Source organism: Rhipicephalus sanguineus, chromosome 5 (genome assembly GCF_013339695.2).
Source record: "Rhipicephalus sanguineus isolate Rsan-2018 chromosome 5, BIME_Rsan_1.4, whole genome shotgun sequence".
NCBI lineage: Eukaryota > Metazoa > Arthropoda > Arachnida > Ixodida > Ixodidae > Rhipicephalus > Rhipicephalus sanguineus.
In genome coordinates, this window is record NC_051180.1 from 166,761,283 (window position 1) to 167,242,507 (window position 481,225).

General features: G+C 46.1%; 5 protein-coding genes and 1 non-coding gene across 8 annotated transcripts; 2 read left to right on the plus strand and 4 right to left on the minus strand.

Moving 5' to 3' along the window:
• Nucleotides 1-9,094: 9,094 nt before the first annotated feature.
• LOC119394419 (UDP-N-acetylglucosamine transferase subunit ALG13 homolog) lies at nucleotides 9,095-11,508 on the minus strand. Its single transcript, XM_049415779.1, has 5 exons — nucleotides 11,278-11,508; nucleotides 10,928-11,064; nucleotides 10,663-10,822; nucleotides 10,086-10,224; nucleotides 9,095-9,388 (listed from the first exon to the last, which is right to left on the minus strand). Exons 2-5 carry the CDS (start codon nucleotides 11,006-11,008, stop codon nucleotides 9,277-9,279), a joined length of 492 nt encoding a protein of 163 aa, XP_049271736.1. The 5' UTR covers nucleotides 11,009-11,064; nucleotides 11,278-11,508; the 3' UTR covers nucleotides 9,095-9,276.
• Nucleotides 11,509-85,740, plus strand: LOC119394418 (E3 ubiquitin-protein ligase Arkadia). Of its 3 annotated transcripts, none has more exons than XM_037661718.2 (18): nucleotides 11,509-11,678; nucleotides 16,138-16,221; nucleotides 18,923-19,031; nucleotides 19,735-20,406; nucleotides 20,752-20,988; nucleotides 22,601-22,754; nucleotides 30,348-30,704; nucleotides 32,598-32,880; nucleotides 34,174-34,276; nucleotides 35,215-35,435; nucleotides 42,742-42,806; nucleotides 43,962-44,363; nucleotides 48,729-48,858; nucleotides 60,507-60,605; nucleotides 61,275-61,373; nucleotides 66,912-66,997; nucleotides 76,978-82,148; nucleotides 83,033-85,740. In XM_037661718.2, exons 2-17 carry the CDS (start codon nucleotides 16,141-16,143, stop codon nucleotides 77,105-77,107), a joined length of 3,228 nt encoding a protein of 1,075 aa, XP_037517646.1. In that variant the 5' UTR covers nucleotides 11,509-11,678; nucleotides 16,138-16,140; the 3' UTR covers nucleotides 77,108-82,148; nucleotides 83,033-85,740. The 3 variants fall into 3 exon arrangements, with proteins under 3 accessions (XP_037517646.1, XP_037517644.1, XP_049271734.1); XM_037661716.2 differs by having other exon boundaries at nucleotides 11,510-11,678; nucleotides 60,504-60,605; XM_049415777.1 differs by lacking the exon at nucleotides 11,509-11,678 and adding an exon at nucleotides 12,115-12,134 and having other exon boundaries at nucleotides 60,504-60,605.
• A 47,021-nt stretch (nucleotides 85,741-132,761) lies between these two features.
• Nucleotides 132,762-132,834, minus strand: Trnap-cgg (transfer RNA proline (anticodon CGG)). The gene has a single exon. It is a non-coding gene; the product is annotated as a tRNA-Pro (tRNA).
• A 3,343-nt stretch (nucleotides 132,835-136,177) lies between these two features.
• Nucleotides 136,178-158,421, minus strand: LOC119394420 (thiol S-methyltransferase METTL7B). Its single transcript, XM_037661721.2, has 3 exons — nucleotides 157,942-158,421; nucleotides 146,697-146,846; nucleotides 136,178-136,461 (listed from the first exon to the last, which is right to left on the minus strand). Exons 1-3 carry the CDS (start codon nucleotides 158,266-158,268, stop codon nucleotides 136,228-136,230), a joined length of 711 nt encoding a protein of 236 aa, XP_037517649.2. The 5' UTR covers nucleotides 158,269-158,421; the 3' UTR covers nucleotides 136,178-136,227.
• A 9,522-nt stretch (nucleotides 158,422-167,943) lies between these two features.
• Nucleotides 167,944-170,164, plus strand: LOC119395069 (solute carrier family 2, facilitated glucose transporter member 8-like). The gene is made up of 2 exons (XM_037662361.1): nucleotides 167,944-167,948; nucleotides 169,816-170,164. Exons 1-2 carry the CDS (start codon nucleotides 167,944-167,946, stop codon nucleotides 170,162-170,164), a joined length of 354 nt encoding a protein of 117 aa, XP_037518289.1.
• A 58,923-nt stretch (nucleotides 170,165-229,087) lies between these two features.
• LOC119394421 (cubilin) lies at nucleotides 229,088-459,248 on the minus strand. The gene is made up of 67 exons (XM_037661722.2): nucleotides 459,043-459,248; nucleotides 450,856-450,988; nucleotides 442,585-442,632; nucleotides 442,369-442,461; nucleotides 438,564-438,608; nucleotides 438,442-438,480; nucleotides 437,380-437,481; nucleotides 435,243-435,346; nucleotides 433,964-434,087; nucleotides 433,431-433,599; nucleotides 431,466-431,597; nucleotides 430,691-430,777; nucleotides 428,052-428,236; nucleotides 425,595-425,784; nucleotides 418,230-418,342; nucleotides 416,541-416,778; nucleotides 399,163-399,347; nucleotides 397,389-397,560; nucleotides 392,632-392,822; nucleotides 390,208-390,364; nucleotides 386,743-386,924; nucleotides 382,983-383,151; nucleotides 382,075-382,342; nucleotides 381,059-381,189; nucleotides 379,266-379,452; nucleotides 377,286-377,446; nucleotides 375,601-375,782; nucleotides 368,513-368,672; nucleotides 360,266-360,450; nucleotides 353,827-354,174; nucleotides 351,470-351,820; nucleotides 350,125-350,290; nucleotides 342,452-342,562; nucleotides 341,269-341,487; nucleotides 335,339-335,471; nucleotides 333,613-333,812; nucleotides 326,800-326,978; nucleotides 323,135-323,318; nucleotides 322,239-322,457; nucleotides 321,598-321,777; nucleotides 320,158-320,333; nucleotides 319,886-320,026; nucleotides 316,908-317,113; nucleotides 313,812-314,014; nucleotides 310,666-310,884; nucleotides 307,073-307,219; nucleotides 302,373-302,539; nucleotides 301,247-301,403; nucleotides 300,275-300,469; nucleotides 296,741-296,824; nucleotides 290,609-290,731; nucleotides 288,617-288,747; nucleotides 268,742-268,955; nucleotides 265,469-265,656; nucleotides 262,841-263,006; nucleotides 260,555-260,710; nucleotides 259,442-259,633; nucleotides 258,006-258,380; nucleotides 254,862-255,076; nucleotides 253,385-253,550; nucleotides 247,348-247,598; nucleotides 242,547-242,700; nucleotides 239,192-239,388; nucleotides 237,453-237,633; nucleotides 235,867-236,117; nucleotides 231,320-231,431; nucleotides 229,088-230,195 (listed from the first exon to the last, which is right to left on the minus strand). Exons 1-67 carry the CDS (start codon nucleotides 459,135-459,137, stop codon nucleotides 230,158-230,160), a joined length of 11,322 nt encoding a protein of 3,773 aa, XP_037517650.1. The 5' UTR covers nucleotides 459,138-459,248; the 3' UTR covers nucleotides 229,088-230,157.
• Nucleotides 459,249-481,225: the final 21,977 nt, after the last annotated feature.

Consider the following 481,225-nt stretch of genomic DNA (forward strand, 5'->3'; position numbering starts at 1 on the left):
CTTGGACAGCACCACGCTTTCTGCACAGCTGGTCTCGCAGTATACATGGCGTCCCCAATGCCGGCTGGACCATGTGCGGCTGCAAACTCACCGTTTTGTTTTCTGAGAAAGATATACTTGAAATGCGACAAAGTGGCTGTCAAAACAGACCCAGCAAGTTATCTGCAACCTCTGTGCTGGGGTAAAGTGCCGTCAGCCTGAATTGTCTACGAATTCTGCGAGCAAGCGAAACCGAAACTGAAATCGGCTGCAAGCTGCTGGACTACTTGCGTAGTAACACAAATGTGCGGATGCCTCGCCTCCATAGCCTTCGCTCTGCTGCCAAGATAAGTTGTCGCCAAGTGTAGACACTTGCAGTGTAGTAAACTTCCCTCTTCCTTCTCCGATTTATTCCTTAATTTCTAAATGAACGACCAATTAGTGCTTAAAAATATGCTGCTTAGTTACACTTGCACAAGTAACGACAATGCAGCAGCGTTGCTTATGCTGAAATAAAAATAAAATAGCGCAGCTTGCACTAAGTTGCGCAAGGCTGGGTCACCAGAGGTGGTAGACACCTAGCTGGTCCTGGCTTGGCTTGGCTTTAACCCTCTCAACTGTCTCTTTCCTGCTCCTTGCTATTCTATACTGTACATGGCTATGCTTTGTCTTTTTTTTTTATCTTTTCTAGTGTCTGCTTCTTTCTGTCTATTTGTTTCTCTGTCTTTCCTTTCTATTTTTCTTTTTATGTCTTTCTCTCTGTAGTCATTCTCTCGCTATCTTTCTTTCTCTCTCTGTACTCGTTCTCCCCTCCTCCTCACCCTCACTTCCCTTCCCCATAACCTTGCCATACTATAATATACAAGGCTATGCTACGCTCTGCTAGTGTGCCTGGATAGCCGAGTGGTTACGACGCTAGCCTTCGGATTGTGTGTAGGCGGGTTTGAAGCTCGCCTCGTCAAGAATTTCTCTTTTAACAGGGAAGCTGTTCTAGCTCGGCGTGAAGTGTGTGACTGTGCCCAAAAACTATCATCATCATGAATGGGTCTGTGCCACAGAACTTGGGCACATCCCACTACTCACCGCTACGACATGGTCTGTAATAACCCTGAGAACGAGCACAAAGAGATAGAGACATAGAATGAGCGAAACAAACAGAGAGACGAAAAAAAAGATAAAGAAAGAGAAAAATTCTTGCAAAAAGAAATTGTTCACGAGGTGGGATTCACGTGCCCTCGATTCGAAGACTAGCGTCCTAACCACTCGGCTATCCAGGCATGAAAGCAGAGCATAGCATAACCTTGTATAGTATAGTGTAGCAAGGAGGTGGGAAAGAGAAGGGGAGAGAGTAAAGTGCGACACAGAAAGAAAGAGAGAAGTAGGAAGAAATGCAGAAAAGAAAAAGAGACAGGGAGAACATCAACGAAGAGAGAGAAAGAAAAGTGAAGCGAGCATCGCATTGTCTTGCGACCAGATACCACAACACCTGGCCAAGCCGCGCGTGCGCAGTAGCTAAGCCCCACCCACCTACGGAGACATTGTGCGCAAACTCCGCTCTTCAGTGCATAGCTAGGGCTCCGTGTTTTCGGTTTTATCCGAAAAAATCCGATAAACATTCGCCGGTAAATATTTTGACAATTCGGATTTATCCAATAAACTCCGATTTCAAGGGCCAATATGACCTGATTTCGTTCTTTATCGAAAGTGCAAGTTCTAAGCGCTCATTGATACATCTTCTGGTTTGACCAATCTAAAGTTTACCGCACATAGCTGTATTAGGCGATGTAGCTGTGTTGTGCTCAGACTCAGCTTCCTACATGCAGAAGCTTCACAAGTACTTGCAACTCTCCAACCCCTGAATTCAAGGCGCTTCACTTCAAAGATCCGTGCCACCTACTCAACAATACTCTGGAGGATGGAATCAGAACGAGCTCGTTTAAAGGGACACTAAAGAGAAACAATGAATCGGTTTAGATAGATAATTCGTGCACTGAGAACTCTAACGTCATTAATTTCATCATCATAGGTCTATTAATAAAGGAGAAAACCAAGTTCAAAGTTTCATTTTAAATATCGCGCCGAAATCTCCCCGCGTGACGTCACGAATTTCAAAATGTATATATTGTATTTTGGCGCCACTGGCTCAACAAAATTACCCCAAGCTTGGTATGTTAAGTCTATGGCCCCCTCAGAGGACAACGTACTTCATTTTTACCGATTAGGAACTACGTAGTCCCTAGTAGGTGCCGTCAAAAGATGTGACGTCACGGCGAATGGTGCGGAAACTTCAAGGTGGTGTCGCCACCGACATTTTGTTTTTGCGCGTTTTCTCGCTTACTAAGCGTCTTCTCGCAGCAAGCGTGGTGTTTCTGGTACCGTGAAAGAGCACTTTACTAATATGAGAAAAATCGTTTTGCTCTTTAGTGTCCCTTTAACGTAGTTCACGATTTCGTTGTGCACTTTCCTGCCCTGTTGAAGTCGTCGCGGGAGCTGCGCCATAAGGTTGGTCGTGTGTGCTTGGTCATGGGTGTGTCCATCAAGTCGCTGAAAACCGTATGTCCGTCGAGGTGGTTCTCTTTTTATGAAGCTCTAGAAGATATTTTGGACTGCTAGTGAGCCATTTTGTCTTTCTTAAGAAGCGACAGAGCCAAGGGAACGAAGTGTGAGAATCTCAAGAGTCTTATTTCGTCGCCTGAAGCTGTGCACGACTTGTTCGTTAAGATGAGGTTTCTGAAGACCAATTCGTGTGCCGTGCTCTCAATCATTAAGGAACTTGAGGCAGAGAATACCCTGGTACACCAAGTTTATCCCATACTGGGGGGTTCGTTTGCCCGCTTTCATCAGTCAATGGCGTGATCCAACCGAGGTCTTCGCATGAGATGTCACAAGTCTGTTGGACCTTTTTGACGAGACTGACCGCTTAGTGACTGTCGCAGACTTTCATGGATACTACGCTGCTGTAGCCGAAAAGTGGAGACAGACATCTGAGAGGAACCTGTGCGATCAACTACAGTACACTAAAGAATTGTTTGGTACTGTGTTCAAATTGTGAATACAAATGTGAAGCATGAGCTGCCCTGCACATTTGAAACCTATGCGCCTAGTTTTCAATTAGTGCTTCTTGAAACTGACGACATGAACCAGCTCCTAAGTGATTTTGCGAACTATCAGTGCTATGAAATATGTAACATTGTTGAACCCCTGTCATTTTGGAGAATTCACAATGTCCAGTGGCCAGTGCTTTCTCGCTGCGCGCTGCGTCTTCTGGCACTTCCTGTTTCTAGCGCTAACGTTGGAAGGGCATTTTCAAAGCTGAGAGTCGTCAATCAAAAGGAGCGCACTTCGATCACTGACAGCAACCTCGCAAAGTATGCTCGCGTGTTTTACAATAGGCTTTAAGCATGAGGTTGTTATACGCAGAAATACAGGTGTTTTATGTTAAAGGATTTCACTTGTGCGTATATGTTTTTGTGCATTCAAACCTTCTAGAAAAAATAAAATGTACTTCGTGTGTTTGATGTTTTAGTGTCCAGATATGAATTGATCTAAGATCTAAGATGGTTTTGAGACTAATGCAAAACTCTGGATTTCGGAGAATTCGGGATTTACTAGAAATAAACTCTGATAAACGCTGAATTTCTGCCAAAAATATAAACTCCGATAAACACCCACCAATTTTCAAGAAGTATAAGCAGTGAAACCACGGAGACCTATGCATAGCCTGGCTGCATACTCCCGAGGAGGAAGCCGCACATCTCGAAGCTAGACGTGTCGGTCAACTGGGAGTACGAGCGGCGATGGGCCCATTCTTTGCTGTGCCAAGCTTTGTTCAACAGTGCAACCTGCCTGCAATTTTTCTCTTTCTATCTCTTTCGTTTTCTCTCTCTCTCTGTACTCGTTCTCTTGCCCATCAGGGTTATTGCATCCCATGCTGGACAAACCTGCACGCGTGTTCTGGGAGCGAAGCAGAAGAGGAAGAAGAGTATAAAGGTGAAGAAGAGGACAAAACGAGCGTGTGCCTGTTCAAGATGATGATGATAATTTTCTATCTACGACACACGGCAAACCTCGAGCGTAACAGCTCTGCTGTAAAAATGTAAATCAAGAATATTCAGCATAAAGTACAGTACCGTTAGAAATATTGGATATGCTTGTTAGATAGTTGTGAATTATAGAGTTCCGAGAGTGAACAGTGCCCGTAAAGCTCTCGTGGCTTCCAAAAAATGAGATGGGAGGTTGTTCCTTGGCCATGAAGTATATTTTGGTGAACACACCTTTTGAATAGCTTCCACAACAATGAACCTGCCCAAGAATGTTTATGGGCATCTGGAGCTGATATGTACAGACAGCATCCCAGGACCTTAGTTTCAGTCTAAGTCCAGTCGAGACTGCTCTAGGCACACTGGAGAGGCTAGCAAGGTTTGCAGTTTGGGAACATTGGCAGAGCAGATCATAGGTAGTATGAGTAAGCCATTGCAATGTTGTAAGAATACGAATTAGCAAAGGCTACTCCAACCTACATGTGATACAATGGTTGCAGCATTTATTTATTTATTTATTTACGTACACTCATTGCCATTTGCGGCATTTCAGAGAGGAGCACACCACTCCTCTCTGCACAAATTCAAAATGGCAGTCTTGAATGATACATGATTAGGGTTGCTGGTGATGGAGGCAGGGAGGTCATTCCATTCAGATGAAGTCTTCGGCACTTGAACTTTGAAGTTATGGTCAATGCGAGATGAAATGTAAAAGGTAACGAGAACAATGCATTTCAGTACAGGATTCATAAAGAAGATTTTATGAAGGAGGCATAGGCGGGCCTGCTTCCTTTTATTAGAAAGGTTAGGGAGGTCTAGAGAAGTCTTTGTTTAAGTGATACTGGCAGCACGGGAGTAATTAGCAACAATGAAATTAGCTGAACGATCTTGAATGGCTTCTAGCGCGTTTATAAGTGTACAAGAATGAGGATCCCAGATTGAAGAGGCATGCTCGAGTTGAGACCTGACTAGTGTTTTATAAAGAAATTTTAAGGAAACGGGAGCCAATGCAAAGTTACGACGCAAGGAGCTGAGAATGCAGTTCGCATTGTTAATCGTATAGTTAATACGAGTATTCCATGATAAATTGTCTGTGTGAACACCTACGTATTCATAAGTATTGACAGATGACAATTGAAAATTAGTAATTGATTAAGCAGGGATAGTACAGTCAGTGCTACCTCGGCAGATCATCGTTACTTTTCATTCGTTTACATATAATTTTATGGGCCAGAGTGAATACCAAGAAATAATGTTGTTAAGATCAGATTGAAGTTGAGATGAATCATGAGGGTTAGTTATTGCGCAGCAGATGACACAATCGTTGGCAAATAGCCCGATTGTTAATGTAATGTAGGCTGGAAGGTCATTAATGTAAATTAGAAAGAGTAAGGGTCCAAGGACGGAGCCTTGCGGTACACCTGATGTTACAGAACAATTGCACGAGCTATGACCGTTAGCTGTTAAATGATGGGTTCCGTTACATAAGAAGCATTTAATCCGCTGCAATAGGTTCGAGTCAATGTTTAGCATGCGTAGTTTTAGTATAAGCAAACAGTAAGAAACGGTATCGAGGGCTTTCTGGAAATCAAGGAAAATACAGTTGATAAAGGAGCCAGTGTCAGATGCTGAAAATAAGTCGTTAATAAAGAGAAGTAGTTGAGTTTCGCATGAGTAGTGTTTCCTAAAACCATGCTATTAAGATAGAATAGATAACATGTTCAATAAGCTTACGCGAGATACTAGTCAAAGTGATGGGTCTGTAATTGGAAGGATTAGATGATGCACCTAGTTTAGGCACAGGGATCACCTTTCCCGCCTTACAATCGCTGAGCATTGAGGCATGTTGCAATGACTGTGAAAAAAAACTGCGAAAAAATGACCGAACAATAAATGGCATAATGCATGGCTGCGCTAAAAACACGGACAATGAAGAGACATACACAGGACGTGTACATCTCTTCATTGTCCGTGTTTTTTAGCGCAGCCATGCATTGTGTTCCAAGTATACACCAACTAGCCCAAACGAAAGCATTACTGAATAAATGGCAGTCTGTTTGAGGAATTGGGGAGCGATTCCATCTATGCGAGGTGCTGACGTCTTCATTTTAAGTATGAGGTTTTCTAAAAAGCCCTAATAGATCAGTGATGATTGGTTCCATACGAAGATGTCCAGCATCAGTTTGAATTGGTAAATCGTAAGAGTTTTCAGTAGAAAATGCCCTTTTAAATATGTACATCTTCCAAAGCACCTGTCGCTTCCAATCGCTGAAGCAAGTTCGTTACAAAGATTGATGTTCTTATTTTTCGACCGTTAACAATGCACCAGAACCAGAATGAACTAGGATTAGACTGTAAAAGAGAAGGAAGTGTATCTCCAAAGAAACTATGTTTTGCAATTGCTTAAGCTTGTTTGTACTCTTACGCTGCACTTTGATAAGCCACCCATCTCTCCTTGGTGTCAGATGATAAAGCACTGTGGTAAAGTTGCTTTTTTTATTATGTAAGCAAAGAAGTGATGATGTGAACCACAGAGAGCGGAACGCCGCTCGAACAGTTCGCAAGGGAACATAGTGTGTATTAGTGAATTAATCTTATTTTTTAACGATACCCAATTCTCTTCCACGGAGTGATCTGCAGCACATGTCATGTATTTTTCAGTGAAAACTTCTAGCTTAGTACATATGGATGCATAATCAGCTTTCACACAATGTTTTATAACTTTAGTTTCATGCACAGGATGCTGCGGTTGAAATGTGCAAGTGAAGTGTACAATGCGATGGTCAGGAAGGCCACGAGGAAGGAATTACGCAGTAACTGCAATTGTAATGATGGATTGAGGCATTGATGGAAGCGTCTACATTTAGCAGTGGCGCAAGAGTGTCATTGCTTGGCCAGCCAGTCTAATTGACCAGCCAGTGTTTAATAATGCCACGATAAGGTGACAGCCACTAAAAAATTGTCTTCTATCAGCAGTACAACGATAAATTTCAGGCATTAACTGCTTGTAATTTACACAGTGTAAACTTGTTATGTTAAGAAGGGCTCCATGAGAATCGCAGAAGATTGCCTTTGCAGCAGGCAGTTCTTGTCAGATATGTGCTGCAGCAGCAAAGGTAGGAGCAAGATCCCATCAATGTTGCAATGTGTGAGGTCTTGAAAGTTGATGACAGCTACTCTAGCTAGGGTACATTTATGATTTAGCTGGCGAGCCGACAAAGCGTGAGTGTCGATGCAACTTCCTTGGAAACCGCTGAGGACAGCACCGCTTTGACTGCAATTTCTGGAACTGTAAGGTTGACAAGAGCTTTTTTTGGGCACCAGTGACAAAATTAAGAGATCTGCAGACATAAAGTGGAATTGACTTGCATAGAACAGGGCGGGTTGGACATCTTCGAGAGAGGCCTTCGTCCTGCAGTAGACGTAAGATAATCTGGCAAAGATGATAGGATATCACATTCTTGTTAGAAAAAAGTTCGGTGCACAGATGTGGAGGAAAATAGACAGTATAAACCCAACATTTTTATGTGAAGCCTATCTTGAACTTCCAGCACAGTGATTTTGGTGATGTAACACACTTCGATAAGAATGCATTGCAAAGCACGGAAATCCTATAGGAACACATGGTGATGTGTGAGCAGTAGTATGTAAGGAATAACAAATCCTTCTCAACAAGTAAGCTGTAGGGTAGAGTCATGTAGGCACTCTAGCTCTGTACCTTCTACAGATGTGGAGTATCACACTCGATTTTGCACACTCGATGCATGTAGGCACTCAAATCCTTCACCTTGCGTGTAGGGAGTCGAACCATTGACCTTCTGAACAACAGAGTTGAACCCTAGACTTTTCGTGTGTAGGGTGTGTAAACCACCTGTATAATCTCATTTATAAGCGTGGGGGCATCGTCGCAATGCTCCACATAGCATTGAAAATCCTAGCGGGGTCCCTGCTGTACTTGTTAAAAATTAATTCCAACGAACTAACTCAACTTTCTATTGTTCTGGGCGGCAAACTTAACATGGAGGCCTCTTTAGCCTGCAAAATTGAGCCTCCTTTCCTTGCTCTGGCAATCAAGCTTGCCAGCTGTCAGGAACCTGGAATGTATGGTGAGCGTGCACCAACTATAAAGCCAAATCAACACAGACTCTGAGAGGTGTTGTAGTAGATCTACCTGGATTAATTTTGCCCAACCGGCATTCATTAGTGTTCACTCAAAGGATGGCCTTGCATTCTGCTTCTAGTATTGTATCCCTGTAGCTCCAGTGGATGCAGTGGAGGCTGTGTTTACAGATGCTAGCATACAGGCAAATGAGCCCGATTACTATGCATAGAGTCAATCATGGACAATAAGTTCTACATGACATCTCTGTAGTTGCTGTACAAAGAAGGCTTGTGTATACACTATGCCCTGTAGCAATCTATGCAAAAGAAAAAAAAAATTGCCGCGGTGGTATAGCGGTTAGGGTGCTCGGCTGCTGACCCGAAGGTGGCGGGTTCGATCCCGGCCGCGGCGGTCGCATTTCGATGGAGGCGAAATGGTAGAGGCCCGTGTGCTTAGATTTAGGTGCACGTTAAAGAACACCAGACGGTCGAAATTTCCGGAGCCCTCCACTACGGCGTCTCTCATAATCATATCGTGGTTTTGGGACGTTAAACCCCAGATATTATTAAAAGAAAAAAATTAATGAGGGACTCCTCCGACGGCAAATATTTTTAGAGGCGAGCAGTTTGTTGGAAGCACACTTTGCTGTGATCGCAGTATGTGCATGACCCGCAGAGCATATTGGCCTGATTGAATAATATAATTGTTAGGGCTTTGCGCCCCAAGACCATGATATGATTATGAGAGATGCCGTAGTGGAGGGCTCCGGAAATTTCGACTACCTGGGGTTCTTCATTGTGCACCTAAATCTAAGCCCGCAGGCCTTTAGTATTTTGCATCCATCAAAATGCGGCTGGTGCGGCTGGGATTCGATCGCACAACCTGCGGGTCAGCAGTCAAGCACCATAACCACTAGACCACCATGGCTGGTGGTGGCCCAACTGAAAGTGTATAATTACAAACGGCTCACATCACTGAAATTGAATGCATTTATTCTGCAAATTCCTTGTTATTGAAATAAATCTTGTATATGTACAAGTACGCCATTTATTGCTGCCCAGCAGCATGGTTAAATGCCCGGGAAAAATATCTAATCCCCGTGTTGAAGATGGCGAGCAGTTGTCTACATTGAAAGCGGAGGCGAGTCCCGCTCAACTACGACCATCCCATGATGCCATCCAGCAGCTGAGGAAAGCGGTTCAGGTTTGGCTCCGGAAAAGTCCTCAAGCGACTCGGCTCCATCTCCTCCAATGTCGACTGGAGGTCTCTGCAAGTGCACGTGCACGGATCACTGAAGGTGCGCGAATTGCAAGGAGTAAATATAAAGTGGAACAGTCATGGGCAGGACGAGTGTGACGTTGAAAACATTAATTATAAAAAAAATTCATCACTAGAGAGGCACATTCATCAGACATCACACATTTTATTCTTCCGGCAATGCAGCTAAGACAAGCAAACTAAGTTAGTATATCTGCCATGTCGTACTAACGGTAATCAAATGCATAAAGAAAGAGATTTTGTGGTCATTTCAATGTAAATTTTAATACATGGCTGAACAAGACCCAACCTGGTTTGGATATAAAGTAAATGGTACTGAAGTTTCTGAAAGTCCTTACAACTTATTTGGATGTGTAATTGTTTGCCTCGTGACCCTAAAATCATAATGATGGTATTCTTCTTTTATACTCCTTAACTTTTTATATTATGCCAGTGTCGCACGGTGCACTGCTGATCGTGATTAAGCGCAATCGGGATCAAATTTCAAAACAGTGATTGGCGCCCATCGGCATCTTGCATAAAGGAGCTAAACACGATCAAGAAATTTGATCCGCATCTGACCCGATTGCGATCAAAATTGAACATGTTACACCGGTGTTACACTCGCAAAGCTTTAATGAGGACGATTCCAATTAAGACCGGTACGTATACAATATGATCTGTGGGTGTCAATCTCAGCCACTCACTTGCAAGTGCAGTAGAGAAGATAGCCCTCCTTATGCAACTGGCCTGCCAGTTCGCTCTGGTGGTTGTGAAGCAGCTTGTCGTTCACTACTGCAACCAGCTTCTTCCCGGCTCTCAGAGCTTGGAGTATACTGCCTGCACCTGGGACAGCAGTTCACATGAACATTGTCAAGGTGCTGTACCTACATTTAAACACTGGTGGAAAACATATTTCGTTCTTTATCACCTCACGTTGAGGAACTGAAAAGTCTGCCACTTCTTAATTAGGTATCATGTTCTAGAAGAATGTGGCACATATGAACAAACATAAATGGGAAATACCACCCTTCACCCAAGAGTAAAGTGAAGCTATAAATGTGTGTTTCTCAGGAAAAAGTAATTTTTTTGCCTTAGGAATTCAAATCCCGGACCAACATCTTTCAGGCACTGTGGTTCACTCGCGGCTACCTCGTGTATTTCCACAGAAATGAAATTATTTGACCTCCTGAACCTTCAGCCTTTCTATCCAACGGCCCCTCCTAAACTGCTCCTCGAACTAAAGTACAGAACGGCATACGCGTACAGTCGGGGAGAACTCACCTCCATGACTTATCACCAGCGAAGCTTCGTTGATGTCTCTTGTCAACGAATCCTTGAAGTTATAGCTTTCCACAGACGGCTCAACACTGCCATCAACCTTCGGTGTATTCCCTTTGCCAACTTGAAGGAGAACCTTCGTGTAACCTTGGTTCTTCAAGACCTGCATAAACAACGTGTTGTGCGTTTGAAGAACGTCAATTCTTTGCTCGTATTACTACTACAGTGATGCTCTCTATGTGCTAATCGGTGCAAAATGCGGACTCACAGCTAGCACCTCCGCCGATACAACAGTCTCGATGAGCTCGTCGAAGGAGGTCGTTCCCACGGTAACAAACACGGTCTTCATTTCACAGCTAGTGGTATAAGCCAGTATAAGCGCTGTTCCATGGGCCTCAGACGTGCCTGCGTGGACACCTCTCGATGGTGTAAACACAACCAATACGATGACAAGAAAAATAATTAAATTAAATACATTAGCAGGATAAATCTTAGATTGCATAAGCGGTCCATAAGCAATGGAAAAACGGGTTGCGGTACGCTGGGATTAACCGCGACGTCATCTGACATTTTTTTCGTCCACGTATGTCCGCGTAGGATCAAGTTGCGTTTGCGTACCTCAGTCTCCACCGTCAACCAGCGGGCTTCAGGTTACTCGCGGACGCTTTCAGTATCGAAATACAATCGCCAGGCAATTTCCTCAAGGCAGAGATCCTTCGCGTGATGCAACAGGGCTTCGTTCGTAGAAGCGTACCAACCAAAACCAAAACTCCGCGTACGTGCCCGATGCGTGCGCCTACGCCTACCCTCGTTCCAAGGAAGCAGCCGTCGCTAGGAAGGAAAACATACAAAAAACAATAAACGGGGGGTATTGTGGTATTGTGTTGTTCCCGTGCCTGCCATGGCGGAAGGGTGGATAATCGCTCCGTGGTGACAAATTTGTTTCCGTCGTACCCTCGGGCTTGCCTGCCGATCATTGGATTTAGGATTGGACCTGCTATGCATCTTCTATAATTAGGGTAAGCGAAACTGCGCTTTCATCTTTGTTGTCGTCCTATTTCAAGTGTTTGCCGGGAGCGTCGATCATGAAACGCCGACCTCGGTGCGTGTGAAGTGTGAATGTCGAGAGAAGTGTGACCGTGCTGGCCTGCTCTTTTATGTTGTCCTAAGCGAGGTGTCGACGCAGCGATACAGTTGTGTTCGTTTCGAAGACGCCGCAGTGGTTAGCGAGATCTGTTCGCATCCTAGCCCTGAACCTGCTGCTGGGCTCTTATCATTGTGCAAGGATTGGTGTTTTGTAAGCACGCGACGCGCGAAGGCCCAGATTCCGTGGTTCCCGTGGGCGCGTGACATTTCTCGTGCATTTCACCCCAGATTTCTTGCGACTGGCCCCGCCGCTGGACACGTCAATTCTTCCGATGGAGCTTCTTGCCAAGTGATAGTCGACGCATCTTTTCGCTGCGCCAACCTCGGCTGTAAGACCTGCTGCTTTCTTATCAGAGTATCCTCGTTTACTGCGCGTCTCCGTGCAGCGCCGCTTGCCTTTCGTCGATTGCCCGTTCTAGTTCGTACTACTACGCCTGCGATCGTGAATCACGTCGATTGCCTAGGCTTTGCGAAGCGCTGCTTGCCCACGGTGACGCTTTTAGCTACCCTCTTCGTCGCGCTGTTGTTTCTGTGGTTGCTTCGCTGATATTTGGTTCCCTCGTTGTCGGAACGGGGGTTAGGAAAACGCAGCCGACCGCAAAATTGCTTGCTTGACCGAGCACATTTGTGCTTCGTCGCTGCGCTTGTTTGCAATGATCAGCGCGCAGCGTTGCGTTCGTGCTGTGAAGCCAGGCTGTGCGGTTTTTATTTAACGTGAACTTCTCTCTGAGAAAACAAAATTTTACCGAGTGGTTGTTACTGAGCTAGATTGCTATATACATTACAAAGGCTTCCAAAAGTATGACGGCCATCAGGCCACAGCCCTGGCGTTCGCATGCTTATCTTTTTTTTTTCTTCTTCTTTCTCGTTCCTTTACCGGTTGTGCAGTTTCTGTGGTTGCATAATTGCTCGCAGCGAATTGAGAAGTGTCGTTTTACCTTGCCAAAGCACGCTGGTGCATTTAAATTGCGAAGCAGCATTCAAAATAGCACCTCTTTCCTTCCTCCAATACTGCGCTCATGCTATTGCTGAATTTGATGAGCGTGTTTACTTTTGTGCTGGTATTTTGGTGAACATATGTAGTAATGAAATGGAATATGATATGATTGCCAGTGTGGTGTGCATGATTTAGCAAAATTTTCTCATATTGTGTTTGTGTGAAGAGGATATGGCTGAAATTGCAGGATTACATAGATGACGCATTAAAGAGTTGGGTGCTCCTATGTGCTTTCTGTCATATGTATCACATCACCATCCTCACGTATGTGTGTCAAAATGTAAGCGACAAATCGAGCTCGTTAGTTTCAATAGAATAATAATAATATCTGGGGTTTAACGTCCCAAAACCACGATATGATTATGAGAGACGCCATAGTGGAGGGCTCCAGAAATTTCGACCACCTGGGGTTCTTTAACGTGCACCTAAATTTAGTTTCAATAGAGATAAAGTATTTTTTCTAACAACAAAGAGCCTTTAGCTATCTATTTTGTGCATTTCTTTCCAATTTTATTGTCATTAACTTGCTTTAGTCTGGTTCGTTCATGCAGAGATGTGCGTTTCACAGCCCATATTCGCAAACCAAGCTTATCTGTATTTCTTGTCTTCCTTATAATTTTTTATGCCCTTAACTCACCTGATTAAACTTGGCAAAAAACAGCGCAAAATTGAAACAGGACACAAGACGAAGAAGGCATGACAACAGCGCTGTTGTCGTGCCTTCTTCGTCTTGTGTCCTGTCTCAATTTCGCGCTGTTTTTTGCCAAGTTTAACCATGAACCAACTAGCCCAAGCCTCGACCATATTAACTCGCCTGATAAGGAAGTTGTGCCGCTGTTTGCAAATCAACCTTGTAGTTATATTTTGCCCTGATTACCGTTTCTGTATTCATAGCGACCCTTAAGGGCAAAAAACAGATAAGCAGGGCAAAAGATAACTATGAGGTTTGTTTGAAAACCCTGTCTTAATTTGTTTATGAAGCATGTTAAGTTAAGGGCAAGAGCACAGAAATGATAAAGAGATAAGAGGTTGGTTTGCGAATACGGGCCTTAAGACCGTAACAAAAATATTGCAATAACAGTTGCTCTGCCCTTGATAAAATCGGTGCAGCACTTGGCCATGTTACTCACTTGGTTATTAAAAAGGGAAAAAATCTGCATTTTATCTGCGTCTCTTGGATGCGCTCTTGAACAGTTAAAGGGGTGGTGCGACCAAATTTGTGGCTTGCGTGTTCTTTGCTGTAAGCGTTTCCTATAGCTCCAGGAAGCATGATGCACGCACCAAGATTCATGTATTCTCGCTAAATAATTTAATATCGCCTTTTGATGTGAACAACTTTCGGTTTCGGTTTCTGGGCGCCGAGGTTGGGCAGTGACGTAGAAGTGTAGGAGGCGGGGTCACATGACCACACAAGGCTGTGACGCACTAGCCAAGAAGCGATCGAAACACGGCGAGTAATGTAGCAACCGATGCTTTGCCGGTACTATAGTGAACTAGAATATATTCTAGCTCACTACAGCCGGTACGTACGTTGCGGAAGTGGCAGAGCTCCGGAGGTCACTCACATTACTACAGTAGATTTGGTGTGACGTCACTACAACTTTCGTTGCCCATCCTACAGATCTACGTCAGTGTTGGCGCGCTAGCGATGGGTTTCGATCGGGAGAATGGGCATTTAGGTACACTTTGGAAGTGAATTAAAATATATTCTAAACGTTTGCTGTGTCCGACCCTTCATGTGGAGTGTCCTTGCATACAGAGGAGACCCACAACAGGCTTGCTATAGCCTCGAAATTTGATCCACCACCCCTTTAACAGAAACCAATCTCGAAGGCCATGCTTTGCTGCATGCCAATGGAACAGACTGTGGTCATGTTTTTAAACGTTACTGTCTGTGAGGAGTGCCAGCTTAGATGAGTTGGATAGTTTCTTTCATGACAAACCAACTGAGTCAATGCAAAGCGTTACATTGAACCACCTGGACGTTGTTATTTTTATTCGTATATACTGAGACCTTAAAATGATATTTGCAGTGTGGTACATGTGTAAGTACTCAGTCAATGAATAGAAGGAAGAGGGGAAGACTGTGCTCAAAAGTTTCTTCACTCGTGCACTTGAAAAACAAAACAAAAAAGCAAGCATAGTTATTCCAGTGATTTTCAAATTGTACATTCAAACAGTGACAACACACTCAATCACAGCCAAAGCAAAATGATTTTAACTGAAGGTACGCTTCGAAATGTGATAATGAATTCTGTGTCTCAATTTTATCGGGCAGCTTATTCCATTTCAGTTTGAGCAAAAACAAAACAGTGGCACGGGTGAAATCTTCGTTCACAATTTAAGAGAAATGTTGTGCATTCCAGCATTTGCTTTGGCGCAAAATAATGAGGAGTAGGAAGTAAGAACAGGGCGTGCTTTTCTGTACTGTTCTTGGCTGATATTGTTCTGCATTCCCTTTAGAAAAAAAAAATGGGGGGGGTCTCACATTATCGAAGGTCTCAAGAGTCTTACTAGTGATGCATTAGAGACTGAAACTTCCTTTTGGAATCTTGCCATAGGAACCACATCGTCGCACCGTTTGGCTCTTCATGTCTCATTTCGTGCTTGTTGAGCCTCCTCTGGAGTTGGATAACTCTTAAAACACTTGAACGCCTCAAAGATGAAGTGGCCATGTTCGAGCCATGCTTGAGAGGAACACCGCATGTTAAACATCTTTTTGGTCACGGGAACGCTGCAAAGACAAAGTAACGAAGTGATTGCGCAGCTCGCGTGCACTGGGAGCAATACAAGACTGTTTTTGCTTCAGTGGGCTCACTGCGGGTTTCGTTCAAAGACGCCGCACGATTATTTACTTAAGGCTTTTGCCTTAATATTGTCACGGAGTGGTGACGTCCACGAAGGCAGCAGTCAGTGTCTCAAAGATGGAACTCTTTTATTTGGCTGAACTTGTGGTCGGGAAAAGGAAAGTCAAACTACAATACACACTGTACACAGCGGCGAACAGAGCGTCGGCCTTCGATAAAAACTGACCGTGGCTGGGGTGCGCCGTCTTTTATACATCATGCATCGAACTTTCCAGCCTTATCACTGGTAGTTGCGCAAGCTCTGGAACAATCTTGACTATGCGCGTCATGTGTGCAATCTTGACAAAATGATCTACTGCAATCTGGAACATTCCCAGACATTTTGGCGCAGTCCAGACAAGATAGCGATCACACGTGCAACGGACCAGTTACAAAAACGTAGCAAAAGATGCGTGCGTGGCAATATTTAGTGCATTGAGATAGTTCGTGAAACCCTTTGTGGAACGAGCAACGCTTCCATCCACGCAGGTCATGGAGGACCAGCTTCTCTCCCCCGGTAGCCAGACCGCCCAATGGAACCACTCCTCGGGCCTTGTCAAGGGCCAGCCGAAGGCAAGTGTGCTGCTGCCTGTGCAGAAAGAGCGGCCAGTGTTTCTGGGCACTGTCTTGTAGTTTCAGCTACATTGTCACACTGCTGAGCATGGGACTGCGGGATCGATTTCTGGCTACGGTGCCTGCATTTTCATGGAGGTGAAGCGGAGGAGCCATCCACGCATTTAGATTTAAATGAGTACTGACATGAATTTTAGAGATTTTCATATTGTTGCTCTTAATAGAAGTGCAGGTGTCAAGAACACTAAAAAGTATATTGTGGTTGCTCAGAGCGCGCCTAAGATATTTTTATTATACCGCTTTCTTCAAAAACCACTTTCAGTTTCGATATCGAGGGGGTGGTATTGCAGTGACGTGTAAACACAATGGGACAGGTCTGAGTGACGTAGGGACAGTATTACAGTAATATTCCTTGAGAACTCTTAAGAGAATTTATTGCTGAGTAGTTGGTTTATAATGCTAAACTGCAGAGCGCAAATTTGGTACGGGACATGGAGGAACAGTGCTTTACCTGCGCTGTGTGTGTTGTTGTATGTCCCATACCGAATTTATGCTCTGCAGTTTAGCTTGAGAACTCTGTTGCCATTAATTTCACAGTCAAAGGTTTATTGACCCCTCAACCATTTTGTATGAGCACAGCTTGTCCTTACCGAACTATCGCCAAGCTGTTTTGTACAAGCGTAGCTCGTCCGCATGACATAATCTCCCCCATGAGCATTTGAACAAGACACACTTGTTTGCGGCCTACTGCACCTGGTAATTACTTTTTCTTGAATCTGCTATTTGACATTTTTTTGTTTGGCAGCCTGTGTTTTCAAACTGGCATCCAGTGTAGGCGACGCATTTGTTGTTGGTCTGTCATCGGCAGAATGATTAAAATTGTCAGAATGATGAAACTTTCCAAACAGTGCTTTTGTTCTGTTTTGTATTGTTGATCACCAGCAGGTAGCTGGCCCTTTCCTACGAACAATAAACTTTATTATACAAATTTAAGTTAGTATGTGCTCCCTTTTTTTCCGACATAAAAATGTGCTTTTCAGAAGAAAAAAAATTCTATATGAAATTAAAAAAGTGTTTTGGGAGAACAATTGGCAATATATCAAAGTGGCTAAAGGGTTCTTTAACCCCTTGGCTATCTTGATATGTTCTTTTGACCTTCATTATCTTTTTAGATAATGAAGGTCAAAAGTTTCATTGTTGTCGAAAAGTTTCTTGACACTGAAAATGTGAAGAAGTGATGGCTGCAATGACTCACTAACATTTCCTGGTGCTTGCTTGTGTTAAAGGCCAATGAAAGGCAAAAACGGCCTGTGACGACGAGGACAAGGTAGGAACGACACACGATGCACTGTCCTCGTTGTATAGTGCTGTTTTTCCCTTTCCTTATGCAACACCAGCTAGCCCAAGGCCAACTAAGGCATACTCTGGCAATTTTTCGAGGTCAGTGGATTTCAATGAAATTCGCTGGGTACATTCCTTTGCATATTTCAGTCATTTATGTGTAACTGCAGGCTCGAGAAATGTGCAGATTGCTTACAAAATAATTATTTGATTATTTCTGATTGCCCACTTGGATTCCCACAATTACTGGCCACACTGTATGTGACATCAGCCTGGGCACAGCGACGTATATGATGGAAGCACTGGTGCAGGTGTTCTGGGATCCAGCATAATAACTGCTGTAATGTCAAGGCAACAATCGTGTACGTTTGGCCAGTGCCTCGCACGTGTCGTTAACATAAAAAAGCTTTAGAGCCAGCGCATGTAGAACTAAGTTGCTGCTAAAAATTTACGATGGCAGTGAAGCGGAATAGATTTGTTTATGTTATGTGCTTGCCTGGTTTATCTCTCTGCCATCAGGTGGCACCACCTATCCAGACATCTCAAGATTGCGGCTACGCTAATCGTTTAAAATGCTAACACTAAAATGTTTGTGGACAAACTGAGCCTCTCTTATACTATTTTTATGGGAAGAATGCATAAGTTTGTGGACAGCAGCGTTTGATATTGCGAAGGTGGGATCGATGAAATGTAATGCAAGTGAATTACGAACTGCCTTTCGTACAATGCGCAGCTTACCGTATGTGGATTGACACAGTACATGTTATGGAGTTTCTGCTCGGTAAAACATCACTGTTGAAAGATCGCTTTCAACCAGAGACATAGTACAAATGGTGGGGTGTGGTCACGTTTCCGCGGAGCATTTGCTCATCGCAGCTTTCGCCATCTGCCTCTGTGACGTCCGGAGAGACATGCCTTGCACAACTGTTGGTTTGTGCCCCTTAATATGCCATATGAGGACAGTACTGCTCATTAGTTTTTTGGTTTTTTGTTTTCTGCCTTTCTGCTTATTTAATATATTATTGCTAATTTGCTAAGCATGTAAGCTATCAAGCACGTGACAGGAGTGTCTCGGGAAATGTAGAATCACCATTTTGCTGGTAAAGAATTATGTAGGCCCTAACACACGCTGTCAAAATCTATGACATCAAGGTGGGTTGGTGTGTGAGCTTGAAGGCGGTGTTGCTACCTGTTATTTCCGTTTTGTGTGTTTACAATGCTTACCGAGTGTCTTCTCTCGGTAAGAGAGAAGGCAGTTCTGCCATGTGTAGTTTCCAGTAGAAAGATGCCAACAGTGAAGTTATTTTAGAATTGTATAAAGGTGTTTCAGGGTCTCCATTAAGGTGACTCGCTGTTACAGGTTTCCCAAGAAGTGGTTCCTGAAGAAAGCCCGCCCCCTTCACTGTCATCCATCTTTGAGACTGCGTTCGTCTCCACCGTGACACAGTCGTCGGCAGAATTGCCTAATGGTATGGCACTTGATATTTCACGCTTTGCGCTTAAATACTGGCATAGTGTCACCTGTTTGGTCACAGACACTCGAATTTGCTAATCCTGAAAAATCAATATTTGCTGCACATTCGTAGAGACTCTATCCCAAACTGGAACCAATATTAATTAATTTATTCTTAAAAAAACAGGCGGTGGTTTATTTATTGAAATACTTTGCAAAAGTGGAGAAGAGCTGGAGCGGTATTCTTGGTCAGTCATTTTTATCGTTGCAATAATTTATCTATTACTTATTTAGTGAGATTTCTTGTGGCTTGGCATTAGACACAGCATTCACGAGTGATTGTGTTCCTGGTTTTGTGGCAACATTATCTCCGAAAGTGATCTTGGTCACTTTCGGAGATACAATCAAACTCACCCTATGAGTGCACGACTGCCCTTGTGTTGAAGGGGGAAGTAGTCTATTTCAAGGGTGAGTTTAAGACGGGCACCCTTTATTGGCATTGGAATTACTCAAAACTACGGTTGGCACTCTTCTGATTTTAAAGTTATGTGCAATTCATTTCCATGCATGCAAAGCGATAGTGGCAGCATGTGTTGTGTTCAGCTCTGGGGTTACCCTGGGAGCCTTTGTCTTGTTGGGCACTCTTCTTTCCTTGCTGCTGCGGCTATGCCTTCTTGCTTCTCAACCGGCGCCGTTTTGTTTCTGTCTCCCCGTTGCAGTTCCCGAGATGCCCATTGAATGTGGCTCTCCCCTCTTTGCCTCTGCCGACGAAGATGCCGACAGTGCATCCGGTCGGCTAGACCACGGAAGTCTCCGTGGCAGCCGCTGTAACTATCGCCGCGCCACCCCTCCGCCACCGGCAGTTCCCCCGTACTCTCCTTACTCTCCTCCTCCTCCTCCGCAGTTCTCCCCCTTCTCTGCGCCCAACCCTCACTCGCTCCTTTCCCTGAGCGACCTTCGCATGGACGTGCGGCTAGCCCCGAGAAGCGGTAGTGCGACGGCTTTTTTGTCTGCCACCAACGTTGCCCCTCCGAGCCGGGACTGGCATCCGGGCAGCATCGTCACGCCGGGTATCGTCTCGACCAGCGTCTACTCTTCGAGCGTGGTTTCGCCGGACGTCGCCCCGTCGTGTCTGGTGTCGGCGGGGGGCCTCGAGAGCGCCGAAGCACGCCACCGCAAACGCCTGCTCAGCGAGGGCGAGAGCAGCCACTGCAAGAAGGAGAAGCCACGCAAGATGTACCCGCACGGTCCCTTCCCCGCTTCCACTTCGTCGCGCCAGCATGCGGAGGCTCGCTGGCGCAGCTCCGAGAGCGAAGAAGGTGCATCCAGTGGCAGGCACGGGGAGAGGCATGGCGTCGAACAGAGAAGCAGCCGCACGACGCCATCGCCCAGTGAGTGCTTGCTGGATTAATGTGAAGCACGTTGCACTTCTGATGTCGTGTTGAGAGCACAGCCTTTAAGTACAGGGGCAAACGAGATGTCGAAAGTCCTTGTGTCCTTTCTCTGCTTTTTGCCTTCTGCTCTTGTCCTTGTTCTTATTATGCATGCTTGCTTTGCAGTTGGTTTATTGGAACGACTGGGAAAGGAAACTGTGATACCAAGTAGTAGTTAATTCAGACTAGCGTTAAGCTTTTAGAGTTGTGAATTCGTATTTCCCTGATTGCCATCCCCACAACATTTGCGTCCCTTTGCTGTTGGCATTACGTCACGTTCGTGCGCCATTTTTGTTGTTTCAGGCACTGAAGCGACAGCCGGGGCAGGTCAGCAGGGGGGAGCTTATGGAAGGGTCACGAAGGCGTCGTCCGAAAGTGACAGCGACGCCGACGTCATTGTCACCCCACCGAGGCCCCGTTCTGCCCATCATTCCAGGCCACTGTCGCAGGATGCTTGCAGCCAAGACCACAGCTATTCAGAAAATCGGCTCGCTAGGGAGCATCGCAGCCACCGTAGGGGATCATCGAGAACTCAGCCGAGTAAGCTGTGTGTTTCAGGGTTTTGTGTCTTGCATCCAGGGCACAGCATTTGTTGTTGTGAGCAGCAGAGCGCAAGATGGGCTAGTTGGTTGACATTCATCTCTAACAACGAATTAACTGCAACGAGAGAACATCTCAGAATAAATGGCGTTCCAGTAACAAATGACGAATGTTGGAGGACAGATAGCGAACCACATGCATACCTGCCAACTCTCCCGATTGTACGAATGTCATCTCGAATCTCCCGAAAAGTGGCCACCACAGCAGAGGCGGGGGTTTTTTTCTCTTTTTTTTAAATCATGCACGTACGTCAGCCTTTCCATCTGTGGCGGTGCTGCGGAAGAGCACTTGCCACCACACTTCTATTTCATTGTAACCATATCACAGATTACCGCTGAGTACATTCTAGGAAAAGGTGCAGTCTCAACGGAAAAAGATTGCCAATAGCGAACGGCGGCCAGAGCCGCGGCGCTGTATGTTCACGAGCGTTCCGATAACGAGACTGCAAGACTGTCGAGCACATTCCATTTTCCAAAGGAGGGGTGGCCAGCAGACTGGCGGTAAGTAAGCGACACCCATTGTGCTTTGCACTCTCGATATCGACGTGCCTGGGAGAAACAGTGCCGCGTGTCGCAATCTTGCCGCTCTGGCCACCGTTCAGTTCATTTGCGGCAATCGTTTCCGTTGAGCCTAGCCAGAACTTTTGCGTCTCCTTCTTGGCCCCCGCATTTTGTACGCTACGCCGTCTGCCGTGGGGGTTGCGTGCTTCCAGAGTTCAGTTAGAAGGTCGATGACGGCGTCAAAATCAAAGAAGTGCTTGGAAGTGTTTCTGGGCTCACTGAGTTTCCGTGCCTTGCGACTTCGCGGAAAGGTGACAAGTACGGATTCTGTACCACGTGCGCCTGTGAACTGCCAGATGCCTTCACAAGTAAAGAAATTTGGTTCAAGCAGCTCAAAACAAACATCCTTACCCTTTTCTGATGTCGATCTCCAGTCTCAGTAATTTGGAATTTCCGCTATGCAAAAAAGAAAAAAAGGCAGTCCCATGCAGTACACACCCATCATTAGCGCTAGGAACTACTTCTAGTAGTGCACTGACTGATCAGGTTGCTTCAGTTTTCTGACACTGAATGATTGGGAGTAGTGTGCAGCTGAACCAGTTTATACCTGACTGTACTGTAGCGGTCAGAATATTTTTCTTAAATGAAGCATTTTTTGTGAATGTTTGCAAGTGTAAGCTGGTAAGATGGAATGGAATGGAGCTGCAGGTGCTGAGAGTAATTGAAATTGATGGAAGAAATCATCATGCAAACTGAAGAGGATATTGGTGCATGCATTCTAACGAAACCAGAAGTTGGATTTGCTGGTGGATATATATATGGTTGCGAGATAGCGTTGGGCAATCTTCTTGTTGAACTCGTCTCCCTCTGCACTGTGTTTCATGAGGCATTCTCTGTTGCACCAACCTGACATGAACCGTAACACTAGTATGTCTTTTAAACAAACTAACCGTGGTTGCCAGATGACTGAAGGAAGTCTTTCGGAGATATGCTTAGGTGATCCGATGATGGTTGCTAGGTGGGCTTTATTGTGAGGGTTATTTGTTTGCCAGGTACATCCCGTGGTGCCGAGGGAGGCTCACCTGAGGCGGGGCAGCCGAACGACTGCATCTGGCCTTCGGCTCCGGATCTCCAGCTGGATTGCCTAATCAGCGATGATGATGATGACAGCAGCAGTGTGGAGCTTGTCAGTGTGGAGCTTCCCAGGTGAGAATTGCTGATAGCTGTGGACTGTCTCACCTGAAGTGGAATTTCATTCACAATGCTGAACAAATGTGTGTACAAATTAGAAGTAATGACAAAGTCTTGTTGCACCAATGGTAGCACGGTTCATCACCATTGTAGTCTAGTTACTCGACCTTGCTGGTGCATTGTGCCATGAATTGACACGGGCATATATATGTTTATTTTGCTTTGACTTGCTGTACAGTCAAACCTCATTAATACGTACTTGCTTTAAGCCTACGACGGTTAAAGGGGCACTGACATAAAAATTTTGGCCTCACGGTTTTTTGCTGCAATGTGTTGCTTGGGGCCTGTTAGTCATAACACGGCACATCGTTTGCTGCCGCGCGCGACAGATAATTAATTACAGGCTCCTCATTGCCGACCAGTGTCAGTTTTGGTTTGAGAGAGCTCCTAAAACGACAAGCCGCCAGGTGCAACTATCACCACCTAGCGTGTGCAACGCTCGACCACATCAGCACACGCAACTGCGACGCACTTCCGCACGGTACGCATCAAGATGTCGGGACAGCAGTGTCGCCTAATACAAAACTTTCAACGTGTGCGCCGCGGCCACGGACTGGCGAGCAGCCGCCGCGTAGTAGTCTGTTGGAGCAAGTGCAGCAAGAAGAAAAATGGCGGCTATGACGTCGTCATAACTTGTGGTATTGACTGCAGCATAGGAACGTGAGGGAAGTAGGGGGGTCACCGTGGGTCACTTTTCAGGGGGCGGTGCTTGATCGTGCACTTAAATTTCTAAATTCATGTAAAATACCTTCCAAGCTATGTTTGCTGTTGATATTTTGCATATGATATACGCTTGTTCACGGGAATCGATCCCGCAGGCTAGCTCGGTCGTGAAATTTTGTGTCAGTACCCCTTTAAAGCATAGTTGCAACGAATCCCCATCCAAGTCTCATTGAGCCTAATGTATTCGCTTACCGCTTATGCCATAGTGGCTCGTCCTATGCCTATTGGTTAGTGCATACTGCTATAACTTTTTGTTGCATAAAAGTTAATTACACCCCTCATCTCACCAATGTCACAGTGTGTCACAAAATGGCTTCCACCTTTTCGGTAGCTGCGAAGACCGGTCGATCGACGATTCCAACTTCCATGTGATGGTTGCAATGCTTTTGATTATTTTTTCGGCAAAGTAACTGGTAGTCTGGTAAATTGGGGAAAGTGCTTGGGTTTTTGGCACGGAGTGTGGTCATCTAGACCAGAATTTTTCGCCAATGTTAAGTGGGGGACGACACCTGCCAAATATCTAGGTTTACCGCTCGAATACTACAAAGACAATGATAACTATTGGCAAGAACAGGCAAGAGTAATTCAGTTGAAAGCGAATAGGTCGAAGGGTAATCACCTATCAATGTTCTTAAGAGCTACGGTTTGCAATTTATTCTTCGCGTCGAAACTGTGGTACGTGATGCAGGTATTGCATTGTTCACGGGCAAATATACAGAAATTTCATCGTGTCTTCGCAATTTTCGTGTGGGCCTCTAGTTGGGAACGATGCAGTCGAACCAATCTGTTTAGACGAGTAAAGAAAGGAGGTCTGGGACTGCCACATCTTTTCATTCGGCAAATCATAAACAGGTTCTTCTTTTTCCGTAATGTGAGTGACCCTTTCCTGCGCACGGTGTGCCAATTGAGGCTCATCAGGGCTCTACCTGGATATGTAGTTGGTACAGATCACATGAATGGCGCAGTCTGCGGGTATCTCAAGGAGGTGATTCTAAGTATTCGCTTTTTGTCTGTTAGATTTTCTAATGAGTATCTGTTCTCAGTGTCACGTAAAAAGCTGTACAAAGATGTGTGTGATGCAATTTTGCCCGTCCCTCTGTACAGAGCCATGCACAGTAGAGGCCAAGGGCAGGACGTGCTAAAAAGGGTTAAAAGAATGCAAGTGGCGCCTTCCACGAAGTCCTTCTTCTTTAAGCTTCACACAGGCACATTGCATGTCAAGGTATTTCTTGAGGAGCGTGGTTTTTTCTTACCTTGGGGCTCAGACTGCCTTATCTGTAATAAGCCAGAAACTATTGACCATGTTTTCTTACATTGCTGGGAGGGCGTGTACTTTTGGGATGTACTACAGAGGACAATCAAGAAGGAATTCCCGTTAGATCAATACGGTATCAGGTTTCTCCCAATAGATAATGAGAATGGATTGCCGTTAGACTTAATAATGTTAACTGGCCTCCACTGTCTATGGCGGGCTCGTATGGCAGGATTTCACCGCGATCCAGATGTAAGGCCCGCAAGAACGTACTTTCGAGAGTGTATGTCGAAATTTGTTGAATTGCAGAAAACGCAGGAGGTTGTACCTGAGTGGTTATCGAGAGTGGAACCCTTGACAGTGCTCAAGGAATTTTAAAATTGATGTCTGTCCAGTAGGACGGACAACATTTGATGTTATTTATTCTATGTGTTTGTGATGTGGTTTATGTCTGGAAGCAGGCAATAAAGCAAAAAAAGGGAAGTAGGGGGGTCACCGTGGGTCACTTTTCAGGGGGCGGTGCTTGATCGTGCACTTAAATTTCTAAATTCATGTAAAATACCTTCCAAGCTATGTTTGCTGTTGATATTTTGCATATGATATACGCTTGTTCACGGGAATCGATCCCGCAGGCTAGCTCGGTCGTGAAATTTTGTGTCAGTACCCCTTTAAAGCATAGTTGCAACGAATCCCCATCCAAGTCTCATTGAGCCTAATGTATTCGCTTACCGCTTATGCCATAGTGGCTCGTCCTATGCCTATTGGTTAGTGCATACTGCTATAACTTTTTGTTGCATAAAAGTTAATTACACCCCTCATCTCACCAATGTCACAGTGTGTCACAAAATGGCTTCCACCTTTTCGGTAGCTGCGAAGACCGGTCGATCGACGATTCCAACTTCCATGTGATGGTTGCAATGCTTTTGATTATAAGCATCAGGAAAGAACAAAGGTGAAATGGTGGCTACTGACAAACACGGCAGTATGACTCGCGGACTGCCCAATCCCAATAAGCATTTTCAGCTATCTGCTTGGCCGTGCGTCTGGTGCAGCACTACGCTCACACCTTGATATAACGAACACGGATATAACGAATTATCGGTTATAACGAAGTAAATGAAGAATAGTCTTGTCATTGATACAGTGTTAGGAATACAGTCGAACCTCGATATATCGAATGGCACGGCGATCGCGAAATAGTTCGATATATCCAGAATTCGATATAAAAAATAACGTAAAAAATGCGTCAGGAACTTGTGGAAAACAACCAACGAACCAATCGTGGTGCAGTAAATACTCACTTGAAGATTCAAACAAAGTATTTATCGTGTTGGCTTAAAATACTGAAAAAGAGTAGCCTGCTTTTTGTTGGCAATGGCGTGTTTGACGACTGCGTCCTCAACATAGTCCAGGCGATCCACAAGTGAAAGGCCGGTGCCTTCAATCGCGCTGCAGTGGCGGCGCGCAAGGGCCAAAGCGGCTACGACCTCAGCTGATGTCGGGAGCGGGGCACCATCAGCGCTTGCGGGATCCACCTCGGCAGCGTCTTCATTCGGCTGCTCAGCGGTAGCTTCGGCGACGATCTCTACATCCGTTAGCTCCGCCGTTGTACCAGTGCTGTCGTCACCTCCAACGAAGTCTTCGACGCACATGCTTTGCGGCTCCGCACCAACAAAGCTCTCCAGCTTGCTCCACGTTTCGGCGAGCTCGCTTTCTTCATCTGCGCATGCCAGCTCAGCTTCCTCGGATTCTTCCACTGATGCTTCGTCAATGCGTCCACCGAAGCCCGCATGCCGAAAGCAGTTGGCTATCGTTGACTGCTTGACGTTTTCCCACGACGCCTTGAGCATTTGGATGGCGCCCAAAAGATCGATCTTCAGATCTTGGCCCATCCAGAGTCTTACAAGCAAAATGTCGATCAGCCGACGCTTGTAGATAGACTTAAATGTGCGGATAATGCCCTGGTCCAACGGTTGGAGCTTCGGAGTGGTGTTGGGCGGCAGAAATACCACTTCGATGTTGCTCAGCTGGGCATCGGTGTGGTGTGCCGTGCAGTTACCGACGATAAGGCATACCTTCCGTCCCTGACGCACCAGGTCCGAATCCCACGCCTTCAGCCTGGATTGCTTCCAGTTTTGCTGCAAAAGTCAGGGTCGTCCGTTTCTTCGCGTCTGCAGCCATCGCTACACACACCACAACGCGCGGCAGGCCTAACACACGAGCACAACAACGACCGATGCGACGGATGCCTGGCGATTACTATCAAGGAGGAGCTGGTGCAACAAGCGCAGTGCGTCATTGCTGCAAGGCTGCGGCGTGCGTATGCCGCTACGTTCAAGTGGCGCACTCGGCGCCATCGATGTGTGCAGCAGTCGTAAACGCCCACCGCGCTACCGCTATTTTCGAGAGTTGCGGGAAAGCTCGCCGCCTGGTCAACGGAGCGCGGCGGGAAAGCTCGCCGCCTGTCAACGGAGCGCGGGCGGTTTGGGGTGGCCGAGTTCGATATATCCATTATACGTCAAACTTCGTTCGAAATAAAAAATTAAAAATGCATGCGATTTCCCACGTGATATAGGAACCGTTCGATATAGGCAATAATTCGATATGTCCGTGTTCGATATATCGAGGTTTGACTGTATACGTTTATAACGAACTTTCGGATATAACGAAGTTATTTTCGTGGCAGATGTGACTTTGTTATAATGTGGTTTGAGTGTACTCTAAGTGTACTGCACGCTTTCAATAGGCAACAACCTAAGCGTGTTTTGCTGCCGTTTCGTGCTCGTTCATGCGGGACCACTTTCATGAGCACGGTGCGGGCACCAAGAAACCTTGCTGCAGTGACACTATCTTGCCAAACGTGCACGTACGGCATGTTGTAAATTTCCACTTGGTGGTTGTTAGTGCGTATTACCGTTATAGTGCGTAGTTATGGCGCATTCCCGGCAGGTACATATCAGTGAGGTCTTGCTGTACTTGTAAAATGACACAGCAAGGGATTAATTATTTCACAGTCATGATCATTCACTTAGATGCTCAAGGCTGTTTACTTGCCTGGATATTAAGTACAGAAAAAAAAATGAAAAGGTGCCTTTCATCGTAGAGCATGTAGCGCGAAAATTACAGGGACACAAGGAAGCAACATAAACACGAGACGAGCGCTTGTCTCGTGTTCATGTTGCTTCCTTGTGTCCCTGTAATTTTCGCGCTACATGCTCTACGATGAATTCTTACAAACTCGCCCAGATTTCCGCTCTCGTAAGGTGCCTTTGTTTGTATTGTTTGCCATAAAAGGCATCCAGAAATGGCAAACGCCACGTGATGTCACGAACTAATTCCAGCAGGTGAAATTTGCCAAGGGCTTTCAAGATCACTTTAAATTACCTCTGGGGTTGTTGTTATTATGGGCATAGAAGCCGTCCTGTGACAATTGTTTTGCAGCTTGTGGAGCAATGACAAAGCTATGGTAGCAGCGGCAGCACGTCTGTTTGGTTCAGTCATTCTCATTTTGAAATGGGCAGCACTAAAACAAGGACACAGGAAGAAGTAATACACACCACACAGCGACGTCTCACAACTAACTCTATTAGCATCCTTTCTAATAAAGTTAGTTGTGAGAGGGCGCTGTGTGGTGCGTATTACTTCTTGTGTCCTCGTTTTTGCACTGTCCATTTCAAAATGCATAACTAGGGATGGGCGAATATTCGGACGCTTCGAATATTCAAACGATTATTACGGTATTTGAATTCGCTTCGACACGAACTTAAATTATTTGAAATTTCAAAGTATTCGAAATGAACGAATATACAGTATGGTATATTTGAGCTCTTATAGTACCCCTGTAAAGGTTGTTTCGCTGCAGCGTAGGGGCGCTATGCCGTGAAACCACCCATTCAGGAGAAATCTGCACTGCTGCGAACCCACACTTCAATGTACATATTACCTTAAACTCAATTAATTACCTTTTAAGTTTAAAAGCGTGTTATACAGGTTTATATGCATTAAGCATAGTAACCTTTAAAACATATTGTATTGTACCAATTATAACTTGCACCCTACTGCTGTATAAATCTTGCTACTATTAAAAGTTGCTTCCACTTCACTTGAACCAAAAAGGTGACATTAACACATGTTAGTTCCAATTCTTAAAAATATTGTGCAAGTTAGTTGGGTCGTGACAAAAATTCTAACTTTTCTTAATAATATGTGATATATACTATTTGAATTATTTGATTACTAACTTTTCTCAATAATATGTGATACATACTATTCGAACTATTCGATTCAAAATTATTCGACCAAATCACTAGTACAGTCGAGCCCGACTATATCGAACCCATTTATATCAAATTATCCCGTATATCGAACAATTTCTAAACACGGTAAATTTACATTGAGAATATATAGCAAAAGTTACTGTTACATCGAACGAAAATAGCAACGACAACCGATATATCAAACTCCATGTGCCTCAAAAGTGCCCCAGCAAGTTGGCTTTCCCTCGCGGTGGCGGGGATAACTGCCGGCGCCACCCTAGAAAAAGTGGTTTAGACCCGGTTGTGCACGAGCGAACACCCCCCTGCAAGAAATGATCCTGGCCCGCTCGCAGCGCTTAGAGCCAATCAGAGGCCGTCGTGCTTTCTCTGAGGCGCGGAGGCGGTAGAAGTGGTAGAAGTGAGCGCCATTTTTTCTTTCTTTATGCTTGTGTGCCAGCTGCTGCCTGTTTTCCTCGAGTCCTCATTCAGCGTGGTCCGTGCTGGTGGTGTTGCCTGTTGGTGCTCTGTGAACTTTATTGGCGCGCTGTCGTCATGGCTTGTGCAAAGAGGCAGAATTTGCCGTTCGCCGCGAAACTCGAAATCATAAATCGGGCCAAGCGCGGTGAAAAGAAGTCCGACGTCGCCGCCGCGCACAAAATTCCAAGGAGCACCTTGAGTTCCCGGGAACTATCGACGGATCGACATTCGACGAGTTCATCAGTGCGGACGATGATGTCGCCATCATGGGTGAGCTACAAGGTGAGGGCTACGTTGCAGACGTCGTGCCGACCACGAGCCAAAGCGACAGCAATAAGGAAATTGACGATGGTCCATTGCCTACATCCTCCGAAGTGATTAGTGCACTTGCGTTGGTCCGGCGCTATTGCGTGAATGTGGAAGGCTGCTCCGACTCGTTGGACAACGTGGAGGCGTGCGTGCTGTCACAGGCAGCGAAGTCGTTGACACAGAAGAAAATCCAGGACTATTTTGTTCCAAAGTACTGCACGCAAGTAAGCCACCATATTAATAATGTACTTTTCTTAGTGTTATGTGCCTTTGTGTCAAAATACTATAGCGGGCCTATATCGAATTATGCCATATATCGAACTAATAAACGTTTTTTGGCGAGTTCGATATACCCGGGTTCGACTGTATTCGCTTCGAATTCGCTTTGAACCTCTAACTTACTATTCAGCCATCCCTATGCGTAATAACCAATTCCAATTTGGCCAAATGTCAATTCTTTTGCGGTCATTCTCACAAGCTTTGTGTGGGTTCCTCCTCATTCTGTTGGCCTCCCTCCACTCCCATCTGTAGGAACTACCGCCGGCCAGTGTCGCGTCAACTTGGCAGTGGACACTCATCCACTTCTGGTGCAAGCCACGGCAGCCCTTGTGATCTGTCTCGTCACGCGCTGCGGCGGTCCCCGCTGTCGAGAGGACCGCAGGAGGATACTTCGGCACAGCACACTTCTGCCGGCAACGGCCGTGGGCTGTCGCGTCATGCCGCGGCAGCTGCGTTTGTGGACCTGACGCAGTCGGACGAAGAGAGTGGTGTAGCCGCAAACGGCAGTGCCAATGACGGGGCTGGCCTGCCCAGGGGTGGACGAGGGTCGCCTGCTTCTCCAAGTCCCGCAATGCACTTCGGGCACGTGAACCACCTGCACCATTGCGGGTGAGTAAACGTCTGGGGATTGCGGCAAAATTGGGACTGGGTATTGCTGGAAAACATAGAACTTGGAGCCACAAACTGGCAGGAATAGCAAACGACCACCTCTGATTACTTTCAGTAATTCAAAGTTCCTTGCATCCTGCATTTTGCATGTTTTGTTAATTCAAAAACCCGCTTAATTCGAAGATTTTTCACAGTCCCAGTGACATTGCATTAACGAGGTTTTACTGTATGGCATCCAATCAGCTCTGCATATCTACATCAAACAAAAAGGCCTTTGCAAAATGGTAGTCTCAGTTCTTATCTTTCTTTTTCTTCATCTTATCTTGTCCATGAGAGACTGGTGCTGGGTGGCAGGTGCTTTTGATTCAATACAAGGCAGCTGTAGCAGCCATTGACAAGCTGAGTGACAGGCGCTTTGATTTCTACCTGCGTTCTAGCATGCGACTGACTATCGCAGTGTGAGATTGCACTTGAGAGTACGTATCACCGATTGCTTGAAGAGCGTGTAAAGCACATAGCCACCTCTCTCACGCCAGTTCATGCAACATGCCTGCAATCATTTATGACTTGCCAGTGATGATTAAACCGGGAATTTTATTCATGGGGTGTACGCAGCGATTATTGCAGTTTACTGACATTAGTGTCAGTACATGCTTTCCAGCTAGCTTGCACATTTGCGCATGCCTCAAGCTGTTGCATTTAAACAAATGTTTGACACGCGCATTTGTTCCGCGATGTGAATGGCGATGCAGCTTGCGCAGCGATTATTGCGGCTTAATGACATTAGTGTCAGTACATTAAGCTTTCCAGCTAGCTTGCACATTTGCGCATGCCTCAAGCTGTTGCATTTAAACAAATGTTTGACATGCGCATTTGGTCCGCGATGTGAATGGCGATGCAGCTTGCGGCAAAGCACACTGAGCCTTCGTTGTACAGCTATTTGTGTGATTGCGACAGGCAGTAATCTTGCAATAACACGCTGCATCCGTCAACCGGCGCCAACTGTGACTTTGTGGGGTCATCACATTCTGGCGGCACATTTCGAACACTTGCAATATTCTCTTTCTCCAAAACAAGCCCAGAACGATGTCTTGGTGCAGGCTTGCAGCAAATTGTGTGGCTTCTCAGGTTCCAGCAATCATGCATCTGCGTTGATCCTTTCACTTGCTCGACCATTCCTGCTGAGAGAGATGCTTGAAAGTTGCCAAATGTGGGCCTTAAATGCGTAAACACGAGTGGCTCCAAGCATGCTACTGTGGACTATCGGATGTCGATGCTATCGAACAGTTCGAAAAATCAACATGACAGCTGTGACATGTCATTGACCGCAAAACACAGCCTTTGAGATTCGAGGGTGCTGTTGCTGAGGTGTTGGTTTCTTACAGCTTAATAAAACTTATGCTCATTATTCACGTACTGACCTGAAATCGCGATTTAGGTGCACGTTAAAGAACCCCAGGTGGTCGAAATTTCCGGAGCCCTCCACTACGGCGTCTCTCATAATCATATCGTGGTTTTGGGACGTTAAACCCCAGATATTATTATTCTTATTATTATGACCTGAAATCGTGATTGAAAAAAAAAAACAAACCACAAAATATCAGCTTTTAGAACAAAGCGCGACTAGCAAGTGATATTTTAAGTCTGAACGTTCCTAGAATGATTGGAAAGGAGTGACTAGCCCACCCCATCTGTTTCCCCACTGACAGTAATTTCATGTACGACTTGGCCTGCTTTTATCATATGAATACGGGATGATGTAAATATTCTGTGTGCGCCCGAAGAATTATTGTCAAGATTCTACTGTGGTTAACAAGTGCTGCCATTTCTTTCCGTGTCCATGCTTCCTTTCCTCTACTGCAGTGTGTGTGACGAGTAATATCTTGTGCGCAGCGATCGTCCCCTCCCTCCTGGCAGGGAGCCGTGCTTTGTCCGCGTGCACAGGGGCCCGCCTTCGTGCTCGCTGCCGCAATCGGGGAGTAGCCGGCTACTCCCGAGCCACATGCACGGCTACCCCGCGCAGTCGTACGGGGTCACCCCTCAGCCTCCCACTTCTTCCAGCCTGGTCTCCGGCTTTGCCAGCTGCCGGTTTCATGGGAACGCTGCTCCTCCAGAGCCATTGCACCAACACGTCCACTGCAATGTTGAAAGTGGCGACTCCTGCGCACGCACCATGGTGAGATGAAAGTTCAGGTGGATGGAGGGTCAACGCAAGGCGCTTGTCTCACAGCCCCTGGCCTCGTCCGCATGCTGTCCATACATATGAACTCTCGTCTGTAGTGACAAATTGTACCGTGTTTGTGATGCAGTGTCATAGCATGTCTTTTTTTGTGTTACTCTCCTCTAAGTGATAACACCTGTTTCTGCTCTTCTGCCCATTCTCGTGCTGGGAAGTTGGACTTTCAGATTTGATGCGGAAGCTACGTGAGCTCATGAAACTCAGTTGTAGGGTATCTTATAGCAATGCTAATGAATCTTGGTACTTAAAAAAAAATTTTTTTTTTTTGTTCTGTGCGTGGATTTTTCGGCCTTCCCCAACCTTCCTTGGGGCCGCATACCTTAGCAGCGTAATTAGTGGCTGCATTTTGCTCTAAACTTGTGGTATAATGCTGGAAGGAGCCTTGCACAAGCAAACTTCTAAATTTTTTATCACGAGAATGACACTTTTGCGTACCTCATCTCTATTCACATTTAGTCCGGCCCTCCTAACCTGTCGATGCCAAGGCTCCGTTCCCCTCTCCCCCACCCACCTTTCTTTGGCCAAATGGGAAACCTCTGCCAGGAAGGATGACCCAAAATGCTCCACAACAGTTGCTAGTGACAGCACACAAGGTGTGTGTGTCTGCAGAAGACGGTGAGACTGACGGGTCAGCTCAGTCTAATTTACTGCGTTTATGCAATGTTAAGAAAAGTTTGGGGCAAAAAGTGATGTACAAGTGATCTATTACATTTCAGTAATTACTTCCATCAAACAGCAATTTGTAACTGTAATTCTTTACTTTCTTTTTGTCTGTTACTTGTGCAAGACTGGTGGCAAACATATTGACGGCTGAGAGAACCTGCTGCCTTTGACGCCACTGAAAAAAGAAAGTGTGGATGTCTCACGAACACTGATGTTCACTACCTCAGCTCAAACCCTGTTGAGGTATAGAATAGTGTTCAGCAAGTGCTGCAATTGCTCGCAAAGTAGGTATCGTATTTACTCGATTGTAACGCAGCCACAATTGAAACCCTAGGGGTGACTTTTCATTGTGTCCAGTAAGACAAAATAAAACCACGAAAGTAACGTCTGGGGAGACTTTTTGTTGCGCCGATTTCGGTAATGATTGTGACGTAACGATTCGATTGTAACGTAAGGGTTGACTTCAGGTAGCAAAAATCTGGAAAAAAACTCGTTACATTCGAGTAAACACGGTACTGTGCAGGTTTGTCAGAGTTAAAACAGAGAGGCGTACCATTGTTCTTTCAGGGTACTGCGGCACCCAGTGCTGACCCTTGCAGAACCTATGCAAGCTGTATTAGCCATGGGGGGCCATCCAACGTGGTGCTGGGTCACACTCATGTTTACCCAGGTGAGTATATTTTAGAGCTCGAAAGTAGAACAAAACCTCTCTAATAGGCTTTTCATGGGACCGAAATGGAAAAGAAGCACAGTAGCCAGGAAAAGCATAACGTGAACATGCAGTCAGTGAAAGAAGGGTGCTAAATAATGAAACAGACGCACTGCCCACAGCTTTACCTCGGAAGAATTTATTCGTCAGTTTGAGGCTTAAAGCGGACCTGCAACGCTTTTCCAAGTTATCGTCAAATGACCTCACTATGGGAGTTTATGCTCTTAGAAAGGGGGTCGCAGAAATTTTTTGAGACCGTAAAGTATGAGCAGAGTTACAGCGATTTGTTGCACACTTTAAGCACTTGCTCTATCCTTATTGCCCCAACGGGCATGCTGCAAGCTACACAGGTGGTTGACAAGGGGCAAAGAAGCGATATCAGCACGTGACGTGACCCTTGAGCACTTTCTTTTAGCCTTTTTAACACGTCTGCTCGCTTTCGGCGTGAACACGGGCGTGCTAGTGTAATTCTGTAGGGTGTAATCCTAGCACTGTAGAGCTAAACAGATGCTTGGGCGAGTTAGTACGTAGCTATGATAAACAGCGCATGAAGGACACAGCACCAGGAAGAAAATGCCCAGATACAGAGCTGACTCGCAACTGATTTTATTCGCCAATCGCAGTACACGTAATAGTGTGCATCGGATGGAAGAAGGAAACTGATGGAAACTGATGAACGATGCATCTACAGAAGAGACGTGTCACATGTCTTACATTGTCACACAAGTGTGCTATTACTTGTCTAGCAAAATTCTTTTACAAATTTAAGAAGGTGGGAAGCTTCCTGTGGGCCGTAACTGACCTTTCTGTGAATACATCTTGCATGCATTCAGGCAGAAGCGAATCTTGTTGGCAAGTCGAGAAGTGTGTTTAACAGTCTCTGTGTTCTCTCCCGACAGCATCGGCAAGCTCCCACGTCACCTACCTGGCTCCGCCCAATCCTCCTCCTCCTCCCCCGCCCCTGAATGCGGGCCCTGGCCTGAACCTGGGGTTAGGACAGCCGAGCTCACCGTACCAGGCATTCTCCACCATGCCGTCTGCTGCCCACTACGAGATTGCGCCTCCCTCCTCGGCCGCCGTGTTTGCCCGCATGAACCCATCGCACTCCAGGCTCTGGCATGTAAGGACACGGTGGTGTATCATCTAGTGCAGTGGTTCTCTGCCAAGGATGTTTTGGGGATCCCTAGTGGACCAGTGGAACTCACGAGGGACTGAAGGGGGATTGGGGGGGGGGGGGTCATAAATTAACACTATGTGCAGCGTGAAATCGGTGCCTTTTATTTCTCCGTGGCAAAAAATGGTCGAACTAAAGTGCCACGCCAATTCGATCTCAACAGCTTGTCAATAAGTTGTGCACTCTGCAGCCACATTCAACTGTTCAACAGTCAGCATTTCTGGCTATGTTTGCTCTTCAAGTATGCAAGCCTAGAAAAAAGTATGCTGGCATGCATATTTCGTAGAAAACTGCAACAAAAACTTTACAGCAGTCTCGAAGAGTAGTGTGCACATAAGTCAGCTCTGCCACAATGCAAAGATGCTATGCGGTGAAGCGTATTAAAAATCAGAAGGGGTGGCTGTCACAGGATGTAGTGTGCCTCCAAAAAAAAAAACACTAGATTTTTTTTTTTTCGAGGATGGGTCTCGTGGATCCCCTAAAATGGCTTCGTGGACCCAAGGGGGTCCGCAGACCCCCATTTGAGAACCATTGATCTAGTGTTTTACATAGACCGGTGAATGCCTGGGATCCTTTTATCATGTTCATTCGGAGCACGCTCATCTCTCAGCCCCTTGGAGCAATGTGACAGGGAACACAAAAATTGCTTTTAAGAGGTTGTAGTGGCTCAACATATGCACTGCAAAAATATTCGATGAGGCTGAACGTTGAGGCAGGCCATTGCATTTACCATATTTACTCTGTTGTAACACGAGGTGCACCTTTTCAGTTTGTTCATGAGAAAAAATAATAATTAAACTGTAAACGTAACATGAGGCTCTGTGGCAGAACAGCTGAAAGAAAGTGAACTTTTTGAGCAGAATGGTTGCATCACTCGTCCTCGTCAGTGGTCGAGCTCGTTAGATATGGAACACTTCTTAAACCAGTTCACTCACATGAGGTGGCTACGATGCTCAATAGTTAACACTGCCACCTTCTGTTCTTGTTCATCGTAAGGCAAGCACTGCGGAAGCCTATGCAAGTCACGCTCACACTTCAAGTCTCTCACCTGCTGGTTCCATCACCCACTGATTGTGGAATTCGTTGATATCAAACTATCTTTCAGACTCACGATTTTGGGACTGTCCTGACTTCAAATTGCTTTCAGCTTGAAGTAGCCATTGTAATGGGCACGACACGTATTAAAAAAAGTCTTGATTTGGGCTGGATTCGTATTTGGATGCACGTGTGCATGTTGCCAACATGTGTTGCGAAACTGCTGAAACTGGAAAAGTTTCCTGTCAAATTTGGTCCATCTAGGTATTTATTTTGGCTAGTTTTTGATTGTAACATGAAGGTTGACTCCTGGTGATGGAGAACAGGCTCGCTTTGCAACCAAGTAAATTCAGTAACATTTCCGGTTTGAAGCCACATAATGGGATAGCGTTAAAGAAATGTTTAATCATGACAGCAGTGTAGAGGGGACCGAGACAATTAGAAACAAAGCTTAGGGAACAAGCACTGTCCTCTTTGCCGTGCTGTCAATATGAAGGGGAGACACTGCTCTTTAAAACTTTAAAGGGACATTTACTGAGGGATATCGCAACTGTGTTTTGAAACAGTATAAACGAACCTGCAAACAATGCCACATATGAAAATTCCGTCCAGTCATGGTTCTGAGCCTGTCTCATATGTGTTATGTTAATGTGTTGTTGTGTGTTGTATATGTATATGTGTTATGTTATGAAACAGGGGCACTGTTTCTTGGTACTTTCCTTTTTTTTTACACCGCAGTTGCTGGAAAACTACAGTATGGACCGCTTATAACATAGTCGCCGGAGTCGCGAATATCCGCACTATAAGCGGTACCGCACTATAACCAAAACAACCTTCTTCAAAGGCTGCACTTGCGCAAAACGTGTTGAGCATGTAGCCTCGCGTGTCCAATAATCGACATATGCAATTTGGGACGCTTACAACCACTTAAATCTCCGAATGTTAAAAAATTAACCGCCAAAGACCCGCATTGCCAACGAAATGAACACGGGGGAAAAAAGCAAACAAAACAAAGTGCCATCGCGGAAATTCGCCGACTACGTTTCAGGCCACCTCGAGGTATGTACGAATCGCGACCGAAATTTCACGTGCTGAGCGGTACTGATCGTTCGATTTCACGGGCGCACACGCGATGTCCAAGACATTGCAATCGAATCCGGAACCACCATTTGAGAGCTGCATGTGCCAACCATGCCCCCGTTTTCATTAACGTTACGATTCCCTTCCCTTCAAGTTCAGCCATCACTAAAAGTTTCCGCACCAAACCGCAACTTTTATCGCCCGCGACCGCTACCGAAAAGCAACCAACGCTGATTAGGCCTAGCCTGCGGTTCAGCATGTTGTCGCGGGAAGGTTGTCCAAGACAACATGAAGATCGGACGTCGAAAAGATCGCACTCAAGCACTAACCCAAGAACAGCACGCGTGATACGAAGTTTGTGTTCCCGGCTGGGAGATCAACAGCGACAAAAGCCCGCCAAGCTCGTTTAAGTCCGCGCACTGGCAGAAAAGGCGAAAGCTCGCGTCATGAAGCCGTAAAACTTTTCAATTTGTGGAAGAGGTAGCAAACGTGATATCTGTAGCAAGAGTGATAACGACGATGCTTTTCTCGACAGGAAACTTACTTTAAAGCGCACTTGATGAGGACGCGATCGTACGTTCCACGCGGAACGCGCTGCCGGCTAGCGGCCGCGAAGCCTTGCCGCCGCCAGTGCAAAGGCTACTGCGTCACCTAGGCAACCACCATCCTTCCCCACTCGGCGAGCCCGCACAGCGCTGCCGCGGTCTTTTTCCTCCCTCCACCCCTAGTTCGTTCACTGTGCGTTCCCTCGACCGCACTCGCTACCGCGTTTGTCAGAAATATTTTCCCGCAACCGCATTATAAACTGTATTTCATCCTGGGGGACTGTACAATAAGCGGTATGCGTATACATGCGGTTTTATGGGAGGATAAACGGGAGTCGAGAAAGACCGCATTATAACCAGTCCTGCACTATATGCAGTTACGTTATAAGTAGTCTGCACTGTATTACGTCCAAATTGTTGCTGCTTTAATCAACCACGACCACCACTCCTTGTATGGAGATTTTACGAGAGGGATTTTCATCCAGTCTATTATCTCAACATCCAGGTCTGCTGGTGTTCCAGTACGTTTGAGCATTGTCTTGAAGGCTTTTGAGGCAAGAAGAGCGTTCAAAAACAGAGCAGCTGAACACACAACTCAGTAACTGATAAAATAGAGTTGCTCATGTTCAGACTCTCTCTTGCCAACTTTTATGTGCTGTCACATATTAGCAATGTTGCATATAATTGCATGACGATTCTGTGCAAATAGGCAAGAATAATTGCGATTCATCAGTTATAAGTTAAAATCAAAATTCATATCTGCTGTCATTACTCACCCGGTTACTATTGGCTCTGCTGTGTTTGTGAGTGTGCGCGTTAACATTGTTGTAACTCTGAGAATAAAGAGCCAAATAGAATTGAGTTCAATAGAATTTCGAGTTATGTAAAAGTATGCTGAGTCAATAACGATTTCTTTTCTTGTTGTCATCGTCAGTTAGATAATTTAAGATTTGGTCAATAATTTCTTCTCATCTCTCAAAATTCATATTGAAGAAGCTTCACTGTGTGTTTACTTTGTCGTAATAGACCTTTTTCAAGCAATGCCAGAGCACCCTGCGGGCGCGCGGAAGGCTATGGGGAAAGTGTGTACGCCGAGCAAGCCACTCTCCTGTTGCTTGTTGGTGCTGTGGGAGCAGTGGGAGCATGAAACGAAAGGAACATGTCACCGGTTCTTGACTGTTCTTACATTGCAAATACTGCACTTATGAACGCATCTGCATGTATCTCTGTGCATGAAGTATGAAAGGATTAACGCAGTGCAGTGTAGGTATTATCGGCTGTATATATATCAGATGTAGCATTTAAAAGCAGCATGCACATTATCGCATGCCAGTACTGTCGAGACTTACTACAATATGAGCTGGAACAGTAAATTCATGCTTATTCGGTGATTACTTGTAATGATGCGAATGTGACGTATCGAATTGCCATGACACTTAATGCTTGAGCATTTAGTGCCATGAACACTTCTGCGCTTGCCAACTGTGTTTAGCTGCTATGACCTTTAAGGCCAACTCCGACGATTTTTCGAGGTCGATGGATCTCAACGAAATTCGCTGGGTACGTTCCTTTGCACGTTTCCGTCATTTATGCCAAATTACAGGCTTGAGACATGTGCAGATCGTTCGCAAATGAATTTTAAAGATTGTCTGCAAACGCCCTCCTGGCTTCCCACAATTATTGGCAACATTGCGTCTGTGACGTTAGTGTTGGGAAGGCGGCGGAAGTGACGCAGCCGAGGGCACCGCTAACTTCGGCCGCTACTGCGAGCGTCTGCTGTGGTGGCCGAAACACTGTCAGTATCAGACGCGGCGCTGTCAGTTGCAGACATTGCAGCTGGTGCGCGGCGTGCTCACCTCTCCACTGTGCGCCTGCTCGTCCCGTTGTAATAGTTTTCATACTCCGCGCCGCGTGACCGGCATGCCTTGCACGACTTCCGGTTCGTTCGTAACAACGTCCATGTCATACGTAGACAGTACACTTGGTTGGGTTTCGGTTTCGGTGTTGCGCTTTTTTGCTTATTTAAAATTATTCTCCAATTTACCGAGTATTTCTGCTATCGGGCCTGTAACAGGAGCGTCTCAGGAACATAAAAGCACCATTACTTTGACATGGCCGAAAAATCGCCGGAGTTGGCCTTTAATAGATAATCTCGTATTGCTCAACAGTAAGATTATACATATCTACAGTGTGGGCACATGTGAGCCAACATGCAAAAACACAGCCGGCGTTTGTTAAAATATAAGATTATAATATCTGCAGTTAGTTTCAATTAATGGTAAGAAAACACTTATCTTTTGTAACCTGTCAAACAGGGGCACGCGGGAACACTAGACAGATGTAAATCGTAGAGAGGCTGTCGTAGCTAAACACAGAAGTTCCTGACTGAATTACACAGCAATATGTTCCACCTAAAGCCCCTCCATCGCGTCTACTGCCGCTTTTTTAAGTAGCGCCAAGCATTGTTCCGCCGCCGCCGCCTAGTTCCGGTTCCGGAGTTTCCGGAAGGAAGTTATTGAGCCACCTCCTTCCGCTTTTTCCTTCCATCTTGTTTCCACACACGCGAGACAGCAATTATTTTCCTCTGCTACAGTGAACTAGAATATCTTTACCTCTGCCGCCGAGGGAATTTTCGCTCGGTGTTTCTGCGTCGCGAGGGATGCAGCGAGGCAGCGATCCTCCGAGAGCATTCTCTCGGAGGATCGTTTAGGTTATCCAGATCATTAATAACTATTCTAATCCATAAAAAAAAAAGAAAACTACAGCAAGTGGCCCGGACTGTTTGCGTATTCATCGCGCCGATATGCACACTGAGCACCACGTAGCGCTTCATACACATGTGCACATGTGCAAAACCTACCTTCCCGCGCAGTGTAAATATTCCGCCCGTGTGGTCCACTGTTAACTTCTAGTGAACCAGTGGGGTGAGTAGCGAATTGTTCATTCTGTCTACGACACACGCAAACCTCGCGTTCGATGACTGCATGGCGTAGATGCGGCAACAGACGCAAAGGAAGGTCTTTCATCGACGCTTGACCGACGTCTGAAGAAGCAGCCGTGGAACAGAGATGTTCGAACTTTACATTGCAAAACGATTATATTAACCGGTCACAATGCCCAGTCTATGAGCATTCACACCAGTATGACGTTGCAGGAAGGCGTTTAAGTCACTTCAGGCAGACCAAGCGAGCTTAACTTCACACCAAGCTCGCACACTGAAGCTCGCATTCTTTCATTCGGCTCGCCTTTTCGCCGTACGACGAAGGCACATTTTCGGTGCATCGCACGAAACTTCACACAACACACATATCAAGGAGGTCCTTCCATCGGGTGAGATGCACTTGTGCAGTTGCAATGCCCGCCTTTTCGCCGCATCGACGTCGTAGCCGCACGGCGAAGCCACATTTTCGGTGCATCGCACGAAACTTCACACAACACACATATCAAGGAGGTCCTTCCATCGGGCGAGACGCACTCGTGCAGTTGCAATGCCCGCGCACGCATCACATACGCACAGCTGCAGTTCCCATTGATCTCCTAGACGCTTAGCTACATCACCTAGTGTGTGCATTTAGCGAGATCGATGTACGTCAAAGCTCCATTAAAGCAAAATCACGACCGATCCTCCGCCGGCAGGAAGGTTGCGGAGACAGCCGAGCGGCGGGACAATCAGGTGGAGGCGGGGGGTGGGGGAGGGTGCAACCGGGAAACATCATGGCGGCACGTCGGCTTCCGTTGCGGGAGATCCGGTTCAAAGGTAGAGGGAGAGGGCGAGTTGGCGCTACTTAACCTGGTCGGCGGAAAACTCATGGAGGGGCTTTAGTTCCACCTTGCCAAATTGATCTGAGAAGTTCTGGCATGGCGCAGGCGGAAAGCTAGCCGCTTGAGGCCCGTGCTATCCTCGCGGCAACTGCTGTGGTGTACACACTGTTTCCACCCAGCGCTTGCACGTCCGTTGGCGGCGCTCATGGGCTTGAAAAAGGTCTTTAGGTAAAAGAAAACTGCATTCAAAGGATTACTATTTATGCAAACATTTTGTGTCTTGTTTTTTCAGTTGCAATAAGTAGCTACTTGCCCACTTATCATGGCTAGAAGAAGCCTTGTTTGCTCGAGTGCATGATGGCTGATTATTTTGGAGACGTGTTTACATTGCGCAGTCGCAGCTTCTGTATCAGAGTGCCGAGAGAGGCGGGGCCAAGGTGTTGGTTTTGTAAACATAGCTGACCATGTGAGCACACAAAACAGTGATGTATGCGGCATCGTGTGCGCCTGAGCACCCAGCTGCGGCATAGAGCACATGCAGGATACATGGCAGCCAACACAAACTCGTGGTGTATCTGGTTGTTTACATTAAAACCGAGTTCATGTCGGTGTCGTGAGGTGCTTCGTTTCATGCTCATTTGTGCGGCATACGCTTCCAAATTGGTTTTAAATATGTCCTAGACTCTATTAGCCATTGATATTTTGTGGATTAGGTGTGGGTGTCCACAGATATAAATCTCACAAGTTATCTCGCCTTCAAAGTGTCAGTACTCCTTTCAAGTCTAAGTTGTCTCCGTTTTTGCATGCTAATCTTGTGTTCTCCTCTTCAGAGCCAGCAGAGAATGCAAGAGATGCAGAGGCGGTGCATGTACCAGCACTCCCTGTACATGCAGAGGTAAGGGCCACATTCTTGCATATTTGCTTGCCCATGGGAATGATTCAAATCGGGATATGCAAGGGCGTTTACTACCAGGTGCTATGCTCTTGACTTAGTGGTGTACAGTGTTACTGCTTTGTGCAGTGAAGTATTAGACACTCTTGCTATTCCAGCTTGACAGTTTTCGTGCTCCATGATCTTCACATGTTCTACGAGTCTTCAGGATGAGCATAAGAAAAAATTCTTAGTTTCTGCTTGTTAATGTTGAACCTTGTTATTTCGAATTTCTAAGGGACCAGGTAGCTACGTGTGCACTGTGTTCCAGCACACTTAAGTGTAGGCGGTTGTGTTAGCTCAAAGTTTTACAAACACATTTATGCAAGAGGTACCATAATGTGACTGTTTTTTTTTTTCTTTGAAACGAAACAATTTCTTGCACCTACAGGTTGTGGACATGGGAAATTTTGTTAGAAATGATCATTCGGCGGTTTTTAGAATGAGTTCACAGAAGTTCTTGTCTATTCAAATACACTAGCACTTCTACGAAACACTGAGGGACTGAACAAATTAGTTCCATTTTAGAGGAGCTTTGTTTACTAAGACGGGTGTATAGGGGTGCAGGGCCTAATTGGTACAAAACCAACTATAAATGAGAGGCTACTTCCACGAAAGTGATTTTGTTATACAGTCAAATCCCACTACTGTAAAATCTTGTTAATTGGACCCTCGTGAATTTGGAAAATCTGATAATTCGGACATGTTTCCTGGTCCTGGCTAGCATATGCATTGCATTGTTTAATGGCATCAAACTCTCGTTGATCTGGTCTTACTTGGCTGCAACCTAGTTAATTCGAACTATCCTTGAAGCGCACCGAGCGTGAAGCGCCGCAAATGTGCGATGCAAAAGAGTGAAAACGGCGTTTGCAGACAACCAAAACGAGGCGGCACTGTCCGCATCGCTATCTTCATCAGTTAGTGACCACGGCTTTGTCCACACGCGAATCCATGGGCGTATTTTTGTTTTAGTTTAGGGGCTAGATCCAAGTTATACCCATAGACCTCCTGATACAAAGGGGAAGGCCCCAGTTACCATTGTCACGATGTACACATTTGCTCACACATGATGGTAAGAAAAAATGGATATGTGCATGATATCGTCCCCTGTCCTTGTAGGCAGCAAGAGGCGTTGGCCCTGCAGCGCATGATGGAAGCCCAGCGGGCAGCCGCGGGGCTGGCGGCAGGTGCCGCTGCCGCCGTCGCTGCAGCTGCAGCAGCCGCTGCCGTACCTCCTCCTCCTTCCGTGGGGCTGACCTCACCACCGGCACTGGACGGGATCTTCGTGTGTGCGGAACGAGGGGCTTCCGGTCCCCTCGTGGCACAGGGCACGAGAGATGCAGCAGCAGCACCCCCGGCTGGCCCCGAGGGCATTGGTCGGGGAGTGGGCTCCTCTTCTTTGGAGAGTGGTGGTGGATGCCAGGCAACCACAGCGACCCCACCTCCAGTCCAGGTGGCTAGAGAGGCGGTTGTGCTGGACCCCAACGTTCAGGCCGAAGTGGTCATCGCATCACCTACTGGGTGCGTTGCAATCCGTTACCGGCTTCTAAGGGGACACAGTAGAGCTATGCATTGTGGAGCATTTGACGGTGCGTGTTAAAAGGCTAGGTGCGTGTTAAAAGGTGCGTGTTAAAAGGCTATCTATGAAGGCTATGTATAGGGGTTGGTTGTATTCCGCGCATTTCTCTATCACCTGATTGATAGTATGAATATGGTCTATTGTTGAGAAGCCTGTACGAAATCCTGTCTGGTCCCTTGGTTGATTAAACTCTAATGTCCTATTAATTCTGTTAGCAATTACTTTTGTGAATAGCTTGTAGACAACGGACAGTAAGCTGATGGGCCTGTAATTTTTCAGGTCTTTGACGTCCCCTTTCTTATGGATCAAGATGATGTTGGCATTCTTCCAAGATTCTGGTATCCTCCCTGTCGAGAGACACTTCGTATACAGGGTGGCCAGTTTCTCTAACATAATCTCTCCACCGTCTTTCAACAGGTCTGATGTTACCTGATCCTCACCAGCGGCTTTGCCTCTTTGCATTCCCTTTAGGGCTTTCTTTACTTCTCCTGTTAATACTGGTGGGATGTCAGATTCCTCTGGGATATTACTGCTTCTTACGTTATCATCCTGACTGTCTCGGCTGCTGTACAGATCTCTGTAGAACTCTTCCGCTATCTCAACTATTCTATCCATATTGGTTGTGACCTTGCCATCCTTGTCCCTTAACGCATACATCTGATTTTTGCCTATGCACAGTTTTGTCTTCGTAGCTTTGAGGCTTCTTCCGTTCTTTAGAGCATGCTCAATTCTCTCCATATTATACTTTCTTATGTCGGCTACTTTACGCCTATTGATCAACTTCGAAAGCTCCGCCAGCTCTATTTTGTCTGTTGCATTTGAGGCTTTCATAGCTTGACGTTTCTTAATGAGGTTTTTCGTCTCTTGGGATAGCTTACCAGTGTCCTGTCTAACGACTGTACCCCCGACTTCCACTGCACACTCCTTAATGATACTAGTCAGATTATCATTCATTGCGTCAACGCTAAGGTCGGTTTCCTCGGTTAAAGCCGCGTACCTATTCTGAAGTGAAACTCTGAATTCCTGTACTTTCCCTCGCAGAGCTAGTTCAGGAGGTTTTCAGGGCCCTAGATTGGGAAGAATTAGGGATAAGAGTTAATGGAGAGTATCTCAGTAACCTGCGCTTCGCTGATGACATTGCATTGATGAGTAACGCGGGAGACGAATTACAGCTCATGATTACTGAACTGGATACGGAAAGTAGAAGAGTAGGTCTGAAAATTAATATGCATAAAACTAAAGTAATGTGGAACAATCTTGGCAGAGAACAGCGCTTCGCGATAGGTGGCGAGACGCTGGAAGTTGTAAAGGAGTACGTCTACTTAGGACAGGTAGTAACCGCGGAGCCGAACCATGAGAGTGAAATAACTAGAAGAATAAGGATGGGATGGGGCTCATTCGGCAAGCATTATCAAATCATGAATGGTAGTCTACCACTATCTCTCAAGAGGAAGGTATATAACAGCTGCATCTTACCGGTACTTACCTACGGAGCAGAAACCTGGAGACTTACAAAGAGGGTTCAACTTAAATTGAGGACGACGCAGCGAGCGATGGAAAGGAAAATGATAGGTGTAACCTTAAGAGACAGGAAGAGAGCAGAGTGGGTCAGGGAACAAACGGGGGTTAAGGATATCATAGTTGAAATTAAGAAGAAGAAATGGATATGGGCCGGCCACGTAGCACGTCGGCAGGATAACCGGTGGTCATTAAGGGTAACTGACTGGATTCCAAGAGAGGGCAAACGCGTGAGGGGAAGACAGAAAATTAGGTGGGTAGATGAGATTAAGAAGTTTGCAGGTATAACGTGGCAACAGAAAGCACAGGACCGGGTTGATTGGCGGAACATGGGAGAGGCCTTTGCCCTGCAGTGGGCGTAGACAGGCTGATGATGATGATGATGATGATGTTAAAAGGACTGGGCATGCAAACATGGACACGAGAGAGAAGTCGAGACACCACAAATGCACAAAGTGTGCTCGTGGTGTCTTGCCTTCTCTCTTGTGTCCGTGTTTGTTCGCCCACTCCTTTTAACACGAATGCCTACCAGCTAGCTCGGCTCTCTGTTGTTTGACTGGTTGCATTTTATGTGCTCCAGAGCACTCTCGCAATGTGTTTTTGAATGTGGTTTGAAACTGAACTGGAAACAAATGTAAATGGCTTGCAGGACCCAGGTGTGAATTTGAATGCACTTTGTAGAACTTCAGGCGAGCTACTCGCCGAGAGTACTACATTGATGAATTAAGGTCGCCCAGACCCTGTTTAATGAAATGGGATGTAACAAAACAATAGGTGCACAAAACTTCATTTCAAGGGAACGAGTAAAGAGGGGTAGGGTTATTCAGGAGCTTGTTGGTCTATGTCGTAAGTACAGGGTTCTACTGGCTTCTGCAGCCCGCCTTACACGACTCACAAGGGCTAATTCAGAATGGAGAACGGCAGCTTGTCTTTCTGTTGAACCACCGCGCAAATGACAGAGAAAGACGAAAAGTGCAGCACAGTTGCAGCGAAAGCTGCAGGAGTGGCCTTTCTAGAGCCCTTTGTAAACTCTCGTTGGGAAACTAGTACAAGTTCAGTTGCAAGGTAGTCATCACACCATAAATCATCATAATTTTCCTGAGTAGGGATGTACCTGCTACACATCTGTAAGGCATTATGTGTAGGCTTGTGCCAATAGTAAATTTTAGGTTCGAAGCGAATAGTGATTTTGTCGAATAATTTCGAATCGACTTCGAATAGTATATATTACACATTATAACAAAAAATGAGCATATTTATTATGACTCAACTAACTTGCACAATATTCTTTAAAATTGAAACAAGGCATGTGCAGATGTCATTCTTTTTGGTTCAAAGGGAGTGGAAGCAACTTTGAATAAGTAGCGGGATTTGACTTTCAATAGAATGCATGTGATAACCTGTAAAATAAATTACATTTTAAAATTTACTATACTTAGAGCATATAAGCCAGTGCAACAAGCTTTTAAACTTTAAAATTGATGGGAGGGTAATTTGTTCATTCAACCTTGAAGAGGGGCTTCGCAGCAGTGCGGATTTTCCTGGGTAGGTGTATCCATGGTATAGCACCCCTCCACTGCAGCGAAACCACCTTTACAGGGAGTTGCATGTGGTTTATATATGTCTACTCGTTCATTTCGAATACTGCGGAATTTAGAATAAATTCGTTTCGAAGCGAATTCAAATACTGCAATATTCATTCGAATGTTCGAACTGCTCGAATATTCGCACAAGCCTAATTATGTGCACTATGTTGATGCTGTAGATGGTGACGAAGAATTATGGCTGAGCCCTTTGTAATGGGTGGGAAGGTTTAAACCACCCACTTGTTGCACAGTTCATGTGGTGTGATGCCTGCTTGTTATTTTACACTTCTACCATGCTATATTACATCTGTTAGCATGATTCCTTGCCCGACCTGATGCCCGTATAGGGTCTTTTTACAAGGGAGTTTCAACCACTGGTGTGGCTCTGTGGCAGAATACCACGTCGAAGGCCCGGGTTCACATTCCATGCGATCCTGGATATTTTTTTTCTCATTGTGCGCGATAGCAGTCACGTATGCCGGTGACGGCGGACAACTGTGCCACCAAAATCGGGTGGTGTTGTGATCTCATAACAGCTTTCACTGTAAAAAAAAAAATAACAAGGCACTGACTGCGTCTGCAGGCTGTGTCCGCCATCCCTCCTCCACTGATACAACCCTTCTCTTCTCGAAGCTCGCTCTAAGAAAGGGAGAATGAAACAAAACGAATTACATTGCGTTGTAATTTAAGCAAGAGCCCATCCCTTGCAAGTCGCAAGACCTTTACCTGTGCCATAACAGCAGGCATCTGTGTAGCCAGCCATGCTGATTTCTGGCACTAAGGTTTCCGCTTAGAATTCTAAAAAAAAAAATAGAGAATAATCCAGGACTTGCAGTACTCTACCTATACCTTGCCAAATGGATGAAAGTTGAGATTTAATAGAACTACTACTTTATTTGTCTAATTTGGTAAATTACCATTGCGCTCTAGTGTCATTTTATGCTGAATATTAAATGGAGCTTACAGTAGACTGTATAGGGAACTTGAAGAGACAAGGAAAATATGTTCTGCTTAATTAAAGGAGTTCTGCTTACTGAGAGATGAAAAGTGGTGCAGAATTCAAGTACGATACATACCAATCATATTAGATGCAGCTGTTCCATTTGAGCAGCTATTTCAGTGTATAGATCTGTGTTCTTTGTTGAACTGCATGGTTGGAGTGGATTCCTTGTTGTCACGGGTGTTCATCTGCTTCCATTTCAGTGCTGGGGAGGCAAGTGGGGGCCACGCCCACCTGCATCACCACATCCACCAGCACCACTACCACCACCCACCAACACCTCCGCAGTTGCACTCCTTCACGCCCCTGACACTGGCTCTGCCCCATAATGTGGTGAGTGCTCCCACTTGTTTGGTGTTCACATGTGCCCATGCTATTCTTACTTAATACGAGATGTGTTGCATTGGTTTGTAAAGCTTTTTTGTCTTAAAGGAGTACTGACACGATTTTGAAGTGCAGCAAAACGGACGTTTTTGGTTTCCTTGGCATGTAGTGTTAACGCTCTCCCCACACCGCATCCGGGAAACACGTATAAATATTTAAGCTTGATTTTAAAGTTTTCATCTCCCAGCATCTGCAAGGCAGCTTCACCGCATGGAGAGACCTATGACGTTTCAAGTCAGCTCACTTGGTTTGCAAAGTCTGGCTTCTGCATGCAGCCTAAATCGCAGAAATCGCTGTCGGAGGCACTGGACGACAGTTCACTCATCATGAACCACGTTCGACTGACAGCAAAGGACAGCAGGTGCATATTTCGTGGGTTGCAGTCTGCCCGTGACGTCACGGGCAGACTTGACACGTCACTATGAAGCCGCCCTCTCGAAACTGAAACCGAAATTGCTGATTGAAAGAAGCGGTATTAAAAATATATGCAATGCATCCCCAGGCACCACGACACTCTTTTTAGGGTTCTCGACACCCGTGCTTTCATTTAGAGCAACAACCCGAAAAATTTTAAAATTCATGTCAGTACTCCTTTAAGGGGAGACTTGGGTCTTGAAAAACGTTTTTTTAGTAGTTGGGTCAACGGAATGAAATTTAATACACTTATTCAGTTTTCTTCTGCAGATTCCAAATCTCCAAGTAGATACTACAGTGTTTTTTAGCATAATTCTCTCGGGGATATTTGGCAACTTCTTTTTGTCAAACACAAAAACAAAGTACAGCTCAGACCACTTATAACGTAACCGCTTACAGTGCAGTACCGGCTATAATGCGGTTTTTTCTGACTCCCATTTACTCTCCCATAGAACTCCATGTATACGCATACCGCTTATTGTGCAGACCCCCCAGATGAAAGACCGGTTATAATGCAGCTGCCGGAACATTCTCAGAGATGCGAGGGTGCGAGCGTGCTTCTCAGCGGAGATGCGCCAGCGGGGGAGAGAGCGGCGACGGCATTACAAAGGAGGAGGGGTCGCGGAACGAACGAACAAGGAGCGGGGGGAGAAAAAAAAAGGATGGCTGTGGGGGACAGCAGCCCGGCGCAGGTGCGTGGTGTGAGGAGGGGGAGCGGTTGCGCGGCCGACAGAGAAGCCTTTGCCCCCTTCGGCCGCTTGACATGCGCGCTTCGTCGTAGAGCGCAGATATCGCGCGTGCAACCTCGATTCCCCCGCAAGTAACAATGCTTTGAGACGCGATTGAGCTTTCGCCTTTGCCACCAACAGGCGGACTTACAAGCTTGAAAGACTTTTTCAGGATAGTTGCCGCGGCTGTTCTCCCGATCGCGAGCCGAAACTTCGTTTCACGCGTGATGCCCTCGGTTTAGCTCGCGAGTGCGATCTCTTCTACTCCCGATCTCCGTGTTGCCTAGGGCAAGCTTCTCACGGTGGCATGCCAAGTTGCAACGCGCACGCTAGGCCTAACGAGCGCTAGCTGCCATGTCGGCGGCCGCGGACTACAGAAGTTGCGGTTTGGTGCCGAGTCAATGAAACATTTTGCAATTGTTGCATTTAGAAGGGGTGACTTACATCTTTTACGAAAACGCGGGCGTGCGTGTGAAACACTCGAGTGGTGGTTTGTGGTCGCCACCGTTTTCGACATCGCGGACGCGCAGTGTGTTACCGCGGCGACTTCCCGTGACGGCGCATTTTTTCCGCGTTCGTTATGTTGGCACCGCAGGTCCGCGGACGCTAACAGTTCAACATTCTCAAATGTAAGCAGATGCAAACTTACGCCCCAGTCGCATGCCGCGATAGTCGGAATCGCGCGCCTGCCTGTTGGTCATGTTTTGTACACGTGCAACCTTTCAAAAATGTTGTTTTGGTTATAGTACGGTACCGCTTACAGTGCGGATATTCGCGACTCCGGCGACTTACGTTATAAGCGGTCTATGCTGTATGTGGCACTATTGCCAGAAAGATGGTCTAGCCGATGATGCCATTTTCTTATAATGTTGTTTACCATACTATAAATCTCGATAATCGTAAAGTATATGAAGGAAAAATTTTTCACTCATTTCTGCTTCTGTTTATTTTGCATTCGAAGTTCGATAAAACAATCAAATTAGCATAGTTCAATAAAATAATCAAATTAGCATCATTGGCTAGACAAGCTCTCTGGCAGTCTTACCGCATACTTGTTTTTGTGTTTGACAAAGAGAAGTTGTCAAGAAACACCGTAAGTAATATGCTTTCAGAAATTGCATATCTTTTGTTCTAATGCAGATAATTAAAATATACCTGAAGTGCATGTGCATTTCCATGGGAATCAAATAAAAGCACACCCCTGCACTTAGATTCAGGCACACATTAAAGAAACCTGGGGTATCAAAATTTACTTTGTGGTTCTCTACTATGGCATGCCTCAGAATCATATTGTGGTTTTGGCATTTAAAAGCCCAGAATGAAAGAAAGAAAACACGTACAGCATAGAAAGCATAAGTTTGCGTGGTGTGGAAAAAAATTGGGGAGGGGCAAAGCATGTAGGGAAGGGTGTTTCAGCTCCACTAACGTGAAACCTGTGAAGGGGCAAAGCATGCAGTGTGCGCCGTGTTTCCCACAGCAAAATCACTGCTAGTGGGCAATGAGAGACAGAAGATTAGACACAGAGACCCGCAGTCTGCTTTTAGTTAACTTGCACGCTGCGAATCTTTGTTTAACTACGCACAAGAGAAATCTCCCACCAGCACTGCATTGCAGGTCAAAATCCAGTGCCTATATATACGGGGTGGCCAGTGAACAGTTGTGCAGCGCGAGCGGTCGTTTTTTTTTCAGTCAAGAAACTCGCTAGCAGATGCTGCCTGCGTCAGCGTTATCTCTCGCAGGCGAGGGTGCGTTCTCGTTCCTTGCGAGCTGGTAGTTCAACGTTCATCGCAAAAAGAGTCTTTCCAGAGTCAACGCGCGCCGTTTGCTCTCTCTCGCCACACGGTGAGCGATGAGGCGATGCGCCCTCTATTGCGCTCAATCAAATGGACCATACTGACAGCAGACGACGATGTATGCCGACACACCGAGACCCTAAGGTGCTTTGCCCCTGAAATACAACTGTTTCAGGTCGCATGCCTTCAAGGAAAAGCCTGCGATCTGAGAAACAGGAGGCTCCATATAATGCACATTAAGCACTGCAGTCAAACCCACTTATAACGATACCACTTTTAACAATATATCGGTTATAACAATTAGACGCTGCTGCACCACCAACCTTTTGTATGCTTTCAATGGCGAAATAACCTGCTTACAGCAATGCCCGCATGGCGCATTATCGGTTATAACAATGCATTCTGCCTGTTGGGTGTCTGTGTATAAAGACTATGGAACGTGCAATCCTTGAAAAGGAAGAAGAAAATGTAAAATTCCAGCTACTGAACTCCCGCCCACAACCTCAACGTCCCCCAGTGCCAACGCCTCCTAGAACTTGACAAGCCTGCGTGTCGCGCGTCGTGACGTCAGCTACGTCATCAGTGGCCGTCCGACCGGTCGGACGCCGCCGCGCTGCTTCGAACGCGTTTCTTGCTTAACCAGTCTGTTTGCTGTATCTACAGCTCGCGCGCAGTTCACAGCAATCTCGCCAAGAATAGTTATCTCTATTAGCTCACCTGAAGCCACTTGATTTGCTGCACGCAAGTGCTACTCAGTCACGAAGTACGCTTTGATTACGATACAAATTGCCCCATACACTTGGTGGCATGAGTTTATTATGTACATACATTTAAAACAGTACAAGTCCACACAAAAAAGCACTATAATATACAAAAACTCAACGTGCACTTTACTTCGAAGTTAATGTTTTTAGCTTTCGCGCTTTGGCGTCGGCTTTTGCAGTAGCAGCCATATCATTTCATTGCTTGCAGTAATTACTCAACATGATGTTTGCTGCGCACTTTGCTATCATGCTGATCAACAAACTTGGATCGTGCCCATTTACGCATGTCACCAGGTCTTCGAATTCAGGCAGTGACTCAATTATCAGTTGCCTGAAGACATTTCTCTGGCTTTCTTGCTGAAAAAACATTGTGACATTCTCTGGCTGAAGCAGCTTTTTCAGAACTATTTCAGCGTGCATCACGATAGTAATGATACACGGTCTGGGGAATTTTAGACCACCTCTATTCAGACTAGCTGCTAAAGAGTGCACATCTGCATCCTCGATTTCTGGTGTTTGGCACTCCACAAGCTGCTCTCGGCAGAAATCACACTTCAGTGTTTTCAGAACAGAATGAGCACAGAAGCCACCGACATAACCAAAAACAGGCACGCGTGCACTCAAACTGTCCTGGTCTTCTGGACACACAGCAATGTTGAATGAATGTGCAGCAGCCGGCAAACAAAGCTCCTCATCGTCGTTGAGGTCCCCAGGGCTTATCACAGGAAGAGTGTTTTGAAGGCGAATTCTGCCTTCACACTCATAAAGCTGCCTGATACTGATGTGATAGTTACCGCCAGCCATTTGTCGGTATTGCCCAAATCTGTTCTCCAGACCGTCCATTTGCACTTTTCCTAGCAGCACATACTTGTAGCCGAGCTCAACGATGCAATACTTTGAAAATTCAAGTAGAGCATATGCTGAATGCCTCAAAGCGTTAAGAGTTTCTTTAGTGAGCGTGCCATTGTCGTGCTTGTAAAACTCCCATACGTCAAGCCAGGTCACGAAGGCGTCCAGAAATGTCAGCTTGGGGTCATCACTCACTGAAGTAATTGTTTCTTCGTATACGTCGCGGTGGTGATGGCCCTTGTGTGGTGTTTTTACATTGACAACCTTCCACCAACGAAGAATTATTCTGATGAAGTTGGCAGTTTCTTTCCCTCGGGAAAATGCGGGCAAACCACAGTGTGCGTCCAAGGCTTCAGCCACAAAGGTGTTAAAAACCTGTAAGGCAAGCTTCACATTTTGCCTTTCTAAATTATTTGGGTTTAGAGCCTTCGAAGATAGCCGGTAGCTGTACTTCAACAGCTCAGAAGCTTCAAGTTTGTGAAGTTCCCTCAGCTCTTTAAATGACGCCCATTGTATGATGTCAGGGTGGACAGAATTGTTGGTGAGGTCAAACATGGGAAAATAAAAGTGGGTTCCATGGTTTCTTTGGTTAAGCCAATTGCTTCTAACACATTTTAACAGGTGCACAGCATCTACGATGTAAAACAAAGGCCGCGTTGCGTCAGCTGGATGTGGGTAACTAATTCTTACTTTTGGCGGGTTAGAAAACATGCTTAAGGGGGGACGCGCCCTTTGAAAATCGAAAAATCGCAAAAAACTCGGTTCTTGAAAAACCGTATATTTGGGCTGTACGTATTACAAACGACCTTTCCTGTAATTATGAACGCCTAAAACATCGTAAAAGTACGTCAAATCGGGTAATAACGAGCAGCGGCAGCTGCTGCGCCGGCCAAAGAAGCGCCGAAACAAGCCCAACTTCGAGCGAGCACCGTTCCCGCGCCGTTCAACCGATCGGCACCATCTTGGTTTTGTTTTGTTCGTGAATTCCCGCGCATTTCTTTACCGCCCGCGGCGGTAGGGGTGGTGGCGCGGCCGAAGCATGATTCGCTTATGATTGGGGGGGCTCGCAGGGGTTTGAGTTTCCCGCGTCTCGACGCGCAGCTACCATTGGACTAAGCGCGCGCTCCTCGAGAGAGTGGGGGAACGCGCGGCTGCTATTGGCTGCCGCGCGCGATGACGCGATGGCCTTCTGGCTTGCTCCGTGCGTCGTCGGTTGCGACTAGTCAGGGTTGCCGTTGGTGGCTACTTTGCGCCAAATTGGCTACTTTACGACCCAGTCTGGCGACAGAAATTTCAGGTTGGCGCCATGGCTACTTTCTGGCTGCTTTGAACCTTTATTTTAGCGCATTCAATAGCCATTTTTTCTCATTATCTGCAGATAAAATACCGAGCAAGCCTGACGACTACCCTTTGTTTCCAGGCCCCGCCACGGTGGTCTAGTGGTTATGGCGCTCGACTGCTGACCCGAAGGTCGCGGGATCAAATCCCGGCCGCGGCGGCTGCATTTTCGATGGAGGCGAAAATGTTTGAGGCCCGTGTACTTAGATTTAGGTGCACGTTAAAGATCCCCAGGTGGTCAAAATTTCCGGAGCCCTCCACTACGGCGTCTCTCATAATCATATCTTGGTTTTGGGACGTTAAACCCCAGATATTATTATTATTACCCTTTGTTTCCAAGCTTTTCTGAGGCGTCAGCCAGTGTATGCGCGTGTTCTAGCCCCGCCATGAGTCTGGTGCTCATCGAGGCACCTGAACGCAACGCGCGGTGCGCCTGCCGAGACGGAATGATGAAGTTCTTGTTCCCCTAGTCAGTGTCTCACACCCATTATGGGGGATCGGCCAATAATTCGGTGGTTTTATGAATTTAAATAAAAATTAGGAAATTGGAGATATACTTACAAATTAAAGATGAAATTTAAGTACGCCTTTTGGCAGATCAAAACTGACGAAATTGCGCGCATGTTGGCATGCGCGTGGCTAGCACGCTGTTCACTCTGCCCGCCATCGGTGCCGGCGCTATACTAGCCAGTTTTGCAGTGCTGACGCACAGCGTGTGTTCTCGTGTGACTTTGACAAAAACAGAGATCCGATACAAAATGAAGCTGGACCGGTCATCTTCGAGCAGATATCACTTCTTGAAGCTGGTCGTGCTTGAAGTCGCAGACTTCAAGCACGACCTGCTTTTACGATTAATATTCCTACTGAATGGTTGGCTGGAATGTTCCAATCTTACTCTGTCTCTGGCAATTACTCTATTCTATATAGACTGTATGCAGGTAATTGTTCATTTATTTGCAACTTGCTTATGGCTTGAAGACAAAGCATGAGGAGAAAAAAACTGTGTTCGTATGCTATTTTATTGCTGGCACAAAATGGTATTTATTGTTCAATAATAAAAACTCTTTTCATAATACCGCTTTTCTGCCATTTGGCTACAAGTTTGGCGATAAGGTTAAAAGATGTGGCTACTTTGGCTACTTTTAGCTTGAATTCTGGCTCCTTTTCGAATCTACCCAACGGCAACCCTGCGACTAGTGCTAGCGCTTGCTTCGTTCTTTGCTGCCGTCGTCACCGTCGTGCAGCCAGCTTTTGTTATCGCAGCTTCGCATTTCGTTATCGCTCGCTGCACTTTCTGAACTCTACACCGTGTTTACGATATCGCATCCTGCCCGCCGACTAAGAAGTGTCATGTGCCTGCGATCGTTGTGTTATCGGACACGCCGCTGGTCACGGTACACGCGTTCGGTGGATTGGTGCGCTGAATCGTTATATAAACTGTGTTACCGTGGTCAAGCGCACCTCCAACAACGATTATGACGGCCCTTTTCAAAGCGAAGCAACCTCTGTATCGGTAAAGACGATTGCATCGACGGTGTCAGCCCTCGTATCTCCAGTGTGCGCCAGCGGCACGTGAATGCATAGTTGAAATGAGCTTGGCGTCTCGAATCAACCTCGGCGATCGCAACCCCGACTCGTATGAAAAATAGAAAAAAGCCAGTAAAGGTGGCAAAGAACAGAAATCAATAAAAACGCATTTTCTTTAATCTACAGGGTCATTTCAGACCAAGATATGTGATCGAAACTTTCGAAGCCCAATATCTCGAAATGACTTTTTTGGCTGGTGATACTGCTTAGTCGAGACATATCTCTGGAACCATTCATCCGATTTCCGACAGGTTTTTTTTATTATGCACCTGAATAAATTGCCCAAACAAAGACAAAGCCGCTTTTTAAATTTATTGTGTCTGTAATTTGTGATAATTAATTAAAATTTCATTGATAAAAGCCAAATGGCAAACACTAAATCCAGTGCCCTGCTAAAAATTTTCAGCAAGGAAATTTAAAAAATGAGCTTTGTCTTAGTGTAGAGCACCCATCCAGGAATCATCATAGTGAATTTCTCTAGCACATTTACCAAATTCACCAGAGCCTGACTAAGAAACCCATGTGGACTATCCTGATAAATGGCTGTAACTTGGGAACCAGTGAGCATAAATGCATGAAATTTTGGGGTTATTCAAATGGCTTTGCTATTAGCCTACCCTGAAAATTTCAATAGGATATCTCAACAAACAAAAAAGTTGCCCTTCCAAGGTAGCCTCCCCCCTTAAAGCCTTCCTGTTGATGGAGTTGTTATCTGTTACTACAGCTAAAACTCTAAAGCCGATATTTTCCAGCTCAAGAATGACTTTTTTCAATACAGCATGAGGCGACTCAGCATTTAATGTTCGCACGGGAAGAATGTGAACAACCTCACGAAAACAGCTTAACATACTTTGAACCATGAACACATGTGCAGTCGTTGCAGCCTCAACTGTGTTCACTGCTGCCCCCGCAATCTTCCCTCCTTTGTAGTCCATGAATGGTTGAATGTGAATTTCGTCTACCATTAAAGTGACGGCAGTCTCATGCGACCTCAGTTTCTTATATCTCTGGCCAATGTATTTTAGAAAATTCTGATTACCCGATTCATTCTCAGGTGATAGCTTGAAGGACGAGCACACATTTCTGATAGTACCCGGATGTGGCAGAATCAAAGAACCTGAGCTCCTCAAAAACTTATAAGCATGGGGAGATATAGTGTGCAATATGCAGGCAAGTACCATTGTTTGCGAAGAGTATTGTAATCTCTCTTTCTCAACCAACAACACTTGCTCCCTCAAAAATTTGACAGTGTCCTTTCTATTCTCGGGGACATTTTGCTCAATCTTTTCTAAGAGATTTGCTTCAGCTCCATCAGCTGAAGCTTTGTCGCCAGAAATCTGCTGCAACTTAATCAGTATGTCAAATAAATCGTTAATATCACTGATGTTATCTGGCACAACACAGTCACCTATGCGTTTCACAAAGTTACCGTGTACACACGCAGTGATACGAAGATCTTCGAACACAGTAACAGAGGACTGAAGAACAGGCATGCACTCATTTACAATGTTCAGGAACATGGCACAGTTTGGGTGATAAATAACGGTCCATTCATCTGGAATGCATTTCCCTTTTAGGCGCTCCATCATTTCAGGAAGGGACACAAATTTGCGCTGCTTTTGTTTTTCGCGATGCAAGGCTGCGGACTCTTCAATAGCACGAGCAAGACTGTCTGCCTCGAGGCGCGCTTTCTTGGCATCTGGAGATTCCCTTGTTGGGAGGGCATCTTGCTTCGACAGATACGAAGGGCAGCCAGGAAATATAGATGGCACTGATCCAAGGCGCAGACGGGGCACCTTTAGGGGAGCTTCAAGCACCTTTCCTGTCCGGGGATCTGTGTACGATGATGTACGCTCGATGCACGACGCGTGGAAGTGTAAGGCGCATACCTGCATTACAGTAGCGAACGTGCGGAGCACATGATTACCCTTGCGATACAATCAAATAACATAACGCTTGTCATGGCTCCCTCATGAACCGCCAATTTGTGGTAACAGTAGTGAGAATTTACTTCGTACCTTGTTGTTGGCAGTAGGCACAAAATCCCGTCGAGGAATCGCACTGACCCTTTCTTGAAGATCGTTTCATCTTTTGGGAACGAAAACACTTGCACTTTGTTTCCTGTCTTGTAATTGCTCGTACACATAGGCACACAACACTTATTTGGCATGTCGAGACCTGCATGCCGCAGAAGTAGCACTAGAAAAACAGGACAGGAGCGACTGGTTTGACGAACTGGCCACAAGCAGCAAGAGAGGAAAAGTGCCGTCGGGGACTCGGGAGAAGACGGGACGGAAGGGCCGGTTTGAGGAACCGGCTCGTAGGACGGCGGTCGCTGACGTCACCTGAGAGGGCGCAGGCTTTGAAAATATCTAGGAGGCGTTGCCAGTGCCCCTTTGGATCCACAGTATGCTCCACCGCTCAGCATTATGGCATTGCGGCAAAGCTGGCTTTTAAAATTCGCTAAGGCGCGGGAGTGACTGCGGTTGGCTTCTGTTAATGCACTTTCGGACATGCAATTTGAGTAAAAAGTTGAGACTTCAAAGAGTTTCAGCATCGAAACGTCAGTCATTGTCATACGCTGGCTCAGTGGGGCTTGTGGTGGTCCCTTGAAAACGTCTTAATTTTCAAGCATGTCTGAAAAATCGGCAGCTCTGTCATCCTTATCACTGATGTCTGTTGGCATATCTCGACCAGTATCATAGTTCTCTCACAACAGCCTGCCATCCTCCTATATTGATTTTTTTCAATTAATCTCTTTATAGCAATTATCGGTTATGAAATGAAATTTTCATGGCACTTGAGTATTGTTATAAGTGGGTTCGACTGTATAACCAGCACGCGCTGCGTGCATGGGGAGTTGTCGACAGTATCCTTCTGAACTGTTGTGGTTTCTACATGGAATAGACAGGCAGATGTGCAAGTGTTCATCTACGTGAGCATGTAAACAATGTTCGTAACGAAGACGGCGTCTTAGCCTTTCGTTTCTGTAAGTGTGGTAGCGTCCTGTTTGAGTTCTTAGCCTTTCATTGCTATGCGCCTTGTGTTCTCTGTTTTGAGCAGACAAATGTTGTCCGCCAACTTAGGAGATAAACAGGCTGGCACCATTTTGGAGGCAGCCAACACTGTGTGGGAAGGAGGCACACACATAAGCATACTTTGTCTTTCGGTGAAGGAGTTGAAATTTCATGATGTTGGCGGCCCATGCAGCCTGTAGCCATGATAAATTCAATTCTCTCCCCTTTTCTTGGTTTCTGTGATCCGTCTTTTTGTTGTTGTTGTTGTATGGTGTCAAAAAAGTCTGCTTCTGTTCCATTATTGACACACTCATTCGACATACTAATGAGTTAAACTTAGTAACCACCTGTCTTTGCCATTTTTGTGTTCTGTGTTTCGTTCTTTGCTCGACACCACCCCACAAGTATGGAACACCAACTTGCCCAAACCACAACTATACTGAGTCACTATCAGCACTATTTTATAAGTAGTCAACCTATTCTGAGAAACTACAACATGCTCGCTACTATGGGCTGTGTAAGAAATTCCTAGCACTAGCTTACACTGGACTAAGCATTTGCAACTCAATACGATGTTCAACATTTTTATTTCCCTTTTTTGCCACAGTGATAACCGGTGTCTTAGCACTTCTGTATTGTACTGGGTTTCTGCAGGCATAAATGTGAGCTGCCAGATTGGTGGTGCCATCCATTGGAATAGGCATCAGCCAGATTAACGCAGAACTATTACTGCAGTAATTAAGTCCATTCCACCTTGCTGCTGGTGTAAATTTTTGACAGTGCCATAATTGTGAATGTGTTGCCTGATTTTTTAAAGCTATTTTAACTGCAAGAATGCTCATTGAAGACGAAAAGCACGGCTACAAATGTGGCCAGACAAAGCTTGCCATGTCATTGCTAACTTCCGATAACCTGGTATTACGCAAAAGCGATACTGGGTCGTCTGAAATGTGCATCCTGGAATGCTGAACACGCTAAGTCTCTCTGTGATGTGCATAAGTTAGGCTGGAGAGGTTCGATGCTGTGAAAACTGTTAATAATCTCGGTTTCACATTTGCAATTCAGCAGGGTGAATATGTTTTTTCTTGTTCCTTCCATGCGCAGCAGCAGAGGTTCCCAGACCTGTATGCCATTTCAGCACTCTCCGATATTCCTCAGTACGTCTCACTGCCCCACTACATGCCCCTGCTGTCAAGGCACGTTCAAGTGAGTGTGTGCGGAATTGTCAACTTTGGTCACATTAGATAACGTTTATGGCACGTCTTGGCACAAATTGTGTGCCACGGGAAGAGCCAGCATTAGTCTTTTAGGCTTCAGTTCATTGTTATGTTGTGTTTGTGTTCCTTTGCCATCACACTCTCGAAGGTAAGGAAATGATCTTTTTGTTTTTTCTATCTGTGATGGGTGTGGAAGTGCTTTGGAAGGGATTGTCAATGTCTGCATGAGGGTAGTGCAAAAAATGTGAAATAAGATTAGTGCAATGGAAGATTGCTGATGTAGAAGATAGAGGCCTTTTATTTATTTATTTAATTTTTTTCACATTTTGCAACGCTAGTAGTTTATCGAAGTCGAAAGGAGCTGTTCTGGACACTCTGAAGAATAGGATAAGTACCCAATAAAAACAATCAGAACAGTGCTTTTGCTGCAAGTGAGCACTCTTTCAATTTGTGCACTGTTATGAACGCTGTTATGTGGATGGTCTGTGGTAAAACTGACCTCAAGATCTAATTCTGTTGGACCAGTGCATAGCTGTGACTGAAATTCGTGATGCTGTACCAGGTCTTGCTCACTTCTTCAGACATGATGCTTCCGACTGGGATTAAGTTATCAATGTTCGTGTTGGTACCCATGCCCCTGTGCTTCATGCTCTTGCAGGAAACCATGAGGTTGTTTGAGCACCGTCGCATGGTCGTGAACCGTGGAGCTTCGCAGAACACCATTGAGCGGAACACGTTTCCTCACAAATACAAAAAGGTCGGTGTTTTCCTTGTTTGTCTACCATTCGTTTATTTCCATCACTTATGCAAGAAAGTTATTGTTTTTGGGTAGAGGGTATCTGCATTTTTTACCAGGTCTTGTGATTTGTTCACGTTAGAGTGCCTTTTTGTATCTACTGGCTCAGAAAGAAAAGTCATGGGAAAAAAATTCAGGGAGTTGCACCGTTCTTTAAATGCAGTTGAACCCCTTTGTAGGAGGCACCAGTGTGCCTACCACGAAATAGGGGTTGAGGTTGATCAGCAATGAGAATGTAGTACCCTGCTTGTATGAGACTTCTCATATAAGGAACAAGAACTGCTGGTATGTGTCTGATGAAGGGGTTCAAAAGCACTAGGAAGAAGAAAAAATTTTTGACTCTGATCATGTCAACTTGAGTGCACTTAAGTGCCATCTGCATGCACCACGGTAGTGTGAGCATGTGTGTGGATAGGCAATATTTAGACTTCAGGCATGTTCAACATCAGCAACATCATCAGGCGTAAGTGTGCACGAAGTGGTCGTAGTGGACCCCTAAGATGACTTCATGTTTGCTGATGCAGCTGAGATCGTAGATGCAGCATTGAGTTGTTACTATGATCACCTCTGAAGATGCCGGCAACGGCACAGATTCGGGGGTGCCTGCAGCTGCTTCGCAACGCTGTTGATTGTGGCGGCCATGCTGCAGGCTTGCAAAAAGCTTGAATGATATGGATGTGGCACAGTGCACTTTTGATCATAATCAACACCGAAGCAGCTTGAGTTTCTCTGTCACGACTAGCTTCATTTTGCAGTTCGCGCCACTGAGCCAATCGCGATCAAGAAATTTAATCTTTTTTGGCCATGATTTCGATCAAAAGTGCATATTGTGACGTTTGTATGACTTGGAAGTGGTGCTGTTAGTGCCTGGCAGCAACCTGTTGCAAATTAATCTAGATTTTTTATGTGAAGTGTCTTTGGCCATCCTTTTCTTTACATCTGCGAACAACTGGAATGCTATTAAGGCATGTGCGCATTTATCAAATTGACCTTTTTCAAGCAATCCCAGAACACCTCGTGGGTGCGTGGAGCACTCTGCGAAAACTGTGTACAGTAAAACCTCGGTAATTTGTACTCGGTTAATTGGGAATCCCGGATAATTTGTATTATTTGTGCGGTCCCAAATTATTACATGTAAATTTAACCGGATAATTGGTGCGGCCAGTCTGCGACTTCCCGGTTAATTGGCACACTTGGCCGCGACTTCCAAGATATGCAAAGGGTGTTGCGAATCTCGGAGGCTGTAACTAAAACATGCATTTTTTTTTTTTGATGTACGGATCTCGAAGGCCATGTTTTTTTTTACCGGAAATACGTCGTAGACGCCATGTTTTAGCAATTGCCAGGCGGCGATGCGTGCGGTTGCGATCATGATCATCATCATCTCAACAGCGATGTTAGCCACTCTAGCGAAGTGAATGTTTTGTGGAGTCTTTGTGCCATTTGGATGTCGGCTGGCGAGCGTTGTGCGATTCGGTGCGACTGCTCCATTTGTCTCCTGTCTCCGCTTGAGTGTCTTCCCTGTGAATTAGTTGATTGAGGTGTGCTTGGAAGGAAGATGCCGAAGTACAAGAGCTTGTCCCTGCACGAAAAGGTGTGCTTAATTGAAGAGGCCAGCAAGTCGACGGCGTCGAAAACGGCTCTCGCTGAAAAGCACCACGTGCCTCTGTCAACGCTGTGCAACATCATCAAGAATAAGGAGAAAATTCTCGATGCTTACAGCAAGACGCACTCGTCAAAGCGTACACGAGTACGCCCGCCTACGTACGCCGACGTTGAAGCAGCTCTGATGGACTGGCTGCAGAAAGCCAACGCAGCACACCTTCCTGTGAATGGGACCATATTGCGTGAGAAGGCCAACCAGCTGGCGCTGCAACTTGGACATTCTGAGTTTAAAATGCAGCAATGGATGGTTTTGCCGATTTAAGGAGCGCAACAACCTGACATTCGTGACTGTGGCGAGAGTGGCAGCGCGGATCAGTCTGTTGTCGACGGCTGGAAGCAGCACACCTTGGCTCCACTACTCGCCAAGTACGAAGCAGCAGATGTTTACAACCTTGATGAAGCTGCTCTGTTCTACAAAATGTTGCCTACGAAGACGTTCGCTTTGAAGGAGGCAGACATTAAGGGGCGGAAACAGAACAAAGATAGAATCACTGTTTTGTTTGGTGCAAGCATGTGCGGTGAGCACAAGCTGCCACTGCTTGTTATTGGGAAGACAGAAAAGCCTCGTTGTTTCAAAAATGCACGACTGCCATCCAAGGATGACCTGATCTATAAAAACAACAAGAAAGCTTGGATGACGGCTGCACTCTTTGAAGAATACGTGCGGCACCTTGACCGCAAGTTTGCGGCCGCAGGGCGCAGCGTTTTGTTCGTCGTCGATAATTGCCCAGCTCACGGCGATATTCAGAACCTGCAGGCAATCAGGCTGGTCTTTCTACCCCCGAACACGACGTCGCTATCGCAGCCGATGGACCAGGGCGTCATACACCATACCAGGAAAATATATCGCTACAATCTGTTGAAGCGAATGCTCCTTTGCTATGACAACGGAAAGGAGTATAACATTGACCTCCTCGGTGGTATTTGCCTCATTGTTCACGCATGGAGGCAGGTGGAGGCCACCGTTATTCGACGGTGTTTTGAGCACGCCGGTTTTGTGAAAGAAGAGGCAACCTCCGCTGAGTTTGCTGTCACCGCTGTCACTTGCCCATTTGATGAAGAAGGGGAGACTCTCTGCGCTCGATATGAGGCTTTGCACGCGGACGAGGAGTGCACTCCAATCGGATTCTCCGAGTACGCAAATGTCGAGTGCACAGTGCAGACGTGTTACGCCGACATCGACAGCGAGATAGCTGCGAGATCGACCGATTCGGCCTCTAATGTTGACAGCGATGACGAGCCCTCCCGAGCACCCCCTTTGGCGGATGTCATCGATGCCTTGAGTGTTGTGCGCAGCTTCGTCGAGTGCAACGGCGGCGAGGCTGAGATGCTGCGCCTCATTGACAGGCTGGAAAATATGACTTTCAGTGCTGGGAACTACCGAACGCGTCAGTCACGCATGGAGGAATTGTTCTCCAAGTAGGCTGACTTGCCACAATAAAGGTGTGACTTCCGTACATCACGTTTTCTGGCTGATTTCTTTAATTTCGAGTTGTTTCGGATAAGTGGGAATCCCGCTTAATTGGGATATTTTTCTCGGTCCCGAGGCCTTCGAATTAACGAGGTTTTACTGTATGTCGAGTGAGGATGGCTGTTCGTAGGAGCCGTTGGCTGCTCCTACACGTTGACTACTCATTGGAGCACAAAACAAGAAGGACACGTCGCCGCTTGTTGATTATTTTAAACCGCAAATAGTACTACACATATCCAAACGCACCTGTATGTATCTCTACGCATTAAATGTGAAAGGAATAATGCAATCAGTGCAGGTACTATTACCGAGCGAATGTACATTGGATGTAGCAGTTAAGCAGCATGTGCATGATGGCATGCCAATATTGTCAAAATGTATAATTGTAAGCTAGATGAACTGGAACACCGAATCATATTTATTCAACGATTACATACTTGTAATCTACTGATATGTGATGCATGGAATCACAAGAGATGCCTTTCCGCTTAATCGAGCATTTAGTGCCATGAACACTTTTGCGCTTTTCACTAATATTAAAAAGGTAATTTCACTAATATTGCTCATGACTGTACATATCTACGGCCTCGAAGCCAACACACAAAAACACAACCGGCATGGGTAAAACCGGTTAGTGTCAACGAAGGGTGGTAGACGCTTGTCACTTACTGTGTGAGCAGCACGCACGCTGTCTAGTTAAACTATCTTATTTTACTAAATGCCAACTCTCTCGTGTAGAAGCAGAAGATTTTTTGCAGCAAAGCTTCACGAAAAAGTTTCTGTGGACAAAAGCAGGGCCGGTTTCCTGAAATCGAAGAGTGTTGACAGCGACAAGGAGTTGTCCGACAGTGACGAGGACTGATCCATTACGCGACTCGTATCGCCGCCGTAGTGGTGACAGTTTTAGCGGCAAGGCCCGCTTTTTGACTTTGTGTTTTACTCTTTTGAAGCTTTAGTTCTTTAAAACCCAAATACTTGTTCTTCTGAATGTGCGAAGTTTGACTCCTACGGACTTTTTTTGTTCTTTTCTCTCACGAAAAATGGGTGCGCGTTACAATCGATGTATTACTTTTTTTTTTTTTTTTGGTCGCGGAAAACGGGTGCACGTTACAATCAAGGGCGCGGTAGAATCGAGTAAATACGGTAATATATAGTTTTATTCTGGCTATGTGCACATAGGCTGCATATGCACTGCGTTCCTCTGTTTTCCATAACTGATGCCTGTGTTCATTAGTCACGACCAGATTGAGTTACATCCAAGGAGGACACAGCAAAGTGTCACCTTCCATTGAAGATGGCATTAGGGGAATAATAAAACAAACTTCAGCTTCAATGCTCATTCATAACATTTTAGGTTGGATAAAAAGGAAAAATGTTGTAAAAGTTGCTACCAACTTCGAATTTGATTTATTCTTGACATTACATGCCTTGATGCATCAAAGCAAGTTCATTGAATACACTCACTGGTGAGCTCTTTCTGCAGCTGATGTTGTTTAACCTTTCTATCTGACAGCCTGGCACTAACACTGAAGTGCATTCGGTCAATGTTATGGTAAGTTTGCCCATGTGGCAGGGTTATAAGAATAATTTCTTATAAAGCACGGTAAGTATGTTTGTTTAGTCTTCTACAACTTGCATGATGGTACTAATGTACTAAAGGGATGTGAAATTGGGGAAAAAGAAGAGGCTGTTAAAGATACAGTCACACTCTGGTGGCAGTGAATTGAGCACTGCAAAATGTGTGGCTAAGAGCTTTCTGAGTCTTCATTTTGTGAATTTGTGCCCAGAACAACAAGCAACCAACATTAGTGGCGCTCGTCGGAGTACTTGAAGTACACATTGGAGTACTTGAAATGTCAGAAACAAATAAGTTATTTTTATGTTATAATGAGCACGATCATCAAATCTTAGCTTGGTCAGACTTTTGACTCTAGTTAGTTCCCTATTTATACATGAGTAAGTGTAAATTTCAGTCACCACTTTGAAATCCGGTGCTACTGTTGCTATTCTTTATTTGAGATGGCTGATCATTTGCTTCGCACTATGGTCAGGCAAAGCTTTTTTGTAGAATAGGTGTACACCTTCATGATATCTTAGATACAGTGAAGGTGTATTGCACTGAGTGATATCTTTATGAAAACTGACAATCTGACAAAAGGTGGTCATTAGAAAGAAAAACATTGTAAGAATCGCCAAATGAATGTTGGCAAGCAGCACTGAATGCCAAGTTTGTTTTGCTGTCTCGGTGCAATATTCAGCATCGATCAGCTACTGTGCATGCAGGCACATTTTCCCTCTGTAACGCTTGTATTTCGGCTTAGCTGCCTGCTCTTTGACAATGAATGTAACTTATTTCTCTTCAGATTCCACGAAGTGGTGGTGACAGTGAGGACAACGTGGAGAAGTGCACCATTTGTCTGAGTGAGTTTGAGGACAACGAAGAAGTCAGGTAATGCCCCCTCCTCTCACAGAGTTGGTGCTCTTAGCTTCAACTTTTAGGTGACCTGTTGTGTGATTTCATGATTTACAAATACACCAATGGAAGATTATTGGTAACCTTGTACCGTAAAAGCTCGCTAATTCGACTCTCGTTAATTCGGAAAATCGGTTAATTCGGACACGCCATCTGGTCCCTGTAAATATACGCATCACTCTATGAGACTGGGCGCTCGTTATTTCGGACAGGTTTGACCGTAAATCGGATAATTCGGTGACTTTCGGGCCACTGGCGAGGCTCGAAAACGAAAAAAAAAGCAATTCTGAACAAAAGCGAAGCTCAAGCGCAGCATCGCCATGGACATCAACTATCGACTTGGCTTGACTTGAGACTGGTTGAACGCCTTTTCATCGCATGTGGGTTTGGCGGTGCCATTTTGTTGCTTTGCTCTCGTGTGACCGCACCGACCGCGCTCTCCGACGATGTCAACGCTGGCGATGCGGCCCAAGTACGATGCCAAGGGCCTCACCACCAAAGTTGGAATTTTGCGTGCCCTGAAAAATGGGCTCTCCCGGCAAGAAGTGATGAAGAGGTTCAATGTTAAAAGAAGTACTCTTGGTACATATGTTAAAAATGAAGAGCAAATTCTACAGGCGTTTGAAGGTGAGAAGTTCAGCACATCGAGAAAGCGGCTACGAACAGCAGCTAGTCCAGAGTTGGAAGAAGCCCTTCTTCGGTGGGTGGTCAGCTCGCGTAATGGACACCTGCCGTTGAATGGATCCCTGATTATGGCGCAAGCTGAAAAGTTTGCAGCGATGATGGACATCGTTTCCTTCAGAGCGTTGGAAGGATGGTGTGCACGGTTCAGGGAAAGACACGGCCTTGTTTTCAAGACCGTTTGCGGCGAAAGAGGTGCCGTGAGCGAAGACGCGGTCAACAACTGGAAGAGCGCTGAGCTGCTGGAGCACTTTGCTGCCTATGATTCGAATGACATATTTAACGCTGATGAGACTGTTTTTCAAAGCGTTACCGGACAAAACTGTGACTATGAAAGGGGATCCTTGTATCGGCGGCAAAAGAAGCAAGGAACGAGTGACCGTACCTTTAGCCGCCAACATGACGAGGACAGAGCGCTTGCCACTTCTCGTTATCGGAAAGGCTCAAAAGCCACGCTGCTTTAAGAACATCAACAATCTTCCCGTGGATTACCGTGCCAACAGAAAAGCGTGGATGACGGGTGAAATTTTTGCAACTTGGATCCAAAAGTTGGATCGACAGTTCTGTGTGAAGAACCACAAGGTGTTATTTGTGCTGGACAACTGCAGTGCATATAACAGTGTTACCGGACTGAACAACATTGAAGTTGCTTTTTTGCCGCTGAATACGACATCAGCGCTTCAACCCATGGACGAGGGCATAATCCAGTTCATGAAAACCAAGTACCGTAGGTGCGTGTTGGAACGGATGCTCCTGTGCCTTGAAGTCGGCAAACAATACGACGTGAGTCTCCTGAGCGCGGTTAAATTCTTGCGTATGTTGAGGGGGTCCGCTATATGCACGGCTGGTGCAGAAGCCTAGCTCCGGTCCCAGCCGCAAATAGTCGTACCGTGTCAACGTCCCCTTCCCGTAGTGCGCGTCATTGCAGCTACGACGGGTTCGGGCGAATAAGGCAACAGGCTAGCACAACAAACAACACTTTATTGCTACGTTAGCAATAACGCTTAAATGTCGCGTAGAGGGATAGTCCGCTCTCGTAGAAAGCAAAGGGTAACGCTTACACCTTCGGTCGATGATTGGCTGGCGGGTCTCGGGGCGGTGAGATGTTCCTTCGCAGGTCAGCAGGGCACGAGAGACCGTCTCTCTGCCTGGTCGGCAGTTTTGTTCACCTCCCGTGTCCCTCCCCACCGCGAGGGTTGATTCCCTCGCAGGGCGAGTTCCCTTTCCCGCGAGCCGGGAAGCGAGGATTGGCGCGCGGAGTGGGGGGAAAGAAGGGGTTGTCCGGAAAGGGCGACGGTGCTCCTCTCCTAGTGGTCCCCCGGCTCCCGCCGTCAGTGCGCGATCGCGCCAGCCTTAAAGGGGCCCTGCAACACCTTTCTTAATTATATTGGAATAGTCTCATTATTGACGTATGACTCTTCACGAGTCATATGCCGCAAAAATTTTTCGAATCCGTCAAGTCTAAGTGGTGTTACCAAATTATAGAGATCACGTTCTACAGCTTTCTCTCTCAACTCAACGCAGCGAGCGCGCGGAAAGCTGCGCGCGGCGTGAGGGGAGGGAGGGAGGGCGGAGGTGCGAGGAGGCGACGTCAGCGCCGGCGGCATTTTTTTCATTTTTTTCTCTCTGGCGTCTCGGCGCAACCACGTGGTCTGTGCCGCCACTTCTGGTCGGCTTGCGTCGTTCTCGTCGAGCGGAGTCGATCGCGCTGTGTATCGTGCGTGCTTGAAAACTGCGCGTCGGTTTGGTAATGTTGGGTGTGCACCTCGAACGCCGTAGTGTTTTGATCACTCTGCCAACCATAGAAGCAAACGTGCGCGCTCGTTGGAACGAATGACAGCTGAGATCGGTTTCGGCCCATACTCCGATACACCGCCTCGTAAGACGGCACTGGCAGACGACCCCGAAGCGCCGCCATTACCGGACGCCAGCATTGTTATCGGAGACACGCTGCGCCCGTGCCTCGGTCGGTCGTGAGAACGTGCCGACGATGCAGTTCTCAGCTGACGAGGCAACACTCGAACGGCTGCCACTCTCAACGGCAACCGGCGATGGTCAAAAGCACAGAAATATTCACGTTTTCGGCACTGCGCATGGCGAAGAAAACGGAACCACGCAACTACGAGCAGACGAGCTGTCGGTGAGACCGGAAGTGCTAATATTAATGTTTGTTCGGTGTTTTTAACGCGATAACATCATATAAACGTACATATTATCTACTTATTGAACTCAAAATTAACAACGAAAGTAATAATGAGGGTGTTATCGTGATTATAACATCAGCCAATGGTGGAACTGCCGACAATCGCGTCATATTTTGCGACTAATACATCATTTGTCGAGAGAAGAGGGAGCGATTTTCAGCTGACTTTGAGAATTTATTGTAAATTCCAGGCCGTGCGCATCGCTATAATATTTGGCTCGCGTGTTCTCGAGAGCCTCGACTACCGATCGGCAGCGCTTTTTGAGCATGCTCGAAAAGTGTTGCAGGGCCCCTTTAAGGAAAGGAAATGGGCGCGCGTGCTCCCCCACAATGTGTGGCAGAACACGCCTGCGCACGTCATTGCCAACTGTTTCAGGCACATTGGCTTTGTCGTACCCGACTCCAGCGATGCCACAGTGGCCGAAGTGTCGCCGGACGATGGTGCCGATGACGGGCAGGATTTCGGAAGTGTCATGCCTGATGCAGTGATACTCGACGATTATATCGGCATTGATGATGGCGTTGCTAGTGCCAGATCTCTGACTGATGAACAAATCGTCAAGGAAGTGACGCATGGCGATGAGTCCGAGAAAGAAGAGCCTGAAGAAAAGCAGCCACACCATGAGCCACACAGGCCCTCTTGTACTGTGAAGGAAGCTGGGGAGGCCCTCGTCATTCTCGAAGAATTTTGTTTTGACACTGCAGACAGCGTGCGAGCTGCTGAGCACCTTCGAGGACTCAGAAAAATTGTGTCCGCGTGAATTTCTGCTCGAAAGCAGGCAAGCATCCGCGATTACATTGTAAAGTAAAGGTATGTTGAAACAACTCTTGCATTTATTGTGTTTATTTTGACGATTCGATAATTCGGACATTTGGTGAATTCGGACATTTTTTCCGGTCTCTAGAAAAATGAATTAACGAGCTTTTACTGTACAGTAAAACCTTGTTAAAACGTACCTGCCAGGAACATGGCATAACTATCCACTAAATGGTAGTATGCATTAACCACCAAGTGCAAGCTTGCATCTCCTGGCGCGCCGACGTCACCAAAAAGAAACAAATGCTATGCCACAGCAAATATTGACTAAAGTACCGCCTACAAAGCCTTTTATTATTTTTGCCAAAGCGCCGATTTCTGCTGTCTCGCATGACTGTTTGGTAGCGTGCTGTTGTGACCCCAATGAACGTTTCGAAACTATTAGTACGAGGTCCTGAACACAGTGACCGGCATGGAGCAGAGCGACACACGTACTGTACTGGCTCTCTGCAATACATGTACGTTTATCTGTACGGTGATCTGCTGTTGATTGAAAACTGACACCATTTCATTATGGAAATGCGCTGTTACCGTGTGGAGCCGATCGTTCCTTGCTGGTTGCGTGCAGCACATTGCCTATACAGCTCATGCTGTGATTGCCGCGGGCTGCTCGCTGTACCGTATGCACATGCTTGCCAGGGGAGTGTTTGTACCACTCTGCTCCAGACCTTGCATGGATGTGGTGAGCAGCTTGTTGTCTCAACACGGTGACAAGCCTCATGCAAGCGACATGCACTCCGTGTCTCCACAATGCTCTAGCCACTGTCTTACACGAGAAGGCGGCAGCAGACAGAGGCACAGCAATTTGTGTGATCACCTAACCTAATAAAAGCATGCACTATGCTTACAAGAGTGCTAACGGCCCATAATGGCCATTAACATCATCCTTCCTTGGCTCACAGCGTTTCTTTCAGAAGGTCGTACTTCATAATGTTCTTGACATCCTTCATCAGGCCTAAGCGCTATGGCATTGGGCTGCCAAGCTCGAGGTTACAGGTTCAATTGCCGGCTATTGTGGCCGGAATTGTGCGGGCTCGATAGGCTGAAACGCTTGTACCAATAGATTGAAATGTGCACTAAAGAAAGTCAGGTGGTCAAAATTAATCTGGTGTCGTCCACTGTGGCATGCTCCGTAATCAGATTTTGGTTTTAGCGTGTGAAAGCCCGGAATTTAGAATTGGCTGTTTCAAAACTACAGAATAATGCTTACTCAAATTTCATTATAGGGTGACGCACGTGCAGTGTTACATGCACATGCATCGTTACACAGAAAAACCTTTGCATGTGCAGCATTATATGGGATTGATTCTCGGTTGTTAATGGTTTCATTGTGGCACTGGCAAAAGACAAAAATGCTCGTGTGCCTTGCAATGAGTGTACATTGAACAGTCATGGATAATCACAGTTAATATCTCCACACTGCGTTGTAACTCATAAGCCATTTTGTGGTTAATAACTACCTAAACCATGCAGTTTAGTCCTAAATAAAATAATCTGTACATGGTGTAGCATTCTTACTAGAGCCGTGCGAATAGCAAAATTTTCAGTGCGAAGCGAATTCGAATATTAAAATGTGAGTGTGAATCGAATCGAATAGTTGTCGGATATTTGTCGAACATTTTTTTAATACTTCGAGGCGAAATTACAGAAAAAAAGTTGCAGAGGATCCCTAAGCATATTCTTATGAGATAGCAACATGAAAATGTTTCTTTTGGCTAGGTTAGTGAAGTGCTGGAGGGGTGGTGTTCCCCACTTATCAAGAATGAGGCAATACAGAGGCCGAATTGTATTTATGTTTATTTACATGATCTGGTGCAACCAGAGTGGTGTCGACAACACTTCACATGCGAAAGGAAAAGATGCTACAGTATTTCCTCAACCTCTCCTCCTCCTTCAACTTCTGTGGAGGCCCAACTGATGTGGCGGACAAGGGCGCGCCTCCTTTGAGTCCGGAGTTCCTAATCTTCCCCATAGACGTCAATGTATAAGAGAATCTGAAATTTTGGACGCCGAAACTCTTCGGTGTCCGATTTTTCGGACTTTCTCCTCGAATTGCAGGTCCAAAACAGCATTAATTGAAGCTCCTACCTGTGTCGCGTCAATCTTCTCGTAGGTTCGAACCAGTGCTCTTGTGAGTAAATCTGTTTGCGACCGTAGCAGAGTCTGAAAGGCCGCTTTACCGCAAGGCCAGAGTGTGATGATGTGAAGCTTATTGAAAAATCTAAAGGGGCCGCTGTCACGGTGCATTGCGGCGATGTCTTTACGGATAAGCACCGGAAATGAACGGAGGCATGATGACGGCAGGCGGTAAGCACACCCAACACTTTTGATGAGCATCTTCAGCTAACTACTCGGTAGTGCATGTGGCCTAACGCAGTGGTATGCGTATAACCCAAACGTGCTGTGCCGCCATTCATGCTGCCTCTTTGTGCAAGACCGCTAAGGGTGCCGCACAGACGTGTTGCCTTCATGAACAAAAGAAGCTCACCATTGTCGCGCCCGTGTGCGGTCAGGAACGGAGTGGGCATCACGAACAGTTTCGTGACAAACACGTGCATATGGTAAAGCAAGCGCCCCAGCAGTGACGGGCGGCTTAATTGGCGATGTGCTGCACACAACTAGGAACGTTCGGCTTCACGCAGCAGCAAATGTCGTGTATTGGCGGAGATTTGGCATTGCATGTGCACGTCGCACATGTATCTGGGAACTTTGTGTTTGATGTCATCGTTTCCTAATGCTCTCTGCGGCGCTCGTCACGAGACGCAAATTTGCAATTGGTGGTCGGCATTTAGTTAAGGGGGGTTCGCAGCAGGTATCGAATGTATTCACGACTCGAGCCTGGGCGCGCACCAAAATGCCTGATAAATGTACTGGGAGGCATTAAGGCTGTTTCAGACGTGGCTGTGACGATTTGACTGCTTGAGAGGAATAAAAAAAGCGTGAATTTACTTTTCCAGACTGCCTGATTTTTTGGGCACTTTTTCAGTCCCAATGGAGTCTGAAAAATCGGACGTTGACTGTATTTGTCTTCCAGAAGTTTGAATACTTCGAATAGTCAAATTCTGGTGCGAATCGAATAGCAAACACTAAAAAATATTACAAAGTTCGAATATTCGCACCCCTAATTCTTGCCCTTGTCTAATATCCACAATTCTCATAGTCTTTAATGTCTATTGGAACATGACTTGGTGGGCACAATACCTTTTTCAGGCATCCTCATAGCCCTGAAGCCATCGTAGAGACGAGTGCTCGTCAGTACGATGGGACGAGCAGTGGCTCATACATGCACACAGACAGGAACTACAGTCTAGTTGAGTAATGTGCTCTTCTACCTTGTGGATGTGGCCAGCCTATTGTACAGCAACCATTAGGCTGATTTTCAGACCAGGCCCGAATTCAAGGTGTCTTTTGTAGATGTATTTGGCTACCCTCCAGTGTGTAAGCTCTGTAAGCAGTGTTTGTGGGTGTGAGCAGAGCGTCCGGGTGAATCATTCATCACAAGTTACATTGAAGACAGCCTGGACTTGAGCAAGGGAGCCAGTGGGACTGTTTTTACGTTGGACATAATGGGGAATGTCATGAAGGGAATGGAGTAATTATTTCTGTACAGTGAAGGCTCGTTAATTCGCACCTCATTAATTTGAACTTTCGGGTTAATTCGAACTGATGGCCATGGTCCGGCCACGATATATAGGCGTCTATGGGTTAACGAACTCGTTAGTTCACGCGTGCATTGGCTCCTCTATCGATAATTCGAACTGCACGCCACTGCGTGGTGGTATTTTATACTGCCGCCGCGAGCTTTTATGGCTCAACGATAGATGGCGCGAGTGCTGAGCGCAGCGCACATGGCAGCGCACGCCGCCCGGATACGTGGCGCCACTGATTGTGCTCGCTCGCTCGCTCTTCGCATCGCGAGGTCGTTCGTGCCGGACGTGTCTGTGTCGTCTTCGTGCCCTTTGTGTGCCGCACATTCAGTCGCTAGGCCTCGTGGACGTCAGAGCTACGGAGTCATTCGGTGCCGTGTCGTGGGTTTTGTGATGGTGTTGCCTTCGGCTGCTGGACCTAGCATATCTGCACTTACTACAACAGTATGACTTCTCGCAGAAGAGGATAGAGCACCAAAACGCTCAAGGAGAAGGTAGAAATCCTTCGTGAAGTGGACGGTGGCAAAACAAGCAAGCTTGAAATCGCAAGGAAGCATGGCATCCCCAAAAGCACTCATTCAACAGATATAAAAAATAAGAGAGCGATTGAGGAGGCCTACGCAACTGATGCGTTCACTGGCATTCGCAAGAGGCTCCGCTCAGCGAAGCATCCGGAATTGGAGCGCGCAGTGCTCGCGTGGATCAAGGAAATGAGGAGCCAAAACATCCCACTGAGCGGCCCTATCGTTATGGCGAAGGCAGCAGACTACGCGCTTCGCCTGAACATTCATGATTTTAAAGCTTCAGAGGGCTGGCTCCGTCGTTTCCGAGATAGGCACGAGATTGTGTTCCGCACCGTGTCTGGCGAAGGCAAAGAAGTAAACAGCGAGACATGCGCAAAGTGGCAAAGCGGTGCTTTGCAAGAACACCTTCACGCGTATTCGCCGCGCGATATATTTAATGCCGACGAAACCGCATTATTTTATAAGCTGCTGCCGAGCAAAACGTTGACCTACAAAGGCGACAACTGTGCTGGCAGGAAGAGAAGCAAAGAGCGCGTTACTGTCTTGGTCGCAGCAAACATGACCGGGACCGAAAAACTACCGCTGCTGATCATAGGGAAGGCCCAGAAGCCTCGTTGCTTCAAGAACATCCGCACACTACCGGCAGAGTATACAGCCAACTGCAAGGCATGGATGACGCGGGAAATCTTCAAACAGTGGCTGATAAAGCTCGACCGCAAGTTTGAATTAACTAACAGAAGGGTGCTCTTGGTAGTCGACAACTGCTCGGCGCACATGGTTGATGTGGACTTGAAGGCGATTAAGTTCTCGTTTCTGCCGCCGAACACAACAGTAGCCCTGCAACCAATGGACCAGGGGGTCATTAAGAACTTAAAGTGCTTTTACAGGCGCCACATGTTGGAGCGTTTGGCGTTGTGCGCCGCCGGTATGAAAGGCTACGATGTGACGCTGCTCGCGGCCTTGCATATGTTGGTGCGGGCCTGGGATCAGGTCACAGCAACAACTGTTGCCAATTGCTTCCGCCACAGTGGCTTTTGTGTGGCCAGTGAGGGCACAGCCTGCGCTGGCACAGCTTGCGAGCCCGACGAGCGCGAGGCCGCGGTCATTCCTGCTGGACAGCGGGATGCGCTGGAGGACATGAGCTTCGACGACTACGTCGATGCAGATCACTGTGCAGCGGTCTGCGGCACAATCACCGACGATATCATCGCGCAGGTTACTGGCGGAGAAGCGCCTGTCGTCGATGTAGGTGCGGATGACGAAGAGGATGAGGCGCTGATGCGGTCCTCAGCTTCGGAGCTAATGGAGGCTATGCATGTCGCACGCCTATTCTTCAGCTTCGAGGAAGGCGAAGAGGATGCTTTCCGCGACGTTCGCGCGTTGGAAAACAAGGCTATGGCGATCGCATTCAAAGAAGAGAAGCAGACAGTGATCCCGGATTATTTTCGCAAATAAATGTTTTGAGTGATTTTCCAACAACCCGGTCTCATTTCTTGCTGTTTTTTCAATGAATTTCGTTAGTTCGAATTCAGTTTAATTCGAACTCATTGGGTGTCCCCGTGAAATTCGAATTAACGAGCTTTTACTGTACTGCAAAAGATGGACATCGACACAAAAGGGGACACAAAGACAGGATGGGCGCTAGACATAACTGACCATTAGTTTTTGCACTACAGGCTAGTTGGTCTCGCAACCGACTAGCCTGGAGTACCGCCTTGGAATGGAGGACTATGACTTTAGCATGCTGCTTGCCAAGATGCCTTGCTCGGTGCTAGGAATTGCTACACTGTGCGAAAGGTACAAAGAGACGTGTTCAAACTTTCTTACGGTGCTTTCCGTGTAAGAATGAATCCTTTGGAGTTGACACTTTGTAGGAAACGTGGTATTTCATTTTAACGAACTTTTGATAAGTAAATTGCCTATTTTATTGACTTCGCTTTTGCCCTTAACTCACAGTACGAACATTTGTTCATACTTTGGGTGGCGAAGCATTTGTTCTACTTTCCCCCATAGACTGTGGCTGTAGGGGGCCTGTAGGTATTTTATCGAAACAGATAATTAAACCATTTTTGTACGTGTTGCAGGCGTCTGCCATGCATGCACCTGTTCCACATTGTGTGCGTGGACCAGTGGCTGACGACCAACAAGCGCTGTCCGATCTGCCGCGTGGACATCGAGGAACACCTCAAGGACTTTGGCACCTCCTCGTCATGATGCCGCGTCCAGTACAGAGCTGCAGCTGCAGCCACCGCACTCATCTCAGTGGCCTTTCCTTCTGTGTGTCCAGCTGCGCTTTTTATATCTCAAAGAATGATGTTTTGTTTTGTTTGTTGACGCCTTTTTTTTTTCTGTCTCCCGGTACAGTGTCGAACTACTGTGCAGTAGTGACTCTGCTGACAATGCTAGTCTGTTCTTCCAATAAAACACGTTGCTAGGCTACATGGCGCATCAATAATTACTAAAATTGCAGCGCAACAAAAGATCAAAGGGCAGTGCACATGTGCTTGTTGCCCTTGTCTTTTAGTCTTTTGCTATGCCGCAATTCTAGTAATGATGCTCTTCCATAAGGGATCTTTATTGTCTCTTTAGTCTTAAGGAAGAAAGCCTCTGGGTGGGTTTGTTTGGCCATGGAGCAAGAGCATGGACAGGGCACACTTGTTTTTGTTTTGTACGTGCCATTTTGCCTGATGTACTGAATGCTGCTTAAATAAGGACTCCCGGTACGCACAGCACTCTTTCGGCAAAACCGTGGTCTCATCTGCTGTCATCTTTTCACTCGGCCATGGGATTTCAGAACTGGAAGCTGCTTGCTTGTTCCTAGTACTTCTACGTTGCTTTTAATAAACATTTAACGACAAATGCGAACAGTATCTGTGCTAGAATGCTAAACACCAATACGTATGAAGTGTGAAAACAGCTGCTCATTACTTGAAAACTATTTCATATTCAATTCAATTTTGCCACTGCTCGATTTCGTCTCAAAGAATGACCTGCCGCAACCCAGCAAGTGTCCTGCTAAACTGTGTGCAGTTCAATATACCACTGTTGTGCGGAGTTTGAGAACATAGTAAGGCAGAAATTCAGCTAGAAGAGTGGTTTCTAGAACTGTTCTTATTTACGCAGCACTACTATGTACATTTAGGAACTTGATTGCCAAGTTTGTGTGGCTGTGGGTACGGCATGGTTTCTCCATTCTTATAATTCTCGTAGTGTGCAACTTTTCACGTGCATGTTCGTTACGCACTTCATTGCATGGTTTCCGAGTAACTAGAAAGTCGATCGCAAGGGGATAGCCATCGGATTGGCAAGACTTTTAAAGAAAGATTGCTGACCATAGTATCTGTAATTGTTGTGTGCAGGCACAGGAATTGCGCTGGTACAGTCTTTTTCTGTGTGTGAGCATTGCAGTTCCCTTCTCAAAGTTGGACAGCACTTCTGTTTCGTTTGTGCTCTTCGTGTGAGCCGAAGTTGTGCCTGCAGACTAGGCTTAACTGCAAATGCATTCAATCACAAATTAATCGCAGCAGCCAATGTCGGTTCAGATTCCAGGTGGAATGTAGTGGCGCCCTGCTATATTCTTCCCTTTGTAGTGTTTATTTTAAGCACAAAAGGTTTTGCTTCTTGCAGCAAAAATGTACTTTCCACAGACCTAGGCAGGACTGGTTGGGATGCCAGGATCTAGCTGTTAACTATGGATAATTATTTATGACGCATGAACTGCTGAATGCTACAGGATTCATACAGTCATCCAAAGACGTTTTCTTTTTCATGACGCTGTTTAGGAGTGACGTATATTCCAAACCTTCGCTTTCATCGCTTTTCTGTTGCTACTACATGTTTGAGTGTTTGTGTGTGGGGTTTAACGAAGCTGTTTCACATGATTTCCAAAAGCCATTCTTGTTTGTGACCAGTGATTGACAATGTTCCGCAGTTTTTCTTGCTATTTGACTTGTGTCTTGATAAAAGCGCACCCATTTATCAATTTCGCCTTTCGTTTTGTACTTCTGAATTTAATGAAGCCTTACGTAAGCTATGTGTACAGGAGTGTTTGTGTTACTCTGCTGTTTTGTCTTAGTTGTCAGGTTAGGTCTCATGCATATAGTCAAAAGAAAAGTTGAAAACGCTTGCCGCATGTCTTTGTTGATTGCTCAAAAAATTTTTTATGTGTGAGAGGCATTCCGCTTGTCTTGTTGGGTGTAGCTCCATGGGCTCTGTAGTTGCCAAATTTGTTTTCGAAACCCAGAAAGTGTTGTTTGTTGTGTGCGATGGTGCTGTTTAAGTTAGCAGAATCGCCTGATCTTTTAAAAACCCGGAATAACCTCTATACTGCAAATTTTGACATTTTCAATGATGGGGAGTATATAGTATAACACTTACATGGCATCTTGCACATTTCATTACTTGGGATACATACATAGGCACAGTAAGTCGTGTTTTGATGTTGAAAGCTTGGAATCCATTTGTGTGGGTGGGTGGTAGGGAATTCTATTTTCGCATTGACAGTGCTAAAAGAATGGTCAATCTATTCAACAACATGAATAATATGTATTTTGTTCTTAACCGGACCGATAAACTATTACAGTTTTTGTAATTGTTTCTTTTAAACAAAACAAGACTGTTTTAAATGTCTCCACGTCATACACATGTGGTCTGGCACTAGTTGTCGGCCCTTCTGATAGTTGCATTAGTAATTGACTGGTGCTTGTGCAAATGCAAATCATAGCACTGCTGGTGTTGTGAAACTGTAAATTAACCTGCAAAATCTTAATAATTTTACGGCATTATGATGCACCACTAAGATTTTCTGTTACAAAATGTGCATTCAGGTGTGCGATTGGGATCAATAAAAGCAGTTTGAAATGACAATTGAAGGTATATTTTGCGTAAATGGCTTGTAGCTTTATTTATGTTCGTTTATTGTGGGTTTTTGGGCACGTATCTTGTGGTACATGGTGATAAGCGTTTAGTTTGAGCTTCGTCTGTATTGAAGATGAAAACGTAGAAGATGTGAGATCTGGGCAGTGAACTTTACAGTTGAACATCGCTAGAACAAAGTATGAAAAATACTTTTTTTTTATATCCTATATTTTTATAACCATGCACCCACAGACAGATGAAAATATGCTGCATTGATCTATGCAAAAGAAACGCAAGCGTGCTTTCCAACAGGCCAGCAAGACGTCCTTGCTAATGACGTTGCTTCAACTTCAAGCAGGGATACCCGCTCGTTTGTAGCTGCACATTACAATTAAATTGATGAAAACCTGCATTAGGGCTAATTGAAGCTGCGTTGAGGCTAGATGGTTTAATGAGAAAATTCATTAAAATTAATAAATTGCCCTTGTGCAATTGGAAAACTCTACCCTTGTGACGAGAAGACTCTTTGCAAGCTAGTAAACGCAAAAAGAAAATACAGACTGTGCCACCACCTTGAAGTTGCTGCAGCAACTCTCCACCGAGACATTGTTTTGACGATGTCTGCCGAGGCCTACATATTTATTTATCGGTGAAAATAGTATGCGTTGTGATTTAAAAAATTTTGAGGAAATTTCATGGAGTGAAAGAATGACCAATGACAGTGACATACAGGTGTATGGGTTTTGGTGCAAAATTCATAAATGAAACATTGATTTTCAGTTTCTCTTCTAATTTATTATTAGAAGGAAAAATGAAAATCAAGGTTTCATTTTTTAATGTTGGATCTGAAATTTAATGACAATGGAATTCTCGAAGAACATCTTACCATACTAGTCTAAACTGACTTCATTGGCCATGTAGTGGATCATGTGTGCCTCTGAAATATTTCTACGCGATGCCTTAAGCTAACCTAACCGGAAATTGATTGCTACTCCAGTGCTCTCATTACAGCGTAAAATTTGGGGGTAAAATAAATTGTTTGTGCATTGAAGAAGTGTTGAGTGATTTGATAGAATGGTTTTTAACACTTTTCTTCCTTTTTTTTTTGCTCTATGAGGTGCAGTGATCTTGCTAGTAGTATTCCTATTTAGGCTCATTCAGATTTTTTTATGGCTTTTCACTGACGTCATGTGTGATGCCAGTGCATTTCCTAAATGGCATGAGTAGCCACACACTTTCGTTAGAATGCTACCAGCCTGGTATTCTTATCACTATTTGCATTTTCGTGGCAGGCTGGATGTTTACTGGCAATTTTTTATTAGTTTGTTTTCATATGACCTGTTGAAGTAAGCTTGAAAAAGGCGTTGCTTGTACTGAGGTAGACAAATAAGATATGTTTAATTGCTTTGCACGTTTCTTTTTATGCTTCTTGGAAAATGGCAATTGTATATATATAACACCTTTAGTCAGGAATATTATGCCCTTCCATTTGACAATTAATAATAATAATATCTAGGGTTTAACGTCCCAAAACCACAATATGATTGAGAGACGCCGTAGTGGAGGGCTCCGGAAATTTAGACCACCTGGGGTTCTTTAACGTGCACTTAAATCTAAGTACATGGGCCTCAAACATTTTCACCCCCATTGAAAATGCAGCCGCCGCGGCAGGGATTCGATCCCGCGACCTTCGGGTCAGCAGTCGAGCACCATAACCACTGGACCACCATGGCAGGGCTTCCATTCAACTATTCGATTGAATATTATGGGCTTCAGTTCTTTTTACATTGTAGTCCGTTTCAAATATTTTGAGGCCTGTACACACTGTGTAGTTTTGCAAATCATTTAGCAAGTGTGCAAAGTAAAAGAAACACGCTCATGTGATGTTTATTGCATTTCAATCGGGGGTATTACTGTAGCCATGAAAGAAGTTAATTCAATCCACAATGTTAGTTTGTAGGTTCATATTTAGGTGAAGAGAGTCATTTTGGTGAAATGAGCATGACATGAAACAACCAAGAGTTGGACAGGATTCCATAAATGCTTGTGATGTCTTGTCAGTGTTTTGTGCTACCTTTATTTGATCATCGAAACCGTACCAACTTACGCCCGAGTGTGAACCTTACTGAAAGTCTTTGTTTGACGCGCAGATCTCAGATGCAGTGCCATTTGAAGGGATTGTATTTGTTTTTGGGGCATCTTTTAGCCAATATGGTCTTTATTTGAGATTTTGACACCTGGCAGCATTAAGTAAAGGTGGCAGCAGAAAATAATATTGCTGCTAGAGTGCATAGTCACTAAACTTAACCATTGTGCTTTGCCAGTATTGAAGAGCTTTTACTGTTTTCACTCGCTTTACTGTTGCTGTGTTGATTACCTTTCTGCTTTAAGGGGGGACGTGGCAATGAAAACTATCTTTGTTATTTATCGAGATAAAGTGATGAAATTTTGCAAGCAGATGTGATATGTTGTGCTGATATCATAACTGAAATCGGTTTTGAGTTATCTTTTGTAGTTTTTGAGTTACAACACTTGATAGACTCTCAATGTCATCCCAAAATTAATTAATTAATTAGGCATAAGTTCATCAAGATTTTTGCATAAGGATATTCACAAGGGCCCATTCTGTGCCATAATGCTATTGGTTTATTTTTTAATGTTCAAATAAGCACACACAAAAATTTTTGAAATTTCTTGTACATATTGTCTTACTAACAACTTTTACAAAAAGCCAATTATAAAAATCTGTATGATGTGCAGACAAATATGGACAGCTTTACGGCACTCACCAATGTCTCAGGATCTAAGCACAGAAAAAGGAATGGTTATATCTTTATTTGTTGTGAAATGGGACAGGGATGACTGACAGTAACTGTTAAAAAAATGAAAGCTGAGAAAATGGAGCTCAAAGAAAATGGAGCTAAAAGCTAAGAAAATGGAACTCGGAAGGAAGCTGGTTTTATTTTTCATTGGAGAAATGCAGCTTTGCGGCTATCTTGAGCTCCATCTGTCCTCTTTATGATGACACCAATATGGTGGCACTGTGCCAAGGGAAAACTTCAATTTGCATTTTCTAGAGCCCAATTTTCTCATAGTTTTCGATGACAGCACACTAGTAAAATGCTTTTTTCTTCAACTTCTACTGCTTATCTTGGTCTAATATTTCACTGTGACTTAAAACATGGTCTCAGGATTGCATAAAAAAATAAATTGAAAAATTGAACAATTTGACCAAATTTACCATTCCCATTGCCACGTCCCCCCTTAAGAGTAAAAGCATAGTTTGTTGTTTGTACTGCTATGCCACATAGCCAAGCCTTCCCATTTCTTGTGTATATGAATAAATTATTAAAAAATGGAGCTAATTCAACCTGGTAAGCACTAGTTCATGGTGATTTGTTATTTTAATCAAATTTTTAGAAGTAGTAAACAAAGATTCCTAAAAACTCGAGGGACACCTGAGCTTCACCTTCAAGAGTAGAACGTGATAGTGTAATCAGGCCCCGCGTGCATCACCTTTTCAATCACTAGCCTGGTTTAGCTTTTCGATGGACACCTTAACCGTGCCGCTAGGAAGGAAACATCTATTCGCGTAATATTGGCAGTTTCAAACTATCCTAGAGCGCCTACTGCAAGTACTGCTGCAATGTGCCCACTAAGCCATAATTCTTCATTTGCAAATTTGTGAAGTACCCACTATGCGTCCGTACAGCTACATTGGACATTTTGCTCTTGGATATTTTTTGCTGAACCCACGCAGTGCTGCCATCTGTGGTGAACACATCAAACCAGTTAACCAAACGCAACACCTCTAGAATGTTGTCATTTTTATCAGCTGTACTCACCCAAACCGGTTAACTTCTGTTTTTAACATTTCTTTTAAAACTGCTTGGTTTATGGCCAATCCTCCAGAGGATGTGTACCACAAGTTCCAGTATCTACATCTACATATAATGGTAGAACCATGCAGGTGATATGCACAATGCAAAAAGTTTAAGCTTTGATAACGTTGGGATGTCCTGGTGCAGTTAAAAACACTTGTGACATATTTCTGCTGGTATATCTGCACACTGTTACTTTCATAGTGTTCTGTTACGCAAAGGCTTTTTTTTTTCTGTTGCATCGAACATTAGGCAGGCTCTGAAGTCTTGTGGACTTGGATCATGAGCTTGGCTGAAAATGTAGGGCTACTAGCATTTTGTGCAATTTGGGATTATGTGGGCTGTGCCACGCTTTGTGGACTAGTACAAATGTCGTAGACGACGATGTAAGTACTGCGGCTAAATGTTTTTTCTGAAGTCCCTTTAATACTGTACATCCTTGTGCATTTTGTATTTACAATTTCTTGAATTATCGTCCCTATTCTCCTACTAGTCTATAACCAGTACTGGTTAACAAGCAGTACTGGTACTGCTTGTTGAAGACAGAATTTAGTGCTTCTCGGTTATTGCGGTTATTTAAAGAGGCTTTGTACCAAGGCTTCTTAATTGCTGTTACGTCCGAGGTCACCACTCAGTCCCTGGAAGACCACTCAACCTCATATTTAGGCAGAGTATCAATTGAATGCCAACTGAATATCAAAATATAAATGTGGACCAGATGTTAAATGAGCATAAGCAATGACCTGGTTGCTGTTGAGAATGCTAAGTGTGGCTGAATAGGTAGTGTAATGTTTAGAGCAAAGAAGCAAGTCGGTACAAACGTGAGTTAAACACAGGGGATGGCAACAAACAGTTATTGATAAAATTAGAAAAGAATTTGAAAAGCATAGAATGGGTCAGCCTGATGCGCGAGAAGTGTAATTTGGCATCTCTGAAAGAAGCCTATTACAAAAAACACAAGAGCAGACATTTCGGCCAGTGATGTTGTCTAATTTTGCTTTGGCTAGCAATGCCCCTTAAAGCTGAGACAAGGATTAGTATTTTCCAGCAGCTTTAATCGTCCAGAACTGTATTGGATTACTGCTGTTTCTTATGATGGGTGTTGTCACCAATGTGGTGGCTCTGAACGTTACATTTCTAGCAGTACAAGTTAGAGGTAAAACTGATATTGGGTTTTGCTTATTGCCACTGTGCTCCAGCAGTAATGATTGTTTCGGCTTGGTGCAGTGATGTAGCGCCATGGCTGATGACTTAGGCCATGCCTACTGGGCACGTCTCGCTCAATCGTCTATGCAGTTCCTGTTTTATTATTATTTTTTCTCTCTGTTGACGTGCAAACTTAGCTGCGAGCTTGTGGGTTAGTGACATTGCCCACGCTGTTTAGCGAACTTGTTCCTTCGACGTTTCGTTCAAGGCCGGAATTCAGCATGAGCGGGAAAAAGCGAACCGAAATGTGGATTTGGTGTTTTGACGTCTTGCAGTGTGCGTGACAGCGGCTATTTTGTGAAAGAGGAGTTTGTACTCTGTGGGCTGTATACAGGCCAGATTTGCAGCAATGCCATATGCTGCATTTTTGAGAAGTCATATGCAAGGGACGCTTTGATTTACTTATTTTTTGCCATTCAGTCGTCGGTTCTGGTGCGATAGTACCTCTGGTTTATAAAGCTTTGCCACTTTAGTTAGTCCTGTATGAAGTCGGTACATCATTAGAATGATGCATTGTGGGCTTGTTTTGCACCCATGTACATATATACATGCCTTTTGAAGTGAGCATCTCAAGCTTTGTTACCTTTGGGCATGTTGCTACTCTCCAGATGCAAGTTTAGGCTGTTCATCTGGTGTGCTTTGGTGTATAGACTCTTACCTTCAGAGTCTGTGCTGCCATAAATGACGTAAGCTGTAGTGAAACTTGTTGATCAAGTTTGGCTTTTTTTTCTCTCGTTTGTTTTGAGCTGTTTGCACCTGCTTTGAACCATGTGAATGCAGTGCAATGCAAATCTTTGATTCTGTATTTAAAAGACTACATCACCAGATACCCACTCTGTACTTTTGAATTGTGCATTACCTGGAAGCGATGCCTATAGTTTTAAATAAAAAGTTGTATCTCAACCATGCTCTCCACTTCGTCATAATTTTCTTTCGTGTTTTTTTTTTGAGAGAGAGAGAGTAGAGTATTACTAAATTTGTTATAAATCTTGCAAACCTAGCACCAACCATTTATAAAAGGTGCCGGACGTGTTTGTTAGGATATAATTTAAGGGTCTGCCAGGTAGAGTTTCACATTAAAAACAATGCTATGCCAGCCAGCAACCTGCATTCCCCAGCGTTTGCTGGGGCGGTTTATGTTCACATGTACTGAAACCGTGAGCTTGTGGCGCATCGTCATGGACACAGCGGTTGCACCAGCCCTCCTGCACCAAGATGCGCCTCATACTTTCTGATCAGCCGTTTGCTGATCCTATCCTATGGAAACCAGAGTTGCTATATAGGCATTTAGGTAGTTTTCATCAGGCCCCATTGCAAGTATTGGTTGCACGGTGGAAGTTATAGGGCACTGCCTAGAGACAGTTTCACCAAAAGAATTTTTCAGTTTGATTTCTTATTGGACAAATGAGAAGCATGCCTCCAGGCACTATTCGCACTTGGCTTTAGTTACTCGGGCTATTCTTTATTTTCCCCTTAACTAACTCATGATTAATTGCACAACTTTTTAATTATTGGCTGAGGACCCATATAATGATCGCGGAGTAGTAGAGCACCTTGAAACCACCATTTGCTTCCTGTACAAGACTCTCGTAGTCCTTTTGTACGTGTTGCAAAGAATGCCCGCGAAATATTAAAAAAAATTAAATCAGCTTCGCACTGGTGGTGCCAAGCCTGAAGGAAGTGTGTAGCTGGATGACCTTCGTTTCTCTTTATCTTTTATCTTCTTTCTTTCCTCTCGTTTTTCTATTCTTTCGATGTCTTATTTGTTCTTCCTATGAACGGCATGATTTACTTGCCACGCTCTTGGTGCTCTCGCGGCCGTTTCATTAATCTAAAGTATATCAAAATTGGTATGGCGCGAAAAGAGTGTATGACGGACAAAACTGACTGGTCGTAATGTGCAAATCCTGACATGCATGTCACGTACAGCATGATTTATATGACACGGTATTGGGGTGCTCGCGGCCGTGTCATAAAGTTGATGTATACCAAAATTGGTATGGCGTGACATGACTGTATGACGAACATAATTGGTAGGTGTTAATATAAAAATCATGACATGCATGTCATGTACAGCATGACTTATACATGGTGCGCTCGCGGCCGTTTCGCTAGTTTGATATATACCAAAATTAGTATTGCGCGACATGACTGTATGAAGAACATAAATGACAAGTAATAACAAAAATCATGACACGCATGTCGTGTACAGCATGATTTACATGCCACGCTCATGTTGCGCTTGCGGCCGTTCGTCATTCATTGAATACATACCAAAATTGGTATGGCATGACATGACTGTACGACGAAAACAAATGACAGGTCCTAACATGCAAATTATGCCATGCATGTCATGTACGGCATGACGTAGGTCGGTAAACTCACTCATGAGTAAATTCACTCAGACTCAGAACGAGACCTGAGCCTGAGTGCGTCCGAGTGAGTAATGTTGTTGTGAGTCGTCCGAATCAGTCCGGTTGAGAAAAAATATAGTGAGCGAGTCCGAGTCAGTCCGGTTGAGGAAAATTTTGGTGAGTCAGAGTCCGAGTGAGCCCTAAGGGCAAAATATTTTGCATGAGTGAGTCTGAGTGAGCTCCACATTTTTTGCCGACGTATGGCCCTATCATCTGAACTCCAGCATTACCATCAGCCTTATAGCGGCTCACGTTTATACTCACGTCTACTCACACATACTTCCACGTGCTACCGTTCATAGTCAGCTCAATATTTATAGATTACAGGCGTGAGTTGCGCAGGGAGAGGGGGAGGAGGTGCCTCCCCCTCCCCCCGCAGACTCGTTCACGGGAAGTCATTGATAAATATTGTCACGTGGTCGTGACGTCGACGAAGACAGCAGTCAACGTTTGCAGGATGAAACTGTTTATTTGGCCGAACTTGTGGCCGGAAAATGAGAACTCGAACTACAGCAATACACGCTGTACAAAGATAGCGTCGAACAGGGCGTCGTCCGTCGATCAACTGACAAGCGGTGAAGCGCGTCGGCATTTAAACATGTGCCGTCGAATATTCCAGCGTTATCGCTGGCTGTCCTGCAAATTCTAGAATAAGCTCGAGTGTGCGCGTCTTGCGCGCAATCTTAACAAAACGATCTACAATGATCGCGAAGGTTCTCGAACAATAAGGCGCGGTTCGCGCTGAGCGTTGCCGGCAGTCTTTGTGGCCGAAAACCGAATACAGCAAAAGTGATAAAGAAAACGCACGTGGCAATGCCCCCCTCTGAAAAAGCATCGTCCCGATGCTTTAAGCAGAACAGGCCAATGCATGCAACAATAAATAACAAGAATAAAGCAACAAAGTAATATAAACAATAAGCACAAGAAAGAAAGCACAAAGCAAAATGACAGTCCTCAGATTCGCACGACATGGACGCCTTCAGGTCGTGCACGGCGCCGCTGAGAGTTCGTAATGCCGTCAGGGACAACCTCGTAGTCGAGTGCGCCGAGGCGTCGAAGTACCCTGTACGGTCCGAAGTATCGTCGAAGAAGCTTCTCACTGAGTCCCCGTCGGCGTATTGGCGTCCATACCCATACACGGTCACCGGGTTGGTATTCCATGTGGCGTCGCCGAAGGTTGTAGCGGCGGCTGTCACTCGTCCAACTCGTCTGCTGGTTCTTGATCCGTAGGCGGGCGAGCTGTCGTGCTTCTTCGGCGTGCTGTAAGTAAGCGGCGGCGTCGAGATTGTCTTCGTCGGTGACGTTGGATAGCATGGCGTCGAGCGTCGTCGCCGGGCTTCTTCCGTAGACCAACTTGTACGGCGTCATCTGCGTCGTTTCTTGGACGGCCGTGTTGTAAGCGAAGGTCACGTACGGAAGGACGGCGTCCCACGTCTTGTGCTCAACGTCGACGTACATGGCCAGCATGTCGGCGATGGTCTTATTTAGACGCTCTGTGAGGCCATTGGTCTGTGGGTGGTAGGCGGTGGTGCGGCGGTGGCTCGTCTCGCTGTACTTGAAGATCGCCTGAGTTAGGTCCGCAGTAAAGGCGGTACCTCTGTCTGTTATGAGGACCTCTGGGGCGCCATGACGCAAGACGATGTGCTCCACGAAGAACTTGGCTACCTCGGCGGCACTGCCTTTGGGCAAGGCCTTTGTCTCGGCGTAACGGGTGAGGCAGGGGCGTAGGCAGAAATTTTTTTCGGGGGGGGGGGGGGGGCACCTCCTTGATCTGTAGTGGGGACGAGCAGGCAGATGTGGTCGAGTGTCATTTTCTGCTCTGTATGCTATGGCAAAAAAAAAATTTCGGGGGGGGGGGGGCACGGGCCCGGTGTGCCCTAACGTGGCTACGCCCCTGGGGTGAGGTAGTCAGTTGCTACGACGATCCACTTGTTGCCGGAAGTCGACGTCGGGAACGGCCCCAGTAGGTCCATCCCGATTTGCTGGAACGGCCGGTGAGGTGGTTCGATTGGCTGCAGAATTCCCGCTGGCCTAGTCGGCGGTGTCTTCCGTCGCTGGCAATCTCGGCAAGTCTTAACGTAGTGGGCGACGTCGGCAGGAAGGCGTGGCCAGTAGTATTTTTCCTGTATCCTCGCGAGCGTGCGGGAAAAGCCGAGATGGCCAGCCGTCGGGTCGTCGTGCAGGGCCTGCAGAACCTCTGGTCGCAGTGCCGAAGGAACAACGATGAGGTAGTCGGCCCGGGCCGGAGAGAAGTTCTTCTTTAGGAGGACGTCGTTTTTCAAGAGAAATGACGCCAATCCCCGCCTGAATACTTTTGGAACAACGGCGGTCCTGCCCTTGAGGTATTCCACAAGGCCCCTGAGTTCCGGGTCGGCTTGCTGTCGTTCAGCGAAGTCGTCGGCACTTATGGTTCCCAAGAAGCAGTCATCATCGTGGTCGTCCTGCGGCGGTGCGTCCAAGGGGGCACGAGACAAGCAGTCGGCGTCGGAGTGTTTTCTTCCGGACTTGTAAACGACGGTAATGTCGAATTCTTGAAGTCTTAGGCTCCACCGCGCGAGGCGACCTGAAGGGTCCTTCAAGTTGGCTAGCCAACACAAGGCGTGGTGGTCGCTCACAACTTTGAAGGGTCGGCCGTAGATGTAAGGGCGAAACTTCGATGTAGCCCAGATGATGGCCAGGCACTCCTTTTCTGTTGTGGAATAGTTGATTTCTGCCTTTGATAGCGACCGGCTAGCATAACTGATGACCCTTTCCAATCCGTCGGTCTTAAGGACGGCGCCGAGTCCTACGCTGCTTGCGTCGGTGTGGATTTCCGTATCGGCGTGCTCGTCGAAATGCGCAAGTATCGGAGGCGTCTGCAGGCGTCGTTTCAATTCTTGAAATGCCTGAACTTGCGACGTTTCCCACCTGAATTCGACGTCGGCCTTCGTGAGTTGCGTCAGTGGCTCGGCGATCCGTGAAAATTCCTTGACGAAACGTCTGTAATAGGCGCACAAGCCGAGAAAACGGCGTACGGCCTTCTTGTCGGTGGGCGTCGGGAAGTCAGCGATGGCAGCTGTTTTCCGCGGGTCCGGGCGAACACCATCCTTGCTGATCACATGACCCAAGAACAAGAGCTCCTCGTACGCGAAGCGGCACTTTTCAGGCTTCAAAGTGAGTCCGGAGGTCTTGATTGCTTGAAGTACAGCTTCAAGGCGCCGAAGGTGTTCGTCGAAGTTTGAGGAAAACACAACGACGTCGTCCAAGTACACGAGACATGTCTGCCACTTCAAGCCGGCCAGTACTGTATCCATAACCCGTTGAAAAGTCGCAGGTGCCGAGCAAAGACCAAAAGGCATGACCTTGAACTCAAACAGGCCGTCTGGCGTTATAAAGGCAGTCTTTTCTCGGTCTCTCTCGTCGACTTCTATTTGCCAGTAACCGGTCTTGAGGTCCATCGACGAAAAGTACTTTGCGTTGTGTAATCGATCCAGGGTGTCGTCTATCCGGGGAAGGGGATACACGTCCTTCTTCGTGATTTTGTTCAGGCGACGATAATCGACGCAGAAACGTAGGGTTCCATCCTTCTTCCTCACTAACACTACGGGAGACGCCCACGGACTCTTGGACGGCTGGACGATGTCATCGCGTAGCATTTCGTCGACTTGCTTCTTAACGGCGTCCCTTTCTCGCGTCGAAACCCGGTAGGGACTCTGAGGGAGTGGTCGAGCATTTTCTTCCGTTATGATACGGTGTTTAGCAAGGGGCGTTTGCCGGACCCGTGATGACGACGAGAAACAGTCCTTATATTTCTTCAGAAGGCATCGGAGCTGTTGGTGTTGGCGGGCGGGAAGGCTTGGGTTTACGTCGAAGGATGGCTCAGGCATTGCGGTTGTCGTTGTAGCTTCGTCATAATCTGAAAAGGCAAACGCATCGCTGACAGCCAAGATTTCTTCGATGAACGCAATCGTCGTGCCCCTGCTCAGGTGTCTGTATTCTTGGCTGAAATTCGTTAGCATCACGCTTCCTTTCCCTTCATACAGCCGAGCAATGCCTCTTGCGACGCAAATGTCACGGTCTAGCAGCAAACCCTGATCGCTCTCGATGACACCTTCGATGCATTCAGCCGTTTCGGTGCCGACGGGAATTATGATGCTGGATCTAGGAGGAATGGTGACTTGATCCTCGAGCACGTTCAGGGCATGTTGACATAGGTTCGTATCCGGCGGTGTCGCTTTCTCCGACGATAGGGTTATCGACCTGGTTCTTAAGTCGATGACGGCGCCGTGGTCACTTAGGAAGTCCATTCCAAGTATCACATCCCTGGAGCAGTTTTGTAAGATTACGAAACTCGCAGGATACGTGCGATTATTGATTGTAACTCTTGCTGTGCAGACTCCAGACGGCGTTATTAGATGGCCTCCAGCGGTACGGATTTCGGGGCCTTCTCAAGCAGTCTTAACTTTCTTCAACTTTGTGGCGAAAGGCCCACTGATGACGCAATAGTCGGCTCCAGTGTCGACGAGAGCGGTGACGTTGTGGCCGTCAATGAGAACGTCGAGGTCGCTAGTTCGTCGTCTTGCGTTGCAATTGGGTCGCGGCGTCGGGTCACGGCTGCGTCGGTTTGTTCCGCTGCTTCAACGTGGCGTCGTCAGTTCTTCCTCAGGCCGTGAAGTTTCGACGTCAGGGCTTCGTTCGTCTTGCGGTGTGTTCTTTAGATTTCGTTGCGGCGTCGTCGTCGGCGGCGGAGGATCTTCGGTAGTTCGTCGTACAGCAACCGCACCTCCATCGGTTGCTGCCCTTAGTTTTCCGGATACGGGCTAGGTGACCGGCCCCGGTTTGGGCCAGTGTACTGCCGGCGGTGCGGAGACATGTAGCGGCCGGGCGACGGCGAGCGGGAAGGTCGTCGTTCTTGCCAGTGTGTTCCGGTGAGGTAGTCGTCGATGTCCCGAGGCCGTTCGCCTGGCTGCGGGCGCGGCGCGTTGATGGCGAATCCTCGAAGCCCCATCTGTCGGTACTGGCAGCGGCGGTATGTGCGGCCGGCTTCCCCGCAATGATAGCAGAGCGGTCGGTTGTCAGGGGCACGCCAAACGTCGGTCTTTCGAGGGGCGCATGGTTGTCCTGTCGGCGGGCGGTATGGCTTCGGTGGTGGTGGCGGCGGTGCCTGACGTCGGAACTGCTGCGGCGGCGCGGCGTCTTGACGCGGGCGAGGAGGGGCGGCGTTGCGTCGGGCTGCAGCAGCATAGCTCATGGCTTGCGGCTGAGGCAGTGGCGGTTCAAGGTTGCCCAGGGACTGCTGGATTTCTGATCGAATGACATCTGCGATCAAGTCCACTTGAGGCTGCGCCAAAGGTAAGAGCTTGCGAAGCTCCTCCCGCACGATCGCTCTGATCGTTTCATGCAGGTCGTCGGAGCCGAGGGCATGAACAGCTGGGCTGTCTTGAATCAATCGGCGATTATATTGGCGGTTACGCATTTCCAGCGTCTTCTCAATCGTGGTTGCCTCTGAGACGAATTCTTGGACCGTCGAGGGTGGGTTCCGTATCAGCCCAGCGAAGAGCTCTTGCCTTACCCCTCGCATGAGGAAGCGGACTTTCTTGTCCTCGGGCATGGCAGCGTCAGCGTGGCGAAACAGTCGGGTCATTTCCTCTGCGAAGATGGCCACGCTTTCGTTTGGTAGTTGCACCCGTGTCTCCAGCAAGGCTGCGGCCCTTTCTTTTCTGACGACGCTTGCAAACGTCTGCAGGAAAGCGCTCCGAAAGGCGTCCCAAGTTCGAAGAGTGGACTCCCGGTTCTCGAACCAGGTCCTTGCTGCGTCTTCAAGGTAAAAATAGACGTGCCGCAGCTTGTCCTCGGAGTCCCAGTTGTTAAATTTTGAGACCCTTTCGAAAGTCTCGAGCCAGGTGTCCGGGTCTTCGAATGACGACCCGCGGAAGGTTGGCGGCTCCTTGGGCTGCCGGAGTAGGATCGGTGCAGGCTGCACGGGGTCGGTCATCGTCGCTGCGGTGGGTGTTGGGACCTTGGGCTGCCTGGTTTGTTCGGGAAGGAGCCCGTGCTCTGGCTGCAGTCCCTTCTGCCTGCGGCTTGTTCGACGATCCGGGTTTTCTTTGCTGTCGTCCTCCTCGCGGCTTGGGCTTGGGTCAGCGCTTCGCGGGGGCGTCCGGATCATGGAAGAAGCAGCACCTCCACCAGATGTCACGTGGTCGTGACGTCGATGAAGACAGCAGTCAACGTTTGCAGGATGAAACTGTTTATTTGGCCGAACTTGTGGCCGGAAAATGAGAACTCGAACTACAGCAATACACGCTGTACAAAGATAGCGTCGAACAGGGCGTCGTCCGTCGATCAACTGACAAGCGGTGAAGCGCGTCGGCATTTAAACATGTGCCGTCGAATATTCCAGCGTTATCGCTGGCTGTCCTGCAAATTCTAGAATAAGCTCGAGTGTGCGCGTCTTGCGCGCAATCTTAACAAAACGATCTACAATGATCGCGAAGGTTCTCGAACAATGAGGCTCGGTTCGCGCTGAGCGTTGCCGGCAGTCTTTGTGGCCGAAAACCGAATACAGCAAAAGTGATAAAGAAAACGCACGTGGCAATATATATCGTGCGAGTCATCTCTTTCAATAAAAATGTCCTCACTGATCGAATTGCAAACTCTGATAACTCATATTTGAAGGTACGAGATCAAAATGTGCTAGTATAGAGCACCGATTATGCTAGATATTGGTGCTAAAGGCCAACTCCGGCGATTTTTTGGCCATGTCAAAGTAATGATGCTTTTATGTTCCTGAGACGCTCCTGTCACGGGCCCGATAGCAGAAGTACTCGGCAAATCGGAGAATAATTTTAAACAGGAAAAAAGCGCAACACCGGAACCTAACCGAGCATACTGTCTTCACGTGACGTATAAGTAGGGAAAAACCGGAAATCGTGCAAGGCATGCTGGTCCCGCCAGCGCGTAGTATGAAAGCTGCGAAAGCGGCGAAGAGCAGACGCTCAGGGGAAAGGTGACTCCCTCGGAAATATATCTTGTGCGTGACTGACCGGGCTACGTGCACAAGCTCCTCGGAGATGTCGGAAAATGACAGCTGCGATTCGGACGCATTTGTAGGCGAACTAAAATCGCCACTCCATTCCTCTTCGATGAAGTGGACACACCTGTTTAGTTCTTATTTGCACTTCGTTCGAGCCTAACAAAGAAACGGATAAGCACTACATTACCAAACGCAAATAATAAGCGGTCCAATTGGGTATTTGAGGCGGCTTACCAGGTTTCGAATAATTCGACATGACGAATATTTTTTACTAAAGTCGACGCCTCGAACGTCGCAAAAAAATATGCCTATCAAGAAAATGACCGCCTCTGGAATCTGCCGCTCCAACAAGATAACTGTCTGCGTTGCACTGACCCAGAAGTGAGAGCGAAAATTTCCCCAACACTTCCTCGCCAACTTGAGACCATCGTCTTCGACTGAACGTGGCATACACGAACAGTTATTTGTACCGCATAGGGCGCACCACTAGTCCCTGATGTGATAACTGTGGCAGCATAGAGACAGTAGAGCACATACTACTGGACTGCTCCGCGTACCGCGATGAGAGAGCATTGTTTGAGAGACAAATGGACATGATTTGTCACGATCACTTAACGTTACACAACATATATTAGGCCCAGTGCCCGGCCCTTCTAAACAGCGACGGGTTTTACAGTCCCTGTTTAATTACCTTTCCAAAATTGGCCTAGTCGGAAAGCTTTAATGATCAGTGGCGTAAATCCAGCAAAACAACAGGGGGGGTCCCGGACATTGCATGGCAGCCATCTTGATTATTAGAAATGTGCATTTTATTTTACACAAAAATGAAAACTTTACAATAAAACAAAAAGAAAACACACAAATATTGATATATCGCGTTATTGCAATGCTCTTGACGATCTGCACTGCGCGACGAATGAGTCATACAACGTTCTGAACTAGTTTCTACAACACAGTTCCAAACAGCCGATGAGTATTCGATGAATCTACACACTGGATATGAAACAAACGTTAAAGCAACACTGACACCAAAATTGAAACCTCGAGATGTTTGTATTGTTTGATTGTCTGTATGCGTGCAAGGGTACTTCTGGCCGTTTATAACTGGCGGACGTTAGCTTTCAGTTATCTTAATTTGATTTTGAAGCAAGCCTGAATGCTCATCTGAGTTGACAGCACCTCGCGACATCTTCACTAGTATGGCGAAACATTGGTATTAATGAGAACTAACACACAGCAATGCCAAGGAAAGTATAGGGGGTGTTATTTGTAGTAATTAGAATATAAATGTGAAGAAAGTAAAGTGGACGAAAAGATAACTTGCCGCCGGCAGGGACCGAACCTGCGACCTTCGAATAACGCGTCCGATGCTCTACCACTTCGCTACGGCGGCGGTCATCTCCCCGTCCACTTTATAGGGTATATATGTGGATTGAAACTTCAGGAAACTTAGGAGTGTTAAGATTATTGGTCAGCTGCCTGCTGGTATATAGATCACGTGCTACGTGACGCCAAGAAGGCAGAAAAAAGAGTGTTCCACACTCGACCCCACACTATTCCCCCTCGCCTCGTTCTCTCCGAAAGAGCATATGACAAAGAAAGTTAGAGGTGACCGAAGTCACTTTCATGTCCCTTTCATCAGGTGCATACACAAAATATTTTTACAGATATCAAGAACTCGTTGCGCAGCTTATGTTTGCATAACAAAATTAGAGCCCGGTATACACATAAAGCCTTCTCCTTGCTTTCTCACCGCGGGAGCGGTTGATTGAAGGAGCCATGGGGCGACGCCCTTGGACGGTTCGCTCTGTGTTACATCACTTCCTGCTTGATGTCCGAATAAAGACGAAGAGGGCATCATGCCATCATGGGATGTTTTGTGTCATTAATATACGGGAGATTGAAGTATGCGCTTTTTAATATTTTTTTTTATTCGCAAATACGCAACTCTGAGCCTTCACATTGCGAGGGTGCATGGTTTCTTAAGCCCTTACCCCCCGTACGCGTTACAACGCGTCAGCTCGTGGCGTGTGGACTCGGCGCCGCGCCCTTTCCCTATGGAGTGAGAGGACGCGCGGCTACACGTAGCTGCGCGACCTAGAGACGAGCTGATCAACGAAGGAAAGAGAGAAACGAGCGAGGGCCTTTTTTGTATCATCAAACACGTGTAACTCAGCTATTACAGCAGCGTTTCGAAAAATTCTCACGGCTACGTGTTCGTTGATTGTAAACACTTTTGTTCATGAATAAACAGACTGTCCGAAAGTTAGCCGCCAGCCTGGAGATCGTGCGTGGGGAAACTTTCGCCTGCTGGCATATTGCAGGAAAGCTGGGAGGTTGAACATTACAAAGTTTCGAGGTTCCTTCGCGTGATTCAAGAACCGCGCTAGGAAAGCCATGTAGATGGTGCGTAGAAGAGTTTTCGGGTAGCTCGTCACTGGACTCAATGCCTTGATAACATGTCACTGCTGTGCGTGCGCTTCTATCAACTCCAAGGCGATGACGATTCATGCTAAAATGACTGGGCGTGCAAGCACGGAAACAAGAGAGAAGTCAAGACACCACAGACTCCGCTTGCGGCTCACTAGTTTGCCTCTCTGTTATTATTCTAAGGTAATGAAGAGCTGGCCGAAGCGTCTAAATCACTCTTCTAAATGGCATTAATTCCTTCGGTAGGTGATCCTGGAACCGGTGGATGAAACCACCAAACATTGCTTGCTTTTTAGCGAATTGTATGAATTAGGGTAGTCCTAATAATAGCTCCATTGAAGCTAGTTGCAACGTAGTTCACGAAACCATTGATTTAAAAGTTATCTAGCAGATTTCTGTTAGTTGTTTAACGTAACGTGGTAGTTATCCACCTGTCTAATGACTGCAAGCCATTTTGGGCTTTCAAGGCGGCATTCAAGTAACTGTCACTTCCCCCTTTTTTAATCAGAATAAAAATCCTTGTATGTTGCACTAAGGGTACCCGACAAAACAAAATTATAATCAATGATCAATTACATAAAAGGCTTACCTCATCAGTGTTTCTGGTGACATTGTCTTCCGAAGAAGGTCGCTTGGAATTCGGCAAAAAGAACGAGCTCAGCGAACTCTGCCGCTTGTGCGGCATCTTCCCAGTCCAGTTGAAAGTCACAAGCACATTACGCCAAGAAGGTTGCGCGGCCGGTTGCAGTGCTGGCAGCACTTCTGTGGACGCGTGCAGGCTGAAACTGCCGAACGACTGACAAGTGATGTCGTATTTGTCGAATATTGGGAAGCAGCCCCCACTTCGAAGCAGCTTTAATTGGAAAACCCCGCGGCGAAAAGGAGGAAGAGGGGCAACCCGGGGGACGCATTTTCGGGGTTGCAACCAAGGAGGTTGAAGGCGACGATGAGTACGGGAAGAGCGGAGAACGTCCTTGACATTCGTCTTTTTGCGACCCACGCGCCCACCCCGTGAAAGAACACTGAAAGCCACAGGGAGCGTCACCCAACACAGGGAAAGCGTTTTCTCCCTCTGTTCTTCAAGTTTGTTGCACGTGCGGGGTGCAAAGAAAATCTTTTGACTGTGCTTGTGTTTCTGCATTTCTATTTTCCTTTTCATTTTCCCTCTCTACGAGAGCACTGTAAATAGTGAACAAACAAAGCAGTCTTCGTGATGCGTTCAAACCAAGCGGACGTGTTGATTCTCTGTCGTCGTCCAACCTACTAAAGAAAGTTTTGCCTCCCTGCTTTTCCGCCACAAAGTGAAACCGGAGGACAGGCGTCTTCGTTTGAACTACAGTGTACTAGAATTGGGCAGTGGGCTCACTGCCGTATCTCTGCGCCGCGCCTCCACGGCCTTCTCCGCGTCGATTGCTTGGGCGCCCGCCAGGGGTCTTGCCGCCAGTTTCTCCTTAAAACGTCTCTTGCGGGGTGTGAAGCGCGTCCTCTTGGTCGGGGTTACGCTGGTTACGCTGTAATTCCGGGGGGAGGGGGGGGGTATCAACAAACGCGGGGTTGGAGGCGGGGAGAGGGCCACCACAATGACACAACAAGAGATCACAAAAAAAAAAGCAACGGAGGGAGAAGGGGGTTGAGCATTTTATTCTTTTTCAAAGCTGTTCCAAGTAGTAGAAGCTACTGTTTCCGTTCGTGCATGCCCTGCAGCGCATGTTCCCGCCATTCATTCGCTTGAAGGACCTTTGTCGGCACCACGCGAGCAGCTTTGCTGCACTTATGTATGCTTGTTTTTCTGAAGGAGCGGCATCTGTGTCTATCCGTACACTGCAACTGTCTCAAAGACGGCCCGCCGCTTCATCTGGACGGGAGGGAGGCGCTTTTTACAGTCTCCGGCGGTCGTGCACATAGAGCATGCAGCGTACGTGCAGAGAAATTTCTGGTGCAGCGTTTGACAACAAAAAACAGCTGGACCCAACGAAGCTAAGAGTGACAGCGCAAAGTCAAGTGCGATAACAATAAAAGCAAGAAAATACGAGGGCGGTGACAGCAAAACCTTACTCGTGCTTTGGTAAAGCGGTCAGGGTACTTCTAAAAAATGATAAAGAATTCTGGCTGCTTGTTTCGTTCTAAGTCCTAAGCACAGAACTACTGCCAGATGAAACGGGCTGGATAGAGATCGATGTACAAAAAAAAAAAGGATTTAGGGGGGATGATTGAAGTAGCGGGGGAGGCCCACGGGGATTGGGCTCCTTTGAGATGTTCCAGTTAGATCGACGGTTGTCATCGGCAGTTTGTTTTATCACGAGTGACCATGCATGCATTGTTAATCCATATTGTGATATGGCCAGCATTTGCGCGTACATAGGCAGGGTTTCGTGTAAATAAAATTAGTTTGTCAGCACGTGACGCTGTCGAGTGTTATTTTGGTGGTGCCATTCTGCGGTGTAATAAAAATGTACGCACGTAATGTATGTTACTTGTTATGTACTCATAATACCTATGTATAGGTTTTTTTTTTTTTTTTCATTGGACCCGCACGTACCAATATATATCGCCTACGAGTCCAACCAGTTTTGGTAACCTTGTATGATCTATGTCTGCAAATAAAAAATTTTAAGATTACCGTGCGGATACATTTAATACAAAGCCAAGTGATTCCACCGATTATTGATTCGCGATAAAAAAACAGCATTAAGTAGGTTAGTCGCAGAGACCAGCTCATGCGAAAGCAAATAAATAAAAAATGAGGCATTGTTTATATCCGGCATAGTGGGGCTCGAAAGGCGGGAGTGAAGTCGCTAGGATCGCTACAGTGGCGAAAGGGCATTGAAAATCGTATCGACCAGCAGTACAAAAAGAAAAATAAACTTGAACGCCCCACACGCAGGAGCATTCATATTCATCATAGCCTATTAAAATATCGCCCACCCTCTGTAAATCGGTCACAACGACAGCACTTTATTTCACAACTCACAGAAATTTGCATGAAAAGAAGTTTCGTGTGTTGCGCACCGTAATTCAGACTTTTCTTGCGCGCAAAACAGCAACGCGAGCTAGCCGCGCCCTGCAACCCGCCGGAAAGTTTCAGGTGACGTAGAGTTACTGCATATGCTACCTCTGACTCTAAGTGACTCTAAGGTGACGCTGCGAACACTTCTAGAACACTGTAGTTTGAACGATCGGGTGGATCGGGCCCAGAAGTTCGTCAAAAACGCGCGCGCAGCCAGGGGCTCCGGAAGTATACATATGGGGGCGACGGAATGAACAGGGGTACTGAAAAATGCGTGCAGTTTCAGTTGGGTGTGAAAAGATGACTCATTTGTGGCGATATTTGCAAGCAAAGGCCGAATATCTCTTACTCAATTTCTCTCGCCCCAGACTCGGTGCTGAAGAAATGTCTTCACGAATCTCGTTGCTCTCAGCGAGTTAGAAGGCGCAATGATACGTCACCACGTGGATAAATGGCCGCTGCATGGCAGCGGCTTTCGTGATTGGCGCTATGGATGTGGTTGCAGACTTTGAACATCGCAGGGAAGATGTCGTAAAAATATTATCGTAAGTTGTTGAATTGTGCTTATTTCTTTCGTTGTATCTGAGAGCTGGAACTCTGAGGTGATTTTGAATGGCACGTGTGAAAATAAACTTCAAGCAAGTCAAGATGGAAGATGTTCGAATGTAAAATCTCAGGGGGGGACAATTGCATAGGGGGTCCCCCCCAGTCTAAACACAGGGGGGGTCAGGACCCCCCTGACCCCCCCGGGATTTACGCCACTGATTAATGATTGTATTGATTATTTCATACAGCAAAGGCTTCACTTACCTGACACACTCGTTGCAAATATTTCTATCAGGTTCACTTGCGCATTTCATTTTTTTTATATTCTTCCTTTCTATTATTTCCTCCCCTCTCTTCTTTAATCTGTCAGTCCCGTTCCCATCCCTACACTGCCAGCGGTATACAGACGCCGGCAAAAATCTCTGTTTTTCTAATAAAGAGTCTCTCTCTCTCTCTCTCTGTCGACGAATATCTAAAACGCGACAGAGGCCAACGGCGCAACTTGGCTAAAACTAACGCTAACACTTTACAGTACACCGTTCGTTAAACTCTAATCGATATCCTGGTTCAAAGCGACCACATGTTTATTTTTGAAGGAGATTACGCCATTTCTGTAAACAAAAAGAACACACGAGAGTACTATCAAGCCATTCACAACTTCGCTTCCGAAACGAAGGCACGGACTCCTTGCGTAGTTCGGTCGCGTATGCCGCAAGCGCCGTGAAATGTCCCGAATTTGGTCCGCGAAACCCTCAGCGATTGGCTTGACATGTGAAAATTTGTTCACGCTATGCAGTCGCCACTGCCGCACCGCGCAGCACTCGCTCACAAACTCCCGTCGTTCCGTCGCGCAGTTAAAACGCTGCTGTGAACGGGCTGCCGAAGATTTTTCGGCCCGGAGCACTCATGATGGTGAAGCACAGCATTACCTTTCTTCTTTCTTTCAATTTTCCATAAAATCATTTGTATTCAATATATTCGTCATTTCTGGCCACTGTTCGGCACTCTTCGATTCGAATTGGATTCGAGATGAAATTTCACTATTCGCACACCCCTAACAAAAAATATGTAGGTGTCACGATTGCTTGAGATCTCCGATTGGATGCGCACATCTCCAATATTACTTCAGTTGCTCTGCTCAAGCTCTTTTATATTCGCAGGTGCCTCCGGCTGGCCCCTCAATCCACCAAGCCTGTACTACCTCCTACATTAGACCGGTATTGGAATACGCTATTTATTTATTTACCCTCAGGGTCAACAGACATTCCAGAGGGGAGTGGTAAAAACAAAAACGAACAAGTTTGTAAGTATAAAGAGGCAATACAATGTTTCTGATTACACACAACAGTTTATGATAGGCAAAAAATAGAAAAATAGCAAATATCGATATGGCACATAGGAAAATAGCAAATAGAAGGATACATTCTGGTAAAAAATAAGAGCAATGTTTCTTAATAAACAATAATCGCTGTTACAATTCAATACAACAGGTAACAGTGACATGTTCTTATTTATACAAATATGGCTTATAAGATATGAAAACTACTACAAGGTATTAAAAGAATTTGTTAATACAGTCACAAATGTGTCATGATCTGAAGTTGTAGCGATGCGCGGGAAGGCAATTCCAACCATTTGATGTGCGTGGTATGTATGATTGTCGAAATGATTCAGTTTTAGACAATGGGATGCCAACCTTATGAGCATGATCTAAACGTCAAGAAACATAATGCGGCGAAAGTATTAGCAAATCACGTATGAATGGTGGTAAAGTTTGTGAAAAAGGGTTAAGCGGAGCATTGTACGACGAGAAGCAAGTGAAGGTAATTTAAGGTTAGATTTCATTAGTGGGATGCACGCGTTTCGATTGTAATTAGAAGTTATAAAGCGAACAGAGTTATTTTGTACCATTTCTAATGAATGCACCAAGTTATTGTAATATGCATGGATCCCAAACCGATGCGGCATATTCGAGTTTAGTGCGAACGAGTGTTTTATACAGCATTAGTTTGACAGGAGAAGGTGATTTTGTGAAGTTACGATGAAGATATCCGAGCATGCGATTAGCGTTACAAACAAATATGAGTATTCCATGTTAGGTTGTTACTGATATGAACTCCGAGGTACTTGTATGAGGTGACACTGTCTAATTGTGTGTTATTGGTTGCAAACAGGTAAACTAGTGATTTTCCTTGATACACGCATGACTTTACATTTTTTACTGTTTAATTCCATGAGCCATGTGTTGCACCAGTTAAGGACTGCAGTAAGGTCAGATTGAAGAAGGGCGACGTCGTTAGGTCCAGTTATTTCACGAAAAATTACACAATCATCGGCAAACAGATGAACATATGAGGAGACGTAAGATGGCAAATCGTTAATATAGATTAGAAAAAGAAGCGGGCCAAGGACGGAGCCCTGTGGTACACCAGAATGTACCGCACATTCTTCGGAATTAGTTCCATTAGCGGAGACAAATTGTGAGCGGTTAGTAAGGAAACTTTCAATCCAGGTTACAAGACAGGGATCAAGTTTAAGTAGTCGTAATTTATAAATGAGCAGTTTGTGGCACACCTTGTCAAAAGCTTTAGAAAAATCAAGGAAAATGCAGTCGGCCAAGGAGCTGTTGTCAAGAATGGTGTTTTAGTATATGTACGAAAAGTGTTAATTGAGTTTTGCAAGAGTATGATTTGCGAAATCCATGCTGCGATTGAGTGAAAAATGGGTGTGACTCTAAAAAGTTTGCGAGGTGAGAAGCCAAAATGTGTTCTAATATTTTACAGGGTATACTAGTGGGAGAAATTGGTCTGTAGTTTAAAGGAGAGTGCTTATTACCTTATTTATGGATTGGAACTACCTTCCAGACTTTCCACTCAGATGGGTGAACACCATCGTTGAGAGACTGTTGAGAGAGAGAGAGAGAGAGAGAGAGAGAGATGAAAAAAGGTAGGCCGGGAGGTTAACCAGATATTAGCATCTGGTTTGCTACCCAGCACTGGGGAGGGGAAATTGGGGCAAGTTTTTTTTTCTCCTCTTTTTCCCCCTCTCCCTCTCTTTCTCGAGAGACTGTTGAAAAATTTTGGTTAGTATTATGGATGAATAACAGACAGTACTTTGGAGAAACTTGACATTTATTTGATCGCTACCCGATGCCGAGGATGGTTTTATAGCGACTTAATAATGCTTGCGACACCATCGTAACTGAAAATGACAGGAAACATATATCACCGTAGTCATATGCTTGCACATGAGGAGCAATGGAGGTGGTGGGTAAAGAAAATTTTTTTTTTAGAAAACATCATTAAGTATGTTGGAGCATTGGTCGTTCGGTACAGCGTCACCGCTAAGATCGTTAAGAACTATTACATCGTTGTCTTGAGGATTGATCACACGCCACAATTTTTAAGGGTTAGTACAACATTGTAGGTAAGGTGTTGCCTAGAAAACGATTTTTGGCAACTTTTAAGGCCTGCGCGGATTCATCAGCGCTCTGTTTGTAAGCTGAACAACGAGCCCTTCTATTACTAAGTTTAGCCGATTTGAATAGACGCTTCTTTTTGTTAGACAAGCGTTTTAGCTGATGATTATACCACGGTTTTTTTTTTTAGTTTGAAGGAGATCGCGTAAGCAGGGATGTACTCATCTGTTAATTCCACAACCTTAGCAAGAAAGATACTCCAGTTCGACTGAAAGTTGCGATAGTCGAAATCACTTAAGTAATCATCAAGAAATACAGCAAGTTCATTGTTGATGGTAAGAAAGTCGGCCTTGCTGTAATTTCTTAATGTCTTGATCGTTTTAACCGTTTTAGGTTGTTCAAGGCATACTTTAAACGAGAGTAGGCTGTGATCACTTATTCCTGGCAGGCACGTTACTTCAGAAACAAGATCGGGTCGCGTAGTCAATATAAGTCAAGTGTATTTGAAACAAATGGTTTTATCCTTGTTGGTTCTTTAATCAACTGTGTGAGAGAAAATGTACTGCACAGCTCTAAGAAGTCTTGTGCCATAGATGAGTTTGGGTACACTGTGACGGGTTCATTTTTCCACAAAAGGTTAGGCATATTGAAATCACAAGTAGGAAAACTGGCAGTGTGGTGAAACGGGATAAAACACTATTAATTGCATCATGCAAATCACACACAAACGTTGTAGTAAAACTCTGGGGGCGATAACAAACCCCCAGAATTATTTTTTTGATAGGATAGGGTTACGACTGCCCATACAATCTCCAAACTGGATGCAGTTTGAATGCAATCGGAAGGCAACCTTTTATTTATCGCCAAAAGCACGCCACCACCAGAACGATTAACGCGGTCACAGCGGTAAATAGAAAAATCGCGTGAGTTGACAAATATTTCATGGCCTCCGATTGCCGGTTGAAGCCATGTTTCTGTCAATGCGATTATATCCGGTTCGCATGTATCAACTTCTGAATCCAATAAAGCGCGTTTGTTGATAATGCTTCTGATGTTAGTAAAAAGAAAGGATGTATTGAGTAGTTCACGTTTGCCGGCCCTGTCGCGTTCCTATTTCACAGAACGATTGGACTGCCGGGTATCAGATGCGTACTGCGAAGAATGTTTTGTATTGCCTGCCGTAGCTGCGGGCGCTCGCAATGACTCGACTTCTTTTACGCATTGGCTTATCGAGTCGTAGATGTACTGCTTCTTATTCATGATTACCTTTTTGCAACGCACTTGATATGTGTTTACGCCAGGTTGATTTCTAGCAAACTCGTGTCACATCAAGTGTAGCTTCACAGAAATCTTCGTTCACACTTATATCTTTCTCTTTAAGTGCTGCTCTCGCAGAAAGCACTTTTTAGATTTGATGTCCGAAAATTTAACAATTATAGGCCGACATTTGGTTGGTGCGTACGAATCTAACCGATGAGCGCGCTAGATAGCGTTGTCTTCTAGTGCATCAATCAAGCGTACTTGTTAGAATGGACTTTATCTTGAATTCAGTTGCCACGGTTCCTGAGAGTCTGGAATACCTCGAAAGATTACGTTATTGCGCCGGGAACGGTCCTCCTGTTCGTTTAGGCGAGATTCCAAGTTTTCAAGATGGTTATCAAACGACCTCACCGATGCCTCCACGCTATCAACAGCGTGCTCTAAGTGCTCGATAGAATTAGGTTTTGCTTCTAATTCATCAAGTCTCTTCTTTATCGTCGCAACTTGAGCTTCGATTTTCTTCTGGCTCGTCCTTATTTCTTTCACGTCGGTTGCTAACGTGTTCTGCACTTTGGCTGACTGAGTTGACTGGGCATGAAGGTCCTAAATGAGGTTAAATATGACTGTCATCTTTTCGGAGGGATCATCAGGCACTGAATCCATATCGAGCGAGGGCTTAGTACGCCTGTCAGGGCCCGGATTAGCTTCGATATCACCAGAAAGAAGTAACAGGGAAAGCATCGAAAAATAATTACACCGTCTCCCACTCAAGGGAACCATGAGGGTATGCGAAGCAGCATTGGGGGCGCACACCAAGTTTCCGTTACGTTCACTCGACGTTTCCGTTAGTGGGTGAGGTTTGTATTTAGTGTTTATATCATTACGTTGTGTTTGCGCGTTGCTTTCCGTTAGCGCCGAGTGAACGAGTGGCGCCGACGCTGAACTTACAGCTCATCTGAACGAGAACCAAGCGAGAATGACGGAAGCCGACCGAGCGTATGCGCTTATATACACATGAAATGGGGGAGGGAGAGGAGAGAGTGGGTTACAGGATGTATTCTGCTGCGGCGCGGCTGCATCACGTGGGAGGAGAGGCTGCGCGGGTGCAGCGCGGGGGAGGAGTGGAGAGATGGCGACCGAACACCTGCGTAAAGGAGCAGAGGGGGAGAGAGAGTAGATGCATGCGCAGTGTAGCGCGGACGCCACCACCGACGACGGACACAGCCCCGAGCAAAAGCTGCTTCGCATCTAAAACAATCGCATGCAATGTCGGCAAGCACGTCCGGGCATGGAAGCAGAATCAAACACCGGCTATCACTTTTCTTAGCATACAGGGAGCATGGCTTACACACCTGCAAAAGGCAGAAGCGTGGAATTTGTAGCATGCCGTCTCGGTGCGTGCCTTCGTGCCCACTGAAGAAGCTGTTGCAGCGCCATCCACTTAAGTCCTGTGCTGGTAGTTACGTCATCGTAGAAAAGGGCCATGCGCAAATGGCTGGGGCGATGATGCTTGCACCAGAGCTTGATTTCTTTCCGTGCTGGAAGTCAGGCAGCTGCTAACCACGACTGCGGGACGGAAGTCGCCATACACGCGTGGAACACGGCGAAACTTGCAGCGATGGATGCAGCACCAGGAGGGAAGCCAGGTAAGCCTGTAAAAGGCAGAAGCGTGGAATTTAAAGCATGCCGTCTCGGTGCGTACCTCCGTGCCCACTCTGTTCCAACACAGTACGGTTTCGTTATACAGTCACTAATATAAAAGAAATAGAAAATGTACAGAGGAAGGCTGCAATATTCATCTGCGACAAATATAAACGCACTGATTCTCCCACAAATATGCTAACAAGCCGTGGCTTCCATACACTAGCGATTAGAGCAAAGCAGGAGCGCCTGAAATTTCTTTTCCAGCTACTTCAAAACGATTATAATATTGACACATCATTATAAATGCATACATCAGAGTCTCGCGTAACCCGGCGCAAACATTCACACACACTAAAAGAGTACTGTTACCACAATGACACTTTCAAGCATTCTTTTTTTCCGCGTTCTGTCGGGGAGTGGAACTGTCTAGATCCCTCGGTTACTAACGCGAATTCATTATCTGACTTTGTGTCACAAATAGAAAGTATCATCTGATTAATACAGTAGCGCTACCAGTCCCAGATTCATTCATTTCGTCACCATTGAAAGCATATCAGTGGCCAAGCGCACAGTACAGAGTGTTTTCTGGTTTGCTGTAACTTGCCTGTGTAGCACTTCATTTCATGTATACTTTCTGTAATATTTCTATATTACGTGCTTATTTGTATGTTGTATATTTGTGTATTGATTTATTATATTTCTGTATATGATTTACATATGTATATTTGCATATTGATGGACTTATCATTAAGAGACTTACATTGTATACCTTTTTGATCACTGCACTGGATTCCCGTTTTTGTTTTATTGCCCCTGCATGTCCAACCTGCAACAAATATAAATTCCTCCAGCCTTCTATATTCCCGGGCAACTTTTTTCGTACAATTAGGCCTGGCCCCGCCCCCCCCCCCCCCCCCCCGCCCGCCGAAAACAAAAACTCTGGCTACATGCCTGATGTACACAATTGTGCGCAAGGCGTCTCAAAGGGTTAAAGGCAACATTCGTTAGTCATAATCGGTCAGAAGTGCCCCCGCATGAAGGACTATCAAACAACACAAGCATCTCGAGTTTCCGAGTTTCCATCGCTGGCTCCTAGTACTGCTTATCACGTTTAAGACACTTCGCAGTCTTCGTTTTCGAATGTTTTGTGAACAACGTCCACACCGCGCTCCTCTTGCGATTGCTCGCCATTATGACATGACAAATGCAACAGTATACACACCAAAATATATATAATAACGCAATATAGCACGCAAGCCCCACGTGTACTTCGCCGACGGTTAACCAGCACACGATAGAAGAAAGGAGGGCGAGAGGAGGTGAATACAGTAGGCTGTGAGCCGGAGAGAAGCGGTCAAGTACATTTCTGTATCGTCGGGGTGGGACCGCCTCCCGCAGGACTACCAGGCATGGGCATCGTACGCCCTCCATACACAGCAATCATACACCCGAAACACTTACACCTCCACATCAGCCCCTGCAGTGGATCCTCACCTCCACCACCTCTGGGAGGCACGCCACAGCCTTACCCGCCGTTGACGACGATCCAAGCTGAATCGTTAGTTTCGCTCCCGCATAGAAGCGCTTACCACAGAAGCAGCTGCCTACTCAGCCCAGTTCGCGGACACGAATTGGGTCGATACCTGCATGAAGGCTGCAGGCCAGATGAGCTCTAAGAATACGTGGCGACTCCTTCGGAGCCTTCTGGATCCACCCATGGGAAAACCCAACGTGCGCTTCGCCGCGCCTACTATGCCTACCAGGGCCCGACGAGCCAACTCGCGAACGACCTCTGCGACCACTATCTCTGTCGTACCGTCGACCCCATGAGCCCCGAGTACATCTGCTCCGGGCTCCACAACACCGAACTCGACGCCCCCTTCACGCTTCCCGATCTCCGGGCGGCGTTGGCTAAAATGAATGAATGAATTATTTAATTAATTAATATCCGGGGTTTAACGCCCCAAAACCACGATATGATTATGAGAGACGCCGTAGTGGAGGGCTCCGGAAATTTCGACCACCTGGGGTTCTTTAACGTGCACCTAAATCTAATACACGAGCCTCAAACATTTTCGCCTCCATCGAAAATGCAGCCGCCGCGGCCGAGATTTGATCCCGCGACCTTCGGGTCAGCAGTCGAGCGCCATAACCACTAGACCACCGTGGCGTGGCTTGGCTAAAATGAAGCGAGGTACTGCACCAGGCAGGGATTGCATTATACAGTCACTCGCTTGGCCAACCTTCGATCCTGACTCAGCACACCTCTCACTCTTACATTTGATCAACGCAGCATATGGAAGGGCGCAACCCTACCCACGGAATGGACCACTTCGGTGGTCGCATTCATTCCCAAACCCGGTAAACCCGTCAGCAGTGAGGCGTTGCGCCCCCATCTCGCTCACCTCTTGCACGGGCAAACTCATGGAGACCATTGTCCGCGACCGCCTCTCCGCATGATCTGTCCGCACAGGATGTCCTTGTACCTAATACTATGCGCCACAATGACAAAGCCATCCTGGCCCTTGATCTCCGAGGCGCCTTCGACAACGTGAAACACAGTAGCATCCTTACCAATATTAGCACCACAAAGTTTGGTTCTAGGACTTTCGGGTACATCTACTCATTCCTCTCACACCGCACCGTTTTCATCCACATCGACTCTGCCGTACACGGTCCGTATACGCCTTGTGCACCGCCTATAGGCTTCCCAAGCAACGCTTAGCGGCGCTGCTGCTCTTGACAGGCAGCGCCATCTCTGGCAGAAAAAGAGAAACTGGGGTGTTAGCAGCGCGCGTTTTCCCTTCTCTCCACCGCGTTGCCGCTCGCTTTGCACGTGCAGAGCTCTCGCGGTGCATTTGCGCCGCCTCACAATGTACCGCTTGCAGTGCGGCTTCAAAAGGATTTTCAAGCTTGACTGGCACTTCCGAAAAGCGAACTTGATAAAATGAGAAAGGTTCGTCAACCACGTTAACGGTGAAGAGCAGACGATCGATAACAACGAGGCCCAACTCAAAGCGAAATGCATTTCCCAAGTCGCGATTACACCGTGTAGGACGTATACCTCGAGGTAAGTCTCACTCTGTCATGTTAAAGTTGAATAATAGTCCACATGCACTCCGAAATGAAACCGTACACGCTATCGATGTTCTGCGGCGTGGACTACGAACCACGTGTTTGTTGTTTTGATATGGCATGCTTACAGTAGCAGCCGTGTACTTTCGTGAACAAACGTTTGCGGCGTGCGAAAAAAAGATTATACGGCCATAGCACTGCTTCCTGAGAAGGTTAGAGTCAAGTCCTCCGTGCCGCTGGAGAATCACCCGCCGATTAAGACGCGAGGCAGCTAGCTGAGCTTTAACCATTGTGAAGCAAGATGAAGTGCTCGCCTCGTTTTTTCGGCTCTCGCGTCATGCTTGCAGTCTCTTTTTATGATATCGACTTGACAGGCGTATAAAACCTGCTGCGTGAACGCGGCTAGAAAATCGCACAAAGTCAGAAGGTGGTTACTTCGAGGTTGCAATTGCAAAGCATGTATTAAATGCCAGTTATATTTAGCGGCTTAAATATATATCACCCTAATAAAGTGGCAAAAACAAAGCAAACCTGCAGAACGATGTCAAAGCTTGATGCAAATGCACAGACGTCCGTTCCGGCGTGATAAAGCAGCCTTCCTGACGCGTGAAATGCAGGCGCCAAACTTCTGACGATGTGCCGAGTTCAGTTGAATTCAACCAACCGCGCAATGCTAATGGTATAACGCGAATGTGAACGTTCAACAACGACTGGTAGGTCTCACAAACACGGGGAATCAAAACACAAAGTTGCTTCACCTACAACCGTAACTGGACTTTAACAATACGAGAAGACAGCGAGTAATCATTAATGTAGTCGCTGCGTGCATGCGCCACGTTACTTACCGATTCAGGTAGTCGGAACGAATGAAAGCGATGAACTCAGACAGCCAAAATAGAAGGCGAGACAGCGCTGTCAGCTATCCACGCTTGCCGCCTTTATTTCTCGTACGACACGCCCGGGAAACGAAACAGTTTAACACGTGAATCGCGTGCCTTGGTGTTGTCTGCACTGTTGTGGCTGGCCGCTAAACCGCAATACTTCGGACCACGCTTGCGCTTCCGCGGGGTCGCTTCTGCCATCGCTGAAATGCGCAGCTTCACACAGCAAGCCTCTCGGTTCAACGTACCCAGCTGACGGCCCCCCACTTACCCGCACCGAGAGAAGAACGCGTGCGAACGTGCGCTAACGCTACCGTGAAAGGGGCTGAGTCGGCCGCGCATGAGCTCCAGAGCTTTCCGACAGAACCGCAGCGCGGCTGGCGTGGCGCTGTCGTCGCGCCGCAAACTTGAGCTTGGGTTCCCTATAGAGGCTAGGGTGCCTTGATGCCCGCGCGCTCCGCTGAGGGTGAGGACAGGCGCGTCGTCTGCTACGACGGCCGCCATTGTGAATCCCGCCGCCGCTCGGCAGTATGCGAAACGCGCTACACATAGCGCTTGTGGTGGGCGGATACGTCCGGAAATAAGTGCACGCTAGTGAGCTTTCTCTTTTTCTTTTCTGTTTTGAAGCTTGGGCAGCTTTTATTGCTGTTGTTGCCTAAATGTTTATTAAGGAAGCATGTAATTCATGTAAGCTGACGGCCTGTGCATGTGTTATGCACTACGTAGACTCCGTTATGTTGAAAACCAATCCTCTTCCTTACGCCGGAAACGACAAAGTCTAAAGCCTCACTTAATTTTCTCGTAAGCTCTGCATTCCAAGTACACAAACAATCGTTTAAAGTATTTGTATACATGTCAGCAGCAGCAGTATATGCATATGAACACACACAATTTAGTGTTGCGAAGCTACCTAAGCGCGACTAAGGTGGCTCATTTTGCTAAGTTTGCAAACAATTTACTCGTTTGTTATAAATGGCATCATACATATTGTACACAGAATAAAGGGCCGAGGGGCTATGGTGCGCATATCCTGCCAAAATGAAACGAAAGCTTCTTTATCATTACTATTGCTAACATTTCTTGCTCACAATATGTAGCCGCTACTGTATCGGCACTCGAGTTGCAGCTTGAGTCCTTATCAAAACGATGAATACGTTGAGTATGCCGTAAAAGTTTGCATGCGCGCAGTATCAGTGCGTTTTCCCTTCTTTTTGTATCTGCAGCTTCTTTTTCTGTATCTGCAGGTTTTCTCGCATGCCCAAATTATTGAGTGTTTCCAATACTGTTTTACACTTTGTGCGGCAGATGCACGGCGTCGTTTTTGTCTCTTTTATTAATAATAATATCTGGGGTTTTACTTGCCAGAACCATGATATGATTATGAGGCACGCCGTAGTGGAGGGCTCTATGAATTTTGACCATCTGGTGTTCTTTAACCTGCACTGACATCGCACAGTACACGCGCCTCTAGCATTTCGCCTCGACCTAAATGCGACCGCCGCGGCCGGGATCGAACCCGTGACTTTCGGGTCAGCAGCCGAGCTCCGTCACCACTATACCACCGTGGCGGACGTATTTTTTAAGGCGAAAGCCTTAAATGCCTCATCAAACGCGAAATTTCACCGTCGGCGTCCCGCGTCTACGGCGTCAGCGTACCCGACGTTGAGGACGAGGGATGCAAAAAATCATCGATGACGTCACCATATGACGTAATCATGACTTCACAAGTTTTGGCGTGACGTCATATGCTGCCGTTATCACATGACATCGTAGCTTGGTCAAAAGTGGGCAGATCACGGAGGCAGTGCAAAACCAGGTAAGGTGCCTCCGATCTTGGAGGCAATGCAAAACCGCGCTTTGTGCGCAAAAAACTGAGAAGAAGATGGCTTTCGCTTTCGAGCCGTCTTAAGTGAACGCATAAGGGAGCCTGTGAGTTTTTATTTCATTAACTGGTTTTCCATGACGTACTCATTGTACAACTTGACTTTGTTTCTTGTATTTTTTACTGATATAGCGTGTCTACTGTACACAATGCTTCCCCGTCTTGTTGTTTTCATGCGTCTTCTTTGTATAGACGCTTCGCGAGAACTGTTTGTATGCGCATTCCTGTATGAGCCTTCAGGGCTTACATTATTAATAAATAAATTATGCTTGCTCAAAGAAATAAGATACTGAATGTGTGTGTGTGTGTGTGTGTGTGTGTGTGTGTGTGTGTGTGTGTGTGTGTGTGTGTGTGTGTGTGTGTGTGTGTGTGTGTGTGTGTGTGTGTGTGTGTGTGTGTGTGTGTGTGTGTGTGTGTGTGTGTGTGTGTGTTTGTGTGCGCGCGCGCGCGCGCGCGCGATAATATCCAGTGTACAGGCCATTTATTTGTGCTCATTAATGCTGCGCTGACAGAAGCAATTACACAAATAAAACGCAAATTACACACGAAAACACAACTGCCACTAGTTGATTCACAGTGATCGTAAATGATTAAAAAAACAGGAACTGCGTAATTATTTAAGACAGGACGGAAATGTAACCTTGAAACACAGAAACAGGGAGGGATAAAAACATTTAACTGCACACATACATACATAGGCATCAGACCAGCACAGGAAGGCGTACTTGAAACACGGAAAGGAATATGAAAAACAAGAACCCGCCGTGGTTTTAATTATGGTGCTTGACTGGTGACCCGAAGGTTGCGGGACCGAATCCCGGCCGTAGCGGCCCCATTTCGATGGAGGTGAAATGACAGAGGCCCGCGTACTTAGATTTAGGTGCACGTTAAAGAACAACAGATGGTCAAAATTTCGGAAGCTGTTCACTATATACGGCGCCTCTCATAATCATATCGGGGTTCTTGGGACGTAAATTCTCACAAATAATCATTATTAGGAAAAAAGAAGGATCTGATCTGCAGACAAACACGCATAATATATTTCATGATACATTTCAAATCACAAAAATAGCGACAGCAATTATCAAAGGCAGATACAGGACCAACCAAGTGCAGTAAAGAATGTTTGCGAAGAAAAATGCAGGATTCATGCTCACGTGAACCAAAGCATTTTAAGCATGTAGCTGATATCAGTGTGTCCATTTATTACGCAAGGTTAACACCGGCAGAAGTTATCCTGGCATGTGCATTCGAAATACCGGCCGGAAACTTACGCTGCAAGTGCATAATCTGTTCTTCGGATGCCGCTTGTCACGTTTGATTTTTACTGTGCAAAGAAACCTCGTATCTCCTAAAACGATACAGCTTCCAGCGCTTCTGGAATGACTGGTGCACTGCGGCACGTAACACCCGGCCATGGTGACGGTAGCGAGCGCATAAAACTGGAGGGAAACGAGCACCGACCTAAAAACAGCACACGCACCACGCACAAGTGACCGGACGGGGGATTCAAAATGGCGGCCACGCTGCCGCCAAGGCCGAGGAGGCGGCACCTGCCCTTTCAAAAGCTGACACCACTCTAGCGGGGGCGCGCGCATCGAGGCACTCTAATAGAGGCGCCACTGATAGCCACCTAGCGGGCGCCGCCGACAGTACGTGCGGGAAGCCGAGCAGACGACAGCGCTTTGCACAGCTTTGCTGCGAGGAGATGGATGAAGTTCACAGCTGCTATTTCCCCTTCGTGCGGGTGCCAGACAACTAATTCTGCGCTGGCAGCTGCAGGAAAGGCGCGGGCCTCTACGAAAGTGAACTTGTGCACGATGTTTGTCACAAACGAGCGCTTAACTAAGCGCACGTGGCAGTTTCGAACGATGGCATGAAAGCCTGGCGCCGACGGTTCGTGCGCGACAGAGCGCGCGCATCGAAAAAACAAGTATAAAAAGGCGCCGAAAGCGCGCCCCTTACCCTCTCCGCAGAAGACGCCACCGACACAGCCAACGCACGCGAAAGATCGGAATATTCGAGAAAGCAAAGCAGCGCCAGCGGCGCCGTCTGATTCCGCAGACGAATCGGTGAAATGATCTAGCCCTTTCCCTAGCTTTCGCTGTGCTACGCACAGACGAATCATACGCACCTTCCCGAAACCAGGCGCGAGTTGATACAGGCAATGCAAGCAGATGCAAGTGCGCGGCGACGGAGAGTCAGTCAGTGAGGAGTCAGTCAGCGGAGAAGTTGTGTCGTTCTAGTGATAGCATCGTTCGCTCGACCGCAGAAGACGCGGTTTTTGATGATCTAATGCTGTGAGTAAAGTATCAAGAGATGACGCCGCTGGAGCAGTGACAAGTTTTGAAGAGAGTCGCCGAGGAGACATGTGATGACCGACTGCGGAGGAGAACGAACGTCCGCTTGGACTGAATCGTCATGACGGTGAATATGAAAGGTGCGTCGCGCAGACCAGCGTAACAAGACCTAGCTATGAGGTGCAGCTCGTGGTGAACATCCGCTTTATTTTGTTTACAAAGGTGACGTCTCAATCACTTCTTGTTCTTTCATTGCTGCATTTCTGTTTCTGTAAAGAATAAAAATAAAATTTAGCTTGTAATAGCGCGGTACATGTACCACGCTAGTACAAGCTAAGTTCATGGATGACCAACTCGCCCGAACTACAACACTTCTGAAATATAGAACGTTTGAGCGAAGTGCCCTTGGGGGGCACGGCGGTCGAAACGAACCAACACATGCTCAGGCTGATAACTTTGGTCGTCTACCAGTGTCAACATGATCGAGTGCATCCAGCGAGCACCGATATGGCAGTACGAAAGCATTAGAACAAGAAGCGACGTGTTAACTCGCACAATGACGAAGCGGCTCGCTTTTGCCAACGAACAGCGGCGATCCATTGCTTCCGTTGCTCTTGCTCAGAAGGCCTTGCGGTAAGTTAGTAAAACCGTGTTCCGGGCGCGTTTTTGTAGGTGTTTGAGCACTCCACTCCACAGCAATTGTTATTCGACATCCCTTAAAGTTTCGGCCACCATACATATGACGAACGTTGCTTATTTCACTACGGAAACGTGAACAAAGCGGAAACACACGTACAACGACGTAGGAAACCACGGCGGCCGTCTGCTTGCTTTCCCGAGAGTAATGACCGAGTTCGCCGCCTATGCCGCTTCCGTTGGCGCGCACTAGGCGTATACATTAGGCACCCGCGGTCCCCAGGAAGCGGTGCTCTCACCGCTCCTCTTCAATCTAGCCATGCTCCTATATTGTCTAAATTGGTTTAGAATCCGTTTTATCCCATTCATCTCTAAAAAAAAGTTTTCTAGGCCATGTGTGCTACCTGGGTAGGAAGTACCCAGGTAGCACACATGGTCTAGAAAACGTTTTTTTAGGGATAAATTGGATAAAACGGATTCTAAACCAATTTAGACGGTTTAAAAACGTCACAGAAAATTCGTATTATATCCGTCTTTGATAACGTCTAGAAAACGCATTTTTAAGACCATTGTGGTCTACAACGTATATTTCATGACGTTTGTTCGATTCTAAACCAATTTCGACGTTTTAAAAACATCACAGAAAATCCGTATTATATCCGTTTTTGATAACGTCTTGAAAACGCATTTTTAAAGACCATTTTGGTCTGCAATGTATATTTCAAAACGTTTGTTCGATTCTAAACCAATTTCGACATTTTAAAAACGTCACAGAAAATCCGTATTATATCCGTTTTTGATAACGTCTAGAAAACGCATTTTTTAGGACCATTTTGGTCTGGAACGCATATTTCAAGACGTTTGTTCGATCCTAAGCGAATTTCGACGTTTTAAAAACGTCTTGTTCGTGACGTCTAGAAGACGCACTTTATAAGACGTTTTGTCGCCCAGTAGCGGACCGCGCGCCACTTGGCCCATTCATGCATGGGCATGCATGAACCACCGCGAATTGAAATTTGAACTCGAGCCTGCGCACGCCATCCCTCATTGCGATAAAGAAAGTAACGCGCAAAAGGATAAAGGCGTATGGTGTCTACATTGCATCAGCAATAATGAAGACTTCAAGGTTCGTTAACCAGTAAACTTTACGTAATTTACTCGCAGCGATAACGGTCTAACTTCCGCAGGGCCGTACCCAGGAATTTTTTTCGGGGGGGGGGGGGGGGGGTTGCGTGTAGAATGGCTGCCATTTTTAAAGATTTATACTGGCTTATTTTCGTGAATAAAACAAGTACATCGCTTACTTGTAATAATTCGATTGTACTTTTCAATTATTTGTACCCAAATAAAAAGAAATTGGTATGTCAACCTCAAATTCTGGTTAAAGCAAGAAATAAGTTTGGACAATAGCACCACCAAAGCCGGGGACACCGCGACCAACGGCTCCTGATGAAGTAACACAGTGTAACCGCGGTACAAAAACGGTATGTATGTGTTACAAGCTGCCACTCTAGCGTCGCCAGCGCGAAGTCGGCGACGGGAATGGCAGCAGGTTAGGTCGTTCCGTACGTAAGCAGAGACAGTGAAGAGATCAGAAACGTGTATGGGGAAAAACAAAACTCTAGTGATATTGCAGCACTGCAGAGGAATCTAGTACAACACTTAATACCAACTAACAAAATACATATAAAATCAATAAATCAGCTTACAAGAGAGAAGTATTACAAACTACACAAAACTAACCAACAATAAAACTACAGATGAGAAAGTCCGAAGGTATAAACAGGTGAAGGGATACCTGTGATGACCGGCAGCGTTGAGTCCACGACGATCGGATGCGAGAAGTCAGAGAGAGTTCTGGCACAACTGCGATGTCGGCGGTGTTGCAGCGCTGGTGTTTCCGGGAGGCTAGTGCTTGAAGCCGATCTCGGGCAGGTTGAGCTTACTCGAGATTCAAGTACCGATGCCTACGTTACAGACGTTAATTTCGCGTCACAACTAGACGAATGGCTAAGTTTAGGTGGCCAGCCGATACGGAGCCACAACCACTTAAGGGATACTTCTTGATCTCCTTCTACACCATGCTGGTCAGCAACTAGACTGCTTAGCAAGGCGAAATCCTGCGCTTAAATCGACCTCCGTGTCCCCTGATTCTCGTCCTGGGGGAAAAGAGACCTCTACATGGGTCCAATCATGCACGTTTCATTGTTAGAAACTCCACCCTAAAAATATATTGACCGCGTCCCTTTTTAATTAGGAGAGGGTCCTCAACTGAGCGAGAGTGACAACCTGTTGGGGTTCTCTCATATGGCTTGTCCACAAGCAGTGTTGCCCGTGGGAATGGTCAGTTTCCTTGGTTTCAGCCGCTGCGTCTTGCAGTCTACAGCTGGTTCGGGGTGCATCGCGGCCTTTGACGACCCTGCCGATGCCGCCGTAGGTACAAAGGATCAAACATCGGCGACTAACGTTTGAAGAAGAACACCCCATTCAGTACTTCCCTGCACTAAAGGCCAGTCTTTTCATGAGCGAACGGTTCCACCGGTCAGCGGGGGAGTGCGGCGCCCGTTAATTTGCCGTTACGCCGGGTCGCAAAAATGGCAGTCCGTGACAGCATGTATGCAAGCAAACAAACAAGTCGCCAGACATTCCGATCTTCTTGTTACCGTTCGCACATTCTGCTTGCTGGATAGTTTCCTCGTAATTGCGAAAGAATAGAAGGGTTGAAGCTTGGGCTAGCTGGGTTTAGCTTTTAATCGACTCTTGAAACATAGAGGGAAGTTTAAACGAGGAAGTTTTTCCTTCTCGGCAACTTGCAAAATTCTGTGAGGACTTGTTCTGGGGTCACTTGAAGTTCTCGATGGATGCTGAGCAGTGCTAGTCCGGTCAATCTGTCGTTGTTCATATGATTTCGAAGGTAGCTCTTCAGCCTTCTCAGTCTGGAAAAAGTCCGTTCCGGGGTCGACGTCGACACGGGTAAAGTCCCCAGGATAGAAAGTAGGCTGTGGATGTTCGGAAAAAAGTCGTGGTTGCACATCTCTAAGGCCTGTAGAGCACAAGCTGGGCGATTCTTTTCTTCGATCTGGCAGCATTTGTTCACCCACAGTGTGAACTCTGCTTCGATGACATTAGCCGAAGGAATGTCGCCAAGGTAAAACTGCACTGCATCATCAATATCAGAAAGGCTAGCCGATGCGCAGAATTTCGGCGGCAGCATGTTAAGGCCAACCACGACCTTCTTATGGGCATCGAACCGGTCTCTTAATTGATTTTCGAAGTCAGCCAGCAAAGGCAAATACACATTCCTCCGGTAGTACTATTCGGGAATAGCAGAAGGTACGTTGCTTCTTTGCATCTGCCTTCCAGTGATGCGTGGTAGGGCCATCTCAACATTTGTGATCTTCAGCAAAGAGAGCGACTTCAGAAAAATCTTATTAAATTCCGTTTCCGCACTAGCCCTTTTTGTGGAAAGAACGTCTATAACATTCTTTACGTGATCGCACGCTTGAGCCAAGTCACAGTCAATTTTTTGAAGAAACTTGCAAAGTGGCAGTGTCAAAGAGAAGAGGTCGCTACAGATCTGAAGCGAAACGACAAACTCGGGCTTCGTAATGGCATTGAGCAGTTGAGAAGCTTTTGATGAAGTATCAGATGACGCGGCCTCTTCTTCCAAATATTCGAGGAATTGTACAATAGGCACGTACAGTTCAAGGAAACGCTGAAGTGCATCGTGACTCTCTACCCACCTTGTTTGGCAAAAGGAGAGAACTGATTTTCTTTTTTCTTGTGTTAAATCTTCTACTTTGTCTCGCAGTTGGTTGGTCCTCTGTGGCGAAGCTCTCACAAACGTACAGGTTGAGGATACAGTTCCCAAACAGTTGCGGATGCTGGGGAGTTTGCATGCGTGAAGCAGAGCAAGGTTCAACGAGTGGGCGCTACAATGCACGTACAACGCTTTGGGCGCTGTTTGACGAATGAAGGCTTGAACACCGTTAAGGTGGCCGCTCATTGATGCCGCGCCGTCGTATCCTTGCCCGCAAAGTAGGTTCAGGTCAAAGCCATGACCTCTAAGGCTGTTCAGGATTGTGCTCGCCAGCGCCTTGCCAGTGAGATCGTACACGGGAACGAAATCTACAAAATCTTCTTTAAGTATGGGCACTCCCGACGTGTCGTGTCCAACGTACCTTACACATAGGGAAATGTGGGCGGTGCGAGATATATCAGTGGCCTCGTCAGCTAGAACTGAAAAACACGAACCTGAGTTGACGTTTTCAACTATCTTTCTTTGTATGATTTTACCACAGAGGGTGATCAACTCATTTTGAATTTTTGGGCTCGTGTACAGCGCATTCGCCGGAGATGTTTCCATGTGAGCTCTCAAAGCGGCATCTCCACATTTTGCTCTCATCCTAAGCAGTGCGCGGAAATTTCCATCATTTTTGAATGGCAGCACTTCAGACATATTTATCGGACCAGAGTCGTCTGTGCCGCGAAGCGGTACTTCTTGCCTGCCACAGAAAAGGATTGTTTCTATTATTGGCAGCAAGTTCTTGCGGTTTTCTTCCGCCTGCTTTTTAAGGCCGTGGTCAAGTTGTGTTAAGATGTCATGCTGTGAGCGGGACCGGACTGCTAAAAAGTTCTCCTATAGCGTTGTTGACATGGCGTGATAACTGCTGGATGCGTGGCTCTTAAAGGCGTCCATGGCTTTCTTGTAATTGGTGAACCCCTTAGTTACAAAACAGCCCAAGCGCTGGTGCTCCCCTTTTCCTGCACACTCGCTTGCGAAGACTACGCAATATTTGCATAATGCTCCTTGAAGCTTCTCTGAATAAACAAGCCATGGGTAACGATCTACTCAGTGAGATTGGAACTTCAGATTCCTTTTCCCTGTGGCTGGATAATCATAGTTAGCCGGAGGGGTCCACGGATTGAGCAGCAGCTTCTCCGTCATCTCTGGATCATTTGCATTATTGCTTTTCGAGACAAACAGTCCCAAGTCGAAAATATTCGCACTCGTCGCACAGAGGGGAGGCGAACCAGAATGTGTAGGTGCCATGCCACTCACCTTCCTTGGGCATTGCCCAGTGGTAAAGGCGTCACTTTGCCCAGCGTTGACTGTAGAACAAAGGTCACTTGGAGTTGCACTGCGGCCACCATCATTTCCCGGCGGCGCATGGGTGTCCTGCTGGTGTTCGTTCTCAGGTGATTCATATAAACCGGTGCATTCTCCTTAGTCGCTACAGAAGTTCGGACGTGCTTGGCTTTCCACCAGTGCTGAGGAGGGCGAAGTTTTATCCTTCGAAGGAGGCGGTTCTTCTCCGTCCGCTTCATCGGTTGGAACTTTCTTGAAGTAAGACGCAAGACTCCTTTGCTTCGTTGTTGCAGAGTGTCTTTTCATTTTGCTGCCGCAATCCTGTGCACGCACACAGAAGTGGCCAGTGGCTCCAAAAAGACGTTTGCGACTGCTTCGACTGCCTGGCGTGAACGGCGGGCGATGTTTTCTTCCTCTCTTATCCACTTTACAGTGGCTAGAATGTAGAAGTGTGATGAACGCGCCGGCTCCCGCGTGGCGCATGTGTTTTCTGAACGCCGCTACAGCTGGTGTGCATGCAGGCCCATTATTGTACTCCAGCTGCAGCAAACTGGATTAACGCTACTTAAAGACCTTTTCACAGAAGACTCCATGGGCACTGCATACTCCCCTTAATATACGTGAACCCCCAAGAATGCTGCCGAGACATTTGCACTCCCGTGGTACAGTCCAGAAAGGAGGTGTTGCTCCGTTCCTGTGAAAAAGTCACCTTTTCACAGACGGCTCCCTGGGCGCCTGCATAATTCTCTCTGGGCTGCGCTAATTAAATAGCCGTGACCCCCCAAAAATGCACTTTGTAGGCTGTGACGTCACCCTTTGTACTCCCGCTCGCAGCCCAGCTTGGCGGCGTTTTTTCTCTCCTGTGAAAGTTGACCGCTGGTGCCGGATTGTGTGCCGGCTGTATCCTCGCTTTGTGCGCTTTGTAGGGAGGCGCATATACCTTCTGTGCACAGAAGAGGTAGATTTCCTTGCGTGTGGTTAAGGTTGTTCGAAGTTGCTCGGATATGCCAGTCTTTCAGTAGATGTCATCTTCGATGATTCGTTTCGGTGGCGAGGACTACAGTTTGAGAAAAGTTTACCCTGCAGCCTGCGTCCTCGGAATGCGCCGCTGAGTTTTTCCGCTTAAGTGCTAGACACATGGTGCGATTCGGCATCCGATCCGACGCGCGACGCCGCACGCGGTATACGGCGATTCAGAACACATGGGGCGAACGAGCAATCAGCGCGCAGGCTCCGCCCACACACGGCACCCCGGCTTGCACGCTCGGAAGACATCGCATCCTCTTCGTTGACTACAAAACAAACAACCTTACGCAGCCACGCTTCGTTCTGTAAGAACATTGCCAATAAAGCTACGCCTTCGCAAGCGACAAACATCTGAACAGCCCGCATTCACTCGCGTCTCCGAGCGTAGGCCTAGCAAGGCGGACGCTGTCGCTAGCGCCGTTCGCGATCAAACGCGAGCTGATCGTCGAACACTTATTTTTATCAAGACGATTAAAACTTTTACGCTGATGACACGCGTTTACATGCGTAATTGGTTTTCTCGTAGGCCTCGATTTGACGAGCAACGGTGGAAGCGAAGCGGGCCGGTTCGCCGAGACGGCCAGTGCGGCTGTTACCTGCGAAGTGGCCTTCCATCACGGCTCGATATCTCGCTAGTGGTTCGGAAACTGGCGCCGCCTTGCACAAATGACACACTTCAAACGTCATGGGTTATTTGATGTCAGAAAGAAAGTTTATCCAACGTTTTTCATGATCGGAGCCGTCCGAACGTAGTGCAACAAACGCGCAAACAAACAAACAAGCAACAAACGCGCCACCAGAGGGCCAGAGGCGTGACGTCAGGCGTCTCCCGCGCTACCATTGGCTGCGGCCGTCAGACCGACGCGGCAGCCGCGCGGCTACATTCAGCAAGTTGGATGCCCGTGCGGCGTGCGAATCGTCTCCGCACGCTGATGGAACCTGTTGGGCGTCTGTCGGATGCGGCTGTTGGCACGAACAGCCGTACGACGAATCGCATCCGAATTCGTACCATGTGTCCAGCGCTTTAGGGGTTTCGTTCCCTGGCAAATTTGCGCACGTCGTGTTGGTGTTGCCGTTGCTGTCGAACTGTTTACCTTCACAGAAGGAGACGCGCTTTTCGTAGGAACCCAAAGCCGACACGTGCGGTCCGCACAGACGGATAACTTCTCCAGCGGCAATGCACAAGGAAAGCATCTGGAATCAATAAAGGAGCTGCTACGGGGTGAAAGACGAAGGAACGCGAGGGCGAAGTGCAAAGCTGTACAAATAGGGCAGGTGCGGGGGAGGAAGCGCTGAGGTGTTCTGGTAAAAGGGTAGGTTTGAAGAAAGGAAGAAGAGGGAAGCAATGCCAGGAAAGTTGCAGTGTAACTTTGGCAGCTGGTGGTCGCTGTGAAGGCGTGTAAATATTTTAGTATCACCCGAAAAGTTAAAGCATCAAAAAAATTTCGGGGGGGGGGGGTCAAAACCCCCTCAACCCCCCCCCCTAGTTACGGGCCTGAACTTCCGCACGAAAGCCTTAGCGCTGACTGTCTCCATCCGCGCGGCATAGGCGGTCCAGTTCACCGGTCATGCACTCTTTTGCTATCGTGCTTGTGTCGTGGTTCGTGGAGGCGAAGAAACTATACTTCGCTGCGTGTTAAACTTGTGGACCCGAATGCAAGTATGTCTCTGTGGAGCGACTGTTACGCTGACTGACGGTTAGAATCCCGTAAGATTCTCTGCGGAAAAATTCACTCATCAGCTTGCGCGCGGTGCGCTCTCGCAACTTCCTTTCTTCTATGTTCGAGGGACGGGCGTGGTTACTTTGATGTGCGATTAGTTTTCTGTGGATTTGCGGATACTGTAAACCACGGGCTTCTGTCATTTTTGAAGGTAAGTTCATTTTTACTGCATTTGCGCTCAGTATTTGAGAACTATGGCAATGAAAAAGCGTGTTCCATTGCATCACGGGCTGCATGTGCGACATGTTTCAGCAGTACGTTACTGCGGAATTTATTCAGCATACATGATAAAGCTGTCTAAACGTAAATGCACGTCATGGTTTCCGTTCATGCTCGAACAAACATGAGCGAAAACCATATTTATATTTGTTAACCTAATTTCAGTAAAATAACTGCCTTTTCTTGGCCGCTTGATGAGGTAGTTTCAAGATACACATTAGCTTAAGCTACGTGTGCTGCGTAAGAAGCAGTTTTAGAATAGGGTTTTCCAAACTCAGCATGTGTTATCGGTAAAGGCTCTATGCAATCACAAAATATCAATTTCAGTTAACAACATTTTGTCTACCAACTTTCCAATTTCTCGAGATGTCTTTTCTTTTCCGACACGTAGTACGAGACACGCTCTAACCCTTTGAGACGCTGTGTACACAATTGTGTAGACCACTTGTATTTGCTATTTGTATTGACTAGGGGCTAAAAAAGTGCAAGATACATCAAACTTTGGATGAAATGAACTTCCTGCATAATAAATTTGCCTTCATTGAACTTAATTTTGCAGCGTAATGTTGCATATGATCACTTTGCTGAAGGCACTATCATATTCGACGAGTAGTTCGACGGGCCGCTTCCCGCGACCCACTTAAAAAGTATAATTTTTCTTTGTTCGACATGGACATAATCGAAAACAAATTTGCACTATATTTCTAGCCTGAGATTTCATTCCATTTATGCAAAAAGAGAGCAGAAAGGGCTTCAGAATAAATAGATATTTAATTACATAGTAATTAGGTATGATTACTAATAACACACATAAATGAACGTGTTACGGCATTATTTTTGTTGCAATATAATATCGAGTGCTTTGAAATAATATTGTATCGATTAGACGCGTTTACAGGCAGTTCTTCATAGGTGGCGTCTGAAAGGGCTAAAAGGCAATCTGAATTTACCTAAGTGTTATAATATATACGGCGAAAGAGTAATTAAATATAATGGAACAAAAATTTGGAACACCCTACCCCTAGAGGTTAAAACCGCACGCAACTTTAAGCTCTCTAGTGAATACTTTTTCATTGAAAACCAGGATATCTAATGAACCTACATTAACAAATGTAGGTGTACTGTATGAAAAATTTTGTTTATGAGGATTATGTGTTTGATTTAATTATTGAATACTATTGAATGTCGTTCTGTTAAACTGTGTAATTGACCTGTCTGTTTAATTTTTAAACACTGGACCGGAAAGTAGCCTTATTTGGCTATCGGTCCAGGTAATTGTATAAGTGTGTTTGTGTAAAGAATAATAAATCACTTCACTTCAAAAAAAAAAAAAAAGATAGCGTTTGTTGGGCGCATGTGCTATTTCCGCCACTTAACGTGAGTACGCAAGAGGATGGCGTACGACGCATGCGGAGTAGCCAGTTTTACAATGGGATACACAGATAGCGTTTGTTCCGTACGTAGCGTATAATGCATGCGCAATGGCGATGAACGAACGCAAAGCTTCGCGCACCCAATTTTAAAACTGCATTGTTGGAAGTTACGGCATCTGTGATCTGTTTTATTGTGTCACTGAAGTTTGTGAATGAGAGAATCTTTGCAGCGACAGCGTACTGGTTCATGGTTTCTTCCACAGTACTATAGCTGCATGTAACGAGAGGCTGGGCACGCTTTTCTGTTAGCTGCGAATTTCTGAGGGCATGAGAGTCAAAGACGCGTTTCACGGGGAGGAGTTCGGCATTTTTTCTCAGTGCTGCCTTGACTATCTCGATACGCTTTCGGACTTGTGATTTGTGTTTCCCCTACTCTGTTAACCTCCTCCTTTCTCGGTAAAGCCTGCAGCTCTTTGCAGAACCAAGAGGTTCTCTTGCGCGTCTCTTTTGCCTGGTTAAATATAGCAGGCTCGCTCTCTGTCGCCGTACGGTGTTATCGAGTTCTCATCTTTTCACACCGTCCTATAGGTATAATAACAAATACTGAAATGATCTTTTCTCCTATTTATTGCAGATGGTACTTGCCCTAGATGTTTAGAAACAAAGGCTACACCAACTAAATTATTACTTTCTTCTTTTTGATGGGCTGACTGACAGGTTTTAGTACGAAAAAAGATGGATGTGAAGAGATTGACATTTTTCTCTTTTCCTTGGAAACTTTCAAAAACAAAAGGTCACAGTTTGTAAAGCAGTTAAATTTTTTTAGCGTCTTTGTTTGCCGGCATCTTCAAGAAACCGCACTAGGGCTATATATTTGACGTGGAACGCTGCCCCATGCTGCTAATGGCACAACAACTTTCGTGTGTATGCTATTGCCTAGTGATTTCCATCAAGTACCTGTCATGAAGCCATGTGTTCAGACTGACTTGTCACACATTGTGATATTTTGACACTGAGCAATGTGATGTACTAAGTGCAATACACTGATCTGCCTCTGAGAATCCTGCGTTTACAGCTGTGTGCTTATTGAGTAAAAAATGGGGAAGAGTCCCAATTTCTTTAGCTGATGTGTCTTATCATTATATTAATTTGTTCTTTTAGCCTGACATTTTCTAATACTGGGCGTCATAAAAGAAAGATGTTTTTTTTTTTTATCAGGCTGGTATTTTCATATTCCTAATTTTTATTCATTCATTTTAGTAAGTGGCTCATTCATTGTAATTTTTGTGGTCGTTTCGATTAGTTTTCTCTTCATACATTTTGTTTTCGCGTTACAGTTGGTTTAGTTGTATTTTTTTGTTATATGTCGCTGTATTTTACAGTGTTCATATTTTCAGCTAGCCATGGCACATTTAAGCTTAACTGTGTGCTCTCTAGGGATGTCAGACCATAATTTCTGTGATAAGTTTTGTACGCTGCATTTAGAAGTCTGAAACCGTTACTTCTTTAGTGGGCGCCGTTTGAAACAGGGATGCTGCACCCACAAATATTTTTAGCTAACGTCTAAAATGGCGCCTTTTGTTTCCAACGTCTATCTTACTTCTGCAATGATGCCAGAGCTTTTTCCAACATTTTTTTCAACGAGAAATGTTCCAACATAGGCATGTTGTAAGAACGTTCCTAAAAGTTTCATTTTGTGAGCAATACACTTCAGCAACAGTCATTTTGCAAGCAATTTACGTTCTTTTTTCATTAGGCATTCTTGGCTGCGTGGACCAAATATTATTTTGCAGTTTTGTTTTGTTATTAGTGATTTCAACACATTGGAGTTGATTTCCACTAACTGTGGTCTTAAGTAGCGCTACTGACGATTGTTTTGAAACGAAGGGAGACAAACACCAGGTGCTTGATGCATGCCTCCTTTCCTGCTTAGAATGCTGTGTTGGAGCAAGATGGCGAGTTGGGACTGTTGGTTTTACGTCAGGGGCGTAGCCAGAAATTTTTTTCGGGGGGGGGGGGGTTCAACCATACTTTTTGTATGTTCGTGCGTGCGTTTGTATGTGCGCGCGTATATATACGCAAGCAAAACTGAAAAATTTCGGGGTGGGGGTTTGAACCCCCCCAACCCCCCCCCTGGCTACGCCCCTGGTTTACGTTAATGTTTGGAAAATTAGGTTGAAGCACACTGAAAATAAAACGTGGACAGTAGAAGTGGGCAGGAGTAAGCGCTGTCCTGTCCACTTCTACTGTCCACGTCTTTTTGTTGTGTTGCTGTGTTGGCTGTGGATCGGTGTAGCGTCTTCTCACTCATTCACCTATCGGATTGGTAGGGCAGATTCATCAATGTGCGATAACTGCAACCGTGTAGAGACTTTAGATCATCATTTGTGCCGCTGTATGCTATTTCAAACACATCGCCGGACTCTCCAGTGTGCCAGTGTGCCTTCAGGAGACTTGACGGTCGGCCTTTTCCCGCAGGAAAGATCTTTGGAGCCTGTCTTCATAGCACATCAGCCCAGAAAACCACACGAGCCCTTCTGCAGTACTTCAAGGCAACAAAATTGAGTGACCACCTGTGATACACTCCTCTGCGTGTGTGCTGTCAAATGTGTCTCTTTCTCTCTATTTTTACTCCGTCATTCTCCTCCCATGAGTAGGGTAGCAAACTGGACGCTAGTTAGCCTCCCTGCCTATTCTCTGTTCCTTCTCTCTCTCTCCTTCCTACAAGAAAAAAGTTCAGCGGAAGATGAAGCGTTGAGGAAACGTTTCATCATGAATGCTTGTCTTCGTCAGGGCCCTGACGGCAGGGGCGTAGCCAAGGGGGGGGGGGGTGCAGACCCCCCCCCCCCCGAAAATTTTCAATTTTGCTCGCGTTTGTATACACGCACACATACAAACGCACGCACGAACATACATAAAGTATGGTTGAACCCCCCCCCCCCCCTCCCGAAAAAAATTTCTGGCTACGCCCCTTCCTTTCAGGCCTCCTCTTCTATTAGACACCCTAGTAATGAGACAATTTACTCCGGATTTTCCATGCCTTTCTCATGAGCCACATCATCTACGTAGCGGCCATGCACACCTGGCACAACTTCGAGAAAAAGAAGCTTAACACCCTCATTCGGAAAAGCATCAAAAGGGTGCTAGGCCTTCCTATGACGGCTAGCACAGAACGCCTTTCTCAATTAGGTGTGCACAATACGCTGGATGAAATCATCGAAGCACAAGAATCAGCCCAGCTTGCTCGACTATCCTGCTCTTTGGCAGGGAGAAGAATCTTAGCCATTCTGGGCCTCAATCCAGTGCTGGCAGAGGAGAGAAGCCATCCAATCATCGAGGAGCAAAGAGAAAATATTCTTGTCGCACCGATCCCTCGCAATATGCATCCGCAGCACAATGAGGGAAGGCGTAGAGCAAGAGCGATTGCGATCCTGAAAAAGATCAAGGATGATCCTCAATCGGTCTGCTTCGTAGATGCGGCACAATATGGTCGCTCATCTCACTATGCCGTGGTCGCAATAGATAACAGAGGTGAAATAATCTCGTCGGCCTCCCTGACTGGGACCACTTCTTCTAAAGCAGAGCAGGTTGCTATTGCTTTGGCACCCTTGGATGATAACAGGACGCAAATCTACTCGGATTCTAGATCGGCAGTCAGGGCGTTTGCCTCGGGCTCCATAGCGAAAGAGGCACATGACGTTCTTAAGAACCGGACCATAACTATGCGCACAATCATTTGGTTCCCGGCACACCTAGGTCAAACTTTGGACTCGCTCACCAACCTCAACGACATCGCCCACTCTCAAGCGCGCGTACTAACTCTCCGCGCGGGAGGAGAAGCCTTGTCACAGAGCAGGGTTCAAGAGTTCCGAGACACTTTATTCACATTTAATGAATTCACGAAGCATTTTTATCTGGAAAGAAGAATATTTCCTTCACCACACAAAAAGCTCACGAGACCACAGGCGATGATCCTTAGGATGCTTCAAACTAATTCTTATCCGAATCTTGCTTTCATGCACTGTCTATTCCCAAGTGACTTCAGCTCGCAATGCCCTGGCTGCGGGGGAACGTGCGATTTAGAGCACATGCTTTGGCGGTGCCCCTCGTTACGTGGGGATAAGGACCTCACAGAGCAGAAATGGAGCTCGGCCCTCAAGAGCTCGGAATATCAGCAACAACTTTGGGCTGTCCAGAGAGCCTGCGATGCGGCGGTTAGGCTAGGTCTAACTGTCCCCACGTGGGAGCGGCCCGCGGTGTCACCCTAAGGGGTGGCACTTCTCCGGATCTTTACAAGTTCTTCGTACCGTACCGTACGCCCCTTCCTGACGGAAACTAGTCCTCTTAAGTCGTTGGCTTCAGCGACATTCCCTTTTCGACAATTTCTCTTCACTTCATCCTTGCGTTTGATTAAGTAAAGCTAATGAGACGAACGCTTACATATTGCAGAATGGCTGTGCCAGGTCCCAAAATTTTGTCATATTGCACTGTTAGTTCTTTGACAACAATTTTGCGAATGATGAATCGTGCAACAAAAAGTGTTCAAGGTTGGATACTAGCTGCATTTTAATTACCGCGATATTTTGCGTTCTTTTGCCACTTCTGAATAATGTTATATAGTCGCATGCTATATCTCATTTGGTGATTTTTACGTTTCTATGCTGTACAGGAATCGTTGCTGTTTTACATAATAAATTATGACATGACCACTTTTGTCTGTGAATCTACTGAGCTCTCACTCTGTAATAGTAATTACAGAATAAAGTAACTGTAGTTACTATAACAGAGAGGGCTTCCTAAAAACGTGCACTATTATAATTGCATGCGCAAAAAGAAAACAGCTAAAAGAAAAGAGCTCCTGCATGACGTCTTAAAAACGTTTAGAAAACGTCTTTTCAAAGACGATGCAATGGGATATTTTTGTTTTAGAAATGGGATTTTTTGCGACGCTTTTAAAACGTTTTCTAGATCGTCTTAAAAACCTTTAGAAAACGCTTTTTCAAAGACGATGCAATGGGTTATTTTATCTGTTTTAAACATGGGATTTTTTGCGACGTTTTTAAAACGTTTTTAAAACGTTTTCTAGATCGTCTTAAAAACGTTTTTTAGATCGTCTTAAGAACGTTTTCTAGATGGTCTTAAAAACGGACTCTAGCCGGACATTAGACGAGATATAAAACCTTTTCTAGACCTTTAGCTTCTATTCCGTAACGTTTTCTAAACGTTTTTATCGTCTCGGAAACGTTTATAAAACGCAAATTATCCGTTTTGTGCTACTTGGGTACGCTCCTCGCCCAGGTCAAGGGCCTACACTACGCTCTATACGCGGATGACATCACCATCTGGACCTATTCAGGCTCTCCCGCAGAAATTGAAGACCGCATACAGCGTGCGGCGCTTATTGTGGACACCTACGCCTCATTGGCCTGGAGTGTTCCCCTATCAAATCATCCGTTCTGTCGGTCTCATCTCTACCGCCACCTCAGATATTTCTGCCGTTTGGCCCGATACCGGTTGTCCGAGAACTCCGCACATTGGGTCTCCACATCTCTCCTCTCAACCATGGCTCTACCATTGCGCGTCTTCGGAGCACTAGCGAGCAGGTTAGCCGTATGATTCGGCGGGTCTCCACCAAACGTGGTGGCTTTCGCGGTCGGCACTCCCTCCGCTTGGCTCACGCGTTTGTGACCAGGTGAGTCCTCTAGGCAACCCTCTACCTTCGCTTGAGTCGCCACCACGAGAACCAGCTGAACGCACTGCTCCCCTCGGTTTATAAGCGAGCACTAGCATTCATAGTGCTACCTCCAATCGCCGCTTTTAGGCCTTGGCCGATACCTTTTAGGCCGATACCTATCGCATGATTGCGGTATGCCCCGACATACCTCTTCCATCTCCCTTCCCCCTACCCACAAGAGAGGCTTGGGGGGAGTTCCTGCTCGGCTGCTCTACTTGAATTTGGGCGTGAACCTAATTTTTGGGTCGATATGGAGGTGGGCAACATATGGACCAGCTTACAGGAGAAAGGCGTCATTCGCCGGCCAGCGTGAACGGGCGTGCGTTTCAGCATAGGTGTGCGCACAAGGGGGGGGGGGTGGCGGCCGCATGCCACAAGTTGGGAGTCCTCCAAGTGTCTTGAGCTTCGCACCACTGCGGCACCGCCCCGAAGCCCGCTTGTACCCATTGGAAACCGGTGGGTGGCGAGCCGGCACTACGGATCGAACCCGGTACCTCCCGTATTGGAAGCGGACGCCCAAGCGTTTCGCCACCGCTGCAGTGAACGCGCAAGATATCGGTTCCATGAACTTAAAAAGAACCGAATGAATGAAATAAAGGTCAGGGTCACTATATTTATTTATTTATTTATTTATTTACAGATACTGTCAGCCCTTACAAAGGGCTATAACAGGAGTGGAAAACAGTACATAATAACATAACAATAATTGTAGAATCAGAACATAATTAACATGTACAATCAGAACTTACAGATAAAGGGACAAAATGAAGTACACCAAGAAACGCAACCAGATAATAAGATTAAATGCACTAGATCAAGTACAGACAAATAAAGCTTTGTTAACTACAAACGAGAATGTGATCTATGTGTTTTAAGAATAAATCTACAGATGAGCATGAAACAGCTTCTTCGCTCAAAGAATTCCAATCCTTAATGGCTCGTGGGAAGAAGCTATACTTAAAAGAATCAGTGTAAACCGCAGGAGCACGAATGAACATTGAATGGCGATGTCTAGAAGTTTCACGACGAAGAATATCAAAATAGTCGGCATACCTTATATGAACATGATGATTAATAATCAGGTAAAGATATTTAAGTCTTTCGTATTTAGTTCGAGCCTGAATCGTGGGTAGCTCGGCTAGTGCACACAGTTGAGATGGTGAATCCGTCCAACGATATTTATTGAATATAAACCGGACTGCTAGACGCTGAATTTTTTCAATTTTCGAGATGTTGGTAACAGAGAAAGGATCCCAGACAATTTTAGCATATTCTATGATGGGTCTAATAAGCGTCTTGTAGGCTAAACATTTTGTTTCTTGCGTTGCAAACGGCAAATGGCGCCTAAGACACCAGAGAGACTTGTTGGCCCTTGCACATACATAATCTATGTGATGATTCCAGCGAAGATCACTCGTAAAAATCAAACCAAGGTACTTATGTTGTTCAACTCTTTTAAGTTCATGATTATTAATATAATACGTATAGTTAAAGTAATTTTTCTTTCGAGAGACTGTCATAACTACAGTTTTTAGAGGGTTTAGCACCATTTGCCATTCTTCACACCATTTCCTTATTTTCTCTAAGTTTTCTTGCAATTTTACCTGATCATTCACTGTGTCTATTTTTTTATATATGATGCAATCATCTGCGAAGAGCCTGATAGAAACGTCTATTTCATTCGGGAGATCATTTATAAATAAAAGAAAAAGAAGTGGTCCCAGAACACTACCTTGGGGTACTCCCGACTTTACAGCTGAAACTGGAGACTTAGTGCCACCAATTTCAACATATTGTTCACGAGAATGAAAATAACATGAAAACCAGTTTGTAATAGTAGGGTTTTGGAACGTAACATCAATTTTTCTTAGTAATTTACTGTGAGATACTTTAGATACTCTCAAATCAATTTTAGGAAAATTGAACAAAACATTCGAAAGTAGACAAACTAAATAAGCCCAAACCCCATTTCATCAAAATCTGACGAACTTTTGAAAAATCGAAAAGTACAAAATTGGCAAAGGCTGTCAGCTTAATATTTAAGCCAGAAATGGACTGAAAATCGTTTTCATCCAAGAAAAACTTGACAATGGGCTAAAGGAAAGAAGTGGAAATTTTAAGTGCTCGTTTTTCTTTGTTATACACAATATTAATGAGCACAAACAGACAATAATGCCAAGGAAAGTATAGGGGATGTTATTAGTAGTAAATGTAATGTAAATGTGAAGAAAGAAAAGTGGACGAAAAGATAACTTGCCGCGGGTAGGGACCGAACCTGCGACCTTCGAATACCGCGTCCGATGCTCTACCAACTGAGCTACCGCGGCGGCCATCCCCCCGTTCACTTTATGGGGTATATATGTGAATTTAAACGTGGGGGTGCCTGTCAGCGCCGCAGCCATGACGGCGAGTGTGGAACACTCTTTTTCTGCCTGTTGGCGTCACGTAGCACGTGAACCTATTACGAGCTGGCAGCTGACCAATAATCTCTCGCATACTATACCTGAAAGCTCCAAGTCTGCCAGAACGAGACCCTCGCTATGCATGAAGGAAAGAAGTGGAAATTTTAAGGGCTCGTTTTTCTTGTTACGCACAATATTAATGAGCACTAACAGACAATAATGCCAAGGAAAGTATAGGGGATGCTATTAGTAGTAAATGTAATGTAAATGTGAAGAAAGAAAAGTGGACGAAAATATAACCTGCGGCGGGCAGGGACCGAACCTGCGACCCTAAAATTTCCACTTTCCACTCACAACGCGAAAAGGATGCTGGAATCTGTCTATATTTCACGGACTTTTCATTTCTAAGAGGATCTAATCACACGTTCTGGCCAGTTGTCGGTTCTTATAACTGAAAAAAAAAGGCGAAAAAAAAAAGACAGAAAAAAATCAGATATGTTTGAAAAATAAATTTTGGATGGAACACTTACAAGGGGTGTCTCCCCCAGCCTTACCACAAGGGGGCTCAGGACTCCCTTGACCCCCCGTACTCTAGAAAACGCTGGTCTAAGGTGGTGGTGGTGAAAAACATTTATTATAAAAGAAAAAGAAAGAGAGTTTGGGGGCCAAAGCATGACCCCTGTACATGGTCGGCGTCCCTAGTACGGGACACCGCATGACGAGGCCCCGTCTCGCGCCCGTCGCACCAGAGCCCGTTGCGACTCCAGTGAGGAGCAGTTGAGGAGGGCAGTCTCCCATGTCTCTCGTGAAGGGGTAGGGGAAGGGGGCAGGTCGGGATTTTTAGTACATGCCCACACCATGTGGAAGATATCACAGGTCTCCCCACAGTGTGGGCATCGCCCATCCGTGTTTGGATCGTAGTGCTTTAATATTGCAGGGCAGAGTAGAGTACCTGTCTGCAGGCGCCTTAGAGTTCGCTCATCCGCCTTACTCAGCCCCTTTGCAGGAGCCGGGAAAAGGCGGTGAGTGTCGCGATAATATGAGAGAATTTCTTTGAACCGCAGAAGCGGTGTATTGGCCTCCGAGTCATAAGAGCCAGGGTGAGGAGCCCGGTGGGTAAGCGCTCGGGCGGCCGCGTCAGCGGCCTCATTACCTCGTAAGCCCTGATGGCCAGGAGCCCATATAATGCGTTTCGGGGTCGGATCAATGGCAGCCCGTTTTAGAATTTGGCCGGCTAAGGGGGATATCTCCCCTGCCAAGTAGTGAGCACATGCTTTACGGGAGTCCGTGATGATGACTTTCGAATTGGGATCCGCGGCAGCAAGCGCTATCGCTACTTCCTCAGCTCGCTCTGAATTTTGTGCTCGGAAGGAGAGCCCATTGACGTGTTTTTCCTGGTGAATTACAGAGGCCGTGTAAAAACCCTTGGGCGAAGGCCCTGCTATGTCCACCTGGTCTAAGGAAACACGACCGCTACAGTGAACAAAGCGATGCTTTTTGTCGCTTCAACGCGAAGTAAGCGCTGAAAGCACATCACGTATACAATCGGCATCAAATGAAACGCGAACTGCAGCAAGCGTTAGCAATGGCGTGCGCCGTCTAGTCGTCACCGCGGACGTGCGCAGTGCTGCCAAACCAGAGTGCTGTTCGCCTGTCAATGGTGATGACCGGACGGCGCGCACTACAGTTGAAACCCGCGATAACGAAATCGGCGGGGAAAGCACAAAATTTCGCTCTTGCGGGAACTTCGTTGGCGGGAGAATGCGACAGAAAAGACATAGAATTTACAAAAAACACATTTTATTTCCAAAAGTCAGTAAGTTTGCTTTGGCGGGCCTTACCATGCAGCAATTTCATGCCTCTCGACCGGGAACCTCCTTTGCCACGGCACAAAGTTCGCCCCATGCACTGGTCAGTGACGTCGGCACTGCGCTGTCACCAGTACCGTCATCAAGTGCGCCTACAGGCGAACCTTCATCCGGCTCCGCTGGATCAGCGCGGATCAGCGCAGAATCGTGGACAGTGAGCTGCACGCAACGCCGAATTTTTCAGCGATGTCCATTTTCTCCCTGCCCTTTTCCACCTCACTGATGATTGCAGCCTTATCTTTCAGCGTGAAGAACTTCCGCGTCTTCGTTGGAGGCGGCATCTTCGCAGGCAGCAAAATCGGACGAAGCAATCGCAACACACAGTTCACGTTGCACCAAGTGACCAAGCAAACGCTCCACAAATGGCCCACACACGCCACACACGCGACCATGTGCGCGCAAAGCCGCCAAAGCCAAGCACAGAGCCAAGCCAACGAACGAAACCCCACGAGGAATGTGAATCTGGCTACGTAGTCCGCAATAATGAGCAAGTGTTTCGGCAAGCCATCATCATCATGATTGTCGCCAGCTTTATGTTTTTTTTTTGTAAACAATGATGGCGTCTGCTTCTCAAGTGCGCTGTAGTGATAATTTTGCACAATTTAAGTGTAGCACGAATGCATTTCAGCAGTTTTCGAATCTAGTTAATGTTGCGAGAGTAGATTATTTGCGCACTCGTGTTTCAAAAATTTCGTTAATGAGGGACGGCGGTATGAATATCTCTCGTAGTCGCGAGTTACGAAATGCATTGACTGCTATGGTCGTTCGCCGGTGCTCCGAAAATATTTCGTTGCGGTAAGAATTTCGTTCCCTCGGGATTTTGTTATCGCGGGTTTCGACTGTATACCATTTCTAATGTCTGCCGCTGTTCGCGTTCACGCCGATAGCACGAGGGCATACACTCGTACGTGCCGTCTAACAATAGGCAGTTTTAGAATAGCATACGCAAAGCTTTGCGTTGGCTCTTCGCGCAACTGCGCATGCGTCGTAAGCTAACCGCTTGCGAGCTCCCGTTAAGTGACGGAAATAGCGGGCCGCAAACGCTAACGCTAACTTAGCATACGCTATTCTAAAACTGCCTAATGTCTAGATAGCGCGCGCGGCCGCGCCCTTTTGATCAAAGTTCGCAGTTGCTGCCCGGGCGAGCAACGCAGCCTCTCCCACCCTGCCTACACCGCTTCATCATCCTTCGCCCGACGGAGCCGGCCGGCGCGTTTAATCTCTGCTTCGGCCTACGCCTGCATGCAGCATTTGCAAGCTTTCGCTCGCACATAGAACATACGAAGCGCGGAGCGATTTTATCGATCGATTTGGTCTTTATACGGAACATCGCGGCGAAGGCAGAAATGCTCCTCGAGTGTCTTGCCTATAATTGTCATCGCAATAAAAGTGTTGCGGGGTCCCATTAATGCGTCATCTTGAGAGTACGACTTTCAGCATTTCAGGAAATTTACGCAGTTGCCACGCCGTAGACGTGGTAACTGTACTGAAAAGGAATGTCCAGGTCTACTTCTTCCATTTGGACTTCCGCAAAGCCGGCCTCCTGGAAGACGCGGCCGCTGTCTCTGTTCATGTAGCAGCCGCCGGTCATGTACTGGACGAGTGGAGCCACCAGGTCCTGCATAAACCTTGCGAATGTGCCCCTTTTGTGTCCTACGTGCTCGGCGAAGAGAAGGCGGCCACCCTGCAGGTAAACAGAATGACCACGTTTAAGAGGAGCGACCTTCTGAGACAAAAATAACAGATTTAAGCGTGACGGACGCTCCATGATAGTGTGAATGGAGTTGCAACAATACGCTAATCCACTTTCGCACCCCTATAGCACAAGGTACAGTTACGCTGGCCTCGTTCAAGAATTGCTCCTTCAAATAATATTAGAAGCTTTTGCTATTCGTCCGTGCTGACGACGGTTCACTGTTGTTTTTTTCTTTTCGGTTGTGCACTTTTTAAAACCACTATTTCGCACACACTCAAGCTGTGCATCCTATTTGCACGTATGGGGGACAGTACGAACACCAGATGACTGGGATTTTTGTGTTCCTTTATGCACCTCTCTCAATGATAACCGAGTCCCGAACTAGATGCGCGTTAAAGAACACGGTCGAAATTTCCGGAGCCCTCACTGCGGCGTCCCTCATTATCATATCGTGGTTTTGTGGCGTAAAACCCCAACAACAACAAGCATCTAATGATGGTGTACAGTTTGTTGTGGTCGAATCTTGATATACTAAATTACTATACGCGACATCGGTTACAGTGTGCGGCGTCTTAGGAACAGAGACTACCTGCGACGGTGGTCTAGTGGTTATGGTGCTCGACTGCTCACCCGCAGGTCGCGGGATCGAATTCCGGCCGCGGCGGCCGCATTTTCGATAGAGGCGATAATGCTTGAGGCCCGTGTACTTGGAGATTTAGGTGCAGGTCAAAGAACCCCAGAGGGTCGAAATTTGCGGAGCCCTCCACTACGTCGTCTCTCATAACCATATCTTGGTTTTGGGACGTGAATCCCCAACAACTAACTAGGAACAGACACTGATAAATGTTGCAAGCAGGCTAATATTAGCTGGCAGAGTCATATGAAACAAGGGTGGCTTAGCTCTAGTGTTTAGAAGCAGTTGTAAGTCAAGATTAAAATGGTGATATTGAGGAGCACGTCCAAAGGAGTCCTTGGAAAGACAGTGCACCGAAGGGGTAGCTAGCTTTGAGCTACGACCAGAACGACAATTCGCCTCCCTGGCGCAGTATTTATTCAACCGCCTCCCAAGTGACACATCCGCCGACGCACTGGCCACCATTTTCCGGCCCCTGTGAATTATCTGACCACGGCGGTGGTTACACTTGTAAGGCAGCGGACGGTAGAAAAATAACTGGCTTCGAACGGCCCCCCACTGGAACCTGTACATGACAACGCTGAGCACTAGAACTCTCTCGAGTGAAGCTAGACCAGCGGTAGAACTCGAAGACTTGGCAGGCGTCAACTAAGATGCCATTTGCTTTAGTGAGGCTAGTAGAACTTGGAAAACATAGTGAGTACTGTCTAGTGGGCATGTCCTCTGCCGCAGAGGACTCCCTGAAAAGAAAGAGTATGACGTGGTGTTTCTGATTGACGAAGACACTGCAGCAAACGTTCAGTTGTTCAGCGTCATTGAAAGAGTACCAAGGCGTCCTGACACAGCTAAGTAGAAGATATTGTCGCAGGACAGTTAACGAAGCACGGGCGCGAGGACGGAACAAAATGCAGACAGTGAAAGCGCGCCTATAGGCTCGTATGTGGATTCGCCATGTTACGGGCAGTTGCACTATCGTGAGCAATACGAGTGGGAAGACGCGAGCGCGTGGCAAATAGCGTCAAACCCAAGTGAGGTCACTACATGTGTGGCGTTGTCAAAAGTAAAGTTTTTCCGCGAAGTGTTGTTACTCTGAGCACGCGTCTACTGTTATTTTAGAGTTTCGTAATTGTATACTAGAGCGAAATCTGGCGCTAGTGTCCACGGGAACTGCAACGCATGACACTTCAGCCGCAGTATGGGAATGACGGGCAGTAGAGGGATTTGCCTATGTATCGTTCTCTTGGCTCCGTTTGGCTCCGTGTGGCCTGCAGCCGCTTGTCGTTAAGACGAAGATAAGCAAAAGTTAAGCAGTCGTACTTCACCACCTTGATCCTTTTAGGCTAACTAGGGGATGGATGGATGGATGGATGGATGGATGCTATGAGCGTCCCCTTTATAACGGGGCGGTGACATGTGTGCCACCAGGCTAGACAAAAATACCCCCCCCCCCTTTTGGCGTAATGCCTCGTCTTCTACGATTAAATCAATCTTACTATAGAGAAAAGAAAAACAAATTCATAGCTCAGTTCTCTGCCCCATACGGCAGAATGTCCTTACTTTCACCAGTATTTATTTTTGTGCTTTCTTTCTAATTTTCTGCCACCAATACTCTAACCGCATCTTACTTATTTAAATCGCGGGTGTTCAGATTTCCATTGTTGTCCCTAAAACCCAAGGGTTCATGAAAGCTCGTGCCCAAACGTACACCTGGGTGGATATCTCCACATTCAATCAGAACACGCTCCGCCGTTTCCTTATTTTCCCGGCAGCATGCGCATTGTTCTTCTTCGTTACTGAATCTCGCTTTATAACTACGCGTTCTAAGGCAACCCGACCTCGCTTCAAACAGTAAATCGCTTCCCCTCGAATTATCATAAAATGTCTCCCTCTTTATTTCCTTATTTCCTTTTTGCCATTTCGGTAATTACTCAAAGCCGGCTTTTTCTCCATAGCTGCCGTCCAGTAAATCCTGTCCGCCTCTCTGACTTTCCGCTTAACGCTCTTTGTTGACATATTGCTTACACTATCAGCCGTATATTTACTAGTGCGCCTCCTAGTTCTTTTTCTCCACTGTGTGTCCACGCTCTTTCTATACAAATAACGGAACACCTTCTCTGCCCATCTACTCTCCTTCATATTCCTTAGCCTTTCTTCGAACCTTATTTTGCTCTGAGCTTCCCTCGCCTCAAAACCTGCCCATACCATATCGCCCTTTACAGCCTCATTTGTCGTCTTCCCGTGAGCACCCAACGCGAGGCGTCCCGCAGTCCTTTGATTTACATCCATTCGCGATTGCACCTCTGCCCTCATGCACACCACTGAGTTCCCAAAAGTAAGCCCCGGAACCATTACACCTTTCCACAGACCTCGAAGCACCTCGTACCTATTGTATCCCCACAACGCTCTGTGCTGCCGAGGCTTTTTCCTGTACCTCCATGTATCTATCACTCTCATTTACCCATACTCCGAGGTACTTGTATTCGCTTACCCTCGGTATTTCTTGGCCTTGTATTGACACCGTCTGATAACAGGGATCATTGAATACCATTAACGTACACTTCGTTACACTATATCCTAGTCCAAGAGCTTCACCTTCCCTTCCGCATATATCCGCTTGCCGTTGTATATCATCTCGACTGTCCGCAATTAAGACGATATCATACGCACAAAATAAACCTGGAAGCTTCTGCTCAATCATCACGCCGCCCTGTTTGTGTGACAGATGAAAACCAGTGTTGCTACCTTCTAACGCTTTTTCCATACTGACCATGTACAGCATGAATAACAGCGGGGACAAAGGACATCCCTGTCTCAGCCCCTTGCTAATCTCAACGTTCAATCCTTCCCATTCTATGCAAACTGTATTTTTTCGGTATATCTCCCTCAAAAGCTGTATACAGTCCTCCCCTATGCCCATTCCTTTCAATATATCTAACAAAATTTCCTGATTAACGTTGTCGTATGCCCCAGTGATGTCTAGAAAAGCCACGTACAAGGGCCTATTTTCTATTTTGGATATTTCTATACACTGCGTGAAAACAAACAGGTTATCGTCTAGCCGCCTGTCGACTCCAAATCCGTTCTGAAGTTCTCCCAAAATATCGTTATGTTCTGCCTATGTTTCTATTTTCATTTTTACTGCTTGCATAGCCAACATGTATAGTACCGACGTAATGGTTAGTGGTCTGTACGAGCGAATCTTATCCTTTTCTTCCTTGCCTTTCTACTTTTTCGCCAACTGTCCGGTATTCGTCTGTCCTTTAAGCCTTTTTCTACGGCTGTCAACATTGCTTCTTTAGCGTTATGTCCTAGTTTGTTAATGGGGCTAAGGGGAACCCCATCTAAACCCACGGCAGTGCGCTTTGGAATTTTTCCTTCGGCCTTTTTCCAGTTGAAATTCTCAAGTACTGGATCTTCCTCGGTTGCTCTCTCCGCCACACTTTTACTCACCAGGGAAATCCCCTGGACGCTCTTTTTAAACGAATCGTCTGTTACCTCTCGGATGTAACCTAGCGCTTCCGTACCCTTCCAATTGATTTCCTCCTTCATCTACAATATATTGTTGCATCGTGACAGACTTCCTACCTAGCGCGTTTATGTGGCTCCAAAATATCCTAGGCGCGGCCTCCTTTTTTTCGTGAATCTCTGTCACCCAGCGTTCACTTTCACCTTTAATTTTTGCCTCGACCAATTTCTGTACAACGGATTTTTTCTCTAAATATATTTTCCATATTTTCTTGACTTCGTCCTGCGGCCGCTTCTCCTTTCTTGCCTTTCTATGCTCCCGTGATGCTTCGCGTCGCTTCTCGATCGCTTCCCGGATTTCCTTGTTCCACCAACTTTTACAGCGAAAGCTGTTATGAGATCATTTCAGCGGCTGTTTTTGGCGCCGTAGTTGTCCGCCGCAGCCGCCGCCGCCGGTGTCCGTAACCACTATCGCTCGAAATAAGAAAAAAAGAAGAAATGAGAAAAAAATTCCAGAATGGAACGAGGTTCGAACCTGGGCCCCCTGCGTGGGAGCCAAGTATTCAACCTCTGAGCCATGCCGGTTCTTGAAACTGCTTTGCAAAAAGGTCCTATACAGGCTTCATGTCGGGAAGGAACCACATTAACATATGAAATATAGCGTGGTAGAAGAGTAAAATAAGCACCAAGCGTCGCACAACGCGAATTCTGTAACCAGGCGTCACACAATGCGAATTGCGCAACGAGTAGGTTGTTGAATGCTTCCAACCCATTACAAAGGGCTCCGCCATAATTCTTCATCGTCATCAGGCACAGCATCAACAAAGTGCGCATAATGCCTTACATGCGTTTAGCAGGTACCACGGCTCTCCGTAGGATGACGAAAAATGGCACAGTGCCTGCTTCCCTAATTCTCAAAAATTACAATGATTTATAGCGTAGTGGGTTCCTCGCAAGTGCACTTGTATTGGTTGCCAAAGCCCACAAGCGCATGATCCATTTCCTCGGGCTCTCAATAAAGTCCTTCGCCCCCCCCCCTCTCTCTCTCTTCCACGTCAACGTATGTTATACAGCATGACTGGACAGGGAAATAGCGACCGGGCGTCACCCAATGCAAATTACTTAACTGGTGGGCGGTTTAAAGCTTCCAACCCATTACAAGGGCTGAGCAATAATTCTTCATCGTCATTAGTCGTTGCGTCCACAAAGTGCACATAATGCCTTACATACGTGTAGCTGGTGCCTCGCTTCTCCGCAGAATGACGAATAATGGCTTAGTAGATGCTTCCCAACCTCACAAAAATTGTGATTTATGGCGTAGTGGGTACCATGCCAGTGTACTTGTATTAGTAGCCCCAAGAGAGCATACAAAGGGCTCTAGAAACGCCGCTCTTCCAGCTTTCGCTGTGACTGTGCTGCGGTTTCAGCGCAGGCCTGGTTTTCTTTTTTGGCTTCCCCTTTCCTTTCCAGCAAACAGTTTTCTTCTCTTTCCCTATCTCCTTCGTCATTAGATGTAACAGCTCACAATACTCCCAGTCCTTGTCTGGTATTTTGCCAACTTCTTCCTCGACTCTTGCGTCTTTATTTATTATTTGTTTGTCCTTTAAATACGAGCTGCCAGACATCGATTCCATGCTCTTATTTTCAGTTTTGTGCCGCGTCCCGCAGGACCTCATTAAAGTTATTTCAATCAATCAATCCCATTTGTAATGTTATTCGTTTGTGATCACTACCCAAGCTGTTAATGGCTTCCTCGTCTATTCTCATCTCTCTCAGTTCGTCGTAAATTCCTTCTGTCATGAGACAATAATCAATACTTGATTGCTTGTTTCCGACTTCCCACGGGATCTGGCCGTCACATTTAGGTCCCGTGTTAACTATCTCCATGTTTAACACAGCGCAACGACGACGAGGATACAAGAGAAGAGGAGACAAACCACAGCGCTGGTTTGTCTCCTCTTCTCTTGTGTCCTCGTCGTCGTTGCGCTGTGTTAAACATGTTCAAGTATTATCACCAACTGGCCCAGCTATCAGTTAACTATCTCCAGACTATGTTGCTCCCAGAGATCTAGTAATAACTTCCCATTGGCGTCTGAATATCCGTCAAGATCATGTATGTGGGCATTCATGTCCCCTAGAAGGATGATTTCGGCCCCATTACCAAATTCCTTAATATCCGCACTGATGCAATCCACTGTCTCCTGATTCTTTTCTCTGCAGTTATTCCCCGTCCACAAGTAGGCAACCCCTAGCCACGTTTCCTTTCCACATACTGTGCCCAAAACCCAGAGGTGCTCTGAACACGTCTGTTTCAGTCTAACCCATTTGGCGCCGCGGTGAATTAGCATGCCTACACCCCCACCTTTCCTTTCTGATATGGTCCTGTTACACCCTTCCCAAACATAATTTTCAATATATGGTGGCTCTTCCTAGTCTCTAAGGTGTGTTTCTGTAACCGAATAAACGCCTATCTGTTCTTTGTTTAACTGCTCCTCAATCTCTAACCATTTTGCCTTTTTTCTGCCACCCTGCATGTTTATGTAACTAATTGCAACACGCGCCTTCTCCCTTTTTCTTTTGTCTTTTTTTCTGGTTTTTCGCAGTACTACTAGTCAAAGCGTCCTCCTGGTTGTTTTCCCTGTTACTAGCTACCCCGGACCCCAAAGGCCCGTGTGCCCCCCCCCCCCCCCCCCCCGAAAAAAAAGGTACTGCGCGTCCTGCCAGTCGCCAGCCTACCTCATGACCAAGCCTCTTATCGAAGTGAATTCTGTCTCTTTGGAACCCCCCCCCCCCCCCGCCCCCCTGTGCACCTCCCTGTTTATATCCACTACCTCGAAAACCTTCTCTAATTCGCCATATCTCTTTGTTTGCGTCGACACTCGCTCTTTGCAGGTTGCCGTTGCGCACTGGTACTTCCGGTACTGTGCATACTACAATTTTCGCCTGGGGGACACGGCGCGCATGTCCTCGACTCCTTTCACCAAGGTCATCGCTAGTCTTGACGATTCTTTGTTCAAGACGTCATTGAGCCCTCCCGCAATTACCACGAGGTTACGTCTGTGAGCTTTAGCTGCGAGTTTTTCACTCGCTTGCCTTATGACTGACCCCAGCGTATGTCCTGGGAACGTCCCTATCGAAACTCTCTTATCGCCTTTCACCCTCTCCTTGATTGCCGCTGCGCATCGGACTAAATTTCAAAATGTACAGCGCCATCTGTCGACCATTCCATAAGCTCCATCCGCCATGTTTTGTTGGGAGCGAAAACGAAACCAGTCGCATATCGCAGCCTTTCAGGTGCTAGCTGCTGGTCTTTTATCTTCGTTCTGCGATGATTTCCCAATGCTTCGTGCGCTGTTCAGGCAACGAGGGAGCCCTGACAATGCTGGGAATAATGTACGTAGCACTAATTTTAATCGAATTTATCAGTTTCGTGTTTTTTCCACGGCGGTGGGTGTTTCGGAACACCACTGCCAACACCAGCTTCACAGGTCAGTCAATACAAGCTTCGCTCAAATAATGAATAAAACTAAACAAATTTTCTTCCCAGGGCTGGGGTTTGAACCCTAACCCCTCTGGCCCGAAAGCGAGTGCTTTCGTAAGTAAATATGTTTCGTAAGTAACTATTCGCAATGCCCACGAACTATAGGTGGCGCGCCGTGCTTTTCAAGATGGCGCCAGGAGGAGGGTCAACCCGTTTGTTAGCATAGGAACAGATAGTACGCGCGGACGTACGGCCCGTGCCACTTTCACCGGATGAAGTCATGAGCCGCGCTGAATTGGATATGAGACTAAAATACTTTCCCAAACCATGGAAAGTGCTAAGTACTCGCCACCTAATTATTTGCTGCGATGTGAAAGGTTATATTTCAGCTCCGTTACGGTGCATAACGATGCTTCGCGAAATCCTGTGCGTGCTACATAAAACTGAATGAACTAAAATTGATGTATGAGCTGAACGGCACTCCGAGGTAGTACGTACTGAGTTTGCCTGACGGATTTGCCACAGTAGTAGGCCGCCGGCGAGCAGCGTCATCGCTGCTGCACGGGACCGCACGTTTAACGTGGTGATGGTTTGCAAACATAATACGCCGTCGTCATTACTTGCGCAGTCGGGAACGTGGTATTACGTCTTCAACGAAACACGAGCATTTAACATCCCATTCAGTAGCGCTTGTGTCACAGCCATGCTGAGACTCTAGCCGTGTGCAATTCACTTCACTCGCATGTTGCAGATTCGATCAGCACGATCCAAACATGAATATCGAAAAGAATGCACACGTATGCTTTTCGCAACATCGAAGAAGTTAGCCGAGAGGCGTGGATTGTGGCCGTGACTGCACGTTCCATCGCTCTAACCATTTCGCTTCGCTGGTCGAGCTCGAGCGTGTTTGCGATGCGGCGCTCCATAATATCCACAATAATTGTGATACATGCAATGCATATTGTCGCGACGTCAAGAGAGAGGTCGTAACGCCAAGATCGAGAGAATAACAGCGGGTCGGTCTTTTTAATACCGCGCGCCAGCGAGTTCTTCTTGTTTGTTCTTTCTGGCTCCTGTATAACGCATATGAGCCTTTGCGCTGTCGTCTTCGTCTTTCTCATAGCACGCACGTGGCAATATAAGAGGAACTATGCTTTTATTGTGATCTCGCTCAAGGATATTATACGTTAAATACAATCAAAGTGACTTACGAGCGTGAAAGAACATTAACGCACGAGGGGACGTGAAGTGCAACTCACTCCTCGTGAGTTCAGCTGATCGTTCATCGTCGCTGTCACAGCTGTCACTCTCGGTGCTTTCACAGTCTTCAATGTCCAGTGAAAAATCCTCGTCGTCAAGATGGTTTCTTTCAACATCACTGCTGAAAGCAATCCGAAGAAATTCCTTCGCCGAACGACTTCGACCACTCCGCATCACCACGTTTACAATTAGAGAGACGTCTGGGCGCGAAGAACATTATCCTCTGATCGGTCAACGAGCAAATCGCTTGCAGTGTGCTGCCACCTATCAACAAACGTACAAAAACAAGCGGCGCAGCGCTGGCTATGAAACCAACACCAACACATTCGCGAAGGACGGTGTGGAAAGTGTTCGCTCCACGAAAGGCGTGGCAGGCGTGGAGCAGACGCATCCTCGAATGATTGAAACGTCGCTCGCACGATTAGTAACAGCGCTTTGCTCACAAAGGATAGAGGCCCTATTTTAATGTATCGACAACTTGAGATCGCCGAGTTTTACAAGAGCACATCGCGAGCCCGCGCGACCTCCTGCGTACAGTGTTATGGGATTCATGCTCTACAAGAAACACTGACCAATGCTATGTGCAAGTAAAACAGGGTGAGGTTCAACTGAATATGTCAGACAATAACATTTAACTAACCTACGTGGCTACAGAAAGCCTCGCGAAGCTGATAGTATGCGTACGCTGTGGGCTAGCATTGAAAGCGCTAGTTGCCACGTATTTTCACGAAAACTTCGCGTCTCGCATGAACGAATCAGATTTCTCATGTCACGGAGGGCCCGGTTTGTTCACTAATGCAGGGAACATGCAAAGTCGTAGTGTTCCTTCCTTGCCAATGCGTTAACACTGAGGTTAGCACAGCCGAACAAGGGACCGACTGCGTAGTGCTGCCATTTTGTCGTCTACTAACCCTCCTCGAGAGGATGCTCCTGAATTCCGCTTGGCGGCGCGACAGTCTATGGGCATTGCGAATGCTGTAAGTATGCCTTTTTTTAATATATTGAAGGCTTCGTTGTTGTCATTGGCATGGAAGAGTTGGTATACTATTTTGGACAATGATGAAATGGAGATGCTGGTGATAACAGAAAATCTTAGTTAAAACGTGTTTGTTAAGTGTTTCCCGCAACGTGTTTTGTTAAGTGGTGATAAAGTTCGCCGTGAACGTGCCGCGAGTGATCGCCTGTTAACTTCCTGTGTCTCCTGTGCGTGCTGCGCTTCTTGTTTACTCCGGGCCCGGCTAAAATGGACGCAAGCATCTTTAGGATAGTGACACGCAGTGTTCGAGGTTAGAATGGTGCCAGAGTATAGAAATCGTCGGCTTGCCCTCCATTCAGCGTAGTAGATTGTGTTCGACATCTCATAGCACGACACTGCGTTCTCACCTGTCGGAGCACACGCTTGCATTCGCTGATGAGTTTCTTCCCGTCGATGGCTGTGCACAGCACATAAGTGATTACTACAGCGTCGAAGTGGCCGTCTGGCAGCATGTACATGTCTTCACCGTGTCCGCGAAGAGTACGCACCAATTCAACCTACGAACAAATGTCACAGAAATATAGTATAAAAATATTGCTGTACATCATCCTGAAGTGCCGCAAGAAAGGCAAGACAAGACTGAAGAAGCAATAGAATAAGAAACACGAGCGGGATGTAACTTGCGATGGAACTCGTGTCTTTGACACAGTGTTCGGTAGCTATCTTGTAGCTAAATGTGACTGGTCCTTCCGACGCCATGTTTGTTATGCGTTATATCATTATGTGTTTTGTGATCAATAAACTCAGTTTGTAGGCAGCTCTCGTGTTTGCCATTCATTCTATTGTTTCCCCAGTCTTCCCTTACCTTTCTTTCCGTGCTTCAATGGTGTGCGGCGCTGCACATTTTCCACCAGGTACATCACACATTTGGTGCATTTCATGCGTTTACATGCGCATCAAGCCATTCATTTGCAACATTTGTGTAAACATGTGGCTACATACCACGCGTGTGTCTGGATCGGTCAAATCATTCGTGTGAGTTCAACACTTACAGAATTGATAGGCGTGCTAGAAACCATCCGTCGCATGATCTCGGTCGCGCCTTTACCGAAAAATATGACGAGAGAGGAAAACACAAGAAGGAGGGAAGAACGAGTCAAGTGGCTTAAGAAACAATTAACAGCAAAGACAAACGTCATATACGTTGACGCGGCCAGATACAACTGGGCGAAATGCGTAGCAACAGCAGTTGACTGGGATTTTAAGATGGTCACGAGTGCCTCTCTGTGCACTTCCTCAATTGCCAAGGCGGAGTCCTTTGCCGTAGCCTTGGCCATTAGAGAGCAAGAACATAGAGAGGAAGAACAATCAATCATCATCTCAGACTCCCAAGAGGCGTGCCGGCTTTATATGAACGGACGCTTACCCGCAAACATAATTAAACTGATTGGACCTAACTTAACCAAGAGACACCGGCTAATCTGGTGCCCCGCACACGCTGGCCTAGAAGGGAATGAGAGAGCGGACGCTTTAGCTCGAGATTTGACGAACGGAGCGGAGCATCAGCCCCCCGCATTGGAACCCCATTTAATGGCCCCAAAAGACATTCTCGCTTACCAGTGGAGCGCATGGCAAAAATATAGTGCCCCCCATAAATCGCTTGAAGGGGAAGACGCTACGGATCTCCGCAAGGTGCAGACGGGAGTCTTTTCAAATTGATCGCGGCTCAGTAAAATACATCCTACGTTGTACCGTAACACTTGTCCGTGGTGCGGCGGTTTGCCAACTTTATACCATATCTCTTCGGAGTGTGACCGAAAGGCAGCGAATTTAAATTCATTTCAGGGGCGAAGCTCCTTAAGGCGGCACCCGTTCATTTCTCGTAGTCGTAGTAGTGCGTAACCAGTCGTAACGCTAGTACCAGACCTTGACCTCCAAGGTGGTGCCGGTGGGAGATTTTTCCTGTGCGTTGTTGAACAATGAAAAATTCGCAGCGTGCGCGTTAACTAAAAGCCGAATTCTTCTGTCTCTCATTCCCCATTAGCAGCCATTGGCATGTTCCAGTAGGAAACGTTAGTAGAAGTAGAAGTGTAAGTGTTAGCTAAAAGCCGACTTCTTCTGTCTCTCATTCCCATTAGCAGCCATTGTTTACCTCCAAGGTAGTGCCCGGTGAGATTTCTCCTGTGCGTGATTCAACAATAAAAATTTTGTTCAAAACGCCGTTGATTGATGAAATAAACCAACGAAAGACGCCAGATGTTTTGTAAAAGCAAAACGAAAGAACGCCAGATGTTTCTAAAGCAAAACGAAAAGACGCCAGCTGCTTAACGAAAGACGCCAGATGTTTTCTAAAGCAATGATTTTCTAAACAATGAAAATTTACAGCGTACATGTAAAATTAAAGTGAGCTGCAAGTCGTCATAACTCATCGAACCTTTAGTATAAACGCGCCCGATCTCACATCGGTGATGATGTACTGGGCAGAATTCACGGAAGATTCACGGTTTACCGATGAACCTCCGCAGCTTCGCCCACTCATCATCATTCACTCCGTGGATATGCTGTGATTTTTTAGGCAACAACATTGTAGGAAGTTCGGAGCAGTGGGAGGCACAACTTGCCAGCTCGGACCCAGAGGTGCAATTAGCGCTTCTGAGTCAAGTTAGGCGAGCGGCGCAAGCCAGTGGGGCCCTTGACTTGGGGCCCCAACCAACAGGCTCCTGAGTACCCCCTTTTCTACCCATTCCCTCAAAATAAAGTTTTGTTCTTCTTCTTGCAGAATTGGCCCATTTACCACGCGCCTTGTTACACAGTAAGTGGTGCCGTTCATTTCTACTCTATCTAATACAATTGCACTGAAATAAATGCGATGCTCCTTTCCGTGGCTACTTGATAACAAGATGTCAAAGGGACACCGAGCCAGCTTCAGAAAATATTTGTCACTGCATACGAAACATGGTTGTAAAAAGGCCAGAGCTATTCTTACGAGTGTGTAAACTTTAAAGAGTGTATTAACAAGCTTCGATATGATGGGGTTTATGCAGACGACACGGAACGATGAAACTAACGAATTCAAGACGTTGAACCGTGATAGCGGGCAAGCGCAATCTTCATTAACTCTTTCCGTACCGCCCATAGCGCATCGATGGCCCGCAATCGATGGTTTGAATTGCCGCTTTCGAGACATTCCGCGCCGTTCATACACACACTGCGCCATCAGTCGTGGAGGAGAACAACTATAGTTTTCTTTATAAATTTTTTTTCGCTTGGGCTTGATTTTTGAACGCGTCCCAAAGTTGCGCAATCGTCTAAGTGGAAAGCGAAAATGGCCGCCACCGGATGCGGCGCGCGCTTCAACATAGTGTTCCTCGACGCTCCACCGGTTTGAACTCCGCCATCAGATGCTTCGCATCTTATGGCAATTCACTATCGCAGTTCACTACATAGAAGTAAGTTGCAAGGGTAGTGATTATAAAGTCATACAGATTTACAGAATATACCATGAACAAAAGACACTAGGAAGCGACATGTCCTAAGATATCATGGAACACGGAAAACCCTAAGGCGTGTTGGGGCACTCATCATTGTATAGATAACCTAATATACTGACAGTTAGCGAAGCAGTAAATAATTATAATTAAGATGTGTTATAGCAGCAATAATCGCAATGCTCATTTCGATCAACACATCTTGACTAAGGAAGGAAGGAAGAAACAAGCGGAAAGACAGGGAGGTTAGCCAGTTCTTAGACCGGCTGGCTACCCTGTGCTGGGGGAAGGGGTAAGGGGGATAAAAGACGATAGAAGAGAGATGTTAGAAAACAGGAGAGCCATTACTTTACTAAAGCAGACAAGAAAAAGCCGGCAGATCCCACGCATTGGGGGAATCGATGTAATGCGAAGCAGCCAGCAAAGAGCTGCATACATCGTTTTGTATGTCATTGAGGAAAATGCGTGTCATGGTTTTCATGTTAACTCCTATTATTTATGTTCGTCACACAGTAACGTCGCGCAATACCAACTTCGGGGTCGATCAAGCTAGAGAAACGGCCGCCAGCGCCCCATGAGCGTGGCACGCAAGTCATGCTGTACATGACATACGTGTCGCGACTTTCATGTTAACTCGTGTTATTTATGTTCCTCACATGGTCACGTCGCAAGATACCAATTTTGGTGTATATCAAGCTAGCGAAACGGCCGCCAGCACCCCATGAGCGGCATGCGTGTCATTATTTTCATGTTAACTCGTGTTATTATGTTCGTCACATAGTCACGTCGCGCAATACCAATTTCGGGGTAGATCAAGCTAGCGAAACGGCCGCCAGCGCCCCATGAGCGTGGCACGCAAGTCATGCTGTACATGACATACGTGTCGCGACTTTCATGTTAACTCGTGTTATTTATGTTCCTCACATGGTCACGTCGCAAGATACCAATTTTGGTGTATATCAAGCTAGCGAAACGGCCGCCAGCACCCCATGAGCGGCATGCGTGTCATTATTTTCATGTTAACTCGTGTTATTATGTTCGTCACATAGTCACGTCGCGCAATACCAGTTTCGGGGTAGAGCAAGCTAGCGAAATGGCCGCCAGCGCTCCATGAGCGTGGCTCGTAAGTCACGCTGTACATTACATGCGTGTCATGATTTTCATGTTAACTCGTGTTATTTATGTTCGTTACGCAGTCACGTCACAAGATACCAATTTTGGTGTATATAAATCTAGCGAAACCGCCGCCAGCGCCCCATGAGCGTGGCACGGAAGTCATGCTGTGCATGACATGCGTGTCATGATTTTCATGTTAACTCGTGTTATTTATGTTCGTTACACAGTCACGTCGCGCAATACCAATTTCGGGGTAGATCAACTAGCGAAGCCGCCGCCAGCGCCCCATGAGCGTGGCACGTAAGTCATGCTGTGCATGACATGCGACTCATGATTGTCATGTTAACTCGTGCTTTTATGTTCGTCACACAGTCACGTCACAAGATACCAATTTTGGTGTATATAAATCTCGCGAAACCGCCGCCAGCGCCCCATGAGCGTGGCACGTAAGTCATGCTGTACATGACATGCCTGTCATGATTTTCATGTTAACTCGTGTTATTTGTGTTCGTTACACAGTCACGTCACGCAATACCGATTTCGGGGTAGGTCAAGCTAGCGAAACCGCCGCCAGCGCCCCATGAGCGTGGCACGTAAGTCATGCTGTACATGACATGCGTGTCATGATTTTCATGTTAACTCGTGTTATTTATGATCGTTACACAGTCACGTCACAAGATACCAATTTTGGTGTATATCAAGCTAGCGAAACTGCCGCCAGCGCTCCATGAGCGTGGCACGTAAGTCATGCTGTACATGACATGCGTGTCATTATTGTCATGTTAGCTCGAGTTTTTATGTTCGTCATACAGTCACGTCGCGCAATACCAATTTCGGTGTAGATCAAGCTAGCGAAACTGCCGCCAGCGCCCCATGAGCGTAGCATGTAAATCATGCTGTACATGACATGCGTGTCATGATTTTCATGCTATGACTTGTCATTTATGTTCGTCATACAGTCATGTTACGCCATACCAATTTTGGTGCACATTCGATGAACCAAGCGACCAGGAGAGCACAAAGTCGTAGGCGGCTAGATAGATAGATAGATAGATAGATAGATAGATAGATAGATAGATAGATAGATAGATAGATAGATAGATAGATACGCTCAAAGTCGCAGAAGTTCGCTAAGAAATGCTTCGCATTTAACAATATGCGGCTGCCGTTTAACTAGAATCCTGCACTTGGTCGAAGAGCATCAGGCCACACCTTGCACAGGACCAAGTCGGAGGAGCCCAAATGCGCCATATATTTCAAGACCATCGACAGTACTTGTTGTAAATCTGCATCACGTGATGTTAAACCCAGCAGTCTGTTGTCGGGGATAAGAAGTGTTATTATCTGATTATGATGTAGAAACAGAGGACACAAAAAAGAGAAAGGTTAAATATTTAGAATTTCCGGACTATCTAAAGAACGCCACTGTGCGGTTTCTCACCTGTTTGCCTAGTCCTTAATAATAAAGCTATGCAAGTTATACATTTGTTCGTTACTTAAGTACTTCGTTGAAGTCAAAGAGGAGCTTCGATTAACAATTAATTCCGCTAAGTACGTCTTCTTCCGTGTGCAGATGCAGGACCTACTAAAACTAACCCATGAAAGTTATGGTCATCAGTTTTTCCAAGTGATATGACAGGTACTTCCATGGCGATTAACAATGATTATACTGATGATCCTGTTCATGTATCAAATGAATTTAATGGGTATTTCCAGTCAGGTTTTGCTCGAGAGAACGTCTCCGGGCAGACACCACTGCTCGTGGTGGCATATGCATCAGTGACATTAACGTTAACGAATACGATGTTTTAAACTTAATATTGAAAATCGACATTCAGAAGTCTGCCGGGCCTGATGCATTCCGAACTTGTTTTTGATGCGATACTTGTTATGGACCTCTCGTTACATTGCTGTCATATGATGATATATCACAAGTCTGGCATCCTCTACGGTACCCTCGTCCTGGAAAATGGCCCATGCTGGTTCATCCTTCTTAAGAGAATGGTGGCAGGCACTAGCTATCTAATTGTAGACCCGTTCCTTTTACCTCTTATGCACGTAAAATGCTACAGCACAATATTTTCAAGCGCTTAAACTACTAACTAATGTTCAGCACGGCCTCCAACGCGGATTCAGTACTTTAACAGAACTTAGCGAATTCACTGGTGACATTTGCATTACCCTTCTCGTGGGCGACCAAGTAGACGCAATCTTCATCGACTTCTCAAAAGCGTTAGATACAGCGATTCACTCAAAACTAATGGACAAGCTTGATGCCATCCTTAAAGGGCCCCTCACCAGCCTCATAAAATACAGAAAAACACACACACACAAAAAAGCCGGCAGATCCCACGCATTGGGGGAATCGATGTAATGCGAAGCAGCCAGCAAAGAGCTGCATACATCGTTTTGTATGTCATTGAGGAAAATGCGTGTCATGGTTTTCATGTTAACTCCTATTATTTATGTTCGTCACACAGTAACGTCGCGCAATACCAACTTCGGGGTCGATCAAGCTAGAGAAACGGCCGCCAGAGCCCCATGAGCGTGGCACGCAAGTCATGCTGTACATGACATACGTGTCGCGACTTTCATGTTAACTCGTGTTATTTATGTTCCTCACATGGTCACGTCGCAAGATACCAATTTTGGTGTATATCAAGCTAGCGAAACGGCCGCCAGCACCCCATGAGCGGCATGCGTGTCATTATTTTCATGTTAACTCGTGTTATTATGTTCGTCACATAGTCACGTCGCGCAATACCAATTTCGGGGTAGATCAAGCTAGCGAAACGGCCGCCAGCGCCCCATGAGCGTGGCACGTAAGTCATGCTGTACGTGACATGCGTGTCACGATTTTCATGTTAACTCGTGTTTTTATGTTCGCCACACAGTCACGTCGCGCAATACCAGTTTCGGGGTAGAGCAAGCTAGCGAAATGGCCGCCAGCGCTCCATGAGCGTGGCTCGTAAGTCATGCTGTACATTACATGCGTGTCATGATTTTCATGTTAACTCGTGTTATTTATGTTCGTTACGCAGTCACGTCACAAGATACCAATTTTGGTGTATATAAATCTAGCGAAACCGCCGCCAGCGCCCCATGAGCGTGGCACGTAAGTCATGCTGTGCATGACATGCGTGTCATGATTTTCATGTTAACTCGTGTTATTTATGTTCGTTACACAGTCACGTCGCGCAATACCAATTTCGGGGTAGATCAAGCTAGCGAAGCCGCCGCCAGCGCCCCATGAGCGTGGCACGTAAGTCATGCTGTGCATGACATGCGACTCATGATTGTCATGTTAACTCGTGCTTTTATGTTCGTCACACAGTCACGTCACAAGATACCAATTTTGGTGTATATAAATCTCGCGAAACCGCCGCCAGCGCCCCATGAGCGTGGCACGTAAGTCATGCTGTACATGACATGCGTGTCATGATTTTCATGTTAACTCGTGTTATTTGTGTTCGTTACACAGTCACGTCACGCAATACCGATTTCGGGGTAGGTCAAGCTAGCGAAACCGCCGCCAGCGCCCCATGAGCGTGGCACGTAAGTCATGCTGTACATGACATGCGTGTCATGATTTTCATGTTAACTCGTGTTATTTATGATCGTTACACAGTCACGTCACAAGATACCAATTTTGGTGTATATCAAGCTAGCGAAACTGCCGCCAGCGCTCCATGAGCGTGGCACGCAAGTCATGCTGTACATGACATGCGTGTCATTATTGTCATGTTAACTCGTGTTATTTATGTTCGTTACACAGTCACGTCGCGCAATACCAATTTCGGGGTAGATCAAGCTAGCGAAGCCGCCGCCAGCGCCCCATGAGCGTGGCACGTAAGTCATGCTGTGCATGACATGCGACTCATGATTGTCATGTTAACTCGTGCTTTTATGTTCGTCACACAGTCACGTCACAAGATACCAATTTTGGTGTATATAAATCTCGCGAAACCGCCGCCAGCGCCCCATGAGCGTGGCACGTAAGTCATGCTGTACATGACATGCCTGTCATGATTTTCATGTTAACTCGTGTTATTTGTGTTCGTTACACAGTCACGTCACGCAATACCGATTTCGGGGTAGGTCAAGCTAGCGAAACCGCCGCCAGCGCCCCATGAGCGTGGCACGTAAGTCATGCTGTACATGACATGCGTGTCATGATTTTCATGTTAACTCGTGTTATTTATGATCGTTACACAGTCACGTCACAAGATACCAATTTTGGTGTATATCAAGCTAGCGAAACTGCCGCCAGCGCTCCATGAGCGTGGCACGTAAGTCATGCTGTACATGACATGCGTGTCATTATTGTCATGTTAGCTCGAGTTTTTATGTTCGTCATACAGTCACGTCGCGCAATACCAATTTCGGTGTAGATCAAGCTAGCGAAACTGCCGCCAGCGCCCCATGAGCGTAGCATGTAAATCATGCTGTACATGACATGCGTGTCATGATTTTCATGTTATGACTTGTCATTTATGTTCGTCATACAGTCATGTTACGCCATACCAATTTTGGTGCACATTCGATGAACCAAGCGACCAGGAGAGCACAAAGTCGTAGGCGGCTAGATAGATAGATAGATAGATAGATAGATAGATAGATAGATAGATAGATAGATAGATAGATAGATAGATAGATAGATAGATAGATAGATACGCTCAAAGTCGCAGAAGTTCGCTAAGAAATGCTTCGCATTTAAAAAAACGAGCGCAATATTCTCTCCTGGCGCTTCTCGTCTTTCCGGCGCACTTCGTGACGCAGAAGAGTGATTCCCGTGACGTCTATATAGTGCATACTCTCGATTGATCGATATACGTAAAATATAAAATGTGCATTGTCTCCTGCCCTGCTTTGCCATGCCGCCGCCCATCCGTTCTTTCTTGCCTCGCATGACTGTCGTGGGCGATCAACTGATTGCACTTCATTTACTGTGTTTGCGACTGCGCAAGCGGAGATAGCAGCGTGTATCCGACAAGCGCGAAATATTGATAGGGTCAACGTTTAGTGCTTACATGGTACATGCGCTTTTAAGAAATAAGTGGCGAGGGGCTGTAGGAAGGATAGCGAAGGCGAGCAGGAACCCACTCCCTCGTTCTTGAACGCGGGGTTAATTTCAGAGTGGCAGAGCTACCCCCTGGACTTCCACAGGGTTCTTTGCTGGGTCCGCTGCTTTGCGTGGTCTTTTTAAATGTTTTGCCTCGTAGTCGTAACATAACATCTAATGTACTCTTTTTATGCGGATGACTGCGTATATACACAAAATTTCTTGCCCTTACTACCATTTACACTAAAAAAAATAACATTTTCTGAATTGAGCTCCTAGTGTGCTAAATGGAAAATGAGAATTAATGTCCGTAAAACTGTCGTTATGGCTTTTACTAATAAAACTACACCTCACGTTTTTCCTTACAAAATTGAGGATACCCTATTCAGAGCGTCAGTGAACATAAATACCTTGATCTTGTTTTCATACCCATGATATCTTGGTCTAAACACATAGATTTAATAGCCTCAACGGCAACGAAAGAGACAATCTACGCCACAACATTAACTACAGTGCTAAGGGATACTGAATTACTAGTGTACAAATAACTAATCCGGTCGCTATTACAATATGCATCTCCTCTCTGGAGTCCTCACATTATTCAACTTGATGCCACTGAAAAAGAAAAAAAAGCCATTCGCTGCATATGCCGCAGATTCGATAAAGATTTTCACCTTACACAGCACTCTCAACCTTGCTCTAGGACCGCCGTTGCACCGAATCGCTGAAGATCTCATGCATAATGAATTCCTCTAGTCGGCTCTCTTCAGATTATTACCTCACTCCTTCTGCACCATCTAACACTAGAAGCCATCACATAAACATCACACCTTATTTTGCCCGCACAGACACTTTTGAATTTAGCTTTTTCCCCTGTGTAATCGCAAACTGAAATTTCTTGCATGGGTGTACTCGCTCTCTTCCTTTAAACTTATTCTGACAAACTATTGAATAGTAGGGGCTTTTATTTTATTTTATTTGTTTATATTCATGTTGCCTCTGTCCACACCCACTTCTGCAATAATCTATCAGGGATGCAGTATGTACTAATAAACAAATGAAAATAACTGTGGGAACTATGCTTGGGTTTGAATCAAATAGTCGACGACTATCGTCAATGTGATGGTATAGCGAAACGCTTCAATGAAGCTGTTGCTTTGCAAAAGAATGACGACTTGAGGCCGTCAAGCTTCTACACAGGGAACAAGGGTTGGTTACCACTCGATGCTTGGTTGTGTGATTGGCCTGAGAGAACAGCCACATCTTGTATGGCAAGCGGATTTGTGGCATGTGGATTGCCTCTAGTGGGTCAAGTGCGCATGGCGTGGTTTGTTTTCCATCATCAGTTTCCGAAGCCCTCCTGTGTCTGTGTCTTCACGTTTTATTTCCTGTAATAATGGGTCCCTAAAAGCTCGCTCAGCTCTCTTTCGTTGTCCCACGCAGTCTCCTTTGACGCAGATATTGCAATAGCCACTAAGCGCGCTCTCATTTCGCCACCAGTCATTGCCTTTGGGTTGGTTGGTTCGCAAGTTGAAACATCAAAGCCCATTATCGTGGTCTCTCTTTGTTGCAGGGAATATGCGGAACAGATGAGCGAGACACAGAGAGCCCCACTAGTTCCGGTAGTATAAAAAAATACAAAATTTAGGCGAGTATTCATGAATTCATACACTCACATTTTTGAAGCAATACAAACAAACATACAAACCAACCAACCAACCAACCAACAAACAAACGGAACACAAGGGCTTGTACCGAGCGTGTTTCTTTCTAGTGCTCCTCATTTATCGCATTACTAGTTCTACACGTGTCTAACTTATGTGTTCCGACCCCAAAGAGCTTTTCGCGTGCACCGCAAAGTGGTCTATCTTTGGCTGCTCTGTATGTTCTGTATCGCAAAATATCAACAATACATGAAAAGACCAGCACCAGAAACACTGACGCGATGGCATTCACCTTAATTGGTGGTAGCAGTTAAAGACGTACCTTCTTATTAGCGTCCAGGTTATTTTGGAAGCCTTTGTCGAAGCTCACGTTTGGCTCCAACCTCCAGTACTCCACGTTGCGACGCACGTAAGGCAAGTTCGGTCCGTAAGCAGCACCTACTTCGAGAACTCGAACAGCGTCGCGTTCTCTCAGAGCGCTGTCTTGGGACACGAGATCGTCAAGTCCGGTCATCACCACGCGCCGCACGATGCCGTAGTCGCTGCACCACAGGCGCTGAATCAGCATGTAAACGCAGGCGAAAAACAACTCTCGGGCCCGCTGGCTTACGGCGAGCACGGGCAGGATAATCAGGCCAACCAGTCCCATCACATATAGGTAGACGTGACCGATGAAGATCCGGAACCATGCCAGCAAGGTAACCGCACTAGAAAGACGCGAAGTCGGGGGATCCTTTATGCGCAAGTCCAGATTCGTCTTGCTCGCCGTTGACGCAGGGTTCGTGGCTATGGTTCGAACTCTAGACATCCTTCCGTCGTGGTGGCACTTGCGCGGTGTGAATCTGCTTCAGTTGTTTTGCGGCCACGGTGTGTTGCCGTCAGCGATGCGTCAAGCTCGCAGTTCCTTGGGCGTATGCCTTCAACACTTCAGTGCCTTTACTTATATGGGCACTCAATGTTGTAGCTGCAGTTCTGTCATTGGTCTTTCTTCTCGTTGACTGGCCGTGCCCTGTTGGTCACAGAGCCCTAAAGGGCAATCTCGTTTCGTATGCTAACGGTGTGAAGATAAGAATGCTCCGGTCTACGATGTCACCCTCATTCTCTGCAAACACAATAAAAAGAGCAGTGCAGTAATCAAATAAAACAGCACTTCATCAACCACCATCACTGAATATTAATTTGCAAATCATTTGGCGAAGCGACTTTTTTTTTTTAAATGTGTCCGTAATGGAGACATATTGAACTTCACATATTTCACACCGTTGTTTAGCAGATGTGGACGAACACACTAAACAAAGGGAGCAAACACATGCTTTGAAATGTTGACAATGTAGCATGAAGAGTGTTCCACTTCATTTTGTCCTTATAGCTTAACATTTAGTCAACGCATTCATTTTCGCTGTTTTAAAGTAGTACGAATGAGCTTGCGCCTGCTGCTACTCTGCTATTTACATACGCCTCAGCAAATAAACTAAACCTCAGAAGTTTGCGCTGTGTCCGTGTCGCTGCTTACAGTTTTGTGTCCTTTTGTGCGTTAAAGAAGTTCCTATAAATTGCCTCGCAATACTGTACGCTAATGTGAAGTTATTTACAACGGTACTTTCGACATTTTAATTAAAAATCTTTTCACATTTCACTATGCTAAATTGACTCACTTATACGATACACGAGACCCGACACCAACGAGACCATGCTCAACCTATTATTCTATGTCCTAGCATGACAGTAGGGCAATTGTTCGAGGGGCTTGTTCGTTTGTTTAGACCTTACACTAAAACCATCACACTTGAGATAAAAACAAGTAATGTCCATAATGTTTTCCTTTGCTTAATTTTCTGTTAGTTTTGTTGGGTCTATGCCGTACTGCATGAGGACAATCAAAATAGACACCGACCACTAATGTTCACATAAAAACAAGGCTCCCGTGCGGAAGTCGAAACGTCTTGAGTGAACGTTCGTGGCCGGTGTCTCTATTAATTGTCCTTACGTCTTTTGCCAACCAGACGGGTTTCTGTCCGATTTTCGACTTCATGCTCTACTGCAGTACGAAGGCCTCACCCAATTAACTTCTTTCTACACTGTCCTGAGCGGCTTTTTTCTATTTTTGCTGCAACGTTTCTAAATTTTATTGCCCTACACTACAATATACTGTCCTCGATTACGTTTTCCAGCCTTCGTATCCATTTCACCGTTCCAACGCACCATCGCTTATGATGTTAAAAAAAAAAGAAGTCGACCGGTCACGAAAAGCAGAAGCCAAACTCTACACAGCTGAAAAATATTGTTGTTTTTTTTTTCAGCTCAGAGAGGAGTCAAATGTAGGCACATTTGTTCATCCTTTTTTTAATACGAAAGTGTCTTATCCCGGGGTCCATCAAGACTTCACTGACATCATTTCCGTCAGGGACGTGACGTCGGTAAAATGCACACCAATATATGACAAAGAAAAACCAGGACAAAAAAGCCGCCAGATCCCACGCATTGTGGGAATCGATGTAATGCGAAGCCGCCAGCAAAGAGCTGCATACATCGTCTTGTCTGTCATTGAGGAAAATGCGTGCCACCCATGTTATTTATGCATGTTCGTCACACAATCACGTCACGCAATACCAATTTCGGGGTAGATCAAGCTAGCGAAACGGCCGCCAGCGCACCATGAGCGTGGCACGTAAGTCATGCTGTACAAGACATGTGTGTCATGATTTTCACGTTAACTCGTGTTTATGTTCGTTACACAGTCACGTCGCAAGATACCAATTTTTGATGTATATCAAGCTAGCGAAACGGCCGCCAGTGCACCATGAGCGCGGAACGTAAGTCACGCTGTACATGGCATGCTTGTCATGTTTTTTTCATGTTAAGTCGTGTTATTTATGTTCGTCACACAGTCACGTCGCGCAGTACCAATTTCGGGGTAGATCAAGCTAGCGAAACTGTCGCCAGCGCACCATGAGCGTGGCACGTAAGTCATGCTGTACATGACATGCGTGTCATGATTTGCACGTTAGGACCTGTCAGTTATGTTCGTCATACACTCTAGTCACGCCGTACCAATTTTGGTATATATTAAGTTAACGAAACGGCCATAAGAGCACCAAGACTGTGGCATGTATATCATGTCGTTCATGACATGCATATCATGATTTTCATATTATGACTTGGTATTTATGTTCGTCATACAGTCATGTTACGCCATACCAATTTTGGTGTACATTCGATTAACGAAACGAGCAGGAGAGTACAAAGTCGTAGTCGGCTAGATAGATAGATAGATAGATAGATAGATAGATAGATAGATAGATAGATAGATAGATAGATAGATAGATAGATAGATAGATACGCTCAGAGCAATATACGGCTCTGGATACGCTCAAAGTCGCAGAAGTTCGCCAAGAAATGCTTCGCATTCAAAAAGTTTTGTTCATTTGGATGACCTGGAAGTCAAACCTACGACATCTCAGTCCGCGATGATAGGGGCCCGGCACTTTACCCACTGCACTAGCGACGCTCTTCCATCAGCTATTACAAACGCGCCTTATATGTATCACACCTTCTCTCTTTCACAATGACCTTCGTTGGCGTGGGGTGGTCTCGCCGTCTCGGAGAGGCGAAGCGAAGTACTGCATCACGACACTAACGTGCGCCGACAGGACGAGCTTCGGTAGTCTAAGCGCAGCGCAGGCTGGCTCCCTGATTTCTGCTGCATTTCGTTTCAATACTACTTGAATGATTGCTTTGTAGCAGCGAGAGACGCGCCAGAGGCAGCGGAACGCCTTCGCGCGTTCACGCTTCAAGCTACGAGCTCTGCCTCTCGCGTTCCTGAAGCGCTGTGTAGTAGTGTATGCATGAGCAGAAGTGTAGGGTAACCAAGGAGGTTAAAACAAGCTCCTTGAGGGTAACCAATTGCTGGAGAGCGTACGCTTTGGCGCTTCTCTCCTCGAATGACGACGCTTTTCATGAGCGCGTATCGAGTAGTGGTGATTGTGTGCTCGTCGATGTCAACTTTGCGCGGGATTGACCATATGCTGTGTCCGCGTTTATTTTAACTACTTCAGCTACCACAAGGTTCAGTCATGATCAATGACGTTAGTCAGCGGAATGGAGATGCTGCCACTAGGATCAACATGGATGCGTCCACATCAAACGGTGCTGTAGCCGCCAAAATACCAACATACATTGTGCAAGCTCTCATTTATCAACGTATAAACATACGTTTCACTTTCGTGTTATACCGATTCCTATGACGGAGAGATCGACCATGTTTTTTGTTGTGACGAAGATTCACCGATGCGCAGTATGTTTACTGCTGTGACGGAAGGGAAACCTTACCGCCGGCGACGAGCTAGCATGAAACGGGTCCGGTCCGCGCGGCGAGAGAATGTTGTGAATGGAAGGATGCTATGAGCGTGCCTTTTAAAAAGGGGTTGTAGCTTGTGTGCCACCAAGCTCAATCTGCTTAAGTTCAGCCCAACTCCTTGTGCGTCTGAATTGACTTTTCGTTCCTAGAAAGTCATATACTTAGGGCGCATCTCCCTCTATTTTACGGTATGAGTGTCCAACTGGGCTTATTGGCCAAACGTAATGGAGGACAACCGCGCTGATACCGGCGGAAACGAAGAGAGGCACACAAAGTAGACAACCGCAGCGCTGTCATTTGGGCTTAATGGCTAAACGTCTGAACTGTCGAGCGCGCTGATAGTAGCGGAAACGAAGAGAGGCACACAACGTAGACAAGCGCAGCACTGCCATTTGGTCCTATTTGTTAAACGTTGTAAAATGCGAACGCTTTGATACCGGCGGAAACGAAGAAAGGCACACAACATAGAGAAACTCAGCCCTGATAATTGTTCTTATCGGATAGGAGAAGGCAACGGCAACGGCGCAAAGTCCGGTGGAATCGAAGAAAGGCACAGAAAGTACACAAAACCAGCGCTGCCAATTAGGCTTATTGGATAAACGGCCTTGCAATCTGCAGAGCCAGAATGCTTTATTTTAGGGGCGAAGCTCCTTAAGGCGGCACCCGTTCGTCCCTCGTAGCTGTCGTAGTCGTAGTGCGTAACCAGTCGTAACGCTAGTACCAGATCTTGACCTCCAAGGTGGTGCCGGTGGGAGATTTTTCCTGTGCGTTGTTGAACAATAAAAAATTCGCAGCGTGCGCGTTAACTAAAAGCCGAATTCTTCTGTCTCTCATTCCCCATTAGCAGCCATTGGCATGTTCCAGTAGGAAACGTTAGTAGAAGTAGAAGTGTAAGTGTTAGCTAAAAGCCGACTTCTTCTGTCTCTCATTCCCATTAGCAGGCATTGTTTACCTCCAAGGTAGTGCCTGGTGAGATTTCTCCTGTGCGTGATTAAACAATAAAAATTTTGTTCAAAACGCCGTTGATTGATGAAATAAACCAACGAAAGACGCCAGATGTTTTGTAAAAGCAAAACGAAAGAACGCCAGATGTTTCTGAAGCAAAACGAAAAGACGCCAGCTGCTTAACGAAAGACGCCAGATGTTTTCTAGAGCAATGGTTTTCTAAACAATGAAAATTCACAGCGTACATGTAAAATTCAAGTGAGCTGCAAGTCGTCATAACTCATCGAACCTTTAGTATAAACGCGCCCGATCTCACGTCGGTGATGTACTGGGCAGAATTCACGGAAGATTCACGGTTTACCGATGAACCTCCGCAGCTTCGCCCACTCATCATCATTCACTCCGTGGATATGCTGTGATTTTTTCCGCTTGTCGGATTATCCAATAGGTCGCGAAACCTCGGGTGAAAAGCGGTTCAGAACGTGTTGCCAGCGACATGAGCAAGGGGGGTTATGGGTGCTGCGTTTGAAGCGCGACTACGTTTGGAGGGAACCAACACTAATAGTGAAAAACCAAGTTTTATTCAAGGGCGAAGGAATTTTTATGTTCTACAAATGACATTTAAGGCACGTTAAAATATGGAACACCTACCTGACGAAATGTTTCGCGAATAGCATTGTTATTGTCACAGCAACACATGAACGAGCCGATGGTGAGCACTTGAACAAATGGAGAAATGACGGGAACTAATCGTATACTCCTCAAGGATTTTTTATAAACGCGTTTTATGAAAGACATTCCCACTGCTTGCTTCAGTTGCTGCCACTAACTACAACTTGTCGGAATTTTTTTTAACACGAAAGTGTTTTATGCCAGGGTCCACCAAGATTTTCATGACGTATTTCCGTGACGGAAATACGTCAGCAAAATGAACGCCATAAATGGCAAAGAAAAAAAACTATAAGAAAAAGTTCCGTCGACAGGAGACGAACTAATGACCTCTCAGTCCACGACGATGGCTGGCGGCCGTTTAGCCCACTGAGCTACCGCCGAACACATAGCGGAGACTACATGAACGCGCCTTTTATCTTTCACACTTTCCTCTCATAGGGCTCTTGCATGGATGGATGGATGGATGATATGAGCACCCCCTTTATAACGGGGTGGTGAAATGTGCGCCACCAGGCTTGAAAAAACAAAAGAAGAAAACGCGCCGTTGCTGCGACCGTCCCATTCGGCGCGTTTCCAATAGAAGTGTAATTTCGTTTAACACACCGCGAGGTGGTGGATTTAGCCGAAGCCTCGCTCATAGCATCCATTCATGTCGAAAAATAGCTCTCCGACGCTGGCCTGGCTGTCGCACCGTGTTCCCCGCTCGACATGTCAGAATTAACTGCCAGGCCAGAGGGAAGACACAACGCGCGTAGCGTTTCCCTTCGCGTTTCACGACGGTTTGTGGGAGTGCATATCGAGTATCAGTGTTTTTTGTGTGCTTGTTGATGTTATATTTGCGCGGGATTCACCATATGCGGTGTCCAGGCATATGTTAAGAACTTTAGCTACCGCTAGGGTTAAATAATGATGATGGGCGTTAGTCGTCGGTAATAATAATAATATCTGGGGTTTAATGTCCCAAAACCACCATATGATTATGAGAGACGCCGTAGTGGAGGGCTCCGGAAATTTCGACCACCTGGGGTTCTTTAACGTGCACCTAAATCTAAGTACACGGGCCTCAAACATTTTCGCCTCCCTCGAAAATGCAGCCGCCGCGGCCGGGATTCGATCCCGCGACCTTTGGGTCAGCAGTCGAGCGCCATAACCACTAGACCACCGTGGCGGGGCGAGTCGTCGGTACGGAGATGTGCCACTAGGCGTCAACGTGAGTGCGTCCACATAGGTGGGGGTACATCTGGCAAACAACAATACACAGTAGACATTACAGGGCTGGGCAAAGATACTTTGAAATTGTATCGCGATACGATACAAGATACCCAGGCAAGAAGTATTGGAGATACAGATACAAGATACTACCGCAACAATTGTATCCGATACGATACTTGCCAAATGTATCTTAAGATACGTCGATAATTCGCAAATTTGTTATTATAGACCACCATAATGTGTAGCGAACGCCTATGCACAAAAAGGTTTGCTTGAAAATTTCTTTAATGTGACCAATTTTGTTTCACTTTAATGAAATGTCTGTTAGTATCTCAAAAGTTTTGTCCTTCTTGCTCAAAGTGCATTAGTTTACTGCCGACAGAACTTATTGCGATTTGTTTCGGCTGCTTAACAGGACAGCTGTTCACTGACAGCGGCTCTTGCTTGTCATTTTTGTAATTGATGAGAGTCGCTGCTCAGCTTGCCGACCAGGTAACCGGTCGCCATCTAATCACAAGAACTTCAATAAGAAGCCTTCGCATGATGGCGCAAATACCGGTGTGGAGTTTTACCTTGGCTGTAGAAGACCGTTTGCGCAATACCATATCACCGGTGTACAGCAGCGACAACGCTGCTAGCGACATTTTTCGTGACGCATTGTGTATACGTGTAGAGCTCATAAAACTGCATTGACTTTTCATGTTCTACTTATCTGCTGGCGTAAAACGTTCGTTATCAATATACTCACTAATGTGCAATGTTTTAACAATTTTCCTTCAACGAGAGAACATGTACTATCGCGCTCAGTATGAGCTACCTCACGCGAGCGCGTGGCCGAGTGCTCTGCGAGGTTGTACAGTGGCGCCGATTATGGCATATTTTCGAGTTATCCGGAAAGAGTTCAGCTGCTCGTGCGAGCGCGCATCGCCCCCACTTGCTTGCTTTCATCCTCGAAGTTACCATTTTCGAAGCTGATATCACCGCAGGGCTAAACGAGGGCGAGGGTAAAAGCAAGTGGAGGCGATGCGCAGTCGCAGGAACAGCCAAACCCTCTCCCGATAACACGAAAATATGCCATGATCGGCGCAACTGTACAACCTTGCAGAGCACTCGGCCACGCACTCGCGTGATGTAGCTCATACTGAGCGCGATAGTGCACCCCAGAGATACCTAATACCTATTGTATTATCGCGTGGTGGTGACGATGAAGAAGGCGGCAGTCACGTTGGTAGAAACGATACTCAATGTACAAGCAAAAGAACGCTGTGCACAGATAGCGGCAATAAATGTTGTTGGCCTTCTGTATTCTGATCATCGGCGGAACGCGTGGTCACATGAGCGATCGAACCTTCCTGCGTTACGGCTGGTGCTCGCGTAAGCTCCCGAATGAACTACAGTGCTCGCGTCCTGCACATAATTTTAATAATAATTGTTGCGGTTTGGCATCACAAAACCACGATGTGATTATGATCGACGCCGTAGTGGAGGGCCACCCGGGGTTCCAAACGACCACCTCGGGGTTTTAGACCACCTGGGGTTTTCGACCACTTGGAGTTCTTTAAGGTGCACTTAAATGTAAGTACACGGTCCTCGAGTATTTCGCTTCCATCGAAATGTGGCCGTCGCGGCTGGGAGTTGGACGTAATCTTAACGGAACAATCTGAAACAACCGCGAAGATTCCGAAACATCGTGGTGCGGCTTGAGCCGAGCAGTGCTAATAATTTTTTTTTTAACACGAAAGTGTTTTATGCCGGGGTCCACCAAGTACATCCGTCACGGATATGACGTTGATAAAATGGACGCCAACGTGTGAGAAAGAAAAAAAACCAAGAAAAAGATATGGCGCTGGGCATCGAACCCACGACGTTGCGGCCGCGACGGCAAGCGCCCGACGCGCTACCGACGAAGCTAACTGGGGAGATGCTAGACACGGCGCGAACGCGCCTTATATCTTTCACACATTCTCTTTCGCGGCGGGCGGACCGGGGCGGTGCCGCCGTCTGTGAGAGGTGAAAAGAAGTAATGCTTCACGATTGACACTTACTAGCGCGTACTCCGAGACTGCATGTGATATCGGAGGTCATGGTTAAAGCGTCTCGATACCAGACGGGTAGACTGGCCGCGCTGGCGTCGCCGAGGCACCCTTGACGCACTTACGGTTACGAACTTTGCCTTTGGCTTCGTGTCAGCGTGCGTCGGCTCATCGGAGTAGGGCAGCTTCCACGTGCACCAACGGGATTTCTCCGCCGCCGACTGCTTCAATTGCGAGAGCACCGACTATCAAAACTGCTGCAATATGCGTTGCAGAGGACGCGATTTCGACGGGCGAATGTCGTGCCTTGGTGGAGAGAGAGCAGCGCCCGCGAGATAGAGGCCAACGGGACGCACGCGTTTGCGGCTGAGGCTACGAACCTCTACCTCTCGTGTTGCTGAAGTGCAGTGTGTGTTATGTATGCATGAGCACAGGCGTCGGCTACCCATTACTAGAAAGCGCACACCGTGCCGTTTCTCTCCTTAATTGACGACGCTTTGAAGAAGTGCATACCGGGTACCAGTGTTGATTATGAGCTCGTTGATATCAACCTTACGCGGGATTCACGATTCGCTGTGTCCAAATATGTGTTCACACCGTCAGCTACCACAACGGTTTGATCATGATCATGGGCGTTAGTCGTCGCGATAGAGACATTCTGTCAACATGGGTGCATCCACGTCAAACGGTGCTATAGCTGCCAAACACGAATAGACATTGTACAAGCTCTCATATATCACTACACAATAACCACTACTTCTGTGAAGACACGTTTCACTTTCGTGTTATACCGATTCCTATGACGGAGGGATCAGCCATGTTTTTTTGCGGTTTAAACCCAATCACACCAAAATAAACAAGTAAGAGCACGTGTCAGTATAGTTGCACGAATCGTCGCAGCACGCCGCTGCTATCCACGCTATTTCCACCTATAGCTCCGATAGCGATTAGTAGTAGTAAAAAGAAAAAAAATTAGGGAGGCCTAAAAAAAGGAAAACAAATATATATAAATAAAATAGAGAATTCGTTATGTATCAAACATTCATCGTGAATAAGTATTGAAAGACGATGCAGTTGGCACCCCTAATAGCTATGTCAAGTAAGCATGAGGTATCGTCAACTTACTTGTTAATGGAGGACAATAAAAAATATTTAGTGCCTATGAAAAATTGACTGAAACGGCTTGTTGGGACGCCCATGAGAAAAACAGATCATTTGGTATAGCAATGTTTCTCGAATCTCTTTCCTAACAACTTTAGGGTGGCTCCTAATTATTTCCATAATTACAATGCAAGCTCAATATCGCTGTTTTACTAAGCAATAAGCAGGATGTTTCGTACTGTATACTCACTTCGCGCCCACATAATTACACATTTGCTTTCAAAGTTGCCTTGGCAGAACAGTAAGGAAAAGTGAAATATAAATGCGTAAACAGTAGCAGAAATAAAGCAGACTGTTCAAAGTAAGAATAAAGCAGAGAGCTTATTTTGGCAGGACGTCACAAGAGACATATTGCTGTTACCAGACCGGAAAAAAACAGTTCAGAGCCCTAGGTAATGTACGGGACGCACAAGCTGTACCAAGAAAGCACTTGTGCTAACAATCAAATTATGATTTCAAAAACTCTTTGAATGAAGATAGCAGGAACATAATAATAATAATCGTTAGGGTTTACGTCCCGAAACCACGGTACGATTATGAGGGACGCCGCAGTGGAGGGCTCCGGAAATTTCGACCACCTGGAGTTCTTTAACGTGCACCTAAATCGAAGTACACGGGCCTCAAGTATTTCCGCCTGCATCGAAAATGCAACCGCCGCGGCCGGGATTAGATCGACAGCAGGAAGATAGGGTACATGAACATATCTCCTGCTAGGTAAACGCTTCATCTATTAGATCTAGCATCGGTAAAAGTGGACTTATCTGCACATAAGTCAATAGCATGTAAGTCGAACTTACATCCACAAGATCCTTCATGTCGGTGATGTATGAAAGCCACGAGACGCAAAGCAATCCTATGCTTCAGATTTCGTAACGAAGCACTTCGCAGGGTAGCGGCCTCAGAATTTGCGCGATAATTGCCGCACGCTTTGTGGTACGCGGCGCTGGACAGTGGATAAGGGTAAGTATCATGGCACTGGCATACTAAAAAAGAAAAAAATTGAGAAAAGAAAGGCACGTGAGCTAAGCATAGACGTTCGCGCGGTTGTTCTGTCGTGACTACGCGAGCGCTGTCATGTTGCTCTGCTCCACCAAAAGGGACGCGCACACCTCATCGCCTGCCCTCACTGATGGACTCTGGCGGAAAAATAGAATTATGTCACTGCGCTTAGTTTTATTCAGGCCGTTTGTAGGCACCAGTACCAGCTTGAGAAGCAGAGTTGAGACAGCGATTATTGTTTCGAATGGTGGTGTTTCTATAGGAGTATCTTGTTTCTTAAGATACACGATACATTATTGAATGTATCGGAAATACAGATACAGATACTCGTCTTGCGAGACGTATCGCGATACAGATACAAGATACCCAAAGAGTATCTAAGATAGTATCTAAGATACATGTATCTTCGATACTGCCCAGCACTGGTAGACAAGCTCTGATATACCAATCAGTGTTGTAGACGTTCCTCTAAAACAGGAACGAAACTTCCTGTTTTTTAGTATCTGGCATTCGTGGCTACTAATCGACACCCTCAAATTTGAGCAACCTTTGGTGGAGTCTAATTATGGGCCCAAAATTCAAATATATGTGGTAGTTGGTGCTCTTGACACAAGTCTCGGCACACCAGCTCGTAGTTTTTCAGCATGATGGGTGGGCCACCCTAATCTTGGAGGCCATTACCAATGCACTAAAGCAATCAGCTACTTCTGTGACGACATGTTTCACTTTCGTGTTATACCGATTCCTATGACAGAGGAATCAACCATCTTTTTTCCTCAGTGCCGGTTTCTTAAAGAACACGCGCTTACCTCTACAGTCACTGGTCGCCCGGTCATGCCAGCGCGACCGAGTGGGACGCCCTGTGCTCAGTCTGCCTGCTGGTGCTAGTATACTCGGTGGGTCTGTGCCACGTGCCTCCGATGCTGATCAGCGAGCTGCTCCCTCTGAAGAGGCGGCGCTACCTCAGTACCTCGATCCTCTGGGTCTGGCGCTGGCTGATCGCCTTCGTGATTGTCCACTTCGACGCGCACATGCGGAGTGCCGGCGACTTCGAGAGCTTGTCGCTCGCGATCGGGCTAGCGGTGCTGCTAGTCGCCGCAGCCGCAGTTCCCTTTGTGCCGGAGACCGAGGGCCGCACGTTGGCCGCCATTCATCGCGAGGAGTGACGTCGCAAGCACCCCCTGGTCCTGTGACCATTCACCGTCGACTGCGGCGTCCCGGTGGAAGTTTCCTTGCTTTTTACGGCTGCTGGCCAAAGTTTATTCGTTGGATTGCGTCCTCTTGTTTTTCGCTATTATTGATTGTGCTGTGCATTGGAACCTTTTCTCTTCGACGTAGGGCAGACAAAATCACACCATCTGTACGTTGAAACACAAGATGTGCTTGCCCTCCAGCCTTTGCAGATCACATCTGAGGACCATTCAAAGAGCTGGCAGACGTTAGTAGTAATGTAGGGCGTGTGCTCATGTTCGACTGCAATGAGACAGTAATAGCCCACTTGAGGCACTCAGACTTTACATATCCCTGCCCGGATCAAAGCCCATCAAGCTGTCTCGTCGAAGCGAATTAACGGCGTCACGTGCAATGCGAGAACTCCTGGCTAGAGTTTGTGAAAGGTGGTATCACGCGCATGGCAGGCTTCAGTGTTGGCTGTAAAAATGCCTGAAAGTGAGGCTGCATAGTTGGACTTGACTGTACAGCAGGTTCTCCACCGGACTGCCAGACATTGTACAGCTGACTGCGAACATTGCTGCGGGGGTAGTTCACAAAGAGATGCTTTGGGTAATTGAAATGGTTGCAATTACAGGTGGCGTGGAGCGTAGGTAGCATGGGTCGTGCTGTTGATAGTTGCGCGGTTGATCAAGAACTTTAGCTAATCGTTGTTCTTGTATAGATGGTCTTGCCAATTTTTTGGAAGTGGAATGCCGCGGCGCTTTCAATAAAAACAACGTATTGGTATTTTCACGCTTTTCCTCAATTGACAATTTTCGTCAATTTTGTTCTACTGAATGTGTGTGCCATAAAAAAATTGAGTGAAAAGAAAGCGCTTGTGTTCTCTTTTATAGCCCTAGTCCCTCTGTTACATCGCGTAACGATAATCTGCCCTACTAGCAAGTCTGCTTACCAGAGTAGCTGATGAATCGTTTGCATTGTAAAAGGTCATTTGGAGATAAGTGGAAAACTGCAGGGCACAATTCATGACTAATAATCTACAGTGGGCTGCATCCACGTCACTGCCGCACAAGCCAACAAACCCATAGAGTTTCCTACATACAAACTCTATGAACAAACCAACGAGAAGTGTGCGTTCGGAAGCTGAAGAAGGCGCAAAACTTTTCCGCGTTGATAGTCCCTTAAAATGCATCCAACTATTTCGAGAGCCAGAGGCAGTCTTCATTTGACAAATGGCAGCACTGAAAAGGCGAAGATATTTAAAAAAAATAAACCTTTGTCTGTAAAGTTGAGAGATTGAGTCCATTAAAAAAGTGCGTTTAACATGGAAATCGTTTGTGCAGCACCCCTTCGAAATAGTCTCCATTGCAGTCTATACACAGCTTCCAACGCTTCTTGAGGTTTTGGAAACTGTTGGAAAACTCTTCTTTTGGCAGGGCTGTCAGCTCCTTTGTCGTGGCGTCTTGAATGGCCTCCACGCTCCCTATCAAGTGACCCTTTAGCGCTCTCTTCACACGAGGAAAGAGGGAAAAAATCGCATGGGAAGAGTTCAGGCGAGTATGGCGGATGGGGAAGTACAGTAATGCATGCTGTGCTTGGCGAGATATCTTGTCACGCTGAGAGCAGTGTGCGGCCTTGCGTTATCGTTGAGAACGCTGCATTGTCCAGACGCCCATAAACCAAGAGGACGGCGTCGCAGTGCATCACGCACGTGTTGGAGCACGCGGATATAAAACTCCTACTCCTGCTTCACCATCGGCCCTTCTGGGACGAATTCGTGGAGTATGACACCTCTGGCATCGAAAAAAACTATCAGCATCGTCTTTGTTTTGGTATTCTGTCGCCGCACCTTTCTCGACGCCGGAGAGCTTGTGGACGGCCGTTCGGCACTCTGGCTCTTTGTTTGAGGATCGTATTGAAAACACCATGTTTCCTCTTCAGCAGTGATGCTGTCGACATAAAAGATGGGAGACATTTCACTCTGTGAAGGTGGATGACGAATGGAGCTGGCGGGCGCATTCCCGTCTCGGCTGTCGCCAGCGCTCTTCATGAGCCTTCTGCTCCTCGGACTTTCTCACAATGAGAGTTCCACCCATACTTGCAGCGCACAACCGCGCCAACACAGCGCCTAGACAAGGGGTCACAAACGCGGCCCGCGCCGCACCTTTCTGTAGCGGCCCGCGGCCCGCACATATGGCTACCTTCGTCCCATATTTTTCGTGAGGCACCCTATGCAAATCACCATGTGTTGACACATAACCGTGGAACACCGAATCACAGGGTCCCTTATGCATTCACCTAAGGCGACTCGAAGGCTAAAGCCATCTCTTTTTTTCTCGGTAGATGTATCGATCCTGCACACGCCACCCTTGGTGGTTTTGCACTGACTCCAGGATCGGAGCCGTTGCAAGCTTTGTGCCCCTCACCTGATTTTTTACTGCCTCCGTGATCGGCCCCCCTTTCACCCAGCGACTATGTCATGTGATGAAGTCACAAATTTTGGCGACCTGTGACGTCATGCATGATGATTTTTTTGCATGAAACGTGTTGGCGCCAGCGCAACGGGACGCCGGTCAATTTTCGCGTTTAATGATGCGTATAAGGCTTTCGCCTTAAAACTCTATATCGGCGTTGAGATTTCAGTCATGCTGGAGATCGGTATCGATGTTTATCGAGTCCTTAAGCCTAATCCCTATCAGAAATGACCCATAAATGAAATTGGGAAGGGCCGTCTTCTTTCAAACGGCGACGTTAGTTGGGGAGAAGTTGTTCGTGGACTAGTTGGTGTGTGTTTGAAGACATATTAACGCGACAGCGTTAAAGAGCTCGTTTTGCAGAAATTCCAGTGTTGGTGTCGGCGTCGTTGGTTGGGAGAGAAAAATCAGCGTTGTCCGTGAGCGAAAAATCGAGAAAGATGCAAATAAATAAATAATAAAAATATTCGGTTTCAGTGAGAGTCGAACCCATGCCTTCTGCGTGACAAGCACATTCGGCAGATCCCACGCGTTGTGGGAATCGATTTCATGCGAAGCAGTCAGCGAGTGCCTATATGCTGTATTCTATGGCTTTGAGCCAAGCGTTGCGAGGTGGATCGACGTGTCTTTGTAAGTGCAGTAGCTGTGTGCATGATCCTTGGCTTACCAGGGACATTGATAACACTGGCGTTTGAAGAGACCGACAACTGGTCACAACGTGTGATTAGGTCCTGGTAAAAATGAAAAGACAGTAACATATGGCGACAGTTTCCAGCATCCTTTTCGCGTTGTCAGTAGGACTTATATTTTTAAATCGTGTTTAAAAGTAACAAAAGTTAAAACGTTAAAACTAACGCGACAGGATTTTCATGATATTCATGTCATGACCCGACAGTCATATTCGTCAAATTCTCTTACCCTCCCATGCCGAGTTTGGTATACACTAAGTTAAGGAGGCGATCATGAGAGCACCCAGACGTCAGACGTATGCGGCTAGATAGATAGATAGATAGATAGATAGATAGATAGATAGATAGATAGATAGATAGATAGATAGATAGATAGATAGATAGATAGATAGATAGATAGATAGATAGATAGATAGATAGATAGAAGCGCTCAAAGCGCCAAAGGTTGACTAAAAACATTATATGAATGTCACGTAATGACATTCAGATAGATAGATAGATAGATAGATAGATAGATAGATAGATAGATAGATAGATAGATAGATAGATAGATAGATAGATAGATAGATAGATAGATAGATAGATAGATAGAAGCGCTCAAAGCGCCAAAGGTTCGCTAAAAACACTATATGAATGTCATGTAATGGTAGGAGTCTCCTTAACGCATGTAATATTGCTTGGCAGTAGCGTAGAATCGCGCCGAGTCAAAACATGTGAATTGCGCAACGACTGAGTGTTCTAAAAGCCCGCCCATTACAAAGCGCTCAGACATATTTAATCATCATCAGCAGCAAAAGCCTTGTCATTTCAGTTCTGCGCTTTAGAATATGAATATGTCGCGCCAACAAGGCTAAATATCTACCCTTGTATCCACCAATTGAGCTGCTGGCCAGGTCCGCGTGTTGCTTTATGGACGCGGAGTGGGCCCTTCGCTGATTGGCCAGAGGAATAATTATGGCGTAGTGGGCACTTAGCAACTGCAGTGTACTTGCAGTAGGCATTATATGATAGTTTGAAACGTGAGATGTTTCAAACTCCCCGTACAAACGCGCAGACGTTCGTTTCCTTGAGGCACAGTTGATGCATCCACCGAGAGCCGAAGCAGCCTAGCAGTTGAGAAGGCGATGCGCTCGAAGCTCGATTACGCCATCGTGTTCTACTCGATTACGCCATCGTGTGCAACATTATAGAAGTTTCAGTGGGTTAATGGCACTGTATCCTGCAAAGCGCTTTATTCCTCTGCTATTACCGGTGTGGCTACCGTCCGCCTAATGAAGACCAGTCATTTGTCACCGAATATCACGACGTTTTAAATTCACTTTGTGGCTCTCGTCCCAATGTCCCATGCTCCTCGGAGATTTTTCCGGAATATCTGGGTCTGATTTGTCGGTAGCAATGTGCAAATGTAACACAAAGTGATTCGGTAATTCCTGCCTAATATTTGTACTTTCACAGCTTGTTTGCACTCCGAGGGAAACCGATCGCTCGTGCAGTATCCTCGACCTTTTGCTAACGTCATATCCAAAGAATGTTTTCTGTTTCGTATTTGGCTGGGTTAAGTGATCACGCTGTAATAAATGCTACGTTACAATTTCACTCGCCAAAATTAGAGAAGCATAGAAAGAAAAAAAAGAAACTAACAGCTTGCTATAAAGGCTACTATGTAGCTATTAACGAGGAACTTCTATAACTTCTATAACCAGCCTTCTATAACTAGTTCTGTGAAGACGTTTCACATCCATACTTGTGCATCCCCACTGTTAGAGTAACAGTGCCACCACAGACTCCGTGGTTTAGTGTGGCAATAATGTGTCATTACCACTCTGCTAAACGAATAAATACAGTGCGCGCCGGGGAAAAGTAGCGTAAAACTTTTCGATTCATTTGCCACAAAAGCCAAACGCGACTTCTATGCTTCAACATTACCAGACATGCTAAACACTAACCACAAGCAATTCTTGAAATTTATCCGTGCGTTCCAGGCTGTACACTGACACGGAGAACGGAACAAATCCAAAATGAAACAAACAAATTGATAGTTAAGGGATGGCACCAACAGTTTGGTTCAGCGAAGTAAAATTGGACCGTTCACCAGACGGTACAGTTGTGTGTCGTCGCCATGTGAGACGAACGCGGGCATGAGAAGGCTTCCCCGAACTGGGACGCCTCGGCGACGGGCGTGTCGCAACGGTGCGGGTTTGCAGACGTGCACATGTACAGGCAGCCGTCGGCGAACACCTGGTGCTCCTCGGCGTCGTCCGGGCGCTTTTCTCGGCGGCCCTCGACAAAAGCTTGAACCGCGGCGCCCATTGCGAACACGTCTGCCAGCTGCGACGCGTACGCCTGCGTCGATGAGTGGCTCAGCCGAAGGCAGTTGCCCAGCTGTTTCAAGTGCTCCGCCGTCTTACCGTCTGTGTGTTCCGGCAGCTGGAGCAGACCGGTGAGGCCGAGGCTATGCGTGAGTGCCCGTATAAGAGCGAGACCCAAGAAACCGTAGTTGGTCTGCCTGACCTCGCCGTAACTGAAGAGCGGCGGCACCAGTGCCACGGCCGGGATGTACGCGGTGTTGTTTCTGCTAAGAACGTTGGGGAACGCGGAGAGCAGCGGAAACTGTGGCTGGGTCGTGCGCCGCAGCGACGCGCTCCAGGCGGCGTGCGCGGCCGCGTCGAAGTCTCGCTCGAAGCTGCCCGTTTCCTGCGGTAGGTAGGCGTAGTAGTCGTTGATCTGCGCCACGCCATCCTTGCGTGCCGGTGCGCCACGCACGAACTGGAACGTAAAGAGGCGCTCGATCATGAGCTCCTGCTGCCTCGGCGGCAGCCACTTCGCCTCGCCCACGGCGGTCACCACGAAGTTTTTGAGCTGCGTCAGGAAGACGCTGGCCTTAGCCTGAGACTCGACCTCGGCGCTGACGCGGAGAAACGGGCCGTGTGCTGCTAAACCGGCGACCCGCTCGACGCAGTCGAAGCAGCTGTCGGCCAGAGTCTTCTCCTGTATACGGGGCGAAGCGGCGCAGGCCCACCGGTGCCGGACGAACTCCCAGGCAAGGTACGTCTTGATGTTCTCCAGCTGGAACACCTTGCTCAGGAACTGACGCAGCGAGCCGTTGGTCACTTCGACGCTGTCGTTCGAGCGGAACGGTACGCCGATGTCCAGGTTTAGTTCCCTGATGAGCACCGCCGGGCTCAGTCCGTACTGATCGAGCTCTCTCACGGTCACCAGTTCGGGGTTGTAGGCCAGCAGGTTCCCGGCTTTCTTCCAGAGATCGTGAACGTGATCCATGCCGCTCAAAATGCTCTCGGCGACGTCACCTATCAGTTGCGCGTTCGCCGGAAGATCATCGATGGTTTGCAGCAGCGATCGACGTTTCCTTCGGCGGCGACTCGAAGAGTCCCGATACTCGGCGTGGCGTACGAACTGACGGTTTGCCCGGATGACGAGGTGCCGCTTGGGTTCACCCCTCTGCGGAGCCGCCGCTTCGAGCCAGAAGAGCGCGCCGTCCTGATAGTGGGCCGCCAGTCGAGTCGCCATTTCGGCCCCAGTCTCGTTCGTGGAAAGGAAAGCGCGCAGCTCACCGGCGTTGACGCTTTCGCGAACGCTCGCTGCCGAGTCCACGTCGACGTCGCGCGTGGCTGTGACGGAGCGGCACCTCTCGTAAAGGGCGGCGGCGCGGTCGACGGCGGGCCACGGCTGCGCGCGCTGCCGGCGCCACGACGCCAGCGCGTCGGCGGCCAGTGCTCGTAGGAAGCCCCTCACGAGTACTTCGAGAGGCCAGCCGAAGCAGACCCCCTCGCCGCACACGAAGCGGGAGAGGCCGTCGCAGGGCGAGCCTCCGCCGTGGCCCACGCAGGACGAGATGAGCTCCGAGTAGCGGCGACACAGGGTCGAGTTGCAGTCCACGGTACTCAGCAGCTGCAGGGCCGGGACCAACGGCGGAGGCTTGGGGTGGTCCCGGTCGTCGCCCGAGCGCCGCCACATGCCGTCGATAAGGAAGGCGAGGCCCGTGATGAGGACGAGGATGACGACGGCTATCACCGTGGCCAGCATCCAGCGTCCGAACTCGATGTCGCCTCCCACGTCGTAAGTGTTGGCCGTCGAGTGAGGACGTACAGGCGTCACTGGACCCTGCGTGTACAGAGGATCCGTCAAGGTGCGTTGGATAGACGCAGATATAGGCAGAGTGATAAAGTGAGCCTGGAACACTTTCCTTACAGAACTCATTTGACACCGCTCTGTGGAATCGTTAATCTGTAGGGGGAAAAATGTTACAAAAATTACTGTAGTACTTGCATCGTTATTCTATGAAGGCGCGTATGAAGCAGGCAAGATGCCGAATCAAGGTTTTAGTGCACGCCTGTGGCGTAGCCGGGGAATTAAGCACGTTCGATTAATCACGTTGTAGTTTCTGTATTTTCACGCTAGCACTTATGATTAAGCACGTTGTAGTTTTTAGATAACATTGAAGAAGGGTTTTGTCGTGAGAATGGGGTGTAGGTGTTTGTCATGAGAGCATAAGAAGCGAAGAAGAAGGCAGTGAGAACGGGGCCCTATAATGCTATCACGCTGGACACATTGAAGGCTTATCCTTAAGTATCCACCACGTTTTTTTCTCTCGCTTACGATTTGCGATGTCTCGATTTAATCAAACATAAAGATGCCATGTAAGCCCACAGTGATTACACTGACCGTTGAGCTGACTGTGTAAGCGAGTACATGAGGTATGCTGTTACGACTGTACAGTCGTCAGCCGTATAATCGACTGTACAGTGGTCAGCCGCTGTGGTTGTGCCACATTTTATTAGCCGTTGCATGAAAAGGCATTGTGCGAATTCAAATTTTCAAGATCCAGCTCACAAAAATTTGTACCCGGGTGCATGCCTTGCAGTGAGTTTTGCGGAACGTAATGTTTCTGCCAGTAGCCCACTTGCAGTCACGTCTTTTAATGACAGGAACATGTATTTACCGAATCATCTGTATCGCATCTAACTTGTGCATGTGCGCTGCGATCGTAGTTCATCCTTTTCACAGCAGCTATGTGCGGGCGTAGCCCGTGTCTTTCACTGAGGATGTAAATCGGTGCGAGCGCAAAATACACGACGGAAAGCAGTGCAGCAACTTCAGGAAAATAATAGCGGATAGATAGAGACCTACAAGCAATGCTCCTTTAAGTAAGTCGAACAAACGTCCCGATACCACTGCACGTGAGACAGCCAAGGCACACTTGTTAAATGCAATTTGGCATCGAGCGCATAAGCAGTCTTTACATCACTATTTTTAGGTCAAAGTGGATTGGCACCCTTTGATGTAATAAGGTGATGATAAAATCACGTTCAGTGCTCTAAGGTGTTCTCATCCTTAGGTCTTTTTTAGCAGTGATAGTTTACTGTACAGTGAGTACTGCAATGCTTTGCCGTCATGGTCGGCACGTAGCTCTTTTATTCTCCACGACCTATATTAGCCACCCTTATGATCTCTTCACGTTAGCGTACGTAATGGGCAACTCGCGCAGCTGGACGTTAAAAAAAAGAAAAGAAAAAAAAGGGGAGGGGGGGCGCTACGTCGTACCGACCACGATGGTACGGTATTGCCGTACTTACCATGTGGTAAACCGGCACTGCTGAAACACCCTATTACCGGTGCTCAAACACCCTATTATTACTGTCTATATACCGTTCTACGCTGCGGTAGACAATTGCACACGTGGTACGCGCTTCACTTGCCCTGTGTGTCTAGTGTCTTCTGCCGACTCAGGACCTACCACAGAGCCACATAAAGATGAAGCTACATTAACTAAGCTCATTTTAAACTCGGCGTATTTTCGTCCCAGGGTGTGGATAATGTAGCTTGTGTACCGTGTCCCAAGGTGACGCGTTGTGCTTGAGCGCGCGTATACGTATAAGTATTGCACCTGCTTATCCAATTGTGAATATTTAGCTGGTGCCCTGTCGTCTCTACCTTAAATTCCAAATTTTCTGCGCTTCTTTCCGTCATGCCAGCATATTAACTAGCCCAGCGAAGCATCTTGCTTTTCGAAAACGCAGCATCCGTGTTATTCCCGTCATCTCTCATGCTCGTCGTGACACCACGAGGCAACGCGCACGCTCACCTTGCACTGGTCGTTTTGTAACCGCAGTGCCTATTCTGTGGTCCAGACAACATGATAAACTCCAGCCTTATTCTGTGGACCAGACCACAAAATAAAGTGCAGCTTTATTTCGTGGACCACACCAATGCTGTGGACCGTGCGCACCAGATCGCCGTAGCCCAAACAGCCCACCTCTCTTGACGGTTTTCTCTCACAAATTTGCGAGGGTTTATTCTGTTGTCTGGTCCACAGTATAGGCACTGCTCCCTCCTCCCTTGACGACAGCTTCTCTCGCGAATCGCAATATTCAATAGCTGTATTGTGAATAAGTCCGGACCAAGGAGGTTATTTCCGGGCATAGTACGCGAGATAGAAGACGCTTATGCGTGAAAGGTTCGAAATGCGAAGGCGAAGCCAACCTTTGGCATGCTTGCTGGTCTGACACGCCAAAGCAGATAAACTTGTGAATTGAAGCAGCGAAAGGAAGGCGTATAATAATAAATGACAGCGGTTCTAAAAATTTCTGGACCTGATCTATCGCGTGCGGGACCCTTAAGTGACTTTCACCACAGTACATTTGCCTCATGCAAAAAAAGTGCACAAAGATCTGCTCGGGAGACTCAAATTTTGAGCGATCCTCCCGATTGTACGAACACGGCCACAGATATCCCGAAAAACAGCGTCAAGGAATCATAGCGACAAAGGACGACGCTACTAAAATTTTCTGGCCCTGGTCTACTGTGTCCGGACACACTTCCGCCACTTTTACCGCAGTGCATCAGTGTCATGCAAAAAAAAAAAAGTGCACTGAGATTGGCAAGAGGCCACGTTAGCTGTTTCAGTAAAGTTTTCAGACGCTGACGGTCATACAAGTACTCGTAGTTATACGGCGCGTGCAAGCGCATGTACTTAAGTGACAAAGTGTGCTGTGTCCAGTGACAACTAGTAGGTTCTCGCCAATCTTATTGCGCCTTTTTTGTTTGACACAGGTGTACTGCGGCGAAAGTTGCTTAAGCGTCGCGTACTCGATGGATCAAGGCCATAAAATTTTATACACGTTGTCATTTATTATTATTGTTTTCCTTTCGCGGCGGCGTTAGCGTTCTTTTTCGGGTGATTTATGGCCGCGCCCATTCAGAAGGATTGCTCAAAATTCGAGTACCCCGTGCAAATGTTAATGCACTTTTTCGCATGACACAAGCGTACTGTGGTGAAAGTGACTTCAGTGTTCCGCACGCAATAGATGAGGTCCACGAAATTTTAGAACCGCTGTCATTTGTTAATATTATGACTTCCTTTTGCTGCTTCCGTTCACAATAACAAGTTTATCTGCGGCTGATATCAATAATCGCATATGTCATAACAGCAAAGTATGCCAAAGCTGGGATTCGCCTTCGCATTTGGAATCTTTAACGCATACGCGTCTTCAATATCGCGTCAGTGTATACCTTAAGTAAAGTTGCAAGACGGGCTTGTTGGTACGGCATTCTTGAATAACTATGATAGCACAAAAAAAATAAGGTAGCGGGACAAAAGAAGTGTGTCGCGTTCTTGCGTCCCGGGACACAAGTATGCGTCTCCGTGTTCTTGTGTCCTGTGCTACCATAGTTATTCAAAAGTGTATACCTCACTACGATTCACAAAAGGGCGAGCAAATATTGCGATTCGCGAGAGAATCTGTCGTCAAGGGAGGAGGGAGCAGTCTATTCTGTGGACCAGACCACACAATAAACCCTCGCAATTTGCGACAGAATTCCATCAAGAGAGGTGGGCTGTTTGGGCTACAGCGAAGTCTGCGCACGGTCCACAGCACAAGCAGAGAACACCTAGCACAAGTCTATTTGGTGTGGTCCACAAAATAAAGCCGCACTTTATTTTGTGGTCTGGTCCACAGAACAAAGATGCAGTTTACCCTGTGGTCTGGTCCACAGAATAGATTGGGACTATATTCTGTGGTCTGGTGAGCAGAAACCGTCAAGAGAGATGGGCTGCTTGGGCTGCAGTACATTCTGCGCGGCCCACAGCGCACAAGTTTATTATGTGGTCCACAAAATAACGCTACATTTTATTTTGTGGCCTGGTCCACAGAATAAAGCTGGAGTTTATCATGTGGCCTGAACCACAGAATAAGCACTGCGCTTTGCAATCGAAGGACGATGAAATACCGTTCAGATGATATCGGGTACTTGAAGCTGCGTGAAAGGTTAAATATCCCACTTTTGAGTCCCACAGCTGGCGCTTAACATGCTCACTGGCTGGCAATATACGCATTTTGGCAGCCGAAAAAATTGTGACACTACAGCTATACTGGAGAAGCGAGTTGGGCTAGTTGGTGCGTATTGACTACAGACTAATTAGCGCAAAAAGACAACGGACAAGCTGGAAACAACAGACAGGACGCGGCGCTATACTTCAAATGAGCATTGACTCACAGAAAAAAAAAAAACAAATCACACGATGCGTAGGAAGCTGGACAACACAGAGAACATCACTTTGAAGGAAATCTGCGCATGGAACTGTTTGGTTAGATGCGGCACGAGTAGGTTGCGTACGGGTGATTATAGGGGGGGGGGGGGTTGAAATGTAGCGCCGCGTCTTGTCTGTTGTTTTCACCTTGTCCGTCGTCTTTTTTGCGCTAATTAGTTGTGCCTGAAGCCGAAAGCCATAATGGCCGGCATGTGAGTTGAGTATATGCATTCCGTTAGCCTGGTGGCTAGACTGGAGTGTTCTGGTGGAGGCATATGAAGGAATCTTTAGAAGAACTGAGCGTTGGGCGAGTTGGTATCGCATTTTGCGCAAAAAACATGAACACGAAGGGAAGAATCACGAGACGAGCGCAGTCTTGTGGTTCTTCCCTTCGTGTTCGTGTTTATTGCGCAAAATGCAATACGGAAGGAATTTTTAGCTTCAATTCTCAACTTGGCTGGCCACCAATAACGCAGTTTGTTGCACCCACACTAACCAGTGATTCCATCTGTTACGTCGAACTGCGCGTTGGCGATCCAGGAACCTTGGGCAATCACAGGTCCTGGAGGGCACGTGGGAGCCGATAAGAAGGTCCAACCTTTGGCAGTCGCCAGCGGAACAGGTAAGCCTTGCCGGGAGCTGGTCAGAACGACGTCTCGCACGGGCTGCGTCAGTCTTCTTCTGAGGTGACCACGAGCCGCTCGCGCTTGAGCCAGGGCAGCATACCTGTGACCATGACGATAGTGTTGTTGTTCTTTGGCGCATAACCAAATGCGAAAAAAGCTTAGCTGTGCATCAGCCGGTTATAAATTAGAACCGCACATTATTAGAAGACGGGCAAACCTACACACATGTAAAACTTTTTATTGAACGCCATTAGTTACCACCGTAGCGTACGACATAAATCTGACGGTTAGCAGACATGATCCAAATCCCGAAGATGGCCTCTGAGATCTCCAGCATGTATACGTGTATGCCGCATGACATCAGCGGTCGTGCCAAGGCGGAGGCTTGATGTACGACTGGAAACTATGCAAATGCGAATGACTTCACATTAAGTGAGGAAATAGTAATGTAGGTTGCACGCAATGTGAAATCTGCATTATTGTGGCATCAATTCGATGTGGAGCATATTGCAGGCTAGCTGTACAGCCTCGTTTGGGGTTCTGCGAAGCGCTATACCGTAGAGTGACGATCTTCTTCGTTATAAGAAAGTATGGGGAGATTGTGCGTAGTGTCTCCAGATTTTATTATCAGGCTCCTTTCTCCTCGCCCCCACAGCTGGCCGCCACTCTCTGCCTTATGGAACCATTATAAAAGCTCTATACATGCTCCAAGGTTCATATCTCCAAAACGCTTGAGATATGACAAAAATTTGACATATTGAACGGCAGGTGACAGGTTTTCGACATGAGGATTTTCTTTTTAACAGTGGACGTCAAGCATGACCGAGGGAGCGTAGTTGATGAACTTTTACTTGTCCTTGATGCTCACCATAGGTCGGCACTGTAAGAGAATGCTCACTCACACTCACTCACCCCAATTTTTTCAGCCTTCGCACTCACTCACGTTCATATTCACGCCTACTCACACTCATAGGTACTCACTCACGTTCATACTCACGTTTACTCACACTCATAGGTGCTCACTCACGTTCATACTCACGCCCACTCACACTCAGAGGCACTCACTCAGGTTCATACTCACGCCCATTCACACTCATAAGCATTCACTCACGTTCATACTCACGCCTACTCACACCCATAGGCTCTCACTCACGTTCATACTCACGCCTACTCACACTCATAGGCTCTCACTCACGTTCATACTCACGCCCACTCACACTCATAGGCACTCACTCACGTTCATACTCCCGCCTACTCACACTCATAGGCACTCACTCATCTTCATACTCACGCCTAGTCACACTCATTGGCATTCACTCACGTTCATACTCACACCTACTCACACTCATAAGCATTCACTCACGTTCATACTCACACCTACTCACACTCAGGCACTCACTCACCTTCATACTCACGCCTACTGACACTCATAGGCATTCACTCACGTTCACACTCACACCTACTCACACTCATAAGCATTCACTCACGTTCCTACTCACACCTACTCACACTCATAGGCATTCACTCACGTTCATACTCACACCTACTCACACTCATAGACACTCACTCACGTTCATACTCACGCCTACTCACACTCATAGACACTCATTCACGTTCATACTCAAGCCTACTCACACTCATAGGCGCTCACTCACGTTCATACTCACGCCTACTCACACTCATAGGCACTCACTCACATTCATACTCACACTTACAGGCACTCACTCACATTCATACTCACGCCTACTCACACTCATAGGCACTCACTCACGTTCATACTTACGCTTACTTACACTCATAGACACTCACTCAAGTTCCTATTCACACTCACAGGCACTTACTCACGTTCATACTCACGCCTACTCACAGTCATACGTACTCAATCATGTTCATACTCACACCTACTCCTACTCATAGGCGCTCACTCACGTTCATACTCACGCCCACCAACACCAACTGATGGGCATACTCGCGCCCATACTCGCGCCCACTCACACCCACTGAAGTTCATACTCACGCTTCCTCACACTCATAGGCACTCACTCACGTTCATGCTCACACGTCACGACCATTGGTAGTCACTCGTGTTCATACTCACGCCCGCTCACACTCATAAGTGTTCACTCACTTTCAGTAACGCCTCTCACACTCATTGGTACTCACGCACGTTCATACTCACGTGCACTGACTATCATACCTACTCACTCACGTTCACACTCACACGTACACACACTCACTGAAAAACCAAAAAGACGCGTACCATCAAGGAAAAAAGTAAGGCATAGCACTTACTCACGCTCTTACTCACATCTACTCGTACTCACTCACGTTCACACTCACGCCATCTCACACTCATAAGCACTCACTCAGGTTCATACTCACGCCCACTTCCGCTCATAAGTACTCACGTTCACACTCAAGGGTACTCACACTTATGGGCACTCGCTCACGTTTATACTCATACCTGCTCATACCCATCGGTACTCACCGACCCATTCACACTGGTAAGTACTGACTCACACCTACTCACACCGGTGCTCACGTTCATACTCACACCTACTCACAGCCATTTGTACTCACGTTCACTCATGTCTACTCACTCCCATGGGTACTCACTCACATTCATACTCACACCTATTACACTCGTGTGTTGCCTTCATACTCATGCCTTCTCATATCCCTCGTCACTCACTCATACTCACACTCACACCTTTGAAATGAGTCTACTCATGAATGAACATGCCATGCTTTCCGCTCTACTCACACTCACATGCGGCCCCTGATGTCCATATTGAAGTACACTCCCGTTCACAGATACTCGCGTTTACACGTCCAATAGCTCCCATCTTCGATCATTACCACTCCCACCTAAAGTCCCTAGAACAGGGAAAAATCTAGGGACTTTACTCACACCTACTCAACCTCGCCGGGTCTCATCCACATCTCTCTGTCACGCTGGAGAAAAGTTTTGTACGCATTCGCAACTAAGATGATCATCTCTCATATATTCTCGTTATATCCGAACGTGCAGATTTGTAAGATTGTAATGGATAGTCTCAGAAACAAACCGCGGATGTTAACACTGGTTCAAGGGAAATGTGCTATGTATATGTATTATTTTTTTTATTTGAACTTTATTCAGACAGACATTGTCTGGGATGAAGGGGCTAACAGCAGGTGCAACTCCCTGACGAAGGCCCCTCTACCCATACATTGCTCAGGGGATGTCATATGGGATGTCGGGACCGCGGAAAATTTGTTCGAATTAACGAAATGCCGAATTATCGAAAGTATCAAGGAAACAATAAACAAGTGTCTATTACATCAATGCATTCGCATTTTCTTGATGACCACTTAAATTCATGGTACATATCTGGCATAAAAGCAATGCCAATGCCGCAAATTTCTTCATTCGCAACTCCGTTCACAATGTGACCGCGGCTCAAGACAGCCGTGTCTTAACGCTAAACGTGATCTGCCCCCCTCCCTTATTACGTACCGTCACCGCCACCACGCGCACGTGAAGATAACTTCTGCGCCGGAAAAGTTATCGACAAATGATCGTTCGTTCATCGTAATGTCGCAACCTTAATTTATACCAGCATGCGCACTGCGGCTGAATCTCTTCACCTTCAACAGCTTCCACTATGTTCGAGTTGCGTGACATTGCGCGTGCATTGCCCGAAGTCAAAACGAGGCTACTGAGTGCCGCATCCGCTGTGAACGAAAGTGCGGTTGCTAAATTAAGACACGATCATAGCGACCACGCAGTTCCGAAGGCGCGTGCGCGGCCTGCGCCCACAGTCGAAACGAAACTGCTCGGCAGAGCATCCGCTGCTGAATAAACCTGGCTCGCTAATGCACAATAATGAATGGCTACTACACAGTTCTGAAGCGACGCGGCGAAAACTAAACTACTGCTTGTCGCAGCTTTGACCCGCAGTCGCCGCTGGCGCTATGGACGCGATCATAGATATATCACCCACGCAGTTCGCGTGCGCCGAGCAAAATCGAAGACAAAGCAAGTGGGCCGCAGCCGTCGAAGTCTTTGTCGCCAACAACGTGATTATGGCTAGATCGTGGACGGCGACCACGCCTTTATGAAGGACCGCAGCCGTTTGAGCTGTTCGCGAATGCCGTTTTTCCTCCTGTGAGTGGAACTCCGAGTCGAACCTCGGATTGCTTGGTGCGCTCCGAGGTTCGTCCGAATTAACCGGGTTGCGGGCAAATATGACCGAATTAACAAGAGTTTGATACCATTAAACAATGCGTAAGCTTGCCGCGACCAGCGAACACGTCCGAATTATCCGATTTTCCGAATTAACGAAGAGTGAATAACGACCTTTTAGCGTATAACTTTTCATTTTCGTCGACTGACCAAACAGCAAATGTACGGGGCGCCTATTTGCTTACTCCACTTTCACTACTTATGCCAGGGGTTTAAAACTCACGTCAGCTAACGAGCCGCAGCCACGAAAATTTATTCCCACAAGGGCCAGGACACAATCACGAAGGTAAGAGCGGGGGGCGGGTAGGAATAGCTTGTACAAAATGTCAAGCCATGCATAAGCATGCTCCGCCGCTATGTCAGGGACAATTTTCTCCCCCCCCCCTTCTCGCCCCTGAAGTGCATTGTGCTTGCACGCTGCTCGACCAATATAGCATTGAATGCTTAGGTTTGTTTTGTCGGCGAACACAGTGAAAATCCAGCGCACAATCACGACGTCGAGGAAGAAGCACACAACCACAGCGCTGATCGGCCTTGTCCCACATTGTGATTTCTGTGCGCCACACCAGCGGCCGCGTTAATCCTTGGATTATGCCGCTTTTGAGACATGGCGAGTTGACGACGCAGTATGAACGTCTGCGTTACGCCATAAAAATGTGTATCTAGTACATTGAATCGGTGTACTTCATATAAAGTTATTCGTATTAAGGCGAAAGTCTTATATGCCTCATCAAGCGGGAAAAGTGACCTGTAATGCCATGTGACGCTCCCTCCTAGTCCTTTTCCTTCGTCCATGTACAAGCCCTATCATTAAATACACACACACACACACACACACACACACACACACACACACACACACACACACACACACACACACACACACACACACACACACACACACGCACACACACACACACACAAACACACACACACACACACACTCACACACACGAGATCACGGGAAATACATCATCTCATTATGCGCTCCTGTCGACCACCGCCACGGGACCGGCGAGGCTGCCATCGTCTGAGGCGGCAGAAGAAATGGCCATAGCCCTAGCAATACTCCATAGTGGCAACGAGGACACACTTGTCGTGAGTGACGCCAAGACGGTGGTGCGAAACATTACCAAGGGATGGGTCTCCGTCGAGGCGGCGCACATGCTGAACGCCAGAGTCGTGGACTTCAAGTCCTGCGCTATCACCACCAAATCTCTCAAGTGGTTCCCCACGCATGTGGGAGAGCTTGGCAACGAACAAAGACCCGACCTCCCGTCGAACCACAACAAGCGCGCCCACCGCGTCGCGAGACCGCTAACCCGCCGCGACGCGGACGAAAGGGCCACCGCTGTGCGAGACATCGTCGATGGCGAGGCACCCAAGGTTGGAGGACATTCTTCTGCGACGATGATAACAGACCCCGAAGCCTTACAGGACTGCAAGGACATCATGGTCACGTACCACGAGATCTTCAGCCACTACAGGAAAACGCCACCCCACAAGCAGCTAGAGAGGTCTCAGGCGTCTGACCTGAGACGTCTGCAAATTGACACATTCGAATATCCCCGGCATCTGAACAGGCTGTGTCCGTCGCTCCACCCGTCACCCGGCTGTCCGTGGTGCGGGCACGAGACAGCCGACATGGCACACACACTTTGGAAGTGCGAGTGCGGTATTCGCCGCCACTACCTGGACGAGGGAGTGTGTACCCCATGACGACTGGCTGATTGGTGGCGAGCCGCCCTTCTCAGCCCACATCTAGTGGACTAAATCTGGGCTGTCCAGCGAGCCAGGGCTATCGCCGAGGACGTCGCACGATGTTCCCCGGACGACGGCTCCTGGAGGCCTAGCCCGGGTCAGTGATTCCTCGTTGGACTCTAAATATTTTAAAGTTCATTACCTACCTACCTCATTATGCGCAAGGATCAAAAGGTCATCACAAACTTATAATTTATGAAGGAAGCCTTTTATGTCTCACGCGAAGCACGAAAGGCTGGCTCAAAAAACCTAGTGACCGCTAAAGCGCGGAACTGTGCGCTACCTTTGCCTTTGCGGCCTTCGTGTGAAAAAGAAAAAGCAAAGCGGCGCTTGTGCGATATAAATTGCAATGTAAAATAATCGCACCCGATGGCTTTGGTATTCAAGCCGTCTTAGGAGAATGCATCAGGGGCACTGTGAATCTTTTTCCTGGTTTCTAGGATATTCACGATCCCTCGGTTCCTTCAAAGCCATCGTGCTGAGGTAGCCAAAACTTCTTTATCATATTGTCGCGACGTCAAGACAGAGGCCGTAACGCACGGAATGATCGCGTCTTTTTTTTCTACAATTTTCGCTTTTAAGTACATGTGAGAAGTCTGGGATGCGTGAGAAAGTATTATGAAAGAAGTAAACTTACGGATTAGCTCGACATCTACGGACTACGAACTGGCACAGATACAGGTTGTCCTGTGATGTCATTTTCGGCTTTTAGTTTTCGCACTTTGCGGAGTATCAACGTGAAATATTTTCGCTATAGCCAAAGTAACACTCATTGGCACTCACACTCATTGGCATTCACTCACGTTCATACTCACACCTACTCACACTCATAAGCATTCACTCACGTTCATACTCACACCTACTCACACTCAGGCACTCACTCACCTTCATACTCACGCCTACTCACACTCATTGGCATTCACTCACGTTCACACTCACACCTACTCACACTCATAAGCATTCACTCACGTTCCTACTCACACCTACTCACACTCATAGGCATTCACTCACGTTCATACTCACACCTACTCACACTCATAGACACTCACTCACGTTCATACTCACGCCTACTCACACTCATAGACACTCATTCACGTTCATACTCAAGCCTACTCACACTCATTGGCGCTCACTCACGTTCATACTCACGCCTACTCACACTCATAGGCACTCACTCACATTCATACTCACACTTACAGGCACTCACTCACGTTCATACTCACGCCTGCTCACACTCATAGGCACTCACTCACGTTCATACTTACGCTTACTTACACTCATAGACACTCACTCAAGTTCCTATTCACACTTACAGGCACTTACTCACGTTCATACTCACGCCTACTCACAGTCATACGTATTCAATCACGTTCATACTCACACCTACTCCTACTCATAGGCGCTCACTCACGTTCATACTCACGCCCACCAACACCAACTGATGGGCATACTCACGCCCATACTCGCGCCCACTCACACCCACTGAAGTTCATACTCACGCTTCCTCACACTCATAGGCACTCACTCACGTTCATGCTCACACGTCACGACCATTGGTAGTCACTCGTGTTCATACTCACGCCCGCTCACACTCATAAGTGTTCACTCACTTTCAGTAACGCCTCTCACACTCATTGGTACTCACGCACGTTCATACTCACGTGCACTGACTATCATACCTACTCACTCACGTTCACACTCACACGTACACACACTCACTGAAAAACCAAAAAGACGCGTACCATCAAGGAAAAAAGTAAGGCATAGCACTTACTCACGCTCTTACTCACATCTACTCGTACTCACTCACGTTCACACTCACGCCATCTCACACCCATAAGCACTCACTCAGGTTCATACTCACGCCCACTTACGCTCATAAGTACTCACGTTCACACTCAAGGGTACTCACACTTATGGGCACTCGCTCACGTTTATACTCATACCTGCTCATACCCATCGGTACTCACCGACCCATTCACACTGGTAAGTACTGACTCACACCTACTCACACCGGTGCTCACGTTCATACTCACACCTACTCACAGCCATTTGTACTCACGTTCACTCATGTCTACTCACTCCCATGGGTACTCACTCACATTCATACTCACACCTATTACACTCGTGTGTTGCCTTCATACTCATGCCTTCTCATATCCCTCGTCACTCACTCATACTCACACTCACACCTTTGAAATGAGTCTACTCATGAATGAACATGCCATGCTTTCCGCTCTACTCACACTCACATGCGGCCCCTGATGTCCATATTGAAGTACACTCCCGTTCACAGATACTCGCGTTTACACGTCCAATAGCTCCCATCTTCGATCATTACCACTCCCACCTAAAGTCCCTAGAACAGGGAAAAATCTAGGGACTTTACTCACACCTACTCAACCTCGCCGGGTCTCATCCACATCTCTCTGTCACGCTGGAGAAAAGTTTTGTACGCATTCGCAACTAAGATGATCATCTCTCATATATTCTCGTTATATCCGAACGTGCAGATTTGTAAGATTGTAATGGATAGTCTCAGAAACAAACCGCGGATGTTAACACTGGTTCAAGGGAAATGTGCTATGTATATGTATTATTTTTTTTATTTGAACTTTATTCAGACAGACATTGTCTGGGATGAAGGGGCTAACAGCAGGTGCAACTCCCTGACGAAGGCCCCTCTACCCATACATTGCTCAGGGGATGTCATATGGGATGTCGGGACCGCGGAAAATTTGTTCGAATTAACGAAATGCCGAATTATCGAAAGTATCAAGGAAACAATAAACAAGTGTCTATTACATCAATGCATTCGCATTTTCTTGATGACCACTTAAATTCATGGTACATATCTGGCATAAAAGCAATGCCAATGCCGCAAATTTCTTCATTCGCAACTCCGTTCACAATGTGACCGCGGCTCAAGACAGCCGTGTCTTAACGCTAAACGTGATCTGCCCCCCTCCCTTATTACGTACCGTCACCGCCACCACGCGCACGTGAAGATAACTTCTGCGCCGGAAAAGTTATCGACAAATGATCGTTCGTTCATCGTAATGTCGCAACCTTAATTTATACCAGCATGCGCACTGCGGCTGAATCTCTTCACCTTCAACAGCTTCCACTATGTTCGAGTTGCGTGACATTGCGCGTGCATTGCCCGAAGTCAAAACGAGGCTACTGAGTGCCGCATCCGCTGTGAACGAAAGTGCGGTTGCTAAATTAAGACACGATCATAGCGACCACGCAGTTCCGAAGGCGCGTGCGCGGCCTGCGCCCACAGTCGAAACGAAACTGCTCGGCAGAGCATCCGCTGCTGAATAAACCTGGCTCGCTAATGCACAATAATGAATGGCTACTACACAGTTCTGAAGCGACGCGGCGAAAACTAAACTACTGCTTGTCGCAGCTTTGACCCGCAGTCGCCGCTGGCGCTATGGACGCGATCATAGATATATCACCCACGCAGTTCGCGTGCGCCGAGCAAAATCGAAGACAAAGCAAGTGGGCCGCAGCCGTCGAAGTCTTTGTCGCCAACAACGTGATTATGGCTAGATCGTGGACGGCGACCACGCCTTTATGAAGGACCGCAGCCGTTTGAGCTGTTCGCGAATGCCGTTTTTCCTCCTGTGAGTCGAACTCCGAGTCGAACCTCGGATTGCTTGGTGCGCTCCGAGGTTCGTCCGAATTAACCGGGTTGCGGGCAAATATGACCGAATTAACAAGAGTTTGATACCATTAAACAATGCATAAGCTTGCCGCGACCAGCGAACACGTCCGAATTATCCGATTTTCCGAATTAACGAAGAGTGAATAACGACCTTTTAGCGTATAACTTTTCATTTTCGTCGACTGACCAAACAGCAAATGTACGGGGCGCCTATTTGCTTACTCCACTTTCACTACTTATGCCAGGGGTTTAAAACTCACGTCAGCTAACGAGCCGCAGCCACGAAAATTTATTCCCACAAGGGCCAGGACACAATCACGAAGGTAAGAGCGGGGGGCGGGTAGGAATAGCTTGTACAAAATGTCAAGCCATGCATAAGCATGCTCCGCCGCTATGTCAGGGACAATTTTCTCCCCCCCCCCCCCTTTCTCGCCCCTGAAGTGCATTGTGCTTGCACGCTGCTCGACCAATATAGCATTGAATGCTTAGGTTTGTTTTGTCGGCGAACACAGTGAAAATCCAGCGCACAATCACCACGTCGAGGAAGAAGCACACAACCACAGCGCTGATCGGCCTTGTCCCACATTGTGATTTCTGTGCGCCACACCAGCGGCCGCGTTAATCCTTGGATTATGCCGCTTTTGAGACATGGCGAGTTGACGACGCAGTATGAACGTCTGCATTACGCCATAAAAATGTGTATCTAGTACATTGAATCGGTGTACTTCATATAAAGTTATTCGTATTAAGGCGAAAGTCTTATATGCCTCATCAAGCGGGAAAAGTGACCTGTAATGCCATGTGACGCTCCCTCCTAGTCCTTTTCCTTCGTCGATGTACAAGCCCTATCGTTAAATACACACAAACACACACACACACACACACACAAACACACACACACACACACACACACACACACACAAACACACACACACACACACACACACACACACACACACACACACACACACACACACACACACACACACACACACACACACACACACACACACACACACACACACACACACACGAGATCACGGGAAATACATCATCTCATTATGCGCTCCTGTCGACCACCGCCACGGGACCGGCGAGGCTGCCATCGTCCGAGGCGGCAGAAGAAATGGCCATAGCCCTAGCAATACTCCATAGTGGCAACGAGGACACACTTGTCGTGAGTGACGCCAAGACGGTGGTGCGAAACTTTACCAAGGGATGGGTCTCCGTCGAGGCGGCGCACATGCTGAACGCCAGAGTCGTGGACTTCAAGTCCTGCGCTATCACCACCAAATCTCTCAAGTGGTTCCCCACGCATGTGGGAGAGCTTGGCAACGAACAAAGACCCGACCTCCCGTCGAACCACAACAAGCGCGCCCACCGCGTCGCGAGACCGCTAACCCGCCGCGACGCGGACGAAAGGGCCACCGCTGTGCGAGACATCGTCGATGGCGAGGCACCCAAGGTTGGAGGACATTCTTCTGCGACGACGATAACAGACCCCGAAGCCTTACAGGACTGCAAGGACATCATGGTCACGTACCACGAGATCTTCAGCCACTACAGGAAAACGCCACCCCACAAGCAGCTAGAGAGGTCTCAGGCGTCTGACCTGAGACGTCTGCAAATTGACACATTCGAATATCCCCGGCATCTGAACAGGCTGTGTCCGTCGCTCCACCCGTCACCCGGCTGTCCGTGGTGCGGGCACGAGACAGCCGACATGGCACACACACTTTGGAAGTGCGAGTGCGGTATTCGCCGCCACTACCTGGACGAGGGAGTGTGTACCCCATGACGATGGCTGATTGGTGGCGAGCCGCCCTTCTCAGCCCACATCTAGTGGACTAAATCTGGGCTGTCCAGCGAGCCAGGGCTATCGCCGAGGACGTCGCACGATGTTCCCCGGACGACGGCTCCTGGAGGCCTAGCCCGGGTCAGTGATTCCTCGTTGGACTCTAACTATTTTAAAGTTCATTACCTACCTACTTCATTATGCGCAATGATCAAAAGGTCATCACAAACTTATAATTTATGAAGGAAGCATTTTATGTCTCACGCGAAGCACGAAAGGCTGGCTCAAAAAACCTAGTGACCGCTAAAGCGCGGAACTGTGCGCTACCTTTGCCTTTTCCCTCGGTTCCTTCAAAGCCATCGTGCTGAGGTAGCCAAAACTTCTTTATCATATTGTCGCGACGTCAAGACAGAGGCCGTAACGCACGGAATGATCGCGTCTTTTTTTTCTACAATTTTCGCTTTTAAGTACATGTGAGAAGTCTGGGATGCGTGAGAAAGTATTATGAAAGAAGTAAACTTACGGATTAGCTCGACATCTACGGACTACGAACTGGCACAGATACAGGTTGTCCTGTGATGTCATTTTCGGCTTTTAGTTTTCGCACTTTGCGGAGTATCAACGTGAAATATTTTCGCTATAGCCAAAGTAAAATGTAGTGATTAGTGATGCCGAAAATTGCGCTCAATCTGAAGAGAAATAAAGTAAAGTAAACCGGTAAGAGACAGGCCAAGATGGATATAGTCAGGATAAAAAAAAAAATAGGATTTTTCCTGACAAATCAGACGATGCTTTAGAACAAAAAGAAAATATGGACGTGGAATGATGAACAATACCTTAACCACACTGATTTACGAAACAACAATTTGAAGGTAAATCATGAAGGCAAGCATTAAGTAAATTCTCCAAAACTATAAAAAAATAATAAAGAAACGACAACGCGTCAGTATTACCAACTCCAGTGATCAAGTATAATTAGTAGACTGTAGAAACTGGAACACCACTATGTTAGTTGGCGAAATCATTTACTGTTGCTGAGCGCTCACTTATTTTCTCTGATAATAATATCTGGGTTTAACGCGCCAAAACCACGATATGATTATGAGGCGTGCCGCAGTGGAGGGCTCCGGAAATTTTGACCAGCTGGTGTTCTTTAACGTGCACTGACATCGCACAGTACACGGGCATCTACCACCACGCCTCCATCGAAATGCGACCGCCGCGGCCGGGGTCGAACACGCGACCTTCGGGTCAGCAGCCGAGCACCGTCCGCTACACCACCGCGGCGGACTCTTAATTTCTCTAGTATTAGCAAAAAGGTTGCTCGTGGTGGTGTTGCACACGTCACCGGTCTCAGGAAAATTAATAGTCGAAACAGTGCTACACTCCAAGAAAAAAAAAAAGGTCAAAAGGGGATCACGGCAACCGACTCTCTTCGGTAATTCATTTGACCCCTTTTGGAAGGTTGAATCAGAAAATGATATTTAACTTTTCTGCAAGAGTCAGTTGTCACTCTTGCAGCGCGTTTCGATCGGCTAGCGTGTCGAAGACGTCGCCGTCGCGTCGGCACTGGCTATGCACGAATGAAAGCAAATCTTTTCTTAGAAATCGCTTCAAAATTTGGTTTCAGAATAACCACTTCTTTGCGCCAGCGTATTCCGACACCCAAGCACATCCTCCGGCAGTCAGGGGCACGCCGTGAGCGGTTACAGACCGCATGTTTTACAAACGTAACCCATCTTTAAATACTCAGCAAACACATTCGAGTACGAGCACCCGAACGACACGCAGCGCGCGCGGATGCCGTCTACGCCGAGATCAAACATGTCATATGCTATAATTGGCGCACCTAACTCCCACAATCACGTAAACTCACTTGATTCTGTTACAGCGTCATCGCAGATGTTGGCGAACCATGAAAACAGCAAACAGAAACCAAGGAAAAAAGTGCACGGCGGCGACCGCAACAACGCGCGCCGTCGAAAGTCTATCGCTTTTTCACCTTACCGGCGAGGCGTGTCCCACTTAAGTGACCAACGCGTACGTGTTGGAAGCATCCTTCTATGTCTGTACCTCAAACTAGCGTCTTTAAGCCTAGAAAAACCATAATATATAGTGCGTCTAAGCGTTCTGTAGACGGGCTTTTTTTTACGTTCCCACGCGCGGAAGCATGCTGCACACTCATGGTTGATAGAAATGTTGTGAGCTCATGAGTGTGAGCAGTCGTGAGTTTGAACGTGAGTGAGCACTCATCAGGGTACTATTAGTGTGAGTAACTGAGTACACTCTAAGAAGAGCCAAAAGAGGGTCACAGCCGCGTGACTCTCTTCGGGTGTTCATTTGATCCCTTTTGGAAGGTAGATGAGTAAAAGAGAGCATTTCGGTTGGGGTCACGGGACTCTCCTAAAGCGCGTTTCAATTCGCTTCCGCAATGAAGGCGCCGTCGTATGCGCCATACGTATCGCGCGTTTGCCGTTCGGCGCCGTTCTGGCGCGGTGGCTCGCCTCCCTCGCTGACGGAGCCAGACGGGCTGGCGCCGCGCCTCGGCCTTCTCTCTCAGTCTGCTCGGTCTCTTGGAATGCGTTGTGCGTTGCGTCGGTTGCGCGGGTTGCGTCAATTGCCTGTCGTGCAGTTTTGTGTTCGATCAAAAATGCGCATCTTCGGTGGCGTTGACGCCAGGCTCCGTGCTCGAAGCACGCTAGGAGGGCGGAATATTCATGGAGCCGTGGACACGGACAACGTGCGCCCGTTAACGGTGAGTGTACTGCTTTCGTAGGCACATATATACAGCTTTAGCTGGGCGTCTGCAGCAGCTCTGCGGAAGTTATCTGCCAGCCATTTCCAACAGCAGCCTGCGTCCGCGGGGCTGCTGCGGATGCCCAACTAAAGCTGTCACCGTTATGCGCGTTGCTGTACAAGCTCCCATAAAATGAGCGATGCAAAAAATTATCAAGGGTAATTGTTTGCTGATGGCACATTGTGTCTGCACTGCTGAAGGTGCAAGATGTCGTTTTGAGATGCGCTTTAGTCTACTTCATAACAACATTTCTATCAACCTTGAGTGTACAGCGTGCTTCCGCTCGTGGGAACGTGAAAAAAAAAAGCCCGTCTACAGAACGCTTAGACGCACTATATATTATGATTTTTCTTGGCTTAAAGACGCTAGTTTGAGGTGCAGATATAGTAGGATGTTTCCAGCACGTACGCGTTGGTCACTTAAGTTGGACACGCCTCGCCGGTAAGGTGAAAAAGCGAGACTTTCGACGGCGCGCGTTGTTGCGGTCGCCACCGTGCACTTTTAACACGAAAGTGTTTTATGCCGGGGTCCACCAAGTACATCCGTCACGGATATGACGTTGATAAAATGGACGCCAACGGGTAAGAAAGAAAAAAACCAAGAAAAAGATACCCCGCTGGGAATCGAACCCACGACGTTGCGGCCGCGACGGCAAGCGTCCGACGCCCTATCGACTAAACTAACTCGGGAGATGCGAGACACGGCGCGAACGCGCCTTATATCTTTCGCTCATTCTCTTTCGCGGCGGGCGGAGCGGGGCGGTGCCGCCGTCTGTGAGATGTGAAAAGAAGTAATGCTTCACGATCGACACTTACTAGAGCTTACTCAGCGATTGCACGCGATATCGGAGGTCATGTTTAAAGCGTCTCGATACCAGAGAGGTAGGCTGGCCGCGCTGGCGTCGCCGAGGCACCCTTGACGCAGTTACGTACTATGCCTTTGGCTTCTTGTTAGCGTGCGTCGGCTCATCGGAGTAGTGAGGCTTCCACGTGCACCAACGGGATTTCTCCGCCGCCGACTGCTTCAATTGCGAGAGCACCGACTAACAAAACTGCTGCAAAATGCGTTGCAGAAAGGACGCGATTTCGACGGGCGAATGTCGTGCCTCAGTGGAGCGAGAGCAGCGCCTGCGAGACAGAGGCCAGCGGGACGCACACGTTTGCGGCTCAGGCTACGAACCTCTACCTCCCGTGTTGCTGAAGCGCAGTGTGTGTAATGTATGCATGAGCACAGGCGTCGGCTACCCATTACTAGAAAGCGCACACCGTGCCGTTTCTCTCCTTAATTGACGACGCTTTGAAGAAGTGCATACCGGGTACCAGTGTTGATTTTGAGCTTGTTATCATCCTTACGCGGGATTCACGATTCGCTGTGTCCAAATATATGTTCACACCGTCATCTACCACAATGGTTTAATCATGATCATGGGCGTTAGTCGTCGCGATAGAGACATGCTGTCAACATCGGTGCATCCACGTCGAACGGTGCTATAGCTGCCAAATACGAATAGACATTGTACAAGCTGGCATATATCACTACGCAATAAGCACTACTTCTGTGAAGACGCGTTTCACTTTGGTGTTATACGGATTCCTATGACGGGGGGATCATCCATGTTTTTTTTTCCTTGGTTTCTGTTTGCTGTTTTCGTGGTTCACCAACATCTGCGATGACGCCATAACAGAATCAAGTGAGCTTACGAGTTTGTGGGAGTTATGTGCCCTAATTCTAGTATATATGACATGTCTGATCTCGACGTAGGCGGCGTCTGCGCGCGCTGGGTGTCGTTCGGGTGCTCGTACTCGAATGTGTTTGCTGAGTATTTAAGGATGGGTTACGTTTGTAAAACATGCGGTCAGTAACCGCTCACGGCGTGCCCCTGACTGCCGGAGGATGTGCTTGTGTGTCGGAATATGCTGGCGCAAACCCGTGCTTATTCTGAAACCAAATTTTGAAGCGATTTCTCAGAAAAGAAGTGCTTTCATTCGTGCATAGCCAGTGCCGACGCGACGGCGAGCTCCGGCGCCGCGCCAGACAGCGTACGCGAACTCGTGAACCGCGCCGAACGGCAGGCAGCCACGCGACCACGCGATATATATGATGCATACGGCGGCGTCTTCGACACGCTAGCCGATCAAAACGCGCTGCAAGAGTGACAACTGACTCTTGCAGAAAAGTTGAATATCATTTGCTGATTCTACCTTCCAAAAGGGGTCAAATGAATTACCGAAGAGAGTCGGTTGCCGTGACCCCCTTTTGACGTTTTTTTTTTTTCTTGGAGTGTAGCACTGTTTCGACTATTAATTTTCCTGGGACCGGTGACGTGTGCAACACCACCACGAGCAACCTTTTCGCTAATACTAGAGAAAGTAAGAGTCCGCCGCGGTGGTGTAGCGGTTACGGTGCTCGGCTGCTGACCTGAAGGTCGCGGGTTCGACGCCGGCCGCGGCGGTCGCATTTCGATGGAGGCGTGGTGGTAGAGGCCCGTGTACTGTGCGATGTCAGTGCATGTTAAAGAACACCAGCTGGTCAAAATTTCCGGAGCCCTCCACTGCGGCACGCCTCATAATCATATCGTGGTTTTGGCGCGTTAAACCCAGATATTATTATCAGAGAAAAGTGAGCGCTCAGCAACAGTAAATGATTTCGCCAACTAACGTAGTGGTGTTCCAGTTTTACGGTCTACTAATTCTACTTAATCACTGGAGTTGGTAATACTGACGCGTTGTCGTTTCTTTATTATTTTTTTGTAGTTTTGGAGAGTTTACTTAATGCTTGCATTCGTGATTTACCTTCAAATTGCTGTTTCGTAAATCAGTGTGGTTAAGGTATTGTTCATCATTCCACGTCCACATTTTCTTCCTGTTCTAAAGCATCGTGTGATTTGTCAGAGAAAATCCTAAATTTGTTTTGATCCTGACTGCATCTATCTTAGCCTGTCTCTTGCCGGCTTACTTTACTTTTTTTCTCTTCAGATTGAGCGCAATTTTCGGCACCACTAATCACTACATTTTGCTTTGGCTATAGCAAAAATATTTCATGTTGATACTCCGCAAAGTGCGAAAACTAAAAGCCGGAAATGAGATCACAGGACAACCTGTATCTGTGCCAGTTCGTAGTCCATATATAGGTCGGGCTGCTTCGTAAGTTTACTTCTTTCATAATACTTTCTCACGCATCCCAGACTTCTCACATGTACTTAAAAGCAAAAATTGTAGAAAAAAAAAGAAGCGATCATTCTGTGTGTCACGGCCTCTGTCTTGACGTCGCGACAATATAATAAAGAAGTTTTGGCTACCTCAGCACGATGGCTTTGAAGGAACCGAGGGACCGTGAATATCCTAGAAACCAGGAAAAAGATTCACAGTGCCCCTGATGCATTCTCCTAATACGGCTTGAATACCAAAGCCATCGGGTGCGACTATTTTACCATGCAATTTATATCGCACAAGCGCCTTCTTGCTATTTCTTTTTCACACGAAGGCCGCAAAGGCGAAGGTAGCGCGCAGTTTCGCGCTTGAGAGGTCACTAGATTTTTTGAGCCAGCCTTTCGTGCTTCGCGTGAGACATAAAAGGCTTCGCCTTAATAAATTATGAGTTTCTGATGACCTTTTGACCCTTGCGCATAATGAGGTAGGTAGGTAATGAACTTTATATTATTTAGAGTCCAACGAGGAATCACTGGCCCGGGCTAGGCCTCCAGGAGCCGTCGTCCGGCGAACATCGTGCGACGTCCTCGGCGATAGCCCTGGCTCGCTGGACAGCCCAGATTTGGTCCATTAGATGTGGGCTGAGAATGGCGGCTCGCCGCCGCTCAGCCAGTCGTCGTGCGGTACACACTCTCTCGTCCGCGTAGTAGCGGCGAATACCGCACTCGTACTTCCAAAGTATGTGTGCCATGTCGGCTGTCTCGTGCCCGCACCACGGACAGCCGGGTGACGGGTGGAGCGATGGACACAGCCTGTTCAGATGCCGGGGATATTCGAATGTGTCAGTTTGCAGACGTCTCAGGTCAGACGCCTGAGACCTCTCTAGCTGCTTGTGGGGTGGCGTTTTCCTGAAGTGGCTGAAGATCTCGTCGTACGTGACCATGATGTCCATGCAGTGCTGTAAGGCTTCGCGGTCAGTTATCATCGTCGCTAAAGAATGTCCTCCAACCATGGGCGCCTCGCCATCGACGATGTCTCGCACAGCGGTGGCCCTTTCGTCCGCGTCGCGGCGGGTTAGCAGCCTCACGACGCGGTGGGCGCGCTTGTTGTGGTTCGACGCGAGGTCGGGTCTTCGTTGCCAAGCTCTCCCACATGCGCGGGGAACCACTTGAGAGATTTGGTGGTGATCGCGCCGGACTTAAAGTCCGCGACTCTGGCGTTCAGCATGTGCGCCGCCTCGACGGAGACCCGTCCCTTGGTAAAGTTTCGGACCGCCGACTTGGCGTCGCTCACGACAAGTATGTCCTCGTTGCCACTATGGAGTATTGCTAGTGCTATGGCCATTTCTTCTGCCGTCTCGGACGATGGCAGCCTCGCCGGTCCCGTGGCGGTGGTCGAGACGAGCACATAATGAGGAGATGTATTTCCCGTGATCTCGTGTGTGTGTGTGTGCGTGCGTGCGTGCGTGCGTGCGTGCGTGTGTGTGTGTGTGTGTGTGTGTGTGTGTGTGTGTGTGTGTGTGTGTGTGTGTGTGTGTGTTTACTGATTGGGCTCGTACATGGACGAAGGAAAAGGGCTATGAGGGAGCGTCACATGGCGTTACAGGTCAATTTTCTCGCTTGATGCGGCATATAAGACTTTCGCCTTAATACGAATAACTTTATATGAAGTACACCGATTCAATGTACTAGATACACATATTTATGACGTAACGCAGACGTCCATACAGATGAGGCATATAAAACTTTCGCCTTAATACGAATAATATTATATGAAGTACACCGATTGAATGCAGTAGATACACATTTTTATGACGTAACGCAGACGTCCATACTGCGGCGTCAACTCGCCATGTCTCAAAAGCGGCATAATCCAACGATTAATGCGGCCGCTGGTGTGGCGCACAGAAATCACTATGTGGCACAAGGCCGAACAGCGCTGCGGCGGTTTGCTTCTTCTTCGACGTCGTGATTGTGCTCTGGATTTTCACTGTGTTCGCCGACAAAACAAGCCTAAGCATTCAATGTTATATTGGTCGAGCAGCATGCAAGCGCAATGCACTTTCAGGGGCGAGAGGCGGGGGGGGGGGGAGAGAAAATTGTCCCTGACATAGCGGCGGAACATGTTTTTGCATGGCCTGACATTTTGTACAAACTATTCCTACCTGCCCTCCGCTCTTACCTTCGTCATTGTGTCCTGGCCGTTGTGGAAATAAATTTTCGTGACTGCGGCTCGTTAGCTGACGTGACTTAACCCCTGGCATAAGCAGTGAAGGTGGAGTTAGCAAATAAGCGCGCCATACATTTGCTGTTTGGTCAGTAGACGAAAATGAAAGGTTATACGCTAAAAGGTCGTTATTCGCCCCTCTTTAATTCGGAAAATCGGATAATTCGGGCGTGTTCTCTGGTCGCGGCAAGATTATGCATTATTTAATGGTTTCAAACTCTCGTTAATTCGGCCATGTTTGCCCGCAACCCGGTTAATTCGGGCGATCGATCCTCGGAGCGCACCAAGCAATCCGAGGTTCGACTCGGAGTTCGACTCACAGGAGGAAAAACGGCATTCGCGAACAAATCAAACGGCTGCGGTCCTTCATAAAGGCGTGGTCGCCGTCCACGATCTAGCCATAATCACGTTGTTGGCGGCAAAGACTTCGACGGCTACGGCCCACTTGCTTTGTTTTCGATTTTTGCTCTGCGCACGCGAACTGCGTGGGTGATATATATCTATGATCGCGTCCATAGCGCCAGCGGCGACTGCGGCTCAAAGCTGAGACAAGCAGTAGTTTCGTTTCCGCCACGTCGCTTCAGAGCTGTGTAGTAGCCATTCATTAGTGTGCATTAGCGAGCCAGGTTTATTCAGCAGCGGATGCTGTGCCGAGCAGTTTCGTTTCTACTGTGGGCGCAGGCCGCGCTCGCGCCTTCGGAACTGCGTGGTCGCTATGATCGTGCCTTAATTTAGGGACCGCACTTTCGTCCACAGCGGATGCGGCACTCACTAGCCTCGTTTTGACTTCGGGAAATGCTCGCGCAATGTCACGCAACTCGAACATAGTGGAAGCTGTTGAAGGTGAAAAGATTCAGCCGCAGTGCGCATGCTGGTATAAAATTCGGTTGCGACATTACGATGAACGAACGATCATTTGTCGACCATTTTTCCGGCGCAGAAGTTATATTCACGTGCGCGTGGTGGCGGTACGTAATAAGGGAGGGGGGCAGACCACGTTTAGTGTTAAAACACGGCTGTCTTGAGCCACGGTCACATTGTGAACGGAGTTGCGAATGAAGAAATTTGCGACATTTGCATTGCTCTTATGCCAGATATGTACCATGAATTTAAGTGGTCATCAAGAAAATGCGAATGCATTGATGTAATAGACACTTGTTTATTGTTTCCTTGACACTTTCGATAATTCGGCATTCGGTTAATTCGAACAAATTTTCCGCGGTCCCTACATCCCATATAACATCTCCTGAGCAATGTATGGGTAGGGGGCCCTTTGTCAGGGAGTTGCATCTGCATTTAGCCCCTTCATCCCAGACAATGTCTGTTTGAATAAAGTTCAAATTAAAAAATAATAATAATAATACATATACTAAGCACATTTCCCTTGAACCAGTCTTAACATCCGCGGTTTGTCCCTGAGACTATCCATTACAAACTTACAAATCTGCACGTTCGGATATAACGAGAATATAAGAGAGATGATCATCTTAGATGCGAATGCATACAAAACTTTTGTCCAGTGTGACAGAGAGATGTGAATGAGACCCGGCGAGGTTGAGTAGGTGTGAGTGGTAATGATCGAAGATGGGAGATATTAGACGTGTAAACGCGAGTATCTGTGAACGGGAGTGTACTTCAATATGGACATCAGGGGCCGCATGTGAGTGTGAGTAGAACGGAAAGCTTGGCATGTTCGTTCATGAGTAGACTCATTTCAAAGGTGTGAGTGTGAGTATGAGTGAGTGACGAGGGATGTGAGGAGGCATGAGCATGAAGGCAACATACGAGTGTAATAGGTGTGAGTATGAATGTGCGTGAGTGCACATGGGAGTGAGTAGACATGAGTGAACGTGAGTACAAATGGCTGTGAGTAGGTGTGAGTAGGATGGTGTGCACCGGTGTGAGTAGGTGTGAGTCAGTACTTATCAGTGTGAATGGGCCGGTGAGTACCGATGGGTATGAGCAGGTATGAGTATAAACGTGAGCGAGTGCCCACAAGTGTGAGTACCCTTGAGTGTGAACGTGAGTACTTATGAGCGTAAGTGGGCGTGAGTATGAACGTGAGTGAGTGCCTGTAAATGTGAATCTGAACTTGAGTGTCTATGACTGTGAGTGAGCGTGAGTATGAACGTGAGTGAGTGCCTATGAGTGTGAGTAGGCGTGAGTATGAACGTGAGTGAGTACCTGTAAGTGTGAATATGAGCTTGAGTGAGTGTCTATGACTGTGAGTAAGCGTGAGTATGAACGTGAGTGAGTGCCTATGAGTGTGAGTAGGCGTGAGTATGAACGTTAGTGAGTGCCTGTAAATGTGAATATGAACTTGAGTGAGTGTCTATGACTGAGTAAGCGTGAGTATGAACGTGAATGAGTGCCTATGAGTGTGAGTAGGCGTGAGTATGCACGTGAGTGAGTGCCTGTAAGTATGAATATGAACTTGAGTGAGTGTCTATGACTGTGAGTAAGCGTGAGTATGAACGTGAATGAGTGCCTATGAGTGTGAGTAGGCGTGATTATGAACGTGAGTGAGTGCCTGTAAGTGTGAGTATGAACGTGAGTGAGTGCCTATGAGTGTGAGTAAGCGTGAGTATGAACGTGAGTGAGTGCCTGTAAGTGTGAGTATGAACGTGAGTGAGGGCCTATGAGTGTGAGTAGGCGTGAGTATGAACGTGAGTGAGTGCCTGTAAGTGTGATTATGAACGTGAGTGAGTGTTTATGAGTGTGAGTAGGCGTGAGTATGAACGTGAGTGAGTACCTGTAAGTGTGAATATGAACTTGAGTGAGTGTCTATGACTGTGAGTAAGCGTGAGTATGAACGTGAGTGAGTGCTTATGAGTGTGAGTAGGCGTGAGTATGAACGTGAGTGAGTGCCTGTAATGTGAGTATGAATGTGAGTGAGTGCCTATGAGTGTGAGTAGGCGTGAGTATGAACGTGAGTGAGTGCCTATGAGTGTGAGTAGGCATGAGTATGAACGTGAATGAGTGTCTATGAGTGTGAGTAGGTGTGAGTATGAACGTGAGTGAATGCTTATGAGTGTGAGTAGGTGTGAGTATGAACGTGAGTGAGTGCCTATGAGTGTGAGTAGGCGTGAGTATGAACGTGAATGAGTGCCTATGAGTGTGAGTAGGCGTGAGTATGAACGTGAGTGAGGCCCTATGAGTGTGAGTAGGCGTGAGTATGAACGCAAGTGAGAGCCTATGAGTGTGAGTAGGCGTGAGTATGAACGTGAGTGAATGCTTATGAGTGTGAATGGGCGTGAGTATGAACACGAGTGAGTGCCCATATGTGAGTAGGCGTGAGTATGAACGTGAGTGAGTGCTCATGAGTGTGAGTGGGCGTGAGTATGAACGCGAGTGAGTGCCTATATGTGTGAGTGGGCGTGAGTATGAACGCGAGTGAGTGCCTATATGAGTGAGTAGGCGTGAGTATGAACGCGAGTGAGTGCCTATATGTGTGAGTAGGCGTGAGTATGAACGTGAGTGAGTGCCTATGAGTGTGAGTAGGTGTGAGTATGAACGTGAGTGAGTGCGAAGGCTGAGAAAATTGGGGTGAGTGAGTGTGAGTGAGTATTCTCTTACAGTGCCGACCTATGAACGTGAGTGAGTGCTCATGAGTGTGAGTGGACGTGAGTGTGAACGTGAGTGAGCACTCGTGAGGGTGAGTAGGCGTGAGTGTAAACGTGAGTGAGTACTCATGAGTGTGAGTAGATGTGAGTATGAACGTGGGTGAGTGCTCATGAGTGAGTGGACGTGAGTGTGAACGTCAGTGAGCACTCATGAGGGTGAGTAGGCGTGAGTATGAACGTGTGTGAGTGCTCATGAGTGTGAGTAGTCGTGAATTTGAACGTGAGTGAGCACTCATGAGAGTACTATTAGTGTGAGTAAATGAGTACACTATAAGAAAAAGAAGAGTCAAAAGAGGGTGACGGCCGCGTGACTCTCTTCGGGTGTCCATTTGATCCCTTTTGGAAGGTAGATGAGAGAAAGAGAGCATTTGGGCTGTAGTCACGGGACTCTCCATAGCGCGTTTCGATTGGCTTCCGCGATGAAGGCGCCGTCGTATGCGCCATACGTATCGTGCGTTTGCCGTTCGGCGCCGTTCTGGCGCGGTGGCTGGCCTCCCTCGCCGACGGAGCCAGCCGGGCTGGCACCGCGCCTCGGCCTTCTCTCTTAGTCTGCTCGGTCTCTTGGAATGCGTTGTGCGTTGCGTCGGTTGCACGGGTTGCGTCAGTTGCCTGTCGTGCAGTTTTGTGTTCGATCAAAAATGCGCATCTTCGGTGGCGTTGGCGCCAGGCTCCGTGCTCGAAGTCACGCTAGGAGGGCGGAATATTCATGGAGCCGCGGACACGAACAGCGAGCGCCCGTTAACGTTGAGTGTACTGCTTTCGTAGGTACTAATTATACAGCTTTAGCTGGGCGTCTGCAGCAGCTCTGCGGAAGTTATCTGCCAGCCACTTTCAACAGCAGCCTGCGTCCGCGGAGCTGTTGCGGATGCCGTTATGCGCGTTGCTGTACAAGCTCCCATAAAATGAGCGATGCAAACAATTATCAAGGGTCATTTTTTGCTGATCGCACATTGTGTCTGCACTGCTGAAGGTGCAAGATGTCGTTTGGAGATGTGCTTTAGTCTACTTCATAACAACATTTCTATCAATCTTGAGTGTGCAGCGTGCTTCCGCTCGTGGGAACGTGAAAAAAAAAAAGCCCGTCTACAGAACGCTTAGACGCACTATATAATATCGTTTTTCTTGGCTTAAAGACGCTAGTTTGAGGTGCAGATATAGTAGGATGCTTCCAGCACGTACGCGTTGGTCACTTAAGTTGGACACGCCTCGCCGGTAAGGTGAAAAAGCGAGAGACTTTCGACGGCGCGCGTTGTTGCGGTCGCCGCCGTGCACTTTTTTCATTGGTTTCTGTTTGCTGTTTTCGTGGTTCGACAACATCTGCGATGACACTGTAACAGAATCAAGTGAGTTAACGTGATTGTGGGAGTTATGTGCGCCAATTCTAGCATATGACATGTCTGATCTCAACGTAGACGGCGTCCGCTCGCGCTGCGTGTCGTTCGGGTGCTCGTACTCTAATGTGTTTGCTGAGTATTTAAGGATGGGTTACGTTTGTAAAACATGCGGTCAGTAACCGCTCACGGCGTGCCCCTGACTGTGCTTGGGTGTCGGAATATGCTGGCGCAAAGTCGTGGTTTTTCTGAAACCAAATTTTGAAGCGATTTCTCAGAAAAGAATTGCTTTCATTCGTGCATAGCCGGTGCCGACGCGACGGCGAGCCCCGGCGCCGCGCCAAGCAGCGTACGCGAACTGCGTGAACCGCGCCGAACGGCAGGCAGCCACGCGACCACGCGATGTATATGATGCATACGACGGCGTCTGCGACACGCTAGCCGATCGAAACGCGCTGCAAGAGTGACAACTGACTCTTGCAGAAAAGTCAAATATCATTTTCTGATTCTACCTTCCAAAAGGGGTCAAATGAATTACCGAAGAGAGTCGGTTGCCGTGACCTCCTTTTGACCTTTTTTGTTTCTTGGAGTGTAGCACTGTTTCGACTATTAATTTTCCTGGGACCGGTGACGTGTGCAACACCACCACGAGCAACCTTTTTGCTAATACTAGAGAAAGTAAGAGTCCGCCGCGGTGGTGTAGCGGACGGTGCTCGGCTGCTGACCCGAAGGTCGCGGGTTCGACCCCGGCCGCGGCGGTCGCATTTCGATGGAGGCGTGGTGGTAGATGCCCGTATACTGTGCGATGTGAGTGCACGTTAAAGAACACCAGCTGGTCAAAATTTCCGGAGCCCTCTACTGCGGCACGCCTCATAATCATATCGTGGTTTTGGCGCGTTAAACCCAGATATTATTATCAGAGAAAATAAGTGAGCGCTCAGCAACAGTAAATGATTTCGCCAACTAACATAGTGGTGTTCCAGTTTCTACAGTCTACTAATTCTACTTGATCACTGGAGTTGGTAATACTGACGTGTTGCCGTTTCTTTATTATTTTTTTGTAGTTTTGGAGGACTTACCTAATGCTTGCCTTCGTGATTTACCTTCAAATTGCTGTTTCGTAAATCAGTGTGGTTAAGGTATTGTTCACCACTCCACGTCCATATTTTCTTCTTGTTCTAAAGCATCGTGTGATTTGTCAGGAAAAATCCTAATTTTTTTTTATCCCGACTGTATCCATCTTGGCCTGTCTCTTGCCGGTTTACTTTACTTTTTTTCTCCTCAGATTGAGCGCAATTTTCGGCATCACTAATCACTACATTTTACTTTGGCTATAGCAAAAATATTTCACGTTGATACTCCGCAAAGTGCGAAAACTAAAAGCCGGAAATGACATCACATGACAACCTGTATCTGTGCCAGTTCGTAGTCCATAGAGGTCGGGCTGCTCCGTAAGTTTACTTCTTTCATAATACTTTCTCACGCATCCCAGACTTCTCACATGTACTTAAAAGCAAAAATTGTAGAAAAAAGAAGACGCGATCATTCTGTGCGTTACGGCCTCTGTCTTGACGTTGCGACAATATGATAAAGAAGTTTTGGCTACCTCAGCACGATGGCTTTGAAGGAACCGAGGGACCGTGAATATCCTAGAAACCAGGAAAAAGATTCACAGTGCCCCTGATGCATTCTCCTAAGACGGCTTGGATACCAAAGCCATCGGGTGCGACTATTTTACATTGCAATTTATATCGCACAAGCACCGCTTTGCTTTAGCTTTTTTTTTTCACACGAAGGCCGCAAAGGCGAAGGTAGCGCACAGTTTCGCGCTTTAGAGGTCACTAGATGTTTTGAGCCAGCCTTTCGTGCTTCGCGTGAGACATACAAGGCTTTCGCCTTCATAAATTATGAGTTTGTGATGACCTTTTGACCCTTGCGCATAATGAGGTAGGTAGGTAATGAACTTTAAATTATTTAGAGTCCAACGAGGAATCACTGACCCGGGCTAGGCCTTCAGGAGCCGTCGTCCGGGGAACATCGTGCGACGTCCTCGGCGATAGCCCTGGCTCGCTGGACAGCCCAGATTTGGTCCACTAGATGTGGGCTGAGAAGGGCGGCTCGCCACCGCTCAGCCAGTCGTCATAGGGTACACACTCCCTCGTCCGGGTAGTGGCGGCGAATGCCGCACTCGCACTTCCAAAATGTGTGTGCCATGTCGGCTGTCTCGTGCCCGCACCACGGACAGCCGGGTGACGGGTGGAGCGACTGACACAGCCTGTTCAGATGCCGGGAATATTCGAATGTGTCAATTTGCAGACGTCTCAGGTCAGACGCCTCAGACCTCTCTAGCTGCTTGTGGGTAGCGTTTTCCTGTAGTGGCTGAAGATCTCGTGGTACGGGATCATGATGTCCTTGCAGTCCTGTAAGGCTTCGGGGTCTGTTATCATCGTCGCAGAAGAATGTCCTCCAACCTTGGGTGCTTCGCCATCGACGATGTCTCGCACAGCGGTGGCCCTTTTGTCCACGTCGCGGCGAGTTAGCAGTCTCGCGACGCGGTGGGCGCGCTTGTTGTGGTTCGACGGGAGGTCGTGTCTCTGTTCGTTGCCAAGCTCTCCCACATGCGCAGGGAACCACTTGAGAGATTTGGTGGTGATCGCGCCGGACTTAAAGTCCGCGACTCTGGCGTTCAGCATGTGCGCCGCCTCGACGGAGACCCATCCCTTGGTAAAGTTTCGCACCACCGTCTTGTGTGTGTGTGTGTGTGTGTGTGTGTGTGTGTGTGTGTGTGTGTGTGTGTGTGTGTGTGTGTGTGTGTGTGTGTGTGTGTGTGTGTGTGTGTGTGTGTGTGTGTGTGTGTGTGTGTGTGTGTGTGTGTGTGTGTGTGTGTGTGTGTGTGTGTGTTTACTGATTGGGCTTGTACATGGACGGAGGAAAAGGACTAGGAGGGAGCGTCACATGGCATTACAGGTCACTTTTCCCGCTTGATGAGCAATATAAGTCTTTCGCCTTAATACGAATAACTTTATATGAAGTACACCGAATCAGTGTAGTAGGGACACATTTTTATGGCGTAACGCAGACGTCCATACTGACGAGGCATATAAGACTTTCGCCTTAATACGAATAATAATATATGAAGTACACCGATTCAATGCAGTAGATACACAGTTTTATGACGTAACGCAGACGTCCATACTGCATCGTCAACTCGCCATGTCTCAAAAGCGGTATAATCTAAGGATTAACGCGGCCGCTGCTGTGGCGCACAGAAATCACAATGTGGCACAAGGCCGATCAGCGCTGTGGTGGTGTGCTTCTTCCTCGACGTCATGATTCTGCGCTGGACATTCACTGTGTTCGCCGACAAAACAAACCTAAGCATTCAATGCTATATTGGTCGAGCAGCGTGCAAGCGCAATGCACTTTCAGGGGCGAGAGGGGGGTGGTGGGGAGAAAATTGTCCCTTACATAGCGGTGGAACATGTTTATGCATGGCCTGACATTTTGTATGTACAAACTATTCCTACCCGCCCCCCGCTCTTACCTTCGTCATTGTGTCCTGGCCCTTGCGGGAATAAATTTTCGTGACTGCGGCTCGTTAGCTGACGTGAGTTTTAAACCCCTGGCATAAGCAGTGAAGGTGGAGTTAGCAAATAAGCGCTCCATACATTTGCTGTTTGGTCAGTCGACGGAAATGAAAAGTTATACGCTAAAAGTTCGTTATTCGCTCTTCGTTAATTCGGAAACTCGGATAATTCGGACGCGTTCTCTGGTCGCGGCAAGCTTATGCATTGTTTAATGGTATCAAACTCTTGTTAATTCGGTCATATCTGCCCGCAACCCAGTTAATTCGGACGATCCTCGGAGCGCACCAAGCAATCCGAGGTTCGATTCGGAGTTCGACTCACAGGAGGAAAAACGGCATTCGCGAACAACTCAAACGGCTGCGGTCCTTCATAAAGGCGTGGTCGCCGTCCACGATCTTGCCATAATCACATTGTTGGCGAGAAAGACTTCGACGGCTGCGGCCTACTTGCTTTGTCTTCGATTTTGCTCGGCGCCCGCGAACTGCGTGGGTGATATATCTATGATCGCGTCCATAGCGCCAGCGGCGACTGCGGGTCAAAGCTGCGACAATCAGTAGTTTCGTTTTCTCCGCGTCGCTTCAGAACTGTGTAGTAGCCACTCATTATTGTGCATTAGCGAGCCAGGTTTATTCAGCAGCGGATGCTGTGCCGAGCAGTTTCGTTTCGACTGTGGGCGCAGGCCGTACACGCACCTTCGGAACTGCGTGGTCGCTATGATCGTGTCTTAATTTAGCGACCGCACTTTCGTTCACAGCGGATGCGGCACTCAGTAGCCTCGTTTCGACTTCGGGCAATGCACGCGCTGTAGACGCTACGGTATTAGCGGGTACAGAAGAACTGAGCCAGGAGCCATCGTGTCGCCATGATAGAACGTGTTCTCACTTCTTCTTCTTCTTTGCCTTTTCTGGCTGGCTGCGTTTATTTATTGTTTTCTACATCCTGCCCCGCCCCAGAAGTAGTAGGCATTTCCAGGTGATGCAGAGCTTGAGCGGGTCTTTTAAACACTTTTCCGTCTTGTGTCTTTATGGTGTAAGCCCGCACCAGACCATCACGACCGGGGTGCACTTCCAATATTCGACCTAGCTGCCAAAAACACGGATTCTTCTTGTCATCTTGTAGTAGCACGACATCGTCTACCGTTAAACTTCGGTTAGATCCTTGCGGATACCGATGCAGAGACCGCAATTCCAGGAGATACTCTTTTCTCCATCTTTGCCACAGATGATTCAACAGCCTCTGACGATACTCCAGCTTCCGGATAACACCATTCCTAGTAGTCTGCGGCCAGGTTGAAGTTTCACATCGGTCAGGTTCCGGATGAGCGAGGATCGAACTCCCGATGAGAAATTGAGCCGGGCACACCGGCGACGGTTCTCCTGCCTGCGTGTACGTATATGTCAGAGGACGAGAGTTGATCACAGCTTCGACTTCTAGAAGTAATGTCACGCGCAATGTCACGCAACTCGAACATAGTGGAAGCTGTTGAAGGTGAAGATATTCAGCCGCAGTGCGCATGCTGGTATAAAATTCGGTTGCGACATTACGATGAACGAACGATCATTTGTCGATCATTTTTCCGGCGCAGAAGTTATCTTCACGTGCGCATGGTGGCGGTGACGGTACGTAATAAGGGAGGGGGGCAGATCACGTTTAACGTTAAGACACGGCTGTCTTGAGCCGCGGTCACATTGTGAACGGAGTTGCGAATGAAGAAATTTGCGGCACTTGCATTGCTTTTATGCCAGATATGTACCATGAATTTAAGTGGTCATCAAGAAAATGCGAATGCATTGATGTAATAGACACTTATTTATTGTTTCCTTGATACTTTCGATAATTCGGCATTCGGTTCATTCGAACAAATTTTCCGCGGTCCCGACATCCCATATGACATCCCTGAGCAATGTAGGGGTGGGGGGGCCTTCGTCATGGAGTTGCATCTGCCTTTAGCCCCTTCATCCCAGACAATGTCTGTCTGAATAAAGTTCAAATAAAAAAAATAATACATATACATAGCACATTTCCCTTGAACCAGTGTTAACATCCGCGGTTTGTTTCTGAGACTATCCATTACAATCTTACAAATCTGCACGTTCGGATATAACGAGAATATATGAGAGATGATCATCTTAGATGCGAATGCATACAAAACTTTTGTCCAGCGTGACAGAGAGATGTGAATGAGACCCGGCGAGGTTGAGTAGGTGTGAGTAAAGTCCCTAGATTTTTCCCTGTTCTAGGGACTTTAGGTGGGAGTGGTAATGATCGAAGATGGGAGCTATTGGACGTGTAAACGCGAGTATCGGGAGTGTACTTCAATATGGACATCAGGGGCCGCATGTGAGTGTGAGTAGAGCGGAAAGCATGGCATGTTCATTCATGAGTAGACTCATTTCAAAGGTGTGAGTGTGAGTATGAGTGAGTGACGAGGGATATGAGAAGGCATGAGTATGAAGGCAACACACGAGTGTAATAGGTGTGAGTATGAATGTGAGTGAGTACCCATGGGAGTGAGTAGACATGAGTGAACGTGAGTACAAATGGCTGTGAGTAGGTGTGAGTATGAACGTGAGCACCGGTGTGAGTAGGTGTGAGTCAGTACTTACCAGTGTGAATGGGTCGGTGAGTACCGATGGGTATGAGCAGGTATGAGTATAAACGTGAGCGAGTGCCCATAAGTGTGAGTACCCTTGAGTGTGAACGTGAGTACTTATGAGCGTAAGTGGGCGTGAGTATGAACGTGAGTGAGTGCCTATGAGTGTGAGATGGCGTGAGTGTGAGTGAGTACGAGTAGATGTGGGTAAGAGCGTGAGTAAGTGCTATGAGTGTGTGTACGTGTGAGTGTGAACGTGAGTGAGTAGGTATGATAGTCAGTGCACGTGAGTATGAACGTGAGTGAGTACCAATGAGTGTGAGAGGCGTTACTGAAAGTGAGTGAACACTTATGAGTGTGAGCGGGCGTGAGTATGAACACGAGTGAGTACCAATGGTCGTGACGTGTGAGCATGAACGTCAGTGCCTATGAATGTGAGGAAGCGTCAGTATGAACTTCAGTGGGTGTGAGTGGGCGCGAGTATGGGCGTGAGTATGCCCATCAGTGGGTGTTGGTGGGCGTGAGTATGAACGTGAGTGAGCGCCTATGAGTAGGAGTAGGTGTGAGTATGAACGTGATTGAGTACGTATGACTGTGAGTAGGCGTGAGTATGAACGTGAGTAAGTGCCTGTAAGTGTGAATATAAACTTGAGTGAGTGTCTATGAGTGTAAGTAAGCGTGAGTATGAACGTGAGTGAGTGCCTATGAGTGTGAGTAGGCGTGAGTATGAACATGAGTGAGTGCCTGTAAGTGTGATTATGAATGTGAGTGAGTGCTTATGAGTGTGAGTAGGCGTGAGTATGAACGTGAGTGAATGCCTATGAGTGTGAGTAGGTGTGAGTATGAACGTGAGTGAACGCTTATGAGTGTGAGTAGGTGTGAGTATGAACGTGAGTGAGTGTCTATGAGTGTGAGTAGGTGTGAGTATGAACGTGAGTGAATGCCTATGAGCGTGAGTAGGTGTGAGTATGAACGTGAGTGAATGCTTATGAGTGTGAGTAGGTGTGAGTATGAACGTGACTGAATGCCTATGAGCGTGAGTAGGCGTGAGTATGAAGGTGAGTGAGTGTCTATGAGTGTGAGTAGGCGTGAGTATGAACGTGAGTGAGCGTCTATGAGTGTGAGTAGGCGTTCGTATGAACGTGAGTGAGAGCCTATGAGTGTGAGTAGGCGTGAGTATGAACGTGAGTGAGTGCTTATGAGTGTGAGTAGGCGTGAGTATGAAGGTGAGTGAGTGCGAAAGCTGAAAAAATTGGGGTGAGTGAGTGTGAGTGAGTATTCTCTTACAGTGCCGACCTATGACGCCGAGCGGGTCAACAACGGCAAGTACAAGGACGAAGAGGAAGACCGAGACTACGTCGAGAAGGAGATGCATCAAAGACGACCTGGTACCAACATCGGCGAGGGACGAGAAATGAGCGCCGGAGGGAAGGCAACCAAATCTTCTACGGGAACGTCGCGCCTCCATGGCTGCCGAGGCCGCCAGCGTACGAAGATTACTACGCGGAGGAGTGGCCACCACCCAGACGCGAATGGTCCGAGCGGCTACAACGGCAAAACTCGACACAGCGGTACGTCTACTACGACAACAGCACCATGCAACGACGTCAGCGCCAGGAGGCCTACTATGACTACTCTTGGTTCGCTAGCTCGGTGGGACCGGCTCTGCACCAGGAGCATCGGCGTCCCATCATGCTCCGACAGCCCGTGAGATCTCGCAAGGAGTTGTGGATGGACAGCGCTGGCATGTGGTCTATGTGCCGCGTGTGGTCCGTCGGGGCCAGGGCTAGTTGCTCCATCTCCGTGGCACCTCCTTTTCCCTATTTCACCGGAGGGGAGGGGGCAGTGTGGGAGCGCTCGGCGGCTGCGAGCATTCATAGAAGAGAACGATGATCACGTGTGCGCTCCTGTTACGCGGCAGCCGCTCGCTGCGGGCAGTTGCGGCCGAAGCTCGATACAGTAAAGATGTGTCCGCTGTTGTCTCGGCCTCATCTCTAAAGGGTTCAGGGCTAGCTGCAGCCGCAAAACCCTACAATCTGCGGTAAAAGAAGCAGCGCAATCACACAAGACTCTCCACAAAGGAAAGACACGACACACACGAGCGCTGACTGTCAACTGCTTTATTCCTTCGGATGTCAATACATGTATGCGCCCAAGGCAGCCTTACCGCACATGTCCACACAATAGTAGTTCTCAACAATGATGAAATCGGTGTAGTAGATACGCGAAGACAAGAATTCGTATTCAGATGAATTCAGGGACACAGATGTATCGTTGATACAAAGTTGAGCTCTTTTCGTAATGTGGTAAGCTTCTAAAGCCAGCCGTGCATGCTCATTCTCGCTTCTGCCTAGGATCGACGTCCCTTCAAGTCGCATCTCTCAATTGCAGCAATTCACGTGAGCTACAAGATGAGATCCTTTATCAGCATTCTTGTTAACTTTTTGTGAATGTTCCCTGAGCCGCTCGTTGACGCATCTCCCCGTTTGACCGACGTACAGGTAGGTCATACCACATAAGAGCGGGATGGCGTAAACCACGCCGACGGCACATGGGACGTAGCGCGAGGAAACATTACAATACCCATCAAATTGTACGCGCTTATTTATCGAATCAGATTAGAGTCAACATAAAGCTCTGCTGATGTCGGAAAGAGCTAGAAACAACTGTTAAACTCCACAGCGACAGCCGGTAAACTATACCTACTCCTCAGTCCACTTGATATTTTTTTTTTCAGTCAGGTTGTGAATTGTAAAAGAAAGTTAGCGCTGTTGCCATTATCGACATGCCATTCTTTGCCGGTAGCATTTTGTTTGTGTTTAATAATGATGTAAATTTTAGTAGGAGAGGAAGGTAGCGTCTGTCTTGAGTATGCGACATGCAAAACTGAAGCCAAATAGTGTGTTCGCATGTTGACTAGTCATCTACAGCAAGCGCGGCGTGTCTCTGCGTGGGGTAGTGGTAGAGTGCTGTGCTCGGGATTCCAAGATGGGGCGTTCCAATCCTAGTTTTTCATAAGATTTCTTTCTTTTTTTGTACTAATGCTTTCTACATCACCTTCCTTACTCATATTTATCTGTGGCACGTAGCCACAAAGGTTCTGACGCTGTCGAGCCTTTTTGCGATCCGTTATTCTCCAGCATCCTACAGCATACACCGTATGCCACCATATCTAGCACCATTATTCACTATAATGACGAATGGTGGAATCCACCTTTCCATATGGCGGACATATTTTCAATAAGGGTTTTCTTACGAAACAGTTTCAAGCAGTCGCGCGGCTCTGTGTTAGAACACCTGCTTGCCACGCAGAAGACCTGCGAATCATGGGTTCGATTCCGGCTGGGACCCAATATTTTTGATCATTTGCATCCACGATTGACGTCGATTCAATGGATCGACGTCAATGTGTAAGTTTAGTAGTTGTGCGCATATTGCTGGCGTTTCAGGCACGTCGACTAGATGGCGCGTAAAGGGTAGTTCATGGTCCGACGTAACGTCGGCACTTAAGTTAGAACAGCCCCTCACCCTCACTTACCTTTCCCAGCCCTTGCCATACTATACTATACTATACTATACTATACTATACTATACTATACTATACTATACTGCACTATACTATAAGGTACTATACTATACTGTACTATACTATACTATACTATACTATACTTATACTATACTGTACTATACGTCTACTATATAGCATACTATACATATACTACTATACTATACTATACTGCACTTACTATAAGGTACTATACTATACTGTACTATACTATACTATACTGTACTATACTATACTATACTAATATACTATACTATACTATACTATACTATACTGCACTATACTATAAGGTACTATACTATACTGTACTATACTATACTATACTATACTATACTGTACTATACTATACTATACTATACTATACTATACTATACTGCACTATACTATAAGGTACTATACTATACTGTACTATAATACTATACTATACTGTACTATACTGTACTATACTATACTATACTATACTATACTATACTATACTATACTATACTGCACTATACTATAAGGTACTATACTATACTGTACTATACTATACTATACTATACTGTACTATACTGTACTATACTATACTATACTATACTATACTATCTATACTATACTATACTGCACTATACTATAAGGTACTATACTATACTGTACTATACTATACTATACTATATACTGTACTATATATAACTATACTATACTATACTATATATAACTATACTGCACTATACTATAGGTAAGTACTATACTGATATACTATACTATACTAATACTATACTATACTATATAACTATACTATACTATACTGCACTATACTATAAGGTACTATACTATACTGTATATACTATACTATACTATACTGTACTATACTATATATACTATACTATACTAACTATACTATACTATACTGCACTATACTATAAGGTACTATACTATACTGTACTATACTATACTATACTATACTATACTGTACTATACTATACTATACTATACTATACTATACTATACTATACTATACTGCACTATACTATAAGGTACTATACTATACTGTACTATACTATATATACTTACTATACTATACTATATACTATACTATACTATACTATACTATACTATACTATACTATACTATACTATACTATACTATACTGTTCTGTGATACACTATACAAGGCTACTGTATGCTCCGATAGCGTGCCTGGATAACCCAGTGGTTGAGAAACTCGTCGTCTTCCATCCATCCGTCCGTCCGTCCATCCTAGTTAACCTGGTGTGGTGTTCAAAAACCCACTCGCTGCGCAATTGGCATTCTGTGACACCTGGTTACAGAATTCGGGTTGTGCGACGTCTGGCTGTTATTTACTCTTCTGCCACGCTACGTTACATATGCTAATGTGGTTGCCTCCCGACATGAAGCCCATATGGGGTCTCTTTGCAAACCGGTTTCAAGCACCGGCATCACTCTGATGTAGAATACTGGGCTCGCACGCAGAGGGCCTAGGTTAGAACCCCGTTCCATCGTGGAAATTTTTTCTTATGTCGTTTTTTTCATTTATTTCGCGCGATAGCGGTTACGGACACCGGCGGCGGCTGCGGCGGCGGACAACTACGGCGCCAACAACGGCCCTTGTTGTGACCTTATAACAGCCTTTGCTGTAAAATGCAGCATAGACAACTACTTGTTGACTGCTTCGCATAAAACCAATTCCTACAGGGTGTGAGACCTGCGGATTTTTGAAAATATTTGTTTATTTGCAGCTATATCGAATTTTCGCTCACGGACAACGCAGATTTTTCGCTCACTACCAACGACGCCGACACCGAGACCGGGATTTCTGCGAAACGAGCTCTTTAACGCTATCGCGTTAAAACTGAAGGTGGTAGGAAGGACGAGTTGACAGAGGTTCAGAGTGTGCGATACCAAAAACGAAAGAAAATGAAGAGCGTGCCGAAAGCACTAAGAATACAGCACAGATATCATGATGCAAATAACGTTGTGGGAGGGGTGAGCGGTGGATATAGAACAAGACTGCATCCTAGGAAAATTGCTAGGAAGAAACGCTGTTTGATAATTGGGAAAAGCAACAAATGCAACAGCGGTACAGGGTGTTCACGACGGCGTGCTTCAGAAATACGCAGGAGAGAGTTGAGGAGGGCACAGAACGCGGTATGGTACAGACTAAGAATTGTGAAACATTACATTTCTGGCCTTCCTAGAGGAAGCTTTAGAAACTTAATCTCAAAGGCGAGAGTCAGGGTCGAACAGAAGTGAGAATCGGAAAGGTGCAGTCGTAGGTAACATGGGGATGACAGAGATAGCAGTAACCTGAAATTTTTAGAGTTACTCAAAATACATCGCTACGGTACACATAGAGAATGGGCCATTGTGTTTGAAGGGCAGTAGGGCGAGAGAGAGAGAATTAATTTTAGTTCATTGACCAGTATGTTTACGCTCGGGACTGAGGAGTGACCTGCGAAATATGAACGTTGAGATAATGACATATCGGACAATAAACTTATGAACTCTGTGTATTGAACATGTCTTTATTGAACTGATCGAGTCGGTAGCTTTTTATTAAAGGACAAAAAAATTACAGCATATCCACGGATGAATGATGAAGAGCTTGGGCGAAGCTCCTGAAGCGATCACGGTTACACCGTGAAATGTTCAGTGGTTTCGCCCAGCAGTAATAAAAGCGATACGCCGCTTTGATTACTGCACGCCATCTAGCGTGCAGGGTGCCGCTGCTTTTTTTTTCTTTTTTACTTTTTCTTTCTTTTCTTCTCTTTTTTTGCACACATAATGCACACATCTCTATGGGACAGCGCCATCTATAGTATATCGTCACCCAACTGCAGTTTGCATGCATCTCTATGGGACAGCGCCATCTATTGAATTATACGGGAGACGCGACGGCGGGGACACGCCGCACGGAGCGACGACCGGCCAGGTGGTGCTATAAGGAGCTTCGTGCCTAATAACGGACCAAACTCCACCCAGGTAGTGCTTTGCTCGAATACCAAAGGAATTCGCGCTGCATCTTTCATATGCGCCTCTACACACCCACCATAATTGTAATAGGCTTATTGGTTCATTTTGTTAGCATCTTATATCTGATTTTTATTCTATTCAGTAATTATTAACATATTTCTAAAACGTTCCGGATGCTGAGTCTGACTTTTATCTGAGGCTATGTAATGTTCCAGTAGGAAAGGAAATAAATCTACCATTTGATTATAGATATCGGCAAGTCCACGCTGCAACTGCTTGAGTTCACGAGTAGTCACGAAGGCACATTAGGCCCCAGAAGTACGGTAACGTGGCCAAACGTGGCCACGTTACCGTACTTCTGGGGCCTAACAGCGCTGCTTCACCAATGTAACAGCGCTGCTTCACCAATAGGTAACGTGGCCAAACAGCGCTGCTTCACCAATGTGCAAAGCTCTCGAGCTGCAGCCGCTTTGCGCAAGGTGGCAGCAATCACCTTGCGCAAGGTAGGGTGCCTCCGCTTCCAGGGTGGAGACACCTTTTGTAGGGTGCCTTGATGCCCGCGCGCTCCGCTGAGAGTGAGGACGATCGCGTCGTCTGCTACGACGGCGGCCATTGCGCCTCCCGCCGCAGCTATGCAGCATGCGAAACGCGCTACACAACGCGCTTGCGGTGCACGGATGCGTCCGGACATAAGTGAACGCTAGCAAGCTTTTTCTTTTTCTTTTCTTGTTTGAAGCTTGGACAGCTTTTAGTGCTGTTCTTGCGCAAGTGCTTATTAAGGGAGCATGTAATTCATGTAAGCTGACGGCCTGTACATGTGTTATGCACTAGACGTAAATGTAGACTTTGTTTTGTTGAAAACGAATCCTCTTCCTTGCCTCAGAAACGGCAGAGTTATGTCTAAAGCCTTACTTAATTTCCTCGTAAAATCTAAATTCCAAATACACAAAGAATCGTTTAAAGCATTTATATACGTGTCAGCAGCAGCAGCAGTATATATATCCCAACACACGCACTTTAGTGATGCGAAGCTACCTAAGCGTGACTAAAGCGGCTTATTTTGCTAAGTTTACAAGCAATTTACTCGTTTATTATAAATGGCATCATACATATTGTACAAAGGATAAAGAGCCTCGGGGCAGTATGGTGCAAATATCCTGCTAAGATGAAATGAGAGCTTCTTTATGATTATTATTGCTCACATTTCTTGCTCCTAATCTGGGGCCGCATTTGTATCGGCGCTCGAGTTACACCTTCAGTCCTTATCAGAATGATGAATACGTGTTTACTATACCATAAAACTTTGCATACACACGCAGTATCTCTGTGTTTTCCCTTTTGTATCTGCAGTTTTCTTTTTTTTTTTGATGCCCGATTGCATGCCCATGTTACTCAGTGTTTCCGATACTGTTCTGCATTTTGTGCTGCATATCCACTGCGTCGTCGTCGATGGAGCGACGACCGACCAGGTGATGTTATAAGGAGCTTCATCCCTAAAAAATTAGCGTAGCTTGCACTGGAGGCGCAATGTTAAAGAGAGAGCGGAGATGATGGACGCCTATGTAGCCCTGGCTTTTGCTGTTTTGCTAAGTTTTGCACTAGGGTAGCTGTTTGGGCTTGTTGGTTTGGCATGCTAAGTTTTGCAAATTTTGTCTTTCTTTCTTCCTCTATTTCTTTCTTCTTCTCTCTTCTCTGTGGTTTTTTGTCTTTTTTGTATTTATTTTTACTTATTTATTTATATATATATATATATATATATCTCCATTTCTTTCTTTCTTGGTCTTTCTGTCTTTCTTTCCATTTCTTCCTTGTCTTTCTCTCTCTGTATTCCTCACTTGCTTCCTCCTTGTTTCTATCCGTTTCTCTCTGTATCTGTCACTCAATTTTTTTATCTCTATTTCTTTCTCTCTCTTTCTTTATGCATTTCTTTCTCTCTATTTCTCTCTTTCTCATTCTTTCTATGCTATCTTTTACTATCTACTCTCCTCCTTTCCCTCCTCCTCACGCTCACTTCCTTTTCGCACCCCTTGCTGCACTATACTATATAAGGCTTTGCTATATGCTCTGCTAGCGCGCCTGGATAGCTGAGTGGCTGGGAGCTCGCCTTCGGTTCGAGGGTTCGATTCCCGCCTCGAGAAGAATTTTTGTCGCCAAGAATTTCTCTCTTTCTCTTTCTTTATATCTCTTTCTTTCCTTCTGTTTTTCGTTTTCTTTCTCTGTACTCGTTCTACCACCAATCAGGGTTATTACAGGCCACGTGTCCTGGGAGCGAAACAGAAAAGGACGAAGATGAAGAAGAGATGAAGCGATACTTAGCGCACGAGGACGAGAAGGGAGGACACAACACGTGCGCTAACTTTCAACAAAATGGTTTATTGCAACCGTAGCACAAATATATACAGTGGTGGTGCTCACACGCTGCACTCACACGTCATGCGCAGAGAAGTGCATTTTTTCTGTGATACATTTTCTACAAGACATGCGAAACAAATCACTATTGCGTGTTCAAAAAACACAATTCTTTACCCGACGGGGGCAGGGACGGCGTACTTACACAATCACTACCCAACTTTGCGACTTTGGCGGCTTCTGCTATTAATCTAGTTAATTCATCACGCTTGGTCGGTAACACCTTGGTGCTCTCAAAAACTGGGCGCACCCACAAGCTCTGCAATGCATCGCCAGCCACTAGGGGTGTGCGAATATTCGAAAGTTTCGAATATTCGTCGAATATTACATTCAAAATATTCGTATTCGATTCGAAAATCGTGTATTCGAAAAGTTTCGAATATTCGATAACTTCGAATATTCGAAAAATTCGAATATGCGATTCAATTATCATGCATATAAAATAACTCGTCTTCCACATTTTCTGCTGCATTCGTATAGCTAAAAACGTTGCCGAGAGGAGCGATAAACATCGTAAGTACACGGAGGCACGATATCTGCCTGCGACGAGCGCCCCAATACGTATGATTTATTGCTGGTGCATCTCCGACGTGCAGCGCTGTTGGCGATCATGTAACCGTATATTTTCAATATTACGCGGCCGTAACGTGCCGCACTACCACTCGTTCACTATGCGGGACCACTTCTGAAGAAAGACAGTGACCCATGTGACTGGTGGCGGACTGTAGGCACCTTCAGATACCCCAGTCTGGCAAAGCTGTGCCCCATGTACCTCCCTATACCAGCCACTTCTGTTCCAAGCGAGCGTGCCTTTTCAGTGGCAGGGGGGGTTGTCTCTGTTACAAGGGAGCGCCTGCTGCCTGATCATGTGGAGCAACGCATATTTCTTCATGATAACATCTAGTCATTACTTTCATTGTGCCGTGATATTTGCTTGTGTTGTGATGTGCATTCTGCTAGCCTGGACATTGTGTTCTGGAGATAGCAGTGTATGTTGTGTTGCCAGTCAGGCTGTTAATGTTTTGTTTTTTGTTTTTTTTTTCAAATAGCTACATGATAAATAAAATATTGTTACTGTGGAGGCGTTTTTTCTTTGATATTCGGTATTCGATTCGATATTCGAAGGTGGATATTCGTATTCGATTCGTATTCGAAAAATTTGATATTCGCACACCCCTACCAGCCACCCGTGGTTGCCCTTCTTTACAAGGTTGCAGTGCTCTCCTAACCTGTCATTGCGACAGCGCCCCGTCTGTCCGACGTAGTGCTTTCCGCATGAGATGGGAATCTGGTACACCACTGCCTCTCTACAGTCCACGAACCGAGTCCTATGTCTTATCTCGCAAGCAGATGCGTTGTGCCGTGCTTGACAATTGAGTCTGCAAATTGAAGTCAGCTTGCATGGGGCGGAGAAAAGAACCTGCTCGTTAGCACGAGGCGCCCCCGTTTAATGTTGTGCGAGACTCTGTGTAGGTACGGCACGGCAGCTGACCTTTTTCGAGTAACGTCAGTGTTGTAACGACGACCTTGATCAGCGTGGTGGTATTTCTTTATCAAGCCTTCGGCGACTGACACTTCGACGTGCAAGGGGTAGCCTGCTTTCGAGAGGTGGGAGGAGTGCTTCCGGAGACTGCCCACCACACAGTGCTCACATGATTTGCTCATAGCGTCATCTAGGCAGTGTCTAATGATACTTCTTTTAATTAACGAGTTTCTTCTTTGCACATGGCATCTTTAACGAGTAACTCATTTTAACGAGTAACTTCTCTACGCATGACAAGTGGGTGCAGCGTTTGAGCACCACCACTGTATATATTCGTGCTACGGTTGCAATAAACCCCTTTGTGGAAAGTTAGCGCACGTGTTGTGTCCTTCCTTGTCGTCCTCGTGTTACTTTGTGCTAAATATCGCTTCATGTCTTACAAACATGGGCGCATTTCTCCCCTTTTGAAGAAGAAGATGTAGAGAGCGCGTGCCGGTTCTTGATGATGACCATTTCTGTTTCCGACAGACAAATTAAGGCGAGCTTAAGCAGCTTCGCTGTTTAAAAAACTCTTTAAATGGACTTTTTTTACAAGATGTGGGCATGTCGATAGCGTAGGAAGGGAAGACAACAGAGATGGGTGAAAGGTAGGAAAAGAAAAGAGCAGAAGCAAAGGCCAATCCCAAACAGTGGGTGTGCCCTACAGGATCCAGGATCTACATCAACATAAAGACATGACCAACAGCGTGCTTCAGGAAAGAGAACTTGTCGCCTTCGAAAAGGTTCACGAAGAAACCAATATTTTATGGTAATATAGAGCATCAGCTTCGTAGTCTGAAAGCCAAATGAGCGGCATAAGTGTTGTGTTCAATATTGTATTATGTTATGATCTTGTGCTTTACGTTATGTGTAATTATGAGTATCCGGTGTTTTGCTGTGTATTACAAGCAATTTACTTTCTGCGTGTACATGTGAAGTCATTTTACTTACGTCAAGTCGTACTCGATCATTCGTGACTCATGGGCTGTTGGATTGTACTGTGCGTGCAGATCTCGTGTTCTACGGGGTGGCCTGTATTGTACCAGTTCCATTTTTCTCTTTGTGTCTTTAAGCTTCGTTTTCCATGAGAGAAGGAGTAGCCGATGCCGCCGTAAAGGCACCAAGCTCTCTTATGCATCGTTTAAAAAAAAGGTAATGCATTACAAATTAGAAGTTCAGTCAAGTGGAGACGTTCAAAGAAGCGCTAGTACGAGCTCACGAGAGCCATCAGCATTGTAGAGGGTGGGTTGCGGGCGCTTGCAGGGAGCAGAGCAGACGAATCTCCAGCGTGGTTCTGGGGACGTTAACGGGAATAGTGGGACCCGGACAGAAGAGGAGCGAACCTTTACCGATGGCCAAGGACGGCGCGAAAACATCATCCTCAGCTAGAATGCTGTGGCATCGTTTGGCATCATTACACGCGTCCGCCACTTGTCTATATGTTGAGGGTCGCGGAAGCAATCACCAGGCCACGTCGTTAGCCCGCAGCGCTAGAGACCACGTCCCGTTCCCCGCTGGCCCAGATGAAGGGCACAAGCTCCGTTATCGCAACGGAAACCGTCGTGCGCGCTGCGTCGATGCTGCGGAGTTCGATGTCTTGCGCCACGGCGGGTTGACTTCCGCCAAAACAGCATGAGGTGGTCAGAACCTGTTTATTATCACGGGGTGAAGGACACATTCGGGTAAGTTTGCTGTATTTTTATGGATGATGTGAATGTTTTTTTATGTGCGTATCTATGGGTTTGTTTTTATTTTTTTATGGCATAAATAGCTTGCGACAGGTACATGCTGTGCTCTTTCTGTCTTCAGATTCCGAATCCCATGATATCTATGCTTTTCAATGGAATTAGTAGTTTAACTGGCTTCAATTTATTATAGTAGTATGCACACAGAGAAAATTACATGAAACATTTACCACACGTTTTCTTGTATACATTGAAATCACTGACGTGGTGAAAACAAGGTACACCGGCTAGAGGGCATTGTTGCCAGTGGTGGAGTGATACAGAGAGACATTTTTGGAATAAAGGAAAACTCCGGCATATACCACATATTAAAAAAGAAAAACTGACAACCACCCGATTGTAGCACGAAGCCAAAAGGAAATTCATACGGATTTCTCAGAAAGAAAGCTTGTTAGCTGCCGAAAAACTCCCCCTGGTCCGGGGATCGAAGCCGGGACCAACGCCTATCCGGGGCGGTCGCTCTACCAACTGAGCTAACCAGGAATCTAGTAAATGGCAGCGCGAGGGCGAATTGATTGACAACTCGAATCACACGGGCACAGAATGCTGCAGATCAGTCCTGCGGAATCCCTTAAGGTTTCAAAATTGACAAGAAAGTAAAACTGACAACCATCGCATTAGTAGCACGAAGCCACAAGCTTTCCCTTTCTTAGTTTCTTAGTCAGTTCTCCTTTCTTAGCCCTTCTGCCACCTTGCGGGATTCCGCAAAACACATTTGCAGTATCCCACGCATTATGGGAATCGATTTCATGTGACGCAGCTAGTCTGTGAGTAACGGCACATACCGCACTTTGAGCCAAGTCTTACGAGGAAAATCAGGATAAACGTCTTTGTGCAACTTGAGTAGCGCGCATATTGTGGGCTTACCAAGCACGTTGACTACATTGGTGTCCGAAGGGTAGCTCCTTGTCTAACGTAACGCCGGCACTGATGTTACACAGTATAGACGTCACTTATATCGAAACGAAGTGCAAACAGCGTACATTGGCTTATTGCTACGGGGAGGAGCAACGCTAGATTATGGCTTGTTCTGCCATATTTGTGCACATGTAAGCGCTTGTGTGTAACATTGAAATCGCCAGCTATAACATACCGTTACATTGAAATCGCCAACTATAACAAGCTGTATGTCTTTCTCTTGTTTAATCTACGCAAATTGTCTTATAATGTTTTCAATGTCTATATTCCATGTCCTAAGTTGATATAGACTAAATCACCTGTGGCGCATACCCGCTCACCTTGGCCTTTGGTATAGGGGTATGCGCCACATGTGACTATGAGAAAGAGTTTCATGACGTACGCGATAGGCATGCCATGCTATTAATGTCATGAGCCGCAATCATGTTCGTCATACACTCATATCCTCCTATGCAAATTTTGGGGTACACGAAGTTAAGGAGGCGACTACGAGCGCACACAGACGTATGCGGCTAGACAGACAGATATAAATGGTCAAGGTTCCTTTGATCCGCAAAAAAATGGTTCGCATTAAAAAAAAAAGGAATTTTGGTGTTAAACAGACCCTAGTCACGGGTACAGCTTCTACTTTTAATGACCAGAGCCGATTCGGATGATTCGTTATTGTCAGTATTGGGTTATGTCGCCACTACTTCTATAGTTTGATTTTTATATTTATATAGATATTGACATTTTAACGTGTATATATATCCTCATATACTTATATACAAAGGATTCATATTTCTTTAAATGCGAAGAATTTCTTAGCGAACCTTTGCCACTTTGAGCCTATCTATCTATCTATCTATCTATCTATCTATCTATCTATCTATCTATCTATCTATCTATCTATCTATCTATCTATCTATCTATCTATCTATCTATCTATCTATCTATCTATCTATCTATCTATCTATCTATCTATCTATCTATCTATCTATCTATCTATCTATCTATCTAGCCACCTACGTTTGGGTGCTCTCATGATCGCCTCCTTAACTTGGTGTAGAGCAAAGTTGGCATGGGAGGGTAAGAGGATTTGACGAGTATGACTGTCGGGTCATGACATGAATAACACGACAATCCTGTCGCGTACGTCGTCAAACCCTTTCCTCCGGACACATGTGGCACACACTCGTTTACCACGGGCCGCGGTGTACGGGTATGCGCCACAAACGATTGACAGTTTGTATCTACCCAGGAGCGGCGAGAACAGACATTGGTAATTTAAATGCGAGTGTTAATAAAAAGCGACATCGGCACCGTTGACCCGAAGAATGGAAAGAATAAAAATTAGGATCGCAGGAGGAATTGAACCCAAGCATTCTGCGTGGCAATCAGGTATTCTACCGCAGAGCCACGGCAGGCCTGTAAACAGGTTTGAAAAAAGATAAACAGCCTATGCAGGCGTAATGTCGGTGCGACGTCGATTGTGGTGCTGGCTATCTAATTTTACAAGAAAGCAATAAACACTACATATGGACTCTTACGATACAGGCGTCATATCAGATTAACGTCTGTGGTTCCAGTGTTGGCTCCGGTTTTATAGCAGTCGAATAAACATTACATTTGTATTCCTATGATTCAGCAAGCTATATTGAAGCATTGCTCGAGCCCGGAGGAATACATTAACGAAAGTTACGTACGATATTCAGATAATTGCACCATAAAGTGCACTTAGTTTCTATAATACTGACGTATGTACTCTAACGTGAGGGCTGACGTTACGTCGCACCATAAGTTACCCTTTAAACGCCAGTGTTGTCATCGTCGACCTGCCTGGCAAGCTCACGATGTGCAGACAGCTGCTACACTTACAAAACACGCCGATTCACCTCGTAACGCTTGGCTCAAAGGCATAAAATACAGCATAGAAGTGCTCACTGACTGCTTTGCATGAAACAAGTTCTCACAACGCGTGGAATCTGCTGATTTTCTTTTAATTCCAGCGAGACCTCTGATTTATCTCAGGAATAACATTTTATCTGAAATGTATCATCCATTGGCGAGCTACGTACCCTCCGCAGATGATCAATCATACAGCAGCAGGAACTCTTTCTGAAAGCTCTCAGATACGCTTTATTGTCAGTGTAACATTTTCGAGGACAATGCACAGTCGATTGCATTAAGTGGTATGTCTTCTGTTGCCCTACATGATAGCGAGGTTAGGTTTTTAGATAGCGTGGTATCTTAACTTTTCTGGTGTTGGAGAGTACACGTGGTCTGCGTGAGGCTCTTTATTGTTCAGGATGTCAGCTGACCTGCCATTTCATTGGTTTTGTGTGTCACATGGGTGTGAGGGTTGAAGTGTCCTTTTTTCGTTCTTGTCTTCTAATAAAATATTCAGTTGCGAGTCAGCGCTGTGGTTTGTCTCCTCTTCTCTTGTGTCCACGTCGTCGTTGCGCTAAGTTAAACATGTTCAGGTATGTCTGAATTTCTCCGGCGTGTACGCCTTTTCTTGCGCAATAAGTTCTGGAATGCGTACAGCCGCAGGTGTAGCGATTCGGGATGGTAGTTTCAGAAGCCTCAACGCTGATTGTAACTCGCTACCTTTTACGCTAATAAGAAACGCTGAGTTTCATAACAGAAGCAGAGTCAACCGTTGGCTTTACAGGCAATCGTACAAAAAGACATTGCACGCAGAAACGCCTTAAATAACATAATTTATTGATGCTTTTACTATACAATTGCAATAGAAGAATCTCTGACGGCAGATGACGATGTCATGAAAATACAAATATTTTCGTGGTGTTATGTTCCTTGACGCAGCTCAACGGCGGCTTTCTGCTATTACTCCTGTTGGCCAGAAAAAAAAGAAAGCGTAGGCACCAGGAACAATGACATTATGTAACTGCGAATTTAAAGAAGTTACGTAAACTTCATTAATCGCGTAGCATCGCTACGAGATGTAATCCTCACGAGCATCGTATTACCTTTGGCAAGCGATGCGCACTTTTGCTAATTTAGAATTGTACGTCCAATGGGTAAACTCTAGCATGGCAGGAAGCTGTAGGTTTTCTTGGCGCTGCAATATTTGAATTCTAGTTGCATTGGTGGCTTTGACTGCCATCAGCGCTTATCAGAATCTGCTGTTACTTATTTTGCATTTACTCTGAAATGCCAAAACGTGCGCATTTGATTCTCTGTTACAGGACGGAAGCAGAAAGCGTAGAAGCCGTGGAACAAGATGACGTCAGACAGTGTCACGTGTTTTCAGCTTTCAGCTGGTAACATGGCGAAAAGGTTTGCATTAGTAGTCTCATGCGATCAAGCGTTGAATTGCATGAACATATGTATCACATTTCCTTTCGTAAGCCGTGTGTACACAATCGTTTGCTAATGCTAATATATCCGAAACTTTGAGTAGCAAATTCGACACTAATTCATTACCTATCAGTTTCAAACGTAAGTATCCAGAAGTTTACCAAATGGCGTTTGTCGGCTTAGCGCAAAACGGGAAAGTGAGGTACCACTTCACGTGCAAAAAAGCATGACAAGGACCAATATGTTTGTTTGGAAATATGCGACTGGTTCCGGAACATGTAACTTCATAAATATGCAGGTGAATCGGAAGGGAAGCATTCCGAAATCAGTTATGAATACAATGATGATGCGTTGTTTGCTGTCGTCTTCCTTCGCATCCCGCGAAATTCTTCGATGAGCACTACTGCTTAACTAGAGCTGCGATTTAAAGAGTGAATGGGGTGAATGGGTGGCTATACTTCTGGCGACGATCCTATGCGTGTCCGCTGGTCTGCAAGAACAGAGAAATAAAGTAAGACAAATTAATGACACTGGTGGATAAAGCTATGATTCACGACAGAGAAAGTGCGGCAGCAAAAAAGAAAAAAAAAGAAAACAGATAAAAAGGAAAAAAGAGACACCCCAATCTTATTTGGCGATAAACATCAAGACAGTGTATTTGTTTGAAAAAGAGTCTGCACGAACACTTGTGCTAAAGCAATTTCTACGCCAGGGCAGTATAGGGACGAATACAATAGGACCACAGTTATAACATGAAGGTTATGGACCTAATAGATATGGTAACAGTTTGACTAATAATAACAATAATAATAATAATAATAATAATAATAATAATAATAATAATAATAATAATAATAATAATAATAATAATAAAAAACGCTGGAACTTTATTGCTACGAAATATCTTTACATTACTGCCTAATTTCGCCCATTCGAAATTAAGCTGGGTCTGACAAATTTTAAATAACGTTTTTCACAATTAGCGCTGTTAACGGTCTCCAAATCGCACAGAAGTGAAAACATAGCAAACTCATATACGTGGTAATCTCCTGCATTACGAATAATTCCCGTTCCAAACAACTAGTTCTTTGCACCCTATCCTTTTAGTTGCAGTAATGTGCTGTCATACCAAGCGCATATCTACTACTGGTATTCACACACTTTAGCGTTCTGAATTGTATCAATCAATTTTATTACGTTTCTTTTGTAGTTATATGCATACCTTCACTACTAAAATCTCTTATGAGAATGCCAGTATTACTAACCAAATAAATGAATAATTAAATAACTATGTAAATATATGAAATTTTATCAAATATGCTTCTAGAGAGCAGTCCCTAGTATCAGTGTATGAATCAGTGTGTAACCTACGCGGCAAGCAATCGAGCCCATGACTTCGCGATCAGGAGCAGAATGTAATAGCCCATGGTGCGACTGACAGATACTTGAGTAACCAATGACGCTATATATCGGTCAGATGTTAAGTTCATGGTATACGCCAAGCGTTCCCTGTGCTTAGTCATGTTTTGTTGTTTTACTAGACGGCTACGCGCCCTTCATTGCTGTTTCACACCTTGACCGCTTTTAACACGTGGCCATTTTTAGAGGCCTTACCATCGTGTTGAACCTTGAATCTGGCATAGAAGCCGACGCCTGTGTTCTTTTCGTTCGTGGTCATTTTGACGAGAAGTTGGCTGCCTGAAGACTGAAGCGTCGCCGGCATGTCCTGCGTGTGGAACACAATATGAGCACGTCATTGACCTTTTTAGGAAAGCAGATATTCAAGGTCATATATTCGCCAACGTCACTTCTCCGTAATATAAAAAAAAATCACAGTTTCACCGAAAGGGCGAAGTAATGTATGCGATAGCAACAAATTGTAATGTTATGCGCAGTAAGGCTATCAGCTAACTCGTTTGGATCCGATCAGGCGTAATTCTACAAAACGCTGGTGTAAGAGAATACGGCCGCTCCTGAGAGAGAGAGAGAGAGTAAGCGTTTATTAGCTCCTTAAAACTAAAGTGGGTGGGGCTCTTCGTCCACAGCTCCACTGGCGATAGCGGCTCTCCAGCTGGCTTCCCAAGGCCTGTTCTGAGAGTCGCGCCTCCCACGACCAGTGTGGTAACGTGTATGAGCGCGGAGTTTGCTGCAGCTGGACGCGAGGGTCTCCTGTATGTAACGTATGTCAATGTTGGTATCCCTCCGCACCAGGGGCACTCATTGCGATATTCGGAGGGGTGTATCTTAGAAAGTGTGTGTAGGTTGGGATTCGTCTGCAGTCGGCGCCGCTAGATTGCTCTCTGTTCAGTTCGGGCTGAGGTGGTGCCATGGTGTGTCGCTCCAGCCTTTGATCTTCGAGTATGTCGGCTCAACCGCTTGGTCGCTTGCAGACGCCAGGTCCTCTGAATTCGTCGACAGGGGCGTCCGTCGCGTGGAAAGTACTTGCGCGAACGAGGCGGTCGGCCCGTTCATTCCCGGGCACACCCGTATGCGCGGGGCACCAAATGATGCCGTGGTCAATTGAGATGTCAGAGCCTAGCATTTTAGTAAGAAGCGGTTTTCATGAAGCCTGTCGTCTCAATGTAAAGCGGCGAGAGCACAATACGTAGAAGGGTATATAAACCGTTTGTTGATGTCTGCCGAGATAGCGCGCACGCCAGCGCTCGCGACCGCGCCCTTATGATCGAAGTTTGAGGGACCTCCTGTTCCCGGCACAGCACCACAATCAGGTCTTCAAGGCGGCCCTTCGCTTCCTTGGGGACACGGGACTGGACAACCGGCTATAGAAGCCGCCCGCCGCGGCCTCGGTCGTGGTCGCCATTCCTCCTCTCCTTCTCCTCTCCTCCTCACATCTTTATTACCCTCTCCCCATTCCACTACGCACGAGACTAAAAAGCCACCTAAACATCGCCCAATGTTAGCGGTGTAAGCATGTTTCATGTTGGCTACCTTGTGCCGCCGAGCAAAACTAGCGCCGTGGTGTACCCAGAAATTCCCTAGTCAAGTTGGCGAGAGCAGACGAGAGCAACGAGAGGCCGAGTTGAAACTTGAAGTTAGAGGCAAGGCTTAAAGTCAGGGGGGGCTCGGGGGGGCCCGGCCCCCCCTTCCATTTCTTAAGCAGGGGCTGTATGTGTGTGTGTGCTTAGGTATTTAGGTCCCCGCCCTCTCAGGGCCCCCCCTCCAGTGAAGGGCGACTTTAAGCCCTGGTTAGAGGCACTTGATGGCGTGTCTTCTTTAAAGATTTTGTGTATCTGTGTCATGCTTTGTTGTGTTACCTCGCGAGTGTTCGCTTAGAAGTGACTGAGATTGCTAAGACATCGACTCTACTGTCAGTTTGGATGAAGCGCGAAAGACAGGGACAGAAAAGACACACATACCACCACACATACTGCGCTACGTGTGGGTGTGTGGGTGCCTTTTCTGTCCCTGTCTTTCGCGCTGCTCCCTTAAGTTATGTTGAACCAACTAGCCAACAAGTTCACTCTTCAAGGTATCAGTGGTGTTCCGATGTAAGCGCCTGGTATAATTCAGTGCACTCCAGAATGAGGGATTTGCCTTGTTAAGCTTCACCGCTGCACAGTGGCGTTATGCGAAGAAAACTAAACGTCACGCTGTGAAGCTCTAGCCCTTCGTGGCCGAGAAGGGTTCGCTGCCGCAAAGTGGTTGATAAAACATTTACGGCTTCGAAGCAAGAATCAATCATCTCATGAGACTGTCCGAGACGTGTTAATATGAAAGCTTACAGGCGTATTTTCCAGTTGTAATAATGGATATATCGAATTATTTCGCGATCCCCTTCGAATCCGATGGGTCCGACGGTCGTCAAGTGAGGTGAAACTTGAGGCACTCGAGAGTGTGCGTTGCGTTAAAATGTCTGTGTATGCCCTGCTTTATGTTACCTCACGTTTGTTCGCTTGAATTTATACAGATTCTTAAGACTATCAGCAGCGCTAATAAATCCATCATATGCGCATTTATTATTTGACCTGAAATGTAGCAGCTGGCGTTTGAAGTAGACATCCGTAGCGGCGCCTCGTCGCAATTTTGCAGCAAGTTGACACTATGCGATCACGCTGAATTCAGGCCACGTGATTGATTGGTATCTTGTAATAATTTCTGTTGGCATAATTAAGTTTCTCCATGACACTATTCCAAGCTATTCCAAGAAGTGGCTTGGTCTGTTCTCTAATGTAGGGGGTTGCTGCTAATTCGTTTGCCTGGCGGGTAGAAGAATTGAAGAAACATTTGCTATGCACTGGCGCATTTATTAGACGCATGGGTGCTCGTACGGTGAATGGAGACTGCGTGGGCGCCTTTTTTTGTAATTAAAGAAGACAAAGCATCAGGTAACGTATGTGGCAGTTACGATTTCCCTGCTGGTGGGCTTCGCTGCACAACGAATCACCGATGCACAGTACATGCTTTGTGGCATAACACAACTGCAATGCCATAAAGCTGACTATAGTGAATCTGTCATTTTGTAGCACGTATATATAATGTAAATATATAGTGAATTGAATCCAAGGGGCAGTGCAAGCATGGCGTAAACAAGCAGGGTACGAGTCAAAATATGGGCGGCGTGCGCAGCACAGATTTCTTTACGCTCCACAATGAAGGAATTGCTTTGTAAGTTTTACCGCTACACAGCGGTGTAATGCGACGAAAACTAAATGCCACGCTGTGAAGCTTGCTACCTGTGGCTGCAATTAGTTGCCGGAAAGAGTATCGCCAGGTTGTTTCAGACTGATCTGACGAGAAAATAAGCAATCTGCATCGCTGCACCTAGTACACACATACTGTGCCCTAAGTAGGGAGGCCGGCTTCGGCATGACGCTCGTTCGCGTGGTGGCTCGATCGCCACAAGCATTTGTTTAAAACAAGCAATAATATTGATTATTCTGTGACTATATCGCGGAATATTGGAGCTAAACGTTTTTCTAAGGCACCTTTTGGGAAAAGCTGGCTTTTCTGGAACCACGAGACAAGTTCCGATCATGTCTCAAACTTCGTCTTCCAAAAAGGACCAGCTTCGTAAACTAATGCGCTTGATACGCTAGCAAGGTTAACACAAAAATGAAACCTAATGCACTGTGCGGCTATGCCTGCGCAGTGATCTCATTGAGCTGAAGCAAAACTGATTCCCCCACCTTGCGAACTGCGTGCCCCTTAGTCAAAAAGTGGCCCTTCTCAAACAAAGCAGCAAGTATGCACCTTATTCGTGCGTCCATTAAATCAAGCCACCTGCATTTCCATGGTTAAATCGCATGATCAATGTCTCACACGCACGTAGAGAGCCACGGGACCAGGCTAGGTACATCTCGCTTGGAATTTCCTAGGGACAGCACCAAAAAGTGGTCTGGCAACGCGGGCATGTTTTGGTGGCTTTTTAGTCGCTCCCTTCCACTACAGGCGCTGAGTCGTGCTCCCAACTAGGGCCGCGGAGGTTGCGTCTTTTCCTGTCATCCATCTCTCCTCCTCTCTCGAAGTTCCCACTTGCTGAGGAAAACTTGTTCGTGGCCTAGTTGGTGTGTGTTTGAAAGCATGTTTGCCGCTGAAAGGACGTACACAGAAGACGAGGACGACGACGCGCGTAGCACTTCCAATTGAATTTATTTGTGTCAGTATACAGAGAATATGTGCTGAAAAACAACGCATGCGCCTAAAACAACAAACGTATGGGGTAGCTGGCTTTAACGTATACCTTCCCATGTTTTTTTTCTTCCATATATAACTTTAAAAAAAAATATGTAACGGGACAACCAACACTCAAGGAATCTAATCTCCTAAGAGTGCACGCAGTCGTAACGATGGTTCGCTAGTACACTCTACACCCAACTGCTGAATATAAAATGCTTCCAAAGATTCACGAGCCGTTTGTTGATGGCACCTACCAAGTATTCCGCCAAGAATTCTTGGTAGGAGCAATCAACAAAGCTTTCCGCTACTAAAATTCTACATCTGTTGTACTTATGAAATAGGTTGAATGTTCGGCTTCTGTCGTGCATTTCCAAGTCAAGTAGTCCTTTCGGAAATGTTTGCTTTCTGTTCAGTTCTCTTTAATGATCACATGCTCACGCACATGTACAGATGAATTAGTTAGCTTTGCTAAGAAAGCAAACAAGTTAGTACTACAGAAAAAAACATTTGCTATAGTGGCATACCTGGCCGCAGAGGCGTGTAATCTTGGCGTCGGGGGTATCCCGATGTCCGTTGTAAACTTCCAGGTAGTTGGAGTCGCAGTCGGCGGCGGTCGAGTTGAAGGCGAACGCTACGAAACTCAGCTGCAGCGTAGCCCTTGCGCGCCCAGTCACGAACCAGGCGCAAGTTTGATGCTGGGCGAAAGTCGTCGGGTAGCCTGGGCTAGACAGGGCGCCCTCGTTGGCTGTGACGTTGCCGCCGCAACCTGCCGGGGCTGCACCGTGGTAGAGGGATGGAGGAGGAGGAAAATGACCCGTTAATTGCGATTGACACGGGGAGCGGGTGTGTGTTGAGCCGGTAAATGTCTCGTACTGACAAATCCATTACTCTGCGGCAGAAGGAAAGACGACAGAAGTTGGCCTTTCCTGGTGTTCTGAAAAAGAAACGCTTTCTCTTGCTAGATCAAGAACGGGCTCCGCATTTTTGCCATCCGAGTCGGACCGCGGTAGGGACCAGTCGGATGTACCATCGGTTTGTCAAACTTCGTTTTGTTCTACAGTGCAGGAACACGTTGGTCAATTCGACTTCTCATCATTCGCATTGCAGCGTGTTCATAAAACTGTACAATAATAGAACTTTGGAAGTAGTTGAAACTTCCACTATAGTCGAGGGTCAAAGTATCGATACTATAGTGAAATTCCACGCACGAGCCTGCCTTTGATAACCTTGTTTAAATAAGAAATATGCTGTCAGAGTTATCTTTCGCGTAGACGTACACGCGTGCGTAATTGACGTGTTGCGTTGTCATGCGTAAACGTTCACAGGTAAGAGTTGCGCCTACACCTTCTTTTCCGCAACAATGCCACATTTCACTCGACAGTCGACGTTTGTGCTGTCTCGTTCTCTTTTGTTACGTCCGTGCTTTCACGCCTTTCTTTCTTTCACTACATACGAATCCCAACTAAGAGCTGAACGTTTCGTCGTTTTAGTAATTGTTAAGAGCGTAGCTAGTAAACGTTGCGTGCCCAGATATATTTCATGTTAAAATGTCTAGAAACTGCGTGCCCAATTTCATAGTAACCCCTTTGCATACTTTTCTACACCCGGCGGACAGCGATACCCTCCAGCTGCTTCAAGGAAGATTCAGTCACACATACTATCTACACAAACATAATCACCATCATCATAATCATTGTTCTGTATTCTCTAACGTATTTGTTTCCTTTGAATTTATGAAGCCTTATGTATTGAAATCTTACGTTTCGTCATGCAAATCCCATTCACGTTTGTTTATGTTCTCTAAACTTTGTTTCATTTGTTGGTCACATATATGCCTTACTGATGTCATTGCCTGGGCCAATTCGCTCATGTATTTGTTTTCTTATACACACGTGACTTGCATGTATTAACTAATTTATGCTTATTTCTTATTGACTGCTAATTTTTACACTGAACATTGTGTCATTTTGGTGGGATTTTGGGTTTTCAGGGGCCAGGCGCCTTGTCAGGCTTTTTTGCCTTTTGGCCGGTCCCCTAGGGAAAGTGTACCTTTCTTTGGTTTGCCTTTTTCTCGAAATAAACCTCAACTTCAAATGTACGAATTAAATACCTCCTGCTGGGCTGCTGTAGTAGACCATGAAGAAGCGGACGGCCCATCCACCCATAGCGTGGGACGTCGCGGTGTTTTTGACGACGACGCTGAGCTGGCTTCCGGTAGAGAACACCGGGGTAGGGTTGATGTCACCGCACACATGAGCCAGGACCCGCGAAGAAGCGCCACCGTCGCGAACCTTCAACGTGCAAGAGCAAAATGGAGGGACTAGTTATTGCAACGAACGTCTCTGCACCTTTTAAGCTCAAAATGCTTTTATCTCCCGTTCTCGGGGACCTTCAAGTGACCTTGAGCCAAAACACAGCGCCGTCAGCGTAGCACTCAAACGAGAACATCTGGACAACCAGAAAAACTGAAGAATATGCAGTATCTGGCCCCAACCCTTTGCACAGGACCGCACTACATACACTATATCTGCCCAAACATGTTACAAACACATTTCTTAATGTTTATTCGCAGTATCACTATAGCTGTCCCTTCTATTACATGATGAAGTTTTATTTATTTCCAATAGCGACGTTCCAAAGGCAGATAATAGCAACGCTCCACAGTCAGATACGAAGCACCACACACTTGACTGTCATCTTTCCGCGTTGAGACAGGGTTGCCAGTGCTCGAAGGCGGCGGGAAATCCACGCCGCCCCTAAGAGATGACGCCACGCTACGGGGGCTATTCACATATGTTCATTCCGGCTCGGTAGGTTTTTTAGGCCTGCGTCGCGTCGTGGCCGCACTCTCTAGGCAAAGCCTAAAATGCATCGCCCACAGTGGCAGGAAACAATGACGCCCATATGAATCAGTGCCCAGTGTGGTGTTGTGTTGTGTGGTGTGACCTTGCGTACATGGACATCTTAAAATTGTGGCTGGTATCATCTCTAACCAATCTGCTTTGCAGGTAGCCATTTCCTGCTAACATCTACTCTCGATTACAGGAGAGCTAGCCACTTTTTGGTTCTACGACAAGTAATTATCTTTCACAAACTGCGTGATGATCGTAACATATTAGGCTCTTCAAAGCGAGACGTAGCGAGCTTAATCACGATATCTAATGAAATAAGATTAATAACATAAAAAATGCTTGTTTATAAACACAAATTTGCCTAAGCTTTCAAAATAAAGAAGGAGTTAGGCTTGAGTTGCGCAATAAACACGTTTTTTTGTGTTTCCTATTGCATGATTTTGTTCCGCTTTGAACTTTAATTGGTATTAGCGATAACTTAAACACAAACTCCTTCAAACAAGGAAACTGCTGAATGTGCACAGGCGTTTCGGTGACGCGCCTTTTCAGCTGGTCTTCCCTTTATTTCGTGTTTTAAACAATCATAGATAATGCATGCGAGGAGGTGCTAGGTTATTGCTTTAATTATTGCACTGTAATATCTTGTTGTTTAATGAACTGTTGCATATAAGTTCGATGTTTTCGATATGTTCTGTATGCGAAGCTAACATGCCGTTAAATGATTGCATAAATGTCTCCTGCCTGTACATTTATGCATGTTATAGATGCATGGATTAACACTAGCATTTTGCTAAGCATCCAGATGCTTGTAACATTTTTTGTTTGACCATATTATGCCATTCAATCTTCGTGTTATTGTTCACTGTAAGCAACGTACACTTGTTTGAAGAGATTTCGTGGATGTGACCGAGCTGGCGAGAATATTTTCAATAAAACACATTTGGCGAGAACATTTTCAAGTCGTTGCCTTCGTTATGATAGAACCAGACCACAGCACCTGCATGAAGACGATGGGGCAGGAACCGTTCACAGGGTTGCCAACGTTGAAGTGCACAAAATAGAGCGCAATAGCGGACGTCGCTGTGGCGTTGACAGGCGCGATGGTCAGCATCGTCGGATGCGTTATGGTCGTCCAGCCCGGATAGTCGACGTTGTGCACGACGCCGCTTGGTTGGGTGTACGTCAGGTTGGCGTCTGCGCAAAGGAAGACAACAATTGACCAATATACTCTTTACGCGTCACGTCGCTGGATTAGGCCGTGGCACGTTCATTTGTCAATATAGCAGACGAACTGGAGCTCAGAAAAAAAAAGCGACAACTAGGGACAGTTTGTGTTCTATAGTTTACAGGCGGCCACGATATCCCATTCTAGCCAGATTACTTAAAGGGGTCTTGAACCACTTTTCCAGGTAACCGTCGCATGGCCTCGGTATCGGAGTTTATTTCCTCGCGAATCGATTGCCGCTAAAAGTTCTCGAATCCGTGAAGAACGAGCGGCGATACAGGGGTTTGCCGCACGCTTTAAGCACTCTTCTCTCATCCAGATGAGCGCGCTGGAAGGGATGACACGGGAGAAAGAAGCTACGTCAGCGCGCGTCATGACGCGCAGTCGCTCTCTCACGTTGATTCATGAAAATGAGTACATACGCGATGTATCTCGTACAGAAAATAAATCAAATCTCAAATCAAATCATGTAATCATAATTATTTCCGATTTTCAGCACGAAAGTGTTTTATGCCGGGGTCCACCAAGACTTTCATGACGTATTTCCGTCACGGAAATACGCCAGCGAAATAAACACCATAAGATGGCAAGGAAAAAAAACTACAAGAAAATTTCCGTTAACAGGAGTTGAACCCATGACCTCTCGGTGGCTGGTGGGCGTTTAGCCGACTGAGCTACCGCCAAACACATGGCGGAGGCTACACGATAGCGCCTTTTATCTTTCATACATTCCTCTCACAGTGCTCTTGGATGAATGCTACGAGCATCCGCTTTATAACGGGGCGGTGACATGTGTACCACCAGGCTAAAAAAAAAAAACGAAAAAGAAAACGCGCCGTTGCTATGACCGTCCCATTCAGCGTGTTTCCAATAGACGTGTAATTTCGTCAACGCTTCAACACACCGCGAGGTGGTCGCTTTAGTCCAAGCCTCACTCATAGCATCCATCCATATAAAAAAATATCTCTCCGATGCTCGCCTGGCTGTCGCACCGCGTTCCCCGCTTGCCCTGTGAGAAGTAACGGCCAGGCTAGAGGGAAGACACGGCGCGCGTAGCGTTTCTCTTCGCGTTTCACGACGCCTTGAAGGAGTGCATATCGACTATCAGCGTTTATTACGTGTTCATTGATGCGATCTTTGCGCAGTATTCACCATATGCGGTGTCCACGTATATGTTAAGAACTTCAGCTAGCGCAAGGGTTAAATCATGATCATGGGCGTTAGTCGTCGGTATAGGCACCCTGCAATGCAGTTTCCGAGATACGATGGTAGCGCCAGAAAACACAGCCTAGCGAGTAGACGCAGCAAAATCGAGTGTCTATCCTCCGCATCCTCTATGTTCAGAAACGCTCCTTGACTTGAACGTGACTTGCCATCGCCTCAATGCAGTGAGTTTGAAACGCGTTTGTAGCGTTTCTGCTGCCTTGGCACAGCCTGAAAAGAGCGCGTTCTAAACGCGTTTGTGCTGCATTGAAGGCGGTGGCAACATCCCTGAGGTGATTACGAACGCACGTAGGAAGCGTTCGTTGAAAGAGGCGCCCAGAAGGGAGACACTTGAGCGCGTCGATGTGTCCAGCGAGCGTTTCATTTTCTTGGTATCCCTGGCGGCTGGTGCCCTCAACACTCAGGCGTTCGATAAGAGCTCCATCGCGCCCTCTGGTCAGTGACGGGTGCCTATGGAGAGGTGCCATAGGCGTAGACGTAGGTGCGTCCACATCAAGCGGTGCCAAACAACAGTAGACATTGTATCAGCTCTCATATACCAATGCGCCACAAACAATAAACTAGTTCTGTGACGAGACGTTTCACTTTCGTGTTATACCGATTCCTCTGACAGAGGAATCAGCCATCTTTTTTTTTTTTTCATTGGACCAGCAACTAGCCTTCGGTTATGGGTCCACTTAGTTTTTGATAACTTTGTGTGCTGTTTGCATAGGTCGGCAAAAAAGTTGGAGCTCATTCAGGCTCACTCAAGAAACATATTTTGCTCTGAGGGCTCACTCGGACTCCGACTCACCAAAATTTTCCTCAACCGGACTTACTCGGACTCAGATTCACTAAACGTTTTCTTCACCGGACTCACTCGGACACACTCACTAGCACATTACTCAGCCGGACCCACTCGAACTCAGACTCACGGCTTGACCTGAGTCTCAGTGAGCCTGAGTGAGTCGACTCACGAGTCCGTTAGGGTAAAATTTGCTGTTTCGATCACGGTGTCAATGCTTTTAAACACCAATATCTCACATAATCGGTGCTCTACGATACACCATTTGATCTTGTACGATCTTGTGCGACTTTTGAGTGGTTTCAATTCAGTAAGGATATTTTTATGAAATACGCGACTCACACGAGATGCCTATATCATGAACTTCCCGTAGAAGATTTGTGGGCGAAATCATGGCACCCCCCCCCCCCCCCCCCCAACCTCACGCCTCTGATCAATGTATATTGAGATGGCGCGTGAATGCTAGTGCGTTGAGACGTATCTGAGTAGACTTGAGTATAAAATTAAGCCTATATAAGGCTGGTAGTAATGCTAAACATGAGTAGATAGGACCATAGGTCGGCAATAACAGGTGGAACTCACTCGCACCCACCCAAGAAATATATTTCGTGCTTAGGGCTCACTCGGGCTCAGACTCACCAATATATTCGTCAACCGGACTTACTCGGACTCAGACTCACTAAACGTTTTCTTCACCGGACTCACTCGGACACACTCACTAGCACATTACTCAGCCGGACTCACTCTGACTCAGGCTCGCGGCCCGATCTGAGTCTGAGTGAGTCCGAGTGAGTCGACTCATGAGTGAGTTTGCCGATCTATGGCTGTTTGTCTGCAAAATAATAAAAAAAAACTTAGAATTGAAACACGACTAGGAAAGTTGCATTTGTTGGGGTCATGCGCCTTTTCTACTTCGTATAACATTGATTTGTTGCTGTCGCAGTCATTGCTTTGACCTTGCGGCGAAATTGTGACTTTTGTGTGTCTTGCGGTCTATAGTGAACCAGATATACCATTTAGGTAACGAGCAAATATGGCGAATCGGCATTTGTTCATAATTACTGCAACGCAAAATATAGGAACAGCCATATTTTAAAAACCTCCTTGGGAACAACTCACCCGCCATAGAGCCGTACTCCAGCTTGAGCTTGGCTTGGCCTCCTCGGCGACCCGTGTCGAGCAGTAGCTGTACGCGGCTGGCTGAAGCGTGCGGCTTCAACCATTCCTGGGGCACACTTTGACCGCACAGGCGCACAGGAGGCAGCTGCAAATACTGCACAGGAAAGAAGAAGCCGAAGAGAAGTGTAGAGGTATATGAAAAAAGATAACAAATTGATTTAGCAAAACTGCGTATAGTAATATTGTTCACGGAATGCGCATATGAATGCAGGTGACATGTACGGTAGTAGCAGCACTGGTAACGGCACTTGGTGGCGATTTCTGAAACAAGTGCTAGTGATTTAATAAAAAAGAATATAAATTAGCATTCTATACAGATTCGGCAATACCGCACTGCTGGCTTTATATGCCAGCAGCGCGGTAGACTATGGCCAACTTGGCCAACCAGCGCAAAATAATTTCTCTATGCTTCGCTTAACTAAAGGGCCATGAGATGACGCCATAAGCAATGTCGCTCACATCCATGCCTCTGCTGTTACGTAAAATGGTATTCCTTACAAGCTAGGATAGGCTTGTCCTTTCTAAACTGTGGTTTGTCACCCTGCACTGAGTAGGCGAGAAATACCGAGAGTTCATGAAATGACGGTTAGCGCAAGCGACACACGCAGGGGTATAAAAATTAGGCGGAATGATCCGCATTGGATGTTCTGAATCCCAAGTTGCTTCCTTGAGTTTCCATAGAAAGTACAAAAAAACGTGCATTCGATGTGGAGCTATTCTAATTCTTTGAGTGACATGTGCACAACTGAGACGATAACTAGTCTCTCATTCGTCGATGCTCTATGATCGTACGTATTATTTACAGTAACTATCACTTCACAGTAACAAACAGACTTGCGCAACGAATTCTGTTAACCCATATATGCCCAAACTCAGAAAAAAAGACAAAACAAATATTTTTTCTTTCACAAAAAATGTGCTTCTACCCTCAAAAGAAAGCACAAGTTCTTTATTTACTTCCAGGTAAACGCAACACTGTTTTTCAAGCCGTCTTATACATATAGGACACTGGGCACTATGTGTGCTACGTGGGTAAGCCTTGAAGCATTTCACGTGTACACCGACATTGCACTTCTCCCTCACCATGATGTATTTCATACAAAGCACGCGTCTGCCCGGAGAAAGCGGTCGGCATTTCACGTGCACTTCTTCCTCTCCATGACGTCTTTCACGGAAAGCACGCGTTTTCCCGGAAAAAGCGGTCGGCAGGTGGCAGCATGAAAAGCGAGCAATGTCTAGGCTTGCACATGTTGAGAATGAGGCCTGCTTGATGTGCTGTAGGTGGTGCTAGTCATTAGCTAAAGAAATAGCGATGTTAGAGTGCATCAAAGAAGCGTCCTATATGTATGGACATATATGGGTTAAACCTCGAGGTAAACAGCTCTAAAGACTGCACTATGGAGCTTGGCCGAGTATTATCTGTTATATGCGGTTGTATCTGGTGGTACTGACGTGATAGCACATTTGATTTTTCTAGAGAAACTCGAACGAAAAGAAAGCTAGACTCTCCCCACCTGATGCGTTCTCAACCCTCATGGGCACCCCCATACTCCCAGCCCTCATCAGACACGGGTGAACGCAACGCGCATCACGCCATTGCCCTTTTTGGCTCGCGCACGCAAGCTTATTTCGTGCACATAGCTTACAGTGTAATGCGTGGCAAGGTATTAACGCACTTGACGTTTACTCGAAACATCACGGTGATTCGGACGACGACGGCAGCAATTCATGTGGAATGTCCCTATTGGGTCATTCCACGCCAAACGTCCCAGACATTGCGCTCGACCCTCTCCAAATGTATTGTAAAAATTTGTGGACGTTCATATCAGTGCAATATTTGCCCTCGGAAAGTATATTTTGGAAAAAAAATTTTCTTGTCTGTTACAGTGATTTGAATTTTGCCGTAGTGGGTGAAACATAGGTTGCGAAAAAATACTCTAAAAAATACAATACTTTACGGAACGCCTTAAATATCTGCTGTTTACTTGAAAAGGAATGGCACTATCTTATTATCACCCACTGACGACCACTACTTTGTCTCACGATGTGCTTTGTGGTGAAGCAATGCTGCAATTCTGCGCCCATTTTGATTAATTTTTAGAAATTCTACGAATGTTACAGACAAAATAGTACTATATCACATGGCTGGATAGTTGGCAGTAAGCGTGTCAAAAAAGTATTGAAGCCGATGACCGAGTAGTTTCGAAGTGGAAGGGGCGCAAACATTGAAAAATGTGTGAAATGCTCCACGTTCAGGCACATGTAGAGTGGTGATGCAGTCCAAGTAAAAATGCGCGCTTGGTCTCGTTGGGAAGAGTAAACAAAGGAAATGTATTTGTGAAAGTTTCATCGGAGTGTTTTTCGTTTTTGGCGAGAAACAAAAATTTATGTTGAGCGTTCGCGGCGTGCCTGGGCGCGGGCCCGTAAGTCCGCTTCACTGCGCCGCCACAGTTCCTCGGGGCAACGGAAGTATGCAGCGCCCACGCGGGTGGCACGATCGTGTGCTGCTGTGAGTTTTCACGTTGCTGAAAACTTGCAAACAGTGTATATGGCTGGCAGAATGTTTCGGAAGGGCACTAAAAGCTGCCGGTTAGTAGTGGGAGCAGAGCACGATTTCATTGCCACGTCACTGCATGCACACGTTCGACAGGTGCAGAGCTTGGGTTGTGTTCTCGATCTCTGCGGAGGTTGCAGTTCTTACTTCCGTTGCCGACGTATGGTCTTCGGACTCTTCGCCACTTGAAATCCCTGTGTTGCTGAGTAGGTGGGGTGGTGAGCCCGGCATTAAGAGTGGTCAGTGATGATGGCACGAAAAGGTGAAACGTGCGCGTACCTTTGAGGGAGATTGTAGACTGAAACCTTGCTGAGAGCTCAACTTTCTGCCACGCTGCATGCGATGCTTTCATCTTAGTAATCGCCTTGCGATTACTAAGCGAAGGCGATAGACATTTAAAAGGACGAAGCCGCCTTCGTCCTTTTTTATATTTATCGCTTTCGGTTTCCGTTGTACAGGCTCTCCGTCTAAAATATGACACGATAGCAGTATACTCACCATTCGCAATGTTTATCTTATTACGCGCTGCCAAGGGAAGCGGCCGAAAGACGAACCTTCGAGTGCCGCGTGCTCGCTCGGCGACGCGATCACCGGAGCAAAGTTCACCTCTGCCGAAGATCCGAGCGTAAGAATACGTAGCACCATTCGGCTCCGAGGCACGAATGGCGCGAGTCACATTCAAGCGAGCTGCCCATAAAAAAGAATTATAAGTGTATTCCCGGTGCCTGTTAGCCACTTTTATTATATAATATATTTTAAACGAACCATCACTCGTTTTCCCTGACACTTCGTCGGCGGCACTGCGGAAAGCCGAAGAATGCGTGTCGAAACGAGAAAACTCACAGCAACACATGATCGTGCCACCCGCATGGGCACTGCATACTTCCGTTGCCCCAAGGAACAGTGGCGGCGCAGTGAAGCGGACTTACGGGGCCGCGCCCAGGCACGCCGCGAACGCTCAACATAAATTTTTGTTTCTCGCCAAAAACAAAAAACACTCCGATGAAACTTTCACAAATAAATCTCCTTTGTTTACTCTTCCCAACGAGACCAAGCGTGCATTTTTACTTGGACTGCATCACCACTCTACATATGCCTGAACGTGGAGCATTTCACACATTTTTCAATGTTTGCGCCCTTTCCACTTCGAAACTACTCGGTCATCGACTTCAATACTTTTTTGACACGCTTACTACCAACTATCCAGCCATGTGATATAGTCCTATTTTGTCTGTAATATTCGTAGAACTTTTAAAAAATAATCAAAATTGGCGCAGAATTGCAGCATTGCTTCACCACAAAGCACATCGTGAGACAAAGTAGTGGTCGTCAATGGGTGATAATAAACTAGTGCCATTCCTTTTCAAGTAAACAGCACATATTTAAGGCGTTCCGTAAAGTATTGTATTTTTTAGAGTATTTTTTCGCAACCTATGTTTCACCCACTACGGCAAAATTCAAATCACTGTAACAGACAAGAAAAATTTTTTTTCCAAAGAATACTTTCAGAGGGCAAATAGTGCACTGATATGAACGTCCACAATTTTTTACAATACATTTGGAGAGGGTCGAGCGCAATGTCTGGGACGTTTGGCGTGGAATGACCCTATTGCTACCACAGTAAAGCATGCATACCGAAACTTTAGCTCTGGCAGCTGCTCTGGCAGCCAAGAGCGCTTTTTGGACAAGTGTGGTTCCCTCCACAGTAACGACTACAACATTAAAGAAACGGCAGATCACATTTGCCAGGGTGATTATCTATCTATCTATCTATCTATCTATCTATCTATCTATCTATCTATCTATCTATCTATCTATCTATCTATCTATCTATCTATCTATCTATCTATCTATCTATCTATCTATCTATCTATCTATCTATCTATCTATCTATCTATCTATCTATCTATCTATCTATCTATCTATCTATCTATCTATCTATCTATCTATCTATCTATCTATCTATCTATCTATCTATCTATCTATCTATCTATCTATCTATCTATCTATCTATCTATCTATCTATCTATCTATCTATCTATCTATCTATCTATCTATCTATCTATCTATCTATCTATCTATCTATCTATCTATCTATCTATCTATCTATCTATCTATCTATCACACAAGATCGCATACAATGAAAAGAAATGGCGCCCATAAATCACCGATTTGCTTTACACTCACCTTCTGCGTGGTAATCAGAGCCAAGTACGCGCCGTCCTCGCACGGCAAGCGCATCTCTTTCAGGCGGATGGTGACGTCACGGAAAGCATCGTCAGTGTCGAACACCTGCACTGCACCGCTGGGGATGACCGGTTCCTGGGCTCGAAGCACCCACAGGCAGCGGACGTTCGCTGGCGCCGCGTTGGGGTATCCTGGACTCTGCAGGGTCTGCCACGAGTCGCCGCTCACGTTGACGCTGCCTCCGCACAACGCTGTGAAACGAAAAAAAAAAAATGGCCGCGAGTCCACCATGAGCGTGGCATGTAAATCATGACATACACGACATGCACGTCATGGTTTTCATGTTGCCACCTGTCATTCATGTTCTTCATACAGTCACACCGCGCAATACCAATTTTGGTGTATATCAACCTAGCGAAATGGCCGCGAGTGCGTCATGAGCGTGGCATGTAAATTATGTCGTGCATGACATGCGTGTCATGATTTTCATGTTACCACCTCTAATTGACGTTCGTCATACAGTCGCGTCGTGCAATACCAATTTTGGTGTATATCAAGCCAGCGAAACGGCCGCGAATGCACCATGAGCGTGGCATGTAAATCATGACATGCATGTCATGGTTTTCATGTTACCACCTGTTATTCATGTTCTTCATACAGTCACACCGCGCAATACTAATTTTGGTGTATATCAACCTAGCGAAACGGCCGCGAGTGCGTCATGAGCGTGACATGTAAATTATGTCGTGCATGACACGCGTGTCATGATTTTCATGCTACCACCTCTAATTTACGTTCGTCATACAGTCGCGTCGTGCAATACCGATTTTGGTGTATATCAACCTAGCGAAACGGCCGCGAATGCTCCATGAGCGTGGCATGTAAATCATGACATACATGACATGCATGTCATGGTTTTCATGTTACCACCTGTTATTCATGTTCTTCATAGAGCCACATCGCGCAATACCAATTTTGGTGTATATCAAGCCAGCGAAACGGGCGCGAATGCACCATGAGCGTGGCATGTAAATCATGACATACATGATATGCATGTCATGGTTTTCATGTTACCACCTGTTATTCATGTTCTTCATACAGTCACATCGCGCAATACCAATTTTGGTGTATATCAACCTAGCGAAACGGCCGCGAGTGCGCCATGAGCGTGGCATGTAAATCATGACGTGCATGACACGCGTGTCATGATTTTCATGTTACCACGTGTCAGTTATGTTCGTCATGTTGAAATGTCTCGTCATACCAGTTTTCGTATATATCCATTCATTTAAACGCCCGCGAGCGCCCCGAGACCATTTCATGTAAATCATGCCGCACATGACATGCGTGTCATGATTTGCACGTTAGGACCTATCATTATGTTCGCCATGCACTCTTGTCACGTCATAACAGTTTTGGTATATATGAAATTAACGGAATGGCCGCAAGAGCCCCAAGGCCGTGGAATGTAAATCATGCTGTTCATGACATGCATGTCATGATTTTCATGTTATAACCTGTCATTTATGTTCGTAATACGCTCATGGTATTCCATACCAATTTTGGTATACATCCGATTAACGAAACGGCCAGGAGAGCACAAAGTCGTAGGCGGCTAGATAGATAGATAGATAGATAGATAGATAGATAGATAGATAGATAGATAGATAGATAGATAGATAGATAGATAGATAGATAGATAGATAGATAGATAGATAGATAGATAGATAGATACGCTCAAACTCGCAGAAGTTCGCTAAGAAATGCTTCGCATTTAAAAAAACACACACGCACACGTGACGGAATCACATTGTCATGCGTGCTTACTTTTTTATTTTAATGTTATCGGCCTTCAGCCACAAAAGAAACTGTTAGCAGCGCTCGCCGCAGGCCACGCCGCAACGCTTGGAAACTTCGCGATTGTTTACGGTTCTTCTGTTGAGATTACGCGCAGGACACGAGTAACCGAATTTATTCCAGAGCTAAAGAGAGCACCAGCGATAACTCTGGAAGATTCGATAAGGTATGTATGAAAGCCGACGCACTTCAGATAAGAGCAGGTTACCGACTGCCGACGACTGTGATCGCCGCTATTAGTGTACAGTGCGTGGTGCTTGTACTTTGACCTTTCATTTCCTGGGCACAAGTTTTCGGCCAACAAAAAGTTTTGTCTTCAATGGTCTAACTGCCACCTTCTTCACTGTCACGACCACGTGATAATATCCAGACGCACCCGGGTGACCGAAGGCGTCATGAACACGGGCGGTCAAAATGCTGAATGTGCCTATACAAGAAAAAAAAGAAAAAAAAACTGCCGTTCGATAATGTAATGCTTTCAACGTGCTATTACTTTAATATACGCGTTACCAACTTCACACGGCGCTTTATGTCGTTCGCAGCGAACAAGATCATGTGTTAATGACGTTCTTGTTACCAGTGCGCGGTATATCGACTGACATTTCCAGCTAATGATATTCGCGCATTTAACACACCTCCCGAACTCCTGCACGTGCAAATAGTGTAACCTCGACGACAGGTGCTTGGCGAAAATTTACAAAATCGGTAATAGAAAGCGAGCAATCATCACATAAACTTTTGCGCTAATTTTTTTATGAGCTTTTAAATGTCTCTTCACCTACATTATATTGTTACGTGAATGACGACTCGGTAGACTGTAGTCCGTAGACTATCTACATGATATGTTTACAGGAGTGGTTGCAGCGCTGTAGATGTAGATGTAGATCCTGTACAGCTGGCTCACACCCACTCAGGGGGATTGACATAGAATCGGGTAGCTTAGAAAAAATTATTTAAAAACTAGTAATGAGAATAATTTCCTATTTTGTTTAACAGAAAGATTTTTTACAAGTTAATTTTGTGAGAATAATAATTTCAAAAAAAGAAGGAAAAAGGTGGGTGGGATTAATTTTCATCAAATAAGAAATACATAAATATAGAAAAGAATCTTGCTGTACTTTGCTTCTGGTTAACTATGGAACTTTTGAACTGTGGTTATTGTTTAAATCTTTTTGACTGTTCTATGAACTCTTGCATGGCCTCGCATACTTTCCCGCTGCTGTGCCCAAGGGTAAGTGCACCTAGAGATAGTAAATTTGAGGTTCTCAACTCTAATCCCATTATGCGTAACGGCGTTTCCAGAGATGTCTTTCGTAATGTAGAAAACTTCTGACATGAGATCAGAAAGTGTTCTATTGTTTCCTCTTCCCTACAATAAGAACAGAGGGGTGATGGTGCCAAACCGGCTCTATATAAATAAAAATTTAATGATGGAATTCGGCAACGCAACTTCGTAATTATAACTTCTAGATCTCTGTTATGACATGTTGCAGCGCTGACCGGTTCAGCCAAGAGCCCGAGCAGAGAGAGATCTTCCTTCTCTTCGTCTGGCGCACACGCGCATGGTTCAAGGGGCCGGCAGTATGCATGTAGCAATATGATATCTGAAGCAGTTGACACAAGACTGGGAGATTCTGTTGGCTGTTTCTTTGTAACAGAGAAGCAGGCTATGCTTATTTATTTATTTATTTATTTATTTATTTATTTATTTATTTATTTATTTATTTATTTATTTATTTATTTATTTATTTACGTATATCTTACAGTTCTTCAAAAAGGCACCGGGTAAGTGGGGAGCACAGTTATACAAGCCTAAAAGCGTTATTAAAAGCAGAAAATCCATCACACGTAGGCAACAATTATACTGTAATAATAACACACAATATGAAGATATACTTGAGCGGGATATTGCTCAAATGACGCATGACAATGATGATGCCATCACATGGCAGTCGTAAAAGTGCGACAATAGCCACACCAACTGGTATTGATATGATGAGGTGTAATAAAGACAGTGTTGTTAGTCAGCGCTCGTGCATGGTGTCGTTCTTGGTGATGATGATGATGAAATGAACTTTATTTGGTCCTGGAGAACCCCGATCAGACAATCCCGGAAGGGGGGTCCGCTGCAGTTGCTGGCCGCGCCCACGCCGGTACTGGAAGACCGTGGCCCTCCACCCGTTCGCAGGCCTCCTGGACTGCCGAGAGCTGGACTGAGAGCTCGTGGCTTTTAAGAGCCCTCTCCCAGTCCTCTTCTGTGTCGTTCTTGGTGCGTCCGTGTCGTTCGAACTGTTTGTTGAGAATAAAGGAGTGGGGCACGAGCTTGGGGAAGGTGCGAGACGAAAACGGAGGGGGAGTCGGGCTAGCCCTTGCGCAGTAAAGACGTCGTCGAGATCTATGTCTACGGGCCCTTGTGTCTTACATTTTTGAAGCGACAGCGCTAAAGAGCTCGTTTCGCAGAAATTCCGGCGTCGGTATCGGCGGTGGCTCCGGCGGCGGTGTCTTTGGTTGTGAGCAAAAAATCAGCGTTGTCCGTGAGCGAAAATTCGAGGTAGATGCAAATAAAGATAAAAGCCGGAGGGCGTCCGCACTTTGGCTTTCCTTGGGGCACGGTTTAAGTGTCGACCAAGAAGCGAAGCCAGGATAGCGATTGGGAAGGCGATACGAACACGGTCCGGTTACGCTATCGAGTTCTAGTCTTGAAAGCAAGGCTTAAGCGTCCTCCAAGTTTTTTTTTATGCCGAAGCCCGAGATCGAACCAGGAACCTTTAAGTTCACTCAATAATTTTACATCGAAACTGCATATGACTAAGATCCTGGGGTTTGTGGCGTCTGTGTGCAAAAACTCAGACCTCGTATTTGGCTCACGTGAGTGCGCGACCTGCGCTTCCACTTCGTCTGCGAAGTTCGCGGGAGCGGAAGCGCAGTAGGGGCGCTGAGGGCAAGCGCGGTGGCAGCCTCCAGATTCTTAGAAAGTTCTAAGCATGCCCCGTGATTGGGCTTGGTGGCATTTGTTGACAATTGTCGGAGATCCAAGCGACCCGGTTCAATTCGCCGGGGTAATGCACGCTGTGAGTCACACCGCAGTGTACGACGATGCGCGTGGACGGACTCGAAAAGCAGGCTCATTAGTTGGCCACAGCCCCTAGCGAAGACACAACACCGATGTCGTTGCTGTATGATGAGTACGCGGGAGTTGTCGTTTCGCCAGATATACCTCGAACAGCCACGCAGTATCATGAGTGCACACACCACGGCTTTCGCGAACACCAGTAACGAGACACGGTGTACCGATCGTCGGGGCGGCGAACCACTGCACCTTTTCTACATGGTCATGAATGTAGTTCGCGTCGCTAGTCAATCACCTTCGCAGAGTGGAAAGGCCGGCGAATTTTCTGTTTTACGTTCAAACTTCTTGCTTTTCGGTCACATGTTTTATGATCCAAAAAACGACAGGAAGTTGAAGATGGAACCTTGAGGTGAAAAAATCCTTAAGGTTGAAGCTTGCCAAAATAAGCCTCTAGCACCCATGGTTTACAGATTTTTTTAATGTTTTATGCTGTCCCGTATAGCTGTTCGGCTGTTTATACTCTCATTATGCGCAATAATAAGTTTAGATGGCAAGACCGCTTCTCTTTGTGGTTTTCTTATGTTCTTCCGTGTCTTGCCTACAGCCCTCTTCGATCAAAAGATAAACGCGCCTTTGCACTTTCATTGGCATGTTTTCATTTTTGCGTCGTTTCAAGAAGTACTAAAGATGATAAAATGCTGTCATTTTGGCTTCACTCAGCAGTGCCCTTTCGAGGTGAGGTTGTCGCAACCATTACTTGGTTTATGGGGTTTAATATCCCAAAGAGACTCAGGCTATAACAGACGCGTAGTTGAGGGCTTCAGTTAATTTCGAACACCTGAGGTTCTTTTACGTGCACTGACAACGCACAGTACATCTCTCTGTAGCATTTAGTCTCCATCAAAATGCGACAACCACGCTCGAGTTCGAACCCACGTCTTCCGGGTCAGCAGCCAAGCACCAAGCGGTTGAGCCACCACGGCGGCTAAAAAAAGTTGTTGGTTCCAATAAATACAATCAAAACTTATACAAGGACACTACGTCCACATTTCTGATAGTGACACAATAGCGTCAAAAAAGACTTGCTTAGTAATGCATAGGTGCACTCACGTGGCAGTTCTTTGAAAGCGGCGGCAAAGCCTGGTCCTTCTCCCTTGGCCTTGGTTACGAAACGCACAAGCAATGTGTTGCCGGCCGAACGCAGCGGTGCCTCGGGTGGTCGCTGACCGCACAAACGCATCAGTGGTTCCTGGTGCTCATCCAAGGAGTCCCACACCTGCACCAACGAGGCATCGTTGCCTTTTAACCCGCTGACGCTACGCGCACTCTCACCAGGTTCGGGCATTGCAAAAAGACAAGCGCGATTCGTACATCGCGCAGTGACGACCGCATCTGCAAATAATTACGCCAACTTATTGTGGTGAAAGCCTTAGATGCTTCATCAAACGCGAAAAAGTGACTGTCGGAGTCAACACGAAAGATGCAAAAAGTCACGTCTCCTCAGATGACCTCATGATGACGTCATCGATGACGTAAAGTGATGATGTCATCCCATGACACCGTCGCTTGGCCAAAGGAGAGCCGATCCCGGAGGCCATGCAACACCACGTGAGATACAGAAAGCTTCATGGGAGGGGAGGAGGGAACGGTGGGGAGAGGCTGATGTCGGGTCAATACAGTCGATTGAAAAGAAAAATAAAACGAAGGAAATGGCTTTTGCCTTCAAGTCGTCGTAGGAGAATGCACAAACAACAGCGCGACATCAAAATCCCATGCGCTCTTCTCGAATAAACTTCCTTCTCCATCAGCAGGTATGGCGTCACAGATGCCACTTTCACGTCACAAGCGGGTCTTTACTGTCTTTTTAATTTCAGTTAACCTGTCTTTACTGTGGCCAGTTCTGTACGCATAAACTTTGACAATATCATTAAAGGGTGCCTACCACAAGTTGTTTTTTTTTTTACTTCCATCTCCACCCGCTTCAATCTTAGTCGCCCTTCGTAAAAATACTTGCGGTAGTACCCAGAAAGGTGCATTAGAAGATTTGGTGTATATGTCAATATTTCTGCAGGGGCCTTGTGTGAGGATAATGTACTCGAATGATCTATATTTTAAATAACAAACCTACAATCTATCTGGCGAAAGAACGCTTAGTTATGAGCACAGAAAATCGAAGACGAGGTTTTTCTGCTCGAATTCGGTCACTGAGCCAGCACATTATTTGAGCATCAAACGACGAAGGCCGCGTCGACTTGTGACAGCTGCAACCGAGGGACTTCCACAAGACGAGAAAGAGAGATAAATGCTTTAATGAAATGCTGCAGACGTTAGCCTAGCTATTTGCCTGATATGCTACTCCAGGTGCTGGATGATGATTATGATATATACACTGATAAACAAAATTGCTGTTGACGTTCTTGCAGGCCACGAGCCTTAACTAAACTTTGTAAACAGTGTAATCCACATCGCAGGGATGACGCAAGGTAATTCTATCGGATCGAATGACACTAGAAGAAACATTTTGAACAGTCCCTAATATTGTACCAGACCATTTGCAATGCATTTGAGATTTGAGGCCGAATCGTACCTCCAGCATGTTGGCGCTGGCGGCGTTGCAAGGGAGTGTTCCGCTTCCCAGGTTGAGAGCCGTGACGTTCAGCTCGAGGCCGTAGCCCGAGCGGGCAATGATTGTCCAGAGACAGTTGAGAGGGCCGCCTGGGTAGCTGCCCGAGCTGTCTCGGCTGGGCGGGGCCAGCGCACCGGACTCCTGGCGAAAGGTGCCGCCACAGCCCTGCTTCTCTCCTGCAATCGATGCGGTATAGGAAGCACAAGAGAGATTAATCCTTCATATAGAAAATGCTATAGAAAACACTTCTGTGTCTTCTATAGCCTTATTTAGAAACAGAAGAGGCCCTTTTAGAGGGGCCAAGGCTTGAATGAAGAAAGACACGAAAACTAGTGAGCTCTGAGTTGTGTACCTGCGGCTCCACTATATATCTCCGCAAACAAGGATGAACGCAACGCTCGGCGAAGAGAAGACGCTTTGTTTGAACGTCTGCCTCACGCCACCGCTGAAGCGTTCATTTGTTTTAGCGTACAAGAGACTGATTACCTTAGTAAAGAGGAGGCAGCTATACGTGTTACACAGACGAAGCTTCAGTAGATAATGGCTTCAATAAAGATAGGTTCGGGCAAATTAACAGTTTGTTCACTTTGCGCGAACGAAAGCGTGACTGTAAAGACAAAAAATTCGGCAGATACCACGCACTGTGGGAATCGATGTAATGCGAAGCAGCCAGCAAAGAGCTGCATACATCGCCTTGTTTGTCTTTGAGCCAAATGAAATCAATCATGCCATGGCATCTAGTCCACCATATATCGCATGTTTGCCATGCACGCATGCATGCACAATCTAGTGTACACCATGCCAACGAAACGCATATTCTGGTATATAAATGCATGACCTGTCGCTTATGTTCATCACGCACTCGTGTCATGCCATACCAATTTTGGTATATATCACATTAACAAAACGGCCGGAAGCGCACCATGACAGTGGCATGTAAATCATACCGTACATGACATGCATAACACGATTCGCATGTTAAGACCTCTCATTTATGTTCGTCATACCAATACCAATTTTGGTGTATATCAAAGGAGCGAAATGGCTGCGAGTGCACTGTGAGTAGAGCATGTAAATCATGCCATACATGACATGAATATTATGGTTTTTCATGTTACCACCTGTCACTAATGTTCATCATACAGTCTCATCGCGCAATACCAGTTTTGGGTGTATATCAAGCTATCGAAACGGCCGAGAATGCACCATGAGCGTTGCATGTAAGTCATGACATATAAGGCATGCATGTCATAGTTTTCATGTTATCACCTGTTATTCATGTTCTTCATACAGTCACATCGCGCAATGCCAATTTTGATGCATATCAATCTAGCGAAACGGCCACGAGTGCGCCATGAGCATGGCATGTAAATCATGTCGTACATGACATGCATGTCATGATTATCATGTTTCCACCTCTCATTTACCTTCGTCATACAGTCGCTTCGCGCAATACCAATTTTGGTGTACATCGAGCTAGCGAAGCGGCCGCGAATGCATCATGAGCGTGGCAATTAGGTCATGACATACATGACATGCATGTCATGGTTTTCATCTTACCAACTGTAATTCATGTTCTTCATGCAGTCACATTGCGCAATACCAATTTCGGTGTATATCAATCTGCTGAAACTGCCGCTAGCGCATCATGAGCGTGGCATGTAAATCAGGTCGTACATGACTTGCATGTCATGATTTTCATGCTACCACGTCTCACTTACGTTCGTCATACTGTCGTGTCGCGTAACACCAATTTTGGTGTATATCACGCAAGCGAAACGGACGCGAATGCACCATGAGCGTGGCATGTAAATCATGACATACATGTCATGGATGTCATGGTTTTCATGCTGCCACGTGTCAGTTATGTTCGTCATAGAGAAATGTCTCGTCATACCAGTTTTCGTATGTATCCCTTCATTTAAACGGCCGCGAGCGCCCCGAGACCATGTCATGTAAATCATGCTGCACATGACATGCGCGTCATGATTTGCATGTTAGGACCTGTCATTATGTTCGTCATGCACTCTTGTCATGCCGTACCAATTTTGGTATATATGAAATTAACGGAACGGCTGCAAGAGCCCAAAGGCCGTGGAATGTAAATCATGCTGTTTATGACATGCGTGTCATGATTTTCATGATATGACCTGTCATTTATGTTCGTGATAAGGCCATGTTATGACACACCAATTTTGGTACACATCCAATTAACGGAACGGCCAGGGAGCCCAAAGGCCGCGGAATGTAAATCATGCTGTTCATGACATGCGTGTCATGATTTTCATGATATGACCTGTCATTTATGTTCGTAATAAAGCCATGTTATGACACACCAATTTTGGTATACATCCGATTAACGAAACGGCCAGGAGAGCACAAAGTCGTAGGCGGCTAGATAGATAGATAGATAGATAGATAGATAGATAGATAGATAGATAGATAGATAGATAGATAGATAGATAGATAGATAGATAGATAGATAGATAGATACGCTCAAAGTCGCAGAAGTTCGCTAAGAAATGCTTCGCATTTAATACCTGTACCTGTACCACGTCTTCGGTAATTGTGCGTCGCCCTCTCAGAAGCTCGCACGGATCAATAATCACGCACGTTTTGCACTGGGCCAGCTGCAATGTAGTGCCGAGGCAGGATCTACATTAAGGCGGCTCTAGATGTCTTCGCTTTATATATTTGCGAGTACTAGCGGAATGAGATCCTTGTAAGCCATTAACACTCGAATGTTTAGACTGTAGAGGTTAAAAGTGAATGACACCTTCGCCTGGTGCATTGCACAATGAATTCTGACTATCCATTCGATTTGGTGTAAGTCTATTTGTAACTTTGATAGTAAACATTTAACTTTGTGCCTTTCTAAACATTCGCAAGGACAACTTCGTGCTTACAGGGTAAGAGTAACAGATTAAAGTGAGCGTTTGGGCGAGTTGGTAATACCTCGTCAAGAAAGAATTTAACAGCGCAGAAAGAATACGAACGGGCGAAGTCAGTATCGCCTCCCTTCGTACGTTCCTGTTTTTTCCGCACTGTTAAAATTTTTCTTGGAGAGTAACAGGCCAGACTCGAATAGGGCGATGCGTCACTGACCGAGCGTGGAGCGGTATGAGGCCCTGAATCCAGTTCCGACCAGATACATCTGGTTGACAACGAGCACGACGGTCATGGTGCGTCCGGTGCTCTTGAAGGTGTCCGGGCCCCCGTGGCGCCCGCAGAAGACGGCGATGGGCGGGGCGAGGTCGCTGTCACCGTCCAGCACGCGCACATGACTGGCCACGAATGCGTCGGCGCAATCTGTGCCGTGTGTCGCGTGCTGGTCGGGCCCCAGCTGCAGCCGAAGCTCGACAGCCCGTCCCTCGGGCGCGTAGATGTGCCAGATGCAGCGAGAAGTGCCACTGTCGCTGTCCACCATCGTCGGCAAGAGGCTGAAGGTGCCCCTCTCCGCGGTCAGGTTCCCGCCGCAATCTGGAATAAGAGGTGAAAACAAGTGCCCCCTTCACAGCTGATTCCAATAACCAAACGCAGAATAAGCGCACGTTTAACAGGGGATGGCTGGTTGAGTTCATAGTGAGCACTTTTTCTTTTGTACTCATGAGGTAGTCGATATCATTTTTACGCAGTTGGTTTGCCGTTATATCATCTTCTAATTGACACTTCTTTATTGTTTTCACTAATTAACTGAAAACTTCATTATGAAACTCACAAAGCTATGGATAACTCTGCAACGTTACCAACCTCGGCATAAGAAGAGATGTTGGGCTACTAAAGGTTAAGAAATGCCATAATCTAGAGAAAAAAATAATTGTGGACTGGCACTTTCGGTCCAGCTTCCATAAATATATATACGTTGCAACTGCCGCCTTGGCGTCCTCAATCAAATCGCCGCCCTGGTTTCAGCTTTGATTCCTCTACAGCACCTTGGGTGCGCTATAGATCCCGTGCCAATTCCCCTTTATGATAATCTTAGGTGCTCTTGAGAGTCCTCCATTCCCCAGTTAGATGTGCTTTCCTAGAGCAGCATTAAAGAAAAATGCAATCCTCACACCTTTACTGAATACAATGTTGTCAGAATGCAGCGAAAGGAAATATCCAATGAGACTGAGTGGCAAACCACGGCGGAATGTAGGACATAAACGGAATGTATTTCAAGCCCGAACGTCCACAATTCCGACATTCGATCTAGCTGGACGTCCAGGCTCTTGTGACGTTCACATGTCTAGAGACGAGGCTTCGTGGAAGTACGAAACAGTGCGCCAAGAAAAAGCTTTCAACTCATTGCAAGTAGATAGACTTGATTTACGCAGGCAAATTTTAGATATGTCTTTTTTTATGTACAATAGCGTGTTACCATCGCGCTTGTTTTACACACCTTATGCATGAAAAATCGCATATTCTCACAATGCAGGGCATTGAAAGTGACAGTTAACTTTACGTACTCCTATACACGTAGTTATCTAGCCTCGTTACAAGATGCCTTACTTCGAAAAAGCAAAAAAAAAAGCAATATGTTACTGTTGTACACTTACGCGAGATGCGGTATCGTAGACGGAAACCCTTGCCGCTGCTGCTCCAGTCGGTGCGGAACATCACCAACACTGAAGAAGCGACGGAGTAGTTACCGGGCGCGTCGACGCCACACCAGGGTCCTCCCAGCACAGGCGATGACGTTGAATTGCCCGCGTACAGCGTTAAATTGTCGTACTTGCAAGTGTCATGATCTGCGCAGAAAAGCAGGATGCTAGTTTGGCGGTTGCATTTATTATTGCAACAGCAATTATATAGACGCTCTCGGCGGCTTTTTACCGTCGAAGTCAGCGCAGAGATGGCGCAAAGGGCTAAAGAGCGCATTTCAAGGGCGTCGCCCCGCCCGGAGTTCGCCGTAGTGCCTCTGCGCGCCCGCGCTACTTATTTTGACCTACAGGGCGTGGCAGCCTGCGCTCGCGCGCTTATCTCTTGAGTGGAGAGCATTGTACGTGCCTTGCTTTCATCGCAAAGTATGCGTTGTAGCCATAGACCGCACGAAGTTCACTCCATCATCTGCAGCGGCCACGATTGCTAAAAAAGTGAGCAGCTATTATTTCGTCGAAGGACATTCCAATTTGTTGCTATCACATTCATTGCTTCAGTCTTGCGGCGAAACTGACTTTCTTTTATGCTTTAACTCCTATGTCACGGCCCAATTATGTAACGCATAAAAAGCATCAATGAAGGGATGAAGAAAAGGTCAAGAAGTCCACGAAGATTGTTAGTAATCCCCTTCCTACTGAGTGGTGCAGGGCCTGTGCAGAAACAGGGACATACGACACACGGTGACAAATTGAAATGTTCTTCTTGCGTCTGTGTTCGCTCGATGCTTTACTGGGTATGATCATGTACCAGGACGTTCCCATTTCTAACACATTCTTCAGTAACTATCTAAACCCCCTAAACCTACATAGTAGGCAAACCAAAAGAATGGCCCTAGTAAAAAGCATGACAAAAATAAAAACTTCTAAACAGGTGATAACACAATAGGAAAGCTGAGTAGGGGTGATGAATCGGACCACTGCCATCGCGGGAATCATACTGTCACGATTAGAAAAGAAGAGTGCGGCGGCATTACTGTGCACTGCTTGAGTAACGATGAAATGCTGACTCACTCTCGAGTTCGAAGTTGTCGCTGTCGAAGCTGAGCTCCAGGTGACTTCCCTGCGGCACCACGATCAGGTAGGAGCAGTTCAGGTTGTTGGCGTAGTTTTCGGGGAAGCGTGGTGAGGTGATCTCTCCCTCGTCCTCTTCGTACCGGTCGCCACAGGCTGTGGGAGAAACGTGGCCGCAAGATGTTCGATAGGTTGGCAATGACACTGAACACATCGACTTCCGTCACGCAATCACGGAAAAGTAAGAAGGGTGATAGTAGAGCCTCAGGGCAGTCACCCTGTCTTTACAGCCGACTGCCGCGGAATATCAGTTTGGTTAAATTTCTTATGTGCGAGTTTTAGTGTATGCCGCTGAACCAAAGTTGGCGATACTGTAGAGTTGGCGATGTTGTAATTTTGCTCTAAGCAGCCTCGAAACGACGCCTAATCAGACGACGTGCGCACCTTGGGCCCGTTATCGCAATGAGGTATGCAAACGAGAAAGCCTATAAAAGAAGCTTTAGCGTTGGTTTAATGCGAAGATCACACCGAGGTTTCATGCGTTCTAGGTATGGGCCGATACACGTTTCGTTGCCATAAAATGCTAAAGATGGCGTAGCTTTCAGTTTCCGCACCAGAAATGGCTATTCTTGCAAGATATTACTCTGCACTAATTTCAAACCTCAAGTTTTGCCTAGAGGTTTCGTGTTAGTACACTGCTCGAAACTAGGATTTGTATGAGGGCTAAATATTTACATCAGTTGACATTTCCGTGAAAAGCCATACTTTATTTCTTAACTGCTTCGGAAAATGGCTAAAACACCGCGTCTGTTGCCATACGCGCGTAACGCTTTAAGGCGTTGCTGTGGATTGTTTTGCCATTCCCAAGCTGAAGGCACAGGCTCGTCAATAGACTGCAATATCTACAAGCGTGACGCCATGGTATCGATTGCAGAAGCACGATGGTGAGGTTCTAGTAATTTTTTTTAAACCTCCTTGGTTCTAGTTCGCCTTCAGTCATAGAAAAGTGGTGTACATTCTCCGTGAAATGGTGCGTCGAACAGCAGGAGCATAGCAATAAAAAAATAAAAAATAATAAAAAAACTGAAGAACACAGTTCGACTCGTTCACCAATATTTTCGCGCTTTCGGAATATTGTCATTCGAGAAATTCTAGAGGAAATACAAACCATTATGGACGTTGAAATAACTGTTACAAATTATGTTACTTTCACAACATTCTCAGAACTATGCCAACACAGAATAACGAATCAGATAATTTGTCATTAATATACTGCAATGCATGTTTTTCAAGCAGCTTATACGCCTTTCATGAGGGCCCCGTTAACTGCTTTAAACTCCTTCATGTTTATTATGAAAAATATGTGCTCGGTGTCACACGGTCGCGCATGCGCGAAGGAAGTTCATTGGAGTTTTAAGATCTCCAAAGACGATCTCCGAATACGGCGGAAGGGAGTCTCTACTCCCCAATCATGTGAAGTTGTGAAATACAAACTAATAATAAAATCACCGCAATCAACATATAATGAACTTTATTGGTGCTATATTTTGCGAAAGGAATAGTACCTACATGACATTACCTTCAACCTTTGCTATGATTGCAGCAGTCGTAAACGCGCCTACCCCCCCCCCCCCCCTTTTTTTATCCACTAAGTCGAATACGGTACATTTGCAGTGCGACCCGCTCGATGCTAACTACAAAGCTAAGCGAGTGAAGCTCAAAATGGCTATTCCCGGAAGTCTCCTGCTGTGCGCTGAAAAGAATAATAATCAGGAGAACGAATAAACAAGTTCGGATTGGCCTTAATATCGCAAATGTTTCGCATTAACGGGAAGGTGTAAATAAATAGCGGGAAATCCAGGCCTAAGAGCCTCACCTAAATGAGACGCAAACCTAACCAGTCAGAACATTCGTGGCATTTCTGGTGCTAGGGTCACATTTTGTGAAAGGACAGTTACCAAAGGGGCCTTATGCTTTGCTTCCTTTCAAGTGCACGTAATAAATAATAATTAATTGAGGTCGATAACTGACTGAAGAGTTTCAAACAAGCACTTGCAAAATCGGTGACTAGACAAAGAGCAGATTTAGAAGTGTCCAAATAGGTGTCAAAATGGCGCAGCCCGCTCTTTTTCTTTATCTTGCCCAAGGTAGTATAAGAAGCAAACAGTGAGTAGCGAAGAGTGAAAACTCATACTTCAGAGACGTAATCAGCCACTTGAACTGGCTATGTTTCTTACATTATAGCCCCATTAATTGAGACAATTGGTGGAAAGCGTAGGCACTTGCCCTTGGTGACGACCATGCGGAAACCGTCGGCTTGTATATCTCCGTTAGAGCGGAAGAGGACGCGGGCACGGTGCGTGGTTGCCTCGATGGCCGCCGGCGCCTCGATGCCACAGTAGCTGCCCACTGGGAGTGTCTCCCACTGGCCGTCCGGGCGTTCGTTGAACACCTGGATATTTTGTCAGTCAAGCGATGAACACAGGGTCAGTTGGTTGATGTTCCCACTTTGGTACGCGCTCATTTCAAGTATCACGCAGAAGAACTCAGACGGACAAGCGTTAGCAGGTTGAAACGGAACATTCAACCGTATTATTTCTATGCGCCGTTCACAAATATAGATGACAAAGTCGACATGAAAGCGACAGGATGCATTAGCCTAGACTCTGGAACATCATTCCTTTGCACGTCCGCCGTTACCTCAATTTGTGCAGATGACAAGCTTATCGATGGCGCAATAACGCACTTTTCTGTACACAGAGAAGCCATGATTGTAGCTCCACAAACTACTCTATTTTTGGCGTTCTTTATTTGTTTCATGATTGCTGTTTTTCCAAGTTCAGGCCCACATGACCATTGGTTACAATGTGTGGCTCTGTTACCGAAGTGGATTAATTGAAACGTATCCATGCTCCTTTAAACTTTTAGTTAATACTTCTTGAGGTTTTACCAATATGTTGCATTCCCCATGTTAGTGGAAAGCTGCATATTACTTCTTACATTTTTCTTACATTTATTGCATCCTTGGGTTTATATTGAGTTGATGACCATCTTACACAAATAAATATTTCGGGGAACTGAGAACTTGTTCAATTACTAACAGGCATAAATTATTAATAAGCAATCTAGATACACCTTAAATGTGGACATTAAAAGTTACGCTTTGATTCCTACGTTAACAAACTTACGAACATTCTCTGTGATCCTAACAAAACTTGGCGTACGCTAAAGAACGTCCCATATAAAAACAGCGTTTCCCGGGAACTAAAGCACAGGGATCGAGTCCGAAGCGGTAAATCCCTCGCAGAAGCATTGGAACATTACTGTTTATGATTTGGGTTCTTTGACTCGCAAGACAGTGAATACTTTGAGAAGGATATAAACGCCAGTTTGCAGAACACAAAATATCTTCGTCCTTTTGTATCCAAAGAAGCGACACACATTATTCGAGCCTTGAAGAGTAGCTCCGCTTGTAGCTACGGCGGCGCAAATATGGAGCCAACCAAAGCGATTGTGGACATACTGAGCGACGTAGTCGACGTAGTCTGCGAAACAACAAACCCTGCGTTTCCTAGCCGTGATGCGAAATTTCCGGATATGAAAATTGCTATGGGACTGTCGTGTTCCATAAAGTTGGTGTCACTGATTGAATCAATTTCACGCTTCCACTGTCATGTAAACTGGTAATGTGGCCACCTATAGGAGTCAAAAAACCCAAGGAAATATTGTCAACATAGCACTACTCTCTTGGGTGCTTGAAGCAAATATATGAGATGATGTGACATCTATCAGTGCACCGGTAAACCAGGAGAAGCGTGGTTAAAAGTATCTGTATCTATCGTACCAATATTCTGTACATTCGCAATTAAATCCTGCGTCACCATTTGCATGCTGCAAATAAGTTGTTTAGCGGATTTATTCCAGTATTCGCTTCATAGAGCTTAAGCCAACGCCGTTTGAAGAAAAAAGCCTTGCATGTAGAAGGGCTCAGCCTAACGGCTCTGACGAACTTTCTGCCATCGTGCGAGTATTCTAATCTAATTACGCCGCTTGATTATTTTCTGTCATCCGTTGTGTTACCTTATATTGACAGCGCGTTCCATCGCTCTAACAGGCAACCGTTTTCCTGCACTATAAAAGGCCCCTGCAACACTTTTTGAGCATGGTCTGAAAACGCTGCCGATCGGTAGTCGAGGCTCCTGAGAACACGCGAGCCAAATATTACAGCGCGACACTCGGCCTCGAATTTACAATTAGCTCTGAAAGTCAGCCAGAAATCGTTCCCTTTTCTTTCTACAAGTGATGCCATAAACCCAAATCACTGCGTCATAAACCCAAAGTGCACGGCCATTGGCTTATTTGAGCATCGTGAGCTGCACAGTTGACGCAGCCGCCGCCGGATGCCGCTAGGTGCCCGCGCAGGACTCTGTAGTGCTATAATTACACACATAATAGAATTACACTAGCGCGCCCGCGATCACAATGAAGCTAAACCGCACTTTAAATAAACAAAAGAAAAGAAAGTGCTCAAGGTCATGACGCGCCCCGACGATACGTTGCTTCTTGCCACCTTGTCATACACTCCCCCCCCCCCCCCTTCCCTGCGCGTAGCTTTCCGTGCGCTCTCTGGTACGAACGGAGGGAGAAAATGTTTAAAACGTGCGACTGTAGCTCCACTCGTACTTAACGAATTCTAAAATATTTGGCGGCAGTCGATTTTTGTGGCAATAAACTACTTAACGAAGTCATTCGATGATTACCTCGAAAAGTGTTGCGGGGCCCCTTTAACGCGTCTAATACAAGCTCGGGATGTTAATGTTAACTACAAATCAGCTGCACAAGGATGCTGTCTAGACGCCGTATTTATTATAAAAATGAAGAGGCGGACGTGTATCTATGCTTAGTGCTTTGCACCTTGACGTAGTCGGCGATGCAGTTAGTGCTGGCCTCGATGTCGAAGCGGCCCCGGAAGGCAAGCAGTGCCCGGTATCCCTTCTGGACGTCCACTGTCCAGTCGCACTCGGTGTTGGCCGGGTACCGGTTCGGATAGTTGGGCGACTGCAGGGACTGCTCACCTCGGCCGTGCACCAGGCCGCCGCACGCTGCGATAGAGTTGAGTCATATGTTTGTGTTTTCTTTCAAATGGCAAATGGATGCGTACGGGCCACATACTGTCTGCCGTATACTAGTGATGCAGAACTATCGGTAAATTGACGATAGTTTATTTTTTGAAACTATCGATATTGTAAACAAACTATAGATAGTGCTATTATCGACAAACTATCGATAGTGCTATCGGTAGTACCAGCGTTAATATTACTAGAGCGATATTATTGCCACGCGTGTTTATCGCTTTGTTTTGACGTATTCGGGTTTCACCCACAAAGACTGTTAGAAACGTTTGACGTAGACCGCGCCGTAATGTTTGTGAAGCTTCAAATTGTTTCAGATCATTCTGTTAAGATTACGCGCCAGACGCGAATAGTCAAGTTTATTTGATAGTTTACGCGAGCACCAGCGATAACGCTGGAAGGTTTGATGATTGATGTATAAAGGACGACGCGTTCCACCGATGATCAGGTTACTCAACGGCTGACGACTGGTCCCGCCGCTGTCAGTGCGCAGCATGTATCGCTTGTATTTTGAGTTTTGCTTTTCTGGGCACAAGTTCGCCCAAATGAAGAGCTCCGTATTTCCCAGTCTTGCGGCAGCATTATTCACCGTCACAACTACGTGACAATACTATCGATAGTGGTGTGAGTAATGATGCGGTTGCTGGCCGGCAGTATTGCCAAAATATTTGCGATAGCCTACTACCAGCTTCGCTTAATTTATGAGCAATTTTTGGCAGAGAAATTAATTATTTCCGCAGTAAAAATGGTGGAATATATCCATCAATAAATTCGTATCCAAAAGCAACCAGTTACACCTTACAATTATTTTTCTTGCTATTTTTTTATTTTGAAATCATAAAATGCAATATCAATTTGAAGCCGCGCAGTTCCACCACATGTAAAGGCTTCCTTTCCGCTACAGCTGAACAGTTTGACTTATGATCATGTATCAGCAAAGCACTCTGGTGAAGAACACAAGCATGTCAACTTTCTTGCCCTTCAGCCTGCTTCTCCGGCTCCACTATGTACCACGCGCGCGGGGAACCAAGTTTATTCTGCAGTTAGTCGGCGGTGCTGATTTTATACTATCGATAGTACCATCGAATTTTTTACTATCGATAGCGCTATCGATAGTATTTTTCACCATCGATAGTTCGATAGTGACTCCGCTATCGATAGTATCAATAGTCCCCTCGATAGTTCTGCATCACTACCGTATACACAAACTGGCCTGAACTCAGCCTTCCGCCATTGCCGTGAAGAGGTCACTAGGCTACACAGTGACTATACTACGCCGCAAAATTGATTGAGAGTTACCTTTCTACTCCAGTGCTTTCGGGTAGACTCTGAAATCTCTTAGAACCGAAAGTCGGGTTCAGTAAAATCAAATCTGAGTAGCTAGTTCTACCAAAGCATGGCGTTGCCATCCACTTCTACTCGCTATCACACTACAGGCAATCGCACTACTAGTTAGTTGGTGCCGGTTGCCACCCTGTTTCAAAGGAGTCTTTTTCAAAGTTCACTGTCATCATCATCATCACATTATTATTATAGTCATCATAATTTTGTTCATGTATGTCTGGAGGAAAAGCCTTGTAAATTATGAGGTTAGAAGAAAGACGGAAAGCTCTGGCAATAGCTTTCCCTGCAGTTACCGCTCTTATCACTTTGAAGTGAATTTTTGAATTTAATGCATTTTATTTATTTTTAACAAGTCAAGAGGAAGGCAAGGACTGAAGGCGTATGTGCCTGACAATGCTACCGTCCACCGCGTACAATACAACACGGTTGTACACAAGTTCTAACCATACCTGCGCAAAAATAAGGATACACAAAGCACTGTGACCACTGAAACCATACACGCACAGTCAACACACACTTAAACCGTATCTAAGAAACCCTGTACTTATATATGAGAAAAACGAAATACGCGCTCAATATACGACACTTTCAACAAATTGACTCAAATAGTGAAAAAATAACAATAAAAATGGAGTTCTGTCGTTATTAGAACATAGACTAGACCTAATTTGCTCTTTAAATGCGCGCGAGGAGCATTCATAATTAACCTGACTTTCAGTTTCGTTTAGAAGAGAGAGAGCCTTACATGAAATTGTATGACTGCTATATACTTCCCTATTGTCTGTGGCGTTGCTTAGTTCCCCTTTAGTGTGCTTCCTAGCCTCTCCTAAATTGTTTTTTTTTTTCTACAAGTACTCGCGGTCCAGTGGTTTTCCACTGCAGTGAGGATTTGAACGAGAACTTTCACATGAAGCTATCGCTAAATAAAGTTGAATACTAATAAAGTTGAATACTTAACCTAACTCACTGATCCGTCTTATTGTGGGGAGGAAAATGAGGGAGCATTTTGCGAGTCACAGAGAGTGAACAAGAACTCCATATTGAAAGCCGTACGTCTAGCACTTTTTTCCGCGATAGACTATATAATAATTGAGGCATTCACAATGGCGCGTGCGAGAAACGGTTGGGACGTTTCGTAAACCGGAGAGCAAGTCACCACTAATGATGAAAGGGGTACTCAGAGGCTCCATTTCTGGCCAGAATCATACCAGTTCAGCAAAATTATGAAATCAGGAAAAAACGAAAAAAGTGCTAACGTCCTTTAGTTGAACAGCACAGCGAATGCATGAACAATGAACGTCATGGTCTTACAAAGACGAATGAAGAAAGAATCGTGCTGAAAAAAAAGCAAGACTGCGACAGCATACTCCAAGAACGAAACCCGTCGTCGACGCTTTCAGCTCTTACTTGCGGAGAAGCTCTGTCCAATAGGCACCTCAGTTTCTGCGCAATGTTAGAGTCACTGTCGTAGCAGCTTGGCGGCTAAAATTTAGCGCTGCTAACCTCATGGACATGGGTTCAATTCCTGGCCAAGCTGGTCGCATCTCCATGAAATCGAAATGCGAGAACACACGCGTATTTATGTGCACGTTAAGTAACCACATGTGGTTCAAAATAGTTCGGAGTGCCCCACTATGGTGCGTCATGTTGATGTACTTTTGGTACGTAAAACGCCAGAACCAAATTTAATTTTAAGCTCTAAATCTCTCACCGAGGCCGACTGCGCTGACACTGATGTTGAAGCCTTTGGCTGTGCCCACTGAGTCCGAATGGAATATGAGCATGAACGAGGTGCCGATGAGAGAAGTGGGGCTGCGCTGTCCGCAGTACTGGTTCACGCTGGGCGCCAGTCCGTTGCTGCCGCTCTTCACGTCCAACCAGTCCAGGCTGCAGTTTTCCTCCAGGGAGAAGCTGCTGAAGTTTAGCTGCGCATGATTGACATCACGTAGTTGTTGTTTTTTGTTTGTTTATCGGTAAATGGTCTAGATTTGCTTCTACCTGATACATGTAACCTGTTATTTCGTGGAGAAAGAGATTATATTGTGGCTTATAGACAGTGCTTCGAAAGCGCTTTAATGAATTGTAGTGAGCTAAATAAAATCTCCTCGGAAAAACTTAAAAAAAAAAACCAGTAGCAACGAAAACCTGCCGAAATCGGCAGTTTGACAGCGTGGCTGCCCCTGTACGTGGCAGCAACCGCTTACAGACGCGTTTTGCTCAAACGACTGCTTTTGCGCGCATATTCAGAGAATGATTTCACGAGTAAGCATGGCCAATTGTCGAAATACAATGAATTCAGCAGAATAAAAATATGTTTCTTATAAATACAACATAAATGCAACTTTTCATGCAACTGCGACGCGTCTACAGATATATTCGTCACATTATTGAGGAATGGTGAGCGGGAACATTAATAATAATAATAATAATAATAATAATAATAATAATAATAATAATAATAATAATAATAATAATAATAATAATAATAATATCTGGGTTTTAACGTCCTAAAACCCCGATATGATTATGAGAGACACCGTAGTGGTATACGATAAGTATAGTTGCCACCTTTGCCCCCCCAAAAAAACAACCAGGCCTTCGGGGCGGGGTGGGGGTGGGGGTGGGGTATTTATACAGGAGGTTAAACTTATGTTAAACAATACGTGCAAGGCTATAGGTCACTGACATGCAATTAGAGCTGTTCGCCGCCGCCGCCGCCTGTTTTTGCTCACGCCGCTCGCGCCGCCGCCGCTGCCGCGCTATAATAGTGGCGCGCCACCGTTTGTCTTTTCTTTTAATATGAGAGGAATGTGGAAATAAAATACAACACATCACCGGGGGAGCTCTCCTCGGTGTGTCCGTGTAATGGACTGTCCAGCCGCCGCTGATTGGCGGGAGCTCGGCGAGCAACGCGCCCTCTGTTTCCAGTTCTTTTCTGATTTTGACGTCACGAAGCTTTCACAACTCCCGACACAAATGAGAGGAACAAAATGCGCCTCAACCTTGCAATTCAACCTTGGAGGTTGCAATTCAACCTTGAAAAAAAATTAGGGGGGAGCGCGCTTAGCGTCTACATGACAACGTCCTATAAAGCCGCTACCTCCTCGGGTTCGTGTCACAAAGCTCCTGTTTAATTTCATTTTTGTGGTGGGCACATGGAAAAAAAAAAACATTGACGAGCACGCGCGCATATATATAGCGTCCACATGCCGACCTCCTTCGACGCCGCTCCCCCTTGTGCTTCATGCTTTGGTCACAATTCCCAGCATGCCCCTATTTCATTCTTTATGGCTGGGGCACAGTGAACGCTTCTAGAGTTCACTGTATCTGGGAAGTTATTCTCGATGTTGGCCCCTAGTCGACTGTCCATTTCGGCTGCCACTGATTGACTGGAGTTCGGCGAGCACCGCGCCCCCTCTTTCCTGTTCTTCTTTCGTAACGTCATTTTGACATCATGAAGCTTTCACAACTCTCGACACAAATGAGAGAGACGGAATGGTCCGCCGCGGTGGAGCAGTGGTTATGGTGCTCGGCTGCTGACCCGAAAGTCACGGGTTCGATCCCGGCCGCGGCGGTCGCATTTCGATGGAGGTGAAATGCTAGAGGCCCGTATACTTGCGATGTAAGTACACGTTAAAGAACGCCAGATGGTCAAAATTTTCGAAGCCCTCCTTTCCGGTGTCTCTCGTAATTTTGGAACGAAAAACCCCAGATATTAGCGAGTTTTAGTATAGCGGAAAACAGCAAACGCAAGGGTTTAGCGTTAGCGTTAGCGTTGCGTGCTCCTAACTGCGCATGAGCAGAACGTAAACGTAGCCCGAGCTCTTACGTACGAACGCTATTTCTGGAATATAGCGTTCAACGCTAACGCACGCAAGAGATCCCGTACGTAGGGCAAGATGGCGGTGCCTGTTGGAGCGAGAGCCGTCCACTTCGAATCTTTGTAGCCGTCGTCCTGCATTATTAAACTTATTCATTCCCTAATAATGTTCGTGTTTGATTTAGATTTGAGTAATGAGGCTTCGCCAACCGTGTACCGCCGATAAAATAGCTCCGTTTTTGAGATACAAAGTGGATTTGCGCTGCAGAAGGCTTAGCAAGATTTGTTTGCAAGGTTCGCTTATGTTTTCTGTAGCAGCGTAGAGATGGCGACGCTGTCTTTAGTCGCCTCTTTCCAAGATACGGCCACAAGTGAAGCAGATACATGTCAGGCGTCGTTAAGTGAAGCAGATACATGTCAGGCGTCGTTTCCCTTCATGCCTTTCGCGGCAGTGCATGAATGTGACGCGTGATGCGTCCCAGCTTAAAAAGGCCAAGTAATAGGGGTGTTGAAGAATTTTCAAACGCGGCATGTCGACAGAAACCAGTGTGTCAGAACTCAACACTTCTGCAAACGCGACATGGAGACGCAACAGTCGTGACTTTGGATCAGCTCGACTTGGTGGCGCTTTTGTGGATTCTACGGTGCATTTAGTGTTTTTATGTCTAGATGGCGCCGTATGTGCTTGCGTTAGCGTTAGCGGGAATGCCTTCCGCTGTACTAAAAGACCACCATTTGGCACGCAGCGCGTTCTGTTTTAGCGTTAGCGTTGAGACGCACGCTAACGCTAACGTAAGCGTTTCCCGCTATACTAAAACTCGCTATTAGTATTGAGGGACGTAATGCGCTTCAGCGCAACGAACGCAGCCCCCAGAGAACTTCGAGACGCCACAACAGTGATTCACGTGACATCATTAGGGTACACGTTCTCGATTGTTCGATGTACGAGAAATATCAGTTGTGAATTGTCTCGCACCCTGCTTCGCCATGGAGTAGCCCACCCTTTCTCCCTTGCCTCGCGTGACAATATATCGTGCGCAATGAACTGATATCGCTTCATTTTTTTTTTTTTGCGTTTCCGACTGCGCAAACGGAGATAACAGGGTGTAGCCGACAAGAGCAAAATCCTGACAGGCTCAACGCTTAGTGCCGACATTGTACGCGTGCTTTATGAAGAAATATGTGGCGCGAGGAGATATCGCCTGTAAGAAGGGTAGTGAAGGCGAGAACGAAACCAATGAAAAAGGCGTCGGATTACTTGATTCTTACAACGGACGAACTCTTTACAGTGGAGACAATGCAGCTCTCCAGAAAAAGGCAAGCCCTCTCCCATGGTTTTTGTGCATTTTTTATTGCGATAACAATTATATGGACACCCTGGAAAGATTTTCACCATCGCCGTACTGTTCCGTATAAAGTCCAAATCGAAAGCATCGCTGCGCGCATCGCATGTTGTACCCGCGAGTTAAAGCTCACGAGTGCTGGCGAGGAACACGGTTGAAGCAAAGATGAAACAAGCAGGCCTTCTCTGTCGCACAGAGGGCGCATGCGATAACATCAACCTGCGTGCGAGGCCTGCCGTTATTTGCTCTTCAACCAGAAAAAAAAAGAAAAAACGCCCGCCTCTTTTCGCTGGGCGAAGGAGCATGAAGGGACACTGGGGTAGGCGGGGCTGCGTGGCTCGAGCAGCAACTGTGAACCTTGACTATGAGAGCACGGTCGCTATGTCAGCAGACATCAGCAAACGGATCGTGTACCCTTCTACGCGCTGCGATTTCAACGCTTCGTGATATGTCCACTGATACGAGAAAGTGCACGAAAACCGCTTCTTTCCCGGGCACGGCCGTATTCTCATACACCATAGTTTTGTAGAGTGACGCGAGATCGGTCCAAAAAGAGTTAGCTGCTAGCCTTAGTTCGTATAACTTTACGACATGTTGCTATCGCATTCACTGTTTCGCCCTTTCGGTGAAACAGATTTTTTTCTGAAAATCAAGGTGCAAAATTCTCTCCACATCATCTCTTGAATCTCCCCCCCCGCCCCCCCTCTTGCGCCCACGGTGTAAGGATATACTCAGGTGATGACACTCTTCCCCCAACGCATGGGAAACCGCAATCCACGCGCCTCCAGATAATGTTCGGGTTCTTATCAGATGATTTGCAGTTTCATCGGCGCCGTCTTGGAGGGCGCTACGAAAAGCGGGACAGTCGTCTCCATAGCAACGCGCATGCTGCTGATAACGTGCATTTTTTTGTGCCATTTTGTTGGATAATGTGCATCCGCCAAGCGGCGTCGAGGGGCGAAATCGAGAGAGCAACAGGAGAGGGCACGGCGAGCGCGGCGCACTCCGCCTCAAGCCACTAGATGGCGCACCGTTCAACGGACCGACGACCGAACATTTTCTGGCCGCTTAGGCGCACGCAGTGTCAACACCTGAATATTCTTACACCGTGCTTGCGCCACACCGCCGCCGACCCGATCAACCCCACGCCGGTCATACGCCGCCGCCGGAGGAGGAAACACCGGCGCGCCGCCGCCGGCGATTATGGGACCGGCGCACAGGTCTTCATGTAATGCGATTTATTGCAACATTGCTTTCTTAGAACGAAATGCATATAACGTACACGTACACAAAAACGCAACACTGAGCTAACCAACTAGTCTGCTGGCTGGCATAAAAAATCACAGCATATCCACAGGGTGAATGATGATAAGTGGGGCGAAGCTCCGGAGGGAATCATCGGTAAACCGTGAAACTCTTCGGCGAAATTCGCCCAGTACATCATATAAAGGATGTGAAACACCGTGTTATCACCGCTTTGTGATCGGTGAAATGCAGGGAAAGTGTCCGCTCCCGAGCGAAAGAGAAAGCGCGCCAAGAGCGACCGCGTTCCCCGCTCGCCCTGTGAGAATTAACGGCAAGGCTAGAGGGAAGACACGACGCGCGTAGCGTTCCTCTTCGCGTTCCACGACGCGAGGTCGGTAGCACAGGTAGCATGCCCAACGAAAACCAACGGAACGCGATCGTGCATATGCTCCGGCTTCGCGAACAATGCACGGCGTTTACTGCACATAAAGCGTCCCAAAACCAAACATCTTGCTCAAGGTGTGCCTTGCGTTTTTCGTAGAAATATTTTCTTTATCATGTACATTAAGACGAAAAGTTGAAAGCTCACTAGAGTATATCGCCCGCAAAGTATGTCTTTTTAGAGTGTGATTAATTAAATCAAGGAACACTACGATGTCTGGTAAATTATGATATCTAGTGAATTGCTCATCTAGTGAGCAATTCACTAAACTAGAGCTGGCTACATACTACTACTACGAGCTTCGCCCCTAAAATACCCGTGAATAAAATAACGTTTGCACTAAAAGTGACTAAGGCTTTGGTTACAGATTTTGACGTCCTGCACTGAAAAGTAACCGCACATACGTGTGACCGTGTCTGACACCGCGTTGGTAGCTGGCCTTCAGAAAGGCGTGGTCGCCATCCACAGTGGCGTTGCTGCCGGCCAAGTCCTCAGTGGCTGCGGCAAACTTGTTTCGTTTTCGTCTTTACTTGGTGCACGTCAACTGCACGGGCGCTATCTATGATCGCGCCGGTAGGATCTGCAGCGTCTGCGACAAGCAGTAGTTTCGTTTTCGCTGCGTGCCTTCAGAACTGCGTAGTGGCACGGCCGTGTTTTTTTTTTTTATGTAGCGGCCGTGGTAGCGGCCATCCTGATTTCGCATTAGCGAGCCATGTTTCGCATTAGCGAAACCACAGAGCGGTGCTCGGTGGTTTCGTTTCGACTTTATGTGCGCAGGCCAGGAACACGTCTTCAGAACTGCGCGGACGCTGCCTATGATCGCGCCACGGCGTCGTTGACAGCGGATGCGGCCCTCGATCAGTAGCTTCGTTTGGACTTGGGGGAATGCGCGAGCAATGTCACGATACTCAAACATGGCGGAAGCGTTGAAGATGACGAGCTTCCAGCCGCGGGCCGCATGCTGAATAAAGCTCGCTTGCCACGTTGCCATGGACGCGCGATCCGTTGCCGGCCATTATACCAACGAAAAAATTATCGTAACAAGTATGTGGTAGTCTTGATGGTGGCGGTACGTAATAAGGGAGGGGTGCAAAGTACGCTTCGGGATGATTAAGACACGGGAGTCTTGCGCCGCGGTCGCATTGTGAACGAAGTCGTGAGATGACGAAAATTGGGGCTATTATACAACTCTGATGCAAAATAAGTGCAAAATTTATGTATTCATCAAGAAAATAAAATTGTATTGATGCAACAGAGATTTATTCATACGTTCGGTAATTCAGCATTTCGGTTAATTCGGACGTCTGTTCCGGTACCATGAAGTACGAATTAACAAGGTTTTACTGTACTTGGCTGATAAAATGCAGCTCGCTTCCCAAATCTTTCTTGTTCATCTTCTTGCTCTTGCATACAGCCATTAGGAAGGAGTAAAGGAAAAAAAAAGAAAAGTCAGAAGTCGTAAAGTCATCAAAAGCTAGGAAAAAAACAGTGCCCTAGAAATATTACCAATTTCGCGCGACGTCGCTTCCGCTTCCAGTCGTGGCGTCGTATTATTGAGATAGCATTTATATGGACACTTTCGGTGGGTTTTTGCCGTCGCCGCCATGTCCCGTATATATATATATATATATATATATATATATATATATATATATAAGCCAGTAACAAGAAAGTTTTTCCGAAGCGCGCGACTGAGGATTCGAACCTGCAACCCCACGCTCCACAGCGCGCTGCGTTAGACAATTGCGCCACGCAGTATACATTCTCCAACACACTAACGGCATGCTTTTTATATAAAGCTATTATTATTATTATTATTATTATTATTATTATTATTATTATTATTATTATTATTATTATTATTATTATTATTATTATTATTATATAAAGCGCTGGCGGAACGCAGAGCTCAGAAGTCCTTCGGCGTGTTCACTACCACCCGCGAGATGGCGCGAATGGCGTGCTTTAAAGGCCGTCGTCCGCTAGTAGCTGCGTTGACGAGGCTGATCTACTGATCTTGTGTTCGGAGGAACGGCAGCGTTTGAGAGTTGGATCAAATGCAGGCGGAGTTGGGCCAAACGGACTAGTGCAATGACTACGGTCCTCAAGCTATTCAGACACTCTTCTGGTGGCTACCGCGGAGTCGTTGCTTCAGAAGGTGAAAGGCCAGGGCCGGAAAAAAGCCACACACCAAAACGACACACCAAAACAGGCCTGAGGTGATCCCTTACATCCACAAAGTAGCGCATAACCTCAAGGAAGTGGCGAATAGGCACAATGTGTCGATCGTCTTTCCAGCGCCGCGCAAGTTGGCGAAGCTGTGTGCACGTATCCCCGGTGAGGTTAAAAAGAAGGATTTGTGGAACCAAGCATACTAGGCACTAACTACCTCGATTGTGCGGTGGGTGTGGTATATGAATTGCCACTGAGCTGCGGTAAATCATACATCGGCCAAACGGGCAGGTGTGTCAACCAACGTGTCCGTGAGCATGAGTTGACGCCCACAAATGACAAGGGGGCGCATCTTCCTGCGCGTTGTGCAGTGTGTGGCTGTGTGCCTTTGCTGGTTTGAAGGTGCTGGGACGCAGCAGAGAAACGGTTGCTCGCGAACTGTTGGAGGCGTTCTACATGAAATAGAAGGGCGCAGATTGCGCCAGCCAGACGTCAGTGTGTTTGCGGGAGCGGGACTTTCAACTGCTTTGCCGCAAGATGCAGTAGATTTTGTGATGGTTAGCTTTGCGTTGTGTGCTCAGGCGCGCTTGTGACGTACGCTCTGTATATTTTCTCCCAATTCTCTCGTAATAAAATCAGTTGGTAGTGAGCGCCCGTCCCGTCTTCTTGTCTCTTGTGTCTCGTCTTTTTTCCGCTCTGCTTTTATTTTAAGATAATGCACCAACTCGCCCAGCAACGCATTCTCAAACACTTCTGCTCCTCTGAACACAAGAGCAGCCTGCCCAGCGCAGCTTGGGGACCCAGTGTCTAGGGTCCCCAATGGTAGAACTCCATTAAAATTATGCAAGACGCGGGCCAAGTTGCGTCGTCGCCCGCACTGCGTTTGCGTCGTCTGCTGACGACCCACGCTAGTTTCCAATTTTTCCAAAACCCAAGAGTGCCTTGGGTTCTGCGCATGCGCCCTGGCGGCCCGCAAGTTTCTTGGGTCCCCTAGCTTTTTGGGTCCCCATTTGGAAAACTCTCTTGTGTTTCGCCGGAGTTGGGATGTCCGTCTCCGACTTGTACTCTGACATACAGGGCGTGGTCGCTCGTGCTCGCGCCTTATCTCTTGAGGGGGGAGGTTTGTACGCCTTGAGCTTTTACGGCAAAGTTTGCGTTTAATCTACAGACCGCACGAAGGTAACTTCACTCGCTGCAGCGGCTATGTTTGCGAAAGAAGTGAGCTGCTAGCTATAGAAGAGCCAAAGTAGGAGCTAGTTGAAGTAAAAACTGTGACAGTTCGTGCTCGTCCTGTGTGTACTTGCGCGTTCTTTTCAAGCGTATTGTTTTGTGCTTGAGCAGCGCTGCTCTCTTCGTGCGTCCTTTGTGATTTAGCAGCTAGCGCGCTGCAAGTCTCGAGCTGCTTGCCGTTCTTTGTGTGACATTCCAATTTGTTGCTATCGCATTCATTGATTCGCCCTTGCGCCGTAACTGTGACTTTTTAGCTTTTCTTGCTGGCTGTTATTGCTCCCCACGTGACGTAGATAGCGACGATTGCAACCAAGGAGGTTGAAAAATTCTTTTTAAAGCTCCTTGTTTACAATCATTTCTTGATCCGAAGTTATAACAAGGCGCAATTTAATTGACATATTGGCTTCCATGGAGTCTTCGCTACCAGTTTGCAAATACCTTGAAAGCAATATGAAGCTGTGCATAACACAAAAGAATCCATGTTTAACCCTTTTCCTAGCGTAGACGAGCTCAGCTCATCCACACGCTTGTGCCGCTCCCGCCGAAGACGAGCTGGTTTCGTTCACGCCCAAACAAGCGGTTTGGGACGCCGCAGTTAAGGTACCCCAATTCGCCGTCCCGAGTTCTCTTTGGCTTCAACAGACGGCGCAGTAAAAATTAAAAAAAAAAATGCGCTCAGATAACCTATTTTCGTCGAGAAGGGACTTGATTCTGGTAACCAGGATAAGAAAATGGCGTCCTCCTTTGAGAGCGAGCGGCGCGCGTGTGCCGGCAACAGCGACGTTCTAGACGCCTCCACCCCTTAAAACGATCTTAAGGAAGTTCAGAGACTCGGCAGAGAGCCTCCCCCGTAGGGTACAACCGGGGCTTGCCCCGGCATACTCTTTCGAAAATAAACGTTAATTCATCATCATCAGAGATTTTCTGCACCGAAGACTGCAGCGGTAGGGAAATTTCCGTGGTGCAGCGCAGTGAATTCAACGCACTGCATATTAAAAAAAAAAAAAAAAACATTTAGCGTGCGTCTTGCGAATAAAGTGTCTGCAAATAATTTTTGAGCTGTTCCAAGACACATGGAATTAAATAGGAATATTTAATAAATCGGTATTTTTCTGTCGTTATTGTCCAAAAATCTCGACAGAGGAAGCGTTAAAAAGAAAAGGTGAACGCCTTAGCGTACAATGCACGCACTTTAACAGCGCTCTCTATGCGCACAATGAGGTCGAAAGGGGAAGTTTCACTGGACACGTAACTTGTACAGAAACGAACAAAAGAAGCAAGAAAATTGGGGCAGCTATGCACTATTGGTGCGAAGACTGAGGAAGCAGCAGAGCTGGTGGCGTTGCCCTCCCCTTTCCCCCCTTTTCACGCTCACTTCCCTTTCCCACCTCTTGCTATACTATACCATACATGGCTATGAATTGCTCTTTTTCTTGTCTGTTTCTTTCTATCTCCGTGTGTCTCTGTCTATTTCTGTCTCTGTCTTTCTATGTTTTAAATGGGAAGCATTTAGCGAACCAAAGGCACTTTCACCGTTTCTATCTATCTATCTATCTATCTATCTATCTATCTATCTATCTATCTATCTATCTATCTATCTATCTATCTATCTATCTATCTATCTATCTATCTATCTATCTATCTATCTATCTATCTATCTATCTATCTATCTATCTATCTATCTATCTATCTATCTATCTATCTATCTATCTATCTAGCCGCCAACGTCTTGGGGCTCTCCTGGTCGTCTCCTTAACTTGGTGTGACTTGATGCCACACACGCCATGAAATCCTTTACAGCTGTCACGTGTGCCTACACCCGCATATCACAGCCCGTCGTATACGGGTATGCGCTACCAAGACTTCGGAAATCTTAACGCGACAGCGTGAAGGAGCCCTTGTCGCAGAAAATGCGGTGCCGGCGTCGGAGTCATTGTCGATGGGTGAACCATCCCCATAGAAGCAAGGAATAAAAATCACGGCTCAAGCCGGAGTCGAACCCAGTCATTCTGCATGGCAGTCGAGTATTCTGCCACAGAGCCACGCCAGTGCTTCACACTGCTTCGGAAGAACACCATGTACACACGTCATGTCAGGACAATTGTGGTTGCACTCCTGGCTGCCCGCTTCTATATCAGTCTAATAAACATTACATATGCACACCTATGACTCCTCAAGTAATAGTAAAACGTTGCGCGAATAAGCCTATTGCCGCTACTGGTGATATGATCTCGTTCTGTACTCGTAATAATAATAATTGTTAGGGTCTTACGTCTCAAAACCGTGATATCATTATGAAGGAAGCCTTACTGGAGGGCTCCAGTGATTTCGACGATCTGGTGTTCTTTGACGTGCACCTAAATCTATAGGTACACGGGCCTCTAGCATTTCCCCTCCATCGAAATGCGGCCGTCGCGGCCGGGATTCGTTCCCGCGACCTTCGGGTCAGCAGTCGAGCACCGTCAAATGGTAGGTATATTAAAGGGACACTAAAGAGCAAAACGATTTTTCTCGTATTAGTAAAGTAGTCTTCAACGATACCAAAAACACCACGCTTACTGCGAGAAGACGCTTAATAAGCGAGAAAACGCGCAAAAAGAAAATACAGGTGGCGACGCCATCTTGGAATTCCCGCACCATTTGCCGTGACGTCACATATTTTTGACGGCGCCTGCTTGGGCGTACGTAGTTCCTAATCGGTTAAATCGAAGTACATTGTCCTCTGAGGGGGCCAGAGACTTGACATAACGAGTTTGTGGAAATTTCGTCGAGCCAGTCGCGCCAAAATACGTTAAATGCTCTTTGAAGTCTTTTACGTCAGGAATTACAAAGTTCGGCGCGAAATTAAAAAAATGAAACTTTGAACTTGGTTTTCTCCTCTAATAATAAACATATGGTGGTGAAATAAACTACACAAGAGTTCTCCGAGCACACTTTATCAATCTAAACCAATTCATTGTTTCTCTTTAGTGTCCCTTTAACGGTAGGTACATTTCTCTGTACTCGTTCTCTCGCCCATCAGTGTTATGGCATCTCAATCCGGACAAATCGACGCGCGTGTTTTGGGAGAGAAGCAGAAGATGAAGAAGAAGGACGAAGAGAGCGCATGCCTGTTCATGATGACGATAGTTTTCTGGTGTCGCCACACGGCGTAACGAAAAGCTTAACAGCTCTGCTGTAAAGCAGTACATACGTTTTACACATGAAAACTAAGACACGGACTTATCTCTGCGTATCCAAAACCGCACAAATTAAAGCAGCAATAAACCGGAACAAATGGTTCACATGTTGAAGACTGTCACGTATAGACCCATATAACAGTGAGAAGTCTGTCAGTGCGGAGTCACTGGAAACTCCAACTGTCCCTTGCCTAATTTAAAGAAACGTGTGATGTTTCCAAAAAAGAAGAAATCGACAATTTCGAGCACTATGTGTTTAGAACAAATTGTTAACGACTTCGGGTACTTTACGCAATCTACTATGGGACAGCGCAAGCTGTCCCCCCGGATTGAACACATAAAGTGCACATGATACACGATGACTCAAATTTTGAGAAGCAGCGTTGCTCACAAAAAATTGTTTTGCGGAATGGAGTACTGTGTAGTCTACTATAGAATAGAGTTTAGCTTTCCATGTGATACAACCACCGAGGTAGTGCTTTGTTCGAATACCAAAGGAATTGGCGCTGCATCTTCCATATGCCCCTCTACACACCCACCAGAATGGTGATAGGCTTATTGATTCATTTTGTTAGCATTTTATGCCTGATTATTATTCTATTTAATAATTATTAAGATATTTCTAAAACGCTGCGGACGCTGAGTCTGACTTTTATCTGAGGCTATGTAATGTTCCAGTAGGAAAGGAAATAAATCTATCATTTGATTATAGATATCGGCGAATCCACGCTGCAACTGCTTGAGGTCACGAGGGCACATATAGGTAACGCGGCCAAACAGCGCTGCTTCACCATTGTGCCGCGTGTTACACGAAAGCTCTCGAGCTGCAGCCGCTTTGCGCAAGGTGGCAGCAATCACCTTGCGCAAGGTAGGGTGCCCCGATGTGCGCGCGCCTCCGCTTCCAGGGTGGAGACACCGGATGGATGCTATGAACGTCCCCTTTATAACGGGGCGGTGACATGTCTGCCACCATGCTCGAAGAAAAAAGAAAAAAAAAACTTCCTTGTTTCATGCTGGCCTAATACCTTGTCTACATTGATTAAATCTATCTTATTATACCAAAAAAAATTTATAAATTCACGTACGGTCTATCTCTCTGCCTCTTAAGGCAGAATGACCTTATTCCCCCCCCCCCCCCATTATTTATTTCTGTACTTTATCTCTACTCTTCTGCCACCAATACTCTAACCGTCTCTTACTTATTTCTATCGCGGACGTGTTCAGCTTTCCATTGTTGTCCCTAAAACCCAAGGCTTCCTGTAGACTCGTGCCCACAAGTATACCTGGGTGAATATCGCCACATTCAATCAGTACATGTTCCATCGTTTCCTTAGTTCCCCCGCAGCATGTACAGTGTTCGTCTTCGTTACTGAATCTCGCTTTATAACTTCGCGTTCTAAGGCAGCCCGACCTTGCTTCAAACAGTAAAGCGCTTCCCCTTGAATTATCATAAAACCTTTCCCTCCTTATTTCGTTTTTTCCCTTTCGGTAGTTACTCAGAGCCGGCTTCTTTTCCATCGCTGTCATCCAATAAGTCCTCTCCGCCTCCCTGACCTTCCGCTTAATGCTCCCTGTTGCCATATCGCCCGCACTGCTGGCCGTATATTTACTGGTGAACCTCCTAGTTCTCTTTCTCCACTGCGTGTCAACGCTTTTTCTATACAAATACCTGAAAACCTTCTCTGCCCATCTACTCTTCTTCATTTTCCTCAGCCTCTCTTCGAATCTCATTTTGCTCTGAGCTTCCCTCACTTCAAAGCCTGTCCATCCCATATCACCCTTTACAGCCTCAATTGTCCTCTTCCCGTGAGCGCCCAACGCGAGGCGGCCCACCATCCTTTGATTTACATCCATTCCTGATTGTACCTCTGACTTCATGCAAATCACTGAGTTCCCAAATGTAAGCCCCGGGACCATCACACCCTTCCACAGCCCTCGAAGCACCTCGTACCTATTGTATCCCCATAAAGCTCTGTGCTTCATAATTGCAGCATTCCTCTTTCCCTTTGCTACCGCTGCTTTCTCTTGTACCTCCATATATATATCCCCTTCATTTACCCATACTCCGAGGTACTTGTACTCGCTTACCCTCGGTATTTTTTGGCCCTGTATGAAGACCGCATGGTCTTCGTGATCATTGAATACCATCAATCCACATTTTGTTGCACTAAATCCTAGTCCTAGAGCCTCACATTCCCTTCCGCATATATCTGCCAGTCGCTGTATATCATCTTGACTGTCCGCAAATAAGACAATATCATCAGCATAAAATAGACCTGGAAGCTTCTGCTCAACCATCGTGCCGACCTGTTTGTGTGACAAATTAAATCCAATGTTGCTACCTTCTAGCGCTTTTTCCATCCTCACCATGTACATTATGAATAACAGCGGGGACAAAGGACATCCCTGTCTCAGCCCCTTGCTAATTTCAACGCTGTCCTTGCTACTTATTCCTTCCCATTCTATACAAACTGTATTTTCTCGGTACATTTCCCTCAAAAGCTGTATACAGTCGTCCCCTATGCCCACTTCTTTCAATATATCCCACAAAATTTCCTGCTTAACGTTGTCATACGCTCCGGTGATATCTAGATAAGCTATGTATAAGGGCCTGTTTTCTATTTTCGATATTTCTATACACTGGGTAAGAACAAACAGATTATCGTCTAACCGCCTGTCGATTCGAAATCCATTCTGAAGTTCTCCCAAAATATCATTTTGTTCTACCCACGCTTCTATTTTTAATTTCACTGCCTGCATCGCCAGCCTGTATAGCACCGATGTAATGGTTAGCGGTCTATACGAGCGAATGTTATCCTTTTCTCCCCTGCCTTTATAGATTAAGTTCATTCTACTTTTTCGCCAACTGTCTGGTATTTCCCGCTCCTGTAAGCACTTTTCTACGGCTTTCAGCAGTGCTTCTTTAGTGTTATGTCCGAGTTCGTTAATGAGGCTGACGGGCACCCCATCTAAGCCCGGAGTAGTGCGCTTAGGAATTTTTCCTTCGGCCTTCTTCCAATCGAAATTCTCTATATAGTACTACATCTTCGTCAGTTGCACTCCTTTGCGTACTATTACCTACCGGGGGAATCCCCTGGGTGACCTTTTTAAACGAATCGGCTGTTATCTTTCGGATGTAACCTAGCGCTTCATGCCCTTCCAATTGATTTCCTCCTTCATCTACCAAACGTTGTTGCATTGTGACAGACTTCCTACCTAGCGCTTTTAGGTGGCTCCAAAATATCCTAGGCGCGGCCTTCTTCTTTTCGCGAATCTCTGTCATCCAGCGTTCACTTTCACCTTTAATTTTTGCCTCGACTAATTTCTGCACGATGGATTTTTGCTCTAAATATATTTCCCATATTTGGTTGACTTCGTCCTGTGGCCGCTTCTCTTTTTTTGCCTGTCTGTGCTCCCGTGATGCCTCACGTCGCTTCTCGATCGCCTCCCGGATTTCTTTGTTCCACCAACTTTTTGGCTTTCTCTTTCCTTTCCAACAAATAGTTTTCTTCTCTTTTTCCATTTCTTTTGTGATTATATGTAGCAGCTCACTATACTTCCAGTCTTTGCCTGGCAGTTCGTCTACTTTTTCTTCGACTCTTGCGGCTACATTCGTTATTTGTTTGTCATTTAGATACAAGCTGCCAAATTTTGATTCTATGTTCTTATTTTCAGTTTTATATCCCATTTGTAATATTATGCGTTTATGATCACTACCCAAGCTGTTAATGCCTTCCTCGTCTATTCTCATCTCTCTAAGTTTGTCATATATTCCTTCTGTCATGAGACAATAATCAATGCTCGATTGCCTGTTTCCGACTTCCCACGTGATCTGCCCCTCACACTTCGGCCCCACGTTAACTTTTGAAAGACTCCGCGCCCCCTGGCGGCCATATTGGTTCAAAAGTGTCGGGCGGCGCGCAGAGGCCAGCGCGGGAACGGTGCTGTAAACGCGTTGTTCTTGACGTATTGAGATCCGTTCATTGGCCGCTATGACAGGCTGGTGTGTGCCACTGTGTACTAGTTCACACGCGAAAGGCCAGCGAATGTTTAGCTTCCCTCGTAACAGCGAGCGAAGAAAAAAATGGGAAGCAGAAGTGAAACGCGACTGCTGGCATCCGACCGACAGCACCAAGATATGCCAGGTTAGTTGTTGACTTGTCCAGCATGTGGCCGTGCATTTTTTATCGCTGGCAGTGAGCACGCTGTTAAAGAAATCCTTGCTTGTCTCGCTATAGCTGCATCGCATAATCATCGCGCGAAGCTGCTTTTACAAAAGGATGTTAAGCTTTGCGTTAAGCCGTGCGGAGTGAATAGATGCTTCGGCTACCTTGCCGATAAGCTTAGATAAGCTTGGTCAAGACAAGTTAATCATAGCTCATGCTAAATAAGCATAGTCAAAACAATCAATAGTAATCGATGCAAATCAATACTGATCGATACTCATTGATACCAATTAAGCCGCCGGATTAAACCAGGGTAAGCTTAGAAAAAGCCTCGTTAAGCCTGTATATCGCAGCCTAATTCAGTTTGAAGAAGCCAATTTACCGCTAGTCGATACCAATCTATACAGAAAGATACCTATCAAGTGGCATTAGGCAAGATTAGTGGAGATTATGTCGGATCACGCTAATCCGGTCCAAGATGAGATGGCATATAGCCATGAGGTACATTAGACCCGACTAGGCTATGTTCTTTCGGATTAAGCATGACTAAATAAGTCCTGAACAAGTCAGTGTTGAGTGAATTGAGAATGACTAGTCGTTCGGGTGACTGCGTATGGTCACATTAAGCCGATCCGATTAAATTCGATTAAGCTGGATTAAGGTAGTCCGAATCTTGAACCATCCAATTTTGAGTAAGTTGAGGTTTCCTAGCCAGTTGGATGACAGAATATGGCCGCAATAAGGCATTGTGGATTAAGCCGGATTAAGCTAATCTGCCTTAAGCTAATCACGAGCAAGTGAATTTGGAGTGAGTTGAGCTTGTCTAGCCTGTTGGATGCCGGAGCATGGCCATGTTAAGCCCATCGGTATTAAGCCAGATTAAGCTAATCCGAAGTAAGCTATCTTGAGCAAGTCTCTTATCAGTAAGTTGAAATTGCCTACCATTTCGATGACTGAGTATGGGCACAATAAGACAACAGAGATTAAGCCGGCTTAATCTAGCCCGGATTAAGCCGGGTTAAGCTAATCCGGACTAACGTAATCCCGAACCAGCCATTTTGAGTAAATTCAGTTTATCTAGTCAGTTGGATGATAGAGTACGGCCACAAAACAGTGTGGATTAAGCCGGATTTAGCTAATCCGCATAAGCTAATCACAAGCAAGCGAATTTGGAGTGAGATTGTCTTGTCTGTTGGATGCCTGAGCATGGCCACGTTAAGCCAGACCGGTTTAAGCCGGATTAAGCTAATCCGAATCAAGCTAATCCTAAAGAAATCTATTTTGAGTAAGTTGAGATTGCCTATAGCCAGTTGGATGACGGAGTATAGCCACAAAAGGCAATGTGGATAAAGACGGACTAAGCTAATCCACATTAAGCTCATCACGAGCAAGTGAACTTGGAGTGAGTTGAGAATGTCTAGCCTGTTGGATGCCGGAGCATGGCCACGTTAAGTCCATCCGGATTAAGCCAGACTAAGCTAATCCACATTAAGCTAAATTAATAAAGTGGCTGTTAGAGCTCCATGACCGGAGCATATCTGTCATGCATGAGATCTTTTTGGTCTTATGACCAGTCAGTTTTTTTTTCATCTTACGCTGTTATCATGCCCTGTCATTTTTGGTAGACATAAAGTTGATAAAATGGCCGTTAGAACATTGTGACTGTCATGTGTGTCATGTCGCACATGACATGCATGACATGATTTTCGTGTTATGACCAGTTATTCATGTTAGCCATACGTTCCTAGAATGCCGTGTCAGTTTTGGTACGCATAAAGCTAATAAAGCGGCCGTAAGAGCTCTAAATTCTAAGCGCACATACAGACCAGGACAAAGAACACGTATGACACAAAGGCGCTAACTTTCAACACTTTATTGAAGCCAGGGGAACAGAATTTATTGGTCATGTCATACCAACACGCCCAAACCGCCACAATTGTAAGAGCTCCATGACCGGGTCATGTATGTCATGACCTATATGACATGCATGACAAGGTTTTCGTGTTATGACCAGTCATGTATATTTTCCTTACGCTCTTTTCATACCATGTCAATTTTGGTATACATGAAGTTGACCAAGCGGCCGTTGTAGCTTCTTCACCATGTCACGTATGTCATGGCGTATATTAAAGGCATGTCATGATATTCATGTAATGAGCAGTTATTTATGTTTTTCATATGCTCTTTTCATGCCATGTCAACTTTGGTACTCCTCAACTTAATCGGCCGCGAGAGCACGAGGACCTACGCAGCCAATGAGATAGCTATACCGATAGATACGCGCTAAATGCCTTCATTTTGCCATCAAATGCTTCGTGCGTAATAATTAGTGCCTGATCTATTTGTTATTAACATTATATGTGCAAGCCCTACCACCAGAAGGGATAAAATGAGCCAAATTACCGCGCATTTCGCTGAAAGCGTTCCATCTTTGCATGCCAGGCATTGCCACCGAACACGAACGGTTGAACCAATATGTCGTCCACAAAAGCAGCGTCTCCACCTTGTTCCGGAGGAGCACATCGAGGCACCCTATGCGCAAGGTACTCTGGACTTACTTCTCCACTAGGCCATGCTCTTAACTACGTATATGATGGGCGTCGCGAGCATTCATACCAGAATATTTTTTTACGTCTCTGACTTTCGAGGAAGAGCTTCGCGTCGTAGTGCCGTACATCAGAAAGGTCTCCAGTTACACTGATAGCTACCGCCGCTTAAAACGGACTTTTAGTGCGGATTTACGCTTGCAGGGTGACTTGAGACGCATCGTTTATTCCTTGTTTATCTGATTGTTTTATTTGTTTATGTTGCTCGATAGAGATTAGTTCTGAGAACTATAAGATGACTAATTCATCAGTGTCAAATGAATCACGTATGAAGCGAATATCGGGCGTTTCTTCATATTCCATCACACGATGAAAAACAGGCGGCGCGTTTCCTCTCCGCTTGAGGAGCCGTCAACGGCAGCCCTCCCTCGCATGCGCCCTTCGTGCGACGGAGATGGCCGGCTCTTTTCGTCTCTGTTCAGGCGCGCTCGTCGGCAGCGCTCGCGCGTTTTATTGCGATAACAATTATATGGACAGTCTCGGCTGGATTTTGCCGTCGCCGTCGCCGCCGTCATGCACCGTATATGTATAAGTATGTATATATGTATAAATTCCCCAAAGAATAGTAATTCAGAAATTGCTTCCGAAGTGCGGAATCGAACCAGGGACCTCTTGCTCCGCAGCGAGTGGCGCTGTCCACTACGCCACGAAACGCAGATCCTCCACGTCGCTAACGGCGAGCGTTATACACACCCTTTACCGCTGGACGGACTCAGAGACGGCAGGCGATAATAAGCGTTTCTTCATTACCAGCGAGATGGCGCTAGGAGCGCGACGGGCGCATTTAAAAGTCGTCGGCGAGCTCGCTCGCTTCTTATATTTGCGCAGGGAGAACCTTGCCCTTCCGCTGTATGCTCGCGCGATTTTCTCGTGGTGAGGGGAAGAGGAATGTTTCAATCTTTCACCGTGATGTCCGCGCTCATGTTACGGAGTGTACGAAAGTCACTCCATCTCAAGGGACGCCGCTAAACGAACAAACAGAAGATGAGCGCGAGCTATCAAGTGTCACAGCTCGACACTTGAAGCACGCTAGTTTCCTTCGCTGATTCGGCCGCCTTTGAAACATGAGCGCTGCTCAAACTGAGAGTATCCATTGGCGAGCCTCACTTCGTATAGCATTAATTTCTTGCTCTCGCATTCATTGCTTCGCCCTTGCGGCGAAACTGTGACTTTTTACTCGCACGTATAACATACGGCGCAGGGGACAATGTTGTCGATTGGGACTTATATGGAACATGACGGCGACGGTAAAAACCTGCCGGGAGTGTCCACATGATTGCTATCGCAATAAAAGAATGCCACGAGCACGTCCCGGAACAGAAGCCGGACATGACGCCTTATCTATTGGACGCGCTATACTTCTAAAGCTTGCTATTTTCGTACCTTGACCTGCGTGCCCCAGACGTCAGGCTCGATGATCCAGACACAGTCGGTGTTGGGTGGGTAGTCGTCAGGAAACCTCGGAGTAGTGATGAACTCCATGTTGTCGCGAATGCTCAGCCGTCCACCGCAGTCTGACAAGAAGGAGAGTACAGTGACGCTCACTTCATTGTACAACGTACATTTTGCGTATTCGCCAAATAGCTTCAAAGAGACCCGATTTTAATTTCTTGACTCTGTATGTGGTAGCAAACCGCAAAATTACCGACAGCTGCTGAAATACCGGGATGCTGTGGCAACGAGCCTCAGCATTTCACTTACAGCAGTAGCCGCTACGCCACGCTCGACAATATCGATGTTTCCTACAAAGTGAATACTGATTGTCCTGTATTAATATACAGGTCAGAGTTTCAAGGTGTATCGAAAACTCGTTCAGACTTCGGATGCAGTATCCTATCCTGATAGAGATGTTGTGGAGCACGATTCGGCACAAAAAATGAAATCAAGTATTGTACAAAGAGACTGTATTTCTCATCTCAAATGCTGATGGCACTTCAACCGCATCCCTAAATGTAGTGTGAAAGAGTTGAAGTTTACAGCAACTTATGGATACGTTAAGTCATAGTTATAAACTTGTTCAAGGGGGAAATGGCGGGCTGAGATCTTTAGGGCAAGACAACAATTTTTATTTGAATACAGGCACCGTACATCCAACATGAAATAAAGAAATATCGAAATAAGCACAGCAGTGCTCACTGATAGTTCTCATTGCCCATGTAAGTAACTAGCATAAGAGAAGGTACATAAAAAAAATCCGCGAGACGTGTTCTTGGACATACGTAGAATTATGCTGAGCAGCAAGGAAAGATGCGTAATTATGCAATAAACAGGTATGGATGCATCAACGTATCATTATGATGATATTTTTTGCAAGATTTGCACGTAATTATTTAGAAGACTTCGATAAAGTGAAACAAAATGTGTAATATATATTGCCACGCGCGCTCACGGCTACGTTACCGTTACACGTGTTAACGAAGCCCCGCGAAGATCGCGCAGGATTGCATGGGGAGCTTCGCGATTGTTGTAGAAAGTGCTGATAAGATTACGGGCACGACGCGATAAGTTGAGTTTCGTCTCGAACTAAGGATAGCACTAGCGATAACGCTGGAAGGTTCCGTTAGGCATGTAGAAAAGCCCACGCGTTTCACGGACGACCGACGATTGTGCTTGACGCTATCATTTCACTGAGTGTGTCTGCAGTGTTTCTGGGCACAAGTTCACCCAATAAAGAGTTTCGTCTTTAACGATGTCACTGCCGCAATATTAACCGTCACAACCACGTCACAATATTTAATATCGCGAAAGTACAGTCCTTCAACGGGGCAACACTGAAGCTCCGAGATTCTGGTCAAACAGTGTGTTCTGCAGTGTTTAAGTAAAATAAAATTTGACCAGAAAGGATTGTGTTGCTTGCTCTCTTGCTGTCTTGTTTTCACGTGTTCTCCTTATTCGTATATCTGTGCGCTGCTTCACCCACACGGAATGACGACTAAACACAAACTCGCCCAAGTCCCCTTTACTTTCTGTGGATTTTGCCGCTTTATGGAGCCAACAATCATCTTTCACACTGTTCTCATACCTCGCGATTCTAGCTTACGAAGAAAAACAAAAAGGCTCACAAATCCTACGAACTGCATGAAATTCTGATTTATTGTCCTCAATGTATTTTAATGCGCATAATTACTTGACGACTCGGTCGATATTTCCGTGTGTCGCCAGAAAGAACGCCTGCACAGAACTTGGGCCCGGCACATCCACAAGAGGAAACGCAGTCAATACCTAGCACAAGGCACACGCGGCCGAAACGTCACTATGTATACCGGTTTCAAAGGTGATGGGTTGTCAACAGACAGACGAGAGTACGCAGTTAAGCACAGGATTGAGAAAGAAAAGACAAGAAGAAACAAGTACTGTCGAATGAAATAGTCTTACCGTTCACCCGATACGAGGCTCTGAAGCCACCTGAACTTTGGTTGTGCGCCTTCGAATAGTGGATAGAAATTGGCTCGTTTTGTGGCACAATCACTTCCCGGTCCCCTTGCTTGCAGAGGCGACCTGTGGCAGAGTTCAAGGCGCAGGGAAAGAAACTTCAGTACTCTTCTGTATCGGGACCTCCTTCTGTTTATACATATCATACAATTATGACCGTGAATAAACTGATTCTGATTCTTCCACTGTGGATTTAGGAAATGCGGTAAATGGTTCCTTGACAAAAAAAAAACAAAACAAAAAACTAGCACACTTCCGAACAAACGGTGGGTTAATTCACGTTTCGCATATTACCTTAAATAATCCAGGCCTTGGTACATTAATAACTACATTTCACTGTAGTCTTTCATTTAAATCATATTATTTCATTCATTCATTTACTTCTGAGAGTGTCCATGAGCAACTCTAGGCATTAGTAATGGTGTATTTTTGTTACACAAAGGGCAGAAGCAAGAAAACGTAAAAAGGTCCCGAAGAATAAGCTATACACAAATGGTGTAAGAAGTGAAATTTACTAGTGAGATGAATCAGATAAAGAACAAACAGAAGACCCGAAGGTGTGAATAATGTTACGGATGGTATTTTGTTGTGCTACAATTCGTTTAATAGCGTTATAGATACAAACTGGATTCGCAGTTTCACCCTGACGTGATAAGAAAATATTCTGAACAGCATCAATGCCATTTCAACATGCTATGCAGAACATAGAAGCGGCCATAGCAATGAGCTAGAATGTAGGGTTCTCGCCGTTGCCGCAGCCACCATGGTGTCCCGTATGCGCATGGATGGCTCGCGCTCCCTTTTTGGAGATACTGTGATATGCTGCGGCTGCGATAGTCAGCGTGCAGCAACCATAGGATGACATGGGGGAGTTGGTTCTTACTAAATATCGTCGGCACAGCGCAACAAATTAGGAAGAAAGTCACACAAAAGGAAAGAAAACCAGGCTTTTCTTGCCTATCTTCATCTATCGGACAGAGAGTTTTCATTCCTTGGTCAACACAGTTATCTATTATAAATAGTTCTTAGTGCAAAACACAGACAAGGGAAAAGAGCGCTCTTTTGTCCCGTGTATGTGTTTTGCGCTCAGAACCATTATGAATAATTTGTTTCAACTAGCCAAACTCCCAACTCTCTATAGTTATTACGCATTGACACACACGTGTTGTTGCGCATGCCAGCGTGCAGTCGAGTTCCCACGTGTGCCTGCAGCGCCAGAACGCACAGCCTAGCGGATAAAGAAGGCAACGTTGAGACGGCCCAGGGACAAAATAAAACGCGATGAGCGTCTCTCCAACTCTGCATGAGTGTACAGACTGTGGCTGGGTGAGAAGTGGGGACGCGTGCGAGCGTCTGTTTTCTACCTGCCCCTAGCGGCCAATGTCAGCCAACTTGAGACGGCCCACAGCGAGCGACGCAGCTGCCTCTGGTCAGTAGACGGTGCCTTCACAGACGATTACGATACTGCCTAATGCGAATTCTGAGCGCAGCTTCTTGTTGGGGCAACGCCAACTGTGTTTCAAGTTTTGGCTTTCCGCAGTCGTATCAATGTAACATTCGTTACATATTGCCGCAGAAACCTGCCAGCGCTCGAGTGCTACGCGTTCGCTCTCATTCGTCCTCGTTCGCTCTATCGGTTATGCCGACGCCAACGTCGACGCCGCTCAACGCAGGAACGGGCGTCCAAGAGCTGCGCTCTAAAACGCCAGGCCTGCGCGGAACGCGCAGCACAATCCCATCGAAAGCTGGAAGAGCGGCCTTTCTAGAGCCCATTCTGAGCTCTCTTGGAACAACAAATACAAGTACACATGCAAGGTGTCCACTACGGCATAAATCATAATTTTTGTGAAGTAGGACAGCACCCACTACGCCATTATTCGTCTTTCTGCGGATAAGTGAGGTACCCGCTACACATCTGTAAGGTATCATGTGCACTTTGTTGATGCTGTATGTGGCTGATGACGATGAAGAATTCTGGCTGGACATTTCGCAGTGGTTGGGAAGCATTAAACCACACACTCGTTGCGCAATTAGCATTGTGTGATGACTGGTTGTTATTCTACTCTTCTGCCACGCTATATTACATAGGTTAACGCGATTCCTTGCCTGACATGACGCCTGTATATGATCGTTTTGCAAATGAGTTTCAAGCACGAGCATGGCTCTGTGGTAGAATAGTCGAGGGCCCGGGCTCAAATCGCATTCAATCCTGTGCATTTTTTGCTCATTTTATTTTTTCATGTCTATCGGTTACGCCATCGACGGCGACGGCAACGCCGCTCAACGTATTAACGGGCTCCTAAGAGCTGCGCTCTAAAACATGTCAATTTTTCTTCAGTAAACTGTGTTGAAAGTATTTCCCGTCTTGTTTTTTCCTTCTTCTTCTTATTTTTTTTTTTTGCGCAGTACCTGGGATATTCAGCGAGGTAGGGGAGCGGTAATTCGAAGGTGCTGTGTTTCAACTTGTGCTATTTCTCATCGCGACCGCTGTTGATTACGAGGTACGTTGAGTTTAGGAAGCATGGGGCAGTGAATCGGCAAAAGGGGCAGCAGCGTGGAATATTACCTTCGCCCAAGAACGTGTGCTTCCTGCTGCCGCGCAGAGTTCATCAGGCCGTCGTTGCGACCCCGAATGCTCCCAATAGTCGAGTGAACCATGCTCAGAAGTGTCTTTGCACGCGTAACACCACGCTTGTTCAGTTAGAAATTCAGTGCTTACAACAGAAATGCGTGAATATTCAAGATTTAAAAACAAAAATTAAATAGTCCTTGTCTACTCGAGAACTGGGTGGTCAATGCTGTTGGAGCATTCATCCTGTTCGATTACTCTATAGGGCACAGCAGTAGTTGCTAGTTGTAGTCTACAGGAAGAGAAAAGAATTCAAGAAAGGACCCCGTAGAATAACTTCTCTTCAACAGACACGTCATTGCTTCAAGAATAACCAGTTTTCACCAGACGTCCAATAGGACACCGCTTCTATCCACTATTTTCTCCAGTCCTTAACCACGTGTAGTCATGTAAAGCTTACGAATATCTTGCCAACGAATTCACATATGGGTGTGTTCAGAGAAGAACGTCGGTGCATGTCCGTGGACCACCTTTAATTTCGTTGCAAAAAATGTATTTTGCTGTTCCAGTACCCAGGGCCACGAAACAATTCTTAGTCTTGCAAAAAAAGTTTGCCCTAGTAAAAAAAATTCGGAAGTCTCCACTCAGCAGAACCGCTTTTTGCGAATTGTGCGAAAATAGGAATTTGACGAGGTCCTACAAAATAACTATTGTGGCTGTGAGTCTCAAAATTTTTCCTGGCATACTAAGAGTAACGCATGCTTACGAAATGTTGCTACGTTGCAAGTTTGTTGCCCATATTTTATGAAAAAAGAATCGCAAATACGCCACATTGCTCAATATTGCTCTAGTTTCATATTTTTCGCTTCACGTCTATAATACTCATGATTTCCAAAAGTTTCCAGAGTGTTGCCACACATTACTTTAAGAATTTTGTGAAATAGTATTGCCGAGAATGATGTCAAATTCAAACCAAAAATACATAAGAGAAGGCATGTCTCTAAAGCAATATTTTAAATGCAATTAAAAAAAGAAGCCAGCTTAGATTTTCTTTAAACTCCCCAGAATTAAAGTCCTGTGCGTGGTCTAACTTAATCTGAAAAAAAAAATGTTGCATTAGTTTTGTGAGGTCGGAGTTACAAAGCCACCGAAGTGTCCAAATTGACTTCACGCGTAACCACTTAAATGAGCGAGCACGTAGCTGTAGTTACCATTGTCATGATCTTTAGGTGTTGAATATGTTCTCTCGTGTTCAAACCACATCAAATTGACAGAAAAAAGATGAAGAGTTGCTTTAAAGTGCAAGTTCGTACTTATGCTTGTTTGTACTCGTCGTAGTATTGTTCCTGGCGAAAGCAATTATGGGAAAAAGTTCGTGTAGATGCACACTCGAGTCGGGTTTTTGCATTCAACAGTTTCTTCAGCCCTAATGCACACAGGACGCGAGACAGGCATTGAAGGAAGACTGGGTCCACGCAGAAAGTGTCGTAGAGACCGCAAAATTTTGGGACTCACAGATACAATAGTTATTTTGTAGGACCTCGAAAAAGTCCCATTTTCGTCCATTTCGCAAGAAGCGGTTCTGCTGAGTGGAGACTTTCGAATTTTTTTTTACTAAGGAAAATTTTTTTTCACAGAACTAAGAATGGTTTCGTGGCCCTGTGGACTCGAACAGCAAAATATATTTTTTTTAGCGATATTAAAAGGTGTCCGCGGACATGCACCGACGTTCTTATCTGAACACCCCCATATGTGAATTCATTAATTGACCGATATCACAATGCTTGCATTAAAAAAAGTCAGAGTCTCTCCGCAAAGGCGAAGCAATTAATGCGATCGCAACCAAATGGAATGTCATACGCAGAAAGACTAGTAACTCGACACGTGCAGCGCGCTGCTCAGACACAAAGAAGAACGCACGGAAGGAACACTCACGTATACACAGGACGAGCGCGAACAAACAATAGTGACAGATGTAAGTTCATGCTCGTCCTGTGTATACGTGTGTGTTGTTTTCGTGTGGCCTTCTTTGCGTGTGAGCAGCGCCCTGCAAGTGCCGACTACGCACAACCAACTAGCCCCCACTTCGGCTATTTTAGCTAGCAGCTCACTCCATTTGCAAACACGGCCGCTGCAGCGTTCAAATTGACCTTCGGGCTGTCTGGAGCTTAAACACAAACATTGCGGTGAAAAGACAACACGCACAAACCTAACCCTCAAGAGATGTGTGCGCGAGCACGGGTGACCACCACGCCCTGTAGGTCGAGGTACAGGGCGGAGGCACGCGTCCCGAGACGAGTGGGGCGACGACTTTTAAAGTGCGCCCTTTGCGCCATCTCACGGGTGATGGTGAACAATCTTCTGCCGCGCTGAAGCAACTAAGAGCTCTGCGTGCAGCCAAAAGTAAGTGGTGTATATAAATAGCTCGCTGTTCGTATGCTAGAGAAAGTATGCTGTGTGGCGGAGCAGCTTAACGCGTTGCGCTACGGAGCGAGGGGTCGCAGGTTCAAATTTCCGGTCACACGCTATGGAAAAATTTTCTTCTGAGCTATTTCTCTTTGTGGATTTTGTATACATATCTACATACCCATACTTATACAGAACGGCACGGCGACGCCGACTGCAATAAACCACCTAGTGCCCATATAATCGCTATCGGAATAAAAAGATTACGTCCCATACCTAATATCGCACTTAATTCTTTCAAAGGACACTACACGTTATATTCTATGCATTTAGCGATGGGCTGTTGATCGGTTTCATAAATGTCGTTGTCATGTCTTAAATTAGTTGTATGAAGTATTATCCTTTGGTTGAAAAGTGGACTCCTCAAAAGCTTCGTGTTTCCCTTTTTATCCACCCGCCTTGGTAACTTAGCACGTAAGGTGTCGCGCTGCTAAGCTCGAGGGCTCGGGTTCGATTCCCGGCCACTGCGGCCGCATTTAGGTGGGGACGAAATACAAACACCCGTGAGATTAGATTTAAGTGCCCGTGAAATAACCCAAGGTGGTCGAAATTAATCCGGAGCACCCCGCTACGGCGGGCTTCGTAATCACATCGTGGTTGTGGCATATAAAACTCTAACCATGACTAATCTTATCATCCCTTTTGTAGCCTCTGCAAACATATTCGCCATTGTGTAGGCGTTAGCAAGTGCTTTAGAGGATTTATCTTAGTGAAACAGAGCGAAATACGGACAAGGTCGTAAATGGCACTAAAACGAGCGCTCACTTTCATACTGAGGTCAGTGCTCATGATCGTCCCGTTTATCGTATTGCCGACCTCTTTGTCATTCGCTTCCTTCGAGGAGCCAAATAACACTTGCGAACAGCTGATTTGTTGGATTAAATATAGCAGCACTGGAGCATGACTCGACAGTCTGTAGGACAGCTCTCAGTGTACGAGGTGCATTATGCTCAGGAAAGTGACCCTGTATGACTTAAGGAAAGTCACCCTAGGGAAAGTGACCACGTATACTGCTGTCTGTAACCAGGTGCGAAACTCACCCGTTATATCACGTTGTGCCAACCTACGTCTGTTGGCTAGACTCGCACCCACAGGTACCGAAAGGACGTGCTTTAGTTTTCTCACTGCCAATGAAAAACAGTCGCAATAAATGTCCTGCGAGGCTCAAGTTAGGTTGACAAGAATACGATACAAAACGTGCTGACTGTACGAGTAATGACATAATGTCTGAGATCCTAACGCTCCTGTTCTGGCAACCATGTTTATTTATTTTATTCATGTTACCCATAAAAGCACCACGGGGAGGCGATTACATAGGCGCGTTTTGGCTAGTATTGTATTCACTTCATAGTGAACATCCTGCCATCATCCGTAGGGATGTTGGATTGTTTGTATGGTGTCTTCTGTTCTGATAAATCCTCTTGCAGTGATTGGAAGTAAATGCTGAAAATTAGCTGGATAAATAGGAACTTCTCTATAACGTCGAAGGAAAGTTCAAGATTATTGGGGTGTTACTGTAGAAAGACACAACTCTTAAAAAAGAAGAAAACACAAAAACAGATCGAAGAACATCCTCCAAAGCCAGCTCACAATTAACTGTTAAGATGCAGGTACGCTCCAGCAATAACTAATGCGAGACAAAAGACAACATTTCATAATCAAAACCTTTAGCCGGGACTGGGAAAAGACACGGGAGAAGACAGTATACGCACATTGTTTATGGCAGTCCTGCCCTATGCAAATCTTCCGGTAAGCGCATTAACTATCTTGATCATGATCATGAAGCCGAGCAAAATGTCCCACCAGCAACAATTAGGAAAGCGTGCATGCGTGTCAAGGCACTGCACGAAAGATTTTGCTTGACTATATATATATATATATATATATATATATATATATATATATATATATATATATATATATATATATATATATATATATATATATATATATATATATATATATATATATATATATATTTCAGCCAACTGGCGCGCGTGACGGTGCAAGTTGTAGCGAGCGCAGGCCAAGAAAACACTGCCAAATTATCAGCCTACCGATTTCGTTCGCTCAAACCGTGGCTGAGAGCAGCATGATCGCGGCGCGCGAATGCGCTAGTTTTCTTCGTACTTCGTGGGCTTCCTTTGCACCTTGGAAAAAATGGTCGTGAGACTCTTTATCGAAAATAATGCAATGGGGGTTTCTGAAGACGCTCTCGAACTTTGCAAATCCCGTTTGTTGCCTAAAATCAGTATTTAGCAATTTAATTTTTTTAGCATAATTAATAAATTGATCATTTACAAAACCGACAATTGCCTGTAGTGTGTAAAGTGGCTGTCATCGATATGCTAGTGATTTCACTCCCCTGCCTCTAATATTGCATTTTGAACCCCTTGGCATAAGTCAGCTGGGACACCCGGCGTGTGTGTGTGTGTGTATATATATATATATATATATATATATATATATATCGGCCAGCCACATTCATATCTGTTTGTGAGTCCAATTATTGCAAGTACCGATTTCATAAACCTGTTCCCGCGGAAAGTTAGAAACCGCATGATCACATCCAAACAACTGCATGACGTAAATTTATTTCCAAGAGTTTCGAAAAAGTTTCACCAATCTTACGAACATTTCGATCAGTGCTGGCGCGTCTGCGCTTACACTTACAAAACTACAAGGGACTCTGGCACTGCAATCATAGCGCTACAATTGTGACGATGGTTAGCGCATGGATTTGTCTAGTCGTCGTCATTTCTCTTCAGAAGTTCTATTTGTGTTATCATGTTGATCTTTCAAAATTTATCAACCATCGTCGTTTTCAAAACTCAGTAAGGCATTATTCAGTATATGCGCACCTCCAAATAATTGTGATATAACGCGATATCTCATGATGATAATCAATTCACATTGTAACAAACGTTCGTGAAGCCAAAAGAGAAGAAGTTTAGAGCAAATTCGTGTGTTGTCATTAATTCCCACGCACACGGAACTACCACGCTTGAAGCTTGTGCAGATACAGTGTCCGCTCTATGGCAATCCTTCAATCCTTGCAAGAAACTCTATACATTGAGACGGTCTCATCCAAATGACGACGCGTCTGAAACATGGCTGCTTGAACCGTTCGAAATTTATGGAAACATCACTTTTTATCGTGCGACCAGGCAGCTGCCGAATGATATAATATTTCTCGACTGCAACGCGCACTGCAGTATGACGGAAGTGACCGCCATAAAATGAAGGAAGGAAAATAGTGCCTGAAATTTGGGGGGCTATCAGAGTGCGAAACACTGTGATGATGTTGTGGTGAGCACCAGACCACGAGTACTGCAGTAAGGTGTGTACTTCAGTGCATTCAGCGTGTTTACGCCGCGCATATAGACATGACATACTACTCTACGGTGTCGTCTGATGGGGGCGATGACGTCCGTGGCGGTTGTCAGACGAAGCGTTTCACTGAAATCTCAAGGTAGGAGCGCCTTTGCTGAGTTTTAAACGTCTACGTTGATGTCCCCAGTCACGGGCACCCTCAGCAGCAGACTGTGGAAAGCTGGCAAGAATCGCTCCTGCTTGTATATGTAGCCTTAACGTCATCTCTCTTTTGCTGCTTAAATAGCTGCGCCAACGAGAGTACGGCTCCGTGCTTAATTTCGCGCCAGCCTCGCCGCTCGCATCTTGTGGACGAGCATCGGTTATTGTTGCGGCTGATGTGGGTTTCGTGCCCTGAGCAACAAGACTCCCAGCTTATCACATGACTTGAATTGAGTTTATTCTTCAACAAGGTTGCGAGGATGACCAGGCAAAAAAGCTGCATTAAGCAGCTTGAGGGGAACCTGGCCACCTGATACACATGACTGTATGTGAGTCACGTGTTCGTACATATGAACAGGTGAGTCACCTTAAGTTAACGCTTAGGTCAGATACAATACCAAGGGGCTACTTGCACGCTGCTGAACTAGTTAAGCGATTCAAACTTCTAAGAAGAGCACAAATGAGGCTCGCAAGTGTTATTTTATTATGATTAATGAACCGATGCACATTTCTTACTTATTCTGACGCAGTGCAGACATTCCACGGTCTAGCCTAAGACTGGAGAATCGTCACATAGCGCTTGGGCACTATTTATGATTACGCCGTTTAACTAACATATAAGGCAATAGTAGCAAACATTGGTACTACCTAGGCGAAATTAGCCGTCGGATAAGTAACATTAGCCAGCACTACCGACATTAGCCATCGTTAGCCAACATTAGCTGAGATTAGTCACATTTAGCTAATATTATCAAACATTAACCAGTGCTGACCAACGATGGTAATGTGCGAGTAATACGTTAGGCAACACCACAGTAGGGGTTTCGTAGTATGAGAGTGTGTTAGCCTACCGGGTACGGGTATCATGTGAGAAAATACGGTAAGCCCGTATTCCCGTCCTGGCGGTAACCGAAACGTTCTACTTGTTTTCTACGGCAACTGTTTTTGTTACGCTGTTACGCCCATACCAAATCACACTCACACCCACTTTTCCATCCACGGAATGCTTGTGCACTAAACAAAAAGAAAGCGCTGCTTACGTGAGACGTGCAGGAACTCGGCCCTACAGTTTGCGTTCTCAGTCGTGGTGAAGTTCATGTTGTCCATAGTGACAGCCAGAGTCTGGTTGGGTGTAAGCGCCATCGTCCACTCGCAGCCGTAGTGGCTGCTACTCGTCAGTGCTTCGGCGGGCGCCTCCAGTGTTCCGCTCGTCTCGGTCAGCTCCTGATAGCAAGCTGCAAGGATATCAGACTACATACGTTAACAGCCCTCATGTAATGCGTTACGTATACAACGAGGACAATGTGTTCTACCGCCTCAGCATGAATTGCGCTGCCCTCAAAAGCGACATGGTTGCAGGCGCGTGATACCCATTAGTGTCACAGTACTAACTACCCTGGCTTTGTCGTGGCAACAAGACGTGATTTACTGTAGGCATCACTGCTGCATCACTGTCACTATGCGACAGAAGTGTCAGTGGTAACCACAGCAACTCCATATACTCATGAAAAAGGCAAGTTCCGTTATTGCCACAATAATCTACACAAAAAGGTTTCCGCTATTATTTGATCAGGCTCTGCCATTCAGTACGCCATCGAGTAGCCCTACAAAGGTCAATGAAGCAGTGTACTACATATACCTAAGACTGTGAAGAATATTCGTTACAGAAATAAGAGATAAGAAAAGTAAAATTGGCAACCATTCCCAAACGGGTGGTTGTCAATTTTCTCTTTCTTAACCTTTCCCGCCCCCTTGCAGGATTCCGTAGAACTCATTTAAAAGAAATAAGAGATCTTTGTGATTCTGTGCATTACTTCTCATACCTTAATAAAACAATGCATTTGGCACCGTCGTCGCATAGGTAAGGCGTGTGAGGAAATGTATTGAAATTTTGGGCAAGCTCAAACCTTGTAAGCTTTGGCACGCTCAATCTATGCTATATGTAAAACAAAATGATGAAGGTTTTGGCGGTTGAGAACGCCAGTATAAACAGAGATAAAGGAGACGCTTACGAAGCTCCTTGGTTGTGCCGTAGGTTACGCGGATGCCCGATCCCCCGGCGAGTCGCTGGAAAGTGTACGAGACGACGATGCGGCTCTGGAAGGACTCGTAGGTGAACGGCAACGCGCGGCCGCACTCCACGGTGCGTCGGTAGAAGCGCTCCATTATCTGCATCACGCAAGCACCGAGTGATTACCGCTTTGACGCCACTAGTTCGTGGCAGCTCGAAGATTGTAGCAGAGACATTGCGCTTACTTCCTCATACACTCATCTATGGACGCTATAACACCCCAGCAGCAATAGACAAAGCTGAATTTTTGAGTGGTTACGAATATTTATTTATTTATTTATTTATTTATTTATTTATTTATTTATTTATTTATTTATTTATTTATTTATTTATTTACAGTAGATAACAGGGCTTCCGAAAAAGCATTGAGTGAGGAGGGCACAAACCAAGTGGTTGGGGAAGTTATGGCAGCAAACAAGAAGCAAGAGACAAAGCACCAGAATGTCATCAGTATGCAAAACAAAAGAGGCGAATCATTAAACAGTATTAAAACGTATGTTCAGCTGTTCACTAAAATGGTTAGGGTCAGAAATTGTGACGATGGCTTCGGGAAGATAGTTTCAAATTGTCATGGAGCACGGCACTGCAGATGAATTAGAAGCCTCCGTACTTTCAGAGAATACGCCTTATACGTCAGCGTCGTGGTATGTGGGTAGGAAAGTGAATAGGTATACACTCGTTAAGCGATGTGACTGTAGGATATGGACATATCTATAGAGCAAACAAGAGAATAACAGAGCAACGTGTACCCGTCGACTGATAATCAGGTATGTTAAGTATGCTAAGGCATGGCCTGGGTCTGAAAGCACCTCAACAGAAGTTCACAGGCAGTTTAGTGCACTAATCCCATTTCCGGTCAAGATAAATATAAATGCTTACAGACTAGGCTGTCCACCTAAGGGATTTCATGAACGGTGCACCAGTCCTAATTCTAAGCAGTGATAGTGCGCTCAGATTGGACATACGGAGGGATGTTTTCCGAGTTCATTTTACAAGGCTTGCAATGCAGATTACAAGGAAAGAGCACATAGCGCAAAGCAAATACAGTCCGGACTCTAGCATTTCACCTGGAGCACAGCCGTGCAGTCGTTAACGTTTCCGTCGATGCTGAGCGACACCCGGTTGCCCTCGGGCGCCGCGATCGTCCAGTAGCAATGGCGGCGTTCTTCCAGGGGTCTCGGGAATCCCGGACTAGTGAAGGTACCCTCGTCCGCCGTCAGCTCCCCTCCGCAGTCTGGTGTATAGAACAAGCCACGGGGTGGCAGGCACGTCAACCTTAGCACCATCCTGTAGATCTCTTAACACAGGGGTCTCAAACTCAACTGAGCTAGCAGGCCGCAATCACGAAATTTAGTCTCTCGATGGGCCGGGATGGGCTAGTTTGTGCAAGATGTCAGCTAACATTACCAATTGAAAGGAAGCCTTGGCAATATCTCAAATATGGACCATTTCTGAAGGGGATCTGACATCAAGTTTCGACACACATCGATACTGATCTCTAGAATGACTGAAATCTGGATGCCGATTCTGATATACACAGCTTTTGTTCCACGCTTATCCTTTAGCGCATAGTGACCGTATGGCGTGCCTCACGAAAAAAATGCTTGTCACCAGTCCCGTCTGTGTAGCTCATGAACACGCTTATTAAGAAAATAAAAAAAATGAGGGAAGAAGACAGTCATATGCCTGCCGGGCCGCTAGCGAAAGGTCAGCAAGCCGCCTGGGGCGCGTGGGCAGCGTGTTTGAGGCCCCTGTCTTAACACATCAAAGACCCGCCCGTAATATATCTTTGTGGCATTCTTTCTCATCCTGTGAACTTGTATATCGCCACGTTTCGCTCACCGCTGCTGGTAGGCAGGAGAATGACGAAGTTGAGCAGAAACAGCATAATAAGCGAAATGGTACAGGCGAAAAAAAAAAAGATTGTTGAAACTCAGGCGTGTGTTCCCCATAATTCTGTATATGTGATTTCTTGTTCAACACCAACAGCTTCGTGCCAGGCCACCTGCCAGATGGCCTTGCATACAGAACCTCGGTGTTCCCTAGCTAACTGTCCTTGGCCCTTTCTCTTTTTGCTTTACATGAACGATCGACATGCCACAGGATATAAAGTTAACATGCGTCTTTACGCTGCCGAACGCATGCCGGATGATGGTGTTCTTAGCAACAATTTTCACTCTTTTTTCAGAGTGCGAGTGCTGGAAAATGAAGATTAACCTCCACTGAACTGTGCCTATGTCGCCTGAACAAGTCGCCTGACACCTTCCCTTTCCCCGTACCCTTGCAGTGACTCTGTACTGCTAAAGGTAAGGAATAGAAATGTATGGCGCTCCTTTTAACTCATAACCTGTTTTGGAGGAAACATAGTGAAACAACATGCAAGAAATTATTAAAAAAAGCTCTGCTATCTTCAATGGACTCTTCGTGCGACTCCTCAATACACTAGACTGCTGATTTATAAAACACTAATGCGGCCAATTCTTGAATGCGCATCTACAGTATGGAACCATTTTCAGAATTATAATATCCATAAGGTTAAGAACAGGGCTGGGCAAAGATACTTTGAAATTGTATCGCGATACGATACAAGATACTCAGGCAAGAAGTATTGGAGATACAGATACAAGATACTGCCGCAAAAATTGTATCCGATACGATACTTGGCAATTGTATCTTAAGATACTTCGATACATTCTCAAATTTGTTATTATAGATCCATATAATGTAGCAGCAAACGCCTATGCACGAAAATGTCTTTACTGTGACCTATTTTGTTTCACTTGAATGAAATGTCTGTTAGTATCTCAAACGTTTTGCCCTTCTTGCTCAAAGCATTAGTTTTTGGAAGGAAACATTAGTTTCCTTCCAAAACAACTTATCGGGGTTTGTTTTAGCTTCCTCACAGGACAACACTTTGTACACTTCGCTGACAGCGGTACTTGCTTTGCACAGCTTGCCGACCATCTAGCAGGTTGCCATATAAAAATAATAACTTCAAAAGAAGCCTTCGCACGACGGGGCAAATACCGGTGAGGACTTTTTCCATATCTGTAAAAGACAGCTTGCACAATACCGTATATCCGGACAGGTGTACAGCAGCAACGACGCTGGTAGCGACATTTTTCTTTCTTTTTTTTGTGGGGGGGGGGGGGGGGGTTGACGCATGGTGTATACTAGGGGTTTGAGACCTTTCGCTAGCGGCCCGGCCCGCACACATGACTGTCTTCGTCTCATTTGTTTTTATTTTCTAAATAAGTATGTTCGTGAGCTGCACAGGCATGACTGGTCTCAAGCATTCCTTTCGTCAGGAACATGTGATCACCATGTACTAAAACATAACCGTGGAACAAAAACTCTATATTTGAGAATCAGCGTCCAGATATCAGTCATTCTGTACATCGGTATCGATGTTTCTCGAGTCCTGACTCCAAATCCCCTTCAGAAATGACCTATATATAAGATATGGGGAAGGCTTCCTTTCAAACGTCATTTTGTTCAAACTCTCTCCCACCATCTTCACTGTCTCGGCCCTTCCAACTAAATTTCGCGACTGCGGCCCGCTGGCTATAAGCTCAGATTGAGACCCCTGGTGTATATGTAGATGACATAAAACTGCAATGAATTTTCATATTTTACTTATCTGCCGGCGTAAAGGATTCTTTGTTGATATACTCACTAACGTGCAATCTTTTAGTAATTTTTCTTCAACGAGAGAACATGTGCAACACAGAAACGTCTCAGACGTACAAAGCGTCTCAGGACACCGCCGCTATTCGCGCTATTGCCACTTGTAGCTCCCATTACGTGGCGATTAGTAATGCGAAAAATATTTAAGAAAGCCTAGAACAGGAAAACAAATATAAGTTAAATAGAGAGGTGGTTGGGTATATCAAACATTCACATTGAATGAGTACAGAAACACGATACAGACGGCGCCCTTAATAGCTATGAGCATGATGTATTGTCAACTTACCTGTTGGGACAATAGAAAGTTCAGTGCCTATTGAAAATTGCCTGAAACGGCTCGTTGGGACGCTCATGAGGAAAACAGAGCAATCAGTGAAATAAAGTTTCTCGAATCCCCTTCCTAACATCTTTAAGATGACTCCTAATGATTTCCATTATTATAATGCAAACTCAAGTTCGCTTTTTTCCTAAGCGGTAAGCAGAATGTTTTGTACTGTTTACTCAAGGTACGCCCAGATAATTATATATTTGTTTTCAAAATCGCCCTGTCAACGTGTAAATGTGTAAACAGTAGTGAATATAAAGTAGACAGAAGAATAAAGCAGAGATCTTATTTTGAGAGCGCGTTACAAAAGACATACTGCAGTGTCCAGACCAGCAAAACAGCGCAGTGACTAAGGTAATGTAAGGGATGCAAAATGACAGCTAACAAAGCGCTTGTGCTAATAATCAAATTATGATTTCATAAATTCTTTGAATAAATGTAGCAGGATGTGAAAAATACGGTACGCCAAGATATTTTCTGTAAGGTAAACGTTTGCTCTTTTAGATCTAACATCAGTACCAGTGGTGCTAACGTTCTTACACTTTTATTTGCATATAAGTTGCTTCATGGCATGAAAGTCAAACTTACATCCACGATATCCTTCAAATCGTTGATATGTAAAACACACGCGACGCAGAGGAACCCCATTTTTGCACGCATCACATTTAGTTACGGATTAAGACGCAAGACGCGAGAGAATCTTCAATAACGACACTGTAGCAACATCAGAATTTGCGCGATACACGCGGCGCAGGACAGTGGCTAAGAGCAAGTGTCGCGGCATTGGCGTAACTAAAAAGAAAAGAAATCGAGCAAACAAAAAGTACGTGGGCTGGGCGTAGACATCCGCGCTTGTCTTCCTCATCTTCTGCCCTCACTGGGATACTCTGGCGGAAAAATAAAATTGCGTCACTGCCCCAAGACTCATTCAGATGGCTTAGTGGTACCTGTACCAGCTTGAGAAGCGGAGCTTGGCCAGCGATTATTGTTTCGCACGGTTGTGTAGCGATAGAAGTATCTTGTATCTTAAGATACACGATACATTATCGAATGTATCGGAAATACAGATACAGATACTCGTTTTTCGAGAAGTATCGCGATACAGATACAAGATACACATAGAGTATCTAAGATAGTATCTAAGATACATGTATCTTCGATACTGCCCAGCACTGGTTAAGAATAAACAGGTTAAGCTAGCTGTACGTTTCATATCCCGCAGATATGACACAATTTTCGCCTTCCTCCTAACCTGGCTACTCTGAACCTTACTAATTTGTCAACCCGTCGCCACGTTGAAAGTTTATAATCTTTATGGGCTGTCTATTTAACCATACACGGTTCAATAGTCTAGACAACTGTATTACGTTCGTTGATCCTTTCCGTACTTCTACTTCTCACAGACTACATAATTAAACATTTAAAACTAGAGCTGATGAGTTCCAACACTGCTTTTTGCCCCTCGACAATTGAACCACGGAATTCTTTACCAGATGTTCGTGCATTGCCATTTTGTGACTTCTTGTCTCATATTGCCCTATGAGTTATCGTTCGCACTACATCAACGGCCGAACGCGGCGGCAGTATGTAAAGATAAATGAATGAATCAATGAATAAATAAATAAATAAATAAATAAATAAATAAATAAATAAATAAATAAATAAATAAATAAATAAATTCTAACTTCTGCCAAACCCAATCATCTATCAGCTCTAAAAGGAGTGCAGGCGCGAAATAAAGAACGGCGCTCTCACGGCTGAACTCAGAGTGCCAGCGCAGAGTCAGAGAACGAGGGTTGTGGCGCGTGCCCGAGCTGAGCTTGACACGCAGGAACATGGAGTTCTCCGAGGACTGCACGTCCAGCGTCGAGTTCGGTCCACAAATCTGAGCCAGCACTGGACCTGCAGAATGAAGAGACGCCGAGGTCGTCGCATGAAGTATATGACGAAGTGTTTAACACTAATAGACATCTGCAGAATCACCCTACTGACTTGCGGCACTAAGGCTTGTGTGGGTAAGAATGGCCCGTTAACAGAACAAAAAGTCTCGGTTTCCACGTTTTCTCACAGTTCCCCCCTTATTGGTCTTTACGTGTGCATTGAATCATTGGTGCCGTAGCCAAGGGGCTGGGTGCGGAGGATAATTCACTCCCCCCCCCCCCCCCTCCACCAAAGTTTCTCAATTTTGCATGTGTTTATATACACACGCATAGAAACTCATGCACGAGACTAAATTAGGGTAGTTGAACCCCCTCTTCTACCCCGAAAAAAAATTCTGGCTATGCCCTTGCATTGAATGATTGCATCAGTCAGTACCGCCATATGTAGAGGAACCTAGTTCCTGTTCATTCTGAGTGAAAGAGATTCCTCCTCGCTATTTTTAGCAGTTATCACAGTTGTACTTTCAGTCAAAGCCATTCATCACGTGTAGCGACTTGTTTGCAGCGCTACTGAAGTTAATCTGCAAATGGTGGACTGCCAGCATGTCTGCGTTGAACTTCTCATCTAGTACTGCACGGTCTTAAAACTAGAGCTGACGTGTTCAAACAAAGGTTCCGCACAGGCAGTGTATTGAACGGAATAAGCTCCGTATCCGTGACTGACACACATCATGACTGGTCTCTTCCAGATTTCTTTCGGCTGACAGAAATAAGCTCGGAAGTCCTTGCAGACTGTCGCACGATTTGCTGATATTAGGGAGTTTTAGCTTGTAACGTATACTACTTTACGTTACCGTTACTGGATTACGCTTACCGTTTTACCGGAACTCCAGTTTTAGTAAAGTTTTTTAGCTGCCCAAACGTAAACCTTTACGTTTGCACAAACCACTAAATGGTGGTGATAACAGCATTTAAACTACATTTATTTAGATAATATTGAATTACGCTGCGGCAAAATCATAAGAGAGGTTTTTAGCGTGTCACTATTCCGGTATAAGCAAAGGGGTGTAGCAATACCAGGTTACCGCGCGATGGTGTCGACATTGTGTGACGCTTCTCGCCACCACAATCATGGACACGTTTGTTTTCGCTTAGTGCTTTTGAGGGGAAAAATGATTAAAAAGGCAACTCATTCGTAAAAAATTACACCATTTCCCGCTAAAGGGGACCATGAGGCGATGCGAAGCCGGAGCACTTGCACGATCGCGTTCCGTTGGCGTTCCTTGGGCATGCTACCGACCTCGCGTCGTGGAACGCGAAGAGGAACGTTACGCGCGTCTTGTCTTCCCTCTAGCCTGGCCGTTAATTCTCACAGGGCGAGCGGGGAACGCAGTCGGCAGGCGTGCGAGAGGGGGGCAGCGTAGGAGAGGAGAGAGAGGGGGAGGGGACGCGCATGCGCTGGTGCTCATCGCGGCGTTGCGCAGGAAAGAATTTCGGCATGTCTAGCCCGCGTTTCAGAGGAAGAGTGGAAAGGGGGAAGGGAGAGGGGAAGTGGAGAGGGGGAGGGGAGAGGGAAAGTGGAGAGGGTGAGTGGAGAGGGTATGCGCATGCGCAGTAAGGGTGGTCACGCCGCACACCACCACCACCACCGGATTGAACTCCGCCATAAGATACTTCGCATCTAATAATGCCGTTGCAAGGCGTTTACATTGGGAGTAGAATGCCCAATGTTTCTGAAATAACAATTTTGTGCTCGCCTGGTACACCTTGGCCCCGCTATATGGCGCCACCTATCCAGCTTGTCAGCGTCTTTAGGCCTCTCACGTTTGCGGATTCGGTATTCTACGTCGCTCTAGCCTCCGTAATCCGGCTGAAATAAGGTGATCGTAAGCGGCGCTCGCACTTCGGCTTATTTTGACTCGGCGGTTGAAGTCTCCGCGAAGCGGATATCGCGAGTAGCCACGAACGAAGGTGGATTTGCGAGATAGGGCCGTAAACGTAAAGCCTATCCGGCGAGTAGTTTACGTTCCGTAAAGGTTCGCGCATGCGCAGATTCCATCCGGTATCCGGTAACACGGTAACGTAAAGAAGTATACGTTACAAGCTAAAACTCCCTATTACCTGCCTATACACATTCAATAACATTCACGCAGTACGTGACAAGAGAAGAATATCTGAAATTGTCGTCGTTCCTTTTATTACTGAGCAATACATATATATAAATATCCACTTACTAATATTTGAATATTACGACGAAATTCCGTTGCCATCCAATGCCGAGATGAGGTGGTCAAATAACCTGAATAGATTACGTATGAGTAGCCGACGAAAACAACTCATAATTTCATCGCAAAGGCGAATCAATGAATGCGATAGCAACAAATTGTAATGGTATACGAAGTGAGGCTGGCAGCTAACTCTTTTGGATCCGATTTCGGTAACTCTATAAAACGCTTGTGTAAGAGAATACGGCCGCTCCAGGCAGAGGTGTTCTTTCCCCACAGACTCTCCGCGTTGGGAGCGCAGCTCGTAGAAGGGTATACGAGCCGCCCGCTGATGGCTGCCCAGATAGCGCGCACACCAGCTAACGCATATTGATATTGTTCTGAATAGTCTCAGCCTAAAAGCAACCTTTAACTGCGCAGACAAAAAAAAAACAAGCAGTACAAAGGTGAGGGCAATAACTATACATTGATATCGCAGTTTTATAGGATACGTGCATTAGAGCATATCAGGAGATCTCTTTTTACGTGTGAATTTGCATCTTGCATAAAAATGTTGCAATGTTAAATCACACGGATTCTCCAAAAACGCCCTTCACAAACCAACTTGAAAATTCACAACGGCGTATATTACGTAAACTATGGTATCGTTTTATGTTGCTCAATAATGCATTTGTAAATTTTATTTAAAATAGGGACATATATTGAAGGTAGACTTCCTGCGCGCACCTGAACAACGTGCCCAACTTGTTAGCTCTATATGTGTTTGCATTTTCAATAAACTGCCAGTTGCGAGCGTGCGCCTGTGTGGTCGGTCTCCTTTTTGTGTCTCTGTTTTGACTTGCGCCTCCCCTTCAGTACCCTTAAGATGAATCGATACCGACTAGCCGAAATGACTGTATTGCTACGGGTACTAATTTTAAGTTCGTATCTAAAATGAAAAACAAACACCTAATCGAAATTGCCATAGTGATCACCAAACTGCTGTTCCCGTTCGAGTGTATTTAGATAGGAGCGCCCGGGCCAGAAGCTCGCATTATTAGGCAAATTAGGCTAACAAGACTTCCTATTAATAGGTAATATAGGCTAAGAAAATTTCCCATTTCTAGTAAAAATAGGTGAATACAACTCCTTATAAATAGCTAAACCAGGCTAATAAACCTTTCTCTTATAATTAAAAACAGGCCAATAACCAGTATCACCCATCCTCAAAATGTCGTGGTTTTCAAAAAACCTCAAAACTCACCGGTACGGTTTCCGTCGCGCACCTCGAGGAAGTCCATGCCAGTACATCCGGGGCTGTCTGCGAGGGTGAGCCCCCTGACGGTGAGCGCGGCCACCGTCTGGTCCAGGGAGCGCAGCTGCCAAGCGCAGTCGAAGAACGAGCCTTCGGCCAGCTTCTCACGCAGCTCCTCTAGGTTTCGGCTGCGCTCGTTGAAAGGCCACAGGGTGCCGCCGCACTCGGCTGCACCAGACGCGTAAACATGGACGCTGCTTACTCACGGTGCGATAGGGTCGCCTATTGGTGCACGCTAAGAAAAAAAGAAAAGTATGTGCTACTCTTTTCGGTGAGTCCTGACCTGCCACGTAAATGACTCTCTTTAAAGAGACACGTTTTAAGAGTATAGGGATCTCCAAGGAGAGTTGATGTGTCTCTTTAAAAGGAGTCACATAGATGGTAATACATGTGTATGACTCCTGGAAAAGAGTCAAATGACTTTTTTTAATCTGAAAGCCTGCCCTTAGGCATATGCTGCGCGGTGTCCAAAATACACATGCAAATGTGCTTGTATGAATTGAGTGCACGGAATATTCTTCCGCTAAAATAACTATAAAAGACGCTGACGCTACAATCACATGCCCCCTCTCCTTCTCTCATTGCCGGCCTTTCAGTTTTAACCTCAGTGTGGAGTAGCATACCGGACTTTCTCGCTCTTCCTCCTTCGCACTTGCTGACTTTTGAAGTTGTTGCTGCTCTGTCATTGCCATTAACCTACCTCTGTTGACCTTTATATTTCTAAGCAGTCACACTTATCTGAGTGCTTAAAAGGAAGCTTGACATACATGCATAGTCATTTCAAGATGTAAGGCTGGAAATGAGCGACTTGAACAAGCAAAATTGTTCGAGGCCAGGAGGTGAAAACGTAGGCAAATGCACGTCTTTTTTAACATTGCCAAGGTGGTTGAGGTGCTAATGCTTGTTGATTCCAATTGTACTATGCTATATTTCACGCTGAAAGTTTGGCAAGAAGCTCTAGTACCTTCGTGCACTTACTCTCGATACAACGTCCAGCGCATCTCTTTACAGGTAGCACTAAGCCGACTGGACTCTAGCGTATCATTTTAACACGAAAGTGTTTATGCCGGGGTCCACCAAGATTTCAGTGACGTATTTCCGTCACGGAAATGATGTCGAAAAAATTTACACGATCAGATGGCAAAGAAAAAAAGTTCCGCAACGGGCGTCGAACCCACGACCGCTTGGTCCGCCGGGCACGCTATCCACTGCGCCACGGTCACAAACTCCAGAGACTTTACAAACTCGCCTTTTATATCTACCACTCTCCCGGTCGGCGGGTAGGTGTTGCCCTCTGGTAGCGGTAATGTAAAGTAATTCGTCATTACTGTGGCCTCCCTGATTAGCACCTGCAACGCGTTACATGTCCGTCCCATTCGGCGCGTTTTCAATAGAAGTTCAATTTTGTCAATGCCTTAACACACCACGAGGTGGCGATCTTAGCCCAAGCGTCGTAAAAGCGTCGGCCTCGCTCATAGCATCACGCTAATCCAAACCAAAAATAGCTCTGCGATGCGCGCCTGCTTCACCTGCTATGACACCGCGTTCCCCGCTCACGCGCTCGCCCCGAGAAAAATCGCGGCCGGACTACCGGGGCGGCACGACGCGCTTTGCGTTTCCCTCTAGTCTGGCCGTGGTATTCAATCACATTTTAACATGCCGCGGGATGTCGACCAAGTTTTGCGTCCAATATGCAACGCTCTTCTGGCTATCACACCTCGTTCTCTGATTACGCTCTCGCCGTTGACTACCACAGCTACCACAAGGATTTGTTTAATCATTTAACATGGACGTTAGTTGTCGGGATGGAGATGTACCACCAATCATCAAAGTGGGTGCATCCACGTTAAACGGTGCTATAGCTGCCAGACATTACATTGTACAGACTCTCTTATATCAATGTGCAGTAAGCATTCCGTTACTTCTGTAAGGGCACGCTTTACTTTCGTGTTATTCCGATTCCTATGACGGAGGGATCAACCATCTTTTTTTTCAGATGCTCGTTCTTGGACAGAGGCTCCATCCTCTGTCCTCCATCCTCGCCTTTCGTGCCCTGCTACAGTTTTCTTTTTTTGAAAATGCCTGTCTGAACAACAATCTATATTCCCTCTGTGAATTCATTTGTGCGCGTGCAGATCTCGCTCCCTCTCTCTTGCACACTCACGCTTTCTCTATTACTGCTCTCCGTTCCCTTAACCCTAGAGTAGGGTTGCAAACCGAAAGCTTGTATCGTTGACTCCGCTGCCCTCTATGCTCTCTATGCTCTATCTCTCTCTGTGTCTGGGAGAACGATGACGTTACTCTGCAACATCTACAGGACAAAGTGGTGCTACTTGTTGTATTGGTGTTTTATACACACAGAAAAATTTGGCACCACAGTCTCTGCGATTTTGCTACCTAGTGCTGCGCCATCATGGGAATACCCTAAAAACCGTAGTGAGATTTGTCGTTCACCTGTCTCGGTCTGAAACATGGTCATATCTGTCCAATTAATTTTATATGGGAGTAGCATATAATGTTTTTGTAGCTTCCCTAAAGATGCGTTCTGTATGGCACTCCAATAATTCTATATGTTTCCTTACGGAATCCATATGTGTTTGATATAGTTTCCATATACTTGGCATATATTTCCGTAAGAATCTTACGGAAACATGTGGAATTATTGGAATCACATGAGGAACGTTTCAGGAGGAACGTTTCGCTGCCATGTCGGGTAGATAGGCCATTTTGTTCATCAAAGTTCAACAGGATATAAAATGCAGTTAACCGGGGAAACACCATCTAACCTTCGTCGCGCTATCACGAATGTAAATTCATTACAATATCTGAAGCCAGCATTGTTTGATTCAGACGTAAGAACCAAGAAGCGCCTCTTATGGTCAATGCTTGGCACATCAGCAACAGCGAAAGTGCTCACGTTAGCCGACCTTAATTGACGTAAAGCGATTTTGCGGAGCCTCTAGGGAGACCGCTGAAATCACTACTCTATGCCAGTCCAGAAGAATGAGCTTCCCCACTAAGAAATGAAAGGTTGATTTCTGTGGAAAATGCTGCCCTAGAATGGAAGCGAAAGCGAGTAGGGCGCCGCGACGTACCTAGCGTAACTGTAGACCTGAATCCGAGGAAGTCTCCCGCAGCGTTGGTTTGCACGTAGCGTAGCGCGATCAGGTTTCCGGAGCTCACGAGGCTGTCGCCGCGGTCCGAACCACAGAATAAACCAAGAGACGGTGCGTTGGCGGTGCCACCATCAAACACCTCGACGTAGTCCTTGCGACGCTCATTGGGTTCATCGTGGCAACTGCGAATGGAAAAGAGTCCTCTATGACTTACAGGGTCAGTCTACTAATGTTAAGGATTAGGCAAGTTGGTTTGTTATTATGAAGCTTGTACAGCTCAAGGCAAGGGACAGCTTCGATGGACAAAAGAAATATAGCACTGACTTCCAAATGCTGGAAGCATAGGCGTGCGCACGGGCAGGGGGCGGCCGGGCCACCTAATTATCGAAGGAGGAACACCAAGTCAGCCCCACAGCTTCACGCAGTAGGACCTGCTCCGTCATTGCTTAAAGTGCAGTACCGTGCAGGGTTATGGCCATGCAGGGTTTTAACGATCATGGCGGCCGAAGGCCCCAGGTGTTGCGTTCAAGGACCAGTTTAATTATCTCATTTACACCCAGAAAGCCGCTCTGGGAACCATATCATGTTTAATTTTATTTTTTTTTTTGCATCCATCGCGAAGGTTTTCTCTCGCACTCGAAAGATATGGCATTGAGGGAGGGGGGGGGGGACGGGAAGAGGCGGTAAAACATCCTCGCCCCCTATCGGACAACCCTGCGCACGTCTGTGGTTGGAAGCCAGCGTTCTGTTCCTTTTGGCCGTCTCGGATCTCTTCCCTTTCCCCGTTGCGCTGTACCAGTATGAGAATTACAAGGTCAGCTTTGGCGCTTAGCATGCTTTTACACAAGAGTATGAAGCTGGTTCGTAATTGTTCGGCGTTCCAAGTTGTAATACCAACTTAAAACTAAAGAGAAAGCAAAAAAAATAAAATAAAAAAAGACGAATCATCCAGCATGCCTCCCATTGTATTAGACACTGTTTTTGCAACGCGATTCATTCACTGCGTGTTATTTCGCGGTACCTCTGCTGTCCTTGAAAGCGACGTCAGCGTAACGTTACAGTAGCGACGTTCATTCCTTTTATCTCGCTTTATTAGCTGGGCACCATTTCTGATGAAAATTTTCCAGCATAGTTTGGAATTAAAACGATCGTTTGTATAAATAAACAAACGAACGTCTTCACACCGGGACGGGAACGTACAACAGACAGCGCGAACTGTTTCAACGCGATAGCGTTAAGGAGCTCGTTTCGCCGAAATTCCGGTGTGGGCGTCGCTGTTTGTGAGCGAAAAATTAGCGTCTTGCGTGAGCGAAAATTCGAGATAGATGCAAATAAAAAAATTATATAAATCTCCGGTTCGATGAGAATCGAACCCACAGCTTCTGCGTGCAAGGAGGTGTTCTACCACAAAGGCACGCCCGTGCTCGAAATTGTAAAAAAAAAAAGAAAAAGTATATGAATGTCATGTAGTGCGAAGAGTGTCCGAAACGCAAATAATATGGCGTCGCAGAAGCGTAGTATCGCACCAGGCGTCAAAACATGTGAATTGCGCAACAAGTGGTTGGTCTAGAGGCCCACCAATTCCAAAGCACATCGGCATGATTTCTCATTCTTATCAGCAGCAGCATCAACAACGTGTGCAGCTGCGCGGGTGCACGTGCTGCCTTACGGACGCGCATTGGGTACTTCGCCAATGCGCGAAAGGCACTTCTCCATTGTACTAGCCGCAGGCATTCTAGGATAGTTTGAAACGGCCAATTTACAGAGACGTTTCTTTCCTCGCGGCACGGTTGAGGTGTCCAGCGAGAAGCGAAGCTAGGCTAGCTGTTGAGAAGGCGGTGGGCCCGATTACCCTACCGCGTTCTACTCTTGAAGGCGAAGCTCAAGCATCCTCGAAGTTTCTTACGGAAAACTTGCTTAAATATTCTAAAACAGACCTGTTAACAAAATGATCAGAGGAAAGACGCTGTTCTAAAGTTTTTGTGGTAGTATTGATTTTGCGCAAGAAAGCGTCGTTATTTCTAAAAACTTAGGCTATATACCGGTCCTCGCATTGAAGCAAACGCAAAGGTGTTCACTGATAATTGCTGCAATTAGTGGCGTTTGTTTTCGTATAATAAATGAACATGCAGATCTGTATTTTGTTCTTTTTGGAGAACATCCGAGAAATGAATGCGCGCCTTCAAATATTAAAAAAAAATAGTAGGCACCACCTGCGAGTGCATTACTTGAATATGTGCACCTAATACTTTTTAAGATTCATGCGCTTCCATCTTAACTGGAGTTGCCATATTGGGAATATCAGTGTGAGTTGGTATCATCTGGTGACTAGGTATGCATGTACTGAATTCGCATGACTTCTACTAACGCACGGTCGTCTGCAGCTTTAACTTCTGGATTGCGGTGGCTATCAAAAAAGCCTAAAACTGTGCGCTTCATTGTCATCATGCAGCAATTACTAGCGCTCACTTAGCGCTATTTTTAGGGTCCCATGTGTGATCAATGGCAGATAATCTTCTATCTTCTCTTTATTCCCTGTATTCTTCCCTTATTGCATTACAGTTGATCTTGTCAGCGTATACGTAGGCGCTGACGTGCTATAAAACCGACTGGTAGGCTAGTTGGTACTGCATTTCTTATCTGTTAGCGCAAACACACACTAGGAAACACATGTACATTGGTATTTGTGCTGTGACCATGCATGTGCAATGCACCCTCAGATGTTAATAGCACCGTGTCCTCGTGTCTTCTTTCGCGTGCTCGTGTTCCCTTGCGCTGAAACTTAAGCGAAGCCTGCGTGCTACTCTACGTAGAAAAGGGGATTGCCTTTGGGAAATTTGAAGCTTGCATTCGCCCTGGCTGCACAGTACAAAGAACCTACACGATACTAGCGCGAAAGTGTCAGCGCCGATGCTATTTGCCTACAGCCTTGTTCAACTACTTTTCTCCGCGTTTCCTATTCGTATTTCCCCGCAAAAGGCTACATTAACCTCTCCAGCATAAAGCAATGGTCGTTCTACCCCAGTTTCCAACGTAAGGTAGCGGCGCATCGCAAGTGATGGAGCCGCTCCTCACCCGTGGCGCATGTGGAAGGAGTCGGGGAAGTCCACCCTGATGCGCGACCTGGGCGGACCCGAGACGGTCCAGTCGCAGGTGACAGCATGCGCGGGCGCGCCGTGAGGATAGCCCGGCGACGTCAGCTCACGTGTCTTGACCTCCCTGCTCAACCGAACAGGGCCGCCGCACTCGATGCCCGATTCCTCCCACCTCAGCCGGAATTGCTGCGAGAGAAGCAGTGGGAATTGAATCGAGTGAGACGAACTACGGATATCCCTAAATGAGTGCTCGAAACTGTATCGGATCCTTTCAATATTCATGAAAACACCTGCGGTACAAGTTGGGGACAAGATGGGCAAGTTCAAAAAGGTGCTGAACACTACGACTAGAGTCCCTGTTTAATGTGCAACAATTTTACATGCGTTTTTTGTCACCATGAGATTTCCGCACATGCGAACTTCTCGATGCTCTTCTAGAGGCAACTATTCAACAATTGTGATGCAAGGATTTGTGCATTTAATTGCGCCTACTGTAAGGCTGACTCATACATGGCCTTCAGAGCCCTTCGACGAAATCACTTCAAACAAAGCAAAGCAAACAATTCAGGAACAGCTATCGTGAAAACCTTGTTTCTTTTTGAACAGCCTGCTCCAAACAAAAAAAAAGAAAAAAAGAACAACAACAAACAAGCAGGGGGGACCACCGCGAGGCTGTTATTGTTTCTGCATCCACACCAAACTTGCAGTTTTGCAGGGAAGTTCGAAAAATCGCCCGCATGAAGAGGGCTACAGCTGATTTCCCACAGCAGCGACTCTGCAAGCGTTAAACTGTAAGAAAAATTGCACAATATAAAAAAAATCAAAACGGCTTTGCACGAGTGGTGCCAAGCCTGAAGGAACAACGGAGCTGGGTGGCCTTCCTTGTTTTCTCTTTATTTTTCTCTTTCTTTCTTCCTTTATTTCCATTTCTTTCTCTCCAATTTTTCTATCTCTTCATTGTCGCCGTTTCTTTCTATTTCTTTGTTTCTCTTACTATCCTTTTGCACTTTCTTCCCTTTCTTTCTCCCTCTGACTATTTCTTGCTTCCTATTTCTTTCTATCTCTCTCTCTTTCCATTTCTTTCTTTCTCTCTTTATTTCTCACCTTCTCTCCTGCTCTCTGTTTTTTCTATCTCTTTTTCTTGTCTGTTTCTTTGTATCTCTTTCTCTCTCTCCGTATTTCTTTCTCGGTCTTTCTACATTTTTTTCTCTTTCTTTCCTTTCTTCGTCTCTATTTCTTTCTTCCGCTGTCTCTCTATCCTTTTGTTTCTCTATTTCTCTTTCTATCTCTTTCTCTCTCTCTCTCTCTCTTTGCACTCGTTCTCTCGCCCATCCGAGTTATCGCATCCCACACCGAACAAATCGGCGCAGCGGGAAAGCGCGCGCCACGCGCACATGTTCGGGGAGGGAAGCAGAAAAGGAAGAGGTCGAAGAGAGCGTGCGCCGGCAGAGTTACTGCCATTCATGATGATGATAGTTTCTGCGAAAACGTAATGGCATAACGAAAAGCATGGCAGATCCGCTGTAAAAGGGTTGATGTTATACGATAATACCTGGAGAAACACGACAAAGTAACGCGAGAATTACGTTTTCCTTCCCTCTCTCATTATTTTTCAATCCTAATCTTACACCCCGTAAATGCTCAGATAAGAAATTCAGGAGTACTGATTATTCTGTAAAGGATCTCTGCAACGCAGTGTTTTTATTCCATAATTCAGGCATCATTAGTGAATAATTATCAGGTGATCATATTCCAATTAAATTTATTGAATCATAACATCTGTAAGGAGGAGGAGGAATAAACTTTATTAGGAGAAACCAGCAGGTTTAGGTGGCCAGGCCTAGGCCTACCATGAGGGGACGTCAAGGGCTTGCCTCGCCGCCGCCTCACGGGCGTGCTGGGTCGCCCAGGTTTGTTCGTCGAGAGCGGAGCTCCGCAGAGCCTCGACGAAAGGGTCGTGGTGTTAGTGTGTCTGTACTGTGCCGGGCACTCCCACAGCATATGCGGAAGCGTAGCCGGGTGAGTGCCACAACACCGGCAGTTATCGCGAATTTATGATCTACTACTGCTAACGGCTACTTCTACTGTTTCGCGCTGCTGCTACGTTGTCGCAACACAGCTGTTAACAAAATACATACGCGCCACAGTTTGCGCTATATAATATACCAGACACTTTTATATCTGGTGCATGCCGTTCGTTATAAAGGCACGCACAAACGTGCAGCTATGCGAAACAAAGCAACCGCTTTTTACAACAGCACCCGTATAGTGCAATGTGTTAACGGACATCGCGCAATCCCGCCGGATACTAGCGCAGATGCTATATTCCCCTCGCAATTCATTTCTTTAACCAAAACAGCGGCTTCGCTGTGTGCATACTTCCTTAAATGCCCAACAGCCATGTTTATATCAGTGAATTCTACCACATTAAAAGAATAGAAGAAAGAGACGCAAAAAAAAAGTTTCGTCAGCACCTTGGGTTTAGTTCTGGAGTGGCACCAAACACTGCTTTTCAGGAATCATTAATGGCATAAGATAACATTTTCATTAAGCCTGCGATTACGTATGCTTTCTGAAAAAGTACAGTTGAAATTGGGATAGTGGCGAGAGAAGTATAGAAGGTCATTCGTACGAGCGCGCGCTGACAACAGACATTGTCCTTCCCTTCCAGTGATATCTGCGCTGTCGCGTGCGTACATTACATCAAAGCTTTGGGAAATGCAAATACGACTGTACCACACTTGTCAGCACGCAGAGAACGGTAAATATAAGACGAATACACAAAACAATTGATACAATAATAAATCATTTTGCACAGAGGGTAAAGCGGAGTCGATAGGACTCTGTACTTACGACAGGAGGCTGACAAATCAAGCATATTTGAAACAACCGACTTGGCTGCTTAGTCCAGATTTAACTTCACATTTCTAGCCCTACGTTTCATGCAAGATGACGTACTCCTTTCTGCGGACTGTTGCGACGGTAGGTGATGAATGCCGTGGCTGACGATGTTTTAGGAAGTTCCTGAACCCTCGACGAGCTGCCACAGAACTTGCCCTGGCCAAGAGGAGGCGAGTCACTCTGTCCTCCATTGAGAACCTGCGAGGAAAAATAAAATACACATTTGCTGATGCATCCTGAGTTGGACAAAATATTAGTTCATGTATGTAGCAGTAGATACTGCAGGGAACGGGATTTCCAAGCAATGACTCACTGGCTACTTTTCGTACCTGAATGAAGGTTTCCCTGCATGCCCCACCGTCGGATGGCAGGTTGATGCTCTCGATAGTGATCTTCAGCGGAACCCTCCTGTCCGAAGTGATGCGCCAACGACATAGCATCTCCGAGTCGAGAATATCACTCTCTTGGATGACGCCTGAAGGCTCGGTAATGTTGCCGCCGCACACTGCGCGGATTACGTCGAGGTCATTCACGTTTTCCCGCAGTTAGCGCCCTAACACTTTCATGTTTCAACAATTATCACTGCAAGCACTTCAGAATTACAAGCAGCAGCCTCCAGTCCTAAGCTGCCACTTTCAAGGAAGATTAAACTGTGTGAAACATGTTAGCAGCAAGAATACTACTGTAAACAATAAACAGTAGTTTTTTTTTGTCCGGCTTACTGGGGTTGGGGTCCCCTCCTCCTTCCCCGTCAACATTTCACTTGGCTCTGCCCTGTACATTTTTCTTTTCTAATTGGCATTGCCTGCTATATTCCTTTGGTGCGGGCTCAGGCTTTATTCTTTTTAGACCTCGCAATAAAGAATGCATGCACGGCACTGAGCTGAAACTCCAGTCGTGATAACAGACGCCGTAGTTCAAAACAGTGGAATAATCTGGCAAGCTGGTGTGCGCGTTGAAATTTCTGACCAGAGTTTGAAAGCGATATTCATGGAAGTATCTTTCACGAAGCTTTTATGATCGTCTTGTTTGAAAACGCCAGAAGTTTCGTAAAAAGAGCACCACTCCTACCTTGTGGGCTTTTTGAACTTGTTCCTAAGTGGCATGGGTGTCGGCCATCTCGCAAATCAGCCCTCTTAAGGGCAGTGGTGAAACATTCCCTTCCTTTGAAAACCGTGTGCCGAACCCCCGCCAGAAGAAAGAAGAGAACAAAGAAGAGGCGCTTCCCTTCTTGTCGAAAGGGGGAGACCAGGACACGCTTGAGTTGACAATTTCCCTGGAGGAAATTGCTGTTGAATCTTGTAAGTTTAACAAGAACATTTGCTTGAATCTGTGCCATTCGTTATGCATAATCGTTATTTACACTTGGTAAATTCCAAGAGTATACAGGTCAAGAAGATAATGAAGTTGGTAATAGGACCTACCTAAGATTGGCGATGTGGTGAACATCTCCCCCCACCCCTCGACAAGTTTAGAACGCCCTTTCCTAACACTGTCCACCATGACTGACGCCTCCGATTTAGGACCGAAGTATTTTTGCTGAGCCCGCAGACTTCTTGGCTGCCGATCGACATCTTTCCCACGCCTTTGTTCCTGTAGAGGGTAGTGGCTTCAGAACACCCATGAAAATTCGCCATGCTGAATACAAAGCTTCAGCTGCGCGCAGCAGAGATTGCAGCAGTTACAACAGCTTGGACGAAGTATTTTTGGGTAGGACCGTTCGGCCACACGTATCACACTCCACTGGAGCATAACGTTATTGCACGTACCTGACTGGAAGCTGGCTGAGAACCCTTTGCCGATCACTTCGCTCCTACTGGCGTCAGTGCTCCAAAATCGAAGCATCATGAATCGCGTCGAGCTGACCAGAGGAGCAGGCAGGTCGGCCTTCGCTATCTGCCCGCAGATGCTTCTCAGATTGCGCTGCTCGGAACTTGTCGTGGGATCCACTGTAGCACGTCAAAAAAAAAAAAAAATTGAAATATTGTAGTTTGCTTCAATGTCACTAATTAGCACAATTTTTCTCAGGCGTAACTAGAACAAGTTTAGTCGCACGCTGATACGTCCAAATTCAATAACCTAGCTGTCCTGCTTCAAAAAATGAATAATGCAAAAAGAGAAGTACCATGAAATGCATCAAAAACTACCATACGATACTATGTATAATTCACTCTTATATGTCAAAAACCAAGATGCTTTGACACCTTGCTTTAACACTCTTTTGATAAAAAGGAGTCATGAAATTTAACATTCATTGTGGATAAGAAAACTTTTGGCTTTTAGAGTGGTTCGAGCCCACAGCGGTCCAATCACCTCAGTACAGCGATTGCTAATCGTTTCATCTTTCTTTTGCCAGATCACGAGGTAAGCTGTATAATAAGAATATAGACAAGACAGAGTATGAACAAACCATCGTAGACATTGATGTAGTCGTAGAAGCAGTTGTCGATCAGTTCCCAGCTTCTGAGGTCAACCACGTTAAAGCTGATCTTGGCGACACGTCTTGAGGGCGCCACTAGAGACCAGCTGCAGTTGAGGTAGTCCGTGTACGACTCTGGAAAGCCTGGCGAGCTGATGTTGGTGACGGAAGTCGCATTGTCCAGCTGAACTCTGAAGTTGCACACAGACCCTACGGACACACACAGCGGTGAAATCAGGTCACGTGAGAAATTGGAGAACGCAGGTGGTCAGAGAGAAACATAAAACTGTGTCCGCCCTTTGGGCTCTGCACAATAGCACGGGATAGCGCATTGGCGTTTTTGCCTGTAGTTAACTATTGCGACGGCACTATTCAGGCCTTATAGATGTATAAGACATATTACGGACAAACGAAACTGCGCGATGACAGTTTTGCCTAAGTGGATGACCAGCGAAACTGTTTAGCACGCGACACATAGCTGACACAACATTTCTAACAATAGCTGATCACACACCCAGCAACTAAATCCGAAATGTCTGTTTAGAAAGTCCCTTCAAATTTTCTCCAACTAAATCCGAAACGTCTGTTCAGAAAGTTTTTTTTTTAATTTAGCTGATGCTCCTTTCAAGTTTTTTATTTGAGCAGCATGCGTTTTATGCCCCGACATCAGTCGTCTTGTCTGGCAGGAAGAAGACCCCCCCCCTCTTTTTTTTTTCTTGCGTTGGAGCTAAAGTTTTTTGCCTAAGCGTCAGTGGGCTAACTGTAAAGCCTGGAAGACCCCCTATTTCAAACACAAAGCTGCATTCGCGAACATAAGCACATAGCATAACATAGCATCGCTTTTCAGTTACAATATCAGACTGACAGCACCCCCTCAACAGCATTACCTTGCTCCATGGTCGGCAGGTAACTGCTGTTCACGGCCTCCCATCGCATCTTCCACTTTGCATAGCCTCCGCCTGACACGAACCGAAGTTGCACGTGCGATGAGCGAAGCACCGTGGGATCGGGCTTCCTGCTGCCGCAGTACTTCGCAACCTCGGGCGAGCCCTCGTCGATGCCATCCATGAGCTTAATGCAAGGAAGGAATATAAGGTTTGGAATCCAAGCCTCAGCATGTGAGTCACTCCTATTTTTAAGTGTAGAACATAATATAAGAAAATAAAAGCAGATGACTGAATGGGCACTTTCTTTCAGTAGAAAAACGCTAAGTAACTACAAGCATACGTTCTTTTTTCTCCTTTCTGGTAAGGATTCCCGCTTGTGACTTTTTCACATCTTTAAACACAGCAACAGTTATCTGACAATCAGCGTCAGATAAGACAAACTGAATTCTTGGTGTCATAGTGTGCATTAGCGCTTGTAAACTTCCGATCAATTAGCACTTATTTACTTGAAGTACTGCAGTTCATGCCATTGTTCCTCGCACTCATTGCGCTTGTCGTTCGCAGGGACGATAACTTTGATTGAAAAAACTTATACCTTCTTGACAGCGCTGGGCACGGTGGTGATATGAAGTTCTCGATTATGCTTATTATTTGTGAAGCTGAAAAATAATTGTGATTAATGAGGTAATTGGATAAAATACAGAAGCTTTTAGATACAAAACCTGAGATCGCGTTCTACTATAACGCGCTCCCATTTATTGACAAGTATATGTTAATTAAATTCGTACTTTTATAGCTCTCATACTTATTGTGACAGAAATACCTGGCGTTGTGTTGTTGACAGTTTTAGCTCTCATATGGGCTCTTTGTCTTATTTTTGCCCTTGACTGATCTCTCTCTTTTGTTTTTGTTGCATTCATGTACCGCCGTCTTTTCGGTTTTCTTCTCTCTTGTTTAAGTAACGTAACAAAAGTGAACACTCCCTTGCTAAGGCCGAAAGCTGTTCATGGGCAATTAAAGAGATAAATGAATGAACGTAAAAAGACGCGCCTACCTTCAGTTAGCTCAAATTATGTATATAGGATTAAAGGGGCCACACAGAGATCCAAATTTATTTGCGGCGTTGCAGTTGGGGCCTTGTAGCCGCGAGAATTTTTCGAAGCGGTGCCGCGATAGCGGAGTTACGCGCGTTTGATGATCCAAAAGCGGCCTTCGTACGTTTCGCTCTGTCCTTAGCTAAGCTCCGTTAATCAGCTGGTCTCTCCTCCTGACAGTGTTCCTCCTCGCATTGCGAGGAAGAAGAGGAGGGAGCGCGCGTAATATGCGACCAGACAAACAGGTTCTTGTTGTTGCTGGTATGGCCAAATGCGCTTGGTGACGTCATGACCAACGCTGGGAGCACCTAAAGGCCCGATTGGAGCACTGGACTGTTTTCCTTTTGTTTAAATGCGAATGCATTTCTTAGTCGGGGCATGTCAGGCGTCTGTCGGTGTCCGCGCGCCGGCAGGTGTTATCTCTCCGCTCTCACTCCCTCTCCCATAGCAACAGCTGCGGGCGCGCGCGCTTATCCTCGCCCCTAGCAACCGGAGCAGGTGGTGCGGGTGGAGTAGCGGAGAGTAAGTGGAGAGGAGGAGCGCGCTCTGGCGTGTGAGGGCGCTCGCATCGCGGGAGCTTGGCGGAGCTCCCGTGTGTGTGGAGAGAGTGTAAGAGAGGGTAGGTGCAGTGCTTCGCCGCTCCTTCTCTCGCCGTTCGCTCTCTCTCCTCCCTGCGCCCCACTCCCCCGTCCGCTCGCTCGCACGTATATAGAAATGGAGTGAAGCGATTACTACGCCGTGTACTCTCGGCGCAAGAAATGCATTCGCATTTCCTCACGATTCCCTTCGGGGAGGTGGGGGCATTTTTTATTTTCTGGCGCGCCCGCGACTCATAGCGCTGCCGCGTTTGGCATAATGATCTTGATGGCATTCTGAACTCGATGCTCGTGTTCACTTCAAATGCTAAAAAAATATCGGAGGTGGTTTAAGGGGTCCTTTAATGCGTAGCGTTCGTTGCGCTAGGAGATTCACTTAATTATTTTAGATGGTAAATAATTATTGTTTAATATAACTACATCGTTATGAAGAGCGTATGTCGTGGATGAAGATGAAGAGGGCGACGTGCTCTTTGGTTCGGCATATTTGTTATTGTGGCCTCGCTGATGACCTTAGCTTAAATATTGTATTTCTTGAAATTTCCCGAGGACATCTTCGGTGGAGGCGTGGCATACATACGAGGCGCACCGTGGAACATCAAAGCGTATCATCTTGTGGTTTATTACCATCATGTCTATTGAGAGGCGCTGGTAATTGGTCTCGGCCGCGAAAACACAACTCAAATAGGTCTTCGATACCTACCTCCGATATACTGGCGCTCACTCCAGCACCCATGCCGGATGTCGAAGAGCGGCTAACTGGATACGAGCGAGCCTAGCAAGAGCAAGTGGAGGGACCCAACTCTTTGCCGGCTAACACCACTTCCTGCCTCAAGAGAACAACCCTGGTTTGGTTCCAAACGCACGTGGAGGAACTGAATATAGCTGGGACAACAACGAACAGAACCTGAAGGAACTTTTCTGGAAGGCAATAAAATAATAATAATTTCTGGGGTTTAACGTCCCAAAACCACGTCATGATTACGAGGCACGCAGTAGGGGAGGGCTCCGAAAATTTCGACCATCTGGCGTTCTTTAACGTGCACTGACATCGCACAGTACACGGGCCTCTACCACTTGGCCTCCATCGAAATGCGACCGCCGCGGCCGGGATCGAACCCGCGACCTTCAGGTCACCAGCGGAGCACCGCAATCGCTACACCACCGCGGCGGACTGGAAGGCAATTGGGCCCCAGCGAATCTGAAGCAAGGAACTTCCGTGCTGTGTTCAAACATTAAGGCACAACAGCTTCATACTGAATAAGAGGCTGGGTCCGAGCTAGTTGGTACACTGACATTATGAAACCGTTAAGCGCACAAAGACGGGAACAAGAAGACGACACACAGAGCGCTACTTCCAACTGATGTTTATTGCAACACAAAAACGCCATATATGTAGTCTCTTCACTCAGAATTGGCTACTGCGCATGTTTGAGAGCGCATGTTTATGATTCTTGTTAAAGAAATGCTTGGTGTGATTCAAGTGCTCTTTCTGTACCGCCCAGTTACCATGCGCGCGCTAACAAAGCCTGTTATCGTTAGCGAAAAAAAAAAAAGGGAGAGAGGAGAGTGTAGGAATAAGAGAGAAGCTGATAGCTCAGCTCTCAAACATGCGCAGTAGCCAATTCTGAGTGAAGAGACTACATATATGGCGTTTTTGTGTTGCAATAAACATCAGTTGGAAGTAGCGCTCTGTGTGTCGTCTTCTTGTTCCCGTCTTTGTGCGCTTAACGGTTTCATAATAACAGCTTCATGCTGCGCGTGTCGCCCATAAAGTGCGGCTCGGGACAGGTCACCTGGTGGGATTGCCACCAGATTAAATTTTCGTCAACGTAATACTGATCAGTTTAGAACTAAGCAATGCAATAGGGAGAAAGGTCAAATCTGTCTCATTTTGTTTCCTATTGCTTCCCATTGTTTCTAGGTCCGTTAAATGATTTGGTAAGAAAGGCGTTCGCCATTCGTAGTTACGTACAACGAGGCTGCTGGTCCAGCACTCCTGTTCCGTGAAGAAAATGGTGTCCCAGCTGATGCGCGGGTAGAGGTCATCGGGCACGTGCAGGCGCCACGTGAAGATTCCCAGCGCCAAGGCGTCGTGCGGGTACAGCGGCGACTCGATCACGCCCGACGTGCCTTCCAAGTCCACGGTGCGCACTGGACAGGAGAGAAAGGGCACCGCGGATCACGCATCGCATAATCACCGAGCGATTCTTTGAAAACTTTATGCGTGTGTACGAGGCTTATGCAATCGTTGATGGGGAAACACAGGTGTGATTTGAACGTATGGCAGAATAAGCTTGCTTGTCCTGTAAAAATTTCAAAGATGCAGTACGCACTTAAAAAAATAATACAATTCACCTGAAAGTAGTGCGAATATAGAAACATCTTCATAATGGGCTCTTTGGGGCATCGTGGTAACAGTAGAGGTGGAGTCATTTTGACACATCGAAATATTTTCGTATGAAAAATTTAATAAATATTGAGAGTGTCGAAAACATATGCTCCGTGAAGGTGTCAGCTGTTGCCGTTGGGGATAAATAAACAGCAGAAGCTTTTTATAGCGATATCTTTACTCCAGCCGGTATAAAACCAGAAAATGCCTCGTTGCCTGAATGTGACCGTCAAGTTCAGCCAAGGTTCAACGTCGGCGAAAGAGCTCCGGCGAAGAACTAGTACCGGCCGTTTGCGAAAACGAGCAGCGACTCAAGGTAAGGTTTTCGTGCCGCCAGAGGCGCTGGATTCATCCAAGTTCACTGCGCATGCGCGTAGAGCGCCGATGGCGCCGAGCAGCGTCTGTGTGTAGTGGTGCAACAAGTTGCGTCTCTTGTCTCGGCGCGTAGCCGAAGCGTATATACTTGTCATTGCCTGCCTAAAAATCTCCGCAAACCAATGATGTCACCCTTTCCCAAAGCAAGCAAAACCGAGCTATCGCTCGACAATCTTGGTTTAACCGCGTTCAATCACGGCAGAATTGTCCTCTGCAATATTGAACAAGAGTTCATAACCTCGTGAATCTTATATGCAAAGGTTTCAAGCTTTGTGGCAAACTTGTCATGCAGTTGAACATTATATTAAACCATTAAAAAGCTGGTCATTATGTTTGGTTGTTTTACAGCGAGAGCTGTTATGAGATCATTTCACCAGCCGTTTTTGGTGCCGTAGTTGTCCGCCGCCGCCGCCAGTGTCCGTAACCAGTATCGCTCGAAATAAGAAAAAAAAACGAAATAAGAAAAAAAATTCCAGGATGGAACGAGGTTCGAACCTGGGCCCTCTTCGTGGAGCCCAGTATTCAACCTCTGAGCCATGCCGGTGCTTGAAATCGCTTTGCAAAAAGGTCCTATACAGGCTTCATGTCGGGAAGGAACCACATTAGCATATGCAATATAGCGTGGTAGAAGAGTGAAATAAGCACCAATCGTCGCACAACGCGAATTCTGTAACCAGGCGTCAAACAATGCGAATTGCGCAACGAGTAGGTTGTTGAATGCTTCCAACCCATTACAAAGGACTCTGCCATAATTCTTCATCGTCATCAGGCACAGCATCAACAAAGTGCGCATAATGCCTTACATGCGTATAGCAGGTACCAACGCTCTCCGTAGAATGACGAAAAATGGCACAGTGCCTGCTGCCCTACTTCTCAAAAATTACAATGATTTATAGCGTAGTGGGTTCCTCGCAAGCGCACTTGTATTTGTTGCCAAGGAAGCCCATAAGCGCATGATCCACTTCCTAGGGGTCTCAGTAAAGTTACACTGATTTATAGCGTAGTGGGTTCCTCACAAGTGCACTTGTATTGGTTGCCAAGGAAGCCCATAAGCGCATGATCCACTTCCTAGGGGTCTCGGTAAAATTACTCTGATTTATAGCGTAGTGGGTTCCTCACAAGTGCACTTGTATTGGTTGCCAAGGAAGCCCATAAGCGCATGATCCATTTCCTCGGGGTCTCGGTAAAGTTCTTTGCCCCCCTCCCCGTCTCTCTCCCACGTCAACGTATGTTATACAGCATGACGGGAGAGGGAAATAGTGACCGGGCGTCACCCAATGCAAATTACATAACTGGTAGGCCGTTTAAAGATTCCAACCCATTACAAAGGGCTGAGCCATAATTCTTCATCGTCATCAGTCGTCGCGTCAACAAAGTGCACATAATGCCTTACAGACGTGTAGCTGGTGCCTCGCTTCTCCGCAGAATGACAAATAATGGCTTAGTAGGTGCTTCCCAACATCACAAAACTTGTGATTTATGGCGTAGTGGGTACCTTTCTAGTGTACTTGTATTGTAGCCCCAAGAGAGCTTAATGGGCTCTAGAAACGCCGCTCTTCCAGCTTTCGCTGTGACTGTGCTGCGGTTTCAGCGCAGGCCTGGCGTTTTTTATCTGAAACTAATCTAAGAAAGCTACAGAGGCACCTAAGTTTCCTTACTTGCATTGAGGTATGTGTTGATGCCATCATGGAATCATGACACGATGTTACGGTGTCCTGACATGATGTAATCCCTTTGATCATGTAAGATTTTTTGCCAACGCGGGGTAACGCGTTCGCCCGATGGACGCCACATTTTTTGCTTTATGGGGTATAAATGCGTATTAATGTAAAATCCTTCTCCCAAGATATGAGCGACGATGCAGCTATTACGGCTATGAACGAATATTTCGCCCATTTCGGTGATTATGTGCCTCTGTCAGGACAATGCACGCAGGAAATGATTACCCGTAGAACGAGACAGCTTAACATGATCAATCTATGTCCAGTGACGCGTTCAGAGGTACACAGCTCGATAATTAGACTACGTAACAATGTCGCAACAAGTGCTGATGAATTACGCGCAGCGCCCTTGAAGCACGTTGCGGACCTTATATCGGAGCCCTTGGCTCATATTATTAATTGCATTTTCGTTTCTGGTATTTTCCCCTCTGAACTCAAGCTTGCGCGTGTATGTCCTGTGCACAAAGACATGACATTTCTAATTGACATTTCTAATTATAGGCCAATTTCTGTTTTGCCAGTGCTATCGAAGGTATTTGACTGTGCCATAAATTGTAGACTAAGGAACCTTCTTTAAAAGTATCAAATAATAAACACTGCTCGGTATGGTTTCCAGAAAGGAAAGTCCACTGAATTAGCCCTATTAAACGTAAAAGAGGAGATACTAAATTTTGAAAAAAGACTATATACAGTCGGACTGTTCCTTGACCCGAGGAAGGCTTTCGATAGCATAAAACATGACATTCTAGGAGAAAAAATATTTGACTACGGATTACGTGGCGCTGTTCCTAAACGTATTATGAATTACTTATCTGATAGAAAACAATATGTTAAGCTCGGAAGCTTAGCGTCAGCAGAAACAGAACTTAAGCAAGGCGTTCCACAAGGTTCTATCTTAGGACCCTTGTTATTTATACTTTATACAGATGATATATGTAATATCCCTTACACCATAAAACAATCATGTAGGCAGATGACACGAATGCGTTTTTCAGTGCTGATACAATCCGATCTTCAAGTTACTGTAACTAATTATTTAAGACACCTGGAACTATGGCTCCATGAAAACAAGCTTGACCTAAACGCAAGTAAAAGAAAATATGTTACATTTAGGCCTCCTAATAAGCCATGCATTACACTGAAATTCTCCTTTCAGGGCACCACCACGGCCGCTACATAAAAAAACAGGTGCGGCCTGCTGCGTCGCGTCGCCGTCAATGGGCGAGCGCGGGTCGGTTGAGCGGCACATGAGCGGCAGCTGTTTTGGGTGAGGGCGCCACAAGCACGGTCCGCAAGGCAGACGCTGGTTCGTTTACTATGTGGTCGCCTCAGGATTTATGCGTGTCCGTGTGCTTTCTCGTGTCTTTCTTGTGTGATCGCGCGTGTGAGCAGCTTACCTCATGTTTCCTGCGCATGAGTACGGTTTTATGGTGTGCGCGTGTGGCAGACGGTTTTTTTAGCGGTGTGATGACGCGAACCTGTTGTGTGCCGCTGTGCAACTCGAACGTGTGAAAAGACGCTACTGTGAAGTACCACGTATTCCCATGCGATCTACAGTGTCGGGAAGCGTAATATTCTGTCACAAAGGAGCGCTAAAACAGCCGCGCGCCGCCGCATCCTGACTACAGCATCAAGCCACTGCGCTGACAGCTACCCCCAACGGGTGCGCGCAACGAAAAAAAAAAAGACAAGCATCAAAAGGCGCCCGGGGCGAACCCCTACCCTCTCCACCGAGAACGCCGTCGCGGTCGCGACAGCCTAATAGCCACGCAGATCGGGAGAATTCAAGAAATCAAAGTGGATCCGACCGATTCCGCAGACGAACCGGCGAGACGAATCCCTTTCCCCTAGCTGTCGCTGCGCTACGTGCTACGAGCCGAACAATCACTTGGAGTGTTCGCGAAACCGGGAAGGATCCAAACGAGAGACGACGGAGGGTAGGACGGTAGGGTGAAGTCGGCGAAAAAATTATTTTGTTCGTGTGAGTCGTGTAGTGCGGTCAGTTGATCTTGGATAATCGAGTGATGACACCGTGGGAGCACTGTTTAGAAGAGTGTCGCCGAATGACGGTGACCAGAGCTGGATATTGTTTGAGTGTTTCATGGAAGAGAAATATACGAGAAACGTTCGAAGAATTGTGGGCTGCACACGTTTGGTGAATGTTCAAGGCCTTTAAGTGTTCTTGGATAGTTCCTAATGGATGAGAGTGCATTTGTAGCACGGTAAGTTTGTTCCTGTTGTTTTAAACACCATCTAAGTGATGTTGTGAGTTGCAATTGATACCTGCCGAGTGTGGATGTTTGCGTGGTGCTTGTACTGCCTTAACTCTGAATATATTTTGTTTGTGTTGTCAACTCCTGGCTCTAACTATTGCTTTGGACCACAACCGGCATTAGTTGGCGCACTAAAAGGACCTACATTTAAATTGTGTGTGCTTTCGTGGTGCGTTTCGGTGGACCGATAAGTCAGCCCATGGAACTTTCCCGGCGACTGCCTGCCCATTAACGGGATCAGTGACTGAGTGACACTTTTCATTTCAGTTGAGTCAAACGGGCAGCATTCATGGAGAGTATTGAGGCCCACTCTACAAAACATTGGTACTCCAGGGCAAACTGTTCACATATGTGGGGTAATCGGCAGTTCTAATAACGACTTCAATATTCAACCTGTAATGTGCAACTATAAAACGCCTTATCCATGGCCTGATTGGAGTAAGTGTCGGGCGTACAAACGCGGCTGTCGAAGCGCTTCTCCGTGAACAGCTGGACCGTTGTGGTGGCGCCAGAGCGGGCGCAAGGAGAACTAGGCCCCGGACGCCGTTTCGGCGCCACGCAGCAGGCCGCACCTGTTTTTTATGTAGCGGCCGTGGCACCACGCTGGAATGTGTTAAAACGCAAAAATTTCTTGAGGAAAATATGTCATAGAATTTGAGGAAAATATGTCATGGAGTTTGAGGAAAATATGTCATGGAATACACATGTATCAAAACATGTCCCTGAATTAGGCAAAACTGTAGGCGGCATGTATAAGCTATCAGACCTTCTATCATTATGGCTTAAAAAGGCTATATACTACGCCCATTTCTATTCTCAGTTATCTTACTGCGCACTAGTATGGGCAAAAACGTCTCCTCAGAACCTCAACAAACTACTGATGTTACAGAAAAAAAAGTTCTTAGAATATCTGAAAATATTTATCGGCTTCCTAGCGAACTACGCACTCATCAGCTCTTTTTAAATCATGATCTTACCAGAGCAAGTAACCTTTACACATATAAACTAATAATTTATACTCACAAAAACAAACTTCATCAGCATTCAGTAGACAGCTCCTGCCGATACACTCTCCGAAATCAACTAAGACGAGTTCCCTCTTCTCGCACACGTTACGGAGAATGCCTTCTACACTGCCAGATAACAACAATATTGAACAAATTTTTAAATAGTATCGACTTCGAACTGCCTGAATGTAAATTCAAGAAACATGTGCGAAGTATGTTGTTGCACATGTAACAACTGCTCAAACAGCACTAGCTATCTTTTGTTATCATGTTTTTTACAGATTTCTTTCTTTTGTTTAAAAATTGTTCTTTTTGCGCATGTGCATACAAGATTTATGTGACCCATGTACATTTGTGTGTTTATTTTGTTCACTAAAAGGAAAAGAAATGAGCTCTTAGTTTGGCCTATGCACGTACAAATGCCCGCTGCTCCTGAACGGGTTTTTCGGCTCTCTCAAGATGTCTCCGACATCTTTTCGCCTAAGGATCTCTGACTTGATGTTGTTGGAAATAAACTTTACTTGACTTGATATACAGCTTTCACATTGAGTAATGTACAGGTGTATTTAAGAATGTATATTTTTTTATGTGCAGCCACCGTCACGGTTACTTGTAGGACATTTCCGATTTACGGGCCCGCAGCCGCAATAAACATTGCCCGCACTTGATGTCGTGCTATTAATGCATACGCACTAATTTTTGTTGAACGAGGTAATTTAATGTGCGTCCTCGTTTGCTACATCAGCATCTCAAATGAAAGATTTCGTGTAATATTTGGGCAGGAGGTGGTCGCGCATTCTCAAGTAACATATCTGACGAACTTTTCGAACCGCGACTTAGGCGTGTGTTGGCGCAATGAAATTATCGCGGCACATATTTTTCTTACGTGTGGTAAACGTGAACTATAGCTTTTTTTTTTCACTCATGAGTTCCTGCAGAATCCAGGAAAATTTTGGACTAATCCTATCCGAATGATTAACGATCGAAAATAGAAAAGCCTAATTGGAAGAGTAGTCGTACTTGTGGCAAAGTGCGCCGAGAATCCAGCCGCCACGTCTGTGTCATCTGAGTGGAACTTGATCCAGAGTCCGTTAGCAAGCGTGATGTTCATCGGGGTCTCGTCTCCGCAGAAGCGGCCCAGAAGCTTGCCGTGAGCGTTGCGCTCGCGGATTTCCAGGTAGTCCTTGTTGCAGAACTCGCTCTCCTCCAGGGAAAACAACCTGCGACATTTACCCCCGATAAGTAATGCAATTAAACGCGATATAGTTACTGGCTGCCTTCTTGACTGATGCTAACAGCGCAGAATAAACGGGACGTAAAGATACGAACGCAGACACCAATAACTCTGATAGTTTGTTGCATCTGCGATTTTCTTCGCGCCCTATTTATAGTGCAGGGGCAACACGAATAAAAAAAAATGCCATATTACAATGATTCTAGCTTTTTCGGTGCCTTTTAATGGAAGATTGTGCGTTTTTTTGTAGAAATAAAAAAAAAAGCTTGAAAATAATATGCACGCACATATGTAAAGATGGCTGCAGACTTGTTCAGGAAGCTTTATCGTGGTAAATATATAAAGAAAAGTGCTATAAAATAAAATGATAACATAGGTTCGAAAAACCTAGGAATGCCCGAATTAAAAAACGACGATGAGATATCGTTAATAAGTATCTCACACACGTAGAGGTGGGACCCAGTTTTCGTTGTCCAAGCTTTATGTAGTCAAGCAATTTTAGGTTTTTTGAAGTATCGCCTGTGTGTTCGTGTAAAGATGCTTAAAGTATTTTTAAAAGCTGAAATGATGTGTAAATGTACGCCAGGTGAAGTCACTAGACCCAGCTACGCCATTAACGTGTGAATTGGCTCCATCGACATGCAATTAATTGAGCACCGAAAGGATTAAAGCTGCGGGTGAAAGACATGATCTTGCATTAGTAATGTTTATTTTTATCGACTAAATGGGAAGTTATTCAGAAGTGTTAAAAAGGCCTTTCTGAAGACATTTGGTCAGACGTGTCACTTACTGCGTGGTAGATGACTGGCGAACATACATGCAAGTTATATATGCAAAGGCAAGTCTTTGCATTATATAAGCAAAAACAAGCTTTCTCGCTGCAAGGAAGCCATCTCTTGATGATAACTTACACATTACACTTCAAGTACACTTTAGATGCGAAAATGTTTTCATTAGCCAATTGCCGAATCAAATTAAAATCCTGGCATTTCAGACAAAGGTCTGAATTTCTTCGAGAAGAAATATCAATTACGAATAGCTGGTGCTTAAAAAACTTTACGAAAATTACGAAAAGCTGGTGCTTAAAAAAGTTTAGGTAAGCTCGCAAAAAGGTTACACGACTAAACTGACATAACGTTGCAGCAGAAAAATATGCTTATTGCAGTTCTGTAAACGACATATCTGTTAAGCAACTGAGGTTCAATCTGCTTTTATTTGAAGAATACGCGTTGCATTAGATTTTGTGAAAAGCTATTGTATCCAAAAAATAACCCGCTCCAAAAGTCACTTAATTTTAACATTAAAAAATAGATACTAAAAACGCTGTTAAATAACGCGCAGCAAATTCCTAGCAAGACGATTTCCACGTTCGCACTTATTTAAAAGGTTTGTGAGGTTTAACGTCCCAAACGTGTATTTGAAGGGAGTGCCACAGGTGAGGTTTTATCTCAACGAAAGCGACCCACTATTAGTAGGAGCAAGGTAAGGCAACAAAGAACACTTCATACTTACGAAAAAGTCAACAGCATCATGTTCCCTTCGGCAGCATTGATCCTCCAGACGCAGTCAACAGAAGGCGTGTACGTTTCTGGGTATCCGGGGCTGGCCACGTTCCCTTCTAACGAATTGGTTGTGCCGCCGCAGCCTGCAGTTTTTGTTTGTCAGATCGAGTGTTCAGTAATTTGTTAGTGATAGGTTAGACGCAATAGCTGCAATTCCAAACGCCATATAACGTGATAGCTATGAGGCCAGACATTGGGCCTTCCACCACAATTCCGGACAAAACAGCATATACCTATATATAAACGAAAAGTATAGTAACAAAAGTATACCAAACAGTTATCATGAATTAAAAAAAATCACAGTTTCCACGCAAGTGTGTAGAAATGCATGCGATGGCAACAAATTGGAATGTTACACGAAATGAGGCTCGCAGTTACCTCTTACGGATCCGATCTCGCGCAGCTACGGTCGCTCCAGGGAGAGAAGCGGCGGTTTTCGTGCTGTTTGTCGTCTCAACGCGAAGTTAGCGGTGACAGAACAACACGTAAAGGGTGTACAGTCGGACCCACATATATCGAACTCTACAAAAAGGTAATTAGTTCGATATATCGATTCCGTATAGAACTTTTAAAGAACTTTCCGTGTTTTCGATGCGAATTCGGATGCGCAAGTTGGCTTCACGGATCAGCTTCACGATAATGCAAGTTAGGCGACACACGGTAGTTGTAACAGCGAAGCTGTTCTAGCTCGGCGTAAAATCTGTGGTTGTGTCTGAAAACTATCGTCATCATGAACGGCTATGTGCCACATAATTTGGGCAATTCCCACTACTCACCGCTACGGCGTGGCCTGTAATAATCCTGATGGTTGAGAGAACGAGTACACAGAGAGAGAGCGAAAGAAAGAAAGGTAGAAAGAACCAGAGAGACAGAAACAAAGAAAGAAAGAAAAAGATAAAAATTCTTGCCGAAAAAAAAGCCACAGTTTCGCCCCAAGGGCGAAGCAATGAATGCGACAGCAAGAAATTGAAATGTAACACGAAGAACCAGAAGCAGCTCGATAGTTGCAGCGCGTCGCTGAAGCACAAAGAAGGACGCCCTAAAAGAACGCACTGGCATGCACAGGGCAAGCGTGAACTAACTGTCACAGTTGTTACGTCTACGTGCTTGAGCAACGCGCTGCAATAGTCGACAATGGAGAATCAGACGCTCTTAGATATTTCTTCTTCTTTTAAACTGCGGCGCGTGGAGTGACCCCCTGCGTCTCATGACACATGGGGGCGTCTGATGCAAGGTGTGCACGGTGTTCTTTTTTTTTTCCTTCCGCATCACGAGTGGGTACATGAAATGGCCACTTTGTCGTGCGCGTCTCAAGGGCAGTTTTTGAATTGAAAGATAATTGGGAGCGCTGCGTCTGCAAGTGTCGACAATGGACAATCAGGCGCTCTCAGATATTTCTTTTTCTTTTAAAGGGCCCCTCACCAGGTGACATAACGAATTTTAGTTAGACATTGGAAGTTGTTGCGAGCCCAATAAGGAGCATTATGCCACAAGAATTTTTCTAATCGGTCCGATGGAAGCCGAGAAAAACAATAATTTGTAGCGGCGCGAAACCATGATGCGAGGAGGCGAGCTGCAAACCCTTGCCGCTCGCGCCGTGTAGCCTTCCCAAGCCAAATCCCTTCCCTGCCCTCTTCGGCACGCGAGCGGGAGGATCACATAACGCATACGCATGAACACGTCATGCGCACACAATGTCACGAACGCATGACGTGCCCGAACCAGCCCGAGCCCCCGAGACGCGAGCGTTGTTGTGGCGGCGTTCTTTGCGCTTCGTCTCTGCAAGTTATGCCGAATGCGCCCTCGCCGATCACTTGGCTTTCAACCTAATACTGAACACGAAAGCTGCGACATTTGTACGGACGCGAGACTAGCGGTGTGCCGCATGAACATCTAGTTAGACGCGGGAGGATAAATGAGCCTAATAAGCGCTGGAATGCGGTGGAAAGTTAGTTTCGTTGTAAGGGGTGGCGTCTGCACGATGCGCAAAGCGCGAGAACACGAACGCGTGCAAAACAGAGGTAGATTAGTCTCGAATCTCGCTGCGATTCGCAGTAAAAATTAAAAAAAGACAACGCACTCATTCCGTTTGTGCGTTTTATTATTGTTCTCAAGTTTTATTCATCCATTCAAGCAACAAATTACACAAACTACACGTCGTGTCAAATATTTATCGCAGTGTCACGTGCTACTGTTGGCGACGTCAGAGCACAGTCGTCTACGTAGAGGACCGACGTCACAGCACTACCATCTACGGAGGGCCATTCTCTCATGTACGTCATCCCCTCATTCTCTGGGCGCGCGGCCGCGAGAAGAAGGGCAAGCAGCGTTCAGCTTGAAATTTGACCCATTTCTGCGGCGCGTAGCGTTGCAAATTTTGGCAGACGTGATCGTGAACGCCCAGTGTATGCATTGCGCTAGTCAGCTCAATATTGTCAAACCTGGTGAGGGGCCCTTTAAACGGCGGCGCTTGGAAGGCCCCCCTCCCCCTGCGTCTCCAGCCACACGGGGGCGTCTGATGCAAGGTGTGCCCGGTGTTCTTTGTTTTCTTTTTTCTTCTTCCACATCACGAGTGGATACAGAAAAGTGCCACGTTGTCGTGCATGTCTCAGGGGCAGGTTTCAAGTTGAAAGAAAATTAGGAGCGTTGCGTGATAGAAAACGCACTCAAACTTCTCCGAGATTTGATAACCACCAGCGGTATATAGTGTATATAAATAGCTCGCCGTTATTTCGCCGGCGCATACATGGCATGTGGTTGAGCCAATAAAGAAAAAAAAATGGCGTGTGGTTGAGCTGTATAACGCAGCACGCTGGGGAGCGAGGGGTTGCTGATTCGAATCCGCGGTCAGGTGCTTCAGAATTTTTTCTCCTGCTTTATTTTTCTTTGTGCCTTTATTGTATATTAGATACACATACATATCCGGGGCATGACGGCGACGGCAAAAATCAGCCGAGAGTATCTATATAATCGCTCTCGCAATAAAGAATAACTCGCCGTTATTTCTCTGGCGCATACGTGGTGTGCGGTTGAGTTGTCTACCGCAGCGCGCTGGGGAGCGAGGATATTCTTCACGAGGAGGGATTCGAACCGACGTGCCCTCGATCCGAAAGAGAGCGTCCTATACACTCGGTTATCTAGGCACGTTGGTAGAGAATAGCATAGCCTTGTATAGTATAGTGTAGCAAGGGGGTGGGAAAGAGAAGTGAGCGTGAGGGGGAGAGATGTGATGGTGAGTAGGAGGGAAAGGCGGGGGGGAGGAAGAGCAAAGCGTAGGACAGAAAGAATGAGAGAGAGAGAGAGACAAAAGATAGACAGAAAGAGGAAGCAAGCATCGCGTCACCTAGCGACCAGATACCGCACCACCTGGCCAAGCAGCCCATGCGCAGTAGCTAAGACACGTCCACTGACGTGGATATCGCGCGCAACCTCCGCTCTATAGTGCGTAGCCTTGCTGCGCCCGATCATGTCCAGAGAGTCATGGGGCGTCCTAAGAAAGTGCGTACTCCCGAAGAGGAAGCCACGCATCTCGAAGCTAGACGTGTCGGTCGACGGGGAGTAACAGCGGCGACGGGCCCGTGCTTCGCGGTGCCATGCTTTTCGCGACTTAGTTCAAACTTCCCGCAATATTTTTACTTATTTTATTTTTGCGTGGTTTGTATTTGGCGGTGGAGGTTATACGCAGGGGCGGGTTGTAGGTGAGATAATACGGTATCGATACGGGCCTCCTGATTACACCGCTCACTCTCCCAAATGCATGCGGACAAGTCCGCTTCCGTGAGAAAAAGCCAGCTTCTTGGGGAGTTTCGCACTATATCAAGTGCTCAGGCTATTTTAGGGGCGAAGCTCCTTAAGGCGGCACCCGTTCGTCCCTCGTCGTAGTGCGTAACCAGTCTTACGCTTTGACCTCCAAGGTGGTGCCGGTGGGAGATTTCTCCTGTGCGTTGTTGAACAATAAAAAATTCGCAGCGTGCGCGTTAACTAAAAGCCGAATTCTTCTGTCTCTCATTCTCCATTAGCAGCCATTGGCATGTTCCAGTAGGAAACGTTAGTAGAAGTGTAAGTGTTAGCTAAAAGCAGACTTCTTCTGTCTCTCATTCCCATTAGCAGCCATTGTTTACCTCCAAGGTAGGGCCTGGTGAGATTTCTCCTGTGCGTGATTAAACAATAAAAATTTTGTTCAAAACGCCGTTGATTGATGAAATAAACCAACGAAAGACGCCAGATGTTCTCTAAAAGCAAAACGAAAGAACGCCAGATGTTTCTAAAGCAAAACGAAAAGACGCCAGCTGCTTAACGAAAGACGCCAGATGTTTTCTAAAGCAATGGTTTTCTAAACAATGAAAATTCACAGCGTACATGTAAAATTAAAGTGAGCTGCAAGTCGTCATAACTCATCGAACCTTTAGTATAAACGCGCCCGATCTCACGTCGGTGATGATGTACTGGGCAGAATTCACGGAAGATTCACGGTTTACCGATGAACCTCCGCAGCTTCGCCCACTCATCATCATTCACTCCGTGGATATGCTGTGATTTTTTGTTCGATGCAGCCGTTGAATTTCCTATGCATTGAAGTTAATACATTGCCGTGTTCGAAAATAGTTGGTTATAAAGAATAATTCCATGTAGCCGAGTTCGACATAGTAGAGTTAGACTGTACGAGCTGTCTACTGATGTCTGCTGAGATAGCGCAGGCCAGTGCGGGCGACCACGCCCTTTTGATCAAAGTTCGTAGTTTGTACTCGATCGCATATGCACGTGCGCATAATTTAGGAATGCATACTGTAGGCTTTTGGCTCTGCTACGCTCTATAATTAAGGTGCTTCACTACATACACGTAAATTTCGCCGAAGGTAACCTCAAATCTCACTGCACAAGGATGCACGACTGTGCCCCTTCCTTTTGTGAATACGCTTTACTGCAATGCTTAGGTATTTTCACCGCATAGTATATTATTATTGTGCAAACGTCGGATTCAGGCAGCCATCACTAATGCGGCGGGTATAAGACCCTCGTCAAACAAGAAATGCGTTGCACTCAAAGAAGCAATAGTCGTGAACACAACACATGAGCATCCACTTAGATATGTTGGCGGTACTTTCGTGTACGAATACTCACAGTGCGGATATATTAGCTATCACTCATCAAGAACTCGCGGGGAAAACCATGACATTGAGCCTCTCATACAACACCCCCCCTATTACAGATCGAGAAATAAGGCAACACTATGTCATCATCACTAAGGTTAAGAAAGGGATTTCATTGAACTTCATTTCGTAAAAATGTCTATAAACAGACGCTTTCTGCTCCGAACAACCAGAAAGCTAATAACTGTCCTTTTAACTGCTGTTATACGCAAATACGACAAATCGCGCTTATATTAGCGGGCTTGATCCCGTCTGTCTGACCTTTTTTGTCCCGTTTATTGCGCTTCATTGTACCAAGTACGCATCACCAGCTGACCCGAACTTCTACTCTTCTAAAATATTAGAACAGAACTTTACGATCGTTTTATGGTTGAAAGATGCGTATTCAGGCATCTAAATAGTATTTTTTATTCTTCATGCCACGCAAACTGTGTCTTGAGATGCTCTTGCTGTCTCATGATCCTGCATGAACATGTGATTAGCTGCCCACTAAACTGACACATTATTACCTCTCTTCATTCTGGGCTTTCTTAATTTATTGCAATTATACTCCCGATCAAATACTGTTTTTTAAGCTGAATTTAACATATCCATCAGTCTTTTTAGGTGGATAAAGCTCCTGAACAGACAGATGAATGTAATGACTAAGAGCTGCATGCTCGTAAGATCACACGCTCTCTGTCAAACACAGAGCGCTCGTTATGTGAGCCACTCGCGATTTCGAACTCACCGGAGCTGAATGTGCCGTAGTGGGCCCTGAGGATGGCCTGCGACGTGTGCACCAGTAGTGCACCTCCTCGGGACACGATGACCGGCGGAAGCTGGGCAGTGCACAACGTGTGCAGCACGGGCGAGTCGAAGCTGTCGCCGTCGTGCACCGTCACGTTCGACTGCGTGCACTCGTTGGGTGGCAGGCTCAGGTGTGTGATTGTCAGGCTCACTTGCTCGTCTGCGTAAAATGATTTAAATGCAAAAGTATAAGAGGAATGGAGGAACAAGACGGTATTGTTGCCATCCGTACGCAAAAGAAAGCCAAGGTGTCGCCTCCTGCCCTTTCATTTCCTCTTTCTTGTTATGACGACACTGATATTAGATACACTGCGAATTACGAATCTACTTTCTATTACTTCACTTCCAGTGGGCTTCACTTCCAGGTCACCGGTTATACCGCATGGTCATTGATATTTTCGTTGTTCTGCTTATAACTTTATATTAATTTTTTGGTCAGTGTTTTCGATTGCTTATGTACTTCCGCAATGGACGGAGTGATTAATAAGTGACGCGAAAAAGTGCACGTGAATACGTGATATTCCAAAAAATGGCATGTTGTGGACCTCAGCTATATTTAACCAAGAACCGTGACACGAAATCACACGAATAAATTAAAGGGATATTGATATTTTCAGGGAAATATGAAAGAAGGCCGGAAAAACAGTAAGGAAGTCCAAATGAAACATCTGTGACTATGCAAGCCCGCACGAAGCAGAAAGAAAATCAAACATAGCCGAGTAAACAGAAAGATTTGTGCCTGCTCTTTATTATCTTTAAAAGTGAGTGGGGAATCAGAACATGCAGGGCAAAATATATTATGTCAATTTCGTGTACTCGGAGAGCAATACATGAAATTATCCGGGTATCTGGTTATGTTATGCATATCATTTGCCTGGCTAAAACGGGTGACGGTCCTCGAAGCATAGACTGCCACTAGAAACAAGCAAGTTATCAGGCTATATTTTACTCGTACGTAGCATGATGGTAAACTTCACAGTACCGTACGTATTGTGAATTTACAATGCTCTATCGTGAATACTTCGGGCACAAAACCGGCACCTGCGTAGTGCTTTACTATGAAGTTCAACGAAAGAGGCAACGAAGACTGGCAATTCTTTGGGTGGAATGGTTCGTCAGCTTACTTGGCTGCGATGTACGGATAATCCACGAACACTCGGTGTCGGGACTGTAGTGCGGATATTCCTTCGTGGCAAAGACTCCTCCCATGTCCGCGTTCAACGTAGCTCCACAACCTGCATTGAGATGTGAAGTACGCCAGTGATTTACCGTGTATAAACGTCAGACTCTGCCCAGGCGGCGCTGCGAAAAACACCGCCACGAGCGCCTTTATCGCAGCCCTGCCTCTGACTGGTGTAGTGCAAGCGAATATCCATAGGCCACAATAGACACCCCTCTTTCGTTTGTGTCGAGGCATGGTTTCCTGAAAATCAAAGACCTGGAAAGCTTATTTCGCCGATCCACGCTTCATAAAAGTAGGAAGCTGATCAATGCGAACTGCGGGTACAATGCCAAAGAAATTTCAGCTATTTCGGCGCGTTGCAACATAAAAGTACGAGCGAGCATCGCACGAAATCGAATTTGAGACAAGGCCTCCAACGTACGTTCTCCAGCGCCCAAATGCGTTAAAAGCGGGTATATACGTAATGCCAAAGCGACGAAGTACATACACGATAAATTTAGCTGTGTATCTTATGATCAGCGCTACAAAGCTCGTTTTATCAGGGACAAGTGGCGCCGCCGATTTCAGCCTTGTCAGTTGCATTCTCTGTTCATCTCTCGCTTCCTGTGCGTTGGACTGTTTTATTACGCAACTTCGAATGTTCTGTTGACAATTGTCTTCGGTTTTTAGATACTGCAAATGGAGATACATGCGTGTCCGCTTTCGCGGGGTACAGCCGAATGCAAAAGAAACCTGATGGTGCTGACAACCAGCATTTTGTAATTTACTGACGCATGTGTGAGCATTTGCTAGTTAAAAACGGAACATTGAGCCTTCATAACGTACAGTCGAGCGCGATATGAAGGTTATCACGCGAGCTTCGACCGACCTAGCGTCTCAGCGGCCTAGCGGTCGGAACAGTGAAAATCAAGATTACGCATTCTTCTCGCCCTCGTTGGCTGTTCCATGCTACAACAATCGCCCCTACGACGAACTCTACACCCTTTCTCTCCATTTCAAGCTTTCCATTTGTTGCGATCAAGTGTATTCTTCATTGGCTCTTATCTCCACGGACGATAACAAAATAGCTGGGAAAGATCTGGTAAAGCTGGTGCTTGGCACTGCTTCGTTTGAACGGCGTGCTAAGTTGAACAAAACATATCGCCTCGTCATAAAAGAAAAAAAAAAGAAATGAAAAATATATCTTTCTCAGACGGGAGTGATCGCAGCTTAAGGAACAGCAAAAAGAGTGAGTGATGCTTGCCTGATACTTCTCTCCTCGAAAGAGTGGGCCATGGCACTGTTGTAGTTCTTGGTCGACGCTGGTGCGATAACCTTCAAATCGCGCTCGACTGTACGCGCTTGATGCCGCGTGCAGACGATCGAATCAGATAATGGAAGGTCGCGTTGTGTGCGATGCTTGTCGCACATGTCTTGAGTCTGCTTCTAGCTGCTCACTCCGTGTTACACAGCTCGCGTCGCGGTCAGAGACTCTGCTGAGCTTCATAGTCAAGGGTGCCACGTTTTCCGTCAGGGCCACGCAATACAATAACAGCAGAGCCACATTATCACACTTTCTCAAGCGACCGGCTGTGGAGAATGCTAGTAATTCGCTTACCCAACACGTTCAGCGGTCCGTATCCAGCAATCTCGCTTCTCTGCTCCGTAAGACAGCTATTGAAATCGGTAAAATTGAACGGCGTTATTCAGTCCTTTACGTCCGTGGCAATTCACAACACAACGGTAGCGTCGATTGCGGCGTTACCGTTGTGTTGAAAAGTTTCGCCATAGTTCTGGCGAGTGATCCAAGAAGCACATCATGGCAGTTCGGTGGCACGTCCGACTATAAGAGATAAATTCATAGCTATCTTTCTGAGAGAAAATAACGAAATATTAAGCTAAATACTTGTCTAGCACTCGCTAGCTGCACATGGTTCCACAGAAAACTTTGCAAGGGAGACGGACTTTGCACTACTCAATTTCCTCCTTCTCGCTCTGACAGGTGGCGCTACGTGTCTTGCGAACATCCAGAGCCTGAAGTACATCCTTTGTCACAAATTAGCGCGTAATAAAGCGCGCGCGAGGCCGCTTTCAAGCAGCTGCGCGACAGAACGGCGCGAGTCGCGCGCCCAGGAAGCGCGAACGACGAAAAAACAAGCATCAAAAGACGCCGGCGCGCCGCATCCTCCTCACCTACTCGAGCCAAACGCAGGCAACACGATCGAACGCCCGGCAAAGCCTGGATCTTTCTAGAAGGAAAGGGTGACGCATGGCCGATGATGCCGCCGCGATTCGAACCTACGAGAAAGCTCTCGCCCTTTCTCTGGCCTTAGCTGTACTGCACGCCGAGGAACCCTCCCGACGCTTCTAGAAACCGGGGGAGAAGGGATAAAAGCGTGCGACGACGACCAGTCAGGAGGCCAGTGAAGTCAGTGAAGTAGTCAGTGAAGGAGTGAGCGAGCCAGTCGGCCCGGTGATGGTGAAGTTATGCGAAGTGTGGCTCCGTTAGCCAAAGAAGACGTGTTTATGATGGTGTGCGGTCAGTCGATCTGGAAGAATCCGATGACGACGCCGTGTGAGCCGTGACAAGTCACGACGACGGTTGAGCTACGACGATCAACGCTGGAGCTGGCGTGAGTGTTTCCTTGAAGAGAAGCATTCGTTTACCGTCCAAGTATTGCGGACTGGATACGCCAGTATCTATTCAGGACTTTAACTGTCGTTGAATAGTTGTAATGCATGCGATTGCATTCGTAGCGTGTGATCTGTTTGTTTGGCTCCCGTTGTGGAAACACGATCTGAATTATATTGTGAAGTTGTAACTAGTACCAGCCGAGTGCGCACGTGTTTTTGTAATATTTGTATTGCCTTAACTGAGAATATATTTCGTTTTCGTTTGTGTTATCGACTCTCGGCTCTGACTCGGTCTTTGGACCACAACCGGCGTCCGCTGGCGCACCAAAGGACCAACCCTAAATTGTCCGCGCTTTCGTGGTGCGTTTTCGAAGGGCCGTGACGCCAGCCCTTAGAATCCGACCGGCGATTGCCATTCCCATTAACGGGATTAGTGACAATTATTCTGGCGTCCGCGACACAGGACCTTTTGGTGCAAAAGTGTGTCCAAAGTAGGGAGAAAGAGCCTTGAGACGTTGATAGTGCTCGCGAACGATTTTTGAGTGCTGCACCGCGTTCTCGCTAACCTGTGTGCATAGAGTGTTTTGGTATTCGAAGTTAGGCAGAGGTTTTGTGCACGCGGCTAGGTTATCGTTGACGGGCATCATGGATCTTGAGAAGTTAGTTGCCCTTGGTGAAAAGATGGATCTTTCTGGGGCCGAACTACGAAAGTGGGTTAGCCTAAAGGAAAAAGAAGAAAGAGAAAGAGTTAAGGAAGAAAAAGCAGCAGAGCTCGAAAGAGAGAGGTTGGCGGCTGAGAGGGCCATCAAAGAGAGAGAAGCAGAGCTAGAGAAAGAGAGGCTAGCAGCTGAGAGGGAGAGAGAAGAAAGAGAGGCGCAAGAGAGACAGATGCAAGCTGAGATGGCTGACAGAGAAAGGCAACGGCAGCACGAATTGGAACTCGAACGGCTCCGTTTGCAGCAGCGCATAGAAACTTCCGTCCAGGCTAGAGCCGAGAGCAGTGAAAGGGAAGATCATAGCTTCCGATTGAACCCAAGCAAACTGCTTGTGGCGTTTGACGAGAGGAAAGATGACCTTGATGCATACCTGCACAGGTTTGAGACGATAGCTAGAAGCCAAAATTGGCCGGAGCAGCAATGGGCAACAGCTTTGAGCACTTGTTTGAGTGGCGAAGCGCTCAGTGTGTACGGTAGGATGACACCTACCGATGCAGCTAATTACACGAAAGTGAAAGCTGCTTTGCTGAAGCGATTTAGATTCACCGTGGAGGGCTTCCGAGATCGGTTCCGTACGGGAAAGCCAGCTGATGGCGAGACGGCAACGCAGTATGCCGCGCGGCTCAGCCATTATTTTGACAGGTGGATCGAACTTTCAGAAATGGCGCAGGAGTACGGTGAGCTTAGAGAGCTTCTTATCAGAGAGCAATTTCTCACCAGTTGCCACCCGAGCCTTGCGCTGTATCTGAAAGAGAGAAGAGCTAAATCGCTCGAGGATATGCTTGAATTGGCCGATCAATTCTTGGAAGCACAAGGTGGCACGAATCTAGCCAAAGTAAAAAAGGAAGTTCACGAGGAGTCGAAGAAATCGGCACCTGAACAAAAGAAGCGTGCACCGGAGATTGTTCCGCGATGCTTTCTGTGTAACCGGGTGGGCCATCGCGCTAACAGTTGTCGGACCAACTTCTCACGCCCCAGTGGGATGAAGTGTTTCAAATGTGGACAAAGTGGGCACAGAGCAGACGCATGTCGAAGCGATGCGATTAAAGCCCACCAAGCGGCTTGTGCGTATGCCCCGCCAAACGAGGAAGCAGAAGAGACCAATGAGGAATTGGCCGATCTGAAAAGCGGGAAGAAGATGCATTTCATTGGTGCTGCGATGACAACAGACACAACGAAAGGAATGCCGACACTTAAGGGGAAGGTTGGTGGAAAGGAAGTCGCGGTATTAAGAGATAGTGGGTGCACCACTGTTATCGTACGAAAAAAATTGGTCCGAGAGAGCGATTTCACAGGCAACACCCAACCGGTTCGCCTGCTTGATAGTTCGATTCTAATGCTTCCTGAAGCCAAGATTGAGGTTGAGACCCCTTACTTCAGCGGGAGAGTTAGTGCCCTATGCATGAATAACCCCCTGATTGACCTAATCATTGGAAACATCGCCGGAGCGCGAGGGCAGGATGATCCTGAACGTTTGGGAGAAGCCCCGAAGATGGAGCTCTCGTCTGTTCAGGAACCGCGACACAAAGTAACCGCGGAAGAGGATCCCGGGAAAGATGTCGCCAGAGCTCATACTGAAGCCGAGGCGTCAAAGAATGTCAACAGTGAGGCACCAACGGTCACTGTACCGCATGTGAAGACGCGCCGAGCAGGTGATGTTGCCACCAAGCGGCCACCACCACCCGTGAGTGGAATGATGACGAAGGTGGTCGTCCAGGCAAAACACCACGACGCACAGAAGTTGGCGAAACCCCGCGAACGTTCTAACGAACGCGACCACGCCTTGCTAGCGTCGAACGTGTCGACGGCAGCAGAGACGCCCCCTCCGGCACCGTCAAATGGAACGGCTCGCAAGAAAAGGAAGAGGAACAAAAGGAGAGCGAGCGAGCACCGAAAGAAGGGACGCAAGCTCGACGCGATGATGACAGGATAGGGTGTTGGAATTGAATTTGTTTGAAGTGTTTTTGAGTTTGAATGTGTTGTGTTATTATACCCTGCGGGAAGTGTGTATGGCTAGTGAGCCCAAGTTTGCGTTATTTTATGTGTACAATGCTATTGATATAACTGTATAAGCGTTGTAAAGGAAGAGCTTTATTTTGTGCTTTTGCATTGTTGATATGAAATGTATGATGGTGTTTTGTACTTATGTACTTGTGTTTATCTTTCATATGTAGTGACATTGAAATGCCCTGTGAATTGTATTGATATTTCTATTGTGAATGTGACGCGCATTGTGTGAAGGACTGAGTTATGGACTCTATATGTGGGACATTTCTAGTTGTGTGTATGTGCGCGCTCATTTGTGTTGTTTGAATATTATGTGATAATATTCTTGAAGTGGGGGGCAGTGTCACAAATTAGCGCGTAATAAAGCGCGCGCGAGGCCGCTTTCAAGCAGCTGCGCGACAGAACGGCGCGAGTCGCGCGCCCAGGAAGCTCGAACGACGAAAAAACAAGCATCAAAAGACGCCGGCGCGCCGCATCCTCCTCACCCACTCGAGCCAAACGCAGGCAACACGATCGAACGCCCGGCAAAGCCTGGATCTTTCTAGAAGGAAAGGGTGACGCATGGCCGATGATGCCGCCGCGATTCGAACCTACGAGAAAGCTCTCGCCCTTTCTCTGGCCTTAGCTGTACTGCACGCCGAGGAACCCCCCCGACGCTTCTAGAAACCGGGGGAGAAGGGATAAAAGCGTGCGACGACGATCATTCAGGAGGCCAGTGAAGTCAGTGAAGTAGTCAGTGAAGGAGTGAGCGAGCCAGTCGGCCCGGTGATGGTGAAGTTATGCGAAGTGTGGCTCCGTTAGCCAAAGAAGACGTGTTTATGATGGTGTGCGGTCAGTCGATCTGGAAGAATCCGATGACGACGCCGTGTGAGCCGTGACAAGTCACGACGACGGTTGAGCTACGACGATCAACGCTGGAGCTGGCGTGAGTGTTTCCTTGAAGAGAAGCATTCGTTTACCGTCCAAGTATTGCGGACTGGATACGCCAGTATCTATTCAGGACTTTAACTGTCGTTGAATAGTTGTAATGCATGCGATTGCATTCGTAGCGTGTGATCTGTTTGTTTGGCTCCCGTTGTGTAAACACCATCTGAATTATATTGTGAAGTTGTAACTAGTACCAGCCGAGTGCGCACGTGTTTTTGTGATATTTGTATTGCCTTAACTGAGAATATATTTCGTTTTCGTTTATGTTATCGACTCTCGGCTCTGACTCGGTCTTTGGACCACAACCGGCGTCCGCTGGCGCACCAAAGGACCAACCCTAAATTGTCCGCGCTTTCGTGGTGCGTTTTCGGAGGGCCGTGACGCCAGCCCTTAGAATCCGCCCGGCGATTGCCATTCCCATTAACGGGATTAGTGACATCCTTCCATTCCATGTTTCAGGCACGGCATCTGGTCGGCAAACATCCGCTGCGCTCGTAGGTTGAATATCTGGTACGCCCGCAAAGATGCAATACACGCCAGTGCCGTGAGGTTGTCGTTTTGCAGACGGAAAAAATGACCCAAAAATGAATTATTGTTCCAAAGTATTGTGATCCCAGCACATGACTCACTTTCCCCTTAGTATATTTTGCACATATAACGTGTGCAGTGCTCACGGAAGGAAACATGTCAATTTAGGGTTAAGTAATGCCCATATACTATCATTTCAAACATCGGTCGTTTCTGTCGCATTGACGTAGTATTGGCTCGTACAGCTAAATCAGAGCTAACGTCACCTTCAGTGGCCAGAAATGCCGCGACAGGACGTAGTTATATTGAGCGCTTGTGCATACCAGCTGTAATACACAAGCTTTTTCAGATGAAATATATTTAAGGAGAGGTTGGTGCCTATGTAACTTAATAATAATATTATCTGGGGTTTTACGTCCCAAAACCAAAATATGATAATAACATATGCCGTTGTGAAGGGCTCTGGAAATTTCGACCATCTGGTGTTCCTTAACGTGCACTGACACCGCACAGTACATGGACCTCAAGCATTTCGCCTCCATCGAAATGCGACCGCCGCGGCCGGTATCGAACCGACGACCTTCGCGTCAGTAGCCAAGCACCATAACCACTTCTCCACCGCGGCGGACCCTATGTAACTCAGGAAGACATGAAAGGTTGGTGGCTCGTGTCTTCTAAAGTTGTATCCCACTGTGGGCTGTTTATGATGACACTTTCTGCGACGCGCTGCGCGACTCACGCACATTTGGCGACCCTGAGAGTTGCTGCACAACCCGACGCATGAACTCGGTTCGTAAACGAGAAACCTTAAAGGTTCACTTGCCTGTGGTGTAGCGTGCCTTAAAGCCCTTTCCAGCCGAGATTCCAGAGGCCTTCATTCTCAAACGAAGCTGGTTGGAGGTGCTGGTGATATTCACTTGATCCGGAAGAGAGTCACCACAGTGACGCAGCAACAATTTGTCACCGCCGGCGCGCAAGTTGTCGTAAACCTGAAACATGTATAACGATCACAGTCTTGTTCTATGTTTGCATTGTGGTTCTGCTATGCCTACAATCCTTTTTTTTTACGGTTTTGCGGTAACAATAATTTCTGGGGTTTTACGGGACAAAACCACGATATGCTTATGAAACACATCGTAGTGGAGGACAATGGAAATTTCGACCATTTGGTGCTCTTTAAAGCGCACTCACATCACACAGTTAACGGGCCTCAATCATTTCGCCTGCATCGAAATGCGCCCGCCGCGGCCGGGATCAAGCCCGCGTCTTATGGGTCAGCAGCTGAGAAACGTTACCATTACACCACCGCGGCGGCCATGGTTTTATGGCAGTGTGATAATAAAAAGTTACAGCAGTCTTGCCACTTCTACATTGATTGCTAAGCACGTTGTTCTGCTTGTAATTGAAGGCAAAAAATTTGGAGTAATTATTGCGTCGGTGGTGCATACGAATGCCCAGCGCTGCAGCCCCATCGCCAGCCCTGCGCAAGGCACGAGCTGGAGCTGCCTAGCCTGTGGTTGCTACAAAACTGCCCGCGCCTGTACAGTTGTTGTTGCTACTGTTCCGACCAAACCACCGCTTTTAGGGCAGTCTTTCCACTACATTTTGGTGGAGGTGCTGGGTTTATGTTGTTATACGTGTTTCTCATGTGTTGGCAATTCGCGCAGGAATAGAGAAAAGGAAACACAGTAAATGGTCGAAGCCGAAGTTAAACACAGAAGGCTCAGTCGAGACCAATGTAATCAAAAAAGCCCTGAAGAGGCCACTGCAGTTCCAATGTCTGTTAGTTAACGAGCCCGCCAGACACTATGGTCGTCTCAGCTGAGAACCATCGGTCAAATCAACATTCACGTAATGTTTATAGTTCGAACTCTGTCACTTATCGCAGGTAAAAAAGCGGTCGAAGACGAAAAGAGGACATACAGTAGACGCTCTCAGAGGAAAACGACAAGTAGACGCACACCACTGTGTGTGCGTACTTGGTGTCCTCTCTTCATCCTCGTAGGTGTTCTAGCCCCTCTTTATCACTGGAAAGTATGAAACAACTGTTCCGGACGAACACGCGAACGACGTCAAAACGCGCAGTGCATGATGGCACCCGCAAACTAAATTCAGCCGTTCGTCTCACAGTGCGAACATGACTAATGTGACGCCATTGCGGTACTCACGGCCAGGTAGCTGTCGGAGCAGTTGGTGCTGGCTGGCATGCCGAAGTCGAGTATCTGCAGATTGACCACGTGCCCCTGAGCGACGCGTATCTCCCACGTGCAGTCATCCTGGGCGTCGTAATTCTCCGGATAACCAGGTGACATGATCACCGCCGAAGGCGTCGAGAAGCGGCCGCCGCATCCTCGTCGGTCGAAGCGGTACGTGGCGCGGAAGCCCTTGCCCTGAATCGACAGGTCGCTGCGAAAGTGCACCGTCATCGTGCCACCAGGCGATATCAGCTCACTGACGCGACTTGAGGCGCTGCATATCTCGGCAATCTTGGGCGACGTGAAGTCAGGTCCAGCGTATACCTACGACGGGAGATACGATGTGACGGATCCCGTAAGTATGCGACGGTCTGGTAGGGAGAAGACGGGCAATGTCTAAGCTGTACTTTAGAACAGAGAAAGAGATCGAACGCCAGATGACACGCCAGGCCTATTCTCACTTTTTTTACTTGTATCTCTATTGCGTTAGACTGTATAACGTTATTCTGGACAGTCATTAATCGACGACGCAAAGATACTGCTCTTTTAGAATACCGAAATCGAGCAATACAGCAATGCATACACTAGTAGTTGCGATTACTTCAGTATGTATAAGTTCTCAAACTACAAATAAATCAAGTGGAAATGATGTGTGAACCAAATGCTATGCTATTTTCGTATTATCCGGACAGCACTTATCACGGTCGCGCTGATCAAATCACAATAATTTATGTTGTGGCGGCGTCCATAACGGTGCCAAGTAGGAGCGCGAATGTGAGTCTTTGTTGTCTAAAATTTAGTACAGCCTCGCAGAAGACGCAGCAAAAGCTAGAATGCCGTGTGCAATTACTCCTGTAAGACCTAAACTACCAACAACATTTTTGCAAATCTTGGCATAATCACTCGATCTTCACTAGTCGTTTGTTGTAGGGGCACCAATATAAACCACATGTATACATTCATCAATTGACAGCGAATAGGAAATGGAGTGCCGGACGGTGGTCTGATAAATAGCGAGTTAAAGGCAGCAACATCGAAGTGTGCTGCTTATATCGGCCAGACGGGGAGTTTCTTCAACACGCGACTGAGAGAACATTCAAATAACTTGAACCACAAACAGGGAAGCAAATTTGGCCCTACACTGTGGAAAATGCGGATGCTCCCCGGACTTTTCTTCTTGTAAGGTGCTAGCTACCGCCAAGATTTCGCGCGGTTGGTTGTGGAAGCTCGCGGAATTCTTGAGTGACTCGTGTGTCAACCCAGCACCGTTATCCGTTAGTAGGAAAGAAATTAGTTTCTTAAATAGTGCCCCTCAAGGTCACGTGTACCTGCCACATTTATCTTTTGCTGACGATATTCACAGCTGCGAAGCATTTCGTTCATCTTTTATTGAACTTATATCTTACGTTTTTTTTTTTCACTGACATTGACATGACGATGTGAACTGCGCATGTGCTAGCAGGCTTTGCCTTTCCAGCTGTCGCCTTGTTGCATTACGATTGTTGTCAGTCAGCGCATCGTGTGTCGTTCCTTCTCTGTTCTCGTCGTATAAGCGCTCTTTTTCCTTTCGTTATGTTAACCTTCACAAGACTGCCCTTCGGTATATGACAGCGTTCAATACAGGAAATGAGCGCGCTTGCAAGAGCGCTGTCACCGCTTGAGCACAGGACATGACTATTGCGTATCACTCAAAATTAAGCTTTAGCTTTACGCTTGCTGCTCAGCGTTATACAAAAAGTGGTATTGGTGTAGCGCCAATATAATCTCAGTGATCTTTACTTGTTCATGACGGCCAAACAGTTGCAAACGAGATCATGTTTACAGAAAGAACACAGGCAGAAGTACGCGTAATATTAAGCTTGAGAGTCGTTGGTGGCGCGGAATTTTTTTCCCATTGTGTCCATGCTATTTGCAGTCACACACACTCACGACAATCACGTTTGGTCGGCGTCTTTGCCCATGACGCCTATCTAAGCCAGGTAGTCGGACGAGAGTCAACCTGAATGTGAAAGCGGAGTTCTGGACTCCATAAAATCCAGCCGCATTCCTGAACTTGCTATCTTCTCAAATATGATTGGTGCACATGTATATTTTCCCAGGACTTTTCTGAATAGCTTGAATTAAAGTAATTGCAAGATAAAAAATATCCAAGCATTTGACAAAGCCCAGTATGAACCTTGAAGATCATCCCTGGCTGATGAAAAACCACGCTATGTCTCCATCTCAGTTTGTCGCTCGTGTCGGAATGAGTGCTTGCAGCACATGGTCCCAACGTTGTACCGAAACATTACAACATATTGTTTCACAGACGCCAGTCACATCACACTTACCCTGACAAAATCAAAGTGGCATCCACTGCTCGACTCGAGGTGCATGTCCTCGAAGGACAGCTGCACGCGCTGTCCGAGCGGTGCCTTGATTACCCAGAGGCATTCAGTGTTCTTGGGGTAGCCGTGCGGGTAGTTGGGTGTTTCGATGATTCCTGTGCGCTTCACCAGCACACCGCCGCATCCTCTCCAGGCGTACTCGAGTCGGAAACCGCGCGACGAGACGCTGCCATCGGTCACATACTGCACTGTAACGATGTTCTTCGAGGACACCACGGTACTCGGCAGTGATATTTGGCCACAGAAACGGCCCAGGCGTTTCGGATGACCGTCGGAGTCCGTCTCGTTTACCTGTACAGCAAGTCGTTGAACCACGTTTGAAACGCTAACAATGGATTATATGTTGCGATGTTCCATTTAATCATCATTTCTTTATGACGGTTGTCGTTTGACTGGACGTCACCGTGCTTTGGTAACTGACGGGAGCAAGTAGTTGACACAAGGGTAAGGTCAGAACACATGAGTCTGAGGCGTTGACAAAATAATGTCTCTGGATAAATCCCGATACGGATTCTTTGTGTCTTTTTGGCTTACCGTCACGTTACAGGGCCAATATGCTCTCGTCTGGTTAATTGACAGCGCGTCATTGTTTTCTACGAGTCGTTTGTGCAATACAACAGCTGCATTTACCTGCTCAGACTAGGGAGCCTATCTTGGCAATTTTTATTACTCGGTACTGCAGTTTGCGCTGTATGAAAAATTGCAATGTTTTATTTCTTTCTTCCATGTTTAAAAAATATGTTTTACGTTGCCGCTTATAGACTCTGAAATTAAACCTATTTTTTTTACTCTGCTGTACCATTATTCAGCATTTGAGACCTATAGGGTTAGAATCTGGCCAGGGGAATTTTAATTTTCTGCTATGAACAAAAGAATATTATGCTGACGCCACGCACATGTTGCCTACGTACTCAACTGATGCGTCAAATTTTAAGCCATATAACTTAATGCAAAACACATAATTTCATTTAGTGTTCTGGCATATTCAACGCGTAGTTGCAACATAAAGGTCGCACGCAACCCGCCTGCCAAAACTTTCATGTAGCAAAATATATGTGTACACAATGGAGGGTCATTTGAAAGGGCACACCGCTGACAAAACTTCTTGCTCTGGTGTGCACATGAATGCTGTGGAGTATGTTCTGGTGGAACCTCGCACTGCTTTAGCTGTTGACGGTTGCAAGTCGCATCTTGTAAGCAGCACTGCAGAAGTTTAGCATTTCCTCAAAATGCATTACCATTTTTTCACAAGAGAAAAAAAAAACAGATACGAGCCAAGGGGCGTACTTTATGTCCAACAGTGGGGATGGGGGAGTTGCAAGAACGAAAAAGTTAAAGGCAATTCTCCACTCCAATTCATATATCCCATTAGTTTATGTCGATTATTTATGTTGTTTAAAGAACTTATTCGCGACCTGATCCCTGGCGCTCTGTGTATGTGGTTTGTTAACCAAAAATTCGTAAATGGTCGTGCTTGTACGTTGTTTTCGCACAACATAGTTGAATTTGTTTTGCTGAATGAATTATAAAACTTTTTTTTCGACTTCCCGAACACGATGGCAATGTCAGCATCGGTGAGATTCGACCTCTTGACCATTTGTAAAAGGCTTCGCATTAAAAGAACCAAAACACCAACTCTGGACATTTCTGTGTCAAAAGCACGAGCGGCGTGAATAAGTGATTGGCTTACTGACTCTTCTAAAAGGACTGCTTGATAAGCGAATTGTCCAATTACAATACGCCTTCAGCTGTGTGGGTCCTTACCTTTCTCGTTCGCCATAATCATAAACTAAACGCCGCACCGAAGACAACTACGAGGTTTGTATTACACACATTGTACATAAATCTCGTTCAGGAATGTAATCGCACTGCTGAGAAATTTCAAGCGCACGGAGCAGCTCTATCTCTTTCTCAAGTCAGCAAACCAAGTCATCCTACGGAAACCGCTCTTGCAGTAACGCTAATTGTGTTGATCTTATATGCAGGCAGAAGCACTCAGATACTGCTCACAGTTTATAACCGAAATTCCACAGCCGTGGTGAACGAAGCATCTGGCGCTATGGCCAACCTGGCGCTACCGAGAGATCGCGCTCACTTGCGGCGTTTGCGTGTGTGTAAAACCTCGCATGTTCGCCTCTGTTTACAAATGCTGGTGCTTTGTTGCGGATGCTCGCTGTTTAATTTAACCCAAATGTTAAAAGGCTTGACTTAATGTAGCGTTGAGACAAACAGCGCTCACCCGGCCACGGCGGCCGCATTTCGATAGGCGTGAAATGCAGCAACACCCGTCTACTTTGATTTATATGCAGGTAAAAGGACCCTAGGTCGCAAAAGTCAGTCAGAAGTCCCCCGCTTCGACGTCCCTTAATATCATATCGTGGCATTGGTTCTTAAAGCCTATCTTTAACTATAACCTATGTCGCCAGTATAAATCTAGTTTATTGAAAAGAAATAGCACCCTACAAACTCTAGCAGGATTACAGACCACCTTAATAAAGTACAATATACGCAAACCAGAGGAATGGCAAATTAGGAAATGTCGCACTAATTACGGTAAACAAATGCTTCGGTACACGCTACCAGCATTGCTCAACAGAATTAGTAAAGATCAGCTTTTTAACAATACAGAAACCTCATTTAAAGAACTTCGAAGACTGTTTCCCACAATATCCTTGCCATGAACTTGCTTTCAAAATGTCGTCGTCTATTTGTTTTCGTTTTCGTTGTGTTCTCAAAGGAAAAGTTTTTGAGTTTGTTTATGTTGTCTATGCAAGCACGCTTCTTCCTTGCATGGAAATGAGCCATGTGCAACATATTATGTGTGCATTTTCTGTTGTTATTGTTTGTAGCCACCGTTTAGGCTGACATACGTGTAGGGTGGCCAGATCACCCTCAAGCTGATTGGTCAGCTTTTTTCCCGTGGTCTCCCGCAACATTGTTGTTGTAAATAAATGAATAAATGAAAAAAGAAATAAAATCCCAAATCTTTGTATCTTTTAGACTGAAACCACCGCGAGCTGCATGTTTAGAGGTGCTGTTTTTTTTATTTATTTTTTTTTGTCTGCCGGGTGCCAATTTCAAGACAAAGCACGCGTTCAGGCAGGTATTTATGCGCGCTGAATGCTAAAAGTAAATGCGTGAAAGTAAAGCGACTGTCGTGGAAAATTAGAAAGCTAGAACACCGAGGTGGTCCCACACACTGCCACAGCGATATCAGCGTGGGCATGCCCTCTCATGCACAACTACGCCTCTAGCGGTGGCCGCTGGCTCCATATGAAACGGAGGCGCCAGTTTGGTGACCATAAGAAGTATTGAAAGACTCTGGGTATATTTCCGGGTGTCGGGTGGTAGCTGAAGAAATGGCCATCGCCCTAGTCGTAACTCTCGCCGACGGTCAGACTGTACTCAGCGACTCGCGCACAGCTGTACGAAATTTAGTAAGGGTAGGATTCCGATTGAAGCCCTTCGTATAGTCGTGAATGCCGGCCCGATTTCCCAGGCTACGTGATCTTGTCCCCCCCCCCCCTGGTTCCCCGCACCTCCTCAACTAGCCCAGTCAGCCACTTTCTTAACGAGGGGGCGCATTGCGCCGCACGCGACGCTATAACCCGTGCAGGAGGAGATGGACTTGTCGAAGAATACGCGGACCGGGTTCGACTTGCGGAATACAACAACGAACCGACCAAGGCGTTCTACTTGGCTCGGCGTTACTACCCTCCACCTCTTGGCAATCTATGCAGAGCTCAATAACTTATCTGGAGATAGCTGCAAACTAACACTTATCCTAACCCACTGCTGTATCACCCAATATACCCAGAGACCTATAACACCAGCATCTGCAAGGTCTACCAGACAGACACAGCTACGCTTAAGCATATGCTCTGGGAATGCTAGGCTAAAGCTAAAAGTATTTATCCCGATGCTGTCTCGGCGAGGTGGAGAGCCGCTCTGCGCAGCTCAAAGCTCGCGGACCAACTCTGGGCAGTCCAGCTGGTCCGTGAAGCGGCGGAGAGGCAAGTCCCGACATGGGAGACCTGGGCCCGGGCCGCTAATCTGCCGGAAACTAAATGAAGTTTTTCCATCCATCTGGCTATACTATGCATGCCTATGCTATGATGGGAGCTGCTTGGCACACATCCGCTTTCTATGGCGCATACCTGCCCAGTTTTGTGCAGACGATCGCGGAGTTTTGCCAAGCTCAAACAGCTCCGGTGTTAAAAATGTAGCCTAGAAAGTCATTTTAACGCGACATCGTAAAAGCTCTCGTTTCGCAGAAATTCCGGTGTCGGCGTCGTTGGCTGTGAGCGAAAAATCAGCATATTCCGTGACCGAAAAATCGAGAAAAATGGAAATAAGAGAAAGAATCGAACCTGGGCCATCTGCGTGGCAAGCAGGTGTCCTACCACAGAGCCACGTCAGTGCTTAAAACTGCTTCGACAAAAAAAAAAAAACAGTATATGAATATCATGTAGTGGGAGGAGTCTCCTTAGCGCATATAATATTGCGTGGCAGAAGCATAGAATCGCGCCAGGCGTCAAAACATGTGAATTGCGCAACGAGCCGGTGGTTTAACGACCACTCATTACAAAGCACCCTGACATATTTAATCGTCGTCATCATCATCATCATAATCAAAAGCATCAACAAAGTGAGCAGCTGCGTAGGTTCACGTGTTGCATTACGGACGCGTAGTGCGCTGTTCGCTGATTAAAAACCATAAATTATGGAGTAGCGGGAGCCTCGCAAGTGTACTTGCAGTTTTAGGGCAGTTTGAAACGGCCACTGTTACGCGCACAGACATTCGTTTTCTTGCGGCACGGTTGAAGAATCCACCGAGAACCGATGCCAGGCTAGCAGTTGAGAAGGCGACGCACACGGGGCCCGATTACGCTGTCGTGTTCTACTCTTGAGGGCGAAGTTCAAGCGTCCTCCAATTTTTTTCTCGTGAGAAGTGCTTAAAGTGTGTGAACAGACGTTCAATTTCATATCTCTAGACAAGAGATAACCTTAGTTGACCGACGCTGCATTAGCAGGAATGCTGAGGATAGAATTAACTAGAATGACATCAAGCACTGAGTGCCATTTCCAAAACAAAATATTCAGCGTTTCTCACTAAATTACGGCCCGTGCAGCTTCTGATAAAGGATTGGTCTGGTTCTACCTATTTTTCAGCTTTGCAGCACGCGTCTATATAAATAGCTCGGAAAGAGGCAGATGCGGTGGAGAAATCTAGATGCCCCGAAATCTAGAACACATGGTTCCATTAATACAAGAGTGAACATTGTGAATTGGTGTCAAACGGAGATGGGCTTGCTATAGTAGCTCCCATCGTAGTAGAGACCACGGCCAAAAGCTATAAGCAGTAATCGCCTTTACGTGATATTCCTGCTCTCGCTGTGCTGGCTATTTCAAAAATCAACGTATGAGAACCGTCCGCGACGACGGACGTCGCGTCAGATGCTCTAATGCGTGTTTTGTTGATAGGTCTTTGTTTAGGACTTTTCCAGTGTACAACCGTTCAGTACATAGCACAACGTTTAAGAAATCTAATGAAGTTTTTTGATAGGCATAATTATAACCGCTTGCTGCGTGCTACTAAGAAGATTGCGGCGCACTTTACAGGAGGTTGCAAATATTACGTTACTAAGTAACTTAGCGACAAAAAGGAGGATGTTCGAGGGGCCAGTTTTTGTCAAATACAGCCATCTGTCACTGGTAAGTTATGGTTGTATTGCCCGCTAAATTCGAGTTGCGGATAAAAATACTATAGAATTGGAAATCATGAAACAATTAAGGTCAAAAGAGAGAAACGGCATAGTAGGTGTACAGACTAAAAGCAGATGTTGTTGTTGATAGTAAGCGAAGATTTGGATTCAACAGTTGGTGTAATGCGTACAGTTACGTGGTTGTTTTGTTTATTGAATGTATTTCACTGCTATTTCCCGCACTCCAATCACAGTCAAGCATTTTCAGGCTTTTTGTCCGTGCACCAAACATCTGTCAGATGTTGAATAAAATTGAATTGAATTGAATAACGCAAGGCTGCGGACTAGCTAAGCCCCCTATTGGCTGCTTTTTTCCGTTGTCCCCCATCTGTGAAATTACACATGGTGAAAAAGAAGATTTGATTTGTTTGGTTGATGACGAGACAGAAGGAGTGTTAAAACAGGCTAAACGCAGTTATGTACGGCCGTGGGATAGCTGTGCTTAAAGAAAGAAAATTTTGTAGGCGCTGGCAAATGGCATGGGTAATAGGAAATTGCTGTGAGGGAACTTCGAGTTAGAGCAGACGGAAGTTAAATGACGAGGGTGCGTATGACGATTATGATAATGGCAAGCTGTAAGCATGCCCTGCGATATATAGGATCAAGCAGGGCATTACCTCCACATAGTCGAAGGTGCAGTTGTTGTCATGTTCCAGTTCAAAGAAGGAGAAGGCGATGGAGATGTTGTGCCCCGTGAAGGCTTCGATGGTCCACGTGCAATTGGCGTTGTGCGGCGAAGGCTCTGGGTAGTTGGGGCTTTCGATAACGCCATGTTGCTTGTTCTTGATGTGCACGTTGCAATCTGCGCATGTACGTTACGAGCTTAATGGGACATTGAACAGAAAAACGATTATTGTCATAGTAGTAAAAAACTTTCACAATCCCAAAATCACCGCGCTTGCCTCGAGGGGATGCTTGGTAAGCCAGAAAACGCACAAAAATAAAATGCTGGTGGTGACGCCACCTTGAGATGCCCGCGCCAAACGCTGTGACGTCATAGATTTTGACGGCGTCTATTAGGATATACGTAGTTCCTAATCAGCAAAAATGAAGCACATTGTCATCTGATGGAGCCAGAGACTTCACATACAAAGTTACAGGGAATGTCGTTGAGCCTATGTCGTCAAAATAGAAAGTACACTTTGAAATCCGCGATGTGAGTCCCGGAGATTAAGGCACCAAATTTAAAAACCATACTGTGACCTTGATTTTTCCTTTGTTAAAGGGACCCTGAAACGGTTTTTGAAGTTATGTCAGCGTTTAGGCAGGAGCATCTCCAAATCATTCGCACCAGTAATTAAGCGACACACCGTCTACCAAGGCCGCTACGGAATTTATATCTATACAATGGGCGTAGCCAGGGGGGGGGGGGCACACCGGGCCCGTGCCCCCCCCCCCTGAAATTTTTTTGTGCCATGGCATACAGAGCTCAAAATGACACTCGATCACATCTGCCTGCCCGACCCCCACTTCAGATCAAGGAGGTGCCCCCCCCCCCCCGAAAAAAATTTCTGGCTACGCCCCTGATCTATACCCTCCTCCTCACGACTGCCTTGCACCCTCAACTCACAGACACCCTGACATCGCGGGCGATCGCAGCGCTCTCATGAGCGCACTCGACGGATTGAGCTTCGCCCTGTCATGGCCTCAGAAATTCGCTGCGAGATCGGGCTACAGGTGGCAGCACCGTCGCCGCGCTAGTGTGGATAGGCGGTTGTCGGCGCGTATACAAACGCACACAACAGCGCTTCGTTGTGAGCGATGTGACCCGATTTCCGGCAAACAAAATGCATTGACTGCAGCTTTGTGGTAATATGTATGATCTTCATTCCCGAATTATGCACGAAGCGCGCCGAACGTTACAATTACTAGTGAGAGAAGCACATTCTGCGAACGAACGGGTTGCTCGCCTTCGGCGACAGTCGGCGTTTTTGCAATGGGTGGCGTTTTCTTGTTTTATTTGTACATGTTTAGCTCGTGTTCCACCTACTACGCACTGCTGTATAGCGCGATTGAATAAACTATTTACTTCTTGTTCATTTGGATGCTCCTCAAGAAAAAGAAAGCCCGTATTCCTGCACGATGAGTTGAAATAGCAGTTTGTGCACTGCGTGCTCACATATTCATTGGCATTTCTTATTCAGTTCTCCATGAAATGTAGGACAGTTGATAGGTTTACTGAGGAAAGCTACGTGGCTGACAGTGCTTTAGCGCTACGGAGACGTTTAACACGCACACGCTTGTTTTTATTCCAGTAACAGTACACAAAGGTAACTGTACAGCACGGAAATTTCTTCTATTTATTACTTGCACGACAGTAATGGAACAAAGGTCCGGTTATTTTACGGGACCAAAGTACGTTTTTTCATACGAATAATGTCCGCTGCCTTCCGTCAATCTAAACAACGCAAGACAAACGCTCAAGATAATGTAAAGAAAAAAAGATGCGGCTTCGCGTGAAATTACTACGACATAAATGTAAACTACGCCGTTTGGATTACTTTTGACCGTCAGCGCTCTTTAACGCGCACCTTAATCTAAGTACAGGGGTGTTTTTGTATAAACTTCGCCACAAGTTAAAATTGCTCAAGGCAACTCAGTTTTGCGATTTCCGTGTCATTTCATTTTCTGTTCTTTTCAGGGGACAATTTAAGTACTGAAGTGTCAGACGTAACTTAACAGAAATATTTCTCTCTAGTGAGACCAGGACCGTACACAACCGAAACTCGTCGTGTAACGTATAAACAACACCTAATCACAACGCTCAAGTACATATATGCGAGCCTTTTTTTTTACCGCCGCGCCGCAAAAAGGCTACTATATTCACATGAGATTTATTACTTCTCATCTTTAGGGCAACGCAAAGTGCACTTTGCAATGCGCTTGAACCACAGAGCGGCACCTACACTGATATGACTCTCGTGAACGGAGGGTACGACGACCACACACAGCACTCTCGACAAGTGCACTCTCTGATCGTATTAGAGTACATATACAGCCGATCAAGGCCTAATGCTTCTTTACATCGTGTTAGGCATACGTACGAGCGGTTAAAGTTGCACAAACGCAACGGAACACACCGTCATTTGAGGATCTGCATGACGTACGCGCACATGCAAACACAATGGGGCTAGCAGACGACGCACGAAGCAATCCACACTAGGCGCGTTTCAGCCAGAAGCCACTAGGCGGCGACTCCGCTAGATCTCGAGTAGAGTTACTGTATATGCTACCTTAAGGTAGCATATACAGTAACTCTAATCTCGCGGCCAATAGCGCGCCGACGGGTTGCGCGCAATCTCGGAGGCCCAACAAAGACAAAGCTCGCAGAGTGGTTGATATCTCCTCCGACAGGTGCCGCCACACTACCAGCAGATCTAAGTCTACATTCCTAAGTACGCCAGGGGTTGGACGGTTCAGGAGCAGCGTACAAAGAGATAAGTTTTTAAAGACGATAGTCTTTCTTGGGGAACTTAAACGCAGAAATTTTGGTCTGTCTTTCTGTCTGTCTGTCTTTCTGTTTGTCGGCACGTCACTCGATTCAGCCACCCTGCCAAAGTTGAACCACTTGCTTACCGCCCACCCATCTTGAACTGGTACGTCTGTTCCTACTTGTGAACGTTGTCGATCAAAAAGTAAATATTACGCATATCTGAGGCGCAACATCATTAGGTAAGTATTAAGTGGCGTGTTCCTTTAATAGAAAATACGTAGATAAGCAATTTTAAAGACCCTAGTTTCTTAAGCTGCGCTGAATATGCGACTGCGCTGAAACTTGTCTTCCTCCGTGCCCTCTGCACAAGCTCATGTTGTGTTTCGGTTTCGGTTCAGTATTTCATTGTACGAATGACAGGGGGCGCCGCTCTGGCATTGCTGTTTTAGCAGGCGACGCGTAAATGAGAGAGTTTGTGGAGAGTACTCGTTGAGTGCGGACGTTTCTTCTCCTTCGGCGCATCGCACCAAACCGCGTGTTCGGGCTGGCCGGCGTCCCCGCCGGTCGCGTTGGTCACCGCCGGTCTTCACATGCCGCTGCGCCGGTACTATCAGCCCGCAACACAGCACTCATGTTTCCCGACTTATTGCCAGACGGCGTCCATATCTCACGCAGCGCCTCTTCTATCGTCTTTAGACGACATTTGCAGCGAAGAACGCAGATGCGCGGCCAATTTTTTTTCTTTTTTTTCTTCCTTTATTTCCTTTTATTTGTTCTCTATATTGCTCGTTGTGTTGTTGGGGTTGTAGGGATAACCGATGTAAGAACTATTATTTTGCGGTTTAGTGCATCTTTGGTAACACGCGAGTACCGTGCGCCACGGGCAACGATGCAGTAACGTTGACCACGTGGTAAACGGGGTAGGCGGCAGTTTTAACCCGTAGTAGGGTGTTTGGGTGAGCCTGTTTAATTATATTAACGGTGTTAGACTGTACTTCGTGTGTTCTGTTCGATGGTCGGGCGGGCGATGGTTAAGCGGACTGGAAAAACCACAGGCGCCATTGATCTCGTGCAGTGCGGGTAATGCACGCGCTGGTGCTACCTAGATGAGACGGCCTTCACAAATCTAGCCGACGCTGAGGAGGCGAGCTTCGTGTGCAAGCTGTGCGAGAAAGTGAAGGCGGCCGTGCAGCGCATGGAAGCTTGCATTGAGGAGCTGAAGGGGGAGCTGAAGGTGGAGCGAGAAAAGAGAATTGAGCTCCAAGCGCAGCTCGGAGAGGCACGTGAGCGTGGGGAGGCTACCGCCAGCCTAGTAGAACAAATGGAGGCCGATCTACGGAAGGAACGGGAAAGGCGGGCCGAGCTCGAAGAGCGAGTAAAGGCGCTTATGGCGCTTGACTCCGGTCCCGAGCAGTGTGAGGTTTCGAAAGGCAAGGGCATCACGGAATCCCAGGCAGAAACAGGCAAGAAAGGGGACCTAGGCGCTGCAGTGGCACATGTAGGAACAGGCGACAGCAGGAGAAAAAGCTACAGCGATGTGGCGCGACAGGCTTCCGGCGGGGCAAAGCAAGGAGCACCGGCAGCGGGCTCGTTATCGCGAGTCGGGGACACTCAGCGAACGGGGGATCAGCGGGGGAGAACAGGATCACAGCATTCGCAAGCCGGCAGCGAACGACTGGACCGTAGAAGGGTCCTAGTGGTGGGGGACTCCAATGTAGCCAGAGTCAAGCAGGGAGTCCTTACGACAGTGAAGGCAGACCGGAGGGTAAAAGTGGAGGCCCAGTCAGGAAAGTGCATGACGGATGCACTGGCCAAAGCACAGGAAGTGGTAGGGGACAGCATGGAGGGTGAAAACCTCGTCATCATCCATGCTGGTCTCAACGATGTCCTGAAGGGAAAGAGCCAGAACCTTCAGAGACAGTTAGAGGATGGGGTGCGTAAGCTTCGAGAAACTTCTGAGGGTGTGCATATGACAATATGCACCATCCCAGAAGTCTGGGGGCAATCTGGCGGTATGGAAAGGAGGGTGATAGAGGCTAACTGTGTCATCAGAGCTATGAGCCGGCAGCTCAGCTACAGCGTAATTGAGGTAAACAAAGACGTGTACGAGCCCGGCCTCCGCCCTTTTGCACAAGATGGCATTCATTACAGTGGTGCCACGGGCAGGAGGGTAGGTAATAGGATGGGTCGCCAAGCCACAGCTTTTTTAGGGGAACCCAGTGCCCTGAGGCCACCAGTGTAGACAGATACGATTTCAAAGTGGCACCAATATCCAAGACACGTGGAGTCCGGGGGAGAAGAAATCGACGTAGGCAGGGCCGAGCAAATTCAGATGTAGGTTATATTAACATGCAGGGTGGCAGGAATAGGTTGAAGTGGGGAGAGATAGAAGAGCAGCTAAGGGAGGAGAAGGCACGAGTGAAATGCAATCCTTGAATACATAGTGATAGTACTTAACTTTATGGCTAGGTGGCGTGAGCCGCCGCCCGATCTAAAGGGCACAGCCGTATACATCCATCCATCCATCCATCCATCTTTTGGCAGCATAGAGTTAATATACTGACTCTAGAGGAAAAGCTGGGCCACGAGACCTATAACCACAAGAACGCTGACATCTTGAAACGTTGTCATTCTTGCCATCACATATCAATCCTAAAGAAGCATCTGCACAATTAAAAACTTGCGGATATTGTTTTGTGTTTATTTTGAATACTTCTACGAAAGAATACGACGGCTATTTATGCAATTTACTGCGCGCGGAAAGGAGCGTTTGCAGGCTGCTTAACTAGATGGCACCACCATATCAGCACTCGCGAGTACGCGAGTGTGTGCTTGCTATGCGGCCGATTGCGCCGGTTTGCGCGTCGTGTTCATGAAGCCCCTGAAACTTCGTTCGCGTCGTGTATCTCGTAGTTGTCATATTGTCCCGTTGTGTGCGTTTTCTGTCTTCATGTGACAGCCTTTTTTTCTTTCGAGCTGGAAATTTCAGTGCATGGAGTGCAAACCAGGACGGACGGCAAAGAAGAGATGAGACAAGCCCTGAAAGTTATGTACGAACTAGTCGCAACCGGTTTTTTAAATACTTTTTAACGGCGATAAAGCTTCGTGGGCCGTGTAACTTTAGTTTCGATTGAAGCTTTCGGGAGATGTCTCACTCACATTCGCCGCTGCATGCTGCAATCGACATTTTTCTGCTTTACGGCTCTCTGCGCTGAAGTACGGCAGCAAGTTGAATCAGCGCGCGACCACGGCCTACGGACTTTACTTCGAGCTGCGAATCTGTCGAGTGACCTTTGTGCCAGCGAACGGAGAAACTTTGGTAGGGAGTGCCGAGTAAAAACCATGCACAAACAGGTGGAAATTTTAACTGTTGTCAACCGGACCAGCTGCACAGACAACCGTACACTAACACACGGCTTCACGCATCAAAACACAGCTGATGTTCTCTGAACAGCGCGTAGCTGGCTTAGGTTGGTAGATTAAAACTGATTCCTACCGTCAAATATAGCGAGCGTCTCAGGGTCTGGCAACGCTGGCAACGATCGTTTTGTTCCATCATGGCGGAACCCATGCGGTTATAGGTTTCAATGCATGGGCCCTATGGCGAGCTTTTCCTCTAGAATCAGTATACTAACTCTATGTTTGGCAGGGTTCTGTTTGGTGTCGCAGAAGTCTGTTGCCAGACTTGGAGGTATTTGCCCCTGCAGTTCCAGCTTTCCCGTAAGGGTGCTGTGTAATCCGCTGGCAGGCGCTTTGCCTGGCTTCGACAGACGTTTCAACGCTATAGACATCGATGGTTTCCCACAAACGGGAGTAGATTATTTTCCTGTTGCTCAGTGAAGAGCCTCTGCGCCCTTCGGGCGCGGAAAACTAATCGTGGCTTCGCCCTCGCTTTGCGAGTGCGGCCATTTCGCTGACGCTCAGTGGCCGGTTGGCAGGGTCTCCGTCACGCGCTGTTTAGCCCGCGCGCCTGCCCCGAAGGGGCAGGCGTGCGTCCGTTCCAGCGTCCGTGGTGTGCCCGTGTCACTGGGGCGCACGTAACCCAGGAATTTTACACAGGAACTTTACGGGAAAGCTGAAACTGTAGGGGCAAATTTAGCCGCCAAATCTAGCGGCACTCTGGCAACATTGACCCCCGAGTGTGGCAACAACTTCTGCGACACCAAACAGAACCCTGCCGATCTTTTATTCTCCTGTACGGCGACAATCTGCAAATGCATGGGGACAAACAAAAATAATTCGAGAACGATCACCGATAAGTGTAAACTCGGGCAATGTGGTTGTGTCTTCAGGGGTGAAGTTACAGCCACAAAAACGTGGATCATGACGTTGAACGGATAGCGAGAGCGCGACGCTCATTGCAGCGACGAGCTGAAGGGATTCCGCTCGCCAGATGCCTCACGAGCATTGCACGATGTCGCAGATTTACAAGTCACCAATTGCTAGAAATTGCTAGATATGTGGTACACAACACGGCTAGGGCATTCATTGCGTCCAAGAAAAGAAACCTCGAGATAAACACTGTCGCTCAGCTCCCATCAACACGGAGCACGTTGTAACACAGGCAGACGACGATCGCTGCCCACAGGAGGTTCAGTGACGTGGACTGGACATATCCAATCAGATCATCCACCTGCGTGACGTCGCGCTTCCACGACGACACGCACTGGAAATGGGCGGGTTGAAAACGCGTTTGGCTGAGCCGCTGTGATCGGTGGCGATTCGCAGCTTTAAAGCCCTGGAATAAATTACGCAGTTTACGCACAGAGCTTAAATCGGTCTGTAAATGATCCTTAGGACATGCTCTACCGGCTCAATGTGTTCGTAGAAAATCGTCAAAACCGTTTCAGGGTCCCTTTAATAGACCTATGATAGTGAAATTAACGACGTTAGAGTCCTCAGAGTAGAATTTATTACTCTAACCCGAATAACTGCCGCACTTTAGTGCATCTTTAAGGAAGCACACGCATTTCTCTCTTGCTATAGCTGTCACGTCTCACTGCGTTGCTAAATTTTTTGGTTTGTACAAGAATATATTGTACAACATTTTCTTAAATGCTCGAGCACTCCGAAGACCACATCCTATACTATGTTGGCGTAAGTGTCATAATCTCATAATAAAGAAAAAAAAGAGCAAGAAACAGAAATAAAGCCACATTTTATAGAGGGTGTACAATTATTGGGAGTTACAAATGTCGAAAAATTAATTGGGCAATTGAGTCAACCATTTTGCCTCGCCCTTAAAACAGACTGTCTCGTTGCGAGTAAGATGTAATCATCAACATATTTGACTAAGAAGAAAAATAAGAAGGTGGCTTTTGCCTTCGAGTTGTCTTAGGGCAATTCAAAGGGACACTGTAACGTTTTTGTACACTTTTTCTGTCACTTGAACGGAGAAGGCGAGTCTGGACCTTGAATAATGCAGACTCACCGCTCGAGTAGACGACGTGGAATCCCCGACCGGCTGTGGAGGCGTCTGTGCGGAATCGAAGGAACATGTCGTTTCTGGTGGACAGCAGTTGTCCCGGTCTCTGTTGATCGTTGCACAGCAGGGCAAGGCGCTTGTCGCGGTCCGAAGCGCCGTCAAAGATCTACGCACCGGCAAGAGCGTTTCGTGAATGCGAGGCATTGCGATGCTTTCGAGTGCGACAATACAGACAAGCAGACGCAATGACTTTGAGATAGTTTGGCTGATGAATAAGATAAGCGACAAGCGTAGAAATCCAAAAAAGAAATAAAAACAAGCTGACAAAAGACATTATCTCGAGAGGTCGCGAGTTCAGTTTCTTATTGCGATCGGCTGATTCTGGTGATGCGAGAATGCAAAAACATTCGTGTTCTTAAATTTCGACGGCCGTTAAACAGCACCAGCTAGATTACGCTTTTCAGAACCCTCTTATTGCGCAAGAGAGGTTGTCATATCCAGTGGATAGCATTAGAAAAATAAAATATATTTGGACCATCATTTTGACTCAATACTCATGATTGCAACTCAGAAATGATCATTTTCTCGCTCTGCAGCGTGTACTAGCTCCCTCGGGTCAAGAAAATTAAAAGAAGTGCAACGGTGTACACAGATGCAAACAACGGCGTTTTGTTAGTATCTCGCATAGTGGTAATTTTTGCGGCAACGATTAGTTAACCAGAAAAAAATTGTTTACGCATTGTATTGATTATTTGCAGAATTGCAGAAATTTCAAGATCACACGTTCAATCGCATTCGAAAACATCATGCTAAGAAATTCTGGCAGCTACGCACGAGTGGTGCGAAGACGGAGGAAAGAACGGAGCCGGTGGCTTTACCTTCCTCGGTTCTCTGCTCTTCACCCTCAATTTCCTTTCCGACCCCTTGCTATACGATACCGTAAAACACTATGTTATCTATTAAGGCTCGCTCACACTCGCTACTAGCAACGGTCGCGCGACCGTTTGCGACTGGCGGTCAAAAAGCGACTCAAAGCGACCGATGTTCACACCTGCGTGCGACCTATATGCGTCGCCATATAGAATTCACGTCTGCTTGTGTACAGCTTGCATTGCCGTTGCCCCGTAAAATAGGCTGATGTCCTCTTCCTGAGCATCTGATTGCTTCAGAGGTTTGCGACTGCAGTCGCGCGGCTGAAAAATCGAGCAGCGAGCGACTGAGCCAAAGCAGTCGCTTTGCGACCAAAACGGCCATTTGCGTCCGTTTGCGACCAGTCGCTTTGTGACTAACTTAGTCGCGCGCCGTTGCTAGTCGCTGGTGTGAACGAGACTTTACCCTCTACCATCCTCCTTTCCCTCTTCCTTTACCTTCTACTCGCCCTCACTTCCACTTCTCACTCCATGCTATGCTATAATGCACATGGTTATAATATGGTATACCCTCTCACCTCCTCCTTTCCCTCCTCCTGCCCTCCTCCGTACCCTGTCATCAGTCACCCGTTCCCCTCACTTCCCTTTCATACCCCCTTGGTAAAAGTATGCTACACAAGGCTATGCAATGCTTTACCCTCTTCCCTCCTCCTTTCCTTCCTCCTAACTTTCACTGCCCGTTCCCACCTCTTTGATATACTATACTATATATGGCTATGCTAGGCTATGAAAAAAATCCGTAAACAGGATGTGGGTGCTCGAGCCCCCACCCCCAGTAAACAGGGGGCGGGGGCTCCATCACCCACCCCCTGTTTACGGATTTTTTCATCGCAGCTTCCATCTTCCACTTCCTGCCGTTTTTTGGATATGCTAGGCTATGCGATTCATGGTTATGCTATGCTATGCTTGGCACATACGCGCTATCTGTTGCGCATGCCCGCCCAGTTTTGTGTGGACGATCCCGGTGTTTTGAAAAGCGTAAACAGCTCCGCTGCTGAAATTACCCGCCCACTTCATCACTCCTAGCTAGTTTTTCTGCTTTTCGAATCTGTGGCGCGAAAAGCGAAGAAAGAGGACAAGCGAGCGCACGACAGCAGCGCTCTAGAAAGAAATTTCCGAGGCTACGTGTTAACGTGTATCATTGCACGTTCCACAGGGGAAGTTGTTATGAGATCACAGCAGCTGATTTTGGTGGTGTAGTTGTCCACCATCGCCGCCGCCGGTACGTGTTTCCATCATAAACCTGCTTGAGGCCTCCCTGTTACAATGTCCGCAGGTAAAATTACGTCAGCGAGAATATTCCTCACGCTTAATGTCAAGATTAGTAACGCTAAGGCTGATCCGGAAAATAATTAAAACTAAGTTTCACTTGTGTCCCTAGTTCATTAAAGCTGTTGCCTCAACAAAAGTACACTCCAGTTTTTGAGAATTACTATCGTCATTACTTGATCTGTATGCACAAATGCACAAGAAATACTGAGGAAAGAGGCAGGGAGTAGGTTCATGACTGCCGCCTAAAGGGGGCACCACGCCTGCCTACTGTTTCAGGAGAAGGAAATAAACAGAGGAAATGAAGAGGAAAGAAACATGCAAATAACATACAGAATAAACAAATGACCGAGACTCGGATAGAAATAAGTAGGAACTAAAAAAAAATGGGTGTAAACGGTAGGCCGAATTCGTTTAGTTAAGGAAAGTTAGCAGGACTCTATCGGCCCGGTCACGTCGAGCAGAACACACCCTTGGAAAGATTCAATTATGAAGGGTCGTACACATGAGCCTAATCTATCTACATTCGTTAATTAGCCGTGCCAGCTGCGTAAGGAATGCGCGACACTGTTGGATAAGTTGTTCAAGCGTATAACAGGAGCCACAAGAAACGTACGACGGACTGTCCAAAAGTTCTTGACGGTATGGGCACATTCGCGCACCAACACAAAGCCAACCCTGCGTTCTCGCGCGACGCTTATACCCTCAGGGATGACAGCCTGCGAGCACCTATACAAGAAAATACCCCCCTAACAGTTAAATTACGCGCGGGATAACATATCCTGCGAAATCACGCAAAATAAAGAAAAACATAAGTAGCAGCTAAATCCTTTACTATCCGACCTGGCGTAACTCAACGAAGCCCTGGCCTAAAGAAACACGGCCGCTGCAACGAGCGAAGCAACCTTCGGGCTGTCTGTACTTGCAACGTAAAAATGCATATAAAAACGCCAGGCCTGCGTGGAACACGCAGCAGAGTCGCAGGGAAAGATGGAGGAGCAGCCTTTGTAGAACCCGTTGTGAACTTCCCGGACATAAAACATACGACGCGCGCCAATGTAATCGCAACTTTAACTTAATACGGCACCTCACGGCGACGCCGGCGACGACCACCACGGCAATAGTGCGCATTGTGTGTCCGCACAGCCGCTACCACAATAAAAATCAATGTGCAACCGACTGCAGACTACAGGAAAGGCAACGAAGCTGTCCGTAAAAGGTGATAATTAAAATATCAAAGGCTGGCTGGCGCACATTGAAGTGCACATTGAAAGCAGGTGGCCACCTCGTCACACATTTTTAGCTTACTGTATTACTTTTTTTTCTTTGACATGGCGTCACCAAAAGATATCGCACATCAGAACGATGGCGTTCACCTGGCATTTTTACACTGCAATGCACGATCAGCTCGGAATAAGTACGATGAGCTCACCACCTTCCTAGATGAATTTTCCTTTAGGTTTGACATTATTATGGTTACGGAAACCTGGTACACATGCGAGGAGGAAGTGCTTAGATTACCAGGCTATAATAGCTTTTACTTGAATAGATGTTCCCGCCGAGGGGGAGGTGTATTGCAGTTAATCTCGGAAAAGCTATCTTGTACCTTACTCACTGAATTTACAACAATCACACCGGATTACGAAGCTCTAGCACTAATCGAAGATAACCATGTTTATGTTGTTCTTTATCGCCCACCTGATGGGTGTGTTGAAAAGTTCTATGTCTTCCTTGAAAGGCTACTAACTTTTGTAGGCACAAATAGGCTGTGCGTCGTAATAGGTGGTGACTGTAACATCAACCTTTTACAAAGTAATGCAACGTCACGTTCATTCCAGCTGTTGCTTGATTCTTATGCATGTAGAGTCACATTAAACGAACCAACGCGTGTCAGCATTCACTCTGAAAGTCTTCTAGACTTATTTATCACGAATAATACAAACGACTGCGTGACATCAGGTTCTGTTATATCGGTTATGAGCGATCACCTCCCTATATACATGATATACAAAAAGAATAAGGTTTCTAGACAACTAAAACCAAGTCCTTTGGAACCCTATCAAATACAGCAAATCAACCCAAAAACTTTGGAGCAATTTAGACAACATATTGCAAGGTTAAACTTCAGTGCCCTGTATAACTGCAAAAATGCTGATGAGGCTTACGATACTTTGATGCATCTTTAAAAAAATGCATATCACTATTGCTTTAAGCTAAAGACTGTGAGAGCCTCAAAGAAAATTCGGAAGCCGTGGTTAACAAGCGAATGCCATGAAATGATTCGTAAAAAGAATGCTTTATATCATAGATTTATCAAAAGTAGAGACAGCAGTGATCTGGCCGAATTCAAGAAATTTAGAAACTCGTTAAACAAGACCTTACGTAACAAAAAGAATGCTTATTTTCTAAACCTATTTGAGAGGGCAAGTTCTCGTAGTGATGTTTTATGGCAGGAAATAAATCGTCTGATGCACTCTGGTACTCGCCAAAGTAAAGAACTGGAGCTCGTAGTGCATAATGAAATACTTAGCGGTGAAAAACTGGCAAATAGTTTCAACAAATATTTCACGACTCTGGTCTGAAATAGCACGTCAAGTGTGAACAAACGCTCTATTTTGCAATTTATGGGCACATCAAATATGAAATCTGCGTTCTTAGAACCAGTAACTGAACAGGAAGTACGTTCCACTTTTATAGGCCTCAAGAATAGTAAAGCGCGCGATATTGATGACATTCAAATTGGGCCAATTAAACACGTACTTCACTTTCTAGTGCCTCCACTTACCTCTCTGTTCAACTTGTGTCTAGCCACAGGCGTTTTCCCCGAGAAAATGCAGCAAGCTAAGGTTAGCGTGTTGTACAAATCGGGAAATAAAATGATTTCTCAAATTACCGTCCAATCGCAATATTGCCTGTTATTTCTAAAGGGCTAGAAAAGGTTATCTGTAAGCGAATTGTATCTTTCTGCGATAAGCATTCTTTTATTGCGTCAGAACAATTCGGTTTTCGTCAAGGTGTATCAAGTGAACACGCTTTACTTGCACAAAAAGAAATCATCTTAAAGGGATTTGAAGAAAAGAAGCTAACACTGGGTATATATATTGATTTTTCTAAGGCGTTTGACAGAATACACCATCAAACTCTGTTTACTAAACTAGAACATTATGGTTTCCGGGGTGTAGCCCTAAATCTCGTAAAATCTTATCTAGGGCATAGAAAGCAATGTGTAAGCATTAAAGATAAAAGTTCTTCACTATTAGACATACACACCGGTGTTCCACAGGGAAGTGTGTTAGGCCCCGTGTTATTCAACATCTACGTAAACGACATAGTAAGAGTTAGCGAGAACGTCGAATTTTCAGTTTACGCTGATGACGCAAGCTTGTTGCTCCAATCCGACGATGTATCTAATCTTGGTATACTAGCTCAAGACGCGCTAGAAAACCTACAAAAATGGAGTGAAGTGAATTCTCTTGTTATCAATGCTGCTAAAACAAAGGCTGTTCTGTTCAAACCACCTAATAAAAAAATGTATAATAGCTTAGACTTACACCTCGGTAACAGAGAGATTGGTATTGTACAAGACGTTAAAATATTGGGGGTCACTTTCAGTGAAGACTTAAACTGGGATTCGCATGTGTATGATGTTGCCAAAAAGCTTGCCAAAGCATGTGGAGTGCTTTCAAAATTCCGAGATATAGTTTCTCCAAAAGTTAAACTCCTTATTTATAATGCCTTATTTCACTCGCACATCAATTACTGTACCCTCGTGTGGGGAAACACCACGCAAAACAACAAACTAAAATTGATCAGGCTACAGAAGAAGGCAATACGACATATCGCAGGTGTTCCACACGACGCTCATACGTCAACATTATTCACAACATTTAACGTGCTCCAAGTAGAACAACTGTACAATTTCAATCTTCTTGCTAAATACAAACATGGTTTGAAAAGTAAAAACAATTTTCTGACACTGTGTCAGCTAAAAGAGACATCCGCAACACCTTACAACATAAGAAAAAGAGACACTTGGCACATACCGTTTTCGCGAACGAATTATGGCCTTAAAAGTCTTAAGCATATAATGCCAAACTTTTTGAATTATCTGAACAACAAAGGCATTACGCCTGATACGCTGGCAAACAAGCAGTGGAAAGAATATTTAATTAGTAGCCCCAGACACTGTCTCTGAATGTTATTAAGTATTCTCGAGTTCATTTTCACTATGTATTATGTGATAGTACCATATTCCATTTGATATTTCGTTTGATTAGAAGTGCATATTTTTCTTTTCATATGTACATCTACAAACATGAGCTGTTTCATGTACTTGTGTTTTCGGTATGCATACCGTTTCAAGGTAGTGTTTCTTGTATATATATATAGTTGTGTTGATTTCAATTTTTTCTCACATTATTCTCCCATATTTATACCGTATTCTTCAGTGATTGTCAATTTTTTTTACACTATCTCTGCAGTTGAAATTTGCTGCTAATTTTGCTGATATTTTTGCTTGCTTGTGTTATGCTTCCTTGTACTTTTCCTGTTTACCTGCTTGTATTTTATTTTTTTTTCTACATGACCACATGTCTGCGGTCAATCTGCTTAGGGTCAGGAATCCCGTCAAGCTGCATTTTAGCAGCTTTTAATTCCTGTCCTTGCATCTTTTTTTTTCACTTTTTTAATCTGATTTGCATTTTGTTTTGTGTTGACCATTACTATTGTATGAAAATATTGAATTCATTGTACCTTAACATTGTGCTTTAACATGATTGCTGGAAAAAAAAAAAGATTGCTAAATAAACTGAAACTGAAACTGAAACTGAATATTATGTGTCATTCATTTCGGCAGGCGGGAACCATGCGAAGGCGTCAAGAAAAGGGGTTGCGTACCTCCAGTGCGTCGTACCGGCAGCGTTGGTGTCTTTCGATGTCCATGTCGACGACGGCGAGGGCAATCCGTGAGCCCTCGTTGACCCGTATGTTCCATTTACACTCGGCATGGTGGCCGTACGGCTGCGGGTAGTTGGGCGACACGATGCTGCCGCTGGCACCGCCCGTGGTACCGCCGCAGCCTGCGTAGTGACGTCACCACAGTACGAATATTCGTACGTTGCATCGCCAGAGGAGTGACAAATATACACCGACACGTGAAGCACTGCTAAGCGATTGCAGCAGCTTCTAAGAAAGGTGTTTAGCATATGCCACGAGTAAGCGCCATGAAAACGTAAACGGAACCCACGGTTTGTAGCAAACCATCATTTATGAGGTAAAAGGAGGGAAGATTGTCTTCGCTCATCTTCTTATTCTTCTCGTCTTTATTTACGCAATTACTTAAAATGACTGACGTTAAAAGTTTCTTTACACGGTCGCTATGACAGCACGATAACGAATGCGCCACACCAACGGTTGCTATACGATGTGACCGTATGGTGACAAAACGATGGCGAAGGCAAGAACGAAATGATGATTATGGCAAAAAGCGAACACGCGATGGTGATGACAGTGATGCCGATTGTATGACCGCGAAAAAGAGAAGATTTGTTGACTGGCATATAAGATGGATAAGTACAAGCCACAAAGTATGGCTGTTTCTCGCGCGACGAAATAACGAGGGAAGGGGTCCAGGGGAGCGCAAACTTTCGACTGTTTATTCAAGAGACAGTTCAACCAAATATATAGGTACAGACATGCGCAGCAAACTACGCACACAGCGAGCGCATACCACCCTAATCACAACCTGTGATCTATGAACTTGCGCTCTGCCCGCGAAAGAGACAATGAAGTGTCACTGATACACATGGAATCTCGTACTTTAATATGATATGCCTCCAACAACTCTCGAGCCGTGGTGTCTCCGCTTCTACCCAGAATCTGAATCTTATTCAAGCACGGCTCACACTTATGTGAACTGCAGTGGGTCGGCAAATGGGCCCCATTTTTACCTTTTAGTGAAAGCTCGTGTTTCTATAAAGTTCACTTCGACAGGCACGCGTTTGAAAACGGTATTCGCAGCGGTATTAGCACAGAAGGCTACTTGCAGCGGCAAAATAAAATTTGCACAAAAATAGGATAAGCACCAGGGCTATTCCAGAGGTTCTAAAGATAGGCAGCGGGCGATTTTGCGAAGGTAGAACGTGGCTTCACTGAAGCCACACTGTTGCGCGAATACCGGATATTCTATACACGTTTTACTGCGCGATTACGCACGCGGTATGGGGAACCCGAAGGCTGTGCTAATGAGTTGAAAAATATCCCCTAGAACTTCCATAATTCAGTTTATATACGATGCTGGAGTGCACGGCAAGGATTGTTACATTCTTGTCCCTTGCACCCTCTTCTCCTGCCGTGGCTGCAAGACGAAGCTCCATCACATGTAGAGTCCAGCGGTTCTTTTCTATAAGCGAAATTGTATACAGTGCGACAATAAACACTACTTCAATTAATCTACTAAACAAATGCCCATCATCAAGCGCATCACTCCTTTAACTATGCCAGTAACTTTCTAATGGCATTGGGTTATTGTTTTTGCTTGGGAATCGATCGTCTATATAGTTCCTGCACAGTTATTGATTTACCTGTCAGTGCGCTGTCGTAGTAGACTTCGAATCCTGCGGCACGCTGGGTGCTTCCGCTCACGAAGTGCAGTCGGAGAGTATTGGTGTCGGAGACAAAGTTTGAAGGTGCGTTGCGCTGACAGAAGCGTCCTGCCAGCGGTGACGTCGCTTGGCCCCCGTTCCTTGCGAGAGAAAAGAAATATGAGTAAAGAAAAGTCCGCATAACACACGAAGCTAGAAGTAAAACTAAGGCGTTGGAACTTTCCTCGACAGAAAAGCGCTAAAGGCGCACAATAATTAACCGTCACATTGAGAGTTCAAGGTAAATTAACGTGCTCCGTTAATTTTGTACAAGGGTGCGTAACTTTTGAGACCGGAGGCAGAAATGTGCAGTAATAGTATATGAATGAGAAATATTAAAGAAATAAGAGCATTATGCGGGGGACAAACTATGTACCGAGTATGCGCCTTCGTACATTGCTGAAGGGACCTTTAGTTTGCTGCATTCCTACCTTTTCCGTGTGTATGCTTCACTCCAAACTTTTTAAAATATGAAAGTGTTTTATGCCGGGGTCCACCAAGACTTCAATGACATCATTTCCGTCACGGAATCGACGTCGGTAAAATACACGCAAGCGATGACAAAGAAAAACCAGAAGAAAAAATTTGTTGACTTGAATAACCTGGAAATCGAACTCCCTGCGCTACCGACGCACATGCACGAGCTTCTCAAACGCCCTTATATCTCTCACATCTCCCTATCACAGTAATCTTCGTTGGCGGGGTAGTGTCGCCGCCTGGAAGCGGTGAAGTGATGTACTGTATCATGACACTGACTGGTGCCGACAGGGAGCGCTTCAGAACTGTATTTTCAGCGCAACGGATGCTTTCGATGCATTATTGTAAAAAACTATAGGGTCCGTGCAATGTGCGGTACGCAATAATTCGGTTTGGTGACGACGCAGTATGTGCTTTGCCTTTCGCCTTGTGTTAGCGTGAAGGCTCATCGCCAGATAGCTGCCATATGCACCAACGGTGTTTGTCCGCCGCCTACTGATTCGAGTGCGATATCATCGACTAATAAATTTGGGGCAGTAAGCGGTGCAGAATGGCAGCGACGTCGACGGGCGGATGTCGCGCAGTGAGTGATTTTGGTGCAGGCAGAGACACACCAGCGGGAAGCGGAACGCCTTCCCGCCTTCACGGCTTAGGCTACGAGCTCTGCGTCTCGCGTTCCTGAAGCGCTCTGTGGTATATGCATGTGCAGGGACGTAGGTTTTGAATGAGTGTATATGGAGTACCAGAGTTATGTGTTTGTTTATGTCAGCTTTGCGCGGGACTCAGCATACGCCATGTCCAAGTGTATGTTAACTGCTTCAGATGCCACAAGGGTGAAATCATGATCGTCATGGAGATGTGCCACTAGGCGCCAACGTGGGTGCATCTACATCTAACGGTTCTATAGCTTCCAAAAACAAAGAGACATTGTGCAGCCTCGCAGACATCGATTTAAAATAAACAATTAACTACTCCTGTGAAGACACGGTTCACTTTCGTGTGTTAGCGATTCCCATTACGGAGGGATCAGTCATGTCTTTTTAACAAACTTGTGGTTCAAGCTCCTGGACATTACTTGATGCCTCACTGTGTGTGCAGGTCATGAAGTCATTCCGGCCAAAGAAGGTAGAAGTGACAGTCGGAAACTTCAGGGGACTCGTGATAGTACTCACAAATGACGATCGTTTGGCGCAAATACAACAGTAAGAGCCCGAGTTTGGAAATCACTTGACTAATCAGTGTTAGAAAAGTTATTGTTCAACGTATCAGAACACACTTCCTGCTTTTATGGGTTTGCTGACAGAAACACGAAAATGTGGGTCGTGTACAATAGTATATTGTGTGCAGCGGCGCCTACTTGAGCCTACATTGCCCGATTTCAAGTTTCTTTGCTCTGATCTGCTTTGTGGAGTAGTGTGTCAACGCCTTAATAGCAGCACTCACAGGATCTCGAGGTAGCTGGGCCTACAGGACGGATCGCTGGCGATCTCGAAGTGCGTGAAGTTCAGCCTGATCTGGCGGCCGTCGGGAACGTGCAGCACCCACGAGCAGTCTCGGTCGTTTAGATAAGCACGTGGATAGAGAGGCGACCTGATGACGCCTTGGGATAGGTAGTAGTCCCCACCGCAGGCTGCGAAGGTCAAGGCCACACGCTAAGCACCTTTATAATAAACACTTGGTTATCGGTGAAATACACGGCGTAACATTTTACGAACCACACTGAAGCTTAAGAAAAGCCGACGATTGCACCGTATCGTGTCTTTCCTTGGTTCCATGACTATCACTGTTTCCTTTTCTTATTTTGTTATCTTTAAAGCGTATCGCTGAGCCACCTAACGTTTATACTGCCATATATTGAAGTCCGACAGATGATATGAAGCAACGCAGAATTATTATCTACACCTAGTAAATTTATCCCTGCGTCGCTTCTTCACAGTTTATTCAACACAGTGGCATGCAGTTCATTTCACACCGATGTTCTTTGTTCGCGGTCGTAATTTTTCTCTGGTCACGCGCCTAGAAGTCAGCCTCCGTATTTACAGCGCGAACACCACAGAGAAAACGGCAGACACTGTTGTGTCGTCTCGTGCTGCAAATATGGAAGCTTAAAACCAACTCGCTCAACATAGTGATTTGTAGAAATCAGCGATTCTGTATAAGTAAATAAAAAAGCCAATTTAGAACTTGTCATCAGACACAACACATCGAGGTGAACCTGAAATCAAGCGAACGTAATCTTTTAACGGCGGAGCCGCTTAAGCCGGCCGTAAAGATTTTGGTGTCCGCAGAAAACTACAGGTGGGTATGCGCCACAGGAATTGGGCAAGCCCCTCGGCCGAGTGCAGAATGTGCGAGCGTTAGACAAAAACGCTGCTCGGCGAAGCGGGACACCTAGAACACGTGTAAGAGAAAGAGAAAGAAAGAAAGAGATATAAAGAAAGAGATAGAGAAAATAGCGAGAGAGAGAGAGAGATAGGAAGAAAGAGAAATAGAAGCTATAGAGAAGTAAAGGGACTGAAGACATAAAAAGATAGAAAGACAGAGAAAGAAGTAGAAAGACATAGAAAGAAAGATAAAGAGAAATAAAGAAACAGACACAAAAAAGAGATAGAAAATATAGAGAGCAAGAGAGAAAAAGAATTAAAGAGAGAAATATAAAAAAAAACAAATAGAGGCAGAGAAAGAAGCAGAGCGAAAGAGAGAACGAAAGGGAAAACAGAGGAATAAAAATGGGAATAGCGAGAAAGAGATCGAAAGGAAGAAACTCAAAGCAACAGGTACAAAAAACAGATGCGTGAAACAGAGAGAAAGAGAAAGAACAAAAAATAAAGAGAAGAAAGAAATATATGTAAAGAGAAGCAAGGAATGCCACCCAGCTCCGCTCTTCCTTCAGGCTTGGCACCACTAGTGGGAAGCTCACATAATATTTCTTCTGAGGGATTCACGAATTTTTTACAGATTCCGTTACCTTTTAACTAAAACGGTTATAATATTTTTCAATTTTTTTGTTCTTTGTGACCTAATGAAGCTGAATAAGTTGTGCTGAATTAGACGTTACTTTGTTTTGTGCAATAAGACGGAATATTTCTGCTTCAGTAATCCTTACACTACTGTATATTCATTGGGAGAGTTTTGCTCGCTCACATTAAACTTCCACGAAAAGTGCATAGGATTATCTAATAAGTGGAATGAAAGTACCAGTCGCTTGCGATATATGCTTGAAGGAATGTACGAACCCGTTCTTTCGTTGAGGAAGATGAAGTGAGCGAGGAAGCCCTCTCGGGTGACACTGTCGTCGGTGCGGAAGATCACTTGCAGCTGCCGACCTGATGACGTCAGCGTGGGTGGGGCCTTCAGTCCGCAGTATCTGCACAGTTGACGAGCGAGCCCTCATCACACTTCCTTATCGCTATAAGCGCAACGTTTCCTAAAGGAATCGCAGAGCCAGACAAAGTAGTTGAATGCGTATTATGCCAGGATATGCGCATTTACATAAAGAGTGACGGCCTTATGCGCTCGGGCACTGGTATTTTCTATGTTGTTATGACAACTAGTTATGAAGTAAAAAAAAGAAAACAACGTCTCTCCGCCCAGACGGCAGAATTGACTGTGAATGGGGATTCGCTGTGCGCTATTGCAGAGAAAAAAAAAACAAAACAAAAAAAAAAACATGCGCGCTACTGTGAATATGCTACAAGCGGACAAGCGGACATGAGATCTCTGCCAGCGACTGTTGGAAGTGATGGTAAGTTTACGGCACTTACCGCCTTAGTTACTGGAATAGCAACGCATGTGAACACACGTGTTCCTCCTCATCTGTATACTACGAACACTGTAATCAGCTATAAACTTGTCTATATTACTGTATTACTAACAATATACTAACTGTACTGTAACAATACTGTATTACTAACAATAAGGTAGCGTCTTGCAGTTATTTCTCATAGATCGTACGAAGATGTCTATATCTTGCAATACGCGTTCCTTCACGCATCATACGAAGTGCTGAGCACGCTATAGCCATGTAACAGGGAACCTACTTGAACTCACTATATTAAGTCAAATTTTGTTTCTCCTTTATAAGCAAATGCTTATGGATAGTGCCGCTTGCACACGGGGTAGGATATGTCAAGCCCCGCTCGCTCTTTTTTTAACTCTACTCTTTATACCTAGTGCAACACGTTTCAGCTCTGTGCACATTCTAGCCCCCAACTTGGCGCAGCATGACTGGGCCGTTTCTTTGTGCACGTACCTCCCAATCATCTGGTCCGAGGTATCGTGTATCTCGATGTAGTCGTACGAGCAGTTGGACGAGTCCTCGATCACGAAGTGCGTGAAACTCAGGCGCACTGTGTGACCAGGCGGGGCGCGCAGGATCCAGCGGCATATCATGTTGTGCCGGTAGGCCTCCCCAGTGCCCCCACTGGCGCCGTCGTCTCCGCCGTCGCTGTGGTCGCTGGCTGCGGAACGAGTCGCAGGGCTCGCCAGGCTGCCGGACTCGGTCAGCACGCCACCGCAGCCTACAAGATAATTCATGATGATTTCTCTGCTAATGAAGTCAACCCTCATAGAGAGTCATAACAGAGAGGACAATACAATTACATATATCAAAATATGTACAACGTACGTAAAGTTGCGTAACACTTGGCACATTTTTCAAAATATATACAATGAACATGAAGTCACACATATCGCTTGGCAATGCAAAACTTACTGAAAACTTCCGTAAATGCACCTCCACTGCACTTTCGAAGTCGGCGATATCTTTTAGAACAACAATAGCGTTTGGCAGATTGTTCCACATCTCTATCCCATTCGGGACGAATATCGAAGTGTATCAGTATTAGCTCGGTAGAGTTTTATGACGCAATCGTGGTTAGTTCAGGGGTTTCTTTTGCCTTGAGCGTTTAAATATTTGAGCTTATCAATCTTATGCTGATCCTACATTATTTAAAAAAAAAGCACCTTCAGACTGTATTTTTTAAAATGTAGCTCAAGAGGATCCAAGTTGCATCGCTGTAACATCAGCGTGACCGATTCGTTCCTTCGGTAAGTTGGACAAATAAAATCATTCGCAAGCTTAATTTCGCGGTAAACAATAAATTGTATTTTCCTGCGACAACATGTGTTTTCTCGGTTAAATCGGCTTTGATAGCTTACCGACATCCACCGCCGTGTAGTTTGCCAAGAAGCCGTGGTGTTCGTTGGAGTGGTCGGTGTGGAACACCAAGCGCAACTGGTTGTACGATGACGTAATGACAGGCGGCAGCGAAGAGCCGCAGTAGCGACCAATCCGAGTGGTCGAGCCATTGCGTGCGAGCTCACTGATCTGTAAGAAGAAAACAGCAGCGTTCCGTTCACCCTTACCAAACGAAAGGGTTCTAAACTATAACGCTCTAAACTATATCTATAACACTTTAAACTCTTAAACTATAACAAACTATAACGATTAGAGACAAAAGGGAAGAACGACACGGGATGGGCTCGTCCCGTGTTGTTTTTCCCTTTTGGGGCTCTAGTTGTTTTCGCGCTGTTTATTACTATGAATACAGACCAACTAGCCCAGCTTACCACTCTCTTGCCTTCCCACCTTTTATGGTAAGAAAAAAATCACACACACACACACACACACACACACACAACATACATATATATATATATATATATATATATATATATATATATACATATATATATATATATATATATATATATATATATATATATATATATATATATATATATATATATATATAGGGTCATTCCACGCCAACTGTCCCAGTCGGGGCGCTCGACAAAAATCAATTTCCCTGAAAAAATCTGAGAAAATTACACACATATAGGCATTAGTTCTACAGTATTTTCCCAAAATATTTTGAGCGGCAAAAATTTTTCGGGCATGTGAGCGCCATTTGAACTTCTCGATATGGTGGAAAACCAGGTACGAAAGAAAAATTCGCTATAAATGGACCGCTTCACGCATTCATTCGAAACTTGCTTTTTTGTGTTTTTAGAGCATCGCGCTTTTATTATAAGACAGTTGCTTAGAGTAGCTTTATATTTTTCACTCCTTGGCGCGTAGGTAAAATTGAGTAATTTGCTGCGTTTTCGGGAATCTTTTTACAAAAGAAGATTGTAGACCAAATACATCAAATATTTTTATAGAACTCTCCAGAAAACGTACTATCTGCTAAAGTTTTTGGTTTGCCTGTGTGCGGCGCACAGGGTATAAAATAAAATCCTGAACTTGGAAAAAACGCTACATTGGCCTATGTTCAGACGTCTGTAGCACCCTAAGGTGGTCCAAGAAAAAATGAGCAGAAAAGCGCATACGATTGAGAATCATAACACCTTCGTCCACAAAAAGTTTGATCGAAGTAGTTTTTGTTTTAGTCAAGAAAATTTTTTTTGAAGTTTAGTCCCACCATTGCATTATTTTGCTATGGGGGCAGCGCAAACCGACTGAATTTACTGCATAAACAAAAGAGGTAGTGTATTCGTAGCACATAGTTTACAGCTGCTTTTGTTAGTACTTTATAATGTATATTACATATCAAGGAGATGATAAACAGAGGTGAAATATAACAATACCATTGGCATAGATGCCGAAATTCCCCTATAATGAATGGCGTTACTTATTGCATTGTTTACACACACCGGAGGCGGCGGCGGTGGCGCCGGACAACTACGCCACAAAAATAGGCTGTTGTGGTCTCATAACAGCTGTAAAACAATGCATGTTACCAGACAGACAAATTCTACATTAACCAAAATCTGCTTCCTGCAACCATCCAAATAAGGATGTGAAAAATAGCTTGGCATATCCCGTCCGTAGTGTCACGGACGACGGACGGAATGCGTGAATACGCGGCGCGTTGTCACATCATGTGCCGTTCGTTGCGGAATACTTAGATGAACTCCGTTTGGATCCGCTATAAATGACCGACCGCGCTCACGCTTCCTTTCTCCGGTTTACATGAACTTTGAGGCTTAACTTATTTTGACGCCAATTGATTCTCAGAGCCGCATGCAATAAGTAATGCGATTCATTATTGGGGAATTTCGGCATCTGAGCCAATGGTTTTGTTATATTTTCACCTCTGTTGATCATCTCCTTGATATGTAACATACATTATAAAGTACTAACAAAAGGAGCTGTAAACTATGTGCTACGAATACACTACCTCTTTTTTTATGCAGTAAATTCGGTCGGTTTGCGCTGCCCCCATAGCAAAATAATGCAATGGTGGGACTAAACCTCAAAAAATTTTTTCTTGACTAAAACAAAAACTACTTCGATTAAACTTTTTGTGTACGAAGATGTTATGATTCTCAATCGCATGCGCTTTTCTGCTTATTTTTTCTTGGACCACCTTAGGGTGCTACAGACGTCTGAATATAGGCCATTGTAGCGTTTTTTCCAAGTTCAGGATTTTATTTTAGAACCTGTGCGCCGCACACAGGCAAACCAAGAACTTTAGGAGATAGTACGTTTTATGGAGAGTTCTATAAAAATAATTGATGTATTTGGTCTACAATCTTCTTTTGTAAAAAAATTCCCGAAAACGCAGCAAATTACTCAATTTCACCTACGCGCCAAGGAGTGAAAAATATAAAGCTACTCTAAGCAACTGTCTTATAATAAAAGCGCGATGCTCTAAAAACACAAAAAAGCAAGTTTCGAATGAACGCGTGAAACGGTTCATTTATAGCGAATTTTTCTTTCGTACCTGGTTTGCCAACATATCGAGAAGTTCAAATGGCGCTCACATGCCCGAAAAATTTTTGCCGCTCAAAATATTTTGGGAAAATACTGTAGAACTAATGCCTATATGTGTGTAATTTTCTCAGATTTTTTCAGAGAAATTGATTTTTGTCGAGCGCCCCGACTGGGACAGTTGGCGTGGAATGACCCTATATGTACATACACACACTATAACCCCTCCTACTACCTTCTTTTTCCCTGTAGACATGCATAATCCTTAAGCAGGGGGTGTCGCCCATGTTCATGGATTTGTCATCTCGTCAAGTTTACATCTTCCCGTGAGCTTCATGCCTTGTTTGCTTTCACTAAAGGTGACTCTTCAAACATGTAGTGACGAAAATGTTCCAATTCAGTAATTGCAATGACCACGCAATTTTACGACAACCGCCAACTATTACTTTTTGCTACCAAGTTCTCTGTGCACCAAGTGAGCAGACATGCAGAGACTGTATACGCAAAACTGCTTCTACGGAGGAACGCGTACGATTTATCGATGAGGCAGAAACTGTAACTGATTTTGAGGACTGTGCACCCATTTAGCCAGAAGAGGCCAATGAAATATGCCCATTAAAGCAAAAATTATCTTGTCATATCCGGCTGGCTGAGGCAGGAATATACAGAAGCAGACCGATTAGTACATCTAAGCAAGTCTTCGCACTTGACGAAAAGTTCTCCCTGAAGAGCTCGTGCAGAGGGTACAGCAACCGTTCCGGGCAGGCATTGGTTCCGGGTTCGATCTTCAGATCAGGCCAAATTTTCTAACTATAAAGCTTTCCTTCCGACAGACGCATATATGGTTTCCATAGCTTTGAGCTAGAGTCGGCGGGACAACTATTTTTCTCTTGCATGAACCCTCCCGCTGTTTTTAGCGGGAAGGTTCATGCAAATATATTCAAATGACGGAAGTTCCTTTTTTCAAATTCCTACGCTGACTCAGATAGACAAAAATGATGCGCAGGTTACGTCCGATAATGTATGGCGGCATTATCTCAACCACCTGTGTGCCGTGTTTGCTTGGCTGTTCTGCCTTTTACTGAGTACATTAAAGAAGAATGAAATGTTACAGAACAGCTGTCACGCTGCATAATGCAGCGCATATGCACCTTATTCAGTGTGGGCTAGGCGTGTCTGTGCTGTATAGTTTTCTGCACCAACCTCCAGATAGTCGTAGTTGCAGTTGTCATCGTTTTCGACGTCGAAGGTCTGGACAGCGAGCCTGATGACGTTGCCCGGCGGCACCAGGATGGTGTAGTTGCAGTGCCGGTTGCGAGGATACACCGAAGGGTAGCGAGGAGACGCAAGTTCGCCCTGCAGTCCCATCCAGCGACCGCCACACACTGCAAAAGACGCGCGGCAACACAGAAGAGAGATCATGCATGTTCTGTAGCCGCCAGGGTAACCTATTTCGCGTGAAAGAATTAGGCTTCTTCGTTATAAACAGGACAGCCCATCTGCCGTGAAGAGGTTGGGCTCCATGCTGGGAATCACGTGCAACGATGGATGCCCGTCATACGTGCAAACTTCCAGAGGAGACCAGAAGGACCGATAGTAGCATGCAACAGGCTCGACAATACCGTTCTTCGGAGCAACCCATTCTTCGAAGATGGTGATATGTATACTTACGCCTTCGTGCCGGAGATATCTGAAACCGGAACAGTTGGGGAACATGTGCTTGTGGTAGGACACGTTCATTATCTAAGGCTACAATACTTGCTTTCTAAGTTGACTTATTGAATTCCATATTTGGTATAAATTGAATAAGTGTTGTTAACATATGTCGCGCGGCATGAGGGGCAAGCCAGAATTTTTCTTTTGGGGTGGAGGGGGGGACATGTTCATCTAATTCAGGCATGTTCGTATGTGCGTGTGTGCCTGCACGTGTATATATACACATGCAAAAGTGAAAAAATTCAGGGAGGGCGGTGTTGACCCCTCCCCTCTCCCGTTTACGCCAGTGCTCAGCTCTCCAAAGAAGTTCGATTAGCGTATTCGCAGAGAGGAATGCCGTAAACCGAGGGAAGAAAAGAAATGCAGGCGATACGCATCAGAGAGACGGTCTCTGAAGGTGGCCTTGCACCTTCAACGGGACTCGTGCTTAGAACTGAGACATGTACTGGGCCCACGGCAAAGCAACAAGTGTGCGTTACGCTCCGCGAAAGCGCTGCTGACTTTCTTGCGGGCCACGAGCCTGAACGGAACTTTGTAAACATTGTAGTCTATGTATGTGTTATATAATTATCAGTGTACATATATCACAATCATCACCCAGCATCTGGAGTAATATGTCAGGCAACATCTCCAGCTTTTCATTAAAACAGTTCTCTCTCTCTCTGTTCTACCTCTGCCTTAACCGTTCTTTCACCGTTGGCAAAAGAAGAGCGCATATCCCAGTGCCGACTCAAATACAATGTAGAAACGCGCAGAGAGAAACGACAATGTTCCACCTTTCACTGCACAATCGATTTGCCATCGCTTGCTTCCAGCACGTCCCACCGCCTTGCCCCAGAGGAACCTTCTGTCCCTCATAGGAGGCAGGCTTCCAGAGTGTAGGCAAATGTGGCTGGCAAAGCATTTATGTCTCTCTCTTGCTGAGAAGAAGATCGCGAGCTTCACCTAACAGTCTTAATGAGGAGCTTTTTCAGTTTAAAGAATCTTAATGAGATGCCGTGAATACGCTAAATTATATAGCGGCTCTCGGCTGACATTGTCTATGATACTGAACCGAAAGAGTCCCTCAGATGCCTGATCAACGTTCGAATGAACGATATCGCCATTTCAAGACGTCCCATAGTCTCCCGCCACATGTTCGGTTTCCGCACTAGAACGATTACGGATATTCTTTTGATACGCGCTGACCACCACAGAATGCTTTTTGTTGAAACGTTCTCATGCGGTATATCAGAGCACTAGTCGTCAGGAACCGTGAGGGCGATGACCATCGACTGCCTATTTTTGAAAAATACCTAATAATTTCATATGATTTTCATTTCGCTTTAGAAACAGCATATCCATGAATCTGTCGGTACTCATGTAAGACCAGTTCATACAATAGTGTAAAAACTTGGTACTACTTGTTTATTTAGTTTTCAGATATCTTCGTATACTGGTAGCATTATTAAATGACGGATTGATACCTAAGTGTTTCTGCAATACAGTGACTGTAAGTTGGGAGACTGGAAACAGTCCTGACGTGATCTTTTACACGTTCTATAAACGAACGAACATTTTTGCCACACGCAACTGCTCGATGCTTGCGCGAGCCTCGACCAACCGTGTGAGGCAAAAATGTGCGTTCGTTTATTGAACGCGTACAAGGTAGCATTTCTGTCTTCTTTTGGCGCAAGATAACACATCTGAAATGTTGGCGAATAATGGTTACATTTTCTCGTTAAGTTACAGCTTCCGGAGATTGCGAATTAGGTTTGAAAAGAATCCGTTTTAACGGCTTGAACTCATGAGTAGCACAAATGATTCGACACAATCTCAAGAGAGGGCACGCAGGATAAGCGCCAACTGGTACTGTGTATAACCGGTAAAAACGAACAGATAATCAGAAAAAGAAAACATGTCACAAAGAGTATATCAGCGAAGACAGCGCAACACTTAGTCACTACATGCGTGTAGCTCTTTACGGTAATATGCATGCCAGGCCATGCGTGTATTGCGCCATCGGCGTGTTATACTAAAGACCACTTAGTTGAGGAAAGGTCTGCATCGGGCAACCTGGACGCTGCGTGCATTAAAGAGTGGGAGGACATTTGCAAAATAGAACGAAAGAAAATGCTAATTTAGCAGGGTATCGTAATTATGCAACGCGCGCACGTCTAATACTAGAAACTTTTGTAATATCAAATTAGGCCAAGGGCCGCATGCGGCCCTCGGCCCACACATGACTGTCATTGTCCCACATTTTGTTTTCTTATTAAGTATGTTCGTGAGACATGCAGGCATGACTGGTCTAAAGCAATTGTTTTCGTGAGGAACCCCCTGCGGTCACCATGTGTTGATGCGCATATCCGTGAAACAAAGACTCCGTATTGCAGAGTCGGCGTCCAGATTTTAGTCCATTTGGAAATCGGTGTCGACATGTTGTTGGAATGCTGGCGCCAAATCTCATTCAGGAATGACCCGTATATGAGATAAGAGAAATGTTTTCTTTCAAATGGCAACGTATGCGGCCAATTTGAATAAACAGTATGAGCGGGAGCTTCTGATACGCGTCCTCTGTTATCGATGTGTCGAATTATTTGCGCTGCCTATATGTCCACGTAAGTTGAACACACGAGGCTATGAAAGAGTTTATTCGAACTGGTGTCTCCAACGACGCCTCAATGGATAAGTGGGATGCCTACTCATCCAGTATATTCCAACTTCTACAGTATATCTGAGTGTCGCCATTCAGCACGATCATCTCATGACTGTCACAGCTCCGTGAGTAAGTTCGCGATATTCGCTCTGCCAAAACTAACGGCTTTATATTGCAGAGAACTCTCATCTAGAGCCGCGATGCTGCTTTTCTAAGTGAACACGCCACCGACTTTACGCACCATGTGATGGTTGTGCATGCTATTCTAGTAGCGCGAATGGATTGCAAGACTATTTCCTATGCCATCGCCTCACCTGTCTCGTAGAGTGCACTGAAGCCCTGGAGGCGCGTGTTCTCGTCCGTCTTGAAGCGGAGAAAAAGCGAGCTGCCCGTTGAGAGCACGGGAGAAGGAGTGGAGTCGCCACACATACGACGCAGGAGCGGTGACCGATCGTCGCTGCCGTCGTAGACCTGCAGATACCACAGTGTATATAGACTGTGAGGCTGCAAACACACTTGGATTGAGTATAACCATGCGACTTTGCCCCGCCAACAACGCGAACTCTTTAGGGGGGCCTAGAAACTGTACGCCCAAGCGAGTACTTGAGCTCTAAAAACCAAACACCTCGCTTGCGTTTTTTTGTGCGCTACCATCTTAGAAACCGGCTCTGAAGTTCTTTTGAACATACGCTGGTTTATATCTCCGAACGTAGGCTGTGCATTGTCCGAAACTCTATACAGTGGCGGATATTACGCCTTTTTGCAATGGGGCGCCTCAGGGGCCCAGTGGTATACGGTGTACGGCTGCTGACCCGAAAGACGCGGTTCGATCCCGGCCGTGATGGTTGCATTTCGACAGAGGTGAAATGCCAGGGGACCGTGTACTATGAGATTTCAGTGCACACTAATGAACGCTAGCTGGTCGAAAATTACCCGGAGCCATCCGTCTTTCATTACCTGGGTCGCTTTGGAAAGTTAAACACCATGAAACCAGCTTTAAGTGCGGAGCAGTTTAAGGGACAACCCTGTCGTCATCAAATGTCTCGCGTTGGCGTCACGCAGGTGCCACGTTTGATACACATAAGCCGAGGAGGCTGCGCGTTTGGAACGCCAGCACCTGCTTGCCCCTGCAAACCAGCGTCGCCGAACGGCCCATTTACCTGTCCGCGCCAGCGAAACGCCAGCGTCGAGAGTTAGACCAACGCCTCCTCTAATGGAGAAGGCGCTGGTTAGACACAGGTCTACGGAAAAGAGAAGCGGAGGCGAAATGCCAGCGCCGGGAGCTTGAAGCACCGCGCTCGGAGTAACAAACAGCAGAAAGGAGACCGTACAACCATCAACAGAATATAGATAATCGCAAAACAAATCACATAATCAAAAGAAAAGAACAGAAAAGGTTAGAAAACATAACGTAATGACACGAAAAGAACACAAAAGAGCAGATGTATACAAGATAAACACAAGGGCAACATAGGCGAAGCTCCGTAGTTCGTATAAATTTCATTTGCGGCATAACTGGCTTAGATTTTTTGTAATTCTTGTTGCTCTGCTTACTGGACAATAGCGTCTTGAAATATTGGGTCCTGTATATCTAAACAGACTGCAATTTGAAATGATAAGTAACATTACTGATCGTTTATATTTTAGAAATCCGGATAGCCCAACGAGAGAGACTGGGCAGAGAACAGGCAGGGAGGTCAGCCAAACACTCGTCCAGTCTGCCACCCAACACAGGGGGAATGGCGATAGGGGACAAGAAGAGAAAACGAGCAGTTCAGATTCGTCATGGAGTGCACGTTGACAGGACAGTTCGTTCATCAATGAGGTCTGCAGAGGTCAGTTTCTAGGGTCGACGTATGTAGGGGGCAACAGCGTGGATACAGACGGGGACTGAATAGGACGCGCTAAGCGGACAAACTTGCCCAGACAACTTGCCAATACTGTATCCAAGGGAACTGAAGTTCCTTGAATCCTAGAAGAGTAATTTACCAATCTATCCTAATAACGAAGGATAAACCTTCGGCGTCAACCAGCTCGCCCAGCAACAAGTCTTACTTATTCTAATACTACTTGTTTCTGATTACTTGAAGAACGAAACGCGTGGAGCGAAATTGCCTTTCAATTCCTACAGCAGTTACCCGTAACGACACATGTTCTAGCTGCGGCGACTTGAAGTTAAGTGTTTCTTAATAAGAACGGAATGTTCTATCATAAAGCACCTAACGAGTCATCATATATTATTTCTTCGAAAACTTCGCACTCATAGGCGTGAAAAAGTGCAGGGAAACATCTGCTGAAATCTTTGGCGTCACATACACGTCATCTGCCTATTAGTTTCCTGCAAGATGCAAACAAAAGTTTCGTCTAAATTTTTTTTTCGAGAGAATATCATCTTATTCGAAATAAAGTCACGTGTTTCCAACCTTTTTTCGGCCTCAATAAAAGCATATGGCTGCAGGAAAAATTGCATAGCGAATTAATTGCAGTATCGAAGAAAACGGCGTTTTAAAATGCTCTCTATTTTTACTCGCTCTCTCTGCGAAATGTCGGATGTTTCATTCTCCTAGTTTCTTAACTTTTTTTTCTTTTTGCTAGCCGCGTAATCATCACCAACACAGACCTCACGTTCCAAGGTGACCGTGAACCCACGTGTTAGGGTAGGGCGTCAACGCCGAGTCGTATAAAGCCTCCAGTGCGACTCTGCCTGTTCAGCGTGTGGTGAAAGCGTGTCGTCATACCTCCAGGGCATCCCATTTGCACACCGGGTGGCTTTCTAGGTCGAAGCGTTCGAAGACGAGGCGCAGTCGTTCGCCTGGCGACGCTCGTATCTCCCACTCGCACAGCAGCCCGTTCTCGTAAGGGTTCGGGTGGCCCGGCGACGTGAAGCGGCCTTTGTCACGTGACATGACACCACCGCAACCAGGGATCGCTGGGCACAGGAACCATGCTCTGAGTGTCACTGCTGACTTAGTGTTTTCGGTGTGCGTGTGTTTGTGTGCGTGCGTTCGTGCGTGCGTGCGTGTGTGTGTATGTGTATGTGTGTGTGTGTGCGTGCGTGCGTCGATGTTTTCTTAGTGTAACAGCGCAGAAGAATCTACTCGAACGCTTGAACATCCACGCTATGGTTGGCGAAGGCGCTTCGGCTTATAAGCTCACTAATGTACTCGCGAACACGCTACGTAATGGCCCTTTCACTTCTCCAAGGCTCATTCACTTTTATACTTGGCACATTGTTAGTGAAGTTTATTTCAGTGCACGCGGTCGATATTGTTACCTTAAGCTGCACCATGTTGTGCAACACACTCGCCCACTTTTCGGAACTCTCACCAGCTGGCGCCACCTACATAATGAGCATGCTGTCTATCGTTGTCAAGGAATTTGTTTTTCAACACACCTTTAGTTGCCGCCATTGCATCGTTCACGAATACAATAAAACATCGGTGATACGAATCTAGCGGGGTTACCGAAAATATTCGTATCATCCGCAATTCGTATCACTAGAAAACATGGGTAGAGGACAAATAGTATGCGACAATAGTATGCAAATAGTGTGCGACAAAATAGTATGCAACAAAAGAGTATGCGACAAAAGAAATTTGGCATACGTTTTGATTCAGTGTTTTTCTCAGGGCCGCAGCGACGCCATGAACAGCCCTGAATGATTGCCAGTAAAGTTCTTAGACGTCAACAATCATACTTGCACTCGTAAATATACGGCGCATGCGCGTGTGTAATTCATGAACCAGATGTGTTGTGCCCCGTGACCGCTAGTAGCCCCTTCCTAATCTTACGACGCTTTTCTGCACGACACCAAAGTACTGCGGCGAAAGTGACTTAATAAGCGCTTTGCTCACGATAGATAGAGGCCAAGCTCCTTCGCCAAGACTGTCCGCTTCATCTCTTGGGGTCTTCGTCCACCTTTAATGGAACTTCATGACGGACCCGCAGCCCAAGTTTCAGTCTTGTTTCATAGAACGTCTGATTGCGGGAACATGGCTTGCATCGACGTGGCAGGCACGTGCTAACACACAAAGACGCTGCTGCCTCGAGCACAGAAGCACGCGTCAACACGTCAGAAAAAAAAAAAGCGCGACGTCAACGTCATCTGTAACCTAAACGCGAAGGTGCCTAAAGGCCTCCAAGATTCGCGCGCACTATCTCGGAGGCAACGACGCACCGCTGATGGTCGCGCAGCGCGCATGCCCGCACCCGCACCCGCGAGTGACTGCCGCGTCTTCCGCTACAGAGCGGGCAGTACCTGTTAGTACCTGTGCGCTAGCGTACATTCGTATCAAACGTCGCGGGGTGCAAATAGGTTCGCAACAACCGTACTCCAATACATTGCAGGCTAATCGGCCTTGGCCGGGACCACAGAAAAATTCGTATCACCCCGAAATTTATACGAGCCGTGATCATATCACCGAGGTTTTACTGTAGTTATGCCCGTTGAGTAATTCGCTGACGGTACGTCGGATTCTGTTCATCACAGTGACCATCCCAAGAAGCCATATAAAACAAATTACACCATCTCCCACTAAAGGGGACCATGAGGCGATGCGAAGCCGGAGCACTTGCACGATCGCGTTCCGTTGGCGTTCGTTGGGCATGCTACCGACCTCGTGTCGTGGAACGCGAAGAGGGACGCTACGCGCGTCGTGTCTTCCATCTAGCCTGGCCGTTAATTCTCACAGGGCGAGCGGGGAACGCGGTCGACAGGCGGGGAGAGGGGGCAGCGTAGGAGAGGAGAGAGAAGGGGAGGAGACGCGCATGCGCTCGAGCTCATCGCGGCGTTGTGCAGGAGAGACTTTCGGCATGTCTAGCCCGCGTTTCAGAGGAAGAGTGGAGAGGGGGAGGGGAGAGGGGAAGTGGAGAGGGGGAGATGGAAAGTGGAGAGGGGAAAGGTAGAGGGGAAAGGGAGAGGGGAAAGGGAGAGGGGTAGCGGGGAAGGGGAATGGTGAGGGGGAGTGGAGAGGAGGTATGTGAAGAGGGTATGCGCATGCGCAGTGAGGGTGGGCACGCCGCACACCACCCCCACCGGATTGAGCTCGACCTTAAGATACTTCGCATCTAAAAGCCTTGCCACCGCTCTATCACAAACTCTGTGAGCAAAGCACCAACCAACGTATGATCACTAAGTAAAGAATGTAGTACCAGAGCTGCCTGTGAACAGAAGGTTTATGTTTAAAGGGGCCATGACACGGTCACCGAACAATCTGAGATTTTCAGCGAAAAATAGCAATAGAGGGTCGGTTGTGCGTGCACTCGCACGAAAAAGGAAGTGTAAAGGAATATTTTAATGCAAAGCGAGTCGTAGAGGTCGCCGGCTATAGACTCCGCCCACCTCCGGTGACTGTCACTTTGCCATGGCGTGTGTGACGTCATGTGCTGCATGGAGCGGAGGCGTCGTCTTCTACCAAAGTTGAATTTGAATTTCAAGCTGAAGAAAGCTGAAATAGCCCGACTGCACACGCAGCAGACCACAGAAGAAATTCATTGGCCGGAATGCAGACGCTCGCCAAGCAAGCAATTTGTTATGTCGTGGCTGGCGAGTGCGCCAGTGTTACCCGTCTCTCAAGCCGCTCGCGAGTTTATAAAGATATCTAATTATAAATAAAGTTCTCGGCAAAATGCGCTAAAAATTCGCCAGCTTGTTTGTCAACGAAAAAGGATTAACACATATAACAGAGGTTATGATTGAAAATTAGGCATCATAGCGCCTTTAAAGAACAACCTAAAATAAATGAAAGCCTGCGAGAGAAGTGAACAAAATTTTTTATGTTCTTCTGGTCAGTCGGCACGCCGACTGGGAATCGGCTTTTTCCCCAATCTACCTTTTTAACAGGCGACAAGGTCTGTAGATGAGCCGTTGCGTTACTGTTCGCTCTTGGCTTTCACATTTTAAGTCATTGTTGCCATTACTGTATCTGACCGTACTTTGACACACCCTTAATTTTGTTATCGCGATGTGTGCACGCGTGAAATAGCTGAATCTCTTCACATCACAGAACGTAGTAAGACACCGGCCATTTACCAACCATTCGCTTGCAAGGCACACCATGAAGGGATTGCCATCAATGGCCAAAATTCATTTTACTGCAAAACAGGTGATTTAAACTCCGACTTCGAGTTGACCATCCCATTCGCAATGCGTAAGGACAAACGTACGGTGAAAGCGATGGAAGTGTCTTGAATGTTCAAACATCCAAGTAATATAAGAGCCAGCGCTCTATCACATTGAGAAAGATAGCATATCTTGGCTGCTATCGTATATACTCATTCTTTAATTTTTGCACGACTGACTAGCGATAGTTTTCCAACGCAGTTCTTTCTTCTTTTTGTTATTCCTTTATAATGGATGTTTTTCTTTAGAAAATACAGATTTCTCATAAAAATTGTCGAAGTGCTATCACACCCCGCAAAGTCGTATCACACCCTGCAAATACGTCTGGCAGATTAGTCGTAGTTAGCTTAAACGCCACCAAGCGAGAGGCGGAGCTGCGCTAGCACGGTGTAAGGTTAGCGTGGTGTAGAGTTACTGTATATGCTACCTTTAGGTAGCAGAGTTGCGCATCTGTCTTCCAACGCCGCTAGCAACCATGCATTGCGGAGAAGCTGCCGCTTGGGCCAATTTTTTTATTTCTCGACGCCTCCGCTGCAGCGAACTGAATTAACACTAGCCATCGACAGCCAATGTTTATCGCCGGTCTTCGACACGCCAGGCAGGTTAATCGGCGACACAGTAGGCATGTCGCCTGCAAAAACGAAGTGCGACTTCACCGCATAGCTGTGGTTGCTAGCCGGACCTATGCGCTACTCTGCTACCTAAAGGTAGCATATACAGTGACTCTAGGCACACCTTGCGTCGGACGCCCCCGTGTGGCAGGAGACGCAGAGGTCGCGCGCCGCAGTTTACAAGAAAAACAAATATCTAAGGTCGTCTGCTTCTCCATTGTCGAAACGCAGTCTTTGCCAGTCCCCCAGAGTGGCTATGTGCCATAACTTTGAGGAAACAAACAAACAAACAAACAAACAAACAAACAAACAAACAAACAAACAAACAAACAAACAAACAAACAAACAAACAAACAAACAAACAAACAAACAAACAAACATTGTCGACAATTGCAGCACATTGTTCAAGCACAAGGACGTAACAACTGTGATAGTTGTTAGTTCACGCTTGTCCTGTGCATACCTGCGCGTTCATTTCGGGCGCCATTCTTTGTGCTTCAGCGGCGTACTGCAAGTATCGAGCTGCTTGTCGTTCTTCAAGAGACATTCCAATTTCTTGCTATGGCAATCATTGCTTCGCCCTCGCGGCTAAACAGTGACTTTTCAGTATCAACATGTCGTTCCAAAAGTTTCGTCGCTCGATCAACTTTAGAAGCGAGGCGTGTCGGACAAGAATATTGCTTACGTGGCTTGTGTTGCGCAACAATCATAGCTTTCGTCTACAAAGTCTTTTCATGCAATGCCAGTACTCTGAGACACTCACATGGTACCGCAGCATAGGTGCCGTAAAAGCCAGTGTCGGTGCTGGACTCATCCGAATGGAACTGGATGAGCATGTTGTGCCCGGAGCTGAGGATGGGGCGCTCGCTGGCTGTGTTGTTGGTGCCGCAGAAGACGGCCAGCTGGCGGTCCTGCTCGGTGGCACCGTCGTAGATCTGTAACGTAGTCACACCATTGCGCGTGTTCTAAGACCGTCAACCTGCTCGCTCATATCAAAATGGGATAGAATAAACGACATGCCCGCTCCGCTTTTGAGGACATGCGGTTCATAAGTGTGGCAAGCTGGACAGGTTGGTAAGCAGGCATGACTTAAAAATGAGTAGCGCGTAAAAAAACTGAGGCACAAGAAAGGGACGTGGACAGGACATGTCCAAGTCTTTTTCGTTTGCTCCGTTTCCTACGCGCTACTAATTTTTAAGCCATGCGGATGAGTTCATTATGGGATTGCGCTCTCACTGCTCATAAACAAAGCTGTTCAACATATTTGAAGAGAACAGTACATATTACACGAGAACACTGGCGTCGAATAATTATTGTAATGCTTTTATATGATCAGTTTCAAGCACTTCGTTTTGCATGTCGAGGAAGCAAAACTTAAACTGTTTGTATTTGTAAGCGCGAGAACGTTTTCCTTACTTCAGTCCGTCCTGCGGTTTGCCGTTTCCTATATAATATATTGTTGACTCATCTACGATCGAAATAAATGAAAAGATTGGCCTTACATGTCCAGTGGTTACGGTATAGGCTGGGGAACATAAGGACGAGTGTTGGATTATCGCCCTTTGCAACGGCCCTACATAAGATGGGAAGGCAGAAATGGCCGTGCTTAAGATTCACGACCAAGAAACCTATTTGTCAAATTTTATGTGGCGCGCGGTCCTTTTCGCTACGACATCCCTTGTAGCTCTTGAATCTCGTTCTGATGTGAAATTCCCCCCGCTCACTCAATTAAAAATTCAAATAATAAGTAATTGTATAAATACGTTTACTGAATAGCGCATTCAGAAAGGCAATGCCTATTATACCGGATAAAAGAATTAGTGAATGAGATTGGCCTTAAGATTGCGTGCAGTGTTAAGGTGGACGAGCAAATAGGGCAGATATAGAAACAACAACAACAACAAAAAGGACTGCGTACTTAGATTAGACAGATTAGACTTAGACAGTCTTCCATGCCCTGCTAGTAGTACTGAACTATCGCGTCGCACAGTAACGGGCGTGGCGCAGCCGCACTACACTACGCCTCGTACTATACGGGAGATAACTAATAATATTAATTGTTGGGGTTTAACGTCCCAAAACGACGTTATGATTATTAGAGACGCCGTAGTGGAGGGCTCCGGAAATTTCGAGCACCTGGGGTTCTTTAACGTGCATCTAAATCTAAGTACACGGGCCTTAAGTATTTAGCCTCCGTCGAAAATACGGCCGCCGTGGCCGCGATTCGATCCCGCGATCTTCGGGTCCGCAGTCGAGCACCATGGCCGCCATGGTAGATTATACTAGAGATAACGGAGGTATACGGGTTCATGAAGAGAGTAAAGAGTAACGATGGAAATAGATGCCCGCTGCCCTTGATGTTCGATATGTATACCCATGTTTCTATGGAAGCTCGTGCGACTGGTGTCCACAGCTGTCACACCAGCAAGAAGCAGCTTCACCATCGGGTGTAGTTCGCTGGCGTTAAACATGTACACGGATCGTTTTTGTTTAATTAGTGACAAAGTAGCACTTTCACTGCAACAACGAAGGCGTACCTTCAAGTAGTCGTAGGAGCAGTTAGGGTGGTGTTCCATCTGCACGGTGGCAAGGTGCAGCTGGATCCTCTTTCCTGTCGGCACAGCCAGCGTCCACAAGCAGTCCCGGTTCGAAGGGTAGTGGTCGGGGTATCCCGGAGAACTCACCGCACCCACGTTAGCCACCGGCATCACTTTGCCGCACTCTGCGAATGCACAGACGGGACAACGCGTATAGGAAACAACCTAAGTGGGAGCAAGTAAATCGTACGGTGTCGGGCAACCAGTATAGCGGTGCAGTTGCATTTGTTGCGATATTACTAAATGAATGCTCGTCGTACAAAGTATGTACCAATGAGGATGCACGATTCATCCCACGAGTAGTACCAATATACGTAATTAAGGGTAGTGTTTAGTTGTTCCAGCGAAGAAAACTGTATTTTTTTGGCTAGATACTGCAGTGACCGAACATGATAACAGCTGTGATAGACAAGACAAAAAGTGCGCGAAATAAGCTTGACGAGCTCTCGCTGTCAAACGCTGCTTCCAGGTGGTCAGAATTAGCAGCGCCTCTATTCTGTACACTTTCTCATACAGCAGGTGTATTTTGAGCTAGTACAACAATATATTTTTGCAGACTTAATGATAACGATGTTGGCCATTTGGCACGTCATCACATTTAAGGATGCAAATATTTAGCCTGTGTAAGGATTCTCAGTGAGCGAGCTCATTAACACATCTGTGGCCAAACCGACCTGCGAATTCCTTACCAATCTGTTCAAATGGCGTACCCACGAAGCTAAGATTACGAACACACAAAAAAGAAAGAATACATACTTTGTTACCTCAGCCATTAAAATTTTAAAGCCGCTGAGTAGCACTTTTCTGCTTCTCTCAGATAAAGCGCAGAGAAATATTTGTTATTCTGCATACCATGGTGTTGCACTTCCACGGAACGAAGATATTTTAACGAATATATTATATAAATCCAAACATTATACAATTCGTCATAAATACTTCAAAGAATTTATACTCAGTGGTACGGGAAGTACTTGCGTAAGAAAGAAATTTCGGCTAATGCTAATGCACGGGCAGCCCCTGCTCCTGCGTTTTTACAGTTGTCCACCAGAATTGGAATTTTCTGGCTCATTTGAGCCAGAAATATCAAATGTAAAATGCACCGAAAAATGCAAATGACTGCTGATTCTTTCTACAATAACCACTTCGCCTGTCTATCTTGTACCATTTTCCCGGCCGTCAAGATTACACTAATCAAAATGATTTTTTTTGCGCATCCAACTGCCGAACTGTCGAAATAAGGAGAGCTGACACATTCTAAAGAACTTACACCCTTAAAGGTGTTCCCTTGGCCCACGGGTAACTTCACGGCAGAAAAAAACGACTTTCTTAAGCGCAAAAGCGAATTCAACTGCATTTTGGATTAGAAAAGGTGTCGTTAAATATTGTAGAGTCATTTCGACCATCTGGTGTGCACAGAAATATCAGATTTGGGAGCGAGATTCATGAAGAATTTTTTATTACACTATTGCGCGGCGCGTTGGCAAACGTCCCCAATTTTACTAGGGATCATACGCCGTTAAAGAATAAATTGCGTTTGTTTCACCATAAGGTTTGAACTTGTTCCTTAAACCTGAGGGCGTGTACCAGGGGTCTCAAGCTCACCTCAGCTAGCGGGCCGCGGTCACGAAATTGATCCCCGCAAGGGCCGGGGTGGCAGTGGGGGGGATTAGTTTAGCACAATCAATCAATCAATCAATCAATCAATCAATCAATCAATCAATCAATCAATCAATCAATCAATCAATCAATCAATCAATCAATCAATCAATCAATCAATCAAACGTTTATTTAATGTGCCCAGGAACAACCGTAAGGTCTTTGTACTGGCGCACGAAAAAAAAAACAAAAAAAACAAAGAAAAAACAAAGGAAACATTCATAATAAAAGATTAGGGATAAAAAACGTTATAAAATTGCACATATACAACTCTGCTCAGGCAGAAAAAAAATATCAACAGTGTACAAGGCTATGTAAGTACAGTGCAAAGCTCGGAGCAGAACAACGACTGGGAGCTGTGAAAAACATCAAGCTCCAAAAAATAAGCATTGTAAAGACGTTGTATCCTGCCAATGGTCGAATGTTCACAGAGGCAGGCGGTTACATGAAAAGGTCTATTCTCTCTGGTCAGCTTACGGGGAATTCGGAAATTAATACAGTTGAGCAGTACAGGGCGGGATATGATACCATGCACAAGCTTGTAAAGAAATAACAGATCAGCGCGATTTCGTCGGCAGCAAAGTTATGGCAATGATAATAATCCAGCAGCGTTAGAACGAGATCCAGAGTCATTTCTAGCGAAACGATGGTTGTAAATGCTTAGGAATTTTTTCTGGACTCGCTCAATGGCGTTGTTGCTGGAATTAGGAATGCCATTCCAGATCACAGATGCATACTCAAGTTGAGGAAGACATAGCGCGGTGTACAATTTTCGGAAGGGCACAGGAGAACGGAATTCTCTAGACATTCTGCAAACACAGCCTAGGGTGCGAAGACCCCGCAAAGCAACACGCTTAGCGTGAGCAGAAAAGTGTAAGGTGCTATCAAAAAGAACACCTAGATCATTGATCTCACATACCTTACACAACGACACAGAATTGACAGAATATAAAAATGGCACACTAGATGTTTTTCGAGTGAAACTCATTACCTTGGTTTTTGAAATATTTAGGGAGAGGTTATTGCTCCTGCACCATTCAGAAAAAGAACACAAATCAGATTGCAGCAAGCGACAATCGATAACTGAATGAATTTCCTTAAATATCTTTATGTCAACGGCATACAAAAGGAAAGAAGAATTCGGAATGACAGAAGAAACATCATTAACATAAATTAAAAAGAGGAGTGGGCCCAGTACCGACCCTTGAGGAACCCCACTAGTAGCTTTATACAAAGAGAACGTTTGGCCATTAACGGCAACGTAACATAATCTATCAAGAAGATAGCTATGGAGGAGATTCACAATTGAAGAATCAACATCAAAGTGTGCAAGTTTATCCACAAGCAGCGAATGGCTGACAACATCAAAAGCTTTGCTAAGGTCACAGTAAATAGCATCAACCTGTCCTCTCTGCGAAATAGGCGTGGAGACTTGCATCATGAAACTGGCAAGATTAGTGACAGTTGAGCGGCCAGCGAGAAACCCACGCTGGTTCACAATCAATGAATTTTTTACATCAAAAAACAATATTTTGTGAAGAGCAAGCTCAAAGATTTTGGATGCGGCACAAAGAAGGGAAATAGGGCGGTAGTTCGAGACGTCACTTTTGCAGCCAGACTTAAACACTGGCAAAACACGAGCAGTTTTCCACATGCTAGGAAACGTTGAAGCATGCAGACACTTATTAAATATGGTATTAAATACTGGTACAAGTATACTGCCATAGGCTTTTAGTATGGCAGAGGGGATGCCATCTGGGCCAGCTGAAAAGGATGGTTTCAAGCGCTTAATGCATTCTGAAATGGAATCTTCATCTAGCGACACAGCATCAGCTGTGCCAACTGCCTTAACCTGTCGACCGTTACTAGCTACAGAGGCTGGAGACTTATAGACAGATGAAAAATGCATGGCAAAACAGTCAGCAACGGCTTGAACTTCTACTCCATTTGGATCCAGTATCCTGAAGGACTCGCCACTTTTGCTCGACCGTTTGCGCACATACTTCCAAAACTCAGCCGGCCTGTCAGACGCGCTTTTTTCTAAAAATGAAATATATAGACTGTGATCCCGTTTATAAAGGCGTTTACAAAGAGTACGAAAACGACAGAATTCTTCCTAATAATAATAATAATAATAATAATAATAATAATAATAATAATAATAATAATAATAATAATAATAATAATAATAATAATAATAATAATAATAATAATAATAATAATAATAATAATGGTGGAGATTTAACGTCCCAAAAACCACGATATGATTATGAGAGACACCGTAGCGGAGGTCTCCGGAAAATTTTGACCACCTGTGGTCCTTTAACGTGCACCTAAATCTAAGTACACTAATCTAAGTAAGGGGTTAGTTTGTACAATATGTCAGCTAACGCTGTGTTGAGAAAGGTGGCTTTTCCCACTTCTTATATATGGGGCATTTCTGAAAGCGATTTGGCCTAAGGATTTGAACAGTATATCCTTACCGATCTTTAGAATGACTAAAACGGGGACTAAAATGTGTATATATATATATATATATATATATATATATATATATATATATATATATATATATATATATATATATATATATATATATATATATATATATATATATATATATATATATATATATATATATATATTGCCACGTGCGTTTCTTTATCACTTTTGCTGTATTCGGTTTTCGGCCACAAAGACTGTCGGCAACGCTCAGCGCGAACCGCGCCTCATTGTTCGAGAACCTTCGCGATCATTGTAGATCGTTTTGTTAAGATTGCGCGCAAGACGCGCACACTCGAGCTTATTCTAGAATTTGCAGGACAGCCAGCGATAACGCTGGAATATTCGACGGCACATGTTTAAATGCCGACGCGCTTCACCGCTTGTCAGTTGATCGACGGACGACGCCCTGTTCGCCGCTATCTTTGTACAGCGTGTATTGCTGTAGTTCGAGTTCTCATTTTCCGGCCACAAGTTCGGCCAAATAAACAGTTTCATCCTGCAAACGCTGACTGCTGTCTTCGTCGACGTCACGACCACGTGACATCTGGTGGAGGTGCTGCTTGTTCCATGATCCGGACGCCCCCGCGAAGCGCTGACCCAAGCCCAAGCCGCGAGGAGGACGACAGCAAAGAAAACCCGGATCGTCGAACAAGCCGCAGGCAGAAGGGACTGCAGCCAGAGCACGGGCTCCTTCCCGAACAAACCAGGCAGCCCAAGGTCCCAACACCCACCGCAGCGACGATGACCGACCCCGTGCAGCCTGCGCCGATCCTACTCCGGCAGCCCAAGGAGCCCCCAACCTTCCGCGGGTCGTCATTCGAAGACCCGGACACCTGGCTCGAGACTTTCGAAAGGGTCTCAGAATTTAACAACTGGGACTCCGAGGACAAGCTGCGGCACGTTTACTTTTACCTTGAAGACGCAGCAAGGACCTGGTTCGAGAACCGGGAGTCCACTCTTCGAACTTGGGACGCCTTTCGGAGCGCTTTCCTGCAGACGTTTGCAAGCGTCGTCAGAAAAGAAAGGGCCGCAGCCTTGCTGGAGACACGGGTGCAACTACCAAACGAAAGCGTGGCCATCTTCGCAGAGGAAATGACCCGACTGTTTCGCCACGCTGACGCTGCCATGCCCGAGGACAAGAAAGTCCGCTTCCTCATGCGAGGGGTAAGGCAAGAGCTCTTCGCTGGGCTGATACGGAACCCACCCTCGACGGTCCAAGAATTCGTCTCAGAGGCAACCACGATCGAGAAGACGCTGGAAATGCGTAACCGCCAATATAATCGCCGATTGATTCAAGACAGCCCAGCTGTTCATGCCCTCGGCTCCGACGACCTGCGTGAAACGATCAGAGCGATCGTGCGGGAGGAGCTTCGCAAGCTCTTACCTTCGGCGCAGCCTCAAGTGGACTTGATCGCAGATGTCGTTCGATCAGAAATCCAGCAGTCCCTGGGCAACCTTGAACCGCCACTGCCTCAGCCGCAAGCCATGAGCTATGCTGCTGCAGCCCGACGCAACGCCGCCCCTCCTCGCCCGCGTCAAGACGCCGCGCCGCCGCAGCAGTTCCGACGTCAGGCACCGCCGCCACCACCACCGACGCCATACCGCCCGCCGACAAGACAACCATGCGCCCCTCGAAAGACCGACGTTTGGCGTGCCCCTGACAACCGACCGCTCTGCTATCATTGCGGGGAAGCCGGCCACACATACCGCCGCTGCCAGTACCGACAGATGGGGCTTCGAGGATTCGCCGTCAACGCGCCGCGCCCGCAGCCAGGCGAACGGCCTCGGGACATCGACGACTACCTCAGCGGAACACACTGGCAAGAACGACGACCTTCCCGCTCGCCGTCGCCCGGCCGCTACATGTCTCCGCACCGCCGGCAGTACACTGGCCCAAACCGGGGCCGGTCACCTAGCCCGTATCCGGATAACTAAGGGCAGCAACCGATGGAGGTGCGGTTGCTGTACGACGAACTACCGAAGATCCTCCGCCGCCGACGACGACGCCGCAACGAAATCTAAAGAACACGCCGCAAGACGAACTAAGCCCTGACGTCGAAACTTCACGGCCTGAGGAAGAACTGACGACGCCACGTCGAAGCAGCGGAACAAACCGACGCAGCCGTGACCCGACGCCGCGACCCAATTGCAACGCAAGACGACGAACTAGCGACCTCGACGTTCTCATTGACGGCCACAACGTCACCGCTCTCGTCGACACTGGAGCCGACTATTGCGTCATCAGTGGGCCTTTCGCCACGAAGTTGAAGAAAGTTAAGACTGCTTGGAAAGGCCCCGAAATCCGTACCGCTGGAGGCCATCTAATAACGCCGTCTGGAGTCTGCACAGCAAGAGTTACAATCAATAATCGCACGTATTCTGCGAGTTTCGTAATCTTGCAACACTGCTCCAGGGACGTCATACTTGGCATGAATTTCTTAAACCATCATGGCGCCGTCATTGACTTAAGAACCAAGTCGATAACCCTATCGTCGGACAAAACGACACCGCCGGATACGAATCCATGTCACCATGCCCTGAACGTGCTCGAGGATCAAGTTACCATCCCGCCTCGCTCGAGCATCATAATTCCCGTCAGCACCGAAAAAGCTGAAGATATCGAAGGTGTCATCGAGAGCGATCAGCGTTTGCTACTAGTCCGCGACATTTGCGTTGCAAGGGGCATTGCTCGGTTGCATGAAGGAAAAGGAAGCGTGATGCTAACGTACTTCAGCCAAGAATACAGACACCTGAGCAGGGGCACGACGATTGCATACATCGAAGAAATCTTGGCCGTCAGCGATGCGTTTGCCTTTTCAGATCATGACGAAGCTACGACGACTGCCCCAACACCTGAGCCACCCTTCGACGTAAACCCGTCTTCCCGCTCGCCAACAGCAACAGCTTCGATGCCTTCTGCAGAAAAACAAGGACTGTTTCTCGTCGTCATCGCGGGTCCGACAAACGCCCCTTACTAAGCACCGCATTATAACAGAAGAAAATGCTCGACCACTCCGTCAGAGTCCCTACCGGGTTTCGACACGGGAACGGGAGGCCGTGAAGAAACAGGTGGACGAAATGCTACGCGACGACATCATCCAGCCGTCGAAGAGTCCGTGGGCATCCCCCGTGGTGCTAGTGAAGAAGAAGGATGGGACTCTCCGTTTTTGCGTCGATTATCGTCGCCTGAACAAAGTCACGATGAAGGACGTGTATCCCCTTCCCCGGATAGACGACACCCTGGACCGATTACACAACGCAAAGTACTTTTCGTCGATGGACCTCAAGACCGGTTACTGGCAAATAGAAGTCGACGAGAGAGACCGAGAAAAGACTGCCTTTATAACGCCAGACGGCCTGTTTGAGTTCAAGGTCATGCCTTTTGGTCTTTGCTCGGCACCTGCGACTTTTCAGCGGGTTATGGATACAGTACTGGCCGGCTTGAAGTGGCAGACATGTCTCGTGTACTTGGACGACGTCGTTGTGTTTTCCTCAAACTTCGACGAACACCTTCGGCGCCTTGAAGCTGTACTTCAAGCAATCAAGACCTCCGGACTCACTTTGAAGCCTGAAGAGTGCCGCTTCGCGTACGAGGAGCTCTTGTTCTTGGGTCATGTGATCAGCAAGGATGGTGTTCGCCCGGACCCGCGGAAAACAGCTGCCATCGCAGACTTCCCGACGCCCACCGACAAGAAGGCCGTACGCCGTTTTCTCGGCTTGTGCGCCTATTACAGACGTTTCGTCAAGGAATTTTCACGGATCGCCGAGCCACTGACGCAACTCACGAAGGCCGACGTCGAATTCAGGTGGGAAACGTCGCAAGTTCAGGCATTTCAAGAATTGAAACGACGCCTGCAGACGCCTCCGATACTTGCGCATTTCGACGAGCACGCCGATACGGAAATCCACACCGACGCAAGCAGCGTAGGACTCGGCGCCGTCCTTGTGCAGAAGACCGACGGATTGGAAAGGGTCATCAGTTATGCTAGCCGGTCGCTATCAAAGGCAGAAATCAACTATTCCACAACAGAAAAGGAGTGCCTGGCCATCATCTGGGCTACATCGAAGTTTCGCCCCTACATCTACGGCCGACCCTTCAAAGTTGTGAGCGACCACCACGCCTTGTGTTGGCTAGCCAACTTGAAGGACCCTTCAGGTCGCCTCGCGCGGTGGAGCCTAAGACTTCAAGAATTCGACATTACCGTCGTTTACGAGTCCGGAAGAAAACACTCCGACGCCGACTGCTTGTCTCGTGCCCCCGTCGACGCACCGCCGCAGGACGACCACGATGATGACTGCTTCTTGGGAACCATAAGTGCCGACGACTTCGCTGAACGACAGCAAGCCGACCCGGAACTCAGGGGCCTTGTGGAATACCTCAAGGGCAGGACCGCCGTTGTTCCAAAAGTATTCAGGCGGGGATTGGCGTCATTTCTCTTGAAAAACGACGTCCTCGTAAAGAAGAACTTCTCTCCGGCCCGGGCCGACTACCTCATCGTTGTTCCTTCGGCACTGCGACCAGAGGTTCTGCAGGCCCTGCACGACGACCCGACGGCTGGCCACCTCGGCTTTTCCCGCACGCTCGCGAGGATACAGGAAAAATACTACTGGCCACGCCTTCCTGCCCACTACGTCGCCCACTACGTTAAGACTTGCCGAGATTGCCAGCGACGGAAGACACCGCCGACTAGGCCAGCGGGACTTCTGCAGCCAATCGAACCACCTCACCGGCCGTTCCAGCAAATCGGGATGGACCTACTGGGGCCGTTCCCGACGTCGACTTCCGGTAACAAGTGGATCGTCGTAGCAACTGACTACCTCACCCGTTACGCCGAGACAAAGGCCTTGCCCAAAGGCAGTGCCGCCGAGATAGCCAAGTTCTTCGTGGAGCACATCGTCTTGCGTCATGGCGCCCCAGAGGTCCTCATAACAGACAGAGGTACCGCCTTTACTGCGGACCTAACTCAGGCGATCTTCAAATACAGCGAGACGAGCCACCGCCGCACCACCGCCTACCACCCACAGACCAATGGCCTCACAGAGCGTCTAAATAAGACCATCGCCGACATGCTGGCCATGTACGTCGACGTTGAGCACAAGACGTGGGACGCCGTCCTTCCGTACGTGACCTTCGCTTACAACACGGCCGTCCAAGAAACGACGCAGATGACGCCGTACAAGTTGGTCTACGGAAGAAGCCCGGCGACGACGCTCGACGCCATGCTACCCAACGTCACCGACGAAGACAATCTCGACGCCGCCGCTTACTTACAGCGTGCCAAAGAAGCACGACAGCTCGCCCGCCTACGGATCAAGAACCAGCAGACGACTGACAGCCGCCGCTACAACCTTCGACGACGCCACATGGAATACCAACCTGGTGACCGTGTATGGGTATGGACGCCAATACGCCGACGGGGATTCAGTGAGAAGCTTCTTCGACGATACTTCGGACCGTACAGGGTACTTCGACGCCTCGGCGCACTCGACTACGAGGTTGTTCCTGAGGGCATTACGAACTCTCAGCGGCGCCGTGCACGACCTGAAGTCGTCCATGTCGTGCGCCTCAAACCATATTACGCACGTTAGCGAATCTGAGGACTGTCATTTTGCTTTATTATTGTGCTTTCTTTCTTGTGCTTATTGTTTATATTACTTTGTTGCTTTATTCTTGTTATTTATTGTTGCATGCATTGGCCTGTTCTGTTTAAAGCATCGGGACGATGGTTTTTCAGAGGGGGGCATTGCCACGTGCGTTTCTTTATCACTTTTGCTGTATTCGGTTTTCGGCCACAAAGACTGTCGGCAACGCTCAGCGCGAACCGCGCCTCATTGTTCGAGAACCTTCGCGATCATTGTAGATCGTTTTGCTAAGATTGCGCGCAAGACGCGCACACTCGAGCTTATTCTAGAATTTGCAGGACAGCCAGCGATAACGCTGGAATATTCGACGGCACATGTTTAAATGCCGACGCGCTTCACCGCTTGTCAGTTGATCGACGGACGACGCCCTGTTCGCCGCTATCTTTGTACAGCGTGTATTGCTGTAGTTCGAGTTCTCATTTTCCGGCCACAAGTTCGGCCAAATAAAGTTTCATCCTGCAAACGCTGACTGCTGTCTTCGTCGACGTCACGACCACGTGACAATATATATATATATATATATATATATATATATATATATATATATATATATATATATATATATACCGCATAGAGGAATTTGGCCCTGTTGCCTTTCAGAACTTTTCGGGAATATCTATCGACAATTTTCTGGAAATGCTTAGATTTTACCTCTCTTCTACAGTTGTTGATTTTAACGGTGGTGTCTTTGTGCAGAGGGATGGTATATGTATAGGCTCACGCATAGCACCAGTTTTAAGTGGTTTGTTTTTATCCGATTTTGACAGGAGAGTGAACGCATGTGTTGACAAAACTTTTGTCGCAAAGATTTTTAGATATGTCGATGATTTCCTAATTTTAATGACAGGCCTTGAAATGGACGCTAAGGATGCAGTCGTGGATGATGTGCTCGAAGCGTTTAAAACATGTTCTTGTGGTGGGCTAAGGTTTACACATGAGAAGCCAGTCGATGGGTGCTTACAATTTCTTGATCTCCGCATCAGCTTTACGGAACGTACACTCTGCTGGGCATATTGCCCGCGAAGTAAGAAACCAATCCTCAACTATAATTCGGCCCACTCTAAAACTGTCAAAAGGGAAATAGCCGTGAATAGCCTTCGAGCCGCCTTGCACAAATCCTGTGAGCACCAGGTGGCAAGCAGTGTAATGCACCAAGTCAATAGGCTGAGAAGCGCCGGTTTCCCTGACGGCACCATAGTGTCGGTAGCGGAAAGCCTCATTTCAGAGGTTAAGCAGGCACGACCCACCACTGGGCTTAGTGAGCAGCACGGCAGGTGCGCCCTGTACCGGTGCCGTACATGCACAGGGTGTCGCACCGCCTCAAAAAGGCAGCACTGAAATGCGGCGTCTCAGTTGTTTTCACTGCACCGAGAAAACTTTCTGGGATGTGCCGTATGGTGAATGCTACGGAGGGTGCTCGAGCCTGTGGGAAAAAGCATGTCACGCGCTTCGTGGAATGCTCAGTCGCAGTGGTATATATGATTCCACTGTCGTGCGGAAAGTGCTACATCGGCCCAACGGGCCGTTGTTTAAACGACCGTCTGAGGGAGCACCGGGCATGCGTCAGTGCCGTAGCTGCAGCTGGCCATCTTGCTGACCATGGCCGAAGGTGCGCGTGCAAAGCACAGTTTCACTGCGCTCGTGTGCTCAGGCGGTTGCGAGGGCAATCAGGCAGAGAGATCTACGAGGCCTTCTGCATAAAAAAAGCGGGTGATCGGTGTGTAAGCGCACCATCGCTGGCCCTCAGCAACACGGAGTGCGCATACTTGGACCGTAATCTGCGCATAGAACCGTTGGATTAGTTATCACACGATTCATCAACTTAGGGCATGTGAAAGGAAAAAAAATGTAGTGACGTTCATGGGGGCGTTTTTGGCTGTTTTCTTCCGTGTGGCGCAGCCTCCTGCGCAGCTTGTGATTTCTTGTGCCTTGTGGAAGTAAAAGATCAGTTGAAGTTTAGCGCTGTGTCCTGTCTGCCGTCTTTATCTCGTCCTTTGTGTTTTTCGCGCTAGTAGATATGTCCACAGTTAATACGCACCAACTAGCCCAACTCACTTCTCTAATACTCTTTATGCAGTTAGGCGAAGGCCTAAGATGGTTTGTTGACTGTATAACTGATGCGTTCCGCTCAATTTGTTAACTCAAGTCGACTCCTGAAATATTTGACGATGTTGTAGCGGCGGGAGACCGCGCAGACCGCTTATGTCTCGTCCTCATGAGAGCGAGAGCAAAGCGACCAGACAGCGATGTCTCAAACTAGGTTATACAGAACTGGAGTCCTTTCTTAACCTCCACGTCCTTTATATCTCAGACTGTTTTTGATCTGGTGAACGTTAGCCCATGGAGGCGCTTGCCAGCGGCACCTGCCTTGCGAGGATGCGAGCGTCTCTGTTCTTTCGATTCGACGATGATGCTGCTTCCGCTAAATTTAGCGGACAGGAATGAGGGGTCACGTGATGAAGCTTACGTAAGGCGGGTGATTCAAACAGTAAATCGAGAGGCGAGTCGTTGCCCCTGGCCGATAAATTATAAGCGCACAAACAGACGAGGACAAAGAACATGTATGAAACGCAGGCGCTATGTGTTATACGTGTTGGCGCCTGTGTGTTAGCGACGTGTTAGCGCCTGTGTGCCATACGTGTTCTTTGTCCTCGTCTGTTCGTGCGCTTAGAATTTATTGGTCATGTCATACCAACACGCCCAAACCGCCACAGTTGCCCCTGAAATGGCAGAAGGTAGACTGGGGGTGACCGGAAAAGGCTGAGCCGAAAAAGAGCAGATTCTAGGGTAACCTACACCGACCAGAGCAGTCAACTGCAACTAAAAACCTGACTTAGCTTAAATAAAGAAACAGCATTACACGAAGTCAACTTTCCCAGTATAAAACAGCGCGATACACTAAGACAAGAAAGACCAAACAGGACCACCGCTGACTACCAACAACTGCGTTTATATATTTGTACAGCAAAAAAGTGACAGTTTCGCCGCAAAGGCGAAGCAATGAATGTGATAGCAATAAATTGGAATATAACGCCAAGAACAGAAAGCAGCTCGAAATTGCCAGCGCGTCGCTCGAGCCCAAAGGACGCACGAAAAGAACGGACACAGGACGAGCGCGAACTATCATGCGTCACAGCTCGACACTTGAAGCGCACTGCTCAAACGTAAAGCAGGACGCACGAAACGAACGAACAGGTACACACAGGACGAGCGCGAACTAACTGTCACAGTTGTTACTTATTTCTGTTTGAACAGCGCGCTCCTTTCGCAAACGCGGCCGCTGCAGCAGCGAAGTGACCTCCGTACGCTCTGTGACTTCAGCGCGGACATCGCGGGGAAAGCACAAGACATACAACCCCCCGCTCCACCCCCCCCCGGCCGCCCCCTTCTTTCCTCGAGATAAGCGCACGAATTCGACCACGCCCTGTAAGGCGAAGAGCAACGGCGTTCGCAGGAGCGGGGCGACGATCTTTAAAGCGCGCCACGCGCGCACATCACGCCATCTATGTGGTGATTAAGAAAGCATGCTGAAGTAAATGGTGTATATAAATAGCTCGCCGTTAGCGGGCTGTAAGACGGTGCTGTTGGTGGCCTAACCGTCCAACGCCGCACGCTTCAAAGCGAGAGATCGCCCGTTCGTTTCTGCGCGTCGGAAATTCTTTCTGAATTATTTTTCTTTGTGGTTTATATATATATATATATATATATATATATATATATATATATATATATATATATATATATATATATATATATATATACATATATATATATATACATATATATATATATATATATATATATATATATATATATATATATATATATATATATATATATATATATATGTATATATATATACGTGTGTGACGTTACAAAACAGAGACGCGTCGTGGTTCAGATGTCATGCATTTATTCCAATGCACGCGCACTTCTTCGTCGCCTTCTTCTACGATCGCCTTGTTCATACGTTACACTTTTCCCCCTCCCCCCGAGAAAGTCTCAGTTCAGAAGGCACAAAATAACGCCGCAGTTTGCTACCATGAACAATATCAGAGTTTCCACCTAAAGGAAACACAGAGCGGTTGATCTCACAGTTCACTGGTGAGACTTTGCGTAGAATCTTGTAAGGACCTTCCATGATGGAACTCAGTTTGCCGTTGTTGGGATGCCATGGTGTCTCGTAAAGGACAAAGTCACCGACTTGGAACTCAATCGGGAGAAATTGCCTATCATAGATGACTTTGTTCTTATTGTGGTAGGTGATAGAATTGTTAACCGCAGCATTCCGCGTTTCTTCAACAGTTTCTTCTCGTTGTTCCAGAATAGTTGGATACGACGGAATTCCATACATCAGGAATGAAGGTGCGTAGCCGGTAACTTCGTGGGGCGTTCTGTTGTACTTGTCTATTATCTCCGAGAGCAATTTTGTCCAACACTTCAGTGGCTCGTCATTGATCTTACATTTAAGTCTGGTTACAATGGTATAGTTTGTCCGCTCGTTCATACCATTGTATTGCGGATGATGAGATGAAGTGAAGAGTTCATGTATTCGGTTGTGCTTTAGGAACTGCTTAAATTTTCTTGCAGTGAATCCGTTTCCACGATCTGAAAGGAACTTCCTTGGTTTTCCCGCAGCAAAAATGCTTTTCAGGCATGAGATGTAGGCGTCACTGTTTTCACTTTTATAAGCAAACGCCCATACGTAGCGAGTAGAATGATCAATAACCAAATGGATAAACCTTTTTGATGAGCCGTATCCAGAAAATCCTCCAATGGTGTTCGTTGCGAAAAGGTCAAAGGGCTCTTCAGCTGGAGGCAGTGATTCAAGTGTCCCATGCTTCTTTGTTCTCGTCTTCTCGCATCTCTGGCATGTATCGCAATGCCGAATATAGGTGGCAACATCGGTTACCATATCCGGCCAATAGTATTGCGGAGACAGGAGTGACAGTGTCTTCTTCACTCCGACATGCCATAAATGTTGATGTGCATTCTTAAGAATGGTAGGGCGCAGTTCTTGTGGCACATATATCTTCCTTAGTCCTTTTCTTTTGACGATGATTATGTTGTTTTCCAATGAATACGGTCCTCTTGGGTGCTCATTGGTGCATCGTTGAAGTTCGTCGTGTGACAGAAGTTGAACTATGGGGGCTCTGGAGAGTGTATCCGCTTCTTCGTTGCTTACGCCTTTTTGATGTTTGATGTTGACTTCATACATGGACAGTTTTAACGACCACCGGAAGAGACGACATTGAGGATTCTTAACATTCTTCAACCACTGTAGTGCAGAGTGATCCGTTACGACAGTGAACGGCTTTCCGTGAAGGTGGCAATGCCATTTATCAATGACATCTATAATGGCAAGGCATTCTCTCTCTGTAATAGCATAATTCATCTCATGCTTAGGTAGTTTGCGGGAATAATAGGCAATCGGATGTTCCTTGCCTTTGTCGTCAGGCTGCTTCAGCACTGCACCAATGCATTCGGCAGACGCGTCACAGTACACAGTACATGGTCTAGAAGGATCGTATATGCGAAGCACCGGTTCTTCAGTCATTCGCTCCTTCAGTTCCCGAAAGGCTTGCTCGCATGCTTCTGTCCACGACCACTTGCTGCCTTTGCAGAGTAGTTTCGTGAGGGCAAGAGCGATATCGCTGAAATGAGGGATGTACTGTCTGTAAGTGTTTACAGTGCCCAGGAAACGCTGGAGATCTTTCTCTCGTTTAGGTGTCGGAAATCTTAGTATTGCAGCCACGTTACTTTGCTTAGGTGTCAGTATTCCTTGTGAAATTTTGTGGCCCAAATATTCAATGCTGGATCTTGCAAACTGGCACTTTCTTAGTTTTAGTTTTACGTTCTCGGCTTTAGGAGCTTTCAATAAGGCCTCGAGGTGGCGTATATGATCGTCAAATGTCTCCGAGTGTACGACCACATCGTCAAAGTAGTTGTTAACATTAGTGAGCTGATGTTTGCCTATTACTGATTTCATGGCTCTTTCAAATGTAGCCGGAGCGTTCTTTAACCCGAACGGCATTACCAACCACTCATAATGACCATTAGCCGTGACAAACGCAGTTTTCTGAACGTCGTCGGGATGCATTCGGACATGCCAGTATCCGGACGTTACATCCAACGTAGTGAAAAACTCCGCCTTCCCCAAGTGGTCAAGAATATCATCTATACGTGTAATTGCTTGATAGTCGGGTACTGTTATGGCGTTGAGCTTGCGGTAGTCAATACATAGACGAGTACGTCCTTACATAGACGAGTACGCGCTAGTTCCACATCAGGAGGAACACCGTCAGTCAGTCCAGAAATGATGTGGCACTCTTTAACGCCGGCCCAGTCATTTTTTCTCGTCGTAGTAGTCCTTGATGGTCTGCCCTCCTTTCAGCCGGTAGTGAATGAAGAGACTGAAGGCATCTCCGTCGGTCGTAGCAAAGCGGTTTTGCATGCCCCTCTTTATATCGTCCCATGTCTCGCCTTTGCCGAAAATCTCTGTCAGGTACCACTTGAACGCTTCCCCTTCGATGTATTCGCTGAAGTGACTGACCCGATCGCTGTGTGTCCACGATGCCTCGACCACCTTCGTGTCGAAAAGAAGAAGCCACTTGTCGACGGAGACGTCTTCTGGTGTTCCCTTGCACTTCGGCATGTTAAGCGGGCGCTTCGGCTTAGCCATGGCAGGTTGATGAGGTCGATCCTGTCGACTTGTGTGACGTTACAAAACAGAGACGTGTCGTGGTTCAGATGCCATGCATTTATTCTAATGCTCGCGCACTTCTTCTTCGTCGGCTTCTCCTACCATCGCCTTGTTCATACGTTACACACACACACACACACACACACACACACACACACACACACACACACACACACACACACACACACACACACACACACACACACACACACACACACACACACACATATATATATATATATATATATATATATATATATATATATATATATATATATATATATATATATATATATATATAGACATTCATATACGGTGCACGACAGCGGCGACGGCAAAAATCGGCCGAGACTGTCCATATAATTGCTATCACAATAAAATAAACGCAGTTCTTGGTAGTCAGCGCTAGTCCTGTTTGGTCTTTCTTGTCTTCGTTGTATCGCACTGTTTTGTACTATGAATATGCACCACCAAGCTCAAGTTCGCACGCTTTTAAAGTTAACTTTGTTTATTACCGTTAACATCTTGAATCAGTATTTCACTACATATTTGTCATGTTATATTTTCTAACTGTGGTTACGCCAGCGCTTTGCAACCTTGGAACTCTGCTCATTTGCCTGTTTCGTATTTCCTTCTTGTATCATCGGTAAAGATTGATTGATTGATTGATTGATTGATTGATTGATTGATTGATTGATTGATTGAGTGAGTGAGTGAGTGAGTGAGTGAGTGAGTGAGTGAGTGAGTGAGTGAGTGAGTGAGTGAGTGAGTGAGTGAGTGAGTGGTGAAAGCAAAGGCAGCAACTACGCACGAGGCTCGATGCTGGTCCACTCGATGACGAACCCATCGGCGCCGACCGAGCTGTCCGAGTGGAAGTGCAAGTACAGGTCCGACTGGCTCGATACAATGCTGCTGCCGCTCAGCTGAGTGCCGCAGTAGCGGCCAATGGTGCGGCGGGCGGACGTGGGGCCGTCGTGGATCTCCAGGTAGTCGAACGCGCACTCGTGACCCTCCTCCAGGTGGAACGTGGTGAAGGTCAGGTTCAGCACCTGCCAAATATGGCGTTGCGATTGCGAAACAGGTTGGGCGTAATCAGTCAAGACAACTGTGAAAGTTAGCGCATGCTTGAATGCTATAGGACGTAACTTAGGTGCAATAAAACATAACCAGCAAGTGGAAACACACATCAGTAAATTCAATTGTTATTGTTTTCATAAAAGTTGACAGTCTGAGCAAAGTTATGCTTTGCAATTACAGAGACACGTGCAACATGTCTTACAGAGCCAAACATGCCGTCAAAAAAAAAGATCAGGTGACGAAGTGAATTGACGTATTTGTGCACATTGAGATGTTTTGAGCATATCAATAATATCTGGGGTTTAACATCCCAAAGCCAGTTTCGGGCATATCATTGGCTCAGCAGGCACGCGGGTTACACCCAATAACGTCGGCACCAACGTTAGAGCAAGGGCGTCAGTTTTAGAGCCAGGGAGTGTACGCTACGGTGAGGTAATGTGCATATGAGAAGTAGCTGTCGTAGGCGTATTCGCGCAACTCTTGAAAATAGCTTGCGGAGTCATAGGTGTGCATATGTAATGTTTATTACATTGATATCATAGCGGATAGCCAACACTGCAACCGCAGTTGGCGTTGTCCTGACATGACGCTTGTATAGGGTCTTTTTCACAAGCAGCTGAAACAGCTGCGTGTCTCTGGGGTAGAATACTTGACTGCCGTGCAGAAGACCTGGGCTACCGCCGACACCACGTTTTCTGCGGCACGGGCTCCTTCACGCTGTCGCGTTAGGATTTCCAAATTTTGGGTTTATGTAGACTGTGAATCACCTGTAGCGCATACACGAATGCCACAGGCCGTGGTATGCGGGTATGTGCCACATGTGACTGGGGAAAAGAATTTCATGACGTAGGCAACAAAGGAAGTACCGTTCTTTTCTTCATGCGATGACCTGCGAATCGTGTTCGTCATACACTCACGTCCTCCTATGCCAATTTTGGTATATGCCAAGTTAAGGAGACGACCACGAGAGCGCCAACACGTAGGTGACTAGATAGATAGATAGATAGATAGATAGATAGATAGATAGATAGATAGATAGATAGATAGATAGATAGATTAGATAGATAGATAGATAGATAGATAGATAGATAGATAGATAGATAGATAGATAGATAGATAGATAGATAGATAGATAGATAGATAGATAGATAGATAGATAGATAGATAGATAGATAGATAGATAGATAGATAGATAGATAGATAGATAGATAGATAGATAGATAGATAGATAGATAGATAGATAGATAGATAGATAGATAGATAGATAGATAGATAGATAGATAGATAGATAGATAGATAGATAGATAGATAGATAGATAGATAGATAGATAGATAGATAGATAGATAGATAGATAGATAGATAGATAGATAGATAGATAGATAGAAACAAGCCACAAGTGAGTGAGTTACACAGGTACTGTACCATTTCATTCTTTGTCTGGATGATCCACCTGCAATCACGCTTGTGAGTGTACTGGCCGCCGTTTTCAGGGTAGCGAAGAGTTCCGTTGATGCCGTACAGAGTGTCATCACAGCCTGCGTACAGATATAAAAGCGGCAAAATCTCAGCAGTAATATCTCACAGATGCACTGCTATATTAGAATGCTACGATAGCAAATCGCCCGTAATGTTTTGTGTACTTCAAGGCAACAGAACAGAACTGGAGGCAGTGCTTAGCCAAAAAAAAAGGTATGCGATTCTTACAAGCAAGTATTTGTTAGGAAAGCAACACGGGATAGCAGAACAAATGTTACTTATCAGCGATGTATCTCAAGATCGACGCTGGATAAACTACGTTTTAATGCGACACATTCTAGGAAGCCCTTACACAAGGCTTTGTGAAGTTTCGCCAACCTTTCGGTCTGCCTTTTAACACCTATTTTCTTACATATTTGCAATCAGCAAAGTCACAGCAGTCACAATCGGCAAAATAGCAGAGGATTTCAAAAGATGTCAAAAGAGAAAATAACAGAAACTGCTCACCTGTCTCCCCGCATGCCACAACATTTTGACTTTTTGAGCGTAATAAATATTTTAAAATGTCATAGTTTCGCCGCAACGGCGAAGCAATGAATGCGATAGCAGCAAAGTACAACGTTACATGAAGTAAGGCTAACAGCTAACTCTGTTAGCATCCGATCTGGCATAACTCCACACAAGGTGAACAAATGTTATTGTGATTGCGTTCTCTCGCGCCTTAAAAGCAATTATGAACGTTCACCAACTCGCCCAACAAAAATCTCTTACTCCACAAAACGCTGGCGCAAGGAAACACGGCCGCTGCAGCGAGCGAAATCACCTTCGTTCTGCCTTTCGCTTCAACGCACACTGAGCAGTGAGGACACAACACGTACAAAGGTATCAGCTGATACCTGTTGCTTCTGTGCCTGGTAGGTTAAAGTACGTAGTTCCGGCGCCCGTGTTTCTTTCTTCGTCCTGCTGTGCTGTTTTGAAGAAAAATACGTAGTTTCTGCCTGAGCGATGCAGCACTCCCCCCCCCCCCCTCACTACTACTACTTTTTAACACGAAAGTGTTTTATGCCGGGGTCCACCAAGACTTCAGTGACGCATTTCCGTCACGGAAATGACGTCGAAAAAATATACACAACCAGATGGCAAAGAAAAAAGGTACCGCCAACGGGCATCGAACCCACGACCGCTCGGTCCGCAACAACAGATGCCGGGCACGCTATCCACTGCGCCACGGTCTTTTTTTTTTTCTTTATTTCCGGTTGTACATCACACAAACGGGGACAACAGAATTATGTTACATGACACCACCAACATGTAGACACACATACCGTCAACCACTGGATAACCAACATTGTGATTTAAAATTCCTTCATAGTAAGCAGGGGCTCTACCCTAGCCAGCCATGAAGGAACACATTCTTTTGTTTTTTCTACCTCAAGAAACCGGGCCATACTTTCTTGAAAATACTGTCTTGCTGGTCTTCTATCCGGGTCACAGTAAAATCCAGCCATTCGTGAGCGCCATATACTGTGCAAGCCAGTCATCATGATGAAGTCAAAAGGTAGCCCGTCCTCATTGTCTATTGCTAAATACCGAATTCCATGAGGGTCTAACGGAAATTCTTTTTTTATTGTCCTCTGCAACACGTCCCAAAAGTACACCCCCTCCCAACAGTGCAGAAAGACGTGGTCAATTGTTTCAGGTTGGTTACATATTAAGCAATCGGAGCCCCATGGCATATAGAAACCTCGCTCCTCTAAAAAGGTTTTTACCGGTAATGTTCCTGTGTGCAATTTAAAGAAGAAAGATTTTGCATTTGGAGGTGCTTCCATTTTTTTAACTCGCTTAAGTACATTCTGACCCTTGCCAGCAGCATATAGCGCTCTGTACATTGGGATGGGCAACACAAGGTCACGTACATCCTTATAAAGCTTTTTCTTTCCAACAGAAAAAAGGTACTCGGTTGAAAAGCGGACGCTCAAAAAACGCACACTTGCCACAACTTCCTTCATATAGCCTTGTACTGCACCTTTCATCGTTTGAGTGCTGACAACAAACTCGGGCAACAGTCGACCAAGTCTTATTTGGCACACTGTTAACAGGAAGGGGTCGCTTGCCTCACGGAAAAAGAAAAACCTATTTACCAATTGTTTTATGAACAAATGTGCCAGTCCAAGGCCTCCACTCTTTACCCTTCTAAACAAATTTGTACGACTACACCTTTCCCAGTTGGACCCCCACACAAATGTCGCAAACACCCTATGCATTTTCTGCACGTTTACCCTTGAACAGTACATCACTTGCATCACGTACCATAGCTTAGACACAAAAAACCAATTGCATACGGTAGCCCTAGCAAACATAGACAGATAATTTGTCCTCCACCTACTCGCTTTCTCACTTATTTCTTTTGTTTGCTGCTTCCAATAGTCATCAGTACTTTTGTATAACTCCAGCGGAACTCCGAGATATTTTACTGGCGTTTTGGTCCACTTAATGTTAGCAAAAAAATCAGGGGTTGAAGGCCACGCACCATGCCAAAACCCCAGGCACTTTCCCCAGTTTATGTGACTTCCTGTAATATCAGCGAAAGATTTAGAAACTTTTAGTGATTCTTCGATGCCTTCATAAGAAGTACTACATATCGCAACATCATCAGCATACGCGAGTAGTTTGACCTCTGAGGATTGTAATTGAAACCCACTAACAACATTGTTCTGGAGTATTGACAGACATAATGTTTCGATGTAGATTCTAAACAACAGTGGACTGACAGGGCAGCCTTGACGAACGGAACGCTCAATTTTAATGGGGGGTCCCAGTGTCTTGTTTATTATTAGTCTTGTACTACCATTCCGATATGCCAGTGCAACGCCGTCAGCAATTATTTTACCAACATTAATGTGCTCCAATACTGCAAACAAAATAACATGGGCGACACAATCAAACGCCTTCTCCAGATCCAACTGAAGTACGGCTACACGAGCTTGAATCATGTCAACACACTCCAGAACTGACCGCATTCTATGAACATTTGTTACTATGGAACGACCTTTGATTCCGCACGTTTGGTGTGGACCCACAATATCTTTTATTACTGACTGAAGTCTAGCCGCCAAAATTTTCATTAAAATCTTGTAGTCTACATTCGTCAGTGCGATTGGTCTGTACGCCGTGACTTGCCTAAGTTTTCCGACTTCATCCGTTTTTGGAATCAGTACAGTGTGTGATTCACCAAACGACGGCGGCAATCTTTTTTCCTCATATGCCTCGTTAAAAACCGCTGCTAGTATGGGGGACAAATCGTTTTTAAAACACTTGTACCACGCTGCACAAAGGCCATCTGGCCCCGGGGACTTGCCTGGATTTAACTTATCAATCGCCCTTTCAACTTCAGAAACAGATACAGGTAGCTCCAATGCAATTTTCGCTTCTTCACTCACTTGAGGCATGCGTCCCAAATATTCTGCTTTAAATCTTTCCAACTCTACATGTCGACGTGCAAAAAGGTTTTCGAAGTGCCTTGAAAAGATATGTAAAATGCTGTTGTTATCGGTTGCTTCGTGACCATCCGCCTCTATTTTTTCAATGTGATTCCTTCGAGCGTTCGTTTTTTCCAATCCTAACGCTCTTTTGGTGGGCGTCTCTCCAACAGCTAAAGCCTCAGCCCTAGCGCGAACGAGTGCACCGCGATAGCGTTCCTCGTCATGCAATTCAAGTTTCTGCTTAATATTGCGTATGTCACTTTGAAACGCTCCCGGCTCTTTACACTCCAAGTCTATTAACCTTTCCAAGGTAGTTCTCAGTTCTTTTTCTTTCTTTTTCTTTTCATAACTCAATGCGCAAGAACGATCGATGGCCTTTATTTTTATACGCTGCTTGAACTCTTCCCATTGTCCTGCAAGTTTAACGTCATCATTGATTTTGATGTCTTTGATGCAGTTCAGTACCTGATCCAAAAAACATTCGTCGGATAATAAATTGGAATTCATCTTCCACAGATCCCACGAAAAACTCCCACCTTTTTTTTTTCTCCCATATCACATTTAACTAAACAATGATCACTGAAGGAAACGGGATAGACAGCATAGGTCTTACAGTGCGTGATTATTTCAAGAGACGCGTAAATGCGGTCTAGGCGAGCGTGGCTATGACCCTGAAAATGTGTGAAACGCACTTCTCGCGTCCCCTCCATACAGCCACCCACATCTTCTAAATCATATTCTGTAATTATATCGGCTAGCACCCTGCTACTCTTGTCACTCATAACGCGTCCGTTTGATCGGTCTCGCGCATTAAGGACGCAGTTAAAATCACCAAGTAATACAAGCTTCCTATCCAAACTTAAGTGATCTTTTAACTTGGAAAAAAATAGCGTACGTTCCTCACAAGAGGTCGATGCATAAATACACACAATACGCCACTGGTATTCATTTAAAACAAAATCACAAAAAACTAATCTACCAGACGGGCATGAGAAGGTGTTTTGCACAGCAAGACCCGGTAACTTCTTAATGAACAAGACACAGCCTGCAGACGTTCCTATGGCATGGCTTACAATGGCGTAGTAACGTGCCGTAAACCTTAGCATCATGCCCCGGGTCTCCTCGTCACCGTCTACTTTTGTTTCTTGTACAGCTAGTACATCCAGATCGTGATCCACCAGTAGCCTATACACTTGGCTCTGCTTCCGCTTGGCAGCCAGACCTCTAACATTTAGTGTTGCCAATCTTAGAGTCGGTATAAAAGCCATGGCTACCTAGTGAAGAAGTTAACCCGGAGCATGATGCTTACCTTCACCGTCTAGCACGCAGCTAGACGTCTCCGGAGCCTCCAGGTGGACCCGTGCCACTGGAGGGTGGTGGCGTCTTGTGTTTCTCCACAGTCTGGTTGGGACGCAGTCTTATGCTGCTGCGTCTGAATGAAGACGCCTTCGTAGGAGGCCCATCCACATGCTTTCCACTCGACGCCTCGCTCCCACCCGCAGACTGTTCGTGGGGTCTCTTGCCAGGGGCTCCGACATTGGCGCTCTCGTTCTTCACTGGAAGGGGTTCGGACGATTCCATCGGATTAGGTGCCTCCGTTGGGGTACCTGTGCAGCCGTCCTTTGTTTGGCAGGCTAGCTCGTATACCACCGCTTCAGGCTCCTTCTCGGCTTGCGCCGTTGGCCCATCTCCGCCAATCGATGCGGCGGTACATCCTGACGTATCTGAGGTTGCTAGGTCACCAGCCCCTTTCGCAGCATCCTCAGCCTCTGTCGCGTCCATCACCAGTTGTGCTGTGTCTTCACCTTCGGCGGACCCAATGGCCGATGCGTACGTGCGCATGCACTCATCTTCACCGTGGCCAAACCGACGACAGCGCGAGCAGCGGGGTACCTTGCATTCCCTTCTGACATGTCCGGTACCTTGGCAGCGCAAACACTGCATTGGCCGACCAGGTGCAACTACGAGAGCTAGTTCACCAGCTACCCTAATTTGATGCGGGAGATCTTCAACCTTCACGCCGCTCTTGAGCTTGAGCAGCACGGACCGAGTGGTCGACCCCTTGTCGCTGACTCCTTGGACTCGCCAACGCTCCCGTGTTACTTGAACGACCTTCCCAAAGGCCGCCAACGCCGTACGTACGTCTTCATCGGCGACGCCATAGAGCAACCAATGAAGACGCAGCCGCACCTGCTGATCTTGGGGGTCCACGATGATGCAGCGTCGCCCCTTAACCCTCAGCTCCTTCACATCCAGCAAGCGTTTCGTAGCGTCTGCGTTGCACATGGTGACAGCCCAGACATGGTTTATCTGGTAGGCCCCCAGGGCTAACATCTCTGGCAGCAGTCCTGTAGGGCCAAGCGCGTCTCGGAAATCTTCCACTCGATATGGCCTACCACGCACATCACCGTGTAAAAACACAGTGTTTTGCGCGACGCGTCCCTTTGGCAGTGGGGGCAAAATAATCTGGTACCCTGCGTCTTCATCTTCGTTCATCCTGTTTCCGCGGCTAGTCTGTGCCGCAAACGCCGCTCCATCGGAGCACATGATTCCTGCGTCCGACGCGCTTGAGTGCCGACGAAAGAATGGCACTGCGCCACGGTCACAGACTCTGGAAGCTTTACGAACGCGCCTTTTATATCTACCACTCTCCCGGTCGGCTGGGTGGTGTTGACCTCTGGGAGTGGTAAGGTAAAGTAATTTGTCATTGCTGTGGCCTCCGAGACTAGCACCTGCAACGCGTTTACGCGTCCGTCCCATTCGGCGCGTTTTCAATAAAAGTTGAATTTTGTCAATGCCTCAACACACCGCGAGGTGCCGACCTTTGCCCAAGCGTCGTAAAAGCGTCGGCCTCGCTCAGCATCACGCTAATACAAACCAAAAATAGCTCTGCGACGCACGCCTGCCTCACTTGGCTGTAACAGCGCGTTCCATGCTCACGCGCTCGCCCCGAGAAAAATCGTGGCCGGGCTACCGGGGCGGCACGACGCGCTTTGCGTTTCCCTCTAGTCCGGCCGTGGTGTTCAATCACATTTTAACATGCCGCGGGATTGCGACCAAGTTCTGCGTCCAATATGCGACGCTCTTCTGGCTATCACACCTCGTTCTCTGATTACGCTTTCACCGTTAACTACTACAGCTACCACAAGGGTTTGCTTAATCATTTAACATGGACGTTGGTCGTCGGGATGGAGACGTACCACCAGTCATCAAAGTGGGTGCATATACGTTAAACGGCGCCATTAGCTGCCAGACATCAATATACATTGTGCAAACTCTCTTATATCAATGTACAGTAAGCATTCAGTTACTTCTGTAAGGGCACGCTTTACTTTCGTGTTATTCCGATTCCTATGACGGAGGGATCAACCGTGTTTTTTTTGTTCCTCTTCTGCCTTTTCTTTTCTTCTCTCTTTTTTAACTAATCTCTTCTCTTCACACTCACTGTCCCTTTAATTACCATTCCCCTCACGAGTGTTTCGGTTGAGGTGTCCTGAATTTAGAGACAATTATCGCGCATTCCACACTCCATCTTCTTACCTTTCTTTCTTTCTTTTAAGGACCACTAACGACAAAAGACGGCGGGCGCGTTACCTCTCCACTTGAGCCGCGATCGTCGGCTGCCCTCGAACGCTTTCACTCTCACATATAACATACAACGCGCGGGGCAGTGTTATCAATTTAGACTTTATACGGAAGATGACAGCGACGATGACGGCGAGAATGCGCCTGGACAGTCCGTATAACTGCTACCGCAAAAAAAACATTAAAAAAATAAATCAGAAGCTGCGCAGAGAGTGGCTGCTTGGCCACGGTGCCACACACTCACTCAGCCTCGGTTCGTCGCAGGTGGGTCCGGTCCAGTCCGGAGTACAGCTGCACACGAAACCACCCGCAGGTCCACCGCTGCACGTGCCGTTGTTAAGGCATGGGGAGCTGGAACATCCGTCACTCGTGCTATCGCACAGCCGACCCGAGTAGCCGGTTTCGCAGACGCACAGGAAGTCGTTGCCACGGACCTGAAGTATGGTGTGTTTGTCGGTTAGCGGTCGTTATATATTACTATTTTAATACATCAGCGCTCAAAATCACGGCTAAATTCTGCTCATAGATTGTGTGGGCATTTATGTGCGCTTGTGTGTTTCTGTTGATCAACATTCGATCAGTAAAGAGGCTGAAAAAGCCTACTTGCGAGCAAGTGCATTACGTGCTAATGACATTCATAAATGATTAAACAGTAGACCACCTAAGGGCCAGCTATCCGTTCATCAAAAGTAAACTCTAGGAACTAATAAGGCATGTAAAAACAAAGGAAAAAAGAGCGGATAAAGAGGAAATAAAATAATGACGAAACGGTACCGAGAAATAAAGTAAAATTTACCTCTGACGTAGCCGGCTATAAAGTGAGCGTGTTCTATTCGCTGCTCATGCACGTTCACTATGGCCTTGGGAGCAGCAACGTAATTATTTAACGAAGGATTATTAAAAAAGCACCAGGAAGGTCTTGATGTTTGTACGAGCCAGTTCTTGTTAGTTTCCTATATTGTGCAGTTGCCGAACTATGCGTCGAGCTACGATTTCATACAATTTTCTTGCCAGTAACAGAAAACGGAGCAAGTTCGGGTGTGAAGCTGGTCAAGTGGCCGGTTCTTGATCCCTGCGAGATGGTTTGATGAAAGTATACAATAATGGGAAATCATGCGTCAGCGTGACGCATGATTGTACAGAGAGCTGCATATCACTGCACCACGATAAAGGCTTTCAATTATGGAACTTAATAATTGAATGGTCAACAGACGGCAGTCTAACTGTTTCGACTAACTCGCGCCAAGATTTGAAAATAGAGAGACAGGCGCTACAGAAATGCTACCAGTTTAGTATGTATTACTTTCCTTTTTCAACTAGAAACATTTTTAGTCTGTTGCCTTCATTTTTAATTAACAATAATATTTCAGTTTTGGAGCATTGATTCAAGTGCAGTATTTGGACTACAGAATCAGCCGGGCCTATTGAGGAATATATAAACAATTTTTCCGCGATAATCATCTCCGCAGCTTTTATTTTTCCGAGCGGTGAAGAAAGCATGCGAGATTCGAGAAGGCAACGCGTGACTAAGCACTGGTGGGCAGAGTGTATACACATATGTCCTCCAACATGCTTCAAACAAATCATCAATGCTGTATACAGACCACATAATAAGCCTTACGAAGTAGCTTTAGCTCGGCGGCTTCTGCCTGAATACATGACAATTAAGAAATTGTTTTTATTCGGAACAGCGTTACTCAAGTCGATTGAGTGATGTCACTTAGTGATTGGGTATTAATCGTAAGGCTGTGTCCCCTGCTGAATTGTGTTCAAGATTTCCCTAAAATTTTATATTCGCTGATTTATCTATTATTTTGTTGAAGCAGCTGATGTTAACCTCTGAACAATCACCCACCTAATGCGTCATCTGGTAACTGTCGGAGGCACACTTTACATACAGGACGTCGACTTTATCGTGAACTTTGTTGGAAATAGCAACATTTTCCATAATAGCAACATTTTAGCTAATCAAACTTTTGTATATAACGCCGTAGTTCGGAAGTGAAAAACTACATCGCCATTCGGTGCATTTTCTGTAATCGTATATCTAAAGCGTGTAAAATGGTTTCGTGGTACACTTCTGTAAAATGTGTCCCGTATATTTAGTAGAACTTTCGAGACAACTTCGCAAACAACATGTGAGTCTCACGTAAGTTGTAAATTCAATGCATGCTTTAGATGCTCTAGTGAGTGCATTTTATAAAAACTCAATATCGCTTTTCTGGTGAAGAGTTGCATATTTGTAAAGTTATATTTTAGACTGCTGTTTCTGACAACACTTGCGAAAAAGACTTCTAGCCCTGAATAAAAAATTACTTCGACGACGTTTTCGCAAGATAATTTGCGTGTTTTTACAAGTATTCAAATACGCGGCGTGTGAGTTGGCGCTGAAGTAAACCTTCCTCTCAAGGGGAATATTCAATTCTAGAAGTAATTTCGAATTTTATTTCGAATTGACTTCGCATACGGCATAAAGCGCATAAGGCTTTATTCCGCCTTAGACATTTGCCATGTGCAGTGCGATCGTGTTCTTTACGAGCAGCAGGCTCACCGCGTGGCGTTTGTGGTGTCTGTGTTCGCACGCCCGGTCATTTTAACATGAATACCCGCCAACTAGCTCAGCTCTCTATTATTCTGTAGGTTCAATGCGCCGACACCTGGCGTCATGAGCTGCGTCATTCAGTGAGCGGGCACGCGTTACCTGGCAGAAGCCGTGCCTGCAGGGCTGTGCCGCACACGGATCCAAAACGGGGGGCAACGCCGGGACCGGCTGGGGCTGAGATGGGCCGACTCCGGGTTCGCCTTGGCGCAGACAGCCGCTCGGTCCCACTCCGTTGCCCACGTAGCCCGGCGGACAGCGGCACTCGTGGAATGTGCCCGAGCGAACTGCGAATCGATGGTAGATGCGAACGAAAATTACGCTACAAACTGACTGTAGTGGTTGTGAAAGACAGCGTTAGCTGTAGCTTCTTTTAACATTGTCACATTTTCGTTCAGTAATTGTTGCATCTATGACGCGAAGCAGTTACTCATGGCTGACGAAATAACTGGGCTCTCCTTGTGACATTTTTATCACATTTCTTTACAGGCCGCCGTTACGCTATTCGGAACCTTTTCACTACATTCTACTAACCCAGTGATATCGAGAAGTGATTTACTATCAGAGTCACGCGCCTTTGCGCCGAAGGTCCGCATGGTCCAAATAAACTTACACGGGTGTCACACAGCGCACTCTCAATCGCGATCCAGCCCAATCCTGATTGGTAGTGGCTGAAAGTGCGCCATGGGTCATCCGTTATACGGCGTGTATTAAATCATAGAAAGAGAGTATATCGTGAGGTGTCCATATGACCTGCAAAGATGAGCAGCATAACTGGCTGATAACAGGTTGATAACATCTTGAAATTTAGGCGCAACTAGGCACTCCGTCATTCACACACACGTTTACAAACGAAAGTAATCACGGCGACACCTACAAACAGCACTGTTTGTGGGGTGTGGCCATAAGTACTTGCGTGGGTGAATGCGCGCATGAATGAGGGAGTGCCAAGTCGCGTCCTGCTTTTCGTACTTTCAAGATGACATATTACCATCTAGCAAAACAGCAACTTCTAACAGGTTTGATAAGAGACCGTCGTGCCCGCAGAGCTGTTGGTTGTATGGAATTTTAAAACAGAATGTAGATTGGTTTCCCAGAGAAATGAAAAATAGGAAGTCTGCAAGCCAAGAGTCCTATTTCCCAAAGGATTGTTCCATTTTACAAAACTTCCCTACACCTTCATTTCAATAACGCAGTACACCTGGAGGGTTTAGAAGAGAGACGACACATTGCTTAGATGAAATATAGGTAATACTTTTAACAACGAAATAAAATCTGCGTTAAAGCCGATGCATTCTAGAGACCGTGGGCGAACTGTAGCCACAAAGACTCGCGACTTAGCTATTTGAGACAATTACCGACAACTTTTCATTGAATGTGAAAACCAATAGAACTCGACTGAAGAAGAGTATGTCAGAACTGACTCTGCACAATTTTCCTTGGCGCAGTCGTCGTAGTAAATTTGAAACATCGCAGTAAGGCACAAAAAAGGGTGTGTTGTAATCAGTTCATATTTAAATATACCAGCACGACAACAAGGGAAGAAACAGAGAGAAAATGACCCAGGGCGCGCGCGCTGTCTTGCGTGTTTCTTTCTCTTTATGTTCCGTTGTTTTTGCAATGGCATTTGTAATCATGCATTCGAACATCATACCGGTGTACCTAACCTTGCACAAGGTCTGATAAAGAAGCTAATACGAAGTTACGGAAAACCGCGAGCATGTATTACTACATCCCTTACGATCACTACGAACTTACTACACGAAATTATAACAACCATTTTAAGTTATGAAGCAATTTTTTGCACTGCTTCTCAAAGATAAAGTAGCTTAGGTCGTGCAGCGCATACATGTGTTGGAACGCACACCCGGCATCATTAGGCTTGTCCTGTTACATTTTGTGAGGACGGTCGAATAAAATCACCGCCCCTAAACTCTGCGGAGATGCTTCACCAGCAAAGCTGGAAGGGTCGGTGCCAGGTTTTATCACTGTGTTTATCACCCAGCTATTCTACTCCATGAATGTGGATGATCAGCGAAGGTGTGTATCACACGGCACAGAGATGGCACTGAGTTTTGATGAAAGGCATAGAACTTTCATGAAAGGCACAGAACGTCCCTTTTGAATGTAGCGTATGCTACATTCGTGTCCTTCCGTCCTCCTCCACTTGAGCAGCATGCATATTTTTATTAGTGGATCGGAGGTGAGTCGTGGGGTTTGCCCAATTTCTGTGGCAGATAAGTTTATGCGCGCGGACATTTCTTCATTTTTATTGCAGCGGTGGTGGGTGCTACGCTTTGTCCAATTTCTGAGGCACATACTTGCGCTATACGGACATCTGTTCCGCCTCGGCATATACAGCGTATCTATTAAAACCATTTGCTATCGCGCAAAATAAGCGTTAAAAATGGGTATGTGCGTGTACCACAGTGCAAAAGAATTTGGATATGTTTGGGATGACAATTCTCGATCAATTTTCGGTGAACTAAGAAGACTTATTCCTGAGAAATCCGTAGTGATTTCGCTTCTAGCTTCACACGACTAACGGATGGCTGGAAATTTTAGATTTCAATAACTTTACCTTGTGAGACTGCGTACGATTGATTCGCCCAAGTCTACATTTCCGCTGAGATTCATCATTTATGGTGTGTACGTTCGGTGCCTACGAAATAAGTCCCATAAAATATGAAATTTTAGCGTTGAGATGACTTAATGGTGCGTATTTTTTGCGACACACTTACCAATGCACGTGGCTATGGGACTGCAGCCTCCATTATTGACGTTGCAAGCGCCAACGTAACTGCAGCTCACACCGTCACCAACGTATCCTGCGTATAAAGATAGCAATGCCAAGCCTAGGTATGATAGAGGAGGAGGAGGAGAGGTATGGCAGAAAAAGTAAAACTATGACTCGAAGGCAAGAACCATGTAAAGCGTAGATTACATCGTTCTAGTTGGCGTTAGTGAAAGAAGCGCTTGATATAGGGCTATGAGTGGTACCTTGAAGAGAAACAGTACTAAATTTCAAGTTAGAGAAGTAGAGAAAATAAGAAAGGTTAAGGAGACGCATGTCCGGTCTGCTGCCATGCACTCCTGAAAGTTAACGGAGTGACATTCTGCAGTTTCAAAAGTTACATCTTATGAGGGGGGTTTCCTTTGTCCCCATGTCCTGTGCTTATTACGCATTATAAAAAAAGAAAATGGATCACCCGGCTCGTTATCTTCTGTTACTGAACCAAGGGTAAACTCTGCAAAGAGCCATATGAGGGCAACAGATAATGAAGCTAAGAAAATAGGTGGTGCCAATTGTAGTTTTTATTTCAGGTGTACTAATTATGAGATACAAGAAAAAGAATTAACGTGGACGAAAAAGACAACCCTGCGTGAGGATGTGGGAACCGAACCCGCATCCTTCTCATTAGGCCTGCGATGTTCTACCAACGAAGCTACGGTGGCCCTCTTTCCCCGGTATTATATGCAATATACACGTAGAAAGAAGGTCCATACTGCACTAACCTGGGGGGCAAGGACCGCAGAAGCGGGAGCCCACGGTGTTGTAGCAGTCTACGCGAGGATTCTGGGAACAACCGCCATTGTTGACGAGACACTCGTCGATATCGGAGCAGGTGTAGCCGTCTCCCGAATAACCTGAAAGACATCGAGAATAGGACATATGCGGGGCGCCTGTGATGAAAATAGCGATTCGCAGGTCATATGAGATTCGGCGCCGGCAATCAATACATTTGTAATGAACATACGGGAATTCCGCGATAAGCTGGAATGTTAAATTAGGTTTATCGCATACTACAATGCCGCCGTTCCAGTGGCATTAAGACTTCGTAAACCAGGAAATGAGCAAGAAATGAAACAACAGCAAAAACAAACGACCGGTATGAATTTCTCTCACTGCCTTCTACTGACGTTCAGCAGGAAATCTCTAGTATGTGATTGCGGTTATGACACTCTCTAAGAAAATACCACATTGCACTTTAAAGCGATGAAAGACTTAGTGCACCGTGTGCTGAGAACTTCTGGAAGAAAGCTATGAACATGCGCTCAAAAATATGCCATGTATACAGCCAAAATTAGCTGTAGCCCTTCATTCCACGTGCTGTTAACCAGCCCATCGGGCGCGAAATAAATTCAGGTAGAGCGCTGAACAGATGTATGTTAGAAAAATGTCAGATTGAGATAGGTGGGATTTGTTGTTCTTTTTTTTGCTGCACATGTAGAACGCAATGCACCAGGAAAGAAATGGCCGAAGCCCTATCTTCAGTGAAGTACCATAACATAGCTTTATTTTATCGCTTTTAATAGTAATGATTTAAGACAGCCTCGTTTTTTTTTCTGTCATTATTCGGTAGCCAAACTGGCAAAGCTTTTGTTCCCAAGTACTCCTTTCCATTTGCCATATTAAAGCTTGAATATCTATGAACACTCTAAAATTTTGCTTGTTTGCAATGACTTCAAAGTATCGACAAACTAGTACCCGCTTCTAGAAACGGTTCTAACACAAGAACTTTGGTTTCTTTTTACGAATATGAGGGCAAAAATTTTCCTGCACAATTTTTAAATCCCCGCCAGGCCTGGAAAATTCTTTGACAACTGCATTCCTTTAGTGTATTCTTTCTCATTTTTAAACATATTTTCATTGTTTGTTGATCACTGAGAGGATTTGCTGCAAATGTTTTTGTCAATCATTTCAGGTGACCGACTTCGGATTGTACGAGCTTGCCAAGTTTTAACCACGGCTGATATTGTCTGACTGTCGTATGATATTGCGTTTGATGTGGTGTGTAAAATGTGGTTAATGCCGCACATTTATTTGCACCAACTATTAAGATACGTGCCATTTCAGTAAGCATATTGCGAGATCTGTTTTTACCTATATGCATGTATGTGAACTACCCTGAAACGCGTGAAACATGCCAACAAGGTGTTGCGCCTAAGTACGCCTAATTTTCAGCAGCGTGACTTGTGCACTAGCCTATATCCCGTCAAGCCTCAATTTTGTGCTTCCCCTGCCGGGCGCATAAGGAGGCACGCAGACGCTTTTTCAGATTTCGGGTGTTGCCTCATTTTAGAAGGATGTCATGTTTGTTGCTTTATCTTGATTCCTGCTCTCTTTTCATTACCTTGCTTCAAAATTACGGGACCTTCAAATCTAATAAAGAAAACTGATGATATTGCCGTGTTGTGCCAATTAGTCCTGCTGAATCCCGCGAGGCAGCGGCGAGCAAGGTGGCGCAAGGTGTCGCCCTTTTCTTGTTTTCGTCAGCCAAAAGGCTTCATTTAAGAGAAATAATATTAATAATAATAATGATACTGGCCTAATTTCCATCAACACAAAAGTGATGGAAATAAAGCCGATCTGGATTTCTTCGTAGCTCTGCGCTACAAACGCCGAGTTGCCAATTTTCTCTTTCGCCACACTATCATGCAGATACTCACAAGAGTGAATGAACTAAACGTAAATCTTACCACTCGGGCATGGTGCGCATCCGAAGCCTCCCGGATAGTTGATGCAGGCCACGGGCGGGTTTCTTGAGCAGAAATGATGACCCGTACTGCACTCGTCCACATCCACGGAGCACGACGGCTGGCCGAAACCCTTGGTCCAACCTTGTTCGCACAGGCACATGTACGGCGGCTGCGGGCAAACGGAGCACCACGGAACCACTTTAATCGCATCTATCTATCTATCTATCTATCTATCTATCTATCTATCTATCTATCTATCTATCTATCTATCTATCTATCTATCTATCTATCTATCTATCTATCTATCTATCTATCTATCTATCTATCTATCTATCTATCTATCTATCTATCTATCTATCTATCTATCTATCTATCTATCTATCTATCTATCTATCTATCTATCTATCTATCTATCTATCTATCTATCTATCTATCTCGCCAGCGAGTCAGCCAGCCAGCCAGCCGTTTGTCCCATAAAAATTCCTGCAACATGCAGAGCAACCAGAAATGCTTGTTTTAGAGTAAGTGCTTACATTGTTGGTCCGTGGCAGGCTGACGCAGGTCCCGTGGTCACAGAGTGAGTGCGAGCTCGTTGTCGTGCAGCTATCCTGACTCTCGGTGCAACGAGCCCCGTAAAACCCTTGGGCGCACTCGCAGCTGCAATAGCAGTGAAAAAAGAAGCGACAAAAGAAAAACGTGATCAAGGCAGCTTCGACTGTTGTTCAAGACGTTCGTCCTATAAAAACCTCCTTACACGAACGAGATTTATAACTATGGCTAATATCGTAATCGGCATTAGAGCATGCTCTTCCTTTCATCAACGTAGCTGTCGAGCGTTATCCCTGCGGAAAGGATGTCGGGAGCTGCAAATGCCGCATGCACATCGATTACGCGCTTTCTACGTCATGCATATAAACGAAATTGTCACCGAATGCTGCCATTCTAGTTACTAACGCACCTCCACTCGACAGGAGAAGAAGAAATGCAAAGGAAAGGCAAGTAGGTTTACCAGGTCGCAATTGATTTGCCACTCTGCACGTGTGCGAGGGAGAGAGACAGGAAAAGAATAGAGAGTGAGGAAGAAAGAGAGAACAGCTGGTACGCGGGCGCACATAGTAGCGTTCACCGCGCATAATCAAATCAGCTTGACATTCAGGTTGTGACAGTCCAAGGATTCAATCGTCGGAATCGGTGACTAGAGACGAATGCAAGAAACACCGGGATTCGGAACAATTGTACAAGCTCTGGACTAGCACAACGGGATGCACACAAAGAACTGGAGTGGCAAATTATTTTATTTGAATATTGCGCAGTTATCAGGTGTAGGAAAAAACTAATTGCACTAGTTGTACCTGTGGGGAAACTTCATTTGCACTTAGTCCATCATATCCTAAATTACTTTTGCGGCATAGAACTCCGCATATACCTAATAACGTAGCAACTTGGTGCACGGAACCTTAGAAAGGTTGTCATTGCATACATAGGCGTGCGCAGGGTGCCTCTTCCAGGGGGGGGGGGGGGGAGGCGGAGGTTCATCGCGGTGCCCCCCCCCCCATTCCTATTATGTCAACGTATGGGGCAGACTTTGACCCCCCCCCCCTTTCTTAGGTGTCTGGGGGGCGGCCGCCCCCTCATTGCGCGCGATAGCGGATGCGCACACCGGCGACGGCGGCGGATATCTACGCGACCAAAATCTGCTGTTGCTGTGATCTCATGACAGGTTTCCCTGTAAAATCTCGATACACCAATTTTTACAGGGTTAGTTAGTGGTTTCCAACAGCTTTACAATTAGCCGCCAGTGAAGGTGCTTACCGGTAGCTTCCTGGCGTATTTATGCACCGCGCGTTGTTTTGGCAGCCGAGATCACTTCCCGCCAAGTGGGAGCACTCGTCCACGTCCACTTCGCACCGAGGTCCCTATGAGACAAGAAATCTCAAAGTCATGGTCTGCACTCCTGTTACTCTATAGGTTCCATTTACAGCTGAATGACGCCGCGGTGGGGATTGCTTCGTCATCTCAATGCAGTCAGCTCGATATATTGATGGGCTGTTAAGCACGTACCTCTTATAAAGGAAACAGTTAAGTAAGGAAAGTATCACGAGAACGGGCCGAGAATTGTAAAGTCAAAAACCAACTACATTGAACTCGGCTAAATCAAATTATCCTTTATATTGAACTACTTTCGAACACGCCATTGCTTTAACGTCAATGCGTAGGAAAATTTACGGCTACGTCGAACGAAAAGAGCCAGAACACTTGATACGTCGAACATTGGACAGTGCGAAACGCCACAAGAAGTTGACGTTCGCTCTCAAGAAGTCGGCTTTTTCACACGGAAGAGGACATTCCCTCAAGCATTTCGGAGAGTGAGCGGTTTGATTACGAGAGCCCTATCGATACCGCATTTTCTCGTCTGCAGCCCGCTCCTGCATATAACCCCACCGCCACCTACAATCTCCACAAGACATATAAATAAAGAAAACATCCGCTTGTGTTGCCCTAAGCAGCCTTTTTTGCATTATCGTGAACCATTCCCGTGAAGCCAACTTACGCACGAAAATTCGGGTCGAAAATATAAAAAATTGATTAAAAGCTTTATGACAAATTATACAATATATCACTAGTGCCCTTTTTTATTCAGTTCGATTTATGCGGGTTTGACTGTAAAACATACAGGGAATCAACCTCTTTTATGGCTGACTAGCTGGCGGATTCATGCATGCCGTAGAGAACAAGAGAACACAAATTAAGAATAAAAGGAAATGGGGAGACCACAGAAAAGGACATAATCCTCGAGAATAAATACATTGAATAATAATGAAAAAATATTTTTAAACGCACGGTGTATACAATAGTAGGGGTGTCCGAATAACAAATTTTCATCTTCCAAGCGAATTATGGTGGTGAAAACCGAGCGCAAGTCGAATAAAATATTTTCAAATATTTTCCAATACAAATAGCACAACTGCTGACTCTTGAAAAACAATTTTAGTTCACCAACAAGATATTAAAAAGTAAGCTTGTTGTACAGCAAGAAATATCAAGGATGTCCATGCATTTACAACACTATGGTTTTACGGTACCAGATATGCAGTTATTTAATGTTGTCACGAAGGATAGCAAGCTGCTTGGAATGTTAGGGAAGCAGCTACACCGTTGTGCATGTCACCGTTTCTTCAGACAAGGGAAAGAGCCGCTCAGTAGTGCTGACGTGTAAATCTTGTTGTCAGAGTCAAATACCCTAAGCATGCTTTTTCATTTGGAAGGCTCAGTGAGAACTGACTGGCGCAATGTTCATAGCATGTGTTTCATTGTAGGATGCCACCGAATAATGTTGGGTTTCCTTATTTTTAGACTTTCTTTTGAATATCGCAGTAGCTCTCCCCATGTCTTGGTGGTTTTGTTCAGTATACTTTCGGCACTCTATTGCAACAATGTTCTCGGCCTCATGCACAATGCAATGCTCTGGTCACTACACTTTAACATTGGCATGACACTTACAAAAGCGCATTGGAAGGCGGGGGAAGCTGGAATTAATTTGCCTATTTGGGCATCAACATACGTGCAACTTATCACAGGTATTCAATTCTTTGTGCTGATTTGGATACTTGTTGTGAAGTTTTGTGGTGTTCGAATAATTCGAATACTAACAGTGACTTGCAAATCGAGTGGAATGCTCAAGTATTCGGATCGAATATTCCAAGTTTAGAATATTCGCACACCCATAAATATCGGTTCAATGTACGCGTTGGCGTTTTCGCATGTCTCCAGTGCCATTGTAAAAGTGATAATCACATTATTAGGTAATGAGTATTCCAGTGAAATTTTTGCAACGTATACAGTTCATTGAGCTCATATGTGCCGTGGAAGCGATGGCTACAAGTGCATAGTGTATTTCATAGCAATGGCTTGTATAGAGAAAAAAAGAAAGAAATGGACCTTGACATACCTCCCATGACGGTGGACAGATGCAGGTGAATGCGTTGAAGCGACCAATGCATGTGCCACCGTGGCTGCATGGATTTGAGGCACAGGGATCTTGGTTCAGACCCTGGATGTGAAACGGAGCTTATTTTAAAACTTGGGTAAACAAAACACATGCTGGTTTTAAATGCCTTATTCTCAAGACATTCTGTTTGCTGTGCAGATAAGAGAGCTTTCCTAAAATACTGGTCGCGCGAAAGAATAATGAATGCGACCTAAGAAGTTTAAATGATTTGCTGAGCATGAAAGTTCCGAATAATAAAAAAAGAAGAGGAGCACAGCTCTGTCTTTTTGACTCTCCGTGGTGTCATGTTGATTGTCGTGCTTTCAGCAAACTAATATTCAATAATTATTGTTGTGGACCTCAAGGTCCACCGGCTATCAGGCTGTCTTGTGGGACAAGAGACGAGACGTCCGAAAGCAACACTCTTTTAATGGAACATTATGAATGAAAAATAACAGATGGCTTCGAGCGAGCGCCAGCTCATGAAGAGCAGTGACGATGATGAAAGACGTCTGCTAGGCTGACGAAGAAGAAGTTCAAGCATTTATCAAATCTCTCTCATATTCTGTTATTTCCTCTCTTTTTAAGTACTGTCGCTCATACTAACAGGGAAAGGCAGCTCGTATCTGTCAGTTGTTTGCATCGAAATAATGAGAAAATTGGCCTTTGTTGCCTAGACACCACAACAGATGAAATGCTGAAATTCGGTGCGCTGACAAGTTGACAGAAGTACCATCAATTGCTTTACTTACAGTTCGTCGATGGTTTAGTAAAAAGCACAGCTTGGAATTTATCTCCGTAGTTGACTTATAAGAGCCGGTGCCTAGTTTTTTCTTTTTTCTTTTTTTGAATAAATGTATATAAGGAGAAGTTGGTGCGCCGCCGGCTACTTCTCTTTCGTAACAGTTGCCGTCGTGATGCACTGATCAAGCACAAACTAGTGACATTAGGAATGCGGGGTAACTATTGGCGGTGAGCCTTCGGACTGATAGCCGTAAGAAAATTCATCGAAAAATATCTTACATTGCGGAGTCTTCGAAGCGCCGTCACCAGCCGGTTTATCTGAAACGAGTAAACAGATGTTCGATTGCTAAAAATTGCCCGCCGTCGGTTGACGTGCTCGTTTGCTGTAAGAGCGTACTTACGGATACTCTCACCACCCGAGTGAAATTCGCCTCTAACCTCCGAACCTGCACGTAAGAATGTCTATGTTAAGCTCTCTCCCATAAGTGTCACACGAGCACTTTCAATTGCTGTAGAATCCTATTAGGACCGAATCTGTGGCTTGGGTTACCTTTGTAGCTTAACGTAATGAGCCAATTGCGATCAAAATTATTCTGTGACTGTTACCCACACAACACAAATGTTCTAAAAAATACAAAATTAACGAGTGGCGGGGTGAGGTAGTTAGTATGTCGTCGTACAAGCTGGCCCAATCCCCAAGAAAAATGTTTTTTTTTCCTGTATAGTGACTGACGCAGTTCTAAATCCTGCGCTAAATGCAGCTCCGCTACTGTGAACCCTAAGTGCGTAGCAGTGGCACCCAGCGACTGCCATTCCTAGTGTTCAAACCACCAATGACGTCAGTAAGCATGTACGGTTTCCCCGACACGAGTAGAATCTTGTTAGGTAGATTCGCAAACTTGGTGTGCGACATGCGTGCCACTTTTTGCTGCGCCTCATCGATTTCCTGCTTGTTACGGCAGTTGAGGTCATCTGCAGCCAGTTCCTTCAGGTTGTTTCCCCCTTTAGATGTAGCGACGAAGCGCCGGAGTAGCGCCGATGGTAGAGTTCGATGTGCGCGCCAGCAGATGCAAACGAGAGCGTCGGGGCAGCCTGACCAGTCGCAGGAGCAATCCTGCGCTCGGCGGGGCAATGGCGCCCTCTCTTGCGCGACACGGGTGTCAGCCGCATGTTTCCAAAGCGTTTTTAGCGTTCTTAAGTTAGTTATTGCGCATTACTTCTTGGTTATTTCAGTTAATTTTATTACGTTAAACTTTGTTCGCTTACTTTAACCCGGTTTTGAGCATTGCAGGCCTTGTTTTACGCCTGTATTGCCCCCTTGATGTTGAGCGCGACCAATCGACATGGGACACTGGATAGACGACAAGATGGGAGCGCTACGTGCTTAAAACTAGCCCAAGATAAAGCGCTACCACTTTGTACGCCATCGTTAGGTTAGCGCCATAGCGTTTCTCACAATAATACCTAGAGGGGAATCTGGCGCTAGTGTCTACGCGGGCTCCTTGAGCGGCGCTTCAACCACCACGGGAATGATGGGAAGTACAGGCTTCTGATCTGCTTCGGATGGATTAGGTTCTTGAGATACGCGACGCTTGTTTGACGAGTGTAAAACAAAGTGATATGAAGGTATTTCCAATTAAAACTTGCTTCTTTCCTTTGTACGTAAAACTTATTGCAAAAAGTTTGTGTGACCGTGAGATGAAACTGAAACCTGGACAAATTCAACCACCAGGGTATGCATTGCTCTGCGATTGTGTTCCAGATTTGGCATCACAATATAATGAATTATTTTCTTTACAACACTTAAAACAAACGCGCCTGTCTTTCCCTCAAAAGTACGCATTATCTATTTATGAAAATAACAGTACCGTATTGAGTGAGAAACACTCAACGTATCATCTGCTGCGATGCCAGGTGCGTCTGTCCAAGTGGTCTGCCCCCAACGCATCTCTCGTTTTGTTGTGAAGTCAGTGGAGCGTGATGGTAAGCCTACTTAGCTTCGCCGTCGTTTTGCAGTCGATTTGAAAGAGTTTTGACAAGTAGCGCTTATCACAAAACCTGAACTCTACGCAATTTTCTGCACTGACATGGGACGCTACATCTATGCGCAGCGGTGAGTGCACGGCGCTTTGCTAAAACTGTCAAATACAACCTGTAAAGGTGCAACGCGGCAGCAAAGCAAGAAACAGCTAGCGGTCTTCAGACTCTTTGAACTACAAGGCAGTGCTTGAGTGCTTTGCAACGCACGCCACTGCCTACGCCTCGCAAAGAAGGAAAACTGTAACTGTAGAAAAAGATTCGTAGACAGTTCGCTATCTAACGAAATCCCATCCGAAACCTGTACTTCCCATCATTCCGATGGTGGTTGAACGATCGCAGCGCCAGTTTCCTCTCTAGGTTATTGTACGAAACTCTATGGTTAGCGCCATCACTTTCGCCAGTAGTTCAGGAGAAGACGCAGGATTGAAATTATGAAATGTCGTTGAACAGATAATATCGCCGGAGCCACGTTTCGTGCGCCGCGGTGAAGGAGTGGTTACGGTGCTCGTCTACTGACTCGAAGGTCGCGGGTTCGATCCACGCTGCGGCGGTCGCATTTCGGTGGAGGCGAAATGGTAGAGGCCGGTGTACTGTGCGATGTCAGCACACGTTAAAGAACACCAGACGGTCGAAATTTGCGGAGCCCTCCACTACGGCGTCTGTCATAATTATATCATGGTTTTGGGACGCAAAACCCCAGATCTTATTATAGGAGCCACGTTCCGACATGCAAAGTTGCTTTACGTGTCCCTTTCTTAAGGCGTCGGCATCAGCGCCAATTTTTCATCAAGCTCAAGATTATTATCTAAACGAGACTGGTTACTTTTATCTACTGCAGCTTAGACAGCGTATGCACACCTTATTCTGAGAAAAGCTTCGCGGGAAGCTTTTGCTCACAGGAGCGCGCAGTAAATTTCAGACCGACCTTCCCCAGGAGTTTGAGTAGCTGTATGAGCATCAACATTTTGAACACCGTCAGTATAACTTCCCCATATTCATTACTAACAACGACACATGACCAGCTCTCGTCTTCTTCTCTGCAGTGCACAGTAATTCATAGCAATGTACTTTGTTGTACAGTACAGTTTAAGTAGAGTATGTACAGTGCTTGTAAATGCTCTTGCATCAGCACAACAAGCACAACTATTGGCCTGATGGCTTGTAGGGACAGGCACGATAATCAAAGACAAGGAGGCTTGGAGATGAACCCCAACCTGTTAACCATGCTTTCAATGTCTAGAGAAGAGATTAAAAAAGAGACATAGACGTTGCTGCAGCGACCCAAAACAAAGGTGCCTACCCAGTTCTACATTTGCAAGGACACGGCTTTATCGCATGTCATGCACAATTCTATGACGTATACACATTCCTCCAAATATATAAATCCACTTGTTTCGAGGTCTGAGTTACAAGAGTTAAAAACATGCAGCAAAGATGATATCTAACATGTAAGGTTTATTACTGTCAGTTCTGAAGAAAAATTATAAGTTATCCTACCCAGCAGTGCTTTTAGATATGAATTTTGAAGCTTTCACTTAGTAGTTCTGAGTGCCATCTCAGCAGTGTTTTCCTCTCTATTTCCGCTCAATGCAGCAATGACTAGGCTATGATATTATATATAATGGTATGTGTTAGGATATTTACGTAAGTACTAACGTCCCTATAGACCAACAACGAAAATGTAATTTTGCTTTGTCGTCTTGTTTACAGCACATTTACGTAAAAAAAAATAGATCGCTACAATCAGAAATGCGACGGGTATAGCTCGCTAAATTCATTAGCAGTGTTCTTTTTGTTGCCAGGCTATTATTATCTATGATTTCATTTTAGTCTTCCTTTTCTCCAAACCAACATTGTCTGGATTTCAGAATTCCGGTTCGCACTAGGAGACGGCATACACCTGAGATTATGCGGCTGTCTTGTTCGTATCGGCTTCGTAGCGTTTCCTCGCGGCTACAAAAAAAAAAGACAAAAAAAGACGGCGTTGTTAAAATATGATTAGAGTAGAAGTACACTCGTCTTTTGAGCAATCCATAAACTGGCGCGCAATATTCCCGCAAATTACTCGCATACTACTCGCACCATATCAGATGCGAGCATTAAAAAAAAAAGAAAAAAAAGAGAATAGAAGAAAGAGAAGACAAAACAGGACCTTATTACACGCACCTTCGTTTGCAGCTGTTGACATTTTGTGCTCAACTGGCCCATTTGCGAGCGCAGCGTCGTCACGGTCTCCACAGTTTCTGCCAGTTCTTGCAGCTGCAGCGCCGTGCAGGAAATAACGATTTAGTGAGGCACAAACGTAATTACCACGTACAACAGCATTACGTGGGAGAATGGCATATACTAGGAGACAGTGAGAACACGAACAATTACTAGTACCTGAGTGTTCGTCGCTATTGGTTCAATAGTCCGCGCTGCCTCTGAGACCTGTAATTAGAAGACACATTTACAAGCGGGCAAAGCATTTGCGATGATTGCGGAAGCTAAGCTCTAACACTGGTACTGGCTTAATCTTCGTCAACTATTCGTGGACATGTCGAATGCCTTAATTCTCTGAGAACATAAAACACCGAAGTGTACAAGGAAAGTGGCACCCGATAGGCGAGAATTTATTGAGTTAAAAAGAACTGCAAATAATGACCAGACACGCAAAGTAGCCTAGGACTCCGTGATGATTTTACATATTTTTAGGGACATTATGGCGCTTGGCGTAGACACTCGTAGTAGAGAGAGAAAGAGAAGGCGAAGGGAGGGAGGCCAACCAGAAGGTAGTATCCGGTATGCTACCCTGCACTGGGGTTGGTGAACAGGGGGAGAGACAAAAAATAAACAATAAGAACAAAAAAACCACTCACACACACACGAGACACTCGAACTTAAAAAGAAAAGCATGTGAGCTCGGACACCTGCGCGCCAATTATACAAATAGCGTACCCGGAAAGGTACCAGTAATAAGAACCACCATGGCTACACATCTAAGTTGTGCAAACATCTTGCTTTAGAAATGTCCTTTTGGCTAGCAATTAGGAAGTACAATGCGATATGGCTGCGTTACAGCTGATAATGGGCTCAATATTCTTAAGATAATGCTGTAATACGCCTTCTTGCGAACGTGTGTGGGAAACGCCTCACTTGCAATCAATTACTTACGAATGCAGGATATTTTTTCGTGGCTGCTAGGCGCCAGCGTCGTAAAAATGCACACAAACGAAAACAGCACACAAGGGTAGAAAGCACTGTATTTTCTGAGATATGTGTCCACGACTGTTCTGGAGAGCTCAGTGTGTTGACTTTGTTTTTCACAAGTATAACACGCACTGTGCCATCACTGACAATACAGTTGTAAACTTGATGGCTCTTATTTTTATTCACTCCATTCTGCCGTCTGAGAAACACTCTTTTGAATGCAGGTTATGTATGTAAAAATGCAGGCAAATGCTGAGCATGGCACGGAAAAACGTTAATTACCGGTTATGTACGTACTATACAAACTCACAAAAGTAAAAAAAAAAGAATACAGTTAAGCTTTACAGAATATAACTTCAAACACAAAGTAATCACTTTCCATAAGGCTTAGACGGGGCTGCTTGGAATGTCATCGCCCTATCATTACGATATTGTCACAGGGTCGTGACGTCGACGAAGGCAGCAATCGGCGTGTCCAAAATGAAACTCTTTATTTGGCTCACCTTGTGGCCGGGAAAGAAAACTCAAACTACAGCAATACACACTGTGCGCTGAGAGCGGCGAACAGAGCGTCGGCCGTCGAAAAACTGAACCGCGGCAAGACGCGTCGGCATTTATGCATGCGACATCGAACATTCGAGCCTCATCGCTCGGGGTCGCGCAAGCTCTCGAATAATCTTGACTAATCGCGTCATGTGCGTAATCCTAACAAAATCATCTACTACAACCTGGAACATTCCCAGACATTCTGGCGCGGCTTGCGCAAGGCAGTAGTAACGCGTGTAAGGGGGCGGCAACGTAAAACATAGAAAGAGAGGAGCGCTTGTGGCATTGCCCCCCTCTGAAAAGGCATCGTCCCGATGCTTAAACAGAAAATTCAAGTGGGTACAGATATAAAGTGCAATAATAAAGTAAGAAGTACAGTTCCCAGGTTCGCTAACGCGCAAAAAACGGCTTAAGGCGCATGACATGGACGACTTCAGGTCGTGCGCGGCGTCGTTGAAAGTTCGTAATGCTGTCAGGGATGACCTCGCACTCAAGGGCGCCGAGACGTCGGAGCGCCTTGTATGGCCCGAAGTATCGACGAAGAAGCTTCTCGCTAAGTCCCCGTCGACGTATCGGCGTCCAGACCCACACGCGGCCACCGGGTTGGTACTCCATGTGGCATCGTCGAAGGTTATAGTGATCGCTGTCGACCCTCTGCTGGTTCTTGATGCGCAGGCGGGCGAGGTGCCGAGTTTCTTCGGCGCGTTGCAAACACGTGACGACGTCGAGGTTGTCTTCGTCGGTGGCAGTTGGCAGCATTGTGTCGAGCGTCGATGCTGGGCTCCTTCCGTAGACAAACATTTAACGCGTCATCTGCGTCGTTTCTTGTATGGCTGTGTTGTATGCGAAGGTCACATACGGAAGAATGGCATCCCAAGCCTTGTGCTCGACGTCGACGTACATGGCCAGCATGTCGGCGATGGTCTTATTTAGACGCTCGGTGAGGCCATTGGTCTGTGGGTGGTTGACTTGTCTGGCTGTACCTCAAGATTGCCTGGGTTAGCTCCGCAGTAAAGTACGTACCTCTGTCAGTAATGAGGACCTCTGGGGTACCATGACGCAGGACGATGTTCTAAATGAAGAAGCTGGCTACCTCGACGGCACTGCCCTTGGGCGGGGCCCTTGTCTCGGCGTAGCGGGTGAGGTAGTCGGTAGCTACGACGATCCATTTGTTTCCGGAATTCAACGTCGGAAACGGCCCCAGTAAGTCCATCCCAATTTGCTGGAACGGCCGGCGAGGTGGCTCGATAGGCTGCAAAAGTCCGACTGGCCTAGTCGGTGGTGTCGTGCGTCGCTGGGAGTCTCGGCACGTCTTTACGTATAGTGAGTGACATCGGCGGCAAGGCGCGGCGAGTAGTACTTTTCCTTTTTTTCTGGCGATGGTGCGGGAAACACCGAGGTGTCCAGCCGTGGGGTCGTCGTGTAGGGCCTGGAGGACTTTTGGTCGCAATGCTGAGGGCGGGACGAGAAGGTAGTCGGCTCGAAGTGGCGAGTTCTTCTTTAGAACGCCGTTTCGCAGGAAAAACGACGCTAGTTGTCGCGTGAATATCTTCAGAACGACGGCGGTACTACCCTCGAGTTATTCCATAAGGCTTCTGAGCTCCGGGTCGGCTCGCTGTCGTTCGGCGAAGTCGTCGGCACTTATGGTTCCCAAGAAATAGTCGTCATCCTGGTCGCCGTGCGGCGGTTGGTCGACGGGGGCACGAGACAGGCAGTCGGCGTCAGAGTGCTTTCTTCCGGACTTGTAAATCACGGTAATGTGGAATTCTTGAAGCCTCAGCCTCAACCGTACGAGGCGACCTGAAGGGTCCTTCCAGTTAGCTAGCCAACACAAGGCGTGACGGTCGCTCACAACCCTGAAGGGTCTGCTAGAGGTAGAGGCGAAACTTTGACGTAGCCCAGATGATGGCCAGAGACTCCTTTTCAGTTGTGGAATAATTAGCTTCTGCCTTGGATAGCGACCAGCTAGCATAACTGATGACCCTTTCCAGTCCATCAGTCTTCTGCACAAGGACGGCACCGAGTCCTACGCTGCTTTCGTCGGTGTGGATTTCCGTATCGGCGTATTCGTCGAAATGCGCAAGTATCGGTTGCACCTGCAGGTGTCGTTTCAGTTCTTGAAGTGCTTCAACTTGCACCGTTTCCCACGTGAATTCGACGTCGGTCTTCATGAGTTGCGTTAATGGCTCGGCGATCCGTGAAAAGTAATTGACGAAGCGTCTGTAATAGGCGCACAAGCCGAGGAATCGGCGTACGGCCTTCTGGTTACTGGGTGGCGGGAAGGCAGCGATGGCGGCTGTTTTCCGCGGGTCTGGGCGCACTCCGGACTTGCTGATCGCTTGACCCAAGAACAGTAGCTCCTCGTACGCAAAGCGGTAATTTTCAAGCTTCAATTTGAGGCCAGAGGTCTTGATTGCTTGAAGTACAGTGCCAAGTACAGTGCCAAGGGGCCAACGCTTGAGCTTCGCCTTCAAATGTACAGCACGATAGCGCAATCGGGCCCCGTGCGCATCGCCTTCTCAACTGCTAGCCTGACTTCGGTTCTCGGTGCATGTCTCAACCGTGCCGCAAGGAAACGAAGGTCCGTGCGCGTAACAGTGGCCGTTTCAAGCTATCCTAGAATGCCTACTGCAAGTACTGCTACGCAATGCCCACTATGGCATAATTCTTCCTTTTGCGAATCCACGAAGGGCCCAATACGCGTCCTAGGCAACACGCGAACCTACGCAGCTGCTCACTTTGTTGATGCTTTTGCTGCTGCTGATGATTAAATATGTCTGAGCGCTTTGTAATGGGCGGGTCTTAAAACACCCACTCGTCGCGAAATGTTTTGACGCCCGGCTCGACTACGTTTCTGCACGCAATATTACATGCATTAGGGGACTCTTCCCACTGCATGCCATTCATGTAGTGTTTTTTTCCAAGCTGATTCTACAAATGACTTCGCTCTGTGGTAGAACACCTGCTTGCCACGCAGAGGGCGTGGGTTCGATTCTCACTCGAACCGCATATTTTTATTATATATTTTATTTGCATCTTTCTGGATTTTTCGGTGACGGACATGATGATGATTTTTCGCCCGCAACCAACCTCGCCGACACCAACGCCGACAGCGGGCTTTCTGCGGAACTAGCTCTTTAACGCTACCGCGTTAAAAGCTCGATTTCTCAGCGCTGTAGAAGACCTGACGTGGCTTGCCGGGTCAGTTTTTAGCATGAAAAAAGCTTCCAAGATTACTCGTTCGTTTCCAGACTTGCAGAGATCCGGCCCATTGGTATCGCTACACATAAGCTTGCAACCACTTCGCGGGCAGTGCGCGACTAAATGCCCGGGCGACATAAGCAGTTCAGTCGCATGCCTGCGCTCCCTTAGTCTAATGTTTATACATCGACCCGTCGGCCCTATATACGATTTCACGCACGTGAGAGGAATTTTGTGGACGACGTCGTGTATGCAATTTTTATTTATCGGTATTTACTTGTTTGCAAAGCCCCTTCATTTTTAAAGGATCTGAGAAAAGCACTTTCGTGCCATGTTTTCTGGCGATATTTTTTAGGCCATGTGAAATTTCATCCATGTAGGGTGTGGGCCGTCTTGGCTGTGCCACGTGCTGCGTAGAGCCGATGCGCGTGGCTTTGCCGTTGTGTGGCCTGTAACTTCCTTATTACAGCACTTATTCAGAAAATTCATGCGGCAGCACATTGACATTGTACAAATGCGCAGTTATCGCTCCATCACACATTTTGGACCGCAGGGTCGTTTACTGGCCCTTTAAAAGGAGGAACCGGCGCGCTGCACCGGGGGATCAGCGCGCCGGTTCTTTTTTTATCACGCCAATTTTTTTTAGCGGGTGTTCTTTGTTTTGTACGTACATGGCCAATTGAAATAAACGCGTGGCGCTCTGATGCTAGAGTGGTCTTTGATTGTATCACGAATGACTCTAGCAGCTTTTCATTACCATCTTGGTTAAAACCGCTTCAAAATAAATGCGAAATATCAGAGCGCGTAGATGCCGCAGTGATCGCGTTTGTTTCCATCACCCCTGTACTAGCTATTGGATTGAGCGTTATTTCTATTGTTTTGTTTCTCTGCAGGAAAATATCTCTGCAAACTTGAATTGTTATAAGACCTTTTTACAGGCTAGTTGGTTCATATCATTGAGCGGGTAACATACTGCGCAAGCACGATATTCGTTCATTGGATTGCTCAGCTGCAGCTTTTGCTCACTGCTTGTGCTGTGCGCTATTTATTGATATTTTTCTTCACTGTATCGATGGAACCCTTCCTTTTATTGAGTCTCAAATTATGTTAATTTTTATGAATATAACGCACTGCTCTCTGTAACGCCTTTGGGATTTGAGGGTGACGAAATAAATAAATAAATAAATAAATAAATAAATAAATAAATAAATAAATAAATAAATAAATAAATAAATAAATAAATAAATAAAGTCACAGCTATCTCACAAGGGTGAAGCAATGAATGCGATAGCAACAAATTGGAACTTTATGCACAGAAAGGCTAGAGGCTCAATCCCTTCGGAAACGCAGCAGCTGCGGCGAGCGAACTGACTTTCTTGCTGTCTATGGCTTCAGTGCAAACAATGCGATGAGAACGCAATACATATAACGGTTTGAGCCGTTCGCTGATCCCCCTAAAGATACGCGCGCTACGCTCTAAATCAGGTCCTGGTTAAATGCTGGCTATATACAGGAAACCAGACGAAAAATTCCCATTCAAGCCATAGCGCCGATAAGACAGGGACCACAGAAAGAGGACGGGTGCGCTTCTGTGTCCTCTTTCTGTGGTCCCTGTCTTATTGGCGCCACGGCTTCAATGAACGTAACGATCCAACTAGCTCAAAAGTCAGTTCTATTGGAAGAATGTCCGGTTTCCTGGCTTTATACATCCCTTTACGCGGGACCTGGTAAAGATTGTGGCTCGGGAGAGCACTCCATGCAAGTCAAAGTAAGCATTTCCTCCCGGAGGCACGCAGTCACCCCTCTCTGGCTCCTATCTCCACGCGCCTTCTCCGCGACGAAAGATGGGGGCGGCGTTTCCTCTCGGCTTGAGCAGCAATCGACGGCGGCCCTCGCATGCATAAACTCGCACATGGAACATAGCACGCAGGGGGCGATGTGCCATCGATTTGGACTTTATGCAGACCGTCATGACGACGTCGACGGCAAAAATATTCCTAGAGTGCCCATAGAATTGCTATTGTCGTAATAAATAAATGATAAATGAGTTTAGTGTGAAGCATTGCGCAAATCATTGTAGTAGCCTGCCCAGGAGGGCGCGTGTAAAGGCGACAGTATTCTCATCTGAAACAGCAGGCTTAGTCCCATGGCTCGCACAAGGCCGTCTTAAGGCCGCACAGAGTGCGTCGCGTGTTTTAGCAGTGACGGTAATACCGTACTGTAAGTACGGAAATACCGCAGCGTCGTGGTCAGCACGCAGATTAAAAAAAAAAAAAAACTTTTGTTCGCCCGATTGCCTATTGCGTACGCTAGCTTGATGAGATTGCCAATGTGGCCAATAGAGGCCTTGTAGACTAAAAAACTACCCGCCGACCACTGCGGTACGCTATTACCGTTACTACTAAAACACCTTAATATAAGAGGTTTTTAGCTTGTACGCTATTCCGGTATACGCAAAGGGGTGTACGGAATACCGGGTCTCCGGACGATGGCGTCGACATCTTGTGACCCTCCGTGCAACCTCAATTATAGACACATTTGCATGTTTTCGCTCGACTGTCATTGAGGAAAAATATTTTAATAAGGCCACTCATTCAGTATTAGGACGCCGACAGGAATTTATTCCAGCAGAAATTAGAATGCAATAGGTTTCTGCAATAACTATTCTAGGCTTGTTTGGCCGATCTCAGCGTCGCCAGATGGCACGATCTATCCGGCCTCTCACGCTTACCACTACGGTATCCGGTATAACGCTGACGCGAAGTTTGCGGACAAACTAAAACTCTCTGTATATGGTTGTAGCCAACATTACTAGACTAGGTTAATAAAGTATTAAAAGGGTAATAGGTGAAAGAACCTGTAGCAACTGTACGAGCGAAGTCTGAGGACACGCGCGCGTTCGCCAGTACGAGAAATGCACTCGCGTAGAGCTGCTTGCGGCGCTCCCGCCATCTGGCGGCGAGCTAAAGCACGGGGACCTCCGCAATGTACGGTGCCTGCGGAGAGTTTGAAAACTGAACATAGTCTAGTAACGTTGGTTGTAGCGGCACCCATGGTGATATATTTTCCCTGCGCCGACTGTACTGAGCGATTACTTGTTGCAGTAAAGCTGTAAGTGTCTAATCTTTTCTCTGCGTGGTATAGATGCTTTGTGTGGCGACTGTGCTACCGTGATTTGTTTTAATGTTAACTCCTGCGGCAGCTGCACGTTCCTATGCAAACCAAACGAAATTCTTTGCGGGGCATCTGTTGGCATCTCCTTATTTATGGTTACGCTATTACAAACGCACTCTTTTCCCGCGAGATTTAGCTAAAAAATGCTTAGGAATTAAAACAGTGATAGCCAGTATTGAAACGACGTTTCAGCTCCCACGCGACAACCTTGTTAAGAAGCGAACAGGACTAATTCGAAGCAATGCGACTTGCGAAGCCTAGGAAAACAAGGGAGACAACAACGAAACCCAGGATTGAAGTTTTCCACTTAGTTCCTGATCATGTTATAAACTTTTGGCCGCTAGTCGGGTCATTTGTCAAAGAGCAAGGATGGTGCTTCTTGCCTGTGACGTCTGAAGTCTCCTTTTCATAATAACTGACTGCAGCATTTCGCTGCCTCATTGCCTCACTTTGTATTTTTCAAACACAGAAGATGTAATGAAGTTCGTTTCCTGTTACCGATGGCAGTAGTTGGTGAACAAAAAAATTCTGCGCTGGTCTCACCTTGGCGAGGACCTCAGCGACGTCACGCCCGTTGAGTAAAATGCCACCGCGTCCTGAGGTGGTACGGAAGCTGATATTCTTAGCGCTGGGCACCTGGAACACCATGTTGCCGTTGTCCAGCACAATCCGAGGCCTACGGAACGGGTAGAGAGTAGCGGCGTTATGCAGGTTGGTAATAATAATTTCTGATCTTTTACTAGCCAAAACAGAAAGAACTGATTAGAAGGCAGAGAGGTCGGTCTGAGCTAGTACGCTAGCATGCTACTCTGCAAAGAGAAAAAAAAGAGAGATGAAAGGTGATCATGGGGAGGACGAAGTGATACGTATATACAACAACCACATAACAAAGTGGTTTCGTTACAGTCTAGTGCCCAGTCCTGGGCTCTTAAGCAAATCTGTAACTGCCTTCGTAGCATTTCTTAACGCTGTCTGATAGCACAAGGCTGACAAAACACCACTTTTACTTAGTGTTACCCAGCCAATTCCTGCCAGCGTTGCAGCCAGCGTTTTTCTTTGTGACATGTGAAGCGGGCAATCACAAAATAGATGTGCTATTGTTGCACACACTTGGCAACGTTCACAGTTCGTGCTGTCTGCACGGCCAATGAGGTGTGCGTAGAGGCGAGTGAAAGCAACGCCCAGGCGGATCCGGTGCGCAAACAACAGTATGATTAGTATAAGGCAAGCCGTTGCGGAGGGCACTGGGTAACTTCGTCCACCTGAGGTTCTTTAGCGTGCCGTTCGAAATATTGAATAGGTATGCGTACGTATGTAAATGCAAGTGGTGCGCCTTTGGTTTCAGCAGCAACAAAGCTACCTCCATCGAAACGGTCTTGATAATTTCGTCCGAGAATTGAGGTGCTAGAGCGAGGGCTTGGGAACAATAGCAGACCGGTTTAAAGTCTCTGCCTGAAGTTTGTAATTTACTGAAGGCCTTAAGTAAGTGATGGTAGCAGTGCAGTTTTCGGCCCGCCATCCCCTGCCGCGTTCCATTGGGGAGCGGCGTTACACGGTCACTAATTTGATTAGGGGGTGCACACACGTTACTGGTAACTTTTTCAGCTTAATTGTAAAAAAAATATTGCTCATAATAGTTAGAACACTCTATTATTGGCTGTAATGAGAAAATTAACGAGAAGCATATGGTAGATCTCACGCACTCTGGGAATCAATTTAATGCGAAGCAGTCAGCGAGGAGCTGTATACACTACATTGTTTGGCTGAGAGATAAATCAATGCATTCGTGTCATGACATGTCATTCACAGTCGCATGTGCATTGTGGTATATACCATGCTAACGAAACTCATATTCTTTTATATACCATGCGTGGCTCGTCGTTTATGTTTGTCGTGCAAATGCCATGCCAATTTTGGTAAATATTAAGTTAATGAAACGGAAGCGAGAGCACTAAGATCGGAAATCATGACACACATGACATGTATGACTTTATTTTCATGTTGTTACGTGTCACTCATGTTCATCATACGCTCAGGTCATCGCATACCAATTTTTGCGTGTACCAAATTAATGAAACGGCCGAGAGAGCGCCAAGACCATGTCATGTAAATCATGACGCACATGGCAGGCATGGCATAATTTTCAAGTTTTGTGCTGTCACTCTTATTTGTCATAAACCCTTGCCATGGCGTGCCAATTTCCGTATCTATGAGGTTAATGGAATGACCGAGCTGGCACGATGACGATGTCATATAAATCATGACGTATATGACATCTATGACACGATTTTCGTGTTACCACCTGTAATTTACTTTCGTGATGCACTCATACCATGTCATACCAATTTTAGTATATATCAAGTTAATGAAACGGCCGTGAGGGCTTGAAGATAATTCCACGCAAATCATTAATTGAATTACATGCATGAAATGAGTTTCATGTTAGGACCTATCGTTTACGCTCTTCATACATTCACGTCATGCCACACCAATTTCGGTATACAGGGTGCCCCAGCAAAGTTCAACTAGAATCTAAAAATATTCCGACGCTCTCTATGACGACGCGCCGAAATGCACGTTACTGACTGCTGCATGGAGTAAGTCACATTGTATTTTGTGTTCTGCTTAATCACTTAATTAGGAAGAATAACTTCACCAACTTCTAAAGCAACGACACTAGACATAAACATTTCATTTCGAAAGTTGTATATTGTGTTTCAATGTACCACTTTCCCAATGGGAGGCCATTAGACTGTTTCTAATTTAGTATCAACTAAACATTGGTGTTTTCTGCTTGCTACAGATGCCCGTGAAGTACAAAAAATAATAAGAAAAAGTAGGATTTAGCTTTCTTTATGAAACCAACAGATTTCACCAAGAACAACAACATCAGATTTCGCAACAACAGATTTCAAACAACAGATTCATGTGTGTAATGAGAGCATCAATTTGAGATTCGTGAGTGTTTCAATGGACTTAGAATCGAGGTATATATGTTTTCCTTCTGAGCCAATGTTCCAAACGCGCCTGTGTGTTTTCACTAGCATCGAGTTGCTCTTTGTGTAACGTATGCGGCGGTCTGTCCCGGTTTTCTGCTTTTTATGCTGCTAATTACTGGCAGCGCTCTGTGAACAAGCATTATGGTCTAATCTGTATCCTTCGCTCCTCACCATGCAACACTCAAGAAATAAAAATGCGTGACGCCAAGGATTATCTCGGTTTCACTGCGGCTACGATATGAATGGTGTCTCAGTGGGATGTTGTGGCACAGCTCCGCGCCAAATTTCACTAAGCCGTCCCGCGCCCACTGCGGGGACTGAAACCAGGCGTACATGGACCTAAAGAACAAAACGTAGTTTGCCTAGCCAGGCGCATGCTTATGCAGACGACTCTTTCGAGTTGCAGGATGAGCGTTAGGCGAATGCAAGTTAACTCGATTATGAGGCAAATGTCCGCGATGAAAGAAGCTCTTTGCTGAATGAAGGGTGCCTTCATTCACTTTAGAGTACAGTCGTAAGTCTGCGTGCTCGCGTAGACATTTTCTCGCGTTGTGTTGGATTAATGCCAGGGGCTTAGGCCGAAATTTTTTTCGGGGGGGGGGGGGGGGCGGCACCTCCTTGACCTGTAGTGGGGGCCGGTCAGGCATATGTGTTCGAGTGTCATTTTCTCCTCTGTATGCTATGGCAAAGAAGAAAAAAACATTTTAGGGGGCACGGGCCCGGTGTTCACCCCCACCCCCCCGCCCCGCCTGGCTACGCCACTGATTAATGCCCACTGTATAAAGTGAACGTGCGCACCTTACGATGAAGACATTCCTCAATTCCGCAGCTAATCTCTGATGGCATAGTTTGGTAAAACAGAGGAGTCATTGGTTTGGTGCTGTTGCGCGTCTGTACAAGATCGAGTGTTTTGCCACTTGTGATTCAACCTGTTCATTGCCGAATAAACCGTACTACGGAGCCCACCACGGTGGCTGAACAATGGGCTCGTCACTGACATTTGCAGAGTGTCGTTCGTCTTAATGCGTTATTTCGCCCCACAGGCTGATGAAAGGATCGCGTGCAGCTGTTCCCACTGCTAGAGACCTGCGTGATATTAAAGCACAGCTCTTGCGTTCTCCTTAGTGCGTTTCACGTCATCGGCGTTGTCGGCTAACCGAGCGAACGATCTGTTGGCACCGGGAACAATGAAAGCGAGCTAACGCAGAGTGCAGCCGATGACGAATGACAGTGGTGAAGAAGAGAGTGAGAGGAGGAAAGGGCAGGTAAGTACTGCGAAAGCATGAGGAGGAAATGGAGGAGGAGAGCAGCGAGCGAGGGAGCACAGCGCCGCAGGAGCGGATGTTTTTCTGCATCGGCTAACATGCAAGGAGACGTGCGTTCGCTGTTGACTTTATCGGTAAGGTGTTTGGTGGCCACGTCCGTTGTCACCACAACTGAATGTCTAAAAGCATCTAATATGAAGCCCTGTATTACCGGAGGTCTCTCTGCGGCGACTGTTGTGAACCACGCCCACGCATCAATCCAATGTAACACACGACGAATTTGGTCACAGACACTGCATTGATCTCGTGAATCTTGACCCGTGGTGCGCACAAGTGTACGCCCCCTTCGTTCCTTCGCGTCGCATCTCATTCTAGCACTGCTGCGCACCACGTCACGCGATCGTTGGGATTAATGTAGCGTCTGTGAGCACGGGCAACATTAGCGGCTTCACCTACCCCTTTGCCACTACCGCGCAGTGAGCCCACTACCCTATTATAGTTCACTGCAGCCGTGGAATGGACATGCTGTATTTTTGAACGCGCTTTTTAAAGACCAGGACACAGTGGTGCACGCATAAAACCACAAACGAAATCACTGTAGTAGCTCAGTTGCTTGAACGCTTCCGTTTGTAGTTTTATATGTGCCTCACTGTGTCCTTGTCTTTATCAAGCGCGCCCAAGAGCTCTACCCACTTTCACGATGTGAAATCTGAAACACGGACAAGGCGCTCGTCCTGTGTACATCTCTTCATTGTCCGTGTTTTTTAGCGCAGCCATGCCTTATGTTCTAAATGTTTAAAACGAAAGGTGACCGTTTTCGAGTACCATTTGTATTCTACTATGGGAAAGCATTGTGCCGCCCGGGTACAAACCAAGGAGGTTAAAGGCTCCTTGGTACCAACCTTATCGACGTATTGAGAATAAGTTCAGAATGAGCCTCACATATCAGTTTCTTTAAGGTTCTCAACCGCAATAACTGCTTCTGTTTCCATCACGTTACGGTCGTGCTTTTCTCCCAACTTTGTTGCGCGCTTCTTCAATGAAGGAATATTTACTGAACGGCATATTCCGCATCATATTGACGGCTAACGCAACTCAAGGGCCGGAAAAGAAATATTTCTTGGATAGCCACCGGACGGTGTGAGTCGAGCACTTTCTGTGCGGTCCTAATTATCCTAATTTAATCACTTGCGTACATCATCTCTCGATTACAAAGCACCGTATATTGACAGTAGACGCTCTGTTGCCTGCTCCATTTCTATTCGTCACCATTAATTTACCGAGATTATCATACTTGAGCAGCTAGCGCAAAAAAGGAAGACACAAGCGAGAGACAGAGACGCAAGACGAGCGCTCGTCTCGCCTTTCTGTTCCTCGCTTGCGCCTTCGTTTTTTGCGCTACCTGCTCAAGTATGCAATCTTACAACCCGATTCTTGGCCAATCCCCCTGAGTGGGTGTGAGCCAGCAGTACAAGATCTACATCTACATCTACATCTACAAAATCGCCCATATTTCAGTTCCCGTAAGCGAGATTATCAGTTGATCGTTTAGTCACGTACATACAGTCACATTATTATGCAATACCGCTATGTCACTAACTTCAGCCTCAGTTCCTTCCTTCACAGTTCTTACTTTCCTCTCAGGTATGTGCGGCGGCCGGGTGATGGGGTATTACAGGAAATGCGCATTTAGTAAATCCCTCTCCTAATTATTGGTTCCGTATTTCGATGGGGGCAAAATGCAAGAACACTCCTGTACACTTGCTTTAGGCTCACGTTAAAGGACTCCAGCTGGTCAAAATTAGTCCGCCGTCTACTATGGCGTGCCTCACAATGATATCGTAGTTTTGGCACGTAAAACCTTCGAATTGAATTGATTTCGAATGGTTATCAGTTAGACGTCTTTCACGATTCCAAACTTTCTCTAAGGCAACCTGTAATTGATTTATTAGCGAGGTATTCTTATTATCGGATCATTTGCGCTGAGTTTAGTAATACAGTCCTTACAGCTAACGCCAAAGAAAGCACAAGTGAAAGTCTATGGGTTCACGAGACTCTCATCAAGTTACAACGACGTTCAGGCCAATTGCACTGTTGCTTCCATTTACTTGCTGTCTTTCGCTCGCAACTGGTTGTGCATGCTGACATTTGATTTACTTCACATATGGCTCACTTCCTCATTTGATTCACTGTAATTTACACTTTATTCACATTAGCATTTAATTCCCTGTTTATTAACGATTGATTTAATGGCATGCCCTTACTTTATTTCAATTTCATTCACATTTCATTCACCTTTAATTAAATTGGCTTTACAGTTCATTCACCTTATGCGCTAGTTATACCTTCTAATCATTTGATGCACCCAGACTAAATTATGTCACCCCTTTCTCCGCGGCCCCCTGCTTTTCGCACCTCAATCGGTGGTTCACTACCGCTGGTATCGGCCTGCCTGACTTTTGCCCTAACGTTCGTGTTCACTCCGGTGGACGACGGCTGTAATAGCCAGCCGTAAAACTATCATCATCATCAACGGGTATGTGCCACAGAACTTGGACAAATCCCACTACCCCCTACAGGTGCACTAAATATGAAGAAGGCAACAGTTAGTCGAAGGAATGGCTATCATCACGCGTCTGTGCCACAGAATTTGGGCAAATCTCACTACTCACCACTCGTCTGCTAAAAATGAAGAAGGCAACAGTTAGTATAAGAAATGGCTGCGAAGCGACGGCGGCGAGCCGAAGACCCCGAGTAGGTACGACGAAAGTAATAAAGATAGAGAAAGAGATAAATTCTAGGGGAAAAAATTTCTTCGCGGGGCGAGATTCGAACCTGTGTACAGACCATCCGAAGGCTAGCGGCTAGCAGAGCACAGCATAGCCTGTATAGTACAGTATAGCAAGTGGGTGGGATAGGGAAGTCAGGGTGAGGAGGACGGATGAGAGCGTGAGGAGAAGGGAAAGGAGGAGTCGAGAGAGTAAGGCATACCACAGAAAGAGAATGAGAGAAGCAGAGAGAACGAATGGCAGAAAGAAAAAGATGGAGAGAAAGATGGATGATCAAAGGAAGACAGATAAAGTTATGCAGAGCGAGAGAAAGAGATAGACCGAGGAAGCGTGAAATACAGAGATAGAGAGAAAGAAATGAAATATAGAAAAAGAAAGATAGAAATACCGGGAAAGAGGAAGGAATAGCCAGGGCGAGAGAAAGAAATAGGGAAGAGAGAGTGAAGAGCAGGAGAACGCTACCGGCTCCGCGGCTACCTCAGTCATCGCACCACTAGTGCGGAGCTGCCCTACTTTTTTAACAGCGAATCTGTTCTTGGTCGAGCCTTTCATGTCCGGGATCCGTGATGACGCTTGTGGGCATCATAAACGGGTATTCGCCACAGAGATTGGGTAAACCCCACCACACGCAACTTCTACTAAAAACGAAGAAGGCCCAACAAATGGCGTGCGGGTTATCACAGTCACACCGCTGGCACGTGATACTTTGTGGTTATAAAAGCTGGTGGATATATACTACCACCTCAAAGCTTAACAAAGAGTGTTTAATAAAGAGCAGCGATACAGCACGTCTGAAAGACTTGCAAAAAAAAAAAAAAAGGAATGCGTTAGGCTGGCGAATGGAACGCCACCAGCTTCGCTGTTTCATCGGTGTCCGCGAAGCGGAGCTGGTTGAAAGTTTCAGCTCATAAGCCATATCAGGCTTTCGCCTTAATATATTATGTACTCGTTCTGTCTTCTCATGGGCCGGCTAAATGTCGACTCGCTTACAACCCGATTTATTTTCCACGTATACGTTTTCTAGGTATATGTTTTGAAAACTACCAATAAGTATTTAAAGAGATGCATACAAAGAATAACAGTTTTCTGCCTCGTAGGCATAACAGATACTGAATGATAACACATACATTTTTTCTCCACTGGAACTCTTCTTGGTGTTATGTAGGAAATAACGGAAATATGGTATCGTCATGCGTGAAACATTCCTGTTGGAATCTTTTAGAACTGGCGCTGTAAATGTGATAACCACGTTCTACATTTGGGTGGGAATTTCTTGCACCTACCTAATAATACTAAGATGTTACGGCATATTAAAAAAAGTTGTGCAAGGTTACTCTAGGTATACTATCGCGACTACGCTCCTTTTCGGGCATTGTAAGAATAACACGTAGTGACCCTCATTTTAATCATGATCACAACAGCGAATGATTGATAGCTGATAACAATGAAAGTAATCTTTACGTAATACTAGCGTTGGTTTCATGTTCGGAAGGAAGGCAGGGAGGTTAGCCAGTTCTTAGACCGGCTGGCTACCCTGCGTTGCGGAAAGGGGGAAAGGAGAGTGAAAAAGAATGGAGAAGAGACGCTACAGATTAAAAAAGAAGAAAGAAAAGGGATGTAGATTGGCCGAGTTCGATTATATCAAAGTGAAGGTACTTCAACGGGGACGTCACTTACCGATCTCTTGACGAGTACTCGGCTGTGGTTGGAGATGTGGCGAGCATCGCAGCAGCCGCGGCGACGAAGGTCGCAAACCGCAGCCCTGCGTCCATACTCGCGGTTAGGCCGTGTCCCACTGACCGCTCAGTCCAGCGCTCGGTGCGCAAAGAACGCCCGCTCAGCTTCGAAGCTCGTCGAGTGGGCCGCAGCTGGGCCTCGTCTCCGATGCCGACGGTTACGAGAGCGCACCAGGCACCGCTTGCCGGCGGGGATATATGCTGGCCCGCCCCGCCCACCTCCGTCACCGTGGTGTCCATTGCGGTGTCCGCTTACGTCTATCTCTAGTCTGGAGGCCTGAAAATACCTCCCGCTCAACCTCATCGTGTAGCCGCCGTGGTTCCCCCCTCCCCCTCGCGTACTATAGTACAAAGCATGTGGGCGATCCATTCAAGAATTCTGAGCATCCTACAATACAAACAGCGTACATCTTTTACAGCGAAAGCTGTTATGAGATCACAACAACAGCCGATTTTGGTGTCTTAGTTCTCCGCCACCGCCGCCGCCGCGGCTGGTGTCCATTACCGCTATCCTGTACAATAAGAAAAAAAAAATATCCAGGATCGAGCCAGATTTGAAGCTATGCCACCTGCATTTTAGTCGGGTATTCTATTACAGAGCCACGCCTGTGCTTGAAGCTTATTCGCAAGAATATCTTTTACAGGCGTCATGTCTGGCAAGGAATCACATTAACTGATATAATATAGCGTGGTAGAAGAGTAATATAACGATATAAATGTAACAACCACGCGTCACACAGTGTGAATTGCGTAACTAGAGGGTGGTTTAAACATTATCAGCGATTACAAAGCGCTCATCCATAATTCGTCATCAGCCACAGCACCAACGCGGTGTACATAGCCTTACAGATGTGTGGTCGCCGAAGGACAGGCGAATCAGAGCTCCGCGCTTCCTACAGTGTTCACGTTGAGAGCAACTGCACGCATTTCTTAAAGGCTATACCGTTCTCCCACAGCGGGAAAGGCAAGCGAGATGGATGACAATTAGAGCTGTAGGCCAAAGATACACCCCGAAGCTTGCAGACTGTGTTAATGATAAAAATGGCAAAAACGATATGCGGCGGTGGTATTTAGCGAAAGTCTGTTTTAACCCTCATTTAGACGTAATAGTAGGACGGTATTTAGACTACTGAGTAAATAAACATTGCGTTAATTGCTAATCACGAAATTGAACTCCTGGCACTGTAGTTGAAGCTTAGAGCGTGGCTGGGTCCAGCAAGTGTGCACCATATTAGTTTCCTCGCGACGCTGTCGTTGTAATATGTGCCGCTAATCAATATCACAGGATGATTTGTGAGCATATTCTACGCGTAAGAGCTTCACGTAATCCCAAAGCAGTTTATTGCTGTACTGACAAAATGAAAAAAAAAAAAAAGGCTTCGTAGTGTAGGGAAATGATTGAAGTTTATTTAACGTCTGTATTTTGTTCATTAGAGAATATTCGATTTAAAGATATCAACTTCAATTTTTTTGCTCCTTTTGCAAGTGAAGTGTTTTAGTTATTCATTCTTTTACAAATCTTCGGTACTTATTAACGGTAACCACAGAGAACCAGCATTGCATTTTATAACGTTTTTTTTTTTTTTTTTTGCAGATGCGATGCGATAAGATTCAGTTTACTGCAGACCTTATTATGAGCGTGATGAGTGCAATCCGTTGCTGCCATCACCGTGGAGAAAGTGACAATATTATTTGAATCACTGATCCGTTGATTTCACGCCTAAATAGGACGGCTTGTTTCTCTTTAAGGTCCGATTCCCGGCATGGAACAAGGAAACAGTTAGGAGGAAGCATTGCGCAAATCGATAGAAGAAGGAGCAAGAAAGAAAGAAAGAAAGAAAGAAAGAAAGAAAGAAAGAAAGAAAGAAAGAAAGAAAGAAAGAAAGAAAGAAAGAAAGAAAGAAAGAAAGAAAGAAAGAAAGAAAGAAAGAAAGAAAGAAAGGAGAATGTAATAGACGTATCGCCTATACAACGTCTATTACATTGTACGTATCGGAAAATTGTTCGATCGCTGGATAGCCTAGGATGCGATGAGACTGCGCATGTATGTTGCCTATTTATTGTTGGGTTAACGCCCAGAACAATTCAGTTGGAAGTGCCGCTCGACCTCTCATCGTGTTCCTGCCTTGGTTGTGTGTGTTTTGATTCGCGGCTAAAATATGTCCATAAGTATATACCAACTAGGCCAACAAAGAGTCTTGTTAAAATCATTTTAACGTCCACCCACGCTTGTTTTACCTAAAGAATCAAATACGTAACTAATTCCAACCAACTACATTTTTGTAGTTCTATAATTGATCTCTTGCGTTTTTCTCCGTGATGCTGCATGTAATGCAATAAGACCTTTCCGTGAAAAATAGCACGTAGCCACTAATATGAAATTTCCTTAACGAGACGACGTGTGCGTTTTAATGAGTGACACCTGCAATAGGGAACCAACATGAAACCGGTAATTAGAGGGAGAATCCATGTAATAGCAAGTTATCCTCTCGCAGCACAATACAGCGTAAACTGCGCCCTCCAATTCGGCCGCAGAGCTCAGGTTCGTCTTTTAAGGGACACTGTAAAGATAAACGCTGAATTCTTAGATTTCTTAGATTTTAAGAAAGCCTTTAATGTGGTACCTCATTCTCTGTTAGTTGAAAAGTTGTTGTGGTTCAACATTTACCACACTGTCATTAATTGGATTAAAGAGTATAAAAATAACAGACGCCAAAGGGGTGCGATTGGCGGAGCTGAGTCAGGCGAGGTGGCGGTGTCATCTGGTGCGCTCAAAGGCAGCGTCATCGGTCCACTTTTGTTTTTAATTTATCTGAATGACAAAACTGCCGGAATCTCGTCTCATGTGCAATTATTCCCTCACAATGGCGTCTTATACCGCGTTATCCAATGAAATAATGACTGCTGTGCTCTCCAAGATGATTTGAACATGATTGCAAAATGGTGTAAAATATGGCGCGTGACTTCACGAAAAAAACTGTGCATATGTCTTTCCCTAAGAAAAAGAAGCCAAACCATTATACTTCGAATATACAAGGCACTCAACTCTCGTCAGTAGCTGAATTTACAGATCTCGGGGGGTATTTTGCCCCTGATCTTTCATGGCGCCGCCATATTGATTATGTATCACGGAAGGCTTCTCGATGTCTCCGCTTCCTGCACAGAAATGCAAAAATTTTACCTCTCCAATGTGAGAAAGTTGTGCACGAAACGAACGTACGGTATGTATTGGAATACGCCTATTGCGTGTGGGACTCCTGGATACTGACCTACATAGACAAATTAGAGCGGATACAAAACTGTGCTGTCCGTTTTATACGCACAGTGTGTCTATACGCGTAGTGTGTCCGCTAAACATAAAACACGACCTTCAGTGTCTTCAGCAACGAAAAAGGAAGCTCCTTCTGAAGTTCTTTCATAATATATAACACAGTACGACTGGCATAGATCGTGGCTTATATTTTTCAAGACCTGAGCATATTTCCTTACGCCTTGACCACGCACAGAGAATAAGGGAAAAAAAGATGTAAAACAGAATACTTTATGATGTCTTTTTTTCCCGAAAACGATCCGTGACTGAAATACATTGCCACAAGATGTGGTTACCACAATACATTGCCACAAAGTACGTCGAATGATGCTTTCGTCTTTATAACTATTTTGTGTATAGTGCTCTGCTAGGGACGCAAGTTAGCGCAATGATTGTAAAGTGGTAAATTATTCGTTTGTGTTGATCTCCATATGTGCCTGCTACCTGTACATTTATTGTTTCCTATACGTTGCCTCTGCACTCCCCCCCCCCCCCCCCACAACACACACACACTGTAATGCGTGCGGGCGCTGTGGGTATCGTGACAAACAAACAAACAAACAAATAAATAAAATAATAAAATAAATAAATAAATAAATAAATAAATAAATAAATAAATAAATAAATAAAAGGTTTACACTGGTTAATTATTGTATGAGAGCTCGAGTGCCATAAATTTGGTAAACATAGGTTCATAAACGGACAAACAAATGAAGACCAGTGTTTCGGTACTCAAAAAAAAAAGAGACACACACACACACACACACACACACACACATATATATATATATATATATATATATATATATATATATATATATATATATATATATATATATCATCATCATCATCATCATCATCAGCCTGTCTACGCCCACTGCAGGGCAAAGGCCTCTCCCATGTTCCGCCAATCAACCCGGTCCTGTGCTTTCTGCTGCCACGTAATACCTGCAAACTTCTTAATCTCATCTACCCACCTAATTTTCTGTCTCCCCCTCACGCGTTTGCCATCTCTTGGAATCCAGTCAGTTACCCTTAATGACCACCGGTTATCCTGCCGACGTGCTACGTGCCCGGCCCATATCCATTTCTTCTTCTTGATTTCAACTATGATGTCCTTAACCCCCGTTTGTTCCCTGACCCACTCTGCTCTCTTCCTGTCTCTTAAGGTTACACCTATCATTTTCCTTTCCATCGCTCGCTGCGTCGTCCTCAATTTAAGTTGAACCCTCTTTGTAAGTCTCCAGGTTTCTGCTCCGTAGGTAAGTACCGGTAAGATGCAGCTGTTATATACCTTCCTCTTGAGGGATAGTGGTAGATTACCAGTCATGATTTGATAATGCTTCCCGAATGAGCCCCAACCCATCCTTATTCTTCTAGTTATTTCACTCTCATGGTTCGGCTCCGCGGTTACTACCTGTCCTAAGTAGACGTACTCCTTTACAACTTCCAGTGTCTCGCCACCTATCGCAAAGCGATGTTCTCTGCCAAGATTGTTCCACATTACTTTAGTTTTATGCATATTAATTTTCATACCTACTCTTCTACTTTCCGTATCCAGTTCAGTAATCATGAGCTGCAATTCGTCTCCCGCGTTACTCATCAATGCAATGTCGTCAGCGAATCGTAGGTTACTGAGATACTCTCCATTAACTCTTATCCCTAACTCTTCCCAATCTAGGGCCCTGAAAACCTCCTGTAAACACGCGGTGAATAACATTGGAGAGATCGTGTCTCCCTGCCGTACGCCCTTCTTTATTGGGATTCTGTCGCTTTCTTTATGGAGGACTATAGTGGCTGTGGATCCGCTGTAGATTTCTTCCATTATGTTTATATAGGCTTCGTCGATGCCTTGATTCCGCAGTGCCTGCATGACTGCTGATGTCTCCACCGAATCAAATGCCTTCTCGTAATCTATGAAGGCTATGTATAGGGGTTGGTTGTATTCCGCGCATTTCTCTATCACCTGATTGATAGCATGAATATGGTCTATTGTTGAGAATCCTGTACGAAATCCTGCCTGGTCCCTTGGTTGATTGAACTCTAATGTCGTATTAATTCTGTTAGCAATTACTTTTGTAAATAGCTTGTAGACAACGGAGAGTAAGCTTATGGGCCTGTAATTTTTCAGGTCTTTGACGTCCCCTTTCTTATGGATCAAGATGATGTTGGCATTCTTCCAAGATTCTGGTATCCTCCCCGTCGAGAGGCACTTCGTATACAGGGTGGCCAGTTTCTCTAACATAATCTCTCCACCGTCTTTCAACAGGTCTGATGTTACCCGATCCTCACCAGCTGCTTTGCCTCTTTGCATTCCCTTTAGGGCTTTCTTTACTTCTCCTGTCAATACTGGTGGGATGTCATATTCCTCTGCGCTATTACTCCTTCTTACGTTATCATCCTGACTGTCTCGGGTGCTGTACAGATCCCTGTAGAACTCTTCCGCTACCTCAACTATTCTATCCATATTGTTTGTGACCTTGCCTTCCTTGTCCCTTATTGCATACATCTGATTTTTGCCTATGCACAGTTTTGTCTTCATAGCTTTGAGGCTTCTTCCGTTCTTTAGAGCATGCTCAATTCTCTCCATATTATACTTTCTTATGTCGGCTACTTTACGCCTATTGATTAACTTCGAAAGCTCCGCCAGCTCTATTTTGTCTGTTGCATTTGAGGCTTTCATAGCTTGACGTTTCTTAATGAGGTTTTTCGTCTCTTGGGATAGCTTACCAGTGTCCTGTCTAACGACTGTACCCCCGACTTCCACTGCACACTCCTTGATGATACTAGTCAGATTATCATTTATTGCGTCAACGCTAAGGTCGGTTTCCTCGGTTAAAGCCGCGTACCTATTCTGAAGTGAAACTCTGAATTCCTGAACTTTCCCTCTCAGAGCTAGTTCATTAATCGGCTTCTTGCGTATCAGTTTCTGCCGTTCCTTCCTCACGTCAAGTTGAATTCTAGATCTTACCATTCTATGGTCACTGCATCTGATCTTGTTAACTACTTCCACATCCTGTACAATGCCCGGGTGGCCGCACATTATGAAGTCTATTTCATTTTTAGTTTCGCCATTAGGACTCCTCCACGTCCACTTACGAGTAGCCCGTTTTCTGTAGAAGGTATTCAAGATGCGTAAATTATTGCGTTCTGCAAACTCTACTAGTAACTCCCCTCTGGCGTTTCTAGAGCCGATGCCATATTCTCCAACTGCATGATCTCCAGCCTGCTTCTTGCCTACCTTTACATTAAAGTCGCCCATCAGTACAGTATACTGTGTCTTTACCTTACTTATTGCTGATTCTACGTCTTCGTAGAAGCGTTCAACCATTTGATCATCATGGCTGGATGTAGGCGCGTAGGCCTGTACCACCTTCATCTTGTACCTCTTATTAAACCTAATTACGATACATATCACCCTCTCATTAATGCTATAGTATTCCTCTATATTGCCAGCTATATCTTTATGAATAAGGAACCCCACTCCTAGTTCTCTTCTGTCAGCTAAGCCACGATAGCATAGGACGTGTCCGTTTTTCAGCACTGTATAAGCCTCCTGTGGCCTCCTAACCTCACTGAGCCCTATTACATCCCATTTAACACCCTCTAATTCCTCGAATAGTACAGCTAGACTCGCCTCACTAGATAAAGTTCTAGCGTTATACGTAGCCAAATTCAGGTTCCAATGGCGGCCTGTCCGTACCCAGAGATTCTTAGCACCCTCTGCTGCGTCGCAGGTCTGACCGCCGCCTTGGTCAGTTGCTTCGCAGCCGCTGGGGACTGAGGGCCGAGGGTTAATTGGTGTATTCATGCGGGAGGTAGTGGCCAAGTACTACACCAGGGTGGCCAATCCTGCTCTGGTGAGGGAGTGCATTGCTGGCTGTGGTCGCCAGTGAGGCTGCACCCCAGGCCTTTTTTCACAATTCCATCATCACGCGGATTTTTTTTTTTTATAATATAAAGGAAGCATTAGCTGAAAGAAATTACCCGCAAAGCGCTCTAAACAAGGTCTACAACAAAGTGTGTCAACTACACAGAAAATCAGCACTTGCTATAAGAGCCCCTAAAGCACAGCCCAACCACCCGCTAGCATATATAACAGAATACTCAAATGCACTCCCAAACTTGCGCTTGCATGACCTTCTAAGAGCTCCTCGAACTTTGCACCTGAACTAACTTCATTTACAATCTGCAAAGAGCACGAGAATTGCGCTTGCATGACCTTCTAAAAAGCTAGTGCATCACGCTTGAAAACAAGCGATTTCTTAGTGCAGCCGAGTTTCCAGTGGCGCTGCCATCAAAAGTGAGCACTGTCCTGTACTCACTGATTACGTACCATACATTTGTACACTTGTGTTAAAAAAAATATGCCACATGCTTCTGTATACATTACATTGTTGTATTTATAGTTGTTCTACCGCATCTCTGACCTTTCCCATTTTACCAATTAAAAGTGAAGCGCCCATGTGGTCTCTAGCAGAAGAAAAGCACAAGCCCCTCTTTCCGGCCAAGAGCTCCTCGAACTTTGCACCTGAACTAACTTCATTTACAATCTGCAAAGAGCACGAGAAAGGAGGTGCCTGCACACTGACATGAATGGTGCTACTTCAGTTATATTTCAGGGACTTTAGGTATGGCTGCTTGTTGGCTGCACATGCTACATGCTTTGCATGGAATGCCACACCCACATCAAGAATGCCTAAATAACTGGTGACGTCGCAGTAGAGTGCAACAGAAATCGTGCTTGCATCCCTGCCTGCAAATTTAAAAGCTTCATGACTAGAGCTTTCGTCTATGCTGCCAGTATGTCGACTTCCAAGCTCGGCAGGCTTTTGCTGCTGATCTTCCTGCCACGAACTTAAATTTCATTTCACGCATGCTGCTCTGGGGTCGGGGCTTGAGTGCAATTTTTTCGACACCTGATCTCCATGCCTAGAGGTAAGCTTCTCATGAGAGCATGCCAACTCGCAAGCTAGGCCTAAAGAGCGCCAACTGCCTCATCTTCAGCGGCTGCAGGCAATCAGCGTTTTGGGTTGGTATCCACGCAACCAAATTGGGCATTCAAAAATGCAAATCTTGCAGCTTTCCCTTGGCACAAGGCCGCAATCTTGGCATCATCGTAAAGAGGAGAGATTGGAGCTTAAGGTAGCCACAATGCTGCATTTCTCAAATGAAAAAATAAAACCAGCTCCCTTCAGAGTTCCGTTTTCTTAGCTTTGAGCTCCATATTCTTTGAGCTCAATTTTCCCAGCTTTTATTTTTTATGCAGTTGCTGTCAGTCATCCTAGTGCCCATTTTACAACAAATAAAGACATACAGTCAATCCCGGATATATCGAACTCGAAGGGGACCGCGAAATAGTTCGATATATCGATAATTCGAAATACGAAATATGCGTATGCAAGGCTTTAATTAAAGCCTGCAGGCCTCGACACAGTTTTCTGAAATCGTAAAAAGCGCGAACATGACGATTCGCTCACATATGCTAAAGAACAAGGCGAGAACTTCTTTTGCAAGTTAGCGCACTTTATTTGGCATGAAAAAAGTCAGTCACTTGTCTTGCTTCTTGCGCGCCGTGAATTCATCAAGTCATCGTCAATATTATTGAAGCTTTTCAAATAAGTAAATTCAGCACCTTCCGCCACAACAGCGGTGATCGACGATGAACGCTGATGCGAGCTCTGTAGCGCGGTAAAGGGTTTAGCAGTGGCAACGGCGGCGGGCATCTTCAAACCGCACGGGTCCATTTCCGCAGCACCAGCAACGTCAGCTATGATCTCGGCATCGATGCAGTAAGAAACAGCTACGTCGTTATCTGCACCGATGAAGTCACTCGCTGTGCTCCCGACCGATATGGCGCCCGGAAACGCTAAGTCGCAAAATTCACTGACGCACCGTACGCCGTAGTCAGCGGTCATGACGCGCCCGAAGTCGTCACCTGGCACCAAGGCCCGTAAGGAAACAGAGCGCGACGGTGCTTTACTTGAAGTCGTTCCAAGCACCGGTCATCATTTTTATCGCTACGAGCGGGATAATGCTTATTCCGACTCCCGAATGACGATTTATCAAGAACAAAGCGCAAAGTACACATTCTGCAAGAGACAACGCTGCACGAAGAAACATTTCTCCGCCGTCGACATGTTGGCGATACCGATGGCACTTGTGGCTTTGCAGACGGCAGCCGCTACTTTCGCGAGAAATGCGAAAAAAGCGTAGCCTCTGAGATCAGCATTTTAAAACCGAAAACACAAAATACGTCACGAGGTTGCGGATCTCGAAGGCCATGCTTTGCGGGCCTGCATGCCATCGTGCGCGAAGAGACAAGGAAGGGAATGCAAACGTTACAACAAGGCTGCCAAGTCACTTCGAATTCTCAATTTGGTGCCCTTGGCAATCGGCCTCTTTGAAAAACACTAGCCCATGCGTTAAAACCTGCGGACCCCGCGTCAAATATACCGGTGAACTGACAAGCGCTGCGCAACCAACTAGATCAACGCAATTTCGTCACCTGTGCGCAACGAGGGATTGGAAATTACAAGAACGCGGCCGAAAAATGATCAGTAGTTGTTAGGAAAAATGCACTTTCTGGGCTTCGGCGCGGGGCAGCGTTCGATATAGCGGATGTTTCGCTGTGCGGGAGTTCGATATACGTGCACACCAATTCCATACTTTTGCATGGGAAATTCAAGGGGATTTCTCAACTGTTCGATATAGCCAATAATTCGATATATCCGAGTTCGATATATGCGGGATCGACTGTATAACCATTCCGTTTCTTGCACTTCAATCCTGAAACGTTCGCAACTGCCGTGAAGCTGTCCATATTTGTCTGCACATCATACAGATTTTTATAATTGGCTTTTTGGAAAAGCTGCTGGTAAGACAAAATGTACAGGCAATTTCAAATTTTCTTTTGTGTGCTCATTTGAACATAAAAAAATAAACCAATAGCTTTACAGCACAGAATAAGCTCTTACGAATATCCTTATGCAGATATTCTGACGAGTTGGGTTATTCGTCTTAAGCGAAGTTTTTTTTCATTGAGTCTATGGGAAACCAAACAAGTGGTCCCGTGTTGTTCAGTATAAGCGAGAATTCGTCTTAACGGGAGTTCACTGTATTCGGACTCGGCGGTTCCCGCCGAGTCCGAATAAACGGTCGGCGACTGTATTGGGATAAAGTGGCGAAATTTGGCATGCAGAGGTAATTTGTTATGCTGATATCAAAACTGAAATTGGTTTTGAGATATGTCGTAGTTCTTGAGTTACAACACCTCATAGACTCTCATTGTCATATATATATATATATATATATATATATATATATATACATCTACTATAGCGTTTGTTTGACCTAAGGAAACTACGCACGATTTTGTGTATGGCGGAACACCATACTATAATTATGTAGCCACGCCATGCTTTTCATGAAAGTGTGTCCAATAGCAATTTTCTGTCATTCGGTCATCTCTGCGGGAATGTCATTTTCAAGCTATTTTTTTTTGTTTAAAACGGTTGCTAGAGGGCTACACCCTACGCAACGTGTGTGCGTTACGATCTTCGAATCAATGGAGGCAAACGTGCTTTCTTTCGCTACGTAGGGCGGCACGTGACTCTGCAAGTTAACAGAAATAACTCAATTGGTGTTTTAAATGCGAAGCATTTCTTAGCGAACCTTTGGCACTTTGAGCGTTTCTATCTATCTATCTATCTATCTATCTATCTATCTATCTATCTATCTATCTATCTATCTATCTATCTATCTATCTATCTATCTATCTATCTATCTATCTATCTATCTATCTATCTATCTATCTATCTATCTATCTATCTATCTATCTATCTATCTATCTATCTAGCCGCCTACGTCTGGGTGCTCTCATGATCGGCTCCTTAACTTGGTGTAAACCAAAATTGGCATGGGAGGGTAAGAGGATTTGACGAATATGACAGTCGGGTGATGACGTGAATAACGTGAAAATCTTGTCGCGTACGTCGTCAAATCCTTTCCTCAAGACACGTGGGGCACATACCCGTTTACCACGTTCCGCGGTGTACCGGTATGCGCCACGGGTGATTGACAGTTTATATCTACCCAGGAACGGCGGAACGGAAATGAAGGAAACAAGTGTTAATTTTAAGGGCTCGTTTTTCTTTCTTACACACTATATTAATGCGCACTAACAGACAATAATGCCAAGGAAAGTATAGGGGATGTTATTAGTAGTAAATGTAAGGTAAATGTGAAGAAAGAAAAGTGGACGAAAAGATGACTTGCCGCGGGCAGGGAGCGAACCTGCGACCTTCGAATAACGCGACCGGCGCGCTGAGAGTGCATATTCGACATATTTCACAGATGGTGTCGAGCCATCTGCCGTACCTGCCAGAACAACGACCACGGGCGTCGTTCTCCAACGTCGTCAGCTCTCACCGCGCTTTGCTACCATCGGGTTTCACACACTTGACGCGTTCACCATCCGCCTTGTGGTGCTTACGTCAACCAGAAGTGCGCCGTTCCGTCCCATAAATCAGAAACAAGAAAGACCTTTCTTCCTTGGCCTTGAAACAAGCAGCTCTGGACTGTTTGCATACTTTTTGTGCTGACAGAATTCACGTATTCACGGATGGCTCTACCACCCAGGCCAGCTCCACCGGCGCCACCGTCATCCCATACGAAACATCAACCTCACCTACAAACTTTGTCACGTGAGCACATCGACTGGTTCGGAGCTTGTTGACCTGCGAGGTGCCGTTGATTATATCAAGCAACAACCGGCTGAGCGATGGGCAGTATTCTGCGACTCAAAGGCGGCTCTACAATGTCTTTCGTCGGCACTTCGTCGCAGATCGTACGAACAACTTCTGTGGGAGATACGAGAAATGCTGCACTATGCGACTGAAAGAGGACACAACGTTGTGTTTCAGTGGATACCAAGTCATTGCGGTATCTCCCGCAACGACCTCGCCGATTAATCTGCCAGAAATGGACATGTAGAGACGAACCGTGTTTCTATACATAGGCGTATCTCCCGGGGGCGGGGGGGGGGGGCAAGAGGGGCGCTAACCCCGCCACTGAGAAATGTTGGGGGGGGCTCCGCCCCCCCACTTTCGACAGTTGTTATTGTCGGCTGCATACTGGGAAACTAACAAGTCAGGCAAAGTTTTACTTGAACGCAGCAATAACGTAAATATGTAATAAAATTTGTACTACGATTTGGCTGTGACGACTGTCCTCCGTGTGTCATGACCACGCACTGTAGGCTACCTGCGGTGCGGGCTGCCTATTCCACGCTTGTGCGTCTTGCGCTCGAGCATTGCAGGGGAGGCGATCGCTCAGCAGGGGCTCTATTTACGGCAATCTGTCATGATTTTTTTTGTCCTGCCAGGCCTGAAATTTAAGTATAATCCGCGACGCAAATATGGGCGGGAACCAGTAAACGTTTTATAGCCCGATCAAACGCTCTCCTTTTCCAGGAAATTCAGTTTCTTTGAAAACGAATAGCGTCGCCACTGCTCCAAATTCAAGCTGCTGTGAGTTGAATGTGCAGAAGTGTCCTGTATTTTGGTTGTGCCTAGCCAGGACAGCTAAAATAGATTCCCACTTTAGTCTCCGATTAGCCTGCTTTACATTGCTTATCATATGTTAGCCTGCAGCGATCGCCGCGGCTTGTAACAAGGCAGTGGACTCGAGCACGTGGAGAAGTCCAGCTTTCAAGTTTGCCCCATAACTTGATCTACCTCACCAGGGAGACGATCAACGTCCACATTTTCCTGGACTAAGAAGTGTGCCTACCTGCAAAGGATTGTGTCTGTTCCTAATAATGTTTATTTCTCTCTCTACCTCTTTGCCAGCAATGATGAGTTCACAGAGAGTTGTACACGCGCAAAAACAGCTCAGCATCGTTACACTGCAACTGAAAGTGTCTATGCATACATATGAATCCATCTCGCCCGCTGCTGTAAGCAGCCGCTGCCAATGTGATTGGCGGGCAGCCTTCTTTAAATTACGTTCAGAAAGAGACACTGTCTGACTATTCAAAAAAAAAATGTTATTATTCAGCACAGTAATGTGCTGCTTATTGTGCACACTTCATTTTAACGCCGCGAGTTTGCGCAGACTTGTCGTCGCGTAACAATTGGAGGCGATTTTACGGCACAGTGAAAAGTTTGACGAATAGCGAAGAACGAATGACAAACAATTCGCCGTATTGAAAATAGTTCACTATTATTATTTTTTACGCAGTCATGCGTACGTGGTAATTACGCGGTGGATCACTTACGCGTCATTTATTGTGTAGTCTTACGAGCAGGTGCTGTGAGCATGACCCAGAAAATTTTGACCAATCATTAACAGCTAACGACCTATACGGAAGAAACAATTCGGGGTAGGTTAACGTTGTAATCGCCCACATTTTTCAAGAAAAATTTAAGCTTACATAGTTTACGTAGGCTATTTACTCAGAGGAACCGGAGGGGAGGAGTAAATGACCACTTCACCGCTTTTCCGTCCACGCCCCACCCAAGTTGGGAAAACTAGGAGGGCAAGGAACTACACCTAGTATATAAATTCGTAGTCATTTATTATCACAACTATACACAGCCAGCTCAATGTGGTTTGCTTAAGTATTATTCGACTGAACTTGGTCTTCTTCTTCAGAAAATCTTTATATTAGAGGGCTCTAACAGTAAAGAAATTGGCACTCGGCTTATCCTGAAGACTTCTGCGAAGTACCTTGCTTCGTCAGCCACATGTTTTGTTTAATAAGTGAGAATTTAAGGTACTAGAGTCATAGCAGGCTCTATATACTCATCGTATCTACAACGCCAAACTAAGACTGGGGAGTTTGCTGATGGAATGCTCAGATGATCAGGTTAAGTTTGGGTGTACTTTTTAAACTTCGCGGTTATAGTTCCAAAATGTTATTAAACACTGCCGTGTTGTCGCGGTATACGGCGGCCCATCTTGCACAATCTGTTTGTGCAGATTCTTCCTTGATTACAGTTTTGAAAAGCAAGTCATCTGATCAGCTCTATGAATATAAATAATCGCCTGAAATCAAAGCTGTCCATCTACACACACAAACACACACACACACACACATACGTATATATATATATATATATATATATATATATATATATATATATATATATATATATATATATATATATATATATATATATATGTATATATATACATATATATATATATATATATATATATATATGTATATATGTATATATATATATATATATATATATATATATATATATATATACATATATATATATATATATATATATATATATATATATATATATATATATGCGCGGCGGACAGAGTGAGCTACGCCAGCCCCCTCACTCGCGAACGAGTTGGTACGCCACTGTTTCTATACCGTTATCTAGGATTGATGCGGCTCGATACCTAAGTAAGCTGGCGCAGAACATGACACTGCAAAAGTGGCAAACATCACAGTTCACACACCATCGACTGTATTCTCTCGACCCATCTCTACGACTGCGTCTACTACCTGGTCTTTCCCGGGAGGAAGATACAGTGTTGTTCCGTCTGCTTCTGGGTGTAGCATTCACCAACGCCTACTCATTTAAGATAGATATGGCCGACAACGCCGAGTGCAACGACTGGGCCTTTGATGAAACTATTGAGCACCTTTTGTGTTACTGCCGGACGTACGCAAACGAGAGGCTTCACCTCAGCACTGCACTAAACGAAATGGACGGAAGCGCGTTCACTGTCGCGATGATATTGGGACCATGGGGCTGCTGATCGCAATTCCGAAAGGCAACGAAAGCGCTGTTGCATTTTTTCAAGGATACTGGACTGATTCGCCGTTTGTGATATCAAACACGGAACTGTTACGTCGGCTGAAAGAGTGACTTTTCTGTGCTCCTCTCTAACTTTCCTTCGCGCTCCCCCTTACCCCATTGCAGGGTAGCCTACCGGGCTCAGCCCTGGTTAACCTCCCCACCTTTCTTTCATTCTTCTTCTCTCTCTCTCTTTCAAGTTCTGGTAACCTGTCATGTAACAAAAGCACACTAGAGTCCATGATGCATTGAAGGACAACCTTAGCCTCTTTTATTGCCACCAAGGTAAAAGCGCGATGAAAACAAATGCAAACAGCTCAGGAGTGACGTGCCGCGCTGTTCCCGTTTCATTCCATCGCCTCTGTACATATGCTGTTCACTGTACAGCGACTGTACATCACTAGAGAAATGATGTACAGTCGCTGATGTACATCATCATCGCTGATGTACTAGAAGGGCGTATAACTAAAGCAGTACTTCGAAACAATGCAAAACAAACAACCTAACAAGAAGAGCAATAGATTACAACTTTTCGAGGAGAGCGACACGCGTGAGAATAAACGCGAGAACTGAAGTGTTCCGATGTCGACACCCCGCGCGGACCACGGGCCTCTGGGGAAACGTGGCAGGGACGCGCACTGCTCGCGCGGCGGCGCGCTAGTCGCGCACCACCATACACTTCGCGTCAAACGAGTGCGCCCTTTCCGACCCTCCCCGCTTGTCCTTCTTTTCCCCACCGCTGCTTTCGCTGAGCAGACAGCAGAGTCAGCGGTGCGAGTTGCCCGAACGGACGCGGAGGCGCTGGCTGGCCCAACTCTTGCACCGCGTGTCTTCTTCTCGGCAGTAGTGGAAGTTGACGGCAGCGGTCTCTCGTTAATTCGTCGACGGCAACTGCATGGCCTTCCTCGGAATCACGCCGGCGTCACTGGTGGGGGCCTGGAGGTTGCCGCTGGTACTATTACTCGCATCAGAAGTGCTGTTCATTCAAGTCGTGCAAGTCAAAACCCTCGGTGAGATGCTCTTAACCCTATTCTTCCCAAATTAGGTCGCATTTTATACGCGAGTATATCACTTATAATTTGACAGGTTGATGTTATGGTCTGTGTGTTTACTAATTGTTGACAAGTAGTGATTAAAAAAGAAATATAAATGGACTTTCAATAAACTGAACCATTTAGTAGCAGGCAAATGGAAGTTATAGACCTTGCCTGCTATAAGAAAACAAAAAGCAAAACGTTATTCGGTAACTGCCCATGGCTCTTATAAAAATCTTAAACTTGCAATGATAGCCGTGAGTGCACGTAGCTCATTTCATTGCTTATATTCGATACACTGGCACCAAACGCAACAGAAGAAACAGCCCTAAGTCATTTTATAGGGATGAAGTATTCGTTGGGAGACATTATTTCCACAACTTTTATTATGACAGACTTACCATTAGACGAGAATGTTAAAGAAATGTTTCAGTTTTAAAATTCATCATCTAAACAATATAGTGCCGCCAGTGAACTGTGGAATCACGGATTGAAAATATTTATGATATTTTAGCACTTGAGGCTCAATTAAAGCTGTTGAAGGTTGTCAAGTTCAGCTCTGGCCTGCTTTACAATACAACGTAGTACGTAAATAACATACTAGGTTCACACAGACAATGTAAAATCCACCAGATCCCGGTAAGTTGCCGTAGAAACGTCGTGATGACGATGAACACATTTTCAGTTTTTTTAATAGTATTGTTAGTTACCCAACCGCTTTTTAGAGTAAGAGCAACTGTCCTGCTACTCGGCAATATGAATATGATTATATGAATGCCGCTCACATATGCTTCATTTTTAGAGCCTCTGAATACACATCATGGGAAATTCATGAAAATTGCGAACTCACACATCGTAGCGCTGAAGCATATTCACAAAAACGGGACAGCGCCTGCACGTCTTCTTTGTGTTTCTTCTATTGTGAGTATGCCTTTCGTATCCATTTCATATCTCACGTTTCTTTTATCCCAGTATAATTTCTACATTCTTACAAATTTATAATGGCATGCAAGCAATTCAAAACAATAATTAAAACATGGCGAAGCTTGCACTAAGCCGCGCAAGGCTTCAAACAGCGAAATTGCACGATTCTGAAGACTAATCTGGTTGCCTCTATAGGTTGTTTCTAGGCCTTAGCTAGGTGATACGGGTTCTAGGTTGCTTCTCGTTCGTAGCTATATACGCTATATCTAGGTGATGCTAGGTTGTTTCTACATTGATTCTCAGCGCAGAGGGGTACGATTTAAACCGCAGACAGTTACAGACACGCACAGATGTTCAAACACCAGAGACAGAAACTCGCGCTGAAACCAAGCGTTCGCACCTCTCATATATCTACGGGCACGTCGTCATTGGCGTAGGCCTTCCATCACTTCGTGGTGTTCTCGCAGCCGCCGTTGCCGTTCCAGTTTCCTACTGTTGGGCTCACTGTTCCCTTCTTGCTTTTTAGTGGACCAGTGGTGAGTAGTGTGATTTACCCACTTTATGTGGCACATACCCGTTTATTTTTCGATATAGGGTCGGATACATTACGGCTAGCATAGAAAGCTTCGCTATTGATAAAATATCTTATCAGCGTATGCTGAGCTTCACACTTTCTCAGAGCCTTCTCTGTATATGGCCGAGTAAATGCGCCTTCGAAAAATGGCGTCAGTACCCCTTTAAGATTACTTGGCTGATTCATAAAGTTGGTACATTCGGTGTAAACAACTCTGCCGCATTCAATGCAAGACTTGGCGGAAGATGTGAAACAAGGGATTATCAAACGATTGAAGATGCGCCGTTACACCAAGTGTATTAACTGTTACCTAGAAGGAGACCTATTGTATCCAGATAACAGAGAGTAATAAATAGTATAGGTGTTATAAGAGTACATTATTGACACTTGTGATATTGGGTGATATGCAAGGCAACAGGCAGGCAAATACAGCAAGCAGCTCGAAAGCGAACTCTAACAGACACGTTCGCAAGAGTCTGTTGATAAACTCGGCTTGTATAGCTCCAAGTATACCTGTGAATACCAGATAAAAAAAGTGCAGGAATGCTTAAAATTTATGGAATTAAGTTAGTCTGTGGAATGAATTGTTATAGGAAAATGGGTAAATGTTTGTCAGGTATATTGGCTTCCTGTGAGTGTTTATTGCAAGCCCGCAGAATTCTTGCCAGATGATTCCTTGTGACTTCGTAATTGGGTACACAATGAGAATTAGACACTCTGGTTATTCTCGTGCTATTTCTGAACTAAATTGCTATTAATAAATAATAAAAATAATAAATTCTTATTATTTAAGGACGGTGTTAGCCAGAGCCTTGGCTACGAGCGGTGCTGTAGCCAAGGCTCTGGCTAACACTCCCATGCGTACACGCGCCAAACACGCAATAAATTGGACGGGAAGACAGCCGCCGCTGCAGCTCAATTCGTGGAACGTCGGACGTGTTATCCGAAGGTTGCAGGTGCCTACCAGCGGCAAGTTCTTTTCGTCCGCTTTATTTCTTTACATTCATATCATTATTACCACATTACGGTTAAAGACTACAAGTAATGCCCTTATACTTTCCTTCGCTTCATTGTCTGTTGGTTTCATTAAGTACTACGACTACTACTATTACTACTATTACTACTAATGATAATAATTTAAACGATTTCGCGTTTTGTGCAGAACCACAAATTATATGCAACGCTGCTTGACCGCGCACCCAAATTTCCAAATAAACTGAGCTCAAAGCACGGCTGTAGCGGTTATCTTTGTACTTTTATTATAACATCGATGTTTTGGGGCGATTATTCTGAGATCGCAAAGGACATTCTTCTCATAAACGTTAAACAACCATAAACGCATGCGATTAGGCTTTCGTCCTAGAGATTCTGGCCACGCTGTGCGATTAATTTTCCAAATAATCACGGCAGGTGCTTCCTTGGGTGTAGAATTCACGACAGCCCAACCAATCTTGTCGCCACAAATGCGGCTCCAGCCCCCTCTGTGACTTCGACCGCGAAACTGATAGCGCGGTTAGCCACGGCGCCGCTCGACGTGGGTTTTTCGAACAGTGATTCGCGATCAAACAAATGTCCTGTCAGATACGGCGGCCATGCCCCCAAAGTGATAGCGTTCAGAGCCACCTGTGTAACGATGAAACGTGCTGCACGGCCGGCCATGGCAGGTCATTTTTTAGAACAATGGCAGTGTGGCGAAAATGTTACCTCGTGTTCAATTGTGGGAAGTTTCAGCTTGTGTGCGTGCGCGCGCGCGCGTGTGTGTGTGCGTGCGTGTGTGCGTGGGCGCTTCACTGAAATACATCCTGTTCACGGACTAAAAGCGATATGCTGGACAACGCGTAATGTCGATATCAGTAATTGCACATTTCAGGAAAATTACGACTTGGAGAAAATTCCTAACCCGCGGTTCCATGATCGCGTGATGTTCCTTTCGTTCGGCCGTTCGAAAGGCTGACCAGCGGCTGACCTCTATTTTTCAGAGGAGGCGCTGGGCTGACGAACGCTGAAATGAACGCAAAAGACGCTATGGCGATACAGCCCGAAAACAGCTTTCCGGAGATGGCCGCTACATACAAAAGAGAAAAAGATTGCAAGAAACAAAGAAATAAAGGAAGAAAGGAAAAAAAGAAAGGAAGGAAGAACAAAAGGAAGAAAGAAAGAAAGAACAAAACAAGAAAGAAAGAGACAAAGAAAGAAACAAAGAAAGAAAGAAAGGAAGAACAATAGAAAGAAAGAAGGAAACAAAGAAAGAAAGAAACAATGAAAGAAAGAAAAAACGAAAGAAAGGAAGAACAAAAGAAATAAAGAAGGAAAGAAGAATAGAAAGAAAGAAGGAAAGAAAGAAGAACGAAAGAAAGGAAGGAAGAAAGAAAGAAAGAAATAAAGACAGAAAGAAACGAAGAAAGAAAGGGAGAACAAAAGAAAGAAAGGAAGAAAGAAAGAAACAAACAAAGAAAGAAAGAACAAGAGAGAGAAACAAAGAAACAAAGAAAGAAAGAACGAAAGAAAGGAAGACAAAAGAGAGAAAGAAAGAAAGAAAGAAAGAAAGAAAGAAAGAAAGGGAGAACAAAAGAATGAAAGGAAGAAAGAAAGGAAGGAAGAAAGAAAGGAAGGAAGAAAGAAACAAAGAAAGAAAGAACAAGAGAGAGAAACAAAAAAACAAAGAAAGAGCGAAAGAAAGGAAGACAAAAGAGAGAAAGAAAGAAAGAAAGGGAGAACAAAAGAAAGAAAGGAAGAAAGAAAGGAAGAAAGGAACAAACAAACAAAGAAGAAAGAAAGGAGAGAAACAAAGAAACCAAGAAGAAAGAACGAAGAACGGAAGACAAAAGAGAGAAAGAAAGAAAGAAAGGGAGAACAAAAGAGAGAAAGGAAGAAAGAAAGAAAGAAAGAAAGGAACAAAGAAAGAAAGAACAAGGGAGAGAAACAAAGAAACAAAGAACGAAAGAAAGGAAGACAAAAGAGAGAAAGAAAGAAAGAAAGAAAGGAAGAAAGAAAGAAAGAAAGGAAGAAAGAAAGAAAGGGAGAACAAAAGAAAGAAAGGAAGAAAGAAAGGAAGAAAGAAAGAAACAAACAAAGAAAGAAAGAACAAGAGAAAGAAACAAATAAACAAAGAAAGAACGAAAGAAAGGAAGACAGAAGAGAGAAAGAAAGAAAGAAAGAAAGAAAGAAAGGAAGAAAGAAAGAAACAAACAAAGAAAGAAAGAACAAGAGAGAGAAACAAAGAAACAAACAAAGAAAGAACGAAAGAAAGGAAGACAAAAGAGAGAAAGAAAGAAAGAAAGAACGAAACAAAGAAAGAAAGAACAAGGGAGAGAAACAAAGAAACAAAGAACGAAAGAAAGGAAGACAAAAGAGAGAAAGAAAGAAAGAAAGGAAGAAAGAAAGAAAGAAAGGAAGAAAGAAAGAAAGGGAGAACAAGAGGAAGAAAGGAAGAAAGAAAGGAAGGAAGAAAGAAACAAACAAAGAAAGAAAGAACAAGAGAGAGAAAAACAAAGAAAGAAGGAAAGAAAGAACGAAAGAAAGGAAGGCAAAGAGAGAAAGAAAGAAAGAAAGAAAAGAAGAAAGAAAGGAAGAAAGAAAGAAACAAACAAAGAAAGAAAGAACAAGAGAGAGAAACAAAGAAACAAACAAAGAAAGAACGAAAGAAAGGAAGACAAAAGAGAGAAAGAAAGAAAGAAGAACGAAACAAAGAAAGAAAGAACAAGGGAGAGAAAACAAGAAACAAAGAACGAAAGAAAGGAAGACAAAAGAAAGAAAGAAGAAAGAAAGAAAGAAAGAAAGAAAGAAAGAAGAAAGAAAGAAAGAAGAAGAAAGAAAGAAAAAAGAAAGAAAGAAAGAAAGAAAGAAAGAAAAGTAGTAGGTCAGGCAAGCGCAAGTCATACTTCGGTGTCCCCGATTGAGTGATTGAGGAAGGACTTTTCCCTTGACATCCAATATAATCTTGTAACTAACCTTGCTAAAAATAAACAAGGAATCGCACAGCTCCGCTTCGCGACCCGGATGAAACAGCCAGGCTGGTGGCCTTCCCTTCTAACGGATTTCTATGTTTTGCGAGTGTTTCAGATATGTTGTGTCAGGTCGCTGCTCTTTATTAAACTCTTTGTTAAGCTTTGAGGTCGTATATAGTATAGTTTTATTGCATCACGACCGTACCACTCTTATTCACAGGTTTACCGAGAACTGTTGGGGTGTGAAATTTCATCTCGAATCGAATTCGAATCGAATAGTGCCGAATAGTGGCAAAATATATCGAATATCGAACACAAAGCATTTATTTGAAAATTGAAAGAAAGAATAAAGAAATGAAAGCTGCTCATGTCCTCGAGCAGATAGAACGCGTTGAACGACTGCGACCGAACGACTACGAATTGTCACGCAGAAACACAAGCTGTTCCGTGACGTGCCTTCAGGCTGCCGCCTAGATTTTACGGTGTTTCCTGCAGTTGAAAACATGC

Excerpts from the sequence above, each read along its gene's own strand:
- LOC119394421 (XM_037661722.2), bottom strand. The coding sequence starts at position 459,137 with ATGGACGCAGGGCTGCGGTTTGCGACCTTCGTCGCCGCGGCTGCTGCG. Across the intron at positions 377,447-379,265 it reads CCCAGCTACCTCGAGATCCT|GAACGGGGGCCAAGCGACGT; the intron begins GTGAGTGCTGCT and ends TTCTCTCGCAAG. Across the intron at positions 351,821-353,826 it reads GCCACTTTGATTTTGTCAGG|GTATACGCTGGACCTGACTT; the intron begins GTAAGTGTGATG and ends CTCCCGTCGTAG.
- LOC119394420 (XM_037661721.2), bottom strand. The coding sequence starts at position 158,268 with ATGGGACTGGTTGGCCTGATTATCCTGCCCGTGCTCGCCGTAAGCCAG. Across the intron at positions 146,847-157,941 it reads ACCTGGACGCTAATAAGAAG|GTTGAATTGGTGCGTACTCT; the intron begins GTACGTCTTTAA and ends ATTTGTTCGTAG. Across the intron at positions 136,462-146,696 it reads GCAAGCGTGTGCTCCGACAG|GGTGGCCGCCTTCTCTTCGC; the intron begins GTGAGAACGCAG and ends GTTTACCTGCAG.
- LOC119394419 (XM_049415779.1), bottom strand. The coding sequence starts at position 11,008 with ATGAAGACCGTGTTTGTTACCGTGGGAACGACCTCCTTCGACGAGCTC. Across the intron at positions 10,823-10,927 it reads TATCGGCGGAGGTGCTAGCT|GTCTTGAAGAACCAAGGTTA; the intron begins GTGAGTCCGCAT and ends TTGTTTATGCAG. Across the intron at positions 9,389-10,085 it reads CTTCTCTACTGCACTTGCAA|AGACCTCCAGTCGACATTGG; the intron begins GTGAGTGGCTGA and ends GTGCACTTGCAG.
- LOC119394418 (XM_037661716.2), top strand. The coding sequence starts at position 16,141 with ATGGAGGACCAGCTTCTCTCCCCCGGTAGCCAGACCGCCCAATGGAAC. Across the intron at positions 34,277-35,214 it reads TCACACTCATGTTTACCCAG|CATCGGCAAGCTCCCACGTC; the intron begins GTGAGTATATTT and ends CTCTCCCGACAG. Across the intron at positions 42,807-43,961 it reads CACTCCCTGTACATGCAGAG|GCAGCAAGAGGCGTTGGCCC; the intron begins GTAAGGGCCACA and ends CTGTCCTTGTAG.